Below are 576,716 nucleotides of genomic sequence, written 5' to 3'. Positions count from 1 at the left end.
CTCACCCTGCAGGCACCCAGCAACCCCACCCTGTGACATCAGCAGCCCTGCAGCCAGAGAAGGGACTGAGATCCCAGGATTTGAAATAATGTTATGTATGGCTTTCTTGTTCCTCCTCTTCTTCTAATGACAATACAGAGAAATATCTATTTGTAGTAAATGAAAAGCAAACACTAACATGTCAATTAGAGTTTTCTGTAAAGTGTCCAGAGTATGTTACAATATATATTGCATCTTTCAAAAGCACATTACCTTGTCCAGTGCCACATATTAAAAACTCAGCACTGGTCTTTTTTTACTTTTTAAATTTTCTACATATGAATCATAGGCAAAAAATAAGCTTTAACATTTGTGTTACTATTTCAATCTTCACCACTATTTATGCGGGATCTCGAAATACTTATGACCCTCAGAAAATATTCCAGTGTGGGCCAGTACTGTGACCCACTCATGTGACAAATGAGGCACAAAGATGGCACAGCTGAAATTTTCCAAAGTGACTGCTGGCTGGGGCAGGGAAAGGGCACCTTGTTCTCTGAGCATCTAGCCTGAATGATGGAGGGCTCCATTATCAGACATGCTCTCATGTACCAGAGAGAGGTACAAATATTCTGCATTTCTCAAAAATAAACACGCTATTCAGATAGCTCAGGTTTTATGCAGAAAGTAAGCAAACCTGCAGAAAAGTGAAATTCTGAGTGCACTGAAGGATGACTGATGTGATAAAGCCAAGGGGCTAGCTTTGTTTTCCACACTCAGGGTTTCACCAGCTGATGAGTGCCCAGTTAGTTAATCAGGCTGCTAGAGCACTTCTGTGCAGCTTCTTCCCCTGAAATAACTTTGGCAAAGTCAGACTCATATATATGCTGTGCTCTCTGCCTCTGACTCACTCAGGAACATTCTTCAAAAGGCATTTTTGTGGCTTTATAATTGAATTGATTCTTAAGTTGTGCCACGGGTGTACACCTTATCAAAGAGGACCTGGCACTCCATTTGTACATAATGCCCTCTCGGAGGAGGTTTAACATGCAATGTTTGTTGTTTCTAGCAGGTCTCTCTGCAGAGAGAGAGGTCGCTACTCAGGGAGGCACTTTCCTCCTTGGAAACAAGAAAAGAAATCACCAGGAAGAAGGGGAAAATGCATCTGGGTAACAGGAGGAGATCTTGTCAATCTTCAAGCCACTAGAAAATGATCATGAAAATCCTTTGTTAGGGAAGCCTATAATGGTACTATTGCTTGTCTATTGTGGCCACTAACAGCAAATAGCCTGTGAGGCCAGGGGAGATGGAGGATTAGACATATTGTGAAGAGGGGCTCTGGATACTTGAAAAGTACAGTCCTGCCCATCAAGGTCAGATGGGTCAAAACAGTGTCATCATTAATCCTCAATGGAATTATTCCTATAAACAAATTGACCTCCAAAAACATCTATGGCATATTTGGAATAATGTTAATGATGAACTATTGGATTTCTTCCATAAGTGGAAACAGGAAAGCAATTGTAACAGAAACAGAAATACAAAATGTAATTGTAAGAAACTTAAATTGAGCTGGAGTCCATGGTGTTCAGTACTTTTTGTACTGCTAGAAACTGCATTTAGCATGAAAAAAAGTTAGAAAGCTTCTATAGTATCATCATTTTTGATGCATTTGAAGTGTAAGCCCAGTTGTTAAACACTTTTCAGAGGATTAATCCTTATCCACATGTATATTTCTGGGGATACCATTGGGCTGAAGCTGTATGCATCCATTGCAGGATGGCAAAAAGGAAGGATGGGATCTTTCCTACTGGAAGAGGCCCTCAGTACCAGCTTTGCCTTTCTAGCCTAACAATTTCTGTTCTCCTTCTCAGCTGTGCTTTTGAGCCAGGGTCCTTCCACAATCTGTCTTCTGTCTTCAGTTCTTGGTGGGACAATTGCTTAAGTAACTTAATCAGAGTTTCCTTGTTAATAAGGAAATTGCTCTTTCATAATACACTTGAAGTGTATGAAAAGAGCTTCAAGTAGACAATGATAGACATGGATGTTACACTGAATGGCAGCTGCTAAATATATGTGTGCTGATAAATGTCTGTGAAGCAACTTCATACGGCAAGACAAGTTAAACGTTTATTTCAAGCTTTAATTAAAAGTTACCTCACTAAAATTTTCAAAAGCATCAAAGTTACCAACTATTTCGAATTATTCTCCCTCTTTGTGCAGTCAGAGGCCTGTTTCCTCTGCCATCTTGAAGAATGCACAGTATTACTTCTCAAACTCATGGTACATAACAAATGACCACAAATGAGAAAGCTGCCCTTGACTGTAGCCATCTACTCTCCAAAGTAATATTGTTTCCAAACCCCTGAATAAAAGCACACTAACAGCAGGAGTCAACAGAGGTAGTTTTATAATTTTTATTTTTAAAGAAATAGTTTAAAAGTTCCCCTTCTACTTTTTTAGAATCTTTTTCTAATGTGTTTTTCTTGAACAATACTTACATCATCTTGATCTTTGCAGTCAAATAATTCTCTCAGTTTCATGCTGTGCAGCTCTGAAAATTTGGAATGAGTTTAAAAGTTTGAAGGACTTACTTTAACTGCCAAGCTTAAACACAGATTCAGGCATTCCCTGGGTGCTCCAAAGCATACCTCTTTTTGTAGTTTTCTGTAAATTTTTGGAGATACATTATGGTCTCTACAAAAATGGGGGCATATTAGTTTGGGAAAGTCACTTAAAGATTCCGTGGCCCAGCTATAAAATAGAGACAGTGACACCTCCTTTGCTCCTCCTGGGTACTTAAAGTGAAGCTCTTTCAGGCCAGGATGTTTCTTCTGTCTGGGAATGGACAAGAAATTATTTATCCATTTTTAATCCTTTCACAGACAACTAAGCAGACAACGCAAAATGCAGCCCAAAGGGAGTTTTTACATGAGCTCGGGCGCTTACTGGGAGAATTCTAGATGCTAAATCAATGGGTTAGTTACCAGTTCCTTTTTCTGGGTTACCTAAAATAAAGTTAAACAAAAATACTTTATTTCGCTGACTTGATTTTCATCAGCTTATTTTTTTAGGGCAGAATATTTAATATCCACATCAACAAATCCTCAACTTTGTCCTAAAAAGACAGCATAATATATTTTGGTCTAAAAGTCTGTTATGGTTCACTGTAAGCTCTCTAAGGCTGTGATAGTGATGAGAGTCATAGGAAACAGAAAGGTTGCTGATATTTCATGTTCCTCAAGATCAGGTTTAGCTTTGGGGATGAATCTAAAGGTAGCAAAATCTGACTGCTGGAGTTAGAAAACACTTTGAGCTCAGTAAGCTTACAGTGGTCCCTGTTCTGGAGGTGTAACTTCTAGTCAAAGCTTCCAGCACACAGGAAACTTAAATGGGCTGCTCTTTTCTACTAGGCGTGTGCATGCAAAGGGTTTTCACCTCAGTACAAGCACATGCGCATAACTCAGAGACTTTACCTAAATGTCAGGTCCTGCAATTTCTCATCTCTCAACGTGGGTCTCATCTTAAAAGAGTCTTAAATTTTAATCGATGAAACAGGGCACCCAGGATTTAAAAAATTTTCTTCCTGGAGAAGATGGCTGGTAGCAAGGTCAGGGCACAAGGCAAGAGCTCCATTCACTGTCTGTGCTCCTCCACCAAAGCACTGCAGACCAGGTGTAACACTGCAAACCTGCCCTGATCCCAGCTCTAAAGGTGACCTAAACCTGACCCTGCTGCTAAAGACTCATCCACCTAACCTCACCTAAGTGTTCAGATGAAACAATTTCCTTTTAGTCTTTCAGTGTTATTAATTGTTATTATTCCTTTAGATCCTGTGCAACAATAAAAGGGAGGCTTCAGTTCCTGGCTGCAGCAACCCCTCCCACAAATCAAAAGAATATGACTTTCACTTTGAAAAGAATGAATAAATATATCCTGAATAAGAGGGGTAGAGATTCCAAACACCCTGAAGTCTTGGAAGAAACAATTGTTCCTTCTTTCATTTGATTCATCCTCAAAGGTTCCCTGTATGCATCTCACGAAGTCTGGGTGGCTTTTAGAGCCAAGGCTTTGTTTCAGGTGAAGGTGTTGAGAGATGCCACAGGAACAATGAGACAGAAGGTATAACCAAGGGATTGGGATTTCAGCCTTCAGGAAGAGCTGGTGGTTTGGGAGATCTAACTCTGACTTCTCTTTATCTGACCTGACTTCCTGTGCATTGGATCCTCTGTGCTTCCTGAAAGCCAGACCCTGTGATGGGGTCTTGAGCCCAGAAATCACCAAACAGGAAACTCTCCATGGGCTGAGCAGCCAAAACCCTGTCTGCCACACTGACATACAACCTATTTTAACTTCTGTCAAGGAAGAGGGAAAACAACCCTTCTTGTTCTCCTAAGCCCTCACAGTGAAGTCAACCTGCACAGAAATTACTGACAATTGCTTGCCTTTGGTATTTTATAATGGTTATATTAAGTGTAAGATGAGAAGCTGTGGATGAGGGTGGTGAGCCTTCATGAGGTGAAGGGTTTTAGATGATCTAGAAAAACCTAATGGCCAGTTCTATGCCCTAGAGTGTCATGCTGAAAATTTACAACAACATTATGCTACAGTCCTGGAAATGAGAGAGGATTTTATTAAACTCTGTGGTAATTATGTTTGGGCTCCATGCCAATTGGTCTATCTCTCCCCAGACTTGTCTGAATAATTAAGTTTGTCCATTTGGTGAAGACCTTTCTTTTGCTTTGCACTGTAGATGTTTCCATCTTGGTTGGAACTTAGAGTTAACAAGAATTCTTTGGTTAGCCAAAGCTCTTTGGCATCCAAAATAGTGACCATGCAGTTTTGTCTCTGATAGCATCTTTTTCCATGGGCCAGTCTTAGAGCATTAGAGTAAAAGCCAATTCCTCTTCCCCAGCTTTTTGACTTCTACTTTTGAAGTACAAATCGCTCAGACTCTGGCAAGGAAAAGGTTAACATTTTGTCCCGGAGCTACCACAGGTGTCTGCCCTCATTGAGGATTACAAGAGAGCCCAGGTATGCAGGGCTCAGCTGGAGCAAATTGCTCCATCAGGAGGGCCTGTAAAAGGCAGGAGTGACCAAGTGATGGGTCAGGCACACAGGGCTACGGAGATTGCTTACTGTGAGGAGTTTATTTACTTATGTAATCCCCTTTTCAACCCAGCTACGGGAAATCTTTTTAATTTTCCACAGTGCTTGCCTCCTGTGCTCCCCCATCCACCTAAGCTGAAAGAGCTTTTTCAGCATCCTTCAGTGTCTCCTCTGGCCCATCACACTTAGATTCATCTCATCATTTCTGTTCTGTTTTACATGGTTTAATATGTCCTATTATTTCCATATTGGCAGCTTTTAAGCTAAAAGGCCTAGCACACTTGTAAAGACTATTAGACACAATTTATTATTTCCTCTGTGGCCCTTTGCATGTAAAATGCAAAGCCCATTCCATTTCAAGGAAAGACAGTTAAAAATTGACCTACATTTCTGTTGAACTATGTCTCATGTAGCATAGTGCTTAACTTTCTGGAAAGGCAGGGCTTTGCAGGATGTCACAAATTAGTTTAAGAAGGAAAAGTATAAAGAATATGCACTTAAAAATATATCAGGCACTTGCTCACCACCGTGTGTGAATGCCTTGTTCCTTAGTTTAGGTGAGATTACAATTAGGGGTAGATAACACTTTAAGAGACCAATTGTTCTTTTAGGTCTTTTCATTTTTATACAACATAATTACAACTATTATGCACTTTCATCTTGATTCATAGAAAAGGCAAATATATTACATCAGTAAGAATTTTATGTTCATAATATTGAGATATGTTTCTGCCTAGGAAATTAACTATTTTACAGTACTATCATAAATTACAAGATTAGATGGTTTAAAGAATGGATCTAACTGCCAAGAGTCTCAGTGGAGATAATAACTCTGGATGTTTCTTGGTCTACAGTCACTGTTGTGTCATGGAAATTAATTCTGAACAAGATAATTTATTCTTCCCATCAATAAAAGCATGTATCTTCAAATTTATCTAGCTTTGTCTTAGTGTAATAATGAATAACTACTGTGACATTTTGGGCGAAAGCAATTCCTTTCTCTGCTTGAGGTGAAAGTGAAAATCTGCAGCTCTCCCAAACCTGTTTCCTTGCTTGTCTCCATTGGATGTGCGCTGCTTGTCTGTCCTTGTGTGCTGAGAATGTGTTTAAATGTTCTTCACAAAGGGGTCACAAGGCTTAGTCAGTGCTTGCAAACTATTTAGGTCTCAAAAATAAAGAAAATTTAGTTTATAGACACTGAGGAACCTTGCTACTGACAGACTGAGGCACTGTGTTGTCTTTGTACTTCTGGAATAGTTCAGTGAAAGATCCAGAAGTAAAAGTTTGTGGATTTTTTTTTTTCATCTTGTAAAAGACAGAGGAGAACCCCTGCATAGAGGCATACATATATATTTTTCCTTTTTCTTTGTGTTTGCCTTAGGGATGTGTACAAGATACAACCTTGTGCAAATTTCATGGGAATTTGTATAGTTTAAGGACTTTAGTTCATTGTTGTTTGAGAATTTTTTTCTTCAGATTTCTTTATTCTATTTCCTTTAATAACCCATTCATAAAAGATGTGGCATTTTCTTCTGCCTCTGATTTGATTGCAAAAAAACATTACTAACAGAACAGCAGCCAGCATGCACTGAATCCCTTTTAAAGTACTGTATTAAAGCCTTCTCTTCTTTCTGAGCATCCCTTTTCCAGCAGGATTTCATTTTCCATACAGCTATATTTAAAAAGCAGAGGTCTGACCTCCTTGATGTTCAAGTTTGAAATTTGCCTTGAACCTAATAGGACCAGAACTACCTGTTTCATCTTTAGGAGTTTCCAGGTAGTTTAATGAGCCCAAGGAGCCTTCACTCCTTACTGGAACCTCTTGAGGGATTTTGTCATGGAAATAACTAGTAAGCAGCACAGCAGTGGATTCCCATGAACTCCTATGCACAGGCTGGCAAAGCTTAAGCTATTGATCCTGGGGACTGGAAGGGATTTTTGCTCAGCAGCATGAGGTAATATCTGCAGAATATTCAGCTCAGCAGATCAATGTCCTTTGCTGCAGATGTGGCTCAGGACAAGACACAGCGAGGCTGTCCTTGGCACCTCTGTGTTTATTGTAACTCCTGTGTGCTGGTAATCAGCCAGTTTGACTTTGCTGGCACTCAGAGCTGTTGTGAGACACCCCCAGATCCATCTTTTGCTGCTGCTCAGCAGAGCTGCTTGGTCTGACCTCCTGCACTGAGTCATCACTTCTGGAGGCTTTGCTTTTAGACCAATTACAAGAGTCATCTTCTAGAGGAAAAGCCTTATCAGTTGAGTCACACAGAGCTCTCCTAGATCCATCATTGCCTCTTATTATGAAAATAATGGGTAAAAGGAAGAAATCAGGAAGAAGAAAGTTTTAAAGTGTGGGATGGAGATTTAAATGTATGGGAGGAGACTTCAGGAGATGTAAATTCTACCTGGATTTATAGAAATATAAATCACCACTCATTTATATTTTTGAAATGTTTGATCAAACAAGCAAATACATGTACCAGAGTTCTATAAAAGACATTCATCTTTTTATAGGTTATGAAAAATGTTAACGTTCTGCTACAATTATTGAATTCAATATACAATCCTCACCACATACGACTCTGCCTCCTCCTCATTGGGCTTGCTACACATCACCCTCTGCTTGGCTTAAGAGGTGACTATAGGCATTAAATAGTGTAGAGATTGTAAAATATTTTTTACTCTTAGTTAACTTTTGTTAACTTTTGTAAAGAATTTTTTACTCTTAGTTAACTTTTCAGGCTTAGAGGGAAAAGATATAATGATATGTGGCTTGAAAATGGAAACTAAAGACATTCATAATAGAACCAATTATATTTTGAGGAGGATAATTAACCTGTGATACCTGGAGACATTATGGGTTCTCTGCCATGGCAACTTCTTAAATTGAGCCTTGGTGTCTCTAATGTTGTAGCATGAAAGACAGCAGTTACAGGGTGAGATTATTGCCTTCTGAGATAAAAGTGATCAGGCTCTCATGGACAGTTCTCTGCTCCACTTCTAGCTAAAAGAATTTAATTTTCTGTTTCCAGTTACTAAATTAGTTAGTTTATCTCCATCAGTCCCTGGGCTCAGTCCTCTATGTAGACCTCTGGCTCCATATGTAGAACAAATATGTGAGAGAAACAATGTGCAAAAGTGTTATGAAAATACCTCATCAGAAGGAAGGAGAAAACTGCTGATATTTAAAATTCAAGTAGAAAGACCAGGGAGAGGAATCAAATCCTGGATCACAAGAACCTGGATTTGTCTAGATAAAGTATCTATCTACATAGGGAGCATGGTGACTGTGGACAAACAGATATTGCACAGTGTATTAAGCTCAGGTCCAAGCTGACTTGACAATCGAATTCTAAGTCGACCTTTTGAAAAAATATCCTTTGATGTAATAGATTCACAGTGTGTCAGGTTGGAATTGCCTTACCTCAGGCTCTGCAGAAAATCAAGTGCTACCAATGGGAAGTGGTGATTTATGGCTAAAACATTGGTGTTAACTATATTTATGTAGTATGTGTTTGTTTTCAAGTCTTGACTGTGGTTGTCAGCAGTGTTTTGGGTACAGAGATTCTACCACAAGGCTGGTGGCTTAAAGCTTTGTAAGTTTGGTGTAAAGGAAACTTTCCATCTCTTTGCCCCCATTAACATGCAACTTCCACAGCACTGAAACAGTTAATCCTCAGCCTGTTTTCATCAAACCTGACAGCATGGATGGAAACTTTTTATTTTGTTCTATTCTTCTTTGTCCTTATCCCTAGTCCTTTCCATCACTCTTCTTATATCCTGAAAAAGAAATCAATCAAAATGTAGATTGAAATTCCAAGTAAAAGTCAATGTTTCTTAAGGAAAGATAATGGCTGCTAGACAAAAGTGCACCACTCACATTCTGACAAAGAATTATGCTGTACCCTGCATGTTCACTTTTTTCTCCTCAGTGCTGTTTATAGTGAGTTATTTCCTTTCTATTTTCAATGTGTTCCAGTTGGAAATTCCTCTCTCCGAGCATTTGCTATGATGAGAGTCATATAAATCTGGAAAAAGTAAAAGAAAAAAGATGATGTGCCAGAGTGGGTAACTTAATCCCACCCAATGACAGAATAAGGTTGCTTGTTTCTGTATCTGAGGATTTTATGAATGTGTGCCTTTTTTTTTCTTTTCTTTTTTTTTTTTTTTTTTTGGTTGAAGTTAGGGTCTTGGAAGTGAAAAATCTAAGGTAAAAACGTAGCTTTCCTGAAGTCCATTGGTCCCATGAAGAAATGTACAAATGTGTTTAAATGTATTTTAGTTGCAAATGAAATTTTAAAATGTTGCTTAATTAGAACTGATGTTCTCCAAGCACAGTGTTGATTCAAAGGCCAGTCCATGGCAGTGTGGTCCTAAAGTGAGGGGGAGGGACAATGCTCTCTGGGAAAGGGAGGAGACACCACTGTTATTTTGGGCTGTCAGGAAGAATTCTCAGTTTGAGGGTTGCTTTTGGGCCCATATCCATCAGGGTCTGGAGGAGAGTGCCTGATGCACTCCTTCCACACACACTTCTGACACCTGTCAAAATGTAATGGTTTCCTGTTCCTGCTGACACAGCCCAGATTCAAACCACGGACCCAGAGTGAAAGGCTCTGTATCCCAACAGCAATCTTCCTCTCTACATTTCTCCTATTGTTAATTTTTACTATCCTTGAAAACTTACACTGCAGAACCTCACTGGCACCAGTCAATCATAAAATAAGACAAGTAGTTTAAGTGCATCTATTTTGAGGGCTAGGCCGATTCTTTCAGTCTGATATTTCATCTCCATTCTCAGACATGCTGCTCTTTTTTTGGTTACTTGTTTACAGAAATGAATGATATATCATAGCCTTCAAGTTTTATTTTCTTCTCTAAGTTTTTTAGACACACTAAAGGACACAATCCAACGAACTAGAATGTAATTACAGATTTTGCATCTTCTGTATGACCTGTCAGAAGTCTGCTATCTCTTATAAAGCCATTCCAGCATATACTTACTGTCAGTTTGATAGAAGAAACACTTTCATAGGTTTCTTTGATTGACACATTTAAAATGACATCAGTTCCTAGTTTTAAAACCTATTGTTATTAAGTCTCTGTTGCTATTTATGTTAGAAATATGTGCATGTATGTCAAAACAATACATCAACTTTGCTGATTGGCTGCACCTTGAATGGGTTGCCAAGGTAACAGAACAATTGCTTTTAATCTTTTCTAAATTGTCTTATTTGTTTGTTTCACATTCCAAGTTTCATATTTAATTTTCCAAAAGCATAATTTTATGATTATTTTAAAAATATTTTTTAGACCACTTGTGCATTCTGCACATATTGTGAAATGTGCATGGGCATACACTTTCTATCAAGAGTAAGAAGAGTAAATAATTAAGTGGCTTATTTGAGATAAATATCTATTACTGTGTTAGTGGGTATGCAAAGAGCTCTTCACTGTGATATATCTGGTATTTATAGGTTAATTCTGAAGCAGTACACAGTGATTTCATGTCCTCCACAATTTGATTATCTTAGATGCTGAGATTTTAATTTAGGACCTATGTCTTTTCTTGGAATGCTGCTGTTGGCATTATGAAAATATGAGCAAATACCTTTTAGGGTGCTTTCATATTTTTAATTGGAAAAATAACTCTTCACCCAACTGGAAGAATACTCATTATTTGTATGTGAGTTTCTAGACCCCCAATATAAACTGGCTGATATTTTTGCACTTCCTGCTCGTATCTGGAGGGGAATTTTGATTCTTCAGTATGTTATCCAAGTTTCTAATTTCTTCCCCTGACTGGTTATGTAGCAAACCCCTAACAACTTCTCATACCTAGTGGGGTCAGGCTAAATATGTGAGAAGTTCAATAAAGCTGCCTCTGTTCAAATGCATCCCAGTTAATTCCAAATGGTGATGAATGCATTAAACTCTTGAGTTTTACCTGGAGTTAGGAGAGTTAGACAGAGTCTTGCATCTATGACATGTCAGTAAGGACCACCTTGGTCAGTGAATTTCAATTGTGCATATACATACAGAGAGGTAAACACACATTTTGGGTAAGGTCATGTCTTTATTTTTCTACATTTACAGTGGAATTTTGGGACAAACCATATCCAAAAGATAATGGTGGGTTTTCATCATCCTCCAAAATAAGACCTGAAAAGGCACATCCCTGACAATCAGTTCAGGCTTAAGTGGGTCTGGACAAGAAGTGACTTCCCCACACACAGTTTTCCAAAGTAATTATCATGCTATGAAAGTGTTAAGCAACACACAGATAAACTTTGTAGCAAGCTTTTCAGATAATTTTTTTCCCCAGAAAAATGGTGAATTCACATTCAATCTTTCCTCAAGAAATTTATCCTGTAAGTTATTAAATAGAAAGTAACATATATGATTAGTATCCCAAGCTTTGCTGATGTTTTGTCAAGGAAATTGCAGTGTCCATTTCAGAGTAGGAGCAGCTATATATCCAGGCATTATTTCAGCAAAATGGGAGATTAGGTATGTTAGTTGATTACATTAAAGAGGTTTTAAGAGCAGTGTGTGTCTTTTGGTTAAGGATGTATCATCATGCTGATTAGGATGTATTGCAGCAAAGTTCACACAATCTTTTAAATAGATAGCGAAAGAAGATCAGAGGGCTCCTACACCTGTAGGCGGTTTTTAATTAATGGCAAAAGAAGATCAGAGAGATTTTACACCTGTGCAAGGTTCCATTGTCCTTTGCATCTTATACTGAAATGTTCTGTAACTGTAACCTTAATAACTTGATAAATACTGCACACAGAGTCTAAAAGAGCATCTGTTAGAAGAAATTTTATTGCTAAAGTAAAGAAAACATATTGTTGATATGAACACAATGGAGAGATTTATGTTGGGAAAGATCAACAAGTGCAAATACAGACTTGCTAGGTTCTATCTGAAGAATAAGAACAAACATTATATTTCAACAAATAAGAAGAAATGCACTTGGATCTCTCTTGGCTAATTCTTCAGGAATCAGTTTTCACAAGGATCATGGTTTGTATTCCCAACCCACTCTTTGATGTTATCTAACCATTGTATCAACTATTTTCCTGTTATATCATTTTGAAATGGCTTCCAAGGGCTTGTATAAATGTAAATAGTTTGGCGTTTTCTGGGTTCAAGTTACACCTAAAATACATAAAACATTAGTCTTGCTTTTAATGAATAAACCACACTATAACAGTACTTTCAAAGAATTAGATTTTAAAAGTAGCATATGAAAATAATGAAATTCTGTAATAACTGGTTTTACAAATAATATCACCTATCTGAACAGTGGAAATATTTGAAATTATGGTTGTGGGATGGAGCATTATTTCATGTTAATAAGGTTGTGTGCCCAGTGAACAGAGTAGTGAAACTTTAAGTTCTATATCCGGTGACAAAGATGGTAATAGGAATATGTTGAGTGGAATATTGGCTTGAATGGAAGGAGCACAACATTCTCAGGGGAACCTTTGGCAGAGCAAGAAGTCATGAACCATGCCCTGTTAAGCAAAGAGCAAAAGAGGTGTCAGGATCAAGAACATGACAAGATCTTCTAAAGTAATCTGAAGGATATTTCGTAGCCTGAAAGAAAGTCTTAGATACTTTGGCAGTATTTGATGCCAATGTGCAGGTGCTCAACCCACCTAAGACTGTGAAGTATTTGTGTGCTGTTAATCCTGGCCATAAAACACAAAGTGGCTCAGGTTGAATATAACTCTATTCCCACATCAGTGAATGTAACAAGAATGGAAAATGATACAAACCTAGCCCTTTCATGTTATAATATTAATCTCAACTGGCACAACATGAGTCCACTTTTACAACAAAGATTGGACAGTGAAAGGGAAGGGAACACATGTCAACTATTCTCACAACAAATCTAAATAATCTAATCTGGCGTGTGGTCCTTCTCAGAAGTTTGTCCAAGTCTGGTTACAAAATTACAGGACTGGTTTTTTGGGTTTTCTTATTGTCAAAAGAAAAGGCTCAGTATGCTTTCTATCTAAGAAAAGGCTCAAGTTTCTGTTGTCATTAAGGACTTTAGTCAGAAGAACACACAACATTTTTGGATATCAGAGCCTCTTCAACTGAAAAATGTCACAGCTAAACTTGAGTGGTATGATTTTTTTTTTCATCCTTGAAATGTACCAAGCACCAATCTTTAGCATACTGTAGGCTGGAAGAAGCACTTCTGAACACTCTGTTTGAGTGCATGTTCTGTACTTTAAAAAGCAGTGGTTTCCACCCCCTTGCTGTCTGGCTCTTCTCACCTAATACAATATTCATGAGAGACCAGATCAACAGCCTCAGAGAACAACGCCCTCTCCTCACAGAGCAGCTGCTCCATGGATCCCTGTCCACCCTCCCTGGGGCTGTGCCTCAAACCTGTTCCAGGGACTCCACTCTAGGGAGTGCAGGAGCAACAGAGGCATCACATCCCTGAGTCTCTTCTGGTGCTATCCACTTACAACAACTGTGAATCTGAGTTCAGAGCTTGTCTCCCATAGACTCTCCCTGCGCTGTGAGGCCTTTGAGACACGTCACAGAGGCCACACTATGTCAGCCATACCGTGCTGCCTCTTTAGCATGGTGCATTGCACTTAAACGGCACCCTAGAACTGCTTTTAGCTCTTTTAAATTTGCAGAGTCACTCACTCTTGTGACTTTCTGGCATCACCTCTTGCTGAGGAGGTACTTTGTGACTTGCTGGCTCAGCACACTGGCACAGGCTGTGTCACCCCTGCTGCCTTGGTGTGTGGTGACACTGTGGATCCCTGAGTTGATGCTTCATGGCTGCAGCTTGCTCAGGTGCCACTTGCAGGACCCTGAATCCTCCTTAACAAGTGGTGTCTTTGTGACATCCACCACCCTGCCCCAGCAGCATGTGCCTGCTCTCAGTAGCCAGTGGGAGAGTACTGTCTCTCCTCAGCAGGATTTTAAGGCTTTTATGAGAAGCCTGGGAGGTGTTTTAAAATTGATTCCAAAGTTCAGGGGACAGAAAGTGCAAAGCCAAGGGTCTGTCTGCTACTAAGTGCAATATATCGTATTATTTTAATGTGGTATTTTTTTGTTACTTGTCCTGCCTCTGGCCTGTCACTGTCCTGCTGAGTTTCGTTTCTATTGCTCTTTGTATGGTTTCTCTCTGAGTTTTCTGCCTAGCTGCTAAAATCCAATATTGCACTGCAAACTGACCTAGCAAAATCTCTTCTCCCTATGGTACCACACCCACAATGAGCTGGAATCAGGCTGGGACTCATCTTGCCATGTTTTCTTATGCCACAGAGAGTGGCATAAGGAATAAGTTTTCTTATTCCCTCACCTCTATCACATGCTACTGCAGAAGAAATCAGCCTGTTACCCACCTATAGATAATATGCCCATCTTTTGTTTCAGGTGCAATGCCCTAGCAGGCAGCAGAAAGATGCAGGAGCTGCTTGAAATCTGGTACAAGAATATAAGCTCCTGTGGGGAACATCCTGTGGCTTTCCAGGGGTATAAATGCCTTTGACTATTTGTATTGATGAGCTCAGTGTCACTATGCAGCAAAATGTCTTGCCATTCATATAGTACAGATGTCACAGTTCTCTACCCACTCCTCAAGACCGTGATCCTCAAAAATTCAGCTCCTCTGAGCAATCCAGCCTGGCCTTGCTAAACCAAAATTCACTGTCTGAATTCTAGCCACACAAAGCTTAAAGATTCCCTCATGCTAGCATGCTGAAAAGGAAGGTGAAGTAGCAAGGCACCAGGATGGCTTTTGTGGTTTATAATATATCAATTTGTACAGTAAATAGGGTCTGTGTTTAATGCTCCCCTGCAGCAATGACTATTAATAATAAAAGGCCCTGAAAGGAACTGAACTTTCACGATAAAGTATTTCTGACAGCTCGCTCCTCAGCACAACAACTGTTGTCCCCAGAGACTCATTCAACATTCATTTGAATCATGGAGAAAGAAGACCAGCTTGGAAGATGTTTTTTCTGGAGTGCAGAGGGGGACTTTGATCCTAGCTCAGATAACAGCTGCTCTACCTGAGCGGATTTTCGGGTAGATGTATCCTTCAGCCCAGGTAAGCCTCGAGGGAGGTGTCTGGTTGACCTCAAAGCTCAGGGAAGGCACCTGATACCTGAGGGAGGGTCTTTGAATGGCCAGGAGGAGCTGGCAGCACTTTTTATCTTTGTGTCAGTCTCGCGTTTCTGGCGAGAGCCAGCGCGCACAGGAAGGGAACTCCTGAAGGGATTTGAGTCGCACCTTGAATTTTTTTTCCCATTGTAAAATAAAAAGGAGGCAAAAAGCCAAAATACTTTGATTAGATTTTGTCTGTACCATTGTGTTTTCTCACTGCCCTTGGAGAGTACAAAGCACTTCGTTTGAAATCCATGACCCTGATTTCCCAAGCTGGAGCAAAAAGCAAATACCTGATACTTGATAAACTTCTCAGAGGAAAATGAAACAGGTCATATAGTGCCTATAAGAACTACAGTGATGGGCATTATGCACATCCCTACAGTAAACAGGCAATGCTAGTTGCTGCAAAACATGTCAAATTCTTTGGTACTTATGCACACAAAAATCTAACTGAAAATAATTTTAGCTTTGGGTAGGATATTATAAAGATTAATGCATGATCTTTTTATTCTTTCAACAGCATCTGTGCTGACTTCTGTAAATTAATTTGAAAAGTATTTGGGATTTCTTGACTGTAGAAGTGATAATGCACTGATTTTCCAAAACTTTCATTTTAATAATTCTTTTTTTTCCCCGTGCCTGTCTTTGTGATACTGAGGTAAACCCAGAGTAACCCAGATAGAAATTGCACTAATTAACTTTTAAAATATTTTACTGCAAGGCCATTATCCTCAAAACATTATCCTCAAAAACTGTTACTTCATTTATGAATATTCTGTTCATTCCTTTTCTCACCAAGGACAAATTATCATTCCGTCTTAGCCTTAAGTGGGAAAGGCTTTAAGATATGTCTTGATTTGGAATCTCAAATTATGCCCTTGATACCATCACCTTTTAAAGTAAATCTTCTTTAAGAAATAAAGACACTTGCTGAAGTAAGTATCTTGTGAGACAGGAGATCACCTCCTGGTATTGATTGCCTTCCAAACAATCAATACAAGATTTCCAAAAGTAATGAGAAAACTGCTGATCATAGGTTTTTTGAGCATAATTAAAAGGCTAAAAACAGTGGAAACATTGTGGGAAAACAAATGGAACAAATGTTTAAAAGCAAGCTGAAACTTTCCCTCAGTCATAGTCCATGCAGAGAGGCATAGCAAAAGTTGCACCCAAAATTGCCAGTGAGCTTTCAGTCTGAGAGCAGCTGGTTTGTGCCATCCAAGGCAAGAACCTTGTACAGCCCCTATCTGCTGCAGTGTGGCAGCTGTCCTTGCTATTAGGAACAGAGGCAGGGAGGAATTATTTTAACTGCAGAGTTCATGAGATAAAGATAGTGAAGTACAGACCATGGATGGGAGCGCTGCACAGGGGTGGGTTTTGGTGTTTCTGAACAAAAACCTGCTTGTGAAGAGAACAGACGTGCACAAAGCCCAGCCCTGCAGCCAATTTTCAGTGTCTTTTCCTGCATAAAGACCAAGGACAAGCCAGCTGCAGTGCACACACACGGAGGCATCCTCTGGCATCCCGCGGGACTGAGATGTGGCAGAGAGGCATCAAGGTAAAAGAACCCTGCTTTGGAAAGTTTTAGCTGCTGAAAGAGGCTTTGAAGATGTTTGAGGAGGAAGGATTTCTGTGGTTCTTTTGTACATAGTTTACACAGCCAACCTTTCAAACTGCTAACACAGTCCAGAGCCTAGAAACATTCACAGTTGCTTCAAAGTTAAGAGTTTTGTCCTGCTAAGTCATTACATTATCTGAGTATAATCCAAAGAGTTTTCAGCTCTGAATAATTTAGGTGAAAGAGTTAGCCCTAGGCCAGGTGCTCTACTTAGGGAGATGGTGAAATAAATTATTCAGAAGGGGAGACAGGTAAAACAGATGGAAAAGGCCGCCAAAACAAGACACCCAGAGGGCAGCTGTTTTGCAGGTCCCCTGTGAAGCACCTCACTTACTAGGAGGGCTGAGGTAATGAGTCAAGCAGTGGTGTTGAAACTGAACTTTGCCTTGTTAATTCATGTGGTGGTCACAGGGAATACAGGTATTGATAGCTAGAAGCAACCACCACTGTGTCCAAACCTGTGTAACCCACACTCTAACATTAGAGAGAACATTCACAAAGCACCTAGGCCAGAGTTTCCTAAATTATTTGATTTTGAAAATTATCCTCAGTAGGGAGGGGGAAAATACATTTCTCAAAATATTTAATCAATTGAAACAATTTTTCAAACACATAGAAATGTAGAATGGCCTGGGTTGGAAAGGATCTTAAAGCTCATTGATTATCATCCCCTTGCCATGGGTACAGAGACCTTCCTCTGGACCAGGTTGCTCAGAGCCCTGTCCAACCTGGCCTTGAACCTTTCCATGGATGGGGCATCCACAACTTCTCTGGGAAACTTTTTCCAATTGCATTTTGTTTTCTCATTCATATCTAGATTTCAAATTTTGCTATAACTTGTGCAATTTGGAGTACATTTTTCAAGGCAATTTGGGATTCCTACTACTTCTGTTTATGGTCATATGTGTCAATTTTTCTAGAACACATCATTTCAACAATGATAAATAAAGCCCTTTGATATTAAAAGTACTCAGACAGTCCAGGAACTTATGCCAAAGCAATGAAAAGTTCTAAATTATCTTGCCATTTTTACTGACAAGTGAATATTTTACTGGCTTTTACTGTCAGTCAATGTTTGATTCTTTTGCTAATGACAATCACTAACTTTACTGATGGTTGGCAATGTAAGACAAGTGTCATGAATGTATATGAAAGCTGACACCAATTTTTTAGGGAAACTAAATAAGCAAATCACTGCAATGCTGATTTTGATTCCCATAATACAGTAACTACTCACACAAATAATTGTCCTGGTTATGAGGAAATAAGTTGCCCGTGCAAATGGCAAATTAGATGTACAATTGTCCAAAAAGATGTTTTTGTGAATAGGAGCTTGGTACTTTGCTCAAATCTGTCTCACTAGGGATGAGTTTTCACCAAGAAGAGAATCCCAATCCCAATCCCTCTCTCTCCTGCCTCCCTGCCCCAGGAACAAGTGGCGAAAAGTACAAGAGAAGGAAAGCAAAAGGAGGCACCTGAGCAAGGAAAAGAGGAAACAGATGAAAGACTTGACTAAAGGAAAGCACTGTGGAGAAAGAATACTGGTGTGACAAACACTGAGAAATCCTCCTATAATTTCATCAGCCTAGATTCTGATACCCTCCTGGAAAACGACACCAAAGTTGCCACATCCCCACTGCCTTCCTGGAGAATCTGATTTGCAGCTGGGCCTTGAAAATTTCAACTCATTCCTGTTCTCAGTATCTTTTCCTTTTTGAGTTACCCAGTGGCTGAGCCCTGTGGGGCAGAAACCCTACCTTGGCATTTTCTGTTTGTGATGTTCAGCGTGATTAATCTTCAGTCTTACTGGGGCTGGGTGTAAGTGTAGCACAGATAACACAGTTACAGACATAACCCCTGCAGAAACCACACTTGTACATAGATTTGGATAGTGACACATCCCCTCTGGTCTTTGGGTTGTATATTCCATATTTTTCTGTACTACAGAAAGGTTTAATGAAGAAAACACATTCATGTTGCTGTTGTTGGAATATAGGCTATCATGACAATAATTTCTCAGTTAAGAAACTCTCTAAATCTGCTAGAGACCTTTGAGATGCAAACAATTTTTTTCAGGTATAATTTGTTTGTTGAAGTCATGCATTTATGACATTGTGATAAATTGTGTGAAAATTAATAAGAAAAGATTATGGCTTCACTAAAATTCCAAGCAGAACTGTTACAACAGTGAAATCTCTTGTTTAAGCTCAAATGTCAGTAAAGGTAGCACAGAAGGGCTCAAACTTAACCTTATAAAAAAGTTAACCTTTTTCTTTTCAACTTTGCTCCAATGTAAAAGTTCTTCTCAAGTAACATTTATGTAATTGTTTTCCAAAATGAGTGTAACATGACCTTCTTCGGCATCCTCAGGAAGTTTCTTTTCCTGTTTTATAGGAGTTTTAAGAAAATCGTTAGGTATTCTTGCTGTCTTGCTGGCTCCTCTGAGCTGACATTCTGCTTGTACTTATCTGAGATATTATGTAAGACCAAGAATTTCAGTTATTTTCTAGTTAGACAAGTGAGTATGTGAGCTAAGGATGGCACTTGGTCAATAAATCCTTTCACTTCCTTTGCACTTCCTTTGATCTCCAAGGAGGATTTTGCCATCCTCTTCAAAGAAAACAATATCCGCTGATGTCCATCTTTTCTGATTCCCTCTTGATATCTTTCCTTCTTTGTGGACCATCATTGTGGCTTCCTGACTGCTTTCATTTGGCAGCTAACTGAGATACACTTGAAGTATTTACTCTCCTTTCATGTCTCTGTATTCTTGGCCCTGTTCTCATCTTACCAACATTTTAATTAGCCTTATTTTCTGTCTCTTCCCCTAAAAGGGCAGACATTTTTCTTTTCTGTTTTTTACCATTGTTTATGCTGTTCTCTTCATTTGATACTCTTTTCCTAAGTGATATTTTTTACTAATTTAATGATTATCTCCAATTTGCATGTCTGTATGTTTGTAATCTGCATATTTGTATATTCCCTATGGCACTTTTACTTCTGGATGAATGTTTGTTACACAGCAAGGATATCCTGTAAATACCACTTAGAAACTCTTTTCAAATTATGTAATCACCTTGCAGTTCTATTTTGAATTCTCATCCTAAAGGAAAAAAACATATATATCTAACTGCATTAGCCATGTGAGGTGAATTACCCAGTAGCTCAAGAAGAGATTGTGATTTCACCTCATTAGAAGGTTTTTCTCTTTTCTTCTCAGGTTTTATAATCAGTAAATGAGAAAGATTACAACTGTCATGTGCCCAACCCTGGGGCAGTGTGAGACAAAACAAGAAATATGTTCTTTTAGCAATTGCTTCCCATGTCAATGCACAGAAATGAGTTTTCATTTAGTTTCCTGGAAAACAGCATCTTCTGCTGAGAGGAAACTACTGCAAGTAACAAATCTGGATTGGCACAGACTATGGAAGGAACAGGATGTACCAGGAAACAATCACCTACTCATCATGGAAGTGGAAAAGCTCTAAATTTATTTTTTACTACTTTGAATTTATATCTCAAAATATGGCAATATTTGTTAAAATATTATTTTTTTTAATCATGTTAAGGCAAACTAAACTAATTTGGCTGAGATATGTGAACAATTCAATGGCTTTGCAGGCAGAGGATTTAATAAGTGATACTGTACACATACCTGAGAAAATAATTTGGTTTTGACTTGGTTAACTTCATTATAAATACTGCCTTGATGAAGCAGTAAAAAAAAATTAACTAAAATTACTCTAAAGGTTATATTTAGATTAAAATTAATTCAAAGTCCTGTTAAAATTAATAACATTTAGAAAATGGCTGTATTCCTGTGATTGAAAAGGCTGATGTATGTTGTTTTTCACTCAGTGCATCATTAAAGAGGAGGCAAACTGTTATGTTCAGGAACTGAAAATAATAATGGAACTGAGAAAGGTGTGTTTGAAAATTTTAGTATATACATATATATATGGAAAAGCAGATAATTTCAGGAATGACCTCATCCCAGAGTATAGATATCACCTACTTTGTGGATCTAAATTGACCTTTCCAGATGATTTCATGTAAGTAAACGCTATATTGTAATGAAGCTATGTTTAGTATCTTACTCAATTTTTACAGTAATATTTGTTGTGAAATTGAGTCTTGTACATAACTTCTGGGCTTGATCAATTATTCTAAGATGTTTGCAAGACCTTGAAATTATTATCCTTCTGTTGTGAAAGAGAAAATCTTTATCTTGATCTCTTTTTTAATGTGCTTGGAAATTAGGAGAGGCTGATTTTTATAAGTCATTACAGTAGAATATTTTTTGGCTCTGCTCCATTAAAGTGGGTGGGATTCATCTGAGATACAGCTGAGATCAAATTCAGGCTGAGAAGACGGAGGTATTTCACTTGCAAACTCTACAATGAATTTTTAATAATGAATATAATCAGCAGTATTACCAACCACTTAATGATGCAGAGGCAGGTTTACCCTAATGCACTTGCTTATTATATGTGTGCAGGGAACAGCAGTGAACTTCATCTTAAAGGAGTATTTTATACACACTTTGTACAAAAGAGAAGAAATTACTGAAAGTCTGAGCTTGCATTTTGAAATGTGAACTAAATTGTGTTTTATGGTACTACTCTTTTAAACCTTTTTTCTTTTCTTTTTTCTCAGAGAAGGAAATGCACTAGAAGCTGGATTTGTTAATAGCTTTCTCTGACCTGTTATGAAATATTTCAAATTTGGTAAGTAGCTAAGAGAATTAAAATAAGTTGTTGTTACAAGGGGGTATAATTTTTAAAATAATTTTTCATGGACATATTTGTTTTGGCTAACTCCATTGATTATGGCCTATATCTTTCTCAAAGCTTCTTGGGGTGGATGAAAAGTTTTGTACTATGCAAATACAAGCTGTGATTATCAGTTACCTCTTGTTCCTATTGGCTATGCACCAATTTGTTCTAATACGGTTGGTATGAAATGTGTGGTTTCTGCTGTAACTATCAAAACTTTCAGTCTCTGCTGTCAGTACTGGACATGATTTGCAAAGTAAATTCCAGTGGCAGGTGAAATGCCACAAGTTTTGAAAGAGTTTCACTGCAATAAATTATCGAGGATATAATCTTGTTCCACATAAATGAAAGGATAAAATTCCTTTAATTTCTGTTATCAGGAATTTGGCCTGAAGCATATGGACTTAACTAGGAACTGAGGTCTTTAAAAACATGGCCTCTCTTTTAAGTAGGTCTGTGTCAGGGTCAAGGTGGGAGGGGCACCAGGCAAGTGACTGCATGAGTTTCAGGAGGAAATGATAGATTTCCAGAGGACTTTGGGTGAGCATGCTGTTTCCTCCAAGCAGGGCACTCCAGGACTTAGAGTGGCATTTTCCTGCTACCCTGTCTTGTGGCTCTTGACTAGAACTTGTGTGTGGGACAGGTGTTAGGTTGAGGTGAGATTTTTATAGGCCCAACAGGAAGGTCACAGACAAGGTACACATCTGTTTGCACCTTGTGCAAGGTCCACACCCTTAAATTATGAACCTCTTCCTTTTCACCATGACTCTCCTCTACTTTTTGCACCTTCATATTCAAGGTTGCGGTCCACACCCTTAAATTATGAGCCTCTTCCTTTTCACCATGACTCTCCTCTACTTTTTGCACCTTCATATTCAAGGTTGCAATTAATTCTTTAACACTTTGGAATTCAAGATTGGCACATTACAGCCAAATAAAAAAGTGAGACGGTAACTGAAATGATGGAGAGACGTGTTTACAATGTGGAGCAGCAGGGTTGTGTAATAGTGTGTAATTCCTGTGTGGTCTGCTGAGAAGGCCAATCTGTGCAATCTGTAATGGCAAAAAGCCAGAAAAGAGGCCATAAAAACTGGCACCAAGTGAAGACAAGGTACTACAGTTTGAGTAGAGGTACTAGAGGTACTCTAGCTACTTAGAGTTAGTAGCCCATGACATGTAGGGGGGAAGGAAGATATGGGGGTTTGGTGCCTCTTTCTATGCAAAGCCTGACAAATCAAATTCTGACTGACTTGTTACAAAACAAAATGTTTGCATTTCATCAGGTCATAAGGATGGAACGGTTAAATCAACACAGATTTTATCTGGGGAATGTATGGAAAAGCAAAGATAGGTGTTGAAGACAAGAAAAGACCGCAGAGGCTCACTTGGAAGGATCTGTGCAATGTTCTGTTAAAATATGATGATCTCCCTCCTCCAGTGCCCCCCAGTTGTGAAGAGAGCACAGCTGTGGTGCAGGAAGTCCACTGGCAGACAGTCCAGACACGCATGAAGTGTGCAGAGAACCACCTTGGTCTCTTACCTCATGGGATTTGAAATGGGATTGGTGTTGTCTGTTTTCAAGATGCCTCCCTATTCCCAAGAGATTTCCTTATGGATATTATCAGGGAACTTAGAAAAGTGGCTTTTCTCTCACATGAGGATTTGAAAAGCAGAAGGCTCATGATTTTCAGATCATGCAACATAGCTTGATATCACTCATGAAGTGATACACAAGTCAATGGGAGGAAAAAACAAATATGATAAGTGAAACATTTTCAGTATTTTCTTCAGTGGAAAAATACAGTGATGCTTTAAATCTACTGAAATTAAAGGCAGCTAATATTTTAATTTTGTATATATAAATATGTATGTGGAAGCTGTTATTAACGCACATCTTACTGTAATGATTCATACAGATGTTAAGTAGGATTATGAAACAAATAAAGGCATAACCATTCTCTTAAATCATGCTATACTGATCAAACAGTTCTGTGCAACATCCCAGCTATTCATTTATAACAAGAAAAAACATGATTAGTGCACATGAGTAGCATGGTAAAATGGTAATAGTCACCAAGTACACATTACCCAAGCAAAGAGTGCTAAGAAACAAAGCCAAGTTTACCATTATGACCAATTTACACTCATTTAAGTTATTAAAAAAATAATATTAATTTCATCAAATAACTAATGTAAGCCTGTATATGCTGATTCAACAAACCTCCAAACGCTGCTTAATTTCAAGCATGTAAGTTAATAGTTTTCATCCTGGAGTCCATAGATGCCTGGAAGACCCTGGCAAACAGAAATAAGGAAGAAAAATATAAGCCTTTGAAATTCATTGTTCTGCTGGTAAACTTACAAGAACAGCATGTTAAAAAAAGACAGTTAATATAAACACTCTGCCTTTTTGTCCGTCCAAAAGTTAAACATGTGAGATTATGGAATTTCAAAACTATAAGCAAACTATACATTAATTAAACTTATTATTAGATGTACTAGTTTACTGCTGTAATAGTTATTGCAATCACTTAAATGTTGGCTGCATAAATCTCTTTATTTTTATGTATGCAGAACAAAACCAAGAAACACTGTGGAATACAAATAGATTAAGTGAGTTGGAGATACACTATGAGTATTTGTCCCAAGTGATATCATGGCACAAAAGTTAATGCAAATTCATTTCTCAGTTTTAAACCTTTAAAATGTTACAGGGTGGCAACTACTTTCTCTAATACAAATCATTGTGCCTTGTGTTCTTATCAATTGCTGTGTCCAACAAGCCCTTTGGTCAAAATAAAAACTGATGAACAGACTCAACAATTTATGTTGAGCTCTTTTATGGAGCCACGTGTGTGTGACAGCATTGACATGGCAGGTCTGTACCTTGTAAAGAGATAAAAAGAGTAATTTTTTTGCTGTGGCACCATTGTGTATTGTACCTGAGTGGAGAGGTACAGCAGGATTAGGAAATAAGGATGATGTGAAACACAAAGATGATCTAGTTGGTTGGGTGTTAACCAGTCATTGGAAGACCAGAGGTAAAAATAAATTTGGATAAAATTTCTGGCTGAAATTCTTTCCTGTTCTGCCACGTCATTGCCCTGTGGCCTCCTGAGAGTCACAAAGACCTAGAAAACCTGAAGATACTCAGGCTCCTACCTTCCCTTTGAAAACAATAAAGATGTAAGTATCTGAGTACCTTGGTGAAAAAAAGCCTTTAATCCTTGTGTTTGCTTCAACTCCCTTAGAGATAAATAGTGCCTCTCTGAGAATGTGATCATTTAGGTGTGAAGTTTCAAGATATTGTGGTAAAGAGGCCACAGAAGTACCTAAAGCAGCTGCTTTTCAGCAGGTAGAGACTTCAAGGCAGCATAAAATTTTGGCTGTTGTAGGATTTGTTTGTTATCTGCAGCAGTTTTGGTTTTTATTTTGCTTCTGTGAGCACTCTTTGGGCACTACCTTTGGTCTTGGTTATTACTACAGATTCTGCTTTTATTGTTGTGTTATGGAAAAACTACTACCTTAGCCTGAAACTGTTTGGAGTTCAGGATAGTAGAATAAAGATGGGGTTTTAATCATCAAAACTATGAATCAAATGAACAAGATTTTTTTTCAAAAGGAGTTTATTATAATTTTAATTTTTCTTTGCAGAGCTCTGTTTCTTGAAGCACTTTCCCAAAGTTAGGGCCCAAAAATTCAATGCTCACATATGTTTTCATTGTCCACATTTTCTGGCACAGAGATTGAGCTTTAATTTTATTTTTTCCCCAGGAGGAAGAACCCAACTGTACAAAATAGATTCAGATCTCTACTGGGTACTTTCATAAACCTAATGGTAAGTTGCTGTGCTCCCAGCTGGGCATGTTAGCTTTCCATCTTGATTTTGGATAAATGCTATTCGAATAGAAGATATTTATTATTATTATATGCTGAGCTGAAAAATTAATGCAGAACTGGGTCCGTAGTCCTGACTAATAATTTTGTGAAAGGGAGAGGACAACTGGTCCGGAGAATCAGTAGAAAAGCTCTGCCAAATATAGCCATAGGAGAAGTGCAAGGTAATGAAACACTGAAGTAAATGAAGTGCTTGGCAGCTTTTAGAACAGTTGAGAACATCTCTCTGCAGTATTCACAGTGCCTGCCTCATCAAAGTCTGTAATGATCAACCAGTTTAGAGAATGGGATACCTGCTATGGAAATGTACAGGACCTTGCACAGTGGAGGGAGAGGATTTGTCATGGAGCCAGGCAGATGGCCTGACTTGATCTTAATTAACTTTAAATACCCTTTGATGTTGAGAATGCACTTATCCCAGGTTGACTGGTCTGTTCTGATGGAACAAGGATAAAACCTCTCCCCAGAATGCATGGGAACCTGCGTCCTGCAGGCACCACCCCACTCACACCTTGACTTTAGGGGTTGATGCTCACACCATGAACATGTCCCCAGACATCACCCCGTGTGTGTGGTCACCTTCCCCAGCTCCTGGCAGAAAGGGCTGTTGTTCCCATGCTGCAAGTTGAGCCTTGGTGGGCTGTGCTTACTTAAGCTCACAGCTGGTCTTTGAAAGAGCAGGAGTTGTAGCCCAACCCACATCTCCCACATTGTACTAAACTGGGTGTCCTTTGCCTCGTTCATCCTTGCAGAGAGTGAAGCAGCTACATCCAGTGGCCCCCTGGCAGGAGAGATCATTCTGCAGACAGTACCACACTGTAGAGTGACTCCAGGATGACAGAGTGACATCCACAAAGCCCACTTTGGTCCCCCACCCAAAACCATGCCATTGGGGAATTGTGAAGCTCAGAGTCATCTGGACTAATTCCTATTCTGTATATATGTTACTGGGGTTTTGCCATACTGCCTGAGGCAAACTCCTGTCAAACTGAATTACAAATGGTCACACAGGTGCAGATGATGAACTGCCTACAAGCTCATAATAGAGGTGTTAATGTTGAGGTTGGTCTAGAAAAGCTCAGACATGGACTGCTCAGCTTGAATTGTATCTTCAATTAATTCAGATTTATGTGTAACTACCAATCCCTACTGAGTCAATGAAGTGTCTGCATCCAGAACTGGTAAATTAGGTTTTTGGCACAGGGAAATATTTTGTCATGGCAGAGACACAACAGAGAAATGAATTTCAAGTTGTCTCAGAGACATAAAGACAGAGACAATCTGTTCTGTAAAAGCAGCAAGGGATTATGGTATGGTTCTAAAAGTCATATGGCATCACTTGAATTCAGAACCTCCTTTTATTCTAAGACTTGGAAGTTCAGGCCAGACACCGTTAGAACTAGTCAGTGATGGCATGGCAAAATGAGCTCTACCCAAACACAGTCCAGTGATCCTATGGACACAATTCTGGGATGCAGCACAAACTTTTGAGAGGTACTCAGCAGGTTCAACCCTCTTAAAGCCCCTAGGAAGGGAGGATGCTCAGCATGTTGTCAGCATGGACTCTAAAGTGCATTTCAGTTGTGGGCCTGCCAGGCTCACAGGTTGGATATTTAAACTCTCAGAACTCAGTCAAATAAGCCCAGTTTACCTCACAGCCAGACTAAGTGCTAATTCCTCAGTTAAGATTATTTCCACATTAAAATTGAATGGATCCATTCCATGTTGGCTGCTTTGTACTTGTAAGAACTAAGGTCAAAATATATTTTTATAGTTTGGAAACTGTACTTTTGTCATTCCCTCAATTGTGTTTGAAATCTTCATGTTTGAATTTCACAACAATAATAATAGTATTGCTTTTGAATGAGAGATCAGCATAGCAATTATCAGCTGAGACAAAATGAATGTTTAAAAAATTATCACTATCTGAACCTAAGCTTTTATAGTGCAACATGTTTTAATCTAATTGAGAAGAAATCCTCACATTCTAATAAAATAAAATAACTGGAGACAAAGTGAAATAAATAGCAGCAATAACAATATTTCTTGTGATTAAATATTTCACATTTCAATTATACCTATTCACAAAACACTTAAATAGCTCATCAGTTTGGCCAATTCCCCTTGGTTGTGAGGAATGGAATGCCTTAATCTGAGTGGACATTCTTACTGTACATCTACTTTAGAGAGACATTTTATGTCCAAGCTTTTGCAATTAGACTGCCTCGTGTCTGTGTGAATAAATCAGTCACAGTGCACATTTTGGTGAACCATAGTCACTTGGAGGCTTGGATTCTCTGTAGATCAAAGAGCAAAACACTTCACAGAAGAGATCAGCTGAATGGAGAGAGCAGAGTTATGGGAGAAACTTGCTAACTGATGAGCAGGCAACATGCTCATCAGTTGTCAATCACATTGTGCTTCCTTTGATACAAAAACGTGTTTATTTTTAGACTCTTTGAGCCTTGCTAGTACTGGTTAGCAGGGCCAATGTACAGCAGAGTTCTCAGCTGCTGTGCTGGAGACTGGGAGATCTCAGCACTTCTCACAGTTAGTCCCTAGACTGGGACAAGATGGTGACCATCCTGAAAAATAACCAGAAATTAAGATGGCACTTGACTTTCCAGGAAAATGCTTCTGTGAATGTCTCAGTGTTTAATAAAAAGTGTCTGATGTGCTCAGCTGCACAAGCATACACAAATACATAATTTTGACTTTTCTAGATTTGAATCTACTCTTACCAAAAATAAAATAACATAATTGATGTCTGTGGCATTATACCTGGTTTCTAGAAATGCCGAATGGGGCTCTCTGTACAGGTCCATAAAGTTCTCTTTACTACACATGTAATTATATTGATGTAATGTCTGTCTTTCCCTTTTATGATAAAGTAATACACAAACCCCTTCTAACTCCTTACATCTTTTATTGTTTTATTTTATAAATCCAAAGAAAAAGTGGTTCATAACAGTCTTTACAAACAAGCTGCATCTGTTTAATATTAAAGTGAAAAAAATCATAATAGAACCATTACTTTGGAATATCCAAATAACCTGAGGAAAAATAGCATCCATCTGGCCATTGGTATAACTGTTTTTTACATCAGTTGGATGTTTCTGGGATTGCAAGATTCAACACTTATCTTTAAGCAGAGTGAGTTTCTAAAGATGTAGCATCCAGAAACTTGTGAGTAATCTGTCTGCTTAGAAGTACAATATTGTGTTACCAGATCTGCTGAGCAAAGGCACAATAAAGTTAATCCTTTGGTTCTGGAAAAGCTGGAGGTATTGCAATGGCAGATGTGCTGAAACAGAAGTGTTTATGTTTGTTAGGGCATGTGAGGCAGCAACTCTGCCAGCTCACGAGTATTTGAATTTCCTGCAAACTTTTACCTAAGGGCTGTCGTGGGGAAGGAAAAGAGCTCAGAAGGAGTCTCTGCACCCTGTTGGCAGGCTGGAAAACCTCTTTTGGTGATTTGGTTGGCACACACCTGCGTTTTCTCATTGAACTTATTCCCTATGAATGGAGTCATTATGGCATTAAAGTGCTTTTGGTATATGGGGTACAGTATTACCAAGATCAATACTCTGTTATATTTAATATATTTTCCACCTCTTACTACACCATATGGAAAAGAATAAAAATGTTAGGTCAAGGATTTTGTACTGTGGAGGTGTGAAATGACTCTGGTTTGGCCAGCGCTTTGAGATGGAGCTGCCTTCTAGACCTTTGCAAAAAGTGAGCTCCCCAGAGAAGCCTGTCAGACTTTAAACTCACAAAGCCAGGTTGTGCAGAGCACAAACAAGGAGGGTAATCTTTTGATGAGAGGAAACACAAAGTAGCTGGGTAAGAACTAAAATGAAAATCAGTCATTTATAGCATTTTCCCTGCCTACAAAATCTTTGCTGGCAGGTCCTCCTTCCATGCCTGGTAACAGTTGATTTGGGGACTTCAGATTGCAGTTAATTCTGTCCAGACTAAAGAAAATCCTTCCTTCTGTCCCTTTTAATGCTTTGCTGGCTGGTGGCTGCCCTCTCCTGCTATCATTGTGGGACTTGCTGACTTCCAGCTCTGTGCTATATCCATCTTGCCCAAAAGAAGGCACAGTTTCCCCCTTAGCAAGAAGGAGTTTTTGAGTGGCCACTTTCAGAGTCTAATTATATTGAGTTATAAAAAAGATGGTGGTGCAGGAGGTCACAGTAGCACTTAAAAGAGTTTGTGCTGGAGATTTCAAAACATTATGTCACTGTCCCTTCCCTCAGAAGCTTTTAGTTGAAATCTCAAAGGCCATCAAAACACAAATGGAAATGGACTCCCAAAAGAGTGAAAAATTTCTACCTCACCAGCAAAGTGGCCACAAAAGACCTGGGAATAGACCACAACTGCACTGGTTCCCTTTCTATTTTCCATTCCTTACCACCTTACCAACACAGTCAGACATGCTCAGTTTGCTTTTTGGATGACCTGAACCCACCTCCTTGGTCTTCTCACAAAAAATATCCTAGTTCTTCATCCAATGCATTGACAGTTCTGTTCTTCCAGAGGAAAAAATCATTATGATGAATGTCAGCAAAGCAGAGGGAGTCCCAGAGGTCCAGTATAAAGAGAATAGACCAGAAGCCCCTGAGCAGTACTCACTGTTGGACAGGGAACGGCAGTATTTGGAACAAAAGACAGAACAGTGTTCCTGACATAACAGTGGTATTTCTTCTGTTGTCACAGCTGAGCATCAGCACAGGGCTTTATCAAGAGCCAGAATACCACTGAACTAACTCCTGTATAAATACAGATTAAGAGGCCAATCATTGCCCTGGACCATTTACAAAGTATGTAAGAGAGGCACAAAGAAACAGTCAAACCCTACTGATGACATAATAAGCAATAATCATAGAAACATCACTTTAAAATTTTGGTCTGATTTTTTTTGCTGGTAGTTTTTCAGAAGAGTTTACATCAGCATTTTGAAGGAGGATAATGAGATCACTTGAAGTCTCCAGAGCTGCTCCCAGGAGATGAAGGCTAGAAAAGAACATAAACAGAACTGAAAATCAAGCAAATAGGTGTGGGTAGGTGCTCACTGTATGGATGGATGGTGAGGGGAAGCTTATGTCTAGGGGCTCAACAGATGCAGGAGGTCAACAAAGAGAGTTTTTGAGAAAAGCCAAAATCTTGTATTGGCTGACAAAAGAAGGAAATATAGTGGAACACCTAAGAAGGAAATCAGCTAGTAAAAAATATTTCTTGCAGCAGCATTTTGGATGGATGGATGGATGGATGGATGGATGGATGGATGGATGGATGGATGGATGGCAGGCAATAGGTTAAATCTGTTCTCATCAAAAACAGATTAAAAAACGGGATTCTCAGCATCAGTACATAATATAATGAGTGCAGGACCTTTAGCTTTTGTAAGAGGAGAGAACTGTTTTTCAACAGAGCTGAAGCATGAAGACCTAGAGAAGCTTAGTCAGAAATTATATTATTACTATGTGTGACAGGTAGGAAGAAGATTCTGTCAGGGTGGTTCAGCCTAATTCAGACATCATAACAAGCTCCCCAAAGGAGCTTTAGGGCTCTTATTTGTCACATGTAGTATTTACTGTGCTTGGTGGTAGCAAGCTGTCCATTGCAAAATCTGAAGAGAAAAGGAGGCAATTTGGAATAGAAAGTTTACTGTGATATTTCTGTGGAGGGCTATGCTTTCGGGTCAGGTGTAAAAGACATGAGAAAATAATCACAACAGAACTTGTGGAACTTCTAGAGGAGAAAAAGGCAGATGAAGAAAGTCCTCCACAGAAGTTCAGGAAGATAAGCCATAAGGTTGCTCATGCTCAAGGAGTAGATATCTGGCAAATCAGAAAGAAAAATAATTAGGTGTTGGTTTTTACATCAACAAGAAGCTGTAAGAGATTTTGCCAGAGCAACTTTGGTGGAACATTAAAGAAGTCAGATTCCAAAGGGCTTGAAATAAAAGTAAAATATAAGGCTAATATAAACTCCAAGCAGTGATTTAGATTTTGTGTTCACTATTTGCCTAGGAGTGGAAGGGATCTTGTAGATTACCAAATCTATTCCTCTGCTGCTATAAGCAACAGTATCTCATAGTCTATACATTTAGTAAGCTTCACAAAACAATTCTATTTATTTTCTTCTTAGTTTTAGTGGAAAGAACAGTGGTACAGAACTTCAGTCTTTTGATAATCAGAAACTTTAATTTATGGGCTGGATTTATTAATTGCTCATTAGTAATCATTTGTTCTTGTGTCGTCATTGTCCATTTGCTTAAGTATCTTTTCTCTCGCTTTAGTGCCTAACCTGAATGTATTTATAGAGAGCAATTATATTCACTCTCAGCATGAGTGAGCTTAGAGATGAAAGGGAGAAGGAAGCAAACATGTTGCTTCAGCCTGGACCAGCTGGAATCTCTTTGTTCAGACTCATGTAAAATGTTTTGCAGCAGCTGAATCTGGAAGCAGCATTTGTGCAGCTCATAGAAATATGATACAGATCTCACCACCTCACAGCCAGATGAGATGGGAATGGGCATGGCAAGCAGGGATATTGTTTGAATATCCATGGGTGCTGCGGACCTGAGAACACCAAAACTACAGTCCAGCTTAGCTGGAGAAAAAACATCTGCTTTTAACTGATGTAAACACCCATGGTGAGCAATTGCAAGCATATCCCATTATCTCTTGTATTTTTCTAGTGTTGGGAGTTAGGTGTCTGTCTGTAATGGGTTATCACCACCTGTGTGGCTTATTTTGAAGAGATGTTGCCTGCTGTAGGCCCTGGAGTCCATTCAGTCACTCTGGAGTCTGTTCTTTCCTAGCATTGTTGTAAGGCTGTGTCCCAGAGATCTTTACTAAGCATAATTACAGAAGAACAGGGATTGCCCATCTTTTAGACTTTGTGTACAAATTTCTAACACAAAATAGACTGAATAATTCAATCACAACATTCTCCACCATAGCATGTGTTCAGATAAGTGTCTTAAAAGAGGACTCCTTAAGGGAAAGGCAATTGGACTAAACTATTATTTGCTTGGTGGCATCTCATTGCCAGCATCTCACAGCTGAACATCTATACTAAGAGATGTTGGATACTTTAAATGTGTGATTGTACCTCACCCCTTTGGATGTAAATCTTAACTGTCTGAGAGCAGTTTGTTGTGAATTGGTTTTTTAAACACATTTTTTATAGGAAGAGCTTTTAGATTTGAAACTGTTTATTCCTCCTATATGTGTGCCATCATTTGTGCTGAAAAGTATGATTTTTTTTTCCAGTCAAAATTTTCTTGGGATTCCATCAACTGCAAAAGCAATGGAAAGTTAAGGGCCTTTAATTCTGTCCAAGATGCATCATTTATAGTAAAATCAAGAAATAGAATAAGGTGATGACCACTGCACCTGCAGCAGATTAGTTACTCTGTGGAATAAGGCATCTCATCAGCTCTTTTCTTCTAGAAAGTGGTGTTTTATCTTGGCTTAAAGCTAAACCCTGCCCTCTCCTTGTAACTGATCTTTGTGCATCTTCATCTAAGGGCAGAATTTGTTCAAATTTCAGCTCTTCTCACAGTTCAGTACAAACCATTCTGTTTTTCCTAAGGGAGACAGATATACAAGAGTAGTGCAGGTCAGGGTTGTGGTGAGCCACATAAGGAAGCTTGTGCAATACCTAATTTAAGTGTAAGATTCTCACAGGGTTTTCAGAGAGGAAGAAAAATGGTGTGGTTGGCCATGGTGTTTTTCAAAGGACTCTGCATTAAGATTCTGGAGACAGGTTTGAGTTCACCTGGTCCTTTGCCCTGTGCTTGCCTGATCAGGGAGGGAAGGCCCCATGGCCATGGAGGAAAGCATGTTGCAGTAAATAATCAGAAAATCAGTTTTGGCAGCCTACTCAGTGAAGAGGAATGAAAAAGCGGAGGTGGCAGGAGGGGTTTTTAAGGCTTTCAAGAAGGGTGGTGGTTTGCTCCAGCAGCAATACACACAACTGAAACAAGGACAAACCCAGTGTGGAAAAAGCCTGTTGGATACTCATCTTTGCACAACTTCTTCATCAAGAAAACAGCTTAAACACAATGAGTTGTGCAATAAAACTCCAGTTTGCTGACAGCGCCCTCACCTGTCTCCTCAAAATATCTGAGACACTGGTCTGGGTGTAGATTTAAAATAAAGCTGAATGTTGTCAGCAGACTGAAATCAGAAAAATGTGGTGACCAGGCACAGAAGGATGTACTCATGTGCTTTAGAAGCATGAGGCCTGCATCTCCCACAGGGAGAGAGAATTGGACCATAAAAAGCATTTTTCTGAGTCAGATTAGACCTGCAGACCACTAGCTGGACCCAACAGCTAAATAAATACCTCTGTAGGAAAATTTTAAATTCAGAGAGAGACATTTTGAAATGAAAATATAAAATGTTTCTCTTCAGGCTATGTCAGGGTGTTTAGAAAGGACCAAAGCAGACAAAAAATAAGAGATCTGTGGTATCAAAACCGAGTATCTTTTTACCAAAAGAAGGGTTTTTACAAAAAAAAAAAAAAAAAAAAAAAAAAAAAAAAGAAGAAAACCTCTTACTTGAACTGTAGGAACCAGGAAAAACTTCAATTCCAATTAAGACCTTTTTTTTTTCAACAAACAAAACCCGTCTACTATGAGAAGAATCACTAGGCTGATTCTCTTGTTATAAAAATATGAAATGCCCAACATTCCCAAGAAAAGACCCAATCTCTCAAGAACTCCAAATCCAGACAGGAAGAAGGTAAAGCCACCCTGAGGAGCCTGGGCACTTCTCTAATGTCAGTGACTGACTGAAAAACATCCCCAACCTTACAGTGATGATCAGCAGCTGGTGTGAAACTTCATCTCCTTGAGACCTGCCATAGCTTGTACAGTTCTGTTTGGGTGCTGGCCCTGAGAAGTCATGATCCAGATCAGGGGCTACTGTGCTGGACACTGTATAAAGATATCACCAAAAGCCATGTGACAGCAATGCCACACAGTTGTGGGATTTCTTTTTGTTTTAATTGGAAAAAAACCCAACCCTGCAGTTATCTGATGCTCTAGGTCTATGTACAAAGCACGTTTTAAAATACAATAGTCATTCAAATGGGACCATTATTAATTAAAAGCCTCCACGTACTGTACAAATGAAACATTCTTCTCTCTACCTACTCAAGTCATTCATTCAGAAAAATCCTGGGAAAATAGTTAGGCTTTGCAATGTGCCCCATAGGTCAATGTATTCAGGCTCCCAACAGACCAAGTGGAAGGAGTGAGTTCCAGAACAGCAAAATCTTCACTGCCAACTCCCTCTTAAAGGGAGCACATTCAGAAATGTGCATGCTCACAGGAAAATGGCTCTAGCTCTTTATCCAGCTCCAATTTTAAATGAGTCCTTTAATATAAGAATGTCCAAGCAAGGAAGAGGTGCTGACCTACGCTCCTGCCTGGAGCACAGCAGTGGGAAGGACTTTGAAGCCCTGTGCGGTTTCAGACCCACAGCTTGCCTGACTTAGTTTTTTTTCTACTGTGTATGTCCTAAAGGGATCAATTTATACTATATATTTATATTTATACCACAACAACCCCTTTTCTCTATGTCCAGAAACACCATGTCCCTTTTATTTAATAACAGAGGTGTCCTTGAGAGCCAAGCTGTCCCTGGGCTTACTCAGTGACAGGATGTTCCAGAGCATATCCGTAAGTGCTGGTCTCACAACTGTTTACTTTTATGAAAGTCCCATATCAAAAGTCCTCTTTTAGTATAAGGATGGGTCAAAGTCTGTCTGCTGAAGCCAGAGCCAAATTTGCCTCATGCTTTAAAGTTTGGGTTGTATTTCAGATCCATCCTCTAAATCAGACTGGCTTTCAGTGTTCAGATCAGAACAATCCCTATCTTATTTGCTTGCTGGCTGCAAAACAGTAGGAAGATTGTCAATACTCTGCCCAGGCTCTAATTAAAAATCCAAACTCAAATTTAATATTTCAAACATTATTTAAAATATATTAAGATAGTCAGTCTATTGCTGTTGCTCATTACTCTGTTGAAACCTAATATTAGTAACAGCATGTACAGAGGACCTGGAGCATGAATTAATAATGAGGTGCTGGAAAACATGCAAGAGCCTGGTTCCCTGAGCTGGCAGGGACTGCTTCGCTCTTCTCTGCACACTGATCAAGTCATCTGCTCACCAAAATCATTGGGAAGGAAAGTATTTCTGATTACTTTGCTTCCTCTGATGGCCATTCCCCAAAAAATTTTCCCAAAGATGACAGGCCATCCAAAATGAAGGGGGCCACACTAGGGCAAACCCTTTAGCCCAAAGGCACTGTGCTAGGAATCAAAGAGCGGTGCTGGTACTTGAGTATCACCCTCCAGTGGGGGAAGACACCTGTGCCCTCAGCCTGCCCTCCCCTGGTTCATGAAGTCTCTTCTTGAGGCTTTTGAGGTGAGGTTCAATCCCTCTATCTCCCTGTCCTAACAGAAAATAAATTTGGATGAGAACAGAAAGAGCATGTGTTTGTTAGTGCTTTTGGCCCAGAGTGAAGGTATTGGAGGTGTTTGCAGGTTTTCAGTAGATAAAAGCATGGACTTAGCAGGTCAGTGTGCCAGAATCAGGAAAGATGTGCAAGCTAGAAAATATCTGCACCACTTGTAACATGCAATGCATATACATTTATATATATGTATGTGTCTAAAATATATGCATAGAAAAAGTATTATAGTCATGTAAGCTGCATTTTAGCTGCATAGTGATATAATATAGAGATTAGGTGTATTTATTTGTATATACATTTCCTTCATATGTATACTGTACAGGAAACTGGCTTTCACCTGTCCTCCCAGTGCCCTGTGCTGGACTGCTCTGCCTGTGCCCTTCTCTGCTGAGGGTGAGCCCAGAGACCTTTGTGCTTCCTCTGTACATGGACAAACAGCTTCAGATTTGTAGAAAGCAAACAACCATTGCTGAAGGTGTTTGTGCCCTGAATTTTAGCTGCACCCTGGTTTTATAAGCTTTTTCCTTTAAGATGAATGTACTGTTAACCCCAGTGCAGCACTCATTTCTGTACCTACTGCCTTGTTCTCACCCTGTAAATTAAAAGGTGTGAAGGAGAAGGAAATTTGCCAGAGTGAATGAGAGAAATTATTACATAATTTTGTGTAATTTTTGATGCAGGAAACAATTTTCTCAGCACACCTGTTTAGGGGAGAAACAAGGCTCCTTCAACCATCAATCTGTGGGACCTCAGAGCCCAGCCTGAAAGCAAAGGCGAAACGAAATACGAAAATTGCAGTGCAGCAGAAGAGGAGTCAGCTATCTGCGGGCCTCTGCTGAAATCCCATCTTTCGGGTAGGGTTTCTTGTGCATTTTCGTGTTTTGGTCACCTGACAGCAGCTCTCTGGTCTAATTGGTTTCCTAGTTAACAGACTAAGTAATGATGTAACCAGAGTGTGTGGGAACCAGACCTGTGTGACAGATACAAATTTTCCCAGCCACACTAATTTTGCCTGCTTACCTGGTTCTGCTGCTGGTTATCTGGAAACTTGAACTACTTAAAGGATATAATGAGCCCAGCAAAGGTTGAGACACAGCTTAGTCATTTAACATAAAATTATCCCCTGCTGAAAAACCTATTAACTTGTGAAGTCCAATTATTTTTGTTACTAAACAACACTGTGTTTTAAGAGATATGGCTGTGTCCACAGCTTTTATTTACTTTTTCTGAGGTTGGATGAAGTGAAAATTAGTTGCCTTTCGCCTAAAGGAGCAGATCAGCTCTGTTCAATTACAAGCCTGTCTCAATAACCACTTTCTACACTTGACTGTCTGCTGTCCCCAGGCACACTCCCACCGTGTTGCTCATTTGTGCTTTTGATTTTTGTAGCTGAACGTTGCTGCTGTTGCCTGTATGACAATACAAGGGTTTCAGAAAGGCTCCAGCTAAGATCTAGGTCTTGCTGAACTGTGCACTATGTAAGCATTTAATGAGAAAGTCCTCTAAATGTGAAGTGGTTACATCCCAAATACGAGTGACAGAGAAAAGTTTTGCAGCCTCAGAGCTGAACCTCTGAAACAGTAATTTAAAAAAAAATCATCAGGAGAAAGAGCCTCATGTAAAATAATCAACTTGGGAAAGGAAGGTGAGAGAGAAAGGGAGTGCCTGGCACAGAGGATGCCTGACCAGCTTCTTTCTCCACGTGGCAGACAAAGAATGAAGGTCTCTAGATTTCTCTCTGCTGTAACATAAAATCCCAGTAAGCACATATAGCTCATAATGGGCAAAGGAGCAGCTTGAGCTGGGAATCTGTCCGGCATTTGTCAGTTCTGTGGTCCACAGGCTGTTCCCTTGCTTGTCTGTCTGCACAGCAGTTAAATATTTTCTCACAAATTGAGGCACCCAGGCTGCTGGATGGGCTACAGAGCCTGGGGCAAAGTTTGCCATGACCCTGGTGGTTATTGTTCTGCAGCAAAGTGCTGCTAGTATGGCTGTGTCTGATATCTTTTAACAGAGGAAAAAAGTTTTATGTTTGTTAGTGTGCATCTGACTGTTCTTTCACTTTGCACTCACACACACATTTGATAAATGGAAGTAACTGAGAGCAGAAGCAAGACAGTGGACTTTAAAGGTGATGTGAAGCTGGCTTATGTTTTTCTTGAAAATAGGACTCTTAAATGTGATGACAGAAATCATAAAAGTAGCAGGGCTTTGCATACATTGATATGGTTAATCCAGTCAGTAAAAGTAATGTTAAAAAAGGGCACCCCACAGTGTTTCAGTATCTTTCCATGAAAAGTTTATACGATGCCTTACACGTATGCAATGGATCTGAGGCCTGACATTTATTTAAACTCTTTGGGAGCAATATCAAACATTAATGGGGATTAGTGTTAGAACTGGTGTAAACATAGCAAACAATCTGCTGTAAGTGTATGCTCACATTTCCATATGTTATGTGGGTAAGCAGAGCCACTGCAGAGGAAAGAAACCTGGAGATGCAGTTCTCAGCTAACTGCCTCCAGGATCAGTAGAGGCAGTCACTAGCAGGGCACAGCTATCTCATGATGTAACTATCTACACACTCATAAAATGCTCTGTCTGGAGCTGCAATTTAGTTTTGCAAAAGGTAAGAAAGATTTAAAGAGATGCAATTCCATTGTGCAAAACCACTAAAAAACAGATTAAAATGATTTAGTACTTCCAGGTGCACTGTAATTCTTGGCAGGAATAGCTAATTCCAGGTGTCTAACTTTAAAAAAATGTAAAAACAATCCAACCCTCTTGTCAAACCTGGATAAAAACATCAAGTTAGAAAAACAGAAGCTAAACTAGGAACAAAGTCCAAAGTAGAACTGCAGAAAGAGCCTCTCCATTGAAGAAATTATTGCATATAAGTGAATCTCCCTATTACTTGAGTAAACATAGCTTGATTCTGGGCAATATTTCAAAAGAGATAAAGCTTTGGCATGCATGAGCACATAGAAAGATGACATGTTCACAGTGGGAGGTATGAGGTGGGGTTTCCAGTAGTGCCAAAGTTTATCTCACACATACGTACTTAGCCACTGCATATCCAAAGCTGCTGAAGTAAGGAGCAAATCTTTCCACTGTCTTCAACTGGTTTTGTATTCTACACTCACTCTCGCTAGGAGAAAAGGGAGGAGGAAATACATTTGTTTCCTTGTTTTCAGCCAAATTGTTTACACATTTTTCCTTCTCCTTTTAAGCCTGGGGAACTCTGGTTGTTAACTTCCTCAGGGGCAGGTCCTTAATCAATAGATGAAAATATAAACTGTACCACAAGATGGAAAATACTATCATACCAGCTAAAGTTATTTGCTTCAGCAACACATGTGGTAAGGGATATTATTATTCCATAATAGAATACACATTGATTCATTTGGCACTTTTTTTTAAGAGTTTTTATTTATATGATGTGTTTATGGACAAATATGCATTGAATGCTTTTTAAGTCCTATTATGGTTTGGTTTTATTTCCACATGTTCAGATGAAATGACCATTACTGGGCCTAGAAACCTGCTGCACTAATGGAAGTTCTTAAGAGTTGGTGCCAGTTTTATATCCTGCAGGGGTAGTTGCCACTATATTAATATCCTGCAGGTCAAGTTATTTTTTAAAAAACCTTCAACATATTTTGCAGGCTCTATGCAATTCAATATAGTGTCACCCTCAGTATGTGCCAGTTTTGCATCTGAATTAAGAGCCAGGGATCAGACCTCCAAGTGCCAGATCAGACCTCCAAGTGAGTAGGTTTTGCAGAAATCCATGGCCTCACAGAAGTAAGCTGGACTTGGCAACCTTGTCTCCCCAAAGTCTGTGTGAAAATTCTTTAAGAATCATCATTCTCTCTCTGAAAGAGTAAGAATGGTTGGGAAAACTGGGCTCTCTGCTGCTATGATCAGGGGCCAGGTGCTTGCTGCTGCACTCAGCTGCTTTTGCTCCTGTGAATAAATGATTTTTCCTGTGCTGTAACCTCAGTTTAACAGAAAGGGGGTAGAGAAAGCCAGTCCTTTCTCAGTCACTCCCTGACTCTGAGCACTGCTGTCAGCCGTGGGAGCCCAGGCAGGGTCATGCCCGTGCTGGCACATTGGCATTTCCCTGAGCTGAGAGTGACACGCAGGAATTATGGAAACCTTTCCGCCTTTGCCTTGGCACTGCTGGGCTGGGTGGCCCTTTCTTGTGGCAGAGGAGCAACAAATTGTGACTGAGCACAGAGCCAGGCAATTAACAGCCCAGCTGTGATTGCACAGGGCTTTCTGGGGCCTCTCCTGTTCCCACATAGAACTATGTGCACGGAGGAGAGGGGAGGGCACCTTTCATTTCATTTCTTCTCTTGCTGCTGAGATTGCACTAAGTCAGTACAGAGATCTTTATCTCAAAGCAGAAAGGAAAGTGAAATGTCCAGTTTTGTCACTGTTTGAGTGCTCTGTGATATCTAGCTTAGAAGGCCCTGATTTTATTGCCATGGCACTGCTGTCAATTAGAAGTGGTGGTTCTGTCCAGACTCCAGCATTAGGGCAGACAGGATCCAAAGTGGTGTTAAAGGTGTATCAAACTTAGCATGAAACTGCTTTGGGTTTGTGATATTGTGATAAACCTGTTTTCCATTGAAAAACACTGAGGAGAGGTATAATTCTTAACTATCATTACAGACTATTAAGGCTGCATAAATATTAAAGGCTTGTTATTTACATTAGAACCATTATCTTTATAGATATCGGTGCTTGTAAAATGACTCATAATGCATAATTCATTCAACCAATCCTGCCCTTTTCTCTGTTTGTTATTCATCTGCAAATAGACTTTGATTTTTACAAATTTGTTCATTATTCATATTATTCCAGGCTCTCTGCACATATTTTAGTGGTCTCCTTTGCTCGACACCTATTGTCTCCTACCCTATTTTTATCAATTTGCTTCTGTTGTTACTTGCAGAGTGTAATTGAACATTTAATAACACACCTGAAACTCCCCCTGACTTTAATGAAGATTTACAGGATAGCTCTGGGGGGTTAATGATGATGCTTCTGCCTCTGCAGTCCCTGACAGGACACAGTCTGCAGTCATTCATACAGCAGGCTCTGCCTTTTGTTCCCACTTGCTGGACACAATAATCCAAAGAGTTCTGCAGCACGTGGCCAGGTTCTAAAGTCTGGGAAATTAACTTGTGTGTTTATGTCCAAAGCAAGGCAAATTTCCCTGCACCACAGCACGGTGTGGTTCAAGGAGAGAGCACCAGAATGGAATTTCAGATATCTGGTTCAGGTCTCCAGCCAACCCTTTCCATGCAGAGTTGCCTCTCCATGTGCCTCAGTTTTCTCTTCTGTAGATTGTTATCAGTGTTGCTTGAGGAAGATCTTGCTTTGCAGAGACGAGAAGTAGTAAAAAATGCTCCTGGCATCTAACTTTAGGTACAGTTATTAACTTGCTTTCCCTGAGCTTCCTGAAAAAAAGTTGTCACTGATTTCTATTCTTGGGGCTGCTGTTAGGAAACATCTCCAAGCTGATCCCTCACTACCTCTTGGAGGATCTGGATAAACTTCATAAATTTCATAGCTTGGGTGAAATGCCTGAAGAAATACTGCCAGGCTTCTAGAAACAGAAGGTAGTTCAGGAAATAGAGTATAATGTGTTTGTCTCCCATCCAATTACTTTGATCTGTAAGATAAGAATAGTTAACAAATAACAAAAAGTTCTCTTTGTTTTCAATTCAGTTTGTCACTATTCATCATTAGTTTATTTTGGATGCACTTCTGAGAAGTTGCTACCTGCACTATGAGGAAAAAGAAATCAACACCATGCAGTAAAAGAATTAACTTGATAGTGAGGAACTAATTTATTATCTGAGTCTACAAATAAATTATTTTAACAATCACAATAATTAAAATTGTTTAAAATGCTTGAAGAAAAAATAAATTCCTGCAGATTTTTAGAAAAAAATCCAAAAGTGTACACTTTCACTTTTTTATGATTTCAGAGTGAAGTTTTAGGACAAAGGAGTCAAAATGAAGCTGGTTTTATTTAAGTTTAGATTGAAATACAGTTTTTAGTCTAGTTAGCAAAAAAGACTTTTTAAATTTTTCTGATGATTTCTTTCTCTATTACAGACTAGTCCCAATATCTTTTATTTTACTGGAAGAAAATTAAGAGAAATTATACTTAGAAATAATGAAAGCTTGGAAATGAAAAAAAATTGAGAGAATTAAATTGGACTCAGAATCTTCTCCTTCTTCTAGTTTTTTCAACTAGAAAAATATGGCAAATGGCCCTGAATGAAATTGTCCTCTTAATTTCTAGTATTTCTTCTCTTAAACATTTAAAATGGTTTTTTTTGTCCACTTGTGTTCTTCACGTTCTCCGTTTTCTTTTCTTTTTTTTCCGCCCCCAATGCAATGTCCTTGCCCCTGGGACTGATGTGTTTTGGAGATAAAGTTTAGACTTCTGGAGATCAGAACCCAAACTCCACCCAAGCACTGGAGAAGCAGCAACACTTCAGTGCATTGCAGTGCCTGCCCTCGCAGTTCTAATCTGACTTTTGACCATCTATGATCTCAGTCCACCACACTCAGCAGAAATTCTATTATTTTCTTCATACCTTTCTCAAATTCAGCTGATAATGAGTTATGAAAAGAGCCAAAGTCCATGGACTGTATCAACCTCCAATCCTGGTCTCCTGATGAGCAGTGAAAGCATGAAAAGTGAAAAACTACAGTACTGTTCATTTCCACCAGTCCTCATGTACCTTCCTGCTTTCTTCTCTCCTTATACCATGAGTCATCCAACATTTGATGCCTGGGGACTCCATGTGTAATTTTGTTTCCCAGTCACTTTTGTCCCTTCCTCATGCAATGCATTCTCATAAGCCCTGAGGGAACACAGCAGCCCCGGCCAAAATGGCTCAGCTTCCTTCCCAGGGTGTCAGAGAGCCAGGAAGAAAGGTTTGTTCAAGGTCTTGGCTCCCTCTCCTGGCTGGCTCTGCAGCAATTTTACATGAGATTTTAGCCCTTCAAAAAATTGTTGTTTGCTTACTGCCAATGCATACTTGAAACAGGAGAGAAGAGCACTCTTGTGATGAGATTCTGGTTTAAAAAAATAAAATTAGAAAGCTGGAAGCTAATCTCACTAAAAATATGTTAAGTAAAATCATCATGGTTTTTTATATAGACTATTTGAAAATGTTTTATTCCTGCCAAGATTTCTTGAGCACTACATATATAAGAAAAATGTTTTTTTTAAAAAATTTCTTTGTTTTTCTGGATTACCTGTATTTTCCTTCTGACCTGCAGGCTCTAGGCTTCTACTTAATAAATGTCCCAATACAAGCTGTGTGTTATCCTTAAGCAGTGGTAGCATTCCCCCTACCTGCTAATTGCTTTATTTGTCCTTACTGCTTCCGTTCCCTCATCAACAAAGGCTTTAGCATAAAGGGCAATGAGGTAGAACATGACAAGGAGAGTGGGAGCCAGAAGAGTGAATACTTCTGTAATTACACAGTAGCCTGGAGTAGCTCTTCTCAAATCAATTATGTAGCCTGGATTGCCCAAAACTCTGAGGACAGAGCCCTTGTTTTAATTTGCCTATGGAGCCATGTGCTCCAGTAATGGGCAAAATTCTTCCCTTGTTACCAGTTGCCTTTTATAGGAATCCACATAATTCCTTCCTTATTTATTTTTCTTTAATTACTTTATTAATAGTACATTGTATTTAGCTCAGCTACAAACCAATCATTGCAAATTGCTTCACAAACATTACCAAATGAATTTTTACCTTGTCTTGTTGAAAAGGTAGGGCCACGTCCATTTTTCAACAGGGAAAAATGAGGCAAAAATTGTGATGGAAAGTGATTAGAAAAAGCAAATGGAAAATCATCCATAAAATCCTGACAAACTGTATTTGCAAAGCAAATTGTCAGATAACCCGAGAATGTAGCTCAGCAATCAGAACATTTATCCCAAACTCTATGCTTGCTGTGCAGTCCTCAGATTTATCCTTCTTGGGATTTTATAGCAGGCATAAACCAAGATGGTATAAAGCAAAGTATTGCCAAGAAGATTTCAGTAGTTTTGTAGACTTATTTTTGCTGTTGCTGAAGAGTTTACTAAAAAGAGTACTGCACATAACAGGGACAGTATGGGATTAAGGAGAATGAGCATCTCCACTGTCAGCTGATTTCACAACTCCATGCAGGTCTCATCTTCCAAAGGCTCCAGCTCGTTGTTCCAGAAGTCAGTGTCAGAACTTCCTTGGCATCAGTGACTGGGCCCACATGATGGTCACTGCTTCCATGTGTTTCTCATCTCTTCCTTTCTTGTGGGACACAGAACACAAGCTGTGTCCAAATGCCTGTGAAAATTTGGAACTAAGCAAAACTTTGCTTTGGATCCCTACTCCATAAATGAACTCCTGGTATATAATGAGCAGTCAGAGTCCTGGTTGTTTTATTTAAGCAATTGCTTCAGCAATGCCCTAATTTAGGGACTTTTGATGATACATTTAAAAGGCATTATGGCCACTGCCTCAAAGGAGATGCTTCTTTGAGGCAGAAGGGAGGCCAGTGAAGCTGTTCAGGTAACTGGTTCTTCAATAACAGGTGTGTGTGTGCAATAACAGAGGTGAAGGCCTGAAGGGAAATTTTTGGCAAAATTTTGATTCGTTAAAACTGAAAAAAAATTTTGTATTTCATGTTTTGAAACTTTCTAGACATTTCTAATTAACTGCAAGTGAATTTAGATTGAAAACATTTTCAGACTCTTAGCTAGAAAAGAGATGAACTCAATACCCATTCATAAAAAGTTTGTGATCATGTGTATTTGTCAGTGGAAAAGGTTTATCTGGAAAAAACTGTGTCTGGCTCTAGTTGTAACCCTATCTGCATAACATGTAATAGAATAACTATAGCTATAGAAAGACTTTTGTTCTTTTTGGCATAGCTGATCAATTAGATGTGTAGGATGGAGTTACAAAAGCTCTTACAGTTTGCAGGAGTTGCTTTGCTTTTCATGGCTGTGCGAACAGCACGGTGCTAGAAATGATGTTACAAGGAGTGAATGGTATTTTGAAAACCCAGTTATTCTTTATGTCATGTAGCTAAAGCCCTCAATTGCCACTGGTTTCCCATAGGATTTTGATGCCACAGAAATGCACATGAGGGGTCAGTCCTTGCTTCAGTCTGTCTTGATGGCAGGAAATAAAGGCAATGGTGTTATGACTGTTCACAGGGAGGCAAGGGTCAAGCTAATTTTTCTTCTGGTTTGGTTTGGGGTTTTGGGTGGGTTTTATTTTCAATCAGCTTTTCAAATTCATTTTTATTTTTGATGCACTCACCATCACTATATCATCTTTTCATTAGCAGCCCTCATTGGCCATAAGTAACTTCCCCAAAATCTCTGAGGAGGTCTCTGGGAGAGCTGGGAACTGAACCTTTCATATCTGTAATGACAGTCAATGCTCACTTCTAGATAGGGAATAGATGTAAACCTTCATTCAAAATCCATGTCAGGTTCAAAACCACCTTTTAAAAGACAGCTGACCTACTGTAGGATTACAGTTTCAGGTGAAGCAAGCCAGAGCCAGAGCAGGTCCTTACTGAATAACCTGCTGTGTGCAAGGTGAAAGCAGCACAATTTCAAGGCTGCATCCACTTAGAAAGTCCAAGGATCCATGGAGAGCGACTAATCGACAGGGAATGAACCAATGCATCTTGCAAGATTTTTCTCTAGTCAAGTTGGGTGCCAGTAAAATTGTCTCAAGATGCAAGAATGAAAAGTTTAGTAATTTATTTTTGCATAGAAGTCTAGTAGCTGGACTGTGCAGCTTTGTCAGTGCAATGTCACCTCCTGTACCCAAGCACCCAGACATGTCAAAAGGCAGCACCTTTTTTTTTTTTCTGTAACTCATTTAATTTTACTGGGAAAATCCAAATTTATTATCATCCTGATATTAATTTGCCATGTTAGTCACTGCTGTAATGCCCAGACGGTCAAGAGAGCAGAGAATAATTGTCACTTGGAAGGAGACAGTATTACACAGATGGAAATCACCCCTTTAAGGATTTATAGGAAAACAATTGGTGCAGTATGGTGTCCAGCTACCTCCCTAACTACTGCTAATGCATTTGTGAAGGCATTAACACATTAAAGTTTGAGCTTGGCTCCCCCTTATCTTAGAACAGCCACCAAATGGCATTCTTGCAGTATTAACTTTCTGTCACTTCCAGCTCAAGATGTGACCTAGAGTAAAAGGCTTCCTATCACCCCATCAGCTCCCTTAACTACTCTCTTTCAATGCATGTTAATTTTGTGTCTTCATTTCACAGGGCACAACTAGAAAAAAAAAATTAGAGACTTGTAGTAATATTCTTCCAGTTAAAAGAAAACATTTGCATTGTCAAAGCTAATAAAGCTGACTCCTGAAGTTTCTGGAAACTTCAGAAGCGCTCAGCCTTACCACACAGGCTGCAGGTAGGAGCACTAAAAGTATTTTCTCTCTCCTAAATCACTACATTTGCTAAGTCACAAAGCAAAAATGAAGCAGTTCTCTATTCCTTTAAACATTTGGCTTCTTTTTGTAGCCATGTGCCGCACACATGCTGATATAACATCCCCCATCCTTTAAAGGCTGCCCCCCACCAAAACCAAGATTGATTTCTAGAACTTACAAACTCTTGCCATCCTCCAGCCTATCCTAGGAGACAGGAGCTGTGTCAGGATGATCAGAGGCTCAGCAGCAGCTGGCAGCTCTGCCTGCACCACAGCTGGACAGGGAGATCTCCCCTTCCTGCTCCCCCAAGCCCAAAGGCAGAGAGCAGACAGCACCTCCACTTTGTGCTGCTGCAGGAAAGGAGTTACAAACTGCAGCCAAAGTGGCATGTTTTACTCGATGTTTATATTGAAGGTCACTTTTTATGTGTCTAAACTCAAGAGCAGTAAATATGACAAAAATGTTGATGAGAAATAATACGTGAATTCATTTTCTGTGTGGCCAGTCTGACCCGTGGAGATGCACATTTGGGTTTTTAGCTGATTTGCACAACTTTTTTCCTTTGCCAGCACTAGCATCACTCCACCTCCATGTTCTTACAACTACTTTTTCTCTGGGAGGTGGAAGGTAGAGTGCTTGGCAGGGAGCAGCTGCATCCAGTGGAGATTTCCCTCAGGTTATAGCTGGATCCAGAGGGCTCAAAATATGAGGGGGAAAAAGGGGCTACAAGCAGCCCAAACACTCTGGGAAACAGCACCTTTATCGCTGGGAAAGCAGAGAAAGCTGAGAAAACTAAGCCTTCCTTCACCCAAATCTTTTACCTTTGAGAGTTGGGGGATTTTTGGTGTTGTTTTGTTGGTTTTGGTTTTTTTTTTTTTAAGGGGGAAAAGGCTGAGGCTGGGGGGATGGAGAGCAAAAATGCTGACCTTAATTAATGGAAGGCCCACTAGAGCCGAAGGAAAGAGTTTGGCTCTCAAGGCCTGGGCCTCCCCCTGAGCTTCTCCTGGGTGTAATGAGAGAGCTCAGCTTCATTACTGGCAGCTGAGGGGAAGGGTCACTGGGGCTGGATTTGCAGGGCCCTCATTGAGGGATCACTCCATGCTGAGAGAAGCTGGCCATGCTCTTGGACACCTGGTCATTAACATTGCTAATTAGCGGCCATTAATCAGGGCCCTGGGTTTTTTGTTGTGTGTCACCGGCTCAGAGGAACCAACTGAATAAGAAGATTGTTTCATTACCTCCACAAGAGGTGGAATGAAAGCAGTTCCCATCAGCTCAAGATGAGCTGAATTAAGGGAAAGGTTAGACAACAATTTAAGATGAGCTGCCAAGGGGGAGCTGGGGGACCTGAGCTGTCCTCTGAGAGGAAAACCAGTCACCTATAATTAATGAAATCTTCCACAACCTCACTCTAATCACCGTGTGAGCTTCTCACCAAAAAAAAAAAAACACCTACCTTTCACATTGGAAGAACCCTAATTTATCTGTTTATGAAGTCCTATTCTTGGTAAGCTTTAATTCCATAGGATTTTTGCACTATATATATATATGTAATATACACAAACAAAAATACAAGGATATATATAAGCAGGCACTCACATAGTGTGAATGTGTCTCTGTTTGTTTCATAGATTAACCTGAGTCAGCAAGGATGGTTTTTACACAGCCAACCCGAGTGGCAGGGGGAGGGGGGAACAACAAAAATCTGTATTAAAAAGTATCCAGACTGTATTTAAAATATTTATCTAAATGTTTGCATTTTATGTGCTTGGGCTCTGAAAGCATTGAAGAGATTTGGTGGTTTTAAGAGGCAGAATAATTAAAAATGAGTTCTGTTCCAGTAGGTTAAAAAAGACATGGGAAAAGTGATAGTTATTGGTATACATAGGAAAAAGTAAAGAATTTAATTAGCAACCAGATTGTTAAAATGCAGTGTTCTCCTCCCATGCTCCATTGTCTAACTTTTGTGGAACAGGTGCCTAATTTTCCTAATGGGATACATTTTAATTGACAAAGTAGTTTGATTGCTTCACACCAATTTTCAGTTCCTTGCTTACTTTTAATATAATAAACTCCTCTATTTCTGCAAACTCAGATGCCCTCTAGAAAGTAATTAGAAGCAGGTTTTATCTGCCTGTCTTTTTTTTTTGAACCACTTTTTGATTTCTGAAACCAACTAACGAAAAGCTTGATTTGTTCTGCTGATGTGTGAGAGCCAGTAACTTTTAGTCATATGCACCAAGCATTTCAATCAAGTTGTTTGCATATCCATTCATTTCAGAAAGACTCTGAAAATGGATTACAAACATTTAATTGTAAGAGGAATAAAATAATTAAGGCAGTACAAGTGAAAGTTAAAAATATGCCCAAGGATTCACAACAGTTATTGGATCATTCTCATCATGGGGCATAAATTCCTTCTTGTAGTTTCAAAGAACTTTATTCAAGTAGGCACATTGCCTTTCCTGACAACAGAAAGTAAACCCATGTTTCTTATGTATGTGATACTCTTTGTAGAGCTGTGAGATTGGTTAAAATGTCCATAAAACTAATCTTTGGAGCATTGCAGCTGGTCTTGAATTCTATAATATGATTTCTGGGACTTCATGGGAAAGTTGAAGGCTCAAGGGGAAATTACACAATGAACAGCTGAGAAAAAGTTGCATTCTGGCACAGAATCATGCAAATGGGGCACATTCTTCAGTTTTCTCATGACGGATTGTCTCTGAAACTACTGAGCCAAGTTGCTGAAATGCTAATGAAGGAGAAGCATCAATGAGCAGTGTCATCCTGGGGGCTTCTGAAGGGGACAGAGCAGGAGATGGAGGGAGGGGGCGAGGGGGAAGGAAGGAAGGAAGGATGAAAAAGAGAATGTAAAGAAATGGAGCAGGAGTTTCAAATATTGGGGCTGGCCCCCTCTTAAAGTTAAATGGGGGGCTGGGGAGAAACAGAGCTATGGTGAACTCTGGTGAACACATTGCTCTGGGCTGATAAAAATGAATTAAAGAACTAAAAAGCTAGAGTTTAGCTCTGGCTAGGGGGAGGTGAGTGTGGACACTGCTAACACTGGGAGCCACCCTTCTGTTTGATACATGAGATGGGGTCCCCAGGGTCCCAGCAGATGAGCCTGGGGGAGGCACACAGATGTTTGAGGGATACCAGGGCAGGGAGCTTGAGTGACAAACAGGAGGAGCTGGAAGCCACGGCGCAGCAGGAAAACTGTGACATCCTTGCCATCATGGAGCATGGTGAGATGACTGACACAACTGGAGGACTGCAGTGGATAGCTATAAACTCTTCAGAAGGGTCAGGTGAGGAAGGAGAGGTCGTGGGTCACAGGTCAAACCACCTCCTGTGTGTTAGGGAGCGGTTTGACTGTCTAGAGCTTAATGATGATGATGATGATAGGGTTAGTGTTTATGGGTAAGGATCAGCCAGTGTGTGCCCAGGTGGCCAAGAAAGCCCATGGCACCTGGTTTGTACCATCAATAGTGTGTCCAGCAGGACAAGGGTAGTGACTGTCCCCTGGACCTGGGACTGGAGAGGCCACACTCACAAGATCTGTGTCCAGTCCTGGACACCTCACTACACAAAACATTTAGAGGCTGGAGCAAGTCAGGAGAAGGGCAACAGAAGGGGGAAGGGTCTGGAGCACAAGTCCTGTGAGAAGCAGCTGAGGGAGCTGGTGGTGTTCAGCCTGGAGAAAAGGAGGCTCAGAGGGGACTTTATCACTCTCTACAACTCCCTGAATGGAGGTTGTAGCCAGGTAACCATTAGCCTCTTCTCCAAGGAACAAGGGATAAGACAAGAAGAAATGGCTTCAAGTTGCACCAGAGAGGGTCTAGGTTAGATATAATCTAGGAAACCTTTCTTCACTGAAAGGGCCGTCAAGTCCAACCATTACCCAGGGAAGTGATGGAGTCCCTATCCCTGGAGGTATTTTGAAGAAGTGTAGAGAAGGTGCTTAGGGATGTGGTTTAGCAAAGGACTCAGCAGTGCTGGGTAAAGGTTGGACTTAATGATCTTCAAGATATTTTTCCCACCTAGTAATTTCTGTGATTCTAATGAGAACAGGTTCCCATTGCAAAAATGTGGGGGAATGGAGTAGGCCTATTACTTGTCTCTAAAAAGTGTTACTATTTGCAATTTTTTAAAAAGCCCCTTTACCATGGCACAGGATTTGTGCACTTCTGTTTGTACAGCAAAACAGTTCATTTTTCCATAGATAGGTGAGCTTTATAACCAGATAGCCCACAGCTCAACTACCAAGGCTCCTTAAATATTTGTCTTACAAGTACTGGATCTTGAAGAACATTTATGCTAAAATACCCAGAAGGCAACATTTTGCAGACTTTCAAAATCTTTCTGTTCTCTCTCAGCTTCCAGTGTAAATGGCCAAAGGTCTCAACAAGTTGGTGCTGAGCTATTTTGAGCATCTGGCTGGTGGTTGCTTCCCGTTAGTGTTCCTGGAGGAGCTGCTGGGTGGTGAGGACTTTAAAATATGGCCCTCAGCCCTCCAGATGCAACACGTTTTATTCAAGCTTGTGGAAGGGCTGTGAAAAGCTGGCAGTCACAGAGGAACAAAATCCAGTCATCTGCCTTTTGTCCTCATTGCTGGTGAGAGTAGAAAATTAGTAGGTGTCGTAAGTGTTGTGCAGACGGGAGGAAACCAGACTCAGTGTTTGGGTCAGCATGAGGCAGGGCTGTGCAGTGGATGTGTCACTGGACCAGTGCTCTGAAGCCCTGGGTATTGACCTAATTTATAACCTCTGGCAAGTCTCTTAACCCAGTTTTGTTTTCTTTCCCACTTTTTTGCCTCAATGTGTCTATTTAAATTTGTTGAAATTCAGATATCTCTTCCTATGAAAATAAGATATCTCTTCCTATGACTTTTATGTTGACTGCCAGGATGGGGCCCCAGTTTTACCTGGGTTTTTCCAGTGCTGCTCTATTCATACAGAGATAAAACCAGTAGAGAACAATTACACAAAATGTGAAAACTGCCATATGAAATCTTTCAGACCAGTTTGGAAATGGCTGTATTGGACCCACAGCAATTAGGTATGTTAGTGTTGTGTGTAATTGTGCTTTAATGGACTGCTTTAATGGTGATTTTACTGCTTTGAAGCCTCAGCAACACTCACAGCCTTAGTTTCACAAGCAGCCTTTAAATTTGGTACAAGTATTTACACATGCAAATCACTGGGTGGTGTCTGCCTGCCCACGTACTGCACTTATTTATGTTACATCTTGTAGCATTATTACAGGATCCCAGAGCTCAGGGCATGGAGCAGGGCTTGTGCAAGCATCAGTTTCCCTGATGCTACAGCAATGCCAGAGACAGCTGAGAGATGCAGGTAGGCTGGGGACACCAGAGCTCTCCCCACAAATGCAGGTTGAGGGTGCAGTCAGCATCCTGGTGAGTGAGTTATTGCCCACCCCTTTGACTTGTTTGGTGGGACCATTTTTGAAGATCTATCCTCCCAAGGGAGAGGCAGAGCCCAAAGGTATTTTTAATTGAAATCATCACAAGGATCAGAGTTGGCCAGGAGCTGGGTTGGCCATTTGGTACTCAATGAGAAAATTATACGGGGACAAGGGACCAGATATAGAGGAGGCACTTGAAGCACCAGTGGCATGTGAGGAGACCTCTTTGGGTAACTGACCCTGGCACTGCAAGGAGTTAAAGGAGGGGAGAAGGGAGCAGCTCCTCCCTCATAGAGTCCCCACAGACACACACCTATATTGCTGTTAACCTGCAGGGAAAGGGCTGATAGTGACACAGAGGTGTACACATTGGACTACTGAGCCTTTCTTAATCCTGCATGATATCTCAATGGCTGTAATTAATGTGATTATGGATGCCATTCCTGCTTTGCAGGCCTCATGCCACTTTGGCTGAGTCCAGCCTCTCCACATTAAGCCCTGACCTTCTATGCAGTGGTGTCCCAGAATGAGACAGGACATGCTTGCCCAAGGATCTCTGCACCCTTCCCACTACTGCAGACATCTTCCAGCAGTTATTACATCCCATCCTGCTTCCAGTCTGAGCATACTGACCCTTGTCACCAAGTTGTGACTATGGCAAACAAGACTTTTTTTCCTTCATTGCTGGCCTTTCTGAAAAATCTTCCATACCTTTGCATGTGATGAGGGAATTCTCACCTTCTGAAAATCCTGTTTGTATTGCTGCTCCCTGTCACTGGTTTCCCAAGCCAGTGCTGTAACGTCTCAATTTGCTGTGGAAGGGTTGTTCTTGCAGCCCATTTGCACTATTAAAAAAACTGGTAAATGCTGAGATGAAAATACGAAGAGTTTTCTGTAGGATGGCTCTATAGTTCTGAAACTGCTGGAAAGTATGTGTGCATTGAGAGGAGCAAGAGAATTAAAAGCTGGTTGGATTTTATTGCTCTGATTTAAATAAAAATGGATTCTTTAAGAGCTGGAGGTTATTTGGAGCTTAAAAAGATTTTGCAGTGTTCTACTCAAGCAACGCTGAAAGAGTAAACAAACAAATTACAGCAAAGCAACCAGAATGCAGGATAGGTAATCATGGGGCAAAGCAGGTCAGTATTAAAAAAAAAAAATAATCCATGGATGAAGAGGGAAGCCTGAAAGCACAGTTAAGGCCATAATGTAGGACCAAGAAGAAAGGTCCTATATTAGCACCCAAAGTTTTGATTACATCTAATGGGAAAAAAAATTAAATTTTTTATGTCTCAATCTAAACTTTTCCAAAGTCTGTAGATGTAAATAAGAAATTTTGTTCAAAGGGTCATCTCAAATGCTATATTGTACACAGCAGTGTGATTACAGTGAACAAGTATTGGGAGATCCTAAAACACGCTGACAGCCTCTAACATGCTTTATTGTGCTCCAGTGCTCCAGCTCGTATGGTACAGTCAGGGGACCACACACAGTTCATAACAGTCATAATGGAAAATTGTACAGCCTGGTCTAGCTAGGCATAATTGGATGGGCAAGAAATTGAGTTTTCCAGCTTTCAGAGTTGTTTACTTGACCTGTTTTAATTTTAGTTGAGATGGAATAATACGTTTCTCCAGGAAATAGCCAGGAGTTGACACTTTTTAGCCTAATAAATCTCATCTTCAGGAGTGTCTCTAAGTTCACATTTCTAATGGCAAAGAATGCAAACTCTTTTGACACTATAGATTAAATCCAGAGTAGTTTTACAACGAACAGCATTTACACTGAACCAATTGAACTGCTTGAAAGTTTTATAGGAACCAACACGGGGGGGTTTTTTTCACAATATCACTTGACCTGTTGTCTCCTGTTCTGCCAGCCTGCAATTTACTTCTTCTGACATATCCTTAATGCAAGTCCTGGTGTGCCAGTGTCACCTTGAATTATGTTTATTTTGAAAGCTTGTGGACATCCCTGTTGGCCCCCCCAAGGAAAAGCACTTTTGGACTGACTGCTGAGAATTAGTATTGGACTGTGTTTACTTTGCTCCAAGTCCAGCAGCTCTTTGGGCTGAAATTTGAGAAGAGGCTACCAAGCCATTTTTAAAAACAAATGGGTCTTAAGCCATGCAACTTTGTAGGCAAACATACCAGAGGCTGCAGAGCTCAGAGTTGTTATGCTTTTTTAGGCAAGTATCTGTTTATAAAACCATGTAATAAATAAGGAGGGTTTGGACCTGCACAGTGTCTTTTGGCTGGATTATTGTCATAGTGCATTGGATTCTGACAACACTCAGCTGGCCTGCATAGCTCAGCTGAAAGTTTTTGCTACACCAGTTTTGGAGTGATTGAAAAAAAGCCATAAAAAGGTGTGAAACTCAGCATCATGACATGTGAGCCGTGGCCCATGAGAGGAGCTGTCCCCAGAGGGCACCAGTGCTTTGGGGTGTTCCTCATTGCCAGAAAGATTCTTTGACATCTTAGAATGGCACAGAATAAATCAGGCTTCGACTGTTCTCATTTACATCTCAGTCTGAATTCACTTATCCAGTACCCAAAATAAGCTATTTCTTTTACCTTTCCAGTTCTGTGTCAATCTGATTTGAGGTTCTTTAAAGTCACTGTACCCCAGCACCATTTTCCCAGCAGCACTCTTGCAGTGGGGTTATTGGAGCTTCTGAGACTTTCAACCTTTTAAATTTTTTTTCTTTTTGCAATGGTCAGTTTAGCAGTAGTTTTATTTATCAAAACGTGGGACTGCAACATAAAAGAAAGATCTCAGTTACTTAAAGCTTTGAAAAAAATCACAGTTGGCATAAGCCAGGAAAATAGGCATTTTAAGGCAAACTGAAAATATTTCTAGTAATTGAATCATGCTGGAATCTCCTCCCCACTCCACTCCCCTCTGTCTGAACCACTCTTGTCCGTTTGGACCCTGGTGTGTTACCAGGACACTCTGGAAGAAATTTGTCTGGTCTTCCACACTGATTTGAGTTTCTCTGACTCAGTGGAAAATTTGCCTTGACTTCATGGCAGCTGGATCAAGCTTTCTGCAAGTAAATAAAGGATCCCATTTTCCAGGCTTTTGTATGGTGTCTCAGCACTGCAAAATCTGTTCAGGTTATTAAAAATAATTATGTCATCAAACTGATTTTTATTCCTTTATATTTTGGCTTGAAAAATAAAACAGAAAAAAAAAAGCCTAAACTCATTAAGCCCTAATCTAAAACAAAAGTTTGGAGCCAAATGTCCATGTTCAGTCTTTTCATTCTTTAAACAACAGTGTCCTATTAGACAGAGATAACACATAAGGGGTACAGATGACAAACAGCACATTCATAGGATCTGTATTCACTCTGAACAGAAGGGAAAAAGAAGTGTGTATTTACCAGTAATTAACATGTTAAATAGTGTTTGGTGAAATCCATAATATGATTAAAAAAATAAGAATTCCTGGATTACAGGGAAGAGCAATTACCTAAATAAAAGCAACTGAAAATTTGTCCAGAGGTATATAATAATAATAATAATAAAGATCCCCCTCCCCAGTGGGAAATGATTACACAGTAATCCATGCCACTTAGTCAAATATCAGAAAAGGATCCCATAGACCCATAATTAGCAATGTAACAAGCAGAGCCTTGAGAAAACAAGCTGGTCCTCAAGACAATAATCTTCATTGCTAGCACCCATCCAAGAGCCTTCAACTCAAGGAGTGAAAGAGGCAGGCTAGATAATAAAGGGACCCAACAGAGCCAGCAGGAAAGTTCCCCATGTGCTACTTTGAGTGGCCTTCAAGGGGGTAAAAAGAGGAGAGGTAGGAGGGGGCAAAGCAGTCATGCCCTCCCCTCCCTAAAAAGAATGAAAAAGAAAGGAAAAGAATCCAAGTTGCTTCTGCAGAAGCTGCCTAGCGACACACAACTAATTACTACGACCAGTCCCCCTGTTTGCAGATCTTGTTATCAGTAAAAATAATAATAAAATGAGCCCTAGCAGTCTGGATATCTGCAATTACAGTGTGAATTGCATGAGAGGATTATATGAAGTGCTCTTGGCGTGGAGGGTGGGGGACCAAGGCGCTTCAACTTGAGAGCAGAAAGCAGCTGCTTTGGGGCTTTGCACCTGCTGCTCACCAGGCTGTTTTCACCTCTAGACGAAAACAGGCTTCTCTCTCCTCCTCTGTCTCCTTTCTTTTCACACAGCGCACAAATGTAAAAACAGAGAAGGATTTTTATTTGAAAAAGAAAAAAAAAGAAAAAGGAGGAGAAAAAAAATGGACAGAAAGTGAAATTGTCTTCTTAAAGAAGTTTCTCTGAAGCAACATGAGGGGCGTCTTAGGGCAGCCAAGGGGAATCTGAAGATGGAGTGCGGGGCCAAAGAAACAGGCAAGTGGCTCCATTTTAATGCAGAGGCAGCAGACAGAGTGCGATCTGAGATTGGCAAAGTTTCAATGTAAATCCAGGGGGCAAGGGGGATGGGGCTGGGATGAGAAGAAAGGACTCTTTTACTGTTTCATGCTTCTAAGTCCTGCCGATCAGCATAAGCTCAGCTCGACATTCTGGGAATAGCAATGAGGCACACACAACAATCAAAACACCCTAAATCTGTTTGATGATTCAGACACTTCGTGCATCTGCACCGACAAAATGGGACTTCAATTAAATAACTTGCAGATTTCCACAGAGGGGGGAAAAAGTCGGGGGAACATGAGGATTTTTAATTAGTAACTCTGAATACAAGCCGTTTTTTTAATTAGGTGTTTGCACTACCACTTTATTCTTAAAGGGAGATTTGTAAGCGTGTGGGATTGTTGTGAAAGAAGATCCTGGACAGTTTGTTCCTAACATTTTGTTGCAACCTGCATTTGCTCCTAAACAGCTTTTCTTTAGCAAAGGAAACTCAGCTACAACTCAAGCAAGTTGTTCAAATGAAGGCTGAGATTTTTTTGGAAGTTTTAAGTGTATACACACGTCCATAAATACGTAGAAGTGTACATGTAGTGCCCAGAGTAGGTTTCAAGGCCCTGCAAGAGTTTTCGTGTGTTTCTGTGTTTCAGATTACTGTCTGTGACTAATCTAGTTAAATTTATATATATATATATATTATATATAACTGTACTCTAGGCATTATATACATAACTGCACAATACGCAGGGTTTAAACAGAAGTAGCAGAAGTTTGTCACAGAGTTGAATGAAATTCCCATATGACTTCACTGCTCTGCAGCCACCACTTTTAGAACAAACCACTAATGATTGCAAGCTTCAGAGTCTGAAAAATGATGGGTGAAATCCCAGACCCTTTGAAGTCATTGAGTGCTTTTCATTCACTATTGGGGTCAGGATTCATGCTCAAAATCTCTCGAGTGTGTGCTGGCGGGCACAGTGATGTACAGGTCTCTCACATGCACAGGCACCGTGAACCTGCAAAATCTGCTGCGAAAAGGCATCCTCCCTGTGGCAGGCCATGGGTTTTGGAGCCTTAGAAGACACATTTGATCTTTTTAGTAGACAAACCACTGAGGACACTAGAATGAGGACACTTCTGTGGTAATTTTAAAAATGTGGCCAAAGAGGAAACTGAGGAATTAACATATTTTTGCATCTTTATCTCTCAGTCCTTGGACTTTTTTTATTTTTTATTTTGATAAAGCATTTACAGTGATGTGGAAGAGATTAAAAGTTGGATTTCTCAATACCCGCCCGACCCTCCCCCTCCTTTTCCTAACTGGTACAGCAAGATCATATAAAGAGGGACCATGATCATTTATCCAAATGCAAACAAACCTAAGTATGAGGATTTACCACAGCCTGACTTTCTTTTTTAAAAAAATTTATTTCATGTGTTAATACAAAGACTATTTAGCAGAAGTAGAATGCCAGGATTTGCATATGAATAGATACCTAAAGATCAACGAGATCAACTCATTAGGGCCTGAACATCTAAACATACTAAAGTCAAAGAGGCCAGAGCTCAAGAGCCTGGCTGCTGAGATTCCCAGTGACTAATCCAAGCAAAGCTGATAGTTTTAAACTTATTAGTATTTTTTCTTGCCTTAACAAAAAAAAAAAATCCTTTACCTGAAATCAAAGCTCAGTCCAAGGAAAATAGCCTTGTGATTGTGTTTGGGACTTAATTTCTTCCTTTGCCACAAGATTTCTCCATGGCATTGGGCAAGTCATTTCGGGAGGGATTCACCTGACCCAGCCGTATCTGTCTCGAAGGGAGGAAATTTAACTGCCTCATCATCCAGGCTCCCTTCTCAGTCAATGTAAAAAAAAGGCACTTTCCAAAGGGCTGTTCATTTTTGCTGTAGTGTCCCTCCTAAGACAGTGTCTAAATCTCTGGCTGCAGGTGCTTATCTCGTCCTCTTGCCTATGCCAAGAGTGTCTCAGAGTAGTTCAGACTGAAATGAGTATGGAGTCTGATGTGCCTCAGTTCATCATCTGTAAAATGGGATTAAGTGATTAATGCTACCTCTGTATCTCATGGGTGAGTTAGGAAGTGGAATATATTATAAACCACAAGATGTTCAGATATTAAAATAGTGAGAGTGATATGAGTGCCATAAAAAGATAAGGTCCTGATCCAGTATCTGTGGCAACCAAGGGAATCTCTCCTCTGGCCTTTTGTGGGTATTAGATCAATCAATCCCCAGTGACATTATCCATTCACTGCAGAGTAAGTGAAGGTATGGCCAGAATTTTTCCACCGGCAGAGAAGGGAGAGGGTATGGGAAAGCCCTGACCTTACTCTATGCTTGAATAGTAGGAAGAGGGAAAGCACAAACAGGCTTTCAAAGCTGCCTACAGGATTTGGACACATCAGCTTATTAATGTTAGCGGAAATTGGGCATCCACATCTCTGGAAATTTCAGCCTCTGCATTTACAACACAAAAAGAGCCCAACCACAGAGGAGATATTTCCCTAATCTTGGCACCACGGCAGATTTTTGTTTGCACTTCCTTGGATTAGACCTTTAGCAAACGACAGTGCTCGGATGTTGCAGGAAGGCTGCATTTTCTCCTTACTCACTCCAAGGTGTAGCAGGCAGTGTCAGGGCAGCATATTCTCATGGCTAGACCCTGAGCCTGTCATTAAATCTGTCTTTTGACCTTGGGCAAGTCACTTAACCTCAGTTTCCTCTGACTGTAAAATGTAGATAAAATATTCCCTGCCTCACGGCAGTGTTGGGAAGATTAACAGTTAGACATTGTTCTGAGAACCTTGAATAAGAGCTGTGAGTGCATGCAGAGCACTGTTTCTATTGGATACTGCTTTCTCTTTCTACATACAGAAGGGCTGACTTTTAAACTGGCAAGAAGCCCAGGCCCGTGACTAGTGGTGTGCCCCCTTTGAATGCACAATAACTACAGTTGCATGCACAAATTGGGTATCCGTGCATGGAAACTGGACACACAGTTGTTTACAGAACAGAAGAGTTTCTCTCTCGTGCGCCCTTGGAAAACTCAAGGACTCCATTTATTAAATAGAAAAAGCAGTGCCACCACCCATGCAATATCAAACAGTTTCTAGGCAGCATTTTCAGCAGGTTAATAAGGTATAATATCATTCCCTCCAGAGACTGTAAGGTGGGCACTTTACGTTGACCTGAGTTAAAATTTCACACTCATTTTACAACTCTTGCAGATTGTCTTGGTTTAGAAGTGCCAGGCGAGAGGTTCTGGGGAAGTTGAGAAGGGGAAAGATTTGCAGGTATTTTGTTTGATGTGTGTAAATCAGGGCTGAAATAAATGGCATAGGTGGAGTTTACCCAGAGATAAATGGGACTTGGCTGAGAATCTGGCACTCTTTATATACAAGCCCATAAACAAACCACAGTCAGGACAGCAGACACGTTGTGTGAAGCCTCAGGAGGGCTGCTTGGCCAGGGTTTGGCTCTGCTGGCCTCACTGAGGAGCCTTCTCTGTGCTGCTTTGGTGGGGGTGTGCTGCAGAGCTGTGGGGATCCCAGCAGCAGCCAGCTGTGATGGACGAATGGAGGCTGTGTTCTCCCTGTGTGCACAATCTGATCTCCAGGTATTTTCCAGAATCAGAACTCCAAGAAGAGAACAAAATAAATCTCATTTATAATGTGGAGGTGAGAGGAGAAGAAAGAGGGAGTAAGGGCAGAGAGTCACTGGCCAGGACAGCATTATTTTTTCTCACTCACATCTTTTGCTACAAAAGCTAAAACCTTCAAGCAGGAATATCTCACATTCTGCATTCTCTGTATTCTCTGCTTTCCTTCTGGCTGTCACTGGAGCTATCTAGAAGAGATGGCAGCAAGGTTTTGCCAAGCTTTCCCATGCCATACAGCTTCAGGCACCACTTGCTCCAAGAGCAGCCCACTTGCAGGCACCTTCCCATGCCCCAGGCCTGGTCTGTGCTGTTGCCCTGCTAGCAGCAGGAGTCAATGTTCCTCTCACACCTCAACACACAGAAAGGAGACGATATTCTGGGATGGCATCAGGCCTTGTTGCCTTATTTATGGTGAAGGAGCTGGCTGCATAGGCCTCTCTTCAGGGTGGGTGAGCAGCATCAGCTTAGGATGTCCCCATCACTACAGCTTATCTGCTTTAAGCAGTAATACACTAATTTACTACTGTGGTAGGAATGATTGAAATCTTTAGACATAATGGAGGAAGTTTAATAGGGTCTACTGAGAAACCCAGGTGTTTAGATCAGCTTAAAAATAATAACCTTCTCCCCTGCTGAGCACTTTCTTTTCACAATAAGCTCAGCTTTTATTCTTAACCATAAAGACTACCTCAGACAGGAAATTATTCACGTGATTGGTCTTTACAAGTAGCGGAGGGTTTAAACTCAGGGCTGGAGAGGTCATTAGTGGACAGCCATGTGATTAACCTTTGCTTGCCCGTTTCTTTTCACACTTTGTTAACAGCTCCCATTATTGCCCTTCTGTGTCTCAAGGAAGTAGTTTATTGACAGTATTAAAAATACATAGCTACAAATTCCAAAGAGCCTATCCTTGTGTAAAACCTCCAGTAATTTCTGGCCAGATCATACACATTGGGCAGAGCCCCTTGATTTCTGGCCAAAAGGGATCCAGAAATAAATTTGCCCATTAACACGGGATCTGAGTTAACATGTTTGTTTTACCCATTGCAGGACCTTTTCCTGGGCCTGTCTCAGAAAGTTTTATACAGCAAAAAACCACTAAGGTTTAGTTACACAGTGCCATTAGCACTTGTCTTAACATATCACAGCTTAATAGGAATCAAACCAGATACTGAGTATCTTTGAGCAGAAATGGGCATCCAAAGGACTTTGAAACCTTGATCAAAATGATGAGGTCTTCCAGAGCTGTGGTTTGATTTTGAGATGATCCATCTGCAATTTACTTGTTTTCAAGCCAAAGGAGCAGCCTTGAGTTTCTGTTCTGGCTGTGCTGGCTATGACCAGGATCTCTCTGAGACACACACCCACAGGGGCTCGTGCACGGGGGGATCTCTTCCCACAGCCAAAGAAACCAAATAGAAACAACACCAAGGCAAAAGCAAAACATCATGAAAGAGGAACAGAATTTCTGTGAATATAACACCAAGCAGCATCAGTTTTGCACCAGTCTGGACTTTGTGAGTGTCTTGCATAAAATTAATAGTGAAGATAGCATCAACAAAATACTGCAGCAAAGGCTAGGGGCAGGGGATAAGGGTGCCTCTTTTACTTATTTATTTTGCATTGTTGTTGCAGGGTAAGTTCAAGAGGGAGGTGAAAGGGGGGAGGTGTTCAATGGGGGCTTTTCCAAAGCAAAAGGGTCTTTTGGACAGAAAGAGAGTGTCAAGGCATTTTGACAGAAAGTGGCTGAATGTGTCTTTTCTAGTTAACTTCTGTGAACTGCTGGGCATTTCCGCACACAAAGGGGCACTTTCTTGGCAGCTGAGGAGCGAGGGCAGAAGTCAGAGAGGGCAAATGAGGAAGAAAAAGGAGAACATCAGTTTATGAACACAAAACTTACAGTAGAATTTCTTTTTTTAAGTAGAACATGTACACTGAAGAAAGCCTCTGGGCAGGCATAACTTCCTCAGCTGGCGTTTATTTGGCAGAAAACCCAAGCCTCAGTGAATTTAACTGCGCTTCAGGAAGCATCCACCCACAACATCACTCAGCCTGTGCTCAACCCAGCAGGGTGCTGGGCCCCTTCAGCTCCTCTGGAAGCTGCTCAGTGTTGTGGTGCTCAGCACCTTGCAGGGCTGAGGCTGGAGCTCAGGATGGCTGTGAAGCACAGAGGAGAAAATTCTGAGATGTGTCAGTGATCCTAGAGGCAGCTCCGGTGCCAGTGGCCCTGGTGTATACATAATTTCTGACATCTAACCAGATAATCTAATGGTGGCTCAGATAGCTCTGCACTACATTGCATGTTAGGTATGTCCTAAGATTTCAGCACTTCTCCCTCAGTTATTCTATTTAGACTCTGGGGTTTTATATTGAATGGGGAAATTAAAGTACTTGACAGAAGTGAAAACAAAGGACATCTTTAGGGATTGTGGAAGCTTCCATAAAGATAAACAACAAAGAAAGCACCTTTTTTTTTTAAGCTTTATCTACATCTGACTATTTCTTAAGCTATAACTCAAGCCAGACTTGGCCTTCCTTTATGATAGTTTTACATCAGAAGTGAGACAAGATTTGGAAATCACTATGAAAGAATTACATGAAAATCTATTCCAAGGGAAAGGTGAGATCAATCAGAATGGTTTGTGCAGGTCTGTAGAAACACCTGAGACAGATCAGTAAGTAATTAAAAAGCTGTGCATGAGCAGCAATGACAGGAGCATTTGAAACAGGAACTTCAGCAACAGCTGGTAATTGCAGAGTACACACTTTTATTTATTCAGAGGGGAAAGGTCAAAGTAAGGTCCCAAGGCAAAGGCAGCTTGAAGTTTAGTTGGATCCACAGGCCCTTCTGGAATTGACCATTTATGTCTAAACTAGTCAAAAAGTAGTTTTATAAGTCACAACTCTACTTTTTAGAGTTTTTTAGTGTTTTAGCTTTCCTAACAGAAGTAAGAGCTCCACTTTAAGCAAACTTACTTAACCTGCAGTACTCTTTAAGAGCAAACAGGACTAGAGGCACAAGAGGCAGATAAGGACTCATTAAGATGATTGTGCTTTTGAACTGTTTTTTAGAAAGATGTATCTGTTCAGCTGCATAAAAGCATTTTATGAACAATATACCAGAGGTGTTAGTGATAATTTAACAGCAAAGAGCTTCAAACCAACAACATTTTAGTCATTTATCTGTACCTGGTTACAAACCTCTAATTAAAGTTGTGTCAGAGCTTCTATATGTTTTTAGCTCTCTGGAGTTGATCTTGAGTCTTGATTTTAAAAATTACCTGCTGGCTAAAATTTGTCATACAAGGACTTACATAGGAACATATTTTAAATAATAATAATAAAACCTCACTTTGACAGCTTTATAAGTTATTGTGGTGTTTCAAAAAAGAAATCTGTCAGTTCAGGTTTTCTTAGGACCCCCTGGAAATGGTGCTGTCTGTTAAACAGCAGTCACTGACACTTGGGGATTGTTACTAAGTGTTGGGAGTGAAGCCAGGTACCTCAGCTGAGGCATATTTCCAAAAGAAGTTATTGCAGGTGCGTTTTATTAACTCACCACCCTGTGTATTTCTTCTGCATTTTAGGTCAGAAACTTCAAGGGCTGAGTGGCCTTGGTCTGCTTATTTTTTATTCTGACAGTAACACAAAGGCTGGGTCACACTTGGACTAGGCCTTGTACCTTTGTTTTGTATAGAAGGTTTTGTTGGTTGGTGGTTTTTGGGGGTTGGGTTTGTTGTTTTTTTGAGTTTTTTACAGCACTAAAACCTGAAACTTGGCTGAACTTGAGATTCTTGAGAGTTCTCAGCTGGAGTTGTTCTGCTGTGCACTGCTCCTTCCTCTTCCACAGGGGAGGTGTCAAGGTAGGAATATGGGCTCTGCTTTCAAGGTGGGAATATAGGAAAATAGTCTGTACTTCTTTGTCCCATTGCTGTACCAAAGTCCCCTTGAATTTGATCTGACTGAGAGCACACATTGCATCTTTATTTTTGCCTGTTCCTTCTCCTATGCTGGGTGCCAGTCACCCTCTGGCCATGAGTTCTTAGTAAAGTAAGAATTCACTGTGCTCTGGCTGTAGCTCTTGTACATGGTGGATACGGCACTCTCTGCTATATGTGGCAGGACTGTCTTCTGTGCTAACTCCTGGCTGTCCTCTTTCCTTGCATGAGCCCAGAGACCTCACTGGAACTGAGTGTATTGTGGGGAAGCCTTGAGCATACTGTGAGTGAATGGATTTGGCTCTAGGTGAGACAAACGAATGGATTTTTAGTCACACAGTTGTTTTTGCCTTTAAGCACCTGCACTTCAAATACTTTTTACCCTCTTGCTCCATTCAGCTGTCAATGCTTCTTTAGGAAGGAGACGTCCCTGGCTGATGACAACAGAGGTTGGTTGCTCAACACCTTCCTGAGACTTAGCATCACCATCCTGATGGCAGCAAAACCTTTGATGCTGAATCCTGAGGCTGGTCGTTGTCCCTGACAGGCTTGGAATTCACTTGTTGTTTTTCTTATGCTGTCACAGTCAGAAATCAGCAGGGGAGTCAGTTACTGGCAATATTCACTTTTTGAGCCTGGTTTGGTTTCTTTTATAGACTGGACATGTCTAGGCAGGTGTAAAGGCTGTTCTTTTTCCTCATGTTGGCTACTGTGACCTCAGACCTAGTCTGAGTAGGGTTTTTCAAATGTTCTAAGATTTTAGGGAAGGGAAAGGTCTTTTCAGGCTGCTTTTCAGACTGATTTTCAGGGTGCTCCTTGAAGTTTTAAATACCAAGAGACTTCATTTAATACCTTAGCAGTAGCTCACTGCTGTACAAATCTGACCAGGGCTATCACAAAAACAGTCACTTTTCTACCACAACTTTGTGACTAAGCTTTCCCATTGTAGTGTTGGTTTTGATGCTTTTTATCATTTTTAAGTTCTGGTTTCTGTTACATCTGATACACCTGTCATGATTTGGAAGGGTGACTCAGGCAGGGAGTGTCCAAGTTGGGATCTGAGCTTTGCCACATGCTGGTGTGAGAGAGGAATTCTCTTCAGCCACCTGTGTCTCCCTTATTCTGGGTGTAAAAGTGGACTGACAGTTCTTAGCCCTTGCCTATGTAACTGAAAGCTTTTAGGAGGATAATCTTCTTACTGCTGTGGTGGGGTGGCTTGCTTGTTTGGTTGAAGTTTTTTGACTGATAGCTCCAGTTTTTGCTATAATGCCAACATTAAGTAATGAGAAATTAGTAAAACAACACTTCTTCCCACCTTGTATATGGTACACCACACCACAGTGCCAAGTATTTTTTTTATGAGAGGAGCTAAAGAAGCCCCTACGCTTTCTGCATGGGGAATGGCTGCAATGGAGGGAGGAAAGACAAGATGAATTTTTTTGACAGTCTATTATTTTGAAATTCCAACCTGAATGGCTTGCATGGACTTGCTAGCCAAGGGGAGAAGAGGTGCCAGTGAAGTTTTAACACCATAATGTTAATACAATTTTAGTCCTTTCCTTTTCTCTCTATCCATTTTTGTCTTGGGAGTCACATTTACAAATGTATTTTGTGGCATCACTGCCTGATGCTTACATTAGATCTCTGCGTGCTTGTATCTAACATTGAATATTACTTGCATTTTTTTATTATTTTCATAAAAAACAGCTGAGTAGGCCCTCTGTGTTTCATCCTGGGTAGCACATTCCTGGGGTTCAATGGGGCATCTCCTCTCCAAGAACTGCCTACACCACCTGGCACTGCCAGAGGCTTGGCTGCCTTTTCCACAGTGCTTTCTCAGGGTGCCTGGTACTCAGACTGCCAGCACAAAAGCTGATTCAGACCAGCTTGATGCTCAGGTATACTGAGAACTGAACCACAAGCAGATACCATCAAAACACATTTCACTTGTGACCTTTCACAGCCAATGAATTGGAGGGATTTTCCTTTGCTGTGGATCAAATTTAAAACTACTTCCCAGGAGTGAAAGGTCATCTGGTGGAGTCATGATATCCAGTTAAATACAGCTAAATAGAACTCGTTAGCATCACAATGAATGGAGTTATATATTACCTGCTCTGGAGGATGACTGGGGTGGGTGGGGTAGATCCCTCATCACCCTTAATAAAGCACCGCAATAGCAGAGAAAAAGCACAAAGAGCAGAATTTGACTAAATCTGCCCTTTAAATCTGTTTCTTCTGGCCAGCAATACGAGTGGTCAGAAAAACATGGGAAATGTCACATAAAGGATGTATTCTCCTCTTGCCATGTTTGCATTCACAGCAGCTACAATTCCATCCAAGTGAGAATATACTCTGTACCAGCTCCCAGCAGGGCTTTGATCTGCAGATACAGCCTGCTCTGAGGAAAAAGGAAATCCAGTGATCTTGTGTCTGAAATTAGATTCCCACAGAGGGGCAAGCCGCCCCTCCAGACACTATCTGATTGGCAGAAGGGCTTCATATATAAGTGGATCCATGACATCTTTTATCCTGCCCAGCCAAGAAATACTTCTGGGGAGTATTTCTTGCTCTCCAGCCCTTTCCTAATGATTGTTATTTCAGCCCTGCTGTTTCTGGTCATACTTCATGAGGACTATTTTTCTGAGTGTAAAGCTGCATGGCTCTTTCCTTAGCACTGGCAGCAGGTCAGGGATGTGAAATGAGTGCAGGAGATTTTGAGATCTTTGGTGAAGAGGCTGTCTCAGATCAGGGGAGGATCCACACACAAAACTTTGTGTCATCATCCTGTGAAGTGAATAGCTCATAGTAAATAATTTACCTTGGTGATCTGGCTTTTTCTTTTCACTCATCCCTACTTGGCATTCTTGGGTCTTTGTATTCCACTTCTCTATTTTCTGGGGGAGGGAAGGATAGATGAGATCAAAGTGAAGGATCAACTTCTTTGTTTATAATAAATAAAGGACTGTTTGAATTCTCTCAACCTTTTTTACAAGTGGCTCCTTTACCTATATGTATTGCTTTGACTTTTCTGTACTTATTCAAGGCTTAATGTTCATAACAGCCAAGCAAGTTACTGTCCTTAGGGGTCAAACACAGCTGGGCATCTACAGAGGTTCTTCTGCTGCTTAGTTCATTAGGGATCATAGATCATCTCTGCTCTAATATTCAGTGAAACTGACTGTTGGGACTGCTGCACTCAAAGCACCCACCTCAGTTAGCAAATTGCTGAGGACAGGCAGAGATGTGCAGGCTTTGAGCCATGAAGGATGAACTGTCACTTTGATATTGTAGATGGTGTTGGGTTTCTTCTCTGGCTGGTTAAAGCAGAGTCAAACTGCAGCAACTGTTAGAGAAATAAATCAGCTTTAGCATGTCTGGTGGCTACAGTGCCCTGTTCCCAATCTTCCCCTGCTGTCTCTCAACATCAGGGTCAGCAATCTGCTGCAATTCAAGAACCAACGAAGATCAAAGCCAATTTTTTTCCAAGTCCTCTGAGTGTGTCAGTAGTTGGTGAATTTTGGTCCCTGATGAAACTACTGGAGAGGCCATGGGTGTGATCCAGCACTAGCAGTGCCTCTGGTGGCTCTTTAGGCACTGTGGCTCCATTTGAAGCACCAGAGCAAAACCATGCAGTTCCCAAGCCACTGAGTGGAGAAAAACTGGGGACCCTTACCCCCTTCCAAGGGAAACTCTTTTAATGTCTTACCTCAAGTGTGATATATCAGCCATACCTGCCACCAGTGTGTTCTGCCAGCTGAAGGAAAGCATGTAAGGGAAGAAATAACACAAGAAAGGGGATCAGTAATGAGGCTTTACATTTATTCATACTAAACCAGGGATTAGCTATGGTGGGTGTAAATTATTTTGTTAATGGACTCAAATAAACCAAAAGTCAGTGCTATCAGTGTCTCTATCTTAGCATTTCCAGTGATTGAGGGAGTCTTGATGGAGGATGGTCCTGGGAGTAGTCTGGAATATTTACTACTTTTTTTTTTTTTTCAATAAGGCTTGAATTTTAATGACTTCCCATAAACCTGCCATCCATGTACTGGAAATACCTCAAAATTTCCACCCCTGCCTAAGGCAAGCTCCACTGGAGTTAGGCAGTGCTGATTTACACCAGCTGAGGTGCCTGATTTTATTTTATTTTTATAGGATTTTTTTGTCCTTGGTTATAAAACTTTTACAAGCTGGAAGAGATCACATTCCATTCGGGAGCTCACTTTATGTCCTTCAGATAGGAAATCATCACCTTGGTGCAGACAAGTTTCAGCATTTCAGCATTGAGAAAGGGGGGAGCAGGGAAGGGGAGCAGATTTAGCTTCCTAACTGAAGTGCTTCCCACAGCTGGGGAAATGCCTCCAGGAAAAGCAGGCAGAGGGAGCCTGTTCTGCAAAGAACATCTGGAAATGGAGACCTTCATATTCCTTTTCTCCATGCTCCCAGAGCTGCAGGGCAGTTGTGTCCCAGAAGGTGACTCCTGCTCTGACTCTGAGCTGTCCCCATCCTCTGCAGCCTCCTCCTTTCCCACAGGATTACCCTGACGACCAGGGGCATTTCCCAGGCTAAGGCTGCCTGAACATGTAACACGATCCTGGGATCTGTCATCCTCTGTTGGGTAATCAGCCACTTCTCTCTACCCCGATTTTTTAATGAGGAAATAATCCTTTTTCTCCTGCTTTTAATGCAATATGTCTTTTTGAATGTATGGAAGGGCTGTGTACTTCTGAGCTACTGCTGAGTGATTCTATCAGTTGGGTTTATATTAGAATTATTCTGCGTTTTCATGGTTTCTAAGGCAACCACACTTTTTGAATGAACTGTGGAGTAAATGAAGGTATCCAAAATATGTGACAGACTGATCAACCTACATGATGTGCCTCTGATATACTGAGTTACCTGCATGTAGCAGTTCAACTCTTTAAACATTTCAGGCTAAATAGTATCTTGAGCTCTTACAGAACCTGATTTATATCAGCTACAAATCTGATTCTTGCTGATATGGAACATGGTGCTTGGTATGGCCAGGCAGGTGAGGACTGTGAAAGGCAAAGGTGATCACTAAAAACTTCAGTAGGTTCTGGCAGTTTTCATTTGAAAAGAATTAATTGGAAAAATACTAAGAATGTTATCATGAGCATTGATCTATGTGCAATTAAGGGATGACAGTGTTTGTTTCTGTTTTCTAAATATTTAAACTCATCGGGAATCAAGGTACTGGAACTCTGAACTTTCCAGTCTCCTTTTCTCTAAGGGTTTATTTTCTCTGAAGAAATGGGACTGTGTCTTAAAGATAAGTGATTTTTCCAGTGCAGATCAGGTCAGAAACATAGAAATCAATCTCATTTATCCTGAGGACAGTAGCACCACTAACAAAACTGCAAGTAATGCAGCAGAAAGAGGATTTTCCCTATGTCTGGTAACATATGAACATGAAATAGCAGCCTGCAAGCTTGGAGAAGGATGGCTCAAGGTGCAGCTCAAGTCTCCTCACTTGTACCCAGCCTTTTCTCTTGCAGAATTTTCTTCATGCTTGGAAGGCTGGATGGTATGGGGGGTTTCAGAATGACTGCTCTGAAAGCCCTGCCCATTGCACACGTCAGTCATGTACAGCTGGAGGGACTGATTGACAGCTTCAAGGATGACTGATAGGAAAGGGATGGAGTGAAATATGGCTTTCATTTTTCTTTCATTTTTTTCCCCAGAGCCTCTCATTGGCCTCATGTGGGTGTTTTTACATTTCCATATTAGTGCAAGCCTGAACCATGTATGTCTTCTTTCAGACCAAATAATTAAAGGAGACTTTTTATAATGCCAGATCTACAGTACAACAATGCAGCATAATATGTACTTTCAACTATTGTGCACACCTCTTTGGCAAGGAAAACTTCTGATGCAGGCTTTTATCTTGCTTCATTTTTATGTGGTTCAGCCCTGGTACTTTTAGATTCCTGCCCCTCCCCCCAAAAAATAAAATATTTGTTTAATAGATTTTGCATTGCTCTTGCATTTCCATTTTTAGCACATGCAGATGTGCTCTCTCTGATGGAACCTTTCATTTTGCTAAATGGGGAGAAGGATTTTGCACACACCAACTGAGCTGCAATTAGGATTATTACAAGAAATAGATCCCGGGAAGGTTCCTGGGTAGCTTGGTGTGAGGTTTCTCGGCAACAGACAGAGGAGATAAAAAATTGAAGATATTTCCTTAATAATATTCACTTTTTCTTATATGCAACCTCTTGTTGGGTCTTGGCTTCCCCCAAGCCTCCCTGAGCAACCCAAGTTCTCTTCCCAGGAGAGCAGACAGGTGTAACTGTAGGGATCCCTTGAGCCTTCTGTTGATGCCATCAGAACAGGACTCTTCAACAATGTGCTTAAGCTATTCAGCAACTCTCCTCAGAGCAGTCAAACATTACTCTGCCTTTGATTTCAGCTCTGTTCTTCATTTTGTCTAAACAAAAATTGAGGCTATGCCCACCAAAGCTCTGGCATTTCAGCTGTCTTTATTCTGCCTTTGCCACTGAGTTAAAACAGAGAAAAGCAATTCATTTTCCAAACCCAAGCATTCATTTTCCTTAATCTGAAGTCAACAGCAATTTGTGAACATATTCTGTGACATCCTTGCAGGGTTTTCACAAAAAGCTGGGTAACTTGCTGAGTGAGCCAGTCTGCAAAATTGCAGCAATTTTGTGAGGGACCAACATGGCAACAGTGACTGGGTGAATGCAGTTCAGCACCTCCAGCTGATGTAATTCTCAGGTGCCCAAAATACCCCAGTCTCACAAATGGGAGTGTAGAGAGTGATCTGCTGAGTTCTGTCAGGCAGCTGTGACAGGGACAGGGGGCTTGGACCTCATGTGTGCACCAGCAAAGCCTGGATGTGCCAGGGAGCTGGGGGCATTGCCATTAGGGAATTAACTCCAAACCATCAGTGCTGCCCCTCACACAGGCTATGAAAACAATCCTTATAAGAGGGCAGGAAGGAATCCCTTTAACTCCTGAACTTGAGGGAAAAGATTTTTATGTGGGAGGGTTATTTTAAAAGCCTCCAACCTGTTTTTCTAAGGGAGACGTCACCAGCTTTCCTAAAATGTTTGGACAGCCTAAGGACTGAAAGGTCTGAAGCGCTTCTCTCCGCCAAGCAAACTTAGGAGACAGCATTTCTTTATGCAAGTTTAACAGTGGGTGGTAAACATGGAAAAATGTCTCTTCCGTGACATTGCAACGTGACACATCACGTACAGCCTGTCAGGAAACAATGTCTGGCTTATGTTTGCTGCCAGGTATTACTGCAGGAGGAACACCTGACATGGGATGTCTTTTTTCAGGCAGTTACTGGGTGGGGTTACCCACATCACTGCAGGTATTTGGGGATTAGCTGCACATCATTCAGCAGAACTGGGAGCATCACTTAGCAGAAACTCAAACAGTGACTGCTGTGTGCAGCACATGCTGCTGTGGCTTTCTTTAAGAAAGTCATGTGAGCTACTCCAAATGTCCCCTGAACCACTCTGATTTCCCTAGAAATGAAGTAGATCCTCTCAGAGACAGTTGGGAAACTGAGTCAGCTCAGCATCTTCTTCTAAAGCAGGGTAATTTCTGAATTTAAAGCTCAGGATTTCTGTTGACTGAGATAGTTGAGAAGGGAAGGAAACTGATTGCAGCATGGTCTTCACAGCCTGTTTTCCTTTTGGAAATCAGTGTAATATCCCCCCACACCACCCATATGTGCAGGTCTAGGACTATAACAAAGAGATTTGTGCCACTAGAAATAATTTCCCTTTAGCTGATATGTTACTGTATTTACATACATATATATGCACACATAACACTTAGTTATATATACACATATAACTAAGGATAGATCAGATCACTGAATTATAACACTAATAAAAATACTAGAAAGATAAAATACTAATTCTTCTACAGCTGAGAACATTCTATTCTCTGATCTGCCTCAGCAGACAATTGAAGGGCAGATGATAAAAGTTTGGGTATGGCAGAGTGGTGCTCTCTTTCTTTTGACAATCTTTTTCTGTAGCAAAGTAAAATAATTCTGCTGTTATGTGGAGCCCAGATAAAACTGACAGCATGTGCCAGTGGGAAATTTTATCAGGTGAAATGCCTTCCCAGGAGGTGCTGGTAGCCCTGTCTTCCCTGCCAACCCAGAAGGCTCTGCAATGCTTTTGTGGAAACACTTACTGCTAAAATGAACTCTGGGAACAGAAATTGCTTGCTCCCTCTGAGAACCTCTTCCTTCAACATTTGTAATGACCAGATCTCCTCCTCAAGCACCTGAGTGTCCTGAGCTCCACAGATCTTCCCCCACAGGCCTGGTTCTGCAGCTCCTGTATCATTTGTGTGATTCCCATCTAAACCCTCTCCCCTGTTTCCAGATAGACAAGTGGACCTCCAAACTAGACGCAGTTTTGCTGTTGTGATCTGAGAGTAGTTCCCCACTGAGGCAGGATCACTTCCCCAGGTCTAACTTGATACCTCCCTTCTCACACCCTGGGAGGACACACCTGCCCTTTGAGCTGCAGCTTTGCATTGAGAGCTCATGTTGAAGCTGTTATCTCCACTGGCTTTTTCAGTCTCGCTCAGGGTCACGTTTTTCCAAGACAGAATCTTCCATCTTACAGCTGTAATCTGCCCTCCAGGTTCCCAGATGTATCACCTTGCATTTGGCTGTATTAAATGCAGCCACACTGAATCACAATCATTTGACCAGGAGATTCAGCTCGCTCTGTAATAGTAGCCAATCTTGGTGATGTCTGCTGAAACCTTATCAGTGAGAATTGTATATCGTGACCCAGGTTGTTGGTAGAAATCTTTAAATCAATATTAAAAAAAAAAACTCTGCAGTTCAGACCATGAGGGGATACTTCTACATTTTTCCATGCATCTTGCTAAAGGTATCCTGCTAATTGGTATTTCTGCCTTAGAAATTGAACCCATCACAAAGGTGGTTTTGAGCTATAGAAGATACATACATTATTCTTCTTAACAGCAATTTTAACTGAAAAATTCACTTACTCATTAATAACTTTGTTAACAAACTGTCTTTGTGAGCCTGCCCCATAATCCTTCTACCCACTCCTTTAAATCCCAACTATCTCCCAGATTGATTTTCCAAGTCTTTATCTGTGTTAAAAATAGACTAATACATAGACTGGTATGAATTATATCTTTGGCACTCATTATCTGTTATTAAAATCCAAACAAACTGTTGCTTGACTTTTCTGGGATTGCTCTTGAACTAATCTCTGTACAGTTTGGTTTCCTAAAAATTAATTATTTAGTCAGACCTGGACACCACCACTCATTCCTCACCAGCAATAATTGAAGTTATGACTCAATTTGACCTACATTTCCTGGTGAGACTAATATTCCAGAGCTGTTACTTAGTAGTGAGTTTTGAAATCAAATTCCAACAAAAAGAGTGGAAGAAGGAGGCTCAACATAATGTCCATTGTTCAGCCAAGCCTGCTGCCTCACAGGGATTCACCTTGGAGAAAACCTTGGCAAAGCTGACTCCTTAAGTGTCAGGGCAATAGCTCAGTGTGCTGCTTGTCTCTTTGTCTCTCTCCACTGTTTTCTAATGTTAGAGTAAGTTTAACATGGCATTTCTCCACCAGCTTTGTCAGTGTGTGACACGCACTCAGGAATGTGCCACACTTGTGTTGCAAAAATGTCTATTTCTGCTAGGTGCTGTGTCCTATCCTTATTTCTGGTCCATTTCCAGCATCCTAGGAAGAAAATGGCATCTTCCTCCTGTTTCCCAAATGCAGAACAGATATTGCTACAGACAGTTCCTGCTTTTTTCCTCATATTTATTTAGCACTTCTCTGTTTCAGTCTAGTAATGATCATATGCGTGACCTATAGTTGGTGTGTTCTTAATAAGCTTTTCTAAAAATGCTTATATTCAGCTCTTTTGGCCACAGATATTTTGGGAATTCTGTTGGCTTCACTGAGCAGCAGACTACATATTTAAGATTAGAGCTTTGATTTCACCTTATCTTGTTTCCATCTGCTGTACACACACTTTATATCATGATGATGCATCTACTTGCAGTATGTACAGCTGCAATACTGACATTAATGAGGGCTCCAAGATAGCATCTTTATTATAATAAGCTGTTAATATGGCCCTAAAATGCTGCTGCTTGTGGTTCTGCCTCAATATGAAGCAGCTGGCAGCTATGTCAATTGTCATTCTGAATATATTAATATACAAGAAAAAGAGAATTTATTAATATGAAGCAATGCACAGAGACTAAAGGAGGCAAACGGGCCCAGAGCTGCAGCTGACCTGGGCAGCAGCTTGCACAGAGCAGAAGCTCACATGCACCTGATGAAACAAAGGCAAGAGTTTTTCTCTGTGATTTGGACAGAAATTGAAGATATGAATTCTGCCTGAAGTGTACAGTTGTCTTCACCACAGCACCCAACTCACCAAATTCTGCTTTGTGATGATCTTTCTGAATAGAACTCTACTGCATGGGAACCTTGAAGAATTATCCCTATTTTGCAAGAAGACGGTAAAGAAAAGTAATAGTAGGCAAGCCCAGGCCCTTACTGTAATTGTGAATGTCTGAAATGTGCTCCTCTGAGTGCAGCATCATGCTGCAGACACATCTCAGTGGCCTGAAGGCCACATATTCTGTATTTAATAACGTGTTAAAAAGCTGACTGCTGATCTTGAGTTGGTATCAGGTAGAAAGCACAGAGAGTGCAGGTGTAAGTGTGATATTTGTCATGTGTTGTTGTCTTCTCTTTCACCTACTACTGGTGAGGGACTATCAATGGGGCAACTCATCCAGCAGCCTGTGAGTGACAGCAGTGCATATGCCACAGAAATGCTGATTTTTGAGACAGGCCCATCTTCCCATCCCAGCCTAACAACCACCGTCCACCTGGTGACAGTTTGGAAGAAAAATGAAGGTGAAAAATCAGAGCAAGAGGAACAGAGAGGGGTAAAGCTGAAGATGACTCGGGAGGGGAAAGCAACCCCTCCATAGATTGCATTTGCCCTCGCTCGCCTTGTGAATGGGGACTGAGTCGAGGTTACACAGAGATGTTAAAAAGATGAGACGCAACACAAGAGGAAGCGGTGACAGGATGAAAGGTTCAGGGAGATCAAATGAGAGAAATGAGGACTCGAAGGGTCAGTCCTCCCTCTTATGCTTGCAAGTTCGGGCATTGGCTGTGCAAGGAACCAGGTTTGACAAAGCAGAAGGACAGACAGAGGGCTGCAGGGCCTGATCCTTCCCTCTGCTGCTCCAGGCTTCCCTGCGTGACACCCCCAGTGACCGCGGGCCACAAAGCTGGGAGCAAAGGAGCAGCGGCTCCTCTGAACCAACCGTGCAGCAGCACTTAACCCCCCCTGGGTGGGTCACAAACCTGAGATTACATCCTTGCTCCCCAAGGCCTGGGAACACTTTGGGAAGATTTTTAAGAGCTCAGCATTTAACCGTTTATTTAGCAGCACAGAAAAGAAAGAACAGGCTCTGTCTTGGCAAACATTTCTCTATAAAATGGGGATGCTCATGAGTGAGTGGTTCACTGGAGGTCCCATGGAATTCCAAATGTTTTTCACTCTCTGATGAAAGCTGGAAAAGCAGCAAAGCAGTAATAGCCAAAAGCATCCCAGGAAATATTTGGAAGCTGTGTAAAACTCCCACAGTAGTAAGGGATGTAACCAATCCGGCAGTAAGACCTTATGCAAAGCTGCTCAGTGATTATGTATAACCACTGCAAGGTGAAATCCATATCCTCCAGTAAATTCTTCTTTCTGCAGACCCTGGTCTAAAGTGACTTAGGAGAACAACTAATGACTCTCAAAAGTGTATCTACAACTTGAAATGGGAAGATTTTGAGGTTGAAAGCTGCACTGAATTTAATGTGACTATTCTGTTCAGCTCTATACCCCATGTACATTGTAGCCATAGGGCTGGCTCATTAGCAGTATTCCCACCATTACAGTAGTAAGGGAAGATAATGTGTAAATGTAAGTAATATCCCCGAGTAACTTCAGTCTTAGGGCTTTTTTCCTGGTCCAAAAATATCTATACCTTTTCCTCCCATTAAATATGGAAACATGAATTCATTATTTGCTTACACTGTGCAGTGCAACATGGTACAGGAACTTTAGAGGTGGTGCTAATGAAAACCAGAAGCACCAGTGAGCACAGAGGTGCAGCTGGACTGGTGTGCCTGGGCTCACTCACACCACCTACCACTGCACTGGCATGGTCAGATTGTTACTGGGCTCTGAGCTGGTGCCTCTGCAGGCTGAGAGGAAATGGCTGGGAGGGGGCTCTGAGCACACTGGAGGATGTCCCACAATATTCAGGTTTGCGCTGTGTGGGCAGAGCCTCTCTAACAGCTCCTGTAGGGTCTTGATCCTACTGTAGTTTGCATTTAAAATTCTCAGCATCATGAAAAGTCCTTGAGTTCAGTGGGAAGGCAAAAAGAGGAATCTTAAAAGGAAAAGATGATTTTTCAACAAATATATGGGAGAGGGTTTTGTAAATGTGCCAATGGAAATTAATTGCTTTCATAAAATACATAAGTATATTAAACCAGGCTGCTCACTGTGACTTCATATCTTGAAAAGGTGATCTGCTACAGAAATGGGGTTTTAGTCATCAAAATTATTTTAATTTGAAATTAAATGCTCTTAAGAATAGATTTTGAGATTAAGTATTGATCCTATAGCAGAAAGTGTGTGTAAACACAATCTGTAATGTGGAATGACATCCTGTCAAAGAAGAAATTGTTTCAATTTGTTTTTACATGGTTTTCAGTTGAAACCACACCCCTGTGGTCCAAAAACTCTGAGAACACCTCCAAAGCAACACTTAATGTGTATGTGCATTAATGAATTTCTGTTCTCAGTGAAAGAGGACTGCATGTCTCAGCACTCTGAATAAGAACAGAGCATTCAATCCCTCTCCATAGCAAATTCAGCCTTCAACAAGTTAGTTCTTCCAGGGATGGCAGTGATGCAAAACTGCTTTGCAAATGTTTTTCTGGGTTTTGTTGTTAGGTGATGACTTGGAAAACTTTGCTATTCCTGCTGAGAGGTTTAAAAAAAACAGGCCTCACATTAAAGAGTACAAAAAATAGGCCATCTTGCTCCGTAACTCCCATTTCCTAACTCCTGGAGTTTGCACCTTGTGTGCCTTCTACACTCTCACATGCCCCTCTCTCCCCCTGCCTTGGATCTGCTTGTCAGAAATTGGAGGCCATAAAGAACCACTTCTATTACAGTGCAAGAAAAGGACAAATTATTTATCTTTCTATGCCTGACCAAAATAAGCAATTCTGCAAGTGTGCACTGATTTATACTGACTTTTCCTTTCCAGTTAAATTTTAACAGATTTTAATTTTATTAATCCTGAATGAACAGATTAATTACTGATGATATTGTTGCCATCTCTTTCACATAGAAAGACACAAAAAAGGCTTGGGGAAGATTCCACAGTTGTTTGCTGAATCCTATACCTGGTCTGGATGCAAAATCCCTTGATAGGGGGGCACATGGGGAATTGATAAGGAAAAGATGCAGAGATGACACTCAGGGTGGAATGTCAAAGAGTTATTCATTGAGATATTTCCAAACTAGGCCTGTTGGTGGAAGGGAATAAGGTGTATTTATTTAATTCATCATTGGTATTTTTGTCTCTTGGTGCATTTTTAATATCATTTATCCAAGATTCTAGAGATATGGCCTTGAACTAGAATATGGCTAAATACAGTATGCTCAGAAACAATTAGACACTGCTGTTCTCCTTGAAAGCTATTTCTAAAAGCTAGAGTCTGGTGCTATAAACTGAATATAGGAACAAGCATTTTTTGTATACTAGGTCAGGACAAGATATCAATAATTGTTAAAAATTATTAAAGCCAGAGGAGCAAACAGCTATTTTCAGCAGCCAGAAAATAATGATCATTGACCTTTATAGCCTCAATTTGCAATTTGGCTCATTTGTAGCTTAATCCTCTTTCATGAGGTTGGCCAAGTAAGAAGACCCCAAATCTCATCTGCAGCAAAGTTCTTGGCATTTGACAACATTTGGTCTTTTAAAGTGATAGCATTTCTTGAGTGTAACTGGCACTGTACAACTCTATTGAAAGACATAAAGCCAAGAATTTCAGACCCTAATCCTGTAAATCCCTGCATTTTCTTTTAAAATCTATTCATGTGAAAAGCTCCCTTGGCTTTGGGGGCACCATTGGTATTCATGACTTTCAGCACATGAGAATCTCTGTACGATCAGGGTCTGAAACCAGGAGGACCAACAAGCCCCAGGGTCTGCCTCGAGTTTCCAGCACCCATTTCTGGGAGGCTTTTGGCAGGTGTGCTTTGGCTCTGCCCTGGGTCTGGTTTCTCTCCCTGTGCAGCCTCCACAGCATCCCCAAGTGCTCAGAGTTGCTTTAGCACTTCATCAGTTCTGGTGTGATGAGGAGTTGTGTTCTGTCCCATCTCCAGGCAGTAACTTAGGTGAGAGGTGGGAAAGAGGCACTTGCTTCTGAGTTTTGGGATAGGCAGCACAGGAGCAAGTGGCAATGACATTGTGCAAAAGATTGCTGCACTTCTGGCTGGTTTTGGTTTGGTTTTTTTTTTTTTTTTTTTCTTTCTTTAACAAATGTAAGTAATTGAGAATGTAGTAGTGACAGGGTGTCTTTTCCCAGACTGGAGGAGGGTTTGTGCCAGCCTGAGGTGGCACAGTAGGAATTAGTGTCATGCTTTCTGTTGTCTGTTGTCCTGTGGGACCAAAGGGTTAAAAAAGCATTATGCTTATGCCTGTCTGTGTGTTCCCTGATTAGCACTTTTTAACTTATTTGCTGATTTCATCTAAGCTTGACAAAATCTTGAAGGTCTCAAAGGTCAGTAAGTTCCTACAGACCTCAAGAGGCAGGGGCCTATACTGTGGAAAATCAGTTTAGGAAAGGGGGAAGAACCCATATAAATGACCAATTATGTCAAATACTTCTACTGAAACTTTGTCCTCAGACACTAAAGGCAATGATGAGAGGTAAATGTTTAGGAAACCAAATTTCATTAGCTTCTTTAACTTGTAGAACTGCTAGTTTCACTCAGGGAGTTTAACAGCCATAGGAAAAGTTTGCTTGCTGAAAAGGCAGCAGGATTTGGGAAATGCATGGGGATGATGGATCCTGGCTCCAGCAGCACTGGTACTAGACCAGGCACTTCACAAATCTGTGCTGTGAGTTGTCCAAACCCAAATGACCTACCTGCCCTCAAATGGAGACAGTTGTGGAGCATGGTGCAATTGTCCAAATACTTGGAAATTTGGAGCCTTGCAGCAAAGAAAAGACTGGATAGCTGAGCTAGAAGATGAGCTAATGATTGGTTTGCGTCTCATTATGACTGGTAACTTTGTATTAGATGCCAGGAATAGTCTGTGGAAACTCCCTTTAAAGATGTGTCTTGGATCAAACAAATGATTTCCAAGCAATTAGTTAAAGTGAGGAAACTGTCCAGGCAGACAGTTAATAAGGGCTACATGCTGCAGGAATTATCCAGGGAAAAAAAAAAAAAAAAAAAACAAAACCAAAAAAATTAAAAATAAAAAAAAAAATCCTAAACCAGTTTAAAGATTGAACACTTTCCTGGGGATTTTAGCAATGTGAGCCCAGGTTGATCTGTCCATTTCCTAAATTTGCATTTCCAACAAGCAGCCAGCAGCAGAGAGGAGCCCCCTTAGTGACAGGGGAGAACCTGGGAATCAAGGAAACACAAGTACAAGTGGAGGATGTGGTGATTTCCCAGGGTTCCCATGAAAAGGGTCATCTGCAGATCTGTATCCAGAGATAGGATGTGGCAAAATCACCTTGGGAAGCCTCAGCTTGGCCCAGCAGGGATTCACCCATGAACTGCACCAGCCAGATCAGCCCAGAATCTTCATTAGAGTGGCAGAAAGTAGCAACCCATGGTGGGCAGTGAGGGGAAGGAGATCAAGCCATGAGGACAAGCAGCTGCTGGCTCTGCTCGGGGCAGTCTGGGGTGGGACCCAAATAAAAAGTGAGCCTATAGCAGAATGCCTCTCGGTGCTACTGGAGAAGGCAACAGTACAAATATTATAGAATGTCTTGAGAGACTGATGCCTGACTGCAGAAAAACCTCTATTTCCATTAAAGAATTAGGTCGAGGAGGTGCTGCTGGCAGCCACTGTCAGTCACAGGGAGCGTTGCTGATACTCATATTTGCAGTCAGTATGCACTCTGGACCTATTTCCTTTTAATAAATAGTTTGCTCATTCAAAAAATTGAGGTTTCCATCACACTGAAGGTAATCACAGGTGGAAACAAATTTTTCAAGTCATTTTTCAAATAGTTTCAGCAGATGAAAGAATTGGAGTGAAATCGCTGATGCCTTTGGTGTGAGCTCTGTCACTGAGCTGGTAATTGCAGGAAGAGACCATTGACAATGTATTTCAAGGCTTATCCTTCATACTTTGTTTTTTCCTACAACTACTCAACCTGAATTTATTTTTATTTCAGTTCAGAGTAGAAGCAATGATCATATCCCTCTATATAAAGTATAAGAGTTTTTTTTTTTCTTTTTTTCCCCACTTGTCAAGAAAGGAGGAATAGACTGGTTTTGTTCCATCCTTTTCTAGGCAGGTTTTGGTTCAGCAGCCAGGAGAGACTGTGTCTCCCTCTCTCCAGATGTGTACACACAGGTGGAGCTCACTGGGGGCTGGAGCAAGCGAGGTGAATCCCATGGGGCTGGCCTGAGCGCAGCCATGCCAGTGCTGTGGCACTGGACAGGCTGGTTCCTTGGAAGGCTGGTTGGAAACCTGCCCTAACCAAGTGAGCAAACAGAGTTGCTCAGGGCTATAAATGTGCACAAAGGAGATGAGGGGGTTCCTATTGCCATGAGGTGTTAGACATGCAAGGATGCTTGGGTTTGCTGCTGAAGGATTTGGTCTGCTCTCACTGAAAGGGTCTCCAGAGCTGCTTAGGGATTCCTAAAGGGAATCTTTAGACCCTGGTACCTTTCTAATATGGCTGGAAATGGTTTGGTCACTGAGGTGTAATGGTAATCTGTGTTTAGGTGGTGCTTAGGATGCTGGGGCCAGCTATCAACAGGTAGAAAAAGTGTTGAAAGCAAAAACAAACTATTTGTTGCTATGAACATACTTAAAGGGGTTCCTACCATGAAACCGAGAGGAGATGGGAAAGAGGGAAAAGATCTGGAGAGATTTACATGGCACTAGAATTGCTTTGCTTTTTCATGTAGCTGGCAAGGCTGTGCTGGGGGATCAGGCTCTGCCTTGGGCTCCATGGAGCAGTGAGTAAAGCCAGGATGGAAGCGTTGCAAGGGGAGGACCTGCCTACAAATCCATGTTCATTTTCTCATTATACCATGAGCCCAAACAGTTCCCACCCATCCACTGGTCCTGGCTGCTCCCCCTGTCCCTTCCCAACTGGCAGAACTGTTGTCTGTGGGTCTGTGTTGTGAGCTGGCACAAATGGAAAATCTTTTTCCAGCTGCATCAGCTCTGCAATCTGCTTCAGTGTTGTGGCAACACTTCCAAGGGGGAGTGGAGGCTGTGACAAGCAGCAGGATGTGGGAAAGTCTTAGTTTGATATTGCCATCAGGAACCTGCCCATAAATGTCACTGAAATTCAGAGAAAGCAAGCACCGCTTTTCTTACAGGGTCACCATGAGAAACTGCATAAACTTCTTTCAGAAATCATGTTTAAAAAATTGTGCCTTCCAACTCAAACACCCCAGAACCAAAAATGTGATATCTGCAGGAGCTACAAGAAAGTGAGTGTCTTTTGGTGGTGGCTGGGATGTTGTAGGCAGCACTGAAGCAAAAGTTTCAAATAGGCTTCAAAAAATAAGTAATTTGTCTGTTTTTTTCCCGTGTTCTGACTCATTAGGGATCACATTTTCTACCTAAACAACAATCCTTTTTAAAATGTAATGACTACAGAAGTTAGGGCTTTAAGCAAAATAGAAATGTATTGAGACTGACACTAGGAGTGTGGGAGTTGATAGCTCCAACACTTTTACTTGTAACTACTGTCAGGATTTTGAAATTCAGTTGAGTGGAGAGGTGTCATGAGGCAGCCAGTTTAGAAACATTTGAAATTGGGTAGCTCTGCCTCAGCCCTAATTGCAAAAGGAAAGAAAAGCATTTTTAAAACAACAATCTCCTCTTTTCTCTGGGTCCTAGTGAGCAAAAATGAGGGTTTAAAGAAGACTTTGTTGCAGAACTTCCACTATACTGAAAGATTATAGCCCCACTTTTTTTTTTTTTTTTTTTTTTTTACTTTTTTTTTTATTTACAATATGAGAGAAAGGCAAGTTCACTGTAAGTTGAAAAGCAAATAACCAGACTAGGAATTTCTATGTACAAAGCAGATGGACACACATGGCCTTTTTTGGAATACTTGGGTATGTCTCCTTAGCCACCACAGCTTGTTTTGCACTCCATATTGCTCCACACAGGCCATTGTTGCCATGCACCTGTCTGTAATTTTGGAGGTTCATCTACCTCCAGCAAACTATATTTAAAATCCTCAGTGCTGATTAGAGGGAAGGAAAAAGTTCAGGGGAAGGGATTTCCTAGTTCACAAATAAGAATGTGCAGTGGAGCACTCACTAAGTAAACAGAAAACATGGGCAGCTGAGAGAAATCAATTTAGCTGAACAAACAATGTTCCATGTAATGAACTACTAATTATCCTTTTATGCCATGTCAGTCTGAGTGATTACAGAGCTGTGCAGTTTAATTTGACGTTTGAGCATTGCCTTGCTCCATTAGCCTCATATAAAGCTACGACACGTTGAGAGGAATTTAAAAAAAAATGGTGGTGGGTTGGGGGGGAAGTGGGCTGCATTTATCCAGAACTAAGTAAGCACCTGTAGCAGCTATGGGGAAAGGAGCTTCTCCATTTCTTTTTCTTTTGGTTTTTTAAATCTTGGTTGTGGTGAGAGGGGCAGCACTTGGGAGGTGAGGAGGAGGATGGCTGGTGCTCACAGAAACTCCTCCAGTGTGTTGATAACGTCCCAGTTCTTTAGACTTCATTTTAAACTATCATTGAGAGCTTGAATAAATAAACTGCATAGATCAGGCACGCATACAGATCAAGGGAAAAGTGGATGGTAAACAATACAGTGTGGGAGCAAATATATTTTCCTAGATACTCTCTTTTTACTGGAGATTTGCACACAGTAGGTAAATCAAATCCTTAGGTGCTTGGGAAATCTCGTGGTTAATCTAGGACTGAAGGACATGTATTATAAATACTGCTTTATTATCACACTGTTTGTCCAACTACCTGTACTGATAACAGGATTAGAGGGAATTAACATATGGAAAAAGCTGAAGACAGTTTGTTGGGATATATATTAGGGCCATTAACTCTAGGAGTACCAGTGAAGTACCTGTAGTCTGATATAGAGCTACACATTTTGGACTAGATTTTTCTTTCATAAAAGGTAAGGCAAGCCAAACATCACCAAAGTTCTAAGAGAAATTTCCATGGGAATGGTGCAGATACAGGGGGGGCCTGTGCCCAGTGTCTAGGTAATACATCAACACATGAAACAGTGTCATGAGGGATAAAAATTACCCCAGTGTCCAGAGGAAATATTTATTGGGTTGCATTCATTTAAGCAAAATTGAAAAGCAAATGTTTAAAAAACACTTGGTGTAACTGTCTGACATCTCTGCTGTGCACACCATTGAAACATGTGCCATAAGACCTGCCATGCTCATTCTTCCCTCAGTGGGACATAGATGAGAACTCCTAGGTTGGGGTAATACTTTTTAAAAAGCCTTTCCAAAATTCTAAGTATTTTAAAATTTAAATCTTAAGAAGAATGAATAGAAACTGAAATGTTTTGGTGTTTTTTTTTTTTAAGAAGAAATATAAAAGCCTCCCCAAAACTGGGAAACTCAAAGAGCCAGTTGACTATTTTGGCTGAGAGGCAGCTCCTAGGAGGCCAGACCCTTGGCAGGGGCAGGCTGATTTCAGTGCAGAATCCCTCTGTTGTGCACCAAGGATGGGGCCTGGCACAGAGGACACAGTAGCCCCTCTCCCACACTTGCTCTTGACACTCAGCCTGCTCACTCTGGCAGCCCCCAGGCTGTCCTCAGGGTCTCGCAGGTGCCCCCACCCTGCCTTTTTTTTTTTTTTTTTGTTATCTCTATTGAGAACCATCCCTTTGACAGCCCTAAAGCCTGGGTTCCCCTGTGCTGGAGCCACTCAGCTCAGGGAGAGCTGGTGGTGTTTGGGCACCTGATTGCCACACAGGCTGTGGTCCTCAGCCTCCTCTTTGGGGTGTTCCATGGGACTCGGTCACTTGCCAGGCGATACCAGTTTCTTGTTTGTTCTCTTCTCTCGTTTTGCTGCTCAATCCCACTGGTCTGGCCTGCAGCTGAGTTGAATTTCTGCTCTGCTGCAAGGCATGACCGAGCTGCAGGCTCTTACCCCAGGGCTGAACTGGCCCCTGAGTCCGTCCCTGGTGCCCGTTGGACACATTGGGGCCTTTCTGTGCTGTGCATTTGTGGCTCTGTTGACACTAATGGGTGTGACATGTGTCTATCCAGGGAGAATGGCCCCCATTGACTGCCGCAGCTCGTCACTTGATTAAGCCAAACTAATGAGGCACGACCGGGGCCAATGGGAATGTGTGGGACTGAGGCATTGCAAAAGCTGGTGGAAACCTGCAGCTTTACTGGGGGCTGGGTTTTGTTATGCCAGGCAAAGTCACGGGATGCCATGGGATGGAGTGTGCAGGAACAGGTGCTGTCACACAGAAATGAGCAGAGCAGAGAGGTTTATGCTGCTGGTGACAGCACCTGAACCGCCCTCTTCAAGTGGTAATTACATGGGAGAGTGCCTTGTGTGCTTAGCAGGGTTTAAAACTAGGTTTGGTCTCGGCTCTTGCTCAGTGTCTTTCTACATTCAGGTTCTGAATTTGGCCCTGTGGCTCTGTCTCTTGGGCATGTGCACAGGAGCATTTTTGGCTCTTCAGCAGACAGCCCAGTGTCCAAGGCAGGCAGCAGCATTTTCACCAAGACTAAACAGCATCACTCTGGGAATGGGAGAAAAGGGGAAAGCAGAGACACTGTAGGAAGTGTTTCTTGCAGGTTGCCTGCTCTGCAAGAGTCACCAGAGGCATAGCTTGTCCATGGGAACTCTCTCCCGTGTGCACAGCTGGCCCCTACTCCAAGTGCAGAGCACCAGCAGCACTCACAAGAGGCTGGAGGAGCATGGAGGGCTGGAGTCTCTTTTGCTTTGGCTGGGTCCAGAGCGTCTAAACTGGGCCAAATGCAAGAATGCAAACCCAAGGCATGTGCTTGGGGGTTCAGTGCGAGCACAACTGTGCTTGCAGAAAAACAGGTTGGGAGAAAAATCAGGAGACTGACACCTGAAGAACTGAAAGCATGGACATGGCCTCCATGAACAGAGACAGACCCTCATAAGGACACAAAATGCTGCCTGCTGAACTGAGACCAGGAACTCTGGCCTTGCTGCAAAACACAGCATCATCCCAAACCACTGTGGTAATGTGAGGGCACAGCCTGGTAGTCCAGGGCCAGACTACAAAAGCAGATAGGTCAGTTGTGGATTTTGAGAGAAAAAAGCGTTAAAAAACCTCTCAGTTCTATTTAAAGACTTGCTGTTTTGGAGAGCCTGAGTGAGAAGTTGCCTGTACTTTCCCCTGTACTTTACCTGCTGGTACATTCCAGGTCAGAGGAGGTTTGTATTTTTGTCATATTGCAATACTTGCCTTTATGTAAGTGCTGCTAAGAATAAAATTAGCAGTGGGAGAAAAACATCAGTTTGATGTCTAAATTTGGAAAACTTGATGAATAACTCTATTAACTTCGTTGTAGGGAGAGAAAAGAATAGCAATCTTTTGTTTAAAGAAAAGATAAAATAAATATGAAATAAGAGCTAATTGCCCTCTCTGGTTTTCTGAGGTGGGTTCTTAAACCCTCTCTTGTCCTCTTCAGAGGATAAATATGAATTGGCTCTGTTCTGTGGGACTCTGGCTTGAGCAGACATGGTCAGTTGGATCTGAGAGGCTTCAACATGATTATCAAATGCTCAGTATTTGTGAAGGGAGGGAGCAGAAGGGAAATAGGGTTTGTCCCCTGGAGTAGGTGTCCTCCCAGAGGGCAGCTTCCTGCCAGGTGCTGGGCAGCACCACTGTCCTTGCTGGCACATCCCCAGTGGGCAGCCCCTGTCACAGGGCACCGATTAACCAGCAAGGAGCAGGGAGAATGCCAGCCTAAAACTGCCCCAAGCTCCACCAGCTTCTTCCCGTGCCTGCATCCCAGGCTGTGTGGGACTGTGCTCTCCAGTCAGGCCCCACAGTGATCACAGCACAAGAGTCTCTTGGCTTTGTCCAGAGCTCTGGGGGACGCTGCCATCTGCATCTTGCAGGCGCCTCTTTCTGCCTGACCCAAAGTTTAGCACAAGGCAGTAAAGTCCCTGCTGCAGACCACAGCATTTTATGGCAAGAACTGTCTCCTTTTGCCCAGTATCTCTGACTGCTGTACTCCTCACTTTTCTTGGCATATCCAGAAATGGTCACTTTTACCTTTATTGGTAAATTGGAGATTATTGACCAACAACTGAGACTGAAAACAAGAGGATAGAAATGAAAATATTTATTAGTCAGATACTAGGCTAGTGTTGATGATCTTAAGAGGTGGATAATTTTCTGGATTTCTTGTTTTTTCACTCCTCTAAATCTTTCTGGAGTAAGAAGATGGCTTGTAAAATGTGAATGTCCCGTTTAGTTCTTCTTCCCAAGGGGCAGCCTTGGGTTCTTAACGAGCATTTCCTTCTCTTCTTTTGTACTTAATTGGCTGGACATGGAGGAGAGGCAGTGCATAAACTCAGCAAATATTATTTATATTCTTCCTGTAGCTGCTCTTTGGACACCTAGAGGTCATTAATTCCTTTGTTTCCAGTCAACCTGCCAGGAGCAGCTCTCCTGCCCAGTATGAGCTGCTCCCTCCATGGGGGCTGAGCCATTCCCACTGAGCTGTGCTACCAGACGTGTTCAGGAGGGATCAGGACTCCTGGGACATTGCTAGCCTTCTGCTGAGACTACAAGAGATATAGGGGATATGGCAGTAATAGGTACGCAGAACTCTGTTTTTTCAACCTACCCCCCATATACTGACAGGGTTATCTAAAATAGTGATGTTATTAATTTTGTGGGGACATCTGGCCCTGTTAGCCTTGGTGGATGCTGCTGCTGAACAGGGAGTAAGAGCTATGCTGGGAGTACAGATCTATCATGAAAAAGCCCAGAGCTGTTACTGCACCCTCCAAAACAGCCTCTGGTGATGGAAAGAAAATCAGCATCATCTTATGACACTGCGGTTCCTGTAGGTTGTGAATTTAAAAGAAGGCAGGCTGCAGAAGGGAGTTTGGAAATCCCTGCTCATCAGGAGTGAGACTATTTTTCTCCTTTAAGAACATTTGCTCAGCTTTTAAATTTCCAGTGTTTCCAGTTGCCATATCAACCTGAGAAATTTGCCTGGCAATTGATGGAATATTTTTCAATGGATGATTAAAAAACTTAGGTGCATCAAGTTCAGCATTTGTTTGCTAGGATTTCACTTCATGCTATTTTACTCCATTCCCAGTATTTTGTTTCCAGGCCATGTTAGCAGATGACCAAGGATCCCCACCCTTCCCCTGCCCAGGCACATCTCAAGTTCAGGAGTGCATGTGCGGAAGTCTGGAGCCAGGTCAAAATACAGCCAACATCAGTAGCTGGGAGAAAGCCTGTGGAACACTTCCTACAGGCTGGGAAAGCATCAACAGGAACACTGGCTGAAGGCAAGAGGCAGTTTCAGCTTTTTTGTTGCTCTGGAGAGCAGTTGCAGGAGGCAGAGTGGATGAAAGGGAGGCTGCCTCTGGCTTTGCAGTTGGACAGTGTATTGGTGTTCTGAGAAGCTGCTTCTGCTTCCAGCAGCACCAAGGTGGGGAAGGAGCCTCTACCCACTCCCAATGGTACCCAAAAATCCCTGTGTCCCCCCATCTGTTCACCCATGTCCTGTCTCCAGCCCATCCCAGGCCATGCATGGCTCACTGGTGCTAACGGGGACAAATCTGCCCCAGCGCAGATGAATCTGCAGGGACTTTTCTGTGGTGAATATATTGTTTGGTTTGTTTGGGGCTTGTGGTGGGTTTTTTTTTTCTTTAAAGGGAATAAGAATGAAAAACAAGAAAGTCAAAAAGCCCTGAATCTTTACCTTTTTAAAGTGGAGACACCGCCACAGCAGGACATAATGGCTCGCTGTGGTGGTGGTGGTTTGCCTGAGAGCCTGGAGATTTATGTAATGAGAAACACAATTCCTGCAAAGAACATTGTTAAATCTTTTCAAAATTTCAGCTATAAGCCATTTTATTGCTAATAATATGGCTAGATTCTTCTTTTGAAGAATCTGGGAATGTTTGACAAGTGGGGAAAATGGAGAGGACTTGAGGCACCATAATCTGTATTTTCCATTTACCTTGCTTGAAGCTTGAACAACACATGTGCCACAAATGATTTGTTTATTCCTAAGCGCTCCCAAGGAGCCCAGTCTCCATTCTCAGGCATATAATGGCTATTCAAATGAAAGCTTTAATAGGTTGTTGCAGATCTGATACCAATGCAGTGAGAGAAAGAGATATGCAAATATTCAAAATTAAACAAACTAGCTCCTGCCCTTTGCCTTCAGAGGTTCAACCTCAGATCTGGACAGTGTCACCAGTGCAATGAGCCTGCTCGACTCAGCTCTCTGGAGAATGAGTTCATTTTTTTCCTTTCCCATCCCCCCATTTTGCCTTACAAAGCTTTCACTTGAAAGTGAAAGTTATCTTGCTTTTTCTGTCTGTAGCATTCATGGGGAAGGAGAGCCCCAATGAGGGCTGAAATACACAATTTGTTCAGGTTTGAGCCTGAGGCAGAATTCTGGGAGAAGATGCTCTGTGCTGGTTTGTTCCACACCTTAAAACAAGGCCTTTAACCTCAATGCCTTCTCCTGAGCATTTCTTCATGCTGTAGAAACAATTTTGGAAGAGTGATACAAACAAAAGTCCAATTAGGGGTTGCAGTCTAAATAAAATCTGTTTCTGCCCACACCATAAGACAAATCAGGGGCTTCACTGGTTCGTAACACCAGTTCTTCTGTTTCTTTTTTGCTCCATGTCTTGTGTGTATGAGTCAGGCCCCAAAGCACTTCAAAAATTTAAAAATAACATGTCATCCACCTAACCATTGAAACTGTGCCAGCAGCTAGTGTGTGCACTGAACAGCAGTGAAAAATAATAATTTTACATTAAGAACACCATAAAGGTTTTTCAGTGCCTTCCAGGTTCTTGTAAAACTACTGTTATCTTGTCCAACCCTCAAGGCTTTTTGCACAATTATCAATTAGTTCTGTGGTTGGTTTTCAAAAAGGCAATGCTGGAAACAGAGCAGCAAATCCCAGAGATGGAGGTGGAAGCACAGCTGTGCCTCCCCCACAGGATGTCCATGCACACCTCGATTCTGCTCCTGAGGCACAATCCCTGAAGCAGCCCTGCCTTGCCTCCCATCTTCTGTGCTCTGATCACAAAAGCTTTGAAGCAAAACTTGCCTCTTGTTCCATCATTATTGCTGGTGTACCAAACTTTGTCAGCAGTAAAATATCTCGGGAGATCTGCAAACATCTGGAAAACCCCTGAGCTACAGGGGTTCAGCTGAAACTACAACTTCAGACATGAAGAGAGAGCTCAGCAGAAGGCATGAGGGGGACCTTGCTTTGGTGGGGTGTTTGGACAGTTCTGGCTGTAACAGGTACCAGAGTGTGTTGGAAGCAGTGTAGGACGTGGGCTTGCACCTCAGAAATTTGAAGCTCTGCCTCACTGAAGTTAACCAAGGTTGGACACCTCAGGGTTTCAGGGGGGAGGATCTGATGAGGGCAGATGAGGAAAAGGGCTTCAGAAAATAAATGTCCAACTTTAATTTAGCTAGTCTTCTCCTTCAGAACCCAGAAGGGGTTCAATTTGGCCCAATAGCCAAAATGATAGGGGAAAGAAGATCTTCCTTTGCAAGTGTGATCAATACCATACAGAAATGTTCCCCAAATCTGTGTTTTGTGAGACTGATTGGAGCTGTAGCCGAAACCTATATTTGAATGTGGCTAGACAGTGGAATTAAAGGTGATCTCTGGCCATGTTTAAACATGAACTGTGCCATAAGCTACTTAGAGGCTGTGGTTACAAAAGAATAGAAAGGGCTGACTCACAGTGGGAGAGAGAGCACGAGGCTGGTGGGTTCCCATGCCATCCTCCCTGTGCTCTGCTCTTGGGGATCCTGAGCACCCCTGCTCCCCAGACACCTCCCTTGACACTGGCAGGTCGTTGGTATTTCTGAAAGCCTGACTTAAAGGCTGAAGATGAGAAGTGTTTCTTTTGGCTGTCAGCAGCACAAGTGAGAAGAAAGAATGGAATTCTCCAAAGTTTTTCCAGAATGTGTGCCCAATTCAAACAGACTCATCCGGCTTCCTTGCAAGTGTGATTCCCAGATCACAGCTAAGTCAAGCACAGACTTCCTTAACACCATCTCCAGTGATGTTAGTGTGCTGAAGCAGATTTGTATTTTTCCAATTAAAAAATATTAATTAAAAGTTGATACATCTCATGGGAAGCTCCTGATTTTGGCCCACCTAATTTTCAGTTTTATACATTTTTACTTGGCCAGCATTTCATAATGAAATATATTCTGTTACAAAGAGGAGCACATGATTCTATAGGGGAAAATATATTAAGGATAAAATAATATTTAAGCATGAAACAAATCAGCATCTAACCGGTTTTTGTTTCTTTCAGACAGCCAGTTTTCAAAAATTGAGATTACCAATTTTGGTGCTGTTTAAGACTGGGGAGAAAATGCAAAATTCTAAAATGTCTGCAAGGTTGGAGAGCAGTTTTCCACTGAGCTCTCCTCAGATGAGATTGCAGAAATTCTTCTGTTTTCTCCTTCCTCCCTGGCTCTGCCACCAGGCAATTCTGTTCAAACTGTTCTCCAAGACAAAATTTGAGCCAGGTTGAGATTTGTGCTGATGGTGAGTGCCTGCCTTTCTTTCTATTTTTCTTTCTTTAAATAAAACAATTTCCTAAGGCTTTGAAATGGGGCTGATAAAAAGCACCTTTTAAAATGCATTTTAGTAAATAGTTTGAAACCAGACCATAAAGTCTCATAACTGTAGGTTTGCCCTTAATTATACCTCACTGACAGCCCATTTTCCTTCTCCTCTGCAACCAGTCTCCTTTTTCTTTAAGAGCAAAACATACTGTATGCTACTTTTGAAAGATTTGTGGAGTTTCACACAAATTCGAAAAGATCTGTAGGTAAACAGTGTCACCTAGTGGATAACCGGCATCGATTTTCCCAAACTGGGGAAGACGTTCAGCTGTGTGGTTTTCCATTTTGTCCTAGAAAAAATATTACCTCAAATTGGAAAGACCCCTGTACTGGGAAATTGGATCACTGCCAAATGGCTGCAACTCCAAAGTGGCAAGATTTGACGGCCAGCACCGAGTGGGACATTTGTCATGGGCATCGGCACAGATCCTGTCCCATCACCTATATCAGGTGTAAAGAGGAAGAACCAAATCTCCAGCTCAGTGCCTGTAGAGCAAAAGGTTATAGCAGCACATCCTGAAATATTTATTTCCTGCATGTAAAGATGTACTGGACTCCACATTATCTCCTGCACCATCAGCTGCCCCTCTCCAGGAATAGAAAACAAAAGGATATCAAGAGGAGTCTGCCATGTTGATCAGCTGAGGCAGTGAAAGTTAAAAAAAAACCCAAAAGGGCAAAGTCCTTGGGGTGGGAGATTTGGCAGAGTATTGGAAAGCAGGAGAAAGAGTAGGAGCTCCATGGAGAAATCTCTCACCCTGAGAGAGTGGGATGATAACTTTGGGGGTGTGGTGGCAGGTATCTATGAGAAAAGCTTCCTAGAGAAAGCAAGAGATAAGATAAGCCTTGGAGAGCCTTCTGAGTTAGAAGTAACAGGTTAGAAAATTGGGACACAAGAGCCTGAAACAAGAGTAAAGTTCTCTGGAAGGAAGGATATGCTACTGAAAATTACACTGAGGCTGGATGTCCTGAAGACCACTTGCAGCACTTAGGTTTCTGCTTTCTAACTAACTTTGCTGTCAGGATCCCTTGGAGTCAAGATGGATTGGAACCAGAGCACTGCAGGAAGAAATAAATACAAACAGAACTGAGACAAAAATGAGAAAGAGCGCTTCAGAATTAGGGAAACTCCTGAGGGAAAGAAAAAGGTAAATTCAAGTAGCAAAGGTAAGAACTCAGGTAACTTGGTTTCTAAACAAATCAAAGACTGGCATTCAGCTGGCTTTGTGCAGGCTGGGTGGGAAGTGGAGGGTTTATGTTCCACTCTCACTACCCATCCCTGTTCTTGCTCCCCCTGTAAGGTCATCACTGCAGTTTGTTACAATACATTTGGGTTTTTTTCTGAAAATCCCACTGATACCCTACTCTTTTCCTCACATTGGACAAGAATATGAAGGAGAGCAAAAGCATGGTCCTAGAGATGGCTCTTCCATGTCCAAGAGGCAGCAGGTGGGAAAACCCAGGTGAAAATTCAGGATATTATCAGCATCTTCTTAACATAGACACAAGTCATGGAGAGGAGCAGGATTTCACTGGACTCCAGCAGGCTGCCTGTGAGTGTCCTCAGACTGAACATTTATAGCCAGGTCTTACAGTGATGTGGCTTTGGTCAAAAGCAATAAGCCAGAGCATCCTGAAGAATGTGTGGATATATGTTGGAATTATACAGTATATATTATATAGATATATGTAGTTAAAATTATAAATATCCTATTTTGATAAGTCAGGAAGCTCTAGCACTTTGTTATCTTCCAAAGAAGAGGAAAATAGTAATTGATTCTTAGGGCAGATTGTTCTGCTAAGTTTGTGTTTGGCCTCTGGTTCTTCATTTTTGTTATGTGTCAAATGAATGGTCTGGCATTGTTCTCCAAAGGTGCACACTCTTGCACACCCGCTCACACTCATGCACATTCTTGCACACCAGCTCACACTCTTGCACACTGGGTAGCAGGGTAGGAAATTAATGGGGCAGCCAGGAGGAGGTGGCGCCACTTCTGTGTGTGTACAACTTCAGCCTACAATGGTTTCATTCCAACACCTTTCCCTCCAGGAAATGCAGCAAATATTCTGATTCCTGCTCTAAAAGCAGCACTAAATGGGATGGCTGAAGCTGAGAATATTTTCCCATCTCCTGGAAAGGGTTATACACACAGCCCTGAGGTTGGTGAAGTGTGTGATTGCCATCAGACTGAGCAGCCGTGTTCAGCTTGTCTTGGATTTCTTTATATGAGACAAGGGATGATTCATAAAAGCAAATGCTGAGGCCACACAGTTTGTCAAGGCTCTAGTCTAACCAGGTGTAATGATTGAGGTTTTGCAGAGGAGGTACAGTTAAGGCAAAAAAATAACAGATCATGGGTCAAATCCATCCCTGAGGCAACTCCAGCATCATCAGTAGGAGTTACCCACGTGTGAATCTGGCCCCATGTTCCTCACTCATACAATAGAGCAAGATCCCTCCTGCAGCAGAATCAATTGGAAAAAGGAGACGGGAAAAATGCTTCCTTTTTGACCACATTAAAAATAATCACTTTTTTGTTGCACAATGGGGCAGAGAAAACCAGTCCTGGAAACCAGAGTACAATTTCCTCAGCATGTCATGGGGAAGGGAGAGAGGGGGGAAATTGGCATAACCAAGACATTTCTTTCATCTCTGTTCAGTTCTAAATGATGCAGGGAACAGGGGAAAGCACCTAGATATCTGTATATCTCTATCTGTCTATATCTGTGTAAATACCTAGATGATCTCTTCCCTTTATCTGTATCTATAATCTATACATAATATTTGGATATCTATAGATAATTACTTTGTTTCCACAAACACAGAGTGATTTAGAAAAAAAAAAAAAAGGACTATATTCCTTCTGTTGATTCGACTGGATGTTTAAAAATAGTGAAATAAAAAAGATTAAATATGACGTTTGGTGTCTTAGCTTTTCCTTCCCATTTGGCAGGTCAGGTGTATTTGTGAGGTCTGTGGGAATGTAGAAAAGTCATCTGAGGGAGAAAATTGTTATTCACTAAAAATTACTAATCATTCTTTCACACTAAACAAACACTACTGAGAGATTTTTTAGCTATATAAAGGTGGATTTTTTGTTCTTTCCCCTTTTCCCTCTCTTCTCCAGCTAATGATACAGATGTGCAAAATACAGGGTATGACATCCTACTAAGCATTAGGTGCAGCATTTTGCAGGTGACAGGATCCAGGTCTGAATCCAAAATAAAAGCACAATAGCCTGAAAATCATCTACTGCACACTGCTAGCACTTCACAACCTAAATGGCAGGAAGAGCAATTTTTACAGTCATGGAATAATCTTTCCAGCAAAATTTGTATTCCAGCAGCAGTGAGGTCCCCTCTGAGACTGTGGTCCTGGTGCAACTGCCTACTAGAAGAGCACACAAATTAATCACATGAGACATAAAGGTGGAAGAAAGATACCATTTGATCTGGAATTCTTACACCTAGGAAACTCAGAGTGCTTGAGACAACTCTAGTGAAAGAAGAGACTAGACCCACTCCTGCACCCCAGAATCCCAGCCGGAGGAGTCTGATGCTTCCCATCTCCCCTCTCCCAGCACTACTCCTCTCAGAAGGCCTTTGCTGACACATCCAGGGAGTGCAGAGCTGTTCTTCTACCCATTGTACTTCAACAAACCCATTCACACCTAAACCTGCTCATTTGTCCTTGGCACAGCAGCAGCAGCAGCAGCAGAGCACAGCAGAGCGAGGGGCTCCAGGGGCTGGTGTTCAGCTCTTTCTGCAGGAGGACACCCCACTCCTGCAGCCCTCTGCTCCAGCCTCCTCCATGCCATGTGTCCCACCAAGGGGGATAAACAGGAATTGTGGCAGCTGACAGCAGTGTTTTCTGGGGAGTTACCAGAGAAGTAGCCCTGCGTTCCTCACTGGGTACTTGTCTGAAAAGGAGGACAGGGAATTCTTTGTAAAGAAAAATATTAATGGCAGTCCTGCTGCATTTATGCCATTAATTGTATATATTTTTTTTTAATAAAAATCAGGATGATTACCTCTGCTGACTCTATTTCACTTTGGGTCTTAGAGCACAGGTGACAACCATCTGCTGACAGGGGGTGGTATATTTGTCATCGCTTTAGCTGGAGATTTCCTATCCCATATGGGGTGGCTGGGCTTTCCTCAGGCTCAGCTGCTAAGCCACTGCCCTTCAGGAGTCAACTCCCAGTGCTGCAGCATTCCTGTTTCCTTCCTTTGAGAGGTAAGAAAATTAAGGTGACAAATTAACCTTATTTTGAGCCCATGGCCAACAATTTTCTTGTGACATGGCTATGGATCCTCCACCTCTGAAGAGGGCCCATTTAATTTATTTTAACACGTTGGGGTTTAATTATCTGGATGGAATTTAGACCCTCTTTGCAACAAATCTTTTTTTCTGTCCTGTTGCCCTCTGTTTTTTTCTTGTGTCAGTGAGCAGACATCAGCTAAAGCAAACAGAAGCCCAATGTAGTTTTTATACTTGCTCTAGTAATAAAGTAACTTGTCTGAAATTAATCTTTTTGGGTCAGCTGTGCTCATTCGCATTGCAAAACACAAGAGCGTCTCCAGAGCATTTTTACTACACTCATAAAGAAATAATGGAAAACCAAGAATGGTTCCTAGAGAAAGGATAGCACGAAGCGTGAGCAAAGTCTGTCTACAGTTCCACTCCTGATCTCTTCTCGTGACAGAACAAAGTAGGACAGTGCACTTAAAGTACATTTATTTTACAATGAGACTAATAGCTGCTTAGCTGCTGTGATATTAAAATTCTGTCCCTGAGCTTTAGGATTAACACCCTGTTGGAAGCACCTTGAGGAGCTCACACTGCCTGCCTCTGCAGCTGCCACGGGAGCACTGCCCACACCAGGACTGCAAACTGCCGTAGCTGGTGGTTTCTACAGCACTGAGTGTTTTGCCTTGAAATATTTTGCCTCTGGAGAAGACACGCTAGAATTTTCTGAAGCAGAACATGGCATTACATAAATCTGATGTTTTGACATACGGATATTTTTAGGTTTGTGTAATTCACTGAATTCCACCCAAGTGTTTCATTACAATACCTCAGAATTATCATTTGTCGGTCAGTTTTAGGCTTCTTCAGAAAGATTTTTTTTTTCCCATTGCTTCATTCCCCAGGAGTCCCAATGGAGTTTCCATGGAAGATCCTTAGCATGAGGGGCTGGTGATGACATGGCTTTTGTCGAAAGTGATTATAAGGATCGTGCTGTAAAGTTGCTGTTTTGTGGCCAAAACATGCCCTTGCAATTATCCACCAGCAACAGCTCCTGGCATCTGTGGGAGAGCACAGCCTTGCAATGAGGTGGGTTAGTACTAATTACAAGATGTTTATTCAGTGTAAGTAAAATACACTGTATTTTACTCATTAGCACCCAAAATGGCACATGCAATTGGAGCAACATACTAATCCAAATAGGGGATTACAGCTAAGCAGGGTGCTGAACTGTCTGCAGATAATTTATAGCTAACCAAGACGCTCATTTACCCTGGTAAGAGCATGCACCCACTCAGCAGTGCTGGGAGAGAGGGATCTCATCACACTTTAGAGAAGTATCTTTTCCTGCAGCAAACACATCAATGCCAATAAACTCAGATGACATAGGAGAAGACCCAGCCTCTTTAATGTCATTAATGTGTTTGCTATAGGAAGAGATACTTTGTTCACTTAAGGATACAAGGGCCTTTCATCAAGCTTTTCTTCAGCTGATCCCCTAATAACTAAAGCACAGTAAAAATATAGTCTGTTTTCTCATGTCTTGTGTTTGCTGAATCTTTCCCATGTCCATAATCAGGGCTGATGCTCAACTGGTTTATAAGAGATATATTATGAGATCATAGGCGGGTTCCATAAAATTCACACCCAAGTGAATGGATGTTTTTATGACTGATGAAGCTTTAAATGATTAGGAAACAGTCTCAGCTCAACCTGAAATGGTTATTATAATCCACGATTAAAATGTTTTCTCAGCAGTTTGTGCTATTGAAGTTCTCGTGTACATTATTTGCCAACCCCTTACTGTGCATTTCACCAAGCTACCTGCAAATCAGATGGAGAGCACTCTGAGTTCTCTGAGCCTTCTAATTGCTCTGTTGAAAATGACTGAGGAAGAAGCAGACCAATAGAAAAAGAGGGTACTGGGCTTATTAACTCACAGGTGGGATCACTTTCTGTGTATCAAGATGGAGGAGAGGCTATAAAAGGAGGAATGGAAGGCATTTTTGTCAGAAATAATCATGAGTAATTTGGGACAAAAAAAAAGAAATTGAGCATTGAAATTCTTAAAAAGGTAAGAGTTGCTGAATGGGATGCATTCATTCACTTGGTTTACAGTTTAAAAAAATACTAGCTATTTGAATTTTAATCAGTTCTTCCTTTTTTTTTTATTACAATAGTTTTACTTCTCTTGGTCTAAGACATATTTTTGGAGTAAATCTCATTTTCTAGGGAGCTCTGGAGCTTTGTTTTGCATTTTAGTGTTTAGGGCCCAATGCTGTTTTGGTGGAATGACCTGAGCTTTCTGCTAGATGCCCACCAAGTTGCTCTCTTGCTCCTCTCCTCAATGGAGCAGGGGAAGAAAAAATGTAAAAAAAGCTTATGGGTGAAGATAAAGATGAGGGGATTATTTGCCAATCAGCATCCCTGTGGCACCAGCTCTTCAAGAGCAGCCCCAGCATGGGCTGTAGCCTCCCTCAGGGCACAGCCCCTGCTGCAGGGTGGCTGCCTGCTCCCATGCTGGTCTTTCTGGGCTGCTGGGAACAACCTACTTGGACACGGCCTTCTCCATGGGCCTCCATGCCTGCAGGGCTGTTTCTTCTGCACTTTTTTCTCACTCCTGTCTCTTGTAGCTGTTGGGCAGTGTTTGTTTCTCTCTAGATGTGCTTTCACAGAGGTGCCACTAGCATTACTGCTGGACTCAGTTTTGGCTGTAGCCTTTTTGGAGCTGGCTCTGTCTGGTATTGGGGCAGCTCCTGGCCTCTTGTCCCAGGGGTCACCCCTGCAGACCACACTGTGCCACATAAACCAAATGTCCTGATTCACTCCCTATGGTTTTGTGATTGAGGAGGGGAGAGGAAATCCTGAAATCGTGCACATATCTGTTCTGTGTTTATGCTTCACTACATTTAGTCTCTTGACTAAACACATGTTCTTGTGCACGCTCTGCAAGCTCATTTTATCAGCTGTTTCTTCCTATTAGGTGTTCATACTAACAGGTATTGCTATGCAGTGAAATCTCATGGTGTTCTGGGCTTTTTATGTGGCTGGTCACTGTGCCCTAACCCTAGATGTATGCACTGAATAACCACATTGTTCATTTATAATGTCCTTGGCTTTTCTATAGCCTTGTCCCTATGATGTTACTTGTGGACACAGTGGGCTGGATTGAAGACAGTGAAGTTAAAAGTGGTGATGTATGCAGCTATGTAACTGTGAGAAGAAATGTATTGATTCCCCATACCTCCTTTTCTGACCTGCTGTAAGGTGTTTCATCATGTAGGACATCATGGAGATCTTATATTTGTTACTTAACATACATTGAAAGGTCTGACTTCTCTTCCTTGCTGGCTCTCTGAATGGGAAAAGCTGTTGTTAACATGTCTTGTGTGTCAGAGATCAGGCTGCTCATGATAGCTCATGAAGCTTTGAATGTATATAGTAATAGAGAGGAATGGCAAACTGTTATATTAATGTGGCTGAAGCACAAAAAGTGAAACTATTGACCTTGCCAGCTCTGCATTTGGGGCAAATGTTACTGCAGTGAACAGAGTAACTTTAGCTGATGTTAAACAGAAGCTGTTTTGTATTTTGGCTTGTGTATTTATCTCTGGTATATATAAATGTGAATGCCTGAGAAGGGCTGAGCAAATAGCTAAAGATAGTTGCAATTTTGCATATGTCAATTTTTCTTTTTTTTTTGTGAAGACTTTACTTGTAGACAAAGAGGCCAGTAATGAAATAGGAACACATGGAAAAAAAATTTTCTTCTAAGTCACTGAAAAAGTGTTTGCTAATCAACTTCCTTTTCTGAAATAATGCTCTTTTAAATCAACAAAACAAAAAGGCCTTTGCTATTGCTCTTGCCTGGCATGGAATTGGTATTCCCCAAATGGAACCAGCAGGTATCCAGTGGGTCATTCAGCACAGCTCCTGACCTCCCTCTGAGAAAAGATCCTAAGACTTACAGTGGCTGCTACCTGGAGTATGTAAATGACACTGCAAAAATATATGTCAAGAGATATTAATAAGGCTGTGTTGGGAGGTGTGTATGAGCTACAGGGAGAAGCAAAGTGTTTAGCTGCTTTCCATTCCTTCCACCCAAATCCAGTATCAAAATCAGCCTTGTAGGGGAAGATATAGCTTATCAATAGGCTGCTTCCCAGAGGTACTATGTGCCTGCCCAAGGCCTCTGCTTCATGGAAGCACCTCCTGCCCCATAGTTGATGTACATGGCTTCTCTCTATGTGCAGCATCACATTTCCTGAAGCAGCTGCTTCCCTAGCAGGGGATGAAGATATTGGGGGGCAGAGGTGCCCAGACCCCACACTTGGCCAGCCAGCTGTGGGTTTTGTGGCTTGCACTGCTTGGGGCAGCCCAGAAACACTGTCCCTGCCTCTTCCACAAGGCAAAGCCTCTGCAGCTGAGCCCTGTGCTGCTCCCCAGTCCCAGGCCAGGAGTCTCCAGCAGTCTCCAGTCAGCCCCTGGCACACGGCTCCTCGGGCGCAGGGAGCGTTCTGGGGAAGCCCGAGCTGGGGCCATTAGTGCTGTGCTGGCAGCAGCTCTGCGGATAACGAGAAGCCCTTCTGCCTCACTGCTATTAAACTGCTGCCTTTTCACGAGAGGAATCCTGAATCTTTCCTCAAACCTAAACAAAAAAGTCAGTCTTTTATTCGTTTCATCATTATCTAGGGCTGCCACATTCAAATGATGCTCCAGCAGTCCCTTCATTTCCGAGTGCACACGTTGAGAAGGGATTGGAAGCCTTTTGATTAAGAATAAGAGGTGATGACACTACAACCAGTGCAGGGTTGTCATCATTACCATGTACCTGCACTTCCACAGAGCTCTCGCTCTGGGTTGCCTCTGATATAAAGCTGCTGTACTCTGTGCCCTAATTGAATGGAACTATTTTATAAACACACATTCCCTGAATCCCAGAAAAGATCCTTTTAGAGGGGAAGATATGGGGAGGGTGGTGGGGAGGTGAGGAGCTAGATGGGCTCAGTTCCTGGCAGACCAATTTTGTCTGTGAGAGAGATTTCTTTGTTCTCTGCAAAACTGCTTGTTGTCTACGAGCAGATATCGTGGGGTTTTATTCCCCTGCAAGTCAAATGAATGATCTGACCACCCACTTTTAATCCTGTGATTTTCTGCTTTTGGCCTGGATTACAAGTCACCTGTGGCCACCTTTAGAGCATAACGGGCTCTAAGTTTACACAAGACACCTAAGGGAAAAACATCCCTTCCTCCCTGGCCCTGTTTAACTGTTCACATCTGATAACTTAACTGAATGGCTTGGTCACAGTAATGACCTTTTGGTAGCAGCACAGGGAGGAAACCTGCTGTCTACCCACCAGGATGCTCTCATGTGTCTCGTAGGTTGTATTCTTGTTGCATCCTAAACCCACACTGCTGACCATGGGAGTGACACTCTGCAGAGACTTGTTAGGCAGTGTCCCTCTTTTCAAGCACTCTGTGCTCACACTCTGGAATACCCACTGGTGATTTACTGTTTTCCAGGTTAACTTTCAAGTGCTGATTTTGACCCATATTCCTGTCCTGGCTATTTCTCTGTTCCTGTGTGACACAACTGCAGCTGTAGCAGGTACAAGTGCTGTACCTGAGCCTCGAAGGATGCTGATGCCTTGGTGCAAACTTGTCCCCCAGTTGCAGTTCAATAGTTAAACTAATTCTCTGCTATCTGTGTGTTTAAAGGTGAAAGGCTTTTATTGTTAAACAAGCTTTCCCTGGAGCCTACGTTTTAGTAAGAATACTCTAAAACTGCTGTATGAAATTATATTAATAGACAACAAAATTACAGCCAATTTCTGGTACTATTTCAATAGCTGTGTATGAAATTTACTGCATAAGGGATGTTGAGTTAAAAGTGGTCAGAGGAGCTACTTTTATCTTGGCTTACATATAGCATTACATTTACACCTGAACACAGGGTGAATTATCATCCAGAGGAGTTGAGAAGGAATCTCTTTTCTCTGGGAATGGCAATTATATTTGATTAGGTACATGGGAGCTTTTTCCTCTCCTGGCCAAGGAGCTGAGGGCAGTGCTTTGAAGACACCCAGCCTCATGATCAAGGTGTAAAGCATAATGACAAATGTGAAGTTCCTGCAGGGTCAGAGTCAGCTACAATAGTTCAGGGGAGAGGGCATCGGACTGGGACTTAAGAGGCTTGACTCGACTGCCCTGTTCTTCCACTGGGCTGCAGGACAAATCACTTCCTTTCTGTGCCACAGTTTCCTTATCTGTGAAATGGTGGTAATGAGCCTTTCTTCTTCATTTCTCTTTGTAATCGCTCCAAGAGCTGCAGGTAAAACATGCTATACAAGCACTTGGTATTACCGTGTTTGATTTGTGGGATTTTTCTGTGTGATATCCTAACGCAAGCAGTTGTTCCAGATTTGCACACATGAGCTCAAGGACTGTGGTGTTTGTCATCCTGCTGTTAACAGCTCTTCCCTGAAATCATTTGGATGTAAAGGTAGTACCCTGGGTTTGTTTTTGTTAGGATATCTGCAGCCTGCAATCTTAGTGCAACAGGATTTGTTAGTGAAGCATAGCCCTCGAACAAAAGCACCCAGAGGATGTGCCTTGTCAGATGCTCTCCTTTGCACAAGGAATCCTCAGGTCCTTTTGCCTCTGGTATCTGCTAGTCCCCTGTTGAGAGCCCTCCATGCCTGTGGTCATCAACAGTTTGCCAACATGAGGAGGGGGAGGAAAAAAATTCCCTTGACATGTGTAGTAACCTAAGCCTTATTCCAAATGTGTTTGCTCAAGCATTGCTAAGGTTTCCCTTCTTCCCATCCCCATCACTTCTCCCCTCAACCTGCCTTTGTTTCAAGATGGGAGGAGGCTGCTGGAGGGGTGGGGGATTTCTGTGGCAGTGCCTGCTGTGATCGGGGCACTCTTTGTTTGACAACGTGTGCAGAGTCCTGGCAGCCTCTTGCTAATGAAATGCCTCGAGAGGCAGAGTCCTAATTGTGAGGTGATACCCCAGCGAGTGTCAGAGCAGGCAGGGTGTGCATGATGCACTTTAGTTTGGGTCACTGGAAGTGAGAGATGCAGGAGGATGGTAGATTAGTTCCTGCTGAAACCTGAGACGCTGCCTGTGTTGGTGAATGTCACCCAGAGCTCTGCAAATGCATTCAGACAAAATCGCTGAAATCTTGGGTTTCAGGCCTAAGTGACCACAACAGGCACTTGTAGTTCCTGCCTGTGGAATAAACATTTGCTGGGCACATTTCAGCTTAATAATACTTTGTGCAGCAAGCAGTCTCTCAGCACCCTCTGTCTCTTCTCAGTGTTGTGACAATCCAAAAGCTACTCAGAACACAACTATGTCAATAGCTCCTAGAATTGTTTCATTCATAGATTGCTTAACTTCCCTTGACCAGATGTCAGGGTGCCATATTTCCTTATTGAATGTATTTTTATTTAAAATGCTGGTTTTCCCCTGTCTGTGGACAGTAGGGCAATAATGGGAGATGCAGGACATGCAGCCTTTCCACTGTTGTAATATACAGAGTGCCTGGTGCTATTGGTGACCTGAAATATAAAAAAAATTTTCCAAGGAGACATTTCCTCTCCTCCATGTGTTGAGCTCATCTGCTGAACACCATTTTGGAGCAGAAGCTCTACAACATTGACCAGTGCTGTGGGTAAAAGATCTCACTCTGATACAATGAGATTTTTTTTAGGGGTGAATAGATTCTCAGGATTTCCAACAGAAAACCCTGCTTGCAGATTGAGGTCTGAGCCAAGCCTCTTAACTCCTAGTCCAATATGTCACCTGCAATGGGATCTTGTTCCAGGGTTGGAGCTCCAGGATGCTGCTATGCTTCTATGCCAGAAGACTGCTTGGAGCAAGGGATGTGTTTTGTGGAAATGAAACTGTGACTGTAAAACACTCATAACAAAGTGAGGACAATGGACAATACTATGGCTCCAAGGTTATGAATACTATGAAGAAGTGCTTCTCTTGCATTTTTAAGGCCTTTCTGCAGAATTTAACCCTCGAATCAAATTTCTCCTCCCGTTTCCAAAATTTATAGAGCCAACCATGAAATTAGGGATGTGTCAACTGGAAATAAGGAAGCATTTGACTTTGACACTAAAATTAATTAAACTGTTATTACATTGATCTCTGCAGCATCTGTTCCACTTGTATGCAGAAATGCTGGTGTGCGCTACGGGGCCATTTCATACTGGTGGAATTGGATGTTGTGATCAGCCATATGCTGATAAAATTATTCTTTTGTCAGCATGTCTGCCTGGAATTGCTTCAGGAGCTGGAAACATTCAAAGCAACAATGCTCAGTGCTGAGTGCTTAAGATTGCTGATGTGAAAGGGACTTTTGGTGTAGTTCCACACTCCAGATACACTTCATACCTCACAGGTTGGCAAGCCTGTTCCTGTGTAAGCAGCTAAAAACTGACTTTTAAGGCACTTCAGTTTTGATATTAAACTTTGTTTACTGCATGGGTTATAACTTATGTTTACAAAGATGCATTCAACTCTAGTCCAGTTAAATCTGGTTCTGTTGCCACTTTAGGGGGGGTTGGGTCAGATCCCAGAGAAGTTGGGGTAGAAGAAAGCTGATGTAAAAACTCTGCTGACTGTGTCAGGTGGAAGGTATCAGTAATTAGGTTTATTTGTTGGATGATCCTTTGTGACCTCTGTTTTCTTTGTGTATCTTATACAGAGATCAATCCCAGGCACCAAAATCCATCAGAATATAAAAGGTTTGTGAGGTAAACAGAGCTACATTCACACTTTCCTCTATGGTTTGCATCCAGAATTTGCAATGAGTCTCCATTTCTCAGTGCACAAAGAATATGAGATTTATCAGAAGCAGGGAGGGAAACTGGAAAGAAGATAATTGAACCAGCCACTGCACTGGTTTGTAGAGTAATGATAGAGGAACTGGCTCAGTCCTGAGGTCACCTGCATTCCTCCCAGTGTAGACAGCATGGCATGTGGACCCTTGTTGTGATTTTTTAAAAAAAATTATGTGGGTTAATTCCATCCATGGGTCAAGACACCCTGATGATGAGCAGAGCCTCATCTGATTATCTGGGTACTGTCCATGTCAGTAATTATTCCCTGAATATGCACCTGAAACACGGCTGTTGCTTGCTTTTTTTTTTAAGGAAAAGTGGCCATTTAAAAATGGGTATTGTGCTGGAGAATTTTCATAGTTTCTGTTTACAGCTGAAAGCAATTCTCTTCAAGCCTTGAAAAGGATGTAATTATTTGCTTTTACAATTAAAGCCATACAAGCAGTGAGCTATTGTTGCATGGTCCTTGAAAACATGCTCTTGCTTTTGATGACTGTCATATCTTTAATCAGTTAATTATCATCACTGGTTTAGGATAAAAATGCCCAAGTAAACAGAAATGCCTGCTCTTTAAGGAATTCATCTGAATACTTTTTGCACTGTTGGGGCTGTGCAGAAGCACCAGGTCTGGCTCAGCCTCAGCCCCAAGCCCTGAAAGGTTGGTGCTTTGTAGGGACTCCATCAGATGTCAGCACAAGGCATTTGTCTGTCGCCAGCTGAGTGATTAGCTGACACAGCTCCTCACTCTATGGGTCACTGGCAAAACAGACAGGCTCAAAAATGTAAGACATTTGTTCCAACTCCTCCTGCATGTCTTGCCTTCTTCATTCAGCTATCAGCTCACTTGGCTGGTGCAGGCAAAATAACACATGTTGACACTTAAAACAAGCTGCTCAAAAATAGCCACTCAGCTCATTGTGGGCAGAAATACTGACTTTTTTTGGAGGGGATTTTTTTTTTTGGTCTTTTTTGCTGTGTCTGGTAGAAAGGAATGGAGAGGGAGCTCCATCTTGCATTGTGAGGGCTGTGTGTGCCCTCACTTGCACCTGGGTTACTCAATAACTACACTGAGTTCCTGGCCTCAATTTTGTGTCCTGGTTTCACAGTGGTAGGAAAACCCACATTAGCCCACAAAGCTGGTCTTAAGAGACAGGTATAGCTTTTTGTCTTCAGAAGTGCAGCTTTCTGATGCCACACTGAAATGAGAAATTTGATTTTATCAAATTGCATTTCAGGCTTGTCCCTCCCACCTCTTTTACTCAAGCAGAACCTGTGTGAACTATAACAAAGGGATAATTTGGTGGTTTAAAAAAATTATAATGGTCATGTTGTAGTCCTGTAGATAAGAGGTATAAATGAGTGTTGTTATTATGACCTGTAACTAGCCATAAAATACTAATGCCCAAAGACAGTAATAGAAAATACCAAAGATCTGCAGTGGAGTTGATGCTTAAGAAAGGGACAGCACAAAGAAAAAAAATGATCTGCTTTGCTTAATTAAAGTTGCATTTGGCACTTAGGAGGGTTAAAAGTTGCTTTCCATTTAACATTCAATTTCTTTGAGAATTACCTGCATGATGCTACATGGCATTTCAGGGCCAGTTTTCTTGTATTGCCACCCCTCCACTCAGGGCATGTGATTCTCTCTTGAAGTGTTTATGGCTGGTGATGAAAGCTAAAGGTGGGCTCAAGGTTATCCTGCTAGCCAAAAACTTGCCTACATGGAGGCAGGTAAAGAGCAGTTTTCATGAAATATAAAGGAGGCAAGCCTGATTGAAAGTTGGGGGATATATTTAGATAGAACAGGATCGTGTCCTGTGTCTAGTTTCCATGGTGTCAAAGTCTTAGCTAAATCCTCATATCATAAAAATAAAAGTAGACAGAAATGCACTGTTTTAATGTGTCAGAGGGGCAGTAGGATTTGAAGATCTTGTCAACAGAAAAAACAGACCAGTATTATTCTTTTGTAGGAATCAGCACACAAAAGCTACTACTCAGTTGACCACAAATACAAATGTTGAGAGACACAAGTCAAAGAATGTTTTGTGCCGTGTGTGTAAAGGATTTTATGTAACATACACGGGGCTTAAAGCACCCTGAGAAAGGCCCACATTCTCCTAATATTAAGGGTTTAACTTCAGGCTGAGAGGGAGCAAAGTTGTTCAGATCCTTAAAGCAAATGTTCTGCTGTATTGGTTGTGAGAAAAAGACATGCAGCATCCCAGGGAGAAGCAATGCAAAGGAAAATACATCCCACTCCTCCATGCAGGCCCCCAGTCAATTTACCACTCTTTTTTTCATAAATCTTAGCAAATATCAGTGGCCGAATTTCAACATACCACTCTGGCGTTTTTCTTCTTTCCCCAGAAGATGTGAATACTATGAAATGCACGAATACTTTATTCCTCCTCTTTTAAACCTGAAGAAGAGGAGAAAATTGATCAGAGGACGCATTACTGCTTACTTGCATGTGTCTGTGAGCAGGGTTGAAAGTAAAGATGGCCTTATTTTGATGAAACCCTTGTGTGCACACTGCAGTATTTCAGCAGTCCTGTCCTCAAGACTACTGAAGTTACACAAGTCTGGGGCTGCCAGGGACTCTGCAGTAACAAGCTGTGGCTTTGCACTTGGGCTAATTACTGCTGAAGTCCAAGGGAGCTGGATTATTTCCTGCCAGAAAGTGCTTGAGCTGCAGCAGAATGAATTCTGTGTGCAAAACCATTTGTGTGGGTTTTACTGTTTTCCATCCTGAACCCTGAAACTGAGGCAGAGCAGAATTAGGCAATTTGCCAGAGGCTGAAGAGAGGCACAGACTACAAGGGGAGAGGGGTGGGGCTGGTGACTCCCAAGACACATTCATCCCTTGGCAGATTGTGCTGTCCTACCAGCATGCATTGCAAGGAAAATTAACTACCTAAATGAGATGATTTTGAAAGGACTTTTTTTAGCATCTCCCTCTGCTGTTTTTTTGGTAGATGAAAATATGGGAAGTTAGCCAAAACTGTGTTCCTGTAATGGCCAAATGCTATTCAAGCACCATGACTAATGAGAGCAGGATTTGGCCCTCTGTTTGCCGTGTGCTCTTCTCTCTGCTCTATAATATGTGATGGTGGATCAGGTGTTACTCACCACTGCTCAGAAAACAGGAGAGGCATATTCACAAGAGAAGGTCTAAAACTCATTGAATTCACTGCTAATTAGGGAGAGGAGAGAGCCCTGTGCCTAACACTTTTGCTGAATTCTTGCAAGAAAAAGTCCAGCTTCAAGTGTATTTAAATTTTTACTGCCAAGTTAAACCCTTGCACCAAAAAAAAAAAAAATCTTACAATAGAAATGCTGACAGGTCCTTAACTATAGTAGCAGCAGCAGTCTCTGCTATAATAAAGATGTTGCATGTTATCAATAATCCTCTTTTTGCCTGAATCCCTGTCTTTCTAAAGAGAAAGGGCTTACTGACTGGGCAAATCTATTTATAAATTTTGTCTTGGCACAAGAGGAGCATATCGACAATGCAGTGGAGATCTGGGGAGGCAGCTGGCCTGACTGCACGCAAGCAGCAAGCTGAGTGTCAAAGCAGAGCACTTAAATTTTCTCTCATTCCTCTAAAAGAGGGAGTGGGAGGAATTAGGAAGGAAAAAAAAAGCTTTCCTTTGAACGAGGCAGGGTCAGAGGAGCTACAAAAGATTGAGTAAACTGTCACCCTTGGCTCAGTGAAGAGCTTTGAAGGGCTTTCACAAGCTGCTCACCAGTGGACGGAGTCATCTGAACTGGGAGCCAGGGTGTGCATACATTGACAGCCCATGCTGAGGCACGTGTGCCAGGGCAGCCTGGCTGATAAGGACAGCTCTTCCTGCAGCTTGCTTTGCATAAAGCTATGGAGGGGTAAAGCTGGAAGGGAAAGAGATAAGATCTCAAGAACAACACTTTTTCCCCCCTCTCTGTGTCATTTTAAAAGGGTGTTTTAATTTGGATATTCTATGGTGGGTTTCACATCTCTTCACTCCCACACAGTCTTGCAGAGAAGACGATGGACATATTTAATCAATAGCACAAACTAGCAAAAAAATGTTGAAGTCCTTTATCCTTTTTCAGATTAGTAATAGTCTAATAAAACTGGACTTTTTCCCTTCAAACGGTAAGAAATAGAGATGGCAATACTCCTTAATGTTCCTGTATACCTGCAACCATGCAATACCAAATAATTGTCTAATTTTCCCAGGACTTAGGCCCATTCCTGTGTGATAGAGAATAAAGCCACCTAGATGTTTACTGAAGTGGCTGTATTCCTGTGAGAATCAAAGCTTTGTGAGTTTATTCTTTCTCCTTTCTGCAGTTATGAATGGTTTTGAAAATCCCACTCTGAATGTATATGGCTGTCCTCTATTACATGGATGTCAAATTTCCCTCTTCTTATACCCAAAAGCTAAAGTTTACTCAAAGCAAAGAACAGCAAGGATCACATTGCTCTCTCCAAAATAGCTTACAACATGCAACCAATAAGTAGGTCACTTATCTGAATGGGATACTGTATAAGTAGCATGTTTGCCACAAGAGACTTATGAGGCAGTCCCCTATGGTGCACATATAATAGTGTGTCAGTCTGATTCAATTCCCACTGATGTTTTAGCCAGACCTTGGTTTAAATGGGGCTGGATCAAGGGGTGTGCACACGTATGAACTGTGGATGGGCCTTTTTCCACAAGGGCTTACTGAAGTGGCTGGGGATGTCACAAAAGGCAAAAATTGATTGTATAACTTTTTTTCAATCTTCACAAACTACTTGAATGATCCAGACATATTCCTGCAGAAAATGCAGGGGAGGAGAATAATGCACATGGCAGTGTTAGCTTGGGGCATCGATGAACTGTTCAAATCTTGCAGATGACCTTACTCTGACCCTTTTAGCAACTAAAGAATTTCTTTTAGGTTTGTCTTCATTCTCTGCTGGCTTTGGAAGCATTGCTCAAAGTTAGGAGGAAAATGATAGAGACAAAATTCCCAACTAAAGCAAAGGAATTCTGAAAGACTTGCAGTAGAAACTGTCATTTGGGGAATTGTCTGCTGGTTGCTTTTGCAAATGGAGCACATTATATCCAACAGCAATAGTTTGGGAAAGGAGTTGTGATTCTAGGCTTGGAGGTGCTGAAATTCTCTTCCAGTGCTGTGTGTTTCAGCAGCACTGGAGGAAAATCTCTCTCCCTTTGCAGTGAAATTCCATGTAGGGAAGAGCATGACCCAATGTGTTTGTTTAAATTTTGACATGGCTTAGGTGGGAGATAACCTTTGACTGCAAGGGCTCAGAAAAGCTCTCGCTGCAGGAATCATCCAGCTGAAATCTCAGTGATGGGGTTGCTTCCCTCTGAGTTTTGAAGACTGTGACTATAATTAGGAGGTGCCTCTGATGGATTCCACCAACACCTCTTCTCCCGAAGGACAGAAGTCAGACTTGTGTGGCTAGTGGGAGATCAAGTGTGAAAGCCAAGACTCGCAACTCTATTGCACTGGAAAACCACTAACAGGGGGTCAGCATCATTACTAATTTCAAACTATTTTATTTCCTGATAACAAGACATAAAGAATTGGCACTGGCAAAAGATTGTTCTTCAAAGACAAATTAGTTATTCTGAAGTTTTCATTTCAGGAATTGCCTTGCTTTAGGGAACTGTTCTTCAGTGGAAGAGTAAAACATTTTTGAGTGATTTAAAAAAACATGACACCAGAAAAAAACCCAGCTCTCTTGGCCCTTTGCATAACTGCATATGTTTAAAGTCTGGTGGGTCAGTCTAGAGTAGAAGAGTTGAGCACTGAACAGAAGAGAACAAGAGCAGATTGCTGGACTGGACACTCTATTTCCCCTGTTGTTTGCTAAGGGAGAGGAGATGCCTCTGGATTTATTCCCTGGACATAATATCTGGAGTTATCTGATTTCAAGGAACTTAGAAAGGAAGAAAAAAGTTGTGGCTTATTAGATGCTCCATAAGCACCTTCCTCGTTCCACCCTCACCTTGGTGTTGCTTTCCCTACAGGCAGCACAGGTTTTACACCAGTCTACCTTTTGCCCTTGGTCTCTGAACAAAATTTCAGTGCTGAAAAATACATTTAAACCAACTGTTGTGGTTAAGGTGTAAAATTAACTGCAATCATTGCTCAGGTCTGAACCAAGATTTCTCATGTCAAGGACCACACTTTAAATCTGTGTACAGCAATCCCAGGTGCCACAAATTTTGTGTATGTAGTGTGTCATATGTAGTATGACATGAGAAGGAGCATGTGTCCAGGACCTTCATTAGATGGCAGATTTCCACATTAAAATGAACATTAGCAATTTCAGCCTCAAAACCACTTCTTCTGAAAACAGCTAAAAGGCACTGAGAGCACTAAAGTGTTAATCATTAGTAAGAAGGTAAAATTATTTCCTGAGGGGCATCTTGTGATGCTACAGCTTTGCACAGTTTCCTATCTCACACTTCCTTCCTCATTAGGTTGGCATTGGGATAAAAGAGCAGAATGGGTCAGGAGGTCCCGTTCCAAGTAATTAGAGAGTTGCTTCTTTTATCTAAGTGTACCTTGTTAAAGTATATCAGTGTCAGCCAGGTTAAATGGAACTTTAATACATAATTGATGCTAATTTATGGTCCTTTTTGTTCCAGGATGCTGATGCAGACCCCAAAGTCAGGATACAGTTTTCTCGTTAATAATTATATACTGAAAACCAATATCCCATTGGAAGGACACCTACAACTTATAATATTCTATAGATTTTCTGCCCCAAAACCCCTTGGTTCACTTGTTCCATGTTTGTTTTTAAAAGCTACTATTTAACCTCAGGGGAAAAAAAAAAAGTTTATTTCTGTTTTCAGCCATTTCCATACTCAATGGAAATGTTCAACTGTGCTGCTGTGAGGAGGGCAGGACTCCAACTCTGTAGCTGAGCTACCAATCCCAAAAAATGCTTTTCCTCCTCTAATTGAAAAAATACCCATGAAGAAAGAAGTAAATGCTATTGCTGCATTTTAATCAGTTTTAAAAGTGAAGTCAGAGCTGTGCATTAGTGGGTCTATGAGAAGGAAACACCTAGAAAAGTCAAATGAGAGTCAAGTGCCCTCAGTCATTGCAGCACATGGAGTTCTTTGTCTGAGGCTTGGACTGCCCATGGGATGGGGGTGGCAGCTTTCCCAGCACAGCATTATTTACTATGGTTGGGGAACTGAGATTTTCATGGGCATGTTTCATCTGAACCACCTGGGATCCTTTGTCCCTCATCACTGCAGTGACCAGGAGATACAACACAGGGGCTGTGGGTCAGTCTGCAGATCCCATGTAAGATAAGAAAATCACAGGAGGTGTAGGATGGCCAGATCATTCATTTCCTCATAGTCTGCACATCTCAGAATCAATGTTCACAGGCTTTCAGTATTTGTACAGGCAAAATATGAGGGATGCTCATCTCTCATGTCAATTTAGCTGAGATTAAAATTTAGTCAGGTTTTCTCTAAAGAGGTTTCTCGTAGCATCTAAGTACAGCAGGGATTGCACAGATAACATGCTGTTATCAGATGTCCCTGCTTAGAAATATCCAAAACCAATTTTGTTTCTGGGGTTAACGATGGTTCTACAAGTACACTGGAAGTTCACCTGCTCCTGTAGGTTGCCAGATACTTGAACTGGTTAGATCTGATATGTGTGCAACTGGTTCCTCCTTTAATTTGCTCCTCAGTTGATTTTGTTCTCTGGAAACTAGATGTGGCATAACATGATAAAATACCTGTAGTGGGTTATGCTGGAACATGACACAACATGTGTCAAGTTTCTTTTGAACCTTTCTGAGATCAGGTATCAGTCAAAAGGAGGTCATTTTAATTACCAATGATTAATTAATTAGATGATTGTTGGACAGATGAATCCAAAGATTATATAGTACTCCTAATCAGTGTCTGTAACCTAGAAGAAAAATGAAGATTTTTTTTAAATGAAAGAATGGAGAGATTGCTGCTCAAAATGTCAGTTATTTGTGTGATGTTTGTGTAACATTTTAAAAGTGATGAAGTGAAATAGCATCTCTCAGTACAACCTCATCAACAGTAGCAAATAATTAGGAATCACTCTGCATTTCAGAAACTACCTCTTGATTTAAATATATTCCTACCCCATTTTGGTTTTTAAATGTCCACACTCAACTATTTTTATTCATGCTGCTATTTAGGGATTTGAGTGCTGTGCAGAGCTGGGCTGTGCCAGCAGTCCTTGCCCAGTTATTCCATATGGATCCTGCTGCTGCTGGGATGGCTGGGGACCTGCAGGATAAAGTGATCCTGACCAAATCAAAGGAGCACTGATCACAGTGAGGTGAGGTGCAGACATTGGAATGGGGATGGTTTCACAGCAGAAAAATCCTTTTGGTGAGATCTGCTGTTTTCAAGGATGCCTTGTGTGTTCCACAGCTCTGTAAATGCTGGGCCCTGAGGGCACTGGTGCTCCTTGCTGGCCCTGAGCAGGACAGTGGCCAGCCCAGCCCAACCATGTGCACAGCTCAAGCACTCCTGTGCCCAGTGCTGTACGCACCCCAAGGTGTGGCCGAGCTTTGGTACCAGAGCAGTGCCCTGATGGAACAGGCTTTTGGAGACCAGTTTACTCAGGGAGAAGTCAAGGGGACTCTAGCACTTTGTTTCTTTCTATATTTCACTGATGTAGCATTTGCTTTTGCCACATGTGAAATGTCCACATTAGATAAAGGTCCACCACTGCCCCAGTTGTGCTGCAATTCACAATATGAGAGAGCAAGAGGAAAGTCTAGAGGCCAGTCCATGTTTCCCATCAGCTACAGGAAAATGCAGGGGCACCACTGAGCTCCAGCTGCTGTAAACCAATGAGTTTGGACCTTTCAGTAGCAAAACTACATTTGTGAGTGCCCAGTCACAGAAATTGTGGCAAAGACGGAAGAGGGTTTGGCAATTTGATGAGGCTCAGTGTTGCCTGGATGGCTCCATAGACCAGTGTTTAACATGCCAATTTCCATGCATCTATAACCACTCAAATTTCTTTGTACTCAATGCTCTTTGTGTGCCAGGCTGTACAAGGTAAATCTGTCTCTTCACAAAGTTTTGGGATCTCAAGTGGTTCTGGTAACTCACATGCTCTTGCACTGTAATTTGCTGTTGGTACTTCAAATGTGGCACAGACTGGGTGGTCTTGGCAAATTAAAAGTGCAGTTCAGTATTTGGGGGTTTTTATTTAAGGAGTAATTTGAGTATCTAGCAGCATACTTTCCAAAGATGGTGAAACTGAGACAAACACCATTAAAAACCGAGCAATCTTGAGGCTATAAGGATTGCATGAAAATCTCCCTTGGCTTTTTATCTTCTTATTCTTTCCTGTCCGAGGATTTCACAAGAGAGGACTGAGTGGAATCGATTAACCTCACAGAAACTCCAGCAAGACTTAATATTCTCAAAGGGAGGTCACCAGGTTTCAGTTTGTGCCAGCACTCACTGTCCCGAGGTATTGAAGGCTGGGGAGCTGGAAGTGAACCCTGGGCTCCAGCAAAAGAACTGGAGAAATGTGCCAAGTGGTTTGAATAGAAATTGATGTGGCAGTAATTTTTCTTCCTTTTTTTCTTTTCTTTTCTTTTTTAAAATTTTGGAAGTTGCTCCTGTTTTCAGGACTGTGCTCACCTCAGAAAGGAGGCTGGGGAATAAGGGAATAGTGCTTCACATGGCTGATTGTCATTGCTTTGGTGGCACAAAATAAACAGAATGGGGAAGGCAGCAAGTGCATGAGGGCAGGGGAAATAAGGAAGCATTTCTAACCTCTCACAGCAATAGGCAGCAGGGCACATAATGAGCTCTGCTGCACTTGTGTGAACTAAGGGAGGCTGTTCTTTCCCACCTCCCTCCTGATGGCACATCTACTCTGCCCTGTGGAGAGCAGTCAGCCAGGGTTAGCAGCAGATAACCTCTTCTTATTAAGTGCAGGGTCTGATTTTAGGTGTTTTTTTTTTTTTTTAATTGGGTCTGATTTGAGGATTTATTGTCCCTAATGGTTGGCTAGGTAATGTTCAGGACATCAACTTGGAGTAGGCTGGGATCTTCCCAGAGTTGGGATAGGGTTTTTTTTTAAATTGGGTCTGATTTGAGGATTTATTGTCCCTAATGGTTGGCTAAGTAATGTTCAGGACATCAACTTGGAGTAGGCTGGGATCTTCCCTGAGTTGGGATAGAGTCTGTCCCTGATCCTCATTTTAGCTGCAGCTGCTCAGGTGAGGAGCCAGAGCTGGAGTATATAGCCCTCAAGGAAAACAACCCCCCTTTTTTCCTGTAAATGCTGGCAGTAATTATAAACAAGTGAATCATGAGCTGTCTGGAATACCCATGGCTTTGCATCTATACCGGCACAGGCTTGGCATGGCAGATAGGCTAGTGGTGGGAATTTCCTTCCTCTCAGACATTTCTCAGCTCTTTCTAAGACTGCCTGCCTGCCTCGGCTGCTTTCTGCACCATATGTACTGCTTTGGATTAACTGAATAATGATAATTAATATATTATTAGTAATATATTAATAGAATTGTGAGTCACTTTAAGATAACATGCAGAAAGTACTTCAAGGTCAACTGTTTCTAAGCAGTTCCCCAAAGTCCATGGATTTGTATTTTTATTTTTTTATAGGAAGAGACAGTAGAAAACAAGGTATTTCACTTCTTCATAAACAGTTAACTCCAGCAGTGACTGAACAAAACTGGCTAATCAGAGCTCCCTCAGGAGGGTCAGCAAAATTGGGAAAGGTACCACTGCTCATACCAGAAGAGTAGCTTTTATAGCTTCATCACCTGCTAGAAGCACTTAAAGTGAAAAATATTCTCCTGCCTGGTCCCCAGCCCCACGAGCAGCCCTTGCCAACCATCCCTGCCTTCGGAGGTGCTTGCAGGTTTTGATTTCTTTGCCTCAGTGCCACTTGAATTGGAGGCTGTGCTTGCCACGCAGCAGATGATGTTCCCTGGGGGGTTTTGCTGCTTGGCATTTAAATCCCACTGCCATTGCAACACAATTAGGTCTCTTTTTTTTTTTTTTTTTTTTTTTTTTGTGGTATTTTCCTGGTCTCAGGAGTCAAGGGGTGTTTCTGCTGAACTGCTCTGCTTACCTGTTGCAATGTTTTGGGCACTGATTGCACTGACGATGCTGCAGGAATCCAAAGCTGCCGTGTGTTTTTCTGTGAAAGGGTGATGTGTGCCTCCCTGCCTTTGTGACTGAAATATTCTGGTGTTATACAGCCCCCCTTCAAAGCCAGTCACATGAAATCAGTGGAGGCACTTTATTTCAGAAGTGTGTTTCTGTTGCAAGCTGTATGTGATGGGTAGCTACGTTTTTAAAATCTTAGCCTTCAAAAATTGATGGGGTCTTATTGAGCCTCTCTTTGCAAGCTTAGGCTGTGAGTACTTTTTACACCAATTACAGAATTCGGCTGAAAAATACAATATATCTTGAAGACATTTCCAGGAAATACCCAGTGAAATGGTGCATATCTCAGTTTACTCTCAGTGTGCCCAGCTCCCCAAAGAGTTTGTAGCTGCTGTGTTGCAAACCTGCAGTGAAGGAGCAGATTTACATTTCGCTAATGAGCCTGTAAATGCCGCATTAATTCCACGTACCTGGTTCGTGGAGGAGGGAAGAGAATGGGTTTGGGGACACTTGGAACGGGAGGCAGAGCCGAGCTCCGAGCCTGGAGCTCCCTTTAGCGACGGCGGCGGGCACTGCACGGCTCCCTCATCGGGTCCGGCTCCCTCATGCGGCCCCGCTCCCTCATCGGGTCCGGCTCCCTCATGCGGCCCCGCTCCCTCATGGGACCCGGCTCCCGCATCCATCCCGGCTCCCTCATGCGGCCCCGCTCCCGCATCGGGCCCGGCTCCCGCACCCATCCCGGCTCCCGTACCCGGCCCCGCTGTAGCCCAAGAGCCGAGCTGCCCTCAGAAACCCTGGCTCTCTGCAGGGCTGGCACCAGTCTTCAAAGGGATCTCACTTGGAGACGGGGAGAGCTGCCCGCGTTCCTAGTTCCCACCTGGTAACAAAGAGCAGCCAGTCCTTCATTTAAAATGCTCTGGCGAGGCAAAAAGCCGGACTCCTTCAGAGGCTGCAAGTCTGGACTTGAGCCCCCCAGCTGAGCTGGTCCTGCTTGATTTGGAAGGTGAGTGCCTCTTTATTGCCACGCTCTTAGAGCTGGGACTGGTGGGACTTGAGTTAACTTTTTCCTTCTTTGGTCAAATGGGTTACAAAAACAAGTGTGCTGGTGTTAACTGTGGGCTCCAGCCAAGGGCAATGGAAAACCTCAGGACCCAAGAATTTATCTGTGGAGAGTAAAAGAGGCCAAATGACCTCTTTTGCCCATCAAAACCAAAAGATGGGTGAGAGGGAAGGAATAGACGCCTCTCTCCACAGAGTGTGGCCTGTCACTACAAGGACACCCTGTGGGACTCTCACATCTCAAGTGCTCAGTGTGTCACTTGCTGGTTCCACCTTCCCTCTCCCCCCTGGCTGAGGTGGCTGCCCCTTGGCCATATGGAACACTGTGTCCTATGGTCTCTTTCCCTCTTTTGACCCCACAGACAGACTGTGCTGGCTTCTCTGGAAAAGCAGCTTATGGTGGTTCTCCCTGGCCTGTGAGCTCTGCTTCCCAGAGCCCCTGCTTTGGCAGTGGGTGCTGCAAGCCTCTCCTGTACCCACGCCTGTCAGTGTGGTGAGACAGGGCAGATAACAGGTTTGTACTCCAGCCTGTTCCCAAAATCCTGTGTACATTGTCCTCACATCCTTGATGATGTAAGGTCCTTTTGTTGTAGCGCTACAATCTATGGCATCATGGATTTTCAAGGAAGTAATCTATAGCTCTGATAATAAATATTCAGAGGGCACTGATAAGTTTCTTCCTTGGAAATACATATTTATAAGGAGACTCTAAGTCCAGTCTTTATCCATTCAGTACAGATAAATGAAAACCAGAGCTCTGCTTTGCTGATGGCCTGGAAGTAAAAGGATTGATTTCAGCATCAACTGGTTGTCTGGGCTGCAAAAGATTTTCTTTGCCATCCTTCACAGTGATGTGATGGAAAAATCCTGATAACATGCAGAGATATTAGAGTAAAATGCAAATTTTACCCCCTGTCTCATAGGATTTGGTGTGTTTCAGAAGAAGATAAAGAATGAATGGCTTCCTCAGGAGCAGGAGGCAGTGTCCAGCTTTGGAGCAGAATCTGAATCTAAGTTAGATCTTGTGTTGCTCAGCTTCCAGCACCCTTCATGATAGCCAAGTTGCTTGGGGAGCACATTCAACAGATGGGCAGAAATCAGCAGCAGGTGTAATTGGTGACTTTGAAAGATGGGGAGCTGGCAGGAGAGATTGAGGGATAAGATCCTGATAACATTGCAACTTTCTGTAAACTTGTTTTGTTTAATTCCATGATTTTGAACATATGGTCCATCAACTTCTCACAAGCCTTTAAATTTCATTTCCTAGTGTGACTGAGGGATAGTTATTAATGCAGGATGGAGGGAGGTGTGTTCAAAAATCCGTTTATCAGATAATGGGATTAACACAAATACCTCCCTAGTCCTGCTTTAGAAACTTACTTCTAAATCTACATATTCAGTGACTACAGCAGCCACATTACAGCACAACAAATGAAAATGCTGGACAAGCATTTTAAGCCCTTCTCTCACAGCTCTGATAATAAAGCTGGGGCCCAAGAGAGGGACAAACTCTCTTCTCACTAAGTGTTGGAGGATGGGAGCTCCTCTGCTACTGATAAAGTGAAACAAATGCAGAGGAGATGGCAGCTGCATTTGAAGCAGAAAAGAGCGCACCCAAACACTGAAGAACACTGTCCTGGCTGTACCTGTATCTCCTTTGCTTCTTATTTCAGTAGGAGACATAATGGACACAGGCAGAGAAGAGGAAAGATGCAAATGATTTAAAGACCGGACCTAAGCTGTCCTGTATGTGTCTGGCCATGCCACAGCTGTCTGTTTGCAGGCACTGGCATTCTAAGACTTTTTGTGGTTTCATATCTTATCCCACACAAATTCTAGGCTTTGGTTTTTTTCCTACTTTCTCCCATATTCTTGACAGTTAACTGCATTTTTAATACATAAATTGGAGTTTGAGGTGTTTCTTCTCTGCAGAAAAGTCTCATCTCTAGAAACAGTTCTTTGAGTTTAGAACACGATCAACCACTGCATTTTTACTATTGCAAGCATTTTACTTTCATTTAAAATAAAAGGACAGGAAAAGGCATCAGAGGTTCTCTATGTGAATAAGCAGAACAATGTTCTTTTCTACAGGGAGAAGGACCTTACTTAGAGTGAATTTCTGTTTTGCACTTGGCCTGCCAACGAAGCTTCTAAAAATTATTTCCATGTACATGTAGAGTTTAATTCAAACATTACCATTTTCTCTCTTTAAAAAAATCCTTGAATGGAAAAATACTATGGTGGGGTTTATCTCAGGAAAGGGATGACAAGTTTCTCTTTTTTATGTTTGAGCAAAACTAAAGCTGACACTGTGAACCTGTAAGTGTTGTCAACACAACCTGTAGCTTTGTAGCACTGGCCTTTACAGTTCTCTCTCTACTTGTTTCACTTTCACAGAGCAGAGATGAAGGAGCAGTTTCAACAAGCAGAGAGCATTCACCATTTGCAGAATGAGGTGGTTTCTAAGAGATGCTGGTTTCTGCATATGTATCATCCTGGTTTTGGTAGGAAAGCCCTGTTAAAATTCCCCTCCCCTGTGCACCCTGCTGCATCTCCTTGTGCCCCTGCTGCAGTTCCTGCCCTGCCCTGAGGTGCTGATGGTGCTGGTGGGGTGGGCATGGGTGGAGGAGACTTTTCTTACCCTGACTTTGCAGCTGAAGGCAGCATATCCAGCATCCCCCAAGTGCAATGCTCCCACAGTGCTTGTGTTCATGTCCACCTACTGAAGAACATGCACAAATTTAAAAGATTAGCAGTAACACAGAAAAGTACATCGTGAGATAGGATATGGAGTTTTATGGAGGAAAAGGATTAGTAGATAGTGCAAAAAGCTTCTGCAGTAAAAGAAGTGCTGAGATTTTAATAACCTAAGGTATTAAGTTTTTATCTCCGTTTTTCTAAAGCTCTGCATCAAGGTTTTTTGGAGGCATAGGGAGGATTTACACACATGCATCATCTATTAATGGAACCCTGAAGTCAAGCAAAAACTCCAGGCATCTTGAGACAAGCCAGGCTCAAACTTAGCAGTTCCTCCCATCATAAGAGCCCAGCATGCAGGCACAGGGTCCCTGTTCTGTTTTGGCTCCTTCAAATGACAAGGTCAGCTGGATCTGTGTGAGTCCCAGACAACCATTTCTCCCTTTGTACAAGTAGAACATTGGAGCTGTTTACTCTTCTTACTCGCAGAAGTAACACTGGGTCACTGCATGTGAAGGAGGCTTTTCTGCCCTGTTCTACTGCAGGGCCATGGAGACAAATGAACAAAAACTTTTCCTTAACTCTCCCTGCTCACACTGGCATGGTCAGCCTGTGCCAGCCAGCACAGTCTCTGACAGGGGATGGCTGTAAACATCCCCCTTGATCTAAACATCCATATCCCTCTCTGACAGGGAGCTCAAGGTGGATACGGCAGGAGCAGGGGAGAGTAAAATATATGTGCAGGAAACCTAAATCCTCAAGTCTTAGTAGGTAGACAGAGGTTTTCTCATTTTTTCCTAGCCTTAACTTATTTTCTCACTATGATTACACCCTAACTTCCTTTGAAAGGGAAAAGAGACCATTCCCTCCCAGGGAATTGAGTCCATACCTTGATTACTTTTTTTTTTAATTTCGTGCATAGCATTGCCAACAACCATGTGTCCAAATCTGACCTTACAGAGATTTATTTTCCACTAGATGGAGCTTGAGTATTTCCTCACCACACATCCCTGCAGCTCCCTGCATCCATGCTCTGCTCAGGAGCAGCAGCATCCAGCAGTGCAGTTATGGCTCTTGGCCTGCTCTATTGGTATCATTCTTGCCAGACCATATCATTAATAATACATTTATTTTCCTCTGCTGAAAACCACAAATTATTTCTTAGTGGAAAGCCAGATACCCCACAAGTAAATTCCTCGTGGGAGGATTCCTGAAGTCACACACTTGTTTGCAGAGTAGTGAAGTCCTACAGATCATCTGAGTGCTTTTTTTTTTTTTTTTTTTTTTTGTCGTCTTCATTGTAGCTGTGTTTCATCATAAGCTTTGGGTTTTATGGTTTGGGAAAGTAACTTCCAAAATCTGGCTGGACTCTGTTCTAGTTCAGTGCCATTTGATGGCAGAATTGTCTGAATCCACAGAGCTGTGGTGATGATGGTGTGGGCTGGTCAGGCTGTGCTGTATATTGGCTCTGAAGGTCAGTCACATTAGGGTTCATGTCACTACTAAAATTTATTGCAAAGGGTTCTAGACAGATATGAAATCTGTTCTGTGAGGGGCTCTGTGATGACCACATAATCATTGGTATTTTGTTGAAGCCTGATAGGAATGAGAAGTTTAATAGTGTTTCCTGAAAAAAAATCTTATTTCCTGGTCTACAAAGAAAAATAAAAACCCATTCCTTTCCTTGTATCTTCTGAAAATCAGCAGTGAGCCTACTGGGTAATTTTCTGAGGTTTTAATACTGTGTATGTGCCCTTGTCAACCCACGCATATGCTAATTTCCACTGCTTTTATACTGTGTATTCCACAAACAAAGTCTTTGAGCTCTTTGAATAGGAAAGGAGTTTCTGTTATCGAGGGAGGAGGAAATTACCAGCTGCAGAAGGAATTCAGAGCTAAGGAAAGTAAAGCTTAAGGTGAAGTCTCAGACCTGAGACTCTACATCTCTGAGGGGATGATATAAATCAGTCTTTTAAACCAGCTTACATAGGTGAAAAATGGTCCTCTCCTAAGTATTGCTTCCCCAGACAGTTAGGAAATACTTATTAATCTGTATCTGTATTAAATCTGTGACATAAAACTGAGGGCAAGAGATGCATCTGTAATTTTCAACAATACTGACTGAACCCCTGGAGCTGGACTGACATCACCTTGGTGGTTCATGTGAGGCTGTACAGAATGCAGTATGAATAGACTGAAATGTCTTGGAAATCACAGCAATACCAATAGGAAGTGGCACAAACATGGGGTGCACTGAGCAAGCAGGATTCCTCAGGCAAACATCACATAGCAATATTATTTCCAGGCTATTTTGTTTAAATTGAGACTTTAGCTGCCAGACAATTTATCAACTGAAAAAATCAAGATGTTCTTTAAACTCTGGTGAAGAGCTGTTTTCCCTTCTGAACAGGAAAGTTGGACTTGCTCTTTACATAGCAGTTATTCTGCTACAAGTGAAGATTTTGGCCAAAATTACACCAGTCATCCTGGAAAGCCCAGGCAGGTCTGGGGCCTGACAAGGTGCTCAGCTCTGAGCCTTCCCTAGGCACTGGGACAGCTCAGTGTGGGTGTCAGTTTTCTGACTTCCCTTGCAAAGTGGTTATTCTGCTCCAGCCCCCAATGATCAGTCAATTGTGCACTGTCTGCCTCAGCAAAGGGTGTCCCTGTGAATGGCTCCCGCTGCACTAGCTCCCCCAAAATACTGATTACAGGGATAAACAGTGTATGCTGGGAACTACCCAAAGTGATGGGTGAGCTTTTTGGAGCCTGCCTCTGTTGCATGATTCAGTAACAAAAGGCATTGCCTTTTTTTCTCCTCTTGTTCTCTGGCTATTTTGAAAGTGTGTTTGGTTTCCAGAGCTAATGGTGACATTGTTTGCTTGCCAGTCCTCTGATTGGCCATTGTACTTTTAAATCAGAGGGATTAAAACTACTGCTCTCTAACTGTTCTGGAAAAAATGTAACTTTACAACTGGATTCAGTAGCAGAGAGCAATGCTACTCACTATTGCAGGAGGGCTGCTTGCAAAATGGTCTGTGGCTGCAGTGGGGGAAGGTGTTGCCTGGCAGGTGGTAATGAAATGATCCAGCTGATATGTGGATGATGCTGTTATAGCTGGTTTGTCAAGGGCACCTGAAGAGTCAGCTATTGCACTGGGAAAGCAATGGAAAAGTTACCTTGTGAGCTCTCAGAAATGAATACATCACCACTTCAGGGTCATCCCTGCAATGTTGTTTCACATTTCCAAGACTCATTTCTGAAGGGAAAAGCACTTGGATGATATTGCTGGACTTTGGAGTTCCCAAAGGCATCTCAGTGGGTTGGTGCCAGGTCAAGACGAGGCTGGCTGTATGATTTAAGCTTCTGTAAGTCCTGTCTGAAAGTTGGGGAGACAAGTACATTTAGGCTGAAATCAGAAACAGTCAGAGATGTGCTCAAAGGGAGGTAAGAAGTCTGTCACATACCCAGAACACGTCCTCCCCACGGAGTGCAGGAGCTGTCAGACACACATCTCCCATCTGGCTATTTACAGCATTCTCAACACTCCAGGCTTTTTGATTTGTATTCATGGAGAGGGACAGAGAAGGGTGCTTCTGCTTTCAAATGAGGTTAGAGCAGAAGAGTGTTCCTAGTGCTCCTTTTTATCTGCCATCTTTCCACCTGCCTGCCTGCAGTAATGATAATGCCCATGGGATTTGCACCTCAGCTGGAGCAGGAGAAGTTCTCAGAGCCCAGGGAAGAGGGGGAGGCTCGCTGTGTCAGAAAACACCAGAAATAAAACTGCCAGGCTCAGGGCAGCCCAGATCAGGGACACAGATTTGAAGAGTTAGGAGGGGAGTGATTTACCTGCGGGGATTAAGGATCCAGCTGCAGGGCAACAGCAGAGCCAGGGATGAATGTGGAAGTCAGAGAGAGTAGCCAAAGCCTCATAGCAGCTTCTTGGGTGCCAGGCTGTGTTCCTTCAAAGGCTGCATCTCCTCCGGAGGGTGCACTTCATCTCGCAGTCCGTGCGTTCGTTTGTCAGCTGCCTTCACACCCAGCCCTCCCACACTCTGCAGTGACTTTCTGAACCCTCTGATGCTCCTGTGCTCAAATGTATTTCCTTATTATTTTCCCCTGAGATTAATCTCTCTTGTCACTGCACTTCAGGCTATGCTCTAAGTTGTTTTTTTGTTCTGTTACTCTCCGTAAGTGCTGGTGTATAACTGAGCTGTCACAAGAACAAATCAGCAAAATAATTGCCTCTGATGGGGTGTTCACATCATGTAACTGCCAGTGTCTGGCACAGATATTCAAACTAGCCAGAGAAACTTCTCTGAACCACAGAAAGGCTTTGGTCTGAATGTGCTGTAGGTCTGAGTGTTAACTGCACATCTTGTCTCACCCTCAAGGTCCCACTCCTAGCCCGCCCCAACCCCCCGTTTGGAGGCATTGCCATCATGTCCAACCTGGAATATGAACTGATCTGTGAAAGATTGAGAAAAAAACCACAGCTGCCTCAAAACAAGTCTCCCCATGCTCACTACCCACAGTCCAGCTTAGTGGCTCCAATTAACACTCAGGGATGGAGTTAAGGATCTGATTTAGGGGTGGGGCTGGTGGGGTTACTGCTGGTGCCTGTCCATCCTCTCATGCTCCCTGGAAGCTGGGCTCATTGTGGCTGAGCTCCAGCTTATCTTCAGTCTCCAGCTCAGCGCTGCAAAGCCAGACAGAATTTATAATACCAGGGAAGAGATGAGAAACTGCACTTCTCACATGGGCATCTTACTTAGGTGCACAAAAACAGGCTGCTTACATGCTGGGTTGTAATTTATCCTGTTCTCCCTTCATTTTGATCTTAGAAGGAACAAAGACTAAATTTTATGAAGTGTATTCAAGTGTTTAATGATGCAATTAGGAAATGCATTTCAAAGTCAGACTAATTGCCTGCCTACACCATCAGCCATTTAAATAGTTTTAAAAAATCTATCCCTTCAGTACTTGACCCTGTTTCATAGAGCAATTCCTTCTACTTGGACACCCAGCCTTGGTTGCAAAGGCAGGTGAGTGACACGGTGCAGGGGAATCTGCCTTCAAGGAAAGGAGTCTCTCCTGCAGCCTTGGGGTTTCTTCCTCCTCCCATTTCATGTGCATCCTCACTCCTCCCCTGGCAGACAGAGTGACACTAGCCATGAGCACGGGAAATACCTGGCAGTGAAACAGGGAGGCCAGCTGCACTGCAAGTGGTGGTGCAGAAATTCAGGAAATTGAAAGCCCTGAGGTTGCTTTGACTCCCACATAGCCAAGATAATTTTCAAAATCACTGAGCCACAGAATACTGACAACTACAATGTCCAAATATACTGCCTGAAACCAACACCAGAGTACAAGGAGGGCTCCCTGAATGTGTCCCTCATTCTTGTCTCTTTCTCTAATCTGCTACTGACTGTTTTGGAAGACTGATTCAGGCCAGCTGTTCACAGAAATATTTTAATCTGTTACTGCTTTATGGCTATCAACTTCAGAAAATATTTATTAAAGATTTTAAATTAACAATTTGGTTTAGATTACATAAATTTTGTTAATAGTATATATTGATGAGGAGAGAACTGCACCCAAGAGCCATGTATGAAGACATGTAATTTCAGAGTAGCTCCAAATTTTCTTCTTAATACCGTATACAGAGATATGTTAGGATTTTTTATGTTTATTGCTAGACTAGTACTGGAAAACTGCAAGCTACTGGCTAATTATCACTGTTATTAAATGTCTATCTTAGTGCAGAATACAGCTTATGAGCTTTAAAGCTTACACTAATCAAGAAGCATGATCAACTGGTGATGTAGGTCGCTTACAGCTCAGCTGATATGTAGCTGCCCTGCACTGATGTAACTGCTAAATTGATGAAATAAAAAGTTATAGTTCCATGACATTAAGTAAGGAAATAATTACATTTTGATTATTAGGGAGTCAGTCACCAGTCCCATTTGCACAAGCACTCGAGCTGATAAAAGAGCAGAAAACTAAATTGATTCAGTAATACAACATAATACAACATCTGAATTTTATCAGCTGTAAAAAGCATTGGATAAAATGTAAGTCTTCATTGCTGTAATATTGTTATTTTAACCACAATTATGGTTAAACATTGCAGAGGTACTGAGAGGCATGTGGTCATTGGGCTGTGGGCTATTGAGAGGGAATCTGTCTAAATCTCTCCTTTGTTTATGTAATGCAGAGATCACCCAACACGTTTTTTGAAAACAGACATGAACACATATCTCAAGTGCATGTCCTGACCACAATGTGATGTAAACCAATAATTACTTTCTTCATTCCCTGCAAAACTGTTTCAGTTGGCAGGCTGCATCCCACAGGACATTGTTGATAGTCAGAGCTTTCTCCTAGAAGAGAAGTGATGCAGATTTGCACCTGCATTTCACTCCTGGCTTGGGTTGCTCTCTTTACTTGGTTGCAAAGTGCCTTAACATGCTTAGAAGAAACTCCTTGTATTGATGCTTGGAAATGACTAAGAAAGAAATCAGTGTATGTCAGCAACTCTAGAATAACTCTGCATCCTGTCAACTACTGAGCTACTAATTCCTACTTCCATTGATTTCCGGGGAACATAACCTCAGTATTTTTACATACTCATCATACTATAAGAACTTTTGCCTTAGAAGTTTAGAAACCTCTGTGCCTGTTAAGCTGTCATGCTGGTACTTACGGCTTGCTTTTCCTTTCATTCACACTGGTGTAAATGAGGAGTGGTTTGGTGAGAGGGGATGGAGGTCAGCACAGCACTGCTGATTCATAGCTGTGGTTCATAGTTCATGGTAACTGCAGCCCTTGGCCGGCAGAGTTACGCCAAGGTAAGGCACTACAACTCAGTCCTTGAATTCAATGCCATAGCTGATATCTAAATGCTTACAACTGGAGGCAAGTAGTTCATGGCTGTGAGGTCTAGGACTGCTTAGCACAGGTATAGAAGGAGAATATTCAGGAAGAATTAAAAAGGTTGAGAGTTTATTAAAGCTTAGGAAGTAATTCACAATCTTTCCTTGGATTACTTGGATATGCATTTTAATATTGTCTCCTTTCTAGTTTAAGTAACATTGAGGTCAAAAAACCAAAGTAGCAAAACCAAAACAGTTCACAGTTCATGGTGACAGTTGTCCTTAACTCAACCAGAACAGGAAAGGAGCCTTTATGATACAGCAGAGGACTCTAAAGACACAGCAGCAAACTGAACTCATGTTTTGCCTCTGGCAGTGTACAGTACAAGTGTAAAATAACTTAACTAACTTGGTTTCAGTTGACAAACAGAATGCCTGAAATGGGCTGCTAGGGATACAGCCAGCTTTTATCCTCAGTTCTTCACTTAGTGGTGCTATTCTGAACTTGCATTTATGAAGTAACTTGCCCAGGGATAAAGAATCTTGTGAAGGCTTGGTTTGCCATTCTTTGTGCTTACCAGAGGATGATTTTCCATGGAGTGCAGTGAATACTGGGTTAGACCCAAAACTAATTAATTTTCCAATAGCTTTTTCTAGAAGTTATTTTTAGTTTATCCTGACCTAGCTGCATTGTCATTTTGTTAAGAGCACGTTGGTAATGTAATTCAGTCGGATGTACTACTACACACGAGAATCCATAAAGCAACATCTTGTGTAACAAGAGAGATGTAACAGGAGTTATCAGGTAGGAGTTAACATTTCCATCAGCTCATGGTAGGAGATTCTGTGCAACATTAAACAATCATGGTTTACAAGTTGAAACAATCCATCAATGTGAAACTAAACACCAATGATGGTAAACCTTAACTCTTGCTTTTAGCTATCTCTGGTATAAGAGTACATCTCTGTCTAGGTGAACACTGTTCCATTTTCCAAGCCTCTGCACCAGGAGATTTGCAAAGCAGTGGCTGCCTGAACTTCTTACCATGAGGCAAACAGCCTTCTCTTTTTCCCAGCTCCATTCTTGTAATTGGCTGCTGTTTTTTAGAGATAGCTCTTTTCCCCCCCTCCTCACAGAACTTGGCCTGTTGCTGATCCCAGTCCAAAAAGTCACAGCAAAAATTTCAGAGTGGAAAATTTGGCCTCACTTCTTCAAACAATTTGTTAAGCCACAATTTTCAAATCTGACTTCTAGACACAGCTCTCTAACATGTGTCCTTTGAAGCCACCAGCAAGGATTTAAGAAGCAATTGCCTATGTGTTGATGTGGCCTTTCTGACAGCATTCACCACATGCCAAGGAGGGAATGAGCCCCTAGTTCAGACACTCCAGTTCTTCGTGTCATACCAACATAGGTAATCTAAATTGATGATTTCTTTATGATCAGCAGTGGGAACAACAGAGCTTGAAGTTAAGCATCTACTTGAATTTGTCTGTAATGCCAAACTGGCATCTTAAATCTGCACTCAGGCCTCTTAACATAAAGCTGAGTGTCTTGGCAAGCTTAAGTCCGCATTAATTATAAATCCTGGTGACACAACCCATTTAAGAAGAACACTAAGAGCAGAAGCTTCCTTAAGTGGAAGCAATCTGCTTTGTTGTGTTTCAGTGTAGCCAGAATACTCGGAAGATCTTTTTTATTTTATTCTGTTCTCTCTCTCATTATCAGAGTTTCCAAAAGCAGGATGGTTCAGTCAATACTGTTTTAACTAGCTTGTTCCTTTATCTGGTTAGTCATTTTAAGAGCTATCTACTTGCTTAGGGAAGTCTGTATGTTTTGATTTTATTTTTATTCTGAATGACTGCAGTCATCCGGCTGTTTACGTGAATGATGAAAGTCTTTAAAAGCTCTGATTGATTTTTTACTCTCTTGGTCCTGTTACATTCCAGATTTCTGCAAATGCAGAAGTATGTATGTCATTCTATAAAGCAAAGGCTGCTAAAAAACAGTAAATAAATAAACTAACCTGGACTTCTATTGTAATGGCAGACTAATGAGCCGAGTAATTTGAGTGGTATAAATAAGGAATGGCCAGGAGCAAGGGAGGCTGTAAGAGAGTCCATTGTAAGAGGAGACTGGATTTACTAAAGCCTTTCAGCAAAGTGATTATTTAATAAAGAGCCTTATAAGCAAAGGTCCTGGGCTGGAGCCTGCTCTGTATTGCTGATAACAGGGTAACAGTGTTAGCAGGATCTGGTTCTCTTGAGTTCCAGTAGAACTGGAGGGGAATCTGAATTGATGATCCAATATGATGCATTTGATATGTGTACATACAACAGATTTTGAAGCATCACAGTATAGGAAATATACAGGCATAGGCCCTGGAAATAACACTAAGGTGCAATAACAGATGAGCAGGACACTTCAGAGATTATCATCAATTATTTCAAGAAAATGAGTGGATCTCATTCCACAGTGCCAAGTCCTTTACAGACATATTGCTGGACAGAGAAGTGTTTCTATTGCCTCAGCTTTCAGAACTGGTTTATGGATATCTTTAAGAGAGTTTCTTCCTTGCACAAATCCTGCCAAGGTGTGGATATATCCAGAACATTTATTTTTATAGGGTGAGCTGAAGATGTATTGGTAAAGAGAAATCCTTGCTATCCCCATGTGAGATCTTCCTTAGCCAATATTAAACATTTTCCCAGTGTATTGGCTGCCAACAAGTGGCACAGGATACTATAACTACATTTCTGTCTCGGTTTCCTATAAATTTTGACTCTGCTTACTTATGGCTGTGTTGAAAGAAGATGGTATAAATCTGAGAGTTTTAGCTATTCCATCCTTCTGTTCAGTATTGAGGTTTCAAAATGATTATAAGCTCATGCCTATAAAAATGTCCTTGTTTCCATCACCTGTGTATGGCTTCCAGGCTACATACTGGAATTTATAGATATTGTGCAGCTTACAAATGCTCTATGGAGATTTTTGAGGAACTGTGTTCTCCTCAGGCTTTGAAACTGAGATCACATTTGAGAGAAAATAGTGTTTAGGGAACAGAGAAAAAGAACAGCCTGAGCAAATGTAATTTCTTATGAGTATAATGGGTGGAAGATTAAAGCCATTCAAAAGTGGCTGGAAGAGACTCCTGAGTTATTTCAGGCACTGCAGAGTAAATGTTCAGCCCCATTTGTACAGTCTACGGTGATAAGAACAGAGATTCATCACCTCAGTTCCATGGTACTGGTTGATGCCAGTAAGATTCAATTCATGCCAGGAATCATTCAGTGCTAGTGAGAATGGTCCTCAGAGAAGGACCACTGCGTGGCAAACTCACAGCCAGTGTCTCTGGGTTTTTCATTTCCCCAGACCTGAATGTTGTGTCATCCTCTTCTATTTAGATGCCAAATGGCACTAAGCAATGGTCTCTGCAGCGTGCAGGGAGTGGTTTGTCCTTCCACAGCATTTCTGAGTTCTCAGAAATTCCCAGAGAGCTCTGGGGACCTCGTTGGGCCAAGCAGACAGACATCAGTGCTTTTACAAAAATACACGACTGGCACTGTGCTTTAAACTGAAGAAAAGGTCTTGTAATATCCTTCAGATATTTGTAGCACGGATCTGAAACTGTAGCTTGAGAAATGCTGATAAAGCTGATTAGACCAGTTTAAAATACAGAAATATTTGTGCTTTACAAATACTGACCACTCTTCTCTGGACTGGTTCAGCTTGTTTTTGATTATATTTTGAATTTGTGTCATGTTGAGTTTTTCCCTGTAGCAGGTGCAGATGAGCATGAAAACTGAAGCAGAGACCAGCAGTGTGCTGCTTGGGGAAATGGCAAGTGACTCTATAATTTACTCAGTGGTGTGTTTCTCCTTATAATTATTGCTAATTCAAAAAAAATCACTTTGAATTGCATGGCAGCATTGTGTAAGATGAGTGTAAAGATAAAACACGAATACAACCTGTGCCTTGTAGGCTGACAAATGAAGTGTAAGGTGCTATTGTTTGTTTACTGACTGCCTAAGCATGAGATGAACAATTATCTCTGCCTGGAGAGGCGGCCCAAGGTTTCCAGTGGTATCAATCTTCCTGTTTGTGATTCATTTGTGCAAACACTAGTGAGCTGAGCATGTAACTGAAGGCAATTACCCAATTACTTCTCTGCCCCTTAAAATGGCTTCTCTATTCCTTTTTGAAACTCAAGACTGGGATGGTGAGCCCTGCTCCTGGGCATGACAAGGCAGGTCCAGGCTCACAGTCCTGCCTGCAGAACTCCTCCCTGGGAATTGCTCCTGCCCAGCAGCAAGATGTTTCCAATGAGCTCACAGGGAGTGGGAGGAGGAGCTGCATTCACCCAGGAGCATCCAGGGCAGCCGAGATGTGGGAGCAGCCTCTTGCCCCGCCCTGGAGAAGGCTGCACCTCTGTCAGTGTCAGGAAACTGCGGGACAGGGCTGGTTTTAGGGTGTGACATCTTTTTTGTGGTGCCTGTGCAAAGGTGTGAGGAAGCAGCAGGGGGAGGGCTCCCCAGCTGGCTGAGAGCAGGATGTGAAATAGGTGGAGCCCTGGGCCTGCTCTGTGCTCTCCATGGCTCAGCTAACAGCAAACTCAATGGGGAAGCTGGCCTGGGCAGTAAAAACCAAATTAATTAGTTAGATGTGAGCCTGATGAGTGAGTCGTCTTCCAACCCCAGTCTTGCCAGGACAGGTAATGCTGTTTTCCCACACCAAGCATTTGAGAGTTTGGCCTTTACTGGTGCTGCTTTCTTTCTGGTTTTGATCTGTAATACTTCATTCATTCCACTTTTGGCCATCTGATTCCCCACAAAGCACTGCTTGTCTGCAAATCAGCTGGAGGAGTAAACTGGGAAATGAACCAGCTCCCAGTCACAATTGTAGAAAGCTTAACCTGTTTAGTGGATTAACAGAAAAGTGAAGTGGTGACTAGACAGTGGTTTGTAAATATTTACATAACTAAGATATCTGATAGTATTGGACTCTGAAATCCAGTGGACACCTTAGATTAGGGATAAAGGCTTGCCTCCATTTGGGATTGAACACTGTAACAGCTTCATAAGGGAGGGCTAGGCTGCTTTGCATTTGAAATCATTATGTAAATAATTGTTGGTTTGGTTTTTTTTAAATTAAGGACTAAAAATACCTGGTTTCACTAAAAAGTAAAGTCTGCATATGGGACATACCAAGTGAAACTCCCTGGCCTGTAGCAGGAGAAAGTTTAGACTAATAGCCTGTGAAACTACACTACCATTAACCACTAGAATAAATGTTTTAAAATTAACTTGGCAGTTCACCAGCAGCTCTTGAAGAGAGCACTACAAAGTGAATTGTGGAAATGAAAGCAACACCATAACAAGACTCAGAGTCTTAATCTCCCAACTCACCAGGCCATTGAGGACCCTGGAGAGAAACCAGAATCACCTCTTGGTCTGTGAGAAGTACCTCAGATGGGCATTTCTGTGTAGCAGATGTGCTCGCTGGAGCAAATAGAACACCAGTGACTTAAAAATATATTCTGCATTGTCTATGTCAAGTGTTGTTAACATTTTTCAGACCTTTCCCGTAAGGCAGCGTTGGAAGGATGGGGATTAATTGTCCCTCAGGAAATGCACTGTTGGCACAGCCAGCTCACAGCCCTATGGACTAATTAGGAACAGAATCTGCAAACAAACACAAATCATTATTTGACCATACTAGCTTTCTTCTGGAACTCAGTTTAGGTGCTAAAATAATGTGCACCCCATTAGCTTCAGTCCTGAATGTTCCTGGTTTGCCCAGACCTTGTTTGTGTAGCTGAGTGCCTGCAGAAGCATTACTGGAACCTGATGATGATGAAAGAGGTTCATTCCCATGGATCTGTTGGAACTGATCTCCCAGGTGATTGACTCTCCCTATCCACACATCATTTCCTGTCTTTCTTTGCTCCAATTCACCGTTGTTCAGCTTTTGTCAAAACAGAAAAAAAAAAAAAAGAGAGAAAATTTTCTGCAGGAAATAGGGATCTCCTGAGGGAGATTTTTTTTTTCTTTTTAACTCCTAACCCCTAGGAGCATCACTGCATTGCTATCAGAGTGGAAATGTATACAGCACAGGCTGCAGCCTCAGCTATCTGATCTTCTATAGCACAGTCTACCCGTGTACCAATTTGTAACATGTCCAAAGGCTTGTGAAAGCATCCCCATGAGTAGAATTACATGTGTCATATTTATTTAATGATAGATTTGCTAATAAGGCACCTGCTCAACAGAATTGCAGACTACATTGAAATCAATCACTGTATGCAAACTGCTTCTAGCAAATGGGGCTAGAACTGAACTGTGCAGATCTCTGTGTGGTTGGTCATCTTTTTAAACACAGCTATTAATCTGGAGTGTCAGACTTTTCAGACATATATTAGATGGTTTTCTGTTTCTATTGTGTTTAACTAAATGAAAACTGGTGCCCTCTCTAGACTTGGAACCAAACTGCTGGAAGTCAGTGGGTGTCAGGAGTCAGGGCCTCTGAGTAATTAGGGAGAAAATTCAGTTTCCAGTCTAGAGCTCTCTCTAAAGCTTGAGTTTCTTCTTTGTGTGCATGTCCTGGGAGATGCATTTAGAGATGTTTGAGCCTGAAAAGGCCATATTTGGGTTACCACTTTTTGGAGATGTTTCTCTGGGATGCATCTTTTTTGTGGCTGCAGTGAAGTCCTCTTGGGCTCTGACCTGCTTCACACTGGGTCTGTTCTGCTCACCCTCCACATCAGATATGCCTGAGAGAGGGAAAATCCCTTTCCACTGCGGTATGCTGACCTAAAAGAGCCTCTGTGGAGAGAAAAATGAACAAGAGCCAAAGGGTCTCATTCCCATCCTATTTACATCCCCATTGTAATTCCACAGGCTTATCTAGACTCCTTCCTGGAGGACTAGCACTCCTAAATGCCCCCAAAATACAAAAATAAACATTTGTCTCTTTACATTTCAACAGGGTTTCAATGCTTTGGGAAACGGTTTTATTTAATTTGTGTTTTTCATACTCACTTGGAAGCTGGAAGTACTTGAGCTATAAAAGGAGTTTTGTGCACTGGATGCAGCTGACTTGATTTCCATAATGAAAAATACATGAATCGTCAGCTGCAGGAGTATGTCCTGAATGTTTCTGAAAGTGTCCCCCAGAAAGATGGTCTAAAAGTTGAGGCAAACAAAAGAAATCTAGTTAGTTTGTGTGTGGGTTTTTTAAGGCACTGGTATTAATGATAATGTGAATATTAAATAAATATTGCATTAATGATAACTAGTTAATGTTTAATTATTAGTTCAGTAAATAAGGTAATTATTCCATATTCTATCAAAGTTATGGGGTTAATTCTGGTCATCACTAGAAGGAGAGCCAGAATCCTTCCATGAATAATATTAATGTCTTTTATTCATGGTCCTAGATGAAGAATTAGGTGAGTATAAAAACTGACAGTGTTTCTTTAGCTTCAGAGGCAAGTTTCATATTGGTGTTACAGGCCCTCACTGTCATAAATCAAACAAGACTGTTCATCAGCTCCTTTCCATATTCACTTCTCTTTTTGGTTAATAGACTATTTTTCAGACCTGCCACAACAGCAAGCTTTACCCACTCAAGTATGGGAGAGCTTTTCTATAGCAGGAGATACCAACAGTAAAATTGTTGCTCAGCTGTAAGTGTGCCATCATTGTCACTCTAAAGGGCACTGGCAAATGAAAAATATCTGACAAATTGACAACTTGACAGCGACCCGAGATGGTGAATTAATCCACCTTGGCAGAAGGCTGTTGATGAATATTTAAATAGGTTAATAGTCAACATCAGAACCCTGAAACCAAATACAGGCTGGCAGCAGTAAGGAACAGGTAAATCTGATATCTAAATTATACTGTTACTAGTGTGCTTCAATCTCAGAGTGGAAATCAGATCCTCAAATCTGAAATAAAAAAGTTAATAATCTTCCCTTACAGACAGTTCTTTGAGCAACAGCCTTTACTATCAAAAGAAGGTGCTTGTTTCTTTAATTTGTGTGTGCCCTTACACAGGCAAATCCCCAGTTCCTTATTCAGCTCAAAGACACACACATTCAAATAAGAAGATGAGTGAGTTCACAAAAGAGAAATATATTAAAAATAAGTGAATCCCATCTGAATTGACATTGATAAATTTTGAATATATCCACGAGTCTCTCAATTTCTCTGTTCTTTCTCCCACAACACAATGAGAAATACTCCTTGTTCCAACCATGTATGACAGATAGACAGGAACGCGTCTCTTTGGGGTGGCTTTTGTGGTGTTCTCACAGCCAAGATCTGCTCTCCTGAGGATGTCATCAGCCCAGCACCAGAGCTGGAGCTGCAGAAAGTGAGAAGTGAGGAAGGAGCACAAGGATGTGTAGCAGTGGTGTAGATGATCCAACCTCAGCTCTTCACTGCGGTACTTTCTGGGTCACCTGCAGTGTCTTTTTGGCAAAATGCACAAGGGCAAGCTCAGCTGGCACCACACACATTTACCTTGCAGAGTTGCATTAAAAATGTACAAGTTGGACAATGCACTTTGTCCGTATCACTTTCAGGTACTTTCAGGTGGCATTCCTCCAAAGGGCTGATGCAGTTCAATAACTGTGGGTTTAGCCATCTGTGGGCTCTCTAATGAATTCTTTGACTAACCCAGAATCCTGTTTGGCTCAAGAAAGGCTCCATAGCAGCCAGGCAAGCTGGGTGCACTGGAGTCTATCTGTTGTCTAAGGATAACTCAATTCCATGTTAATAATAAGAGCTTGTGGTGGTCAAATCCATTCTCATTGTGTAAATCAAAGAGTGGTTCTTATGAGAGTCTGTTCTTGGTCCAATACTAATCAGCATTTTCATTAAGAATTGGGACTTGGGCATACTGTGTTATTATATTTGCAGATAATACCAAGATGGGAGGCACTTTGCAGGAGAAAAGGTAAATTCAAATAAATTTTGGTAAAGTAGATAAATGGTCTGGGTGGTGCTAAAATAAAAACGGTAATTTTTAAAAAATAGGAATTATTTAAGAATAATGAATTGCACAAGCACTAGATATAAAGTGACCAATTTGGCCTGCCAGGAAAAAAGTTTCAAATATTAAAGAGCATACATTTGCAAGTAGTCAAAAGCATAATAGCTGTAAGGGAAAAAACAAGCATATCTTGTTATGGGTTATACAAATACATGTGAGATAAGTGAAATTATTTTTCCATTGCGTGCAGCACAGATAAGCCCTCAGTATAAAGTACCAGCTCCATTTGGTACTTGTAGATTTGGAAAAGAAGTGGCCAGGATAATGTCCAGATGACAGAAAAAAAAAACAAACCACCAACAGATTTTATCAGAAAACTTAAGGAAACTGGGTGATCTTCAGGTTAAAGAAGTAGGATTATTTTCATATAGTACACAGGCATTTCTCAGTATTAGACTTTATATTTGGGCCAGGAGAAGAAGCAAAAACTGTACCTATTGGTGAAGAATATCTAGGTTAGAGGTTCAGAAAAATTTAACATTTTGGGGGATATTGAGCTTTTATGATTGATTTTTAGGAGCAGCTGGGTGACCAAATTTGGCTGGTGCAGCAGGCCTTGGGCAGGAGTGTGGGACTGGAAAACTGCTGTCCATTTTATTTTCTAGAAAACAATTGCTTAAGTCCTGAAATATATGAATATATTTTTTGTGGAACAAGCAAAACTGAGATAAGCAGAAGAGAAGGAAATACAGTAACTTAAAAAACATGGAAGACTATTTTGTTTGCTATGGCTCATCAGCTAATGTTTCTTACAGATCTATTTTAACAAATAGATTCATAGGCAGTATGATATTAAGAAAATAAAATCAAAGAATATTTGTGTCTCATTTGCCAATTTATAAATGTGAATTTTCTCTGCTTAAGAATAATTTTTATTCTAGGAAGCAAGAAGTAGAAGGAATAGTATGTCAGATGTGTACTTGCAAAGAATAACGTCAGTTAGGTCTACACAGTAGGGATAAACCTCCTGTGGCCCTGCATTGTTCCCACTCAAGGCAATGAAAAGGCTGCTATTTTTTTCAGCTGGACAATCTCAGAGTTATTTTAGCAATTAGGTTCACATAATGAATTAATTACATAAAATTATAAGCAATTTGTAGACAAATACAAAGAAATTAAATTAACTGGATAAATTATATGCTGTGAACCACTCATCTGCAGTACTTATCTTTTGCTATTTTGTACCCTTAGAAATATTCCAAATAAGAAATACAGTCTAATAAAAGTGATTTAAAGAATATAATTTTTACAAGATTGTTTAATTGATATGTGGGTTGTTTAATAATTTTTTGTGAAATTATTAAATAAATTCCAAAATATCTGGTGGAAATACATCACAAAACACAATCACTAGTACAAGTACATTCTCTCTTGTTTTTCTGAGTCCAGCATTTAAATCTGCACTGGAGCCTGTCCCTCCTGGCTGTTTTTCATTGAGCCAGTGAAAAAATTTCAGATTATAGCAGTGGCACAAATCCTAGGGTAAAATCAGAAACAGGGTCAGGTTGCTCACAGGGAATTCAGTGTTCCAACGCTAGAACTGATTTATTACCAACGAGTTTGTTTATAGCTATCTTTGATATCTTCTGGCTACTTTGAATTATGCATTGTTGACATAACCTCAGCCAACCTCTACTGATATTAATGAAACATTGAAAACAACAGATATTTAACTAAGGACAAAGTAAAAAATGTTTGAAGACCTCTAGATTTGTTTCAACAGGGTGAGGCTTAACATCTTATAGCAATAACATCAATACTGTACATTTGCTGTGATCAAACCTACAGTACCGAAAGAAAACTGGCAGAAGGCTAAAAACCAAACTTTTCCTTCCATCAGAACCATTAGCAACTAAAATTGTCTCCTTTCAGAAAGGCAGGAGATTGGGAAACAAAAATAAAAATATGTGAGGAAATTACAAAATATGGGAGATTTATAGATTTACAGCTGCAGCAGGCCTAGATGGAGAAAGTGAGACAGCAGAAAAGGGATTAGGATTAGGATTACTTATGCACTTATATAACATTTGTTCTAAATTTGATTACAGTACTCAGTAAAATGAGAACTCAGTATTCATCATGCACAGCAAAAAAACTTGATGTCAGCATCTTCATTTACATTTGCAAAAATAATTAGGAATCATTTGTAAAATGCTTTAATTATGTTAATCAGCCAATGTTTTGCTACACTTTGAAGACATAAAGGATTGTAGGAACTTCAGACAGAGCAACCATATGTTTGTTTGCCTCATATGGCTGTAGGAACATCATCTGTCATGTTCATAGCTTTTTTTTTTTTTGTCTGCAGAGTCCCCAGTTATCCCTGCACGGTAGATTATTGCACCATACTTCTAGAATACTAGGCCATGAGGGGATTTTTAAAAAATAATAAATATATGCACACACCCTCTCCAGTTTTGAGTATCCAGCTTCAGCTTTATAAAGCTTAAGTGCTAAACACTTCCTATGTGTTTATTTATTCTGCAGCTGTTTCAGAAACTTGAATGAAATGGTAGACAGGTTTTTGAACTCTGAGCCTATGTGACTTCTTAAAGCTTAGCTGGAAATGAGATGTGAAGGTGTTGTGGAATCAGTGATACCATGACCTCTCCTCAGACTTTACATACACTTTTCCTGTATGATACATAACTTGGCTTGAAAGTGATCTCCAACCTAAAGGCCAGGAAAGTCTCATTCCCCAAGAGCATCATCAATTAACCCATTTTACTATATTTATGCCAAAATAAAGGAGGGGAGGGGAGGGAAAAAACCCAACCAAAAGCCTTTTTTGTGATTGCTGTGAACCAAACAACAATGTGCTGTGTCTGTGTGAGGGAAGCCTGGCCCGGGACAGGGCTGTGGTAGGAAGGGAGGTCAGCAGCAGTTGGGAGCCAGCCTGGCATTCCTGATGTGGAGATCTGCCCAGAGCCATGCAGGGTGTTATTAGCACAATGTGAACACACTTGGTTCGGGTGGGAAGGATGGTGGTGAAAGGAAAGCTGGAAAGGTGGAAAGGTGGAAAGACAGGTCCAATCATAAATACCAGCTGAAGCTGTGATTAATTTACAATTTCTGAAGAGGCAAAAACTTTATTGTAAACATTGTATTGGAAGGAAGAGTTGTTTTTGCCAGCTTATTCTGTTTGGTAGATGCTTTTGTAAATATGAAATGCATCTCTGTTAGCAAAAATTGCTTTCACAGTTGCACTAATGAACAGCCTCTCCAGTGCTGAGCAAGTACAAGATTTTAGCTTCATCTGTGAGACCCTCTCCTACCCACTGATATATCTGAAACCTGTGTTCATGACCAACCTTGGCAGAGCTCTTCTGTTCTGTCCTTTGCCACCCAAGGTGTCTGTATCAGTTTCAGATGAGGCACTGAAATTTTCTTCATCTCCCAAGGTGTCTGTCTTGCCTCTCCAAGCCTCCTTGCCTTGTTCTCTGAGGCATTTGTGTAACCCAGCCAGGCTGGAGCCCTGGGCTTTGTCGTGGACATGCCTGTGCAAGGGAGTGACCACTACTCTTTAAGGTACCTGAACAAAGCAGGGATGGGGGCATGAATTTAATCTCTCACCCTTGAGAAAGGGAGGAATATTCACCAATATCACCAATATTGGCTAATATCCTGCCACTTACCATTGAGGCACAGGCTTAAATAAACGGGAATTGGTGGAAAGCACTGAATTAAAAGGCTCTGGTAAATTGTTTTCCCTTAGGTGAGTTGAGAGAAAGGAAGACTCTGGAAAAGGAACCTGTATAATCACAGCTTGTTGCTGCTGGGACAGGTAAGATCCACAGGCATTCAAGCTGGGTTTTCAGCATTCAAGCTGGCCACAATCCAGCCAAGAGCACAGCTGGAGGAACACCTTCAGAAATATCTATTTCATCATTTGAGTGCACTATAGGAACATGTTAGCTGCCATTATATGAGCTAACTCAAATACTAAAAAACTGAATCCTGAAGACAAAAAAATATGTTAGTTATGACAACTTACTGCATATCTAAATCCCACAGAGATTTCTGCAACTTGTAAAGTCTGAACCAGAAGGTGCTCTCAGAAAACCTCTATCCAATTCAGCAGTTTGCCCTCCAAGGCATGGGAAGCTGAAGTTCTACATGAGGGTGCTTGAAATCCTACTTCCCACTACCTGGAAAGCATTTCATATATTAGATGTTACACTATTTGAAGCAATCTATTGAACTAAGAGAGAGTGTACAACCATGTCCAGAATCCCCATGTTCCTTTCCCACAAAGATCTCAAACTCCTTTTCAAGGTAGCATCCCCAGGTGTGTAACTGTTTGTATCACAGTTGTCACGGTAATGTCCCAGGGGACTGGTGTCAAGGGAGCTGGAAACCAGGCCCTGTGTTTATTCTCCAGAGTTCAATCTTTCTTTATCCACTCAGTGATCTTAACTGAAGCACTGCAAAGTAGAAGAAAAAAAAATTCCCTGTAGAATATCATGAGTTCTTTATTGAGATGCATCATTTTCTGCCTGGCAATTTTTTACAAAGGTTAACCAAGAGATGATGTATGAATGCCAACAATCATTAGGGCTTATAAATTAGAAAAGGAAATTGTTATTAAAAGATGAGGATAAGAATGAATAAGTTGGAAAAGTGTATATTTATAAATCATTAAATAAAGAGTCACATTAAATAAAATGTGAGAAAAATTCACATTTTATAAGGTTATCCTTGTTTATAATATGGAATTGCAAAATTATGTCACTCCAAGGATATATTAGAAATCAACTAACTTTCCTGAGCACATTTTCTAACAAAACCATTGTTTTGCAAGATTATGAGTCCTCCACTTTCCATCAAGACAGGGCCATTGGAGATGTTCCAAACTTATGAGCCATGGGTTGAAAAATTGTATTTCTTCCCTAAAAAAAATAAAAAAGTATGAACAATTTGCATTTTATACTTCATCCTGGTCATGGTCAGCTTCATGAAGATAAGGGATGGCTTTCCAGGATTTCCTATTTCTTCTCATCTTGGATTGCTTCCCTGGGGAAAAAGAAAACAAAACAACTTTAGAGAAAGCCATGAGATGAACATTGCAGCCTACAGGCAACATGTAATTAAAAAGTTAACAGTGAGGCTAAAAGGGAAGATGAATTTTAATGTTTTCCACAGCTTCCTGTTATCCTGGGGCCTTGCAAACTGAGTAGCACTGATTGTAAACTCTCTTGACTTGCATTTAGCAGGCCAGGCCATTCCACAGAGCCAGGGATGAGGTAAGTGCAGAGCATCTTTTGGTGAAGTGTGGTGCAGTGCAAAGTTCTCTGTGCCTGCAGGGCACTGACAGGTTTGACCTTCTGCGTGTCACATGGAGCCCCTCACCTGACATTTGAGATCCAGATCTCTTGAGCTTCATGTGTTCAGTAGAAGTTGAAGTTCTACACTCAACAAAGCTCTCAAGTGAAAAGAAGAAACAGCAGTGGAAAGGTGAGGTGTGACATCAAGATCCAGGTTTTAACAACTGAGAGAAAGGATAAGAAGAAATAAAAAAATACTGCATTATTGTGGAGATCCAGTAAGTGTCTTGGAAATGTCACCTTGTGCATCCTGTCATTTAATCTGATTTTATTTCTTTCAGGGCACAAAAAGGGAGTGACAAACTGCTCGCAAGGTTTCCCTTTAAAAAGTTCAGTTTGTTTTTTAACTCTTACTTTTTCCCTGAAGACTGGTTGCTCTAGGTAAGAATACACGTGTCTTTAGATGAAAAGCCTTGTGACTGAAAATCAGCCACTGATTATCTCTATATAATTGATGCTTCAGTCAGTAAGTGAATGCTTGAGGAATAAGGATGCCTTGAAGAAGCCCTGTGTCTCTCAGGCAGCCCTTAACCTCAATGGATTAGAAACAAAACAGATATTTTTATAGTGTGCATTTTTAATTAGCACTGTAACTAGCAAGTAAATAATGCATAGATTAAAATACTAATTTAGAGAAATTACAAAATATTTCAATAAAACCAAAGGATTTTTCCACCAGGAAAATGATACTGTAAGGAGTATTACTGGTTTTTGCTACAGAAACCTACATCCCTACTCTGAACTTCCATCTCTACTCTGCACCTCTTTGTCTTTTCTGTTTTTTTGTCTCAAAGGACAGAGGTGTTTTCTAGGTGCAACACAACAGCTGGGCTGCCCCAAAGTCAGTGCAGCAGATGAGCCCACCCCCTTTGCAGCACCCTGGGATGGGGCTGGTGCATCCAGGCATGGGCAGGTGACAGGGCTCAGCTTCAGAGTTTTCCAAGGCAGGAATGCTGCAGGCAGCTCACCCTCTGGCATCAGTGCTGCACTTCCATCTCCTCTCATCATGCACTGGTTGTGGCCATACAGCCTGGCAGCATCTCACCAGTTCCTGCTGAAAAAACACCATTTGCTGGCCCCAAAACACCATTCAAAACTAATGGCAATACGTGAGTGTCTCCCACAGGAACAAATTCAGAGAGAAGCATCAGCAGCCCCAGTGACAATTTGATGGTTGCATGTTCAGGCAATGATTCTGTAGTTACCAATGTTTAATTTTATAAACCTAAAAGTAGCACCATTGATTATATAAGAATTACTCATGCATGCATAAATAAAAGCTTGCTGGACCTAACATTCAAGTAGGTGGTTTTATGTTTATATAAATATTTCTTTATCAGACAGCATTTGCATCCTGATCTTGTTAAACAAACATTTGAAATCATTTCTCCCATAGAACCCTAAGTGGAAAGCTTGGAGTCTAATCAAGAGAGCCTGGGCAATGGGTTAGACCTATTCTTCAGAAGGTGACTTTTTTCTTCAGCAGCTGCTTTTTTTTTCTGTATAAACCTGCTGTGTGAATTCAGGTGACTCCATGGCACTATTTTAAAGTAGGGTCTCTGATGTGGGAATCTTATTCTTAATACAGTTGACCTCTGGTTTGAGAAGTGCTGGAGTGTTACTGGCTAATCGATATCTGGCTTGGCTGCTCTGCTTCAGTTTTCTCTTCTGAAAACTATTTATCTCTCAAGGGTGAGATGAAACTTCATAAGTGTCTGGTGTGGGCTTTTGAGCAATTTAAAAGGTGCAAAGTTTTACTAGGCAGGATGCTAGGAAAGGATGTTTTTTTAGTGAAATTTTTCTGTATATTTGAAAAGGTGCCTTTGCTGCACAGAGCAAAACAATTCCATCCTATCAATATAGTTTCATCCACTAAAATACAAACATCTTAGAGTGAAAAATACAAACTGCAGGGCTCAAATCACTTGCAAATTGCTTCCAAGTTTTGTCTGGTGAAACAGTATCATTACAGCAAATGTGGAACAGACAGCGCCAAGCAGCTTTATGTAACACAACTGCAAGCCATGGAAACAGAGGCTTGCAGAAAGTGCAACTCATACTGGAATTTGGCAGAGAGAGACTGACAAATATTCTTGCACTTCAGAGTAATGGCATATGAACTTTAGTGTGTAGTGGTCAGGACCCTGTTCTACATCTGATGATAAAAGAGGAGCACGAATATTGAGTGTATCAGTTCAGCTTCTGGCTTAAGGCCACTCTCCAGGCAACGTGCCACAGCTATGAAATCACCCTGTTATTTTCGACTTCTCATTAGATGAATAGGGTAGTGCAAGCTGTTTGAAACTCTGCTTTGATGTATTTAAATGTTTTGAAATAATGCCTAGCATTTAATACCAAGTTTTGCTAACATGAGCTTTCCTAAGTGCCTGATAAAAATAGTTTTATTCCCTGCTGTTTAAACGTTATTTTTCTAATTAAATGCAGATGCTTAAACCACCACAAGATTTCATTGCTCAGACATTAGATCATCCATCTTAAATCCTGAATTGTTCTAAATTTCTATATGAACACTAAATACTACAGCAGATACGATTATGATTTGTTGCTAAAAGTCCTAATTCCCTGGGAACAAATGGGAGCGGCAGGAATAGTGCTCTTCACTCACAGAAACACTTCTCTTTAATTCAGGGTCAGAATTGTCACTGACTTCAGGGACAACTGTATTTGGTCACAAACGCCCTGGTCTTTACTGCTTAAAATAATCTCCTTTAGTTCTTAGTCACAAAGGCACAGAAGCTGCAGACTTGTATAGGTGTGTCCAATGTTTGGCGCTGAACACTGTTTTGTTTTGATAAGCAACAGCTGTTTTCAGAGCAAAATCACAGATTTGCCGAGGTTGGGAGGGACCTCTGGAGATCACCCAGCCCAACTCCCTGCCAGGGCAGGGTCACCCAGAGCAGGTGACACAGGAACGCGTCCGGGAGGGAAGATTTCAGAGAGATCACTGCCTGACAGCAGCACGTTTCTACACCCGGTTTGAACAAACAGCGGTTCCAGACAATGCTGCCGGCAGCAGGGCGCCAGATCCTCCAGCACCTGTTCCCTGCTTCGGGAGACCCACACACCGTGCGGGTCTTGGGTTTTAATTTTAAGTCAGTGATTATCTGCTCTCTTTTCAAAGGCTTTATTCCAACATGTGTACGCTTTGCACATTTTGCAGAGAAAAGAAAGATAAAACAGTCAAGTTGTGAAGTAGCTTCCCTTGGGTAGAACAGGGGTCCCTCATAGGGCTGAGGGCGCTGAGCCCTGACAGGCTGCGGCCGGAGCCCGTGCGGGGAGCTGGAGTTTTGCCCGAGGATGACACGAGCGCACGGACGGCTCCTATACCGGAGAAGCCGCACCTCAGGCCGGCGCAGCAGCCGGACCAGGGCAGCCCCGGCTGGGGCAGGTCACGGCGGCTCCCCCCTCACGGCTCCATCGCTCACACCAGCCCCTCTCCCCGCCCCGCCACGTCACTTCCCGGAGCGGCCGCAGCCGCCGAGTGTCAGCGGCCGTGCTGTGATGGCGGCGGCAGCCGCGGCTCGGGGCGCCGGCGGGGCTGTGCCGCTCCTGACTCGGCGTGGGCCCCGCGCCATGGGGAGCAGCCGCGGCGGGCGGCTCGCCTGAGGCGGCGGCGACAGCGGAGGGAGGGCGCGGCACTGCCGAGGGAGCCCCGCCGCGGGGGCCGCGACCCGTGCCGCCGGGGATGCTGCGCTGGGTCCGGCAGCAGCTGGTAGGTGCCTCCCTGCACCCTCCGCGCCACGGGCCGGGCGCGCTCTCGGCTCGGCCCCGTCCCGACGGCGCCGCCCGGGCCGCGGGTCCGCGGAGGGAGCGGGGGACAGGGCCGGGGTGCGGGAGAGAGGAGAGTCCTGCCCCCCGCAGGGCTGGGGAAACCCGCGAGCTGCGCTTGGATCGTTGTTGAAGGGTTTTTAAATTTTATTTTTAACCCGTATGCGAGGGTTTGGGGTGTTCCGATCTTTTGGCCTTTGGTTGGTTTTTTTGTGGGTTTATTTTTTTCCTCGAAACCTCCTTGGCACAGAGGACAGCCCGTTCCCTTTCGTGTGGCCCCGTTGGGAAGAGCTCCCCAAACTTCTCGGAGAAATGGTGGTGCCTTTTTCCCTGGACCGACACTTCAGAGATTCGCAGCTTCTTCCTCCTTCCCGTTGCGAAATGTTTTAAGGCTTTTTCACCCGACGTGCCTCTCTCAAATATTTCCCCGTACCTGAGCGCTTTGCAGCCGCTGCGTGCTGAGGATTTGAAAGTGAATGAAATTGAAGGAAAACATCCGTGAAATGCTTTTGGCGGGGGAAACCCCTTGGAAAAGGCAGCAGTGAGGGTGCCTGTCCCCGCACACGGCGCTGCTGGCTGTGCTGGCTTAGAACGAGCAGGGGAATCCAGGCGGCCGTGGCTGTCACGTCTGTGATACTGTAGCAGGGAAGTACATCGAGATTTACTGTTTTGATTTGAAGTATTGGCCGGCTTCCTGCCCCGACCAGCATTATCCTACTTGCGTTTTTTCTAAGGGAGAAATTCTCTCTGAATGATGTATTTGTAAAATAACTTCTTGCATTCTTTGGAGTTACTTTGCATCACAGATGTTGTCCAGGTTAGTGCAAGAGCTTACATTAGTTAGGTTTTCAGATTTTGATTTGTTAAAGCTTCTGTCTCACTAATGATTTGTTCAATTTGTTGCATCACTTTTTACCCAAAAAAGGATAAAAAAATTCTGTTTTCTTTTTTCCACCTGTTTTTCCCTGACCTGGTTTCCCATGGCCCATAGATTTTCCCAGTTCTGTGTCCGAGGCAGAGAGCTTGTGGTCATGGTCTCATTGCCAGCTTGACAGTGCTCAGTAGTTTGGTCTGACACCAAGAGTTACTGACCTGGAAATTAATTGCTCTGTTTGAGCTCTGACCGCACTCCTCTGTTCTGTTACAGTCCTACACACCTTTTTTATGAAAAAAACCAAAACTGATATAACATAGCTGTCTTTTTTTCCACTTGAAGGTGGCTTGAGGTTTGTGTGTGTGGTTTTTAAGGCAGCTTTATGCTGTCTTCCATAGAGTTTAGAGTAGGACTGTATCAGTGCTAGCAATTCATGTATCAGACATGGTTGCTTTTTTCACTGCAAGTACTACACTGACCAGCTTCCCAGAAATCTGTTTGCCCTTAATAGAAAGTAAAACATTAGTGTACCAGGATGAGCAATAAACTTGGCACTAGGAGGTTTTAGTGCTTCTTAAAGGAAAATGGTGGAAAATAACTGTTTAAAACTTGCACTAGTTTTGACAGGGAAGAAACAAATCAGTGTAGTAGAGAAGCAGGACAATAAAAATTCAAGATTCTTGGCAGACATCTAAATATAATACTGATGAGAAAAAATTATTGCAATGGTATGTGTTTTGTGGGTTTTTTCCTATAGACATCACAGATGTTAATGGCTTGGTTGTTTCACTGCTCATAAAGATGCAAAATGGCCTAAGATAGGTATCACACTGAATGTTTCTTCCTAAAGACACTCAGACAACTCATCCCTGTGTGTAATTGCTGGTTTAGCTTAGATCCCACCATATGTTTGCTTCTGCACATGGCTGTGATGTTTAGGTTCTGAAAGAATGTCAGAGGGCTAAAAACATGGGGAAGGATGCTGACAAAATAACCAGAATGAGTGGGAAGAATGGGGTGACAGAAATAATCGAATCAAAAGGTGCCAAAATCTGTGTCTGAGAGGAGAAGAGAGGAATGTGTGGGTTTGGATGCCTTTGGAGCGTGCGTTTGTACCTGTGCTTGATGTGACAATGGGTTTTAAAAAAGGGTCCTCATCCTTACAGGAGGGTTGGAGTCAGGCAGATGTGTGGGAGTGATGGAAGTGGGATGTTGTAGTAATACAAAAGAAAAACGTTGGTGTGCAGAAATGCTGGAAAAGTAGTAAGGGATTGGGGAAAGGGGGAGGGACTGGTACTTAGCTGAAGGTGCTTTGAGGTAGTTTTTAAGTACTCTCTGTATGAAACCAATGAATTGTTTTGCAATTTCTTGTTTGCGTAAGAGAACAGTATTTCATGTACTGAGTTCTCAGGAGTGGGTATGGTTTTGAGAACTTGAATTGTTAAGATGGGGGGAGAATGAAGCAGGTGAACTTAAAGTAATGAGAGGACCTGGTATGGAATTCAGATTATTTTAGCTATTTTTTGAAAGTAGTGACTTTGCTGTGCTTTCTCTGTGAAGTCCAGTGCATGCCTGTAGAGCTACAGAAAGGGATAGAAAGGCATGAACAGTCATCTGAAGAGACATGCTGAGACTGTAAGGCTTCATTCATCCTTATTATTGCATTACAAGTCTGTAACAGTTTTTTAACCGAGGTGTTAGATGTTTTTAGTGATTTGTTTTATCTAAGAAATGGGTGACAGTAGTACAGCCTTCAGTGCCTATATAGCACAAAGCATCATGTTGTTTGTTATCTTGGCCTTAAGTCTGGTTTTCTTGCTCTGCTACAATTCATACCACCCTAGCAGAGACAGTTTATCAGTTTTTCTCCATCTAATGCTGCCTCATGCTAAATAAGCTGCATAGTAAGTCAATAACATCCTAGTTAATGTGATGTTATAGAATGTAGTTAATACTTGGAAGTACTTAGGTTTTAGTAATGAAAAAATATAGAGCCAAATGGAGTTACAGTTCATGGCTTTGGGTAAAATGCCAAGATAAAGACAAGCTTTGGGCAGGAGAGATGTCTGGGTTCCAGCTCTGTTACCTTGACATCTCAGAGAGCAGTAGGCATGTGGATTTGGAGGGTTGCATAACGCCACGGGCACAGCCAAGTCCGCTTGAAAAAAGCAACCGGATAAACAACAGTTGATCGGAAGCATCATTAATATTCAGGAATAGCATTGTATGTTTTATTTGCATTTCCAGATATGATGGGTTACACCTCATGGCAAAATTGTGTACCAAGTGCTGTCACATGTGGCTCTCACGGTCGGGTTTGTGCAGTACCAACACAAAAGGAGAGTACAGTGACATTTGTAACACCCAGGGACTTTCTGTTCCACTTCTCCTGTGGTGGGTTTGTGGCAGCATTTGGGCTGTGCTGCTCTCTGATGGTGCACATGCAGTGCAGGAGCTGTTGCAGTGCTATTAACAGAGCGTACTGACACCTTCAGTTCTCTGGCAAGGAGGTCTCTGAAAATTGTGGTAGAATTCCCTTGTATGTATGATTTTAGCTGCATGATTTTAAACTATTAGTCCTGTCAGTTGGAGAAGGGACTCAGGATTTCTCTTCTATTGCTGTGGTGAGGAGTTTGAGCCTTTTGAGCTGTTGTCTAACAGCTCAGTAAAGTACAAAGGATTCCATATGGACAAAACCTAAGAGTTGCCTGCCTGGCCCCTCTTATATCAATGATAACTGAAGACAAGTGTTGTGCTGGATTTGGCCAATTATCTTTGCAGTTTAAGGACCTGAATGCTGTAGTGCACAACAGCTTTAATGCTGTGGAGAGCTGGGTTTGGACAAATGCAGTTTTCTTATTTTACTGTAAATCAAAGATAAAATCTATAGATTAACTGTAAAACCTAGTTACCAGGCTATTTTATTTATTTCCTGGTTATAAGAAGGTTCAAACTGGGAGGGATGTCAGGAGTTTATTAATTCAGAAGTTCTCCATAGGCTGCATTGAGGGGCAGTCACAGGGAATGTTTTTGACTGTTGTGTGTAGGTAGTGCCTGTCACACCTCACACCCTCCACAGCCAGCACAGTATCTGTAGGAGTGTTCATCTTCTAGATGTGTTCTAATGAAAAATTTTTACTAATAAGGGAACGTCCTCAAATAGATTAGCACTAGAGGATTGGATGTCAGGGATGGGTTTTTTTTTTTCCTTTCAGATGCTGGTTACTGTTAAGATGTTCTGAGAGGACAGATGGTATTTTGTAATACCTTGTAGTTACTGGCATTCTGAACAAGGTGGACAGCATTTATTTCATTGTTTGCACTGACAAGTGTGTATTATTTTCTCTTAACCATTTTACTGAATACAGTTACTTCCTCCCCCCTCCAAAATTCCTTCTGCTTTCTGAATGCCTGAAGTAGTTTAAACTAATCCAATGATTGAGAATCTAGCAATCACCTTGCTATTCTGGAGTACAATTTCCCCCCCTCTTATTTGTCAATGAAGCCTCTTCCCCTTTCTGGCTAAAACTAACTAACTACTTGTTATTTTATGCTAGAAAATAAAGACATATTTGTTCAGAAGAGTTCCTGGGGTTCAGACTGCATGGCTGATACCTTCTGAATAATCACTGAGGGATCAGCGAGGTGTGTGTTGGAACAGCCCAAAGGTTGCATTGCTTTGCTGGAGTAGTTTGAGAGCCTGAGGTCAAGGACTCCCCTCCCCTAACTTAGCAGAGAAGCAAATGTGGCCCTCTTTTTTTTGCCAGAGCTATTCTTTGATCTCTGGACTAGTGCTCCCATGTGTTAGGGTCTTTTAACCTTATTTTCCCTTTGTGTTCTGTGGCTGCTGAGGGCTGATACATTTGCAGCACAATGTGTTCCAAAGCGTGCAAAACCTGGCCCTGCCTTCAGCCAGCTGTCTGCTCCAAATGGAGACATCCCTTGTGTCCTGTGTGTAATTCGTGAGCCTTACCTCATGAAAATTAAACTCTAAATCTAAGAATTGCATACCAAAACATAATCAAACCAGTCCTGACACTGATTCTTTCTAAAAGTGTTTTAGAAATGGGAAGATTGCTGTTGTCTGATGTGCTGCCTCGCTGTGAGACTTGGGTATTTGACCTGTATCTTGTCCCATCCTCTTTTCTTTTGTCTCCTATCCATGAGCTTTTAAAACAGCAAATTTTTGTTGTGCCAAATTTCCACTCATCACTCAATAATAGGACTATTTAATTGACTGTATGATATTCCTGCACTAATGGGGTCCTGCTCCCTTAATAGCTTCTGTCTGTTTATGATTTTTATGTGACTAAGGGGGAAGAGAGAGAAAAATAGAATTTTGTTAACAATGAGCAAAAACTATTTGTGTTTGGTCAGTAGGGAGTATCTGGTGGGATGGGTGAAAGGCTCTGTTTACTGCTCAGAGATTGTTTCTGCACTCAGTGGAAGGTAAAATTTGTAATCTAAGGCAAGTTGATCTGTGCTGGATTTAGTAACATTCAACATGTGTTTTGAATATCATTGGTATTTGTTTTTCTAGTTTTAAATGGGTTGGCTGACTTCATTAAAGCTGACATTTGCTTTCCTCTGGGATGGAGAGACAGAAGTTATAAAAGAAAAATATAACATTGTTTTTAAATTTCATTAAAAGCATCATGACTTTCACTGGCAGTCTGTTCTTGCTTTTTCTTGACTATATTATGATGTGCTCAGTAGTTATGACTGTTTTTGTAATTATGTCACCAGGAAAAAGTTTACCTCTCAAAAAAATCCTTCAATTTCTAGCACAAAATCTGTTTGTTAAGCAAGCAGGTAAAAACTACAGCAAAATAGATGTGACAAACTGTCTCTGTAAATGCAAGGTCATATCTTCTAGCAAAACACAGGTGACATTTGCAGCTAGACTTTTTTCAACCTCTTTTCACCTGCTGTTGAGAAACCACTTAGCATTAGTACAGACCATGGTAGGAAAGGTAGAAAGTGGGGCTGAGAACTACACTGTGATTTAAAAAACAAACGCCTGCAATTCCTTGGCCTCCTACATGCAGTGACTTAAGAGGATTTTTTTTTCCTTGTTTACTTTGAGTAAAAATAAGTCTGGGAAAGGAGAACTTTCCTGTAAATGGGAAGGAGAGGTAATAATGCAGACAAAAGGCAAACTGTTTGTTTCTGTCCTGCAATGTTTTACTAGAGGAAGAGGTTTTAAATGGTTTATCCCTCAAAATACATGTTGTCATCTGTTGTTGCATTTTGTTTTTGTGCTACTTTGTGTGGCTGTGCACATTTTTGTGGATATTTACATTTCTCTTTGGAAAGAGAATTACAACAAAATGGAAAGGAAGCTTAAGATTTAGCAAGCTTTAAGGATAGACTAGTCTGTACACATGTCTGAAAGCAGGGCATTAAACTGACACTTAAATCATAAATCGTGTTCAAAATGGAATAAGAACTAAAAATGCTGTTGGGTGGATGCAGTAGACTCAAAACTGTAATGTTTTACAGAGCAGGCTTTTTCAAAGCATGTTAAAAGAAGAGCCAGACAGTTCCAGCAATGAACTAAATTCTCTTCCTGTGAAATTTGTTGAGCAGCCATTGTCAGCAATTGTCAGTATAATTTTGGCACACGTTTTGAAAAAGCCTTAAGATTTATTATTTAATGGTGATTTGGGGGGAAGATACTTTTGGAAAGGGTTTGTTTTTTTTTGTTCCATGCTGAAAGAAAATATGAATTAGACTCTCAGTGCAGAACTGATTGGCATAAATAGCTGTTGCCTACTAGAACAAATCCAAATATTGAAAACAAGGGTTTTCAATAATGGCTGTATGAGTAGTCCAGAACAGGAGCCCTTCATGGTTGTATAAAATACTTTTATAAATGATTCTTCAAAGCAGAGGGTAAACAGCATTTCATTTTAAGATAATAGTGTATTTAGTATGCCAGTATGTGAAGGAATGTATGATTGCTCTGTATTTTTCCTGTCATGGACTTGAGAAATGTAATTTTTTATGGTGAAATTGCTATCTACAAAATTTGAGCTGCTTTCTAGCCTTAAGGGAAAGTTCATAGCCTGTCACAGATTTGAATGCTTTATTTCATTTTGAAAATCTGCTATAAACCTAGTTAACAAATGCAGGGAATGTACAGAAATTATGCACTTGGGAGATTCTTTTTCTGAGATCCATCCTATGGTCATTAGAGGTATGTGGAAGGATTTGTGAGTTAAATGTTTCATTTCTTGCATTGGTTGTGTATTTCTTAGTGTGGCCTGTTTATTAGCTGCTATTTCTGTGGTTGAATATTGCAGGATTGTAGCACTTTCCATGTTCAATGTAGTTTATATAGTTTGAGAAGTCTTCTGAAAAAGTGGCTTGTGATTTTTGAGCTCTCATCTCTTATTTTATGAAGTGTGGTGCCCTGTAGTTGTCTCCTGATGAGTGTCTGAAGTCACCCTTCAGCTTTAAAAATCTTGCCTACTCTCCTTTTGTACATGCCTGACAGAAAGATGATCTTGCAGATAAAGAAAACTAATTGCTGGAGCCCACAGAGGAAAACTTTTAGTTCTGAAATTAGAACTGTGTAGTTGGAACTCTAAGGCGTCTTCATTTCCATGGTAGAGCAGTGGGCTGCTTTGGGAGCATGTGGCAAAAGACCAACCACATTTGACATTTTGGACTACAGACACTGTCAAGCCTCGGTGTCTCTTCAGCTTCTTGGACTTTACATGAAGCACTTTTTTTCAAAGAAAAAAAAATGAGAGCACATTGACAGGCCTTGAAATGTAACTTGGGAGCCACTAGCCCTGCCTTTGGGATTGAGGCTTGCTTTTTAGAACCTGAATGGTAACGAAGTTTCTTCCTTCCTTGGAGCTGAAGACAATTTATTGTGCAGTCTCTTTTCTTCCAAAAAGCATCTGAGCAAAAGTTATTGACGATCTGTGTGTCTGACAGGGAGCACCCTAAAATAAAGCAATGGACAAGGAATGTATCAGAGGCATTTGGCTGGTTAAGCACATTGAGGCCAGAGGATAAGCCCCATCCAATCTGGCCTTGAACACTTCCAGGAATGGAGCAGCCAGGGCCTCTGCACCCTCACAAGGAAGAATTTCTTCCTTGGATCTAATCCAAATCTGCCTTCTCTCAGTTTAAAGCCATTCCCCTTTGTAATATCACTACAAGAGCTTATGAACAGTCCCTCCCTGGCTTTTGTGTAGGCCCTCTTTGGTTACTGGATTAATCAAGTGAATCTTGGCATTCTGTTGAAGACAGTCATGAAAGAGCATCTATTACAAGGTCTTAGGTTTGTATTATCATATGAAGTCCAATATGGATTATGTTTTATAAATACTGTGATTTGGATTTTAGGAGAGGATAAGAAAGGCATTTCCTTCATTGATGCAAGTTGGAGTGTTACTGAATTAAACAATTTACCTGAATCTCTGTTCAAATCCTTTGCTGCTAAAAGGAACTGGACATGCCATAGCAGCCTTTGAGAGTGCTGTGTTAGAAATATTAACTTGCCTGTTCAGCTCATTTTCCTTTCTGATTTTATTGATGTTACAGGACCAGTCTGTTTGGCATCGGTGACCTGAGCAGAGAAACTGGCACTGGGCAGTATGTTAGCAGTGAATGAGGCCAGCTTACCTTGCTTGTTGTGTTTGCAGATAAATAAAGAGAAAATGGATAATTTTTAAAATTTTTAAGTAGGAATTTTTCCAAATTATTTTTGGTGGGCATCTTGGCAAAATAGTACGTAAAGTAAGAACAACTTGAGCTCTGTGTGAGCAGGACTTTGTGGCTAGCACCAGTACAACTTTTCTTACTACAGTATTAAGCATGTTTTAACTTTGTGAAAGGAAGGGTTATTGCCTCATGATTTCACAGGCCTTGTTACCTAGAGGGTGTGTTTTCACAAAAGAATGTAATCTGGTTATAGGTCTTTTAGGAGGTTAAAACATGATTTATTATCAGATATTTTGAACAGCTGTAGATACAGTAAGAGGGAAGAGGAAGTTGCACAAATAGTGCATGACTATAAGTAGTTTTATTTCTTTACTGCAGTGGTATTTAAAAGGGGAGATACAAATTGCATGGCACTGTGTACACATCAGGGTGCTTCAGCTGATTCACTATTTTAGTTGTTACAGCAGTGTTTAAAATTGCTGTGAGAGGCTGTTTCTTCCTTCATGCTAACCTTTGATAAGGCAAATTCAGTTTGACTGCTGCCCAGTTACATGACTGAAAGAATTATTGGCTGACTGTATGGAGTACAAATTTACACAGACTTCTGAAAATGGGCATGGAGTGTGAATAGATCATCTTATCTGACAGAGGGAAAAGTATTCTATGTATATTCAGAAGAAAATCCAAAGCAAGAAAATCCGTTTCCTCAAAACACCTTTAATCAAAATATATCTTGACAGCAGTGTAATAGCAGACTTTTGGGCTGCCTGCCAGGAAATGTGGTGTTCTGCTTCTGCAGCCATGATCAGTCAAGTCACTTCCCTAGGAGAAAACTTGGTCTCAGAAAGCCTTTCTTCTGTTTATTAGCTTTATTAAGTAGTATGTGATATTCAGAAAGGTTTTAGGGAAGCTGCTGCTTTTGTCTGTTGTGTTCAGTGTGGGTTTTAACAGAGGAAGAGGCTCTGAATGGGACTTACTTCTTTCAAACCCCTTTCACTTTTCAGTGGTCACATAGCAGAAGTTCTTTTGGCAGATACAAATTTGGTTTTTCTTTGCCCTCTGTAAAAGCTGTGAGTAATGAATGAGAAACCCTGGGAGATGATATTAAAGTATACTAAGTTTATGCAAGTCATAAACAAAAACTACCTGGCGGATGATTTGTGAATATCAATGCACATATTGCAAAGCCTGATAATGAAATGGCCGTGTTGCTTGCCAGTCTCATGTCAGTAATCCTTGCTGAAAGATCTGTGGGTTTCTGCTGTCTCACCTCACAGTGCTGTGGAGTGTGTGGGGAGGGCGTTGGTGCACACTGCCATACCTTAATAGTGGTATTGGAGTGTTAAGTCTTGCATAGATGTTACAGCAACAGGTTGAATACAAAAGCCTTTTTTTCTTTTCCTCCTTTGCACTTGCAGGTGTTGGGAGGGTCTTTTTTGTAGTGCTGATCCTCATTTGCTTCCTGTGCGGTTGCCTGGTTTGTTATGTGTGTTATTAAGGCTTCCTCAGCAGCAGTGTAAAACTCTTCTTTCACGCGGAAGCTTTTTATTATATGACCAGACAACTGGCATGACATATTTAAAAAGAGGAAAAAACCCCCCAAGACAAAACCAAAACTGCAAACCAAAATGGATGGATCAGTTTTCCTCACCTGATGGCCAATGGGCATTTCTCCAAGTACAGTCGTTGAGATGCAGACAAAATGTAGGAAAGAGTTGTTTGGGGGTGGCTGTTGAATCTCATGGCTTTCATGAAATAAATTGCACAAAATTGCAGTCAAATATTTCTCCTCAGTTCCCTGGGATATGTTTTCTGTGCTGTTTTAAAGGGGCCTAATTTACTGCACAGAGAATATCTTTGTCTAACTTTTAGAACAGTAATGAAATCATTCTGAAGAAGTTCAATGAAAATTACTCAGACTTTGCTTACAGTCATTCAAATTTATAAAAAATTAAAACTATGAATCACTTCTTTCTTTTCCTATTTTTAAAGGTTATTTTCATTTGTGCTTTATAAATCAGCTTAACTCAAGTTATCTCTGTACTGTATATAAGAGGTATGCTTTAGGCTGTTTTCAAAACCAAAGTATTGAGTTCATCTGGGTGCAAAACTGCTGGGGAAGTGTGTAGCAAAGATTAAATGAGAGCTGTATTCCAAGGGTAGATAATACCTGGTTTGTGTTGGTAAATCATCTGAAGAACTGAACTTTAGCCAATAAATCTAGATTTAATTTGCAGCATGAAGGGGAGAAAAATCAGGTCACTTCATCATATGGTCAAATTTTATTTAAAGGGGATTCATGTAATACATATCCCTGTAATTTACCTGGTCAAGAAGCCTTAAATACCAGGTCTTGTCATATATTCAGCATTATTTGTTATGAAGTCAGTGATCTGTGCACTTGGGTAGAAATCATTTCACTAGATAACTGCAGGAAAGCTAACTTTTTTTGGAAAGAGATTGGTGACAACTTAATCATTTTGCAAGACTCTAATTTAGGGTTTCTCTGCTCATGCTGTTTAGCTGCAGAAATCCTTTGACAAGGGCATGTTACCCTACTTTTGCAGCTGAGTTGGAGAATGACGTTAGAAAGAGAGAACTGTCTATTAAGTGAAATTAGGAAACAGTGTGCTTTCTGCACTGCTTTGCTGGCTGCACAGAGTCACTGTGGAAAATCCCTTGCTGGGCACAAATTTGGTCTACAAATCAGTTTAGTGTCGGGAGCAGGCTCTGTGACCAGCCCCATAGTTAGAGAAAAGTTAAAGACATTTCAGCTCTTCAATACCTGTGCAGAATTTTCCTTGGAGAGATGTGTAATTAAAATTTCTCTGGAAGATCTGCTTAGTTGTGGTCTCATCTAATTGTGAGGCGGCAGGGTTGTTGGCTAATTTCAAGTGATTTTTAGTAGTCATAGTCATAAAACTTAGGAAATCTGGGTTTTGTTCCCAGCTCTGACACTCACTTCCTGCTGTGACCACAGCCAAGTCACTGAGCTTGTCAGGGATGTGTCCTTTCCAACCACAGCTCTGACAACTGAGGGGTTTTGTCCCCGGCCTGCCTTGTGTGTGCACTGTGATCTGCTGACTGCACAGCTTCTGTGCCTTCTCTGTGGCAAATGTCAACAAAACAGAATTAAATCTCTATGGACTGCAAATTTAAGCTGTTTTAGCTCCACAACTGCACCTGTAAATTTCTGTGGCCTGAGATTCTGATTTATTTGGAAAGTTCTTGCTTTGAATCATCTGAGCCTGCTTCAGCAGTGGTATTCATTCTGATAGAAGTGCTGTGCAGTCAGACTGGAGTTGTTCAGAGGTCTTTACTCTTCATCATAAAATGTCATCATACTCATCAACCTTCAGGTGCTCAGATAGTGGCCTAAAAAGGGCATATAAAAAATTCAGTGATATCCTAGTCAGTCAGTAATCTTTGATTTATCTTTTAATAGCGTTCAGCAAGTGGCATGCAGGTTAGCATTTATCACTGTCAGAAAGAAGACTGCAACTTGTTTTCTCTGCTCTTTGTGGGTTTTTTTCTTGCTTTACATCTGTTTGATTTAGAGTGGAATTTTTTCATGCTGTAGAGTCTGACTTTCCAAAGTGAGCATGTCTGGCATTTTGTGAGTGCCAGACATTTTCTGAGATGTAGAAGAGAGCTGTGCATGAAGTCTTACTAATTAGGCACCTTTTTTCTTGCTTGAAAAACACTTTTATTTTTGGCATCTTCTGGATTGATTTAGAAATACTGTGTCACTAATGTCAGATATCCAAAATGCTTCTGCTACAAACACTCTTCTCTTTAAATTTTGTGTCAGCAGTTAACAGGTACATTTTTTTTCATCTTCCTTTCATACTTGTATTTCTTTTCTTAAAGCTGTGAACAGTTACTTGCATTTTGCTTTTGGTATCCTGTGTATTTTTTTCCATCCTTTTCCCTATCTACTTTTTGTCTCCCTGCTCCACTCTTATCTTTAAACAAGTTTTCACCCTAGAGCATGTGACTAGACCAGCCTTCCACTGCTTGTCATCTAAAGTTTATTCTCCTTCAAATCTCTTTGAAAAATCCCCCTTCCTTTCTTTCTCCCTTCATTATTCTGGACCTCTTTCTTTCTCTAGCAGAATGTTTCTGTAGTAATGATGCCAAACACAAATATTTGTATGTTTGAGAGGATTCTTTAATTATTCCTTTACTTTAAAATTACACCATCCTGAATGTGAACATAGCTAATGACTTGCGTTAGAGATATTCATGGATTAAAAAGAAATTAATTTTTGGTTGCATCAATAATTTTTTATGTCAGTCATTGTGCTCACTGTTCATCTTCTGTAGTTAACTGGTACAGAGGTATCTTCTTCTGGAGTTCTGTGAAGTGTCACTTTTTCACATGGATAAAGCTCTGAGCCTCATTCACAAGTGGAGCAAAACAACTGCAAATGCAGTTTCCTCACCTGCAGTGGTGGAATTGATAATGCCCTCTCTAGCAAAGGACACCACCAATTGTCCTTGCACTTGGCATCAAAGAATTAGGAGATTGTGTAAACTCTGCAAGTTGGTTCTAAGATTAAGAATGTGTGTGATTTTGATGCAGGAATTCACCACTTTGCAGACAGTCATTGACTCCCAATCAAACAACAGTTCCAAATTTAATTTCACTAGTTTATTTAATGCCTAAAAGCTTTTTGCTTTTTTCTTTAGTAGTTTTCTTGGCCTGTTATCTGAATTATTACTGTGTGGTTGTCTTCTGCCATCACCTGCTTCTCCGGGTCAGAACATTATTGCTAGGAAGGGTTCTGGTGAGTCATGTAGCCCCAGGAAAGGCTCAATTAAACATAGACTTGAATGACCTAGATATAAGCCCTTGTGTTACAGACATTGCAACCTTTCCTCATGACTTATTTTGCTATTTAATTATTCCTTTCCACAACAAAGGGATTTGTTTGCTTTCCAATACCCAGACTGAAATTTTCTCACCTGCAATTTAAGCCTGTTTATTTCTGTTCTTCTTTGGCCTTCAAAGCCCCCATTTTCTCAATGGAACAGTCTTCTGTGTATCAGGAGATTTACTGGGATATCCTGAGTTTCCTCTCCTCCAGGCTAAATGACTCTAATTTGTTTGCTCTTTAGATTGTTCAGCCTTGCATTATATGTCATGTTTTCAGGATCTCTTGGGCTCATGTTGCACTCCTCTGGGTGCTGTCCAGTTGGTTCACAGTGCTTCAGCTGTGGCTCCCACTCCTCCTGCAGCCTCCTCTGCACTGAAGGCCTTTTTCTCAGTGGGGTGACGTGGATGACTCATGTCTAGTCTGTGATCTATTATAGCCTTTGACATTTTTCTTTAAAATTCCTTTACAGTCTTTTATTCTCTTTTTCTGGATGCAGTTTCTTTGTGCAGGATCTTTGCGTTCTGTGCATCTGGCTGGTCAAGAATTTTCTCTTACTTGGTGTTCTTGCAGTCCCAGGGTGATATCATCTGCAGGTTTAACACTTGTGTTCCACTTCCCTTGAAGAAGCAGATGATGAAAACACTGACCATTAGACCTGCAACAGGGCTTTGATTCCCAGGGACCTCACTCAGATCATCTGTTTTGGCAGGAAATTATTGATAAGTATTGCTGAGTATGCTTTTTCTTTTTTTTTCCCCATGGGTTTGTTTTCACTGTTGCACCATTCAGGTATGAATTGGTGGCACTGGCAGGAAATCATATTTGAAATGAGACAAAATGTTAGTTCTTGGAGATAGAACTTGTTTGGAAAAATACTGCTGTCTGGTCATATGCATATGCTTTTGGCTTTTCACTGGTGAGAATCTTTTCAAAATCCAGTTACCACAGCACAGTAGTATAGCTTGTATGTTTTGACCTTTTATTTTTCTCAATAAACTGTTTTATTAGGGTTATCGTGAGCACGGCTGTGAAGTTTTGTAAATTATTTCTGTTTCTTCCTTTTTAAGTTTTGCAGGGCTTCAAGTTTGCATGGTAGCAAGTGTTTTCTAGTCTTGAGACAGGGTTTTTTCCTTTCATTTTTTCAGAATGAGTACATAACCTCAAAAGTAAGATTTTGGGGTTTTTTCCCCACAGTTTTTGAAAATTGTCTGGACACAGCAGACTTCAATTTTATACAGTACTTTTCTTTACTCTTTGAAAACGGCTGCTTGGTATCTTTTCCACAGAATCTCCTTTTCTGCAGAATTTTACAAAACAGCAGTTAATAAAATCAACTTTCTTGATTACCTCTTTTTTTTATGTTCTAGGGTTTTGACCCACCGCATCAAAGCGACACAAGAACTATTTATATAGCAAACCGTTTTCCCCAGCATGGCCATTATGTTCCTCAGAAGTTTGCAGACAACAGAATCATATCATCCAAGGTAAGGAATCAATTTGTCATGGCAAAACCACTTGATGTGTTGCTTAAGAAGTTGGGTGGCAGATGTGCATGCCTGTATTATTTCTAGTGGTGCATATACAATATTCAAAGTGAAACAAACTCTGAGCTGTTTTGAGAGAAAAGCTGGGTTGCTTCTTGTGTAGTTTGTCTCATTCTCACCCTTCTTTCCTCAAAACTCAAGTACAGAGCAATTAAGCAAGTTGGTCAGGCTTTCTGAAGAAAAGTAGTTTTTCATCCAGTGTTACCAAAACTACTTAAATGCAGGATGAAGCTGGTTATGAGGATTTTTTAAATAGTCAAATTGAAAGCCAGTACTCTGCATAAAATAAATCAGCAGTGGACTGCAGTTGTGGATTCCCTCCCGGTGTGTCCTTGGATTGAAATCAATAGAGCTGATGGTGGGGATGTGCCTTCTTGCTGTAGTGTTGGAGGGAATGTTACAGCTGCAGGAATTAATTTCTTTCCTCCTACCCAGGTCACAAGCAGCCAAATGACTCCAGTTGGAGGAAAACATTTTAAACTTGGCCTGTAGAGGAAATACAGTTGCTATCACTGCTTCCCTGCTAGCTGTACTTAAAACAGAAGGAATAAAAAAAAGAACAAAAATTGGATACAACAGCAAGGTCTGGGGGAGGGGACCTGGGGAATGAGAACATTTGGGTTCGGAGAGTTCATTGGGAGCAGAACTGAATTGCACTGAAAAATTGTGCATTGTGTTGTAATTATTTATCTCTCTCCTTTTTTTCCCCTTCAGTATACAGTGTGGAATTTTGTTCCAAAAAACTTATTTGAGCAGTTCAGAAGAGTAGCCAACTTTTATTTTCTCATTATATTTTTGGTTCAGGTAAGTTGAATAATACTCAAGAAATTGCAATTTATGTTGTAAATTTTGCCACTGATTTTTGTTTTACGAATTTAACTTCTCTACTTATATATTCTGTCTATAAAAAGAATACATTTCCAGTTTCTCCAGGAAAGGACATGAACATAACTTTAAAAATAATTATGTCCAAATTTAAGTATTATCCTTACATTTTATCTTCATGAATGCTAATGCATTTTTAAGTGTGTAGCTTCAAAGTCCATTGCACAGTCAGCACAGGGATTCACTTGTCTGCCTCCAATACAACTTTAAAGCTCTTGAGGGAGTAATGAAATTCCAGATATGCTTCTTGACTTTGTGGGCATTGGTGGTGTTTGAATGTTTGTATATTTCCACTGTAGGTGGTTGTCATCAACAGACTATTGTTCTAAGGCTATAGTTCTAAGATCCTCAAATTCAATTTGTTCAGATAAAATGAACACACAGATATTACAGTAAAATCAATAGTTTGCCAGTTTTGAAGACCTCAGTTAGTGCTGTTACTGTTACAGTTTATGTCAGAAATACTGCTGTGGCTTTAATAGCTGATTGTATTTCTTTTAATTATGAACACCCACGAGTAGATTAGGACAATCTGTACATTTCCAATGATCATTGCCTCTCCAGCTCTGTAATGTACCTGAATTCTGTGGAGCTGTTGTAGGCTTAGTAGGTGATGGATAGGTGGGAGAAGGGTTCAGAGGAGAGATAGTAACTTTTGAAATACTAATTAGTATTTGAGGCAGAGACAAGATTTTGGGGTACACAAACTTACTTTCATTATAAAATAGAATTATTTGAACATGTACAGCCCTCCACAGTGATTAACCAACATTTAGAGTGTGCATATGAAAAAATATGGCACCCATTTGACAAAGAATGGGGATAGTGAAGAGTTCATAAAACTTCTCTGTGGTTGTGTAAGGTGTCAGTATCAGGGTCAGCCAATCCATTGGCTCCTGTGTCCCTTGATCTTGTTCTTTCACTTTTAAAAAGAAGAGCATTCCTAGGCTGAAAATTCCTGTGCTTGACTAAAGTCATACGGTTCTAACTTAGGCTGACAAAATGTGCTGTCTGTCACATCTTCCTGTTAAGAATAATGACTGTATCATTCCTGTTGTAATGTTTCATGCTGTTTAACATACTGTAGCATGAGGAAGATGGGAATGTGCTGAAGATGGAACATAAGTGTTATTAAAGTAATCACCGACAGCATGGCTTTTACTTCTTTTTAATGCAGATTTATCTCTTCAGTTCAATGTTGTGTCATAGTTCTTTCAAACTATTGCCTTTCAGTAGTATCTAAATAAGGATCTAAGGCAGAAATTCTGTTCTGAGTGTCCTCTCAGTTTGTATCAAGTGGACGCCCTCACGTGTATGGCAAATGTCTTCATGTCTGCCTGTCTGCGTTCTTGGAAACAGAGCAGCAGAAAAGTTGAAGTCATTTTGGTTCATTTGTTAGAATGGAATTCTGTTTTTATTCAAATCTCTTTTGGAAGTTCATTAATATCTAATATTTTTATTTTTATGAAGCTAAGCTGCCTTTTAAAGCGGACCACCATGGTATCTTCCCTGTCCTGTGAATCTCGTGTGGCCAAGATGCAGTGTTTGTCATTACCACCTTTTCCACTGGGGATGGCAGAGCTGGGGCAGGGTCTCATTGTGTGATTTCAACTTGCAGCACAGTCCAGTTGTTCACATTGTTCACCACACATGTGCATGCCCAAACCAAGGTGACTGACTGCATTTTGGTGACACGAGGTGTGCCATGGATGTGTGTCCAGCTGCGTGGCAGGCAGAGGACCATGGTGTCCTGGTGAAACATGACAATTCCACCATCACAAAACCTGCTTTATTTTCATATATGAGCTCTCTTGAGGAAGGATGAGAGAGTACAGACAGCAGAAATGCCATGGTTAACCATATCCAGACGAAAATCAGATGCTTTTGGAGCATTTTTCTTGGTCGGTATGCTGCCAAGCTGAAATTGTAGTGCTACCATTAAAGAACAGACAGTATTGCAGGCTAGGTCTCATTTTTGTTGTGTTCTGTAAAGTGTCTGTTTCAGTGAAAAAAACCAACCAAAAACCTTATGTGAGCATTGGAAAATGGCATGATCTGTTTTCTCTGTGAGGTTCTTCCCCGGTGATAGAGTAAACTTCATGTATGACTTTTTTTTCTTCTTTAATGATTCCCAAAGCAATGCCATAAGTCTCAGGTAAAGTGGATCAAATCAATGTCTGTGGTTTTGAGTAGTTCTTGTGTATATCTCCTTTACAGCACTTGACCATGTTGATTTTTTCCTGCAGCAGAAGAGAGCCACTAACATCCCCCCACATACAGAACCTTAGTGTGTACACTGCACTTTTGGCATGCCAGCAATAATTGCACAAATTGTAAAAACCGCATGTTAACTTGGGGCAACCAGAAAGGTGCAGTCTTAAAAAAGTGTTCTCTAATATTTAAACCATTGCAAATTACTGATCTTAACTTTATTTTCACTTCTAAAGTGGATGATGTTATACTCTACATTGCTGGTAAGCAGTAGATCATATAGTGTTGAAACAGCTTCATGAAATGTAGGTTTCCTTCCTTTATAATATTCTTTTGAGTTCATTTTTCTAGGATGAAATTAATACCTTTTTTTTTGTAAGGACCTTTAAAATTGTCACATCCTATATAAATGAGACTAAGGCTTCTCTGTGCCCTAAAACATTTGTTTGCATCATTACTGAAGTATTATTTAGTTGTCAGAAACTGAGTTTTGCCTGAGAAACTCTGCAGGACATGCAGTAAAAGTACTCACAGGTTATAATAAAGAGTTTGGAAAATAGTAGTCTTGCTTCTGGTTTTTTTTTGGTTTTTTTTTGAAAATACAAATGTAAAGATGACATTTGGACTAATTTTCATATTTTCTTTTCTTTTAGCTCATGATAGATACCCCTACCAGTCCTATTACCAGTGGATTGCCATTATTTTTTGTCATAACTGTGACAGCCATAAAACAGGTAAAGGGGAACAATCTGGCAGCATGAAGTCCTACTGAAGTAAATTACTTAACAGAGTCGGGCCAGGATAGTGCTTGGATACTAAAAAAACATTAAAATGGTGTAATTTTTAGAAACAATTTTAGGTTTAATGCTTCTAATTAGATGCCTGAGCTTCAGCATTTGGTTGGTTGTCAAGCACTCAGTGACTCACTGCAGTACCCTAAAATGGACAGTGGATGACTGTCAGGCAGCATTTTTGTCTAAACATTACATGTCACTTGTTATCAGACCTTTTCTGAAAGCTCCTCACTTATTCCTTTGGCACACCTCACTGCCTGTTAGAACCAGTCCTCCCACATTGCACCCTGAGAAAGGAGCTTAGGCAGATGAAACAGTGATGCAAGGTGTGTTTGTCAGTAGTTAAAAGGCAAATTTTGCCCCAAGGGGTAAGTTTTATGGTGGAAAATGTGTATTAACTATGATTGTGTACCAGGTAAAAGCCCCTGGTCTTCTTCGGTTGCATAAAACATTTTGGAATGTTTCATAGCACTTAAAATAAGAAAAATTGTCTGAGTTTAATAAAAATCTTGTTCTAGCACCATATTACATTCTACCAAGACCTAGAGCCTCTGGAATCAGAATGTGGAAATAAAAGAAAAGAAAAAGAAAGAAAAAAAGGTCTTGTGTTTTCTTTATGTCCTTAAACCAAGAGGAGAAAGAAACAAGCTCATAAATAAAGAAGTGATGTGGATAAAAATTATAATCCCTTCTGCAGGGAGGTAATTTTCGGGAACTATCCTCTTCAAGGGATTTGACAGTGCTGTCGGGAATAGATGCAGCCTCGCAACTGAAAAATAAGCAGGAGACTGTTTCAGAGCTGTAACCAGAATTTCAATTTGCCTTCTGTGCCAGAAAGACCCAAGGCCACCCAGAAATAGGGCAAAAGTAAAAATAGTTCTAGCTTTCAAGCAGATAGAAAGGTGTTTGAGACAGAGTGGTTCTTAAAGCTGGAGTAATATTTGGACTAATATTTCATCTTGTTGCTGTGCAGTTTGTGTATGTAGAATGCCCTAATCCTATTCAATTGTTACCATCACCCCCAAAAAAATCACATATTCAAAAGGTATAATCATATGTAGGCAATGGATAATGAAACTGTGTGGACTCAAAGGGATTATGAAACAGAGTTACAAATATTAGATCATTTTTTCCAGAAAGAAGTTGGACTTGTGTAAGTCTAAAAAAGTCCAAAATAATCTTAACACCACCTTACTTCTAGATGTCCAATCTTATATTGGGAAATTTAACTCCCTTATCATCAATTTTGAAGAACAGAGATTCTGTCATTCCTCCTGGAAGCTTCGAATCATTCATGACTTACCAGGCATCAAGAGATTTCTGGCTGTCTCAATATCTCTGCAAGGACTATTGGAACCACCTAAATTGCTCTAATGGACTCTCATGTTTCTCCTACCTGCTGCAAAGGAAGCAAGCAATATTCACATGCTGTTATCTTCAAGGGACAATGAATTGTGCTACTTCCAACAGGCTGCCCTCAGATAAGGGATAAAGATAAATCTGTTGGAGTGCAAAAGGAAAAATCCCCAGAATTGCCTCAAAATCAGTTCCCATTTTCTCTAAACCAGAAGTGTAATAGGAGCACATCTTAAGGAAAGAACCCCTTTTTGAAAGCTGTGGGGCCCTGGTTCTATATAAATTTGCTTCAGGATGAATGTTAAATTATAATTTTGTATACTTTCAAAAGATGAAGGGGAAAAATGGAAGCATTAATCATATGAAGGTTTGAGAAGCTTAGCAGTGGATGGAAAAAGTCCTCTGCCTTCCAGAAGACTGGTGAATGTGGCACCTCTTGCAAACCTCAGAACTCAGCCTTGTTTTAATCTCAGCCAAGGAGACAGAACTTTTTTCTACTTGGAAGTGTAATTGCACCTAGGTCAGAAGAAGGACATACCAAACTGCAAAGTGATGCAGCTCATGCTGTGTCATTTTGCCTGTCTTGTTAGCCAGAGCACTTTCCTCCTTCTGCCTCTGAAGATCTTTATGCAGTCCTCCAAGGAGTTCAAAGTTAGCAAATAAATAAAAACAAAACAAAAAATTAAAAAAACAAACAAAAATACAATAACATAAAGGTATTTCCCAAGGAACTTTAGGAAACAGTGCATTTTAATAAGTTCAAATGTATTTAGCTTAAGGAACACAGATGTTACTTGACTACCAGGTGAATTATAAAACAACTACTTTGCAGGTTTTGATTAACTATAGACCTAAACTGAAAATGAAAAGCCTGGTAGTATAAAATGCAGATCTTTTCTCAATTATATTGATGCAGTTATTTAAGCAAGACTTAAGAATGTAATTTAATTGAGGGATTTTAATCTTTATTTTTTGGCAAGTAGGCAACCTTCCCTGTATTCCTCTTGCATTTCTCTTTCTCACTGTATTTTTCCAATGTTTTCAAGTGAGGACAAGGATCTCTCAAAAATGCCGCAGTAGGTAAATCTGGGGGGAATTTGAACTGACCGCACAAAGTTGGCTCTTGAAAATTCCCTGGTGTGAGGTGTCACCCTTGTGTTGGAGGCAGGAGGTGTCAGATGGAGAAAGAGCTGAAATCTGTACTTTCTAAAGAAGGTAAATTTCAGTTCTTTGCCAAATGCCCACATTGCTCAGCTGTTCAGGTCTGTGAGACAAATGCCCCAAGGTGACTGGATGTTAGTTAAATCCTTGTTTTCTTCTGTCAGTCACCTTTAACAAGGAGCTGTAGGTACTGACTTTTGCTTTTTCATACTGCTTAGAAAGGATTCAAGAGTTGTACTTAGGGACTTCAGGATTCTGATGTCCCAGTATCTCTCTGTATGGCTGCTATTACTGCACACTTCTTAATTATTGATTTTGAACTATTTGATATATAAAGCTCTTTTCTTTTTCCCTCTCCTTCATCTTTCTTTTCAAACACAGATAGTGCTGTCCTTACTCATTTGTGCAAGTAAGAGTGGAGATGTGTGAAGGTAGAACTACAACACTATTTTTAACATGCAAAATTCATCATATAACTTTTCCTACAAACTCCAGAACTCTAAATTGCATCTGCATTAGTGCTTCTTGTACAATGACATTAATATAATGTTTGTAGGAAGAGTTGGGATTATCTCTGCTGTTTCTCACAGCTGCCTTCTTCTGTCTTCAGACTTCCAAGGAAATGTTTTTAACTCTTTCACAGTTCTTATACCTACAGAAAAGCATTTTAGGAAGTCTCTCTTATTGCAGATTAGTTGCAGGAGTCTTGCCATGTTGTAAGGGACATTTGAACTTCCTGCATGATTGATCCATTTCCTGTGCTTGCTTGTGGGACTTTCCAAACAGTACCTAGACTTGGGGATCAGAGATTAATATGCTTTTATGATCTAATGCTGTTAGCAGTGATTCATACTTTAGAAAAGTAGGAGGTGAATAGTATACTTGGATTCACAGTCTTGAATATTTGCACATGTGGACATGGGATAAAGGTGCCTAAACAGGTGTGAAGTATCAAGTAAAGAAAAGCTGTTTAGTTTGTCATTTAAAAGCTCAGTTGCTGCAGACTGTTCCATTAGGACTCAAAAAGAACAAAAATCTTCTCAGTCATCTTCTCTTGCTGGACAGAGCTGATGTGTCAACAGCATGTCACACAGAGTTAAGTCTTGAGGTTTCATGCCTGGGCTATGGCAGTAACTATAAGAAATGCCATATGGTATAATTTGAGAAAGTAATTTTAATCTGTTACTTCTGAAAAACAAGGAAACCACAAAGGAGCCTGAGGACTGACTGTTCCTGGTTTTGTGGTGTATTAATCCATATAGATCAAAGATTTATTGAGTGCTTGGTCATCAATCCACAGAAAATGTCACTGCCTGTTTGTTTTAAGAGAACATGGGACTGTTAAGTTTCTTTACCGCTTCTGCTACTTTATTTGCCTTTACATGTTTGTGTAAAGTGACAAAATTAAGAGGTTCACAGCTTCTTGAGTAACAGCTGGAGCAGAAACTCAAGTTAGTAACTACTCAGACAATACAGGAAGTAGTTTGAAGACATTTGCTTAGTAAATTTAGTCTGTTTTTTTTAGTTTTCTTGCTTAAAAAGTAGCTTTTTATGTGTTTTCCACAGGGCTATGAGGACTGGCTGCGACATAAAGCAGACAATGAAGTCAACGGTGCTCCAGTTTATGTTGTTCGAAGTGGTGGCCTTGTGAAAACCAGATCTAAAAACATTCGGGTAAAGGACAAATTGAGCATTTTGTTTTTATTATATAGCCAGAACTCTTATTTTATTGCTAATCATTGTGGTTTGGTAACAATGCTGAAAGAAATTCTGCCCTTTAAACCTCTTTGTATATTTCTGATCTCTGTTCACTTTGTTAGGTGGGGGACATTGTCAGAGTAGCCAAAGATGAGACTTTCCCTGTTGATCTGGTGCTCCTGTCATCTGACCGAGTGGATGGTTCATGCCACGTTACCACTGCAAGTTTGGATGGAGAGACCAATCTTAAGGTCTGGGTTATTCATGTGAAAGAGAATGTAGTTAGTTTGTGGTGCCATTTTTCCTTCAGCCTGTTGAAATAGCTGCCCTGCTGCCTGGTAGTCCTGTAGTAACCCAATGGTCGCTGTTTTACAGACACATGTTGCAGTCCCAGAAACAGCAGTGCTGCAGTCTGTTGCCAACCTGGACAAACTGGTAGCTGTTATAGAATGTCAGCAGCCAGAAGCAGATCTGTACAGGTATCACTTTATTATTAAATATTTTGAAATTGAATCAAAATGAAGTGTTTAATACTCAGAATGTTACATGTCTTGCTAGGGTTAAAATAGCTTCAGACATCTGCTTGAATTTCAGGTTTTAATAATCAGCTTGTGTTTATACATATGTACTTACTGAAAGTTGCAAGTAACAAGTTAAACTTGGGTACTTGAGTAGTAAACCAGATGTTATAATATTTATCTTTTTTATTTTAATTATGTACATTTCAGTTCTAATCAGTAAATGTGTTTCAAGATTTTAAAGAATTAAATGGCCAACAGTGTGATCAGGTTGAAGAAAGTCCGTAAGGTTCTGCTGGAGATTTCAATATTATATAGGATATGTTAAAGTGAAATTGATTCAAGTCTAATTCTAAGGATATGTGATGCTCATATTTATTTCACATATGCTTCAGGGAAGATTTGAACTCCATTTTTCAGCAGCAAAACCTTACATTTTAAAAGGGATATCCAAGCGTGCTTTAACATCAGCAAGCAAGGTCATAGGCTCTGTAAAGCAGCATCATGGGTAGCAAAAGTTATGTTCCCATCCAAGTTTCTTCTGAATTGTGTAATGGAAAATGATAGCTATGAAGTAGCAGTTTTTAAAATCCAAGTATATTATCACAGCTGTTCTTAGGTAAGCTTGGAGATCTTTGAGAAATATTAGGTATTTTAAAACTAAGATACTCAGTTTGAACAGATGTTCAAATATTTGATATTTAGCAAATTAAGGTACAATCACTATAGAAGTTTGTGTCCCTTTTTGTAGCTGGAGTCATGCTAAATATGTGCATGTCAGATTTTTAAATGTGTAGTAGATTGGCTTTATTAAATGAAAAGTTTCTTTTTCTGATGGATAATGTGCAAACTTAGATTTGTTGAGGAATTATTTCTTACTGAATCATCAAGAAGTCACAATCTGTTTAAATTAATAGAAATGTAATCTTTTGTGGCAATTAATCAGAGTTAATAAGCTTTCTCAGATGCCTGTTCCTATGAGGGATAAATGTTTCTGTTGCTAAATGTCTCTTGTAAAATTACTGCCAGTTTCGCCATATTGGTTTGGTTTGATTGTTAATAAAAGTTGATTTATTTTTTACTTGTGAACTATTAATGACTATTTTATAAATGTAGAGAAGGTTTTTATGTTTTTGAGTCTTTATGTAGATACTTCTAAGACATATCTATCTTTAATAGATTTGTTGGAAGAATAACTGTAAGTCAACAAGCTGAAGAAATAGTACGGTGAGTAAATTGTATAAGGTAATTATTTAGAACATGTGGAGGTGGTTAAAATCTTAATCATCACAAGAGTTACTGTTGAATATATGAAAAGGGGAGGTATTTTTACTAAAAGTATCAACTGCAGCTGCATACCTCAGATGGAGATGAGAAAAGATGAGTGAAAAAAGTACATTACTACCCAGTTTTGCAGATTTAATACAAGAGTTCTGGAAAACTTGGCTGTTGTGAGGCAGGTAATTTTTTGGCATTGGTAATCAGCTGGTAACTGTGTTTTTATTTTTTAATTAAAGCATTTATTGATCTGAAACAATTTCCACTGACATAGTAATCTATACTACAAGAGATCTCCTGTCATCAGAGGCACTGAGAAGGAGTTTTTGCTGTTCAAATCCCTAGAAATTCCTGGTTTAACAAAGCCTCTGCTATAAATTTGTAATTTTTAGTATCTGTTTCAAACTACAGCTAGACTGTGCAGATAAGTGCCTACATCTGTTATGTGCAACACAGCTGTGTGCCCATAATCATGGGCTCACCACCTTTCCTTGTGCAGTCACAGCAAGTAACAAACACGCTTGCAATTACAAAAATAAAGATATGAAGCCAATTATAGACTTCAATCTCGACTTCCTGGAAAGATTTCTAATTGCTGTGGGTTGGTCTCAACTACCACTGGGGCATCCAAACAGCTGATCATTCAATTCCCACAACCACAACGGGATAGGAGAGAAAACAGGAAGGACAGGAGTTAGAAGAATAATGGTTTGAAATAAAGACATAGAAATCACTCACAAGAAATTGCTAAATTTTCATAAATATTTAGCATTCAAGTTTAGTTATTTTATCTTGAAAGTTGTTAATTTTCCAGCTTTCAAAATCTTTATCACCTCTTCTGAAAAGGTGAAGTGCTGTGTGCAAATTTGTCACAGAAGCAGGTAAATCTGCTATGGTTCTTTCACTCCTCTAATGTCCAAAATGTTATCCTTTACACTTTTTTTTAGCGAAATTTCTTGTTGAATTTTAAAAGACTACTGTTTTCCTTGTAATATCTGCCTTCAGTCTGAGGAGCTGAATGTCTCTCAGTCTGAGGCTGGCAAACATCTGTCAACTTTGGATGGGAGTGACATGGAGTTCAGAGTGAATCAAGGAGTTTTGCCAGAAATACGGAAGGGTAGCAGCCAGGTCACTTGGCCTCAAGTTCAGTGGCTTAGTCACCCTCACCAAAAAGCCTCACCCATGCCACCCCCCAAAACCCACTCAGCTGTTCTCTAAGGTCATTTTTGTTACTTCATTGAGAGCTTTTCAGAATTCATTCCTGCCAAGCTTGACAGGTGCAGCATTGGGATAATTTATCAAAATAATTCAGTTGACAATGTGAAACAGCTGGTTTAAATGGAGGTGAAAAAAATAATTGCAGGTTCTGACTACTAGTGGAGCTGTATCTTCTGTCTAAGATAAACTTGTCTGATCTGTGTTGCACTGATTCAGGTTTGGTATTTTGAGTCAGGCTGATTTTATAAAATTGAATCTAGAAATATAAATTATGTTTCTTATATGAAAATTTTAAATGCTCAAGCATTTAGTCGCTTTTAGTTCAAATTTTCACTTAAAGTCTGAGTATAGCCTAAAATATTAACATAGGTATGTTTAATTTAAAGAATCCATGATAATCTGTGTGTATAATTGATGGTAACTGTTACATTTGCAGTAACATTTAAGTTAATTTTTTGACTGTGGGAGGTGGGTTGTGGATTTGATTTTGGCTCTTTTGAGTAACTTCAGATTATACTTTCAAAGGGACTTCAAATTTAAGAGCTTTGTTTATCTACTAGTGATCATGGCCTGCATGTGGCACAGCTAAGGAAAAATAGGGTAAACCCAAGGGCTTGCATGCCAAAGCACTTAGCATCTGAACTTCTAATTCTTTTATTTCTACCTAATGTGTCAGTCTGGCTGCTGCAGTTGTTAAATTTCTGCTTTCATTTGAAATAATGGAAAAAATACTTCTTTTAAAATTTCTAACAACCCTGCTGGCAGTTTCTAAAGATGGTACAGCTGCTGCAGTAGAACATATGGTTCTAACCTTATAGTAACCTTGTTTCTAACTAGACCTTTATTTTCACAGCGCTGCTTGTGATGAACTTTGCCAAAGAAATTAATGTGTTATTGTATTGTAATAGATGTGAGGAAAAAACATCTATTTTACCTCCTGAAATTTGATCTCTGTGTTATGAAAAAAAAATTGGCATTGCTGCCATGGTATCCATCTAATTGTTTGTTTCTTTGGTATGAATAGCTTTTGAATTTTCTAGATCATTTCAGTCTGACAGAGGGGTAGAGGATTGGTAAATTAGCCAAACCTAAACCAGCACTTTGGGTGCACTGTGAGCTCCACTGGTTTCTTGCCTGCTTCCTTCCCAAGCACCTTGTGTGTCTGTCTGAAGCAGCCATTTGGAATATTTAGCTCAGTCAGTATTATGGGATATGGAACAGTGGTGGGGGCGTATGGCAGTGACCAAAGGAGACATGAAAGGAAACAGAGAGCTCTGTGGAGACGTGGGAGGTGTGGTGAAAGGGGTAAGATCACTGATTGAGTTGCTGCATTGGGAATTTGTAGGGGATATAGGACAGCTTTGCATAGGAAACTGGATTTCAGTACTTCTCCAGAGTACAGAACAGCTGATGTTCACATGCTGATATGTCTGTTTCTTTTTAGACCTCTTGGGCCTGAAAGCCTCTTACTTCGTGGAGCAAGATTAAAAAACACTAAAGAAATATTTGGTTTGTAGACATCTAAATATTTAAAGAGTATTCTCTTCTTAAAGCATGTTGATGAACTGTGTTTTAATTCTACTTGCACTGAAGAAATTGTAATAATCTTGCTGACTGTTACCTGAGGGGATATGATTATAGATGAAAGTAATGATATTATGCTGAAGAACCTCTAAGGATATAAAGTTCCAGCTCTGCTCTGTGAAAATATTTGAAGTGGTTTGATAAAGGAATAACTTAACTTCAATGGATAAATGACTGTTCTTACTGTTACCTATTGTTGAAGGCTTTCTCCTGAGATTTACCATGCTGATTTCCATAAAATACATATTGAAGAGCAGTACAGTCATAATAATGAAGAGTGTTAAAGTAGGTGTTAAAATTACTTCAGTAATACTCTTTTACTACAGAAGAGTCTTGCAAATAGTACAAAATACTGTCTCATAGTAAACACAGAAGTAGTACCACCTTTTGCTTTTATCCTGTATCTCTCAAAATGAAAAATTCTGCAGATTGTATTTATGCAGAAAATGAAGTCTGACTCTTCCCCCTTTCCTTCCCAGGTGTTGCTGTGTATACAGGTATGGAGACAAAGATGGCATTAAATTACAAGAGTAAATCTCAGAAACGGTCAGCAGTAGAAAAGTATGTTTATTTTCTAATATCTCTCTTATTTGTAGAGCTTTAACTTAGTTTTTCCTGTGTAGCCTTAAAACCCTGGTGGTCTCATCATTGAGTTATAGGCAAAGAGAAGAGAGTATTTATTGCCTTGCCTTCAGTAGGAAGCTATAAAGATAAAATCTATTTTTTGATATTACATCCTTTAGTAGTGTACAAAGTGGAAATATCCAAGCTTGCTCCTGGTTGCAGGATAGTTATTACTATGATAGATATTTATATTGAGTCTCATGATTTATTTTAAAAGGAAAAGGAGTTCTGATATGTTGCCTTTATTCCAGTTACTAAAAATCTGAGAGAGCCCCCTGGCATTCTTGTGCAAATATATAGCTACATACATGTGTAGCACAGGAGGAGTTCAGTCATCAAAGCATGGGCAGGAAGGATGGTCTGGCTGGTTACAGAGCAAGAAGCAGGTGTGACTATCCTGCTGTAGCCTGGCCTGGGTTAAATGCTCAGCTGCACATGGCAGTGCTCTTCTAGCTGAGGAAAAAGTGCAGCCATGGGGTTCTGCTGTGCTTGTTTGTACTGCCTGCACAGCCTTGCAAGCTCCTTGGGGAAAAAGGAGCAGTGTGGGACTGTAGGTGTGACACAAGTCAGCTGTTGGGGTGGTCCTGCATCTTAATCTAGTCTTCATATTGCTATGTAGAGAGTTTAGCTTAGTCAGATGTAGAATTTCTTCCCCATTCTGTCGCCTGCTTGTTGCATAGAAACTTTATATCTGTATCAAGCACAGGCTACACTTTCTAAAAAAAGTCCAGCAAGTTTTTCATCAATTCATGTAACCACACTGTGTCAACAGATGAAGTAAAATAAACTAAAATGTCTTGCTTTATTTTTTGCCTCTTTATAGGTCCATGAATTCCTTTTTGATTATTTATCTAATAATCCTCCTCTTTGAAGCCATTCTAAGCACTATTTTAAAGTATGCATGGCAAGCTGAAGAGAAATGGGATGAGCCTTGGTATAATGAAAAAACAGAGCATGAAAGAAACAGCAGTAAGGTAAAGTAGTTCTGCCTGGGTGCATATCTGAGGAACACTCAACCAATATACATCAATGTCATATATATTATGTCTCTATTCTATGTGTAACCACCACATGATCCCCTTGCAAGTCTCTGTGATGTTGTCTCAGTGATTTTTGAGTTAGTCCCATGTAGCCTCACCATTGTGTAGAAATATTTCTACCTCTGTTACTATTTGGACCTTTCCTTCCTTTATGAAAAGACCAGACTTTTTGAAAACTTTTGAAAAGGCTGTTAGAACATATTTCTGATGGTCCATGTTCTAATTATTGTTCTTTAGGATGTCTTTTGTCATTCCATAAAGGAAAAGAGGACAAGGATGGCTGTTCTTGTGTATGTTCTATTGCAGTGATTTCACAGTTCGGGAATTTTGTACATTCTGTGATGTTGAGATGATTTGGGCAATTTTGTATGGCTGTAATTTTGCTCAAGCTCCTGCTTGCCTGCTCGGTTCTCTTTAGAGATTGAAGGGGTACTTTAAAGTGTCCCTGAAATCTGTGGCTCTGAAAAGTATCTCTTTTTTCAATTAGTCTGTATTTTTCTGTGTTCTCTTTAATTTTTGATTTCTGTATGAGTCTGCCTTTGTCCAAAGCAGTTCAGGAGCTTAATCTGAAATAATTGCTATGCAAGTTAGTCTAGCCTGTGGAGCCTTTCAGTTCTGAATAGGGCAGGGATAAGTATTTCCTCAATCTTTCCATTCCTTTGCCATCAGGAGTGTAGAGAGCCATGTGTGTTTCTGCAGCGTCATTCTCCTTCTGTCATGGCTTTGTTTTTCTGTCTCCCATGTTGACTTCTAAAATCTGCTTTTCATTTCTCAGCATGCTGACATCCTTACTCAGAGTTCTTTCCCTGTCCATCTCCTCCTGTGTATGCAGATGGTTTTTTCATTGCCATTGCTTGAAGAAGCTCTCTAACTTAAGTAGTTGTCACTACCTCTCTTAGATGAATTACTGCTCTCACTTTCTGTCTGTCTTTTCTGGTTTAGTTTGGAAGATCTCTTTAGGCACAGAGCTTGCTGAGTTTTTGTCAGCTATTTTAATTATTTATTAAATACTTACAGCAATGCTCCCTAAAGAGGAAGAATAGACATTATTTAACTTTGCAAATTGTTGACTACTTTTATGCTTCCTTTATTTAAAATGTTCTCCTGCACCAATACCTGGTGGAGTTAAAAGAGGTTTTTGTCATCTCTAGTCTCCCTTGCTCAATATTCAAGTGTTGGTAAGAGTCTTTCCAAGGTACAGTTTAGATACTGAGCTTGTTGTGCAGATGAAAAAGAGACTCTAGTGTTGCATTTCATGGTTTGTTAAAATTATCATACCTAGTAAAAAGAAGTTTCTCTCCTGTCACATTGGTGTTTGCCTGAAATGTGTGTGTGGAACACAATGATTTGAAGAGGCATAAAAGAAATCCATGTGGTCCCTTTCTTTTTGTGTGATCTGGATTACCCAAATCACTTGGGAATACCAGCAGACAGGAACCCTTTTGACACTTTGCTGTCCTGAAACAACAGAGTGCTTCCAGATTCCTCTGACAGTCTGGAAAATCACTTGTTTGGTTTCACAGTTTAGGATTCCTTAGAAAAGCTTCCATGAATGATGCTGTTTGATGGAATGGGGAATACATATGATTTCTCAGACCGAACTCATTCAGAGATGGAAAACAGAATCACCATGACAGTTAATATTAATTGGCAGCCCTCCTGACAGATTCAACAGAGAGACAAAAATTAATGAACTTGTGAATTGAAACCTGCAGTCAGAGCTTAAGGCAGACTTTTTGCATCAGTGTGGAGGTGTGTTACTGGGGCAGCCTGCAAATGCCTGTGTTGTCACTGGAGTGTTGTCTCTCTCGTGTGTGTGGGGGACTTGGGCTTCTCTGGCTCTCCCAGTTTGTCATTTTTCATGCATATTGAAGCATAATATGTCATCAGGTTTCACCTGATCACTGTGGTAATCTTCACTTTTTCTTTTTTTCTCTTGTAGATCCTGAGATTTATTTCAGATTTCCTTGCTTTTCTGGTACTTTACAATTTTATCATACCCATTTCACTCTATGTGACTGTTGAGATGCAGAAATTTCTTGGGTCTTTTTTTATTGGCTGGGATCTTGACCTCTATCATGAAGAAACAAACCAGAGAGCACAAGTAAATACTTCAGACCTCAATGAGGAATTGGGGCAGGTAAAAAATATGTTGTCTGTTGGGTTTTTTTCATCTATTTTCTACTTAGTTTTTAATATTAAAATTTGTTACTGTGGGATTTTTATTTCTTGTGATATGATTTCTGATTAATTTTAAAATAAGGTATAAAGATGTGATAGCAGAAGTTAAAATTCTTATATGATTAAAAAAATGTGTGTAAAAGAAAGTGTGAGTGGAGATGATTGTATCTTTTTTCTTTTAACAAGTACATGCAATTCCAAAGTGGTTTTTTTTGTTTTATTTCACAAAAGGTAGAGTATGTGTTTACAGACAAAACTGGCACATTAACTGAAAATGAGATGCAGTTTCGGGAGTGCTCTATTAATGGCATAAAGTACCAAGAGGTCAATGGTAAACTAACTCCAGAGGGATTTTCTGAAGATTCTCCAGATGGAAATAGGCATGGTTTGGTAAGGCCCTTTGGTTTTCCCACCATTAGTCATTCTAGTTTGAAAGTGTTTTATTTCAGAGATATATTCTTGTACCATTAGCATAAAAAACCCCAACCCAAACATAAATCAGAATTTCTGAATAGTTGGAAGCTTTCAAGTGTCACTGAACAAATAATATTTATTAAACATGTTGAGATGTGATTATTTAACATGAAATGCTTGGCAGATTTGTAAGTAAAACCACTTTTCCCTTAAATGTGTTCAAAACTGGGTTGATATGTAAATGTTACAAATGTTACAAATCAAGTTTTTTCTTTCTTCTAGGTGAAAGAGGAAGAGCTCTTCTTGAAAGCAGTTTGTCTGTGCCATACAGTGCAGATCAATGCAGATCAGACAGATGGTGCTGATGGTCCCTGGCATGCCAATGGAATAACATCCCCCCTGGAATATTATGCTTCTTCCCCAGATGAGAAGGCTTTGGTGGAAGCTGCGAGCCGGTGAGCAGCACTGCCAGGCCTGTCTGACACAGGAATTGCCTGCAAGGCAACCTTAGAATGGTGAAGAGCAGGGCCTGGCACTGTCACCTTACTGGGAAAACATTCAAATGTAAAATCCTCAACCCCCTCGGTGTATTATAAAGTGATGATTTGAAATACTTATGAAAATACTTGAGAAATTACAGTGGTCAGGGTATAATGTGAATAAAATACTGCAGAAATGGGCATTCTTAGTTTTTCCTAGAAGCAGGGTAAGTAATGGGGTGTAAGAGTCTGTCCTTTTCTTCCCTGCCATCTTCCCCTCCCTCCATTAATAGGCATTTTGTCTAAAGACATAATTAAGTGTATATTTTCTTTACTTTTAGGGTTGGAGTAGTATTTACTGGAATTAGTGGAGACAGTATGGAAGTAAAAAGTCTTGGAAAACCAGAGAGGTATTTGTTTTTTTTCCTTGATTATTTTGAAGGCTAGAACATTAGTGAAGATTAATGTAATGTTCTCCTCTTAATCCTCTTTGTTCATAAGCAAACCTTGCCTTTCCACAGCGTGCTCTGTTTAATGCTTTTCCCTTGATGTCTTCAAGACAGCTTGCATCTTATTCCTTACCAATTGTAGCTGAGATGCAAGAATTTTGTGTGAGTTACTCTGTGTAGGTGTGTGTTGTAACAGTTTGTATCTTTGCCCATTCCTCAAAGGTTGGGACTGTAGCAGAGTTGGAAAACTGAATTGCTTATTCAAGTCTTGTTTCAGCTCTCGAAATTCCCAGAATCAGTCTCGTCTGTGCATAATCTAATCAGATGTTTTAAACTTTCCTAAAATGAGTACAAATTATTAATAACTGTATATGTGCAGTATTCCATAGCTCCTTTTACTCATTTGATCTGTGTCAGCTAGTTGGCAGTACTTTGAATTTAAATGCCTAAAATTAATTTGCTAAGCTAGTGGTAATATAACAAAAATTAATCCACTTACCAGGGCACACACACTTTTTTAACAGTCTAGATTTTTTACAGATTTGTCAGAAACAAAATGTAGTTTTCAAAGTTATACTTGAAATAATGACAGAAGGATGAAGAAATAGATAGGAGCTGCTTGTAATTGCCAAATGTCAAGTTAGTACCCAGAAAGCTATTCCTGTTGGTAGAAGAACCTTTTATTCTTACATAATGGAATTAAGCATATATAAATTCATAAAAAGCAATGATCAATGATTTTTGTTCAGCAGTGATAGCATTGCTTTCAGAGTTGTATACAAAAATAACACTTTGAGGAAAGGTCTGTGGTGTAAGAGTCTATTTATAAGTAATTGTCTTTGGAAGTTTATTTCTAAAAATGTTTTCTTCCTGTTCCCTCTTTTAAAATACAAAATGCAGGTATAAATTGCTTCATGTTTTGGAGTTTGATCCAAATCGCAGACGAATGAGTGTCATTGTAGAGAGTCCCTCAGGTGCGTGATCAGAAATTGCACAAGCAGCACTTGAGAACTTCTTAAACAACATTATTTTTAATTTCAGTTCTATTTGACTTTCTAGGGGAGAAGCTTTTATTCACAAAGGGAGCAGAATCTTCCATTCTTCCTCGCAGCAAGAGTGGAGAAATAGATAAAACAAGGATACATGTGGATGAATTTGCTTTGGTAAGGGTGTAGGCTTGCCCAACTCCCAGCCTCAGCTGAACAGAAGAAAATTCATGCAGGATAAATTGTGACTTGAAGTGAAAAAATTGCTGGTGACACCTTCTTGTTAGATCAGAAACTTGGCTACTCTGAATGAAGTCTTTTATTTTCTTGCAGAAAGGCCTAAGAACTTTGTGTGTGGCCTACAGAAGATTCACACCTGAGGAGTACCAAGAAATTGGCAAACGCCTTCATGAGGCCAGGACTGCCTTACAGCAGCGGGAAGAGAAATTAGCAGATGTGTTCAACTTCATAGAAAGGGATCTGGAGTTGCTTGGGGCTACAGGAGTAGAAGACAAGTATGCCGTGGAGTTATTGCTATCTGCACTCAAACCCAACGAGTTTAGGATTTATACTTGAAATATGAAGTGTGAAAAACTCTCACACTGTGACCAAAAGTTCTGTGCTATTCTTCTTTAGTATATTTACCTTTGGACTGAGGCAGATTCAAAACAAAACTTGTACCAACTGATTCTGTCTTAATAATGGTGACGTACAGTGTGTTTCATCAGGAGAGATGTCATGTATGTGAAATGGAATAATTGCAACAAATATTTAGTGTAATAGCAAATTTGTTAGGAAAGCTTCTACATACAGCTCCTTTGCAAAACATTCTGCTTGTGCTCTGTATGTCACACGGTGTGTTGTGCACTGAAGTGAGCACATGGGGCTTGAGAAGCTTTTCATGCACCACAGTAGCCAGGAATTATTGTGGACTGTTTTAAAGCTTCTGAAATGCAGTGGCAGTGCCTAGTTTAAATCAAGACGTGCTTAGTACAAATTTTTGATCCCTTTAGAAGGATTGAAGTTTAGTTTTTGTTTCATCAAAGCCTTTGTTTTGTTGCTGGTAACAGAATATCATTTGCCAGACTATGATTCTCTGAAAATACATGTAACATTGGAAAGGCAGACTTAACTCACCATGACAGTGGGGTTACAGTGGTAGCATGGAGTTACAGTATGAGCTCTTTTGTTTGTAAAGTGTTCAGTTGGTTATTTAATATTTTTCTTGTTTCTAGACTGCAGGAGAAAGTCCAAGAAACTATAGAAGCCCTCAGGCTGGCTGGTATCAAAGTGTGGGTGCTCACTGGAGACAAGCACGAAACAGCTGTTAGTGTCAGTTTATCCTGTGGACACTTTCACAGAACCATGAACATCCTTGAGCTTGTGCAGCACAAGTCAGACAGTACCTGTGCAGAACAGCTGAGGCAGCTAGCCAAGAGGTAAAATACCTGAGAAGTCACTATCTCAGTGATGATCTCAGCTTGGGTTGCTTTCATTCTTAAATTTTATGGCAGTCTCTTTGATGCATGTGCCAAACAAAAAAATTGTCTTTAAAAAAATCATATATTAATATCATTACAGACTGGAAAAAGTAGTCTGTCTGACAGATTAACTCCTTTGCTTATTGTCTGGCCAACAACATAGTTTATAGCAAAATTGGGATTTTACTGTTAACACTGTAACATTTAACATTTTTGTCCCCAAATAGAATAAAGGAAGACCATGTTATCCAGCATGGACTGGTTGTGGATGGGACCAGCCTCTCTCTTGCACTCAGGGAACATGAAAAACTGTTCATGGAAGTTTGCAAAAACTGTTCTGCAGTGTTGTGCTGTCGCATGGCACCCCTTCAGAAAGCAAAGGTAAGTGAGAATATGGACAGGATTGCCTTTGAATTATTTTTGTCATGCTTTGAGGAGGCAGGGATGTCTGACACTGCTTTGTTTGTTTGTCTGACCCTTTTTGTGACCTCTGAATCATTGTTAAATTCAGATCTAGAGTAGATTGCTCAGAAGTTTCTACATTTGTGTTTGAAAATTTGCAAGTGGATGGAGAAATCAAAATACTGCCACCAAGCTCATCTTTATTCTGCCTCTTGAGTGTTCAGTAAGGCAGCAGTTCTCCCAGTCTCCTACATGGGTTTGCCTTAGCTGCTCCACCACTTCTCCAAACCAAAAAAAACTAAATTGAAAATTCATGAACCTGTAAGGAGAATACTGTGCTTCTCTAAATACTTTAAAAATACCCCAAGTTTGAGGAAGAAGTAGAAGGGAAGACAAGGCCTAGTCTCCAGGAAAGGTTTGCCTTAATGCTCTCTTTTACTATCATTTTTCATTCACATATACTGAATTTTACTCAAATATGTGTTGGATAAGATTCAAAATCAGATTTTGTGATTTATTTTTTTTTAACTCCAGAATGCTAAGCTCTGAAGGACTATAATATTTTTTTTCCTTTTGAAAATTTCTCTTAATGAAAAGACATCTCTTTACCCTAAAGCACTAGGAAACCCTTCTGTGAGGTATTAGATGTTCAAGAGGCAGGCTGTTCTGCTGTAATAGGAGTGACCTGTTTGGAGGTCGCTCTTCCTTCCAGAGTTCTCATGCAGTCTTTGGAATCACTTCAGTATAGAACTGTTCACCTGGTATAGTATTAGTTTCAGTGAAATGTTGAAAGATAGCGTTGCTACACTGAATAAACCAATCTGTTGGATGTGTCAGCTCTGTACATTCTTTTGGCTGAAATTTTTGCCATCCTGTCTCTTTAAGTTGCAGTTATTTGTCACTGTCGTGTCCTTGTTCTTATTTTGTCATTTAACTTGATTTATAATGTTTTGTACTGCTTTTCTCAATTCTTCTCCTCACCAGCAGATAATGGAGATTATTCCCTGTCTTGAGTCATGAAATACAGCAAAATGTAATTTTAATTGCAGTGAATTTTTAATTTCAAATATTGGAGTATATAAATCACCAAGACAAATGCCATACAACTTGAGGGATAGGGAAGGAAGTGCAGGGCAGTTTAGTCTAGTCTTGCACATTATTTTTTGCAGTAGGCAGCCTTTTTGTGAGGTTTATTCCAAGATTAAGCTGGAACTTGGCTTAATATTTCCTGCATCTTTAATTATAATGCATGTTAATGTTTGGTTAGTGGTCTCACTACTAATTTTGGTATGTTTTATGACTCAAAACCTTGTTTAAACATCTTCATTTCAGTCATTTGGAGCTGCTGCTGACTGCTGCTGTTAAAATTTGCTAAAGGCTTTGTCTTGACCTTTTCACATAGATGTTTGTCTGTCCAAATTACCCAGGCCTTGGGGATCTCAAGAGGACTGATCTGGGTGATGTGCTGCAGCCTTGTTACCTCTCTAAGGCTGCTTCCTGGGATCTAATACTAAACGTGTTTGAAATAATTAGCCCTTGGGAATGGGGAACCTTTAAACTTGAGTATTAATACCTGCAATTAGGGAATGTATTCCCACAATCAGGTGGATTTGTCTGAGCTGTGGACTTTGTTTAATCACTGTTGTGTTCTTTGTGTGAAGTGAATTCCCGCTCCTGTGAATCAGTGCCCTGACACTGCCAGCCACAACTCAATTACTCCAATACAGTTTTTTGTGTCTACTTAACTTCATGCAGTTGCTCCATTGATATTTCCACTTTGGAGTTTCTGGAACTTGAGGGGGAAAATGTTTTTTCATACATATTTATTTCTTGATTTTGGAAAACCTCTTGATCTGCATTCGTGTCTTACCTGCAGCCCACTTACAACTGAATTAGTGAAGCTTCTACCTTAAGCTAGGGCTCTGTGGGAGGTTAATGAATCACTAATTCTCCTTAACCAAAAGCTTCATCTAACTAACTCCTTTGTATTTAGAATATTATTGACACTTACATTGAAGGTCTGTTATCACTGCTTCTCTTCTGAGTATTTTAGGGCCTTGCATGTCAACAGTTTTTTCCCTCATTCTGTCATATCTTCTGTTTCTTTGTCAGTTGAGGATACCTCTTGATGATAATGAAGTTGCTTTAGAAAGAAGCTATTTTCCTTAATAATGGCATATTGATATTTTAGCTAATACATTCGCTTTTTCAAATTCTTCTTTCACCTGGATGAGTTCCATTAATTATAAATATGAGGAATCTGGGTTAATTAAAGGGCATTAAATCTGTATTAGTCTGTACGTGAATTTTCAGTTCTCAATTTTACTTGACTTTGTTTTGTATGATAAAGCAGCAAACTAAGAGTTGTAACAGAACATTGAAATAAGAACAGGAAAATAGGCTCAAGGCAGATATAATATTTAAATCAAGCTTGTGCTCCAAAACAGGCAGCTTTTCTAAAGAAGGAATTAATGTATGCATGTGATATGCCAAAGATATTTTTTACCCAAACATATATGTTCATAAAACATATTAATTATATCTACAGATAGGCAATTAACTGAGCTACTTGGGAATTGATGACATGGTTTGCAGGTAGACTGTCTGATCTGAAAGTGTTTCATTTTCTTTTTCCAGGTGGTTCGACTGTTAAAAACCTCTCCGGAGAAGCCCATAACGTTGGCGATCGGGGATGGTGCTAATGATGTGAGCATGATCCAGGAGGCACATGTTGGCATAGGTAACTTCCTTCTGTCTCCACCACTTGGGGCTTCTTTATTTGAATCTGCATCAGATGAGCAGCTTCCTTTAGTTTTAAGTGTGAGGAATATCTTCCTTTGCAATGCTGCTGAAATCCTTACGGTGTTGAAGTGAAGGAAAACAGAACTGTAGCTTGAGATGTATGGTGTTGGGTTTTTTAAACTTCAGTTTTTGTTACACTTGACCTGTTTTGTGTTTTGTTTTCCAAACATTACAGGAATCATGGGCAAGGAAGGAAGGCAAGCTGTAAGAAATAGTGACTATGCAATAGCACGATTTAAATTCCTCTCCAAGTTGCTTTTTGTTCATGGGCACTTTTACTATATTAGAATAGCAACCCTTGTACAGTACTTTTTTTATAAGGTGAGTTTTTTTGTTTCAGATCTGAGACTTTTGTTAGGATCAGGTTAAATATCTCTGTTTAAACATGTGTTCTGAGCTTTTTTATTTTATCTTTTACAACAAAATGCATTAGTTTAACTGTGAAATTGTTTAGTCTTTCCACCTAGAAATAGGCTTTAAATACTGCAGTGAGTTTATCTTGGCTGAGAGGCTAATGTGTTCGTTTTCTTAAAGCACGGATTTTGTTTGGTTGGTTGGGGTGCTTTTGGGTTTTTTCACTTGTTCATCAGTTTTCAAACAAGTCAAAACTCACTATCTTTATTGAATTTTATCTGGGATTTCAGCTTTGGCTCCCAAGTCCCTTTTGAAGTTGATTTCTTTCATTTAATGGCAAGAGCATGGTGTTATATTTTGGTTTCTTCTTTGTTTGCTTCTGTGCAACAAATTCACATGAGCACATCACAGCTTTATTGAATAAAATGTGGAAACTATTCTGCAAAGAAATTCTTAAAAATAAGCTGAAGGGGAAAATTAAGGGATTTCTTCTACTTAATTACTACTTAGACTCCTGTAGTGAGATGTGCTCATCAAGCACATACAGTTAAGCTCATACTTTTCAGATTCATTGTCCCAAAGGATAAACAAAATATCCTCTCAAGAAAAGCAACTTGCTTTACTTTCCTAAGTAAAATGCTGAAAGGCTTTGTGTTCTCCCTGTGTATTTTTAGCAGCTTCTAAGAGTTAGCAATTTCTTTTAGGGCCGTGAGGCATGTACTAAGGATTAACTATTTCCTTAATTTCTCTTTATTTCAGAATGTGTGCTTTATTACACCACAATTTTTATATCAGTTCTTCTGTTTGTTTTCACAACAAGTAAGTATAGAATGCCTGTCGCCTTGTCTGTGAAGCACTTGAGGTCCATAATCAAGAAAATAGGAGGGTGACACAAGGAGCAGTAGAGATATTACACTTAGCAAATACCCAGCTTCATTTTCTGTAATTGATAGCTGATGTTATTAGATTGTTATGTGAGTGCAGCTGTTTTCCTAACTAGCAAATTAATGTAACCGGTCAATCAATGCTGCTATAAGTGTGCTAATAAATCTTTATCAATTCCAAGGCATAAAATGCTTTTTGCTTTCCTTTGCAGACGCTCTATGACAGTGTATACCTGACTTTGTACAATATTTGTTTCACTTCCCTGCCTGTCCTCATCTACAGTCTTTTTGAGCAGCATGTGCACCCGCATGTATTGCAGAGTAAACCTGTGCTCTACAGGTATGTATGTCCTGCATCTGTTCCCACAGGGACACATCCTCTGCAGCAGCAGTGGCATCTGCACAGCTCTGAACTTGCTACAATAATGATCTGTAATTTAGGCTTTTTTAGTAACTATCTTGATGAGGAAGAATTGAAGCTACATAGTTCTCATCCTAAAAGTTAATTAAAAGGAATATTTTAAGAGATGTGTCTTTTTATGTCAACCATGTTACGAGTGAAGAGCACTGAGCACTTGGTCAGCTTACATGATTGGCAGCCTTCTCCTCCATTACATGTAGGAGATGAAAATCACTCAGACAAGGAGAATGAAAAACTAGGACACCATGATTAGGGGGAATCACCACAAAAAATCCTTTACTAAGAGGAGTGATTTCCTGCAGAATTAGATGTCCTCCCAGTGGTAGCATGTTGCACTGCATACTTTTTGGAGTAAAAAATATATAGTTTTGTAAAAAAGAGATGTCTCCTCTCAGATGTTTCTCTTTTTGTAAAGGTCTTTTGAGCAGAGCAAGGGGTAAGTATCAGGAGATCTGGCTTTTTCTTCCTCTTTCAGTTCCACCTCCAGGGACAAGAATTCTAGTTTATGCTATTCTGAATTTGACCCATTAGAGACCCTGGCCGTTGGTGACCTCCCGTTAAAGCAGAGCCAAATCTTGAGAGCTCAGAGGTTTTTTTTTTCCCCATGATTTATGTATTTTTTTTCATATGTCAGCATTTGTTTAATGTGTCTTGGTACAGTTGAAAGTTATATTTATTCAAAGCAGTAACAGTCATGCAGTGTGGATAGCTGATGGTTATGGACAGTATGAAATCCAAATCTGTTTTATTTCTGCAGAGACATCAGTAAAAATGCCCATCTGGGGTTTAAACCATTTCTTTACTGGACCATCTTGGGCTTCTTTCATGCATTTGTTTTCTTTTATGGCTCGTATCTTCTAATGGGAGAAGACACTTCTCTGCTGGGAAATGGCCAGGTACAATATCATAAGTGTTATTCTACCACTGTGTTTTTGTTGGTGTTTCTTAGTGCTTTTTTGAAAAATCCTCCTGTGTCCAAAAAATTTTGTTTTTATGAATTACAGTTATCAAAGATTCTTTGTCAGTATTTGTGTGTGCTCTCAAAAGTAACATTTCTTAGCATGGAAACTGTAAGGTGTTGTCAGAAAGCATATGTCCCTGAAGAACATATCTTTCATAATAATAGATGTATCGTGGTTGTCTTAAACTTTGTTGTATTTCATAAACTGTTTTGTCAAAATGCTATTTCATAATGTCAGCAAATTAGAATTTATATTTATTCATTCAAAACTCATTTTGAATTGAACTTAATTGCAATGTCAAGCAAGAGAAGCAATGGCTTCTCTTCAGTAACTGTTATAAAGTTAGGCTGAAAGTTGACAAAAGTCTTAAAGCTTCTCCTGAAAATGTTATTTTATTTACTCTGAATTTTTCTAAATTTAGTGCAAGCTACTTTAAATTATGCTGTTTATTCAATAAGTGTTTTTAAGGCCATACATAATGAAATCATCATACACTAATTTGACACTTTTTATTTTAAAGATGTTAAAATTCACAGGGAGAATCATTTACAAAAAACTCTAAAGCTTGAACAAAACCATTAAAAGTCTGTTTCCTTATTTCCCTTGGTTCTGACTTACTTAACTCAATTTAAAACAATTAGATACTGATTTTTCCCTTCTTAAACATGGGTAGTAATGGAAAAATACACTTCCTTCTCATTATGCCATACTTAATACTGGCATGAAGAACTTGTCAATTCTCATAATGCTTGGCAGAGATGCAAGTTAGGGCACAAAGGAGAAAAGCAGCATCCTGCTGAATTCCCAGTGTCACCTGGTGCCAGGGAGTGGGTGTGAGCTCAGGAAGTTTAGTCAGAAATGCAGTGATGTTCAGGCAGGGAACAGAATGGTCCTGAGGGGCTGCAGGCAGAGGGAGGAGCAGTGAAGGGAGAGCAGTGCAGCCACCTGGAGCAGCCATTCCATCATCAGATGATTGATAAGAATATTAAAATAGTTGTGCTTTAGACTAAAATGTCTCTTCCCAGCTGAGGCATGAGTGTGTCCTCTCTTGTCATTTGTTACAAGCTGTGGGATTTGAAATTCTTTTGAGCTGGTAAAGGTCCTTCAGGACTCTTGTAATGAGGTAATTTTAGACTATGAATCAGTGTGTGTGGTGCATCCATCTTCAGTTGTCAAAGCGCCTCACTTCAGAATTGCTTAGTAAATATCCACGGGGCAAGAAGGGACTTCTCCCATTGTATTTAGTAACAACTGTTTGGTTTGGGGAATTGGCAGCTGCCCTTTAGCTTCTTATGTGATATGACTTCAAATGAATTCTAAGATTTTTCTGGGTTTTACTTACTCTGTGTTTGCTAAAAGATGTTGATTAGAACTGGTAGAACTGTGTTGCAGTGAAATATCTGCATTGCATAGTTTCTTGCAAATTTAATGTGTGCCTGGAAAGGCCGAAATTAAGGGCAAGAGGATTTTGTGTGCTGCTGAAGTGCTTTCTTAAGTCCTCAAGAAGTGATCACCTGTACAGATGTGTGGTACAGGGTAGTGTTAGTGCAAGGCCTCAGGTTTCCATTCCAAGTTCTCAGTTCAGAGCACAGCAGAATAGAAGAGACTGTAAATACTTTGTTAATGCTGGTGCTTTAGGCTTACCTCAACACATTGTGCAACAACTTGATCTTTTAGTTCTTTTTTCTCCCCCCTTTTTCATGCTGTGCATGTCGTCAGATATTGAAACCTAACAGGCAAATGGTAAGAGTTTAGAAGAGGAGGAGATACAAGATATTGTATCTGTTACTTCATAGGATTAAAGGATGCAGCATCCGCAGTGTAAATGTGTTCAAAAATAAAATGGTGGCAAGAACCTGTGTGTGTTTTGCATTCTAACTCTGTGACCATTGAGAGCAGTGTTAGCAAAGACACTTTCTTTCACAGGTCACTCAGGAGAAGTTTAATTTTACTTTTAAGGTGAATATTGCAGCAGTTAACAACAAGCTGTTGTTGACCATTACTGTTAACCATTACTGTTAACTTGTTAACCATTACTGTTGGTGGGACAAGTAAATCCAAGGCTTCAAAAAGGCATGTTATCACAAAGATCTTTAAAATTATCAGTAAATCCAGACTCATGGCTGCCTCTGTTTTGTACCTTATGTATAGATGAGAGAAGCAGTTGTGAGATCTCTCCTCAGGCTGTTGGGATTTTTTGTCAGAGCTCTGCAACAAGAACTACAACTGTGTGAATCCCAGTTCCGTGCCCCTGTGCTGTACTGACACATCAGCTCTAGGATAACCCTGGTTGCCTGTCTGCATGTGGTACCTCTGTCCTTGCTTGCTTAGTCTGCTGCCAGTAATCACAGAGTTGAGGATTTGGTCATTGTTCAGTTTGTCAGTGGCAAAACCAGCTGTGAAACAGCAAAATCTTCCCCATGATCCCCCAGCCAGTTCCAGGCTGGACCTGGTATAGAATGGCAGCCCTGAGTAGCATGTGTGTAGATAGATACAATCTCAGCATCCCTGCTTGGTTGTCAGAGCTGAGATTTTATTGTTGTAGACCTTGTTCAGAGTTTTGATAGTTTAATTTATGAGCACAAGAGAATACAAAAGTGACAGATTTCAGTGTTTCAGAATTAGAGCTTAATTTTGTGTGTTATTAGCCTTGAAACAAAGTGTCTTTTCCTTAGAATTTTCTTAGTAAAATACAATGGCACCATTATTTTTGAATTGTATAATCGTGCTTGGGGTTAAAAGTGAACCTTCATTTGATGCTGCATGTTTAAAATTATCTGGAAGTGTTTAAACTGAAAAGTGTTTTGCACTTAAAGTGAATACCTTCCACCCAATATTTCCTTTCTATTGGACACTAATAATGAATTGATCAAATTGGTGTCTACATTTCCCTATCATTTCATATTCCTTTTTTGGCCTTTTTTTTTCTGTATTTCATGTAGCCTTTGTGATTATTTGTTTTGAACTAAGAAGAAAGAGGGTTGTTATTTATGCTCTTATCATAACCTGTATTTTTTCTGGTAGTTTGTGTTGTATCCTCCTTGCTTTTTTCATGATGATTACTTGTCACAAGCTTATGTCTTATTTCTTTAGTGTAGCTGACTTGAGAAAAATTTAACTCACTGTGAATGCCCTTAACTGATGGTTTTTTTCTTCCATGATTTTTGCCTTGCCATTTTCTTAGATGTTTGGGAACTGGACATTTGGTACTTTGGTCTTCACCGTTATGGTTATAACTGTTACGATGAAGGTATGATATCACACTGCTCTTTGGGCTTGGATGTGTAGGCAAATGTGTAATAAAGCAGTAATTTAAAATAGATTCCAAAGTTACTGATTCTTGAGGATTCCAGATGAGTGATTTTTATGTTTAGTTTAAACAGTGGTTGAAATTTTTCTTCAGTTTTTATGTGTTACAACAATACTTAGTGTTTGGGCTGGAAGTTCATAAGTGTGTTCTGACTGGTATTTATAATTTTTTGTGAAGTGGGTGGAAAACAGAAGCTCACTGAAGTTATCTCTGTTTTAGATGGCACTAGAAACTCACTTCTGGACATGGATAAACCATTTTGTTACTTGGGGATCCATTGTATTTTATTTCATATTCTCCTTGTTTTATGGGGGAATTATCTGGTAAGTGATTTGCCCCCATCCTTTTTATCACATGTAATATCAATGAAGCTAAAAAACACTGAAATATTATGTTCTACCATCTTGCTCTGAATTTTGTGACAGGTTTGTGGTAAAAAGATCTAGACTGGCCACTTAAATCTAGACTGGCCACTTGTTTTTTGTGATTGTTTGAAAAATGTAAGAAGTGTTGCTGTGCTGTCCTGTGCTCAAGGACACACAGTATCTGTCTCTGACAGCCTCTAACTATAAAGGCATTTTTAAGTAAATAGGTTCCCAAGGTGCTATGTAATAGGTGAATAATTGCAACAGAAATAAAGATGCTGGATTTTGAATCAGTAAAGTGAAGTATTTTTGCTTGTAATTTGGAGTCTAGAGAGATAGAGTGGTGATTGATTCTCTGCAGCACAATTTAAAATTAAATCAGAACCTTTGCAGGTCAGGTCCAACAGGTTCCTGGACTTCATGTGGGCATGGTGCAGTTGTGACTCTGCAAACTGAGTCTCTGCTTGATGTAAAATAAGATACACTTGAGACAGCCTGTGCTGTATTTTGTTCCTAGAAGTTTTTAGTAATTGCCACTTCTTTTAACTTTTCAGGCCATTTTTACATACCCAGGACATGTACTTTGTATTTGTTCAACTGTTGTCAAGTGGTTCTGCTTGGTTTGCCATAATCCTCATAGTAGTTGCTTGTTTGTTTATTGATGTTGTGAAGAAAGTGCTGTACAGACATCTGCAACCAACAAGTACTGAAAAAGCTCAGGTAATGTTATGCTTTTGTATCCAACTTGACCAATAGTTACCCTCTTACACTGCTGTCATGTTTAGTGCAGAGAAGTGTTCTCATTTCAAAATACACTTGTTAATTTCAAATGACAAAAGTGAGGACACCATTTTACAAGGCAGTAATGTTTATGTTTAGTAATTGGTAATAAAAAGAATATAATTATTTGAAGGGGTCAGTCTTTTGCATCTCAGCTTGCAGCTGTATGGAAGGATCATACTGCACATTTTTATAGTGCTTTATAGATGGTAACTTACTTTTTGCTTAGGTATTAGAAGTATTAGAAGCTACTGCTCTAATTAGCACTGAATAGTTCTTAAAATGTGATGGAAACAATAATTGTAAAAATTACTTTAAAAATTACTGTTTTAATTAGTGTTTCTTAAATCTCAATCATTTCATATACTATACATTTGATTGTTGATTTTGTAATTAAAACTAATTACCCATGTGACAGTTTCACAGATTCATAGACAAGGTCTAAAGTTATGCTGTAGTAATGGAATCTCCCTTCTGCCTGACACAGCCTACAAAAAATAATTTAAAACATTCTGGTGAGATTAGACTGTCTTTTAGGTAAATATCTTTGAGTGTTTTCTTCTTTTTAGAGACAATTATGGAGAAGTCATCCTGGCCTACTGTTCTAATAGTAACTGTCTCTCTGGTTTCAGTTTTTAACATTTCATCTTTTTATACTTCTTCTGCTAAACTGAGAAGGTGTCTATTACAGTTTTTGTTTTATTCACAGTTAGCTTTGTGATCAAGCTAATTTTAGCACTGATAGGTAGATTGGACTTGCATCTTCAGTCAAAATGGTTGTTTTAGAGTCTTCTCATCATTCTTGTGTTTCTCCTGTAATTTTCACCCTTCTTCAACCTCATTTTGAATTTTGGATTTGACCAGTGGACCCAATATTCCAGTACAGCAGACGTCAGTGCCAAGTACAGAAATAATGAGTGTCCAGCTACATTCAGATTACAGAATAACATACATCAATAACCTGTTGTCTTCTGCATCTTCTACACATCTGCAGGTGGTGATGTTGGTTTCTTTCAGGGCATTGCTGACAGGTCAATTAGCATAGGGCCAAAAATAGTGAAAGTGTATGAAGAACCCAGCTGACAGAGATATCCCATGCACAGTTATGGTCTGAAAGCTCTCAGCAGCTTTCTGTCCACCTGTGTGCCAGATGGATTTTATGGTGTCCTAATTGCTTAATGCAGGTGGCACTGAGCTCTGTGCCATGCAGAACTGCTGACTGCACTGCAATCTTTAGCATCTAACCTTGTAATTACTTTGATGTAACTGCACATTGATTTAATTAAATTATATTACCCTTCTAATGTATGTGTTAATAAAAAACCAAACGTGAGACCTTCTCTTCATTTGCTTAGGATCAACATCATGTTGATAAGCCTACTGCTAGTCAAAATATCCCACTGGTCCCTTTCAAATATTGGAATATTGGCTGCTTTTTCCTGTCCTGGAATTTAGTAGCTAAAAGCCAAAGTAAATAACCACTGGCTTTCATAAGACTGTTCAGATGCACCTGGTAAGGCTCTGGATTGCACATTACTGCACTTCTTGGGTTAGAGTGTCTGTAGGTAATGATATTTACCTTTTTTATCTCTTCAAAAACTAGTGGTAGTATTTATCAAACACTCTCTTTCCTTCCTTGCTGTACATCACCCCTTGCTGTCTGGCATGGTATTGGTGTGGTTCTTGAGGTTTTTCATATTCTTGAAGTGCTTGAATTAAAACCTTAAAAGCCACATGGATTTTCCCGCCTTTATCCATGTGTTTCCTGCTACATTCTCTTGCTTTAGGACTCCTTTGTAAAGATTTTTTGGGTGCAGTTTAATGCCATTACAGCTGTGCAGTCAAAGACACAGTAACACTTTTTATTTTTAAGAAGGAATCTTGATGAATATCTAACTCCTGTCCTGTGGCTATAGCTTGATTTCCTTGCCGTGGGGATTTTGCTTTGTGCATCTCTATTAGTTATTTTTTTTCTTATTTGCTTTCTGCTTTGCATTTGACAGAGTCAGCACTGAGGCCTTTGTTTACCAAAATACTGTCTTTTCTCTGAAAATTCTTAATTCCTGATGCTGCAAAGTCAAGGTATCTGAAATGGGATTCGACCAGAAGTTCTTCAGCATCCATCCAGTGGTTTTTCTTTGTGTGTCTGATAGTGAAATTATAGCTACAAATGTATTTGCAAAAAGAAGGCACCTCTTTGTTCCTTTCTTGAGGTTTAATCTGTTGAGATTTTCCTACTCTTGCTTTGATGGGACAGTCAGATCCACTGGATTCCATTCACTGTTCTTGCAGTGGGGAAGTGGATGTAACTGAAGAGGAGCAGATGATCAGCTTAGCACATTTGTTGTCAAGAAGTGACAGAATGTTTCTTTTATCATCATACCTCATAATTTTTGTTTAAAATTCCTAGTAAATATTTTTCTTTCCATTTCCAAGCAAAGGAAGAGACTGACTTTCAGATAGAAAGGGTTTGGAGAATATCTTTGTCCTAAATGCTAAGGGTGATGACTGATGCTAATGAATTCTGTGGAAGTCATTGAAGGAATAAATATGGAACTTTGTGTATTGTCCTTTAAAATTATTTTTCACTGTGTAGGTGCACCTTCTGTGTAACTGAACATGTTTAATTATTCATTTTTAATTTTAGGACTACATTGGTATATTTTTATATTGAGGGAAAGAACAAGCTTGGTTTATAGTTACTGTGTTTTTATTATGGCAAGATAAATTCTTACATGCCCTAGTTCCTTGTTTTTAAATTGCAGCTTTTTAGGTTGTTTCTGTCTGCCATCATTTAAATTCTAAACTAATCCCAGGAGCAATGAGCCAAACACACATTTCTCAGCTGAAAATGCTTGCCCCTAGTGTTTTAATTTTTCAGACCTTTCTTGTGTGTGAATTACCTTAGTGCTCTGAATTCACTATATCTGTAGGAATCTGCCTGATTTTATATCTTTTTGTTAGTATAAGGTGATAGCATCAAGTGTGAGTTTGCCTCTGATCTGTTAGATGTTACATGTAGCTAAGTTTTTCATAAGGGAACAGAGAAATTTAACTGATACAAGAGAAAAATTTGATAGGCTTTTAAGTGTAAATATTGTTCTTTAACAGCAACTTAAGTCTGAGTCATTCATTTTAGGAAACTAAAAATTAAAAATTTGACAGGCAAGCATGAGTTGACTTTTATAGACGATGAGCTTGGTTAACTTTATGTTCTTTAATGCACTTAAGGTGAATGTGTGTTACTGTATTTTATTTTAGTTTTGTTGTGTTTCAAGGGTTTTCTGCTGGCCTAAAGAAAAGCCATCTTATGTTTCACTGAGGTCAGTTACCCTGAAGTAGCTTGTGGGCAATTTCTCAATATAGGTCTGTTACAGAATCGTACAGGAGGAATTGGACAGTAAGGTAAAAGTGAATCAAAATATAAATCTTTGAGTAAAGATAAATCACAGCACTGTTGGAGGGCGAAAGCAATACAGAATAAAGGTGTTTGTAAAGCACAGATGTAAAAGTGTGTAGGCCTTTTCTCTCAGCATGGAAGCAAAGGTACTTTAAGAATGGTCGTGCCAGTGACTGGCTGTGATGGTCCCAGGAGCTGTCTTGAAGGTACCAGGCTTGTGTTCTGTATATGATGTGTATTCCACTTAAATAACAATGTGTTGTCCTGTGTCTTTCTCTTAGAAAATTACTGCTGCTACTTACTGACATGTATGTTCCATCCCTTCTCTGTCCAATTGTAGATGTACTCCAACAGAGTTGCTTTAAGTGACGAGTTCATCGCACTGCAGCCATTGTCCAGGGCCAGGAATCAGCTGAGCAAAATTAGGTAGAGTAGGAGGGACAGTTCCTCATCAACTCTTATGCATGCTCAAGGTGAACTAACCAGTGCTGAGAGAGATGGGAAGAGGCATGAATATATTTTAGTGGGGTGAGAGGGCAATACATGTAGTGCAGAAACATTCAGTTTGGTGATTTCTTGGCTTTGCTCTGTGTTTCTGAGCCAAATGCTTCTCCTAAGTAGCATGTGTTGGACGTGCTTTTTTTTTTTCTTTTTTAAAGGAAAAAACATCCCTAGCATGATGTTCAACTTCCAGAATAAAGATCAGCTGTTCTTGCATCCATTTTTAAATGATCGTAGTTTCTAGCATGGTTATAATGCTTTTGGTTTCTTTATGATAAAAATTAACAGTGCATTTTGCATGCTGGATAATTTCAGCTTTATAAGGCTGTGACAGGAAGATCCATGTACTTTAGGCAGCAATTTCTTGCAAGTTATTTGCCCATTTTAATTTGCTTTAAATTGTGTCAAAAGAGCAGATAATGTTTGAAGCTTGGGTGCGTCCATACCCTTGTGCAGCTGAGGCTTTTTGTGTCTGTTTTGTGCAGCTATAAAGTGAGTGTTGTTTGTTTTCAATGTGTGTAGATACATATTCCTAAAGGCATTTGGCTACAAAGTCCCAGAAAATTATTCAAAACAAGATCAAAGCATACATGTGTCTGTGTCAGTAAAACATGATTCTGCAACTCTTCAAATGCACTGAGTTCAGCACATGAAATGCTGTCAAATGCTGATTCTCTTTTGTAAGACTTAAGCATACATCAGCAATGTCTAAGTCTGTTTAATTCCACATCCTACAGCAAGAATTAATGCAAAGATCTGATTCCTTTTAAATATTTTTCAAGGTGACTTTGTTGTTAAAAATGTGCAAATAGGTGCCTAGGAGAACCAACTAACCTACATTTTAGGGACTTAATTGCTGTTTGTTAAACCAAAGGAGAAAAGTTTTGTATTTCCTCTGAGAGTGCACTACAACTTTACAAGGCAAAACTTGAAATGGCCATTGTGTTGTGGTGTTAGTGACCCCAGTGTGAAACAAAACACCTTGGATTTCCAAACACCCAGGGGGATAGTGGTGGGCTGATTTTATTTTCTTTTGTTTTGAATACAGCACTTAATAGCTTTAAAACAGGCAAAGTACTGTATAGCTTTTGAAAGCTGTTAAACTTAGCAATATATTGAGGAGGTTCCTCTGCAAAAGCCTTTACAAGTTAGCTTTTCAAATTCTTCATTTATCAGATATCTTGGTTTATCAAGTTACCTTTTAAAAACTGTGGATAAGTGTATGTAAGTTTGTTTTCTCAATTAATTATTAAAGTGAATTACGTCACACATCATAGCTATACCAAAGGTTTTAGAACAGATAATTCTGCTAAAATTTCAAAAACTAAACACATCTTAATGGTTATACAGCTGGATAGTCAAAGAAAAATAAAGCTGTCTAGGAATGCAGCACTATAACCATTAAAATGCTAAAATCAGGAGAATCTTTGCTAATGTGAGGCAATTTTCTTCATATTAAACTTAGGGAAGAGTTGAAAAAAGGGGAAATCTATTTTGTCCATAAGTAACAAATGATTATGCAAATCCAATTCTCTTGTAAGTCAGAACTTTTGCACTTGGGTATCTGATAGTACCTGAAGTTCAAGCACTGGCTGCTTTCTAATTTGCAGTTGAGCTTGTAAAGTGCAACAACAAGGAAAGATTTGGGTTTCTCTAGTTCTTTATTCTGTCTTTGAACAAAGTTCAGAAGTTATCTTGTGGATCCTTGCCTAAAACAGTCAAAAGGAAAATCAATTGATAGACAGAAACTACTCACTTCACTATACTAAATGAAATCTAATTTGGAGTGAAGAGCATGAGTTGGTTTCTGTGGTTTTCCCAAAGCAACAGGGCAAAGAAGGCAAGGAAAATTGTGGGAGCATAAAACAGAACAGCTGCCTGGTGAATATGTAGCTGTAAAGCAGCTAATCTGTCACACCTCATTTGTACATGCCCACCCAGGGATTGCATCCTTTGTGACTGCAGAATGCATGGAGGTTGATGAACAGACTTTGGCAGGTTTTTGTTGTTTGTAAATATGTATTAAGAGTCTCAAAAGGAGCATAACTCCAGGTTAAACTGAGTTATGCCTTGTTCTGCCAAAATGCTTACTCTTCTCTTGAGATCAAAAGAAGACTTCTTTTATGAATGCAAATTTTAAAAAGTATGATGTTACAATAATTTTTTGTTTCTGTAGGCTTCACAGTGTGCAAAACATGTTCAAGTTTATATTGAGTATATTGGTGATGTGCAGTTAGGATCTTTGAGGGGATCTTCTAAGTGTGATGTGCAGTTAGGATCTTTGAGGGGATCTTCTAAGTGTCCAGGTGATTCCTGTAAGTCAGAATTGCAGTCTTTTGTGCCTGTTAAAGTCTTGCCTCTGAACTTTACTGTCCCTTTTGGAATGTGGGATGAAGAGGAAATGAGGCAGCACAGGCAGGTGCAGGTGTTGTGCTTCACTGGAGTCTGGCAGAGCACTGCTTTCCTTCACAGCTGCCTCTTCTGTTCTTGGAATGTGTGAAATATGTACCTTAGGGTACTAACTGGGTCCCACTGTATCTCATTCCATGTTTTTATCTGTAAAGAAAGTGTTCTGTGTCCATCTGTGTCTACATGTCCTGTGCTTTGTAAGAACTGTCAGAAATCTTAAGCCACGTTTGAGATGTGTTGCTTGGACAGATGTTTTAATTCTACTTACTGATGGGATTAACTGTGTTTACAGAGTTTCTACCTTTGGACAGTGTGTATGAACTGTACCCAGAACTGGGGAAATGTAAGACACCAGGAAAGGTTTTATTTACAGACAAGGCTGTCAGTGCACAGCGTTATATCCGGGGCTCTGGAGCATTTACCTTGTCACAGCCAAACCCTGTTATTTCCCCATCTCCAGCCTCATGAGTCAGTTGTTGCCTGGTTTTCCCTTCATCTCAGTCCAGATCTGCTTCAGGCCCTGGCTTTAAGGCCTTCATTCCCTGTCTATATTTTTAACTCCAGCTCCTGTTCCATAGGATTCCCCCCTGCAGCTTTCAGGTCTGACCCAGACCAGCTGTGTTGAGTCGAGAGCAGAGAGGTCTGTTCCTTTTACAGCTTGTGTTTTCTGTAAGGAACGTGCAATTTCCCAGAAAAATTTTCCACTGGAAGCATGAATTCCCACTAGTGAGGTGTGCCACAATACCCTGATGTGCTGCATTTAGATCAAGGGTGATCTCCTCCTTTACAGACCTGTTCATTGTGTTAGCATAGCTTGGTGTTGATCTGTTGGCTAATCCACAGAATCTATCACAGGAAAATGAGGAAATGAGGGAAGAATGCACCATTTTGGATTTGACTTCAGTCACAAAAGTGCACATACTACTTACCTGGAGAAACCTTGGTCTAATGACTTTGAAATAATGAAATAATTTGACCCTTGTAGGTTCATTTGATACAAAGAGTAGAAAAATAAGTGATAAAAATATCATGGCGATGAAGTTGTTAGACTTCAACATTCCTATATATTTTCTTTAAAAATTTTAAATCAAATTGTTTGGGATTTTTTTATACAGTATATTAAGGGTTAAAGATGATAAGATTTACAATAGGGAGCAAGTTTTAACTTAATTGTAAAATAGTAATAACCATCTCATATCAATCTTCTAAAACATCCATGTGGCATCAGAATGTTGGCAGCTGGGACCTGGGCTCAGGAGAATACCCTGCAGTGCCCTTAGCTTGGTGGACAGGATTAAACACATTCCCCATTCCTCAAAGTCCCAACTTTTCAATGTGACTTTTCATTTCAATCTTGGGTTGAAATGTCTGTCTTGTGGCATATGGAATAACCTGCAGTAAGAAAACAAACTGAAATGATCCTTTCTGTTAGAAGGTGGAAAACAAATAAAACTCCAAAATCTCTAAGAATTTTAGATAGATTCCAAATTTGTTGTGTTTCCTTGTAGTCTGTAGAACACTAAAAGGCCAAACACTTTTAACACTTGGGTGCTGAGAAACTGCATTTGACCCACCAAAAATAAAAATTGCCTCTTGACTTTGTAAATTGCCTTGTTCTCTCAAGACCAGACCTGTGAAAGTTCTTGTAACAATGGTGACTGTTTTAAAGCAATGCAAGCATGGTGCTTTATAAGATCTGTTGCTTTTCTGTCCTTCCAGATGGAAGAAGATAAGGGTTCAGTCAGCTCAGCATGTGACTTTGCTGAAAGCAGGCACAGAGGGGAGGACAGTAGGCAGCTGCTAGACCCATCTTGCCTGCCCGACAGTTCTTACCTCCACTAGGTAGTACTCCCACTGTACCCTAATGTCTGTGTATTTATTTACATATTTGCATTTATTTGCATACCGAGACAGTCATTGAGCCATCTCCAAAGTACCCATATTTTTGATATCTGCAAGAAAAATTGCATCATAGAATGTTGGTTTGAGTTTTTTTCCTTTATCAAGCTGAATCATTCTTTAATTCTGCACTTCAGTTGCTTTTTGATTTATTACATCCAATGGGCCATTCTCATATGAAGTATTCTGTTTATTGAGATTCCAGATCTCACCTTATGAACATACTATGTTTGCCACCCAATATTAATATTATCTGATATTTCTTTACACTCATTAATTTTTTAAACATTGTCTCTCCTGTCTTATGTTTCCTGAGGGTTTGTTTCAGGTCTCCAGGGAACATTTTGCCTTCCTGCCTTGCCATGCCAGGCTTTACTTTTGTATAAAATTATGACCATAATTGTCCTCCACAGAGAGAAAATGAGAAAAGAGACTTTCTAGCATATGTATTTTCCTTCCAGGTAGTGGATGTAAATAGAAAAATCCATGTTCACCAGGGAATGATAAACAGTATATCTACATATAAAATTTAGTTAGGTCTTTTTGTCCTTTATGTTCTCACAGCATTTATTTACATTTAACTATGAATTTGACAGAAAAGAATTGTTGTTTCCAGCTTATGTAAGGTCTCATTTGCTATTTTTTTAAAAAGTGATATTGACTTTTCCAGAGGTATTGGTTAAAGCATGATCCTTGCTTTTTTTATCTAACTTGTGAAGAACAAAGGAGATTCTCAGGAAAAGAGACACTAGACCTCCAAAATCCAGAGTTGAGGGTTTGCTCCTTGGAAGCTTGTTCGGGTTACTCTTGGTTCCTCTTTCTGGCAGTCTTTGGATAATATCCAGGATTCCTGGCTCTCAGGGTAGCAGATTCTAAGGAAAAAAATGCTCTGGTTCATTTGATCCGGCATACAGACAGTGTAATGTGACTTTCTGCAGTAAATTTGAAGGTCTGCTTGAGCATAATGGATGAACTAAATACTCTGTTTGTTTGAAATCCTGAGTGTAGCAATGTTACAGTTTTGTATTGCTGTGGCCACAGCTGTGAAGGTCTCTCCATCTGCAGCAGGGGGTTTCCCTGCTGACCTCCAAATGGGAATTCCTTCTGCTCTCTGTAATCTCTTGTGTCACAACTCTGGAGCACAGTCTGAGGTGGCTCTGAAGGTCATATTTGCTGGTACTGCAGTGCTGCAAAGTGTGCAGTTCCTGATTCTGGTATCTTCTGTGGCGCTGCAGTTTGGACCAGTCACGGCGATCATCACATGAGGGTGTTCAGGGGCTCAGGTTCTGTTGAGATGTGTTTTGTTTTGTTTGTGTTTTGACCAGAACCCCTTTCAGACCTGTCACTTGCAAATCTTCTGCTCCTGCCTCTCAGGTACAGAAGTTCATTGTGTCAGTAAATGTTCCTTCTGTGTCCCAAAGACCCCCCAGATGAGTGTGAGTCAAAGTGTGTTCTGCCTGTACTCAGCCACAGCCTCTGAGCTGCAGCATCCACAGCATCAGGGGGCTCAGTTCGTGGAGAATCCTCCATCAGCTGCTGAGTGACAGTTCTGTGAACATCACAATGAGTGGTGTGATGGGAAGGTCTGGAGGGGCTGTGGGGAGTGTGGCACAGGGCTGAGAAAGGGGCAGGCACAGGAAAAAGGGCTGGAAACAAACATCAGTTCTGTGTGTGTTCCTTCTTGTCCTACCAGCTGAGATTTTTCTCTTGTATTTCCAAAAGCCTCTTGTTTCTGTTAGCTGCCTCTTCTTTGTTGTGCAGGCTGTTCTTCTGTTGTGAAGCTGTAAATGTGTCCAGCTGCTTGTTTGGGGGGATCAGGAAAAAGAGTGTCTCCACTCATAGTAAACCATTCCCATACGGAACTCTTGAGGTTCTTTGCTTTCCTTGCAGTTTTTGGCAACTGTGGGTATAAATTCAGGCTCAAAAATAGAATCTTCAGACAACAGTCAGTGACCTTTAGTGTCACAGTGAAAAGTTGTGGGAAGGTCTTATGTGTGAACTGTGTCCTGTCATGGACTAAGATGCCTCCTCCCAGAATTCTTCTTTCTCCTGGTGTGAGGAGAGAATAAAATTCAGCTTCTGTGTTTCGTATTCGTTTGACAGGATGCTCTCATGGAGAGTTTAACATTAAATTTAAAAACATCCCCACACTTCACATTTTTATTTCTCTTTAGAATGGTACTGAAGTCAGTTTAGGATATTCTCTCTGCAGAAGCAGGAGATTCCAGTTATGCTGCAGTTGGTGCAGCAGTGCTGTAGAGGAGCACACTGGTAGGTGGCACTTAACACCCATACATCTGTTGCTGCTTCCTTTTCATTTTATTTCTTTTATTCCTTTTTTTCCTCACCTACAAAACATGAGCTTTGAAAGAGTTTATTATGCTAATGCTGAATTATTCTCCGTGCTGGCATGAACATGACTGAACCTTTCTGACATCAGCCTTGTTTGCTTTTGGATAAACCATGTTCACACAATCAGGAATGTGCTTTTGTTCTGTACCAAGCCAAGGGTAGCTGTGGTAGTGATATAATGTCAATTATTCTAGGAAGTTGCATTGTATGCTTGAGGAAGAATTACTTGGGACCAAATTGCTGTGTTGTATTCTGCAGCCTGAAGCTTTGTCTTGATAAATTTCCCTTAAAATAGGGCTGAGCTGATATAAATTTTTGCAGGTAAATCAAGGCATCCCAGCTGGAAGTGCATGTGCTCTGCTGTGGGGTTTGGTGGAGGGAATTTCCAGGGTTAGGCAGATACAGTGCCAGACTATTTCCATGCACTTAACAAGGCTGCAATCAAACCTTGGGAAGAATAAATGTTAGTGTATGTAGACCTTAGGGACTGGTAATATTGTTATTGTACTTCTCGTATAAAATTGAAAAATATTCAACACTCTAGCTAAGAAAACCTGCTTTTCCTAAGTGTTTTTGGTAACATCTTCATTGCTAGAATTTGTGAGTACTGATTTTTCTTTTTTCTTTTTTTCTTTTTTTCCTTTTTTTTTTTTTTCTTTCCAGCTTACTGAGGCAGGTTCAGGTATCAACTGCTTGGACTCCATGTGCTGCTTCTCAGATGGGGAAACAGCATGCACATCTGTTAGAAGAATGCTGGAACGACTAATGGGAAGGTGTAGCCCAGCGCGGGTCAGCAGGTGTGGCATTTCTCTCAATAGCCTTTGCTGCAGACGATTCTCCTATAAACTGGAACCCGATGAGCCTGCAGCAATAGATGTCTAGAAACCAGCTGCAGGTTTTGCTTATCAAAGTAGAAAATGCAACTCTTTATTGTACTTTTTTCATCCTAAAAGATTAGCTTCTTGTTTCTTTTTGAGTGGTTTCTTTTGGGATGTGGAGGGGAAAAACAGTTTTTGAAAGATTTCTGTTGAAGTGTTTAGCTTGGCTTTACAAGCTCTTGTGTTGTATCTATCGTAATTTCTCTTGATTTGTACATTCTTCTCTTTAGAAAATCAAGCCTTGCTCCTGTTTTTGTTCTCCTTTTTATGATTACTTTTTTGCCTTCACAAATCAGGAGTTGTTTGTAAAGTCGAAAGACTTTTCCCTTTGGTTCTTGATGTACAACCTCCAAATATTTACCTTGGAGCTTGCATTACTCCTGAAGGTGTACAAAAGGCTCACATTCCCCCCCTTATATCTAACTTCATTGTTAGGAGGAGAGCCTTTAAATCTTTCAGCCATTGATTGATATGAAGATGAAATATTTTTGTAGTATAACTTTTATATTCTATTTCTAAAATCAGAGTGATTGACAGAACAGAGTCTTCAGGTTCTAAGAATTTTCAATGTTTTTTGGGTTCCAGAAGGTATATTGTCAAAATCATGTGTGCCATTCCAAAGTATGTGCTAAATAAATTTTTCCTTCACAAATCACATGTGAAACAAATGTCAGTGGGGTAAAAGCATGTTGAGTAATTGAACATGTCTGCAGAGCAACTCTGCTCTTGCAGTCAGCCCACCTGGGAGAGGAGCTCTACTGAATCCTCTCATGTGCCATCTCCCCATTTCCAAACAAAGAGGGATAGCAAACAAATATGGAAATATTTGGGGGTAGAAATAAAAATAGTCTTTTGTACATCGTAATCTCTGTCCCTGAATGATATCATGGTCCTTCATTGGTCAAAAGGCAAACCTGAAAACACTGAATTTCACACATTTTCAAGGAAACTCATTTTGTATTTGAAGAACTTTGTCTCTTTCAGTTAAAGGTTGTGATATCATTCACTGGGTATCAAATCTCGTGTGGGTAATTTACCCTGACAGCTTTGTCAGCTCTGATTCTGCCTTTAGGTATTGCCTGGTCTGTAGCTCATCTCTGTTGGAACTCTTGTGTTGAACACAATGTCTGTGCTTTCAGTCAGTCTCTCTCTTCTGGCTTGCTTGTGAAATTTATTCAATGTTTCAGCAAATCTAGGGTATGAGTATGCAAGAAGTTTCATTCCATATGAAAAATGAACTGTTACTATTAAATACATTTTTAATTCAACCTTGCTGTGTAGAAAGCGGGCATGATGTGTAAAATAAACAGTTTAATAGAATTTTTAATCTACAAGGTGAGCATTTAATTGGTCTAAAAATCAACATTTTGGTAGCAGTTGCTTTAACTTTTCTGGGGTTTTTTTCACTTCTCTGTAAAACTGTGCTTTCCAAATGAGGAATTTCTCATGCTAGTTTGTTTCACTTATTGTTATCTAATTAGGGCAGATTGTTAGTTAACAATTGCCTTAGTAACCTGTAGTCTTCTTATAAGGTAGGTATTCTGTGTTTTGTTTTCTGCAATATATTTGCAGTTTTACAGTTTTCTCTTTGTTCCACTCAAATTTTCTTTCCTTAAGAACTTAAAAATACTTACTGAAGCTAACTCGTATTTGACAGAATATTAAACAGTTTTTTCCAGACTGCTTTTTGTTAGATTTCTTTTCTGCTTACCTCATGTAGTTTTCAGATGAAGTTCCATCTAGCCAAATTATTTTAGAGTTCTTAGAACATAGACATAAGGATTAATTTCAAGGAATATGCAAAACTATCTTGGTGATACACTAAGGGCTTGAAGTTCTGTGGATTTTGCATCTACTTCTGGTTGAAATTGCTCTGAACAATCTTCTAGTTTCACTTAAATATATGCACAGTACAAATAGAAGAGAGATTTTTTTTAAGTCAGTCATATTTATTTTCTCCAATGATTTCAGCTCCTTCCACTCAGTATTGACAACCTGGTCTAAAAGTCAAGGGACCATTTTCTCCCTTAACATTTTTGCTAATATGAGAAAGTCTTTATTAATTTTTTTAAATTACTAATTGCTTAAATCATGGGAAGTAGTTACAAGTTGTGAAATGCCAAAGGTACAACTAAGAAAACTATTGGGTGATTTTAAAATTGTTCAGGCTTTGTTCATGAGCTTGAGCTGCTGTGTTTTTTACCTAAATCTTCAGAAGATTGTGCAGTCCCCAACAGGATGGTCTTTTGAGTACTTGTACTCTATAAAACAGCTAAATATTCAACCAGGAAGTAGCTGCAAATTATTTTTGTTGATTAAAGTGATGCTGACGAATATTTTGTTTGTGCAAGTGCTGTAGAATGAAGAGCAGTATTTTAAATAACACTGCTGTAGGCAGCTTGTGTTGTATTCTCTGCTCCTGATATTCTGTCAAATACGATACTCTGTCAAATATGATAACATGAAATCAAACCTTGTATCAAATTTTGATAAAAACTTTGATGAATCAAAGTGATACAAATGCTTGGAGTAGTGGGCCACAGGAATATAGTCTCTTGTGCTTAATTTACTGCTTGTAAAATGTATTTGAGAAGTATTTTCTATAACTTCATTAGCCAGTTAGAATATAAAATGTGTGGTGTGGTATGTTAAAATGCATTTTGTCTGTCTGTTCCATTAAATTGTCTGTCGACTTGTCAGTCACTAAAATATTAAGAATGCTGGATCACATACATCACTTGTACAGTAGGAATCATTGCTGAATTGTTGGGTCTCCCATTAGTGGTTCTTGTGTCAAGGCACTGGATGGAACAGTTCTAAAGAAACAGCAGATTTCTGACAGAGCCTAATTTGGAGGATAAGCTCATTGTGTTTTTATTTCCTGCCTCCCAAACTTCTCAGCTTTTCCCATACAGTCCTAGAATGCTGTGCAGCCAAGAACAGGATTTCTTCCCAAGCAGTAATCAAGAGAAAGACATTGAGAGACCCCTCTGAGTCAGCAGCTGTGACAGGAGGGTGGTTCCCTGATGTTTTGAAGTGTAAGAGGAGGGGATGGAACAGGTTCCTGGCTGTAGATAAGTTTTGCCTCCCCCAGGCTCAGGCAGTGTGGAGGTTTCCTGCTGGGACACGGCTGTGCTGGGTTTCCAGGCTGGCTGTGTGCTCCACAGGGCTCTGCTGGAGCAGCCTCACGGTGCCTCTGTACACAGGCAGCATTCCCAGCCTCCCGAGGCACAGCATTGAAACTTCAGCTGCAAAATAGGCATAGAAACCTCTGGTTGTTTTAATTTATAGTGATGGAAATAGCTGTAGCTGTGTGCTGATTACACAGCAGGCATGAATTGGCCTCTGTTTCCAAAGGTCTGAATGAACTACAGGTACCTACATGAAATTAGTGCATTAGTCCTTTAAAGAGGTAAATCTGCCTGCTCTTGCAACACTTCTGTCTTTTGCTCTCATAGACTTTTCTCCTCACCTCCCAGTACAAATACAAGTTCCCAGTCAGCCAAACTTTTTTTTTATTGTTACTTTAGATCATGGAGTTCAACGGATCCCTTCTATGCCAACGACAGGAGCATCTTGACTCTCTCCACAATGGACTCAGCCACTTGCTGACAGGGACATTTTTGAATGCCTTGTGGAAGCCCTGTGGAGCTCACACACCTGTAGCAGGTGCTGAGGCGAGCTCAGTGTCCGGCGCTGCCCTAGGAAAGCCCAGAGGACTCCTGAGTGCAGCCAGGGCTTGTCTGGCCTGGCAAAATCTGCACTGCAATTGCTTCCAGGAATTTTTCTAATTATATCTATAAATTGCTAAATAAGTTTTTGGTTTTTTGGGGTTTTTTTAAGGAATGCTTTTACCTCAGACCATTTGATCCTTTTTGTTGCTGTATGAGCAGATTGGAATCCTACATTTAATACTGGAGATATCCCTATAGGGCAATGACAGAAATCTTTCTCCTCCCAAATTTGAGTGATCCAATTTGAATCAATTTGAATCTGCACAATTAAACTTTTAAAAGTTGTGTTTTTAATGATGACCCTTCCTTTTAAACACACATTCATTTTGAGCTGTCTTGCAGATGCTGTTTTAGCAGTTTGTTACTTCTGTGGACAGTTACTGTATTCTATAAGCAATCAGTTTAGTAATTTTTGAGAGTTAAATGCAATTCAAATATTTATGCTGGTGTATGAGTGGCTAATATATTAGTCATTGCTTTCAAAAACACTTAACTGTGACAAATCAGTAATTTGGAATAATAAGGGATATAGCAGTTCAGTGTTCTCCTAAAGTCCAATTCAGAAACCAGTCATCTTTTATTATGCCCTGTATGTTTTGTTAACAGTTCTGGATCCTGACATGGAAAAATTTATTAAGAATTGGTGGATTGAGCAGAAGTCTCACTAGCATAAATTTTTGAATTATTAATCCTTTTAAAGTTGCGGAATTTTTGCATGTTTTGTTCTTTTTCATGTATTTATATTCAGTCACGTTGTACTTTGAAGATATAATTAATGCCTAATTATCTTCGTCTATCGGAAGGATCCGAGACCTTGATGGCAATGTTTTGATACCTAAGTATGCCAATAAAAACCAATTGCACAGTTGGAGCTCTGGGTGGTGCATCCTGCAGGTGCCTCCCTGTCCCGGTACAGACCTGTCTGCATGCTGGGGGCTGGGGAGCAGCAACGTTTCACTGTTCCCTCAGCCAGGGAGGCTGAACCCACTGCTTGTCCTGGGATGTGGGAGATGAAGTGGAGGTGCCTTAGAACAGAGCTGTTCATGGCTGGGGACTGGGAAAAGTGCTGCTGCTCCAGGACACCCCCTTTTGTCACCTCTGACAGTGACATCCCATCAATAACTAGAATACTTGTCCTTCCAGACACTTGAAAGTGTAAAGATCCATCTTAAAGTTAGCTCTGGGTAAAAACTGCAAATCTGGGCCACTGCAAACCTGGCTGACTGTAACTGGGCTGCTGCCAGGGCAGTGCATCCCTCCTGTCATCCCCAGTTCTCCCAATTTCAATGAGCAAAGTCCTGCTTTCCAGGGATCACATCCTTCAGATGTTCCTGACCTACAAACAGCTCTGCTGTTCATTTCCCTGCCCGTGACTTTCACTGGGATTATTTCAGCTCTCCTCTTGGAGCTTTGTTTTTGCATTGGTGCCTGGCAGCTTCTCTCTGACATGAAGGCTGCAGGTACCATGGAGTTTACAAGATCTCAGTGCTCAAGGCAACATCTGCATGGGAAAGAAATGGTCATTGCAACTTCATTGTTAAATTTCTAGTGACTTGAACTTGCACACAAGGGATTTTCCCCACTGTTACAGGTAAAGATCAGTTCAGAAATTAAGAAGCTTTAAAAATAAATTACGAGACAAGAAGAAGGAACAAAATACATTGAACTTTCCTTTTAAATACGTGTTTAATTCAGCGTTCATAGTGCATTTTTGTATCATGTCTTCAGATGCCTGAGTGCAGTGAAGCTTGAGGCTGAAAATGTCAGTGTGCACTAGATCCCCCCAGCGAGTGCCCAGGGGATGAAGAAACACTAAAATTGAGCCTTGTCTTCTCATGCAGCAGGTATGAACATGTGACTAACCCCACTGCATGGGGCTGACAACCTGGATCCAGCTGGAGAGGCAATAATCCATCCAGTCCCCTCCAGATCTGCAAGTAGTAGCAAAATACAGTTTTCACCAACTCCTCTAACTTCCTTTATATTTCATATCTATCTTAAACCTGGCTTTAAAATAGTAATTTTCTTCCTAGTAGTTTCTCTTCCTAGGAGTCTTCATGCTGCCATGGATACCTAGGAAATACAGAATTATTTACTACTCTAATCAGATATCTGCTGTTTGGCTGTATTTTACACTTCAGCCAGAGTGTTCCACCTTTCAGCAGTGCTTGTTTGTCCGTGTCAGGCACAGCATTGTCCTGTCAGTGTGTGTGACCGTGTGCCCTTATCCCTCCATCCCTGTGGTTCGTGTGTCCTGCCCTGAGCCTGTTCCTTGTGTGAGGGGAGCAGAGGCTTTGCCCAAAACCCCACTCCAAGCATTTCCACTGGCCCAGCTCTGTAGGTGATGTATTTTGGCTTTTACCACACCAGTGTGTTGAGCAGATTTGCACAAAAGCAGCACAGTCGTGTATTTGAAGAATAATTTGCACTCATGATGTGTTTCTTTAAAACCTTCCATCTCCTCTCCTCCCTTTCCCCCTGCTTTCCCTTTTCCCAGTGTTTGTAAGGTTACCGAAGAAACTTGCATTTAAACAATTCAGGAAGGACTTAAGAATCCATCCCTCGGCCAAGGTATATTTTTCTATTTGCAGTAAATCTAAGTCAGTAATGTCTCACTGAGTAAGAGCATAGATGTGGTTTGCTTGAGGACAGACATTTTGGTGTGACAAATATTTTGTGTGGAAGTCACAGGGGTTTTGTGTTGATATCACAAATCTTTTAAAAATGCTCCTATTCAAGGAAGAAAGACTTTGTGTATTTCTTTGATAGCTGAAGTGTAGGAGCCAGTTCAGTGTGCCCTGGGCACAGTGCAGAATCCTTCATGAGGGAAACTGAACAATCCAGTTTAAAATTCAGTGTAATGCTGGCATTTACCTCCCACTGCAAACGTGAACGAGTGGGGGAGGCTTTGCTGTGGGGAGGAAAAGTTTTATTATTTACCTTTTAGCCTTGAAATCCATAAAAGCCTGTAGCAGATGTTTGTAGTTCAAAGCAAGAGTAGTGTGCACTCACTTTAATATGCAGTGTCCACAAGGAAGCACCTTCTCCATGGGATCACGTTCTCTGCAGGTCAGTTCTGCCTCTGGGAAAAACAGGGTTTGGTTTTGTTACTTAGGAAAATTTTAGTTGCCAAACTCATGCTTTTAAGAGGATGCAGTGGAAAAAAACCTGAGATGTTCTGAATTGGTTCAAAAACTAAAATGTAAATATTCTGTTTAAAAATACTCTGTATTTTTTAAGATTACAGCAGGGAAGGGGGAACAGAAGCTTCAAAGGAAGGAATGCTGAAAACTTTGGTTTTTCATTTTCAGAAATATTTGAGAAAAGCTTATGCAACTTAGAATGCATATTAAGCACCTATAATTTCTTATAGAAATAAAATATAATTTTCTAGTGCTAGAAGTGTCTCAAAGCTGCAGCCTAAATTTTTTTTCACAGTTCTATCTGCTTATAAATATGTGATTTTGGTGAAATTCAGTCTCCCAAAGTGCTCAAGCAAATGTGCTTTTGAACTACTTATTCTGAGGGGTTTTTTTTTGGTGTAGAATCCCTAATACCTCGCCATTGTCACTGCCCTCACCACTGCTTTTTTACACAGATTGTTACACAGATGTCACTGCTTAAAGGAGCCGTTCCTAGAGCTGGGCAAGCCTTTCACCAGGGCCTCATTTTAGCCTAATAATTTAGTTCCTAAATTATTTCCCAGCCAGACTCTCTGCTTTGCTGCTCCGGGCTGGGGGTTTTTTTCTGCAAATGTTTTTATTGTTGGTTGTTTCGCACCTTCCCTGCTTCTGTTGTTTGTTCCCCGTGGCTCGGTTTGGTTTCTGCTCTGCTTTGGAGCAGGGCAGGGGTGCGGGGATGCTCTGGCAGCTCCTGCCGGGGCTGTGCCAGGGCTGTGCCGGGGCTGTGCCAGGGCTGTGCCGGGGGATGTGCCAGGGCTGTGCCGGGGGATGTGCCAGGGGATGTGCCAGGGCTGTGCCGGGGCCGTGCCGGGGCTGTGCCGGGGCTGTGCCAGGGATGTGCCAGGGGATGTGCCAGGGGATGTGCCAGGGATGTGCCGGGGCTGTGCCAGGGGATGTGCCAGGGGATGTGCCAGGGATGTGCCGGGGATGTGCCAGGGGCTGTGCCAGGGATGTGCCAGGGGATGTGCCAGGGGCTGTGCCAGGGATGTGCCAGGGGATGTGCCAGGGCTGTGCCGGGGCTGTGCCAGGGGATGTGCCAGGGATGTGCCAGGGGATGTGCCAGGGCTGTGCCGGGGCTGTGCCAGGGGATGTGCCAGGGATGTGCCAGGGGATGTGCCAGGGATGTGCCAGGGGATGTGCCAGGGGATGTGCCAGGGATGTGCCGGGGCTGTGCCGGGGATGTGCCAGGGGATGTGCCAGGGATGTGCCAGGGATGTGCCGGGGCTGTGCCAGGGGATGTGCCAGGGATGTGCCAGGGGATGTGCCAGGGGATGTGCCAGGGATGTGCCAGGGGATGTGCCAGGGATGTGCCGGGGCTGTGCCGGGGATGTGCCAGGGGATGTGTCAGGGCTGTGCCAGGGGATGTGCCAGGGATGTGCCAGGCTTCTGCTTCCTATGGGTTTCTCTCTCCCTTCAGCTCAGTGCTGCTCCCAAGGCGTCAGGACTGGCTCAGAGCCCTCCGAGCCGCCTGTGCTGCTGCTCCTTCGGGGACCTTGGTGCTGCTGCTGTCGCCGCCCGGCTCGGGCTGAGCCGCTCCGTGTCCCCGCGGGGGAACAGCTCCGGGACACAAACGCGCAGCTCCCGCAGCTCCCGCAGGCTCAGAGCGACGCTGCAAGAGACCCCGGCAGCACCTCCGAGGCCTGGGGCTTTATTCATCTCTCCTCAGCAGTTTTCAAGGAAATTACTTCAAACTGCAGCAGGTTCTCACCCTTTTTACGTTTTGACAACAAGATAAAAGACGATCTGTGGAGCATGCAGTTGAAAAGGGTTAAAAATGAGGCGCACCTTGCTCCAGGAGGATCTTAATTTGTATCTCAAAGAATATATTTTTACAGTTCCTAGTTGCAGTCCTCATGACAGATTTCAGGTTTTATGCATACAAAAATAACAAATCATCATCTGGACTCCTGTTTTTTCACTGAAGAGGGATTGAGCTTGCTTCTTTGAAGCAAAAACAAATGGTTTCATCTCTGCAAGTACCTTTTAAAAGCTGTTGATCCTTAATTTTAGGCAGATTAGGGGTGTTGCCTACTGGAAATGAGCAATAAGTAATACAAAGAATTTTGGACCTCTGACACTGTGGCTGTCTCATGTTATTTTTGCTCCTTTGACAGCGAGGCTGTGTGCTTGCTCCTTGTACAGCTTGGTCAGTAGTTGTTTTGAAAATGGTTTATGAAAATTATATTTATTAAATAAAATTTTCCCTTCTAGTTGAGTCATTGTTTTAATTATGTAACTGGTAAAGATGGCAGAGCAAAACCAGGCTGGCTGCACCCTGGCCCAGGAACAGGGCTGGAGAGAAGTCACCAGCACGAAAAAGAAGATAAACCTGGGCTTCTCCCTACACAATTCTTACAGCCCCCTCATCTCACCCTCCCAGGTTCCTTGCCATAATTTGATTTATCCCTCAGACTCATGCCAGTTGTCCTCTGAACACTGAAAAAGGCTTGAAATTGTATATTCTACAAACACAGAATTGAGTTTAGAAAAGACACGGCTGCAGTTTCATGCAAAACATTGGAATTGCATTTAGGCAGCTTTTGCTGACAATTCCAGAAGCTGGGTGTTGAGTTTTCTGCCAGTTTAAATGGTCAGACTTGGGCCTGAGGTACAGGTGCCTAATCAGGAGCAAAACTCGTGGTGTTTATTTTCTGCAGATACTTCTGCTTTAGTAAACATTGGTACTAAACCAGCTTCATATTTACAAATCTAAGGCCTATTTTTGATAGATGAAATTATAATTACAGCAAGTATTTAATGGTGGGCCTGAGGTACAGGTGCCTAATCAGGAGCAAAACTCGTGGTGTTTATTTTCTGCAGATACTTCTGCTTTAGTAAACATTGGTACTAAACCAGCTTCATATTTACAAATCTAAGGCCTATTTTTGATAGATGAAATTATAATTACAGCAAGTATTTAATGGTGTGGGCAACTGCTGGAGAGCTCAGAGGCCTGCAGGGCATCACTGGTATTTGTTTAAAAGCCAACCCAGACAATTTACCATCCTCAAATAAAATCTACAGAGACTTCCAGCAACATTATTTAAATAAAACTGTGAATGACAAAAGTTTATTAAACGCATTCTTAAAAAAAAATTATATCTTTTTTAATTAAGGATGTCTCAGTAGGAATTTCACTGTAAAACAGTTTTGAGGCAAGTCATAAGTTACCTACTAACAGGTGATCAATAAGGAGTGGCTGTACTGCTGTACTTGAGGCAGAGCTGAGCCACTGCAGTGTGTGGTGTCTCCCTCCACAAGCTGGGAGAATCTGCTCCAGGTGGGACTTGTAAACATTGGGAACAAGCAACAGGCAAGGTGGAGGAGCAGCTTTTAGATTTTTTTTCCCCACCCAGAAGAAAGACTTGCCCTGAACTGTACTTTATGCAGAACACATGTATTCCATGCTTTTTTCCCCCCCCACTCCCTAAAAACACATTCCAGCAATAAACTTTACAAATAATACACTGAAACAATGCAGTACAAACCTCAGTCATGGCAATTTCACTGGAGCTTTATTGCCTCTGTTGGTAATGAGAGGGATTGTAAGAAGTTACATTTTGAACTTACAGAGATATGTAAATGATGGGTTTTTACTAAATATAATCTCAAGATTAAGTGTTTTATATCAGGGCACTTCTAATTTTGTACATATTTTAATGTATAAAAACAGTTTACAAACTTGATGTTTGCCTTTTTTTTTTTTTCTTGACATTTGGCAAAATTAAATCAATCCATTTGCGGGGAGATCATCAAATTGAAGACATAAGCACTTACGAATTAAAGCAATCCAAGTAAGCAACTGGCTGCATTCTTAAAAAAAACCAAAAAAACAAAAAACAACCCCACACATATATAAAGGAAAAAACCACATGGCCACATCCGAGCACGTTTCAGTACAAAATATTCCCTGTAACCAGGCATTTTGTCCTTAGAACAACACCCTGTTAAATCAATGTTTCTTTCAACTTCAGTCATTTTGAAAAACTTTTAAGATGCCATGATAGCACAAATAACCCTTTTCTGCAACATAATTAGTCAAAGTTTTTATGTATTTCTTTATAATTACACAGTAATTATAAGCATGTAGTACCAAACTGATGACAACACTATTTTGTTGGAAAGATCTTGCATTCAAAAGGAAGAGTCTCTAAAACACCACGGCATTTTGCCATTGCCCAAGCCCAGACTTTTTTGAGGAGCAAGTCTGCATTGGGAAGAAAAGCAAGTCAGTTCTCCTCTCCAAGCACAGCATACCTGAACTAATCAATCTGAAACAGTACCAAAACCCTCAAGACAGAAAACAGCACGCAGAGATAACCTTGTCGAGCTTTTTTTTTTTTCCACCCCACCCACCCTATAATTTCAAGTCCCCCATTTTTATTTACACAAAACTGAGAAAGGAAATACTGAAAGCAGCAAAACACACAGTTTTTGGCATAGCCAATCCCAGTAGCTGGATAAAGTCTGCAATGTTTTTGAGGAACTGTATTTTTGGAATAAATGCACAACTGGATTTGCCAAAAGGGCACTGCTGTAAGGGGAGCCAGCCTTAAGGTCAACTGCAGAGTACAAATAAAAATTTTAGCTGTTTAATAGTCAATTTTTCTTTAAAATACTTTTAGCATCTGCATAAAATCGTGCTGCAGTCTAGTGCAAGTACCAATGACTCATCTCAAGAATAATTCTTGCCTTATCAGGGCACTATTTAGAGCATGGACTTCAACCCCCTCTTCTCACTTGTAAGTATGGTCTCTCTCCTGTCCTGGAGCTCGTTCTTTGCAGCTTGTTTTCCAGAGCGGGATTTATCACATCTCTTCCCAAGTAACTCAGTGAGGAGTAAAGGACCATAAAAGCAGCTCAAGAGCTCTTGTATTATTAAAGAATTGCATCTGATAAAACCTGCTTTGATCCAAATGAAGCCATTTAGTCAAATGCAGCAAGACAGAAGTAGTGATGATCAACAAAATAATTTAAACAAAGCCAGTGTAGTAGTTTGTATCTGATCTGTGCTTGTTTGGGAAAGCTTTACACTGAATTTCTGTATTTGGCAACCACAGTGATTTAAGGAAATTTAAGGAAAACTCTGCAAAATAATTTTAAAAAGGGTGTCATCCATAATGGCAGTACCTCTATGTTATGAAGATTTAACTTACCAGGATAATGGTTTCAAAACCCAGTTCACATCAACCTCACCAGCTTCTTGTACAACAGGGCCATTTGCTTTGTCACACCTCAGCCATAAAAGTCACGTCTCAATTTAAAATACTGTATTGTGTAGCAAACAGTTAAGACACAAATTCAGTATATTCAAGTGTTTGATTTCCACAGAAATGAAAAACCTTTCTTTGACAGACAGATAAGCATTTCCAAACTGTAATGAAATCTGATTTCTTAGAGAGTAACCTAGAGAACGCTGGCTTCTGTGGGGACACAGCTCGGCCCACTGCGGGCTCTGCGTGGCCCACGGGGGAAGTGCTCGAGTTGTGTTGTCCCCAAGCTGTCCCCAGAGCAGCTGAGCCACCAGCCAACCTGAGCCAGGCACCAGAGACCTCCAATCAACAGCCCTGGGGCTCCTGGGTCATTCCTGCCACTGCTGTGACCGGAGACTCAAACTCAGACGACACCAGCACTTTTCCAGAAAAGAAAAAACTCGGACCCAGTACGCTTAAATATATCACTCTTGCAGGAAGTGCTATCAGTACAGTCTTTGCAACTAGCCCCAAGTGTGTACTTAAGGGTTCTTTTAAAAATTGTTTTGATGTTGATCTGTATAATTCAGATGCCATACAACAGTTGTCTGATGATGACCAGCGTTGTGCTTTATGTGAAATCAGAAACCTCAAAATAATAATAAAGCTTCTAGGACTTATGGGAGATGAAACTAGGGTGATCCACCAACAAAAAATAAATCCATGATGAAATCCACAGTGTTGGAATTTTAACGGGCAGGAGTGGTCCAGACTAGAAGAAAAGCCCAAACCACCAGTAGAAGAATGAAATATGATATGGTCCAAGATGTGTCCTTAAAGGTTTGTCTCAACCCTCAGCCATATTGTGAGGATTGATCTTCAGTTCAGTCCAGCCAGCAGAAATTGACTGTGCAATTTTCCATTTCAGGTATTGTACAGACTATGTACACTCTAGAAGGGTCCTTTAGTGCTACACTGTCGTACTTTTTGTCCCAGCAATTTGAGGGCGTGCAAATTCCACAAAGTCATCAATAAGAACTGGCCATGCCCCTAAAAGAGGAAAACATCAGGATGTAAGAATTGGTTCAACAAGGCATTCTTTCACAAGCTTCATAGCCAGACAAGATACTTGCTTCCCAGTATTAAACTAGGCAGAGTTTGAAGCAAAAAAATGTAATTTTATTTTCCTGCTTGAAATTTAAGAGCTCATTAAATATTTCTGCTTCCTTTAAAGCCAGTTAATACACATCACTTTCAAGGGTTATCTTCCAGACAAAAATAAAAAACTGACCAAAATCCTAACTCAACACTGACAAGGGAATGAGGACGGTCCATAATTACTAAATAAAGTTGGAGCAGTTTGCTGCCCTCTGCTCTGGAGGCATCCCGAGTTGAGATTCCCCCCTCACTGAACTGATGTGCTGCCAAGGGCTGAGGGCAATCAGCTGTTCTTGGCTGCACATGGGCTGAAGAGGAAAGATCGATACAGAAGTTCACAAGAAACACATTTGGTAGGAAGTGAGTTCTGTTCAGCAGCCCCTGTGTGCTGCCAGCTTCACTTCTATGTCAAAACATGTCCAAGGCTCACATAAACTGAAGCAACCAGAGTTAAAAACATCCTCAGCTACAAAATGCAGTAGCCAGAGGACCCTACACAGAGCTGCACAAACCACGGATCAGTCACTTGGATGAAGATGCCAAGAACTGCACCAACACAGAATCTGTGGGTTTGAAATGGACATATAGCAGGGTTTGTCTCAATAAAAAAGAATTTGAGGTTGTCTCAGTAAGAAAGAATTTGTGGCTGAGCTTAGAACAAAGAAAGAAAATGGATTCCGTGAAAGCACCAGCATTTCTTTTTAAAACATTAATAACAGATATGATTACAAAATGCATTAAAGCAGCCCTAACTGGACTTCAGATCACCAGAAATACTCTAATGGAGCTGCTTTTGAGGTTGTGCCAAAGCAGATGCACAGTAATAAATGTAACATAAAACACAGTTAGAAGTTAATGAGAGAAAATGGCAATGTTTACCTTCCTCATCATAGTTAGACATGTCATCTGCTATCATTGTACTAAAGTCTAGAAGAAGGTTCCAGGTATCCTTAGGAATTGATCTTTTATGATGCTCCTGTTTGGAGAGGTGGAAAATTTATATTTAAAGAAATAAATTAAAACCCTATTAGACATTCATTTTTACTGTCTCAAACACATCCACATCCCCAAAACATATTTCTATTGTAGACACTGTGAATATCTGGGATTTAGGTCAAGACAGTCTATTTCATCTACTCAATAACTTACACATGTTTATCTTCCAAGTTCTGAAAATACTGCAGTCCAGATTAGGTAAAGGTATAAACTTACCAACAAAAATTTGTTCCACAAGTCTAGAAATTTAAATCTTCCATTAAGTACTAAATTCCAGTAGGCAATGGCCATTTCTAAATCTGTAATAATAAAATAATGACTTTTAGAGATGTACATATCAAATATATAATCTCCACAAGTATCTAACACCAACATGAATCATGTATCCATAAATGTGAAAAGATTAAACTCATGCAAATATACTCATGGATCCTTTACAAAAAGGCAACCATAAATAAAGTGTTACACACATATTTTATATTTTACAGAACTGAAGACTGCCCATATTAATATCTAACATATCCAAAACCCCCCAGGACATTGCATATGCCTTTTGCTATCTAACAATACTTTAGTTAAAAGTCAACAAAATATTTTCAGTTAAAGATGCTATTGGCTTGAAAAGAAAATCTGTAGTATTTTGTACTGAGACTTTCTTTTTTTTAATGTACAAAATACAATTTAGATAAAACCAACTTTTAATGATTTCATTTTCATTTTTTAATGATTTCATTCATAAGGCAACCCTATTGTAAGTGCTGCCTTTGTAATGAGACTTTTGTCAAATGCTCATTTCTGTAGTCAAGATTTCCTTTTGAAAGAGACTCTTTGGGTAGTGTCCTTGAGCAGACAGAAGACAGTTGATTTATTTGTTGGTGGTGTTGTTTTGGTTGAGTATTTGCTTTTGTTTGGGGTTTTTTTGTTGGTGCTTTGGGGTAGTTTTTGGCCATTTGGTTTGGGATTTTTTTCCTTTTGTTTGTTGGGTGTTTGTTTGTTTGTTTGCTGGGTGGTGGGTTGGCTTTTTTTGTTCTTCTTTCCAAGCCTCCTGTTGAATTCCTGCTTGTTAGGGATGAGTGAAGCCTGGCCTGGCAGATTTGAGAGCAGCCCCCTGCTCCCAAAAGCCTGGCTGGTCTGGCTGGGCAGAGCCAGGTGCCCCTCCCTGGGGGCCGGGCAGGAGCCTGGGAGCACATCAAGAGATTTGGAACCCACGGCTGTGCCCAGGGGCAGCTGCACTTCCAGGAATTACCTGGGGATTGCTGCAGCACCAAACCCCACTCACTGTGAATTACCAAATTCAGTATCCTCAGCCACAGGATGTCACACAGTGACCCCCAAAGGCTGCCCAGCTAAGTGGCCTCTTTTTAAAAAAAGCTCTTATGGCAGACTAGCAAATTTCTTCCATAAACAATCCCCTTGTGGAAGCAGGGGGAGAAGGCACAGGATCAACTGCACACCTAGGAAAAGAAAAAAAAATCTACACCAATAAACCAAGAGCTCCACTCCCTTCCTTCCCCCAGGATGCCCAAATATTTAAAAGAACCCAGGGAGGTGGATCTTGGAGGTGAAACCAACACAAACAAAACAAAGTATGAAATCTGCATTGCTGGAGGGAAAATAGGAGCTGATGAGGAGTTGCAGAATTGTTTAGCATCTGATATTAAAAGTCCTCAAATAGCAGATTCACATTATAATATCTCTTGACCAAAGTACAGAATAAAATTTGTGAAGGATTTTCTGCTGTAAAGCTGCAAAGAGGTTTGATTTCAGACAAAAGTGCAAGAAGCAGAGACAAATTACACAGAAGTCACTACTCCTCAGTAAATAAAGCTGTATCTGAAAATGGCAACTCATTCAAGACTGTAGAAGCTCAAAGTCTCTCTTTAACAGCAGATTCAGGTACAAAAAAAAATGCATTTTAGCTTTCAACTAAAACTACTGTCTTTCTAAAAATTAATAGATACAAACTTCAGAGGAAGCTGATCAGTTCCTCAAGGAAAAAGATTAAAAACTAAGTTTTATTTACTTGTGCTGCATTAATGGTGTGCATACAAAAAGGCAAGGTGATCAAATCACTGCATTTTGCACTGGTTTGTAAACAATCACTATAAACAAACTCTGCATTCTGACATTTTCATACAATTTTGAGGTAATTCTTGTGGGTAAGCAAAGGCTGTTACAAGCCAAATCTCAGGGTGCTGCAACCTCAACTTGCTGCATAAGTCCAAACATGTAAAGCATGATGACATAATACCTTGGGACAAACTACATTTTTAAAAATAAATTATATTAAATAGCAAACTGGAAGGTAAAGATATAATTTTAGATTTCTGTAAGTGTGAAAATGCTCAGTGAAATCCTCCTGGATCAAATACAAGAGTCTCAAAATTCCTCCATTTTGAATTTTATCCAGAGAGATGCAGGAGAAGCAAACAAAGTTTGAGATGAACAGCAGCTACAGGGTATTCTCCAATGAGATGCAAATAGCACAAGAACTTTTCAGACACCCTCCTACTTACCCAGTAGTAAGGAATTATGCAGAGGAAATATATTTCCAGAACTGTGCCTGAACTACTGCACAATGTTTGCAAGATTAGAGGCCAATATACATTAAAATCAATTTGGCAAGTTCCTACAGGCAGTTATTTAGACACACCAAAATTAATTGCCTAACTAGCAGCACTTACTTTGCAGCTCTGTACTTCTCCCAGTATTGCTTTGCTCCAGGGTTTCCAGAATTATTCTGCCCTGTTGTAAATTCATGCCTAGAACTGTGTATTTATGAGCACCAAAATGGCTGGTAAGCATCCAGACTTTAGGCTCAGACTTCCAGACCCAGATTTTAAAACAAAAACAATTTAAAAACCTATCTTACACTATGTATATGCCATATGGATCTCAGAAAACTATACCTGTCTGCCACTGCTAGAGCTTAACATGCAGGAAAAGCTTTATGATGAATGAGAAATAAAGCAAGTGAATGAGTTTTCCTGGGAAATTAATCCCACAATTCAGCTGCTGTCCACATTTTCCTTGTTGTAGCAGCCTAAAAAAATTATCACGATTTTCTACAAGAAATACAAATCAGCCTATTCATTTATTTGCATGATTCAGAAATGACTACAAGCATGCACAAGTATTTTCAGATGGTTTAGCAGCACTTTTAGCTCCTTTGGATACAATGAAATTCACAATCCACTGAAAACAACAAACAAGATAACAGCCAGATGTCAAAGAAGGACATAGAACTTTTGCTTATTTACTTATTTTTCAATAGTCATTTTAAGTCAAAAGTTGGTCAGTACATAAAAGCCAGTAAAACTACAGCAGAAAACTCATCTTTACACAGCCTGGGAATGCAAAGCTGTCCAGTGGCAGCCAGTTTAGAGCATTTTCATTACTGAGAAGAACAAATACACAAGTTGCCAAGGAAGAACCTACCAGCCTTTTCATATTTTATTATTTCTCAAACCCAGAAAAATTAACTTAAGACGTTACAGGATCATGGAAAGCTAGTTATGGCTAACAGCCAAATCTCACTGTAGAGAAATGAATGTGCATCCTGGCTGCTGAACATCAGTGCTTGAAAGAAATTTTTATTCCCTCATTTTTGTTGTTTCAAATAGACAGAGCTACAGTTTGTTGCTTTAATTCCATCCAAACTGTGATGTTCTGAAATTATTTTTAATAAGTTATTTTTCCACTCCACCTGTTACATCCACTAAAGCCATACTCCATGTGTGAACTCTGAAATAATGACAAAAAAAGCCTTCAGTGAGGTAAGGGGAAAAAAAACTCTGTAGGTAGACACCAGCAGGCATCAGGCCCAGAACACAGGAATCCATTTGTACCATTCCAATGCTATCCTGCTAAGACATTTGCAAGAATTTCTGGTGTTACAGGGGACTGTACAAATGTACTTACACAGAAAATGGTTTTACAGCTTCCATTTATCCTAAAAGTAAAAATTCAATTAATCTGTTCAGTGCTGCAAATTCTAAGTGGTGCAATTATGTCTTTAATATAAGAACATAATCCATTGTGCTCACTGAGAACTGCACTCACTCTGAGTGAACGAATAAACCTTCTCCCATAAAATTCTGTAGCCTTTATTAATAATCAATTTGAATACTTTAAATTGACATCCATCTTTCAAAACACAGAGATGCATTTTAACCCAAGGGTGATTATCTTTCAGACTCGTTGGATCACAATAATACATTCATTTACAGCTTTAATTAGCCATTTTCAATATTTATGAAAATATGCTTATGAATTAGAATACATACCTAAACCTTTCTGTCCTGGGTTCTTTGCAAAGTTGAAAGTAAATTGATAGAAATCCTTAAATCTTCCTGGCTCTTTTAATTCTTGTTCCATTTTAGGAATCTGGGCCTTCAGTTTTTCTATGCTGTCACATCTGCATTTTAAAAAGCACATTTGTTTGTATATTTATTTATTATTCATTTTGCCATAGAAACATGAGTTAAACAAAAATCTATAAACTGTTTGTAGAATACAATATGGTTATCAAAACAGAATTCAGGAAGCCTTTGATGAGTCTGCACCTCTACAAGAATTTCATTTGTTATTTCTTCATGTTGCATTCGCACATATAACTGACATACCAGATTCCAGAATCCACAAAATTTTTAGGAAGATGTGATAAAGACTCCTGCACTGTCACAAGGCAGAGAAACCCCAGGTGTGCCCAACATCCCTGCTCTACCTGCCAGAGCAGCTCTGTGCCAGCCACACACAACCAAGGCCGGGCTGCGTTTTCCAGAGGCAGACAAGCCATGCTGGGTCTGAAACATCTCAGAAAGGACACCAAGACTGAGAATTCCCCAAAGCAGGACCCTGGATCACACTGTGACCATCCAACACTCAGTGAGCACTTACCCCAGCTCAGTCATTCCATCCATGAACTCCAGCTTTGAGAATTCACACTGTGTGGCAGCCCGGAATTTCCACGCGATGATGAGCACGGTGATGCTGGCTGGGTCGAGGGCTAGGTCATCACAGAACTGCTGAATTCCATCTATGCCAATCTTGTTTTCATCTTGAGGATCTTGGGCACAGAAAAATAAGGATCAAGAAAAACAGATATTTGAAAAAGCTAATTTGTTCAACAAGTATATTAAAGACAAGGAAACATTTTCAAGAAGCCATTTTTGGGATCTGCCCTTATAAGAGAATATTTTAAAAACAAAATTAAATGAGTGCTCCCAATGGTTAAGCTTTAGCAATTGAGGCAGTTACTGCAATAAAGCCTCCTATACAATGAAGATCATGTTATTTTAATTGAGAGACAAAAGCACCACAAACATTTATTTTCTGCCTAATAATGTGCAGGATCTTCTGACTCATTCATTCATTCTCTCCCCCCAGCACACTCAATTTTTGGCCTCTTTGGTCAGACTCATGAGCTGTGTTCCCACAGAAGCCATTCTGCAGTGATCATTTCCAAGTTGCACCAACACCCAAATCTGCCCATCCACAGCTCCCCCAAGAGCAGATTTAGGCATTTCCTGGCCCACAGGAGGTTTCCAGCATGCAGAGGTTGGACACAGAAACCTCCAGGGGGAAGTTATGCTGCTCCATTAGCGATTCCAAGTCAGCCAGGTCCACTCCTCTTTCCACAAAGGAATCAACATCTGGTCTGGAAGTGAGATGCTCACATTTCAACTGTGCTAACAAAGATCTACTAACACAAGCCAAGACAGACTTCACAAAAATGGTATTTGGATTATACATATAAAACATAGGAAAACTGAGAGAAAACAGAGCACTCATTTTTAGATTAAGTGCTAAAACACAGGATTTGTTCTGCTCTACTGAATCCACTTTATGTGATAGGATATCAGTTGAACACTGGCTATAAAACAGATACAGAGACTCTGTTTTCTTTTACACTCTCTTTGTAACTACCTGATAATAACAAGCTCAATAAAAACTAAGGTAGAACCCATCCCTAGTATGCAGCCACCTTGTCCTTTGTCAGGATCAAGTGCTGTGTGATGTGCCTTCCTCAGGAGACTTACCTAAAATCCTCATTAACCATCACAATTACTCACTGCACACACAGTTCTAGCTCAGATCCTAATATCCTACAAATGTAGGTACATTCAGAGCACATGAAGTAACTGCATGTAATCCTTGTGAAGCAGAAATCTACCTATATTTCCCTTCTAATTTGTATTATTAGCACAGAAAAAAAAGCTGAAAGAGTCAGTTAAGATTTCCCAGCACAAGAGCACAACATCACCAATACATTGTAAATAAGAATTATACAAGTATGAAATAAGCTTTAAAATTCAGGGTACTCACCTTTGTATCTGTTATATAGTTGTTCTAACTTCTTTCTGTCCAGTGATCCTTTAACACTCTCTCGTATATAAAGTTCAGGGTTTTGGAAAAAGTTGTCTGTTGCAACATCTAACTTCCAGTCATTTTGAGACAGACAACTCACTGCTGTCTTTTCACTAGATTGTGTGAAGACCATAAACTGACGCACTTTATCCTTCTGTGATGATTTCAACTTGTTCTAGTGAAAACAGACAATACTGTAACTAGAAATGTCTACTGGACAAAAAAATCCCACCAGTAAATAAAAACCAGTCTCTTAATGCTTTTTAAATCGGTATCTTTATCCCAAGCAATCAGGATATGAGAATATCTGATCAAGTTCCTCCAGAGGCGGGGCAGAGCAGGCCACTGAGCTGTTCAGCCCCTCTGAGCAGCAGGCTGGGGTCCCTTTGGTCCCAGCTACTGCAGGACCAGGGCCACACCTGGAACGGGATCTCCTGAGGGGCCTCTTGATGGCAGCAAGGGACCAGGCTGGGACATCCATTTCAGGGAGCTACACACTGGAACACCTTAAAGACTTCTTTTCCTTTAAAGAGATTTTTCACTTTGAAGGTTCTCAGCTCCGCCTACATAACTTGCAAAACATTCCAGCGAGGAGGCATTGTCTCCATTTCACAGGTGCAGAACCGAAGCTCAGGAAAAAAGAGGCAGCGGTGCCTGAGGCAGGCGGGGGAGTGAGTAGCCAAGGTGAGAGCTCGGGAATTCCAGGCCTCCTGCCCAGAGCCAGCCATCCCGCCCTGCTCCAGCCCAGAACTAAACACAGATTTGCTGCTTATCAGCACAGAGGGATTCCCAAGGATATTTCTGATGAGGAGAAGCACACTCGGGATTTCAAGGGTATGAGTTACACAAAACTAACTGCTCATCAGGAGAAAGCAATCACAGCTCCTGCACTACACCCAAACTCAGTTCCACAGCTCACTCAATACAGTCAAAGCAAACACTCCCAAGGTTACAACTTGGTACAGAAAAGTTCTGACAAAATTTTAAATCAGGATGGATTCCTTACATGGCACAAGTATTTCATTTTTAGTTTACTTTGTATTCTAACCAAAACTTGTATATTCTGTTCATTATTGCATCTGTAATTTCAACAGCTCCTTCTCAGCGAATAAGGAGAAAAAAGGCAAAAAAAAGTCCCATGACATGATAAAATTCAGCCAGAGAATGATTCAGGAGCAGTATGTGCTCAAGCTCTTAATTCCAAAGTGTTAATTAGTGTTCAATCACATCATCATAAGAAAAAATAACTAATGCTTCAAAGCACAAATTCATCTGTCCTAAAAGTCAGGATTAGTTTTCTGTGGCTTGATGATGAGTGTGAACACTTATTTGTAAGAATAGTTAAGTCACCAGTTTCAGAGTTACAGCACTGAAAAAAAATACAAGAACATCACATTTGGAATAAACTGATACCCATATAATACACTGAACAGAACAATACCCTGAGCTCAGCTCCTGTGACATTGACCCCATGTGTCAATGCCTGGCTCCAGAGCAGACATTCAGCACCTTGCACTACTGAGCTCACACTTCCACAAAAATCTCTTACACTGACAAGGCCATGTGGAACAACTTCCAGAAATGACTAAATAGATTTTTAGTTGCAGCTTTTTGAAATGTATTGTAAACTCAGATTATTGAAAACAAACCACTGAAAGAAATCCCAAATGAAGATGAAACAATCCCAAATTTAAATTTCTCTATCAATTACCAGCTTCCTCTAATCAGTTCCACACAGCCAGACTGCTGCATCACCACAGACTCAACTGCACTATAGGGCAGCCATACTTAATTATTTTAGCTTTTCCTTTTTTCTTCTTTTTCTTTACAAAGCTGGTGCCTTTAATCTTCAGTGTTTTGTTTTTTCAAAACGTGTACACATAAGTATGCATAGCCCATTTAATAGTGAGTACTCTCCAAAACCCCAGGAGGCTTTGTTCTTCCCTGATCCTGCAAGGGTGAGCTCTAAAAGCAGTGACATCACACAAAAAGTCAAGGAACAGGTTTAAGTAGGCTTCACCATGGATGCCCAGGACCACAGAAGGTGGCATGTTCTGCATCTTGTCACATAAAAGAAGAGTGCAATTTGTTAGAACAAAAGCTTGCAGCTTAAATGCCTTTTATGATAAAATTTAAATTCTACTTATGTACAAGAGATTTTCCCATGCTTGGGGCTCCATAAGTGATAGCAACAACATAAAACCTTTTTAAAAGAAGACTGAAATTGCAGAGAATCAGGCAGCTAATTACAACATTCAGTAAGGTAAAAGATGCAATAAATCACACTGTTCAGCCATAATCTTTTTCTTTAATATTCGTATTTTTCCTGGTCAAACATGAGCTTATTTTTAATGAAGTGCCAAAACCCTTTCTCTATATTTGATGAATGCTTCTGCAGAACCTTGCCAATATGGACAGGACACTCCCCATCCTAAGTGACTGGGCACTCTCTGCAGGCCTACTACAGGACAGCAAGAGATGGAATTACTGCTGAGTTTTTATTATCCTATTATAGCTCTTCTTCCAGCACATTAAAAACCCACACTTCAAGCAGGAACAGGTTCCAAACCTTCTGCACTTTTGAGGGCTATTTCTAGACACTGAGCACTAATACTCTATTATTGTTTCAAGTGCAATACAGAGCAGCACATAACCTTTAATCCTACAGTCATCAGGCAACAAATACCTGACACTGAAATTGTGCTCACTGTAATGCAACACAATCCACGTAAAACATCTCAGCTTTAACACAGGTTAAAAAGGAAGATGGAATTTTATTTAACAGATATGTGTCTTGCCTATATAAACAAATGAACACCAATTGAAAGCAAATGAAACAAATTTGTACTCTTATTTCTTGCATCAAAAGGCAATGGAAAAATTCTGTTCTGCAAGTCTTTGATCAAGTTTGTGTGGTATCCAAGCTACCTTTCATAATAAGGATGTCACAAGGCAGATAACCTTACTCTTAAAACAAAGAATAACTTCTCCAAATGAAAAGCTACATTGTGTAGATTCATAAAACTACACTTATTCTAATTAACATCTGGTTCTATAATTTTGATTTTAAAATGAACATTTGCCTCTTACAATGAAGTACCAAATTTGAATATTCTAATTCAATATCCTTTCCTTGATCAGAAAATTCAGTGAAAAATTACAAATAAAAAATAAAATACTTGGACTTTTATTTCCCCACGTCTTTTTTTCTCCTAGTCTCAGGTACAAAAAATGCTAGAACTTCTTTACCAACTCTGACTACAGCATTATTTTTCCTTATCTTTTGCACTGTTTTTAGTCACCCCAGATTCAAAGGTAAGTTCTGCACACTGGTCATCAATATTTTGCAGACAGTTAATAGCTGAATGAGGGCTCCACTCTCCTGGATAAGGTTCATGGGAAACAGCACCAACCTTTGTCCCACACTGCCCGGACTGGAGCCTGTTCTTGGACTTGGCTCCAAGGTCCCATGAGGCCCCAGTGAGACAAGCAGGGCTCGGTGGGTTCTGCTGCCCAAACTCCCTTGTGGCCCCCGGGGAAGGCATTCACGCAGTCACTCCTCAGTGAGCGACTGCTTTGCACCTTTCCCAGCCAGATACAGACCTTCCAAACCCTGGGAGTTTCACCGCTAAGCAAAGGAATCTGAACGATGTGACATCTGCGCTTTTGTTTCAGGCAGGACTCAAAGAAAAGCCTGTTAAGTTCTCATGCATGTGACAGGTAAAAGCCTTTTCTAAAATAGTATCAACCTCCACGAAGTCTCGGCCTTTACACGGAGGCACTCAGACTCCAGCAGGAGCTGAGGCTGTGGAAGGTCCCTGCTCCTCCCAAGGACCCAGCTCAGTGCCACAGCTCGGCATGCAGCCCCTCAGCGGACTGCACTCCTGTCCCTCCATGTGACACCAATGGCCAGAGAGTGCTGCTCCTGAACCACCCCGCCTTGGACTGTGTCCATGACAGGAACCACAGGCACCTAAAAACCAATCTGCTTTCTGCTTGTAGTCAACAAACACATGGCTAAAGCTCAAAAGGCAGAAGCATGAGTATTTTTCTTTGTTTTGTAAGAAAAACGTTAACTACAACAAAAATCTACAGACAGACAGAACTGCATCTTAACCCACCAACAGTGATGGCACACAGGTATACTACAAAAAAAATCTAAGGTAAAGACAAAAACAATGAAAGCAATTTCTGAATATTGTAAACAAACTTGTCCTTCAACTACATTTTATTTTCCACAGCAGTTTCTCTAAAGTAAGACAGTCAGGACATCTGTAAGCTTCTGTTTCAAACTGATGTGAAATCTACTTGGCTGCAGTGGAACAGAACAAAAAGACTTAAAAAGTGTGTTGAGACATAAAATCCAAGGCAAAAAATCACAACATAAAATTAAAACTGCTTTCCACCCTCTATAATGTTCTTTTAATGGGTAAAATAATTTCAGTATTCACATGCAGGCAGAAGGTCAATTTACAGCTACCAAGAATATTTCTGTAGATATAATGGTAATTCATGCCAATCTGAGAGGTGAAGGAAACGCAAAAATCAGGACTTTTCCAAACAAAAAAGGACAACATAAAGCAGCCAGTTGTTTAGCATTCTTAACTCTGGTCTGGGGCACAAGCTCTATTCATACTGTATATTTGCATTGGCACCATAAAACATGAGTAAAATATCAAGAGCTACATAATAAATTTCACACCTTGTTCTCAGAGCAGTTCATATTCTTGAATAGTTTTTTCATGGCTCTAGTTAAAAGTGATTTAATGTATCAGTTCAAAGGGATCTCTGGTGAGCTAGGAGAGGAAACAGAATCATGCACCATCTTGTCTAGCACTCTGACTGCTCCGTCCGAAGCGCAATGCCAAGAATCTGAAGTTTTACCATGGGACAACCAAACCTCAACTATTTAATATCAACAAACTGCTTCAGACATGCATATGCACCACTGCTTACACGTATAAACAGCTGGCCTTGCAAAATAGCTCGTGGAGTTAAACACCACATAACAATGTCATGAAGTACACTAACATTACAGGAGACAGCGTCAGACATGAAATTCTTGTAATATGAAATTTTACAACTTCCTGTCAGCTGAGGTTTGCAGTAAGAAATTATGTATTTATCAGCACAGAAATATTTTTCAGAGAACACAAACTGGACAATGTAACAGATAATATAAATAGAGACAAGGCTAGCACATGGCTCTGGATAAAGATGTAGATAATCACATACTTGCCTTGATTACCACACACAGTTCTAAATTCATTAAATCATTCAGAATTGTACAGGCAGTGAAGATGGCTCAGAGTACAATGGACCAGCTCACTGCTCTGCCTTGATTCATGGGCACACCACTGTCCTTGGGATGGGATGAAGCACTAACACTACCAGGGAAGGAGAAGGACAGCACTTCTGCAGGTGCTGCTCAGCTCAGATGAAGAGAGGGTAAGCAAGGCTGAGTGCTCCCAGCAGCCCAGGGAACACTGCCAGGGTGGTGTCCCTCCCACATCCAGGACAAAGATGGTTCAAGGGCAGGAAACCTCTGTCCTGAAGGCACAAAGCTCTGGCCATATGGACACTGGTGAGACTAAGGCAGAGCCAGCAGTGCTCGATCTGGCAGTGCTGCATGGACAGGTGGGAGCCAGGGCCCAGCAGCAGGAGCCTGTGCCATGGCACTTGCTGTGCTGGACAAGCCACAGCCTCTGGGAGCACGAGCCAGAGCAGTTGTGCACATGGGCACAAAAATGGGACATGGAATCTCATGTTTCTGGATGGGCATCCTCAGATCTCTGTGAAGTCTCCTTACCTTTCCCCTAACCAAACAGAGGATTTTGCCATACCACAAGTAAGGGACAGAATCCTACACCCAGGCACTGGAAACCATCCATACCTGCATTTACTACTTCTAAAAGCTGCAGCCTGTCACTTAGTCCCACTTCAGTGTCATCCTTTCACCTGGGTGCTGGAGCCAACAAGCACAACCTGGAACACAGCTGTTTGCGGGGCCATGAGTGGAGTATTCACACACTCCCTCCCATCTGATAAATACCAATCTACCAGCACAGAATTGCTACACAGAATATGTCTGCTGGTTCTTCAGTTAAGTGTTTCTAAGAAGACCAAGCAGACAGAACTCTGCTGTTCCTCACAAAAAGATATTCTTTGAGTAATGGGCCTCACTATTTCTGTTATAATGTCACTTTCTACAGTATGGTTCAATTTAAATTTCTAATCTCATAGCCGGCCAATAATATATGTACGTTCAAGACATTAATTGTCTATTTCATCAACTGGGTATCTGTTTTTCCTACCTACACTGGATATACTGTGAGACAGGTCTAGGTGATTTTTATGGAAAAAAGTCTTCATAAAAAGTTGTGTAACATTACTGGATTTGCAGAATTTCAGAAAGTCCCAGACCTGCAGAATTACAGCAAGACAAGCTTACAGTCTGAACTTTATTCAGACTTCAGTCCTAAGCTCTCATAAAGAAACACAAATGAAGATCTACATCAAACTATTCAATTAAAAATTATACAAGTTACACAGTGACAAGTTTATTAGAAGTCTGCACACCACTAATTTAAATGCTGGCTAACCAAATTTTTATGCCAATGTAACTCCATCAATTAAAGGTGACGTTGTAATTTTTTTAATATGTTTTTAACTCGGCTTGTCAGAATAGTATTAACAGCAAGTATAAAATATTTTTATACCAATAAGCATACACAGTAGATCTTACAATTCCCTCCTACACCCTTCCTAAGACTGCAACACTGCCACAGAAAAGTACTGCTTTAAACTGTACAGGTGTAGTAGCTAAAGCTGTTACAATATTTGAATATGGAGAAAGCCTGGAAGTACTATAAACTGTTCCCTCTGGTGCATAAGGCACTGCAAGAAACCAACGAGGGCCTCCTTAATTAAATTAAAGGAATACATTTTTCTTTTGTTTAGGCAAACAAAACCAGCAAATGCTGTTCTAAACACTGCAGTTTCCCCCTACAAGAAGCAAGGGAGAAAGTCGATTTGGGAATCCACAGCAAATCCTCGGTTATAAGAAGAGCATTAAAGAGAAAACGCAAGACAAACCTTTACAAGACCTTTACCAGGATGACCTCTGCAAGGCCCTCCTTTACAACACTTCTATGAAAACAACCAAGACCCTAGAACAATTATCCAGAAATTCTCCGACAGAATCCCAGCTCAAGAAGCATCAACACCCCCAAGTTTCCCTGTGAGCTGACAGCACTTAGCGGGCCCTGAGACGCCTGAAATCCTGCGGAAAACCTGCGAGCAGCCCCTGGATGCGGGCAGCCCTTTGCACCCCCTCGGTGCTGCTGCAGGCACAGCCCGCACAGAGCCGCCCGCAGCACGGCCGCTGTCTCGCAGAGGCTCCTGAACCCTCACACCAGGTGCCAGCGAGCCCCTCCCGCCGTGCGGGGCCTGCCGGGGCCCCGCGGGTCGGAGCCTGGGCGGGATCCCGGCGCCCCCCGCTTAGGCCCCTGCCCGAAGCAGCCCCCGCCGCCCGCCCCGCGGCCCCGGCCCGGGCCCCGCAAGCCGGCCCTGCCGTGCCCGGCAGGAGGACGAGCAGCCCCCGGGCCAGCACATCGTGCCCGGCTGCGGAGCCCCCGACACCGGCCATTCGGCCGCTCCCGGACACCCAGCGCGCCACGACCAGGCCGCGCTGCCCCTGCCCGGCCCCGAGGCGCCGCGCTGGGCCCGGAGGGGCCCCGGGCGGCCGCTCACCATGGTGGGGGCTGTGCGGGCCTCTCCCCTCCCGGCTCGGGCGGACACTGAGGGCGGCGGCGGCGGCGCTTCCTCCGGCGGCGGCGGCTCCCGGCTCCTCACGGGCCCTTCCGCCGCCTTCCCCCGCTCATGCGCAGTGCGGGGAGCCGGGAGCCCTCGCAGGGGGCGGCCCCGGCCGCGTTCCCCGGGAGCGGCGGCTGCGAACGGCGGGCGGTCTTCGCTCGGCCCTGAGGTCGCGGCGAGCACCGGGGGGGACCTCGGCCCGAGCAGGGTGGGGAAGGGAAGGAAGGGAGGGGAAAAGTCCCCCCAGCCTCCTGGAGGCTGTCATGGGGTGGGCTTGGGGCTCGGAGGGGATGCGGCGGGGCAGGCGGGCATGCGGGCTCACAGTGGCTCCTCACCCCGGGACCCGCTATTCTGTCGGGAGAACTCCCTGTGTGTTCCTATTTCGTCAAAACCAAAAGGTCAAACACTTTTCGAGTATCCAGTGTGAGCGCCAGGGTCGTGTGGCCGCCCTTCCCGGGGGCCTGAACGAGATGGGAAAATCCCCCGTGCTTTCCAGGATGGATTCGCAGAAGAGGCAGAATCGCCTGCTGAGCAGCCACGGACACCTGGGGAAGGTGAAGTGTCGGGGCAGCAGCTTTACAGAGGAGCACCTGCACGCCTGTAAGATTTCCCCGATTTCCCTGCTCCAGGCTGTGATCCCCTTTGGGGAGCTGTGGACAGGTGTAGCTCTTCCTGCAGTAGCTGTACTAGCAGAAGGGGCTGCAATGGTTAAATCACGGTTTGTACCACTATCCCAGACAGTTGTTTTTTCCCAGGAAAGCTTACTCTACCTACTGCAGGCTTTTGGCAGCCGAGGGAGTCTGGGGAAGCAAAATACTTGCTGATAAAACTCACAGTGGTGGCAAACTGCTGTTGTGAAGGACAAAGGTTTGAGACCTGATCTTGTTTTCTCATCTCCTGCTGAGATTGGAGCTATTAAAGTAAGCTTCTGTATTTATTATGACTGGTATGACTGCACACACCACAGAGAAATTAAGACTTCAAAAAGCCATTCCTCATCGTGGATGTCCACAGTTTATGAATGTGTTTTTATAGAAAAGGGTCTGAATTGTTTCTTGGTGACTTTCCCTTCCTTTTCAGAAAAGGGTCTGAATTGTTTCTTGCTGACTTTCCTGAAAATCAGAGCAAAGCTTAGATGGAGTGTGAGAAGTTGTATTTAGTGAGGAAAATTAGGCCTGTCCTGTGAAGTGTCCAGTTCTGCTGGTGTACAAAACAGTAAAATTAAGAGCTTGATATCAAGTATATGGGAATATAGCTGAATGGGAATCAGCTATCCTTGGAGACAGCAGTTGCCTGGATACCTTGAATCCTACCAAAGAGCATAATTTTGAAATTGGGGATGGATGCAAATTGGCCAGTGAACAGCCATGAACACTGCACACCAGCCCAGTCCTTGTAACCACGGCAGGGGAGGCAAAGCCAAACGTGGAAATCTCTTTGATTGAGTTAGCTAATTGCCATCACTGTAATGTGCTGTGACAGCCCTCCCGCCAGCTGAAGACACAGTTTAGACCTGGAGAATGATTGTGACATGTAACAATAATCTGAGGGATGAGCTGTGCATGCAGGAGACTCCTCAGGAGAGCAAGAGGATTTTTTAAGTGTCTTGTTTTTAACCAATACCTGCAGATCTTGCAGGTTTCTTGTAATGCACGGTCTCTCAGTGGGTTTTTTGAGTGTATGGGGGCACAGTGTACTTGTGTTTAGTTTTTTGACTGGCTTTTAGTTTGATCTCCCTAACTTACTAGATTGCTCTATATTATGAATTCCTGTTGTATAAGGTATGGAAAATCATATTTAACTGCTTCTGAGCAGGGCAGATAAGATCATCCCATGATACGATCATGAAATATATAAAAAAATGTGAAATGCATATTGCTGCTATTCACAGCATGCATACTACTCCTTGTGGGTTTTTTTCCAATTCAAGATCACTCCTCAGGAGAAACTGTACCTGGGAAAGGGTTGTAAGTCTAGTGTTACTGATTTTAGTGGGAGCTGCAGTGTTCTGTATTGGTTTCCAGAGTGCTTCCATGGGGATATGGCTGAATTTCTCAATCTTAGGTTACCTTACCCAGAGCTCTTGGTCACCATGATCTGACTAGACTGAGTTATTCTCCAAACACAGCTCACTGCAGTAGTCAGGCACACAGCTCAGGACACAGCCAGATTGCCCCAGTTCCACCCCTGCCCACATGTTTGAGCCTGCCTACAGCTGGAGATGGGTACTTGCATGATGTGTGTGCTGTCTGAATCTCACCCTCACCATTTCTGAGCAAAACCAGATGCTTTATAAAGCAAGAGGCAGCATGAGGCCATCAAAAAGTGTAAGTTACCTGAATTGGGCTTGTTACACGTTGCCTTTTGTACAGCTCCTGCAGGATGGAGGCCAGGTCAGAGCAGGGACACCCAGCTCTGCTGCTTGTGAAGGTGACACGTGCCCTCAGTGACACAGATGAGAAGGAAATTTCATTGTGCAATGTGCACGCAGCGTAATCACCCTGAGCAGGGTAAAACGATGACTTGTTCAATTTATTTTAAGGCTGACACACTTACCTTGTTTTGTTGTGTGAGCCAGTGATGTTTTATCTTCTCACATGAACCCCAGGAAAATGAGGCAGTGATTTTATGTTTTTAAACCAACTGTGTCAAGTGCATAACTGAATATAACACTGAGCTGGTTTATACTGACCTGAGTTCTCTTCTTGAGCAGACAAATAAGTCTCATGTTGGGTCAAAGCAGAATCCATTTAGTGTAATCTGCTGGCTGAGAACTTTGGGCACTTTCTGAGGAAGAGGCCCAAAGCTTTATGAAGAATAACAATAACCTGGGGCAGCTTGGGCTGGATGTGTGTTTATAACCACTTCTTTTTAGCAGCTACTTGGTGCTCTAGAAAATGAAACCACCAAACCATCATATCCTGATGTAACAGCCATAGGGTAATTAGAGCTGTGGCCCTTTGCAAACTGGCCCCATGGTTAGAGAGAGCAAAGTCCCATGAGCTATCCTGCGGTTAGTTAATGCCACTCTGCAGGCATCCAGAGGTGCAGACCCAGTGCTCTGCTCCTGTTGTGCCATTCAGCTGATAAAGTGGGAATGTCTCTATCAGCCCATAATGGGTTTTTTTTCTGTTTTTTCTGCATTGAAAGAAGCACAGAGGAAATAAACAGTGTGACTCCTCCTGAAGGTGTCTGAGCAATTTAACCTGTAGTGACACAGCACCAATATCAGAAGATTGTTGTTGATAGGTTACAGGGAAGGGTGTTCACCTTCTATTAAGTTTTTCATCCTTCCTGCATTTCACAAGAGGTTAACAAGTTACTACACCCAGTGCAAGGCACTGTTAGCAGCAGTTTTCCATTGACAGCATCTCTGGGAGGGAGCAGGACAGCTGTATGCCCCTGCTGGGATGGGGAGGAGGATGGGAAAAAAAGGGGCAAAACCCATGAGTTGAGGTAAGAAAAATTTAAAAATTGAAATAAAATATAACAAATAATAATACTACAATTGTAATGAAAAGACGACAAAGGGAGTGCGAAATGAAACCCAGCAGAGACAGGTGGTGCACACTGCAGTTGTTCAGCACACCCTGGCTGATGCCCAGAATGTCCCCAAGCAGCAGTCAGGGGCTCCTGGGCAGCTTCCCCCGTGTCTGTGCTTGCCACAGTGCTCTGTGTATGGCATGTCCCTTGGGGTCACAGCTGGGGGCAGCCCTGCTCCCTCCCAGCCCCTTGTACACGTGGCTGCTGGCAGGGCATGGGAAACTGGAAAACCTTTCACTGAGAGCAAGCAGCACTCAGCAACACTAAAACAGCAGCTTGTTACTAACATTATTCTTGCATTGACACCAAAACACAGCTACTAGGAAGAAAGTTAACTCCCAGCTGAAACCAGGACACAGATTAAAGTTAAATCCAGCAACCATTATAATTTTAAAACCCAGCAGGACTCCAGATGTGTTTTAATTCCTACTATAATAAAAAACATGGTGTATTCAACCAGAACATCCATGTTTGTTTTAATACAAATTCATTGTATAATCAACAGGTTTTAAGCTAACATCAAATGTCTCAAAATTGCTTTTAGAATCCAGGCTCTCTTCCAAGAAATTCAGTCAGATCACATAAAAATAAATACCAAGGTTACAATTATCAATTTCTGCAATACTGATTTTTTAACACATCATTTAGTAGAGCATATTATTTTCCAAATGGAATTCTTATGCAGAAGGATATGCCCCAATATTATAAAGGCACTAAGCGATACTTACCTGTGTGGCATTTGTGTGTAAACATCTCTGTTTGGAACGTAACTGTACAAGAAGTTGAAGTATCTTGAGTATGTTGAAAATATACTTTGTGTAAAAGCTGGTAGTTCAGAACTTAATCAATTGCCATTGATTGTTCTGTAAACTCATTCTAATCAGCACAGCTGAGCTTTTTAAAACAGAACACAGACAATTCCTGATCTGCTTGAAAAGCAGTACCTATTTCAAGGGACATATCAACAAGTTACTTTCATTAAAGTCATGTGCCCAGATGAACTTTTTCCCTCTACTATTGACTGAATTTTAAAGGTCCTGCCAAAATACCACATGAGTATTCATTTTTTAATTAGCATCAAGACTTGAAGCTATGATTTCCTGGTAACTAGCTGGTACAGTCATTACAACAAAGGATACAATACACACTGGAAACTAAGTAACTCTGTAGTATTGATATCAATATTTGATGTATAAAAGGTTAAAAAACCCCTTCCAAGTAGAATTAGTCTACATCTGAAATTACAACTTTCCCAACAAGCAGAGAAAATTATTTATCAATCAGTGTTTTGATTGCCATCAACCTCATTAAATAGCAGGAAACAGGCAAATATCAACCAAGTGACTTGTCTAAAGTCACAGTGAGTCAGAGGCTAAAATAAGAACACAGTCCTGCTTTCCTGGTTCCCAGTCCAGCATGGATTGAGGCTCCACACCACAGAGCTTCCCTGGGTATCAGCCACAGGAACTGGCAGCAGCTGGAGATTGCAGGAGAGATGGAGATGCCCACAGGGGAAAACTGAAATGTGCACAGGGCTCTCACTGTGGTCTGGCAGGATGAGCCATTCCTGCTCCAAGCTAACCAGTGCTCAGTGTCACTCCCTGACCCTGTCTCAGAGAAGCCTGAGTCTGGGACACCAACACCTTTGTTCTTTCCTGCAGACCATCAACTGTGGCTGAATTAAATATCTGGTGACACAGCCCCCTCTCTCCTCTGGTAGCAAGAAGAAATCATTACAACTTGAATCAGTTCAGATTCATTGTTCTGTAACATCTGTGACTGTTGTTTCAGAACTACAGGACTATCTGAAAAGGTACATTGATAATAAATTAGTAGGAGAGATTACCCCTTTAGCCCAAATGCTAAAATGCTGCATTTTAAAACATTAACATTTTTTTCTTAGTCTGCCATTAAGTGTTTTAGAGACAACAAGTGACAGCTATGTTACTATGCTAGGACTCTTACCAATTTACATTCATAACACAAACATTTATTTGTAAAAAACTGAAGATTCATTAATATTTTGTTAACTAAGATACTGGTACAGGAACAGCCTACCTTTAATAATTTTTGAGCATTTCCAAGTTCAATTGAATCACGCTGCAGTAAAGCATTTCAAGTATGCAAACTGAGAGTGACTTCTGCAAGAGATATTTCTTAAATAAACAAAACCATCACTATCTGAAAAAAATCTATCTCAGTAGAAACCTGTAGAGATAAAACCAGCTAATTTTTGAGAAGTGAGGGAAAATGAACACTGGTGAGATTATCTGTCTCCCCTGGCTCCGGAGGGAGGACATTTTGTCAGCTCCCAGGGAATGTGTTTTGCTGCACTGGCTGTGTGCAGCCAAGCTGTGCAGACTGAGCAGGCAGGGAACCTCCTGCTGGGAGTTTGAATGTTTTGGTACAGATTCAGTGCAGCAAAGTCAGTCTAGAAACAGCCATGTCACAGAGAGAGAGAAAAATAAATGCCAAGCTGCTGAGTCTCTTCAGGGCTGAGCTCATGTTGCTGTGTGAGGAATCAGTTCTGGATAAAACAAGTGCCTACCCTTACCTGCAGTGAAACCCATCACAAGTGTCTGGATTGCTGCCTCCTAAATGTGATCTGCAGATTGTGCTCATCATCATCACATGATACAGAAACAGCTGCTTAAACCCTCTAATCCAATGCATGAACAGAAGCAGCCAAGGAAAGAACAAAATGGAGAAAAATCAAAACAAACATTCCAAGTTATGCTTAATCTTTATTTGGCAGTAAATAAAAATCATAGTGGCAATATTCTACAAGATGATCACTGGAATTTAATTATTTGCTAGGTGACCACAGGATTGGAAGGAAAACTGTAAAGTATTAAAATATGCTTTTAATACACTGATCATCCAAAGTCATTGCTTTTTCACCAGGTTTTTTTCTGCACTGCAGACAAGGCTGCACAATTATAAAAGCAGATCAGAGAATTCCCCATGTACTGTATATTGATTCAGAAATGAGATTTCAGGTAAGGCTCCATTTACACATGGATTTAACTACAGGCTTGGGATCACTGCAGCATCTGATTGCTCCTTTCTGCAGTATAGAACAGATTATTTAATTGAATTAACTTATCAAAACTTCACGTGATAACAGAACTTCACATTAACTGAATAATGAAAAAACTTTCAAAGTTTGCAACAATTAAAACATTTTTTCTTTCCCTTGTTTCCCTAAGGTCATGGCTAAATAAGTTAAATTTATGGCAAATTATCAGTATGCTTAGTCTGAGAATTGTTTTTCTTTGCATATCCAAAAGCCTACAAATCTTTCCTTCTGAAACCCTGCAGATACAAAAAAAATCTATTATTCTTGGTATTCTTATTTCATGTTGTTATAAAGACTGTGGTGTATTTCATTCCAGCCAATAAGAAGTACACTAGAACATGAACAATATGGTAACAGTAACAAAGATTTTGAAGTCAGTATTGTATTTTGGCACACTAAGTATTAAATAAGCTTATATTTCTGTGTTACTACTTCATGTTTAAAGTTAAAATGGCATTTTTTGAAAGCAGTCACATTTTAACTTTGATTAGTGTAGCAAATAAATGTATTTTAGAAATGTTTTGCATCACATATTTTGAGGTATATTAAAGTAATTTTTGAAATGCAAATTTTCACAACTCATTGAGGTAAATAGGAAAAACAGATGCACCAGAAATGACTGAGTGGGATTCTGGGCTAAGGAACAATCCTAAATTCCCTAATAAGGCAAAAACATAAGATACAAACAGGAATTTTGCCAGAAAATAGAAAAACTGTATTTCAGATTTCCTTCAAATCAATCCTCACATATGTAAGGGGAAAAAGGCATCTGTGAATAAGAAGAACCCAACCTGTCTATACCTTGTAGTCTTTATTAACCTCTCTGAACCTTTCAGAGCTTCACATCTTCTTCCAGTCCTTTCCTCAAGCAAACAACCACTGGACAACAATCACATAGGTCCACAAGTTATAAATACGATTACAGTATAGTGATACCCAAATTTCAGTGAAGTCAGCATAATTTACAGTCAAACTACGCAGGAAGTTCAGAGGAAACCAATCCTCCAATCATACAAAACAGTTTGCTGAAAACATGAAGAAATCTTCTTCCAGGAGAAAATCAGCAAAGTAGAAAAAATAAAATGCACCTTCCTTGAATTTTACTTTGACTCTGCCTCTTCATCCACAAATTCAACGAGTGGAGCGTGCCTGTTGGCCTGGGCACCTTCTTGGAAATTGACCTTTTTAATCACTCCTGCCTTGGGAGCCCTGATGGTGTGCTGCACAGAAACACAGCCAGAGTGAGCAGCAGACAACTCAGGGGCTTCCCTCCCCTCCTTCTCCCTCCAGCAAATGCCACCATTACTGCTTGCTCCAAATGGAACTGAACACACTTAGTTCCTTCCTCTGACATTTTTTATTTTAAACCTTCTTTGAAACATTCCTAGTCCACTTCTGAGTTTTGTTTTCTCATGAATATTTGATGAGTATACTGGGGAGAAAAATGCTATAGAATACATTTATATGAATTATCATCATCATAGGAATGATCATCAGTATGAACAGCTGACTTATTTTACCTCACTAATACTTTCTGTTGTTGTAATAAATACCAAACAGAAATAACACACTATTAATCCAAAATGTTAATCGGAGAGCAGATTTGTTCCCTTAAGAGCAATCTGCAGATTTACTAAAGATATTTCTGTTTTCTGGCCAGGAGGGGTCTTTAGTGGGCAGATATTTGGCAAAATGCAGATGAAACAGAAATACAGCTACTAATGACAGTAAAGGAACAGCATGCTCACACACAAGCCCCAGCTGGTCTGCTTGTCATTGTACCAGGTCAGTTTGATATCGTAGCTTTGCCTCTTGGTACTTTTCTACATAGGATTAGCATCAAAACATTTAAGATCAGATATTAAATCCTCACATCTAAGGACTCTCTAAGTAATAACCTGCTTTTTAAATTTTACATTTTATATTTCAATAGCACTTTAAAAAATAACTCAGATGTTAGTCTGGATATCAGCTGAAGAGACACAAACACATTTAGCATCCAACTGCAAAGAAGTTTGTGTGTAGGTTTTTGGTGCACACAGTTTTATTTAATAGAATTTGAGTGTAATTAAAAAAAGAACATGATAAGAGAAAGGCAGATTTTCTCAACAGTGTTAGTTCTACTGCCACAAACAGGTTTATTTTAAACTAATAGTCAAACTAAACCAGTTCAGGCTACAGAAACTGTAATTCAAGCAATCTGAGCCACAGTCAAGCGCTGTGACAAGATAAGATTCAGTCCTCTGAATGCTGTGTGGATAACTGCACAGAATCTTTAGTGTGCTCCTCATAAAACTTCATGTAAATATTATTATTATTAATTAAAGGATTATACACAAGAAGAATCCTGTGTATATTTACAAAGTCCCCATTAACTAAATCTCTGCTGGAAGTAACTGCAGACATCCATGTGCCTGGATCACAACCAGGGAGCAAGAGACACCAAGACAGTTTTGTGCTAGAAAAGTCAAAGGACAGGAGGGGACAGAAGGCCTGACACCACCACCCAAATGCATGTTAAACCAGCTGCAAAATACCATGGATTATATAATCATCATTTGTTAGTAAAATAACAGCAAATATAATCCTCTGAAATCCAGTCAGACACAACACTGATGTCACAGCAGATGAAGTGATACTGACAGCTGCAAGCTGCACTCCACACTGAACTTCAATAATGCAATCAAAAATTATTAAATTTTGAACAGATTTTTATTTCCTCAGTAATTAAAACCTTTATATGTCACTTACCTCCATTTTCATAGCTATCATAACCATTAGAGGGTCTCCAATCTGCACCTTATCCCCTGCCTTCACAAACACCTGCAATTCAGGAGAAAATTGGGGGAGAAATCATTTATGCCTGTACCATTCAAGATCAGCTGGATCTTGACTAACACAATGCACAGAGGGAGGGAGGTTTTGCAAAATAGGTTCATATTATTTATTTTTGTTGGTCTGGGTACCTGAGTTCTCTAGATAGGGAATAGTTCTAGATAGATCTCCTAGAGGGAAGGCAGAGCCTACAGAAAGAGGGTCAGTACCAGATGACAGGGTGACCAGGAAGCCATTTATCTGTCAAAGAAGAAACACTACAGGAGATGATGTATAGTCTAATCTTTCTGGGCTTCAGCAATTCTATTTTGAGAAAAGTGCAGAACCTCTTCCTGAAGCCAGTCCCTAAAGTCTTTAAAACAACATCCAGAAAGAAGATGGCAGGAGTCACCTCATTTTTCAACAATTACTCTGATTTGGAGTGTTCATTCAGGATGTCAGAGATCCATGTTCCATATACTCCATCCTTTATGTCTTTTTATTAGTGGTTGAATCTTTCAACCACTAAACTCTCCAGAAAAATCTCTTTCTGTGGAAACTTTGTCACTGTACAGAGAACGCATAAGACTTCCTGAGCTAAAGAAAATTAAATCAATTCACAGCTTAACAAAAGAGGCATTTCTGAGGATTTCTTCTTTTCCAAGTGCATCTCACTCTCATGTTAGATGAAATTATTCAAACAGCCCATAGCACTTCAGGGAGCTTTGACTGGGGAAGTAATTAAGATGAAGAAAAATCTAGTTAAGCAGTAGCATTAGTTCAGGTCTTCCAGAGCTCTAGAGAAAGAATGGAAGCCTTAAAAAGACATGGGTGGCTGCTGAAAACTCAGAGTAAACAAAGCTTTTTTCCAATCAGAAGCCACACAACACTGACATTACTGTCCCCAGCACAGTAATGGCAGTACATTTTCCTGGCAGTACAGAAGCACTATTTCTGGCAGAGTAAATCTGAATATACTGGAGAATTCAGGTCCCATGCTGTTATAATTACCTTCTCTACTGTGCCCGTCATGGGTGCCACAGCTCCACCTTGTTCTGCCCCTGAACTCACTGCAGACAAGTATTTGGGCACAGGGAGGCCAATCTGAGCACTGCCTTCCTACAAAAGAAAATCCAGGACAGGTGAGTTAACAACATGAGATAACAGCAGCAGTGTATGGGCTGACAGAGAGAAAGAACAGCTCCAGCCTTAGGCAAAGCAGTCAGCTCTGAGGGTGGCACACCCTGGAGTCAGGGCTGCACTGGGACTGTGATGTCACTGCTCTGCCAGTGCCTGAGGCTTAGGAAGTCACACTGAAGGTGACACCTGCTGCTGCAAGGACCAGCAAGGAAGGAACAACCCCTGGGACAAAGCAGCTCCACGTGGATCTTTGTACAAAGCCTGTATTTGTACCTTCCCTGTTCCTGCATCAGCAGTGCAGAAGGTTGTGGAAATGCATAAAGGCTGTTTGTAACAAGCAGGAGACACGTTGGCATCTCCACTGCCAGCCACTGCCAATGAATCCTTCACAATTTACAATAAAATTCATTCAGTGCTAAATTTAGTCAAAATTTCTCACTCTTACTCAAAATTCCTTAAGTCCTCTCAGAGTTGCTTCCCAGAGTCTCTCAAAGACTCAATACCCTCCACATCCTTCCCATGCCCTAAAGTCCTGTGATTTCTTCTCTATCACTCACCCCAGACTCCTCTCTGATACCACAGGACCACTGAGCTCTGCAATTCCAGCATGGGGTTATTTTGTCCTCATCACTGGAGCAACAAAGTTTTTGCTGCATTCTGCTGAAAGTCTTAAGGGGCTCAGTGCTAGAGGTTAATTACTGAAACTAATAATTTATTTATTTAATTACATTGAGTTACTTTAAGGCTTTGGAATTTTTTAACTGTAAATAAAAAATTACAACCTAATAATGCAAGTTAGAGTACCTTTTCTTTCAAATGTCACTTGCATATATACAATACATATAATGCCATGGTAACTCAAAATTGCATACTTTAACATTAGCTAAAGTTATCCTTCCTCAGACCAATACTGATTTATTTCTTGTCGTATAATTTAAAAATTGCAATTGAAATTAAAACACCAGCTACAAGACCTTTCAAATATTTGTTGGTTTGAAGCACTCGCTACTGTTCTGTAACAAACTTAAAATACCTGACAAATTTAGTATTTTGTGTTCCCCCCTCCTAAACCATCATTTCCAAACCCTCATTTCCTCACCAGCTGTATTTTAACTTTCTAAAAGTAATTCTTTTTCTCACTCACTGCAAGCAATGAATTTCTAATTAGAACAATAATCCAACAGATATCAAAACTTAATAGGTCTAAGTAAGAAACTGAAATTGTTCTTCTCTTTCACATTCTGTTGCAATTTATATTGTTCATTTATATGGCTAAAATTCCAAAATTTTCAATTTGTGATAATAAAGAAAGGAACATTACCGGGAAGAACAGATAAATGGTGTTGTCCAAAATGACCAACTTAGACTTAGACACTGTTCCATTTACTGAAGACCTCAAGCAAAGTGAATCACCTTCTTTCAAGATCTCTCCAGAAATCAGGAACGTTTTATCTTGAATCTGAAAGTGAAATGCTTTTATAAGGACAAAGGTTAACCCTTTATGAGCAGTAAATCAAAAGATTGTATTTGTACCCTCATAACTTGTGATTCTGCATAGGCAACTCTGGAATTAAAAAAACATTTCTAAACCTTATGTAACCTTTACTTTTCAGTTAAGAGACTGTTCTGTATCCAATAAAAATAGCTCAGCAAATTATCTAATATATTCACTCAGGACTTTCTTGAGCATTCATCCATTCTGGGTGCCAAATCTGAGAGAATAAGACATTCAACTACAGGGGATATTGAACACCCAGCCAAACACAATTTCCTTAAGCCAACAACTGGAGACTCACATGTGCACACAAAATTATCTACAACTAAGGCATCTTGAGCTGTTTACTACAGGAGCTCTAGAGCATGGACAAAGAAGCCAATTCTAGGGGGCATAATTCAATTATCTAACCAGAAGATTCCTCAGCTCATTTGGTAATCACTCTCCAACTTCCATCTTCAAAATAAAATGTTATCTTGCAGATAATGCTCTAGAAAGCTTTTATTTATCCCACAGGAGATCCATTCTCATGCAAAGAATAGAGCAGGAGTCCTGTGGAAAAAAAGTCTTTTTAAATGCAGATTTAAATCTAACTCCCCAGGTTTTAAACAGACAAATTCAACAAGGAAAATAAAGAAAAAGACCTTTAAGTACTGAAAATACCAACACTTCTCTTAGCCTTGTCAGAAACATTTTGATAGCTCTTCCATGCCAATCCAGCACCTAGCACAGATAATTTCAGGTCAAAGTAACAGTATATAGCAATGGATACAAGCAAACTAAAAACAGAATCCTGCTTCTGTAATCATCAAGCAACTTTAGCAACAATTAATATTAAGAGAAATCTACAAGAAACTGATTCTTTTATCTAATGAAGTAGCTGAAAAAATTGTACTGGTACCTGCATTTTGTATGACCCATCTTGATTGTAACTTACAGCTACATCCACAACTGTTCAATAAAACAAAACATACATGTGTGAGTAGATTTCACTGGAGTATCTAGAGAATGATGACATATAAACTCTATCAAGGCTTTCTTGATAAAAATGAGGCCCACCAACACTAAGATAACAACAATTTTCAGACTAGCTTACTACACACTGCAGAATTCCTACTGAATTCCAGACAATTTTTCTTTCAAAGATGAACATCTGAAATCATGTATCTAAAATCTATATTATCTGGACAGAAAACAAGTTTGTGAGGGGAGGAAGTACTCCTTGCACAACAAAAAGGAGTTCAAAAAAAGTAAATGGCATTCTTCTCTTTTTAAAATCTCAACCTCATTCATTTAAATGATGAACATGAATTAGTAGTCATTTCAATTTGGTTTACATGTCCTCAGGATCTAACAGTGTGGATTAAACATGCAATTCTGTGAATTCCCAGCTTACAATGCATAAAACTCATACTGATTCTATGCTGTTTCTTAGCCTGAATTTTCAAACACCAGTTAAAATAACTTCATCCATCAAATACCTCCCTTCCCTCCACAGACTTTTTTATTAACTTACTGTTTTCCCCATCCAGCAGAGACAGTTTTCTAGTGTAACATATATTTATTCTTCTACCAGTGCTGGATGCAAATGGTGAGAATTTATCTAAAACACAAAATACACAGATATGTTATTTTTCATTCAACTTCAGCAAAACACAATACTTAGAACTTAGGCCTTAAAATCATTGTCCTACTCTTACTAACTCCATATTGATGTATTTATATTGCACAGAAAAGACTGGGGAACTACTGTAGTCAGAGAGAGTGACAATTCCTTGATCTCCAACACTGAATAAATTGATGCTGTGTGACCTACAGAAAACATGACACTGAGAAGGGCACTGGCTGTTTTCCACGAACACATCCCTGAACAGGACTGGAGAGCATCAGAATTCAACTACACCAGAGCAAGTCCTGATTAACCTTTAGGTGAAGGCTCCATTAAACCTCCACTGCTCTCCCATTCAGAGCAGAGGTAGTTTTGTCTGAAGACCCTGGCCAGCTGTAGGAATAACAGAGGCAGAAGGTCACTGCTTGTGCTTACCAAGAGCAAAGAGCTCAGTGTGCCACTGACAATGAATCCCCAAGGTCTTCCAGGCAGTGCCTGTCTGAAGGGCTTTGGAAGTACTCTGGACATCACAGTGGTGACACACTCCCTATCTGACCCTTAACAAAAGTTATAGTCTGCCCTGTATGCAAATACCTGGGAGATGCCAGAACACAGAACCCTGAGCAGGCACAAAGTAGGGCAAAGAAAGAACATCCAAATTAAGAAACTGCACACGAACTCATAAAATAAAACAATACAAAACAATGATCCTTACCATCTGACTGATCTCTGAAAGCATCTGTTAGCATCTTCTCTTTCAGTATGAGCCCTAGAGCTGCCTGACACATAACTTCATGTGGAGTTGCCTTTTTGGCTGGAAATAGTGCATCATGGTGTTGAGGAATGAAATTAGTGTGCACATTTCCAGCCTCAAACTGTGGGTGTCCTGACAGGCTCAGTAAGAAATCAATATTAGTGCTTAATCCTACAATCTGTAAAGAAACAGAACAGAAGCATATTGCCAAACTGAGTTATGACTACACAGCTTTCTGCTCCCAAAATTTATCAATAAAATGTAATTAATTCAACTAGTCTGTTTTACTATCAATAAAACCACTGAGTGTAAAAAGACAAAAAACCAAAACAAAACCCAAAAGCTGCTTTCTCAAAAGCATTCTATTTTCTAAATGTTGCCTTTGTCCGCTGTGAAATTGAGCAAATTTTCCTGGAAACAGTAACAGGAGGTAAATTTCAGAAAAAACTCTACTTTTGGAAAATTGTGCTCTGAGTATTTAAAAGAACATTCCTAACTTAACAAGGGCTTGTTATTAAAAATGAGTTACAATAGTTTCAGTATCCCATATTTGATCTTTTAATAGTAAAAAGTAGGAACAGGGACTTCTGTAAGTTTACTAGATACTATCCATTTCTTATAGTGCAAAATACCTAATGAAACAATATTATTTTAGAGAAATCAGTGAAACTGGTAACCATGTTATGCTGTCAACATTTACTGACAGTAATAAGAAAATTCTGGAAAAACTAAGAGAATTCTTTTATCTCTTTCTCTTGCAGTAAATTTCATTTTTATCTAAAGCATAAGGGGCCCAACACTATCACTACCTCAGGCACATGAACATGACGTTCATGTTGTTGATTTAAAAATGTAAATTCGTTCTGCACAAGTAATATTCAGTCTCACCTCAAGCCAAACCTCCTGAATTCCACTTTTGAAAACAGTTATAATACCTGCAGTTTTCATAGGGGAAAAAACGGAATGTTTCTTAAAAAGAACTGACAGCATATTTCTTTACTACAAATATAGTCTAAAAACTTAATTCTTTTAATAAATTAAAAATTAGAATCAAACGTTGTCTGACACAAATTCCACTAAAGAAACCGTTTAAGTCTGAGCAAGCTCACAGTACAATTGAAAATGTTGTTTAGCCTTGCCTTTCTACGAAGTCCCAGGTGCATATTCCAACTGAAGATACCACAAACTTAAAAATCTATGTGTAAAACTGGGCTTCACACTTATTTTCACTCACTCCACCAATGAAAACAGTTTGCAAACTGGGAAAAAATACAACTTCTGCAAACAACTAAAGGATTTGAAATGCAGTAGCAATGCAGGCTCCCTTTTGGAAGCCACTTTTGTTTTACTGCAGTATTTTCTGCATGCTTTTGTGGCTCAAGCTGTGGTACCACACTTACATTGTACTGGTGCAAGCTGTAGCGCAGCTTTCTGAGCGCTGCCTGTCGGTCCTCAGCCCACACCACCAGCTTGGCAATCATGGGGTCATAATGCACAGAAACCTCATCACCTGGAACATGGCAATAAACAAAAATGCTCTAACATGCAACCAGGTATTTACGAAAGTTGGTAATGCAAAGTACTGGGCACCACATGGCATCCAATACGGGCACAATTCATGGCCACATTTCTCTCAAGATTAAAATTGCTTAAGGACATGATGATGTGACCTGGCATTTCAATTTCAAGGACAATTTCAGCACAGACTTTTTATAAATTTTATAAATACATTTATAAATTTTTGTAGAGATAACATGACTCAAATTCAATTTTCTTATTGTAAACACAATGCAGGATTTCTAAACAGTGAGAAAAATATCACCACCATGAGCCAGTGGACATTAATTTCGGTACAGATAAAGAAGACGTAAATAAAATATTTGGTGATTGACCAAAAGTACATGGAAAATGATAAGGATGAATAATTCTGTAGGGATTTGTCTTTAAAGCAACACTCTTTTAGACAAACTTATTCAGGCCAGAGAGGGAAATGCTTACAAAGATAAGTTCTTGATGTTAATTATTTCTTCTTCCATCACTGCCTTCAGTTTTACCTTGCCTGACTCCGGTCTCTATCCTGGTGAAACGATCTGCTGGGGGGGTGGACAAGTGCAACAGGGGCCCAGCTCCTGGCATAAAGTTATTATTAGGGTCCTCAGCATATATTCTAGCTTCAAATGCATGGCCCTGGAGCAGGATCTCTTCCTGCAGTAGAGGAATCTTCTCTCCTGCAGCAACCTGAAAACAATAGGTTTTTTCTTTAATGCAGGGTCAATATTCTGGGATGCTGATATACGAAATATTAACTGTATTTCTTCTGAATTTGAAGAATTAGGAAGCACATTTTAAAAAGCACAAGGAGAAAAACACTGCCACGACCACTGAACCCATCCACCTTGTTTTTCTCTTCCAGTGTTGTTTCATCCCCGCTCTAACTCAGGATTCAATTCTCAATTTCCATGCCCAGGTAAGGAAGACAAATGTTCCTTCTTTTTGCATCAGCATTGCCATTTTAATTTTCTTTCTGATTACACTTCCCCACCCTTAATCTCACACTACTTAAGCTGCTGTCCTCACTTTTGGATTTATGCAAACAGAATTGGGGTTTATTTCAAGTTCCCTAATATACCCAAAACTTCCTGTGATCACTCAAATGTGTGAATAATGTCTGCAAATTGGGTGTGTGAGGAAATCCACTGCTCCAGTCCACCCCACTGTACAGCTATTTCAGAATGTGGCTATACTGGTATAACACCAGACACAGGTTTTTGTGAGGATTTTTTCCTCCTACAGCCTGATGCAAGAATGACTTTTGGGTCACAGATCCATTTCAATTGAGTTTTAGAAACCTTACAACATAGCAAAGGAAAGATCAGGACCCCACTTTCTCCCACTTTCCACACTGTCTGTTAATGTCTCTAAATTCATTTTAAAAATGTTTCCTCTCTACACAGCTGGTTGAAATTCAGAGCACCTACACAATGCTCTACATCCAATACAGCAATGTGAGATGTTCCTGTGGAGCAAAGGAAACTCTACCCTGTCAGCTGAGCAGGAGATGAGGATCTGGAAACCCATCTCACAGGCAGTGTCACACAGCACTCAGGAGCAACTCTCCATGTAAAATCAATTAACACTCACCCTGAGCTGCCATTCCACCAGGTCTGTTCCAGTGATCATCTCTGTAACTGGGTGCTCCACTTGCAGCCTGGTATTCATCTCCATGAAGTAAAAATTATGTTGGGAGTCCATAATAAATTCAACTGTTCCTGAAGTATTTAACAAAAGGACAATTCACCTAAGAGCATCTTAGGTGTCCATTTATGGAAAAGACATCCAAGACACTTAATTCAACTATGCCAAGACTACTATTTCTCAATCAGACACAGTGAATTTCATTAAATTCTATATAAATAATCTAAAAAAGGGTCACAGATCTCACAAGAGATCTGAAAACAGAAGAGTTGTTTCCTTGTACATTTACATAACCTTTGCTTAGTAGCCATTCTCTACAGTAAGAGCTGCATTTCATTAGCACTTTAAAAAGTGCATCAAGACTCTTTGAAAGTATCCTGAATATTCATAGGGCATGTAAATTTTTTAAATAAATATCTAAAGAAAGTAGTGAGAAAATAAAGTTACAAATAATTTCAGGAGGTTATTTTTCATCTGGGAAATTGTGTGGACTTTAAAGTGAGTTGTGATTTTCTTTTAAAGACTACTGTTTGCATATAAAGTATCACCCTTTCTATGCTAAAAGAAAAATTATTTTCCCCTTACTCAGCTCAAATTTACTAATTCATAATGCTCACTTTCCAACAACAGTTGAGTTGACCAAATTATCTGCCCTGAAATTTTTTTTCCTTCTATCCTTCAGCTGCCACTGGTCTTGAGTTCAGGTATGCTAATTTAAATCTGTAATTACATCCGAATTAACTACATAATTGCTTGCTTAAACCTCAAAAATTTGAGGGATGTGTGTCACACTTGAAAACAACCAGATGCCATTTGCTTGAGACTTAAATCTGACTACATTAAAAGCTGCACCTCCCCAGGCTCACCTGCTCCCACATAATTCACTGCTTTGGCTGCTTTGACAGCAGCTTCTCCAAGTCTCCTTCGAACCTCTGGACTAATTCCTGGCTGTAAATAATAATAATAATAATAATAATAAGATTACAAACCTATTGTAAAGTTTGGTGATATAAAACCTGGTACACATGAATATTGAACAGAATTAACAACTGCAGTGAAACCCTGATCTATGTTACATTGAAATCTACATAATTCTTCTTTGAGAATCACTTTCCTAAAGAATGTAGGTTTTTTTTTTCAATTAGAACATCTTCAGCAGCAAAAGTAAAACAGGTTTGAGAATTACAAATAAATTATTACCCACTACATACATTCAGTGGGGGGTAGCAATTACTATAAAAACATGGCAGTTTATAAAAAATATTAACAATTTTCTGCTCACCCCTGGTGCCTCCTCAATGATTTTCTGATGCCTCCTTTGCACACTGCAATCTCTTTCAAACAAATACACTGCATTGCCATGCTGGTCACCAAATACCTGGACTTCAACATGCCTGCTCCATAAAAATAAATGTTTTAATGTATTTTAATGCCCCAAACAGACTTCAAACTTGCAATTTTAATAGGATTTCTTATAAGTTTAAGTGTCTGCCCTTAAATAAATGCCAAAAATGTAAAGTGAGGCTGGTATTATGCAGGATTTTATTGTTTTAGACTTACTAAATCTTCTAAATGAAAGAGGATTCCTAATACCAACTACTGCAGTGAAATCTCATTGATTGTAGGATAAGCAAGACATATCTGAAGGCTGCTGCTTCTTTCTTAGTTATTATAACAAAAGTAAAACCACTTCACTATTAATTTGATAATGATTATTTCCCTCATAATTTATTGTGCAGCAATTCACAAGAGACAGCAGCAGTCCTGGCTCAGGAATAACATTGCTCACTTCAAAACATCATTTCAAATGACAACTATGAGGTGGCAGATATTTATTCTATGTATAAACCTAATAAAAATACATGACCATTCTGACAATCCCCTGATCCTGGAAAAAGAAATTCCCCAGCAATGGGATTTTGTCATGTCCACCTGACAGCATAAACAGACCCTCAATTTCTTTGGAATAAATGCTTTCCCTATAGTGATGGTTCAAGGAAGAACAGATGTAAAGTACAAGAGTGTCAAACAGACCTCTGAGACATTCTTTATAAAAAATAAATTAGTTCAGTTTCACATGAGCTAAAGACACCTACTTCTGTTTGAAACATTGAAGTAAAGGAAGGTTAAATAACTAGTTTGGGACACCTGAGGGCAGCAGAAACACCATCACAGCTTGACTAAGGTCTACAGTTTGAATATTATATTGATTGGTTTCCTAGATGTAAATCAATTTTAGACATCTCACTGCCACATTTCCCAAGCAGTAGCATTTTAATTCCTGTCATTCAAAACAAAGCCACTACAAGAAATTCAATAAATTATAAACAATTTTGACCAAATTAACAAGTTTCATAGTGCAAATCAGACATACAAAACCAATTTTAATCCCACAACTAAGCTGGTTATGTTTATTTAACTAAACTAAGCTATTTATGTTTATTTAAGTAGAATAAACATTACAGTATTTATATTGAAACGTGTTTCTCACCTTGGATTATCTACAAATTTCTCAATCAGCATTGCATCATCATTAAAAGACTTCTTTGCTTCTCTCCTTGCTGATTCTAGTTGGTCCAGAAACTCCTTTTCTGAATGAGCAATCCTCATGCCCTAAAATACAAGAACCAAGCTTATCTAAATAGCTAAAAATGCACAATGAAAAACCTTGTTGCACACAAAGAGTGAGAAATTAGCTTAAAAATAATATGTTTTTTCTTTCTTTCATAAACTTTAGCAGAACTGTGTATCAGCTTCCAGTAAGATAATCCAACTAAGTCTCACTGAAAGTGTCACAAGAAGTGTAAAAAATAGATATTATCACTCCACTGATATGAGTGAGCACAAAATTAAATTTTGTCCTCAAATATTATAGAAATTTTCCAAGGCTGGCAGAGAAAAACTGATTTTCTACAAAATAAATCTAGTTATTTTGGAAATAACTAAAATTTTCTGTATGTAATTTTTATAGACATTTATTTCAGAACAAAATGTGATTTAGACTGGGAGTTCACCACTCATTGAAAAATATCTAGACACAAAATGGTATTTCTGATCACTTCTTATGCAACATTTAAAACTGTCAGCAAAGGAAGTCACAGAAGCCATCACAGAGTAACAATTTAAAGTCATCTCATTTTGCACAAATCCACAGCAAAACTTATCTGTTCATGTGAATTACTGGAGATCCATTGAAACCAACAAAACTCTTCCAGTTTATTCCAGCTACTTATCTTCTGCATATCAAAGGGAAATGAGATTTCATAGTGCTAGACTGGCCATTAATAAATTTTAGCACAAAGTACTTTTCCATTTTTTGTTTTCTTTTAGAATACTGAGTTTCAGATCCTGAGCCATGGTAACTTTACAGCACAGGATGAACAGAGGAGTTCCTTACCTTTCCTCCACCCCCACGGACAGCTTTAATCATTACTGGGTATCCAATTCTCCTGGCATGTTCCCTTAGACACTGATCAGACTGATCTTCTCCATGATAACCTTCAACAACAGGAACGCCAGCAGCAGACATTATAGCTTTGGAAGTGCTTTGACAGAACAGTTTTATATTTAGAATGATAAAAATATTTTTTTCTTACTTTAAGCTCCAACCTGTCTAATGCTCCCAATGTTAATTCTCTCCATGAAAACAGTTCCACAGTAGACCTCAACAGGACTACTTGCATAGTGGTCACACAGCATTGGACTGTAATTCAGCACATGCTTCCAACAAACATTTTTGTTTCTCTAGCAGGATTACACTTGAATCTGACTGGTTTTTCCACATTATATATGCCAAAATTTAACAATTTCAAATTAAAACACTACAATATTGAAAGTTGTACAAAGGCAAAACTTTTCATTACACAGGCTACATTCACACCACACATAAAACACTCAAGCATAACAACTCTAATTTCCAAAATGCATGCAAAGCTCGTTAAATTACTGAGGCAATTTATTCTCACATTATGAGGTGATAAAGTTAATTCTCTCTAACTATGATTATACAGTTCTTGCGTCAGTAATAACTTCATTTCCATATTCTTGATTTACACTTCATACCTTTAAAGTCTTTCTTTGATCTAAGAAACTAAGAATAAGATTCTCTGTGATGAATTAAACTTATAATTTTACATGAGCCACAATAACCCTGATGATTTGGTGCTTCTTTTCCACTGCTCTTTTGACCCTTCCAATCTGACTGCTGAACCTTTATCTACACTACACTGCAATGCTTCAATTCTGGAAAAGTAGAATGATTTAATTACTAAAATCCCAATAACTGAACAATCTTGACTGTTTATGGCCCTAAATGAATCTATAAACATGGAGTTAATTCCTTTGAAGAAAACTGTAAAAATATAATGCAAATTGACAGAATAAAACAATTACAGAGCAACAACTGGTCATCTGTTAACAAAATCAGCTTTGCCAGGCTGTAAATTGTATAAACAAGTAATACATCAGAAATAGATACCTTTTAATACCCATATCTCTGATAGCAGATGAAGGAGGACCTATGAAGATGATTCCCTGCTGCTTACACAGCTCTGCAAACTCTGTGTTTTCTGAGAGGAAACCATAACCTGGATGAATAGCCTAAAACAGAAAAATGTAACCAGCCTGTTTTTTGTATCAGTTTAGCTTAGAAAACTCAGAAATTTCATAGCTCATTAAGGAAAAGCAAGATGAGCAAAAATAAAGAACTAAAGACATGAAAGTAACAGAAAATATAAGGCCCTGATCTCCTTACCTGTGCTGCTGAGACCTTGGCCACCTGCAGTATTTTCTCCATGGCCAAGTAACTCTGCTGTGAGGGTGGTGGACCAATGCAATATGCTTCATCTGCCTGTTTTACAAAAAATACATGCAACAGAGACTGGTTACTAGCAAATTTAAATGAGTTTCTGAGCTAATTACATCACTTATCAGACTGCAGTTTAAATCACTGCCTTTCCTCATGGAGAGGCTCAACTGGGTGAAACAAATTCTGACTTTTTCCCCAGAATCACAGTCTATTCTCTAAGTCCTGGCTGTCCAGAGTCAGAGAGCCAAACTTGAATGCACTTCTTGTAAAGATATCAGGTATTGAGACAGAGACCAGGCAAACTTCCCACCCATTCAAGGAAAACTTGGCAGTGGTCTACAGCAGTGAGAATCAACTTTGCATCAGCACCCAAATCTGCTTTACCCATGGAACTTATCAATGAAGAATACTGTTATGAATGAACATCAGCCACAAATTTAATGAATATACTTCACCATTGCTACGTGCATGGAATTCCTGTCTGCTTCACTATAAACTGCCACAGACTTCACCCCCATTTTCTTGGCGGTTCTCATCACCCTGCAGGCGATTTCTCCTCGGTTTGCAATGAGGATCTTCCCTATGCTGTGACCTCCTGTTTGAAAGGATGAAGCACAGTAAGAAACCAAGCCACACAAACATTCCTGGAAACAAAGCAACTTTAAAATTCTGGTTTCTTTTACATTATTTATAAAGTTTATGCATTTCTTCAATAATGGAAAAAGCATGCTTCATCCAAAATCATTTTCAAGCTGCTCTTCGAATTCTTAACTCAGAGTCTTTATGCAGAAGTATCTTTAAGCCATTTTTTTTCTTTTTCAGAATTCAAGAAATATAGCCTTACCCTAAAAAAGACCACTTCAACATAACAGCTGATGCTTATAGTTGTGCTATGTACCCTTTGGACTAACTAGGAAACAATCAAAACTGTTGTGTCCCCCACAACAGCAGTGATTGACATATGAAGAGCACTGTTCCCCCTTGATACACAGTGACAAAGAAATAAAAAGCTATCAATTTTCATTGTTTTGGTTTTTTAATCAGTGACTTACAAACGTCTATAAACTATCACAACAGCAGCCACAACTTGATAGAAGTATAAGGCCAGCACTGACAGAGACTTCTCAGTGAGAACTAAATAGCTTTAAACTAAACAATAAAATGAAAAGAGATATCTCAATTCTCAAACGTAACTTTTTAGATAGCATAATCACAGAGTGAGTTTAAATAAACTTGCTAAACCCCTTCATGCTCCTTCTTATATTGTTTAAATACCATTATGCCTATAAAACAATTCTCAGAGACTCTGCAACTTGCGTATCAGAAAAGGACTCAGAGGAAAACACCACAAAAAATAAATAGTTGTCATTAATTTCCATATACCTAATTATTATAGGTAAAATTATACAAAATATTGTTTAAACATTAAAGATGATTTCTCTTTGGTTAGCTAACAGGAACACACAGGTTCCTGTTTCCAGAAACTGTGAAGATACTGAATATTTATTTAAAAACTCTGCAGTTTTTCATCAACTAATACTCTAAAACCATCCACACTGCATAGCAATTTAAGCTAGTAGTTAAAGAAGTGAAATTCCATACCTATTGTTGAGGCCCATTTCACAAATATTCGTACTTGGTTCCATTGCCTGTGCAATTATAAAGGGACAGAAGTGTTACAAGTGAGTGTGAACACGTGGCAACTGAGCTAATTTTATTTTCAGGTGAGAGAAGGACAGCACTGAAACTTCTGATACATCTATTGACACAGAACACACTCAGGTGTAACAAGGGAAGTTGCTCAAACTTCACCAGATCTCACCCTAAGTATTTTCACTTGGGACACAATAAAAATTATCCCCATGCTGTTTTAGTAGCACTCAAACAGAAATAATCAAGGAGTTTTCTTAAAACAAACAAGCAAAAAACCTCTTTTGGGTGGACAGAATAGCCAACAACTCACATTTATTTATTACAGAGAGGCCAACTCATGAAGTATTTGGGAAAGAAGACGAGAGCAAACATAAAACAAAAAAGCTTAAAAAGGCAATAGGAGCTGCTTTCGTACAGCAAAGGTGCAAGAGAAAACAATGTGAAAGAGCAAGAGTGAGCTATGGACACTTTTAGAAATGGAAAGTTCAACTTCAGATGATTAATGCTGACTAAATGAGATAACGGCAGTGAAGTGACTGGATAGAGCGGTGAGAGCAAACTCCTGGAACTGTTTTAATTAGCATATAAAACAAAGTCGGAATTTTGGATCAAGTCCAGCATTCTTTAAGCGTTATCGGACGAAAAGACACGGGACGTCCTCGACACCACACAAGCAGAGCTCGGCTGTAACAGAGGAGGAATCTGTGCATGTATTAAACACTGAATACACAGCTGTCATGGTCACCTCCCTGCGCACAGCCTGCGGACCGACCCCGGGGCAGCTTCGTGGCACCCGCAGCAGCTGCCACAACCATTCGTAGGGCCCACGAGGGTTTATTTGCTCTTCCTTCCCCCAGAGCAGCCCGGGCTCCCTGTGTGTCCCCTCACGCCCCGCAGAGCCCCCTCCCCTCCTGCCCGGGCAGCGGGCTCCGTGCTCGCTGCGGGCAGCTCCCTGCGGCTCCTCAGGCCGCCCCCGGCCCGCACCCACGGCTGCCCCCGGCCCGGCCGCCCCTGCCCTCGCTCGGGGCCGCTCGGGCCTCCCCCGGCCCGCACTCACAGCCGGCGCAGCGCCCCGAGGCAGCCGCGGCCCCGCTCGGCCGCCGCCAGCGCCATGTTGGGGAGCGCGGGCGGCAGCGGGGAAAGCCCTCAGGGGGAGGGAGGGAGCGGGCGGAGGGAGCGCGTCACCGGGAGGAGAGCCGGACACGGCCGGGGCCCGCTCGGGGAGAGCCGCGGAAATGGCTGTCGGGGGCGGGGCTGGGCGGCACCGAGGAACGGCGCCGAGAGGGCCGACGGAATAAACTTCATTTTAATGTGAAACGATGCGTGTCGCTGAAGGGTTGTCGGCCCTGTGGGTGCACGGGCTCAGCTGAGCGTGCTCCTTCAGGAATAATATTGGGGTTGTAATGGGACAGCGATACACCAAGGTGAGGGTGCTTGGGAAGGGCGTGGGCATCCTCGGGTACCTCAACATCCCCAGGTCCGGCATCAAAACCGCCTCGGGCAGCAGGAGGTCACAGAGCGGGGGGATCAGAAAGCGTCAGAATCTATTCTGCTCCCTCAGGCTTTGGAGCTTTGCAAGCCACAGAAGATTTGGGTTGGAAGGGAGCTTTAAGCTCATGATATTACATTACTCTCCCTTGAGCAGGGACATCTTCCAGCAGCCCAGGTTGTGCCAACCCCATCCAACCTGGCCTTGGGTGCTTCCAGGGATGGGGCATCCACAGCTGCTCTGGGCAGCCTGTGCCAGGGCCTCAGCACCCTCACAGGGAAGGATTTGTTCCCAATATTTATCAGTTTAAGGCCCAGCCCACTCCAGTGCGGAGCCTTGCTAAATCTGCCCGGCCCCAGCACAGTCAAAACAAGTATTTCCAGTTGTTGATTACAAAAAGCAAAGCTGCTGTGCTTTTTCACTACAGGAATACACAAGCTATCAATTGTAGTAGTGGCAGTGTTTAGTGTCTTAAGTGTTCTCCATACTCTGAAGCATTTTCTTACATGAAGAGCATCTTCAGTATGCAGGCAGTCTCTGCTTGCTCCACTCTTGCTATTTTTACTTTGCCATGGTGACCCCTCACACCAGTGACTGGAAGGTTCAAGTAGGTTAAACAGACACGGGATCAGCTTGGGGAAATCATCCCTTGGCCCTGACTGCAAGAGGGATCAGCACTTGCTCTAAGGATGAGATTTTAAAAACTAAATTATTAAGTGAAACTTCCACTTTTCCATAATCCATTCACTCCAATCTTCTTCAACATAAGATGCTGACAGTGTAGATCCTACTTTTGCCTTTCGTAATCCAGATTTTTAAAAGGTCATGTTTAATTTGTCTCTAAACACAAGATGGCAGCATTTTATGTAGTTTAACTGTTGGACATTGGGGAGAGCTACAGATATTTTACAGTACATAAATCAGAGGTGGCAGAGGAGGCTTTTAGCAATAGAACTAATGGAAGTGGCAAACTCATTTGCATTGCAAATCTGCTCTTGGTGGAGGCATCCTGCCAGCAGGGCCTTTAGGGCTTGCTTGCAAAGTCAAGAGGGATCACCAGACTGTACATGCAGATGTTTGAAAGTACAGTGTAATAAAGCTTAAATGCAGAAATAATAATTTCCTCAGTGATACCAGTTATATGTTTGATGTGCACATCCACAGTCAGAAGCACTCAGGTGAACCTACCAATGTAGTGGACAGGTTGGATTGGCAACGTTTTTTAAAAAAATGTTATTGTGGAAGCTGGGCATATTTTAAAAGATGCTTTGATTAATAATTTGAGTCGTTTTCTCATAACAATTTTTCCCATGAGCAGGTTGTGAAAAATGTAATGTGAAATATTAATTCATTTTCCTGATGACAAAAATATTTCATTTTATTAATTCATTTAATTTAAAAATTAAATTTATTTAAAATAAAATGTATTTTTATTTATTTTTTATTTATTTAAAATAAAAATTAATTCATTTTCCTGATGACAAAAAAAAACATTCCTTGGTAAAATGAGGTTAAACATTGGCTGGACTCAGGATTCATAATCTTCAAACATTTTTGTGATATAAGAAAGCCTCAGTAAAACTGAGGTTCTAAACCAAGATCAGCACCTCTAATAAACACACATATCCTGACTCTCATTGAGTCCGGATATCCTGACCTTCCTTTTTCCCAACAGCCATTTCTTTTGTTTCTGCATGTTGGAAATGCTCCTATCTGAAATTGTGAAGAAATAGCTAAGAATCTGAGTCAATTAGTTTATAATTTTATAAAGTACTTGGGATCTACCAATTCCATAGGCAGTAAGGCTCACAGAAAAAGAGAAACATGTTTTGTGACATTTTGTGGCTGGCTGGGGAAGCCCGGATGCTGCTGAAAGCCCAGCAGTGTTATGTTGCTGTGGCAGATAAACTTCAGACCCACATCCCCCGCCTTGTTGGCATGCAATGGCCACAGCCCTGGACGTGAGGAAAAAAGTGTCCAAGTCTTGTCACCTTAGTCACAAAGGGTTAACTCCAAGAAATCTTTCTCTTCTCATGCTTGTTATTTTGTTCAAATTGATGCTTAAAAAATACACCTCCATTTTTCTTCTAAATATTCTGATGCAAAGGTTTCTTCAATGAATTCCAAACCTTAGTCCCTCTGGGACAGTCCAGGGTGTGACTCATAGATGGGGACTTTTTGCCTCTAAGTAAAATAGTTGACTTTTCCTCCATCTACCACTAAACCTTGTCAAGAAAGAATTTTGAAACACCAGCAGCCTTTGTGGGCCTACTTCACACACACAAGTGTGTATTCACCAGCTTCTAAAACATGAACAAGTAAGGAATCCTGCCACTAAATAGGTGCAAGCCTGGCATCAAATTTAACACTGTACCAGGCCAAGCAAGTGCCAAGGGGCAGAGCAAACTGCCCCTGCTCTCCAGGCAGCCCTGATTTTCTTCTGAAGGACAAACAAAGGGGCTTGCAAAGTTTTCACCTTGTGACATTAAATTATCCATCGTGTAGGGATGTGCACTGACACCAGAAATTAAGTGAAGCATAATTCTGGTATTTTATCCCTGAGGGAAGTTACAGCCTCAATGCTGCCCTCACTGGCACTTCTCCAACAGCCAAGTTCCTCAATCAGCTGCTGGCAGCAAATTGTTTTTTCTCCCCATCTTTACCATGTCTTCTGCTTTCCTGCAGTCCATCTAAGAACCTTCGCTTCATCATGTGACACTCACTCAGACATTTCAGAGATAAAATCATTGCACACTCTAGTGATTAAATACAGCCTTTATTACAGAAACACCAATAATAGAAAAATAAAGAGCATATCTTACTTGTCATAGCAAGTTATTTTTAGCAGCTATACATTATAGGAAGCTAGAAGTGATCAGCCATGTTCAGATACTCAAGATGCCAATCTAATCTCCCTTCCTCTTTCATCTGAATTAACAGCTGTTTCTTAATTTGTGCTTGTCCATCAGAGAACAGAAAGGACTGAAAGAAATTAAACCCTGCTTTTTAAACTCCTCAGCAACTTGTCTACGTGTGACATCATTGTGTTTCTGGGATACCCTCATTTTGTCTTGGGTGTGCAGAGACCACGGGGATGGTCTGGCATGGGAGCTGCAGCAGAGCACCAGGGAGCCATCAGGATGTGGGGATGTGCTCACCTCCTAGTCCTGTGATGGCCCCGTGGCCTCCTGAGCAGCACACACTTGCACTGAAGTTAAGCTCTGCTTCCCTGGTGGATGTATCATCAATGTACCACAACATCAGCACATCACATCACCCTGATCAGCACCTTCTGGTTCAGGGCTGGGTTGGTCTGAGCCTGCAGCTGGGGGAAGAAGTGAGCCGGGGTTGCTGAGTCACTCTGGGACCCAGCTGCAGCCTTGTCTCTTCCTAAAGCCAAAACTGCCCTGCTGCCCCATTATGGCCCACCTAGTGTGCAAGCAGTTTACCAAATGTCCTCCTTGTGTATGGTGTTCTTTCAGGGACTTTTTGCTCAAGATACTTCCCCAGACAAGATTTTCAAAAGAGCAAGTCAGGCAACACAGCAAGTCGGAATTACCCTAGAGTCATCCCAGTAGGAGGGAGACCTCAAAGCCACTCCATTAGGTTAAAAAGTGCCAGCTAAAATATTCCTATATTCTGGCAGAAAATAAACAGGGGCATCAGCTTTTAGAGCTGCACAGAGCAGCTCAGGGAGAAGATGGGCTGTCTGATTCTAATTCAGCATTAAATCTGGAGAGGCAACACTCCCTGCTATGCTGACACATCCCTGCTGCAGGCTGGTTGGGTTTTGGGATCAGGGATGGAGGTGAGACTGGGCCACAGAAGGGAGAAAGGCTGCACTTCAAGGCTGGGATCTCCTGATGCAGTAAGGATTTCTCCAATGGATACTCTGCTGCTGTAAAGCACTAACTCCATTGGATTAATTTTGCTGCATGTTGGCAGCATTTCCTGGGAGCATCCAATCATTTCATTGGTTTGCACCACGTGCACTTCACCGGTGCCACTTAGAGCAAGCCCAGAATATCAATCATGTACAAATGGCAGAATGCAGCTTCATAAAAATAGCAAACAAAAAATAGAAAGAAAAAGCATAAGAACAAATAAGATAAATCTGAATCCAAACATTGTTCAATAGTAACATGTTGATTCACTGTAGAAAGAAAAAAAACCTATGGAGGAAAACGTTATTTGTGCATCACTAGTAAAAATGCCAGGTGTCACAATATTAACCACAGAATTAGCAGTCATTAGTAACTCTTTTCTGTCCTCATGCTCATATCAGACTTTTTAAAAGACTGACTATTAACATAAAGCAATTTTTCAGAACAGAAGAAGCAAATGCTATATCCATGTCAGTAGAAGTAACACAGATCACACAATCCAACAATCCAAAGAACATGTGAAATGGGACTCAGCTTTGACAAGGGAAAGATGTCTGATCCCTGTGCAGAACAGCCTGGGGCCAGGCCATGTGCTGAGCTTTTTAGGCAGCTTTTGTTAAAATGGCCACATGTAGCAGACTGGGACAGCGACATCCCCACTGCAGGCACAGGCTCATTTTCAAATGGAAGCTCTTCAGCCATTTACCTTTCCTCCTAGACATGTCACTTTTTTAAAATAAGGTGAATGCTTTGAGTATAAAAATCTGCTTTCTAAGCAACAGATTCATAGTACTAAATAACCCTGAGAATTAGAGGGATCTTATTAGGCCCAAGGTCTGAATCCAGTGGCTGCTTGTCTGCTAAGGGGGGAAGGAGGAAGGGAAAATGAGCTCAATAAAGCTCATTAAGCATTATGAACAATGCTGGAGCCCTTTTGCAAAAGAATAATTGAAATAGTTACATTTTGATTTGAGTATTCAACTGAATACAGTCCAAATCATGGTGTCTGTATTCAAGGCTTGAAAGTTTGGTGTCCTATTCTTGTGCTGTTTTACCTTATAAACGTATTCAGCTGTTCCTGTACTCACAGCTGGTTCTGATGTTTCTCCAAGTGTAAAAGTGCTTCAAAATTGTCTTTATCTTTCTTATTTATTGGTTCATTCAGACTCAAAGGGAACATTTCTAGAGAATGGTAATTACTTCCACAGCTACATATTATACTGATTATAGAGCATTATGGCCATGTTTCCTGCTTCACACAGACCAACATCTCTAATTCATAGAATGGAAGAATTTCTTTCTTCATTTAAATAAATAAACTTGCAATGGTGAAATATTAGTAAAATATCAAAACTATTTTTAAAATACTTAAGGGAATATCTGATATGACATAACCATCAATTTTATCCAGTGAAAATCCAGTGAAGTTTCATCACCATTAATAACTGTGCAGGATTTGGGCCATTATTCATAGAAATTAAATTAACTCCCAGCATTTCCTTTTTGTTTAGATACAGATTAAACTGTCAAGGCATTTTTGCCTATGATTTCATCTTTCTTTTGTTTAATGAGTGCCATTCCACAGCCCTTTTCCAGGCCAAACTTTTATTAGTAAAATTTAAGCCATTAGCCTAACTCCTTGGAGGAAGTGTGCTCTTACTGAATATTATTTTCTCTTTTGCAAATGCTTTTGTACATAATTTCTTATCATCTTGATGTCATTTGCTTCAGTGAGCAGATTGTGTGGCATGTGCACATGTGTATGTGTCTGTATGTGCACATTTCTGCTCATGTAAATCTTTTGTGACAAGGAACTTTGCCTTCTTACAACAAAGAACATGAGCTGGACTTAAATCTCAAAAGCAATTACTATTCTCATGCCTTCATCATTGCTTCAGCAGGAAATAGCCTACAGAATATATCAGTGTGCTTTAATGCAACTCCAGATTATTTCCATATGAAAATCCAGCTGCTCAGCTGTGAGCATACTGGAGAACACTCACTTTTGGGCAGAGTTTGTCCTAGGCCTGTGGAAGCTTTTATTTCCCACTGAAACCCTGACCATACAGCATCAGTGGATTTCCATTTCTCATGGACTTCATGCAGGTGCCCCAGTGGTGGCCACTTAATCCCAGGCATTTCCAGTGAGTGTGGCATCTTCCTGGACTAAGGGACCACCCTGCTGCCCCAGCAGAGGACATTTCCTGGGCTCAGTGTGGTCACTGTGACAGGTCCATGTCTGAACTGCACATGGGGGATTCCTGAGCTCTCACAAGACCGGGAACATCTTCAGCTCCAGGGTAAGAGTCACAATTACCACTCTGCATTAGTGGGAGAACCCCAGGAGCTTAGGAAGTGTAACTGTGTGTAGGACTGGTGAGAACTTGCTTGAGAGTGGAGTCACACTAACAACTCCCCTGAGATTTTGGCACTCACTTTCAGTGAGCTCTCACCTAGCAGGGTTGTCTGTAGCTGTGGGCCTCTGGTTTATTCACCTGAAGGTCAGACTTACATCTTTTGATAAATCTAACCATCATTAACAAACCTGATGGATTTTCTGGGGGATAGTGATACTGCTTGCTTTAAGCTATTTTTAGGAATCTGACTTAGGTGATCTGAATGACCTCCTTTGTTAACAACAGAGAGAATTTAGGCACCTCATTTTGGACTACATCTAAATTAGATGCTAAGAATAGCCTAAAGCAGAAGGTGTGAGTTCTCTCCTTCCCACCTTAAAAGAACTCCTTCCAGAAACATTCATTAGCTGTAAACACACAGTGTCATCTCACTTAAAAATGTGGCTTTAGGGCAGGGAGATTGCCAGGCAGAAGCAAAAGCTCCCGTGACTTCTCTGCTTGCTGCACACACTTGGAAGGAAAGGGGCACCTCAGATGCGTTCATATCCTCTCTGTGGCTTCCTCCTGGAGATCAGGAAGGTGGCAAACACAATGATAAACAATCCCAGGATACTCAGGCACACTGCAATGGGAGCTACTTTGCTGTTTCTATCAAGAAAACATTCTTCTTCTGAAAAGAAAAGGAGATCAGAGAATGTTAGACCAGAACACCACACTCCTAAACCATATATCTGCATTCCAGTAAAACTGGCAAATACAAGCCAGAAGTTCTCAAAACCTTGCTTTCTTTAGTTTTTTTCTTTCTTTTTCCTATATACTTACTATATAGTATATATACTATACTTACTACACTATATTTACTACACTTTTTATCTGTGGTGAGCCTTATCTCAAGAAAACCATCCTTGTCCCTTCTGCAGTAGCTCTGTGCTTCCCTGGAGAGTGGCTCTTATCCCTCACATCTGCAGGAATTGTTTCACCACTCAGCACACACACAGCAGGGGCTTTCTTCCCAAAAGTAGATGGGAGCATCACAATACAAAGTGCCAGCCTGAAAATAAAGAGCAAGACATCCTGCATGGTCAAAAACTGCTCCTGTGTGACATCAGATTGCCTCTTCCCAGTGAAGAGGAATGCTGCTCTGAGTGGCAACTGCAGAGCAAACTGTTCTCTAAGCAGGGCAGTGTGGTCAGCTAAACCCCACAGCAAAACCCCACAGCAAAACCCCACAGCTAAACCCCACACACAGCACATCCCAGCTCAGCAGCAAACCCAGTTTATAGCCAGGATAGATCCACCACACTGTGCCCCCTCACTCCCTGGGACTGTTCTGAGGCAGGATTGACAACACTCTGAGATCAAAACCTCTACTCTTATTCCATGACTGTGCTGGCACAGGTTGTAGCTTGGCTTGGGCTTCTCCCTCATGGGAATTTTATACTGTCAGTGGGCAATGAGCCCAAGGAACATGTGGAGTCCATGGCATCATTTCACAGCTCCAGAGCCTCCACATGGCTCTTCCCAAAGTCTGATCCTCTTCTGCTCTAATCCAGATGGTGATGCAATGCCACAAAGCCAGCAGCATGAGCATTCTATTAGAGGTTGCCTTTTAAAAGCTGTCTGGTTAATGTAACCTGCTGTTAAATGAGCTGAAAAGTATTTGCATCTAAGTGTTGTAAAAGCCAGAAATGTTTGAATAGGCCATTTTGCTTTGATGAAACATTGGGAATGTTGAACTCTATGAACTCTGGAAACTGTTTCTGATACAATGAAGTACAGAAGGCTCTTTTAAAGATTTCTAGACTCAAACAGATCAAGCTATTGATCTAACCTCTGTAATCTGTACAAAATTGTAAGGAACCTGAAACCAGTGACCATTAATGTTTTCTTTTTCTTCCCCATTTAAAGATAAGCAAATCAGGAGCAACAGAAGTGAAACTATCAGTCTTGCGACTCCTGAGGGGAGGAGGCTGATGATGTTTAGTCATTCCTTCACTGGGGATTTTCTTTTTCAGAATCTGCATATGCAGCCAATACACCACAGTTTCATGACTGTTTTATAGCCACAGGGGAATTATTTCAGAGGTGGGAGCTGCTTTCTCAGCTCTCTGATTAAAAGCAAAACTAATTTAAATTTGTACATGGTATTGACTAGCAGAGATTAGTCTGACTTGGAGAGAGAGGGAGGAACAGAGAGCACCTTTCTCAGCTGAGTCTCTCCTAAAGGTGAGACCATACCTAATCCCATAAGTAATATCATTCATTGTACACATTTGAATGGGAATGCAGGGACCAGATGGGATGCCATGAGTTCTTCCAGCTCATTGTTATTCCATGAAAAAAAATCTCCACAGAATGACAGGATAGATGGGATTCTCAGTGTGGAGAAGGACTATGTCTTTAAAAAGCCCCAAATGTTGTTTCCCAATATATTCCTTTTAGAATGGAGAAGGTAACCAAAATGGTGACCTAACAGAAGAATTGGTCAAGTAGAGCCAAACTGAGTCAAAACACAGATCTAAAGTAAAAAGAATACAGGGGCAATATTTTGTAAGCACAGAGAAAGACAAGTGGCAGAAGAGAAAATGTCTTACTGCTGCATCTGAAGGGCTGGAGAGCTGGTCAGCCCCTCTGTGCACCTGAGTTCTTGTATGGAAATGCTCTGGGAGGAAGCCACAGAAATGAGAAAATGGACAACTTGAAAGAGATCACAAGGTCCCACTGAGTTCTCCCCTCTGGTCTTTTACTGAGATACCTGATTGCCTCATTGTGGCACTTCTCCAAGAAAAGACAAACTGAAGAGATGAGCATCATGTTTAATTCTGAAGCTGGGAGTGCGCCAGCTGTGCTCCTCCTCAGGAGCACATTTCATCATGTCTAGACACAGCTGCTCTGAAAATATCATCCTGCACTCACAAATATCTCTTATTAGCTGGCAGTTTTGCTGCTGCAGTTGAGTGAGTATCAGGAGCCTTTTAGAATAGCTAAAATCTGAAATCTGGCTATATTGAGAGCAGTGACCTGGAAATGAACTTTGCACGTTGGGGGGGCAGTGCACTGGTAGTGAACACACCTCTGCTTGTTCCAGGAGAAAATGGATGAAGAAGAAAATTTTGGCTGTAGAGCTGAACATTTTTAATGAGAAGGTGAAACAGAAGGTACTGAATGCAGGAGGGAAAGATATTTTTCCATCCTCCATAGGTATTAGCACTGTGTTGGAAATGACTCAGGAAAGGTTGAGACAACAGCAGTGAGATGTGTATGGGTATAATTTAGCAGATTACATCCATCAGGCCACCAGAGTGCTGTAGATCTGGGAAGGGTGGAAAAGTATCCTTCTACTCACCTTTTCCAAACTGGTCACCCACAATGTCAAAGGCCTGCAGCTGCATATGAACAAAGAGGATCTGGAAGTTCATCTCCAAGGGGAAGGTTTGCCTGCTGGCACACTTAAAGGAATTCCCCAGCTTTGTTGTGAACAGCTTCTCATTTAGGGCTGCATAGTAAAGCATACCTGGAGGCCAGAGAGAGACAGAAGAGAATCCACACTGACTCCATTGGAACCAACATCTTCGTGAGGTAAAATGGTCCCAGAAGTGAATAAAGCACAGACATTTTCTCCATAAACTATCACTTATTCTTCTTGCATGTTAAAATGAGTGCTTTAACTATCAATGGACAACTCAGCTGAGCTTAGGCCTGAAAAGTGGCTAAAATTTCAGATGCTTCTTCAAATCACATTTTAACAAATTGAGTCTGCAGGAGGGGGTCAGAATTCTCACAGGAGCAGGCAAGGTTTGAAGTAATCTCTATTCTGAAAGAGTGGGGCAGGGAAAGCTTTTGAGACCAAAAAGAAAATGTAATAATAGTGATGTAACTGCAGCCAAGCCCCTTTTCTTCCATTTTTATACCATAAGATTTAGGTGAATCACGCATTGAAAGCTTGATGAAACATGTATTTGCAAAATCCAGTGTTTTAAAGATCTGAAAGCTTATCCCACACCCAGAACAGTTTGATATGAAATTAAGACAGGTTAAAATCACTGACCTTCAGAAGATAACTGTATTCTGCTCTCAATTTTAGTGACAGAGTAACTTGGAGCTTGCTGCAAAAGAAGATGTATCTTTATTCATAATACATGCTCATACTTGCAGGGGAAAGAAACACAGCTTACCTCCACAGAATGGTCATAAGGAATTTCCCAAAGGAACACTTTTTAAAGCATCATCTTTCAGACCCAAGAACCAACTCTCTTGGATATTTTTTCTTTTCCAAATCTCAGCTGCATCACCTGTTCAAGGTAATGGGGCCATGCAGGTGTCATTTTACACAAACTGCTCAAGCTGGGCACTCCTCAGATACTTGTGATAATAACCAATAGTAGGAAGATTGCTGGCAAGGAAAGCACCTTGCACAACAGCACAGAACAAAATTCCCAGCCAGGTGTCCTGCCCACATGTACCCTGAAACCCTGGTGCAGCCTGGACACTGCTCTCCCCTGGGGTGCCACAGAGCAAGAGCCAGCCCTGGGAGCTTCTCCCTGGTAGCAGTGTTGCAGTAAAATGTGATGCCTCATGCAGCAGCCCTGCTACCCTCTTTAATTCCTGCTGTGGGCACAAAGGGATTCATGAGTGCAGCTGGTGGATAAACGGCATGAATGTCTCCTGTGCACTTGTAGGATGGAATGGGGAAAACTGAAGAAAGAAAATGCACCAGAGGAGAGGTTCTCAGCATCATTCCAACTTAAAGACATAAATATGACCATTTTTGGATGGCAGTTCTGTTTGGCCACGGTTAAAAACTTTGCTTGGGGAAAACACCTGCTCCTACTTCACATCTTGTGCGTTGGTTACACAACTTCCTTTTTTCAAGCCCTTCACAGAGGCCACTGGAGTGGTGAGCACTGAACCAGCCCCTCTCCTCTGCCACCCCAGCCCCAGGGCCTGAGCCTGCTCCTCTCCCACAGGGACGGCCACAAGTGGGGACCAAACACAAAAAGCCAGCAGCAAACTGTTTTCTTATTAACTTGAATTTCAAAGCAGTCCAAGCTGAGCCCTGCTATGCTCTTGAGGCTTATCTTTAAGTGGAGGGTGCATTGTCTAATGCTGTGCCAAAAACCACCTTTTTCAGGCCAAGGCAGGTCAAGCACCTCCTAAAGGTTCACATCACTCTCCTTAGCACTGCTGCAACCTAGGAGCTTTCGTGGGTACTTGAATCCCCAGCCTTTCCCTAAGGATTCTTGTAACACCAAAAATGCTCCTCTTGTTGCAGGAAGCACACATTTAAAGCAAACACTCAAAGTCTGAACTGATCCTTTGTTTTGAAGGAGCTCCTTCATTTTTTACCTTACTTTTCTTTTTCTCTGTACCTCTTAGAAAACTTTTAGCTACAAGTGAAAATGAAGATGACTACTAATCAAAATATTTTCTCTGTTCAAGAATTAATGACACATGTGGGGTATAATTTGCTGTTCTCTCTTGGACTTTTTATGAAAATGACTGATTGACCACTTGTACTTTTCTTAATTGTCTCTAATTTGAGCCTGGAACCAGGCTGCAAGACTGCCATTTATCTTGATTAATTGAAGGACACAGATCAGCAGTGATGGCCAGATGCAGCTCTCAGCTGCTGTGGAGCTCCAGGACATGGCCTTGATGTTCATTACACCTGCCAGAGTTTGATGGGATCCAGCCATGTTCCTGCCCATTCCTCCCTGCCCATAAATGACTTTATTCACAGTGTTATTTCTGTTTTACCTCTGCTGGCATCATCACCCAGCCCCTACAGCTTTCAGGTAAACAGTGCTGCCTTCCAAAGTGTGCAAATCCCTGATTTAGCAAGAGGATGGCTGTACTCAGGGATTTTCTCCTGTGCTTGTAAAAGCTGCAGCACTCTTGGTAGCTTGCGTTAAAGCCACACCTGCATGTGGTGTGGCCCCAGTGGGGAACATGGAATTCATAGATACAATGTCAAAAACAAAGCTCAGTTTCCCACTGTGTAAGCAGGATCTCTCATCTTGCCCAAGTTTCTGTGTGTGTTTATAGGTCTCCCTGGTGTGGTGCATTTTAAGGCCACTTACCTACGATTTTGTTGTTGCAGTTCACTTGTTTGGAATTCTCCACTCAGAAATTAGATGAAATTTGACTCTTTCAGCTGTGGATGTGTCATGGCTCCTGGGCACTTAAACTGCACAGGCTGTCCTTTGAATTTGACAACCCCAGCTGGCTTTTAGGGGGCACAAATGGCTGAGAGCAACTTGACAGTGAGCCAGAGCTCTCAGCACACCTTGTTCCTGCACAGGGACTCCAGTCCCAAACCCTTTCCCTCAGCACCACTCCCATGCAAACAGCAGATCTGACCCCCCCTACCATGAGAATTTTACCTATGTAAAAAAGACTCAGATTTTGCTTGGCTATTCCTAGGCTTTGTGTTCCTTGAGGGACAGCTTTAACACTGCTCTCTGGCACCTTTTGTCAGAGGATGGCACAGAACTGTGCTTACTCTTCCCTTCCAAATGGAAAGTTCAAACAGAGCTGATTTAACACTGAAGTCTGTTGTACTGTGAGCACAACATTGCACAGGCAGCCTCCAGAAGTATTTTCCAATCTGAATTAATTAAAGCATGGTTCTCTGGTTCTAGCCTTTTGGGAAGGAGTAACCATGCCTTATATACAGATGGAAAACGATCACAGAGATAGATAAAATGCCTTTTCCCACAGCTCAAGCTGGATCAAAGGCAGCTTTGTTCTTGCTTTCCAGTCCTAAACACTCCTTCCCTCTAAATGCAACAATTACCTTTACAAAGATGATGTTTACAAATCCTCCACTAAAAGTTAAGTTCAGCTCAGACTGCACCATCCCACAGCTTCCAGATATCTTTGTCATATTGGGGTTGACAGTCACATATTCCATCTGCTCCTGTGGAGAAAAGAGACATTGCAGGGCTGCTGATGAATAAAAGCAAACATGCAGAGATTTAATAACTTTAAAACACACAGAGATTTGCCCTTTTTATGCCCCCAGACAGGCTCTGTGTGGCTGAATGAACAGGCTAGTGGTGGTGGCAGCCAAACTGCCGCCTGCCAGGGCTGTTCCCCACTTACAAACCAGAACTGGTGGTTGTCTGACACATCACTGAGCTGTTCCAGTGCATTAAACTGTGCATTAAGCTGGCAGAAAATATTTGGTTTCTGTTCATTCAGTGAACTGATGATTCAGGCAGAGTCAGGTGAGTATGAGTGGTAATTTACAGAGAGGGAGTACCTCATGTTATTATCAACATCTCACTGAGGTCTGGTGAGGTTGGGAATCCTGCTCCCTTCCTGGCTTCTGACAGGACAAGGAATGAAAATTACCTTTACCAACATTAGTCTCTCTTGCAATGTTACAAATATTCAGATATCAAACATGAGTATTTGTGTTCGTAACAGGGATGCCATAAGAACTCCAGAGCCTGAGGATGTAGCTCTTATATGGTGTATTAATGGGGGCAACAAAAACTTAAGCCTGAGGGACACATTTGCCATTTCAGGTTGCATGGCATCTTTTACTGAATCATTCTCAGTGGATCACTTCTAGGAGAGAGGAGCAGCTCTTCACGACCTGGCAGTTCCCATGATCCTAATGTCCATACATCAGCATCAGGACAGCCCACCTCTAAATCTAAGTCTGTGAACTGGCAATTTCTTGCTTTCATTCCAACTCACAATGTCAAGCTCTTGCCTGAAGTCAGTTCAGATTTTAACCAACCTCCCATTGTGGGAAGCACAAATAACTCTGCAGGCTGATCCCCTGCCCCAGCATTGCTCCCACACAAATATCACTGAAGTAAGAGAGCACCTTTACATCTCCTTGGCATCATCATCACACAGGCCAAAGTACAGCAGCGGGGATACTGGGGCATGAGAGGCCTTAGACTGGCAGCAAACCATTTATTTTGATCATAGGAGCTAATTCTGAAAATGGCTTGGAAAGAGGAAGAATAAACTCCAGCTAATGACTGAAGTCACTAGAGAGCTCAGCTTCCCCCTCACCTGTTGTGTATTTCGGGCCATCAGCTGCAAGCCCATGACGGCTTTGACACAGGTCCTGTTCCCATCAGAAACAGTGTAGGTGCCTGTGGGGATGGCAGAGGGCTGTGGGGTGGGAGGGGGTCTCACAGTGCTGCCAGGGGACGTGGGAGCTGTCTGTGTCCTTGCAGGGGTGCCTGTTGTGTTGGTCCCGGCCGTGGCTGTTGGATCACCCGTGGCTGTTGTTTGTCTCCGTGTCCGCGTGCTGGGCCCGGCGCTCGGCGTGCTGGTGGCAGCTGTCCCCTGGCTACTTGCTGTCTCGTGCTTCAGGGATGTGTTGGTGGCCACTGCTGCAGTTGCTGTGGTCACCCGTGGTCCCGTGCCGTGCCTGGTGGAGGACACAGGGGCAGAGGTTGCGTTCTTGGCTGCAGCTGTAAGCGAGGGCGCCGCCGTGGTCGCAGCCTGGCCGGCCGTGCTGGGGCTGTCTGCAGGGGCTGGGGATGGTGGTGCTGCTCCTGCCGTGGGCTGGCCTGCAGCTGGTGCTGCCTGCAGCTGCTCCCTTGTCTGCTCCGTCGTTCTGTGGCTTGTGGGTGTTGTTTGAAGAGGGTCTGTGCTGGTGCTTTGATCGGGTGAGGAATGATAAAAGGAAAGTGGCTGAGCAGAAGTAGCCATTTGATGGAAGGATGTGGTTTCTGGAGACAGTTCAACCCCCAGGGCCACTTCAGCAAAGCAGGAGGAAAATGCTGCAAAGAAACTAAAGTCAGTAGTCTAGAAACCTTTACATTTCACTTCTATGTTGATAACCACAACATACCTGCACTGGCTTTGTTATCAAATGGGTGATACAATTTCACTCTTCATTTGACTCCAGTCATGATAGGAGAATGAAGGCAGACACCCTGTAGGACTATCCACATCTAGATACCAATACCCTAAGCTTCACACCCTAAGCTTCTGAGTATTCCCATTCCAGGGGAGCACACTGGCTCCCAGCTCTCCACACACTCAGGAAGCAGACCTTGCACAATCCCCAGGCAGCACAAGAATTCCCTGCAGGAGGTAGTTCAGCAGGATTTGCTGGAAGCAAATTGTTGAGGTCTGAAGAAGGTGAAGTGGGTGCAGCAGCCAGAGGGGTTGTTGGTTTCTTACCAACAAAGTGTAGGGAATGGGGATGTGTCTGTGTGTGTGAAGGAAGTAAGCAGTGCCATGGTCTTACAGTGATTCACAAGTCTGGGAAACCACTCTGGGAACAGGGAAATTCCAGGTATTTATTTTGTTGCAGCCATGTCAGTTTGAACCCTGGAGTTCCTCCTCCTGGAAGAACCCAAAGAAAGACCGTCCCTCTAAGTGATGGGCTTTCAGAAATGAGAAAAAAAAATTAGGGTGCAAAAAAAATAATCCAGGAGCATTTTGGACCACATCAGGAAATAGTTACAGCACCAAAATTATGCTTCCACCTAGTAACATTTACAGAAATATGTCCCTTGCAGAAGTGAAAAAAAAAAATCTGGCTCATAAATGTAAATACAGAAATGAACAAAAAGTGGTAAAGTACACTGCAGAATATTTGAATGTCACAACTCTTCTGCTTGAGTCTTTGTGAGTGTGCAACAAGACTCTGGAAAGACAAGGTCAACTTAAAGAAATAAATCACTGATGTTTGTGAATTTTTTGATGTACATGAAGGTAGAGGTAGTTAAATGCTTTACTGCCTAAAATAGTGGGAGGACAGATATAAATTCTCCAATTTGGAGACAGAAGGGACACAAAAGTCCAAGATAGCTCATATTCCCAGCAGTACAGCTCCACAGACAATGCATCAACATGTCTGAGTTCACTGTACACTGCTTCTTTCAACGAAATTTCTCATGAATCAGTGTCAAAGTTGATGGCAGGCAGGCTGCTGAGATTAGAATATCAGGATACATTAACGCCAGAGGCACATTTGGAGTGAAAATGGCTGAAATCTCACAAGGTCTTATTCATTTATTTGTTGTCACTCATCATGAACAGAGATCTTCAATAATAGCTGAATTCATAAAAATCTAACCATTTTCAGATACATGTAAAGTAAGAATAATAAAACTTCTTGGGTTTTGAATCAAATTCAAGATAAAAATCAAAGCAACAAGAGAAGATGCACAGATCTTAACCCTTACCACAATTTTCCCTTTAAAATGGCTATGCTGGAGAAGAGCAGAAATGCAAATGTAAATACTCCAAACTCCTAAAATTGCCTGGGTTTCACTCTGAGCTGTACAGAACACACCTGACTGCCACTTTAGGTGTTACCATCAAAATGCAACTTGAGACAGTTGAAAAACCTCAAAAATATTGTGATTTTTCTCAAAATGAACCTAAAAATGCATAATTCATATGATACTTTCGTTCACTTTATCCCTTTCCCCTATGCTTTGCCACAACTGATGCAGAGCTGTTAATCAGATGACTGATCTCCTTCTGTGGGGCCAGGGGAAAGCCAGAACAGTTGCCATGCACCACTTATGGGTAGCTGCATCCAAGTGTATCAGCATGATAAAAACAAGAAAGAAGAAGTTGCAATTTTCACTCTTTCTTCCCCTCTAAGACTGTAAAACAATCCATATTTAAATTTACACTACTCCTAAATTGTCTGTAGGTCTTCGTTTTCAGCTCACTGATTGTTTTTGATTACTGACCAGGTTACACAGATGTAGAAAGAAATATTGAAGTGACATTAAAATGCCACCCATAGCTTTTAAATAAAACTCCTCAAAAGGTCATTTCAACCCAATTATTTTTCATTGTTCAGCTGGACAGGGTGACCTGAGGGGTGAAGCCAGCAATGTCTTTGGAATGGCCCATGGTTCTTGCTCACTGGGTGACTATCAGACTGTTCCTCCAAGAATTTTGGGGCCAAATGCCAGTGTGTGATGGCCACACTGCTAAATCCATTGGCCTGGGCTTCCCAAAAGGCATTTGGCCACATCAGCCCCCAGGGATGGCAGGGATCACTCTCCAGCTGCCCCCATTGGCACTGGCTGTGTTTGGGTGGCTGCTGGAGGAGGTTTGGTGGCCCTGCTGGGTGAAGGGGCAGATGGGCCCATGGGTCCCTGACCTACACTCCAGCTGAGGCTGGGAAAGCTTCTGTGGCTCCTTGGCATGGCCAAGATCCTCTCTGGGAACCTGGCACAGCTCAGAAAGCAGCTGAGAGCACAACTCCCCCAGCACTGCCTTTTGTGGCTCTGCCAGCAGAACAGAACAGACCACAGAAACATGAGGAGTGGAGCTCTGCACCCCCAGTAGTTTCCTTTTTCCCCCCTTCTATAAAGCCAACTCAAAACTTCATATAAACAACATTTTGTTTGAGGGATGCAAGTGCCCTGGGGTGTATCTTCCCAGAGCAGCAGCTGCAGTCCCCTTGTCTCACTTCAGCACCAAAATTGTGTGTAACAGATGCCGAGGGCTGTGTGAGAGCCCTAACAGCCTCCTTGCAATGCTCCAGAAAAAGCTCCCAAGCTCCCAGAAACGGACCAGCACAGCTCTCAGAAATTCACTGTTCCCTGTCTGGGCCTGGAGATCCCTTTTTCATGCTTTGGTGACAGGTTTTGGTCACAAGAACATCGCTGCTGTGCTCCCAGCTGTTATGGCAGGAAGCTGAGTGCTCAGTGCCATGGCCCAGATGTGCCATTTCTCAGCCTGTGCTGGGGTGTGTGACAGACACTCATCCCCTTTTCATCAAACCACACTCATCTGTTCAGCTGCCCAGCAGTGTTGATTTGCACTAATTATGTTTCATTCCCTGTCTGCATAGAAGGACTTAACTTTGTGACATTAATAAAACATCACAACAAATTATTAAAGGAAAGATCAAAATCGGGTAAAGAACAGAGGAAACAAGTTCTTTCTGGTCAAAAGTGATTGCTGACCACTGAATTATTAGTGTTGCTACTCAGTCTGATCTTGCTCTCCCTTTCATCTCTATGTTTTGGGGCTCTTTCAGCAGCCTTTGGCTTTGAAGCAGGCATGGGAAAGCAGAGATACAGCAGGAGCTGCTTGTGGTCAACTCCCTGGGCACTTTCCCTGCTCATGGACTGGGAGGAGGACAGGGCTGTTCTTTGTGTGATTTCCGTGTGCAATGGCAAAACACAGCCAACAGCAAGCTCAAACCTTGGCCATTCCACAGATTAAATCACATTTTGTCCTCTTCACCAGGCAAATTTGGTGCTCCTGCAGGTGTTGAGCAGTGACTGGGAGATGTCCTTCATGTGTATGGCTCCCCAGATTTTCACAGGGCAGCATTAAGGATCAGATGGTGACTCTGATGGGGTTTGTCACTGAGAGAAGCCCCAGCCTAACTTCTCCAAGCCCCTGCCTCACTCCTGCTTTCCTGATCCTGCTCTGCATCTTGCAATGCAGATAAATTGACTCAAGCAATGCTTCCTTAGTTTTTCTTTCCTGCTTGTCTCACTCAAGATTTTCAGTTAGATCTGCAGGTCTGGAAATTATTTTTAATTACAAAAAGCAAAGCCAAAAAAGTCTGCTTCTAACAAGGCTTGGAACTGACTCCTTCACACAGAGTTTATGCCACCAAAAGAGTTCAAGGGAAAATACAGAGGAAAACATCAAAAACGAAGTGTATCTTAAAAACAGAACAGGTTGATACAGTAAGTGTGTCAAACTGAGGGTACAGCAGCTGCAATGAACAGCAGGTATGGTTATTTCTTAGCAGTGGGACTTTACTGAAAGCACCCTCAGTGTTAGCAACAAACTGTCCAAAGTTTTGATTCTGTTGGGTGCTGTCCTGACTGCAAGGAAACTAGACTGAGATAATGTCCCATTTTCCAGGTAGAAATGATGGTGTTACTCACCCCAGGCAAGGGTCAGCGAGATGAGCTGCCGTGCACTCCTCCCCATGGCCAGCACGGCTGTGAGAGGCACTGCTTCTCCCGGGAGCTGGTGCAGAACAAACCCAGCTCTGCTGCTGACTGAAAAGTTTCACTGGCTGCAGGGAGTGCTCAGTCACATGGCTGGGAAGGAGGTGGAGAGAGAGGGGGAGACCTGTGCCTCTCGCCTGTAAATTCACGCAGAAGGAAATAAATGATGGTTAGGAAAGAAAGTGAAAAGAGAAGTGACTGCTGGGCTGACTGGGAGGAGATCTGGAGCTCTGCGAGGTCAGGGAAAGCTTCATGCATCTCCCTCCCTGTCTGAGAACCTGGTGCACAGGGCCCCAGCAGAGGGTTACAGCCTGTAAATCAGTGCCTCCCCTGTGTTCTTCAGAAAATACTTTATTTAAGGGCAAACTGCATATTTTATGTTAAGGCACAGAAGGGAGAGGTGTGACTGTGTCCACAGAGCACTGGCTAAAGGTAACACAGGGCTGAGCAGAGCCCCAGACGGGCTCTTGACCCACGGGCACCATCCTGTGCTGCCGGGCCCTGTGAGCGAGTGTGCACGGGTGTGAGCAAGTGTGCATGAGTGTGCAAGAGTGTGAGTGGGTGTGCAGGAGTGTGAGCAAGTGTGAGTAGTGTGCAAGAGTGTGAGTGTGCAAGAGTGTCAGAGAGTGTGAGTGTGTGAGTAAGTGTGCAAGAGTCTGTGTGAGTGTGAGTTGTGGGAGAGTGTGAGTGTGCAAGGGTGTGAGTGTGCAAGAGTGTGAGTAGTGGGACATAGTGTGAGTGTGCGAGAGTGTGAGTGGGCACGGGTGTGAGTGTGCAAGGGTATGAGTGTGAGTAGTGTGCAATAGTGTGACTGAGTGTGCACGAGTGTGAGCAAGTGTGCATGAGTGTGTAAGAATGTGAGCAGGTGTGCATGAGTGTGAGCAAGTGTGAGTCGTGTACAAGAGTGTGAGTGTGCAAGGGTCTGAGTGTGAGTAATGTGCAAGGGTCTGAGTGAGAGTGAGTGCGCAAGGGTGTGAGAGAGTGTGCAAGAGTCAGGGTGTGAGTAGTGTGCAAGAGTATGACAGAGTGTGCACGGGGGTGAGCAACTGTGCATGAGTGTGCAAGAGTGTGAGTGGGTGCGCATGAGTAGTGTGCAAGTGTCAGAGTGTGAGTGTACAAATGTGTGAGTAAGTGTGCAAGGGTCTTTGTGAGCGTGCAAGAATGTGAGTGAGTGTGGAAGAATGTCAGTGAGTGTGAGTAGTGTGAGAGAGTGTGAATGTACAAGAGTGTGAGTTATGTGCAAGGGTCTGAGTGAGTGTGCAAGGGTCTGAGAGTGTGTGTGCAAGGGTGTGAGTAATGTGCAAGAGTGCGAGCGTGCACAGGAGTGAGCAAGTTTGCATAAGTGTGCAAGAATGTGAGGGGGTGTCCATGAGTGTGAGCAAGGGTGAGTAGTGTGCAAGGGTGTGAGTGTGCAAGAGTGTGAGTAATGTGCAAGAGTGTGAGTGAGTAGTTTGCAAGGGTGTTAGTGTGACTGGTGTGAGTGTGCAATTATTTATTCCTTTCCAGGGTTCTGATGTCTCCTTGCTCCTCCTTTAGTATAGCTCTAATGGCTCATTTTCTTTAAAGAGAACAGATACCATCAAATAATGAATCACCCTTCTGAAGGGCGGAGCCAAGGTTCTCCTCTCTTCGCTCGTCCTGGGGATGCTCAAACAGCACCACAATCACCAGCTTGAGCTGCTCTGGGCAGCAACAAATAAAATAAAATAAAAATTTGGAAAAATAGAAAAATTTAAAATAAAAATTAAAAAACAAGTAAAAAATTAAATTATTAGAAATATAAAAAATAAAGTAAAAAATGTTAAGTGCCGTAAAATGTTGCAAAGAAAAACCGTTGTAAAATGTCGTAAAGCAAAACTGTTGTAAAGCGCGACTGTCATAAAACCAGCCGTAAAGCGCGACTGTCGTAAAAGGGGATGGGCCGTAAAGCGCAACTGTCGCAAAAGGTGCCGTCAAGCGCGACTGTAGTAAAACTGACGTAGAGCACGACTGTCGTAAAAGGGTCGGGGCCGTAAAGCGCGACTATCGCAAAGAGACTTTTGGACACAAGGGGATTGAGCACTTTAATAATATCTCCCGCCGGGATCTGGCTGCTAATAATATCTCCGCTGGGATCTGGGGAGGTGGTCCCAGCTTGCAGGGCGCTGGTTGAGCTCTGTGCTGCAAGGGGGATGCCCGCAGCAGCTCCCCGCCGAGCTCTTCTCCTACCGTGACTCTCGAACGGGACACGCCCCCCCCCCCCCTTTCCCCCCCCCCCCCGGCGGAACGCACAGCTCCGGTACCCGCAGTCCAGCTCACCCCTGCCGCCCCGCCCCCCGCCATCTGGACACCCGTTTCCCCGCCCCCAGCCACGCCCCCTGCCCTCGTGGCCCCTCCCACAGCTCCCGCCATCCCCGCCTTTACCATCCCGCTGGTCTCTGCTGTCCCGGCCACCGCGGGCCCCGCCCTTACCTGCCCGCCCACCAGCGTCACCGCGGCCCCGCCCCGTCCTGCCCCCGCCGCTCCCCCCCGCTACCCGCAGCAAGTGCTGCGAGTGTGAGTGAGTGTGCATGAGTGTCAGCCACAGGGCTCCTGCACAGCTCCCCGGGCCGGGGCAGGAGCCGTGCCGGCAGGGCTGGGATGTGCAGCAGCAGCAATGCAGGCAGGGCTGGGATGTGCAGCAGCAGCAATGCAGGCAGGGCTGGGATGTGCAGCCCAGCAATGCAGGCAGGGCTGGCTGCAGTGCCGGGCTGTGCAGCAGGAGAGCCTCACTCACTCCTGCCCTGGCATCCCCTGCCCTGGGCACCTGCCAGAGCCCTGCTTGGGCAGGGAACAAAGCAGCCCCCACGTTGGCACCTGGCTGCTCCTAATTCTTCTTTTCTTCATGCCAATATCAGCTGCAGGAACATGGTGACAGCAAGGACTTGAAGAGTCAGGTGAGGTGAAGTGTGAAATCTGGATACTGCATGAAATCAGGTCCAGTTTATCTTGCTCTACTTGCACTGTCTGTCTGCATTCTCATTTTCACCTGCTTGCCTTTCTGTGTGATCCACAGCTTGTATTTGGATCAATTAACACTCCCTAATGAACACTGGCAGTGAAAGACATGCAGATATCTCAGGAGTAACTATTATAAATTCATCTATGACTTTCTCTGTCTGTGTGAACCTTTGCACTCTCCTAAAAGTCCCAGCGATTCAGAACACGATTAAGGGAGATAGGTAATAGAAAAAACCCTACTCTGCCTTTTGATACGTGTGTTAGACAAGTTACTCTTATATTGGACAAATATGTCAATTTTTTTCAGCTCTGATAATGTGCCTTTACTGATAATTCATGTATTTCAAATAGAAAAAAAAGGCATTTTACTTGTTGCTTCATATAGAGACATCAACCACAAGGTTTTGTACTAGTTATAATTTTTATAAATTTCAAACAAATTGTGGTTCTACACAGGTCAGAATGGCCTAATTACAGGAAGTTCATTTGCACACTTTTTTTCTTGTAATAAATTCATACATTCTGTATTGACTGGAAAAAAGGACAGGTAATTCTGTGCTCTTTCCCTGTCTGATTATCTCTCATCAGTCACAATATACAAATACATCATTATCAACACCATGGAAATCATGTAAGAAAACAAACTTGTACCAATTCTCAGCTGGGGAGAGAAAATCTTAGCAGCTATTTCAGTCCAGCTGCAAGAAGAAATACACATTTTGGATCTTTTTTCTTATTATTCTTATATATCTCTAATCACATATATATATATTTGAAGTCTTTGAGTATTTTTGGAAAGGAAGCACATGGCCTTTCTCATACCCAATCCTGTTTGAAATATCAAGACTCTAAGAAAATCATAGATAATAAAATGGCTTCTCATCACACACACGACCAGAACATGACACACACAGAGCTTTGCTGTCACTGGCGAGGAAAGCCAGAGCTCAGAAGTGGTTTGGCTGCAGCTGTTTGTGTTCAAGACAACAAGCACTGGTCTGGTTCTCCACCTGGTGGGGTTCCAGGTGAGAGGAGAGGATCAGGCCTGATTCTACTCTAACCTGGTTTACTAAAAGCAAGACTTGTGTGTCGTGCAACTGCCCGTCTCTGGTGGCCATTGGTGCCAGGGAAGGACTCTGCAGCCCACCCACACCTGAGTGGGCACTTTTGGGGGCAGTTCTGAGGATGTGAAGTTTCTGAAGTTTCACAGAATAGCAGCAGAGCAGAGAGCCCAGGCAAACCCTCAGCTGGAGGGCAGGTGTGGCCAGCCCAGGCCCAGGAGCAGAGCCAGGCACGGGGCCAGCAGCAAGGGCTGCTGCAGCACAGATTTACCTGGGATCTGGTGTCTTCTACAGCCAAATCTTAGTCACAACCATTACCTTTAAATGACTTCTAAATGGTCACTAGAGCATCTCCAAACAACACTGAAATGAAATCCTTATTTGAAAACTATGATTTTTAGGTCCATCTACCTGAATAGGATGGTGTCAAAGACCTACAGACAGAATAAGCATACCCTAACACACATTAGTCTTGCTGGACTTTACCAAATCATCTTCTAGACTGTACATGGAGAGTCATTCCCTTAATTATCTCTTTGCTTGACAGAAATACACTAATTAAAAGACTGTCCTGCATACTATTTAAAAAACTCAAAAAGTCATCAAACCCCATTTTGTCTCAGCAAAGCCAGAAGGTTGCGCCTTTGTTTTTCCATCCATCAGCAATGTCACAAATCTTCAATTTGGCAGTTTCATACACTCAGGGTAACCCTTCCCTCTCTTCTCCCACACACAAAAGGTTACTATACTCACTAATGTGCAAAGCTCCCTAGCCCTTCCCTCTCCTATGCTTAGGGCAGGGGTAGACAGCAGCACTGTTCCTGTGCAAAAATTACTGAAAGTAATAGAGAAACCAGAATAAATTCATTTTAGAGAGAGGATAAAGTAATTGCACTATAAGAAAATGTCACTGCATATTTCCTCAGGGGCCTGAAAGGAATCAATTCTTCCTGCAGGATGCTGATAACCACAGTAGACCAAGAGGATTCGTGTTCCTGAGAGCCTACATGTCAATTTTGAGGTAAATGACCAACACAAACAGGCAAGCTCCTACCTCTGTAGAACAAAAATAGCTTCCAGAAAGGTTCTTTAGTCCTGAACAGAAAATGTCAAAAATCACAGAGTTTAGATATGGAGGGTTAGAAGAGCCATGGGAATCAATCACAACATTGCAACTTAGAACCAAGCAGTAAGTCTTCACAGGCAAAAAAAAAAAAAAATCTGACTAACCCTTTTCCTGCTCCAAGGCTTTTTCTCAAACAGGACTATCTGCCTGCTCCACAGCTATCCTGACTCCCACACTAAGGTACTTGCAACACCAGCCTCCACTGAGACACAAAGGAAAACATTCGAGTCCCTGGGAAGGTGAGAGCAGAAATGGCACACACACCTACTGCTTTGCTCAAAGGCTCACTTAGTAAAGAGTGGGTTTTGGTTTGCTTCCTCTCCATTTCTAGTGCTTTTAGTGCCCTCTGTTATTTACATAAAGCACCACTAGTCTGAGGGTTAAACAAAACATCCCTAAGAGTGAAAGCCACTCACTCACTCTTGAGTTTCGTCTGGGCTCATTTTTACCAGACTGATCTTTGCCTCTTTGCAGCTCTTAGTCAATATTTATCTTTACTAGCAGCTAGTTTAAATAGCTAGTTTAGCTATTTATCTTTACTAGCAGTATTTATCAGTACTAGCAGCTTTTGTGGGACCTAAGACCCAATTACCATCAAAATGCCTTCATGCCTTAACAGCTGCTCTAAATGAGCTAATGGCTTCTATAGGAATCATAACATCTGTAATCACTTTATATTATACATTACATCCTTATGTGGCAGAGATTTGGTACAGTCCTTTCATCAAACGTCCTGGAAAGAAGTATTTAACAACAACACTTTATCCATTCATTGGAGCATCTAATGCTCACTGCCTATTTGCAATGCTGAAGTATATTCCAAATGGGGGGGGTGAAATGTATCTACTCATAGCCCAGCACACAAGGAAAGCATGCAGTCTACTCAAACATGTGACAGTAAATGGCATTCAACTGAATTCTCGGCACCAAGTGCAAAGGGTTGTGATCCAGCAACCAGAGACTGTAGAGGGGGCAGAGGAATGACTCAGACTGTAAAAAGAGTTCAGTGTTCTTTGTCACGTAGCTGTTACATGTCTTTACTTCCCTGCTTAGCCCTGCACCTCCCAGGCAGAAGCTGCCACCTGCACCATGCCAGGTGTGGAATGCTGTGTGCAGCAGGGCCTTCCTGGGCCATGGCACTGCTGCTGATGGTCCCAGCCAGGAGTCTCCTTTCCACAGCCACCCTCAAGTGGGGTGTTTTTGGTGTTGACTGACAGCAAGAAGGGCACATTTGTGATGATGTATCAGCTGGAATTAAGGAGGACAGGGAAGGCACAGCCAGAGGCAAGCAAATGGAAAAACCTCCAGGTGACCCCAGGGTGGAGCAAGGACTCGTAACCACCACGTGCCCCTCTGCAGTGATGTGGTGCTCAAGCAAAGTTGCCAAAAGGTGCGTGCATAGAGACTCTTCAGCTCTGCTGTCGACCTAATTTAGGCCACATCTTCTGAAACAGTTTGATAATCAATGCAAGAAGCATTTTTCTCCTCTAATACTGAAGGTACGTGTGATGTTTTCTGGATGTTTAATGCTCCTTTCAAGTTTGTTTTTCCCAGCTTGCCAGGTAGACAGCACAGTTCTCATCTGTTCATGTTGACAAAATTTTAGTGAATTATGAACCTTGGAGCTTGTGAGGAAGGCAACTTTGATCCAGTGTCCACCCAAGATAAAGACAGGTGGATGGGTCCTGAGGAAGGCTGGTCCTGCTGTTCAGCTGCCAGCCCTCTGTTCTGCTGGGAAGCTTTTGGCCACCTCACTTTCCTTCGTGTCTGACTCTACTGAGGCTGTGCTGCAGGAATCGTTGTACGTGTCTGAAAAGGAGGACATGGACATTGTCACTACAGTGTGTCTACAGGATTTTTCATCTACAGTCTTAAGGTTCTTTCTTAAAAGCATGGAATAAAATAGAAAATAAAATCACAGTTCTACTGCTCTTCTAATTCCTTCACAAAAGGCAAGTGAGGCTCTTCTGGTGTGTAACTGTAATGTGTGCCTGGCGTTGTTTTTCTTTTGAAGCACTGGACATGCCAGTGAAATGAGAGCCATAGCTGGGCAGGTGAGGAGAGGACTGACCTGCTGTGGAGGTGAAGTAGCAGCAATTACCAAACTCCCTTTACACCACAGCAAAGAATCCTGAGGTTAAAAAATTATTTCCTCCACTTAAACTGACCAAAAAGATCAAAAGAGATCAGTAACTCAGAATAAAGTGCTGATAGCTCTCCATCGCAGATCCCCAGGGAATGACTGTACCAGATTTTGCTTTCTTCTGCTACCAGAAGAAAAGCAGGACACATTTGGTAAGTTATATTTAAGGATGGACAAATATTAGTCTGGAATTGTAAACCTTTGATCTGCAGAGTTGCTCAGATTCAGCTTTTCCAGTGCAACCTGTTTGGGTGTTAGGTCAGAACCAAAGCTGTGACTGGATGACTTTTAGTGCTGATTTGGCTGAAATCTTGCCAGAGCAGCCCTTCCTGCAGCTTTTGGAGCCAGCTGTGAAATATGATGAAGGCAGTAATGGTTCATGAAATTTTAATGTTTTCAAGCCTAGGCCAGAAGCACAGCCCTGATGCTGGTCTCCATCCAAAGTCTATCCATGCCAGGATCAGAGCTGCCCTGCAGGCACACCCTGTGTATGAGACTCTTGGGCTCCCTGCAAAGCAGCCGGCCTGAGTGCTGCTAGCCATAGAAGTTGGATGGGAGATTCAAGTTCTGCTCAGAAAGGGGAAAACAATTAAGCCAGGCCAAGGAAAGCTGCTGTGCCTAACCAGGTCTGACACCCAGGCACCAAATTTCAGGTTAGCTCAGCCATGTCACCAGAGACTATAGCACAGACGTGCACTCAGGTGAGTTCTTCAACACAGAAATGCATTTTTTATCACCTTTTTTTTTTTTGCTATCACATTATTTTTCAGTATGGAGCAGAAAACAAACAAACCAGTATCACATTTTGTTTATTACCTGCATTGCTGCTCTTAATTATGTTGTTACTGTCCCCCTCTGCTGGCTGCAATATGCTGGAGGGAACCCAGTCGCTTTTCTCAGAGACCAGTTTCTTCACTAACCTGAAACTCAGAGAAGAGTCAGTGAATTTTCCTACAGTGACCCTCCTTGGGTTGTGTGTCTTAGAGGTGCATGTTGGGCTATTATCTCCTGAACTAAGGAAGAAGGCAGAGGAGCCAGGGCAGTCCTACAGGTATCCATAGAGAATCACAGAATCACTGGGTTGGAAGAGACCTTCAAGATCATCGAGTCCAACCCAGCCCTAACGCCTCAACTAAACCATGCACTCAATGCCACATCCAGTGTTTTTTAAAACACAGCCAGGAATGGTGACTCCACCACCTCCCTGGGCAGACCATTCCAGAACTTTATCACTCTTTCTATAAAAAAGATGTTCCCTAATATCCAACCGATATTTCCATCTTTTCCAGGAGGTTCTGGCTGTTCCAGCTGTCCAGTTCTGTCTCTCTGCCATACTCACCATTGACCATTCTCTCCTTCCTGCACAAACTGCACTAAATCTCCATCCTCAAGAGAAAGAGAATCTGGGAAACAGCTGTCAAAACTGCCTTCGACCCGGAAGAGATTGCTCCCCTAAAATGAATGAAACAAGGCACCAGAAACAATCACTATGGATGAAAGAACACTGTGCAAGAGGTTTTAGTTAGATACTGAATTAGGCATTTCAAGCTGGCAGATATTTCTTCTGTAGGCAATTGTGATTTATCATGCCCAGGTTAAATATTACTCAAAATTTGGATAGACTGTTCTCTGCATTTAGACTTTAGGCTTAACCCACCAGCCGTTATTCTGATATAAAAATTGGGTTTGTCACACCAGGTGAAGTTATCTGGAAAAGTCTGAAATTAGCTTTTTAAAGACTCCGAGTTTTCCCTCACTTTTGTAGCAGGCAAAGTGACAGCCTACAAGTATGAGTGACTTTTTATGATCCTCATCCCGATCAACAAAAGTCTTGTAATAATCTTCCAACACCCCAGATCAAATTTCCATCTTCTGTATTTCCACAGATCCATGGATTTAGGGCTGGTGTGAACCCAAACTTTGCAGGTTACATTGTGATCCTTAGAGAGGAGGAAGTTGTGCTGGCAAAGGGCAGTGTAATTTTTAAAAGCAATTACATTGTTAGGGTTGGTCTCTTCCTCCAAATCAGAAGAGTTAGAGAGTTCATCCATGCTGGAAGGGATGGCTTCAAAATCTTCAAATGTGTCTAGAGAAGGCATTTGTCTGCTGGGCCAACCTTTTCAAAAGACATAAACCAGACAGAGTTAGCTATCAGACATTAGCCTCTTTGAGAATCAGTCTGTAGAATAAATGTCACATGTTCACTTCCTGCTCTTCCACTTACCAAATTGCTGGTACTTTTCTATAGCTTATTCCACGGGTTTGCCATAAAAATTATGTCACAGCCATTATTCTGTCTCTAAAAAAGTCTAAAAGTCTGCACCACTCACTGTCCCTGGTGTGAGAGCAGCATGTGTGGCTGCAGTGTTCACACCCATGGATACTCCCAGTGCTCAGCATTGCTCAATCCCTTCAGCTCAGGAGGTACAAAAAACAAGGACCAGGAATCTTCCTGCAGAGCAAATGATAACTTGTGCTGACATGACTTTCAGAGGGCCATGGTGATTCAGTTTCCAGCTTACCTCCACATGTTTAAGTACATAGCCATGGAATTTTGGTTGACTTCTTATCTCCATCTCACCCCAAGGTGATATTACCACCTGAGCAATTTACCAGATTATACCCTGGAGCAGGCTGCAAGTGCAGGGAAGGGACAGAGTAAACAGCAAGGCACAAAAACAACCAAGGAGGTGAGGAGAGATGTCAGTCATATTTGTGCTGTACCTGTCTTACTGCATGATTTTCACCAGAACCATCCCAACCCAGTGGAATGGACTCAGTGAGAGATTTCCAGCCTGACTCAAGAGCCAGACTCTCTTCACCTAGAAAGGCATGTTCATAGGATGTGTCCTGAGGGAAACTGAGGCTGAGCCTTATAAGACCTGTCTGCCTGAGGCTGCCATGGTGCAAAAGTAGCTCTGGCTCTTTTGTGCAGGTGGCAACCATCATCTGCACTTCCCTGCACTTGATGCCTGGTAGGGATGGAGATGACTACAGTCCAGCTCAGAGGAAAGAGACCTTGCATCTACCAAATGATTTTGCAGCCCTGACAGATACAAGCTGAATGCAGTCAGTCAATTTACCATATGCCTTCCTAATTAGTGTACCTGCTGGGCATGAGCTGATTCACAGGGACTGGGGCTGAGCAGATGCTGAACCAAATTCTTTACATCCTGTGGGCCATTGCTCTGACCCCAAGGCATGGAGACAGATGCTCTCGAAGTGGGATTATGCACATCCCAGCACTCTCAACCCACACCAAACCCTGGCCTGAGGCAATACAAAACCCAAGCCAGGCAGTTCAGGCAGTAAACAGAAAAGTGACCTGATCTGGGAGAAATTTATTAATTAGTTTATTTAATCCCTCCCCATGCACACCCTCCCTGCTATAAGCACTGGTTGGTGCAACACATGCTCATGCAGCTCTGCAGCCCCTTCTGCCACCCACAGATGTCTGCTCCAACAACTGCAACCCAGTTCCAAGGGACACATGGACCTTCTTCCAGCACAGCTGCATCCCCAGCTATCCCCCCACAGGGATGGTCTGGCCATCTGTGCTTTTAAAGGTGTAAACCAGCCTCTGAAGTGACACTGTCTTGTACTATACTAGCAAAGGTCCAAAGATACAAGAATATGCTGATTCTAGTTAACTTCAAACTGCTACTGCAATTTTAGTTCAAATTCACAGGCTGGACTACAAACACCAAGAGCAAAAGATACCCTTCTACTCCATTAGACAAAGCTTCCACAGTCTTTTGCCACTGTCATTTAGAAACCTCACCAGCCAGAATTCCTTACAAATACATCTATCAGCCTCCCCCTTCCATACAAATCCCTATTCTAATTTCAGAGACTAAGAAACAGCTTGTTTCTCATGCTTAATTCTTATAAAATAAGACAGATCAAATTCTAAGCTCTCTTGCTTTCAATTAAAGTAATTATTTTCAGACTGACCTCAGAAAACCAGAATGTGGGGCATTGTTTCTAAGCTAATGATCCAAGCTTTTTCTTTCATTGTTTTGGTGGGAAATAATATTCACCAAAAGAGAAAATTCTCCTTATAATAAAGAGAGTAAATATTATCATAAATTTAGTTTGCACTCTCAAATTGAGTTTACAAATACTTTAATTGTGTTTACCTGTCTGTGAAGCAGATCTAGGTACGGATCTCGTGGTGGGACCGGCATTACATTTAGTCTGGGCCAAAATGGTGTTCTCAAAAGCATCTGTGACAGGAAGTACAATTTGTGTCTTCAAGGTGAAACAGTGACCAGACAACCAGTACAAAGTGAATTCCTGCATCACCTCTGCAACTGACAGGCTCTTTAACAAACAGGTGGACTGGGGTCCAACAGTTATAAAAGAGGAGACACATGACCAGCACAAATGAGTGAAAGGACAGCAGCATTCCACAGAAAAACTGTGAGTCTGAGAAGGACATAGAACAGCGAAATGAATCAAACAGAAGTAGTGATGTTAATTAAGGAAGATAATTGCTGAGTGAATAGTGCAGTGTTCTATTTCTTTACAGCTTCCTTACCCATTTTTAACATATTTTTCTTGCAGCTTTTAAAATCATTTTGTAGGTGATAATTTATGGTTTTGATTTTAATACATACAGCAGCAAAAGGGTACCAGGGAGACCAGAAATTAATGATTTCACCCACGATGAATGCAACAGAATTTGGGGGGAGGAAATCCCTTGTTATTACCTCAGTCAGAATCCTGTCAATAGCAGCAATATCCTCTGGTAAAGGGGTGATAATGTCCATTGTTTCCTACTTAAAGATACTCAGCCTGGTGAGGGATGCTGTTACCTTGCTTGTAACCTGTGAGGAGCAAGTCAGTTCTGTGCTGCAGATAGTTCTTGCAACTTGAAATGCCCCCTGTCCCTGCAGCCACAGGGGATGCTGAGATCAGGGCATCTGTCAGTGAGGGAAGCAAGGCATAAACCCCACACTTTGGGTGCTGCTGGGTGCCAGGATGGTTCTAAACATAGTGCCAGGGTCACTGGCAAAAGGAAATATTCTGCAAGCAGCAAAATGACTTCTGCTGTCTCTGAATTGTTTCTTCCAGAGTGCCATGGGAGATAGCTCTGATATTTCACCAGTTCCATCACTGACCTGTTCACTGGCTCTTCCTACCAAGATTTTGTGCAGAACAACACAATGCTATGAAAGGAGTCCTCAGCCCACATCTTCCTCCTGCCTGTCCTGCAGCAGAGATACTTGGATCCTTGTGTCCCCTGAAGGCAAATGGTCAGAGAAAGGCTGACAATGGAAGCTGGTGATTTTCCAGTGGCTGAGGAACAGCACCTCAATTTAACTCTTTGGTAGTGTTTGTTAAACAGTAATTTATGAATCTGCTGCAACAAATTGGTGGAAATTCTGCTTGTCTGAAATGAAACACTGCACTTGAAATGGCTATTAATGCACAGTCTAGCCTCCCCTGTAGTCTTCATGCACATGGCTCCTGTTTCTCTCATTAAGAGTAGACACCAGCAAGGAAAGAGGGATGCAAGTGGCCAGACTGCAGGTGAAGGTGAAAAGGAGCCCCTTGGCTCCCTGCTGCTGCTCCCTATGGAGGGAGGCAGAGCCAGGCAGAAAATCCAGATCCAGGTGGCAGCCTAGAGCTTTACTTCCCAAAACAGGCAGGGAACTGGGGGTTTAATTCAGGCCCATGCCTAGGTGAATATGAGTGCAGGGGACAGGCAAGGGAGTAACAAGCTGTCTGTATCCCAGTTATGCAGATAAACTGACCCCAACCCCCTAATGAACTCCAGTGTCACCCACCAGCCGTGATGAGATGTGAATTCAGTGAATAATATCAAACGAGGTTTTCATGCAGGATGGAAATACTCCTACCTTCAAACCCCAGGGGGGTTGGGTCACTCTTTATTTCATGTCTCTTGACTTTAACTGCAGGAACAAGGGGACCTGTGTGGAGTTTATAGAGTCACAAGGCTGTAAATATTGTTAAAGGAGAAACTTGCTTTCCTACACCTGAAAACACTACCTAACACTTTTAATTTCACCCAGAAGAATGACCAACCCCTGGGTTCTAGGTGGTGGAGAGACACACTTCTGTGAAGTGGATAGAGAACAAACCCCTTTGTCAAAAGACATTGAGACATCACAGCAAAAGAATCTGCTTCCCTTGGGGTCTCACAGACGCTGCCTCTCACTCTTGCCCAGGAGATGGCACTAAGGCAGCAGACCCGCAGTCCCCGCCTGCAGCCGTGAGCCTGGCAGGGCACAGCTCACAGAGCCACCACTTCTGACCCTCGGAACGGGGGGACACCAGCCACAGGTCCGTGTGCAGCCCCTCTCCTGTGCCCCACTGCAGATGTGGGGGGAGCTGAACTGCCAGGAGTGACGATCAGACACAGCAACAGCTGTGCCCAGAAGTGGTGACCACAACAACCTGGCTAGGTCTGCATCTGGGCTGATGCTCAGACAAGACTCAGGCTTCAGTTCTTCTGTCATCTGAAATATTTTCTTAAAGTAGATGCTGTGACTAAAACACTTAATTGAAAAGCACTGATTCTGTTTTCTAGCTTTGAAAATCATAGCAGAAGTGGTTTTCTCAGTATCCCAAGAGATTGCCAACAGTCTTTTGGCAGACAGGATTCTAGAATAAGACTTTTTGATATGAAACTGTAACAAATTTTAACTTTCATAGCAATTCACACATGCTCTCTTTGATACACCACACTAAAGAACAACCCTTGGTTGCCCATTTTCTTTGTAGATATGTACTTCATTATGTTCCTCAGCTTTGAAAAGAATTATTAGGAAATGACTCACTCTTCCCATAATTTAGCAACTGATCATGTATGTCTGAGTTGTTGCTGAGGGCAAAAAGCTGTAATAACCTCTTCTCATATGCTATGCCCATCACTTCCATGTAAGGATGTTCTAGTACTGTGGTCTAAAGGTGCTGTCAAAGAAACATTTGTGGGTAGTGAGACTGTCACATCCTTCCTCTGCCCATGAACCCCACCATGCCCTCATTCCCTGACAGCCTCACTGCAGCCAAGGATGTGGCTCATATCCTTCACAGCTGTTGAGAAGGCAACAGATACTGAGCAACTTTCTTCCTGACAACTACAGAGCAAAGATTTTTATACAAATTAATTCTACAATTTTGCCTTCTATTTTGATCTTTTGAATTGCCCTGAAAATCTTAACCTTGCAAATCAGTTCCTCCAGTCCATTCCAGGAACTGCCAAAAGGTAGCATATTCCGAATTCCATGTAAGACCATATGTTCTGTTATCAAAATTATCCCTGATATGCAGGCATATGTGCTACTGGAAACCTAATCCCACATCAGCCAAACATTAATCCAATTTCCATGGACACCAGCAACATTTTTTGGAGCCTACAATGGAGAAATTGGGAACAGTCAGTCTGTGTGCTGACAGCACACCTCAATACACATTCAAAATGTCCTGGCCTCCCTCCCTGCAGGTGTTACACTGGTGCTCACTCTTCTTCTACTGGAACCTCCTGCTCAGTGAAAACTGGGCCTGAGGGGCTCACTCTGAGCAGCATTTGGCAGTGACTGTGCCAGGCAGCAGGCAGGGAGGGGGGGAGCTAAGCAAGCAGCAGGACAGTACCTTTGGTGGCAGCAGAAGCATTGGCTGTGGTGCTGATGGAGGAGGCTAGGGAAAAGCGACGGGTAACTTCTCTGTCCTTAGACTCTGGATCTGGGAGAACAGACAGATGCAATGCAGGGCAGGGTTAGAGGTTAATAAGCACTGGGGGTAAAAGGTGTTCAAAGCAAAGCAGCAGCTGGAAAAGGGTAAAGAAAAGAAAGGTTGCTCCTCTAAAAATACCCTCAACAAGGTGAAAAGCACAGAAAGTGTTACTGTGAACATATTTTCAAAGCAATTCCAATTGCACCAATTTCAATACTTCAGAAAAGAGCCATGCCAATTATTATTTTAGCAACCAACTAGTGTCCAAGTACAGCTACAAAACACAGAAATGAGCATGATGGCTGGAATGGGGTGTGCATCTACAGATGAGGTTTGGATCATTTTAGACACTGAGCTGCTTGTTCTGTGATGACTGACCTGGAATACACTGAAAAACAAGTATGAATGGTTTGGAGTTCACATTTGTCATTTCTAAAATTTAACTGTGTGAATGCCTGAAAATATTCTCCAAGCTTCCATCTTTACCAGTGCAAACCAGCTTGGAGAAGGTGAAGGCTAGAGTGTTTTTTTCTTTCCTTATTCATCATCCTGCCTTTTCTCTAAGTCTGCTCAGGAGTAAAGACACAGACTCCCCATATTTCACCATGACATGTGCTGAAGTTGTTCCCACCCCAAGGAATATGAACTTGGCTGTGCAAATCAGGATGGCTAATGCTGACCCAAGGGTGGGGAGATGCAGGGTGCTTTGAGTGTGGACTTGGATACACTTTGGTGCCAGCTCTGGGGTGGCTGCCCCAGGGATCTCTGCTCTGATGGAGTGCAGGATGCCAAAGTTTCTTCTCCAGACATCAGCATTTCTTTGACTAAAACACCAAAGTGATTATATACAACATTTTCCAGCCTGTCATATCTAGCCTAGGCAGAGAGTTCAGCAGTTCTCTGAGCATCCACGCTCCACTGGCAGTTGATACCCAATCTTGTTTACACCCTAGTTAGTTGGGGTATTATATTGTTTAGACCTTCCTTTTTATGTGCTCTTGACAGAAACAGACACAGCAGATCTGAACCAAAGTACACTCAGCTCAACACACCATCCTTCACCATGGCCGGTAACAAAAACCTTTAGACAAAGTGTTGAGGAGCGAGACAAGCTGATAGCAGACACTTCCCTGTTCCCTTCTCCCAGCTTCCAGCGTGCCCCAGCAGCCAGCCCGGGCAGTGCTGAGAGGCTTTGCCTGCAGCCATGACCACAGCCAGCCTGTCTGCCAGCAGCTCCCTCTGGCCAGAGCAGGTCAGCCCCACAGAGGGAAGCAGGACATTGTGCAAGAGGTGTTCCACAGGAATCCCGAGTGACCAGACCCAGCAAGGCTTTCAACTCAGAGCACCTACAGCTGAGCTCTTCCCAGCTGTGCTTTGCTGCCTGCAACACTGAATACAAGGCAAGACATTTCTTATGACAAGAAAAACTCAGATTAAAAAGTAAGAGAGACCCCAAACAAAATTGTAAATCTAGACTTGCAAAAATTACAGCATTATTTCTGAACTCTGTGTTTTGTCATTGATTTTCCTGAGTCCCAAGATCTAAAATCCACTTGCTTTTATATTCAGACATTGAACTTTGTTTGTCCATCTTGGATCTCACTACCACATGCAGCCTTAATCTGGTAGCCAGAATCTTACAGCAGTGCTGACTCTTGGTGCATTCTTATCTACTTTATCACATTATAATTTAATGCTTCTGTATTTCTGCTTTTATGCTTTCATCTTGCTTCTTCCTCCTTTGATGTTCACCCTCTCCATCACTGCATACTAACCCTTTGTCTCACAGAGGAAATATTATTTATCAGAACAGGAAAAAAGCCACACAAAAACAATAAAGGGAGTAATTACAGTATCTTTTCAGAAAGTAATTATAAGCAGTCAGTCAATTTAATTTCTATTCACATTTCTTTCTTTCCTCTAAAGTCTCTTCCTTGTACAGCTACCACAGGAACTTGCAAAGCTCTCTTTTCATGGGTATCTACTAAACATTTATGCACAAGTACCCAAGACACAGCATTTTATGGTGTCATATAACACAATTAAGTGGAATAAAACCCCAGTTCTCCTGAATTCTCGTTCCCCACTAGGCCACAACTGAACAATATTTGAAAAAACAACAACATCCAACCAATGAATGATTTCACACATGAAAATCTCATGTAGCACAACAGATATGATACTCTTTTTCTTCAAGCCTGTAAGCTGCTGAAAGAAGTTCAGTTGATCATTTAAAACCAGTTCACACTTTGACCCTTGAGAGAAACTGGAAACAAATGTTATTTGCACTGTACACCAGTAAAAGACCCAACCAGCCAACCCAGAGGTTGCCTTGCCAATGCTGCCGTGGGAGCAATTTTTGGTGACGGCGTCTTTGAGCAGAGGAGCCACTCGTGTGCACCAGAAAGGAGCATTTGGGTGAGATGCATCAGCACTTTAGGAAACGGTGATGGATGGCACCATGGGATGGAGAGGACACCGTGGGAGTGCAGGAGACAGATGGCCTGAGACCAAATGCTGCATGGGTGATTTTACCTTTGGGTGGAGCTCTGCGGTTGGAAAGACCTTGCAATGTGAATCGCTTTCTAGCAAGCGCTGTGCGCTCAAGGTTAAGGCTGCTGGAAGCATCAACTAGGAGAGAGAGGGAGAGGGAAGAGAAATAAGGAAGGAAGGGACAGCTGTTTAGCTTATGGGAAAGGAAAGGTTAGCACTGGATGACAACTCAAAAGAAATCAATAAATTTTGATTCAGTTCAAGCCTGAGCAAGAGCTAATCAATTGGAAAGGTGACATGAGATCAGGGTGAGTAAACCAGCTGAACCAAACAGACCCCTGGGTTGAGTTTGGCTCACTGAGTTTTAATGGAGAACAACAACAAAACAAAACCAAAGAATAACAGGTGAAGGGAGGTAGCTCTCATCAAAGGAAAAAACCATTTAGCAGCAAGCTAGTGCCTTCTGTTATGTAAACACATCATTGGTTGGAGCAGTGACTTGTAGGGAGAAATGAGAGAAGAAGCCTTTCAGTACAGGACATGCAAGTGTTGGGAGCAGTCCCACTTCTGCAATCCAGCACTGGCACTGAAGAGTCTGCCCTCACCAGCCCTGTGGCTGTACATCTTCAACCTTACCTGCTGAAACCTTTCTAAAGCCTCTGAAGCTGGCAGAGTCATGCAATTATCTCCTGATTTGCTGGGATGAAAGGGTGCCATGCCAGCAAAGCTCACATGCCAGGCTCCTGCATGAATAATCAGCCATGCTGTCTGACAGCTGCCTCTGCAGAGATCACAGATGGATGGAGGTCCTGAGGCTCTGGGCTTGAAAGATACTCAGTTACTCACATTGCAGGAAACAGGACCTAGCTCAAACCTCCAGATCCACACATTCCTGCCAAATCCTCCATCTGCTCCTTTCTTGGTGTGGGCAGATAACACCCAGAAGGTTTATGGCAAAGGAGCAGGAGAAAAACCATGTGTTGGGTACCTGCTTTTGAGCCTTGGGATTTAACCAATAGATTTTCCCTTCTTTAGTTCACACACTATCGCATGAAAATCTTTAGAAGGACAAATGAAGACCAAAAGTACAAAGGGAACACAAAGAGATAGTGAATCCACACTGACAGACAAGCAACAGACAGATTAGCTGTGCTTCCAAAGGAAAGTGCATCACATCACTTCCTGATTTGCAGCCAAGATAATCTAAGACCCAAGGTGCCTGCATGCATAGGTGGGTGTGAGAGGAACAGATTTTAACAACACAGAAGGATAATGTCACTGTGGTTCAGCTCCTTCTACCCAGTGCCAGCTCTGGGCCAGGCAGGTGCATCTGTGAGGAGCTGCTCCCAGGCAGTGGCTTCTGCTGTGGGGCTGCCTTTGGCTTCTAAACAGTCTGTGTTGGCCATTCCCTGCCATGGCTGCTCCCACTGCCAGGCAATCCCTGTACAGATACTGTAGCTTATAAAGAATTCAAAAACTGGCATATAAAATATATTTACTTTCTGTTTTCTTAGGGTGAGAAAATCCATAGCATTTAATTATCAGCGAGTCCCACAGGGAGTACAGCAGTGCATGTGCAGAGGGGTGGGCTCCTGGGTTCTTCAGCTCTGCAATTGAATCACTTCACTGAGGGACCCCTTTGCTTTTCACAAGTCCCCACAGCCCCTCAGCACCAGCAAAGCATTTGACACCGGCCTTTGAAGTCATGTTGTCTCCACCTGAGTCATACAAACCTTTTCCTTAATTCTGCAGGTATACCAAATAACCCTGGAAATTATTTCCAAGCATAATAAGAACCAGCGGGTTGAAGGAGAGCCTGCAGTGCACACTTGTGTCAAAGAAAGCCAGCAGCATCCTGGGCTGCACTGGGCAGAGCTGTGCCAGCAGCTCCAGGGAGGTGATGTGACGTTTCCCCTCATCTCAGCACAGAGAGACTCTCCTGCAGTGCTGTCCTGTCCTGGGCTCCTCCAGTGAATCTAGTGAGGATCATTAAGGGATTGCTGACATGAGGGGAGAGTAAAAAAAGAGCTGTGACTGCACAGCCTGGAGAACAAAAGGCTCAGGAGGATCTTATAAAATAAAGAAATGGAGCCAGATGCTTCTCAGTGGAGCCCAGTGAAAGGATGAGAGAGGCAACAGGCACAAATTGAAATATGGGAAATTCCATTTTAAAATGTGAGAAACCCTTTTTACTGTGAAAGGGGTTAAACCTAGGACAGTGTCCCCATGGCAGATTGTGGAGTCACCATCCTTGGAGCTGTTCAGAACCCAAATGGACTTGGCTGTGGGCACCTTGCTGCAGCTGACCCTGCTTTGAGCAGGGCAGTCAGACAAGGGGGTCCCCAGAGGATCCTGCAGGATTTGCTCCTGTTTTATTTCAAGGCAGTGACTGCACCAGTCAGGTCCACACAAAACACTGATTTACATGTAGAAAACTCTGCCACAGCCACTTATCAATAAGAATAACAAAACTGAAATAATTTGTCAATAGTACCCTCCCCTTCTGTACTGCAGAAATTCCCCAATGTTTTAAAATAATGTGTTCACATTAACTACACCGATATTGGAAGCATTTTACAGGCAGTAGGTGGCACAAAAGAGACAGTTTTGGCAGAGGCCCAGGCTGTGTGCCGAGTGTTGGGACATTTTTGGGTTCAGCCCCTTGCAGAGCCCTAGGTGCCTCACAGGACACAAACTCGAGTTTTGGCGGGACATGTGGAGCTGGAAAGCATTTTGGTGGCTCTGCAGAGCGAGGTTTGCAGCTCAGGATGCACAGGGCACCCGAATCCCCAAAGAATGGACTCACTGCCCAGCCCTGCAGGAAGAGCCACCCACCAGAGGATGAGGATGCTCTGGGCTGAGCCAGTGGGATCCCAGCCAGAGCCCTGAGGAGCTGCTCATGGGAAAGCAGAAGGCAGAAGAATGACAACAAGCAGGAATGTGAGCCCCGTTCCCACACTCTAGAGTAAGCTGGACAGTTAGAAAACATCAGTAATCTTCTTGGATTTTTTTTTTAAGTTTCTAAATTTAAAAGGAAAAGCTACTTTTCCACTTTTTGAAATAGAAAAAAAAAGTCTAAATATTTTAAAAATAAAATTTTACTGAAAAAAAAATTAAGGTTGGGTTTTTTAATGAAGAATCTGTAACTTTTTTCCAGCATGAAAACCTACTGCAATTAAAAATCTTTTAGTGAATAGCCTTTCTTTTCCAAGAGAGACATTCCATTTTCTTTTTAAATATCTTTATTTATAATGAGGGTGTTACTTTATGCCTCATTTGGGTATTAATCTCTTAAGACTTCACAATTTTCTTTTTTATATTAGTAGAAAATTCTTTGTTCAACATTAAGAAATACTGCCTAAAAGAGAAACTGCTATCAAAAGATTTTCTCTTCCTGCTGTCAGATGAGATTCCATTTCTTTATAGTGTTTATTTTAACTTCTGTTGTATAGAAGACCTATTGTGCTTATGGGCTCAAATAATGGAGGGACTTTCTGTGACTGCCTGTGGGTTTATTTACTGTACACCTGGGGAGAATTGATATACACAGAGGAGGCAAAAAACTCTCCTTGACTTAAACAAAGAAATCAGTTAGCAAAGTTTGTAGAAAAAAATTTAAATTAAGTATGTCTAGAAATCAACTTCACCAGGATGCAGAAGGTTAAAACACATATGCTATTGTCCCCTAAGTTCTATTTTTAAACACAAGTTGTATAAAGAGCACTGTAAAGCATCAAAACTCAGACTTAAAAACCCTAAACTGGTGATGACTTTTGGTGCTCACAAATTTTCATGGTACAGTCATTCAGCTTTGTAGCATTGGTTTTTTGATGTTGGGTTAAAACAACGTAGATCTAAATTATCCTCATCAAACTCCAGAAATATGTGCAAATATAAAAATATTACCCTTTGGAAGCAAAAGCTCTGTGAGAACTCCTACCTCTCTTTTGTCTGGCGCTGGGACTCGAATTCCTGTTTTTGTTGTTAGATGCATCCACATTTGATGTCTCAGATTTGTTTTCATATATACTTGATGACTTCCTGCTATACCTTAGGACAAAAGAAATACAAAAATAGTAACATTCCTGTTAACATCTAATAAAGCACTGAGCACTAAGCATTCTTATTTACCCTCAAACATGGAAGCCTAAGGAACAAAGGACTGGTTTTAAAATGCTGTCTGGTACAAAAGCTTGCATCTGTGCAGGCATATGTGGTGGGAAAAACCCATCCTGCCTCCTCTGCCCACCACGCAGTGAGGGATGTGGATTCATCAACGTTGAGAAGGGAAAAATGGAGAAACAAGCTGGCTGTCTGCAAAAATTCTTTTTGCAAGTGCAGCAGATTTGAAAGGTTGGAGTGGGAAGCCAGGTAAGAAAAGACAACCCAGATTTTCCTTCTTTTGCAGCATAAATACATTTGTCTCCAGGAGAGAAATGGATACTGGATGGTCACATAGAGGTCACACCATGCATAAGCAACATATGAATTCTATTGGCTTCCCCAGCTTCTGTTTCTTTGCTCTTTGGAGCATGAATCCCAGTGGGATACCCCTGTCTGCAGCTGAATCACAAATGGGAGGATCCACCTTGACAAACCTGCTCAGGTACTGCCTTGGGTAATGGGACTGAGGCCCCTGTCCCAGGTTTGTTGGACATTCAAACTGCAAGGTTTTCTTGTGGTTCTTTGCAAATGTCTGGTGGTTTAATTTGGATGTTTGACTGTTATTTTTGGCAGACTGCTCCACACAAATCATTGTATCTACACATTTTAAATACTCTTTGCCAAAGCTCTTGTTATTGACACGTATCAGCAATTAAACTGCTGCTTGCAAATAACACGTGAACTGCTGTAAGGGAAGGTCCAAGATACATCATTAACAACTTCAAAACATTTTAAATACTAGAGGTTTGTTAATAGCTTTTCTAAATATAAAGTAGTCCAGGACTCATTGTTTTGCATTTGAACTTTTGACCTGTTTCTGATGGAATCTTAGCAAGGTCTCTGTTACCTCCTGTACTCCATCAAAATGTGATTTTGCAGCTTCATGTTGGGTACAAAATGGGGCTCAAAATAAACATGGGAACAAATCCAAAGCACATTCACATTTCCTTATTCTTTTTCCTCTCTTTCTTCCCAGCTAGGCTGGAATAACTGTGAAACATGCAGCTGACAGAGTTAAAGATTTACAGCTGTGAGAAAGACACCAAGAAAATACAAGAGCTTTTCTGAAACAGCATCTGCAGCCAAATTCCAAGAGTTTGTGTTTATCCATGTTCACGGGATATTTTTACATGGATGTATGACTGCATCAGTCATTTCCAACAAAGCAGATTGTTAAGCAGTTGGAACAATAGACTATTTAAATTTCATGTATTTAAATAGATTAGAAAACAATACAAAGGGATCATTTCATTATCAATGAAATGCAGCAGCCATTCCTTGAGAGATACAGCAGCAATAGATACCACTGGGCATCCCATTTTAGGATTAAACAGTGCATTTTGTGGAAGAACTTGGGGAGAGAGAGAGAGAGAGAGAGAGAGAGAGAGAGAGAGAATTGAAATAGATTGAAGAGGAATTAGGGACACTCAATAACTGCCTGTGTGTAGGACACTGGCTCTAAGTGTTCCTTTTCCCAACACCTCAGCTCCAATCTCAAGTCAGGCCTGCCTTATCTTATGGAATTGCAGTCCCAAGTGATGTTGGTGGCATGTAAACAGTAAAGGGGATAGTCTTTGTCATGGGACAGATACAGCTTGGGGAGGGGAACGCATCCTGCAAACAGATTTCCCCCATGTCACAGCAGAGGTTTGCCAATTCCCAACAAACAGCAGAGTCACTGTCACACATGGGCAGCCTGTTGGGTAGATAACATGGCAGTGATTGATCAGCCTCCTTCTGCTGGCACAGCACTGGTGGTGCTGGCTGCTCTTTAGCAGATGCTGTCTCCTCTGCCTCCAGCACCTCTCACAGCTGGGGCTGCTTGGTCACACCAGCCATGAGCACAGGCTGTGCCACGTGGTGGCTGCTGCAGCCCAGCCTCTTCCTTCCCCTCCTTGTCTCCCCCAGCAATCCAGAGCAGGCTGCAGAAAGGGCTCCCCAGTCCCAGGAACTCTGGATCCACCATTTCACATCAACTCCTGCACAGTCAGCTTGATGCTGCAATTCTGCTGCCCCTGCTTATCTTGGGGACACATATAATAACAGATAATGGCACACCCTGAACTTTGTGCCATTCATCACAGCCCAGAACATTCCATGAAGACTCACTGCATTCTTCCTGTTTCTATAATAATCCAGCATTTGAAGAAGGAGCATCTGACCTCTCTTTTTCTGGCACAGTTGGCAGAGTGAGGACAACACTTCATTTTTCCTTTGGATTAATACACTCTAGGACAAATAGCTGATCACATGGCCTTTCTTCCTGGAGTTAATTTTCTGCTGACATATTTTGTCTATAATTTCTGCTCTGGAAAATCTCACTTTAAGAGCCTTTTAAGAAGGACACACATCTGGATTCTTCTGAAACATTTTTGTGATTGCACTTCATATCTTACTGGAATAATTTTCTCCTATCCCCAGGGTGGTTCTGCTGAAAGATTTCCATCCTTGAACCCTAAAAAAGGCAAATTAACCAAGCCTAGAGAAAATATGGTGCAGGATTAATAGCACTACATCTGTTTAATATTTCTTGCATTGAGTTGTACAACTCTCAAAGGCTGGCTGTTACCTGGGATCTCCTGGCTTGGTTGATCCTGCTAAAATTTTACAGTGAAATCCCATGCCAACATACATTAAACTTGCCCAGCAACTGGGTCACTACAAAACTTTGCTGACAGCTCCATTTAAGATCCTGGAAATGTTCCAATACTTTTCAACTAAACTTGAGTTAGTCTTTGAAATTAATTCCGGATTGTGATATAACTTCTCTCTTGACCAAACCTTTATCTGTGTTTATTTATCTTTGAAGAATTTGAAGACAATTGAAGGAAGCTAAACACAAAAACCTATGAATTTATGTACTGCAAAAGCACAAACACAAGACAAAACATGGCCCTGATATGCCAAGGCAGCAGTGGTTACCTGCTTGCATTGGAGGAATCCATTGGTGCATGATACACACTCTCAGTGATTCTTTGGTGCAGTTGACTTGCTTCTGTTAAAAAAAAAAAAGTAAAAAGAAGCTGCTCCAAAATGTTTCAATTGCTTCTGTTTTATGTTGAAGGTGGGAGAGAGAAATAGGAGAGAGAGATTTTGACTGCCACTGCAATCAAAATGGAACACTTGTACTTGAACGGAAAGGCATATTAAGATCTTAATGAAACCTTTTAGCTCACCAAACAACTCACATTTTTTCACCACAAAAGAGATTTCTTTCCCTACTCGCTTCCCTTTTCTCGGTACCTCCTCCTAGCTAACTGCATGATATTGATCTGGAGAATGGATAATGGCCTTTTTCCCAGAATACAAGTTTTGTGGCTCACAGCTTTGTCTGGATTTAGCAACACATGTCCATCAGCCCTTTTGCATACTCAGCCACATCGCAGAATATATCCCTATCTCTCTGCAGAATGCTTTTGCTCAGCATCCTCAACAAACAGTAATCAGAAAATGTTATATATGCCATTTGTTCACTCTTTTTGCAGGGCCACAAGGTAGCAACAGACTTGTACTTTGTCCAGTAAATGCTGAGTGAAGAAAAATTATAAGACAGTTGCTCAGAGTCTGGATTTCAGGGCCAGGAGAGTCAGACATTGAGAAGTGAGGAAGCAGCGGAAGGAGCTGCTTTCAAACTCTCATATTGCTGAGATCCCTGGGCTATTTCACTCTGAAAAAGATGAACCTCCTATCAGTGAAAGAGACATGACAGGGGGATGGGGCAGCGCTGAAAGATTAAACTCAGGTAGTTTGTTGGTGGGGTAGAAATGCCCATGCTGGCTCGGGAGTGGGAAGTAGATCCATTCCTGGGTTTGGCAACTGATTCATGGCCTTACACAAATCCCTTAAGCTGTATCAGTAATTCCTTTGCCTGCATTCTTGGGGATTGATGGATCAAGGTGCTGCCCAAAGCCTCGTTAGCACTCCATGCTCACTGCAGTCTCTGACAGGGCTGGGTACACACCAAGTGTTTGGACACTAGTGACCCATATTTTAAACTATTTATCCCATCCTGTGGCCACCTTCTCTGCCCCTCACTCATCCACCTCAGCTGGTTCCTTCCAACATTCCAACCCCCTGTGCAACTCCTAACAACAGTCATAAAAAGCAGCCAAAAAACCAAATATATCCCTCTTCCTTCTCCCATTGCAATGCTCAGTTGTAAAATTATCCAGTCTTGGATTAAGGCCTCTTGTTTTGTGAGTCATTAAAAAAAGAAACTTTAAAACCACAGGACAAAGCATGTGCTTCCTGACAGCAGTTATTGTAGTAAGGGGTTTGATTCATGTGAGCATTTGGGAAAAGGCAATGGGAAGAGTTGCAATAGCATATGACATACAATTTATATCCTCTGACTGCTGTTCTGCTGGATTCACAATAAAGAAAATCTTGACTATATTCACAGAGTAGGATGAAAGTCACCCTTGGATGGTCTCGAGACCAGACTGAATAAAGTCCTGAGTAACCTTGTTTGACCAATAACTGACTCTGCCCTGAGCTGGACCTTGGACTGTGATGTCCTGACGTCCCTTGAAAGCTGAAATATTCTAGAATGGTATAATCTTAGTGCAAAACAATAAAGAACATCAAAATAGAAATGTTTCAATCAGTCTTGATTCCTGTATATTTTTCTCTGGAAAATGCAAAGCAACTCTAATAGCTTATAGGTCTTGTATGCTATAGAGGTTTCACTAATGCTCATGTGGGTAACATACAAGCCTAATTTCCTTTGCCTAGAAACACAAATAGAGGACTAGCACTCTATCCTATTAAATATGTACATTTTCTCCATTAGCACCTTTGTGGTAGCCTAAGTAACCAGCTTTTATACTTCAGAAGAAAATACTACAAACCATATCAGAAAGTCTCTAGATCCAGTCCTGAAACTGCACTAACAAGAATCTTGAGGTCTTTCCTCAGCAGTTCCTGGTGAACTAATCACAGTAAAATTCAGAATAAAAAGGAGAAAGGATGAAGGAAAGATCAGTAACACAAGTCCAGAGCAGTAAACATCATAAATAGGTGTATTGTTATGGGTTGGATTCAATTGCTAATGTTCATAATTGTTTCCTTGTACCTAAGGAGGATGCAAGAACTCATTGTCTTTGTGAAACAGGCAATTAAAATAGAGGTGACCTCCAAAGTTAAAGCACAGACACAAGTTTCTACCTTGGACAAAGTCTGCTTAGGAATTTGAAGGATGTGGGTGGAGAGGCTTTGCTGACCTTTGCTTTAAAGAGAGATGAGTGTATAAAAGAAACAGAAACTGACAGACCAAGGTGAGAGGCAATGCCAAGATTCAGGAAAAGTCTGTGGGGTTTTTTGTCCTAAGAGAATAAATAGAGTAGCACCTATGATAGCTATCATCACTATGTTCTTTTGCTATCTGAAATAACCTGACTGAATTTTGTCTGTCTGGAGTTCAATATCTTATATATAAAAGGGTGTCATTATTTTAGTTATTTAGGAGGCTTCAATTATTGACAGTGTTGAACACATCACAAACCACCTTCATAGTGACATCTCTGTGAGAGAGGGAAATGTCATGAACCATGTTCTACAGGGAGGTCACTAAGATGGAAAGATGGGACAACTGACATTTAGAACATAAGGTGGGGGGTGACTAGATTTGAAACAAAAAACCCTTAAAGCCCAAACAAAGCAAAGCAAAGCAAAGACTAAAACAGAGGAGCATTTGCTGTGTCCAGTCATGGATGTGGAAGGAGACCTTTTGATCCAGGAGACACAGAGTGCACACCCCTTCTCCTCACATGCTGAGGTAAAAGGCTGCTTCTGCAGTTGTGGCTTGAGAGGGACAACAGAGGAAAACCATGTTCCTTGGACTAACTGTGAATGGAATAGTTATCCCTGTCACTTCTAAAAGTCCAAGAAATTTTCTTTCATCAGGACATGGCTTTAATCCCAGCAATGCAGTAACTGCCCAGCTGGTCCTCGCTGGCTTCACTGAGGGTCCTGGCTGGCACAGAGGCTGTCCCAGCCCCATTTTGTCACACACAGCTACAGGGGAACATTGCCAGCTGCTGCTCTGTGAGCCCCACCTCTGCATGCCTCCAGCTGTCCTGTCAGGACTTTGCGGATCTCTGAAATCCAGGTGTTCTTCAGCTCAACAGAAGATGCCTGAGAACAAAGAGGACAAGGCAAAGCAGATCCAGTTAAAACATGCTGCCAATCACTGGGCTGCCCTGACCTACACTGGCTCTCAGCTTTGCCAAGGATTGGAACACTGTGGCCAGCTTTGAGCAAAAGAGACACTCCTCAACATAGAAAAGTTACTATAAATCCAAAGTCCTGTCCTTGCTTTTCCAGCATTCCAAGGAATTTTCTATTGCTTTATTTCTTCTTTTGGCCAAAATCCTGACCATTTTCACAATAAATTAGCCATTTCAGTGCCTTTGAAAGTGCTTCACCAATAAAGCTTTCAATGGCTATTGTTTCTGAAGTGTACAGGACAGTGAACATTCTTAAAAACAATTCACTTGAAAGGAAGTATAGCCCTTGAAGACAAAAAGACTTGTCATTACCTGAATGATATAGACTTCTTCTCTGCCATTATACCAGATCTCAAACTTCTTATTATCCCCTTTTACATTTTCTGTAATGCCCACAGTGCTCATCTGTTTCAAAACAGAAAACAAGAAGCTGGAATCTGGAAAATATCAACAGTCTTTAAACTTGATCCTCTGAGGAGCATTTTTAAAAGGCTGCATTCACTTCTGACACCTTTGGGAGTCATTAAAAGTAAAATTCAGAGCATGTTATTTCTCAATATCTAATTTGTCATTTGTCTTTTTGATTGCTAAAGGGAAAAAGAATGTTCAAAATTAACCCAAGCTAAAGTCTGATCTTGAATTTATCTTCTTTTCTTTTATTGCTTGATCTGTGGATCAGTTTTCAACCCCATCCTGGCTCTTGTTCACCTTGATAAATTTTCAGTTTTAGGACTGTTTTTTTCACTTGCTATCACTGACCTGTTGAGATGGGAGAGAAAGAGGGATGGAATAGGGCTTTGTGAAATTTAATGACCAGTCTGCAAATCCAGAAGACACAAAAAACCTGAAGAAAAAATTTCTAGATTTCTTAAAAGAAAAATTCTTAATCACAGTCTTGAAGTTCAGCTGCTACTAACCAGCTTCTCATTTTATTACTGTATTTGCTCATGCCTCTTGTTCACATCCACATCAGCATTAATTTAAAGATGTTATGCCACCATTCCTTCTATCTCTACAGGAAGAAACCTGAAATACTTATATGAATTGGTTTGAGCCTTGAAGCAGGTTCTGTTACAATTCCTGTCTGGGTACCCTGAAATAAGTTTGGAACATTGCACTTGATCTGTGTTAGTTGGTTAAAGTCACAAGTGTCACACCAATGTGCTTAGAGGGAAAATGTGGCCTACTTGTGATTGCCACCTTAAAATGCCCTGACTCATATCTGGAAATTTCACTCTTGCAAATAAAAGGGCACTTCTACAGCACTGATTCATCTGTAGGTGTTACTGCCACAGGAAATATCAGTTCAGCTGTGCCAATAGTAAAATTTGCCGTAGAACTGCACCTGGAGGATGCCTGTAGGCAGAGCAATGACAGATGCAGGTCCATTCAGTCTGGCTTCTCTTTATGGATGCTGGGCAAGATCACACAAGGTGCCCCATTGTGTCAAGTTGCAAAGAATGAGGTTCACATCTGCAGTTGCAGGATAGCTTGGTCTGGCTGCAGCCCAAAACTAAATGGGAGCTGTCATTTATTCAGGGGTACAAGACAGCTCCAGGTATGTGCACCTTCTTCAAATCCCCATGTGGGCACATCCCTGCCTGTGAGAACACCAGACTTATTTCCCTCCCCCACCATTACCGCATTTATTACCTTTAATGAATTTTTAAAGCTGTATGAAGCTGTCTTCTCATGGCCATCGGTGTTCTCCTCCCGTTTCTTGCAGAAAAGTAGCATCTTTGTATAGAGGAAGAGGTGCCTCTGCATGGGTTTGAATCTAGCCAAGTCCTTCACCTTGTTGTGCCCCTTCTTGTGGTCAGTCCATACGTTGAAGGAACCCTGCATCAACAGCTTGCCAAGCTCACTGACATCCCCCTAGCAAGCAAGAAAAAGAGAGAGCATAGATTACACTCAAACTAGGGTAGACCCAGGCACAATTCATTCCTCTGCTGGTGTTTGAGGTTCCAGGCAGAGGCATCCCTTCTGTTGGAGAGTGCACACGTCCCCCTGTGTGGTTTCTGCCCACAACCATTAACCCACTGGTTTCCATGTCCATAACTCCCAGTTTGTCTCCCCACACATAGTTAGCATTTAAGATCCACCTCAAGATCTCTTTGGATGTGACACACAGGCTGTCCCCTCTGGTGACCTCAGAGGAACCTTCTGCTGACCAAAACTGGGTTTCAAGGCCCCTGACTCCAAGGCAGTAGGAAGGGCCAGTGCAGTCCAATACCCAAACAAAGGCTTTGGCTCTGGAAGATTTAGTTTCAGTTTCCACTCTTGTGCAAGCCTCCTCCATCCCTGGGCAAAACCTTGAAAGAGCTCAGATGCCTGAAGTCACGGATCAGTGCCTAGAGCTGTGTAGGTATGTAATTCCCTCCTGTTTCAAAATAGTCTTTACAAGCTTTGTCAATAATTTCTTGGCTCACCATCTGCAAACTATGCAACACTGCACAGCCCTGGGCAAAGAGGGAGTGAATGCACCGAGGAGCCATAAAAGTACCTGTGGGAGAGTGAAGCTAGGCAGGAACAAGACCTTTCTAAATTAAAGCTCTTGTCTGAAGGGAAAATACTCCAACTGATATAAATATTTAGCTCAGATGCCACCAGAACAATCCCACATTAAGAGTGGAGGAATGTGTGTATATAAGACATGGCAATGCCTATATGGTAATGGGATTCAACAAATTATGATAATCATAACTATCTTAACACAAGTTTTCCTAGGAATGCTTTGTATAATAAGTTGATGGAATAAGCCCAGTGCATTATTAAAGTACTTACTTTCAACATTTGCATGTTCTGTTGATTATAAGGTGAAGATGTTGGCTCCAAGTGGGAATGTCTCATTGCTTATACTAATAATTGCAACCTGCTCTCCCTCTCACTCCTCCTCCTCTACCCTACATTCAACTGCAAAACCAGAGCTTTATTTGGTACTTTTACACTCTATATCAGTGTATTATTAGACTCTCCAAACCATTCAGAAAACCTCAGCAATTTAGATAAGTCTGTCATCTCTAATATATAGACCTGGATCTTGTCTCTGTACATACAGGACTGGGGGTGTTTGTATTTATATGTGCATGTAGGTAAAAACTGCAAGCCTGTAAAAAGCACATGGATATGCAAAGCTAAATTAAAAAAAAAAAAAAAAAAAAACACAAAAAACCCACAAGCATATTTTCTACATGGTTCTGACAATGGTGAGAGGCTCCGGTCACTCCAGGCACTGTCCAATACAGCACTGAGATCCAGAAGCTCAGTTCAACTCTTGTGAGAGGTCTGTCTTTCCAACCTTGAATCCCTTGGGATTGGGATAATAGTGAGTGAAGTGAGAGACAAGAAAGAGACAGATAGGGATGGTAGACTGCAGCAATCCCACAGCAGACTTTGAATATTAGCCCACAAGCACTGCACTGTCTTCAGTGTAGGCAGCAAATAGGAGGACACTGTTTCTGGTAATTTCTGCTAGTGGACAGCAATATTTTATCCTAAAGGAAGTTTATTTAAAGTGGAGGATTTGATCACTATCTCAAATATAATTATTCCCTTTTTTTTTTTTTTTGTGGTTTTACCTAAAAATAAAAAACATACACCAATCCATCTCCAGACTTACATGTTAGCAATTTCTTACACAAGAGTTCAGCTCCCCAAATCTGCATGTGCCCAAGTCCCAGAAACAGAATGTGCAGTTGGGAGCATTCACCAGCTGTCCCAAAACCTGCTTCCCTACTGCCATAATATCCCTCTCTGAAAGGTATTCCAGGCAAGTATTTCCATCATGGCTGTGTGGGAAAGACTCCACAAGATGGGGTGTGGTTTCATTGTCTATGGGAGGTGTTTACTTGGCACCACAGCTGAGCACCTGGGACAGGTGGAACAAGGAGAAGAAATTACTTGGTACATCCTCTCTCACACTTTTACCCCATTTAAAAATCATGTAACAAAACATCTCAGGAATGCTGTCAGCACTGGGCTAAACAGTGGCCATGTCCTACTCTGCCATGTCCTACTTTTGCAGTTCAGCTAAGAAAGCAGAGGCAAAAATCTAGTCCTTGGAATTACTATCTGGTATTTCATGAAAGGCTGTAAAATTCAAAAGTAAAAGTCAAAAAGGAACAGGAATTTTTTTGAATTCCTGAGTACAAAACTACTCACACTTTAAAGCAAGGAACAGACAAAAGGATGACCTCAGCATTTATAGGGACAGGAATCTGGATAAATCCCCCCTACTCAGGATAGTATGTTACCTTTCTTGGAGAAGCTCTTCTTCCCTTTCCTTTACAGAACTGTTCTGAAATAAATTTTTTGGTGAATTGCTCTAAGTACATACATTTAAACTGAGAAATACAGGAGGAAAGCTATCTTTCTCTTTGGGAATTAATAAGAAATAGTGGAAATTGGGAGGTAGAAGGTGTGCTGTATCTATGATACAACCTTCCCATGTCCATGTTGACTGGTTCAATTCTGTAATAATAATATACAGGCTCTAAAGAGTTTTTCTAAAATGAACTAAAAGGAGTCTCTGAGACACTCAGCCATGACCAGAATGGATTATGTGCTGCTTTATTTGTCAGGTTTAGGAGATCTCAGATTGTATTTATGACCTGTGTTGTTTCTCTGATCCACAAGCACCATACCTGTTCAGTGTTTGCCAGTTCAATGAGGTGGCCACTGCTTCACCTTCAACCCAGTGCAGCCACTGCAGGCAAAACTCAAATTCTCATCCCAAATGTAATGCACAGTCCACATCTCCAGCTGTGTGCAGCAATGGATCTGTGACAAGCAGTTAAATGAGCAAGCAACTGCATTTATTTATAAAATCATGTTGGCAGCAGGCATGGGTTCCTCAGCTACCAGATGCAGATGCACTTGCACAAAAGAGAACTATAGAAATCAAAACTCCTGGGGCCACTCCCATCCTGATAACCAGAATAACTTTTCCCACTCAGACATTGTCTGTACAGACCTCAGCAGCTTCTTAGGAAGTCAGATTTTGCACAAAATAGTTTTTCTGGATTAAAGCCTGTTACTGTGATGTAAGAATTCTTTGAACAATAGTCAGTATATTGTTTCTTTCTTGGCATTTTCACCCTGCAGCTATTTCAAAATGGGCAACCACATGATTCTCAGGCCTCATTTTGTCAGGCTTATTTCTCCTTTATGTGTCAATCACTTCCACTTCTCACTCAAGGGCTCATTTTATGCAGTCAGCACTAGTTCTTGAAAGTCATATGACTTCAATGGAGCTTCTGCGGAGACATACATTTGTGCCCTTTGATTTGTATCGTGGTTATTTCACATTTGAGATAACAAGCTTGCCAATCACTGGCACAGATTCCATTACCCACTTTAAGTGAAAGCCACATTTTTCTCCCTAAGTGCAAAAGATTTAAAAACACTTGAGTTGCACAGGAGCCACAAAGTTTCAGCAAATTTCTTAAGTTAGTTTTGCTACACTTGTACCTCTCACCTACAAATGAGTTTTGGGTGCAATTACTCAAAAGTCCTGCATTTGCCCCATTATGCCCCCACATTCACACCCCAGCTCCACATGACAGGGGTGCTGAGATGTATTTTTGGTCATCACAACATGCCTCTGAGTGCCACCTTTCAGGAATGTGGCACAGGCTCCATAAAGCACAGTACCAGCCACAGGCACAGCATGGTCAGTGGTGACAGGAGCATGGGATGGCTCAGAGCAGAGGAGGAGCAGCAGCAGTTACCTCATATCCTGTGATTGCTATCTGGTGCATGGAATCATTTACTGATTTGATGATATCAAGCACTGTGGCCAGGGCTTCTTCCAATTCAGCAGTGCCTTCTGAGTTCTTGCTGCACTTCAGCATTTCCTGGTTAAAAAAAGATATGGGGAATACTTGAGAACCTCTGATACCAGAAGTCACTGTAAGACAATCCTCCTGGAATTTGTGTTGCATAAACAAAGTAGCAGAACTAGAGGAAAACAAAAGAGGAACAAAAAAACAAAAAAAAACCCCAAACATGACATTCATCAGGGTGGTCACAGAGGACATACATTTTGATCTTTTGAACATTTTCAAGTTTAACAGGTTCATTAAGATGAGACAGGACCATTGTGACATATTTACAATGAACTCCTTGCATGCCATAGAATTACATCCAGGGGTTTTTTTCTTCACATCTGCTAGAAAAGAAACTCAGTATAATTATTTCAGGTGTTAGACAGTTCCCCATTTTCTTCTGCAATTAGTTGCACAATGTACTTACTACCACTGTTAAAAATACAAATTAATTTCTAGTCTGAATTTGGCAGGTTTGACATTCTGCATTTTGAGTTTGGAAATCTTTTAATCCAAAAGCTGAGGCACTTGTGTTCCTGTAAAATAGGGATGCAAAAAGGTAGTTCCTGCAAACCTCAAACAGCAGCAATCTGTCCTCAAGTGCTTGGTTAACCAGGGATTAGAAGGTAAAAGCAGGATGCATTCTGACAGTACCTGCTGCACATTTTCCAGAATGAGGATGGATCTTATGAGATGTGAGCATGCTGCTTTTATCAGCATGAGCACATTAGCTAAACTTATTGAAACCAGAGGGTTGCAGTGATTGTGACCCAAAATTCAAATCCAGTCTGCCCACCACTCAAGGCACACAGCTTCTTAAACACCTGTTTGTTACCAATTTTTCCCTGGCTTCTATTTTTCTACACTTTTAAATGCTCCTGCAGCCAGGGAAGGAGTGCACCATCTTCCCAGACCTCATAAACCCTGACAAAGTAAATGCCAGTGCCAATGTGTTGTTGCTAAGTACGAAACTGGTCTGACCAGCTTCAAACCCCAATGGCTGAGACCTGTTTTTCTTGAGAATTTTACTCCTTGATCTAATCTTGGGTATATTTACAGTCATATTTCAAATTAAAAGCAAAATCTGGTTTACTCTTGCTTTCCTGGAGACCTTGATGTTTTTTCCCTTCTCACAGAACAGTTTCAAGAAACAGAGTTCAAATTTATTTCTGGACTATGTTGATGTAAATCTACTGGAATCAGTGATACTGCATCCTTGTCTATATCCATGTTCAATATTTGGATTCTATAGTTTTACATGAAGTCAATAAGCAGAAATACAAGAATGGCCAACCAGGTCCTCCCATGGCTTATACTGGCACATTTTGAGCAGTGCCATAGTAACTATTAGCAAGTTAAATGGCAACCTAAAATCTTCATTGCAAACTTCAATGCTAAATTTCATGAGAGCACATAACACCACTTTAAGCCCAGAGGCTTGAGAACAGCATGTAATTCACCTTCATGACCTTCCCACAGGGAAAGTCAGTAAATATTATTTTTAAGAACTGAGTAGATGGAGAGAGACATTTAGGCAACCAGCTTTAAAAGAAAAAAAAATCATTGTTTTGAGTGTATATATTTTCTATTGCCTTCAGATCAGAGTTTCAAGCATGGACCACTCATGGTTCCAACCATTCAAGAGTAAGTTCACATATTCACTTCATGGAAAAATGACAAACAATGTGTTCCTGGCTGTGTCTTTTAAGAAGAAGCAGCAAAGGGAGTGGCTCCCTCTGAAAGGTTTGAGTCACAACCATGGGAAAATATTACTTCAGGGAGCTGAAAGAGTTCTGTTAGATGTTAGATGTTACTGACAGGATTTAAGGCATCAGTTCCTGTTTTCAAATTGTAAAACTGTATACTGATACAATAAAACCAAGCTCAATTTCTGTTTAAAGATAAGTAAAACAATAAAATACTATCTTAAAAAATAAGTAAAATATTTTATATAGAGAGAGCTATACATGTAATAGTATACTGCTATTACTTAGTATAAATACTGCTAAGTAATAGCAGTTCCCAATCTAAAATAGATTGGGAGCTATGGGGAAAAAGTCTAATCTAAAATCTAAAATAGATTGGGAACAGGAAGTCCCTGCACAAGACTGTTTTCTACCATTTACAACTAAAAAATGCTGAGTATTTGCTGAAGAACTGAGTAAGGATTTATTTCCAGGTAGTCATGACTGATATGCAATTCTGGAAGTAAAGCAAGCCATACATTGGAATTCTTTGCACTGTCATGGAGGCATTACCTTTAGCAGCAGCTGGTACTTGGTGATTCTCTGAACTGGCTTTAAGAGATAAGCATCAAGTGAGAGCTTATGATCCAATTTACGCTGACATTCCTGCAGGAGAAAACACAGAAGAAAAATAAAATTGTTTCTTGAAACACAGGCAAGTCACCAAGATCATTATCATTTGACAATCTGAAGATTATAAGTCTGTGAATTAATTGAGAGAGAAATTTGTTCCATCTGCATAAGAATTTCCGGGTTACTTATCCCACAGTGAAAATCTAAACAAAGGCTAATGTTTAGGTTCCATTTGGTGTTGAAATCTGGCATTCCCTGCTGATGAGATTGCAATCAGTTGGGATTTGCAAAGCAGCCAGCATTCTTTTGGTGTGGGTATAGCCTGCAGAGTCAGGCTCCCATCCAGGAAATCTACCCACTGCTCTACCTGCCCAGTCTCCTGTAGAGAACACCTTGACACACACTGGGCACCTGTCATCAGTGTAAAAAGCATGCAGGAAAGTTTGTGTTTTGCTCTAGGTTTTCTAAAGAACAGAGATACACAAGGAAAATGAGCTTTGAGGGTCTTGCACTGAAATTCCACCTGAAAAAAGATGCTGTCTCCACACTGTCTCCAGAGAGCTTCAGACCTTGGTTTGTTCTGACAGTACTTTTCATATATTTGGAGGTCCTCCTTCTGCAAGAAAAGAAGAGTTTAGGTAAGGGAAGAAAAAAAAAAATCCAGAGTGTCTTTCTTGAATCACACTTTTTCTTATTTTCCATCCTAAGACATGAAGTAATTATTACATGGGAATAACTCTGTATGTAAAAACACACTGAAACCACCAAATGTGCTTTTTACTTCTGATTAAGTTAAATACAACTGAAAATGAGATTTTTTTTTCCCCCTCACTTTTCATACAAAGCAAGGAGACTGCAGACTAGAAGATAAATAATTTAACAGCAAAACCAGTATCTTTTCCAGGGAGGTAAATTGATGGTTTGGAGAAAAAAACAAAACAAAAAAGAAACATTAGAAATTTAAACTTTATTAGCAATTTTATTAACAATACTGGCACAGACTGTAATTGTTAATGATGACTAAGGTTTAGCAGTTCAAAATACTTCAGAAATAGTGTTGGCTCTCAACAGTACAAGGACAAATTAAAAAGGAGGAAGTCTGTCTTGTTGATGTCCCAGGCCAGGCAGGGGAATGTGCTTAAACCTTGTACTCTCCAAATTAGAAGTGGGTAGATTCCCTTTATTTAGCTTTGACTACACTCCAAGTGCTCTCACTGAGGTCCATGGCAAAAATCTCCCTGACTTCAGTGAAAACAGAGACAACCTCTAAAAAAGCCCAGAAAGGGTGTTCTGAGCTCTGTGGGCAGATGCAGGGATGGGTGCTCCTCTGCCAGGACCTGGGCTGGCTGCCTGGGCACCCAGGTGCCCACAGGGCAGTGCCATGGGGCTCCTGAGCAGGGTTGGCTGTGCCTGACGAGTCAGGAGCTTCCCACCTTCATCTGCATCTACCCTGCCAGATTTGACCTCAGCAAATCAAAGAAAACACCAAAAATAAATCTCAGCAATTCCTGGATTGTTCCTCTGCGCTCTCAGCCCACCAGGCAGTTCCCATACACTCCTGCTGCAGGGAAATCACTTCCTTCTGTACAATTACCAGAAGAAATCAGCATTGCTGCTGTCTTCCTCCACAGACCCATCCTGACATCACCCTGATGAATCAGCTGGGAAATCAGAGCTCTGCCACCTAACACCACACTGTGTCAAGGATTGTGCAATACAAAAACCTCTTCTGTTGCAACTCTATAGAATATTTATGGTGCTGTTTCAAAATAGGTGCAGAGTTTTCTTCACAAAAATTTAATTATTTGTACATGTTGCCCTGGAGGGAAGTTAGCAGGCGGTAAACGTCACAGAACCAAAAATAGCAACAAAGCATAATCAAGCATTACAATCTCATGCAAGCCCACAGAAACCTAACTGGACTGGGTAAGAAGAACAGAGAGAGCAATAGACAAGAGAACTGTAAGAAATAAGTGAAAAAAAAACAATTTAAACTTAAAGAAAATTTACAATTACCAACAATTTACCAGTAATTTGCCATAGTAGAACCACCCTACGCCAGTGCAATCTACTGCTGCCTAAATCAGTGACACCTGCTAAGGCAGATGCTTACATATTTAATTACAGCTTTAAGTTTTGCAATAGTCTTAGGAATAGAATTAGGCTCAGACTTTAAAATGCCAAGAAATAATTATTTGTCTAATTATTCAAATCCCAGTCTTAAATATTCCACACATGTCTATTTTCACATGCAAAAGTTCTGACTTCTTGCTGGTACTTTTACACCATGCTCCTCTCTCTTGCAAAGCTTTTCCTTTCCACACTGATTTGGACCCAGAGAACTCTGTAAGCTCCAATGCACATGGCATATAAGCACAGTTCCGATTATCTTTTTGACTGCTGATTTATGGATATTTTTTGCATTAGTCTAGAAGTTAGACCATTGAATCAAACTCACAGGTTTCTGATCAGCTGCTACTGTCCTTTCACAGATAGATTCCTTTTCTAAATGCTTCTTTCTCCCTGAATAACCAAATGTCCCAACTGCTGGTTCCTATTAAACTATTCCCTATTTTAAAGTTAGCAGTATGAATAAGTGCAGAGAGGTAATCCACAGTGAATCACTTCTGCCAGGAACTTCACCTGGCACAGTCTGGTAAGCAGTCTGACACACCTTTGGTTCCATCCTGGGCATTCTTGCCTTAGTTTGGTAAGGTTTCCTTCTTCACAGCCCTTTGGAAAGCAAATCAGCCCAGAGTGTCCCTCCTGTTGCTGATAAAGCACCAGAAGACCTTTCTACAAGGAATTCCACACACATCCCTCCTGTCTTTGAATGCTATATAGTCCTTGACCACACAGAGCTCTAAGGAAGGTCAAGCATCTTGGTGATGGCAAAATAGCTGCCATGTGGGTAAAATTAAGCTGGCTCACTTGTAATTGAGCTCATCTGAAGATCATGCCCTAAACAAGGTCAGGCAAAGTGGAAGGGAGAACAAGAAAGGCATTTCTGGTTCATCTTTTACCAGGTTCTGCTGCCATGTGCTGAGACAAAGTCAGAGAGAGACCCCACAGGCTGTTTCTCCCATCACCTGAGATGCAGGGTTCACATTCATGGTGACAGCTGCTCAGGTGGCATTGGTGGAGCTGGGAGGGTGTGTGGGGACATGGCAGGGGATGGAGTGACTCTGGCACCAGAGTGTCTCACTGCAGCTCTCAGGAAACTTTCAAGCAGCTCTGGAATTTGGGCTGCAAAAGGCCCAGGGTGATCAGACAGAGTAAAACTCTTCAAAGTATGAATTTTTAAAAAACTGTTTATTTCCAATCATAAACCCATCTTGTTGTTGTGGCAGGAGGGTCACACCCATACAAAGGGGGAGAACCTACAAGAGTGTGAGTTCCTCCCAGAGCTCAGCATCACTTGGAACAGCAGCTGCTTCTGTTTGCCCCTGTCACTGCAAGCACAGCCATAACTCACAGGGCAGCCAGAAGCCACTGCTCAGCAGGAAGGCATAAAAAGCTGCCAAATCATGGGGAACACAAACACACAACCAGACTTTTGTTTGTGCCTCCCAAAGGCAGTCCAACAGAAACAACACATTTCTGGACTTTATGTGGCTTCTTCTAAAAACAGAACATAAGGGCAGGAATCAAAGGTGCTACTGTGTGAGCAGAGGCATCTCAAGAGAGGAGCTTGTGCTTTCTTAGTGTGAAATTTGAAATAGGGAGAAAGCAAATGCACAATTTAACCTCTTATTTGATAGACTTAGTGTGGTTTGACAAGGCCACAGAAACTGATGAGCTAAGGTGATGGAGGGACTGGTTTTTTTTCACTTCATACCTGAACCCCAGCTTTAGTGCTGTTTTCATATTAGTAAAATAATGAGGAGAATTCGGCTTAATAGCTGTTTTCACAGAGAGACAAGCTACAATATTTAAATACGGAGTTTGAACCTCCTGCAGAATCAGAACATTTCTATACCAAGAATTTTTATTTAGCTGCATTCTTTAGGGATATATGCAGCACATGGACTATTTCACATTTCTTGGGTTTCAGAGGTCTGCATTCTTCAAAGACTGCTTTTCCTCATTTGCATAATGATTTCACCACAGTATTTTCCTGCCCAGCATCTGAATCCTAGGATAACAACATATGCCTTAGCAGTGTCATTTACTCAAGCTATAAATGCTAAGCTGTTCAACAGAAAATAATCCAATGGACATATAATCACATTTACACTTGTATGATTCTCTCCAGCCTGACCTGTTTGTAAATTGGAAGCATACTCTTTGCAAGTATCACATGCTCAAATTCCCATTAAATCTCAGTAATAATGTGGCAGTGCTCAGCACCTCTGACTGGTTCATCTAAATTTGTCTGTATTTAATGTGTGCTCTGGAAAAGCAGCAAATGCTACCTGTATTATACAGTAGAAGCAGGAGGTACCTTTGACTACAGTGGGCAGATTTTCCCATTTCTCATACCACTTCCATTTCCTGTGCAAAACACAGAGCCTTATTCACAGAGTTTTGTCAAACCCTGAAAGCAGTAGCAAACCACCAAAACAGATTTTTTTACATTAGTAGGGCCCCTGAAGGAGTGCTACATAAACAAGCACCTTTGCTTGTGTGCAGGAAAGAACTAATGGTCAGGCTGAGTGGGGGAGGAGGGACATCACAGGGAGCTCTTGGAGAGAGCTGCAGCACTTGGGCACTGAGAGTCACCTCAGCAGAGGGGAGAATCCCACTGGGTGAGTTTTGTGGAGAAGTAAAGGGAATCGACCTCACAGAGTCTTTTGGGGCTGGTGGGTCCATGCAAGGACAGCAGCATGGGACAGTTCTAGGGGACCAAGTGTCCTAAGTTGTGCAGAGAAGAGAGAGATAAGATAAAGCAGGAACAGGATGTGTTGTCTGCACTCAGAGCAGCCTGCTGTGACAGCGATACCATCCTCTGCTTATTTACTGCAGGGTGGTGTCTGGGTTACATCATTCTCCTGCTATAGATGTGAAATAGATATGAAAAGCATGTCAAACATTTGGATCACTGTTATTGGTTGTTTTTTTTCTTTTAAACGAGACTTAAAATACTTGTAAAACACTGGTAACAGATCTCTTCCTGTCAGTAAACCAGGTAAAGGGTCAGATATCAGAATATATGCTTGGTAACAGTAGCTTAATTTGGGAATACCTGCTTAGAGAAGTTTCCCTCATTCACAAAAACAAACAGACTGAAAAGATGGGAGTAAATCTGTAATTACTGTAGGATAAGACCATAGATATTCATTCAAACCTGAAAAAGTATATACTTACTCTTTTCAAAAAGCATCGGGCAAGAAGCTCAGGGTTTTCAATGCAATTTTCTATCTCCTTAAGGAAAATCCTGAGAGGGAGAAAAAGAGAGTAAAGAGTAATGTAAAATCCCATTCACATTGTATGTTAGCTTGTGTGAATCCAAATTAAGCCTTCATTTTTGTAATATGAGGAATCAATGGGGAAGGTAACATACCAACAAATATATATTTTAGAAAAATGGGATGTGGCTGCCACCTGATTCCCTAAATCACAAATATTATCATATTTTATCTGCGACATATGATTCCTTTGGCTGTTGAAATTTGTTTCATATCTGTAAATCAAATACCTGCTTTCCATTTGGGTATGAGGATTTTTCAGAACAGCTAGAAAAGACAGGAATGCTCTGTCAGATGTAGTTGCTCAATCAGCAAGCAGTGAAAATATGGGATGTAGTCCAAAGGCTTCTGCAGTGACAGTGGACGCAGGAAACTTTCAGGGAAAGAAAGACTGGGCTTGCAAAGGGAGAGGAATATTCTTCTCCAAGTGGGAGACACAATCTTTGAAAATAATATATAAACTGGAAAATAATTTTTTCTACTAGGTATTAACTACTCTGGCATAATAGTAAGACTTGCAAAAGAGATTTTTAAAATTTATTTTGTTCAACTATTTGTTACATCTTACAGGCAATTATTATTCAAAAGAATTCCTAAATTCCCACTTTGGTTACAGTGACAGAAAAGGACTAGACGTGATGGTGGCACCACCAGTTCCCAGGTACCTGTTGTGGAAATAGTAGATTTCTGGGAGGTTCCCAAAAAGAACTTCCTTCTTGTTCTGAAGTGCAGATGGAATCAGATGTACTAAATTGGGATTGTCCATTTCTGAAGCATACCCCTGCAGAGAAGAGTAGAAAATAAAATCATCCTGTTTTTACCAGGGAAGAAGTACTGTGTTCAAGGCACTGGAAAGCCCCAAAGTTCATGTGCTTTTGTTCTCCACAGAGCAAACAAAGCTTCTCCCATGCCTGCTGCTTTGCTGCTCCCATGAATTCCTGATGTTTCTGATTTTCCCCAGAGATTTTACCCTGTAACTGTGCAAACACATTTTAACCACAAGTGAACAAATCATGAGGTTAAGAAAAAATGGACAAAATTATGTCTCTAGGATTCAAAAGCCATTTGGGTCATGTAGGGATGGAGACTGCTAATATTGACAGACAGATATCTTTCTGCTACCCTGCTTCATTGCACAAGAGTTAGTTTGGATTTATTTGTTGGAATATTTTTTTTGTTTCTTGTAAAAACTGTAGTGTGTTTCTTCAATAATAACTTTGAGAAAAGAACAATCAGACTTTAAACTCAAGAGTAATATATCAATTACCAGAGCTGCCAGCTCCCATTGAACAAATGCAATGAAGAATCAACCACACATCCCAAAAGTCCCACCCAAATATAAGCATGATTGATCCCTACTCAGCTCCTGTCCTCCCACAGATTGGGGACCTCAGACTCCACACACACTGAGTATGCTGGTATCCTATCAGTTTCAAAAGCTCAAGAATTATATTTGCAGCATGAGCTTTTTTTTCTGCATTTAAGCACAAAATGGGACAATAAAGAAGAGCAGGAGGGGTGCGTTCCTCTTCCTTAATCATTTTTCAAATGCAGATTCACAGAATTTAGCGTGTGGCCCCATGGACATCAAAGTGCTCCTTCTGAGACCTATTGGTAATATTTTGAAAATACATTATTAACTCTTTCTCTGTCCATAACTTTCAGAACCATGCAAACTGCCATTCTGTGGGCTTGGGCCAGAGCAGGTGCCTTTTCCTTTAAGGCCTGAGGCAGGATGTTCCAAACATCCTTCCCATTCTCCATCTCCAAGGCTGAGCTATCATGCCAACACAGCCTGTGTGTTATAAACAGGAGGTGGGAGTGCTCAGCCCATGAAGGATGTGCAACCTGCAGTGATGACTTAGAGGTTAAGCATCAGAAAGAAATTTCAGAAGAGTTTCTTACCTCTATTATACTTTGAAGTTCTTCCACATAAACCCGTTCTGTTTCTATCAGCTCATTGATTATGTGGCTGAAAGACAAGAAGGTAGAGAGTCATAGTGTTAACCAAGCACATGTGAAAGAAAAGAAATAGAATTCCTTATATATTCCTGTTTATGCCTTTGACTACACACAAAAACCCTCTGAAGGTCATTTCTCAGTTCTTCAATCCTGGGCCTTGTTGATAAGATTAAAAGACCTAAGCACATCTTGGACTGTAATTTTTTTCAGCTCATTTTAAACTTCAGCTTGGATTTTTCTGTCATTTTTTTACCTGCAAACTGGAAAAAAATTTTCCCAAGAAGAAAAAAAAAAAAGTGTTTTTTTCTAAGAATAACTAATACTGAATAAAATGAAATTGTACTTCAGAGCTATGCTAATGTTTCTGATTCATTTCTTTTATAAAATAAACAAAATCAGTGGCTAGACTTCCATCCTTTAATACAATGCAAAAATTATGTCAGTCTGAAAATATGAAAGTAGATTAAAATTTTTTTACTACATTTTGAACATTTAATTCCTAGCATTAGTTTAATGCTTCTAGGTAACTTGAAGACATATATCTTGAAGATTGCTGACATTTCACAGAAACATAAATGTAACCAATTCACTTTTGAACAAATAGCTAATAGCTAAAATAAAATTGCATTAGATCCCTTGTGGTTTTGTGCATCAAATGTTCCATATTATCTAGAAAGTGTTGTCTTTATTAGTGTTACAAACAAAGTTTTCAGGGTAGCTCCTCCAGAGGTGTGAGCAGTAGGAAAGGACAAGTCCCTGGTGTTCTTTTCCTGGTCTGTGCTTCTCAAGAGTTTTTAAGCACAGCTATCTCAAGCCAAAACACATCCCCAGAAGGACACTAGGGAATAATGTCTAGAGGAACTGGAGTGTGGCCAGCCATGAGCAGCACACAACCTGAGGCCAGTAAAGTGTAGGCAATTCTTGGCATCAATAGCAGCACATGCATTCATCCATCATCCAGCATCTCCCTGCACACACTGCCTGTGCCTGCTTACCTGGCTCTGTGTGTCACACAACAGCCACACCATCAGCCAGACCCTGCTTACCTGGCTCTGTGTGTCACACAACAGCCACATCATCAGCCAGACCCTGCTTACCTGGCTCTGTGTGTCACACAACTGCCACACCATCAGCCAGACCCTGCTTACCTGGCTCTGTGTGTCACACAACTGCCACACCATCAGTCTGGTTACATGGCTCTGGGTGTCACACAACAGCCACACCATCAGCCAAACCCCATCAGCCCTTTAGATTATAAGTCATGACTGTACTGTTGCATCCACTCTAAGGGGATTTCCTTATTCTCCACATTTTTTTAGGATGTCCTTTTTGAGGTTAAAAAAACAATCCCACTTCTGCTAAAGCCTCATTTGAATGGTTTGGTCAAGCATTTAAAAATAAAATAGCCACATTTTAGCTAGCAGTTTGACATGCAAAAGCACTGACTAAAATGTTACTTGGCTACTACAGTAGATTCACTGGTTTCCTTTGGACTTCCCCAGCCCTTTTTCAATGAAATGTGGTTTTGTAGGCTAGCTGGGGACCACTTATTCAGGTCTCAAAGGCTATTACTCCTTTATGGATCATGCTTGAGAAACATTATTAATACTGAGAAAACCAGACCTTACCTTCAACTGATGTTTCAGATTTTGTTATAAAATAGCTGGGATTTCATAGCTGTCTTGGCATAATGCCTTAAATTGCAGTGTCAAGCACAAGGTAGGGCAGTGGGTGAGGGCTGGACCAGTGCTCCCCCGGCCACACTCAGGTCCCATTGGCCACTCTTGCACTGGCTGTGGGCTCCTCTGCTCCCCCCTCAGGTGTCCCTAGTTTGGGAGACTCCCCCAAAATGTTCCACTGCTGATTGTGCCAGGACTGGAGCTGCTCCATGACTGTCATGGGCAATGAGGGGAGCTTAGCACACACCTGCTGCCACTATCACATTTAACAAAAGTATGAGGCAGCAATTGACAGGATTTTTGTCACAGGCAGCTCCTCCCATCCCCTTTTCCCCTTTGATATGCCTAGGTTAGAAGTAATTTTTAGTGTAACTGGGATGTGTGAGGTAAAGGGGCAGGGGAGAACTTCCTCACTGTATTGTTCATTCATTTCAGAGAAATTTTACAAGAATTTGAGGTTTGCATGGCAGCAGTCCAAGCACAACAAAACTCTGAGCTGGCTGAAGTTTATGGGCAGTTCTGACAAGGATAACTCCTCACCAGGATCATTCCCAGGCAAACTGGCCATCTCAGCAGGGATGGTAAAGGATTAGGCATCTGACCTAAAGGTCAGAATCTGAGAAATCCCTAAGTCCTCTCTGTAGGCATCCTTGTTGCTAGTAAAACTCGTTCCACTCAAGTGTACTTCCTCCTTGTCCCATGAAACAAAGAGATTCATCAAACTAGCAGAGTTAGCCAAAGACAGAATATTCTGGTCCCAGAATTACCTGACTCAGTAGCTTTCCTGGCATGGAAATAGTGATGTGCACTGCTCAGGAGGTCAAGGCCAGCTCTCCCTGTGGAGGGAGTTAAACATGTCCTAGCAGAGGGAGCTCAGCAACCAGCAGCCTGGCAAAGCCCTGAGCATGGCAGGGTCCCTGCTGCCACCCCTGCCTGGCAGAACTGGGGTGTGTTTGTGGCAGGGATCACACACAGGTTCACTGATACCACGTTGTCAGATGTTCCTCCAGCAAACTTCTTGGTATGGAACTTAATTACAATGCACTTAATTACAATGCTCACATTTCCTTGAATGATTGATCTGGGTTTCTAAGGAAACATTGTGGCCTTGGATACACCAAGACCGCATTTCCCACAAGGGGGGTTTTACAGAGGTGCCATTTGGGCTGTTTTTTCTCACTTCAGCAGCTGTGATATCCTGTGCCCCTGCAGCACCACTGAGATCTCACACATTGAGCCACTTTTCATGACTCCCAGCTTTGAGAAGCCCTGAAGTGCTAGCACAATATGGATGATAAGAAAGAGAAAGTAATAAGAAAACAATTTCTGCTTTGTCAATAGTGCTGTCTCTGGCAAGTTAGTCATGCCATGCTGCAGTGAAGAAAAAAATTATTTCACAGAGGAAGCTCCTCAACAAGGTTTAGAATGTAGGGGCCGCAATGGACAACAAAGCATTGGGAAAAGCCTTGTTTTTAGCCAAGGTTGTAAGTGAAACCTTGAAATTGAGGTAAACTCTGCTATTACCTATCACCCTTGACTTTTAGAGATGCATTTCTCTATCAGCCCCTGCCTGTGCTGGTATTTAGATCAAAGGTAGTTATTTATATCACTTTGCACTGTGCAAAGAGCAATTAGCAGCATTGTTGTTATAAGTATAAACTTACCCTGCACTGTATTGTGTTTTTGCAACAAAATTTTGTCAGTAGGTGTTTCTGAGCTGGCTTCTTCGGGTAACTGAGAGCACACTTCTAGGAAGGGCTCATCACAGTGACCATAAAGGAGACACATATCAGATCATTTCATCTCAGTAACTCTTTCTCCTTCCTTCTTCTTTAACAACAGAAGGAAAAAGAAACAACTGAATGGTTGGCCAAGCTTCCCAGGGTTGTCAGGTCATTCTGCAAGTCTCTGTCAAAATAATTTTGGCAGGATGGTTTCTCTGCTGTGATGTGCTGCCTTAAAAAACCCCCATCAAATATAATGAAAACTAATCAGGAATATTATCCAGAGATTACCACAACCTATTAATATCTCCTCTGGCTAAATCTCAATTGCTTTGTCCTCATACAGCTACTATATGTGCATCCTGCTCAGATGACAATATAAACTAATTCAGGATTTTTGTTTCCATAGCTGTGTTTCTCTGACAAACTCATTGGCTCACCTCCACTCACAGATCCTGTTTCTATGCCAGGATTTGCTATCACACATGCCTGTCCTGATAAGGAGTCTTTTCTCAGAACAGGAATTGAAGCCATCAATTAGAATTAAACCAGGGAGATTTTTGAAAAGAGACCCTGGCATAAATCATAACTGGTGCTCCAAAATTATTGTGTTGCAGAAAATCTGAGTGCATGACAGGTGTGGAACCAGCAGAAATGGCAGTCATGCATGAGCTCTCCATACCTGTCTTACAAAAACACAAGGTGCCTAGTAGATGGAACAGGAATATTTTCAACAGCCAGAACAGCAGAAAATGGGTATGCAAGAGCAAAATATTGAATTTAATAAATTAATTTAAAAAACACTCCCATCACTTTTATAAATATATCTAATATAGATAGAGAGTTACTTAAATTGAAAATACTGTCTCTTTTAATACCTGAGGCTTCAAACACAATAGGAAGGACTGAAAGAACCTGTGTGCAGTGTAATGAAAACATAAACACAGAAAAAATATCAACATTGGATAGACTTGGACTTAAGGGAAATCAGAGTGAATAATTTACTGGCTTGCAAAAATGAGCACAGTGGTAAAAACCTCCCTCGTCCAGCACTCTGGCTAGTTCTAAGTACTGTGAAATTTCTATTTCTGAATGTAAATAAAATTTAACAAAACTACCATTTATTTGCAATGGTATCTTCTTTGTAGGTAGTATATGATGAAAGTCTCATTGCAGTAGAAACAGAATCAGCAATAAATATCATATCCAGTTTTGAATTAGAAATCACTACAAGAAATTCTAAGACTGGTCTAATTGTAAAATCTCAAAATTATCTCAGTGCTATGGGAATGAAAAGAAATGACAGCATGTCAATAGCTGAGTAGAAGAAACTTCCATTCCACCTACATAATTGCATTTAAGAGGAATTTTTTTGTTGTTTTTCACAGTGCTAAAAAGGCCTTTTTGAGTAGAAAAGTATTCTCAACTGAGGTTATGCAATAGCTCAAATGAAATTTGAGTAATGAGTCAGTTGCTGTACTTCACCTCCTAAAGTGAAAAGTAATAAAAGATCCTTCTGGACGTAAGAACATTTGTTTCAACAGAACTTGTTGTTAGTTGATACAGTATTTGTTAGTTGATACAGAAAACAGTTCTGATTTCTCTGCCATGTACTCTTTTTTTGGTTGGTTTTCTTTTTGTTTTTTTTTTTTTTCCCAATGAGAGCAATGCCTCAAAAGAACAATGATTGTTCTTAAAGTGCATTTCATGGCTGCAAACAAAACCCAACTAACCCAGCTTTGAGAAGCATAAGGAACTTAGGTAATACACTCCACCCCATCTCAAAATTCGTGCCCTTTACTGAAGTTCTTGTAGTTGCCTGCTGCAATGTCTAATGGATTTGCTCCAGCTGTTGTGGAAGTTCCTCTGAGCAGAAGAACTGCATCTTTGTTAGAAATATATTTCACCACCAAAGTCACCATTTGTAATATTTTGCTTCTTTGGAAATGATCTGAACTCTTCACATAAAAGGAATTGTCCCACATTCGCTGTTCCCAAAACAAATGACCTTGGGGAAATATTTTTATATATCTTAATTAGTTGGCCTACATTATAGGAACCAGAGCATAGTTGTTAATGGAGAGGTAAATTAATTAAATCACCTACAGAAAGGAATAATATGAATAGAGGACTAAAAGTCACACAGGAGCTGTTTCTCATCTCAACTGTGCATCTACACTGAAAAGATGCATCTCTGAACCCAAATTTGAGCTACATTTAGACAATGTGGATGCTACAGACTGGTCCTTACTGTGGGCCAAAATAACAGCACACACAGCTGTGTACATATTTTGTCAACTAACCACATTTGTGATCTACCCATCAGGCCCCCCTTGTGATTTTGGTTTTCATCTTGCAGCTCCACTTATTCTGTTTGGTCATAAAGATATATTTAGCTCTGTGATACCTCAGCATTGAGTAATCAATTAGCTACGAGCAGGTGAATAATTTATATACAAAAATAGTGTAACTGCTAAGAGTTATTAGTATTAGGTCATATTCCAGCAGATTGTAGTAAATTGGTAGTAAATAGAGATCCATAGAAACTACTACACACACATGCTTGTGAAATATCTGATGTAACTGAGACACTGCAGGTTAACAAATTGCTCCCACACTGTGCAGACTTCCAAATAATTTGCTTGCTTGAGATCATGAGTATTTACATGCAGGCCACAGAATTAACTTAATTACTCAGATTTCACTATTCTTCTTTAGAAATATTACCCAGTCAAAAGAAAACATGGTGATTTCCTAGGGCCAGGCAGATCTTGTGCAGCAACAAACCATATTGCATAAAGGATTTAAAGTGAGGACAGAGAGGAAGACATAATTCTTCATTACACTTCCTTAAGGATGGATTTGATCTGCTGAACTGAAACCAGTATGGGTTACCAGCCAACAAAGGAATATAATTGTTTTTTTTTAAATGCAGAAATATAAATATATGCATATATGCATAAAAGTAATTCATATACTAACACTGACATTTATTCTCATACTTCTTTCTAGATAGTAATGATTAGAACATAACTTATGAATATATCAGTCATATATATATACATATATTAGTGAGATATATATATATATATATATATATAGAGAGAGAGAGAGAGAGATATGCATGTGTCAGTCACAACTGATATTCAAAAGATAAGGCCTCTGGAATGAAGCACTTTAGGTTTTGCATGTCCTACTCATGTGGGAAATTCATGGGGGTTTTGTGTCCTGGCAGTAATTTCTTCCTGGCCGCTTTTTCCTTAAAAGTTGAAAGTAGAGCAGGTAGAAAAAAATCTCTAGATATGTAATAGTTTCTGACTTCTGAAAAAAATATTTAACAGCCTTTTTCTATGCCCAACCTGACTTTTAAGACCGCAGCTACTTTCAGATTACATGCTGTGTGCTTTTTCCGTTCCTTTGTAGACACAATACAACAATATCCAAATACCAGTTGACCTCATTGAGCAAGAAATCTGATAAGGGCTGACAGTGCTGTGGATTTTCTCACACGGGGTGGTAAAGCACTTTTTCAATAACAGCAAAAGTTACAGCAAAAGTGGTAAAGCCCCAAAACTTTCAGACAGACAAGACCAGCAATATAAAACCCAGAAGTAGGTTAAAGGAAATGTAAGGGACACTGTTTATACAGAGAATTCATGTTGACTGCTAGAGCTCAGGCTCTAAGCAAACCTAAACCTAAACCTAAACCTAAACCTAAACCTAAACCTAAACCTAAACCTAAACCAAGCCCATAGCCTTTCTCCAAAACTCTTGGCAGTCTCAGGTGGGATCCTTGCTGTGGGTGTCTTGGTGGGACAGAGAAGGATTTAGGCACATGTGACTCTGCTTCCCACAGATTCCTACACCCCCCTAATCTCTCACTGCAGAGCACCTCTGATAGTGCTGTGGCTTACATGTGTCATGCCTGTGGTACTCGCTTGTGTCCTTCCTGTCCCTGCAAGGACATTGCGTGCCATACAGAGCCATTTTTGATTGGGATACAAAAGCTAAACACAGAACTATCATTTACTTCATGTAAAAGGCAACACAAATTCTATCCTGAAGAGCCAACTTCTTCAGGAGAGCAGGAGAAGAGCATCAGTGGTTTTGATTCTCATGGCAGATCTGCCTTTGATAGCTCTTTTCTGCAAGACTTTGTAAGGTCATTTGGATGGAATGAAGAATTAGTTTTATTAATAAAATTAATGATAATTGATCTTACGGACAGGCCTGAGTTTATGTTGGAAAGGGCTGACCAGGGAAGCTCATGTTGCACTTGGAAGTGAGAGGATAGGTTTGGTGATGATGCCTCATCCTTTGAGGGTCTGTATTTCAAGCACTGGCACAGGCTGCCCAGGAAAGTGGTGGAGTCACCATCCCTGGAGGCATTTAAAACTTGTGTAGATGTGGCACCTGGGGACATGGTGTAGTGGTGGCTTTAGCAGTACTGGGGTAATGGCTGGACTTGATGACCTTAAAGATCTTTCCAACTGAAATGATTCTATGGTTCTATGATTTCAGTCTGAGATATGACCCTTAGGAAATTCCATCCTGCTTCTTCCTGTAATAGGACACAGCATTGTGCTAGACTTACAATCTCTGGTCCTCCAGCCCAAACTCTAGTGTGTCTTGGGCCCTGCTTTTAAATACCCTCAAGAATCAGTATTCTTTGGGGCCTGGGAGAACCAACTCAGGTATTAGTTACAGGACAACAGCAATGCAACAGGGAGAGAAAATTCTGACAAGCTCAAATGGAGTTTACAAGAGCAACTGGAACACATATTATGCTTTAGTTAATCTCTTCTTGGCACATTTACATCAGTCAGTAAATTGTGAACTGCCACTCTGAGGACAAACATCCCCTTTTTTGTGTGTCACACATCCTCAACCACGGTAATCTGGGCCAGAGGGGCAGGCAAGGACCCTGCCATCTGCAGCTACCACACTCCACCCAGCAGGGACTGGGAATCACAGCTCTCAGCAACATCCACATCCATTTACTGAACTATACTTTGGGCAACCCTGTCGGCCACACCCCGAAACACTGCTTGCAGAATTTAATGATAAACTAGGAGAAAGAGGGAGAGACACTTATGGAAAATATTCCAAACTTAGAAAGAAACTTTAGAGAATTGTCAGATAGACTGCAGCTGGAGAATATGGTCAGAGGGCCACTTTACTCAGTAGGAAACTCAGAGGGAAACTCTCACAACTGCAGATTGCACGAAACTGGAAAGACATTACCCAGCATTTGGGTTTCTTACTTTTTTCTCTAAGCAGCTGCTAATGAGGGATGTCCAAGATAATACAATGGGATGGAGAGATTTCTAGGCTCATCCACAACAGCCATTCCTACCCTTTTCTCCCCAGAAGAATAGGGAGCTTGGTTTATCAGCCTCAGGGGCTGTTGCAGGTCTTACACAAGCCTTGCCTACGTGGGAGATGCCTTGTTTGCCACTCCAGTGTTTGTAGCTAGAGCTGGGGCTGGGCCGTTGCCTGGCAGAGGTGAGAGCTCTGCACCAGGCACGGCTCTTACAGGGGCTGGAGCTCTCGGTGTCCTCTGCCCACACAGCAAATCTGGTCTGACAGACTGCTGGGGGAGCAGAGACAAACAGAATTTAGGTACTTTCACCACAAGAGCACACTCAGGGTCACATTGTTTGGCTCTAACGCAGGTCAGGTGCCACAAAGGCAAGACTGCCCATGCTAGTTTGTCCAACATGGCTATTAACCAGGGACAGTATTTGAAGACAGGTTTGTAACAACTAAAAATGCAAATAAAGCATCAGTGTCTTCCAACTAGAGGCTAGAGAGAAAGATCAGCAACAGTATATTGAATAATCTGCATATGCTCAGGAGCTTTGGAGAGTCTACAGAGGAGCTGCTGGACAGACAAGTCATACTATGTAAAACAGAATTCCTTTCTAGACTCATACATAGAAAGAATGTTCCTGCTGGATGAAAAAATCCACATGAATTTTCAGAAGTGAATACAGAATTCTAAACATGATTATGTCACAAATCTTCCAAACCTAGTTATTATATTCCCAGTTAATGAGCAGCTTGTTAAATGCAGGAAATAAAGTCAGCAGTGATTTACTGCACAGTGCAATTGATAAATCACTGCTCCATTGAATCACTCAGTACACGGGACTGAGTGATCTCCCATCTGCTGTGTCCTGTCTGCTGCTGTCCTGCAAACCATGCAATTATTTAGATCAGCCCAGTGTAGGTGCAAGTCACTGACATCTGATTAGGCAACATGACGTGCTCTTTGTGCTGTTGTAAACAACAATGTGAAGTGCTCAGCACTCCTTCATGAGCTAATTGACACACAGGAGCTGCATTTTTTAAACTAGAGTTTAAAAACAGACTCCATTGAAACTGGTGTGAATGTGCAAAGGGAAAGCTTTGGCACCTGTGTGGAGAATTTTACACTCAGAGAGGTTTGATTGTTCCTGGTTTGTTTCAGTGGTTTCCCAGCCTGGAGACTGTCACTGTTCTGCCCTTTACAGAGAAAGCAGCACCACCTGAACTTAGGTGGTATAAAATCACACCAGTGCCTCCTTCCTCATCCATCAGCTGATAACACTGACAACAGTGCTAATTTCCTCTGCTCCTTGCTTGTGCCTGTGTTACCTGGGATTTCGAGGTACTATGTATTATACAAATACATGAAAGCAAAGGACTATTGACTTGCCATTGCAGAACAAAGTCAGGTTTTTATGGAGAGATGAACAAGGTACAGTTAAGGGAGAAACAAACACATAAAACTTCAAGTCCACATGTGCTTCTTCAGAGAAAATGCATCCAGTCCAACACAGAACTGCCTTTCTTTGCATGTGCTCTGTAAAGCCTGAGTTGGATCAGGGGTGTGAGGGAGCAGACCTTTAGTCCTGGCCTGGATAGGCAGAGGAAGAGGAGGGAGATTGCTGCCCACTGACTATGTGCTTGCAGAAATTTTCAGCACTTTTCAAGTGGAGCACATGCATTTCTGTGACATGGGATGAGACAGAAGATACTTCTGATGCTAAACACCTCTTGTGCCCAAACCAAACCGACCATCCAGGATGTGCATGTGGCCAGCTGCATTCCAGGAGCCTGCCCAGAGCCAGCAGGCTGCAGAACAATTGCACAGAAAACAAGTTGAGGAATTCCTGGAATTTCTGAAGAGCATTAAAATAACCTAAGTATCCAATAGCAAGCAGGTATGAGAGATAATAGCAGAAGTGACTGCTTAATGCTCTTTGATATTCGATTAAGAGCAAATTTTGTAAGAAAACATATTGAGAGTGCTTTTTGCAGCTTTCTTTACCTCCCAGAGTCTTGAGGAGCAAGGACACAAGGACTTCAGGAAGCCTCCAGAACACTCAGTCAACTACTGCATTGCAACAATAAAAAATTTTTTTCTCCTGTTTCTAATAATTTTCCCAGTTCCCAGAAATATTTGGAACTCTAGTAGGAATGAATCTCTCCTTGCTATTCTACACAGATTTCTATCTAGCAGCCAGATCTCCCTACATGGTAGCACACACTTCACTTCAAAGATCTTCCCAACCCTTTAGGCTGTAATTAGACTTGTAAATGCTGGAGCCAATCTGCCCAACAGGGAAACTTCTCTGAAAACAAAGATTTTGTAAAAGTTGAAAGACAAGATGGCAAACAAGAAATGGCTTGTGGCTTCTTGAAAATTCTCCTGCTGACTAGCTTTCATTAAGTCTGGTGAAAGAAAACAGCTCTCTGTGCCTATTGATAAAGTCAAGAACATGGTTTGTCTTTTAAAATGTAGACTCCAAGTTCTTCTGGAGTTTTCATGAGCCTGGAAATTAGACTGGAAGGACATGCTGTTGGGCTTCTACTGTAACAGTCACCAAAATCACCTTCTTTCAATTGTAACAGAAGTCTTATATTACACTATTTTATGAAATTTGTTATCTATTTTTACATTCAGGTTATATATGTATTTCCATTCATTTACACACTGAATGGAAATCTTTGCAATGTATCTTACTTATGGAAATGGGGGAAATTGTTGTCTGGTCTGGAAAACAAAAGGCTTTGGGCTTTGGCCTTTTAAAATATAAAGGGGGCTTACAAGAGAGAGACATTTGCCAAAGCCTGTAGCGACAGCACAAGGGGCAATGGCTTTAAACTGGCTGAAGGCAGATTTAGATGAGATATCAGGAAGAAATTCTTTACTGTGAGGGTGGTGAGGCACTGGAACAGGTTGCCCAGAGAGGCTGGGAATTACTCATCCCTGAAGGTGTTCAAGGCCAGGCTGGATGGGGCTCCAAACAACCTGTCCTAGTGTAAGTTTCCCTGGCCATGCTAGGGGAGTTGCACTACAACATTTTTGGGTCCATTCCAACCCACACTATTCTATGACTCCAGTATTTATCTCTGCCTCCTGTAGAAGCTCTGCATCTTTGGCCAATAGCTAATGAAATCAGGAAACTTAGCCCTCTGCTGCCAGACACAGCTCTGATGATTACAATAAGCACTTGGACACCAAAGCTTTCAGTAGCACTCCCAGAGCTACTAGCATTTTTGACACCAGTCTACACCTAAATTTAGCAATTCCCAGACCTAATGTCAGCACAGCTTTGCTATTGCTGATTTAGAATAGGGCTCTGGCACAATATTCTCATTCTGAAAATAGCTTCTAATTCTTTACCCAGGGCAGAAGTGCTGTCCTGCTCTCCCCACACATCCTGATGATTCAGTGATACACTTATCCTCATGTTCAGGGTGTTGCACAGACTGCAGGTCCCCAGTCCTTGTTAGATCAATAACCCAGACCCAGATAATATACACTGAATATAAAGGATTCTAAACTTAAATAATATCCAAATCTATAATTGGAACCTGTCGTTCAAGGGGACAAGCACCTTCAGGCACACAGGTTGCACAGTCCAGGATGTGAGTATGCAGAGTGACAGCTGACTGCAGGTGTGCAGAAGTGATCCCAGATGCTCCACAGGTTTCCTCATTATGTAAAACACACTTTATGTGCATGTTCAGAGGACAAGCAGTGAGTCTGGACTGTGTGCATGCTTGGAGATTATTTTGCATGTGTACAGAAGTGTTCCATGCACACATGATAGCTGAGGCCACTCCTTAGTCTTAAACTTGACTCTCTTTCATTAAAGTCACAAAAATAGCACCTCAGACTTCAAACGCTGAACTGGTCATTCATGAAGTTAATTCTAGCTGAATATAAATGTAGCAGAGATTACTGTCTCATGAGAATTTAATTCAGAAAGGAGGGGTTATGCTGCTTATGTGCCATGCCTCACCTGAGTACAAAACCACCAATGCCTTGCAATTTTCAGCTTATTATTAAGCAGTAATAGACCCGAATGAAGATGAAACATGACTAACACTGTAACTCCTGCCACTGCACACCAACCACTTTAAGATACATATTGCTGTGCTTGTAAGTGATCTCTGTCAAGGCCATATTGACCACTCACTGAGAACAGCAAAACCACATGCAAGATTTGTGGGGGGTCATCTTATGAAAAGAGTGAAACTGTGGTCAGAAAGCCCTGGAACAGACGTCATACTTCTGTGTTTTCAAAATGAAGCACTAACACTGCCCAACAGTCTCCCAGCCCTTGTTGTGAGGTGGACTAGAAAAATGCTGGATTTATCAGATCCAAAGCAAATCAACCAGAAAAATATTCCAAACTTACAGGAAATTCAGTTTCCTATCTGATGGGGATTGCCAATATCAGGTTTCTGGATGGAGTTTCTTGATCAGTTTCTTCACTCCATAACTACAAAGGAACAATTGAGCATCTTTGCATGCTCCCAGTCACTCCATCCTGCCCCCTTGCTCGTATTTGACAGCGAGTGTACACCAGCATGCACACTCAGGTAAACTGGAGAGCAAGAGGAGTTGACCCAACTCAAAACCAACCTCACAAAAAAGAAGAAAAAGGTCACACCAACTGCTCAGGTGCCAGTCCTGTAAAAGGGACACAAAGGGACTACATGAGGTGGGTATGGAGAGAGAGAGCAAAAGGTTCAGCAGCAGCCCTAAATGAGCTTAGACTGGTTGTGAGACTATTTTCAGAACAGATCTATGAATCAGATTTCCGGCTATAAAATCACACCACAGAACAGCCAACCAAATAATTTCCCAACAATAACACTTGAGCATAAATAGAATAATATCCCAGCAAAGGAGTCAATGCATGATTTGGCCAGTTTGCAGCAGGAACAGGCTGCCTAGTGCCATTTGTGCAAATAAACTAGAAAGGGTTGCCTTGCTTGAAGTTTTGTTCAAAATGCCCAGCTCTGTTATACTTACAGTCTAAGCACAGTCGTGTGATTGTGAAAGACTTTCACACTTCTCATAACAAGAAGCACCTCAAGGAAACACAGAAAGATGCTGGTTTGGCTTAACAAACAGAACTGTGATTCTGTACTTTTAGATTGCCTTTCCATTGATTGAATATCTCTTCTCATGGATGTTGGGCCTGGGCTATACTGAGCTGCAGTGGACAACACAACAGGAGCTGGTGGATCAGTGGATGCCAGTCCCTCCTGTTGGGATGGGTCTGTGGGATGAAGACAGCAGCAGCTGGGCCAGCACAACCCCTCTGAGAGCACTGTGTGGCTTCCTCAGGGCTCCTTGGAGATTCAAAGCTCCTTGTGCAAATACATCATTGGCAAGCAGGCTTCTGTGCTACAAAGTATTTTATGGAATTTCCCTCCGACCTTCCTCTTCCACTGGGCAACAAGAGCTAAACCATGTTGCTCATACAGTAGGAAGCAATAAGAGCACAGCACCTCAACACAAATCTGCAGGAATTACAAACCATTCTACAAAACAGTAACACCTAGGTATTTCTCCATGTTCTGTTGAATCTTATCAACTCATTATTTACTCTGAAATAGGGCCTGAGGTTTCCAGCTGGATGTGAGGCCAATGAGTGACGCATACAGGAACCAAACCCACAACCTAGGTTGATATTGGTGTGATGGACTGAGTGAAATGGAAAGGCTGTGTGGGTGCAGGGATGCACCTGCTAAACCCCCATCCCTACAAACTGCACTGTCCCACATCCTTACCCTGATAAACCACACTGCTCTCTCTAACAGTGCCCTGAGCCCCATCCCTACAAACTGCACTGTCCCACATCCTTACCCTGATAAACCACGCTGCTCTCTCTAACAGTGCCCTGAGCCCGTGTGTGCAGGGCAGCATGATCACAGCAGGGCAGGTTTCCTGGGGAAAACCACGTGTGAGGGGCCTCTCACAACAGCTGGCCACACACTGCTGCCTCCTGCTCTGCTGGCTTAGAGACACAACCAGCTCTGCACGTCTGCCAGGGCTCACTGGGCCTGAGATGGCTGAGAAGGGATGCTTAAATGTAATTTATAAACAAATAAGGGTGGTGCTCTGAAAAACTCTCCCTACCAGCATCACTGGGGAAAAAAAAGAAAAGGTGGAGCTTAATTTCTAAGTATCTCAACAGAGGACTGAACAAGATTTGGTTTAAGACAAAGGAAATGGAAAGGGGAAGGGAAGGTGGAAGGGAAAAAGGCGAAGGGAAGTAAAAGTGGAAAGAGGAAGGGAAAGTGGAAAGAGAAAAAAAGGAAGGGAAAGGGGAAAGGGGAAAAATAGGGGAAAAGGGGGAAGGGAAGGGAAGGGAAGGGAAGGGAAGGGAAGGGAAGGGAAGGGAAGGGAAGGGAAGGGAAGGGAAGGGAAGGGAAGGGAAGGGAAGGGAAGGGAAGGGAAGGGAAGGGAAGGGAAGGGAAGGGAAGGGAAGGGAAGGGAAGGGAAGGGAAGGGAAGGGAAGGGAAGGGAAGGGAAGGGAAGGGAAGGGAAGGGAAGGGAAGGGAAGGGAAGGGAAGGGAAGGGAAGGGAAGGGAAGTCCATTTTACATTCTGTTTACTGAAAAATAAAATCTATTAAGAGATACAGATAGAAACTTTCCTACTGCAATTTTGGGTCAGAAGCAGGATGAAGTGTGATTACTCCAGTGACATCAATTGGAGAAAATCCAGATCAATCAAGATGGGACATTAGTGAGGACAAAGAAAAGGTTGTGGATCCTTTGAGCAGATGTCACTTTTCAGGAAAAAAGTGGACACAACTGTATGACAAACTCAGTTTCTTTGCAGTGCTGATTAGAAATAGTAATTTTTGTTCAATAATTGAAATATTTCTGACTTTGTTTTCTATGGACCCAGTTCTTCAAATCTTGTAATTATGTCTGAATAATGTTTCCACATAAATATGCCTGAAATTTTAAAGTTATCTCTTGATTTTGAGAATCAATTCATTGAAGCTGTATTTTCTGGAAGCTGCATTATCCAGACACAGATAATGCAGAAATGACACTTAAAAGTAACAAAGAAAAATAATGTATGGGGGAAAAAAACCCATCACATTTGTGAACTAAGGAAGGAACCAACAATCATCATTTTGGTAAGAAAAATAAATGATGCTTTGTTTATAAGGTTATTTCTGTTGTTATTTAAACACTGCTCAGAAAATGTGTCAAATCTCCACAATTACCAACAAACTTTCCCTTCTAAGATGAACTGTAGATTGCACAGAATTATATTTCGTCTTACTCCAGAATCAAACAGACAAAGAAAAGTCTGGGAAGGCTGCTATAAAGTATTTAGTCATACTAACACACACAACAGGAGAAAGGAGAGATCAAGTGAAAAACTCCTTTGGCCTTGGAGCTTCCCAAGCAAAACCTGTATTGCAAAACAACACATCCTTCCACAGGATCATCAGCTGCTCAGGTTTTACCCTTGCTCTGCTTTTGCTGAGTGACCTTGACAACAGTACTCCTATCTCTATTTTCTCTCTTTTGTGTGAAAAGAAAACAATTCCTTGCCTCACAAAGATGTTGTCAGATTTATGGTTGCAAAGTGACAAACAGACCCTAATTGTCGTGATATGCAATAGTTAAATTTCTGTGAAGTCAATGATGAGGTCAGGAATTATTCAGATCAATCACAGTGATGTGAAAGAATTGGAGATAGACAATGGGTTTGTGTTTGATATTTATAGACAGTGAGAAACCTATGATTCTGTGATTCTATAAAATTACACAAGGTACAGCATTGGAGTGGCTTTCCAAGTAAATCTGAATGCCATTTTTAACCCAGTTTTTCTCTTTACAAAAGTTTGGCAAAAGTGTATTCAATGACGGCACGTTCATAGCACTTTCTTTGGTTTGTTTTTTAAATACTTCTGTCCCAGTCCTACTGCCCATGGAGACTGACTCACTATTGGTGTTCTTCAATGAATCAGGCATTTCCCTCAGGCTGGTGTAAGGAAGTCACCAAGATTTGTGGGGAAGGTAGAAGAGAAAAAGAAACCCTAAATCATGCTTTTTTTCACTCCTCTGAAGATTCCCAACAGCAAAGTGAGACAAACAAGTTCCACTGTTACAGACCTACAAACTAACTACGCAGCAATACGATGTTATTTGGCACCTGGGAGACTTAGAGGAGCAATTAGCTAAACTTTCACGCCGTCCCCTAAGAAACTTTTAAGACATAAGTGCTTTAGAACTTTTAGCACATCACTTTTCTCACTGTGAGTGTGAGCGCATGACAGAGTTTTCGCAGGTCGCACAGAGCGGTGTCACCGTGCCAGCTCCCGGGAGCAGCGCCGCGGGCGGGCCGGGCGTTGGCGAGCAGCGGGACGGCCGAGCCGAGCCGAGCCGGGAGCCCGGGCCGGGCGCGGGGAGCGCAGCGCAGGGGGCGGAGCCGGTGGCTCCCGGGCCCCGGAGCCCATCTGCTGCCGGGGAGCGCCGTGGCCCGGCCCGTCCCTGCCGCCCGGGGAAGCCAGCGGAGGAGGAAGCAGCGCTGCGGCCCCTTCGGTAGGTGAGGTGCGGGGATCTCTGCTGGGCGCCGTCCCGCTGCCCCTCGCGCTTTCCGAACTGGGAGCAGCCGGGCTCTTGGCTCCTCTGACGGCTAAAGCGAGTGCCGGGTAATTAAAAGTAGCGAAAATATTCCGGATTTCTAAATGGTATTTTTTCTCTTCTCTGCCTGGCTTCAGGGATTGTAAGAGCTGGTCTGTTCAGGGGAGGAGGGTGTCTCACTTCTCCGTGTTTCAGGAATTGCGGTTCCCTGCTTTGGACAAACGAGTTTTCCAACTGCTTTGTTTCCAGGGTTTCGGTGCAGACCGCATCCATTATCGCCGTAGGCGCTTGCCCTTCTCCCGTCCTAAAGAAGGGTCTTGTTGGGGTTTGGGATTTCAAATTCCTGTGATAAACGAGACCCAAACTTCAGTGTAGTTTTGATGTCTGTTCTGCGTAACTTTTAGCATATTCCCCCCAAACCTCTGATTGTCTGGCAGTCGATTATGTAAAAAAAAAAAAAAAAAAAAAGCCAGAAAATTTTCAGGCTTTTTGTGGTCCTTTCAGGGTCTTTCTCATGCCCTGAGCCTTGGAGGGAAAACTCGCGGTCGCTCGAGCATTGCGGTGAAACAACCCATTCAAAGGCGCGCCGTTTCCTCCCGCCCCTTGTTCCAGCAGCCCCTCCCGGCTTCCTATTCCTCCAAACTATTTTTTTTTCTGCAGGAAAAGTGTAGGTATTTTTTTCTTCTTCTTCCACTGTTCCCACACAAGAAACTCGCAGATCCAGCTGGGAGTTTCTCCGGGCAGCCCAGCGTTGCAACATGGGGACGCGCCCCCGAGAGCGCCGGGGCTGCCGCCCGCCTGCAGAGCGCGGAACGTGGGCACGGAGCTGCCTCCTCCCCGAGCAGTGTTCGGGCACCCCGTAGGAAAAATCGGCAGGAGAAATCACATTAGGGAAAAGAGGGAGAGTGAACGATTTCAAAAAGGGCGTTTGCGCGAAGCAAAGCTTGGGGGAAGAAAGTATCTTTTTTTGTCTGTGCTCTTGGCCAAGCTGCGGAGCTCCGGAGGGGGGAGGCTGGCGGCAGGGGGTGTGCGGGGACGGGCCCGCCGGCTCCCGCCTTTGTTCCCCCGAAGGGGCGCCCGCAGCCGCATGGCTGGAAGCTGCTCCGGGCCTGCCGCCCCTCCCAGGCCGCTCCCGGGCTCCGCGGGTGCTCCGGGGCACAGGGGAAGGCGCGGTGGGGAGGATCTCCATCACTGAGCTGGGGGCTGAGCGGCTGCCGGGAGGCGGCAACAGCCAGCGGGGGAAATCCCCGGGGGACAGCGGGGTGTCCTCCAGCCCGCGACTTTCCCGGTATGTTCCGTTCTCCTGGGTTCCGAAGGTTTCGGGAGAGCTGGGGATGCCCTTGTTGTCGCGCCGGGAGGCGGGCGCGGGGCAGAGCCGCGGGTTCGGCCGGGCTGGGGTGGCGGGACCCCAGGAAAGGGAGAACCACAGAGCCTCATCCGCCCTGCGGGGAGCACTGAAAACACCTGAGCTCTTGGGGGGACAGTAGCTTCGTTAACTGCTTCTGCGCAAGATCTTGGAAGTACCCGAGATGGGAGATGCCGGTGTAAGCAACTACATGGAGTGCAAGACAATGATAAGAAGCCCTGTAACTATCTTGACTCGGCAAGGCAGCGCAGAACTCGGTACGTGCTGCAGCATCCTCAACTCGGAACCACCCAGGCGCATGCCTGAGGATCTCTTAGCAGCAGGGTTGAAACTACCAGGGCAGCTGTTGAACCCTGGTTTGTATGATGCTGTCTTGTCTCAATTCTCATCGGTACTTGCATTTCTTCTAGCAGTGTGAAAGGGAAAGGGTCTAGAAAAGGAACGGATTATTTTTTAAAAGGAAAAATAGCTGCAATCTAAGGGGTTTTTGTTGAATAGGGCAGGAGACAGCCACTGTTGATAACAGCTATGGAATATTCTAGCAGTACTCCAGAAGCCTGGACTGTCACATAGAGCTGTGTGTTGCTCTGGTATTATGGAAGTTACTGGTTGTTTTTCCCAGAACTAGTTTCACAGAAGTCCACCATCCATTATATACAGAAATGTAGTATTGCAGTAAAAATGTGGGCTTTTTTTGCAGATAAGGGTTTTGGAGATTGTTTGCTTGTTTTTCGGCTTAGAAATTCACTCAGTGGTTGTCTTCCACTGAGTGAAACAAAACTGTATCACTTTCTGCTTTCTCTGAGATCCCAAATTATTGAGAAACAAACTGGTTGCTCCTGCTGCCCAAAGCAGCAGTTGGGACAATCTCTCTGACATCTGGCCAAACTGGAGGAGTGAGTACTGATGCTTGGAATGGTAATTCACCTACAGATTAGGGAGAAGCATGTGGAAAACCCTGCAAGTCATGGCTTATCACTGGAAATGCCAGTGGCTGATGTGTTTGGTGTCACTCTGCACCTAGAGTGTTACAGCATCCAGGATGTACTGAGCGATGCCTCTGCCATGGTTTTATCCCTCTGCACCTGAGCAGTTGTCTAGGTAATCCTCCACCTTGAAGATGTTGATTACCAGAAGTACAGAAGTACTGAAGGGGTTTTGTTGTTGGGAAAGCTCCCTGTGGCATTGCTGTTACTGCAGTGGGTCTGGCTGGGAATTGGGATTGGCAGAAAGAGGTGGAGGGAACCAGAATGTGATGGATGAGCATTGCACTACAGTGATGGATGAGCATTGCACTACCAGCTCTTCCTTCCACATGGCACTTGCAGAGTTTAGTCAGATACCTTCCTTAGCTTCCTAGGATGTGCACATCTCAAGTGAGGCTATCTCACTATTCAGCAGACCTCAGTAATAACTAATCTTTAAATTCCTGTGGAAAGCAGCGTGGCCCACCTCTTGTCAGGTTGGTCAGAACTGAAAGCAGGATTTTTCTCTGTGCTCTCAGCCCTCGATTAGCTGTGTTTTTGTAAGGAATATGAAACAGAGGAAGGATGAACTTTCTGCTACTTGACTTAGTTAACTAAAGGATGCTTAGTCTAACTTTGCACTGTGCACCAGACTGTGCAATCCATGTGTTTTACTGTTAAAACCACACAAACTGCTTTCACTCAAAGTGCTTTCTTCCTTGTAACTTTCCTGACTTTCCAGTAACATATTTAGTCACTACATTTTTAGTAGGAAGCCTTCTAGTGGGTAATAAGCGTGGCAAAGGTATACCTACGACTAATTGTTTGCTGAGGTTCCAGCTGCTTTGTCAGCTAGCCCTGAGTAAAGTCCTGTGGTAACTACAAATACTGGCTTTCTAGTGCATTGTTCTCCAAGTTCAACTTTCTAGAACGGTCAGGCTTCTTTAGCGACATCTTTGCTTCTCCTTCTTGAGTCATCCTTAAGCCATCCCTGCCTTGCAAGCCTCTGGTCCCATCTTTGTAGCTTCCTTCTGCAGTCCATGTGGTTCTCTCTCATTGAATTGCATTTGTAGTTTCTACTTGACTCTGTTCCACTAAACTGTCCTCACAGCAGCTCCTAATCAGGTGTTGTGTGTATACAGGTACTGTAGGTAGTTTGTTACATTCTTGGCCTTATACTAGTCTTGCAAAGAAGTGTCTATGTGTATATACACACATATATACAACAGACATGCATTTTTATATATGTAAAAATATTCTTTTACTGGCTCGTGATGTTATTGACTAATGTCATCTATTATCCCTTTCTCCTAAGCTGAGACAAGCACTTCTGCTTAAATGCAAATGCACTAGTTCCTTCATTTAATTTAACAAAGACTGTCACGTTGGAAAAATCTCACTCCTTATTAAACACACTGGGAATGTTCAGCAGCTCCTTTGTTTGGCTTTTCTTATCTGATTTGCATCTTGAGGAACTCTTTGGTTGGCCCTCCGTTTTGTGGTTTGTTGTGGCTGCTTGCTAGCAGCTCTCAGGGAGGGCACTTGAGCCGTGGTGATCTGGAACTGCAGGATGCTGTTCCTCAGCGGCTGCAGCTCTGCGTTCCTCCCAAGTGCATGGGGTGGAGAAGGAGAGGTGCTTTGCTTTGCTTTTCTGCCATGAGCCTGTGCTCGTCCCGCTCCCCATATTTAATAACAAAGAAGAGCAGGCAAGTATCTCCTGTTCAATCCCTGCCCTTGTTGCATTGCAGAAGAGGCTGTATAAAAGCCAAAAGTCTCCTTAGTTCCCACAGAAGGAGGAGAGGAGTAATGGAATTCATCCCACCCCGTTTGCAGACAGGCTTAAACAAAGCCTTGCACCGCTATTATCCCAGCCAATCTGCAGCTCCTTTGTATATGCTGATAGTTCTCGATCCACATTATCCTAAAATCTGAAATGCTTACGTCTTTCTGGCTGACTTGAGGCAATCGTGGACACCTCGAATATGCATGTAGAAGCCTTCAGTACTGAATCTGTTTTTAAATTTTCAAAGAACTATCAGTTTGTTATGTGAAATATGCGACTGTCTTGAAAACTTTAAAATGGGCAAACCACATGAGAACCTTGAAATTTTTGTAACCATACAAAATAATTGAAATGAAACATTTCACTACTGAACTAATGGAAAAGAATAGCTGGATAGGTGAATCCAGATGTCATAGAAGTGCCAAATCAGTGGTGAAGCGTTATACTCTGGTCTTTTTTGGTGGCCAGCTCCTCAAATACACTTATAATAGCAAACTTTGCTTATATAACCTTCTCCCCTAACTGACAGCCCCTTCCCAAGAAGTGGGATTTTTTTATACAAATAGAGATTGGAGAACATGAACCTTACAGGTTTGGATAGTGCTTGTTTGTTTAGGAGTTTGGTTACTCGAACTATCGCCCGTGCCTCTTTCTTCAGTTTCAATGCTACAACTATTTCAGGCTATTCTTTGCTCTGTGAAAACTGTGAATGCTTTCAGAATTAAAGGCTGGAAGTTAGGAGAAATGAACAGTCTGATGTGTTCCTATTTCTGGAAAATGATTTGCCTCAAGTTAGAGTGACTCTTTAGTTGAATTTAAGGTGCTGTTTGTGTAACTTTAATTTTAAAATAGTTAAAAATGCAAGTTCTTTAACTTCTGCTAGTATATCTTGAATGACTGGTACTTCATGCTTTTATAGAAAATGTGTGTGTGTATATAGTATATATAAACTTCACATTTACACAGCATCTGCAGAGTTTTATCAAATTACTGCTGAGCTACCCCAAATGGTAATTAATCTCTCAAGAAAATAACTGCAGTACAAATGGTAAACAAGAAATGAATGCGGGACCGGACAGGCTGATTGCTTGATTCAAATAGATGCATTTCCTATGAATGAAAGAAGACAACTCACTAGATGGGATTATGCAAGAAGCAGACAGGGTCATTCACAACCTTCCTCTTCCCTCAGCCTCGAGCAGAATACAGCATTTCTCTCTTTCTGCTTAAGTGCTGGTGGTAGCTATGCACAGCAGTGAATGGGAGGGGGTGAGGATGAACAAGAGCAGGCTCTGTTCAGAGCCAAAGAACAGTGGGCAATGACTGTCTCTTCTTAAGTGCATGTATGTCTGTGGGTGTACAGAAAGATGGAGTGGCTTGGGCAATATTTGCTCTTGGTGATCTCAAGAGGAGGCCTCTGAAGTGTTGTGGTAGTGGCAGCTCCACTGCATTCATGGGAGGGAATGAGCCATTAGGGATCATCTTAAAGAGGTTCTCTTCCTCATTATCATTAATCAGAAAGCTCATTTCTTATAATTAATTTTATATGCACATGCATCCTTAGATGTTGATAGAAGTATTGTTTTTCTCCACAGAGCAGCTTCCTTTCTACGCTGATCCTATAGTTTAAATTACCGGACCTGTATGCATAAGTGCATGGTGGATTCAGTGTAGTGTTGGACCTTGTGCTTGCTGGGTGTGTGCATGTGGTGGGGAAAACATGGCCTTGAAACTGCAGACCTGGATATCTCCCTAACAACCAGCTATGTTCCTGGTTGATGAAGAGTTTTTAGTTGGTTCTAATGAAAGGATCTTAGGATGGGAATGAGCACTAGTGTTCTGCAACCCAGCTTCCTCAAATTCTTGTGGATGTGCTTTGCAGGTTACAAGCAAACCTGAAGATTTGTCTCCCTGGGCTCTACTTGTAGGTTTGGGGAAGGATTTGAAGCAGAAAAGAGTGATGCAGGACTCATGCTCAGTTGTCTATAGAGCATAAATGGTGCCTGGATGGTAAGTAAGCAAGAGACTTAGCTGAGTTGAATGAGCCATGCTTAAGAGAGCAGCTGAGATGATTTGGGAAGTCTTGATGGGATGGTGTTCTGCTATGTGGACTCAAGAGTTCACCTCTGGTCTGGGCTAACTTCAGTGCAAAACAGAGTTAATCTAATAGAGCACTAAGAAAACCCACCAGCTCCCCCACCCTTCAAGTTAACCAGCATATTTGACATTTTTAATTTCAATATGTTTTATCATCACTGGTCTAACTAAAGGAGAAAAACACAATAATTTTGCACAAAACACTCTGCATCCTAATCTAAAACTGAACTTACAAATTCTAAATTGTCTGTCTTCCTGCCTCAGTGCCTACATTGTAGTGGCCCATGCAATATCCAAGCTCTTGCTGCAGTGTGGGACATCCATTTGGAGTTTGATGCTGAATTAGGTTAATAGGCTACAGTATTGTCTGAGGAAGAGGGGTAGACTGGGAAGCAGATAAGAGAATATTTACTCTGAAATGAAAATCTTAAAACCTAGAAATGGCCATGGTACAATGGTGTTAGCCTTTGGTTTAAACAAGCCCTTCACACACTTTCTGAGTCACTGCATTATTTTTAAGTATTCTTACTGGGCAAAAAAAAGGTTTCTGAGAGGCCCCTAGAAAGGCAGCTTGAACTAGTCTCACAGTTAGTTGTGTCAGTCTGAAACTTGACTTCCTCTTTTAGTTTGCTGGTTAGCATGGAAAAAGTCTGCTTCAGATAGTTGTTCAGCTTGATCTTCTGTTCCTGCAGACTGGAACAGAAATCACCTTGAGTTTGTGGGGAAAATAGGCAGGAAATAACATCTCTAAACCAAGCTGCAAATAAATATTTAAATGGGCTTACTTAAAACAGGCACCTGAAACAATTATTGATTGGGTGGGACCATGACGTTGCAGCTCTTCAACTGAAACATGCTATGAAACAGGGACATTCAGTATTCATGCCTAACTAGGGAATTTTTAATTTATTATCTTCCAGTGTTGAGTTTTATACTGGACCCTTAACTGCTTGATATTTCACAATTACTTTCTCTAGTATGGGGAAAATAGTTTTCTTCAATGTTCAGCTCAAAGCACACCATGTTTAATGGGATGTCCTTGCAAGATTGTCTGCAATCCACTTTTGTAAAGAGGTGGATACACTGGTGTGGGATAGAAAGTAGTGGTGAGCCCTTTGTAATGCCTCTTGTGGTCTTTGCCCACTTTTGCAGGCAAGCTGTGTTTATAATATCCTGGGAGTAAGTGATATTATAATCACTAGAAAATTCATTCAACCACTTGCACAGAAGCTTCCAGATAAGATTCCAAATATGAACAGAAATGATCTACTGTTACATGGAGAGGGAGGTGACTCTCCAGAGGCTATAGTAATGGGGTAACATTAACAGCTGCAGTTAGTGTACTCTACCCCTTTGCTACCTCTTTCTCTTGGTGCATGGGAGTAGAAAGGAATGTGTGCCAGAGTCATGTCTTTAAATTCTGGCACTGTGAAAGTGAACTTACATAAATTCAGACTGCTGCTCAGTGCATCATTAGAGCTCACTGCTGCCAAAACAGATGTGGTGGGTTGTGAAAAAGGTGCCACTACACCCTTTGTAGCTGAGTCTCAAGAGTTCTGACTTGTCTTTGTAGAAGTTGAGTGCTTAACTTAGTACCTCCTCTCAGAACATGAGGACATGTGGCCTCAGTCATGTCACTGACAGAGAGAAACTTCAGAATATTATCCTTACTGTCAGTGAAAGAACAGGCTTTTTTTACCTCATCTGCTGCAGGTCAAGCAAAAAAATTCATGTTGGTGCTTGTGCATTTTATGCAAAATCCCTTGAACTAAATGACTCATGTTTTGGAGACTCATTCTGGAAAATGCTGTCCTTCTTTCTAGCTTGTATGGGGAAGAGTCTGCAGTGGATATGGGAGGTTAAAACAACTGAGAACTGCAGGCTAATGTAGACTGATGCTTGAAAGATGTGGTCCTGCTCCTCTCCTGCCATCTCCATAGTGGCTGTTTTGGACAACTGATCTTGATAAAGGCCATTTAAGAAGGCAAATCTGTCATTTCTGGCAGATGTCTCCATTTACATTGGCTTGTAGCAGCTGGGAAGTCAACTCATTTTAGGGGAAATCATTTCTATTTTTTCACTCAATAGTGGAAAATTAGAAGAAATAATTATCTTTTTTTCCACCCAATAGTTACTGTAAGTGCAAAACCTCTGTAGAAATGAAATCTCTATTGGCAATTAGCTGCTTCCTGGCAGCGCTGAGCATTTACAACCTGTTTCTCCTTCCAGCCCTGAAGGAATTGAACAGCTTTACTCAATTGCCATCTAAAGCTTTGCCATCCTTTTAATTTCTCTGCCAACATTGCTCAGCCATTGCAAATTTTAGCCATCAGTGAGAATCAGCAATTGGGCACAGCTTCAAAAGCTCATTTTTCTAGGTAGTGTTGAAGTTATTCTGATACAGAACTTCCCTGGACAAAGTGCTGTGCTTCAATGCCCATTGTTTTTAATAAGGGGATTCCTCTTGACCGAGCAATTTCAGGATCATTTAAGGAGTTTGTGTTTTGGAAAGTGTTGGATGTTTGCCTTCATGGAAAGTCAGGTGTCTGTTCAACCTGAGAAGTCCTCAACACATACACAAGGAGCATGTAAGAATGCTGCTGTACCATCCCAGGAAACTGTACCCTGAGTAGGAGCTGCAGGCAAACTCAAGAGCTTGCAGGTGAAGCCTGCATTGAAAGTTCCAGAAGATGGATTATATGTTCTTGAAACAAAATTTGCAAAGCTACTGTCAGTCATTGCTGCATTATGTTCCTTATTGATGCAACATCTGGGACCTGATCCTAAACTTTTCACAGATCTTTGGAGCACAGGACTGATTTTTTTGATGTTAATTCCATTGCCATTGTGACCATGTTTTCCTAAATACTTGTCTGAATTGGCTTCCATTTCTCAGCGATTTGGACAGAACAAGGTGTAACAGGGGAAGTCTTTACATTTTTGAAATTATTTTCTTTGCAGGCTGTTTGTGACTTTTCATCTTGGTGCTTGCAAACCATGTAGGAAGGCAGCCTTAGCTAAGCAACTTACTGCATCTTTTTTTCCTAATGTGACCATCTGTCACTATGGCAGGAAGTCCCAGAAGTGCCAGGAACTGTTCTTCATTTTGTGGCACAGCTCACATAAAAGAAGAACCTGAAGATTAATATATAAATATTAATAAGAAGAAGCTTAATATAGAAGAAGTTTTTAAAAATGGGAAGTGAAGGAGGAGGACATAGGCCTGGGAAGAGATGACAGATAACATGACTTGTGAAGACATGTCAGCAACAGAAAAACCATCAGAGGAACCTGGGTTACATAATCTTGTAGCTAAAGCTGTAAGCAGCAAAGTCCATTCAGGCTTTGCCCCCATTAACTTAGACGCGTACTTTCATCATCTTCAATTACTCAATCATAATGAAAAATCTTGATAAGCTTGTGTTTTTATGGCTTATTTGATGAGTGAACATGACTAGATTTCCTTTGGACTTTGGCTGTAAACAGTACATAATCAATACTAGAGACAGGAGAGTCCAATTTCACAGGAATTATAACTGTTTAAATTGCTTCAAACACAGCAAAAAAGGTTTTGAATTCTACTTCTCAAATAAAACTCTGAAACATATCAAGACATGTTCTTTGGACCCCATAGCCCCTTTCTAAACAGATTTTGAAAGCTTCAAGAAAATCCAAAACACTCTTTTCAGGATTACATTTTTACACTAGGCTTGACACATCTCTCTGAATTTAAAGCCAGGCAGTGATAATCTTGGCCCATGCAGCTTTAACTGCAACATATCTGCCTCTGTCACCTCTGTGGCTGGGCACATTCCTTTAGTGCTGTAGAAGTGGAGTTGCAGCTTAGAGGACATCTCATGTCACATCTCACATCAGGATGGAGCAAGCAGGATGGAGTGCAGCTGAAACAGGAGCTGAAACACATCTCTACAATGTGCCTTCTAACCTGGGCACCCACTCCAATGTCAAACAAGCTGATATGGAGTAGCTCGTGTGACAGAACTACCCTGACCTTAAAGCAAAAGCCGGTCCTAGGGCTTCAAAGTTTCTGCGGTACCAGAGCCTGGCAGTAGCCTCAGAATTGCAAAGACTGAAAGCATTTGATACAAAGTTACATCTGGTTCTACAAAAGGAAACCCTTGAGTCCTATTGTGCACTTAGGTTAGGCGCAGCCTGACCTCAATTAGCCACTTCCTGATATTTCCTTCAGGGATTCAGCAGGTTGCTTTTGGAGGGTAAGAGGATGGGAGGAGCTGAATTTGGATTATTGAGCAACTATATAAACTCCAGAGCTGTTGCAAGCTGTGGAAAGTTGGTGTGGTAAGGATGAGAGGGCGGAGTTACTGTGAGGCTGTCTCCAAAAGCCAAGGACAAAACATGGACATAGAAAGCAGCAGCTCTTCAGATTAATTCTGTTTGGAACTAGGTAAGAGTTGAGGTCTTCTGAACTTTAACCGAGAGTTGCTGATATGAAAGGGCCAGTTGTTACAAGGTGATTGTAAAAAATGGTTCTAGTTAGAAGAGTGTTTCCTGGCAAAGCCACTTGTGACCTGAACTAATCTTCTGTCCTAGGTGGGAAGAGTGAAAAATAACTATACATTATGATCTTTGTCCTAAAATGCATGTCATGCGAGGATGTGGTGTATTGAAGCCCAGCTTGCGTATATGGTACCACATGACAAAATCTGTAGCTGAGAGTTTTGAGATGTTCTCTCTGGGCAGTCTTAGTTGGTCTCATGGGTTTTGGTTTTTATCAGGGTGGTGTTAGTTGGAAAAAAATCTCCACGTTGGGTGTCTTTGTGTAAACATTGTCTCTTCGTGGTTCTTCCTGTGAGGGTCTATGCCTCTGGTGTCTCATGTCTAGGGTGTCCTTAGGGTGTGTCTTGTCTGTCTCTCCTTAGTTGACATTCCAAAACTGTTCTACTTCTATCCTGAAATAAATTTCATACTGACTTTTTTCAAAAGTCAAAGTAGGTCCCTAAGGATTTGCTTTTCCATAGTGGTCACTCTACAAACTATTGAGTTTGCAAGTCAAACTATGCCAGCTCCTCTTTCACCCTAGAATATACGCCAGATGCAAAACACAGAACAGTGAACAGTTGCTACAATGAGTCATGCTTGTGGAAGTACTGAAAGGTTAAATAACAAACTCCTTTAGCAAAGACTGGACTGCTACAGGATAGCAAAAGCCTGCAACACTTGCAGCTGGGGGAAATACCACAGGCAGTTCTAATCTTAAATCTGCCAGAAAGAAAGGCAGGTACAGGAACTGTTTATGCATCTGTGGTTCTTACAATCTTTCTCCAGTGTTAGAGTGGATCTAACAGCTTTCAAGCCACAAGCAAGAAAATGCACAACAAGAGGAAAAACTTAATAATCTTAAATATGGTCAGAAAAATGACTGTCAAGCACAGTTTTATCTCTGTTCCATGGTGTTTCCTCTTGCTAGGGAGAGTACATTGATGAGTTGGATTGCTTTCTTTTCCTGGAATGATGAAATTTAAATAGCAGCAAATAGCACCTGTTGTGTCTCAACCTGTTTTTCGGTTAAGGGAAGGACAACATGACTAAGTCCAAAGGCTGAGTCTTGTAAATGGATTATAAAAATTTCTGACAATCAAAGAGACTCTACTTGTGCATTTCTACCTTCAGTGCACATCTCCATGCTTTTTTGGAGGGAGATGGGCAAGTAGGTATAGACCTTCTTAAATTTCATCAGTATTGCACATCTATAGCTGCATTTTAAAGTTTTACCTGAGAGGTATTTTTCTGAGGAGAATTCTGAACAAATTTGTTTACTAATGGTTCATCTAATTCCACTGAACTAGAACAAGGAAATGACAACCAGACTGTTCCAGCCCTTAGCCAGTTAATTTTATGGCTTTTTTTTTTTCCTCATAGGAAAAGTTTATGTTCTCTTTCCAGCATCCTTGACTTCAGGAAAGGGTGCTAGGGAGCAGAAAACTGAGTCTACGCATGTCTCTTGTCCCTTGCTACCTGCTCCATATTTAAAGCTATTTCCATGATGTGTTTTGTGGTGGATTTTTTTTTTGGTGGGTGTGTGGGTTTGGTTTGAGTGTTGTTGGTGGTTTTGTTTTTTTTTCTGGAGACTCATTTTTTCCCTAGTGGGGAATAACTGTCATGTAGGTTAGTTTCACTGCAAGCTTGCAGTGACCATGTCCTTTTTATCTGTGGTGTTGACTGTTGTCTCCTTTTACCAGATGGCTTTGGCGATTGCAGACTGTTTCCCAAACTTCTTATCCAAGTGTAATCTAAAAAAGTTTTATTTGGTGATGAGTATCCCTGTGTTTACCAAGGTAAACTTTGCTTCAGGTGATTAAATAGATTGCCTTGTGCTCCCTTTGCTTTCAGTCCTCTACTTTAAGTTCATCATGATGGCAGTGAACAACCTGCCTCCCTGGTAGCTTCAAACCTACTCCTTCAAAAGGAACCACCAAAAGTTGGGATTTCTATAACACTCCAGCTTGTCTGCATCCCTGTGCTTCATCTGAAACAGGAGTAAGCTTTGCAATAGTGTTCTATTGTAAAGTTGCTGAGTTTATAACTCTGAGGTGCATTGTTTAACTTCATGTTTCCAAAATAAAAAGGGTTTAAACTGATACTATAAAAAGCGCTGACTGACTTTTATTCACCAAACTGCCCATACAGCTTTTCTGTTATGCATTACAATCTGCAATCCTCGGGTACACCAATGCATGGTTTCCATTTTGAGCAGCTGGTCCCCTTCTTGGAGCACCACAAAATTGCCCCAGGTATTCTTATCACTGTAGACTCTGTTGTGTTCTCATCATGCTATTCTAGTTGCAAGACTTCAGATGGCTAAAACAGTCTCAAAATATTTGTGTTGCACATAACTTCTGACTTGAAAGTGATAGCTTGTGTTCTTTTGCTTCTGGGGTTGTTTCCATGCAACAAATTCTTAGTTCGTGGGATATCATTCCTTATGGTGCTAGTCCTACACTTCTTGCTTGAACACTATTTTTGGCTTTTTATGGGATGAACAAGTAGTTGCTACTTCAGGCTGCTCTTGTTTATTATACAGCAGAGACAATTCTGGCTACAAAAACCAAATTTTAATGTGCAGGGTAAGAAGGCTGAACTTGGGTGGTTTTTTGTGCTTTGGATTCTTCACTTAAACCCTGGCCGGTAGCAGAGACAGTAGCGCTGTGAGTGGTGTCGAGAGGTGTACCTGTGGCGGGGGTGCCTAACGGGAGAGCCAGTGAGTCTGTGTGTCTGTCCGTGTGTCCCGGTAACTCGGGTGCCCGAAGGTGAGGGCTGGGAAGAGCCCATGTGTCTGTGTATCTGTGTGTCAGTCCGTGTGTCCCAGTAGCTCGGGTGCGGCCACACATGCAGAGTCTGTGTGTCCGTGTGTCTGTGTGTCAGTCCGTGTGTCCCCCTAGCTCGGGTGCCCGAAGGTGCAGGCACACATGCAGAGTCCGTGTGTCCATGTGTCCGTGTGTCGGTCCGTGTGTCCATGTGTCCGTGTGTCGGTGCGTGTGTCCGTGTGTCCGTGTGTCGGTGCGTGTGTCCGTGTGCCCGTCCCGCCCAGCCCGGGTGCCCTCAGGGGCCTGGCGCTAACGGCCGCCGCGGGCTGACGGCGCCTCGCGCCCCTCAGCCGTTGGGCCCAACGGCCGCTCCCCTCAGGCCGGCGGGGTCGGGCGGAGCGGCGGGGCCGGCCCGGGGCTTGGCGGGCTCCAAGGTGCGGGACGAGGCCATCGCGGCGCCCCCAGGGCTGATGGGGAAGGAGCGGTGCGGACAAGGCGGTGGCGGGGCGGGGACACGGAGCGCGGCCGGGCGGGACCCTGAGCGCTGGCCCGGCCCTCGCTGGCCAGGAGCAGCCGCAGGCTCCGCCCGGCTCCGGTCTCGGCAGATGCCGGCCCAAAAGACAATTTGTAAACCCCGCCGTTTGTAGCGCTCGGCGCTCTCCGGGCCTAAAGGAATTTTAATAGATTGTCATCTGCCGACTAACGATACTGGGGGTTTCTAAGAAAGAGGTTTCTGTGTCAGTATCATCTCTCACTGGCCTCCACAAGCTTGCTCCGGGCGCTGACCGCCTCCGACTCGCTGCCAGTCGGCTCTTTTTTTGTTATTTTGAGGAGTGGGACAGACCTGTGTATGTGGTGATGGGCAGTGACTGAGAAGTCAGGTCATTTCCATGACCAAACCTAAAACCTAATGTGTTAATAACAGCTCACTTAAACTTTTCTCCTCTTCCCCTTCAGAATTGGCAGGTGTTCATCTTCATGAAGGAAAGAAACACTAGAAGTTCGGACTAGAGCTGGAGTGTTTGCTTCAAGATGCCCCAAAGGGAAAATACTCATCTGCAAGTCCCTTCTTTCAAAACTGCCAGTGTTCTTTCAATCAAAGAAAAATGTATTTTGAGAAAGATGACTTGTGAAGTCTGTGAACAAAGCTGTCTTCACAAGGATACCGAATGAAAGACATCATGCCTTACAAGGGACACTGGTCTTGAAGGGTGACACTGTGCTCTTAAAGTAAAACACAGGCACTATAAAAACACTGATCCTGAACAAGAATAAGAATTATAAAAACTGCATCAGAATGTTTGTTAGTCCCAGGAGAGTCAGAAAATGCCATTTTTTGCAGCTATGTGCCACTTGCTTCATACTGTGTCTCATGATTTTTTGGATACCATTTGATAATCAAATTGTGAGCCATATGAAGTCCTATTCCTACAGATACCTCATAAATAGTTACCATTTTGTGAATGACAGCCTGTCTATCAGCAGGGATAATCTGAACAGGGTATCAAGCTACCAATACTTGATCAACCACAGAGAGAAATGTCAGCAGCAGGATGTTCTTCTCCTACTGTTTGTGAAGTCTTCTCCTGAAAACCGTTATCGAAGGGATGCAATCAGACAAACATGGGGTGATGAGAAGTATGTTCGTTCTCAACTTAATGCCAACATTAAAACCCTTTTTGCTTTAGGACGCCCAACACACCATGAGCAGAAAACACAGCAGCAAAGAGAACTTGAGCTCGAAGACCAGAAATACCAGGATTTGATTCAGCAAGACTTCTTGGATACTTTTCACAATCTCACTCTTAAATTGCTTTTGCAGTTTAGCTGGGTGAAGGCCTACTGTCCTCATGCCAGGTTCATTATGTCTGCAGATGATGACATATTTATCCATATGCCAAATCTCATTGCTTATCTCCAAAGCCTCATGCAAATGGGTGCTCAAGATCTCTGGATTGGTCGTGTCCATCGTGGATCCCCTCCCATAAGAGACAGGAGGAGCAAATACTATGTTCCATATGAAATGTACCAGTGGCCCTCTTACCCTGACTACACAGCAGGAGCTGCATATGTAATATCAAATGATGTAGCAGCTAGAGTCTATGAGGCTTCATTGACTCTGAATACAAGTCTTTATATAGATGATGTTTTCATGGGTCTCTGTGCCAATAAAGTGGGAATTGTACCACAATATCATGTATTTTTTTCTGGGGAAGGAAAAGCTCCATATCATCCCTGCATTTATAACAAGATGATGACATCTCATGGACACGTAGATGATCTTCGCCAGCTCTGGAAGCAGGCTACAGATCCCAAAGTTAAAGAGATTACTTCAGGGATTTGGGGTAGAATGTACTGCAGACTGGTCAATATTGTGCTTCTCTGTAAACTGTACTATGTGGACACGTATCCTTGTTCAGCTGCGTTTTCTTAATACTTGAATATCTGCATTGAAGATCCACTGAGCCAAGACAGAGCAACAACATTTTAGGTGTTTATCCAAAATGTATGTAAACATGGAAAGAGGTAAAATTTACACGTGAATACTTGGGGTGGGCAGAGGGAGAGGAAGAAGATGGTCCCAGGGTCCCAGATTCTGTTCAGAGACTTATTGGAATAGCTCTCCTGTTGTATTTGTACTTTTTATATTGTAGCCTGTTCTTTTACACTCTTCAAGGGATGCAAGTCTGGATTATAAGTGAACTATAATGGACTTGACTTCTAGACTTTGAAATGCTTGTTGAAAATACCTGTTTCTTTGAACTTGTCAGTAAGTCTTAATGGCTTTTATAAAAGCTATGTGAACTAAGGCATGTGGCAAAAAACCCCCTGTTATATCAGAATGGAGTAGACCTTTCAAAGCATGAGGAAAGTGTAACTTCTGACTTGATGAATGAGACTATCACAGTAGTTTAAGGTAGTGTCAAATATTCACCATTTCTCAGTGCTTCATACAAAGTCAGTCTGGACCTGCACAGCTGACAAATAGTGAGTGGTAGAAGTGAAGACCTGCTACAATTGTTTTCTCAAAGCTGCCTAAGTCTTTGAAATTGGGAAACAGTATTTGGATGCCCTCTGACTTGGTGGTTAAATAACAAAGGAACCCCCTTTAGAACCTGAAGCTATAAAAAGCCAAATACCACTCATGTGACTGGTCGGGCTAATGGTTCTCTGTCTTCTGAAGACTGAATCAGCACGTTTAAGAAGTCCAATCTTTAAAAAGCAAATAAGTTAAGTTAGTTTTCTTCTAATAATGCTTCTGTTTTCCAGTATTCTAGAAGTGAAAAGCAAGCAAAAGTCCCCAGGAATGTTACTTAGAGCTAGGTAAAGCCTTAAAAAAACCAGAATTTCATGCTTGTACTAACAGAGAGGGAGGATATTTTCTGTACAAACTTTGACTTTGCATTGAAGGGATAGGGACATGGTGATTCACACAAACTCAGTACACAAATCATAATAACTAAAATATTTCTTCTGAAGTCAAAATTGTCTTTAAAATTTCAGGGTTGTTGGTGTCCATAAACTCCTGTACCTTGAATATGTCTCAACATTAATATCACTTGCAAAGGAACAAAATGCCTGTGCTTTGTAAGCCAAAAGAGAGCCAGGTGATGTGCAAACTGCAGCCCTTATGAGTTGTCCTGTGGTGCCATACAGATACTGCAGAGAACCAGAGCTGCAGGCTGCCTGCAGTCCGTGCACAGCTCAGTCATGGTGCTTCCACAGACTCTCAGGACAGATATCTTAGTTGCTAATTGCCAAACCTGTGGCAGCTGTACAGGACTTGCTAGTTTGAAGCTGTGAGTAGTAAACTTGGTGTAACTAACTGCTACTGCTCTTGGAGCTGTGCTGCAGGTTTTCTGGTTTGAATGGATAATGGCATCTGTCAGTGCAGACAGAAGCCAGGAGTGAGCTTGCTGACTGTTCTCTAAGCTGTTCAGATGGAGGGTAGGTAGTTACTGGAGCCAAGTCAAACATGTAACTTTCTATCACTGGTTTTGCAGAAGGAAGATAATAAGGTTCCTAACTGGTCCCAAATGTGGGGCATATAAAGAGCTGACAAAGAAATCATTTATCAGTGTCAGAACAACTGATAAGTATAACAGCTACACTTCAGAAGGAACAAATCCAATTCCTTTCTTGCCTAAACAAATGGATAATAGTACTGGGGATGTAGATCTTTATAACGTGTTGCATAGAGAGAAAATAAATGCACATATAGAGAAAGTATTGTATATTGAAGGAAAGCTGCTTCATCATATTTCTGACTTCTTGTGAGCCATTTAAATCAACAAAGCTGCACAGCAAAACTGCACTGCTAGAAAAGCCACCCTGTTCACTGAAGGGAAAGAGGGTCTTCATATGCAGTATGCAAGCAAAATGTGCTGGTAAGACTATAGTCTTCCAGCATATCTACGTGTTGGGATTTGTTTTCACTCGTACATGCAGAAGCAAGGTAATCTTTAAGTGGCTTTAACTAGCTAACATCTAAAATGCTGCTTAAATGTAGTTGCCATTATCTGAAAATCACCATTTAGACCATTGAAATACTTTGTTTTACAGTTGGTTTGAGCTTTGTTTGGATTGTTTCTTAATCTTAAAAGGGCCTTGATGTTTGTAGTATGCATTTTCTTTTGATGCAGTGAAAAGAAGTTGCTTGTTGAATAAAAGGAAAGCATGAAGACACTCCTTTCAAAAAGTAGAAGAGACATAGAAAACTTCATATTTTCTGGTTCTAAACACAAATGAAGATTTGTACACTTCCATCAGGAATCTTTTTTAACAATAGTCTCAGTGCTCCAATGCAGGGCTGATAGGTTTTACTTCAAATAAAACTGTATCAGTCTGAATGGTCACTCCTCATTAAGAGTTTGACATTGTTGCACAGCATATTTAATGCTATTTTTTTATCTGTTTGTTTGGTTTGCATCAGTTTCCCTTTGATATTACTAATTTTTATACAAAATATTCAATATTTATTCTTAAACTTTGCTCTGTACCACAGAAAGACAGTTGTTTTGTAAAATTTGTTTTGAATAAACAGACTTATTTCTTTTAAAAAAACCTAAGAATACAGAAAAGATAAATATCTCTTGTTGCTTTCTTTGTAACTGATTGGATCAGTTCTGATACTTTTAAGTGTTGTTCTGAATTCCCTTTTACAAGAGACTTCAAACTGCTCCTCTTTCCCCACCCCCTGATGTGTGCAAAAAGCAAAATTGGTGTTCCCAAGAAAGGAGAGAGTTCACAAATTTGTTTACCAAGCTTCTAGGTCTAAAGCTGTATAAAATTGCCAGGTATTAGAAGCTGTACCTGTTGTTAATGTTATAATTTCTATGTTCTCTTCAGGCAGCCGTTCCCCTGGAGATGTGTATCTGTCTACACAAGATTTCAGATCATACTTTGCACCTTTGGAAAAGTAGCTGATGGTCTGGGGACCAGACATGGTATTTTCATAGGGTATAATTAAATTCAGATAATTATGATTTGTCTGTCTCTCCAATTTGTCTGACATAATGTATCAAGTTAGAGTTTTTACAAATGGAGTCATTCTCACCAGGTAACTCCAGTGTAAAGACAGGGGCATAACTAAAGCACAAATTATATAAATGATAGTGAAGAAGAGAACAAAGGAAATGAAGTCAGGATTGTGGCATTCGGCTTCTTGCAGGGTTTTCTTGTGGGTTTTTTGTTTTCTGGGTTTTTTTTTAAATTGTTCCCTTTGGCCTAGAAACTGCAGTTCAGCTAAAACTGGGTTTGCTTGATACTTTTTGTTGGAGTAAGTCATTTAAGTATCTGGTGCTTTACAATGCATTGTTAATAATATTTTTCTCAAGCTTTTGCAGAAACTTGAGCTTGCAGTTAAAAATCCAAGAAGCCTCTGAGAGGTATATAGTCAAATGTGAATATTCTGAACATTATGAGAGGATCTTTTAACAGCAGGGGTTTTTTTGTAAGTACATGCAAGGCTTATTCTAATGACTTCTTTTCTCACATCTTGTAATTAATGCTTCTAAGAGGAAAAAACCTGCCAAAAAGCCCCAACATGAACAAAAGATAACTCTTATTTGCTTTTCCATCTGATAGACTCAGTATAAATGCATGGCTGTAAGCATTTCAGTGACTTCATTATTGCTAATTATTTATTAATCTTGGTGAACTTCAAAGAGGTTGTAGAGAATGTACTACAAATGCAGCAATTTGCATTCTAAGAAGAAAAAAATATATAGTGGTTCATGTGTGCAGCCTTACCTCCTTCTTGTTGACAAGTTCTCATCACTTTCACTGGTCACCAGGACTCTGCTGGATCCTCCTTGACTGGCTTCATGCATCACTTCAATCTGAATGAGAAGGACATGTTAAAACTGAAAATACTTAATTGCTGATGCTTTTATTTAGAGAACTTTAACTCTTTGAAAGAATAAAAACCAGATCCTACCTAACCTAGAAAGTCATTAGACAAGTTCAAATAATTGAATTCTTGATGTGCAGAAATATCTCCTATTTATATTCTCCATCTTTGCTCAGTGTTGGCATGGAGGCATTCCTTACTCCAGGCAAAGTAATTATATTCTTGTACCACAGAAGGGGAATTATCTCCTTGTGTAGATAATTATGAGCATAATAATCTGCTCCTTAGACTCTGGAAGACTATTTTTTCATTTCCTGTCTGAAGCCAACCCAAAGACTTCACATTTCCAGAGTTCTTTGTAGAATGCCCTGTGGAGAAATGTGGGAATCCTCCATGTGCCTCTGAGAAGTGTCAGAGTCCCAGCAGCAGTGCTGGGTGAGGCAGTGCTGGGCACAGGGACTGTGCAGAGCCTGTGCCCAGGCTGCAACAGAGCTTTTGCACAGCTTTTGTTGGTTTTGATAACACTCTCACGCTCCCTTGTCCGGTCTTGCAGAGTTGGATCATTTCAAGTGCTCTCCAGGCAAGTTTTAAGCAGGCTTTTCCTCCTTTTGCCTGCAGTTTTAAGAGCAGCAAGCATTACTTGCACTTGCTGAAAAGCCAGTCTATTCAAATTCAGTTAAACAACCCATCTGCTGAGTTTGCTGTTAATCCAAGCCAATATCTAAATCCCAGCAGAATCCAACTTCCTGAGCACTTTCATTTTCAAGGGCTGATCTTACATTCTATATTGCTAAATTATTTAGCTGGTTGATGATAATGATGGAATCCAGTAATGAACTATCCTCATCTGAACTATTATCAGAACAATGGGAGCATAGGGAGGGGGCATAATTGCAGTGTAGTCATGGGAAGTGGATTTAAAAATTAATGGATGTTTTATAAAGCCTATACCACACTGCTGCATACACCTAACTATGTGGGAGAAGTGCAACTGATTACTTGCATTACTGATGAGAGTAAAACTAATTCAAAAGTCACTTTCTGTGAGTTTAGCCAAAGGGGACACCACCTGTATGTTCCTGCTGGTAACTGTTCTGTGCTTATGCTGAAGTTGTGGGCTATGCTGGCCATTTCAGCAAATGGACAGCATTTTTGCTTTCAGCTTCAGAGGAATAAAGATGAAATGTATGAACAGGCCAGGGGTGTAGATAACAGACAAGTTGGGTTAAAGTAGCTTGTCCTTATCAGAGAATTAAGTTAGCAATGCTCCATTTTTTTTTTTTTTTAATTCTAAGTATAGATATGTAAATATATTTATGAGGTTTTGAGTTCTCTCACAATATGAGATGTCCCCAAATTACAAGTAATCCTACCTTAATTCCACCTTTTGTCTTCTTAATGCTTTTCTTTTTTGATAAGTCTACTTCAGAAACAGTCTTTGGAGGGCAGGAAATTTCTGTAGACCTCCTGTTGGTAGCTGAAAGAGTAAAAAAGAAAGTAGAATTAGAAAATGTGCTAAAAGTTAAAATTCTACTTCCTAATAAAAGCAATGAGCAAAAGGGTAAATGAGGCCTGGCTTAGAGAACTGAGCTGTGCTGGAGCAGTGATGGACTGGGTGGAACAAGGAATAAATCCCCTTGTTCAGTGCTGCACTGTCTCAAATTGGCATCTCCAGCTCCACACTGAAAGGATTACTCTGGTTTGGCTTCCCCTGGGAAAAGCATCTTTAGGACAGCACAGGTAAATGTTAGCCAGCTGTACCAGCTTGTACCAGCTTGGGTAATTGCCACTTGCATGGTATTGCTTGTGTGGGTTCCCAAGAAATTTTGTTTCTGGTAATGGTTTGCTGCTTGGTGTTGGATGAAAGGATTGTTCCCTGTAAGGTTTCATTACATGAGCAACTCTCAAAAGAGTAATCACAGGAGTTCAGCAAGGCACAGTGACAGGTGTGTAAGGACAGAATCTGAAGATATTATTTCAGAATATGCCCTGTTGTGTCAGGTTTGAGGCCCTTGCAGGCTCTGAAAGGCCCAGCTGACACTGAGGTGTCTGAGGCTCCTGGACATCCTTAACAACAAAAGCACCTGTGCTGAGCCTGCTGTCCAAAGCAAAGGGTTAGACTGAACTATGAGAGGGGAAATCATACATTTGGCTTGAGTAGAAAATAATATCTGTTATAGATTTATCTTTGTTCTAGATTGGTAATGAATTCACAGCACATGCAAGCACAAGGCCAACAGCACTCTTTCTCTTCTTCATTGCTGAATTTATGTTTTCACCATTCATGTCATGGGTGAAAACATGTATGAAAGCCAGGTGAAATACTGAAAAAATCTGGGTCAGGCAACAAAGAACAAAATTGAGGTTAAGTCCTTTTTTATTCTGGAAAAACTATAATTGAAGAAGCACTTTTTCTAAGAATAAAAGCTGGTGCTTTCAAATGCATCTGGCAACATTTTGTTTAAGAGAGTTTCACCAAGTTTAATGTTTTGAAGTGTTGAGAGTTTTGATAGTCATTAACTTTTTCTTCTTTGGGAGAAGCTGAAGGATACAGTAAAAAAGATGAACACTTCTTTGAATGAGGAGGACCTAGTATCAAAGGTTTGATGTAGGAGAGGTCTGAACACTTTTGTAAAAGAAACACCTTAACAAAGTTTCAAATGCCCTTGTCATTTTACATTCGTCTTTTAAAGTCGTTTTTAAAATGGCAAAAAGAAGCACATAGAAGCACTCAGATTATATTCAGTTAAAAAGGCAACATATCAGTTTCACAGATGATAATAATGGAAGCTGACATTTCTTCTATCCTGTCTTTTCAACAGCCTTATCACAGAGCTGGGAAGAGAATTAATTAAAGCAGCCTGTCTCTAACTCTTCCCTAAATCTTGGATTTATCCGATGCTGAATGACATAAGGACTTGGCAATGCCCATTTCATGCCTGTTACCTCCTCACAATGACTCCATACTAGAAAGTTTCCTCAATGGAACAGTGAAATCTGGCAGTCACCAGCAGCTATAATCAACTGGTAGAGAATTCTTGTGGTTCCCAGGACTGAGCTGAAATGCAAATGTCTCTTTTTGGCTCTCCCATCACTCTTTCAGCAGGGGACTTGTTTTGACTTTGAACACTACTTTCAACAAATATCTTTTTCCTATCCCCAAGCAAGCTCTCCCTGAAGTAGTATTTGTTCTCTCAAAGGTAATTTTATTTCACTCAAAAAGTGGTGTAGTGACATTTTGGAACCAAGGAAACAAAAAGATTCAAGATGCAGCACATGGAAACTATTGATCCCAATTGTCAAACTTCTTCATGCCTTTCTGATCTGCAGGGAGGGTGACTGCGGCTGTTGGCAAAACCTGAATATTTGGTAAGTTTTCAAATGGGTCCTTTTATGTGTTTTCCCATTAATCTCTGAGTAAAGTGTCTGTAAGCATCAGCAAATTCACCCTTTTCTGTATTGATGCAGCGTGGAGATTCTATTTAGCCATAAAGTCTCACCTACCACCATCATGACAAAACAGGCTGTGATCAGATTTATTACACTAAAAACTCTTATCTCCTGGAGCTTCTCCCAGCTTTATCCTATTCATACCTTGAAAATCAGCATTTAAAAAATAGATCTGAGACTTGGCCACCAAGATATTGTTTCATAATCTTAGCCACACTTGAATACCCTAGATATGCTGCCAATGTCTAGTTGCCCTCTCTAAATCTGAGTTCAGTCCCTTGGATTGCTCTACAATCTAATTCACAATGGATATGTCATGGAAATTAAGGGAAGCAACAGAAATAACTTCAGAAAACATAAGGACTTTTGCTTAGAAGAGCGTAGTCAGCAATACCAAGTTGTTTGGCTTATTCATTATTCAGAAAATTTTGTAGCTTGAAGGGATGGTTGATATTGGTATGAAAACCCTTGCTGAAAGCAATCAGCAGAAAAAGTGGAAATCAGTTACAACTTTGATGTCTGGATCACAACTTGCAAGCTCAGACAGCTCCAGGTGATGCAGGAAAGAGCACAGCACAGTTTAAATGAAAGATGACACATTCACAAGAAATTAAGCTGCAGGTGCTCCTTGATCCAGCAGCAAATTTCTCAGGTCAGTTTACAATTTGAGTCTTGGATTCTTCAGTGTGACATATTTCAGAAAAGGAGACAAGATATGAAAGCAGTCAAATTCCACTGAGTCTGTTTCAGAGATGAATTTGATTCATATTGACACAGCAAACTTCCCTTTCCAATTAGACCCAGAAATGAACTGAAAACAGGAAACAAGCTGCTTTGGTTATGCTCTGGAGAATTTTTCAGTTATTGACTGGCCCATAGTCAGAGACTGCTACATGTCACTGCATTTAAGTAGTTGCTGAAGCAGTACAGAAAGAAACAGCCCAAATACCTGCCAATTATTATTGCAATAATTACTGTGGAACTGGAAATATAAGGGAAACTCCCTCATAGAATTCAGTACAGTTGGCTGTTTTGAGGTCAGTACAGTATTGTCTTGCTGAAGAAGCTAAAAATTACAATGTTGAATTGCTTACTGAAAGAATGAAGGCACAGGAACAAAGGAGAACTAGAAATGATCTGTCTGCATGGTTGCAGAGCTGTTTTCATCCTATTGTTTCACAGTACTCCTCTGAATGATACATAATGATAATTTCATTTTGAATTCATTAATATTTTTAATTGCTTGATGCTACTTTTAAAGCAAATATTGTCAAAGGGCATTGTAAAGCAGAGTTTGGGTCTGTCACTTGCATTCATCTGAAGCACCACTACACTTTTCCAATGGGGCTTTAGTACTGCTTACTGGTTTTTTGTGAACAAGTTGTATGACAAGTATGGAATCACCATTGTGTTATTTAGCCCACAGCAAATGGCAAAGTGGGCTGTACTGTCCCTAAAGCTGCTAGAAAATGACAGAGACTCACGTGCTCTGTCTTGCTTTGCTGTCTCTCCACTCCTCTAAGACTGAAATAAATTCAGTGAGGAAAACTTGCTGTGCAGCTTGTGAGAAAAAGCTGTGGTTTCACCCCTTCTGCCCCCTGCTCCTTTGTGGCAGGACACAGGCACCACTCTCAGGTGCTGATCTCTTACAGTGGAGGCTTCATCCCCCACTGAGGGACAGACTGAGGGACAGACAGAACTGTGGGCAGCTCCCAGGTGCTCAGAGACAGCTGGATAAGTTCACCTGGGTAAGTGGCCCTAAGTTAGCTCCTGCTAGAATAAGTGCAACTCATTAGCTAGCAAGAGGCCATAGCCAAGGGTTACAAATCATACTCAGCACCTGTAAGACATTCCAAGCCCTCCTCAAGTAAACACCACACTTCACATTCAGGTTTGGGGGGGATTCTCCCATCATGTTCTCCCATCTGTTTTCTGTATGGGTTTGTGCATTCTCACTCATCACCTCCAGCAGAATTGAATTCTTTTGGCAAGAACAAGCATGGGAATAACTAGTGTGCTAAGCTTTATTGGGGCTTGCTGCTCATGCTGTACAACAGAAGCATGAGTTTGAAGATAATTAGTGGCTTAATTGCTATTTTGAATGCTGGTGATGGCAAAACAATGTTTAGGCAGCTAAAGAAACACCAGAGCAGCTATGGTTTGTCACTTAATGGCTTAGGGCAGAAAGACTTTGCCCTTCTTAGGCAATATAATTTAGACTTCTCTCTGGCAAAATTTCTGTCAAGCCCCCTGAAAATCTGCTGAAATAAGAAGCACAGAGCAAGATTTCTGGATGTGGAATATTCTGCTACAAGGAGACACTACTTGGTTTCCTCAGACTGGCCCAAGTGTAATAGCAATCCCACAGCCACAAAACTGAAAATATCTTTTCCTTTTTACAACTTCATTTATAGAAATATACTGAACCAGAAAACCAGTGGTTTCTTAAACCATTTATGAGTCACACACACCATCTCTTCTGAGTCAGCTAATCTCACCACAGCCTCACTTCCCCTGCACACATCCCCAGACTCTTGCAAGAAATTCTTCCTTTATCCTCTGTCCAGATGTTATTAGTTAGTGAGTGTTATGCACTAGTGACTGTGAGGAATGCTGGACTGGATCCAATGAGCAGTTGTATACATTTAACTGAGATGGGATCAGCTTAAATTTTATTATTTAAAGAACTGAGAAGGCTCCAGATGTGTTTTCCCCCCTATGAATCTTGTGTTCCAAGTTGGCCCTCTAAGATGCTTGTATGGTGAGTCATGGATTTTGTATGTGCAATGTGCTGTTAAACATGTTATTTGTTTAACAAGCTCACAGACATTTTGACATCTCTGCTCCTGTATTTCACATTTATGTTGCCCACAAAGAACTCTCTAGGTGAATATTTTATAGCACTTTGTGCTGCCATGTTCCAACTCTTGTCAGAAAGGTAACTAAAGCAAGACATTTTTCCTAACCTTGGTCATGGAGATGCCAAATCACCTTTTACTGAAATTTTCCAGGAACATGTGAGGTTGAAGGGAATAGCCTTCGGGAAAGTTTCTTTTCAAAGAGTAAAGTTTAGGAGAATTACAAGCAAATTAAAATAGATAAATGCTAACTGCAGTAATTTCTAATTGTTTGTATTATCCTTTACAGTTCTGTAGTTCATCTCTTTGTGTGGTTTGACCCTGTGGACCTACTCCAATCTCTCCATGCTAAAGTGTTTTGCATAGAAATGCAGAGAACAAATATGTAGTCAAATCATCAAAAATTATGCCCTCAAAAGTGAATCACAGCAAAAATATCAAGTGCCACGTCTTTCCTCCCAGCAGACATAGGGACAAATTTAGCTATTAGAATTCAAGCAGCTTCCACTGGGAGAAAATGGAGTTCTCCTTAAAATAAGGTATCATATATACTACTTAAATATTTTCAAGGCTCTTATTATAAAAAGGTCAACAGGGTTTTCTGCCTTTTCAGGGTTGATCTGTGAATAACATTTAATCAAGTTCTCACAGCTAAAACATGCACCAAATACAGCTGCCACAGACTTTTCAGCATCACAGTAATTCCAGAACTAGTACTTCAGGCTTGAACAAGACTGTCCCTGCAAAATATGGAAGTCCACTTGTGAAACCAGAAGCATCAAGCAAAATTTGGATTAATGTAAAATTTTTCTTCAGAGTTTCCAGACCCATAGAAAAGTGTTGACCAAAGGAGAGTCAATTCTGAGCTGCTATTCTGGATCTTCACTGAGCTAAAAGATTGCTGAGAGTCACCAGAAACAATAAGGACATGCACATGAAACTGTGACAGTCATTTCCCCAACAGAAACCTGCCCTTTCTCTCAGATATGGTATCAGCTATGCCTGTGTGCAGAAAATCCATCTCTGCCCACACATTTTTCCATGTAAAATGGAGAGTCTGAAAGTTACAATAATGGAGTGTTTAATGTCTGAGCCTTCATATCTGTGAAGATTTTTCCATTAGCACCCTGAATTGGACTGAATTTTCCCTACTGCTCCCAGTTAGGAAAATGGAGAGTCAGCAAGGAAGAACAAAACAAAATCTATTCTGGAACAAATGTAACTTCCTTTCACAGACCAACCACCCCAGTGCTGCCATGGTATTGTTACTCTGCTGCCTGGGGATAAAAGCCTTTCTTTCTGGTCTTCTATTTCTGTTTACCACATTTTATTGCCTTTGCTTGCCTTTCTATTTACACAATCTAGGAACATGGTATTGTCATATTCTATTTTTCAAGCTTTTAGAAATATTCAGGTCTGTCCTGGGTAAAATATGACAAATTAGTTACAAAACCTGTTTCAAGAAGGTATTCTAAGTCTCTCAGTTTCCAAGATGTTGCTTAATAAATTCTCCTCATAAGTAAATGCTGATTGTGCATTGATGCCATGAATGTGAAGAAAGGACACAGAGGAAAGTCCAAAAGACAGTAGCTTCAAGAAGAGCAGAATTTCAAAGCCTCATTTTCAGGCTTGTAATAGGACTCAGTGTCCCTGTTTCTATTCTCAGACATGTTTCAGAGCCAGACTGTGAAACACCTTGGTGAATTCCTCAGTTTATCCTGCTTCAGTTTTCTTTCTGAAAAAAGAGGTTAAAATACTGACCAGTATTTGCCAAGTGCTTTGGCATTCTGAGGGAAAGGGCACTCAGGAATTTCAAAGTGTGATTCTCTGTAACAGACAACTGGATAACACCAAAGTGATTCATAAAGAATATGTGAATATACATGTACTATTCATGGCTGTTAAAGTCACTGACTGAGAGCCCCTGGATGAGCTGTAGATACTCAGGCACTTCTGTTTCTTTGCACAGAGGTACTCTTGGTCAGTCACCTCCTAGAATCTGAGTGAAATGGCAGAGTCTGCTTATCAATGTCTGAACAGAACTGGGTTGCACTTTGCACTTCCTCACAACCAGAGGAGCATTTTAAAATAAATTTCAGCTACTTATTATTTTGCAACAGGACATTAAAGGCTAAGCCTTGTCACACAGTTATCCTCTATTGGGTTGTATAACTATGAACTGCAATTCAAGGGACAGAGCTAGGGACCATCTCATGAATTTTTGTGAAAGAGCTGATGGTATGTGGGATGGGCTGTATGAACAATAATCAAAACTTAAAGCACTGTCATAAACCAGTGACTGTTCTATAAGGTTCTGTCTATATCAATAATTTATTCTAAAAATCTGCAAATATGCTAAAATGACAAGAAAGAAGTTCAAGAAACAGTTCAAGAGACTGCAGGCATAAACAGAATGGTAAGATTAGCTTTCATCCTGAAGATGCAGTTTCAGAATTGGTAAAAGCCATCCTAAAACTGTGCTGCCACTGACAGGAACTAACTGGTTCTGACCTACTGACCCCATAACCCCATTTTCTGCAACTTTTTTTTCCTTTGTTTCAGCACTAGTGGCCATGCAGTGAGCAATCTGATCAATGCTGTAATTAGTGCTGCTTGGAGCAGTGACTGGGCTGTGTGATCTCCAGAGTTCCCTGCATTTTTCTAACTCTTGCAGTGGAAGAAGAACTACTACAGTTTTGCAGTCTATTTTTTCAGTTTTCAAGGCAAATCACAACTCCAGAAAACTGACTGCCCACTCCAGTGCAAGAGGGGAGCACTGTGCTGGAGGATGGGTGTATGGCAGAGCAGGACCTCTCCACAGGCACTGTGTTCTCAGCTTGCCTCAAACTAAAGGAGAAGCTGAAAGTTGAGTTGGGAATTGTACATACAAAACACAGCCAGCATGGTTTGGGGGAAAAAACGTACAGATGTCAAATCAGCATGGGAATGGGGAAAAGACGATTTTCCTTTGGAAGAAAGGATGGATGAATGCTGGGGAGCAGAGAAGAACAGGGACATATGTGTGACTTTCTGCTGGTATGCCTAGAAAGCAAAATGGTCAGGCTACTGGCCATCCATCTCATCAGGAAGATTCCAGTTGAGAAAGCAGTTCATTGAATGCTCTTCGGGCAAATTAGAGGGGTTTTTAAAGGCTCTTTACTAAAGGTTCCCCTTTTGAACAGCCCTAAAGGTTACAAAGGGACAACCTCTTCCTGCTACCAAGCACAGGGTAGCTGGTCTCCAGGATACACTGTTTCTAATTAGCTTCACTCTTGTTCCTTTTGCAGGAAGCAGCTATCTTGGCTAAATGCACGTGCTAACCTCAAATCAGGAACTTTCAGTAATTTCCAAACAGAAGCAATGCTCAGCTTCTATGATAGCAGAGGACAAAGTAGAAAGTGAAAGGTAGAAAATGAACTAAGGTCTATGTAGAAGGGGAAAAAAATTCCACAAATGAGTCAGTGTCACTCACTAATGGACCCTTAATTTTGCAAGTATCTGATTGAAACTTGAGGAATTATGACACTTGAAAGCCAAATATTCACATTACATTATCTGCAATACAGAATCTACAATATAGAAGAGGTTCACATGCTTGCATTGCAGGCTTGCATTGTCTACCCTGGTGTGGGTATTTGAGAATTAACAATACAAGACACACTGAGACACAGTATGGAAATGCACTCTGCAGATTAGACCTAGGAAGAGAAACCTGGTGGGTTTTTTAGATTCACCCTAGTTTGTATGTTTGCAGTGAGAGATATTTCATATTCATTTTTACTACCTGTTCCTACGAGGCTGACACTGCACATCAAATTCAAGTGTTCATTCTGATAACAAAAATCAAACATGACCATGTGGACAAAACATTGGTGTGAGTCTGAAAGCAGCTGCTCATGGCCTACCTACTGCTGCTGGTCTGGTAATCTTTGGTGATGCTCGCTTTGGGGAAGATTCAGGATGTGGAGCAACAGGTTGTACTGGCCGGGTCTGTTTGGCTGCCAGCTTCTTCAGACTGACTTGCCTCTTGTCAAACATTTCTTGCACATCTTCGAGTTTTTGTACAATTCTTTGGGCATTGGCCTTGACAAAGAAAAGGCAAACAACAAATGGTTGTCAGTGCTGGACTGAGTGAGTGAAGAAAGGACTTGTATTATCAGACTCAGACTAGAGCTGGGCATCACACAGTGCTGCAGTTTACTGCAGCCCACACATTCTGCCCAGATCACAGTCTCTCTGACCAAGACATGGTGACTCAAACTGTTTCTAGCACTGCTCTGAAGAAAATTATCTAAGTGTTGCATGACTGCTCTTATGAGTAAAACTTACTGACACAAATACTGACCTCTGTGCCCTTTTAGAGGAGGGAAAGAGGCATATTTTAGCAGACTCAAATATATAGCCCAGTACACTTTCATGGACAAAGCAATAGGAAATGTTTAACTTCCAAGTGAGCACATGCACATCTGAGGGGTTTTACCTTTATTTCAGGGGTGAGGATCATGTCAAACTGATTGTAGAACTCCTTTGGGTTGGAGAGCTCGTGTTCCTTAGCTGTTACCAAGAACTTCTCAATTTCAACGAGTGCAGTTTCAGCTCCCTCTTGTGACTGGCACTTGTCCACAGCTTGGGAAGCTAAGAGGTAGATTCCAGCTTCACACCATTGGCATGCCTTCAAGGAAAAGTGGGGGAAGAAGGACTTATCATCACTGACAGTCCAAGTTGTCAGCTGTTGCTTCTACTCTATGAAAAACAGAATTGCCCTAACATGTCATTAAAAGGGGATCAATGTTACTCATAGTGTGCCTGCCCATAGATCCTGCCCACAAGTTACCCTATCAGCATGTGCAGAACTGAACTTGCTGAACTGATGCAAAAGCTCCAATATTTATACTAACATTTACTGAATAAAAAGGAGAAAAAACAAACAACTTTTTATCTTCATCATAATTACCTGAGCTAATAAAATCTTTCATTTTTAACAGAACCTTGCCAGAGCTGTTATCTGAGAAGGTTCACTCACCTTATCTAACTGCTTATGCAGCTCAAGAGACTTTCCCAAAATATCATACTTTTTCTTGGTCTCATTGGTAAAGTCATCACAAATTCGCCTGAGTTCAACACACTTTGGTCTAATGGAGTCAACTGCATAATGGTTGTTTTGGATGAGCTGTTCTCCATGGAGAGCCAGAGACTGGGCCTTCTCCAAAGGTTCCTGTGAAATTAATGAGAAAAATCCAAAGTTAGAATTACATGCATAATAAGGACAATCCTTCTCTGTAACCTCTGCTGTAGCCTGGGGATAAAGGTTTGGAATATTAATATAGCTGATATGTCTTACTTTATATTTACATTGAAGGTCAACTTCCATGTCAATGAGTACATTGAAACTTGTGAGGTTCCATCTGAACACCAGGAAGCACACTTTTGTTGTGAGGGTGACCAAACCCTGGAACAGGTTGCCCACTGAGATTATGGAGCCTACTTCTGCTTTCTCACATACTGGGGACATTCATTATACAAGTTTTTCCCTACTTTTTCCCCTAGTTTTCCAAGCAATTAAATGGAAGTACTGGGTCTGAGCAACCCTGGCTTCTGGAAATTAGGATGTGTGGTTTGCAATTTAAAGTAATGACTCATGAGAAGAGAGTAAATCTGGACAGTGGAAAGTGTCTAGAATACCATGTCTAAAGCAGCTAGAATACTAAATTGAGAGCAAACCTGTCCTTTCTCTTCCAGATGTTTCTGTTCCTTGAGGAGGTTCTCAACTCGGGTCACACTGTCTCCAATGTCAGTAAAACCTGCTTGTGTTTCCATGAGATTATCCAATGTCAATTTTACCTAAAAAACAGCAACAACAAAAACATAAACCAAAACAAAATAAACCCACCCAAACTCCCATCACAAGATACTGATAAAAATTACAACAAACATTCTCCTACATCTCTGAGAAAAGTCTGCGTCTCAAGTTTAGTCTTTCAGTTTGTTCCAAAGTGGAAAATCCAAGGAATAAATCAACAACCAACTATTCTTCAAAGAGTTTCCCTGCTTCTCACTAATTAGGCCCACAAAGTTTTGGCAACCTGTAACTCCAGAGTTTATATTACTTCAGTATTACTCAGTATTACTTCAGTATTACTGTATTACTCCAGTCTCTAGACTAACAGTTGGGCTTTCTGAACTGTATTCCTTTGACTCTGGTGGAATTGCTGACTTACCATCACAGAAGAATTTATGTTAGATAACTTCACACCTGAATGCAAAATTATTTATCAAGGTAAATTTACTTATTGGTGTTCCACATTTTGCCCTCACAGTCTGGCACTTTCCTCACTGTGCCTTACTCAAGTGTTGTAAGACATCTGAAAGCTGTCAAGACTTTAATTTTTGAATATTTATTTCCTATTGCATAATGATTTTCTCTCCTAACCTCCTTTTTGGACTGCTGGTATACTCTAAGTATGGGAAGAATTTGACCTTATTTACCAGGGAAGGCTAGACAGCATGAACAAAGAAATACCTCTCTGAAATCATGTTCAAAGTGTCGAAGCTGCAGGCACTGTTCTAGTTTCAGATGATGCTTGGTCCAAAATTGATCAAAAGCCTTTTCTGTTTCATCCAACTGAGCCAACAACCTGTTAAGAAATTATAATGAATAGAATGTACTTATTTCCTATATATAATTTCTTTTAAGTTACAGTAAGTGATGGCAGAAAGCAGAGCAGGGAAATGGTGGGGAGCCCTAAAATTATATAAGAGGGCTCCGTATCAACTCTCTCATAAGCAAAAGGGAATTAAATTTGCAGTAGGACAGGCAGGAATGTGACAGATGAGTGACAACTACATGGATCTACTGTGGCAGTTACAGTCCTGCCTCCTGATGTGCAAGAGGGACTCAGGGTTGTTCCATGTGCTGGCAGCCAAGGGCAGCTGTCACTCCCTAGCTTCCACCCAATGCCTCAAAGACAATCCATCCCCAAATTATGCAGATTGAATATGATGCAATTATTATTTTATGGAATAATTAAACCAGAACTCTACAACTTGTTAATTTTCTTCACCCTTCAGAAATATGCAAGGGCTAAATAATTTTTCCCAGTCCATTAAAAACAATAGATTAGGAGCTCATAATGACTCCCATGGACATTGTTTTACTTTGTGTAAATGATGAAACATTTATTTGCAAAGACATTAATCTCAAGGTGTCATATCTTCAGTAAAATATCTGACACTAGGCTAGTAAGTCATCCTCACAGTTTCTCAGTGATCTGTTAATTACAAAGTAGAACAGTTTTAAACAAGTAGAAAAAGTGAAAAGGAAGTGTTCTCTGAATATCTTGTATTTCAATAGATGGGCATTCTTTGGGCAGATAAGGGATCAGTGCATGCTGAAATCATCAAGTTTAATGCATGAAATCATCAAGTTATTGGGGCAAATGCCAATAGCTCCCTCCTATTTGTTTCAAAAGTAAGTTTCTGTGTTCAGTCTGTCCCTTGAAAACTTTTTAATCAAAGCTAGTCATTGAATTCAAGATGAATTCACAAATTCCTTTGGGATGACTGTTCAAAGGATTTTAAAGTATTCAGTGAAAAATATTAGCTCAGCTTTACTTTTAGCACCTTTGTTCCCAGTTAATGCAGACACACTGAAACCCTAGCACGGCATTTCTCTTTGCTCTGCATCACATGGCACAGCAGAAAGTTCTACATGGTGACTAAAAGCTTTATGGTAATAACTAGCATTGTAGGAAGGAAAAGGGGGTTCTCTCTCTGGGTATCTCTGGATCTCTGACACACAGAATGTTTCAGGTATCATCTTCATCTGCTCTTCCCCCAGTGTTTCCACAGACACTCACAAGCACATCACCCACTCATCTCACAGAGACTCAGGTACTACTTTCTAGCCAGGCACAGAAGTTTGGAGGATATACATGTTATGGAGAAATAAGTCCCACCTGAAATCTTCAGCCAGGTAGTTTGTGGTCTGACCAACGATTACCAAGAAATCCAGGACTTGTTTGAACTCGCCTTGGCAGTCTAATCAAGTCATTTCCTCTAAGCTATTTCCTTCTTGGACTTACCTGTCCATAAATCCTGAGTATGTGAACCAGTGGTAATTTAAAATCTGCATATTTAAATTATTTAAATTACATTGGCATCTCCTAGGAATAAATCAGCAAGTTGCACAAGGTAATTGAGCTCCACTGACCTTTCCACAGTGGCCACATTTTCCAGTTCATCTGGGCTGAGTTTGCAGTTGGCACTTCGGGTGACTGGCTCCCGGATGCATGTCAGTAAGGTGGCCCCCTGCTTCACTGCCAGCTTCAGCTCATCCTGAGGGGAAAAAACAAGCCAAAAACCAAATTGTATGTACTTCTAACAACACCCACATCTCCTAGATGACAACAGAGTAATGATAAAGGAGGATCCTTTCATAGGTACAAAATACTTGAAACAAAATATAAATGCTTACCAAAGGTGGTATGTTTTTCTAGTAAATGCAGAGACCTAAATCTTTTAACTTTGAATAGTAAATCTATTTCTGAGAAAAGGAATAGAGTAATTTCTGAGCAGATTGCATATCTGACCAGGCCACTTGCAGAATAAATTATTCTACCACATACTGAATGTATGCTGTAGATTGTGAGCTGAGAGACTGGGCTGAGACATTGCACTTCTTAATGGAATTTCCTCAAACAACACTGTGCCATGCTGAGCCATAGTACACCAGCTATAAGAATTCATCCACAGAAGTGTCTTCCCAGCATGAAAGATGAGCAATAAAAAAGACAAGGAGGCTCAAACGTTAACTTGTCAGATGACAAATCCCCACATCACTGCACAGTTCTTCCATAAAAATTGTTCTTGTGCTAATATAGCTTAAGTAGTATTTTTAATCTTGTGTTTAACCTAAGACATTTGCTGACAGCAGTATTATTTACTTCTGATCCTTATTCTGCAAAGCCAAACTAGCCCAAATTTATTTTTTAAACAAAACAACAGTCACCATCTAGTTAGATCATTCTATTCCTGACTATCCTCACAGATGTTCTCTTTTTCTGCTCCAATATAAATCCATCCTTTCTGATAAACTCTTCATCAAGGGCCCATGCTATTCCAGATGTGACCCCTTTACTCCCTCTCACACAATGGAAGTGACACATCCACATTCTATCATTCCTGAGGCTGTAAAATGTCCTTTTTCCACAGCTGAATCAAATTGACCTCCTGAACCCAGGTGTCTGTCCTCCTCCTCAGTGGTTTCCAGACAATGGATTGCCAAGTGATGGCAGAAAATTTTGTTAGGTCAGAGCTCATCTATTACACTGCTGGAGCCATCGTGGGGCAACAATCACCTTCAGCTTGCTGTGGTGCTCGGTGTGTGAGGAGAGTAGCTCCTCTGTGCACTGCACGTCGTTGGGAAGTTCAGTCTCTGCTAAGTCTGTTCCAAAGCTCTGTAGCATCTGTGCTGTTGTTTTTACTGTCATTGCAAAGTTTTCAATAGCCTGGAAAAGCAAAAGCATAAAGTCACAGATTGGTTATTTACCCTTAGCCCTTTAACAGCACTTCATGCTTCAGGCACACCATGCTGCAAGTATTACATGCCTGTAAAGCTGGTCACATTGCCTTTTTTTGGGTGGATGTGTTAAAAGTTACAAATTAAACCACAAATGACCTTTTCACAGGTCTGCACATATTGTCACCTCCATGAGCCAATGGGGAACTCCCAGAGCTCAGCAGACAATGAAACCACAGAGGACATCAGCTTCAAAGGCAGGCCTGGAACTTCAGATCCTCTGCCCATGCTTGCTGGGAAATTCTGCTGCATTTAAAATTTTAATGAAGGCTTTATTTAAGTTGAGAACACTACGAAAATATATAGGGCAAAGTCTTTATATTTATCTAGCCATTGTTCACTCAGCAGTAATCTGTCTTCCCCTGACTTCTGAATATGTGCATCTCCATCTTGCTTATCTGTATGAGATGCATTCTAGTCCCTCCCTCCCATCTGTCCATGCTAGTACACAAATACAGGAACAAGTAACTACAACTACAGTTAAAATGCATAAATTCATGGGATCATTGCTGTTTCTTTATCACTTGGGTGCACCAACACAAAACTTGTCAGAAGTCTGGTTTTAATGAAGACTGGGGAAGTAAGGAAGGCTAAAAAATCAATGCCACCTTCTTAGAGCAGAATATAATGTTCAGACCTGTGACACTTTATATCTAGCTGCATGGAATGTTTTTCCATGATCATGCCCAAATTTGGGGGAGGCTGTGTTGTTCTGTATAGTTCTTTATTCTTTGTACATTTTGAAATAATCCCCCACAGGTGTGAGTCAGTCAACAAGCACTAGGGATGCTGTTACACCCAATCAAGCACCATGTAGCTGTTGCACACTGCATTCCTTTCTCCAGCAATGATGGGAATTCATTGCTTGCAACTGTGACAGATGAAATTATGCTGTGTGCTCAGTGAAAAACAAACTGGAGGTAAATCATCATCCAAAAGATGTAGAGAGAAATTAGCCCACATTTGTGATCTCAAACATGCCCCCATGAAGGAATGCTAGCAGAGTTCACAGCCTTCTTCCCTTTTCCCCCATAAACCCATGTCTGCTTTCAGCACAAGCAGTACAGACCCCCACACATGCTCTATCTTAGTGTATGCTGCTGTTCTCAGCACTGGAACTACTGGATTAGAGTTGGCTGAAATGTCACACTTCTGACTGCAACACAGACATGGCCATCCATGACCAAAGGCCATTTACTGAAAGCCAAAAATGCGCTCTGGAGGGAGAAAGTCCACAGACGCCTGGCAGCCAAGAGAGGAGAGCAGAAACAGCGAATGATGCAAGGAGGTTGCTGTGTCACTGTCATTTAGCCAGAGTTTAAAGCTTTTTCTGAAGAAAAGCACTGGCAGGACAAGACATGAGAACACCAAGAGAAGCAGCAAAGGACATGAAGACCATAGCTCAGCAAGGCTGGAAGTCAGATTGTTTCAAGGTGCCATGGAAGCTGACACTTCCCTGGTGACAGCCTCTTATCCAGCAGATATTCCTTGGCTGACTGCACCATGAACTTGTCAGTGTTTCACTTAATAGCCTGCTTGCCCCCACTCTCTCCTGTGCATATGAACAATAAATTGTTCCATGTACCTAAGTCACATCTGTGGATTGGTTTCTTTCCAGTCTCTGTGCTTGGTAAAATTTTTTCTAACAAATTTAACCAAAACCTCTGGGGATTACATAGCCCTACTCCTGTAAATTCTTGGCTCATTTTGTTTGCATATTTTACCAAAATATATATTATTGCTTTATGTAGATCCCTGTCATTAATAATAATACAGCTTTTTTATCCCCCTTCATTTTTTCAGACCTTTTGTTGTTTGAAAGCTCTTACAGATGATTCATTTCTTCACACTCCCCCTTCCTGCAAGGACATTTTCTTATTTTTGATACTTTTGACACATAAGCCTGTTCACTCATCTCAACTCCAACCTCATTATAGTCAACACAGTTATAAATGTAGAAAATCAATGCTAGACGAAATTCAGATTCTATGTTTGCATATTTAGAAAACTGGAATATTTGGTGGTTCTCAAGGAGACTAAAATTTAATAAGGACAGCAAAGCACAAAAGAAACTATAGCAAGAAAATTACAAAAGTGGTTTGACTTAAATTACCTCAGAAAAGCTATTTTTGTGGGTTAGGTGTAACCAGCTCATCAGCAACAACAGACTCAAACTCAGAGCTGCTCAGATTTTTGCAAAACATCGAGGCTTACATTGGATGTGGGCTCTAATCTATCAATCTTGCAAGTAGGCCCACAAAGAGAGACACAAACATTGTATAAACTCTCTGTGAAATTAATTATTTTTCCAGGATTATGACCCAGCTTAGCACATTTTTGCTTAGGAAGAATGAAACAATATTTTGTCTGCTAATGTGCCAGAGTTTGGAGTCTGTTTTTTGTGAACTGTCATCTTAACTGGGCACCGTAATAAATTGTTTACATTGTTTTGAAGCAGACACTGAAATGCATTAACCAGCCCAAAAAGGAAGCAATCAAACCTGTACAAGTTTCCTCAATAGAATAAAAAAGTCTTTCTGCCTTCCTACTAGCAACTGTTCTTCAGTTACCCAAAATAAGACCCAGCATGCTTGTATAGTATAGAAATGGAAAAAAAGTATAGTGCCCTGAGTATTTTTATTCTCTTAAAAGCATGGACATAATTAATAATTAAAGTGAGATTTTTGACCTTTGTAAAGTCAGCAAAGTGCTACAGCCTATTTTCAATTTCAGCTGAAGGCCTATGAATGCCATCAATTATTGAAAAGGCAAGAGAAGGCCTTGCTGAGTAAGAATACCAGAACACAGTTAGGCCCTGGGCCAGGTACACAGTGAGATACAATTACTGCTTCCATTACAAACTTTTGGGGAATTTGCCTTTCTCTGTTTGAGTCATGGATTTCCTCTTTCCCCGAGTCCCTAGCAGAATCCAGAGGCTGTACTGCTGAGTGGTTGCTCTGCATTTGTGCCTGGGCAGCTGTGGTGTGATGTGCAGAGCAGCACTCACCGTGCGGTGATGGATCCACTGGCTGTGCCCGTACTCCAGGGTCCCTCCCAGCTCCCGTGTCAGCTGGCTCTTGTCAATGTAGCCATGCAGATCAGAGACAGAATTTAACATGATGATCTGAAAGGAATCCAAACACACTGGACTGAGAGAAATAACAAACCTTCTAATCAGTGTTTCTAGGATTTGGGTTTGCCTGAACGTAGATGACCACTGCAGTTCCACCAGAGGCCATCAGTTCTCATTTTGCATTTTCTCATGCAATGGCCACAGTTTATTTTCCCTACATTTTGCCTTCTCAATGTGTACATGGACATTCTTGAACTAACCTTGGTTTGACATCATCTTCCTCCTTGCTGGGCTGACTCATTTTGCATGTGCATGAAGAGCAAAAGTATGGTACTCATAATGTTCACACAAACTTCCATAACATAATTTATTCTCTAGATAACATTTATTTACAGAGAAATGGAGGCACAGGCAAGTTAAGCATCTTTTTCAACATAAACCACTTGATCCAGGGAAGTGCTGAAATTAAACCATTGAGAATAAGATTTTTCTTTCCATTTTCTGATTTTTTGGCACTGTATGTTTACTGAATTCACTGGCATTTTTCCATTTAAAATCATAATGGAATAAAAAGGAGAAATGTATCTAGATAAATTCTTTTACTTTAGAATCTCCTTACCACTAGACTTGCTTGAAGAAAGCCAAACAAGATTTGAATTCAGCTTCAGATAAGCAGCATTAACTTTTGGCAACCTCTGTAAATTTGTCAACACAAGTGGTTACACAAGTAACACTCATTTATTGTTGTGCCAACAGCTAGAAGATTTGCCAGGATTTCAGCAACAGAAGAATAAAAATTTGAGCACAAATTATTAAGAATTTTAAATAAATAAATGTCCAAAACATGTCAAATGTGTTACTTGACCCTATTTAAAGAAAGCTTAAGTGGCTCTGCATGTCATCAGGCTCCAATGGAGCATGGTAAATACACTGACAAACACTGTGGACAGTGAGATGAGTGCAGATATATGGAGACAAGAGGATGCATATTCTAGGCTAACAGTGCTCTAAGAAAAGCCTCAAGAACAAACCCAAACAAGTTTTTAGCTGATCTTTGTTACAGAATCTTTCTAGAATAATTCAGCTTGGAGGGAACCTCAGCTCTCTAATCCAACTTTTTTCTCAAAGCTATGTCAGCTGTGAGATCAAACCAGGTTGCTCAGGTCTTTATCCATCAAAGACTTAAAAACATCCAATGATTGAGATTGTACAACCTCTTTGGGCAGTCTGGTCTGCTGCCTGATTGTCTTTGTGGTAAGAAAGTTTTTCCTTATGTCAAGTCAGAGCTGCCCTTGTTTCACTTGATGTCAGTTATTTCTTATCCTACCCCCACACACAAGCTGGCTGCAGTGCCCAGTAACCTGGAGGGACTGGAAAGCTGCTGCTTTGTCATATTAACCCTCCTAAGCCTTCCCTTCTCCATGTTAGACAAGCACAGTTCCCTCAGCATCTTCTTACAGAGCACATGCCCCAAGTCCTGACCTTCTTGGCTTTCCAAGATTACTCCAGGTTAATATTTTTCTTGTACTGGGGGAACCAAAACTCAGGGTGCTCTCAATGTGAATTAATTAGAGCCAAGTAAAGGGGCATAAGTGGTTGTCTCAACCTGTTGGCTATGCTCCTGTTCATACTGCTCCTGTTAATGCAGGATGCTGATGGCTTCCTTTGCTGCCAGGCACACTCTGGCTCAGGTACAGCTTGCTGTCTACCAAGTTCCCAGCTACCTTTCTGCAGAGATGCTCCCCAGACAGGCTACACTGTGAATCATTGTCAACAACAAAACTGTTATGTTGTTGGAAGGGAAGACCATAAGTTATTTCTTGAGTAAGAAAATCCTTGTGGAAGGAAACTCTTTCCCAGTTGCAGGACGTTGCTTTTCCCCTTTGGTATATAAAAAATAATATGCTGGTCAGCCCATTCCTTGAATTTTTGTTCCAGTGGCCCTGTCTTGGAGTTTACCATCTACTCCTCCTGATTTAGTGTCACCTGCACATTTGATGACAGTGCAGCCTGTTGCCTCTTCCATGTCACTGATGAAGACATCAAACAGGGCAGGTCCCAGCAGGTATCACTACAACTCTCCATTTGTTGCCCACTTTCAGGCAGAGTATGGCCCATTACCATTACCCTCCTAACCCATCATGAAACTAGTTTTAAAACCTCATGTAGTTGTCCATCCATCCAGACTTTAACCTGACTTGGACACAAGAATGTAGTGGAGCATGATCTGGCCCCAGGGAGCCATACAGGCTGAAAATTCTCAAGTAGGCCCTCACTCTGTTCTTTTTCACTTCCATCACTTCATCTTCTCCTTAACCCCTGTCTTTAAATGCAGAAACAAGGAGACTTTGTTGGTGAAGAAACTTGTGGCAAAGAAAGGTATCTCAGCCAAAGTTAAAGGAAAAACTGTTCCCTGAATGTGTTATGAAACACTGTTCTGTTATGATCAAAGTAAGAAAGTTCAAAAAGCTGTATCATCTTGAAAAGGCCTCATACTGGAACATAAAGTCTATGCACTTATTCTGAATTGGAAATCACATTTGAAAAAGTAAATCTTAACTGCTTTGTAGCTCTTCCCCATCAGAGATGTTGCTGGCAAGTTGGAACTCTTCTGATACTTCAAACCTCACTGAAAGCACAGAGGTACACTGTCATGCAGTTTCCTTTTAGGAAGAATTTTATGTTTGTTTTAACTTGGTATGCTCAGCATGAGCCACTAAACAAACCTATTAATATTGCCAGCTATGGTGCTACCCAACAGGGTGTGGGTCTTAACCATGCAGGCATTCCTGCAGGAGAAAGCCTATGAGCAATCCAGCATCCATCTAAAAACCCACTCTGAGAGGGCATTAGCATCTCCCATGCTGCTTGCCAGACAGGAGACAGCCACAGTCTGTCAGCTGGGGAGTGCAAAGAGCAGCAGTTTAGAAGAGAGGGGTCAGTGTGGAACATGGAGCTGTGGGGGGACTGCTTCTGGATGAGTTAGGCTGTCAGAAAGAAGTCACAGACTAAAAAGCTCAAGGAAGTATTTGCTATGGACAGATTGTGCAGACTTTTATGTATGTTCTGAAGATGCTTTAATTCACTTCCTATGATGGGAAGCTCCTTGGGTACATCTCTGAGTGTTCCTTTTGAATTCACAGATTTTAATCTCAGATGAACATTGCTGTGTCTCCTATATTTCTATATCTTGATCCTGGCTAATGATATCTAATCAAATCACTATCCCAATAGAAATTTACCTGATGAGGTTTTATTACCCACATTTGTAAGTCAATGTGATATAAATCCTGCATTTCCTTTTTGTCTCTGGTTGGTTATTGAAGCCTTTATTTCCAGCTCCTCTTTGATCTTCTGGTTTCTACTCATTCCAGTATTGATTTAACCCAGCAAATCTATTTTTCTGAGCATATTTGCAGTCTGATAGCTCAAATAAATTATTAAGCAAATGTTTCCTTAACAAACACACACAATATTCTTGGAGCTCCTTTTGAATGCTCATACCTTGGTCCTGACTCACAGTTGTCATAGAAAATGCCACCTATCCACGGGCCAGTTACATCATGAATGTTGTCATAGAGCCAAACACACAACACAAACAAACAACATGCAAGTAATTTAAAAGATTATTATGATATTGAAGGTAGGTACTGATCCCTAATTCCTTGAGTAAGCACATCTCCAATGGAACAAGAACTCTGTGGTCCTGTTCTCCTGCTTGGCATTTAGGATGCTGTTTTCAAGGAGGACAAACAGACATTGTTCTCAGTAACTTCCCTGCTCTGAAACTGGGGTATGCAGGGCATACCCAGATGGTATTTTTAGGATGAGCAACACAGGAGAAAAGCCCCTCCAGAGAGCATGACAGATCCCAGGAACTTAGAACATCTGTACTACAATCCCAAGTAACTTAGAATAGCATCAGGCATATGTGGGCAGCCTGTCTATAAATCTGACAGGCTGCCTGCAGATATCTGGGCAGGAGGCAGCAGGTGTGTCATGCTCTTAGTTTTTGTAAGGCTGCTCTCTAAGAGCTCTGTGGACATACCCAGGATGGCTCAAAATATCCAAGACAACCCCAAACTAAACTGATATCTTGATTTTCCTGCCTATAAGAAAGATAAGTTAGCACTTCATATTTAATGCAGACCCCTGCCTAGAACTAACCTCCCTTCCAACTTTGATCCCTTCCAAGTTTTGAAATGCAACTCTGATGTCAAATAAATTGCTAAAAGTATAGGAAATGCTGAATTGTTGAAAAATGCCAGTCCTTGATGAAGTTGTTCCTTTCTGGGCTGCAGCCACTGGTAGAAATGTTGCTATAGCAACAGATTGTGGCATATTAAATATAGACATATCCATTTTTTAAACTACTATAAAATATTTTGGTTTGCATTCAAATGTATTTTTTTTCATCAAGTTTGCATTTTACCAAAAAGCCACCCTTACCAAAAGACAGTAAATGTTACCATTTAACCACAGTAACCAAATGTCTATTCATGGTTCCTTTCCTGTATGCACTGTAATAAATAGATGCTGTCTCTCACTTCAGGAGAAGCAGAAAGTGTTTTTAACACCTGAACTTCCAACTTGAGTTTCAACAGAGCTAGAATTTGTTGGAGAAGACCATAAGTATTTTTTAAAACAACATAAACCCAAAAGCAAAATCCAAAGCAGTCATCTGAAATCCCTCCAGTAAAGTCACTGTGGAACACAGTATGAGTCTGATCCAGGATGAAATATCATCAATAATCATAATTCAAGTTTATGCATAAAACTTTAAAAATTTTGACGCCACATGCAAACATGCAGCTAAAAACAACCCCTAAAAGACCCCTGATAAAATAATCTCCAACTCTTTCAGGATTGATAACCTTCTTCATATCACAGTCTCATCAACCTACACATATGCCAAGTGCATATAAAAATAACTAAAACACAAACTCTGAATCTTGAGGGCATGGGAATCATAAAAGACATTCAGAATAAGCAATGTTAGAGGGACAGTCAGCACTGCCATGGATAACCCATCAAACAGTGCAGAATTCAGCCTTAGGCTTCCACTGCTCTGTAGTCCTGAATACTTATGTTTGTCACTGGAGTGGGATCTGCCTCTGCCTACATGAAGGGAACATCTCCACTGAGTTAAAATGCCAAAAACTGAGCCACATTTTATAGTTAGACTAGACATGGGAACGTGTCCATTAAACACTATGAACCATCCACTGCTCTTTGGCATCACCACACAGACCCAGATGAAAGGCCCCAGGTGCCACTTGCAGTCATGGGTTATGGGAAATTTCTGAGAGCCCAGAACTGCAGAAATGGAGAAAAGAAAATGCATGGACAAAAAACTGCATGCTTACCGGTACCTTCATTTTAAAGTCATCTCGATAGAGTTTAATGCCAATGTCAGCGATTGCCCTTTGGATAAAGCGGGAGGGTCTCAGGACAAACACCAGCTGCAGGTTCCCTGGAAATGCTCCCTGCAAGAAATATAGAATTCTTAGAAGGCACATTTCTACCTTACAAGGGAATTTTCAGCCAAGTGTTTCCTCACCAGCAGGGCAAAGCAGGTGGGGCTTACTGAATCCAGCTGCTCATCGCCTCAGCTGGTCCATTCAGCATGTGCTCATTGGCACTGTTTCCAAACCCATCAGGAAGATTGACCCATGTATTTTACTGCCCAGCCATATGTTGTTTCATGATACAGATTTATCATTCCTGACTATTGCCTTTCTCCCTCAGACCCGAATCCCACCAAGTCCCACTTGCACCACCGCACCATTTTCCCATTTTTTAGGCTGCAGCCACTAGAGGGCAAAGCTGGCTGCCCACCCTGGACTGGTGAGGGAAGCCGGTAGCACAGATGAGTTCCCCAAGCTGACCTATCTATTCACTCAGCAAAGGGTTTTGAATCTTTTTAACCTCACATATTTTTACACACAGGCAGACATTCAATATGTTCATCAGATATGGCCCTGCCTGCAACACCCAGCCTACATCTCTCACACTCCTCTGAGCTCATCAGGCATAAAAAAAGAACAATTTCTTGAAGAGAGCAGCAAAAAAGCCTGAGAATTAAAAACATTTCTGTCTAAATACCTTGAAAGAACTTAAAGTCGCCTTTGTCATCCCACCATCCTACACCTCTGTGTGTAGGTGCTTGGTCCTCTCACAGTAAATGCTCCTAGTAAGAGATGTATAAAACCAGCTGCTTGTTTTAGCACTGGAAATTAGTGCCCAGCTCTGACTTTTGCAAATAAGCTATTAAGAATTTCTGACAGAGATTATTTACTACTGTGCAAATAGATCCCAAATCCCTTGGGATCTATTTCTTTCATAAGCAGGCCACGTCATCCCTCCTCAGGGCACAGAAGGGGTACTTCTTAACACTCCTCTAGGAACCAACTTCAAATTATTAGAATTTATATTGCAGTCAACCCAGAAAATAAGGAATTTGTCCTAATTCAGCAGTAAACAAGACTGTGTAATTTGTCTCTGCAGCTTCCTCCCTCTCTTATTTAACACTTAGGAGCTGCAGAGCCAGGGAGAATCTGCATCCACAGCCAGAAAATGGGAGCTTAAAATGAGCAGAGGAGGCTGTATCATGTGCTGAAGGTTCAGCAGACAATTTTAATTTCTAGAAGTTAAAAAACAAAAGCAAGCACTTACTGCTATTCGTGTCAGGGATGCCTTGACTGCACTCCATTTGTCCCGTCGTCTGTCTATGATGATGATGAATCCGATGCTGGCAGCCTCCAGACTGCAAAACAGATGAAATAGGTGTGCTGGGTTACAGGGAGACACTCCTGTTCCAAGGCAGAGAACTGCAGCAAAACACAGCCTCCGTCACGGCACGCTCGGAGCCCATTATGAAAACACAACGTACAGTGGAAAGAATGAATATTTGGCAGAAACGCACATGAAAAGGAAAGCCAGCAAAATTTCTCTTTCCAGCATAAGGCTAGCAGCTTACACAAAACATGAATATTTTATCTGCTGAATCTCTCAGCTGCTGTGCTACTCTGCTGTCAGTCTAGGTGACACGAATAGTTCAGGATCACAAAATACACTGTGGTCTTTTGAAGACAAAACCCCCAGACCTTTTTTTTTCCCTGCAAAATTAGACACCCCCCTACAGTCTTCATTCTCCAAGTATGCTGACACCTGACAGGGGCACTGAGCTCCAGGGCATCAGTGTCCCCTGACTTGTGTACACAGAGCCCCAGGAATTCTGGTAGGCAAAGCAGAAAATAAAGAGTTCTATTTTGCCAATCACAAACTTGTTCTGGGGTTGCAAGTCATTCCAAACTATCCTTTTCAACATATTGCCTAGAATAACAGTTCCTGTTCCTTCTCAGTGCTTTTCAAGGAGGATCTAGGAGGCAGTGATTTGGTGCTCCATTCCACCTTTGTAGACTTCATAAATACCCCATCCTCTCTTTCCCTCTCAAAAATTCCACTCTGGAGTGCCAGGTTTCAGTGGGACTGCTCTTTTCTCTGCCTTTCAAAAGCACTCAGCATTGGAGAAGCTAAGAAGTACACAGTGAGTGTCCAGAACCTTCACTAAAGAAGGATGGCTCAGTCATCTCAGAACAAACCAGAGGCAGGCAGCAAGAGTATAAATGTCATAATCAGAGGACATAGTGCAATCAAACATCCTATCACAGGTTAAGGGGAAAAAATGGTTTAAAGTATCTCCTTGATCCCTATTCCACTGTCCATATAAGAGCCAACTCAGGAACTGCTTCCAATGGGTCATTTTATCCAAACTCGTGTCAATAATCTACTGAAGACTATCAACACAGTAACAACTCTGAGCTCTTGTAGCAGGTCTGCAGGATCAAAAACTGAAAGCCAAAGTATTGTGCAAAACTGGGATGCCATGTGAATGCTCCTAGTAGTTCATACTGATAACAGGAAAACTCACTGAATTTTCCAATGCAGTATTTTTACAGCATTCCTCTGAGGATTTAAAAATTCAGTGACAATACATGACCTTTCCTCTTTAGTAGTGCAACATGCAGCTCTCTGCAGAGAACAGAAAATATGTTTGCAGCAATGCCTCTCAAGCACAGGGAAGAGAATTTATCTGGTTTACCTTTCATAAATACACAAATGTATACATACTTTTCAGTAGTCTTAGATATACACAAACACAGACACATCCTTCAGTAGCTCAACAAATATTCCACAGAATGAAATTCCTTGATAATGTTCAAATAAAGGCAACAAAGATATTGTGTGTGTTGCAGATGGTTACAGGAAGGGTGAGAGAAACTAAACACAAAAGTGTCAACCTGGGCCCTTCATCTTCAAATGATGTTCAGCACAGCATCAGCTGCAGTCACTGAGATAAGCCAATGGTACTTGTATGTTTGCTTTTTGATGTGAAGGGGTTTTTTGTTGTTTTGCTTGTTTGTGGGATTGTTTGTTTTCTGTTGTTATTGTTGGGGGGTTTTGGGGATTTTTTTCTTTTTAGCTAGATAGGACTGACAAAGTCCTAAACTTAACCAGGGAAACAGAGAGAGTGTCAGCAAGGGATCCTATTTCACCAGCATGCTGAAAGGCCATGCCAAGGTCTGAATGTCATTTGGCACCAAGGGATGGATGCAGGCACACAGCCACAGGAAGAGGCTTGGCTGAGATGGCAGCATCAGCACAAGTGGATGTACAGCTGAGAACCCCCACTCCAGTGGGCATCCAGAAAAAGTTTGTTTAGGAACAAACACACACACACATTCTAACAATTTTCTCAGTGTCAGTACTGTAATATCTCTACCCTCATTATGAAAATGCATTGGGGTTTCTCTAGTTCTCTGAAAAGGAGGGTTTGAAGACAATCCTGAAGAGCAGATAAACATCAGGCTTGCCTCCAAAATAAATTCTGTCACATTTGCCAATCTACAGATGTCTGGCAGAAAGGTTCTCTTTCCCTGAATGAAATATCTGCAATCAGCAGAATTCTTCCATCTTCAGCTCTATATTCAGGTTTGCTCTTGAACACTGACTTGAGATGTTGAATTTCCTGACCTCTTTTGGAAGGAGAAAAGGACATCTGTTTATCAAAGTACTTAATCCATGCCAAGCTAAAGAGAAAGGAATTCTGGCCATGGAATAAAGCAAGTAAAAAAGGGCTTTCTGGAGATATCTAGTGCATGCACAGAAGTATGCATGTACATACACCATGATGTTACTGAGTGTCTGTGGATGTGTTTGTATGCAGACTCCTTTGGTGGAGCAGTTGAACCACAGGGAAAATGAATCAGGTGACAAAAGTCTCACTGGGCTGATCTTCAACCCTATCATATGTTTTGTCAGATGAGCATATAAGATTAATTATTACAGAGGGACTTAGAAAGTTACTAACACTAAGTGATGTTATCTGCAATCACAGAGCTTATCTCCACAACTAGCATGAACATTAGTCTACAGGATATGCAAAGTCAGACACTATAAAAGACAGATATTCTCTCTACATTTGCCTGGAAAATTATGCTGATTTTTCTGGTTCACTAAGCTCTGAAGAAGGAAGTATTTTCTATGATAAATAGGATGAAGGGCTTTTCAAACTATACATCTTCTTACCTGATTCATGGCCATAACTTTGTAACTCCAGAAGAGTTAGAGACTGTTCTCTGTTCTTAGTCACTTTGTTGGATACCTTCACATCTTTCTTGAGAATTAAAGTAAAAGGTGGACAACTAGCAGTGAAATCACACACAGGAATACTCAGGCTATTACACAGGAATACTGTTATTTTACACACAGCCCTATCTAGTACACCAGTGCTGGCAAAAGTAACAATGCACACCCTTTACTGCTTGCTGAGGTACATGGCAGAGACAGTGTGTGCATGGACCAGCCAACTGCAGATTGACAGAGCTCTGCTGCACCCAAACAGACCCACAGCTTGGGCCTCATTGAGTTTGAACTCTACATAATTATGTCATAAATCACACAAAGCTTGCTGCTCAGGTTCTTCTTCTAAATTAACATCTTTCTCCCTCACCATTTACAGAGATAGTGGCAAGTTTCAAATGGTGATTCAAAAAATGCAGGCAGTCTTTCTAAAAGCACTGCAATAAAGTGATAAAGTGCAATAAATATACTGGAAAATTCACATCCCTTCAGTGTGCTGTGTGATGAACCTAAGAGCCAAACCAAGGTGCTGGTATGCAGAAAATGTACCTTGAAACCCCAGCTTGACCTTGAACAGGTCATTAAGAGCAAACTGAGCAGTCACTTACTCAACACAAGTTCTGGTGATCCTGTCTGTGGAGTGAGATATTACTCACACGTATCTCAACATCTGTAAAATAAGTATATCACAGCTCTCCTGACTTACAAAGTTTTGAAACTCAGTTCTTCATTCTTTGCACATGGCTCTGGGATTCCTCGGGGGAAGAGAAGATAGAAGAGAACTGAAACTGTCTCAAAGCAAAGGTCCATCTAGCCCAACACCCTGACTCCAGTGTTGGTAGATAGTGGCTGCTGAGACAAAGGCAGCAGGAAAATGAGAAGGACAGTATTTCTCTTTATATATATTCTCCCAAGTCCCAGCATTAAGGAATAAATTAATTTCTTCAGCCTGGTTTGTATTTGAGTCATTGTGTCCAGCTGCCATTGATGGAGCAATCTTTCATGAATTTGGCTAATTTCTTTTGAATGCATCTGTGCTTTTGGGCATCACACAGGCTGCAGAAGCTCAAAGGGTTTCTGTCTGTCATGTTGACAATGTAACATGCTGGTTCCCCACATGTGAGAAAATCACTGGGAATCATCTCCCTGCATACCAAGTACAAAGAACTGAAAAACTACTTTTATGGTTTTCTCAGCCACTGCTGCTGTTGTATATACCCTGGGGCTGGTCACCCTCCCAGTACTGAAGGAGTAAAGAAATACTCAAAACAGAGTTTCCCCTGGATGAACAAAAGTCCCACAGAGCAGAGTGAAACAATGAAGCTGTTAAGTTCACAGTATGTGGTTTCTCTCAGCTTGCTTTGGCAACCCTTTGGCCATGACTTTGGCAAATACACATAGGTGGAGCTGTAAAACTTCTCACTCAGACTTGAAGGAGGCACGTTTTCTGCTATGATCCTCTGAGCACCTTTTTGCAGAAGACCACAGGAAATGATAAATCGTTGCTGCGCTTCTCACTAGTACAAACAGCCATGGTCTAGAGACAGGATCAGGGGAATGAAAAAATTTTAAGCTCTCTTAGATGAACAAAAAAATAATTCAGCAGTCAGGCCTTAGCACATTTCCTCAGAGGAGGGGAAGTCAGTTTGTTTCACTATCCTTATAAAGCTGCAGGCAAAAAGCAAGGAAAACATCCTGGCTGTGGAGCAATCTCCAAAGAAATGAAGTACCTGAAAGCACATGGTGCTTGCCAGAATCCTGTCAGTGGGGCACCTCACTTGCTTTCTCAGCAAAGGGAAAGCTGCATAGCAAGGTGCACTCAGAGAAAAAGCAGTCATGGGGGCTGTGAAAGTACGGCTCCTTCCTGAAGCAGCCCTTCCCTCATTACATCCAGTGCCCCTAAGGCTTCTCACAAACAACCCCTCTTAGCTCCCTTTGATCTGCCACCTTTGCTGCTGCTCTTCAGATCTATTCCTGTTCCAATTCAGTTCAACCTGCCCTGTGTGAAGCTCTCTCTTCCACGACACAATTCCTAGGGCCTCCAGTAGATAGGGAAGTTTCATAATGACTGGAGAGATGCAGAGGCACTGGTTTGTCCTGGTAGCACCACTAAAATCAGTGAGCCATTGGGGAAGCAAAACTCTCTAGGAAATCAACAGACATTTGTGCTTAGTCTCACCTGGGAATGCTGGTTAGATAAGTGACCACGTTCAGAAAATCATCATCAGGTATCTCACTGAATCCTGCAAATTCTGGAAAGGTTATAATGGGTGCCCCATCCTTCCCTCTTCCTCCTGCAAAAAAAAAAAAGTCAAAGTTTAGAAGGTGATTTTATGACTTTGGACAGACTGGTCAGTACTCAAGTGGGAAGCACTGGCATATTTCTCCTTCTAAAGCACCCACATCCAGTAATCATCATCAACTCCAACCACACAGAAGTTATCAGGGGTTTTCTCACCAGCTTGGGCTCAAAGCTGAGAGCAGACTGAGGGGGCAGCAGCACATAAAACAACATGATGAAACAAAGCTTTTGTTACAGGTACCTTATTGCTTAGTTCTCCTTAAACAGGGTATTAAGGATATTTTCCCTGAGTCTTTCTCCTTTCTCTGCAATTTTTATGTAAACCTACTTTTTGGACCAGGCTCAGGAATTCTCTAACAACCCAGTACTGAGTGTATTTCTGCTGCAGACACAGTTTTCTGAGTCATTCATCACACACAGAGGACTCTTACCCAAGGGACAGCCAGTTTCTGGGCTTCTCTTTAGTAAAGAGGAAGCTGTGAGGCAGTAAATTACCTTCCTCAGGAAAATATCCAATAAATGATCCCATTAGGAGCATGGGAGCGGGAGGGGGGGGGGGGGGGGGGAAGCCCATTCTCATTCCTTGAAAGCACCCTCTAAAACCCCATAAATAATCCCTGTTTCCAGGCTGCTCCCTTCCACCATTGCCTTTCCCTGTTGATAACCACAGCTGATGCCACAAACCAGTTTCTCCTGCTCTGTTGGTGGTCATTGCAAGGAGGCGCTCCAGTAATTCCTGGTTATTTCTCTGTAGAGTGGACAGTCCCTTGCTAGTCCTGATCCTGCCTCTGCCCTATCCTCACAGCCTCAGTTGGATTATTTAAAATCCTTTCTGGCCAAGGAGAGCTGGAATGCTATGGAATAAAATGTTTGCACAAGGTAAAACTCAGAGCTCTAGAAAATAGGAATTTTGAACAAGGAAACCCTTTTTCTTCTTGATATCTGGTGACATGGCATCAGCACATTACCTTCAGCCCCTCTTTTCCTTTCTGAAGCTTGGTTATTGCTTTGATTACATCTGAAAATGACTCAGTTGTGTGAGAACATTCACTAAGCTCACCTAGCTAGGGAGAAAACAGGCCTACAGAGACTCAAAAGTGTCTCAGCCAAGAGAGAAACCAAGAAAGCCATTATTCACACTGCACTGAATTGGATTTCAAATGCTGAGCAGAGCCACAGCCTCCACATTAACCTCCCCACTGGCCTTGGGGTGATGCCAAATGCTGATGCTTGGCAGCTGGACCTCCAGCTGCACTGTCTGCAGTCAGCACTGATGTAGAATATGCTGCCTTGCAAGTTTGGTCAGGCTTTCCCCAGACTGCTGCACTCTAGACCAGCAGGTACCCAGTTAGGCTGGTTTGCTACAGATTCTCAGTGACATCTCCTGGACACATACAGTAACAGCCAGGAAAATTTAATACCAAATTTGTCTGCTGTCTCTTTGTGCAAAGCTCAGTGTGTGCCAAGGTATTTCATACTTGGTATCTTGTGAGCATTTCTGGGCACCAAACTTTCTCATTCACATATTTCAAGTATGTGAGTATACTTCAAATGAGGAAGATGCAGTAACTTGGAATATTTTGGTTTAAAGCAGCAATATTTGCCACTGGAGGATAAGGTAGAGATTCCCCTGGATTCCCTATTTTAACACCTGATAGTTTAGCTGCAGTTACACTCAAGATTTGCTCAAACTACACATTTCAAAGGGTACTTCTAATGCTCCTGCTCATGAGGAGCTCTTTGTGTCCCTTTTATTTCATCTCCTGCATCTCCATTCACATATATGCTCTTCTTCCCCTGGCCTCTTCCCTGAGCTGGATGAGGCAGGCTGATGATGCACTCTATGTGGGTGTGTATTTTTGTCATGGGATCTTCTCCTATAAAAAACCATCTAAAAAATGAATGTAAGCAGACTGAACACTGACTTCCTTTCACCACTGGCAACAAATCTAGGACACTTAGGAGCAGCCTCAGACTGAACATTCAACTAAGAGTCAGCAGCTCCTGCCTCTGACTCAGCCACAGGCCCTTTACAGCTCCTGATCTCCATCTCATTCTCCAAGGTGAAGGCAACATTTCCTGCTACAGCCACACCAGATGGTTCAGCAGAGCTGTATTTCAGACAGGGAAATAAACAAGGAAACCTTTAGTTCCTGCCACACCAGGAAATTAGGGGGAAGTTTGAGGGTGTTTGGTATTCAGAAATTGTTAAGTGCTATGATGAGAAGAGAGCAGAAATGTGTAAAGTGTTGAGTGACAAGAAATACCACAAATATGTTACAAATGGGTTTTTCCTGTCCATATCTGAACTTCCAGCAGTAGTTGAGTTATATAGGAAAATTATCTATATCCATTTGAATAAGAGATATAAGGGAAGCTCCTTAAATACCAAGGGTGTCTGGAAAACTCTCTCTTCAGTACAAGAGAGCAATTCCATACATCTAAATGTTAATGCCATTTTTTTCCTGACACTAATCCAAGAATTGCTGCAGTATGCAAATTTCTGCAGAATGTGGATTGACAAGCTGCAGCCCTTTTTCCTCAACCATCAACCTTTCTTTTTAGGGACTTGCCACAAGATTTTTTCCAGTTCTTGAAATACTTTAGCTAGATACTATTCAGAGTCTTGAAAGGGCAGACAGCACAAATTAAAAGCCAACAGGGACAGTCTCCAGTCAGCACCATGGCCATAAGGACTGAGCACATGGAATTTGTCTTTTATGAAATTTAGAAGAGATAGCACACCAGCTGTATGAGGATTGTACAAGGTACCCATGGTAGTGGGACCTTCACTAACTCTCAGGTGTGTCAATCCCCAAAGTCCCAGGACACAGAGCAGCATTCATAGCTGCTCCTATTGGACAGACTTTCCAGCAGCCAATGCAGCCTGGATAGCTGCTGCACTGAAGATGGGGCCAGAAGAAAACAGCTGAAGTATGTGGGGAAGGAATATATGTGGGGAAGAAAAGGTTATGGCAGCTGAGAAAATTTAATTTTGCTTTGCAGTGTAAAGGGTGTGATTGACAAATGAGGTGTGAGTGCTGAATTTTGAGAGCTCTCACAGCTGAATCTGTATGTTGGTATGACTGATGTAAAAACAGAAAGCAACCACAACTGCAGGCTAAGGCCCTGAACACAATGAGGATCTTAGACAATCTCCCACTCCTCAGTTCCAGCCCTCCCATGCTTCCCACCCAGGCACAAAAAATATCCATGCTTGAGACAATAAGGGGCTACACTGAAGTCCTGTTCTATAGCCAGCAGCTCTTCTAACTAGAGATCACCAAATATGCTGACTCCCTTGGGAAATAAAACAAAAACAAATGAAAAGCACCAGCCCGACAAAGGGGCTACAGTCAGTACAACTTACTACAGAAGTTCCAAAAGTTAGTCTGCAAGTTTCCAGAGCTCACCTCCCAAGCCTGCCACAGACACTAACTCATCAGTTAGTACTGGAAAGTGTTCTCTCACTGCTGCTGATGCGTGCAGCCTCAACTGCTTGGGCCTGCCCACATGCAGAGAGCTCCCTGAGTCCTCACAGCCCAGCCCTGACTACAGTTCATCTCCTGGGTCAGACAGCCAAAAAGTCTAATGATACCTTGGCTAAGTTTCACTGCTTTGGTCAAGCCTTGCTTTTTCCAAGCTCTGTTGTTTTGGTTTTCCATGTTGATTAAGAGTTGTGAATGATGAATTTCTCATTAAATCAAGTTTCCTGGGTCTCCATTTTTATAAAAGATCCAAACTGTCCTTTTGGCAAGGTCAGGCCAGGTTTTCCAAAAGGCTCAGTTTAAACAGGAAGCAGATGGCCAAATACCCTCCAGGCTTTGCAAATTAAATAAACTGGCTTCTGAGTCAGTTACCGTTTTCAGATATACTCTCCCATCCACTGAAGTCTGTTAGCAGGAGCAGAACACAAAGAAAATTATTCTCTCTGCTAATACATTTCATGACAGTTTGCCTAATAAAGTCGTGATTTAGCAACATGATCCATTATTGTTGCAAATGGCAGATTGGGCTCTTTGGCAGAGTAATTACAGATAAGAACAGGTTGTGAAGCTGCAGATAAAAAAGGTGGGGGGGGGAGGAATGGTAGCAGTTCCAAGAGCAGATTGGTACAGCAGGACAGACAGAAAAAGTATTCTACTAGTGATTCTTTATTCTTGAGTAAAAAACTGGTGTGTTAGAATAACCAGGCTGTCAGCACTACTTAACTTTGTGATCTAGTTCCCTTAACAGCTCCAGGAAACACACAAACCTAGCTGAGCACTCTGTGTTGTCACAGCTGTAGTCCATTAACTGAGAGTTTGGTTTTCAGGGAAAGGAAAGAGGCAGTAGTGATATCAAAGCTAGAATTTAACCACAAGGACCAGTACTCCAACCAGATCTCACAAGCTAAGCAGGGCTAAATCAGCACATGGGAAAAGAGATGACCAAAGTAAAATTCCACGATTAAGGACATTGCCACATTACACTGCAGCCTTTTCCATGACCTCAGCAGACCAGGGAAGACTTTGGAGAATTTCCCTGTTCTTGGCATGGACTAAGGTCTTGATTAGTCTGGTAGGTGGAGGACCAGGACAAACAGGAGGCTGTTAGCAGGTAATACATTCATTACAACTAGACCCTGACACAATCAAACATCCAACTCATCAGACTTGTTATATAATTCCTACCATCTGCTCAGAGACCACAAGACAGCCAGATCCTCTTAAGAAGTTTGCACACAGCAATAGTGGAGAGAAGTGTTCCTAATGAGTCATGTCCAGAGAAAACAAAGAGCCTTTGATTCAATCATTTTCCCCTTTCTTTTCTGCTTTACTGCAAGGAAACATTATGAGTTCACTGCATCTCTCTCAGCTGCCAGCTGTAACTAAAAGGGTGGTATTAACTAAAGAAATACTCATTTATGACAAAGTTTACAACAGTGAACCAACCACTGCCTTCCATTATCACTTGACAAATGCATTTGGGGTCAACAGGACTGAGCAGGAGAGCTTGACAAAGCCAGAGGCTGTGGAGTGCCACAAACCAGAGTCAGTGCTGCATCCTCTGGGCTGGGCACAGGCATGGGAGAGGTGACTGGCTGTGCTCTGGGGGCTGCAGCCTCCAGACTGAAAGAAATAACCCCATCTAGTATAAATCAGTGTATACCCCTGTTAGGAAGTTGTTCAGAGAAACATAATTTATGTGCACAACGCTCTACAAAAACATTGGAATTGCCTTTTACTGCCCAAGATGGTGACACCAAAGAACAGAAGGGTTTTTTTTTTCCCCAGACAGTGGCTACTGAGCCGCAACATTTCAATATGGGAAACCAGGAATAGGCTAAGTATCAAATTTTCAGCCACCATGTAGGCAAGCACTGAAGCACCAAAATATTTGTGGTTGCTGGTACCTAATGAAAAGTAGCTAACAGCATGCTTTGAGGAAAAGCTACAGAGCCATCTGTAAAAAAAATCTAAATCAAATGAGGTCATTTACACGTGAATTACTTTAATAAGTGAAATGAGGCAGAAGAGTGCCCAGTTTTGTCTTCGTTGGATGAAAAAACCCATATTTTGCTAAAGGAAAAAGAAAGTTACATTATTTAGAGAAATGCATTTTTGAAAAGTAGAGTAATGTCTGGCTTGCACCTAAAGTTCTCTTTGCAGGAGGCAATAGAGAGTGAGGAAGATTCCTGCTATGTTTTACCCATGACTCACCAGTGGTCACCAACAGAATAAGACCAAAGGGGCTTCTAAGCCTTCCTTAACTTCTTCACATGCTACCATGGGGATTTTGGAGTGGACGCACCCATGTTTCCAAATTTATCTGTAAACTTCAGACTGAAATCAACTTGGAAACTATGAACAACACTGCCCTGTTTTATAGTGGGATACTATTTCTGGACTGTACTGAGGAGATTTTGGATAAGCCTGAAAATTCTTAAAATGATATTTGTTATTTAAGTAGATAGGGGCATGAAAGACACCTTCTCAATTTTCTTTGTTATTTGTTATTAGTACTTCTATGTGGATGAACCAGTTATTTGCTGATTCCTAACAAACAAGCCCCTCAACCTTGCCTTCTATGAAGAGTTATTTTTCAAGTCTTTAAGCAGCTCACATTTAAACAGCCTCATTTTTCATCTCCTTTTTCATCTCTTCCAAGAATAAAAGAATCAGATAAATGTGAAGAGTTGAATTTGCTAAAATAGCAGGTGAGAATACAGGCACTGCTGAAATTATGAATCCATAAAGAAATATGAAAATTCTTTTAAGTCTATCTCTGACATTTTTATTCCTTGTTTAATGTTCAAGCTGGAATTGGAAATGGGTTTTTTTCTTCCTGTTTAGTAAACCACTTTCCATAAGTTGCTCATTACATGCTGTATTCAGCTTTTTCTATTGGTCCCAAATGTTGCAAGGTAATGGAGTTCAAAAATAGCAATCCTCTACATTTTACTGGGTAGGCAATTGCATATGAGGCACTCAGTTCTCAACAATTCCTAGGGTTTGAGCAATTTAATGCAGTTCCAGACCCTGTCCTGCCCAGAGGGGTGTGCTCATCAGGAATTCTGGGAAGGTGGGACCCTGAGATGTTTTACTGCAGATGAGAAGGCAGCACCCTCTGCTCAGTCAATACCCTCTGCCTATTGCAAACCCTTTAGTAATTGAGCTTAGGAATCTGCCACAAGATCTGCAAGCCTCCAAAATCAAGTTTTGGTACTCAGAGCCTCATAAAGAATTCTGTGAAATTAGATTTCAATTTCTTTCGGCAACTTGGAATGTATTTTAAAATGCAAAGACAGAGCAAGAATTGGGCCTGCCAAGCTGACCATTTCCAGAGCTGGTTTGGTGCACTCTGTGCACTCTACAGCCACCAAGAGGGACAGGGTTTCCAAGAGGACCTTCTTATAATCTCAGCATTTTGTGCAAAATCATTACACCACTGTTTCTATGAGGAAAATGATCAGCAAATTCTGAATTTTCTTATTTGTAGAACAGACAGAAATAGAGACAAAAGGAGTTGCCAGAGGCCATGCAGTCAACAGCAGAGACTGTTTTAGGACCTAGATAAGATTTTATCATCTACAGTATCCAAAATAATGAATTAAATAATTTGCCAAATATTTCAGTATCAGCTCTTTCTTTAGGGAAGGAACTGCGTCACTTTGTGTGATTGCAAATTTCAGGCAAACAAAAGACTATGTAATAATCATATCTTTTAAAGATTAGAACCTTACATTTTAGCAATGAATCATTTCTAAAACAAAGGCAAATGAGGAAGAAGGGGGAGGTCATGAATAGATCCCTGATAGACCAACATCTTTTCCCACAAACAAGATACTTGGACATTGTGCAAAGATATGTAGTGAAAGTTTTGTTTAATTTCTTGCCCTCTACATAGGTTCCTCCCAGCCCATTGTGGAGAACATGGAAAATTAACTTGCCTTAAAAAAGCAATTACAGCAGCTTGGCACTTTTCCATTCCATACACCGTGAATATCTGACTGCAGCAGCATTTCTCAGGAGCAATATGAAAATACTATTGCCACTGCTGTACAGAGCTGAAGGGTCACAGACAGCATGACACATTCCAGTATGTCTCCAAGAGAATCACAGAGTGTCATTACCAGCAACTTCTTACCTGACAAGATTGCAAATTGCCTGTGGAGCTGCTCTATTATATCCACTGCTACCAGCGGCCGTATCTCCTGCTGCATGATTTCATCTGTGCAAGGGAAAACAGAAATCTTCCGTGAGTTCATAAAGCCTCAATGACAATTTTTTCCTCCTTTAACAACCCAGCAAAACAAAGATGACACTCCAAGCCTAGCCAGACTATTGCCTGAGCTATTATATGACTATTGTGGTAAAGATTATGGTACTTACACAGTCTCCTCTTCAGCCTATTAACTTCATCTATTGCCTTGTGATTTCAGAGAGAGCTTTTCATAAACCAGCTCCAGCGGATTTGCCAGAGCTTGCCACAGGTTTGCTCAAGCTGACAGCTGCTCCTCACCACTTCAGGTTCCATATTAAGTCACTGCATTTGGCCTCCCACTACAGCAGTTTTTCAGTCTTTGAAGCAGTGAAATCTACTCCACATACATGGCCCTGTTCCACCCTGAACTCCCCGAGCTCTGCTGGAGGACTTTGTGTAGCCAGCCAATCCACAAGAGTTTCCTTTCCCGATGCTTTTTCCGCTACAAGCAAATTCATAGTAAAAGGAGGAAATCAGGGGCTGTGAGAGTTTCTTCTCATGAAAACAAAGCCTGTTATTTTAACTAAGCCTGTTAGTTTAAACACTAAAATGGTAAAAATTAACTTGGCAAGCAGCTGGGCAAAAAATGACCTCAATTTTTGTGTGTGATCTATGGAGTGAAAAGTAATTACAGTTTCACATGGAGCTAATTTGATCTCTTTTTGTAACAGGTGCACCCAGTTATTTTCCCCACTCTTCACACCAGTCTAAACCAGCAACATTTACAAGAAATATCTGCCAACTTAACTGGCAGGATCAAGGTTTATGTTCTGATGACACCTATTGGAACTACTCCTTTAGCCACTGTACAGAACAACAACCAGTCCTGGTGTTGTACAGATCACCTCTAAGTACCCAGACAGCAGGTGGAAGGAAGGAGGCTGGGTCCAGATAGACCACAGACCTCTCAGAGACTTGCCCAGCCCTCCAGGGTAACAAACCTATCGGTAGTTAAGTTTGTGTTTGATGTTTGCCAATGTGAAGACATCATTAATATTAACCAGTCTTGAGCAAAACAGAAATTCCACCACATACCCAACTCCTATTTAGCTTTATTAGCTTGCTCTAAACATAGTTTGGTTTCTGGTTGCTAAATATCCTTTTTATTCAGAAGGTTTTTGTGATGTAAAGATAAAATGAAGCAAAAGAAACAAGAACTGCAGAGTACCAGCTAGTTCTTATCAAATCTCCTGCCTGGGCAAGACAAACCTCATGAGATTGCTGTAAAAGTCACACTCAGGAGGAGATGTTCAGATGATGAGAAAGGTGGTACAAAACACATTTGGTGACTAGGAATCACACATCCAATAAGTCAGTACAGTTCATACATTGACATGCTGGGAAAAGCAATTGCAGCAAAAGAAACCAGCAGGAGACAGAAAATCTGAGAAAACAAGGGAAGGCACCTCACAGCCCAATGGGCAAATCAGATCATGCGGCTATGAAATGTCAGCAGTGTAGCCACAGCACTCAAGGTCCCATTTGCACTTCCTCTAGGACAGTGCTTAAAGGTATTTACTCCCCAGCATGGAAGAATTTGTAATACCATCACAGCATAGACCTTGCAGTAGAGGTCCCAGTCCTTGGAAACATGATTGATTACCTAGGGCTGCTGGAGGAAGTTTTTAATCTTTGACTAGAAGAAAAGCTTGAAAAAAAAACTTATAAGCAAACAAAAAGACACAAGTCTGGGTTTGTTTCAAAGCTATGACATTTGCCTAGCACCAGTGAGCATTAATCATTTATATCTTCCACTGGCTTTATCCCAGGAAGCTCTGAAGCCTCTCTGGTCTGAACTGCAAGCCAGAAGGCAGCAGGAAGTGCTGCTCACCCTCGTGGGTAGAAGCAAGGCACCATTTTTCTGTGGGACTGATATTCCAGCTGAGAAACCCCTTCTTCAGGGTGATGTGAGCTGGTATTGAGCTGACAGCCACAGGTTCATAGACACTTCAGAAAAACTTACTGATGACAGGCACATTTTAACACTACATGGGGCCAAGGGGAAGGTTTCAGGAAGCTGAAAAGCTGCAGGAACGTGACAACTACCTTGTTTCATAGCATCCCTTGCTAATATCTACAGAGGACATTGGACAACTCCTGGTCACTTCAGAGCAGTCCTGCCCTCTGATAAAATCTGTATTTCTATAGGCATGCAACTCAAGATCTTATCAAAACCAGCCAAGTGTCTGCAACATATTTATTTTGGGAAACTTGACTCAGACATTTCCCACCTTCTGTGTGATTGCTCTTGTGGTCTTCACTTTTTTTTTTTTTTTTTTTTTTTTTGAAGAGGCAGTTATTCATAGCCTCTGAAATTTCAAAAAGAAAAATTGAATTGTTTGGTGTTACATGAAACAATGCCAATCCCCTGTACGGGTCATCAAAGATGAACATTTACATATACCATACAGTTCTTCATTACTTGAATTAATTGAATTTGTCAGGACAATTTAAATATGAATAAGGATGTGATAAAAGAGGAAAAAAAGTAAAAGAAACAACTCAGTTCATGTACTCTTGGTTCTCCTCTTGAATTACTATAAATTAAATTCCCAGCAGAGGCCAGTTTCAATGCAGAAGAATTAGGCCTTAAGTTTTGCTTCCCAAGGTTTTCTACCAAGGGGGAGGAAAAGAAAAGCAATTACTACAGCCATCTGTCTGGCACAGCTTCTCCTCCTTCCCAGCTCTCCAGGGAGGCTCACTGCAACTGTGCTATCTGATCCTCAAGGGAAAGCCATTCAGTTATGCTTCATAATTCCTCATTCAACAATGCAACCTGCTTGGGCTTGCAAAAACACACTCATTCTGTGTCTCATCCAGCTCTGTGTGCTCCCACAGCAGGTCTGGAGGAACTACACCAACAGCAGAGGGTTAAAAACAACAAAGAATATCCCCTTGTTCTTTCCTCTCTTCTCTGAGCAGACACAAACTAGTTTACATGCTAATGGCAACTAATTGTTTCCAACAGCACTGGAAAGGTGACCTGCTGGAGTGAGGGACTGGACTGCACCAGCAGATTGACACAGCAGTGCCTGTTGCTCCACCAAGGACAACTAAAGGCCACCAGCCACACCAGGACATTGGGGCTTCTTTGTTTTAAGTGGCTGGAGGCTACAACTGCCTGGCCTTCTGCTGACTGCAGGAGAGGATGGCTTCAATCCCCCATCTGAAGCCACTACTCTTGGAATAATGGGCTACAAATTTCCAGAGCAAAGTTCATGTCTTCTTAATGACAGCCTAATATGTCATTCACAGTGAAAGAAGACAGCTGACAGTGAAAGAAAATCTTTTCTAAAATAGTCAAGTACATCAGCCTACTTCTACTTTGTGCAAGCTCTGTCAAAAGTTATGCTCAGAGTTTTCACAACTTTTTAAAGAAAAATCAGATCGCTGATGTGATGGAAAAGGGTCAGGCAAGATTAAGCATCAGGCCAAATATTTCTTGGTCAGATATTTCATTTTAAGAACGTGAAAGCACACCTTACATTCTTATGTTCTTATGTTTTTAGAAAGTTGGAATCCAAAGTTTGATCCAAAGTTTGAAAGTGGCAGAATTCCTACAGTCCAGAACTTCTGCCAGGTCCTGAGTCTGCTTTGCTTCCACCAACAACAGCCAAGTCTAGCAGAGCTAAGTTAAATTTCAAGAATTAAACACACTAAGGGAACCAATTTGCACATTTGACTGATAAGGTTTAAGCAGGCTAAAGGATTTGAAAATATTCCGTCCCACCAGAATTCCCAGTTCAAGTCCTTAAGCAAAACATTTCCCTTTTTGAAGGTCAAAAAGAACTTCAAGGTTATTACATCAGAGAAAGAATCTCTTAGTTTGGAATCCTTTTTTAAAATTTCTATTTATTTTTCTTTCTCACCCCTGGTTTACTTTCTGAAAACGTTTGTTTATTCCCTCAGCCCAGGCAGACAAACAGTGAGGTCAGTTACTGATACAAGCTGCTGTGCTACAGATTGTTCTAAAGAGGAACTAAAAATCTAGCTATAAACAGAAGGGAAATCTCATCCTTTCTCTTATTCTTCTGCACATTCCTGCCACCTCTTTTTTTGCTCACCCATGTTGAGTCAACTGAAAACTAAGCCAGGAACAACATTATTGTAAATAAGGTGAAGCATCATTTCCTCAGTGATTGCTTCTGATCTGGGTTAGCTCTCTGCAAAGCTGCTTGAAGGGTACAAGAGCTGGTAATGCATGGGAGGGGTGGGGGTGGCAAAGCCAGGACTACCCTTCCAGGAGAGAATCACACTTAGGTCAGCTTAGGGCAAAAGCCAAAATGAAGCATAGGTGACTGGTATCAACTTTTCTCTCAGATCAATTTTTCACCAAGCACAACTGTAAAACCTACAAAGAGTATTTGTTTAAAAGCAATTTCTTCTCTCATTAAAGCCAAGTTTCATAGCAGAGTTTGGTAGCTGTCTCCCAAAGACTGAATCTTTCCAAAATATTTAAGTAACTCTTGGTCATGTTTGGAAGTATCTGTTTAAGTTGGTGGATTTTTAGTTGCAACAGCAACCCAGTTTTGTGTACACTTAGATAGTAGAAATCTGGAGAAGCAAGGTTAGGAGCAAGATCCTGTCTTGACTGATGCACTGCCAACATGTTCCAGTCCCTTGAGAAGGGGACAGATTGAGGCCATGGTGTGGAAGGAATTGCCTTGCAAATTTTCCCAAACAATCTCCATGAAAGGTTAGAAATGCACCTTTCCCTGAAGAGCTCAAAAAGCTGTGAGTCCCAGTGTCTACCTGGGCAGAAGCTGAACTGGTGCCTGATGTGATTTTCTCTCACACAGCAGATGTGCTCTGAAGTTCTCTCCTGACATCACACTGAGCCATGATTGGTATTTTCAAGGCATTCTGTGCAGTTTAATGATGGAGGTACAGCTTTACCTAGCCTGGCTCTGCAGGCACATATTCCTGCTGATTTTAAGTCTTTCAGGGAAGACTGTTCAAATTCTTCATATCACTGTATTTTTCAATTAATCTCATTTACTAAATTTGATGCTTATTTTAACATAAAATTATAAGAGTGGAGGTCACAGATTGAAAAGACCTGTTTAGAAGCTGTATTTTCCTGTGCTCCAGGAGTGGTTACAGACTTTAGTAAGCTGTTTTTACAGGCAGGCACAGTACACATTAAGACTCTATGGCTGATTTATAAGGGGAAGAAAGTAGAGCTGTTCATATAAAACTGAAATCTTGCCCTCCCAAATGGAAATGCACCCTCTAGGCATGATGTCAGCTTTCTAAGCCAATGTCAAAATATTTTGGAATATACTTCCTTGGATGAAGAAACAGATTTTGCTGCTTTTTCCATTTAACCACTTCTTCAAAAACAGTCTTTGGATGTTCTTGTATGAAGGAGATTTTTTGTTTGTTTTTAAAGAAGTCTTAAATTTTATTGGTAAATAACAAAAATTTTAAAAGCTTTATTCTGCATAGGTAAACTCCCATTTTAATTTACTGTTGGTACATTCTGCAAAAATACATTGGTGTGTACACATTTATACTTATAGCCACACTTCAAGGATTTTAATGACTATTTACTGACACCATACATTTGTGCACACATCTAGGAATTCTCCATTAATAATCCCCATAAAAGCTAAATTTACAAACTAATATAAAATTCTCAAAGCACCCTCCACTGTTCAGTTCAATTCATATCCTAGCCTATTATGAAGATACTTATAATACTGCTGTAAAATTGTAAGAGATAGATAAGAAATTATTAACAAATCTTCACTCTGCACTATGAATTATCCATAATCAGAAAAGATCTAAAGAAACACACCATACCACATCATCTGCTCAGCAAGATATTGCTTGATTTCACAGACCACCCCCTGGTGGGGGGATGCTACATCCTACTATCCACAAAACTGAAACTTCCCTAATAAAAGGCATTAAAGGCAAAGGTCCAATCTCAGCATTCAATAAATAAATCCAGATTTATAGCAGCATGGGACATGCTCTTGCCTAGTGCCTCAGCAGTAAAAACTTCTTGATAGTTTCTGATTTTTGCCAGAGAAAAGTTAATTCATCTTCTTCCCAAAATCTGTCCTTCACAACAATGCTGGATTACTAAAACACAAATTCCTGCTCAGAAAATAGAAAAAAAGAATATTTCCATAATGTCATGCTAAAAACCATCATGAATAACAAAACCCACATGTGGCAAACTGCAAAGCTAAAATATGCTCACTACAATGCCTGGACACTGAGCTAATCAAGAGATACAGCAGGCTGTACAGCAGACTCCGTTCCTTTCTCCTAGAGCTAGCCAGGAGACAGTTTCATAGCTGAAACTCTATCTCAGAAGAATTCTAGCCACTGGCTCTGCCCTCAACTATTGCATCCAGCAAAATAATTTCAGAGCCTATTCACATAATTTCTGAGCTCAGGAGCTGCTGGTTGCTTGCTCACTGCTGAACAGAGGCCAGTTAGTTAAAAAATATTTCCCTGGTTACTGTATTGGAGACAAACAGTGAGCCCCAGCAGGCACCTCTGCTGCCAGCAGCACTGAGTGTATCTCCGGGACAAGCTGCTCACAGCCCACCTCTGCCCGGGACAGCTCCCAGCCACCCTCCTGCAGCCTCCTCCACGCTGTCACCAGCAGCCCAGCTCAGAAGCCCAGCAGAAAAGCCACAGAAAGACAGGGCAAGGAGCGATGGTTCCCCTGCAGCCGCTCACGATCCCTCCCCGGTGAGGCAGCGCGGCTCCCGCAGTCCCGCTGTGGCAGCGAGCTCACCCGGGCACAGGGCAGCAGGGAGGGAGGGAGGGATGGAGAGAGAGAGGCCGCGCTCCCTGAGCAATCCTGGAGCCAACAGCGCTGCACCCAAGGGCTGAGGCTCTGCTGGAGGAGTCTGCACGGAGCGCTTCGGAACAGCTGCAGGGCAAAGCGACAGCAGAGAGCTCTGAGTGCTCCGGGGCCGGGTTTAACCCTGCCCAGGTACAGCTGCCTCTCCACTCGGGCCCCTCCAAAGGGACACTGGGGAGGCTTTCACAGCTTGGCACAAACAATAAAAGGACAGCCCAACAAGCAACAAAACAGACTGACTTTCTCAGACTGAGGCATGGAAAGGGCTTTCATTGAAATAACTTTAAATAATAGGGTGTTCAGGGCCAAGGGAAACCAGCAGTGCTGCTGTGAATTGCTGTCTCGGGTACTATCCCGAAGGCACACCCACACATCAGAACACAGCGCTGTTATTTAAAGACAAGGGAGAAGACTGCACGAGACCTCTGAATTTGGTAGGAAACATGACCTCAGGTTTTGAACAGGGGAGTAATCATTTTGACATATTTAGTTCAATGAATACTTCAGAACACAAGTTTTCAGTGCATGAAGGGAGTACACATGTGGCTTGAAGAAGGTGACATCACACCTATAGCAGTCTGAAGCAATACTGGGAAGCAACATAAACATTAGGTAACTCATAAAATTTACTGTCCCTTTACTGCCACAACGCCCAGCAGCTCAGCTGCTTTAGATATAAGTCACTCTTCAGCCAGGCTACAGTAGCTGTCCCCTAGGATGTATGATGCAATGGTAATATCTTTCTTGTTCTGTGTCTTCAAGATCCAAAAAGACAAGTGTCATTCATTCTATAGATAGGGAAATTGAGGCACAGGGGTAGGAATCCAGGTCACCAGTCAACCTCAGTTTTTCCCAGCAGTAAACTGAGGAGCAGACCAAAGTTGTTTCTACAGACAGGATACTGGACATTGGATCTCTCTTAAGGATAATACACCCAGGATTTCCATCCTTCTCCCATCAGCTAACCAACACAAACTATGATAATGCTTATAGTATAGCATGAGAAAACTAACAGGGTTTCTATGTAGTTACAAATGCATGCCAGATCTAAGCAGACATCACCATGCTTGGTACAAGATACACCTGAGAGCTTATGACACCTGCAGCTTTACAGACAGACACTACTTGGTGGATAAAGGTACAACAAGAGAGTGGCAAGATGCATGGATTTTACACTGCACCTCCTTTCTCAGCTTGCCAAACAAGTGAATTCACCAGCTGTAGTGGGTGTGTAATGTTACTCTCTGCTGCCTGTACCAGTTTAAACCACAGTTTGGCCACCAAACCAATGGTGTAACCAATGTACAAGATCTGTCTCCCATTCCAGACACGTTTTGCTCTCCTGGGAGCTTCCCCTCCCCTTCTGCTTGTGCAGAGTGAACAGACCAGAGCCCTGCTGGCCAGCGAGCCCAGCCCAGCCCCGGGGCAGCCCAGACAGCAGCAGAGCCTGTGCACAGCTGGGTCCCAGCCAGATGTGGGGTAGCCCACGGCCCCCTCCTGGCACCATCCCTCACCTGCCTCCCTGGGAGCACAGAGGGACAAGTGTCACATCGGTCCCAGTGGCTGATCAATGTGCCAGATGATTACAGTCTGAAAAGCACTTTAACCCTGTGTGTAGAGATGCTGCAGAAGCAGCAGAGCGAGCCGTGGAGTCAGCAGATGAAATGCCACTCTGCAAGTGAATGGAAATTACTAACTTTATATTTAGGATAAAAGGAGAACAATGAATTCACCATGGAAGGGGCACCAAGAAATTCCTCAGGCCACTATATTCTCCTTGGGCAGTACTTTAAGTTTCATAAGATAAATTTACACATCAGACATTTTTTCATTTGGGTAATTAGTACAGGTAATTTCAGTATGCATTGGCAAAATGTCTTTGCCAAGCTGAAAAGGCTTAGTTGTGCCTCTCTCAGCAGAACAATATTTTGTACTATCCAAATATTATCTCACCAGCCCATAGAATAGGGTAATACTGACATTTCAGTTTTTGTTACTGGGAAGCAACTGTATTACACATTTAAGTATACTTTAAAAGAATAATAAAATTCAAGGACATGATCCTCTCTGGCTGCAATACACCCCAGTTTCCTTGAAATAACTTGCACCATGTCAGCATCTGTCTCCAAACATTCATGTGTTCACTTGTGGGTGTGGGCCACCAAAAGTATGACAAGAAATGGCTCATACCCAAATGCCTCAAACTCAGAGATCATATCCCAGATTCTTTCACTGCAGGACCAGAGAGAACCACTAGGTTCATTGTGTTTGACTTGTTGAACACACAAGATGTTCATGGCAATTGGATTAAACCAGCATTTTAGAAAGCTCTTTAATCTTATGTTAAAGACTTCAGGCAACTGCAAATCTACTGTTTCCTCTAGAGAAGGCCTAACACAAAGAAGTTGGCTTGTGTTTTACAGCTCCCACTTTGACTAACAGCCCACTGATTTCTATTGTGCTTTTGACTTGAAAATTTAAGTTGCCCCCCATTTCATCCATTCTCTGACAGATGTCACTTCTTGAGCCTAGGGGTAAAGTCAAGGGAAAATGGAACACAGTACCCCTTTACCCCTTCCCATTTCACCTCAGCTTTTCCCAATGCTAGCAAATTATGACCTTACTAATTAACAGTATCCCAATTTAAAAATCAGGTCTGCAGACCTCCTGCAGAGGCATCCCCAGAAGCACACTGTCTCAAGGTGTGACTCAGGAGTTTAGACAAATAGCCTAAACTGAACAATCCCCAGTATAATGACTCATAGGCACAGGTTCTGAATATAAATAAGGCATTGACTCTGTGCAAAATAAAGATGCTGGGATATTCCAACTTAGAAAAGGGTGAAAAAAACCAAAACGCTTGGTCAATAATTCTTGTCTGTTGTAAGAACCTGGAGGATTTTCTTCCCCTTGAAAAATGAAATTAACTAACAGGATCAGAAATTTGTGCAACAAGACACTTGCATAGTCCAAATATTCATATATAGCTGGGCTGCTCCAACCAAGCATTTATTTATCATTATTTTATACTTGATCCTGAGTATCTCTAGTAGATAATGTGGTGAAGAAGCAAAGTCCATGTCTTAGAAAAGTCACTGGTCAGGCTAATCCATAGCAAGATTCAGGTAATAAAGCTGCAGTACAATTTGTATTAAAAAAATCAATACATTAGCACAGGAGAATTGGGTCTTTAAGTGAGGTGTGAAGCAGCAGAACTGGCTGAATTTGGAGAATGTGCTCTGTGGGCATAACCAGGGTGAGAGCTCTGCACAGGCACTCTCCAACCTCCCAGCACACTCAGCACCATTCTCCCCTGAAATCTTCTCCCCAGGCAGTTTACACTACAATTTAGGTAATAAAGAAAAGCAAACTGGGCTATTATATTGTGGTAATAAGTCCCACAAGTTAACAAAACATTGCCAATTATAACAATCTGTCTATCCATGTTTAATGCTTTTCCATTTTGCTGAGCTGTTTCTTGCTCTGGTATCATGGGAGAAAGGGAAAAACATAAATACCCACAAGGCCTCTGCTCTAACTTGCCCTCTGAGAATTTGTTCTCTTGATCTTTGCAGTTCTACATCTCTCTCAGAATTCTTTTAAATGAAAATCAAGCTGTGCCTTCACTATTTGTCTCATAATTGTCTGGACCTTTCTGATTAGGTAAACAGGGTTTTAGTATTTCTCAATCACAGCAGAGCACGCTGCATATGAATGGGAACAGGTGAAAAGAAACACAAGCATCTAAGATAATTGTCTTTTCTCAGAAAAACCTCTGTGGAAAACAGAATATTTTATTTCAGCTATTATATATGCAATGAGAGCCAGCTGAAAAAGGTTGTCCCAGGTCCCCTCGGTAGCATTTTTACTAAAGAGAAGAAGAAATACTGAATGCAAATAGAACCAGAACAATTTGAGCAATACACAAGGAGCCACTGTGACTGAGTCTCAAAGGATTTAGAAATACGTTCCACTTATCCTTCAGATTTTGGTCTTCACATGAAATAGCCACTTTCTCCAGTAACCAGCACTTTTGTGGCAAGGTCAGTCATTTGAAAAAGGAAAGCATTTCTCATTTATTTTACTACTAAAGGTGGAGAAGCTCCAAAAATTCCAACAAATTTCAGTCCCAATTCATTTCAGATGAGATTTCTTTCCAGAGATAGCACCATAATTCCTTAACCACTCAGTACTTGAGTCCCTATTCCTCCCTGAACAGATGGATCTGAAGAATTGGTTTTCAACTCCAGCAGTAAGAGAGACACAGCAGTAGGACTGAGAACAACCTCCAATGATTGCTGGACAGACAAAACTGCAGCATTCCTCTGTCCTACAGAGGACAAAAGCAGAAGCACTGCTAGCACAACAGACAGGTCCCTGTCCTACTGGCAAGGAGCCTCCTGCCTGGTTTTGCAGCAACAGCAAAATCCTGAAAAGCCTCAGTAATAAACTGCATATTCCTGTCTGCAGATTCACTACCCTGATTTAAGCAGCCACCAGCCTTGAGCACAGATGAAAAACATACAATTATTCCTCTAAAAATATAAAATTCCCTTGCAGCCCCAAGCTCCACAGCATGCAGAGACAGTCATAGCCAGCACAGGATCATTCATCCATGTAAAATCCCTGTGGGTACACGATCCCCTTGAGGACTTGAGCATCACAACAAGACAGGCTGACTAGGAGCATTTGGGGACAAAGGGGCCAGTTGGGCAAGAGGTGTCCTCAAGCATTAAAGGTGTTCACCAGCAGCAGGGTGACACAAATAGTCAGGTCCATGATGAAAAGACATGTGAGCCACTGTGCAAGAATGATGCATTTCATGGCAAGAGGCCATGCTTTGCTTTCAGCCTCAGTATCTGTTTTGTGAGGAACTGAGGGCACTCCAACAATGATCAGCCCTGGGCTGGGGTCCCTGCCACATCTCTCCCTGGCTTTCTGGGGGCTTCTTCCCTTTGGTTCTCATGCTGTGCTGTAACCAGCACCTTGGAGCTGCAGCTCCCAGTCTCAAGGTCACATAGTGGTGTTCAAAATAGCACCATTTGTACAGCAGACCCCAGAGGGCCCTGTAGGCAGCTCATATAGCCTGTTGCAGGGAGCCAGGGCAGTGGAGCTCTCAGCAGGCATCATGTGTCCATAAGGAAACTGCCCTTCAGCTGGCCCCTCACAGCAGCACTTCTTTTTGTGAGCATTCACTATTTTTTCCCTTTACCTGAACAGAAGCCTACAACCATACCTCTAACCACTCATCAGAACAAATCACATTGATTGAAAGAAAGCCTTGAAACTTGCATGATCCAGGAATGTGGAAGATCGCACTGGAAGTGGAACACAGGAACTGGAATGGCTTGGCACAACTGCTTGCTGTGGGGTACTGCTGATAAAAGACAGGAAACCTGCAGGTCACTGCAAGCATGTGGCCTCTATTTCTGCTGTAGTTACCTGCATACCTTCCATATCTTCTCATTATGATATCTAATACACAAGATAAAATTGCAACAGAATATTCAAAAGGCTCCACAGGCATGGTCTGTACGTGTGTCCAGGGGATGGACAAGGTGAAAATTGCTCCATATTTTGGAGTGCATGAAGTACTGAGTAAACATCAGCCAACTGGACCTTAGCAACAGTCCAGCTCAACCTTTACACTGCAGAAAGGGTACTCCCTCTAAAATGCTGGTAAGTCAGAACATGCCCCAGGGATCCTGCATTGCCACTATGTTCAGAGAAAGCCACCCTGAGCAAAAGGCAGACAACGAGTCTTTGCTTGTAGGACTAGGTGGGGCAGACAGAATCCAAGTTCTCTGGGACAGACAATCTTTTTGCCTCTCTGTTTATGTAGCACAGACAGCTAAGAGAAACTGGTCTAGTCATCAAAGTAGTAATAAGTAGTCATAGCTACATCATCAGGATCCACTTTTTATGGAGGCAGGTAATTCCCACTCCTTCTTTACAGATAAGTAAACACAGGCCAAAAAAAACCCCACAATGAACACAAGGTCAGAGTCAGTTCAGAGCAGGAGAAAACAACCCACACAATGTTGTTAGGAATTCCTGTGCCACCTTGCCAGCTCCTTAGCCCCCATTCTGTGTCACCACACACAGAGCTGCCCCAGTGTGTTCTCACAACTCACACATCTCCAATACCTGCAGCTGAAGGCACCCTGTCCTCAGCAATAACTGAACTTCTGCCCCTGTGGCAGCTTTGCTGGCAGAATTTAATACTAAAGCAGCAAAGATGTTTTCTGCCTCACAAAATTACAACAGGCTCAGGCTGATCTGACATGCTCTCTGCTTCCTAGCAAAAAAATTATTTTCCAAGGGATTTCCACCCATAATACTATGCCAGGTAGTCTCTCAATATGAGAGGCAGAGAAGGTGTTTCCCTGGGAACAGTAACCATGGCAAAGCCCTTACCAGTCTCTTCCTCTCTCTACTACAGGAAGAAAAAGAGAAGCAGATGCCTGAGCTCTGCCTCCAGCAGGTCCACAGGCCCACAAAGCCATAAGCAACCTGATCAAACATTCAGGAAGGAACTCCAATGAATCCACTGTCTTTTACTGGATACCAGACGTTTCTGCCCTGCTGCTCTGAACTCGGAATGCCTCGGTACAAAGAGTGCAACTGGAAACATCAGTGTTACTGAGAGGTCAGCCAAATACAACAATGCATAGGTAGGCACTGAGCCCAAAGATCAGCATGGATGGATCACCCATAGAAGCAGAGGTACAATGGACTGGCTTTGCACTTTTCAAACCCTGACATTGTGCATTAGATCCCTGTTAAAGAAAGCATCTGCAAAGCCCAGTGTGTGAGCAGTGGCTGCAGCCATACCCTGCTTCTGAGCCACCTTTTTCTACAGAATATTCTCCATTTACCAGATCAAATGCAACTCTTGCAGAAGAGCTAATTAAATAATAATAAACAATTTAACTTCCAAGTACAATCATATTGCATCTTCTTGGGAGTCTTCAACATGCACTAGTGAACACCTTGCAAATTGCTGGATTTGAGGTTTACTAAGTATTTATTCAATTTAATGGGGCAAATCAAGGGGGGCTCTTTGAAAAATCTTCCTCTCAATGACACAGAGAAAAAGTGTTCTATGATTCAGCAATTTTGATATGTGAATAGACAGTCAACAACCTAGATTTCAACTGCATCACTCTACTTCAGAGTTAGCATGCAGTTAGCAAAAATTGCTAGGTACCAGTACCTTATACTAGCAACCCCCTGAGAGTGGAATACTGCCCTGTACCTGGGCTGACTCAGAGCACAAAAAGCTTTGTTTGCTACTTTCCAAATACAGTGAAACCAAAGTCTTTACAGAGAGGAAGATATTGACCTTCTACGTAGTAATTCAGGAGCACAGGGTGACAGGGTCAGCTGGGTCACAACACCCACTGCTCCAGCTCTTTACATTTATTTTTAAGAAGTATTTTCCATGCACTACCCCTGACACATACAGAAAACTCAGTGTCTTACACCTGAATGAAATAAACATTTATTCAGAACGAGTCTAACATTCATTTTAACTCCTTTAGGTCAAATCACTGCAAGTATCCCAGAAATATACAGCCAAGTCAAACACTGCAGTCACACCTGAGGTAATACCCAATTCCAGCCAGTTGCCTTTAATTATTACTGACTCCTCAGAGAAAGCTTTAAGAATATAATCTGTTTTTACAAATTGCCTGGGGATGCAATGCAATTACCACAAGGAGAAGATGTTATTTTGTTCAAGGATGCTACACTTACCTTTCTTTGCCATGCACTCCAGTCTAACACACCCTCCTATAAAATCATGGTAAGATTTCATTTCTCCTTCTGTGATCCGGACAGCAGTGAAAGGCAGATTCCTGGGTACCTGTTGTCCACATTTCCGACACCGAGAAGCCATTGCCACAGCTCAGGAGACTCCTGTCAGGAATCTGCTCTCTGTTTGCTGGAATCCAGCCTGATTCTTCAGCTGTCAGTCCAGCCTGGTGACTTTATCCCACTTAGTTCATTCAAGGTCACCCTCACCAGCAGGATGTTCACCATTGCAATTGGCTAAGACTTTTATAGGCTTACTGACTGTGTTTGTTTCTCCCTCCTTGCCTTCAATATCAGTTTACTTTAATCTCTCATTCAGAATGAAAGCTGTGAACCTCAGCGCAGTCCATGCCCTGAATGGCTTCCTTATCATTAATTTAAAGCTGTCTTATAAGCAACAATGAAGAGAGAATATCCCAGAAGCACATTGCAAGATCACAGAACGACTCTTAATGAGCATGCCAGATATGTTCACAAAGAATTTTTCTTTGAGAAAAGGTTTTTCTTCATGATTTTTCATTCCTTTCAGGCTTATGATTTTATGAGTCTTCATCTCTGAGAATGAATTTTTTTACTTCTGCATTTCAGCTTGGACGGTGCAAGGAGACTGCTCTGCAGAGCTGCTCAACCAATTACTCACACGTCTGGCAGTGGCACTGGGAGGCTGCAACTGTACAGAAAAGCCCTCTGCTGCTGTGCACAGTCCCTGCTCATAAGATCTGATAATCGAAATGAACAGAGTAGCAAATGGAGGACAAGGGAAATATTGTTGGCAGACATGCTCTGCTAGCTAAGCAACCCCCCAACTAAATTTTTTTAAACAAAGAAGTTGGATCCATTAGTTAGACACCAAACTCAGATATTTGAAACATTCATTTAGAAATCCTCCTTGGAAGGAGCTGGATATTTAAGCTGACTTTTTTTTCCGTTTTAACAATTACAATAACACAAAACACTGGTTAGAGAGCCTTATGAAGAAACTAGTTATTGGGGAATTGAGTGCAGAGAGCACTCAATCCTGATACAGTGAATTAAAAGGGAGCTTCCCCTAGGATCGGCAGGGGACTGCACAGGAGATGCACAACAGGCACAAGGCCAGCACTGGTGACAGTGCAAAGAATACAGTGAGAACCCAATGAATCCGGGCTGAGCTGCCACCCAGAGCTCAACTGCAGCGACCTGAGCACACAATGAGTTTCCTGTAAGGATCTTAGACACAGATCGAGAACCTTTGCCCTCCTGTGCCTCAGTCACTAGCACCTGTTGGCACTTTACACAGTGCCAGAACATCCAGTGCTCTTCAGCTCGTGGCCTGCTCAGATCACAGCTGATTCCTAGATGTGGAGTGGGAAAGCAGAAGGCTAATTAATCCAGAGAATGACCTAGAGGGGACAAAAATGTCCAGGAGAAAAAAGCCTCCTATGGCGCCATTACTAAAATGCTGAATAACTGGCTGGACTGCATTGATTGCCTGTAAGCTGAAACACACAGAAATCAACTCACCTGCCCCTACTTCCTTCCCTTTCCATGAACTTGCAGCTTTTCCCCAGCCAGCTTTGCTGCCTCATGCACACAGAGAGAGATGTTTAAGCTTCCTAACCCAGCACACGCAAACTGGCCATGTCGTCAAACAGCTACCAGACTTGAGAACTGAGTCTCAGAACCTCTTCTTTTGATGAAATGAAGCTATAAAGGACATTTCCACTCTTAAAGGTAAAAGATTTTACTACCCTCACCTCCAAATTTGCTGTGTGGTATGAAGTTGCTCACTCTCCTGCTCTTTGTCTTTGCCAAAACCCTGCCTGCAAAGTGAGAACATTGATGTACTGAACTGTTGAATAACCTGATTCATTAGCATTTGTAAAATATTTATTAGAGCTTCCATAGAGCAATCCCTAGGGGAGAGCAATACTTTAGATAGGGAGACCAGTGGCACAGAAGGCAGAAATACTTTGTTGAAAACTGTCATGATGAGATAAGAAAACTAGAAACACAACCCTGCAGTTTTATCTTTAAACATTTCCTCCCTATTTTCTTTCATCACAAGGGTTCATGGTGTCCTTCCTTACACAGACAAACATGATATACCTTGGCAAATAAACTTTTCTGACAATATATTCATGTCTGACATACACAGAATAATTGCACTTCAACCCTACACACAGAGATAAACAATGAGGGAGAATCCAGCATTTGTGGAAATACATTTCTGTCTGCCACCCTTCCTTGTGAATCTGTTCCCCACCAGAATCCACATGGCTTAGGAACAGGAGGATCTGTGACTTGCTGCATTCCAAGGGGGAGACTTGATGCTGGAAGTGGATGCAAGAAGAAATCTGCCCTAGATGTAAGCTTTGGAAGCACAGGTAGCCACACAGCACACAACAGGGAAATGATCTAAAATAATTTCCCAGTCTTTCCCCAGGAAAGCCTGATCCATCACAATGCTAAATAAAAACCTCTGCTGCCTGGGGTACCACAGCCATCACCCAGCTCCAGACAAAAATAAGCTGGCTGCAGCTGCTACACATTTAGCAACAAGGCACATAAGGGTCATCTCAGGGTCTGAGTGCTGTGATGGATGGACAGAAGGATCTGTTTGCTCTACTGTAAGTTTCATTGCAGTCCCATCCACAAGCTGGGCTAGCTTCTCCTGACACATATGGAAAACCTGACATGGGAGAACTGAGACCAACCTGGTTTTACCACACAAATGACCTCTTCTGTACTGCTCTGGCTGTGTCTGCACAGGAGCTGCAGTGAGGGCTGCCTTGCAGGAATTCTTCTATGTAACATGTTACCAAACACACACTCTGTGTGGATGATGGGGAATTCACAAATTTCCTCCATTAGCTGAAAGGTACCAGTCTGCTTGAAAGAAAGCTGTAGTGAAGGGAACAGGTAGAGAAAATGGTAGGCAGGTCTTCTCCTTTCCTGCTGCTCTAAACACCCATAGCAAAATGATTGGAAAATTGGTCATGAATTGCCAGCATTACCTAGCAACATCATCTGGGTTGGTCTGTCAATGAATAAGCAAGTAAATAAATGTAAGAAAGTGTCATCAGAAATTTAAAAAAAAAGAAAAGAAAAAAAGAAAAAACCCCACCCCATGGCCCAGATACCTTCAGATGCCACTACCCAAAACAGCCTGCAGAACTGCACTAGTTCCTAGTTTCATTAGAAATACCAGTTTGCCTTGGAATTGATGCTTGCTGGAAAGTGCTTAAGTGCTTGCTCCTATGACTGTGTGACCAGAGGATGGCAACAAATTTAAAGTCAGCTCAGTTAAATCCGTTTAAGCCCCATATCTCTTCTCATGAAACAAGATGCTTCTGCCTCAAAAAGCAGTGCTGTGATGGTTGGTATCACTGTTAAGCACAAAACACGCAACAAACATATTGGATCTCAATGATGCTGGGCCCTTATCACAACGGACATAATTTCTTGTGAAGAATCAAGATTTGAGTTTGGGAACAGCATTTATCTGTCAGAGGAAGGAGGAAGAGAAGTCTGCTTCTGCTGCATGTGTAAATGAGGCAGCTAGAAAACACTGTAAAACTCACTGTTTGCAGCTTACCCCACACAGTCATTAAAGCAATTGAGGGGAACAGGCATTGCTTTTCCATCAGACCCTTGCAAGAACCATTAAGAAATTTTAGTGTAGAAGAGACTGAAAAAAATATCTCTCTTATCCACCAACATTATAGAGACAACAAAATATAAAAACCCAACAGCAAAAGGTGTCTTATTTATTCATGAAGACCAGCTCCCCACACCTAAGTATGTAGTATTCCAAAAATCTAAGAAATAAGTAATCTAATTCCAATGACACTATAAAGACTGATACAAACAGAAGCTAAGAAAATAATCTATTTCTTTCCTGAAACTCCAGCTTCACATTTTCCTATTTCATGATGTTTTGCCTGATGTTTGAACTAATCTTTGATAGCTATGCTGAAACACATTTTCATTTTGCATATAGCTCAATAAACTTCCTTCTGCCTCCCCACCTCCCAGATCCTGAATCTGATAAGCCATTTCAGTAGTTTAACACAAAGGTTTCTTTTCAGAGCACTCTTGGTGCAATGGTAACATCCATTCCAGTGTTCAGCTAGAAAGTAGAAACCAGTCTTTTTTATTAACTTTCATTTATTTTCTTCCAACTAATAAAAAGCAGACCAGGACTTCCTCTCCCTCCTTTTTTAATAAAGGGCTACATCCCAGGCATGGTTTTAAACCCCAAGGAGTTAAAGGAACAAGCAGGGGAAAAATGTTCTTGAAATTCCTTGTAGTGTACAGCACTGTTGCAACTGCAACATGCAGTTCCTGCACTAGAAGGCTCTAATTCCAGTGCCATATGGCTTCAGAATCTCATTACACTGATCTGCTTAAAGTGATTTCTTAACAGACAAGCAAAACATTTTTGGTCACCTTCAGCAGAGGGAAACAACAATTCTGCCCCTGTTGACGCACATGAACTCCCACGCAAACTGCCAAAAGCAGGAGTGAGCAGTGAGGATCAAAGGACTACCTTAGCCAAGGAACTTTTGTTGTCATCTCAAAGCTGTGAGGACATCAAGGGTATTCAAGGACCATTACCATCATTCAACAAAAAAAAAAAAAAAAAAAAAAAAAAAAAAAAAAAAAGAAAAAGAAAAAATAAGAAAATCCAAACAAACAAAACTGCAACTGCAGACAAAAAGAAACCCCCAAGCCAATGACATCACTGCTGGATTAGACAAGATTCTCAGGAGATCAGGAGAGGAGCAGAATCATCAAAGGCCAAGCAGTGGGCACGAATTGTTGCTGCACATGTAGGGTTAATTTTACTTGGCTCTCTTGATCTCTGCAACTGAGAGCAGATCACCAAGAACAGAAGGCATTGCTGTCCTGCTAGGCCTCTGCTTGGCAAGATAAACAAACAGATCCCAGAGTTACCAAAGTGTAGTTGGCATAGGGGTAAAGAGTAGCTGGATGCAGGGTTCAGGCTTGGATGCAAAGAGATTCCAGTCTTGACAGACCTACATGAGACCAAGAGCCTTTCTGAGCAATCCACCCAAAACATAAATGGCTCTTGGCTTAAAGTCATGGGAATAAACTGAGAGACAAGTAAATGCAAAAGAAATACATGAGTGAGACACTGGCTAATGCAGAGAAGGCTGTGATCTATGAAACCAGGCTTGTCAGATCCCCATTCTCCAGCTCCTAAATCCTATCACCAGTGCACAGGCACAGTCTTTGTGTCACGGCCCTCCAGCAGCATCATGACAGCTGAAAAGGACAGACTCTGGACATTGGGGGAAACATGTTTTATCCTCTCTGTAGTCTGACACTGAGTCCCCTCCAGGGCATGGTTACCCTGATCCTTGCTGTCATCCAGAGCACTGCACTGGATTCATTGCACTTTTCCTCTTTCTTTCCCCCTTCACCTTTTTCTCCCTACAAGGAGCCTCTGGAGCATTCCCAGTGCGGAACAGCTGCTGGATCCATGCAGCCAAGACCACCAGTCAGCTTCTTTCCCTGAGGAGCAGCTGTGCACATTCCCTGATGGAAACAGCATTTTTTTTTTTTTGCTTGCAATTCATAACTTGAAACACATAAAGGAGAACCAGAAAGACACAGGGATAAAAATAGCATCTGTGAGCATCACAAGGGCTGTTGATACTCCAGGCTTCTGGACACATGCCAAATGTTAGCTGAACAGGAAGAAAGAGCTTCTCACATTACAAAGTACAGTAAGGGCCTTTCCAGTGTTTTCTTGCCATCTCTCAAGCACTCAACATCAGTTACCACAAGGGGTAGGAGACTGGGCCTTAGGGACTATTGATTTTTCCCTGTTTGCCTGTGTGTGCACTGAGGTTCACTCAGTCACTCTGGACAATCCAAAGGAAAAATAAGCTCTTGTAGAGACTTTCCTGGACACTGCTCTGCCTGACTGGGCTCTCAGCTGGCAGCTACACATCAAACACACTCCTTTAATATCTCCAGGGCAATGCTTGTGTTCATCTAGGGAGCTGAGGATAAAATAATTCAAAGAGGAGTTATTCCCTCTGCTCTGGCAATTGTGAAGTACACCTCCTTTTTTTTCCCCTGGCCCAGGGCTGCTGTCAGAAACTAGAGGTCTGTCCTGAAGGACCTGCCCACACAGGCATCTCTCTGTGCTGAGCACCAGCAAATGAGGGGCTGGAACCTCCTCTGTGTGCATCCACAAGTGCAACCACACAGGGCAGCTGGATGCTTGCACACACCTACCCAGCTAACAGGAACTCATCCTGCTCAGTGCATTGCACTGCAGAGCTGTTCCTTCCTCATGTCCACTCACAGCCTGAACCCCTGCACCATTCCCAGCCCAGTTTACCCATCCCAGCTTTGTCTCTAAGCACCAGCTGGAACAGATTCAAGGTTCTAGAAAGACACAATCTATGGGGTGATTTCTCAGGTCACACCAAAGCCTGGTGTGAAGCAGGAAAATACAGGTATGGACAATCTGCTAGCACGTGCATCAGTGTGCACCATGTGTGCTCTTCCTTCACCTCTCCCCCCCTGCAGCACTGCACCCCACACCAGGCACAGCAGGGCAAGATGTTACCACACACAACCCCAGTCCTCTCCCTCTCCTCCCCAGCCAGCACAGTTATTGGCTTTTGTCATCACACTCAATCTCAAATATGTAAATAGGATAAATTTACAGGAAACCATGAGTTTCAATCCTTTGTCAAAACGAGGCAAGAGCTGCTAAAATTATATGGAAAAGTGCCAGCTGGGACAGAAAAAGCATGAGCATGAAAGCCTCATTTCCAAGACTAAAATTATTCATGGATCTATATTAACAGGCAAGTATGCCCGCACAGTAAAAAAGACATCTCTAAATCAGCCTCAGGTGCAGAAAGGGTGTAGAGCTGCACCTGAGTGAACTTTTCCTACAGGAAGCAGCACAAGGGTTTCCCTGCAACATCACAGTAATGTTGTGACCTTGTCTGCCAACTCCAAGCATCCCACATGCAGCATTCACGTGCTGGGAGGTGCTGAGCACTGTCTGCAGCCCACATGAAATAAGGACAGTGCTTTGACTTCAACAAAGCACCATGGACTTAAATTGCCTAAAGCTGAGTGGTGTAGTGTTCTGATGAGATAAGAAATTGCTCTTTAGTCTGTCAGGAAACCTCATTACAAATGCTTTCTGCTGACCAGCAAAGATTTACATAATAAAATGTATCTAAATCCTGCATCCGTTTATGGACCTTAGTCCCAGCATAAGTTCACTTCATGGCATGTAGCACTAAATAATGCTTTGTACTTCTCCAGTGATTCCCAGCTGAGCATTCTGGCACCACAGAGAAATTGTTACTCTCATGAAACAGACTATTTCCTTGCTAATTGCCAATAAAAGGATACTGTTTAAGAAGAATATTTTTGCTTATATATATTTGAGAATGCATCTGAGAACTATTTGAAGAAAGCTTGTGGCAGAAGGAATAATTTCACCCCAAGTTTTGCCCCACAAGAGCCTAAAAATGGGGAAGAATGTGCTAAAAGCATATATCCCCACATCTCCCACTGGCTTGAGAGCCCTTTGAATTGGCTTAACAATAATTTCACCCTCTCTTTAACCACTTCTTTGCTGCCCCATTGTAGCACAAATGCATATAATTCTACACAATATTTTCCTGTCTCTTGTTTAAATATACTTGCTTCAAGAATAGCAATCAATTGTAAAACAACCAAATAAACCAAATATTTTTAGTTGTATCAGAAGCATTAGGACATTGTAAGGACCCAGCAGTGAACTTTAAAATCTCAATACAAATAATGAAGCATAAGGAAAAAATTCTTCAGCTGGGAACTGAATCCCAAGGTATTCATACAGTTTGTCTAAGATCAATTGCAATTACTGCAGGAAAGCTAGAAAATAAAGAAATATCTACTAACATACTAAGAAATATATCTTTCTTGAATGTAGCCTTAAGCATGGCATAGAGAGCATTTCTCAATGTTATTTTATACCATTTGTAGATATCCCCATCTTTCTAACACTTAATTTAAAACAGAGTTCTGCTCATTAAGATTTTGCAGTATTATCTGTATCAGTCTAATTACTACTGCACACACATTCAGGGTCAGCAGGTCTTATAGTGAAGGTTGCTGAACTGAAACTGCTAAGAATGAACTAATTTGGTAAAATAAAAACAAAACGCTAACAAGGAGTTTTATAATCAGGCTCAGTGACTGATCCCAAATATCAGCACTGGTAGTGGACATGCCAGGTATTTTAGAGCATGTGAGCTCTATTGAGAGAGTATTTTGCATTTGGCAGCAGCATGGAGTCACAGGGTCCTGAGTACAGCAGTCAGCCTGACCTGCCAGGGCATTCTCACCTGAGGCTTCCTCCAAGACACCTTCCACCCAGCACTTCAGCTACTGCATTTAGGAGGCAGTAGCCTCCCTATTCCCCACTCCCTTCCCCTTATGCTGTGCGTGATGCTGTTTTCAGCTGCTTTCTCTGCTATTCCTGACCTGCAGTTTAGACATGTAGTCAAGTAATGTTCTTCTGTAGTATAACCCAGTTTAGATGAAAAGCTTAAATAGAGAACCTGGGTAACCCATTTTCAAAGGTTCAGCTCCTATCTCGCTGTTTATTTCTGGTGACCTCGGTTCTCTCCGAATTAGTGCTGTCGGTACTTTGCATGCGGATGCAGCTGCCGCAGGAGCGGGTCCTTGTCAGACCGGGAGCGGGTCCCTGTGTCCCTTTTGGGCCCGCGGGTCCTTGTCAGACCGGGAGCGGGTCCCTGTGTCCCTTTTGGGCCCGCGGGTCCCTGTCGGGCCGGGAGCGGATCCCTGTGTCCCTCTCGGGCCGGGAGCGGGTCCCTGTGTCCCTCTCGGGCCGGGAGCGGTCCCCACCCCGCGCCCCCCAGCGGCTCCTCCGCAAACCGGCGGCGCTGGCAGCGCCCGCATCTCCCCAGCAATGGAGAGCAGCTCCTGGGTACCAAACCCGGCAGAGCCATCACAACTCTTGGAAAAGGGGCTTGAAGGAGAGAGGCTCCTCTGCCTAACTCTGTAGCAACCTGCCTTTCAGCTGATCCGGGAAGGGTCTGGCCCTATCGTCGAGGCAGTGGGGCAGTGGGAACCGCAGTGTCAGACGGCGCTGCTGTGCCCTCTGCCGCCCCTTCCCCCGCGGCCGAGGAGGCTGCTCTGGCTCAGCTTCTTCCTGGGACCAGAACATGCACACACCCCTTCCCCAGGCAGCAGCCCTGCCCTGCTATCCTGCTGGGAAGAGAATTCAGGGAATAACTGCTTGTGTTTCATTTCTGCTTCCCATTGCTGGACTGGGAACTCCTCGCAGTGGTGACAGCTCTGAAGGGGACAGTCAGGCAGGCAGTGTGTGGCCTGTACAGAGCTGCTGGTACTGGGGTAGAATGGGCACAAAACATCACTGACAAGCTTTGCTTTGTCCAACCACTTCTGCTCCTCGCAGGGCTCTTGCTGCCAGCTCTCTGCTCCCACTCAAGATAAAATGATGCACAAGGCCCTGATCTATAGCCAGGGTGTAATTCAACATGATACAAAATTGCACATTGCTGAAACTGCATTTTCCCCTAACTGAAATCAAAACCAGGAAGATGGATTTTTATGAGCTATCAACAAAAATTACTAAAAAGTTTACCTCAAACTGAACTTTGACTTCAAAGCCAGCTGTGAAGCCTCTCCTGGCTTCATCAATGTGGAAAGGTAAGAGATACCAGACACAGATAACAGTACAAATATCTGAGACAGATGAAATGGTGAGAATAGTTTATAATCTAATTTTTAAAAAATAGGAAGTCTGTTTTCACAGAATAAGCTGATCACCATAATAAGGATTAATCAGGTTTTTCCAGGACCCTTCCTGCACCAACAACTGGCATGTAATTGCCAGAGCTCTCTAATCAGTTATGCACCTGCTCACAGCTCAGGATCATGCTAAGGCCACAGCTATTTCAGTTTGAAATAACCTTTTCTCTGCATATTGCAAGATCAATAGTATGGCACCTATGAATGTCATCAGCTTTGGCTTTTATGCTGCAAACACCAATATTGATCCCTTCAAAAATTAAGCCTAGGCTTCAGAGACCTCTGAACCACAGTGTAATGGATAACAGTGAACTTCAGACTCAAAGAGGGGAAATATTTATAGTCATGCTTTGTTAGGTGAAGGATTATTGATTGATAACAAGAAGCAAACTCTCCTGATAGTAACAGCAACAGCAATTCAGTGAGAATATGAAACCCGTATCAGACAAAAATGCACTCGAAGTGTTTAAGTTGTAACATATATGATTAACAGGCAGCAAATTCAAACTTCTCACATCCAAATAATCTAATTTTCACTTATCATTGCTACTAGAGCTGCATGTGTTTGCTGTGGTTCCTTTCTCAACACCTGTCTGTCAGCATGTGCACATCCTTGGAAAGTTATAATTAAACTGGAGATATTGCAGTAACAATACTTGGAGATGCCAGTAACTGTGGGCTAATTGCCTACCTAGGTATAACTAAAATTCTTATAGTTCTTGGAACTTAAAAGCAAAAGTCACTCTCCTGAAATACTGAAAGACACCCTCTCTGGGTCTAGATTTTCTTCACCTCTTCACATTGAACCTAAAGTGGTTTTCCAACGTAAAATGTGAGTACAAAATCTCTGAAGCTCAAGGCATGTAAGAGGAGAGTCAGATCCTATCAGCAGCTGCTGCCAGGCAGCCCACAATAGCGTACATCAGCATTGTTTGTCTTGTATTTATGTCTCGGAACTGCAGATAACTGCTCTTGTATTTGGGGCCAGCTGTAGACAATTCATTGCCCAAGGGAAACTGGAAATCACACAGCTCCCGGTCATGCAGAGGAAGCAAGAGCTAAATGGTTTGCAGCCCCTCATATCTCGTTGCCCTGGGCAACAGTCTGCACTGTGGGAGTGGCAGATTCAGCCTTCCTCATATGGATTCTGTAATTTATGGTGTTAATGATGGATTGATACTGTGACAGCCCTTTTGTAGTACCATTGGGGGGCTCAGGCATTAGGTGATATGGGTGGGTGCATAAACAGTCTCAGGATAAGAGCTGCTGGTTTCCATCCAAGATCTTTGAGACACAGATGGAGGTAACTGGAAGCACAGAGATTACAGGTTGCACTCACGGATGTGGGGAATCTGAATCCAGATCCTCTCAGCATGGCTTTCCTTGAGCTCTGACAAATGAACTCAGGATCCTCATATGAACCCAGGACAATGCTGACAGTAGGTGCTAACTCTGTGCTGCCTCTTATACCTACTTGCAGCAGGGGCTACAGCTGGGTCAGCTACAGCTGAGTCCACTCAAACAAAAATATCTGGTCCCGTAGAGTGCTGAGTACCAGCAGTTCCCCATATTCACATAGAAATAAAGAGCTCTTTGCACCTTTCTGGATCAGAGCCACTTTGTTGTAATATTGATGACAGATCATTTCCCATCACCACTTTGCAATGTTTCAAAGGATTTTGGCTTCTGCAGAAATTTAACCTTTACTCCCATGCTTGAGCAATCCAGGTCAGGAATCAGTGAATTTTAAAATCAAAATAACATTGGACTAACATTCCATAAAGGACCTTTGTGTGTCTGTTTAAATTTCCATAGAGTCACCTTTGCATTCACTGTAACAGTCCTGCACCTACTGCAACAAGTCCCCAGAGAACTTCATCTGCGCTGCATCAATGTACTTCTGGAATCAGGGAAGACCTGCAGATAGAAGAGAGGGCTGGGCTGGCTGCCTTGAAGGGCCAAACAAGCCCCTGTGTGCTCAGAGCAGGAGAGCTACTATGAGATGGTAGTACCTAATGCTGGAGCCAAATCGTGGGCACAATCCACCTTTGAGACAGGCAGAGTAAATGGTACTGAAATGAGTAGCAGTCTCCATGAGGGCATGGACACTCAGTGCTTTGGCTGTGCTTGTTTAGTTCCTGACTGCCCAAAAGATTCAGGACTCAAAGGCCATCACAGCAGTGATTTTGGAACCACACATTTTCAACAACACACCAAACACAATGCACAGCAAGTGCAAAGCTGGTTTTGAGCAGGAGTGTGGGTGTGGTTGTATGTGTGTTGCGCTGGAAAACAAAATAGACAATCATTTCATGACAGCATGGATTATTGATCCAGGCAGTCTGTCCTTCCTCTGGACATTTTTTTGAGGGGATATTGTACTGTACTGTCAGGTCTCTGCAATGGCTAGAAAAGATGGAGACAGAGCATAGCAACTTTGTAACCTAAATCCTAGGGTCCATGGAAATTTATTCTGTCTCAGCTCAGGACTTCATTCCATACTACAGTGCAGGAAATCTTCTGATAGAAAATAGGATGAATGCAGAATTATATTCACAATAATTCATTAATACAAAGGTATTTACAGACCTCTACTGAAAAGGCACCAGCTTTCTGCAATGCCACACTGCAAAAGACAAGAAGTGGGTGCATATAAATGTAATGCATTTCACCCTTGAATGAATGCTGTTGCTTCAGATTTTACCAGCCTGAATTCACATGCTGGACATGGCCCTCCTCCAGTACATGAGCTCAATGATTCCTCAGAGGCAGTTATGCTTTTGGACTCACAGATGTTATCTGTGTTGTGCTTACATGACAGTGGAGCTTGAAGATACTGTGATCTCAACCCAATTGTCCCCTACACATCTGTCCCCATGCCAAAGTGGAGCCTGCTGTCTTTTGCTCCACTAAACTCCAGAGCTTTTTACAGTGCTCCTGCTCCCTAAGCAGTACCTCCTTCCATGCCATGACTTACAGATCACTCAAGGTATTCACTACTGATGTTTTTCCATCTATGCATGTAAGAGTTGGCTGTTTCTTCACCCTGTCTCCCTTCTGTTCCTTGGTTCCAGTTCTGGCAGCTCTGCTGCACTGGTTAGTGTGAGTCACTGATTAGCAATGATCCATGTGCCATGTTATCTCTTTCACATCATTCTCCAGCATTTTCTCACATGAGCAGGATCAGGCAGCTTTGCAGAGAACTCAGATTGCTGCCAGTCATTGACCCACTGACCACCTGGGGCAATGCAGACATCGACAATGTTACTGTGCTCAACTCAGCCTGGCCTTTAGCAGCAAAACATGTATGGCTTTTCTCTTCTCCCAGACACTTGAACACAGCCAACTCTGAAGAACAGGAGAAAAATACACACAGGACTACTATGTACCAGACATGTGCTGTCAAAATTATTTTAGCAGTCACCTGGGCCCCATTCAGAAAAGTTCATCCTAGATTAAACACTAAGTCCAGCCTTGGGACTAAGAGAGGCCTCAAATGTGGTACAGAAGGGGGAAAAGAGTGACAGCAATGGAATTGATTAGCTTATTTTCTACTCAATGAGATGACCTGGTGCTGTAAGTACCCTCCCAAATCCTGTTTCCCTCAGGGAGAAGTCCTCTCAGGGGAACTTTTGGATTTAGACACCATATGGAAGGCGAGAAAAAGGAATTAAATAAAAGATGAGGCAAGAGGTGGAAAAAGGCCCTTGTATTAACGAGCTGCCAGACAATGTGATAGATGTCAGCTTAGTTTAATTTCCAGTGAGGCCATCTGAGCTCCCCTCTGCCACAGAGATGGGAACAGACAGGGCCTCCTCTCCACCTCCTTTTGGTCCTATTTGCTTTTTAAGCTTGAGCCTTAGCAATGCAGAGTGGTCACTGCTGCCTGCCCTGTTAGCACCAGCATCTCTCATTGTGCCTGGCTCAGAGACCTCACACAGGAGGAGGTCCTGCACTTGCTTTGCCCTGGAGATTCCTCCCACTTCCTCCTTCCAGGTAACCCAGGGCTTGCCCTGGAGAGTTTAAGAGCAGACTGGGACACAGTCTGACTAGATCATTGCAGGATGGCATCATTTTTCCCTTGCATTTGACCTAAGCTACCTCATTCTTTTTTAAAAAATTGTAATTTGATAGCCAACCCCACCCCCAAATATTAAAATGTGCCAAAAAAAACCTCCTACTATATAGTGTTAGGAAGAGCCTGCTCTGGAAGTCAGAGGTTTCTGCTTTCTGTTCCACTAAAACTGCCATTAGAGGGCTAACAGGCCTGGAGAAGCATCAGGAAAATCATGAGAAGAGCTGACCCAAAGAGCAAACAGACAGACTTCCTTTCAGCTGAAGCATGTATCCTGGAATAACTCATTTGAGTCCCAACTATTTTCCAGGCACTAAAAAAGTGTACTGCAGAATTTTCTGAGGATGTAGAGGACCTGGTGTCTGGCAAGCACAGCTGTGGAAGGGACCATAGGAATCACCACCACTAACAGCTAAACTTGGATCCTGGCACCTGACTTTCCTTTACTAATTTCCTCACGTGTTAAACACTCCTCCATGCCGACAGACAAACACCCACAAGTCATTGCTAAGGTAGATTAGAAAATAAAGGGCAGAGGGAGACTGCTGTAGCATTAGATTGAACAGCAGCAATACAGAGGCTTTTGAAAGAGAGAATGACTGAGAGATTGACAGGTTGGATCACGCCTCAGTTCCATCCTGCCTAGTTCCCTGTCTCCAACAGTTGCCATCACAACATGCGTGAGTAGAAAGTGTGAAAACCTTGCAGCAAGCAGATGGTGGATAGCTACTCCTATTCCCTTTTCTCCCCAACATCCTGGTCTCTTACTGGCATGAGAATGAAAGCTCAGGGTGTAACAGCTAGTTTTGGGAAGGGTATCAATAAATGAGAAAACAGGGCTGTAAGCAGCCTTTTAATATTTGGGGCTCTGCATGGCTCTCCTTAGGGCACACCACTCTGAAAGAAATTAGACACAGTATCACACCTGGATATTGCAAGGTTTTCTTAAATTCTATCAAGGATGCCAGGATCACATCCCATATGAAAAAATATTCACCTAAAGTAAAAGATGGAATGTAGAAGAGAGACATCTCTGAGCTATTCTGACACTGAAGCAGCCTTAATGCATGCTACTCTTTCTAGGAAGCTCTTTAGTCACCTCTGCCTTTCTGAACTAGAGGCCAAACTATCACATAAATATTTTGCTTTGAGACAAACTAGTGTTCTGGATCCCAACTCAGAGCAGTTTCTTATAATCTTTATTTCTGACAATGTCTCTGCAAAGCAGATTAGAATGTGGCCTTTAAACAAGTCTGTGGTACTTGCAATATTCTACATCTTGGAAAGTGCACCACATACATCTGCACATTTTTCATGGGTTTCTGTGAGAGCTTAGTTTCCACTTTTTATAGATACAGAATTTGCAGCATTAGCAAAACACTTCTAAACAGTTTTATTAAACAACTTCCAGTGAAACAGCTGCACAGAATAGGCCATATAGAATGGGGTAAAATTAATAACCACAATATAAGAACAAAAAAGTAAACAAGTAGCTTTTTTAAGCTGTAAAACTAAAAAAGATAAATTGCTATTATCTCTCCTTTCCCACATTCCACCCTCCTACATGGAATCTCTGAGGTCTAATAGAATGAGCTTATTTCCCGTGTCTTCACTATTTTCATCTTTCACTTCAGATACTATTTTTTACTTGGCATGAATTCAATATTTTTGATCTTTGTCACTTCACCAAGTTTGGTAGAAATTGGCCAACAGTTCAAAAGCTTTACTGGGAAACAGAGATAAAGATGCAGATAACAGGATCAAAGCTCAATTTTTTTATAGAAGTAGGTTAATGGGGAAATTTCAACCTACCATTTCTCATAAGCATGAGATCCCAAGCAAATTTAGCAAACCCATTTCTGCAGTTTTCTATTGTCATATTTTATTGGGAATGCAGTGATAGATGCTCCTCCCATGCCTTATGTTATTTTGGGTGAGGAAATCTGGTGTGCTGTGGTCAGTGGAAAGACTACTTTCCATTTGCTGTGCACCAGAAATCCCTAAGTAGGACAGAGCCACAGAATCCATGGTTCAAAAAGAGTTCCTGAAATGCATGAATGCTCTAAAACAAAGGAAAGAATTTTATGTTGCAGAGGAATTTGATTTAAGCCTTTGCATAGGAGTAGCAAAGGGCCTATTTGATATGGTATCTCAAAAGTTAATTTCCTAAAATATCCTTTTTTGTGTCCTTAATGTCCACAGACACATATTAGAAACATTGCAATTGTCTGTCCAGCTGTGACATATTAGATTATTTGTGGCTTTGTAGCATAAAGCAGATTCTGCAACTCGTGATGCTTAGCCACTGGCCTGGGACATGTGCCAACTGGGGTTATTCCATTCTACTGACCTAAATTCCTCTCACACAGTCAGGTGGATGCAGTATCATCCTTTACTTCTTGCCCCAAATTATAACACAGCTTCTCTTCACACACACAGGTATTTTACACCACTCCTCAACTCTGGTGGTCAAGCCAAGAGTGATAGGAATTGACATACCATGATTAACAGATAGGGATTTTAAGTCCAGAGATGTCAATCCTAAACTAAATTCAGTCAGTGACTTTCCTTTTTATTTCCATCAAATTGTTTAAATTCCTTTCTGTTTGTTTTTTTTTTTTTTTTTAATAAAATGAGAGACTGGGGAAATACAAGTGTGTAAAATCAGATGAAAGCTGACATGAATGTATGGGGTTGTTTCTTGTATGTAACATTTGTTCAATGTACACACAATTTGCTTTCTGCAAATTCACATCAGTGCATCTCCTACCAGGGACACCAACAGTCAGCTCATCTGGGTCCAGTTAACACTCCAACGGGAAGAACTCTTACAAATTAATTGAGAATTATGGGGAGCCTCTAACAAAACCCCATCTCCCATGTGCTGTGGAATTCTTTATTGGCAAGAGAGAAGCCAAACTGGTGACCTTTTGAGACAGTTCACATTGGTTCTGGCAGCTCCATCCTATCATAAAATCATTTTGAGAAAAAAATCTGCAGAAAATGGGGCACTGGGTGGAGGTTCCTGTGTGCGCAGCTGTGCCCAGAACGTTGCCCACACATAGCAAAGCTGGCATCAGATTTCTGGGGGCCAAGTGCCAAGTGTGGGTGGGTAGTGAGAGCACAAAAGCCTGTTCCTGTGGGCTTTGCAGGCTGCAAGAGCTGTACGTGTTCCCACAGGAAAACGATGCTGCTGTCGGCACCAGGCGCGTCACCCTGCAAAGATCTTCCCTCCCCACCACAGAGGAGCTGCCACTTGCCCACCTACCCAAAGGACACACTTTTTCCAAAATTGATGAGTGTTTCCCCAACACCTCCCAACAAACAAGTTCAATGAAAGTAGGGTAAATTAAAAAAAGACTCTTGATGCAGTTTTGGTAACAAGACTGGGTAGTGTTGCTGCTAAATCTCAGATAGTAAGCAGAAAGCCTGCTAGTGTCCACAAACTACTCCTGCCCTAGGCACCTCTGGTGGCCCCATTACCTCAGCCACACCAGGACAGTCAGGAACAATCCCACGGAGGCTGAGGGAGCACAGAGCTACATAAGGGATCTAATTTGGTCCTCTGTTGTTTTACATTCTGTGAAGATGTGCTACTGTGCAGGTTGGTAATACAAAAGTATCAAGGTCAGAGAGTTACTGTGGAGCAGGAAAATACCTTCAAGGCTTTGATTTTGACCCAAGTGAGGCAGGTACTGTATGTATGAAGTCTGTAGCAGGATAAGAAGCTTTTTTTGCTAGCACATGAAGAGTGTAACACAACATGAGTCAGCTAATGAGGGATGAGAGCTTTTGCCCAGGACAGATAAGTTGAGCCCCAGGCAATTAATTATGTGACACTCTTATTGACACATTAAAAATAAAATGGTGTGTCATTACTTCCCACAGACCAAAATGATCCTATAAAGGTTTTATTGAAAATGTAAAGGTCTTTCTTTTTAACATTCCCATAAAGTTCTTGTTTGACATTTTGGAAATTTTGTGAATAAATTTCTTCCCTCCTGCTCTTGGGTGAGCTAGGAACTGCGCTCCCAACCAAGAGCTGGCTACATTCTAAAGAGTTTGAATCCCACCAATCCAGGTGGCAATATGAGGGTGAGAGTTGTAAAAATAGTGAACACAATAAATGGCCAGAGATCCCCTCAGTTTGCTAAGACTGAGAGCCCTTTCACTTGTTTGAGCTGTAAAGATTCCCAATGAACATACAAGAGACCCTTGCAGGTTCCTGGGAACTATTTGTCCAATAAGCTATTGCTGATTCAGCTAAGGCACCCATGTTACATGTGATTCATAAATATGGTGCATCATCATCATGGGTTTGGAAGAAACATTTTTCCTTCAGCCAATAACAAATATTTGAATGTTCCTTTCTTCCATTTTTGCACATCTTACATGATTCAATAAAAAATGAACTCTGCCTATGAAAAGGCAGGCAGACTCCACAAGTAGGGTCTGATTTGTAGGTTTCAAATGGCTGGGGAAATGGTGGGGTTATCCTTCCCTGATGGAAGCTGATCAGCTAGGCTCCTGCCTCAGTGTGGAATGGATAAAACACCACAATCCATGACCTTCATTCCTCTCCTGAGGACTGGCCTGCTGGGTGACCTCCAGGAAACCAATAAGACTCTCTAGCATCAGCCTCATGACCCAGAAACCTCTCTTGAATTTAGCAGAGAACAGTGGAAAGGTTCACTAACATTTCTAGTTTCCAGAATGACTTTCTATTAGACAATAGTATATTACACAGTGGGTAACATAATGCTGTGTTACCTCTAACAAATCCCTTCTGATTTCAAGGAGAGTCCTCAACATGGATGATGGGACCTTCATTGAGTTTAACAAGAAAACCAGAAGACATACAAATCTTTTTGGCTCTCCTGAAATACTTACTAAAAAAAAAAAAAAAGATATGCCTCATATTGAATTCCAAATCTTCATTAAAAAATGTGAATTCATATGATTTCATGTCAATCTGAATTTGCACAATTGCAAAGCAATTCCTGTTGGCATTACTGGGTCAAAGAGCCTGCTGCTGCAAGCTCTCCTGGCAATCATACTCTCTCCCACACCAAGCTCCTGCTGAGGTTATCCTGGAAAAGATTTTGGAGAGATGAGGCCTGGTCCTAAATATTTCATTGACTTTGAATCTGCTTTTGTGCTATTTCTTTAGGCAAGATGCTGATTGCATGTGCTCTATTAAACTTAGTTCAGCTGCCATAGCTAATATCAAGCCAAAGAATAATGTTGGTCTAAAACCTTACTTATATACTCTATAAAAGCCAAATTTTAGTCACACTCTGTTTCATATACAGATTGAACAAAGCCAGTGACAAAGGTATTTCAGGAACCTGTACAACATATTTGGCATTCATAGCATACAATCCATTCTAACACTAACAGCTACAAAATTTGCTCCTATGGAATTCAACTAAAAAGCTTCTCTTTATGTGATGCAACACAGCTGTAATCTGCTTTAACCCAACGGTAGGTAACAAAAAAGGGTCACAAAGGCTTTTCTCAGCTGATATTTTAATCACCAGCATCTCCTACTGTCTTGCTAGTTTCAGGTTCCTCAGTTCCTGGCCCAGCAGTCCCCAGCGCCAGCAGGTGGGTACTCAGCTCAGATGCATAAGGATGTCAGAGCAAAGCATAGGGCCTCACCTGTATTCACTGGCATTTGAATGTTAGAAACAGTAAAATCAAGACTGAGAGAGAGAAAAGCTTTTGAGATCCTGTCCCTGTCCTAGCACCTTCCAGAAATCCCGAAACAGCAAAGGCCACGAAAAGCTTCTCTGAGAATGGGCTGCTACTCCAGTATCACAAGCAAATGCACAGCACATCAGTGCTGCCGTTGCTCCAGCATCCTCCCACACCCCCTTTTCTCCACCACCTCCCTGCAAGAACTGTGCTCGGGTATTTTACACAGATCACTTCACAGGTAGGACACGCTGCTCTTACTGTTCCTGCTTTTCAGAGAAAACATGCTTGACAAAAAAACCATCAATAAAAGGCTGTATAATTGCCCACAGCCGGGGATTCGTGGTCTGCTGATGGCTCCTATTTCACACACAGGTGTGATATTGGCACACAAAGACAGCAGCACCTCCTGGGGGAACAGGGTCCCCAAATCCAAATGTAGTAAGAAGAAAAATAAAGATGCCTTACCCACATGGGTGATAACCGTAGTCAGTCGCTGGGTGAGCTCCTGATGCGACATCTCTTCTTCTTTTAGCCAAAAAAGCATTTCACACAGGGAACTACACAGCATCCAAAAAAAGATGCACCCAGAGTGGGAGGCTGCACACTCACTGCCTCACTTGCACACAAAGCAAGGACCACTCCCACGGCACGGCCCTTCCAGCTTTCACATCTTCTCTCGGCTGCTCACCTCTTCCAATTTGCTGCCATCCATGCATGGACCTTGAAAAGCTCCTTCCAGATGGGGACTTTACCCCCCTCGACGGAAGGAAGGCAGCAGGAGGGGGTTAATATAAAAGCGGGGGAGAGCAGACGAGTTGATTGCTTATGGCTTTTTTCCTCCTTCTCCCGCGGATGAGGCGAAGGATAAAGAGACAAACCAGCAAGCAGATACCTTCCTCCAGGGAGACTTTTGGATGGTGATGCTGCGAGTCAGGGAAAAATCCTGGAGGTAGGAATGGCATGGGGAGGAGTGGAGCTGGCAGGAGAGCTCGAACAGCCGCAGCTGCTCTGCGACGCTCCCTTCACCAGCGTGCCTGGGAGCGGAGAACAACACGCACACAGCCTCCGATGCTCCCCCTCGGCCCCCGGGGCCCGAGTGCCTTGCAGGCTGTGGTTGAGTGGAACCCCGCAATGTCTCCAGAGACCTCCTCCACCCCTGTTAGAAGCCCCTGCCTGCGGGGCCAGCGCTTCCATGGAGGGGGAGGGGGCCGCTGGCCGTTCTGCGTGTGCTCTGGCCAGAGGCTTTGCTGCTCCACCTGCACGGACAGGATCCCCGGGGTCCTGGCTGAGCCCACAGGAGCCTCTCCAGCTGCACCTGTACCAGCAGGGTGCATTAATCAGCTGTGGGTGCTGGGCAGAGCTGATCGTGGCCACGGAGCTCAGCCGTGCCCGTGGGCAGGCAGGCACAGGTGGCCTTCAGTGGCCACAGCAGGTCTGTAGCACCCACGGTGCCAGCCTTGCCCGGATGTGTGACTGCCGTGGGGCAATGGGAAAGCTTCATCAGCCCTGGGAGAACAGGGAGAGTAAGGCAGGCAAGGAAGTGAGGAAGGGCAGGACAAGGTAGGGACTTGTATGTCTCCATTGCATCCCTCTTTGCACCTCATCCTTGGAAGCCTACCTGAAGCTCCACACATGGATAACTTATTGCACAGCTAAAATGGAAGAAATAAAACAGACCAGGGCGCAGCTGCCTGCAAGATCTGCCCTATTCCCACAGAATTAATTCAGCTCTAAATCCAGATCCCTAGCCATCCATAGAGTTTTGCTTAAGTCCACCTTTCCAAGCACACCAAAGAACCTGACCACATGCATGCCCAAAGCTGGAGCTGTAAATACCCCTTGTGGCCCTGTCAGATCTTACAGCACAGTTAGTGAGGCTGTCCTGGTGTTGTGAAAGGTTTACCTCTGTGAAGAGAAAATCCTATAATCAGCTGGCTGACCTAAAAGCCAGTCTGAGTACCTGTGCTGTTGGCCTCATTTTTGGATGACTGACCTACTATGCCAAGAGGTTCCTTGCATAGTTTTGTTCAGTTATTTTAACAACAAATCTGTCTGAAAACATGAGAAGGATGACTTCAGAGCCACCCACCAGGCAACATTTTGGGATTAAAGCAAAAGCCATTTTTTTTTCTGAGATCCAATTTTACTGCCTATCTAGGCAGTAAAGGTCAAACTGCAAAGACCTTGACTTATGTTAAAAGGATTCCCCCAGCCAGGGAAGAGATAGCATCATTGGGGGAAAAAATATGTGGGAAACAGACTGACATCTAGCTATAATTTTTGAGGGATTTGAAAGGTCTGGGGTGCTTTATTTTTTCTTGAAGGGTCACAGATGGCAGGTAGGAACATGGCACTGAAAAAGTCACCATGTTTCCAGACACAAGATTTTGTTTTCTTTTTTTTTTTTCTCCAGGCACAGACACTGTATAAGCCCATTCATAAAGTAAATACACTGAAAAGCAGAGTAGATTATTTGCTCTCACTACTCCTACAGCAAGGCTGTTCAAGAATATCAAGGATAACTAAGAGCCTTTGTCTAATTTCTAGCTAGATTAATTCTCAGCTATTTTAAGACCATATGCTCCTCTACCAACATAGTTATTCAGCATCAGCAACTGCAGATTTGTGAATATTTGCTATTTTAAGATCGCTTTTCTCTTATTATTTGTTCTTGCTATGTTAATCTGCTTTCTAGCTTTCCAGCACACCTTCAGTAGCTTTTGAACCTGTCAGTCAATTGCAATCCAGTTCAGGAGAGAGGAATTCTCACAGGTTCACTGAAACTCAGCCAGGTGCACAAAGTCTGAAAGGGGGAAGGATGCAGCAGTGACTCACTGATTAATCCTGGCTGCTCCCTGCCCAGGTGGGTTAAACTGCAGGGTGGGTTACATGGGATCAGTCTGAGGCTAAATGGGATTCAGTCCAAGTTATGGTGCTGTCCCTCCCTTATGATGGAAGTGATAACAAACCAAAAGGGGGAATTTTGGTAGGAAGGTTTTGGGCAGCAGGACACAGCCATGGGATAGCAAACTCCATTAGTTTTAGCAGTTACAGGATGATTCCTTTACAGTGCTAAGATTCAGTGGTGCCAGCATTAGAAAAAGGTTACTGTTCATTGTGTACATTGCCATTACAAATTCCCAAATGGAAAAGCCACTGGATGGAAGTCAAAAATATTGCAAAAGCACAGGTGATTCACAAACCCAAGCTGAGAAAGGGAAAAAAAATAGAAGCCTAGGCTACAGGGATCTCTTGAAGGGACAGAGAAATGAAAGCCCTGTATCTGTCACTTGAGGAATGGATGAAAGTTGCTGAAGTAACAGACTATTGATGGGATGGTAACAATTTCAAGGGCTGGTAATTTTTTTGGTGAAATTGAGCCAGTACTTTTACAACAAATACTGACTTCTCCTCTGAAGGATAAAAGCTCTTGGTGATATATATGTGGTAGAGGTACAGAGGATGATGATTTACATTTCAGGCAGGGATGTCACTGAAAACAGAATCAGGGGCTGTGAAAACGCCATGGTTCCACTGCTGAGATGATGGCCAACAGGCTAAACAATTTGATTTTTCCATAGAGTGACAGCCTGACAAATCACCAGCTCTTTATTAGATCCTGAATCAAACATCTGAGGCCAAAGCATTGTAAGTAATTTTAGTAAGCAGTAAATTGCACACTGCTAACAAAAAGTGTTTATAAGACTCTATGGCCTGACCAGTATAAGGGGAAACTCTCAAAGGGAAAAAAAAAACGGACATTTTCTCCTTTTTCATTTTATATAGCTATATATATTCCTTCTGTCATTAGAAAACACTTGGCCAAATGAGCCTGAAGAGCTATTGAGAATTGAAATGAGATCCATGAAACCAGGCTTTCTTCTTCACTGTCTTGATTATTTCCATTTTCCCAGTCCTATGTAACCTTTACAAACTCAGCCATCTTTTAGTTTTTCATTAAAATCTCCTTCCAGAACAAGATGACAACCTTCTCTTATACAGAGTGAATCTGAAGACTTTTCCATAGCAGGAAAAATAGGCAGGCTGATGGAATAGCAGAGAAGTTTAGAATCCCTTTACCAAGTTTCTCCCTTTGAAGACTTTGCTACTACTTTGATACCATACCCCTTCTGTCTTTGTCTCTAGACTGGCAGATCCCTGTATCAAAGGCTGTGGCTCTGGTACTTGCTGGGAAGAGCTAGAACACTTTTGGCACAATTGGGAAAGGCAATTACACTGTCACCACTTCTGACAGGCTATGGCAGTACCTCAGAACCGCAGCACATTTCCGTTAGCAGAAGAAACTGTTAAGTGAGTCAGACACTTCTTTGATTCACACAAAAAGAAGGCACCCAGAGTGCTGCTTCCTTTCTGGAACATCAGTCACATAGTAAAGGAAAATAGCACTCCATATTTTAAGTTTTCTTACTTTTATTCTATTTGGAACACTTCAGCCAGCAGTGCTTTTGCTTGGCTTTCAAGAGAGTCACAGTGCTGGGGCTTCTCTGCTGTTCTGGGCTTTCTGCTGGGCTCTTGGTCAGCTCCTGTGACAAATCTGGGCTTCTCTGCCAAAACTGGCAGGAACTCTTTTCTCCACACACAGCTCCCCTGGCAACGCCTGAGGCTCTACCCTCACACTTAGCCTCTCACCTGAGCTCTGCAAAGCCTGACCTGTTTTGCCTCAGATGCTGTTTCAGCTACTTGAAAAGGGGCACATCTCCTTGTAAAATCTATTCTGAACAAAAAGAGGCCACTGAGGACACAACACTAGTTTTAGCAAAATTCTCTGCTCCTCTCCTTGTCTTCCTTCCCTGTCATAAACCTTTTTGTCAACATCATTTACATCAATCATTCACTTTCTGTGCTCCAGAACAACTGTCCTGACACAGGCTGGGGCAGTGGCCCATCTGTGAGCAGGACCATTAATATACCCTCAGGAAAGAGTGCATGAAACAGGCCACCTAAAGAGATTATCCCTCTCCAGTATTTCCCTGTCAGATTGCAGTGATCTCTGGTTCAGGGACTTCCTGAACTGAAGTCTGCATATGACTGATAATATTTAATGCTCTATTTCTTCAGGAATCTGTCTAGATAATTTTTAATCTACTTATAATTTTGATGGCCATAAAGCTTGATAGTAACAAGACTTGCAATTTAAATATGCATTGTGTGAAAAAAGCAACTTCTTTTGGTTTTAATTCTGAAGCTTGATGGTTCAGTTTCAGGGCTCTGATTCCTGCATCTTGAGAAGGAATGGATACTTTCCAATTTGCAGTATCCACCTTAGCCAAGACTTTTTATGCAGTGATTATATCCCACAGTTACCTGAGCTGAGCTGAGACAAATGCTGTCCTAGTTATATCTATGGGGGGAAAAGGAAGCTTATTGATACCTTCAACATTCTTGCCATGTTGCTTTGAACCTTCTCTTGTTTCTGCAGCTTGGACAGTGAAAACCTCCAGTGCCAGTCTGCTCTGTGTTGCTTACACAATTGTGGTGGATGTTTTCCAATGCTAAGAGTTAGGAGATAAATGTTTGCTGTTAAATTTTTTACAGAAATCCATATGCTTATTTTTATTGCATTCATTTCTTTCAACTCTTTCTTCTTTTAAAACAAAGCCTGGATTTTAGACAAAGCTGTTGAACAGAAGTGATTCTGTATTTTTTAGGCCCAGGTTACTTTTATGAGCTCTATGTAGTTTATTTTAAGGAAGGCACTTGTCCACTTTCAGCATCATAAAAATCCCTAGGCTGATCTCCTAGGAAGCTTTCATGTCAACTGACTGCAGGTCTAGATTGATGGAGGCATGGGGAGGTCTCCAGGGCAGCAGGCAGAGTAACTTATAAAGACAAATGTCCTCCCTCTAATCAATTCTCCTGCCCTGCTGCTGTCACTAGCCCCTGACACATTGGCTTTCTGTCAGATGAGCTCTTGCCCCCTCATTCTGTGGCTGTACAGCTGCAAATGGCTCACATAACACTGGTGCCCTGGTTTCAGCTGGGATAGATTTGTTTTCTTCTTAGAAGCTGCTACAATGCTCTGTTCTGGATTTGGTGTGAGAATAATGCTGACATGAAACTGATACTTTGGTTGTAGCCAAGTGGTGCTCACCCAAAGTCAATGACTTCACAGTGTCCCATGCTCTTCTAGTGAGGAGAGGCACAAAAATCTGGCAGGGAGCGTGGCTGGGACAGCTGGCCTGAACTGGCCAAAGGGACATTCCATGCCACAGCATGCCCAGTGTATAAACAGTGAGGGCTGATCACTGCTCAGGGATGGGCTGGGCACTGCTCAGCTTTGTGTGAATCACTAATCTGGGGTTTTATTTCTCACTCTCTCCTTTACATTACAATTATTATTGCTATTTTTTTGTTATCTTCAGTATTATATTTTACTTTGTTTCAATTATTAAATAGTTCTTATATCAACCCACAAGTTTACTTTTTTTTCTGATTCTCCTCCCCATCCCATCAGAGGGACAGAAGTATGTGAGGACTGCATGGATTTAGTTACTGGCTGAGGTTAAATCACAGCAACTGGGAAGGGTCTCCATTTAGGAACACTGACTAGGCTGGTGTAAAAAACAATCTTTCCATGGGAAATGCCAGACAGAAGCAAATGAGAGGACATGGTAACAGAGTTGGATCTGTTGGTCCTTAAGATGTTGAGTGAATGCAATTCAACAGAATGGAGGAAGCATAATTTTCAGTCTTTACATACATGAGGGAGAGAGAGAAAAAACAGGGAGAAAGAGAGAGAAGCTTGGGCTTCATTATTCCGTTCTGGAATTTTAAACTTTTCTTAAGGCAATGAAACTAGAAGTTGTGTTATGAAGTTCAGTTAATGTAGCAGAAGGTAAATTCCACTGCTGCATTGACTCTCAGGCTCATCCAGAGCTGACAAAATGAGAAATGCAAGGTACATTTGAGGTGGCCCCATTAAGGACAGTGGATTGAATAGAGACCAACAAATAGAACAAAGCTTCAAAAAGATAGCAAAGCTTTATACAGTTGCAGAAAGAAACTGATTTCAGAAATCATTTGTTACCATGACTTGGAAGTACCAAATATAATCACAGTAGGAAAAAAAAGCATTGCATTTTCATCTAGAACAAAACAACTTCAGTAATTATATGTGTGGGCATTTCTTGCTAAGACTACAATCTGGATTTCATTCTTCAATAGAAGAATGCCAGATGAAAGGAAACAACTTATTTAAAATTGCCCAGACACGAATTACAGGTTTGACTCACTGACAGATTTATGTATTTTCAGCCTACATTTTTTCCTACACCTCTTTTTCCAAAGGCTGTTCTTCTGTTGCCATAGAGACCATTTCCAGTCTCTTTTCACTTCCACAGTGTCTATGCTGGGGGATCACTACTGCAGCTTCCCAGGCCACTCTGGCTGTGTCTCGTGCCCAGGAGTAGCCAAGGGAAAACAGCAAAGCAGAACATCTGCAGCCACACAATACAATTCTGCTGGTAGCAGAAATACTTCCATTTTTCTACCCACAAAGCTGGTGTGTAATTGGAAGGATAAGCTACAGCCACCCAGCACATGGAAATGTGGGCGTTCATCACGACTGCCACATCTACCAGGATGTTTTCTCGTCATTTAAAGGGATCTGTCACATCAATCACACTCCTGAATTTACTTTTTCCCTGGCTTAGCTGTGATGGATGTCATTAGAAATAATGGGAAAACACAAAGGATTGACTTTACCTTCACTCCATCACTAATACCCCTAAGCCTGCACACCTGGGGGAGCTGTTCGCACGGCAGCACCGAGGGCCGGAGCAGCTTTGAGCACCGCCGCCCATGAGGGAAATGTCTGTCCCAGGACAGGCCCTGGCCAGCTTCGGGCCCTCCTGGGTTTCATTTCACTTCACTCGGGGGCGCTTCCAGAGCCCCCAAAAGCGCCTCAGCCGTCAGGGGAAGGGAGCAGGCCCTGTCTCAGGAACCCAGCAGGCCCCACTGCACAGAGAGGTCCCTCCTCCCTTACTCTTGTGCAGCGCTTGTTTTCTAGAGGGGTCTTTTTGTTCATTTCACGCTTGGGGGCCTTTGTGGGGAAGGACATTTGTGGGGAGGCACTCGGCATTTGCGGAGAGGCGCGTTCGTGAGGCGGCGCGCGCGGCCGCCCTGAGGCACCGCCCGCCCTGCGCGCGCGCTGTCCCCCTCACCCCCCGCCCCTCAGGTACAGGAACGCGCGCAGCGTGACGTCAGCGCCCGCTCTCCGTCCGGCACGACCGCCGAGCTCTGTGATTGGCTGTCGGCGGGCGGAAGCGACCACGCCCCCTTGAGCGGGCGAGTTGGCGGGAAGGGCGGCGGGGCCTGAGGGGTCTCTGGGGTCTGTGGCTGACGGGACCGTGAGGGGCCCAGCACGGCCCGGCACAGCCCGGTACAGCCATGCAGGCCTTCCTCAAGGGCTCGGCCTCTATCAGCACCAAGCCCGTCGCTGCCAAGGAAAAGAACGCGGCCGGGAGCAGCGGGGAGGGCAAGAGGACCAAACCTATCCCCTGGGTGGAGAAATAGTAAGGGATGCTCTGGGGCAGTGCGGGGCTGGCCGTGAGGGGGGAGGTTTGCTCTGGAGGATGTGGAGAGGTAGTTGGTGCATAGCAAAATGGGGTCGCAGGTGTGGGTGTCCCCGCCAGGGAGAAAGCTTCACTTTCCCTGTTCTGGGGGAGCTCCAGGGCTGGGAGGTGCTGTAAGTGCCCTTTGTGGCTGCACTGAATGGGAAATCTTGGCCATGTCAAGCTGTGCTGTTTCATCGCTGTGTTTTGGTGCATGAATGCATTTAATGCTTTGGATTTTTGAGAAGCCTTTATCACAAAGTGGTAAAGTATTGCAGTTCTGCTTTTAAAAACATCTCAGACAGGTGTTTACAACAGAAAAAGACAAACAGCTCCCTGATGAATTGGATCGCTTCACTCATAGAGACCAGAGGCATTAGACTTCCTGTTGTGATTTTGATTTCAACTGCAAAATTCACTGTAATTCTTTAGTAATGGATGTAGTCAGAAGGGGAAATGTTGTTTTTTCTCAATTTCAGCTTTCCTATAAAACTTTGCTAGCTAATGTATTTTATTTAATGTCCTTTTATTTAGTCGTCCCAAAAACGTGGATGAAGTCGCCTTCCAGGATGAAGTTGTAGCTGTGCTGAAGAAGTCCCTGGAAGGTGCTGATGTGAGTGCAATGACAACATCTACCTAATCAGCATTTTTAAACAGACATTTGTGTCACTGGTAACAAAAATTTCTCTTTTCCCACTCAGCAATGATCATTTTTACAGTAGCACTTCATGAACAGGCTAAGTGACTTTCTTGTGGTACCCTGTTGTGATGTATGTGTAAAGCTTCTTATATTCCCAGTCCTCTGAACGCTGTAGAATTGTAAGTTCCATGATGCAGTTTGGAATTTTTCTAGAAAAGCTCAAATAGTAAACTCCTTGTTAATAGTTTCAAACCTGGAAAAGCTTTTGTTGTCTCTACACTGCTACTCCACCAGTACTTGTGACATTCGTGTTTAAGACAGGAGGAGAAAGTTTTTCTTTCATAGACAAGTCTGAAATTACTCCTAAACATTTTTAGTGTTTCAGCTTCTGTGAAAGTGCTGAACTCTAAAAATTTTGGCTAATGAGAGAAATTTAATTTATAAGTGCCAGATCTACTGCTTGGATAGTGATTCCCAAACTTTTTGTTAAAGTTTCCAAGTTTCTCTTTGGCTTTAAAAAGCTAAATGTGGCAGTTGCAGGGTTGGCTTATGTGTCCTAAGAGAGTACATGAGCAGAGCATTTGTAGTTGCATTTGTTTACTCTTGCATTTGCCTTTGGGTAAAAATGTAGTAAATATTTGGTATGTTTGATGGTTATTTCTTCCAAAGCAGCTGATGTGCAGGTGAAGGGGCTGAAGGAAGAAATAAAGTATGTAGCCAAGAGATGGCTCTGCTTTTTTCCAAAGCTGAGCAATTCCTTCTTCTGTACATACTGAGACTTTTTTTCCTCCTCACCCAGGACAATCCCACTTGTACTTCAAAAGCTGTCTGTTTTCATGGGCTGCAGTTTTGGTTTGCTCTGGGTGATATGAGTCTGTTTATTTCTGAAAATAATAATCAAAGCTTGCAAACAGACACACCTTATTTAAGCATATGAAGCCAAAATCAAACAGGTACCACACAACTGCAAAAGATTTGTGCTTCTTTCTTTAGCTCCTTTCTCCACAACCAGTTTGCTTTGAGAATGCTCTTTAAATGTGACCTTGTCAGGTAATGCTGTACCCCAGAAATTGTGTTTCAGCAGCAGTGCTGCTGCATTGCAGTATTTATAGAGTTGAGGTAATTAGGAAGGAACTGTTAACAGCAAAGGAGAAATGAGCTGCTGCCACCTATTCTGTCTGGACATATCAGTTGTGTAACATTGCTTAGGTGATGGGTTGGGAAGTTCTATTTTCAGCAACAGTTATTTAAAACCTTACAGCTTGTGGATCCAGCAGTGTTTCTTGGATTCTGAGCCTGGTGCTCTTGTGTTGACTTTTGGCCTCCTGAGTTGAAAAGGCAAATTATAATTCCTCCTTATGGTTAGGGGCTCTGTATTTTGCCATAGCTACCCAAACTCAGCAAGGCATTTGAGAACAAAATCATGCAAGTACTTTAAAATACTTGTTTGTTTGTTTGTTTTTTAATTTAGACATTTTTATTAGTTTCTTGAAAGGACTCATTCTGTCAAACAGGCAAAAGTGTAATTGAACTCTGAGGTGGCTCATACTTCAGTAAATACACATTACTGCAGAGGTTCTTATTGAGTTTGGTGATCTGGTGAGATCAAAGAAACAGCTGTGACAATGCTGTGGGTGTGAGTAATGTGCTTTATTTAAACCACAGTGCTGGAAATGGAGACTCAGTCCTCTGTCAGTTGGCCTGTGTTTGTGGGCCTTGATTTGGGAGCTGCTAAATGGAGCAGCACTTGTAACTCCCATTAACTAATACAGGACTTGTAACTCCCTGTAGCCAACACATCTCCATCTGTAAGAGCACACATCATCCTCTTATAAACTGGGGACAGCAGAGTCCAAGGGGCTTTGAACTGGAGAAATAGATTTCTGTCTGCCAGGAGTGTAGATTTGTTGGTTTCTTTTGTCAAAGAAACTGAAAATGTTCATGGTATTCTTTAGTTTTCATTTGCTTCATGATACCTTAATAACTGAAAAGAGAGTGTAGGATTATTATTGCAATTTCCATCTTCACTTGTACTGAAACTTCTGGAAAAGCAGCTGAGATTTGCACTATATGAGGTAGCTTTCCCATGAGCAGAGTGATGCCTGCAGGTATCCTGCTTACTCCTGGCAAGCATGGAAAAATGGATAACCAGATCAGGTTGCAGTTTATTTAAAAATACTGCCACAGTTACATAAAGGATTAGGTTGTGCTTGGTGAAAAGTGGTGTAAATACTTCAGTGAGAAACCAGCATAAATGAGGTTGAAACAGAAACACTGGTAAAGTTGTGGTGTAATGAAATTAGGGAACATTCTAATTAAAACCTTTTACCTGCTCATGCTTTTTTTGAGGACAGTAGTGTGTGAATGAGCACAGAGACATGAAATTATGAATGCCCTCACAAACATCTACCCTTGCAATGTGCCAGCCTAGCACAGAGATTGGTGAATTTTCAGCTGCCATTCAGTACACCCTCCATCTCTCTGGCTGTCACAAAAGAGGGGGATAACACTATTGTGGTATCTAAACTTGAAAAGGTGTTTGTTAGTAGGGGATGCTCTTTGCTTATTAGTGATTAGAGAAACAAGCAACAATTGATTGGCAGAAAGAGCAGGCAAAACTTGAAATTCATTTATTTACTAGAAATTGATTGAAAATTGAAATTCCTCTATCTCTACTTGTAGGTACATACACAGTTGACTGTGTGCACTGTCTTGTCTTGGTTGTTAAAACAGGATGTTTGTTACCAAATTTTCTCGATTTCATTTTCTGATTATGGGTTGTGTACTCCTGCATTCTTCTCTGTTCTTTGAATGGTTTTGGTTTTGCTGTTCCCATTCTGTCTGCATTACATGCTATATTCAGCATAGAATTCTCTAATCTAATTTTAGTTGACTCTTTAAAAATAGAATGCTTATTAGGGGCTAGAAAGCAAGTCAGACTGAGGGGTTTGGTTGGAGGGAACTTATGGATCCTTGTTTTAAGAATGTAGAAGTAGAACATCCCCCATTGTGAAAGACAGCAGTTTTAAAGTGATAATTTATAAAAGTGATTGCTTGAAATAGTAATATAGAAAACTATCACTCCTATGTCAGCTGGAAAGCTTCTTGATTTCAGCCAAAATTCAGTCATGGCTTATACAGATTTTATGGCGATCAGTCATATTCCCTCTCAGCTTTTGTTTTGCTGAGCTAACTAAATCAAACTCTTCCAAAAGTCACTTCTCATAAGATAGGCTTTTCACTCCTTTAATTACTTTTCCCAGTTTGGATTCATTATCCTTGTCTAAGGATGACTTGAACTGTGTGCAGCTCATTACCTGTTAGTATTAATAATTTACATCTGCATTAAAAGTGCACAGTTCAGACCACCATGTTACACAGGCTTATACTGCTCCTCTGACAGACAAAATAAAATCAGCCTATTATCAGTTTCATTCCACCTAATGAATTTCAGATATTTTGCAGGTAGTTTGCTATGTTCTCAAATTGAGAGATATTTTTGCTTTGTGCTGCTAAATGTCATCCTAAAATTATTGCTGCAGTCTTTGCTGTGCTGCTCTGATCTCCCTGTGTCAGCATATCTCCTTAATGCACTTGTATTTTTCATGCTGAGGTCATTAATTAAATTATTTTAAAGATCAATTAACCTAATTTCTGTAAGAAATGCCCGTGGTCTCCTTTGCAAACGGCTGGGATGCGTGCAGGAGTTTGCCGGGGCCGTGCGGTGCCGGGAGTGGGTGGCGCTGTCCCCGTGGTGGCCCCGTGGCTGTGTCAGGGCTGCCCCTGCTCCCTGCAGTGCTCTTGGTGGCAGCACAGAGCCCTCAGCCTGGCTGGGCAGCTGAGAAAGCAAAGGATGGTTTCATCTGCACTGCTGGTAATGCCCAGGCTGTTTAAGGCCATCTTTGGATAAATTTGGGTATCACTGCAATCAGAACAGTAGGCTCTGTAGGTTTAGTGATCTCAGACATGCCCTGGAGTGTATATATAAAAATAAATATAGATTGGAATATCAGTTTGAATAGAACATGGGATGGTGCCACAAATAACACTTGTTCATACTGCACTGTAAACAGCAACTGTTTGTCCTCCTTTAGAGACCAAAAGAGAAAGACTTGCCATTATTTACTGTGAGGAATAGACAGTTGTTGTTCTATTAGGTGCTCAGATTGTCAGCAGGTTTTCCTGTTAGTGGATATTTTTTTAATTTCCTTTTCTTACAAATGATGCCTTGCTATTTCAGCTTCCCAATCTGTTGTTCTATGGCCCACCTGGAACTGGAAAGACTTCCACTATTTTAGCAGCTGCTAGAGAACTGTTTGGGTAAGCTGGAATCAAGTTGCTTCAGTGTAATCAACTCTCACATGTCTCCTAATCATGTGGTGAAGTGCCTCTGGTCATAGCCTGCTCTTAGGTAGTTCCCAGCACTTTTTCAGGAATATCTTTGTATTCTAATTCAGCTCTAACTGAAATAAGATTTCTTTCTCATTTGTCCTGTCACAAGTCACCAATTCCTGCTGCCAGTATGGACTTCAGATTGGCAGCCATGTAACCCCCTAGCAAAAACTATGGAAAGAATGTGGTTTGCATATGATTTACTAAACTTTGTAAAGGAATTCCAATTTTTATGGTTTATTTAGTAACTTGTTAGCTACACATAGATCTCAAAGTGCTTCATAAAATGTCTGACTTTTAATCTCTCTGTTATGCACCATTGAATTGTGTCTGGAAAGTAGTGTTGTGACTCAGACTAAAATTCAGCATGTATATGTTCATTAACTCACTTGTAGCACTTGGGAGTTTTTGAGTAGCAAATTCAGTGATCTATAAGCAAAAGATGGATGAAAAGCTGGTTTGATGTTCTGATCAAATGTAATGCTGAATTTAATACCTCCCCCATCCCATTTGTCATTTTCAATCTTTGACTCACTGTTTTTTGAAGGGAACCACTTCTGCTTTAGTAGGAGGGAGACAACTCCACATTGTGAGTCCATTTTAATTCTCAGGATTTAAAATCCAGTGTATTAATTGTTGGTTTGTTTTTTTAAATGGAGTATAGTGCTGCAGGTGAATACTGCATATACTTTCTGGATATTTCATTCTGGTAGTACTGCTAGTGTATTGTGGCCTTTTACTTGTTATTTCACATTGCTCAGGGGCTGTGAGTAAAAAGGCATATAACATAATGCTCTGAACATATGAGCCCAACTTCCTGCTTTTTTTTTTCTTCCTGGTTAACTGATATAATTTTATACTTTATTGTTTTCTGTAGCCCGGGAGGAGATTCTAAAAATATCTAATGGCAATTCATACTTCACATTTTATGATCTCAACTTGAATGTCTTTTAACAATGTTATTTAGTAATGCTGATAAAAATAATCCCTGCCATTCCAAACAGCCAGAAGGGTTGTTGTTATATTTTATAACATATCATTACAGGGGTTAGCAGCTAACATGTTGCAATAAAAATTTTGCAGGGCTGATTTATTCCGGCAGAGAGTCCTTGAGCTGAATGCTTCTGATGAGCGTGGGATACAAGTGATCCGCGAGAAAGTGAAGGCTTTTGCTCAGCTGACGGCCTCTGGAAGCCGTTCAGAGTGAGTGCTGCATCAAACCCCTCCTGCTCAGGACAAAGCATGTGGTTGTTTTTGTTTCTATTATAAATGATGGCTCAGCAGTGCCCAGAAGTTGGCAAAACACAACGCTTTGGCTGAGCTTTTACTTCATGGAATTTCACATTGGGGGTTGGAATACCCAGGAGGATTTTTACTGTTGCTGTTATCATTGGAGGCAGACAGCAAAAACTCCACAAGGTCAAGACTTCTGGGTTTGGGCACATGTTGTTGCCTTTGCAGATTTGCAGATGTTGTGACTACCATAGAAAAAATTCTTTGGATAAATTGTGCCAGAAGTTACTTCCCTTGTCCTTCTAATCTGCAGGAATTTCTGCAACATGGGTGTTGGTTTCTAAAAGGATTCTGCTGTTAGTTGATGGGAAGCTCAGTGCAGGTCAAGCCATGTGTATGGACTGTGGAAAGCAGCAGGAACAAACTGCATGCCAAGAGAGCCTGACTGATTCCAGAGCAGTATTGTGTACTGGAATCAGTCTGTGGAGTGTTCTTGGGAGTTTAGGGAATCAGGAAGCGTGTAAAAAGAGGCACATAAGGGGTCAAAAGAAGCAGCTTACAGTAAGAGTATGTATTTTAGAGGGCTTTTGCAGTATTCAAGTGTTGGTCTTTTTATGGTAACCTGCCTTTATTTAAAATATTAGTCTTTAATCTAAAAATCAATGAAATCTTTTAAAAAGATTGAACCTCTGAATCTGTTCTATTTTTCAAGGATACATGCTTAAGTAAAATATTACTTGCTATTTGCAGGGATTTTCCTGTGTATGTTTTTTTTTTTTTTTTCCCTTTGTCTGTACATTTCCTGTTCGCTGAATAACAGATTTGTAATTTTCAGTGGTAAAATGTGTCCTCCTTTTAAAATTGTGATCCTGGATGAAGCAGACTCCATGACTTCAGCAGCCCAGGCAGCCTTAAGACGCACAATGGAAAAAGAATCTAAAACAACACGTTTCTGTCTTATTTGTAACTACATCAGCAGGTACACCTGGAATTGGTGCTTATTTGGATTTGCTGTCTGGTCTGTAGTCTCTTTTTTCTTTTTTCCCTGCTTAAAAGTTGATATCTAATTTCATAGTTTTCAGTTAATAGAGATGTCACTATATGCATGCAAGCCTGAAACAATACTTAGATTTCACTTAATTTTTACAATGTTGCAGTTTTAGAGTTATTTAAACCTTAAGGTATTTTAAACCTTTTCTGCCTTTGTTAGCTTTGTCTGTGAGAACTTGACCCACACATTCTTTACCCCTGTCCTTCCTTTCTTTCAGAATAATTGAACCTTTAACGTCTCGATGCTCCAAATTCCGCTTCAAGCCTTTGTCTGACAGCATCCAACAGCAGAGGCTGTTGGATGTTTCTGAGAAGGAACATGTGAAAATCAGTAATGAGGTAACTTTGTGGTTCCCATGTAATTTTACTGCTTAATCCAGTGCATAATTGCATGGCAGCAAAAGAGGGCAAGTCAGCATACTTTTCCAGGCTGCTCAGTTGTATGAAATAAAATATATAAACTCATTTATTCTCCTTCCATCGATGAGATGAATTTTAAGTCGTCCTAAAACCAAAGAAATATCCACCCGAGAAAACTGGTACCAAACTGTAGGGCTTTTTTTTCTCTGCTGAGTGTACTGGCAGAGAACTGTGCTTCTTTCTCAAACTGCCAGCACACATTTGTGTTAGTAGAGAGGTTGTTTTGTAACTTGTGTATTGTGCTTGGCTCAGACAATCTGCTTTGTGCACTACTTGGTGTTTTAAAGTAACTGCTGAAAAAGTGTATTAGATTTTAATTAACAGTGAACACTTAGCATTTTCTGACATCATTTTTCAGGCAGTGTCATACCTGGTTAAAGTGTCAGAAGGGGACTTGAGAAAAGCAATTACTTTTCTTCAAAGTGCCACTCGCCTAATGGGTGGGAAGGAGATCACAGAGAAGATAATCACTGAAATTGCTGGGGTAAGCTGTGCCTTACACTTTCTCCTGGAATTACTCTGAAAAGCATTTTTCCTATCTCTATCTGCCATTGCTCAAAGTTTGGTTAAAAAATAGTTTTATACTCACTAGTATTGCAGCATGGTAATGATGCACTATCTACCAGAATTGTAAAGACTGCCTGATTCTGTACACTTAATACATAGCAGGTTTCTAGAAACTTCTGTAAATCATGGAAACCTGTAAAAGTCTTATAATTCAAAGTGAAGTTGAAATAATCTGCTCATAAATGCAAACTGTGGGTTGGTTTTTTTTGTGGGAGAGTAGATTAGAACATTTTTTGGTGCTTTTCTGTACGTGTGTGTAGAAGTAGAGATCATTGCAATATTGGTTTGGAAGCACCACAGGGAAATGACTTTCAGTAGCAGCTCATTTTCATCTTAATGTGCACAGTGACAGTGACAAGGATCTGTGTGGCTCCTGCTTTTTAATGAAACAGCAGTGGTTTGTTCTAGAATGACATGGGTAATACTGAGAGGCACAGGAGAAACCTGAGAGAAAATGCATTTAATAAAACTTGTGTGAAGGTGTTCCTATAGCAACAAAACACCCCTGAAGAAGGAGAAGTGAGATTAGGAGCTGAAAAATAGATGGGCTTTAATGATGGACACACTTCCCATGAGGGTGCTGCCATCATAGCTCATTGTAGGGGTTGGGAGGTTCTGACTTTGAAACCAGAGGCAATTGCTGCTGTGCAGAATTTACAGAACAATTTTAAACAATTTTCACAGTGAAGTCACTGTTCAGTTTTGTGCATCTGTAAACCAGCTAGTATCTGAATAGATATCAGACATCTGAAACCTGGCAGAAATTGACTGTAGTGGTTGGAAAGAGAAGAATGACATTCCATTATTGAATGAATAATGCTCACTTAAAGCAAGGGAACCCAACTTTACACCTCCATAAAAACTTGAAGTTCTTGGTCATTCACAACTTCTGGGACCCTGGAGTGACCTTAGGACAAAAGCTTCATAAAGAAGCTTTGAAACCAAACTGTCCAGGCACTCAACTGACAGGAATGACAATGAGTGAAGGGGAAAGGGGCAGCTCTTCTCTGCACAGAGTGACATAATGGCATCTGTCAACTTTTTTCCTTCTGATTTATTGTCTAATCTTGTTGCATTGGGCATTTTTAGAATGCTATTGGTTTGTCACTGGAAATAAAATCTATTTGCTGTGTTGTTTAGGTGTGGAATGGTACAGAAAGCATTGGCTGATCTAACTGTTGAACAATGCCCTCCTCTTAGTCAGTGTCCTGAATAAGTAGTTGGATTTAGGAAGGTGACTTTGACAGTCTATTGTCATGATATGGGTTTTGTTTTAATGTCTCCAGTAAAGGAAAAATATCACAGCCTAGTTTTCACTTTTAAAGTTTATTTAGTCTGTCCCATATACTTGCTAGAAGTGGATGGGTGTGTAGAGGAATGAAATCCTGAAATGCCTTCTGCCATGAACACTTTGTTATTGTAAGCATCAACACCAATTTTAAGTTTACAAAGTTGAAATTAAGAAATGTCACTTCTTGTTACAGGTAATCCCTAAAGAAACAATTGATGAGCTGCTCTTGGGCTGCCAGAGTGGTTCCTTTGAGAAACTGCAAGCACTGGCAAAGGTAGAGTTCTCTTAGTGCTTAGCCTGGCTATTTCTCTCAGTCAAGGCCCTGTGAATCCTTTGTTCCCAGGCTGTGGCTGAGGAGCATTTGGCCTCAGTCAGTTTGGATGCACATTTGGGAAGTGTCTTTTACCAGTCAGGACTCCCAGTCTTTCCCTTCTGAGGAAGAGCTGTCAAAGTTGCAAATAAATTTCCCTTCCAATGTGACTCTGGTTTGCTCCTGGGTTAAACTGATGTAGATCTGTTCAGCTGAACAGAAAAATAAGGTTGCACCAATGATGTTTCTATTTTCATAAACTTCTCTCTTCCCAAATAGCTTCACTGACCATTGTTCTCAATACTTGACATTTTTGTAACTGGGCACTACTTATTTTTTTTTTAAGCTGTCTCTAGCTGCCATGGGTTTTATTTTATTAAAAAAAGCTTTGGCCTTACAGATCTCTCAATTCCTGAGATTAGCAATGACCAGATGAAGAAAGTAAATCCTAAGTAGTTGGCCCTTTAAAATGTGAAGGCTGTGGAACTGCCATCTGAGGCTGTGGATGCCAAGCTCTCCTAATTTTAGAATAGGATTGGACAGGTTCAGTGGAGGTTGTTAAATGCTTTAAATGTCTCATAAAATTTCTGAGATGTAAATTGTCAGAAGCTGGAAGAGCTGTTGGACAGAACTGCTGCTCTGTGCCTGCCTTGCTCGTGCAGCCTGTCCCTGCTGGGCTGGGTGCAGGGCAGGGCTGTGCACAGGCCACTGAATCCTCTACAATGTACAGGTTCCACACTAAGTTGCAGTGCAGTCTCTCAGTTCAGACAGAATTTTTCAAGATTATCTTTCCAGTTTATGGTGTTTCTGCTGCTGAATTACTGCCATTTTCCTCTCTCCCTGTGCAGAATCTCATCAATGAGGGGTTTGCTGTTGCTCAGCTTGTAAACCAGCTGCATGACACCATTGTGGAGAGTGAGGATTACAGCGACAAACAGAAATCTGCCATAGTTGAGAAACTTGCAGTAAGTTTAACTTGAGTTAAAAAAACCAAAACTCATTAATCTCTACAGATTGATTTTTGTTTGCACAGTCTCTCCCAAGAAGTACATGGTGATTTTTTTTGTTCTGAATGTTTCTTGGTAGAATGTAAACTTCTGTCCTGAGAAATTTCATGAGAAGGAGTTGAAATATATTTAAGTGAATTTTTATCCATATTATGTTATTCTAGTGAATTCAATCGAGAGATTTGTGGGTTTGGTTGTTTTGAGGTTCTTTAATATAATGTAGAAGGGAAAATTAAGATGAGAATAAGTCAGACAAGTCAGCACTTAAAAAAAACTTAGGAGATGCAAAATGCAAGTTTTTGTTCTGGTGAATGAAATATGCCTTTCCAAAAAAGAAAAGATTAATTAACTTGCTCCACTTTTGATGAAGAAGGAAAGGCAGCTGTGGTGGAGGTTTTGCCTGAGTGACTGCAGCCAGGCAGGTGCTGTGGATGCCCTGCAGTGACGCTCCTGGCAGGGGCTGGCAGGGCCAGTGCCACACCCCTTTGTGTGCGGAGCTTTCACTGGTGGCCTCCTCTAGGAGATGGGATGGGGGCTGAGAGCTCAGGGCTCCCAGTCCAGCTGGAGGGGGATGTGATGTGGAGAAATCTGTGCAGAGTAAGACAACAGCTGGCAAACTTCTTGTTCTCCACTGTACCCCAAGACACAGCTGCCTTGAGCATGGCCATTTTCAGAGGGTTTTCCCTTCTCTGTTCCCTCTGCAGGAAGTGGACAAATGCCTGGCAGACGGTGCTGATGAATTCTTGCAGCTGATGAGTCTCTGTGCCCTTGTGATGCAGCAGCTCACACAGAACATCTGACTCCTCCTGCACCCTTTGTTCAGGGGTGGCTGGGGCTCTCAGAGCAGGGACCTGTGTACTTTTGTACTTTTTTGGGTGGTTTTTTTGCAATAAAAGGACTGCACTGCAGTTGAAAAACCTGAGGCTGGAGTATTTAATTCAAATTTTTTACACTGGTAAAGAGCACAGGGGTGTGTAATGCTCCTAGTGTGCAGTTCCTTGTTGTGCACTTACACATGCAAGCAAATTATCAGAAGTGAGCATATCCATACCAAAGTCTTCATCAGCTGCAAGCAGAGACAAAAGGATTAGTCCTTGTAGCCTACACTGGCTTGGCAGAATGATCACATCCCTGTAGGACACAGCTTCAGGCTGAACGCAGCTGACGCCTCCACCATCTTGTATCTATCTGATAAAAAAATACCCTTGGACAGGCATGAAGCATTAATGATGCAGTGCAGAGCTTCTGCATCAAGCCAGCACCAGTTATTAAGTGAGCCATTTTCTACTCTGATGAAGGGGTGTTTCAGTTTTAAGGACACAGGTGCAGCATGCCAGAACCACACTAGCACTTGGGACTCCAGAAGAACCACCCCTGCAATTAATGACACAGTACAGGAGCTGTGGGCACAAGGCTGCAGCAGCTGCCACCTTCAGCTCCCACCCTGAGACAGTGCAGTCTCTGCTGTCACCCTCCCCTCAACCCAAGAAGCAATTATTTACGATTTAAGTGAATATAGAAGTATTTTATTGAACATTCAAACTTCATTAAGACATGTGCAATATGGCAAATTTTACTGGGTTTAACCCTAACTAAGACAATAGTATGATTGCTTGCTTGCTGGGGCTTAGCAACAGGGTCCAGATCACACTTACCACTAATTAAATACTTTATTGAATAAATACATATGAAACAAAAATGCATTTTAATGCTCTTATAAAAGTTTAGAGATTTTGAAAGGCCTTTCCAATTTAATCTGAGGTGTAAGTACATACAATAAAGGAAGGTAGGCTAGTTTAACATAATTGGCTGACTTTATACAGCACTTATATCTTTTAGTCCATAAGTAAATTATTAAATGATAAAGAACATCTAATACAACCACTTCTATGGAACTAGGAAATAAATTTCTAATAAAGAAAAAATTTACAGACCCCATGACTTTCCACCCAACCCCAACAGTCTAACCCTAAAGTGGACAAAGCCAATGGCCTTCCCCACAAGAGCTCACGACAGAAAGTCGCTTCTCTTATCAAAAATCTGTATTTCTGATCCGTAATGAGCATTGAGACAAGATTCAATATATCCCCAAAGAAAGAAGCACAATGCGCGTTGTGAATCGCCTATTCAGCAACAGCGAGCACTGGATTCACAACCACCTCATCCCGGGGATTAAATGAGATCAGCCACATTCATCGGCATCTCCTCCACTGTAGTATTGTAGAAAGTCTCAATGTCTCGCAGGATCCTCTTGTCCTCTTCAGTGACAAAATTGATAGCCACACCTTTTCTGCCAAAACGGCCACCCCGGCCAATTCTGCACAAAAAGAAAACACATTTACACTCGAGTTAACCTCACTCATCTACTTTACATTTCTGCAAGATCCATTCTTCACTGCTGCTCTCATCTACCACTGGCCAGCCTATGCTGCCACCCAAGTCACATCTGGTCAGGAAAACCAGCAGCTGGTGCCAGCAGCACAGCAGGTCCATTCCGTGGCAGGCAGCAGGGCACACATGGTTACTCATTGGCTGCAAAGTAAGATCTTCATTTAATGCTTGGTGCTGTGTTCTGAAGTCCTGGGTCAGTCTCTCTGTTCAACTATGCACCCACCCCTCATGCATTCACTCCCAGCACAGAGCACACACTGTTGTTTAACAATCAGACTGTTACCAAGTTAATCCAGTAACATGGAATAGCACACTTAATTTCAGAATTTCAATTCAACCTGTTTCCAGTGGGAAAACTTAGGATTTGTTGGTTTCCTTTAGAGAGTAAATCCAAGCTCAACATTTGTGTTGAAGCCCACATCAGTCACATCAGTGCATGCGGTTTAGTTACACCCACCGTGAGCTCCACCTTCCTACAGACTGCACGATCCAGCAGGAGCTAAATTCACAGAAAGGGCTCACAGAACTTAGGGGATAATCATGACAAAATAAATAAATAAATACCAACTCGCTCTTTATTCAAACTGTGCCGCTTACGAATCCACGTCCTAAATTACGTCAACGTCGTTTCTGAGCACCATCTTGTGTCATCAACTGCTGCTATCGACTCCTATAATTTTTTACATTAACAAAGCACAGTTTACCAAATTTAGGGACAGTCACTAGAAGCAGTTAACTAAACCTAGGGAGACAAACTGGAATTGCTGCCAGAAGACACACCACAGAGAAGAATCCCGCTAAGAGCCACCAACAGCAAACATGGCACACATAACATGGACACAGCTGAACCTCCACAAGCAAAGGCAGCCCTACAAGCTAGAAGTAAGGTTTGTCTTGTCACTGAGCAGCAGCAACTCCAGATCAGCCAGAACCCAGACCAAGCTGACCCTGCTGTCAAGATGCTGCACCACTAACAGTGTCACACTAATATGTCACAGCCTACATGACAAGAGGCAAATCAGTTGCTGGCATTTTCCCCACAACTCCAAGGTTCATCACTTATCACTGAACCTATTATGTTCTAAGTTTTCCCACTGCTTCAAGTGTTAAAAAGTTCTGCTCCTCCTTTGTTTGAGAACCACTGCTGTGCAAGGCAGGGCTTTTGGAAAGCAAATCCACAAGTGGCTGCATTCCCTGCTAGCTCTGAGAAGTTCATGCATGGATGCTAACAGCTCTGGTTTAGTGAGGAGGGTGTGTGCCAATGCCCATCCAGCACAGCACAGGGACGGACAGGGGCAGAGCCAACTGACCTGTGAATGTAATTCTCACGATTGGTCGGCAGGTCGTAATTGATAACCAGGGACACTTGCTGCACATCAATGCCACGAGCCTGCAAAGCAACACCAAGTCTTTAATGCATGTTAGGGGCTATTTTCAAATTTATCCATCTCAGGCTTTTGTCAACCACATCATTAGTTATGAACTACAACTCTGTAGTCCATAGTGGAGCATGGTCTTTGCTGTTCCAAAAAGCTCCCAGCAGTTCAGGTTACAAAAACCATCACTCAATTATGAAGCTTTTGGGACAAGGCTGTAACAGAACATATTCTATGAAAGACAGTGCTCACCAGCAAGTCAGTAGTGATCAGGACACGGCTGGACCCTGATCTAAACTCTCTCATGATAACGTCCCGTTCCTTCTGGTCCATGTCACCATGCTGGGGAGTTAAAACAAAAAGCTGCAATTAGTACAGTTTCAATGGGCCAAACCAGAATATTCTTCAAAGAACAACACCCTGTATGAATCCCAGCGTCCCTACCTGCTGTGGGAACGAAGCAGGTAGGGATAGAAAGGAAACAGTTTACTTTAAGCAGGGGGAACGATAATACAGCACTGCACAGCTATATTATAACTTTCCTGCTTCTTACTGATATCCCCTCCTCACCAGTTCTTCTCCAGTAAATACAGAGCATTTCAGAAGTGATTTGAAGCAGCAATTCTTACCAGAGCTGAGACTGTGAAGTCCCTGGCATGCATTTTCTCCGTAAGCCAGTCTACTTTTCTCCTTGTATTCAGGAAAATAACAGCCTGTGTAATGGTCAGTGTCTCATACAAATCACAGAGAGTATCCAGCTTCCATTCCTGAGCAGAACAAAGATCATCACGAAACATCATGACACAGGTTCAGTACATAACACAAATTTGAAGCAAGCAACAGAACTCCAATACAACAATCAATTAAGCCTGCTTTGGCACACAACTACATTCAACTAAGTTTTTGCGTCAATTGTTGCACCAAATCTTCAGACACAGGACACTGGACATTAAGAAAGAGGTCCACCCTAGTCCTTTTGGATCTAGTGCATAGTTTTTCTTCTTCTTGCATTTACTCTACTAGCATTATTGCAGAAACTAAAGCTCAGCCTTGGTTTCCGCAATTTTAGCACAGTGCTTTAACAAGAAGGTAAGAGAATCTAACTCCTCCTGCCAGAGCGAGTACAACCAGTACCAACCTCTCTCTCAACATTAATGTAGAACTGCTTGATACCCTCCAGAGTCAGCTCTTCCTTCTTCACCAAAATACGGATGGGATCTCTCATGAACTTTTTGGTCACTTCCAACACATCCATTGGCATTGTAGCTGACAGCAGCACAACCTAAAATACGTTACTCTATGTTAGCACATACCCCGCAGTTTTCATTTGTGCAATTCAGTTCTCAGCCACACCATAACCAAAGCTGCGTGCATCACTTCACCATGTCAAAGCTTTTTTACCTGGATGTTTGTGCTTAGTTTTTGAAAGATCTCATAAATTTGATCCTTAAATCCACGGCTCAACATTTCATCAGCTTCATCCAGAACAAACATTTTGATCCATTTTGGTGCTGTTGGAAAAAGAGATGCGTCCCATGAAGTTTCACAAATACACAATCCTAAAGAACATCATGCTTCTGTACTACTAAGCTTTCCAGCACAACTCTCCACAGTGACAACGGGTACACTAAAGCTCTTAGTGGCTATGAGGCTTTCACTGGAGACTGATCAGCAAGGGCACAATGAGGTTCATACTCACACAGATAGCGCCTGTTCAACATATCAAACACACGCCCTGGAGTTCCCACCACGATGTGAGGAGCCTCAGCCTGCAGCTTCTGCATCTCATTGCGCACATTTGTGCCACCAATGCAAGCGTGGCATGTTGCTCCCATGTAGTCTCCAAGGGCCAGGATTACCTTCTGAATCTAAAATAGAACCTTCCATTAGCAGCTTGTAGGAAAATAAAGCTTAAGCCCTATTGTCACTGGCTTTTAGGGACTTTGGAAGCCAAGACACCAAATAAGGACTATGGAGCGCTTGCACTGAGAGCTGCTAAAACCTGCCCAACTCTACATAACTCAAGTTGCTAACTAGAAGCCAGAGGAACAGTTAAGTTACCTTTTTTTTTTACTGGCTGAACTTGCTGATGGAGTGACTGCCATGAGACAATTACTAAGCTGAGAGCAGGGCCAACAGAAGTGAGCTCAAGCTCTCAGGTGGTGCTCAGGCCTGCACGTAAAGCGCTTGGACACTCTTCAGTGAACTCTCTCCAATGGCACCACTACCAGCCAGATTTCAAAACAAATCTCACCTCAACAGCTTTAGAGTAGAACACCATTTATTTTGTTTTCTGTCTGATTTAGTATTTTTAGCTTTACCTTGAAGAATTGTCACATTGCACTGGCATTTCAGTACAGTATAGTTGAAAATGACACTAAGTTTTCTACTTCAGAGTTGGTTTAACACCGTACTTCAAGACCCTTTATTACTGACAGTTAATCCAAATATTCAAGTATTCTGAAAATTATTACCGCACACCCACTTAGCATAACAGAATACCAAGCCTTGAAGGTGGAAGACATGCAATTATATTGTCAGGAAAACATACAAAGAAACAAAACCATTTAAGTAACCAAATGTGCACTGCAGTTTTCATGTTGCACAACTGCATTGAAGTTTAAACAGCTTCCCAGCAAGTGTATTTTTTGTTTCCACTCAGAACACTGTGCTTTAGTAATTGAGTTTTTCTGCTGAAGATGCTCCCTCCACTTAACACACAGCACAGCAGCTGCCTCCTGCACCCCTGCCCCAGCACACCCTCCATGTTTTTTAACTCAGCTCTTCAAGGAGGCAGAGGACTTGTGGGACAGAAGGCAGCTTGTATCCCCCATTATTGGGCACAAAAAGGGTTCTGAATGGATATTCATTGCAGCCCCTCAAGAAGTCGGGTAATGTTGTCTCACAGTTGTGAAACCTGAAACCTATGCAACACACAAAGTTTTTTTTGTTGTTTTTTTAAACTACACTATCAATACCTGTTGAGCCAGTTCTCTGGTAGGGGCCAATACTAGTGCCTGGGACTCCTTGAGATCAATCTCCAACTGCTGCAGGATGGAAATAGCAAATGTGGCTGTCTTGCCAGTACCTGACTGAGCTTGAGCAATCACATCATACCCTAAAAAAAGTAGGATACACATTTACTGCTCCCACACGGGTCAATCACATTAGTTTTACTTAATTCCCCTTGAAGTAAGTGATCAGTACTAAAGAGGTCTCTCCATTTCAGGTCAGTCCCGAAAGATGGTGTACCATCATATCACTTGTTCAATGAAGATTGAAATTAGTTATTACTGCACACTAATGAAACAACGTATGCATTTCACAATGCTTTCTTAATTATCTGTTGATATTAATGAATCTGCCGCGTACCTTTGATGCATGGAATAATAGCTCTCTGCTGAATAGCTGAAGGCTTCTCAAAACCATACGCATAAATGCCCCTTAGAAGGGATTCTTTTAAATTCATATCATCGAAATTGTCAACAATCTCATTCCAATTGCTCTGTAATAAAGAATAAAAAAAAAATAAATCCAATACCCCTGTCCACCAGCGATTAAATTCTCAGGTCACTTCGTAAGTGCTCACCTCGATGACACCATCGGGCTCCATTCCCTCTGGGCCGCCATGGTCTCTGCCATTAAAGAGAACACGTTGTTAGCACAGGAGCCACCACCACGCAACAGCGAGCTGACGTGTCGGCTAAGACAGCGGCGGGAGCCGTGACAGATCATTCCAGCAGGTGCTCTGAGCTGCTGCCAATGGCCAGACTCGTGGCCCCGTTCCGCAGTGTCCCGAAGCCGGTGCCCACCTCCCGGGGCCGCGGCCATGGGCGCACCGAGCGCGCGCTCCCGCGGCGGCGCGGGGGGAAAGGGGGGGGCGGGCGCGCTCCCGGCGCTGCAGCGGATCCCCCCGCCCCGCCCCGCCGGGAACTCTCGCGAGAGCTCCACCCCTGGGATTGCGCAAACCGGGCGCTGCGGGCGGACGGCGCCGGGCGATCGCCTGGGGGGGCCTCCCCCTCCCCCCGCCAAAAAAAAATGTAATGGTCTCGCGCTCAGCGCGGCCCGAAAACCCGGGGCGAAGCAATGGCGAGAGGGAGAATAGAATGTCGAGGAAAAAAATAGTCCACAGAAAGACATTTAAATATTAAAGCTAGAACACAGCCGTACACGAAATAATTTCGAAAAACTCCTTTCTAGGGCTGACTTGATTGCTAAGAAAGCCAGTAACGTAAATCGAGCCCCGAGGTCTAGAGCTAAAACCGTTTGTGAACCGCGAGCAAGGGGAGAGCAGGGATAGAAACGTCTAGAACGGGAGGGGCCAGGGCGCAGGGCTGATTGAGCACAGCGCCCTGCCTCCTCCAGGGCCCCCCGGCTCCCACCCCCTCCACCCTCTTTCGACTTTTTCCTCTCTCCCTGGCCACCCCCGCATAACCCACGAAGCCCCCGAACCTGGAAAGAGCCCAGGCCCCCGCCGTACCTGCTATAATCCGCGGAGCCCCCTGACATGTTCCGAACACCAGCTCTGTCCTCAACTGAAAAGGCAAGCCCTCCGCGGCGCCCGCCTTATATACCCGCCCTGCTGCCGGACTCGTTGCGCTCTGCTCTGCGCATGGATATTCACCTTACACCACGCGCAAAAAAGCAAGAATCCCTCCAGTTTAAGCCCTGTATCCCAAGAGATTCCCGTCACGCGACTTTTTCAGTTAATCCAAAGTTGCGTATGAACCTCAGGGGTCTAAGAGGCTACGTGGAACATAGAACTACTTTTTCTGTCGGATCGCGGAAGGATATTGCACCATTGAGTGCGTCACAGCGCCCCACTCCTTCCTCCCTCTGCCTCTCCTTCCCCCCCCGCGTGCACGGGGTTTCCCGTCCGGTCCCTGCTGCAGCGCGGGGCGGGAGGGGGAATGGCGGCGCCGCTTGGCCGGGCTGAGGGCACAGCGAGCGGCACTGCGGCAGCGGCGGCATAGCGGCCCCTTTTCCTGGTCGCATTTTGCCCACCGTGTTGGTTGTTTTTAAAGCCCCGGAGTCGGGGGGGTGACAGGAGGGAGAAAGATGCTTCCTCGGGCGGGGACTGGCGGTCGCGCATCCGCCCCATCCTCACACAGAAATGACTCCCGCCTCCTCCTCCTCCCTGGCAGGCGGAACACACCCCGGGCTCTCCCCCTGCGCTCCCGCAGCCGGGGCAGCGCTGGTCATGAGGGGGCAGCGCTGGCAGCTCCCGGAGAGGCCCTGAGGCAGGGGGCCGATGGAGGCGCCTCTGAGGGCTCCTCGGCCCCTCGGGCCGGGCTCACACCCAGTGCAGGGCCCGGGGCTGAATCCCCAGACTTGTCCCTGGCGCTGAGGGTGGATCATTCCTGAAGGGGATGCGGGAGTATTTGTAGGACGCAGGTTAGGTGGTCCTCGGCGTGCTGCCGAAAGCACGGTGCTGTGATGTGCTGCAGGTCGCAGTACACGAAAAAACCTGGCAAGAATGATTTAAAGGTTAGTGCAGTCCAAAATAAAGCACTAAGAGAACTGTTACCGTGCAAACCGATTGCATGATCATGCCCAGCGCTTTCTACTGTGGCAGAAAAAATATCCATCATTTTAATGCTCATATCAGGTTTCACAATAATCTAATCTATTAATCAGTATTTCTTAGTATTTCTTATGGTGGCAAGTAATATCAATTATAAGTGATAATTTTGTGCCACCTTTGTATGGTTTATGTGTATCACTTTGCAGTCTGTTTCCATAGTGATTATATATGAAGAAATGGAGGCAGTGCTTGAAAAACTCAACCCTTTACTTGTCTAGAATATTGTAAATTGTCTAGAACCATCTAGAATATCCATAAAGGGAACCTCTCAAAGACTGTATATACCTTAAATCTTCCTATGGTAGCATCTGCTGGGGCAATATTATCTGTAGAAATATTACAGCCTACCACTATCCCAGCAAAATTATATAAATGCAGCTCCACTGTCAGCCTATCCTAATGCTCTCAAGTTCTTTCTGTCCACCCCTGCTGGGTAGAAAATATTGAGGATATTTCTTGTTTGCAGTTCAGTTAGACACACAACAATAGCTAGAGGCCTTTTAAATGAATGATGCCAGTTTGTGTGGACTATTAACCTCTGGTTGAAAAACAAACAGGATGGACTGAAGAAAGAATGTGAACAGTTTTGGGCTAGCACAGTTGGATTTCCCACTGCATTAAAAGTGATTTGAGTCTAAATGGAGAAATAACACTATTGAATATTTGTTAAGGATCTTGAATATTTGTCAGGAAAATTGTTGAATTTAGATGAATATTTTTATTCAAGCACTGCATATGTCTTGGTAGATTTGCAAATCTGAGAGGAAAAGATTTCCAGACGTGGGAATTTCAGGAAGGCAAGCCATCATTCTTCCCAGACCTGGAATGGCATCTCAGAAACAAGTATCTGCTTTAACTTTTCCAGTAAAGAAATCAGTGTCATTTCAGATTACCCAGGTATTCAGATCACTTTGAGTGCTCAGATTTGATTACAGTTGTCTAGTAACAAGGCTTTCCTGGCATTCTTGAAGGAGAAATTGTTCTCATTGCTCTAGCTTGCAGCAAATCTTGTTTTACAACACTTGCTCAAACTTCATTCTACTAAAAAAAAAAAACCTCAAAAAATTTTAAAATTATCTTCAATCAAGAAGGACAATTTTAAAAGTTGGTATTGTAATTTATTGGCTAAAATAGTGGGAGGTCTCTTGATTAAATGCCAAGATTTCTTGGCATGAGGCAACTACAGAGCCAAACATGTCCCCCTGAGCTCCTGATCACTGGCCTTTGTCAAGGAGCTTAAAATATCCCTGTGTCTGAGGATTTTGTTCATTTCTGATTCACCTGATGCTTAAATTCAAAGTAAAGCCTGTGAGCAGACTGGTTTCTGCTGTCACGTGGTCGTGGCAGAGTTTGGTGGAATTTAATAAATTATTTGGTTGTGTTATTTGCTCTGGCTCATGGCTGTTTTAATGCAGTGACGCTCCACAATGAAATTATGATTTAAGAAACAAATCATCACTTCCCACGTGAAAGGCGTTTATTATATGGATGTTGCACATCCATATGGTGTATTAAGGGAACCCAGTGTTTCCTCCAGTGGAAATCATCAACTTCTTTCACCAAATGAAAAGATGAAAAAAATGTTGTTTCATAAACTTCAAGCAAACAGCTGGAAACACAGAATCAGTCTTCTCTTTTTATGAAACAAGATATCCAGGCTTCTTGTATTAGCAATGACCCCTAACTGCACTAGAGGAAAAAATCCTACATTTTATATCCTTTAAAAGCTCTGTACAATGTTTGACAAATATCTCTTTGGTTACAGTAGTGCTAACAGTCTTTTCATGTGTGTTCCCATCTACTTTGTGTATTTTTGTGCCAGTGTTAGCCATTCTCTGCCTGAAATTATTTGTGTTCTGAACAGGAAGCATCAAACTGAGAGGTGCCAAAAGGTCAGATTTTGTCACTGACAAAAATCTTGCAATGCCACTGGGATTTCTAGTGGTCCCCTGGCTTTAAATCTGATTAAGCTTTTTAGAGAAGCCTCAGCTGAAAACTTGCTCCCCAAGGGCCAGGTTCATGTTATCTTCAGGCAGAAGGGAAACCAAGAAGACACTAAATGATATGTCTGGGCTGCTAAAGATAGGATCCACAACCACACATATATATATGTACAGCTAATATACTTCTGTAGATGTTTCCCAAAAAGACAATCCCAGTGAATCATGGCTCTTTAGTGAGAGTGAACATAACAATCCATTTATTAGCAGGGGTAACAGATGGACTAGCTGGTTTAGCAGCTGGGTTTCCAGTGATTATTCATGCAGACTGAAGGAAGGAGTGATGTAGTTAAAGAAGGCAGTAAGAGCTGACACCTCCTGAAACTGAGCTCCAGTTGAGCAATCCCTGCTCACCAATATCCTGCTAAAGGCAACAGTACCATTTGCATTAGGAAATCTCAGAAATCTCCTTTTAATAATCTCATGGCATGATTTGAATTTGCCATGAAACTGCCAGGTCCTTCACAGGAAACCTGCAAGATCCCAGAATTCTTTTCCTGCATTTTTAAGTCTGGTGCCAGGGTTCAGGCTGTGTTTTATTTGATTGCCATGACTGGCAGGGCAAGGAAGGTGACTGTAAACAGACAGAGTTTGCTCACAGTAGGTCATGTTAAGGATCAAGATGATTTGTTAGGGTGTTGTTAGCAAGAAGGGATATTTTCAGTTCATCAGTCCCAAAGGATCCTGCCTAAACAAAAGCATGCTTCCTCAGATGTAGGAGTGGATATGTTCTGGAAAACCTCCAGAGGAGAAAGAAAGTCCAAATTCCTGGAGGCCCATGCTTGTTATTTAAATGCAGTTGGGATGTCATTAATGCTAACAAGTATTTTTGGTTACTCCATTGAAAATACAATCTAAAAAAGCTGCACAATAAGAATGTGAAAGGTACAATGTTTTTAATGGACTGAGAATGCTGGCTTTGTATTCTGTAGTACCTCAGTGTAATCTGAAATGCACATTATGATCACTTTAGTACATTGGGTTGTTAGGCTTGCTTTGTCATCCTTTTTTAAAGTTATTTTACAACTTTGTTATGTTTTGACAGATATTTCTAGTCTTTGTAACTGTAGTCAGATGTGTTGGGAAATCTCAGTGATGTCCCTGTTGAGTGAATTGAAAGTACATCCAGAATTTCCTCTCTGTGTCCAAGTTCTGTCTCATGAATAGTTGTGCACCAGGCCAATAAGGAACATATTCAAAGATGCTTAAATTATTTAGGTGCCAAGCACTAAGGAAAGGCAGTGGGATTTCAACTGCTTTGCTTGATTTAATTGCCCCACATGCTCAGTCTATTGAAGATATTCAGGCTTGTGCAGAGAATGTGGGGTGGATGGGGCCTTTGGCTGGCAGCTGACTCACTTGTCTGAAATGTTTGTGGTTTATGGTTGTGCCTCCTCATTGCTTGGAGCACACATCTCCAAGGAGTGCTCCTGCTTCACTTGTGCACAGTTTTGTTTCTTAGCTTAAGTTCTCTCATTCCCAGATAGATTTTTTCTTGATTATAATAGTTTGTTAAACTATTTAAGACTAGCTTACTTGGGTGGTTTACAAAAAATAACAACAAAGTTGTGTGAATTTATTCTTTCAGGTTGTTCGTCCATTAATTCATTTCCTCTTAGAGTTTGGAGTTTAAATTCAGACTCTAGTGACCCTCCCGCTTTCAGGGGTTTGGAGTTATTTATTACTTAATTCTTGCTCTGGAATGGTGAAATTGTAGCTGAATTTTTAAAAAAGATGGTGTTTCCTTTATACAGTGGGACAGCTCTTGTAAACTGCTGCTGAAAAGGAAGCAGCAGAAGTGCTCTGGGCCCTCAGAGGAACCTTGGTTTCTCAGCCCTCTCCTAGGGGATCAAAAAATCTAAAGAACTAAGAGAAGTTAATTGCTTCTTATTTTATAGTGGGTATAGTTTCCTCCAAAACTTTAAAATTGTGAAAAATTTCCCTTTTACTTTGGTTAGCATTTGGTTGATCTTCTGATAAAAAACTAGGGTTAATTCTAGAAAGTCAGTATTTAATTTTTTAGTGGAAGTATGTAAATTACTGTTAATTCTTTAAATGAGTGTAACATAAGAAAACTGTCATATGGAATCACTTATGGTGGTCTTGTAATTTTAGTAACAATTCTGGTAATAAGAAGAATGTTGGCACAATAAAATTTTAACCCGAATACTTGAAACAGAAATATGCTTTTCTTTCTATGATTTTGTAGTCATCCAGGCCTCTGCATGCTATAAAACTCAATAATTACAGTTTTATGTCTTGAATGTTCTTCTTGATTGAGCACTTCGATTCTTTGTTTCCAAGTTTTCAAGGTCTGTAGTCCAGCCCAGGACATGAAATCAGCTCAGTTCTGTTCCTCTGTTGTAAGGGCTCCTAGTGTGACCACAGACTGGAATTTTAGCACTAAAATTGAGCAGATGATATTTGTTAGACTTGCCATTGACTTTTATTGGAATGAGAGCTCTCTTTGTACTTCAGTTTTCTTCTCTGTAATGTGAGGTGATGTTATTTGTCTCAAAGGTTATGTGTGGGCAAATCCTTAAAGAATGTGGGGATCAGTAATGGAAGGAGGCCTAGAAGTCTTTGATAGAAGTTGCAGGCTACTTTCAGGGCAGAGTATGTTCTTTATATTACAGAAATAAAGTAAATAAAGCTGAGAGATGAAGCAGGTGGCAGATGATCACATCCTGACATAGTTGTGGTTACGTTTATTTTTTAAGCCATGAAATACTGCATGTCATATATTTCAGTGAGACAATTGGCCAAGAATATTTTTACCAGGTCTGAGAGAAGGGTAAATACAAGCCTGTGCATTATTTTGAAGAAAACTGTTTTCCTTCTGCTATTGGTTAACCATCTCTGCACATTGTTTGTTCTCATGATGATACAAATTTGCTACTCACTGACATTGCTTGAGTTTTTAATTTGCTATGTTCAGTTGGTTCAGTTTTGGAACAGCCACTGCAGGCACACCTATGTCTGTATTTAATTCAAGTACTTTTCCTTATTGGTTAAAATGTTGAGTGTTATTTGCTTAGTAGGAGGAAGCAATGTGTGGGAACCAAACCCAAGATGAAAACACCAAAAAGGCCAAGCAGTTCTTTGGCTTTTACAGGGGTAAATTCACGGAACCCATTAGTGGTAAAAAAAGTACCAATCTCTAATGTATGCTGCACATATGTGTACCTTGCTAGCTGGCCTGTGTCCTGCCTGGTGACAGCAGTGAGCCCTGTGACTCTGTCTGTCCGTCCCAGTCACACTTTTGGATGTCAGAACAAACACACTGTGCTTTCCAGAGCGTGCAGCACTGTGAGCTATGAGGGCCTTTCTCAAATTAGTGACAACAAAATGTCTGGTGTTATCAGCTGATACAGCACTGCACAGAGAGCTTTGCTTTGAGGGTATTACAGGCTGTAATACACTCTGTATTTATTGCCAGAATATTTCAAATGTGTGCATCTCTAAGCAGTGAGACATCACAGAAATAATTTCATTTTTCCCTAACAGTAGCTCTTTCTGTCCATATCCAGCGTTGCATAGTAACTGAATTTTCTTGTTTCTTTTCTATCAGAGGATTTTAACCTTCACAACAATATTTTGCAGTTTACAGATCTTGTTGTAACATGTAGAAGTTAACAATTAAGCTAAATACTTTGTCATTAATAAAATGAGCTTTGTGATCAGAAGTATTGGCCTCAAGGTAAATCTTAATTTCTATAAACTGGAAGTTTTCTACTGAGCTGTACTTTTCATAAGAAAATTTACACTGTTCATTTCTTCAGGTAATAATAGCTCAGATTCCCTAAGTTTTGTTTCTGTCACTGATACTGGCACAAAGTGAAACTATAGATGAGTAGTTTCTGCTTTGTGCCCTTCTTTCATCTCTTTGTAAAATGGAAATGATTATCTCTCTTTGAAGAATTTCTTTTTGTAAAGCTGGACTGATTGATTTGTGACCTGTGCTTCAGCTGCAAAGCAGCCAGATCAGGGTGGGGAAAAGTTTAAAAAAAGTTTAAAAACTTAATCAAGATTAACATTCTGACTTGTTTAATCATTTTATTTGTTTGGTTTCTTGATCGTTCTGAGATTTTTGTGGATGAAAAATAGCTATTCAAAGGCTTTTCTCTTTAACAGTGTTTGCAATGTATATTCTTGTGGCTGAGTCTCAGTTGTGTGCCCATGAGGCTGAAGTGCCAAGTGAGCTGTTAAATGTAACTGCTCTGGTTTTTGGGGCTTCTGTTCAGTGCTGGGAAGCCTCTGTAGGCCAGTCCTTAGCCCCAGTTGTTTGTGCTTCAACCCATCCCAAACACTATTCTATGTTATTTGGTATGCCAACTGAATATTGCCAGATGAGACAAAAATGAACATGTGAGGAGCTGGATTAGTAAGGAATTCAATGTTTTCCTCTCAGACTGTGCCCAGGAACACCTGCCCCTGTTTTCCAGGTTTCCCAGCAGGTGTGGACATGGCTGGATGCAGGCGATGCCTTCGCTCCAGCCAGGAGCAACTGTGGTGCTGCTCGTGCCAGTCAGGGACATGCCCTTTAACACTTCTTGTCACAGCAACTGGCAGTGGCCAGAAACCTTTGTTCTTTACACAGCAGGACAGAGAAATGCAAGTTCATGCTGAATTGCAGGAATATATCAATTTATTTCTTTTGTGCATGTGATAAAAGTGATTAGATTATAAAATATTGGCAGGTTTTTGCAGTATATAGAGAGAATGGATGTGCCTCTATTCAAAGTATTTTTATCTTGTGCTTTGATTTAAGAGCTTCTGCTAATAATTGTTTCTGAGTCTTAAGTAGTTGGCTTTTTTGCTGTCATATTTGCATTTATTTGTAGCTCATTGTTCTGATTAATTTAGAAGTAACAAAGTAAAAAATCAGGTAAAACCTGATTTTGAAGCAGGCAGCTGCTATAGTTTTTCTTTTGGTGCTTTTTTGTTCTCCAAGCTTTGTGCTACCATTTCTAAATGTATTCTGATATATATTTTTCCATGGGTTACAAGACTACAAGATTTTGTATGCCATTATTGCCTTTATTTCAGCAGGATTTTAACAAGCAAAGCACTGATTTAATTTATGTGCTAATAACAAATAAATACTCCGTCAAACAACGACAAATTCTTAGAGGACTTTATTTGAATGTAATATTGTGTATATCTTAAGCTCAGAATTCTCTTTTTCACCTTTCTGTCCAAGAAAGCTGAGTTATCACAAAGATGATTTTACAGTTAATTACCCAAAAGAATTTCTCTGATTTCCTTTTAATATTATTCATTTGCATTGCTAATATTCATCTCTTCTTGGAATACAACACACTTTTTTCTGAAATAATTGTGGAATTGTGTTTACTAATTCACATCAGAATTGTCTTTGCTGATTTCCTGGGCTAACGGGCTGTGTATCTTTATGCAGAAGGAAGGAGAATGAAGTGAGAACTGTAAAGGACTGCTGCCTCAGAACTGCTGTTGCCATAGAGCTGCTATGAGGAAAAAAAACTGCAGCATGGATTTCTTGTGCTGCTGAAGGTAAGATGAGGGCACAGCAAAGACTGTGGGAGGGGGAGGGGAGGCGAGGCAGAGGGAGGGAGAGGAGGAAGAAAGTCTGCGTCCTTGCTGTCTAAAAAAGGAAATTCAGTGTCAGTGTTCATGAGCAGAACTGCTGGTGCAGAAGAACAAAGCTATGTATCTCAGTTGTTGAGGGTAGCAGGAGTGATGAGCAAGCAAGCACACTCCCATGCTTTCAGGAGGAAATGCTGCAAAGAAAGGAGGGAGAAGAAGAGTGACTTTTTCCTTTAGAAAATACTCACTGCTGCTTCAAGGTAGCTGCTTTTTGATACTACTTGGACATTAACGTTATTACCCTGGGTAGAGACAGCCATGAAAAAGCTCAGTAGGGAGATAAACAAGAAAAAATGGTGGTAAAAAATTCAGCATAATCTTGAGCTGATGAATGCAGTTTGTATATATTAAAATGCCTCAGTTGTTACATTCAGCTGTGCAGTGCTATGAAACCTTTCAAAATGTAAGTGAAATTATGGGTTTGTGATAAGATTGTTGTGATATGTTGATGTGTTATCAATCTCTTATCAAAGATCCTTTGTCTTCTGTTATCTAAGTAGATGTCTTTTGAGTGGAAATGTATAATAAAGAAATACAAAATTAGTATTAGATGCTCAAGCATACTGACTATAGGACCAACATCAGACATGCTTTCTGTGGGATATCTTTAATGAAGTGAGCTTTGTAGTAGTTTAAGACTTCAATATCATTACAGAATTACCTGCAACACACTCATGAAAAAGCTGCTGCTGCTGTTTCTGCATCTGCTGCTGCTGTTCCTACATTCTACATATTTTTGCAATCCTTCACCTGCTCCTTCTCCCAGTCCCTAGGACATTTCTGAGGTGTCTGAAGCCACGTGCCCTGCACAGCAAACCCAGCACGCCTGCCATGTTTGCATGGCAGGGCCTTGAGGAGAATAAAACAAACTGTGGAGGCAGTGATAACACTGTATTAGCTATGTTGATACTCCTGTGTTGATATTGCTTAACCATCTGTTTGCTGTGTTATTGAGTGTGCTTGGATAGATCAGCCCTTTCTCACAATTTCTTGTTTTGCACTTTATCACCATTTATCAATTAGTGTTTGACTGTTCTCCTGTAGTCTGTTTGCAGTTTGGGTCAGAGGGATTTTTTTTTCTATAGCAGCCTGGTAGTAAGACTGAGTAATTCAGGCTGTTAATGTTAGGGATTCAGATTTTTATTTTTAGTATTACCATCTCTCACTGTGAAATTGTTATTCTTTGAGTTTAGCTCATATAGAGTTTAGCTCATACATTTCCCAGTCATGAATGGCACTGGGTGAGATCTATCAATCATGCATATGTAAGTTTCCATTTCCAAAGTTTGTCATGTGGAATTGGATGTTCAAGTGCATTTTTACTAGCCAGACTCATGTTTGATTCAGACTGATTTTGTCAAACTTGTAAGCTATGAAAAGCTCTCCTGCATTCTTTAGAACCATTCTTTTGATGGTTCTAAAGATCAACTCCAGTGCACTTGGAGTTGATAACATCCTGTTAAGGTTTGTGGGGGTCCTCTGAGCCAGTGCATGTGAAGTTCAAGTCTTAATCCATGACTGAGGCATCCCCTGGCAGTACAAATGATGGTGATTTAGTTCAGTGTCAGCAAGGGCTTTAGTCTCTTTCTCTGAACAATTGATAGTGCCTTGCTGAGTGTATTAGGACTGATTTCCACAGGGCATTAGGTGCTATATTTCAGAAGAGATCACTGAACTTCTGAGTCAAAGCAGTTTGTGTTCTTCAGAGACGTGAGGTGATTATTCAAACAAATATGACTGTATAATAAACACTTTGTGGAATAAGTGCTAAACAAGGAATAGATGGGCCCTATCCAGACAAAAATTTGGTTGCCTTATGTAAATATTTAGTGGATGGTTAGTGTTGCAGTCTAAGATCAATGTAATAGTTTTTCATTGGCAGAGGGGTGGGCAGAAGCCCAGTGTTGCTAAATGACAAGCTATTCTCATAAGTTTCCAAATAGCATGAATATTTATTTGTTCCAGTTGATGGATTGATGGTGGCTAGTATGTATTTACAGTGAATAAGAGCAGAGCTACAGTAGTGCTGATACAGAAATGTCTTGAGTGAAGTGCACCCACATTATAACCTTCATATTGCTGCTGTTCCTGTGCCAAACTGTTGGCTACAACCCACAGATCTATCAACTTGAGTCAAAGTTTCAGAGGCATCTTGGTTGTCTTATGATAGAAAAGCAACTTAATGGAGCTGAACAAGACAGAGGTGTTGTTTGTAAATCTACTAATCTGTCCACATGTTTGTATTGAATTCTGAAGAAAGAGGTGATCTTGTAGTTTATGCTTGGTTTGCCTGTGTCTTCCACCTGGTTTGTATTGTGGGAGTGATCAAGGGGAAAAGGAAGTGTGGCAAACATTGCCCAGAACACTCTAATCTCTGTGTTTGGGCCAGGAAAGAGAGCTGTTAAGCCACTAGTGCTGCTGTGGTTAGTGCCAGGACTTGCACTAATTCCCAAAACACTGTAAAATATAAAAGCTACTTTGATGGCTAATGCTGCCCATAATTACATTTTTGAGGTGTTGCACTGCTCAATTTCCATCTCAACCACTCCAGGTAATATCAGCTTTCGACACGATAGGCTTTGGCTGAGTGGTCCAAGGCCTGAGTTTTGAAATGCTGAGTACCCATAGTGCTGTTTAAGGTTAATGGGAGCACAGACTTCTCAGCAAAATGTAAAATCAGGCTTTTGCACTCAAACAGGAGATTTCAGTTTAGCAGTCACAAGACTGCTTAAATGATCGGTCCGAATTCTGGATTCCTTCTGGGACTGATTTTTTTTTCTTTTGCAGAGCCCGAGTTATATCCCATTATACCCCTTTGTTTTTATTGATTTTGTGAGCATTACTACTCTTTTAGTCACTCTACAGCTAGTAGAACAATTGACTTAGAAAGGGAAGAGAATTCAGTTATAGTAGATTTACTTCTTCATAATGTTTTATGGCATTAGTCTTTTTTTCTCTTGGATTAAATGGCAAGAAATTAACTTGTGTTGACATGCTTAAGGGTTAGAATAAGAAACAAAATAATATTTTTCTACATGTGTCTGGTGGATTTTCAAGGCACTGAACTATAGTGTTTTGGGCATGTAGGACAAAGTTTTTCTTGAAACATGCTCCTATTGATATTCTGTTCATAAGCATTATGTTCCCCAACTTGAAATCAATAATCCTCAATTCTTGTCTAGCCCAACTGTTTGAGTTTTTTAATAGTAATCTAAGTTTCAGTTAAAAATACATCCTTGTTCATTCTCTGCCTTAGTCAGACTTGTTTTGTTCCCTTGTTTTTCACTGAAACTATAGTATTTCTTTTCTTTCAAGCCAAGTGGTCTGTTGGATCTTGTGATAAGTGCATCCAGTGGGAAGGTGGAGAGGCATCCACCAAATTCATACAGGGCCCCTCATAAATATATTTTGTCTTTGCATTTTTAAAACAAATATATTCCTTTGGCGTGACTAGATTCTGCAAGGCATTCTGATTTTCTGTGGCTTGAGTAAGGTAAGTATTTTAATGCCTGATCTTCAACCCACAGATCAGCACTATCTGTAGTCCTGGCAGAAGAGAAAAGAATCACTGTGAGGTTTCTAATCCACAGTGGTAGGAGTTACTCCTTTGAAGGTTATGGTTGAGTTTTCAGTGGGCAGCAGATTGAAACCGTTGCAGGAGCTGCAGTATTGGGAGTATTCATTGCAGCAAAATGCCTTAGCCAACTAGAAAAACCTTCACTCTTTACTCCTTAACACACCCTTCCTCTTATTTTAGAATGCAGTAGAAACATTGTGTTATTAATTACATTTTCCCAAATGAACTTGCACATAAAGCTTAATTAAAACTGTGGGAGCTGCATTACATTAATGTGGTCTTGTAAACACAGCAGAATTAGGAATTGTGGGTGAGTAGCTGGTTGCAGAATTGAAAATATCTATCCCCATTGTTATTTTTAAAGAATATATGAGGAATTTTTACACTGGATTTGGTACAGCTCTGTCTACATTACAATGGCCATGTAGTAGTGTCATTTCTAATTCTGTAGCTACTTAGACTCATTTATCCTCAGAGCTGTTATTCCTAAATTGGGAGAATTTTCTTGCTGGCTGAGAGACCTGAGAAAACAAGGAAAGAAATGGGTTTTTCCTTCCTATCAAATAGCAGAGTTCATCATTAATGCTCCACATGTTCTGATGTCAGGTGTTTGCTCAGCTCTCTCCCGTGGCTTACACTGTGTGAACATAGCACTAGAGGATGATTGAAACTGCTGAGTGTGATGAAAAGGTCATGTCTGACTTATGGCAAAAATCCAATAGTCCATCCATAGCAAAGCTGAGGAATTTTTCATATGGTCAGTTAAAATATGTGTTTTGTGCTGTTGTCACAGATGGAATGAACAGGAGAGGGAGAACATTAAATTCAGACAGCTGCAGAATGGCCATCATGTGGCTCTGGATGTCAGCAGTATGAGTAAACAGAGGTTTAATTCAGACATATTTTCATACCCCAGACTCCTAGTTCCGATTATCTGTATCAGTAAGAATTCAGTTTTTCTGGTGCGGGAGTAGCCCTGATTTTTCATGTTCATGGAATTACATTTACAGTGTTATTTATATGCTTTGCTTATAGTAAGTAACTGGCAAGCATCGAAGCTCTATTGCTAGAGCTTAATATTTAAAACAGATTGCACAGATGGGGTGTTTTTAGCTACAGTGTTACTCACCCAGAAGAAACGCTGAGTGTTAAGCCTACTAAACCATTCCTGGCAATGACAAACCTGACAAAATTTGGCGATCATAAACCCTGTGACAAAAGTTGTGCCATCTGCTGGCCAAGGAGGAAAGTGCGCGTTCGGCTCTGCGGGCCTGGAGGGAGCGCTCCAGCGTGATTCCAGCAGGAGGAGAAGCTGGAAGCTTTGCAGAGCTCTTTAGCAGGAGCAGGAAAAGGCTTGTCAGGAATTTTCTCACAGCAGCTTCTTCCATCAGAAAGTGCTGTTTTGTGATAATTGAAACTTTCTGTGCGAACACGTCAATGAGGAATGGAAATGTTCTGTCCTAAAAATATCTAAACATTCTGTTTCAGAATTTTTACACATGGAACACTGATTTTTATTCCAGAATGATTTTTTTAAGGTAATTATTTTTGTAAATTGTATAAACAAATTGAAATTGTCGTCTTTGTGTTGAACAATAATGGAGCCTCACATCATCACTATAGCACGTGGTAAATGACCACTCAGTCCTGTCTCACTACTCATGGTTGTGTATGTGCTCTGTGGGGAGAATACAGCAAGAGTGTGATGTTCCTTTCATTCACATCAGGGAGACTGGAAATGGAAAGAAAACTTTGTTTTTCTTATATTTGCATCTATATGTTTTTATGGTAATTTTGCATTAATTATTAAATTGCTACTGTAATCTAAAGAAAAACTGGTTTGAGCTTATACTCCTGATAGTAATTCATTATACACAAAGTTTCCAGTTACAGCCAAAATCATACTAATCAGATATTCAGAAGAGAAGAAGCAGAGAACTAAAGATAACTCTCAAGGCTTTCATTGGCATAGCTTTGTAAGTTTAGTTCTTGTCAAAACAAGAAGATAGCCTTTGCATATTATGCTGCAAGGAAAAGAATGAATGAAAAAGGCTGGATTTGATTAGTGATGGATCTAGGGGTTATTATTACTTTATCTTTCTTTAAAATTGGGCTCCAGCTAATTTTTATGACTTCTGAATGATTATTTTGTGAAAGGAAGTATAATGGTTCTGATGCCATCAGTCATTATAGATATCTGTCTGTCTCCATCCATCCCTATGTGGCAGCCAGTTATACTGTGTAAAAAACCATCCAGATGCACACAACTATGCTGAATTTTTACTGACAGGCACTGTTTCTAATTTTAGATTTCCTTACTTTTTCAATACCTTTTAATGAATTTTCTAATGCAATTAGAAAAAAGGAACCAGGCATTGAAAATGGGAGGCGTGCCTACACTGTCAGGGAATGCTTAGACTCAGGCAGTATGAGTTCTGTTCTGTGATAAGTTGGGGACTCTCCTGCACAATCAGAGACCCCTCTCTTGCTTCTTATTTTTGTTCTTGCCCCCCTTCTTGAGTTCCTGTCTTTTATAGCTCCTTGACAATTGTACCTTCACCCACTTTTCCATCCCATTCACTCTGTTTCAATTTTTACCACTAATTTGCTGTTTTCTTTTGTTCTTCTCACCCCAGCCATATCATGCCACCCTGCCTCTGTTATTTCCACTTCTGTATCTTCTGACCTTTCTTGGTAGCTGTCTCCTGTCTGCAGATCATCCCTTGCCTGTTAGGCCAAGACCTCCTGATCCTGTTCCCATCTCTTTTGCATTCTCTGAGTAGACTTCCCCTTCCTCCTCCCCGACTGTAGAAGCACAGCACACAAAAGGAGCCACTCCCAGCTGTTGAGTATAAAGTCTCGATGCCACAGCAATCCTAGCAGCTGTGGTGGAGGGCATTTCCACTGTGGTTTCAAGTAATGTGGTCTTTTACAGCAAAATCAGTGATGTATTATCATTTGTAGGACCTCACCCTGTCACTAACCCTTTACAGGATGGAGTAGCATTTCAACTGTGAACTGATCTGGCATTGAAGTATTTATTTATTTATTTATTGCTTAGTGGTTTTGGGGTTTTTTTCAGCTGAGTAAGTTATCGCATCCATACAGAGGGAAAGCATTTTATTTTGCAAGAAATATCTGGTGCTTTTTAGCTAATGCATTGCACCAAAAACTCAACCTTTGGAAGATACCCCAAACAGGAAAATCAGTCCAGTCTCAAAATGATGCACAACCTAATAATGGAAGAAGGCACACAAATTTTAGGTGTCTCAAGAGCTCATGATTTTGTCATCTGATCTGTAGGATTTGTTCATCTCTGCTGAATGAAAATCTGGCAATCAAGGTGCTTCTCTAGGTGGTTAACATAATATGTGTAGGGAATAATAAATCTGCTTTATTTAGGATTCTCTCAGCTGTCCCTGTTATCTCATCCAACACAACAACCACTAGTGATAGACTGATAGCAATATTGATTTCTTTAAAGAAATTACCAGGTTAAAAGGTTCCTTTGTTTTATTTTGTTCTTTAAATGATCCACTCCAGTAAATTAAAGAAAAAATATTTCACATATCTAAGAGAGGCTCTCTTGTTCTATATTGACTTGTTTTACTCATATTTGGTCGAGATTCTTAGTGTAATCTGCAAAATTCTTTCTGCCATTCTTTTAGATATAATACAGTAAGATTTGATGCAGTGATTCAGTTTGTGCTTATAGAAAATTGAGGCAGATGAGTTACACAGATTTACATATTTGCAAATATATGCAAATGCACAGTATTGCCATATGGTCTTAGGTCCCCAGAAGTGCTGGTGACCTACTTGAGTATTTCAGCTAACAGAATATGAGCTTTTGCCTCTTTGCATTTTATACATTTCAAAAGGCAGTATTTTTCTTATATTCTATATAACATTTCTGAAAAGGATCCTGCAATGTTTGAATTATGCTAAAGCATCTGTGAGATCAAAGTCTTTGTCATTGTTTTCTGTAGTTGGATCGATGTTTCCTGCTGCAGAAGGCAAGAGATCCTCATTTGTGAATTCTCTGGGAAAGCTTGGAGGGGCTGGAAAGCCCACAAGTTGTTTCCATGGTTTTCCAGGACATCTGGGGTGAGGAGATTCTGGGCGATCTGGCAATCCATTAAATAAAGAAGTATCAGGAACAATTAGTGGCTCTGCAGGTCCACTGGTTTCCTCCCTTGCAACCCCTGTACTAACCAGCTCCAGTGCACTTTCAGCACTGGATGATGATGGGAAGGTTACATTTTGATTAAAACCCCTTTCGTTTGACTCCTCAGAAGATTTGGGGTTTGGATGTTTATGTTTATTCTTTTTACTGTGTTTTTTATGCCCACACCCATGGCCAGTTCTGTGCCCACAACCAATGTCATGCCTGTGCCTTTTGTCATTGTCATGATCCTTTTTAACTCCATGCCTGTGCTTATGCCTGTGCTTGTGCCTGTGTTTATGCTCAGGTTCACCTTCACCTTCTGGTTCCTGTGCATTGTCTTTCCTTGTTTCTGTGCTAGGGCTTTCACTTTCTCCTTCATTTTTATCAGCCTGTGAAACTGCTTGTGGCTGGCTTAGCATGGCAGTGCTCCGGAAAGGTGTGAATCCAGGAGGCCTCCTTGCAAAGAACATCTAAAAAACATTGCAATAGTAGCCACATTTGTTACATGAAACAGAACAATTGCTTCAGATGTGGGAAATTCAGAAGCTGGCTCATTGCAGTACATGAATCATTTAGCAGATTTTTAAACTAAAATCTAAACTAAACAAGTCTCTCTTCTAAGATAAGCATACAAACATAAACATCCTCCCAAACAATTCTGGAGTATTTTAGCAGCTAAATGTGTAAAAAAATTTTTTTTGTATCACTGAAATTTTGTCAGTGTAAGAAAGGAATTATACTACAGAGAGCAAAACACATGTACTGGTTTTAATTTATGAACAATACAGTTGGATTCTAGAACTAAATGTCCCGGTGCATGTTAGAGTGTTACACTCCCATGGATAGCACCAATTCATGCTGAAAGTTAACACATCTCTGAATAGCATCAATGGCAGAATATGCAGAAGATCTGTGTAATCTTGTTATAAAATGTGGCTATTCAATTTTTTACTTCTAGATTTGACATATGCATTTCAGAATACTGCCTGGAAATAACACACAGAGATTAAAGTTGATAATATCAAACATTCTGTTGTTATTGAGTCATCTCTACTCCCTCATCAACTGGGAGACAAAGGCTGTGAATACATGGTGTACACTCACTGTACAACGTGAGTTTCATTTCTCTCCACCAAAGTCTCTGATCATTATTAGCTGCAAATCAGAGTTATTTGGGTTGAAGCTAAATTTGAAAGTTGCTATGGATAAAATATTGTAGTGAAAATAGAGAGGAGAGACATTAGTTGATACATAACAAATGACTATGTAGTTATGAAGGTTCTGAGCAGAGTGAAGTTATTAGTTACAAGGGCAGGGTAATCTGTCTTTATTCAGTGTCACAATGGAGTCCCTGCAATCCTCAGAAATATCTGACAATAAAAATATTTGTATCCCATTGTGAGATTTTCAAACTGACTTGCAGTCAGGACTAGTTCATCGTGGAGCTGAGTAGGAAGAAATTGGAGGATCCTTGTGCAGACACTGACAGCTGCATCAGGCACCACTCATCTTGTATGGAAAGGTGCACAGATGCTTTGGATATCTGTGGGGTATAATTATTGTGCCAGTAAATACATTTTAAAAAAACCTTTAAACCTAGTATGAGTAGCAATTTGAGGGATTTGATGGAGCTTGATACTCCAGAGCTTAACTAAGAAGGCAGAGGAGCAGCCAACAGGCAGAACTTCTGCCTGTTGCAGGGTCTCTGTTTGTGTGATCACCTTGTTGCTTGTGGTGAAACGGCTTTGATGTAAAAGGGTTGAGGTTAGAGGGTGAGAGAAAAGAGTATGATGTTAATGAGGCTGTTAAAAGAACTGTGTTCCTTTATTTTTGGTATAAAATATGGGATAATTTGGAATGGATAAAGAATTTATTGACTGCCTTTGTCCTACACTCTGCTTAATAGGATGGATACTGAAGAAGAATCTTACCGCTTGGTGCTCTTCAGAGCAGTTCACCTGGGGATAGATTTTATTCTGCCATGGGATCACATGAATTTGTGCATCGCATGACAGTGATGCCTGTTAACAAAACAAAAACCAACACATTAAGGCAACAAAATTTCAGACACAAAGGGAGAGACTTGGGCCTGAAAAAGAAATGGGTTTTTTAATAATACTTTAAAATCCTTGGAACTTAAACCAAGTGTTTATTAAATCTGTCTCAGTGATGGATACTTCTGTATTGGGACACATCACAGCTTAGCTTTTCAAGGCTGTATTATGCCTGTGTGAACACTTGAATTCAACTTTGGATTTCAGATTAAATCTTGAAAATTGGATTTTTCATCTCTCTCGCTTTTGGAGCACTGACTGCATAATCTTCGTGATATTCCTAAGAAATATTTTTTGTTTATGATGTTTCTCCTACTAAAAATTGGGAAATTTAAATAAAGCCTTTTTTTTCCTTTTAGTTCCTGCTGCACTAACAGTTTCTAAAATCTCACAGGTAAGCACTGTTCATATGGTGGGAAAAGAGATGGGAGGTAAAGGCCCTCTCCCCAAACAACCCCCTTGCCAATGGTTGCTGGCCCTATCAACATTCCTTTCCAGTGTCCAGAACACATTTTCCTGCTGTCAAGAGCATGGCACACACTCCAGAAATTTCATTCCTTTGCTCACAAGTAACAATCCAGTCTCATGTTTTCCTTAGCTGCAAGTCCACGGAGTCAGGAGTATTGCAGCTATTTCATTTGGCAGCAGCCTTCTCCTCTCCTTTCTTTGATTGATTATTATCAAAAGAAAGTTCCTTTGCTTTTGCAGTGAGCACTGATCCAGCAGCTGCGGTTCAAGTTTCAGGGTTTCTTAACTTGGGTTACAAACAGTGAAAGCTGCCCTTCTTCTTGGAACAAAAGTTTACTGAAAGAGGTAACAGAACCCAGGATGCGATTTTACTTAAGCGTTTACAGTTTCTGATGCAAATGAATTTGTCCATTAGAAACATTACAGTTGGCAAGATTATCATTACTTACACTGTCTGATGTGGCTGTACAGTCTTCATTAAGTTTCTCAAACTCACTCTTAGAGCAGTTTGTCTTCCAGACTGTGAATTTTACTTGATACTTTTTTCCTGCAACCACCTGAAAAATTAGCAAGAAAGCTTTCTGCACTAAAGGCATTTTATTGGAAAGGTTTCACAGGAAAGATGATTTTCTACAAGCTTAAACTACTTGTATTCTGCAAGTCCTAACCACTGGGCCAACATATGTGAAGAACAATATTAAAATATTTGGCAGTAAACTTATTTGCTTCTAATCAAGTAACTTATTTATTCCAGTTCCAATTCTCAAAAATTCTGGCATTGAAACTGAAGGAAACAGAAAAGGTCAGGATAATATTGGGCCCACAATTATTAAATGTCTGTAGTAATTTCATTAGTAACAGATGAAATCATTAGTGATAGCACTGTAGAGAGCCAAATGCGATGTCAGAAAAGTGGAATGTGAGTAAAACAAAGTGTGTGATGAACAGGCTCAGTTGAAAATGAACCTATTTGCCAAACACATTAAAGAGAGAAACTGCATGGGTTCAAGAATGTGCCTGCTATGTGTTCTCTTAGTATTTTTCACAAAGCTTAAAAAAATATATCTTCCTTTGGGGACATCAGGCAAGACATGAAATTTTATTTCCCTGAAATCTATTTTAAAGGTGTATGCATGCTAATATCTGTCATGATAGGGAAAGTCAGAAGGAAGAAAAAAGTTTGAAAGAAGAAAAGGCACAGATATTATCAGTAAGATAATATGAGCTATTTGGAAAAAATTCTGCTGTGGTTTTAGTGCCTTCTCCAGTGACACCTCATGCTCAGGAGTAGTTATGACCAATTATTTTCTAAGCTACTCCACTGTCAAATTTTTAATTCTCTTCTAAACTTCTGTTTTGATGTGTTGGGACAGTAAACAAGGCTTATGCAAATGCTGACCAATATTATCCTCCTGATTCCTCATCCTTTATCAAGCTCTATTTATCTGTATGTATTAAGTTATGCACAGATGTCCTTTTCTGAATCTAGCTAGAGTATTATTAGCAGCAAAATCAGTATATAAAACAACACATTTCTAAGGGAAATTAAGATGCCTCATTTTGGACCATACAACAACTATAGGGTAGACACTGTTTAAAATAACATGAAGAGTATTGGTGTGATGGATCAAGGGAGTAGTCCTGTCTAAAAAACTTTTATACTTTAAAAGTCTAAGGTATGTTACAAAGGTAAAAAGTAGGGTAGATACACAGAAATCAAATGCCCTGAGCCAACTTTCCTTACATACTTTTAAAAACATTTTGTTTTAAGAAAAAAAGAAAATTCAAGAGATTGGAAAATTTTGAATGCAAACCAATATGGATTTGATTTTACAGGAAAAATTGATTGGATATTTCAGTTACCACATGTATCAGCACTTAGACAAAAACATTATTTCAAATCTAAATACAAACTCAAGGTAACATTTAGCTCAGGCCAATAATAATGTCATGTCTGTTCCTCATCTCTGTGAAATATCCCAACCTGAACTGTCGCTGATTGTATTTCTCCACCTTTATAGTAGAAGTCATCATTGCTCTCTGAATTATACTTCTCTGTAGAAACCTTCAGTAGCTCCTTCAGTTCTGGACTGTCAGTTGGGATAGTCCTTGGACAACCTGGGCAAATGGCAGCAACTACTGTTTCTTCAACTGAAAGAGAGCAACAGGTTTCAGATCTAAGAAACAAAAGGTTCAATGTAGATAAAGGCTGGGAAAAACAGTTATAAAGCCCTGCTTTCTGGAACTCTTCGTGTTTGGGTCTATGAAATGAAAATAAAATATATTTGAGGGTTATATGATCAGCAATATCATGTCTTTGTTATCTAAAGGAACATCAGCACCCAGTGTCACATGGGACATTTAACAACAGTTCTCTTGTAGAAACAAGAATTGCGTGTGCCAGTTGTAGGCAGCCAGAAAATATGGAGAGGGAACAGCTACATGTATGGAAAGACCTGATTTGGGTCAAACAAGAGGTGCATGTGACTGGCAGTGAATTTGTGTGTTGAGGAAAATCTAGTCTGAATGGGTGAGAATGGAGCATTTACTACATGGAACCATATCTGTGTCCAGATAGGCTGGAGGAAAAAATAACAATACATAACAATGCAAGACACTGAAAACTGGAACTTTCAAAGCTGATAGTGCCTAAGACATACCTGGAAGCTTGCAGTCACTGATGGTATCTACGATCTCTGCATGAAGATTCTGAAATGCTTTGGCCTCACATTTAGCTACACGCTGGAGTGAAAAATGCAAAACAGCTCCTTGTTATTTAGAAATAACGAAAAAGCTCCCATCCTAATTCCTTCCTGCTAACAGAATAACATCAAGCATGCTTCTAATAATTCCTTCCTTCCTTCCTTCCTTCCTTCCTTCCTTCCTTCCTTCCTTCCTTCCTTCCTTCCTTCCTTCCTTCCTTCCTTCCTTCCTTCCTTCCTTCCTTCCTTCCTTCCTTCCTTCCTTCCGACACTTCCTTCCGACACTTCCTTCCGACACTTCCTTCCGACACTTCCTTCCGACACTTCCTTCCGACACTTCCTTCCTTCCGACACTTCCTTCCGACACTTCCTTCCGACACTTCCTTCCTTCCTTCCGACACTTCCTTCCAACACTTCCTTCCTTCCGACACTTCCTTCCCTCCCCACTCAGAGAAAATAATACCCTAAAACAAAAGCCAAATGAACTATTTTATGTGCTCATTGAAGAGAAAAATGAGAATGTCTACAAGACAGAATCATATTTTATGGATAACTCCATGGAATTTCTGTCTCAAACTGTAAAAACAAAAATTATACAATTATCAAATCAAACATTACTGAGTTTCTTGTATTTTCTCAGGTCTTCTAAAGGAACTGTGGTAGATAACTTGCTTAAAACTGCCTTGATATCTTAAAGCTTGGAGAAACCAGATATTGATTATCAGGGTTTTTTAAAGATTATAGAGCCTAAAACCAATTCCATCATTCCAATTATTAAAAATAGTAAAAAGGAAAGAACTAGGGGCAATGAATACATCCAGGAGAAACTGAGGTTTTATGGTAAACAGAAGTAATATTTTGCAGATTTGTCAGAGTTCTGCAAAGCATCAACAAAGGTGGGTAAAGAGACCTCTTGATATACAGAGATTTTAAGAAAGGTTTTGGTGAAATCCTTTATCAAAGACTAAAGAAACCAAATAAACCATAAAATAAGAAGGAAGACTTAAAACTCAGACCTCAGGACCATGACAGTTACTTGAAAATGTAATTATAAAAAATCTACTGAGTATTTTAGAAAAACTGATGAAGAATAATGTCAAGGCTAATTACCCAGGTTAAAGGGATTGAATGATGTCCCAGTATAGCTCAGTGGTTCATGTGTGTGTTGAATACAGGGTGCAATTCTGGCCCTCCCATTTAAAGATAATAGTACAGAGCTGATTAAATTTATGAGAAAACTTCCTTGGAATTTGGTCATTCCAATATTCTTGGAATATGGTATTCTAGTATCTGTCAATGATCTACTGGTAATTTCAGGGGATAAGTGCTTATGGTCTAATTCCAGAAGCCCTGTGTGACCAAAGCAGTGTGAGTGAGGCAGTGCTCCTGTAGTAGGTGAGGTGACAGAAGTCATCACCTCTAGGTGACAGCTGGGGAAACTCAGACTCAAGCTGGTTAAGTAACTTGCTTAAGGTTTAAGGGCACATGGGTAGTGGAGGGATTTGCTTCAGTTAGTCTGACTCTCATGCTTCTGTTGTTTACCAGCGCTGTCATTCTTCCCTTTTTTGATCAATACTTCTGAAACATTCTTGAGATGTACAAGGAGTAATTTTTGAACAGGAGAGGCTCTTGAATGTAGCACTCAATGGTGCATTTCCTCAACAGCTGAAACAGATGCCATTCTGTCCCCTCCCCTTTACCACCACTGTTCACAGTGACTCTGCATTCCTGCCTTCTGCCTTGTGTTTGTAAAATCATCTTTCTGATGCCCTCGTGAGCTTGTTCAGGGAGGTCACTTGAGAGAGGAAGCCTCTATTTTTGGTACAGCTGCTTCAGTTCCAGGTCACTGAAGCCAAGGGAGTGCCTGGGTTTGCAGCACCGTTTACCTGGATTATGTATAAATTATGTTAATATATTTCTTTGGAAGCTATTATTTGGACTGTGGTAAAGGTTAAGTAATAATTCAGCTACTGACCTTCCTGAGGAAATATGTCTTAGGCTGGAAATTGTGCTAATTTTAATTATCACTTTTTGGGTTGTTCATGAGTAACTCCTTGAATATCTGGATAAAAACTCAAGAGATTCATTATTTGGGTAAGACTGGTTAGATTCTGTGGTGTAATCTGTAAACCTTTCAGTGGTCCTCTTAGTCACTGATTCAGAAGACATAGATGTCCTAGTTACATAAACAGTTATGAATAAGACTGGATTTAAGCTTTGTTCCTGAACTGAAGCAAGACTATAAATATTTTCTCAAGTCAGATCTCAATGACCATTCATTAATGTGATACTTTCTTGATAAACAAATTTGGAGATTACTTACACCTCTAGAAGTGATTTTGCATTCTGGAGTTAAATCTTGAAATTGGTCTTTGGTGCAATTAGTCTCCTCAATGTTATATCTAATTACATAGTTCCATCCAGCTACCACCTGGAAGAGATATTTAGGTTATATATTATGTAAAATAATTCAAACTTGAAAGTTAAATTATTACATGAGATTAGCAAAGAAAGCAAAACTACTCATCTAGTGCCTTCTATCTATCAAATCACTTCACACTCATTAAACCATAGATTGTTCGTGGACAGCAAAAAAAAACTTGTCCTTGCAGTACAAAGTGTAAACTAAATCCCGCTTCTGTTAGAAGTGCACTTTGTATTTGGTGTCCACTTCTGGCATGCCTGCAGCCTCCCACTGCTGGGTTTCTTGTGCTTTCCTCCAAAGATCTGTTACTTATTACTGCCCGTGACAGGAAGCTGCTCTAGATAGATGAGACTACAGTAACACAGCCTGGCAAGTCCTGCGTTCCTGAGCATGGGACACAGTAAAACAGTATCTGAATAATGTAACTTTATACTGCTGGCATCATTTTTTGTTGAGTGTTCTGCATTTATCATCTACCCATAATTGTGTCTATCCTGGGCTTTACCTTCCCACACACACTGCTTTGTCCAGGTTCATAACCCTTTTTTAAAAATTTTCTTTCCAGGAAGCTGTTCCATTTTTCTAACAGTGGCTACTTCTTCTCACCCATGAAACCTCTCAAAATCAAACTGTTGGGCCAGGTAACATTGTATGAAAAAGGAAAACCAATCAAATATAAGAATTTGTTATCCCAGATCAATTGAAGTGGAAAGCTCTGACTTTTCTCTGTGTGCCAGAGGTGACATGATGGTTCTCTTTCCAGCTGCTGGATTGCAGTCTATCTGCAACACTTTGTCATGTGGCCTAAATGTTGTGCAAGTTTGTGTTTCAGCAAAGAGGATTGCTGCCATCAGTAAATACAACAAGGACAGTCTGGCTTAAATAATGAGTCAAGCTGACATGAGACTAGAAGTTGCTTTTTGGCTTAGTAAATATACACAGGTTCAAAGGAAAGAGTCTGTGTTTGCTGTTGGGTTCTACACTAGTTAAAAACCAAATAAGAAACTTTACTTTCTAGCAATGTCACACCAATCCATAGGAAAGCTTTTCACAGGGAAGGAATTAGTGCATGAAATACCAGATGAGACAGAATTTCTGCAATCTGAGTAGTTATTTCTTGCAAAGCAGATATTCCCATGAGCAGAAATCTTGCAGCAAGTGGCATGCTGGGTTTTTGGGTTCTCTTACCCATTTTTCCTATGTGGGGTTTAGCTGTCCTATAGCACATAGCAGCTGTTGATAAATGGGCCTTTTTGCCTGCAAAAACAGAGATGCCTGCTGCTCTTTGAGAGGCTGGTGAGTGTGGGAGACATCTGTGCAGGCTGGCAGCTTTGGCTCAGCCCCTAGAAGGGATCTGCTCCTGCTGGAGCCTCAGGACAAGGCCAAAGGAAATACCCAGGAGGGTCTGAGATGATACAGGTTGCATGTGCCAGACCAGAATGCAAATAAACTGGTGCTAAACACTGCTTAGAAGCAACTGCAGATAAAGAAAAAAATGTGTATGCTATTAGTTGAGAGCTCTGAAAATCTAGTAGGTAACTGTTAATGATTCCTTATAAATTAAGATAATTATTTATTGAGTCTACCCTCTATATGCATTTTGTATGCTTTACTATTAAATTTAATCCACTTTAATATCAGAAACATACACAAAACAAACAAGGTACCTGCTTTGGGTTGAATTATTTCAGTAAAATTTAGAGAAAAATCATGCACAAACCTGTCTCTTAGCTTCTTTTATTTCCGCAAGCTTAAAAAGGGCAGGTTCATCACTGTGCTTGTTATACTTTTGAATGGCTTTTTTCAGAATTTCTGACACTTCTGAACCATCACTTGATATAGGATGAAAGCATCCAAGACATGGAGCCTCAGTAAGTCTTATCTTTGACACATCTGGAAAAGAAACAAACCAAAAAACATAGGGCTTCATGCAAAACAGCCTTAGGTTTTCATTTTTCCTATCTGGGAGTGAGCAAGAACCTTTCCTGCTTTTTAACTGGTGTGATAAACAAACCCTATATTCCAGTTTCAAGGCCTACAAAGACATTTTTATGCTTAGGAACATGCTCTGGTTGTGGTGGCAGGGGCCATCCATGACCCTAGGGTCCAGGCATGGTTTTGGCAGTGAACCCCATACCAGCAATTATAAATTGCAGAAAAAACCTTGTGTGTAGTTTTGACACCATTAAGGAAGGTACATTACTCATTCAGCCAGGGAGGAGCCAGTGGAAGCTACAACTAAGGGAAAGGTTTTCAGATTCTTCAAAGCTCACCCACAGTGTGCAGCTGCTTGCTGTCCTTACCGTGTTTCAGGATGGGACTTCAGAAGTGTTTGGGCTCACCCAAATGAGCTGCTCTATATGCTCACCCATATGTGACTCTGAGTGCCCCAGGGACTGTAGTTGGACTATTCTGCTGTCCTCACCAGTCATTGTGGCTGCCAGTTACCACTTGGTGCTACCTTCAGGCTTAACCAGCTGGATTGGCTGTGAATAGACAAGCCTGACAGGGATGCTCAAACGCCTGTTTCCTACTACTAATCCTATTAATTCTCTTTCCTTTCTAGTAATCATGGACTGGATTTTCATAAATTAATTTTATAGTTCAGTACATAAATTAATTTCACAAGTCAGTGAGCATGAGAATGGAAGTGGGACAATATGTGGTCCCTGTGGAATTGAAGTAAAATTTATGTGCCTGATCTTCAGCTGGCATAAACTGGCTTAAAGGAAGTTATGCCAGTTTGCACCAACCAGGAAACCAGTCCAGGGTCAGTTAGATCAGAGAGGCTGAACAGTGTGGTACCAATACAGTGGGGAAATCCCTCACCTGGCAGACCAAAGTACATCTTATGTTGACTCAGCAATGACAAATAGATACCTTACAGAGAAGTATGACCACATTTTCAGTAAGCAGTCACAAAGGAGATAATGAACCAACAGCACACCCACTTCTAGACCAACTGTGGTCTCAGAACTTTCATAAGGATTTTGCTGAACAAACCTGTGTTATTTTCCAGAGTTGTTACAACTTAGTAAGAAGAGAGGAGTTCCTTAGGCTGAATACCTGATTAATTTAATTCATATATTGGGATTTTTGCTTTCTAAGCAAAGATTCAAATGCAAATTTCCTGTGTGTCCTCTGTAAGATTCACACCACTTTTGCTGGCAACTAGGTGTCACCATTGCCCTACAAATGCAGCATTTGTTCAATGCAGAACATGGAGTTTGTGTACTGCAGTTCCTAGAAAGACACTGGCTGTAGGTAAAGCCATTTCAGCTTTAAACAAGATAGCTAGGAACAAAAAGCAGATACTGGCTGCCAAACATCTCAGAAACTGGGGGGAATATTTCTGTAGTTAATAATTAGATGGATATTTTAAAGCAAACTTGGGTATGTCTTTCAGAGCACCAGGCACAGAGATCTCAGTTGGAAGTCTTTAAAACAATGTGATCTCTTTTAACTAAGGGAAAGTCCTATGTGAATGTAATAGTCATATGTGAGTGTCTTATAGGTGAAAAATGTAGTGCTGCTTATTGTTAAGGTGTAAAATATCAGTCTCTTAATCATACATGATTACATCACTGCCAGATTTCTATCTTGTAAATGATTTTTTTTTCTATTATTGTTTGAGGTAAATACTTGTTTTGGCAAACTTTAACAGCAAGAATTCAGTCATTTTCAGTTTGAAGAAAATGAAGGTGCAATTTTGTCATACCAAGTTTTTTCCAGTAATTCCTCAGACAATTTTATGCTTAAATAATTAAGGACAGAAAGTTGAAGTGTGACAAGTTGCATCTGGTCTCTTAAGTTATTAGTATGCTTTTGGTCTTAAGCAAACAAATTTGAACTTGGCATAATTCTATGCTTGAAGAAACTTACTACACATACATGCTGAATTTTATTACCGTGGCCAGAAACTTCCTGTGCTTCACTGATTTTGTCTATATGTGTATAACAGTGAAGTGAAATTTTATCTTTAACCAATAGTTGCTTACAAAAGATTATTCATAAATGTCTGACTGGAATGATAAGGAGCTTCTACCTTTAAAATTACCTGAAAGTTTCAGTATTGTATTTATTCCATTTTTATTTGTAAATGTATTTGTTGAAAGCTATCCCATATAGTTACATACCTGAGAAAATTCTGCACTCCTGTGAAACATTAGTTGTTTTATCAGCATCATTCATATGAACTCGAGCTGTGCATTCTCCTGTTTTCTGCAAAAACATATGGCAACAATTGTCTGAAACTTGCTAAAGAAAAATGCAATGCTTTAGCTATTGAACACAGCTGACAGTTGTAGACTGATTTTGAGGAAGAGGTTCATGTGTATATTTGTAGTAATGTCCAACCTGCTGTTTTGTTACTGAAAAAGGATCAGATTGTGAGGAAAGCAGAGGACAAACTGAGCAGATTACTTGAATGATGCTTTATATTTGTATGATGTGCACTGATTAACTGAAGACTTTGCAGTCAGAATAATGGAAATTAACACATGACTAAAGACTATATAAAGTATGTATTTATCCGTTTTCCCCTCTGCTAGTACAAGGTATGCAGCAATGACCACGGCATTTCACGTAGATCCAAATTATATTGTCACCATCATCCCTTCCTGTGCACTGAGTGAAAGAGCAGTGCCACCCCCTGGGAATGTGCAGTGTCCCTGCAGTGTGGGCCCTGTTGTACCTCCCCTGGGTGCCCTCTGGTAGCACAAGCCACACAAGTTTGGCACTGCTGAAAGCCCTCTGCTAAAATTTCTGCCATAGTGGTTTCCATGTCAGTATTTGATTGTGCAAGTTTCCTTTACACATAGTTAATACCAAGTTTTACAGTTCTTACACTCTGACAGTGCACAAATCTTATGTTTGGTTAATTGAGAACCTTCATATTGAAGCACTGAAATGTTCATTTCTGCATATATTCAGGATTGTACTAGAAAACTCAGGACTATAATGGTTAACATTGGGGTTGTAAACATTTCTGGACTCTAGTCATATAAGCTTTCAAAAGCAATGCAGCTAAAAAAGTTAATTCTTCTACTGTATTTTCCCCAAGCAATTGTGGTCCTGGTCCTTATGTTTCTGTACAGAGAACTTTTAAAGAGAACAGATACTTACAGCCTCTGCAGATACTCTGTAATGACAGTGTTGCCAGTGTTTGTTTTCCTCAGTGGCACAAGTGCTTTCAAGTATTCTGTATTTCACATAAAACTGTGGGTCAGGACCTGCCTGGATTAAAACAATACACATGTCATCATTTGCATGGTAATAAATCTGGTAAAAAGATAAGAGTTTCAAAAAAGTAAATAGTATTATTTATTTACCTTAAATTTTATAGTATGGTTTTCCATTAGCTGCTGGTCTCTCAGATCTTGGTAGTTCAAATATTAACTTACCTAATTATATTACTTAGCCCTTACCTACAATGACAATATTTGATATAATGGATACAATATTCTCAACTGCCTTCATTTTAACTTATAGTACCAATGGGTTTAGAACCAAAAGGAAGTGGTTAGGTTTTATACTGTCATTCAAATGTACTCCAAAAAGCCATTTTGGGTGGCTGCTTGGATAGTTAGCATAATTACCAGCTTGGACTGTGCTCTTGTCTGACTCCCTCGCTCTCACTCTTGGCCTCCTCCCAGATCTGTCCACTTTCTTTCTGTGCAGCTGCCCTGGCAGCCCAGAACCAGCAGCCCTCAGGCAGCCTGGCAGTGCCCAAACAGCCTCTGCTTGGTGATACCAGGGAGCCTCAGCTGCCCAGCCTGCACGGGAAGGGGGGAGCAGGGATGTGCTCTGGAGACAGCCTTGGGCACTGCCTGTGGTTTTCTACAGGCATTGGAGGCTGGGCTGCAGGGCAGGACAGCCTCAGCAATCCCATAAGATGAAATAAAAACATTAAGCAAAGTTTGGCCTGGCCAGTGTAAGTACTTCAGAATTTGGTAAATCAGTAATGGGCATTTCTCCTTGCCATAAACCAGGTAGCAGGCCTGTGCCTACTGGTGACAGTGACAACACTGTAAGGTTTGGTTTATCCTTTAGAGAAGATGTAAAGTCAGAAGTTACTAACCTTTTACAGCCACTAAAAATGCTCTGCCAATGTGACTTTTCAAATACAAACAGGCAACTGCTGTAGTTTAGCACTGATTATTCTAAAATATCCAGGTATTATTCTCTGTCTCTGCTGGGAGGATTAAATTATAATTCTTGCCTTAGTGCTACCAAAAAAATGAGGCTGAGCTGATGTGGTTGGCATATACTGGATTTACAATGATGCAGTAGACACAGAATTATATTCTGCCTTCTCTTAATTCCTGTTGTGTTTTGCTACAGGTATGAAGAAGTGTAGAGGTACCTCGTATAATAGTTGTAAAAAAGGATAAAGGGGCTCTAAAAATATAATAGACTTAATCCTCAGCAGGTAGAAATTGACTTTTATGGAATTACATCAGATTAGACTATTTGGATTTAAAAAGAGCCAAATTCTGTTCTCTGTTACAGTGCTCTAAATCTGCAATAAATCAGCTCAGTAAGTAAACAAAGTATTATTTGTTATTAGTTTATTTCATTACTATTATGAACAGCTATGCCTTTAACTGGGGTAGGTTTAGTCTTTCACTAGTAAGCTTTTATGTTTTATTACCTTATCAATAATGAATGTACATGAATATGTAATAACCAGCTATTTAATTAATGCATTCAACATTGTGAGACTAGTGAGGAGTAAAATCTATACTCTTTTTAGAAAAAGAATCTCAAATATGAGGAAATTTTAATTGCAGATTCATTTTCTCTGTTTTTTACTTAACATCACAATCAGATCAACAATTCAAAGTAATAATTGATTTCCACTTTGTATCTTTTAAGAAAAGGAAAGATGGCTATCTAGAGAAGGAAAGATGAATAATAATTGCAACAAATATGTATCCTTAAAAATATAGCATGGTTTAAGATAAAATTCTGCAACTCCTCTCTGTCCTTTGGGAACACCAGCAAAAGGAAGGTAGATGATACTACAGCTCTGATATGGAGATATTTGCATTTGGCTGTTGTTAAGAATGAGAACATTAAGAATGTTCAATGAGACTATTCATTTACTTAATATTAATTATATAAAGGCCTTTCTGATTTTACTCTTTGTCTCCACATGCTAAAATCTCCCCAGTGTGTAAACAGGAACACAAGAGGGCATGTGCCAGGAGATGTGGGTACGTTGCCGTAAGTGTTTAGCAATGCATGTCTCCTTTCCGAGGTCAATTTCTGTCTGGGTAAAAGTGTCTTGTGATTTTGGAGTGCAAAATATTCTCTCTAACACTGGATTTCTTGTGGTTTACATATGAAAATCCAATCCAGTAGAAAAAATATGCTAATGTTATTTTCAAGTAAAATAATGCTTGTCATTATTATGGTAATACCATCTTTGTATACCTCTCCGAGGTAAATACTCTTTTGTTAGATTAAGGCTATATAGAAGGATTCCAGGCAAAGGATCATGTTGCATTCTTTTCTCCTGTAATTTTAGCTGTCATCCTATTTGACTAAAATACCACCTAGTGATTCTAGATAGATCTGTGACTTAGGTGTCAATCAAATTATATTCACAAACAAGTCAGAATATTGCCAAACTTTATCAGGTGATTCTTTTTTTGTGCAGCACCAGCTCTTCCCAAGTTAAGAGTATAATATTTTTTTTATAAGTCTGGTTTTACCATTGGTCTGAAAACCTTAGAGATGATGGAAAGGTTTAGAAATCCCAATAAAGAAAAAAGAGAACAGAGTGGAATAATAAGACAAATTGTGTTGGTGATAGAAATTTTCTATTCCTTGGTCCTTGCATTAGTAAGCAATTCACCAGCACACAGAGTTCTGCTGATAAAAACATAATATACACCCCTACTCGTCAGGGAAACAAGTATCTTACTGTGCAAGTCACTTTGATTTTTTAAAACATTTTTGGAAGACACTGTGCTGTCATGCTTGCCCCCTAACAAACGAGATGGAGATAAGCTGATTCAAAGTGCATAAACAATTCCAACTATTTTTTTTTGCAAAGTCTACTTACAGTTCTCTTGGCTTCCATCACCACGTATAGAGCAAATTGGGTACCAGTTGCTTCATCTTCATTGTATTTCTTCAGTGCTGCATCGACAGCTTTAAAGACATCAGGGTCATCACAGTCTGAAAACTCAAATGCAAGAGGAATGGCTTTGCTAGAGAAAAAACTACAGCAGAGTGCTAGTACAATGAAGGCCTTCATAATTGGATGAAAAAGGCCCCCTGAATTAGAAGGCTCTTTAAGAACCAAATGGAAAAGGAATGCCTGACAGGATTGTAGTCACCTCTTCTGTTTTTCAGGAGCAGGAGTTAAGCAAACAGAATGAGTGCGTTCCTGGGGTTGGTTGGTTCTCATCATACCCTGTTTATACTGCAAATAAACTTCTGAGTTTATCTAAATAAACTTTGTTTGTTCACCAGAATGACACTAAGGTTATCCACCTGCCATCAAGATAACAGGGTGAATGGCTGCAGCTGGGGACCAGTTTAGGCAAAGTAAAGCATAAGAGAAAGAAGTGGCTGTAGCTTTCTGACTTCTTAACACCTAAACTGCTACTGAGAATGAATTTTACAAGGCTTAAATAAAACATCCAGGAAGGTCACAGTGGCAATGAAGTTTTGGACAACAGCCTTGTAAATTTTAAAGATCTGTTTAGTGTTCAGGCTGCAACAGTTCTGAGAACTGTAGTACTCAGAATGTGTTTGAAAAGTCTTTGGACATGTGCATATGGTTGAATGTCACATAACCCTTCAATAGCACTTGATAAACCTTGTCCTTCATGGTCCTGTTGGAAAGTCCATCTCTGCTGCCACGTGAAGACTGCCTGGCTTATGGATTAGTTAGTGATCATAGTGCTTTGTTATCGTTACAGGTATGTGACACCCAAGAACAAAGGATTAAACGCTATCATCTGAGTCTGGTCAAGCCAGGATTAGAGATGGCTGAGAACATCTGGTGCTTGTCTCCTGTATGTGGCACCAAATAGCTTTGCTTTGGGTCTGTGAACACCTTGGGATTGCTTTGGCTCCTGTGTTCCAGCTGTTTCTTGCTGTATTTGGGTTGTGTGGCAAGGTTTTGATAGCAGGGGATTACAGGGGTGGCTTCTGTGAGAAGCTGCTGGAGGCTTCTCTTATGTCTGACAGAGCCAATGCCAGTCAGTTCCAAGATGGATCCAGTTCTGGCTAAGACTGAGTCCATCAGTGCTGGTGGTAGTGCCTCTGGGATAACATAGTGGTGAAGGAAAAGAAAAAGGAACTGGGAAAGAACAGGAGAGAGAAGAGAGAGAATATGTGAGAAAAACAGCTGTGCAAATCCCACGGCCTGTGAAGGTGTGGGAGGAACTGCTGTGGGTGAGGAGTAGAGATTTTCCTGCAGCCTGTGGAGCAGACCATGGTGAGGCAGCTGTGTCCCTACAACCCCTGGAGGTCACTGGTGCAGCAGGGATTCACCTGCAGCTCATGGAGGACCCCACACCAGAGCAGGTGGATGCCCAGTGGAGGCTGTGACCCTCTGGAAGCCTGGGCTGGAGCAGGTTTTCTGGCAGGACTTGTGAGGGCACCAATGCTGGAGCAGTTTGTTCCTAAAGGACTGCACATCATGGAAAGGACCTACACTGGAGCAGTTCATGAAGGACTGCCTCCAGTGGGAGGGATCCCTGGCTGGAGCAAGGAAGAGTGCAGGGAGTCCTTATCCTGAGGGAAAAGGAGGGGTAGGAGCAACATGTGATGAGCTGACTGCAACTCCCATTCCCATCCTCCTGAACCAGCTGAGGGAGTAGGTAGAGAAAATCAGAAGTAAATTGAAGCCTGGGAAAAAGGTGTTTTAAAGTTTTTACTTTATTTCTCATTCTCTTACTTTGTTTTGATTAGTAATAAGCCAATTTCCCCAAGTCCAGTCAGTTTCACCTGTGATGATATTTGGTGAGTGAACTCTCAAGCCTTACCTTGACCCATGAGTTTTCTGTTATATTTTCTCTCCCCTGTCTGGCTGATGAGAGCAGTGACAGAGCAGCTTTAGTGGATACCTGGCAGCCAGCCAGGGCAAACTCACCACACTTGCTACAAGTTTTGATTAAAGAAATTGCACTTTAGAGACTGTGGATAAACTAAACCAGAAATAAGTTTGTTCATACATGATAACTTTTAAAAATTAGTCAATCTTCACTCAGTCACAATGGGTCCTCATTTTGTTTCTTTTTCTTCAGTGTGGCCTTTGCACTGTGTTTCACTTTATGCCATTAAAAAGCTGTTTGGATGATCAAGTTACTAACTTTTTTGAGATTAATCCCATGTTCTTGCTGATGACATGGCTGTTCTGAACCAGCTTGCTGGTCCCCGGACAGTCTGAAGGGACTTGACCTTGATGGGGGCTGGAGTATAGAGAGGCACCACTGTTCTTTCTCCCTGCTCCTCCCCACTCAGTTTCCAGTGAAGAAGGTTCAGCAATAAAGAAAACATTTACATGAAAGAGTTATTACATGCATCTGCTTTTCTCTTCCCCTGAGAGCAATTATGAACTATTTGAGAAGGGCTGTCCTTGACTGCAATATTTCTGTGTATCACCACCAGCAGCTGTAGCAATGGAAGCACCTGTGCAGGCCACCCTGCAGTGAGACAGCAAGTCATTAACTGTTCTCAGACCCCTTCTAGATAACAGTGCTAACCCAAACACCATTAGTCAATTTATGCCAGAGTTTGCTTTGTGGATGTTTAATACTTAAATAGTTTAGTTTCAGAGTTTAATATAATTTCTAGTTCAATATCCAATAGCTAATTATGTGTAGTGAAAAAAAAAAAAAACCAACAAAAAACAAAACAGGCAACTGTGTCAAGAAAAAAATGCTTGCATTTTTATTTTCTATAAATCTGTATAAAGCATGAATGTAGTGTCATGGATTACTTTTTTATGGAAAACAGTCAAATTTCCTCTAGGTCAGATTCCTTGGAGAAGTACATTATAATTACGAATTATGAAAAAAAATATTATAGATGGTAATTTGCATTCTTAGAGAATTTTCCTTTGTGTTAGAAGTGAAAGAACATTGTTTTCTGAGGACATTTTTACCCATTATGTGAGGGACTCAGAATTTTGAACCTTTCAGTTACAGTGGAGCTTGAGATAGCCATGATGAAGATGTAGGTTGAAATACTTAATGAATATTTTCAGTGATTCTCCTTCCTAGATACAGAATGCTTTTCCCACTTCTCCATCTGCTGTTTTCATTGACTGTAGGACTGTGGTTGCCCCTGAAATTATTGAGCCTGGAACATCTTTCTCTGAGGTCATATAGGAGAATTTTCTGTTACAAAGCTATGAGGAAATAAAGGCAAAATTTTTGGAAGGTCAAGTTTGGGTTTTCCGGGGCATGATTTTGATTGTGTAGGGTGATCTGGAAAACCTGGAAATTCTGCCATCTCCTTTAGTTTTGAGCCAGTGCTGGAAAAATGAAGGTTGCATTGGGATAGTTTAGAAAAGTTTGCAGTGGGAGGTGTGAGAGAATCCTGCTGATTTAGAACTGGGATGCGATAGAAAGCTCCTGTTACCTGGCATGGAAAGTACTTCCCTGATATGCTTGTCTTGTTGTGATGATGTCTGTAATGGTGATGAGGAGGGTGTCCTGGAGGAGGGGGACAGGGTGGTCCATGATGGTGAGGAGGGTGGTGGTGACCTGGTCCATGAGGAGGGGGACAGGGTGGTCCATGATGGTGAGGAGGGTGGTGGTGACCTGGTCCATGAGGAGGGGGACAAGGTGGTCCATGGTGGTGAGGAGGGTGGTGGTGACCTGGTCCATGAGGAGGGGGACAGGATGGTCCATGGTGGTGAGGAGGGTGGTCATGGTCTGGTCCATGAGGAGGTAGAGTAGGATGATGATCTGGTTCATCATGGGGAGGAGGGGGAGAAGAAAGTTCTTTGTTGCTGTCTTCATCTTCCTTGCTGGATTTGGGGTTATGCTCAGGGTCTTCAGGTCTGGACTGAGAAGAGGGGGGACATTCATGTCTGTGGTGATGCTTATGGCGATGTCTGTGACCAAAATGATGATGTCTGTGTGGATGTCCCAAGGCTGAATGTCTCCCTCTTCGCCCACAGCCATGGTGCTGTTTATAAAAACACCAAGGAGGAAGCATTAATCAGGTGTTGATAGGGCAGAAGAAATTGATGAGAAAGAGAGAGATGAGAGTTAGCAGGTTTGCATTCGTAGCTCTTATGATCTTTAAGGAAAAAATACATATTTTTTTCAAGATGGAGGAGAAGGAATAGATAATAAAATGCCAAGTTACTGAAAATTTGCTGGAAGCACTACACAATGTTGAAATTATATAAACAGCTGAGAAGTATTTGTGATAGATCAAAACAAATCCACACTGGAGTAGCTGTTGTGATATGAACTGGAATACCAGATATGATAAAGATCATCTCCCCTCTCCTTGCTTTCTAAAATTCCCTTGAACTTTTTTGCCAATCTCTACTCACTGATACTTAGTCAAGTGACTAAACTGAGAGAAGACACACTTGAAAGGAGTGGTAGGGACAGCTCAATTCTGATTCATCCTTTGACTGACCTGGGACTTGCAGGTCAGTCTGTCCTGACATGTTGTATCACATCCAGGCAATAGAAAATTTGCATAAATGTTACAATCATCTGCCAGTGTGGACTAAGCAAGATTGCTGCAACCTGCATGAGGATACAGCAGAGATGTGTCCATAACTGAGTACATACCCAGGGATGGTAGATTTCACAGCTTATATCTGTTCCATCAGCTTCATCTGCATCACTGATAACTCTTGCCTTGCAGAATCCAGTGTGCTAAGCAAAAGACAAGGAAAAAAACCCACAATGTGCATCTGGGTTCTTGTGATGGAATTAATACAAACTACTGAATGTTCAACATTTTGCAAGTTAGGCTATTCCTTTGACACTTCAGTATCTTCACATAAGATCCTGAGCCTTCCAACCAATGCTTGCTAGGGATTAATAATGATTAAAATAAGTGCTGGTTTTGAGGGTTCTTGACTGTGATGCGCTCTAGATGCACTTCACCATGTGCACCTAGGGGGCTACTACTCTGCATCTCACTTCCCTTTTGATGTCTAAGAAATTGGCCAGCCACTAATGCCTCCAGAATGAGTACTCTTGGGTGCCTGATTTTTCTTCCTTTTTTTTTCCTGCCTTTGCTTGTCAAACATCTGTTCCGATTGGAGTATAAAAAGCCAGAGAAAGTGATGGATGTAAATCATATAAACCAAAAGTTTTACATATTTTATTTTTTCCATGTTTTATTTCATTATTTCAATTTAGTTTCTGGGAAATAATTATTCTGAAATTATGAGATCTTGCCTAGCTGTTTCTTTGATGTAGACTATAATAGTAATGGAAAAATGGGGTGAAGAGAACACTTCAATAGTTTTCTGAAGATGACCTTGAATTATTCCACTCTCCGTTCTTCTGCAGCAAAAAAAGCAACCCTGAGCTCATTTGGATTACATAAGACATATATTTTTTTCAGGATCTATGGTGTATATATTGGTGTAAAAGTTTTTATGGACAGAGCATGAATGATTTGCTAGGGATTGGCCACAATTTGAATCCAAAAGCTGGATACAACCTGAAAAACCCTAGGACTCTAACATGCCAGATTCCAATTACATTAAGATTTGAGAGTTCAGACTGTTTCCTTATAAAAGATAATGGAGCAGCTGTAAAATTAGGATCTGGGCTTGAACGTACTGGATTTTTAGTTTTGAGTTTGGGTGCATGCTTATAATAAACACTTGAAAATATATTGGTAGAATCTTCCTGGTACCGCCCTTTATATCAGTTCTTATACTAAGACTTTACTTACAGCGTGCCAGTCATGCAGAAAATCACATTCCAGTGCCTGATCTGTTTCCTGCATAGATTTTGAACAGTTGGTCTCTTTTATAGAGAATCCTAAAATGTGACCTTCACGGGAGGCAGTCTGAAACCAAGAGGTCAAAGAAGAAGTGGTGACTAGGTGTATTTAAAGTCTTTTAATTTTCAGAGCAACCATACATCATCTTATTGTCAAAATCCCATCTACCTCATGCTTTTCTTACCTGTCCTGTTCAAATGTTCATGCACATACACATATTCAGCAAGGAAAACAGGTTAGATAATTTGTATATCACACCCTAACAGCTTCCAGGAATGCTTGCTTTAATTCTTTGTTTAATATGCGTATAAAATCTGTTACTTTTACAGCCTGTGTTTTTAGGAAGTAGTGTCTTCAGAGTCTTCTCCCTAAACTGAACTGCTGCTTCTGTGAAAGCAGAGAGATCTATTGAATGGCAACCACCCATTTCCAGTGTTGGGAGTGCATAGTGTTAAAGTGCTGATGTTAATTTGAAGTGAAATTCTGCCGGTTACTGTAAAAATGTTGCTTTCTTTGTTGTCAAGGGCATTAGTTATAGAGAAGGCCTTACTCCATATGAACATGGGAGAAAGCCTTTGTGATTCCATTAAAATCCATAAAGAGGTGTTTCATTTTAATTTCCAGCTATAGCAGTACTTTTATATCAAGTCTGTGTTGAAGGTGTCCTTAACATGTGTGCACATATGAGTTTCACTAGTTAAACTAAATTGGTTGAAAGTGCATGCACATACTTTATGGTATGGTTTTTTATTGTAATTCATAGTTTCTGAGTGTTAAAATACAGCAGTACAATGTAAAGTGTTGCTGTAGCTGAAGATGGTGAAGCAGGAAAACCAAGTGTTTGGGGAGAAACACATGAACCCAGGCAATGTGAAAACAATCCCTTTCTAAAAGGCAGTAGGGATACAATGTGCACAGGGCTCCAGTGTGGGACACTGTCAGGTTTCTAAGCGATATTAAAAGCTGCAGGGAGGTGGGTTTGGCATGCTATCATTTAGGCAGTTTCCAAGATAAACATGCATTATGGTGGGAGCCTTGGGACCTCATTACAGAGGCGTCCTGGGCTGACACATGTGTTGGCAGAATGATCCCATGCTGTTTAAGTATCTACCATGCCTCCAGTATCTACCAACAAGAAATTTTGTTATAAATATACTTCAAATCACCCAAAGGATAAGTCTTCATGTTGACTTCACTTAGATATGGAGATATTTAGCAGACCCAGAGGTTCTTCAAGAGTTACAGCACAAATTCACCTCCCTTCCTCAGAGTGCTGCTTTGCTCTGCAGCAAGAGTCAAAATGATGCTGAGCATGTTCTACTGTTTGTTGTACCATGGGATAAATATTCTAAGAGTAAAAAATTATCTGTCTGCAACTGACAAAAGTGTGACTGTGATAATACCTGACTGTCCATCTTGAAGTCTGCTAAGTAGTAAATAAACCCATGTATGTCACGTATGTCAAAATTAAAAAATGTACACAAAGGAGGCCTTGAATTCTGAATGCCATCATACTGTCATAGTTCTTTAGCAAATGAGAAGTCCTTTTGCTTTCACACACCTAAATTAAAGTTGATAACAAGTCTTTGCTAAAGTAGGACCTTCAACTTAAATCTGATCCCACAAGGGTTTCAGTTCTGGTCCCATGGTCTTGGAGTTGCTCGCAAAATTGTGTCATTTCTAAGTAATTCTAGGAGAAAATGCCACTTACCATCTTTAAAACTCTTTCAACTTTGTCCACAGCAAAATTGTTTGTGTTGTTACCTTCACTGTTGAATTTCCTCAGGGCCTTTGCAGCAATATCTTTGTGTTCCTCAGTGACTTCTAAGGCTTCAAGTTTCACAGGACAATCTTTGCACTCTACTAAGTCAGGTGGAACTGTGAAAACAAATAATTGACTAATATTACGGTGGATCTTAATACTCTTGGGAGTGTGCCCATGCCTTAAATGGGAACTCATAATGTGAAACTTAAATGCAGCATTTCCTTGGAAGTGAAATACCTGTCCCTTGCTCCACAAATAAGGGTTTGTTCTGTAATGTGAAAAAAACCCAAACCCATGAAAATGAGTATTCTTATAAATCACCTTAGATTCTTACCACCCCAAATGTGCAGTCTTCCCAAATTTACATTTGTTCTGATGTTCATTATGATATTTTGGTGGACTGGAATGGTGATATCAGCTGACATCAATAAAGTCTGGTTTAGAGGAGTAGGGTAACCTTAATTCTATTACTCATTCTTAACATTCCATTTGAATTATCTAAAATATGAATTACAAGCAGATGAATGGATCTGTTATGGTTTCCATACACTGGTGGTGTACAGACTTTGGTACAAGGGCTGGTTTGAGGTATGCATTAGCTTACAGCAGTGGTTATTTTACCTGGACTTAATGTACAATTAAATCCATATAGTTGAGGTTTCTTCAGCAGATGGTTTGTATATGTGATAATCTTACATTGCCCAAAGTCCTGAGAGGAAAAAAGAATACATGATTATGATGTTATTTTCCCTGGATTTAATTGGATGTAGGCGATCATAGAAATTATACCTCCTTTTAATGTGCAGTACCTCTAAGAATAACAGATGTGGTCATTAATGGCATGTTTGATCAGGTACCACTCAAAATTTGTCTTCAGATAAAATGGGATCTCTCTGTACAAGAGCTTTTATTTTAATTCTCAGTTTGCATGATTGAGTAGACAATGGAAAACTGAAACAGCTTTCTTAGTCATCCTGATGCTTTTTTAGAGTAGGATAAGGCAAGATGACAGGGAAACTTAGAATGCCATGTTACACAAATATTGGTCAAAAGTGGATGGACCTTTTCATCAATTCCTTTTCGCCAATAAAAAAAAAAAAAAGAATAAATGCTTTCTCTTCCCTGCTCCTGGCCCTTCTTCTTTCTCCTTTGTCATAGTATCACAACTCCTATTTAAAAAAAGTTTTGGACTGGGAGTTCTCATCACTGGAGTGCAAAAGAAAAGGCAAGTATTGCTGTATATCGTTCATGTAGTGACACTACCAATCTTTCCCACTGTCATACCACAAATGTTATGACAGAAAACTGACAAAATATACCACTGGTATTTCTGGCTCATATACCAGGAACATGCTTTAAAAATAATTTCTAGTGCCCTTTAGTTGTCAGCAAATTACCCTTAAAACATAAGTTCTGCCACAAGCAGTGGAATGTGGAGTACAGTTCCTTTGAGACAGCAAGTTAAATAAAGTTATACTTATTTGAAGATTCAATCCTTTCCCAAGCCTTTAGCATATGCTTAACATTCTAGAATTAGATAGAATTTGGTTTAGAAAGAGCCATATTAAAGCTCAGTGTTCACTGAGACACAAATTTCTGGGCAGTCCAGAGGAAGATCAAGTTAGTGCATTATTGGGATATGAGTAGGTGCAGATGCCATTGCTTGCCATTGGATAGGTGTCACTGTAGTCACAGGACTCCCAGTGTCTTCTGGATAAGACAGAGCATTCCGTTTCCAGCACATCCAAAGTTAGGTAGAGGACTGTTGAGTTTCCCTGGAAGAGAAGTGCAAGTAAAACAGAGTTTGTAGACAAGCAGTTTGATCTGAAATAAACTTTTTTTGAGGTCACTATATTTTATCTTTAGTGAAGCTCCTCCAGTTCTTTATTAAGGTTTTTCAGAGCTGTCAAGTATAGGAAATGTTTAGGCTGGAAGGGACCTTTGGAGGTCATCTTGCCAAGCCACTTTCTCAAGGCAAAGCTGAAACTGCATTCTGTGTACCACCAAGACAGACATTCCACAACATTTCTGGGCCATTCTAGTACTTCACCACTTTCTCCATGATTTAGTCTTATATGTAGTCAGAATTTCCCTTCCTGCAACTTACACTTGTTGCCTCTTATCCTGTTGTTGATAACCTGTGAGAAGTGTCTGTTGTTAATGTGACATTCATCAAGTAGGGAAAATGCCAGTGTTAAAAGGTTGCCATTCCCTATTTCTGATTTTCCCATAGAATGTACTGTTCTATTTGGACATCAGTTGTCTAGGCAGCCAATTCCGTATGTACATCCATTTCAAATTACCTTAGTGACCAGAGACTTTCAGAACTTTGCTTCCTGCTCAGTTTATTCAGGGAGTGATGCAACAAAACTTTAATAATCCCAATCGGAACCCTCAACTCTGAAACTATTCTAGTATGTTCTGTCTCCTGAGCAAATACGATTAGGAGAATTAAAATTTGAATTTGGATGGCAGTGTAATGGCATCTGGTGCTAAGAATTTTCTGTGGCCCACAGAAACCGTTTTGGAATGGATTATTTAAACTTTATTCAGCCCTTGTACGGACATTCAGAATAAACACATATGTATTTTATTTTGTCATTTAGATAAAAACATGCAAAGCCCTTCACTGTGAAGAAGTGTCCTTGGGCTTTATGAAATTCCATCCATTCAGATTCCCTTTTCAGTGTTTCTTTATAGATGAGACCTTGTTGAAGAATTGCTGCAGTCTAGTGTAATATTTTCACTAGAAAGAGTCCACCAATGTCATGTTAAACACTGGTTTTGCAATATTTGTATATCTTAGCATTGTGTATAATCTTAAAATAGGGGTTAAGTGTCTACATCCAAATACACAGAAAATTCCTCTGTTCATCTGCTCAATAGCTCTTTGAGGGAAATATGGTATCTTCTTAGTTGTTTTAAAAGCATTTTGCCCACTACAGTTCTACACAAGTCCAGAACTGTTTTGCTGTGGATACCTGAATGTCTTATGCTTCTAGAACTCCTGTGTAAACCCAGTAGAGATTTGGCTGGAATTCCTCTGCTTAGGTTTCTGAGGGGGCTGATATTATAAACCTGTTGCACACTATTGCATGGAAAAACAAAAATAATGTTTTGATCTTTTTTTTTAAATATATACATATTCTTAATATTATCTTGGCAATGGAAAAAAAAAATTCTTGTACAATTAAATTCTTGTGCAGGAGGTCACATCTGGTAGCTTTGGGTCTGAGAACATACAGAGACCTTATACAGAAAGGATTTTTTAGCAGTCAGATAGATAAAGTGTCTTTTCTATTCTTGTAGACACTGTGACAGCTGAAGAGGGGTGGCACACACATATCTGCATGGCAGCAGAATTCTTCAAGGACAGGAGACTTCAGGGTTTAAATCTCTTAATGCAGTATAGATTCTTCCTAGCTGAAGCTCTTTAACTGCCTGACTACTGTGTACAACCCAATGGTATAACTTACTGCATTCTTGTCTTTGAAAAGCAAAAAAATCCATCAGGTTTTTTGCAGGTATAGCTGCTGAAGACCTGTGGCAACCTGGCCTTTGGGTCCCTTTCTGAATCTGTACTTGTCCTTACAGGCACTAATAAGCAGCTCCATCAAACACTAGCCTGTTTCTTCTGTTGCTATACTGAGATTTCTGTGATGGTGCATGTGTGCCTGGATACCAGTTTCATAATCAAGCAGCTGAAAGCTACCAGGTGGATTAGTAAATCTGCTTGTCCTTGATCTCTTTTATGTACTAGTCAAAGACATTTTTATTCTATTGCTTTTTCTGCTATTGATTTGTTTTGGCATTTCAGCAGTCATTGAGAAATGCTTATGTATCTTCTCTTGGAAAAAAAAAATGGAAATAGGAAGGAAATAGAAAATGACTGATAGGGATTCTCTATCCAGTCCCCCCCTGTTTTGCAGAGTAGCAACTTCTTTGACTTCCTCTGCCTTTTTCCCTTTCCACCAGTTTATTCAGCTATGTCTGAAATTAAGATAATAACAAAATACCAATCTTGCAGGATACATTGGTCTAATTAATGTTAGACATTCATGAAATAAAGAAAACTTCTGAATATAAATTTTGAGTATAACATCTGAAACCAGAGAGCAGACAGAGCAGATTAATTTCCAGAATTGTATAGAGCTGTTTAGAGCATCTCTTATGCAAACATCCTGCTGGCCAAGAGAAGAGAGGCCATTCAGCATTGTTTGAAATCAAGTTTACGTGCAGTAAATCATACACAAATGAATACTGAGGTAGTGTACATCACAGCTGATTCATTGGATTACATCAACATTGTTCTAGTAAAAGCAATAAACATAAGCTCTTAATTACCTGGCTCATTATTTAAAAGTCACAGTCTTGTGTAAATCAGCCTTTAAGTTCATACTTACTAAATGTAGTTCATGTGCATCAGCAACACGGAACAAACCGAATACGTAACCATCTCTGCGATGTCTGTTGACCAAATCCAGGGCCACTCCTGCATCTGTTTCAATGGTGCTACAGTCTGCAGGTGTAATGCTTATTTCATTTTGGGCATTAGAGCACTGCAGTAGTGTTAGAAAAAAAGCTGAAGCTAAAAGCAGCATTTTGTTTGCAGTGTGCGGTCACTTGTGCCCATGCCCTGATAAAGCCAGCCTGCTTTTAAATCAGAGCAGCCCTCCAAAGTTATAAATAAATGCTAAAAGGGCATGGTTTTATATAAGTTTAAGTGTCATGTCAGGCAGCCATTACCTTGACCCTGGATTAACATTTGCAAACAGCAAGTAAATGATTATATAGTGATTGATCAGATTTTGAAGAAAATAGGCTTTATAACCTCTCTGGACTACCCATCAAAGGGCCTGTTTATGAATCTTTATGCAGATGTTGTGCAATGGTGCTTTATCATGGAAAGAACTTACTTCTAACTGTGTTAGGCTGAGCCTGGCAGTAAGAAGGTCCAGTTTATGTGTGCAGATATTATACAATCTTGGTCTTCTGTTTACTATTAAAACAGTTGAACTGAAAATATGCTGAAATATTTGTGGTCAAATTATGGCTATATTCATATCCCTGTTTTTATAGATCCTTAACCACCAGGCAACTAGTGAAGGAGAAATAAGGAATTCACTCAGATGTGGAAAAGCTCAAGGTGCACTGCAGGCTGGTGGTCTGTAGCTGCTATGTGGGTACCTGCTACTCCTCCAGCTAAAGAAAATTTAGAGCAGATTTCTATCAGCTTTACATCGTTTCAGACTGGTGCTCAGAAAGGGACAGACTGGCTAATACTGTGTAATCTAGATGTGGCAAGAAGTTACATAAAGGTGCCTTTGCATTCTCAACCTGAGCAGTTTTGTGTGTGTTCTGGCTGTGGTAGCCTTCATAGACTTCTTTAGAGAATTGCTGGTAATTTTTCTTTTTGTATTTAATAAAATAATGCAGTGCCTAGTAAGATTTATACCTTTCAAGAATATGCCAATATCCTCTCCTAAGCAGAAAGGATGAGATGTTCTCTCATTGTATTCAAAATCTTTTATTCAGGATGGTTTAAGACATTCTTAAAAGGCAGTAATTGCTTGTCAGGGAGTGGCTGAAGATGGAGTACAAAATTTAAATGCTAAATAAGAAAATACAAAAATGCAAAGTGAGTCCAAAATGACAAGGTCAGACTCAGATGAGGAATTTTCCAAATCTAGGTTGATGTGAAGATTGGATTGGCTTCTCACAGAAAAAGTGCTGGCTGTAGAATTGACTTGGGGGCTGGAAGCTGGATGATCTTTAAGGTCCCTTCCAAATCAAAACATTCTATGATTCTATGACTTGGATTTACATGTTTGACCATGAAGAGGTTTTTTACTTATTTTTTTGAGAAACCTTCAGAAATACAGTGAATAATTATCCTTAACAATTACCTCATTTAATTAATCTTTATTTTTAAAAATTCCACCTCTTAACATGTCTGTTGTCTAAGAAACCATGCTTTAAAATGAACTGAGCTGAAGCAGTATATTTCATTTGTAGTTAGTTCAGGACACACTTAACAGTTCTCTGGTAATAGATAAGCTAAATGGAACATCTTACAATATTAGAAGCAGGGATACCAAAAACCATCATGAGTAAGTTTAAAATGGTCAAAAATATTCCCCCCACTTGTGGAATTTGTTGCCAGAGAAGGATCTGGATGCAGATACTGTCACTGGGGGCAGAAATTGCTTAGAAAAGTCCATGGGCAGCAGGTCCTGACCTGGGTACTAGAAAGACTCAGCAGAAGAGAATCCTTTAAAGTCCCTGGTAGAATGATTCTGGGTGCTGGAAAAGTACAAGGGGAATGCTTTGCAGAGAGGGGCAGGCCATGAGCTTCATCTAACCACAACTGTCTTTTTGGGACAGGTCATGACCTTCATCTAACCACAATTTTCTACTGGGAGAGATGGATACTGGGCTGGATGTACAACTGTTCTGATGAAATATATAATTTCTTTTGGCTTGATTTTACAATATTTCATTATAATTACTCAGAATCTCTTCCAGATAATGGTAAAAAAGCAGTGAAATAAATGTTGTGTAAATAATCAAAGACATTTGAAATATATCACATCATTTAAAAATAAAGTTCCTGTTATTGCTGTGTTCCAAATTGCACCCCAACTCATTTATTACAATACTTGTTAATTTTTTCAAATGGGCAGAGATACTGAAGAAAAGCATTGGATTAGATGATTTATAACATAATTTTCTCAGCTGTCTGTTGTTTGCAGATTGTTCCTTTTTTCCCTCCTCTGTTCTCTTCTTGTTCATTGTGACACTCATAATTTTTTTTTACCATAGCTTATGTATATTTTATGTATGAAATTGAAACAGTATGAATAAACAGTGGAAAATGTGCAATTCCTGCAAAATTGACTGCAGAAGTAAAGTAAGACTCTGTTTCCACTCTAGAGAGTTTTGTCCTTGATTTCTTTGGAAAAGAAAGATTCAACCCTTTTATTAAAGCATTGACAAGAACTCCAGGCACAGTAAGAGCAGTTAATTAAATATTGGTTGTACTTAAGTCAGAGTAATGTATTTTTATCACTTCTCCTTCAGTTTGATATCTTTTTAAAATCTTATTTTGTTTTTATATTTATTACTTTTAAGTTTTGTGTGTTGCTTTAATGAAGACATCTCTGTAAATAGATTGCTGAAAGGAATAGAAATATTTATCCAAACATGCCATTTCTCTTGCATAGTGTATCAAAACCTCGTTTATGACTTTTACCAAGGCTTGACTTGCAACAGTAAGAGGTGATCCACGTTCAGACTTTAAGGATATGGTAATAAACATCCATCCTAAACCTCTCCAGAGCTCTGGGAGAACACATCAAAGAGGCTTATCTTCCCCTCTTGAAAAACAGTGTATGAAATGTGCAATAAATATAACTTTAAACTAGAGGGATAGGAAAAGGAGAGCTGACACATAAAGGAGATGATATGCAATAGCCAATTCCTCCTTTCCTAAAGTACAGCTGTAATTATTTACAGATATCCCTGGCTTCTTGGGAGTACAGCTGCTCTGAGCAGACTGTTCTCTGCCTTCTGCAGCAGTGCTTCACACCCAGGCTGGTGTCACCACATGGCACAGCTCTGTCACCTGTGCAGGCAGCAAAGCCTTTCCCATCTCGTACTGTGCTGCTCTGCAGCCACTCCTGCTCCCAAGCCAGAGCCCAGCTAACACAGACATGTGGCTCTGGCTGCTTAGAGGTGAATTCTAGGCTGGCTTCTGTTTTTCTTCAGTCTGAAATTCCCCAGAGCTTCAGGCCTTATTTGTCTTGATGCAAAAACCAAAAAAGATTTGCAGTTCTTGGGGTGGCTCTGCACTTAACAGGAATGCCCCCAAGTAGGACAGAAAAATATGTAAATGTGACATGTCTTATTTTTGTCTGCTGGGTGTAAACAGGATGCCTCCAATGCAAATGCAATGTTAGACAAATTTGCTTTGGTTATGGTTTTCAGAGTAGCAGCTCCAGCTCCAGTTCCCCCTCTCTGCAGCTTATTTTCTAAGCCTGCCAGCTTTTTTTTCTTTACCAGTCACCAGTTTTTTGTCAAACTTGTAGAAGTTCCATCACCTTGTCTATCAAATTTCACTCAAAGAGACCTTAAGTTCAAAAGCTACTTGGAGGAGACAAACTGTCAAGTGAGCAGGTTGACAATGTAGTTACAGAAGTCTTGTTGCTTAGGAGGCCTCAAGGACTAATACAGGGGATAAAAAGGGTGTCAGTATTCCTTGTCTTGTCCTCAGTGTCTTTGGCTCCAAATTGCTTTTCAGAAAAAAGCAGTCTAATTGTAAATTGATGACTGTAAGGATAAGTTGAAAGACTGACCTTTTTGCAGAGGGGCTTGAGAGGCTGGGGGAAAAGGTGAGGTTAAGAATCTGATGTTAAGAATAGTCAGAGGGAGTTCTACATCTCAGATGCAGAAGAAAATGCTTAACTATGAAGTGTGTGCAATAGGTAGGTTCTGAAGTCACACAAATAAATTTTATACTTAGTTTATTTTATAAAAACCTTGTTTTTAAAACTCTTCTTAAGAACTTTGATGTCTGGATCTTGCTTTTAAAAATCTTCTGTTTCCTTTGAATATTACTGTTCCTGTTTTTGTACATGGTGCCTCACTATATTCAGAGGTGAAGGCTTGAAAGTATCAGATAAAAATGTCAACATTCCTGGAGGTTATTGACCATCATTTATCTATGCCTGAATAAAAAATGTTGTTCATGTGAAATTGGAATGTTTGCTCAAACAAGCATCAGACCACATTTTAGGCCACATATTGCCCAGCTAAGTTATTGATGGATGGTATTATATCATAAGATCAATAAGTGTTGAAAAACTGTAAAACAAAATCGAAAAGTGAATTGGGAATGGTCTGCCCAAATCCATCTGCTTCTCACCTCCAGTACTGGGTGGAGGCTTCTTTGTGTCACTGGCCTGTTCTCTGCAGGACAAGGACAAGCAGCACGTAACAGTTCAGAGCCTGGCAGGAGGTGAGGGGCACCTGGGGTGTGGCTGGAGGGACACAGGTTGTGTTACTGCCCAGCTGCTTTGCTCACACTGCCTGCAAGCTGAGGCCAGGAGATGGAGAGGTTCAGCACAACCTGGGCACGTTTTTAAGAGGATTTCCTGCAGTCCTGTCTCAAGTCACTGTGTGGAGACAAGCTGCCCATGTGGGTGCGCTGGAGGGAGAATGCTGCAGTGCTGGCCCACTCACAGATTGGCATAAAGGTGCTGAATCAGCAGCAGGGTTTGAAGTCCTGATGAATAAATGCTACCAGCTGTTAATAATATCAATGCCATATGGAGTGCTGCAGTATCCAGGTATGTCCTGAGGACAAAGGAAACACAGAAACTGTACAACCTCAGACTCCTTCTTGTAATTCAAGAATTTAATCTTGGACATGAGTACCAGGACTCTATTATGGTAACACTGGTGGTGGGTCAGGTGACACTGAAATTGGGGATGGACTCTGTGCTGGAGTGGCCACAGCAAATAAAGGAAATGTTCGTGACTCTGCACTGGCCACTGGTGCTTTGCTGATCTGTACTGGAGGTACAGTTATTGCTCAAATAAACACCCCTTCTTCTGTTTATTTTTAAATCAGAGAAGTCTTTGAACCCAAATCCCAAATCCAAGTTAGGGAAATTATTGATTCAAGTGTCATTTCTGAGCCTCATCTGCAGAGCAGGCTACACAGTATCCAAATGGAATGCTCAAAACTGGGCATCCAGACTTTCCAGTTTCCCCTGCTTATGTTCACACCAACTCCATTCATCTCCATTCACTGTGGCTGTTCAATTTACTGTTGTAAGGAGCCATAGTTAAGAAAAATAACTGAGTGAAACGGGGTATTTGTGTCTGTGGCTAGCAGTTAATGAAGCTGATTTCTTCCCCAATGCTCCTTTAGGGGAAGAATCTGGTTGTGTATGTTGATAAAAGTCTCAGTAATGTCATTAAACTGATGGAGCCACAGTGAGAATAGAATCAACATGCAAACAGTTACTATAAAGGACCGTGCAGCAGAAGTGAGAAGCGTGGTGATTAACTGAAAAGAGGAGCAGACCCAGTGTTTTGAAAATCCCTGAAGTGTGACAGGCTGTTGCCCCAGTGCTCTGTTCCCTGGCTCACTGAAGGCAGCCATGGGTGCTCTGTGTGAGTGCCTGGGATCCCAGACTGGGGCATGTGGCAGATCAGCAGTTCCTGCCCAGGGAAGGAGAACACACTGGCTGTGTTAGAGAAACCTGAGCTGGCAAAGGTGAAACTTCCCGAGGGAAAAACAAGACGAAGTAATTGGATGACTTGATGAAAAAGGGAATGCTGACATAGCCTAGAGCTCCTACTGCTAGTTAGCATTTGAATTTTAGGATTTTTCAAGAGCTATCTGATTTTGAAAGTTTTTCTACTCTGAAATGAATGAAACCAAAATATATTGAAATTTCTCATAATGTAGAATTAAAGTGGAATTATATTTGGCTCAGCTGATATGTTTCACACATCTGTTTTTAGCTTATTTTAATCTTTGAAGCAATTAAATTACTTCTTTATATCAAATTTATGTTTGTAAGAGTTTTGCAGACTGAAAATGCAAACACAGTTTCTGTGAATAAAATTCTAAAAATTTCAGTATTATTTTGTCCCCACTCAAAATAAAATAATACTTTATATTTTATTTATAATAGTAAAATAATACATTTTAATCAACTTGCATAATGCCAGGATACTTTGACAAAACCATAGTTCTTTGTTGGAAGGCTCTTTAAATGTAGAAATTATCCAGGATCTCTAGGGATGATACAGCTCATAAAAGCTTGAAACAATATTTTATTGATTTTGTTTTGAAGAAATGGTCTTACAGATCTGGTGGCAACTGGAAAAAGGCTTTATGGTCTCGTACAAACCCCTTAATTATTGCAAATTTCAGTGTACTCCTGGCCACAGATGACATTTCTTTCCTATGTTCATTCTTTTTCTTCTTGTCTTCTCATTTATTTATGTTTGTTTTTGTCAGTACAATTACCATGTCTGACTTTAGTGAAATTGATTTTTCTTGGCTGCATGCTGTCGAGTGTCCCTGTGGCTTTTATTATAAAGCAGTTAATATGACCTATCTCAAGAAAGAATCAGGCTGATTTTTTTAAACCATTGTTTTTCCTGCACAGCAGCATCACTAGAGCATAACAATCTCAACAGCCTGGGTTTGATTCTTCACCAGCCAGAATTGTGTGCAGAGGCTTTACATGTGGGTAGCTCTTCCACATGCTTTAAGTGAGGTATGAAGCATTAAGAAAAAAATAATCTTTCTTGAGGTTTTCTACGGGAAATACTAAATAGGCTAGGCTCTTCACATTATAATTAAGTTTACCCACAAAATAGCAAAACCTCACTAGCTTTTAACGCTACCCATTGCTGCAGGGCTGTTCCCTGTCCATGCCCTGTTCTATGCTGTGGCCCTCTCAGGCCCCGAGAGTGTGGCTGCTCCAGGGGAATTTGATGCAGGGTGCCAGGCTCAGCGCGCCGGGGCTGTTCCTTGGTGGCCTTGGGGACAGGTGGCCTTGGGGACAGGCTCCTGGGCAGTGCTGGGGGAGGCCACGGCCCCACTTCCCTCAGGAGCTGTTTTAGGCCGAGGCTGCAGCGTTTGTGCCCTGCCGGAGCTGCAGCTCCTGCTGCGTCACAGCTGTGCCTGTGCCTGGCCCCAGGTGCAGGGGCAGGTGCAGACCCACAGATGGAGGGGCAGGTCCCAACCCACAGCCCCACATCCCTCACGCTGTCTGGTCACTGTGGACTTGCTGGGACAGTGCTGGGCTGTGCCTGACTCGCTGCCATGACCACTCCAGCCCTGACCATGCCTTGCTCACTCGAGTTCAGGGCTTGCCCTCAGGCCTGCCTCCTGCCCCTGGGCTGACACCTGGCTGGTGCGACCTGGCAGTCAGGACTGCCCCTGACTGGCGACCTGGCTCCTTCAATAACCTGACTTCCATGCCTGGCTGTGCCCTGCTCACCTCCCTCAGGCACCACAGGACGGGCCCCTGCCCCGCCAGCCTGATTGTCACACTTGGCTTATCTCCCCATCCCCTGGGGAGCAGCCATCCTCCTCTGGGCCCTGACAGATTTTGCTACCAAGGATATATTTTTTCTGATGTCTTTGGGCTGTCCCAGCCTTGCAAGTTCTTTTATCCTCCACAGTTACCTTTCCTTCATGCCCTGCTTGATGGGGAGAATTTGAGAATTAAAAGCCAAATACTGTAGCTGGAAAATGCCTCTGTTAAATTTCTTTTCCCAATCTGTTCTTGTGCTTTCATAAAACTGAAAATGCCAAAGGTGAATACTGTATCAAACTCTTTTTTTTTATTTGAAGGTGTTGCACAAATTGTAAACCATGTTGCCATTTTGTTGTTATTTTGTTACAGATAGTCGTGGCGCTTCTGTGCTGGCTAGACTGTGGCTGGCTTTCTAGTAATCAAAGGATGGAGGATGCCTTCTGGATGCTTTGCTTCTCCTGGACATGAATCTGATGGAGAAGGTTCTTCAGGAAAAGGGAGAAAAACTGGTCCAGTGACTGGTTTGGTCAAGTCTGGTTTGTTTACTTGAGTATTTTCTCCATCACACCTGTGGGCAGATTCTACAGCCTTAGGAGGAACTGGCTTTCTGTCTTTATGTTCATTTTGACTTTCTCGTAGGCTATGGAAAGTGATGTCCTCATTTGAAGGGGGTAGAATTTTAACCCAGCCCACTGTTTTTTCCAGGTGTGGGGAAAAAGAATTGGCGTCTGAAGGGGAGGCCTGTTGATCCTGCGTGGATTTTCCAGGTGTCTGATTGGCTTCCTGGTTTTCCTCTTCAGTGGCAGGTTCCTAAATAACAAGGATTAAGCATTATCTAAACTGAAGCAGTTCCAAATTTCTTCAGATATGTAGATTACCCTTCATGCTAAGGATTTCTAGTCCTCCAAGACCAGCTACAGAACAGAAGCTCAAAGTATAAATGGATGTAACTACATCTTGTGCCAGTGGAGATGGGTGCATGAAACTTGGGTAACTACAGTAATATCCCCTTGCATCCCCTTTGTGATTTATAATTTCATTGTAGATCATTCTAAACACATTCTGCAGGATTGTCTCTATACTCACTCTACTGCCTTTTTGTCCACCAAACAACAGCTGGTTTTATCACAAGAGAGATTTCTTCCTGATCTGGCCTTATCACTTTCTTGAAGCACATCTTTGTGAATAAGAAAACTTAAAAATGGCTAGGCTTTCAAAAGTTCAATACTTGTTTTGTAAAGGAGTATTACTCTTGCAATATTAAGATTAGATTAAGAAATACCTGCTGACTGTAGATTTCACAGGATATTGTGACAAACTGTTCCACATGGCCGTTTACTACAGAGCCTTTGCAAAAACCGATTTTCTGTAAGAAGAAAATACAAGCATTTTTTCACATGGAGCCCTGATACTAAGCTCCTATCTTGTAAAATAAGTGATTATGAAAGGCTGAATAGTTATAGCTTCTAAGTGTATTTGTAGGGATAAACAGCTTGGGCAAATTTTTATTTTGGGATTGGCAACCTCACAAAGGCAGGCAGTGTTTTGATAAAGGCCTTGTATTTGCAAAGGAGGGTTAGGTAACACAATAGCAAAACTAAGCTGACTGCTTAAGGCCAAACTACAACAGCTTGCTTCAGTTCTCATGCAGCAGAATATCCCTATAAAGGCAAGTTGTGTGTAGAACATAATATAATTTTCCACACAGAATCAATTTCATGCCATACTAGTGAAAGAAACTGTGAAAAAAATGCTGTTTCTAGTAGTTGTCTATAGGTATATACATCTATAGGTATCATGGCTTGGATCTCACTTAAGATGTGACTTTAAATGTTACCTCTTGACAACATGCCTGTTTAGTCTTCCAGTTTATCTTACAATTTTTTCTTTAGTTCCTAAATGTTTTCCTAGCTGACCTGATTGTAGTATGAGTGTACTCTTCATGCATTGTTAGTGAATTATGGTCTATGTCTGTTTCTTTGGAAGAAATCCTTTAGACTCATTCCGTTTTGTAAGGTGATTGCTACTCCACCTTTTTTGAATGGTATTTTTTTGTTTTCTTTGCTTATGGACTTCTGGTAAGAATTCAGAAGTTTTGCTGAAATGTTTCTCTATTCTAAAGCAATCTGTAGACTTGAAAAACACTATAGAGTTATGATCCATAAAAAGACGACTGTGACTCTTGGTTCTTGTCTGCAAAGAGCCAAGGAGATAAATACTAAATATTTGCTGAGGAATCATAGTATCTGGAAAACTGGTGTTCATGGAAAACTGGTGTACAAGGAAAAGTACTTACAGCTACTTCTGGTGGAAGTGGCTCACACATTGAGATGTCAGCAACCGTGTCATCTTTGGAGCAAGATGTCTCCTGAATTAAAAACTCCACAAAATGTGCAGGACCAACGACCCACTGTAAATGAGAGGCCAGTGGCAATTAGAACTTGTACATGTCTCAGGAAGAATAAAGAATTTCTACTGACCTTGAAATATATTAAAAATTCCTGCAATGGAAGGAGCAGGTGATACTTGGACATTACTGTTTGTTGTGTTACAGTGAATTTTTTGCCAGTACTGCTTTATTGCCTGGTAATTTTTTACTTCTTATATATGCATAATCTTAATAACTCATGGATTGGCATAGTGGAAATGGGTTTAGATTTTGTCAGAAATTATCATCCACATAGAACTACATAGCCAGAGACCCTGTTCAGTGTCTTGTTGACAATTTCTGATTGTTTTAATGAACAGAATCATTTTACTATTTCTGAAATTGGGGTTAGAAAATGGAAGTGATTACATAGTATATTGTAGTAATATCTGACAGTTTAGACAAACAAGAAAAACCACTTTGCTATCTACACATACTGAATTTTAGAGAGACGAGGTAATACTGTGGTAAACAAAGAGGATTTTGCCATGAGATCCTGAGCTCTCTGTTAGTTCTAAATTAGTTCTAAACCATGCTTATATTCATTCAGTGAATTACAGATATGAATTGGAAGGTATGACTTGACTTTATTAAATACTTTCTATTAAGGAATAGTAATGTGAATTCATGGTGGTGGAAGAAGAAAGAGTTAACATTGAAGCTTTTCTGAACTTTGGAAGCAAGTCTACGTCTTGACTTCTGCATTTCTTTTTGCAAGAAATGGAATCAGAGTCTTGGATCACAGAAATCAGGAGTATTCTGAATAGAAGGATTCTTGAGGGATAAATCAAGTCAGATGAGCCTTGGCTTACCTGCATTGAAGCTCTTGTGACATTGAGGACAGAGAAGTAATGAGTTTGTTCACTCTCTGCATTGAACTTGGCAAGGCTTCGGGCAGCAGCCTCCAAGTATTCAGGCTTGGTTGGAGAATCATCAATGGGGCAGTCGGGACATATTGACCAAATATATTTGCCTGGAACTTTTTATTCAAACACAACAGTGTTGTTAGAGAAGACATAACCAGAAAAGCATGTTGACAGTGTAGGTCACTGTAAGTGCATCTATGCTCCCAACCCTGTCCACTTGTCCTCCACTCCCCTAGAGTAAGATATTTGTGGTTTGCACCCCTCAGTAATTTTGAATCTTTATGTATTTACAGACCCATAAAAATGTTGCAGTGGAAGCAGACACCGAAGGAAAAAGTCAACCTATTGACAGTGGGCTTGCTGTTTTTCCTTGCCTTTTCACAAACTGTTTTTTTTTCTTTTCAGTTCAGAGGGTAAAAGCCCATATAGAGGCTCTGCTGAGTGTCCCAGAGGTTAAAACAGTTATTACTGAACTCTTTTGAGCTGCATTACCTCCCTGGCCTTATGATCACTGACTTGAGAAAATCAGGGCAGCTGAAGCTAATGGAGATACTGCAGTCATAATTACATTTAAAATTTAAAGTAATGCTATTTGGCAAAGAATTTTTCCAGTTCTCTTATAAAGAGTATGTTAAAGACATACCTGGTTGTAAAGTGCACTCATAAGTATTCAGATGAGCAATATTTCTTGCCTGATTTATATAGATAATTGCTTTGCATTGACCGTAAACCTAAAACAACATAAACATTTAGAAACAATTAATATTGCACTCTTTACTCATCATCTAGTAACTAGACAGGAGTGGTTCATTTTCTTCTTGCAATTATGGAATTCTTTTCAATACAAAAGTTTTGTTAATACTTAAATGACAATGAAGCATATTTCCAAGCATCTAATTTAAAAACAAAAGGCCAGCTCATCCCCTGGTGATTCTGATTTATAGAGATGCAGTGCTTAACTGCTGGGTGGCCTGCACAGGGCCACTCTTCCGGCAGCTGAGAAGTGCCCAAGTGTCACAGAGTGCTCCTGGGTCCCTGTCCTGGGCTGGCTCTATGTCTGGAACTCAGAGAGTTTAAACCCATAGATAATTCAGAGTGTCTGGATCCAGTCACCTGTCTTCCACCTTCCCTCTTTTCCCTATAATCATAGGGAGAGTGGTAGGAAGGACCATAAATCAGTTTTGTGGCATAGTAGGGTCATCCTTGCACACAAAAAAATCTTACTTTATGGCCAAAAAATATTTTCTGAGGGCTTCTTAGATATTCCTGCATGTGTGCTCAAGGCCTCTGGACATGCATTTCTTGGCTTCACTGAAGGCATATAAACCATATAGTCTTTGTGCCCTTTTTCTGCTGAAAACACTGTAATGAGAAGTGAGCAGAATTCTTTTTATTTTTTTCTAGTTTTTCATTGAAAAGTTAAAATTGATTTGCCTTAGAAGCAGTCCAGGAAAATTTAATCATAACTTTTATATATATATGTGAACCTTTTTTCTTGTCATTCTTCATTTTCTAAGAGTTTTTTCAGTTGTTCAGAGCAGTTTTGGTCACCTGTAGCAACAGTGTTGGACCACTTTCTGTCTTTTCAGCTTATCTTGCTGAGCTTTCCCTTTTCTCCTATTTCAGTGCAATTTTTGCAAAGTTGTCAGAATCAAAGTGGAATTAAACTAAACCAAAATTCACATGTTATATAAAAGTGTGTTTCTTTTATTCCCTCCTTGACAAGCTGTCTTTAAAATAAACTCTTATACTGTTGCTATAAAAAGTAAACCATTATTCTAAATAGTGTCCTAGCATGGCTATTTAGTTTGGTCTCTTTATTAGCTTTGGTCAAAAACTTTCTTTTAATTTTCACTTTTTCAAATAAATCTTACCAGTCTATAAACTGACTAGAAGATACAGAGTAAAATTGTGGATATTATAAAATGGGCTTTGATTTTTTTTTCTAAGCTTTTTTTTTTGTTGCCCACTAAAAATCCAAGTGTAGGGGTTTTGCAGTCATCAGTAGTACCTGAGTAAGTCATCATATGTGAGATTAAATAGAAAAATAAAATCCTTACGGTTGAATGAGCAGATCTGAGATTACAGTTCTTCCACAACTTTTTGCTGAGTACATGGCACTCAGTATCTACTACATCCAAGATGAGATAGAAGACAGAACCAGTGATCTCCTGAAAACAAGAAACAAAAGGGTCACATCCCAGTTTTGTATCAAAGTAGGGACTCATAAAAAGGAGAGATGAAAAAATGGAAAACACGCAGATGGAATGCAGAGATATCCTGAGAACTGAACACTCTCTGTGACAAAAGTGGCAAATCAGGTGAAATTCAGGTCCTGTTAGAACAGGCTTGGTCATGCAGCTAGCCAGCTGTATATAAAGAACAATCCTTTGGTCAGTTTTATTCTTCTGTTTCTGGTACCAACCAGAACCCAAGAATAAAGACTAAACATGTTGATGTTTTCACTGTCAACTGCATTTTATTATCAGATTTGAAAGGTTGGTATTTTGCCTTAAATAAGAATGAGATTGTAAATACCACAACTAATAAAAAACTGCTAACATGGAACATTCCCAGCAGGCATTAGAAAGAGAAATATCTTATTTCTTAGGGCAGTGTCTTCTTCAAGTGTGGATGCTCTCACCTGCTGTAAAGAGGCAAAGGCTGTGTTGATAGAGAAGCTTAGATATTATCTCAGCTATCAGGGAGTTCTGTGAGAGACCTTGCAGGGTCACAGGGATGTCTCAGACTCACTTAAAGCTTCAGTCCAGTGCTTGAGTTCTGACCTGAGCTTAAGTCCAGAAACCTTTATTCAGTTCACTGCAGCACAAAGCAATTCAGGCTCATCTTTCCAGGCAGGAAGTACAAGGAAGGACTAAAAATTCAGTTCCATATATCTAGTGCTTACATCATGCAGTGCAGGAGGATGAGCTGCTGCATGGTGCAGCTCCTCATTCTGCCTCCACACTAGACATGGGCAAGCACCTTTCCAGCATGTTTATCAAGGATACAGCTTAGCTGGATCATGTTTTATTTATATCCTTAGTGGAAAGCTGGAAAGAGGGCAGCTGTCATTTATACAACCTAAAGAACTTAGATGTGAGCGTTAGTTGTGTGTTTAGACTGAGATTATGTCTTTGCTGAAGGGGGAGAAAAACCAAACTGAGTGACAGCAGTGTTCATTCATCCCTGCTTGATGTCACTGGTTTGTGGAGAAAGCACTAAATGGGGTGGCAATCTTGTGGAAGTCTGGGGCTGACATCTGTGTCATTTTGCCTTTAGTTTTGGCCTCTTTTTAACAGTGACTAAATACCAGTCCATAGGGCCTATGAAGCTGGAGCACTGCTGACTTTTTTGTCTTCATAGTGTTTAGAAAACCACAAAGTGGTGTCTGCTCTGGAGTTCTGAGCAGACTGAGAGATGCAAACTACTCTGATCACATCTGTGGAGATCTGAGGGATGGTAATTGTATGTGAACTCTACATGGATACTAGTAATACTAAACCCTTTAAATTTGAAAGGGTAAAATGAAAATAAATAAAAAGAATTATGAAATTGCTTTGTTAGCATTGTCTCTTAGTTCTATTCTTATATATGCAGCTTCTCATGCTTTCTAATATTTTTTGTATTTTCATATTATTTTTTTTTCCCTAAGTGTTCTATGAAGTGATCTGGTAATGCCTTGCACTGAGATCTCAGAACTTGCTTACACTAATCCTGAGGTTTAGTTATAAGGCTGTGGAAAGATCAAAAGTTATTTTGACAAAGAGTGACACTGAGGTGCAGCAGTGCTGTTTGTGCAGTGGCACAGCAATATCCCCCCACACAGAGATCCTTCTGTGGAAGGGACTAATCATCATTTTCTGTCTATGTACAAGATATCTAAATACCATGATGATAATTCTCTTTAATATGATAGCTAATACAGCTTAAATCAGTAAACACACAGTAAGATCAGTCAAAGAGTATTTGCTATTTGCTGAAAATGTGTTTTGGAGTAGTGCAGAATTTGGTACAAGTTTGTAACTTTACATTTGACTTCTATAAGGAAAAAGCCATCACTAAGACTATCCACATGAAGAAGAAATAGCCAAGAAAAATGTGCATCTTTAAGGAGTCTTATATTTGGAATTGGTGACTTGAGCTTTCAAACTGGTTGTTAAGGTATTCTGGAGGCAAAAGGACATGAATACCTCATTAAAGAAATCTTCTTATAATCAAATGTGTTTGGTGTTAGATGGGTTTCCTCAGCTGAATCATGAATATTGATTATAAAGACTGGTAATCTTAGAAATACTAAATGCATCCAGTGCAGACCAAACCCTTGCCTATAGGTCTCTTGTATAATAGCAGCTCTAATAAGCAGATAGGTTTATTACAAAATCTACACATCTTTTGGTCTACCTGCTTCTGTATGTATCATTCACCCCCAGGGAAAGGCTAATTTGGGGCTTATTCAGAGCTCAGCAGATCACTGAAAATTTTAATCATCCTTATTTTAATTTTCATTACAAGACTGTTATGCAAGGGCCTTTTGATATCTGCTTAGTATTGAATAAAAAGTTGTATCTCTTTCCATTGCCAAAAGGATCCCTCCCTCAGCACTGCTGGTGCCAGGCTGCAATGTGTGCTGGGCAGCCAGGGAGCCAGAGGAGATGTGGCAGCAGGGTGACCTGGTGCAAGGGAAAGAAATAAAATATTTGGGCATGTTTTGTAATTTTGGTTAAGTGCCCATCAGTGAAGCTAATCATTAGTATCTTGTATGAAAGCAAGCTCTGTCCTACTTGCATATAAGTTAATAGCAGATGGCTCATTAGTTTCAATTAGAGCAAACCTGAACCACAGGTTGCTTAAGGGCAGATTTGAATTTGAAGTAACTTTGAAAATTTTTTATCCTCAGTACTACTTAGGAAAGTGAGAGGAAGGACCACTGACTGGTGCACAGAGAAAAAAAAATTTCTTAATTTTTTGAGAGGAATGGGAGGTGCCATAAGGCTGTTGCTGTCCATGAACCCCTTGGCATTGCTGACTGCTCCTTATGTACTCAGTCCCAGCAGCAGCAACCATGGGACAAAGGGCTTAGAATGTCTAGTTTGTTATTGCAATGACTTGAAACACCTTATTTACAGGATGCAATAATAGATGAAAAAAAAAAGAAATCATAAAAGTAAATAAGTAAATTAAACCCTCAGATAAACAAAGTATTCTTGCTCTAAAGCAATGAGTTGTCTTTAGGAAATTGAGTGACAGACAAATCACAACCAAGGACCAAAATTCTCCAGTGCTGAGATATCTTCGGCAGAGGTGAAGGGAGAAGTAGGGAGATAACTGAGGTGGTTTACAGCATGTCTGCAACCTACCATGCTGCACTCTAGGGTGCTCATAGGGGGCTCTAATTATTGTCAATAGGAAATTGCCCCAGGAGGAGGGCTGAGTACCAAACTCCATGAAACAGCCCCAGGAAGGGGTCTGAGCAGCTAACTCCCTGCCTGCTGATGTGGATTCTGGGCCAGCTCACCTGCATCATGTGGAAAAATTCTGAAGAGATCTGTTCCAGTTGCTCAGTGGGCACATTCTGTCACCTGAGCAAGGCAATGTAGAGCACACAGTGCAAACCACAGCAGAGCATCTTTAGCTGTGAGATCTCGGGTTGCTGGAGTACACAGTGTGTCTGCAGGAGCCATGTCCTTGTAAGAGCAGCAGGAAGAAGTGTCCTATCCTTGCCAGCACAGATCTTTAAGTATCTGGCAACGAGCCTAATTTTCTTTAGTGTTCTGAACTCAGCCTTTCAGGTAAGGTAAGCTTATGGGAAGTGAGCAGCATCGCAGGGAATGCTAGCAGCAGCCTTCCATAGTGCATAATCTACTGCAGGCCCTTGTGAATTCATTTCAGGCTGTCCCTGGTTAGTGCCAATAGATTCAGTTATTGTAGCACAAAATTGTCATAAATTAAGCACACACAGAGAAATACGATACTCGAGGAAATGTGAGTGATATTCTGTAGGTATTTCCAGTGTATTTTTGCCCTTGAACTGGTTTCAGGTTTCTTCTGGAGAATGAGTCATCTTTTAGAGGTCTGTAAAGGAATTCCTTGGTCCCAAGCAGGATGTGTTTACACCTGTTAGTGCTCATATCTTTTGTGCAAAACACACTATGACTTACTAGCCTTTGCACTCCAACTGCTCAAGGCAGCGGGAGGAAGGTGTAAAATGAAATTAAATCAGAGTAGTGGTGTTTCATATCAAATTTGAACTGATGCCTGGAGCTATTCCAAGGGCCTGCAGCAGAGAGTCATGACTGAGATTTGCTCTCTAATTGCCCACAGTGTGATGAAATCATTTCTAGTCTGTGCATAAAGTTGACATGGCCTCTGGAGTCCTGTGAATAGAGCTTTGCATTAGCCTTTGGAAATATTTCCTCATTCAAATAGATATTTCTGAGAAATAGACATGGGGAGGAGCACATACTGGGCCAGAGGGTGACTTACCTGGGGCTGCTCTCGGGCGCTGACGATCCTGTAGAGGCTGAGCACGTAGCCCTCCTCTCGGTCAGCGTTGATGTGGCGCAGAGCCAGGTCTGCAGCCGCCTCCACTGCGGCGTCATCGCAGCGGGGGCACAGCAGGGCAGCCCCTGCCCCTGGGGCTGGGGGGGCAGCAGTGCAGGAGCAAAGCACCTGCATGCCAAAGAGCACCCAAGCAAGCCAAGCCATTCTGCTTAGAGAGCCAGTGCTGCAGATCAGGGTGCTGAGTCAGGATGGAGGGCCTGAGACCTGAGATAACAGACCTTTCTGTTATCTGTGTCTCTTTATAAACTTGTGCCCCCTTTTTATTACATACTGACCATCACCTTTAAACCTGCAGCTGCAACAGTAAACATTAAGTCAATGATTACAAGGTTTTACAGAAGTGTTGTTGCTCCCTCTGAGACCAGACAGCACTTTTTCCCCCTGGCTTTCTGTCTCTAATTTGGACTTCACTGGGCAGATCATGCAATTTTGACCTCATGGCAAGGGATAAGAATACACACACAAAGCTGCTTCCTTAAGAAACCAGATTTGCTTGAATAAATCTATGTGCAGAACAGGTCTGGCTCCAATTCTGTTCTGTCAGTGATCCAGTTCTTCTGCCAAATAAAACAAAGACAAAGGTCTCAGTAATTTGAACAGAAAATGGTAAATGCCACAAGGTTGACTGATTTTGCAATTTCTATTTGTTAAATGACAGTTTTAAGCAAATATATTGACTCTAATATATGCAGTCAGTTTGGTTGTGATAGGAAGCTCAGTTTGGATTCATTCTGTGAGCATTTCCACTCATCTGGATACCTACAGTTGAATGCTACCCCTTAGCCCTGGAGGCATTGACACCCGTCAAGGGTCATGGCAAATTCTTCCCAGAGAAACTTTAGTTTGAAATCACAGCAGTGTGCCTTGTGAATAATCTGTCAGGAACTCCATGCTGGAGACAAGGGGGAATAACTTTACAAGTAGCTTCTATCTTGAAGATCTGGAGAAGTGACAGGGACCATTACTTGAGGAGGATCCTGGTGAATGTCACTGGTTTTCTACTAAGGGGCAACTCTGCAGCATTTCACCTTGAAGGATACCAGAAGCTGGGTTACCATGTCCCTGGCTCTTATTTTTTGTCATGGGACTCTGTGATTGCAGCTTTCTGCTGGAGGACATCCAGTACCTTTAGTTTTGAAAGTTCTGTTGAATGAGGAAGAAAAAATGCAAGTGAAGGGCATAATTGCCTCTTCAATGTTACTGTGATGTTTGGAGTAGTTAAAGATTTCTATATTGTCACTTTTTTTACTGGCTTTGTAAAGAATCTGAGCCCATCTGGAGACAGCAGAATGTGTCCCAGGGAATGTGCATAGAAAGCTGGGATTATAGATACAGCCAGAAGAGCTGCAGCAGCACTGGAGCTGAAACTCCTCTGAGAAGACATTGCTTGGTGGCAGAGGTGCAAAACCCCACTAGCAGGGCAGAAGGGGCACATGGCTGCTGGAGTGAGCCCCTCTCGTGTTGGGTGAGGGATAATGCACAGACTGTGTCCCCGAGGGAGGGGAGACAAGGGCTCAATGTTGGGAAGCACTGCTGTAGCCATGGTACAGGAACCGCAGCAGCAGCAATGCAGACTCGCTCCCATTGTTCCTTGTGCCTGGGGCTGCTTCCCCTGCGGCTAAGGGATAATAACTCATTTTCTTTATCCTTACAGTGCATGGCATTTCTATGGAGATGGGTGCCAGTTAGTGCTGGCTGTGTCGGTGCTTCTTATAATAGGGGATTGTTATATCCCTGACTCTGCTCTTTGTACTCTTCCTCTGCCTGGAAAGGAAAAATTTCTCTGTTGAAGTAGCTGACCTCAAAACATGGACACAACTGGGAAATCTGAGCATGTTCAGCCAAAGCAGCACATGAAGTACATGAGCTTTTGCAAAACAGGGTCTGAAAAAGCTGAAAAACATTGTCAGCCAGTGATGCAGACCAGGCAAAACTCTTCATGCTGCATTTCAAGGGAGGAGGCATTTGTATTTCATCTACCACCATTTCATATGTCTCATTGCCCCGAGAATTGATTATTAAATACTGACTCTGTTACTAAGGCCTAGGTGCATGAAAATGGGGCTATACTGGTAGGAGACAAAGTGATTGCTTCAAAGCAGTCATGGAAAACAGATCTGTAAGGGGGCACAATGTGTCCTTAAGAGGACAAGTGCTAAGGAGAAAGAAGAAGTATGGCTACCAAAGTGGAATGCACACAGAAATTTTTTTTCTTCCTGTTTTAGAAAAAAAGGAATTGGTTTCACCAGCCATAGGAGAACATCTGTGAAGTATGGAGCCTGCAGATGTTTCTGCTATATATCTTTGCTTTATGTGGTTTGAAAAGGCAACAAGAAAATGCAGCATTTCTGGATTTCAGGGATCCCCATAGGTAGGGAAACATTCATTCTACCATCAGAAAATTTTCTAAGCCTGGAAAGCACTCTCTCTTCTATTAATTAGTCCCTATTTCATTATATACAAGACAATATCTATAGTTAAGTAATGATGATTCCTAGTTTTGAAAAGTCTCATGTATCTGGTGTCACAGGGATCCAAAACTCAATAGTTGCAGTTTCATTAAATCCTGTGCTGTGTCTCATGCAGTGAGATAGGAAGACCTCCTATCTTACTGCATTAAGAGATTTCTACAGCTTAATACTAGCACTTTTTGAAGGAAAGGCTGCATGCAGGTTATACTGGAGCCACTGCTTTACAGAGGAACAAAAACTCCCTGAGCCACTGACTGGCTGTGCCTGGTGCAATTGCCCACAACACACTTCCTGCAAAACTCAGCATTTGCTGGAATGTGAGAGCAGCTACCTTCACAAGGAGAGCTTGCCCTCAGTGTGCTGCCATCACATCAGGCTGTGGTTCATAGAGTCTGGGCTGGTTTTTCTTTCTTCACACACCCAGCTGAAGCACTGGTGCAAGTGCCAATGACTTTTCCCTTCCCCACTGGCACAGCAGAGCAGAACCTCTCTGTATTGTGAGCTGTTGCACTATCACCAAGAGCAAGTGTTAGTTGTGTTGCTTACTGAGTACTGGATGGTTGTAGCTGGGAGAACAGGACAGGTTATTTGAAAGAGTTCAGAAATGACATGTGTTCTGCAATTTTTTGCTGCCTGCATGATAATTATCTTGTAGCAAGTGCTGTTCCTGGTTAAACATTCATGACTGTCTTTGAGACTGCTCCCCAGGGCCTGCAGAATTCCAGTCTGGCTGGCAGTAAAGATCCTTCTGGCCCCAGCCCCTTATTAATTCTCTACCTAGAATAGATTCTGCCTCTAACATGTGCCAGAAATTCAAGGAAGATTTGACTGCTAGGACAATGGTAAATTGCCATCACTGTCAGGGTCCTGTTATATGAGATACATGCCAGTCATATATTTTTTATTCCCTTGAACTGGCATTTCCTCATATGCACACAGATTGTGCAGGACCCCACGACTGCACTGCACCTGGGTGTCTGCTGGCAGGCAGACAATGCACATGCATTTGGCTGCAGGGACTGATGCTTTCAGCCTGCCAGCAGTCACTGTGTCCTGACTCTGTTCTTTTCATAGACATGGATGCTCTTGTGCCACATCCAAAAGTTTTGAGGTACTTCTGGTGGATATCAAAAGTAGGTACATGGTAGGAAACATTATAGGTGGAAGGGAAAAGTACTTTTTTTCCTGCCACTTCTTTAGTGCTATTGGTGTGTGATCAAAAGAGAGGACTGACCTGATTTTCCGCAGTGCTCAGCACCCACACATCCCAGTGAAGCTGATGAGAAGTGCAGGAGCTTAGTGTTTTTGAAATCAAGCCCAGAATATGACTCATAATGCTGTGAAGGAGATACTTGACAACTAAATGAAAATATATACAGATAGAAGGTAGCAAAGCTTTGAACATTTTATTGTGAACTAACCTTTCAGGTGGTGTTTCTATCACAAAGCTACAACTGTTGTATAGCTCTTACAACAGTTTCACTGAAACAATGTTTTCTGTATTTTAACTAGAGAATCCCTGTATGTAAAGTAAACTACTGCTATATGTTGTAATAATCTATATTTTGGAGCAGGCCTTTGCAAGGCCCTGACCATGGCTCTGCCCTCTGGAGGGTAAAACTCATTCAGGCTGAGAGTCACGTGTTCTCAACTATTTGTAGTTGATGTTGTGGTCTGTGTGTTGCTGCTGCACTGATCCCTCAGTTTGGCTGCATTGCATGTCTGAAACACAGCCTAGATATCGAAATAGCGAATCCTCCCAGGGCAGGGAGGAGGAGGAGGCACAAAGCCAACAGGGCGAGGGACTTTGTCATGCTGAGCAGCCTCTGCAACTGCTCTCTTTGCTACTGGTTTTGCTGGGAGCATGGAACGGAACATTTCTGAAGAGCTGGATTCAGATGCAACAGGGTTATTGTGGAAAAGCCCAAGATTGTGGTTTGTGACACCCACAGCACTGGGTGCCAGTCCTGCTGATGTGTCTTGACCTGGATGAGCGTAGGTAACTCCAGGCTGGAAAAGAAAAACAGCTCATGTTGGTTTTCAGGGGTTTGGGGTTTGTGATGTACAGGTAATTGATACCTTACTAGTTACCCTGCTCCTAAAAACTGCAGGCCTGCAACCCAAGTTCAAATGTTCCTGACTATCAGGAAGTCTGATTTGCATTGGAACACATGCACAGGAACCCAGGAAGCCATTTTTTATAGCCAATGATTCATCAGGACCAAATTCTGTGATATATGATCTTTCAGGGCCACCTGCACAGCTGGTGAAACATTCAAGACCAGCTGTCTCATTTTCTCTTTCATATACCTCTTAGACAGCTATCTACTGTTGAGCTACCAAGAGCTGTTGTCCATAGGAAGTATCCAACCACCACCTAGTCCTTCTGAGACCAAATGTGAGCTAAAATACCTGGAGAGTACTCAGGTCGAGTGCACGTTTCCCTCCCCTTGCTACAGCAGTGCAGGGACAAGGTCCCTGATTTCAGTCATGTCTAAGGACTAAAAGCCTCCCGCCCCACAATGCTGATTTCTGTTTTACATTTATCTGCCCCATCCCTTTAGCAGAGCAGAGTTTGGTTCCCTTTGCCCTGACAGACATGTGAATCTCCCAGATGGTCAAGAGGGCAAATTGTGTCAGGCATGGATGGCAGATATGACTTAATTCTCAGCACAGAAATCCATAGGATAATCAGGAGCTACCTTACCTTGGCTTTTAGGATACAAAGTTAGGTTATCACAAGTGGCTAATGCAGTCTATAGTGAAAGAAGTAAACTCAAGATGATGCCTTGTAGCAGTACCAGTAGGCTAGAATACCCAGGAAAGCAAGGGAGTATCTGGAGCTGGTACCTGATGTCCATACAACTGGCAATCCACCTGAAGGTCTTGTGAGGGAGCTTTTACCATCACTGCTGTGCAGAAACCAAAATTCTGGCAAAGCAGAACACAGTCAAGAGAAAATAGTTAGAAAATAGAGGGAGGCTGCATCAGAACTTTTAATTTCAGCACATTTAGAAATGGCTACTTGTTCTCATGTTCTATCTGAGCAGTAAAGTGCTTGCATTTTAGCCTGCTGGGCTTAAAATAAAAAAAGCTCTTTAAATGCATAAGCAGCAAATAAGGGAAACTCCTGTGTTCTTCTATAGTAAGATCTTTTGTATGTCTGGATATGAGGGAGGGAAAGAATATATAAGAATTTAGGTAAAGAGCTCCCACCCCCTAAAACTGCTTAGGACTCAGTTTCATCAGAAATAGAAGAATTTTAACATGGTAAAGTATACAGTATAATTCTCAAGAGCATATATATCAACTGAGTGCACTGGAATTGTAGGAGGGGGAAACAGTCTGGTTTTTTTTGGGTTTTTTTTTTTTTTTTTGACTGTGAACTGTTTAGTACAAAGAGCCTGATTTTCTCAGGTGCTCATTTTAAGAATAAACAATAATATATAGTCTATTCATTGAAAATATTCTGTCTCTGGTCCTCAAGCCTTTTTCAAATGTATTCAAATCCATGAGAATTCAGTCCAGATACCTCAGAGAAAAGAGATAGGTGTGATATAGCTTTAAGAATGATATATTGAAAAACATATCAGGATGGTACACATTTCTCGCACTTTGATCCCCACAGGGATCTATTCCTGCTCCAGTGCAAGCACATCCCAGCATGATGCTGCTTTTCCACCTCAGAGCTGGGGAGCTGGGGCTGATGTCTGCCATACTCACAGACTGATCCTCAGGCAGCAGCTGACAAGCCCCCACGTTGGCTTTAGCTTCTTGTGCAGAGCAGTTTGTGGCACCCACAGCAAACTCGGCAACAACAACGTGCCCTGGATGATACTGATAAAACAGGAAAAATGTTTCACTGACTTTGCACTCAGAAACTGCAGAGCTGCTGAGAAAAGATAAAAAGCAAATGTTGTGGCTTCATCTCCCACTGGAGTGAAAGGGAATCCTGTGGCTAAAATGACACATAATAGTTGGGAAATTAAAAGCAAATCAGGAGGGCAAATTAGAGCAAGCAAATTGTGTCTGTTTGCAAGCATAACTAGGTAGCAGGGCACAATTACTGTAGATGAAATATTATGTTTACATGAAAGGCTAGACATAGCTGTAGAAATCACCTGTATTTTGGCTCTTCCAATCTCGAGGAGTCTGAGGTAAGAATCAGTGGTTTTGCTGTTGTAGTCATTGAGTGCAGCTGACACGGTTTCTAACACCTCTGTGTCATTCATTCTTGCCAGCAGTGGACAGTCAGGGCAGACTTTGAGAATGTCTTCACTGGAGTCTGCAGGAGGAATAGATCATGTTTTGATCAGATTGCAAATTGTTTAGAAAGGCATTATAGGCCTATTCAGTAACACAAAGCACTGTTTAAAAGCCTGTCCCAAATTAAAGTGGCAGGAATTTTTCCAGTGCAGGCTATAGATGGCAGTGTGTCACACGACTTGGCCATTCAAATCTTTCTGTGGACTTCAGTAGCACATTTTATATGTTCTTACTCAGTTTTTAGAAAATTTTCTTTCTGGAAATCTGTGACAGCAGTGAAAAGGTGCTTCAGCTCACACAAGGAATGGTAGAAAAATGAAGATACTTTACCTCATTGGAGTTGCATTTGTTATTTCAGTCATCAGTTTTGACAGTAGTACTGAAGACATCTTGTACAGAGCAAAGAGATCTCACACTGAGCAGGCAGAATAGACATTCTGCTTTCCCATGGCAGTATTGAAAATGCTGGATTTAGTAAAGAAGCTGCATCTGCCAATGGCACTCTGATGACCAACAAGTGCAAGTAAACTCAGACCAACAAGGAATCAAATTCTTAAGGTTAAACTGCTGACTGAAAAGACTCAAATCTGGGACTTGCTCCCCAGTTAGTCTTATAGTATCTTAGTTGTCACAGTAAAGAGGAGCAAAGAGAAACAGTGGGTTTGTAAGGGAATGAAACCAGAAAAGAGGGCTGGATTTAGAAAACCTATTAACTGTTGTCCTTTATGCCATATTTATACCCAGGAGTTTAGAATCAGAAAAGCCACTGAACTGTAACCACTGCTATAAAAATACTCCAGCCTCTAGATTCAAATCTACAGAACAAAGCCTTTACCTGCATGTGAGTGGCATTTGCTAGCAAGTACAGATAATACCCCATCCACCTTCTGCAGTTTAACATCACAGTCACCCTCAACTGCCTAGAGAGAGACAAAAATCAAAGGGTTACATTGTTGGATTTTCTGATAAAGGGCCACTAAATTCAAAAGAACAGATCCTGGTTGACCATTCCTGGCAACATCAGTCTGATGGCAAAGGCACTGCTAGGCATGTCCTGATGTCTGTGATTTTGTAAAAGGCAGATCAGAGCTACAGAATCTGGATCCAAATCTGGATCTCAAAAGTATCAAAAATACCAGGGTAGCAGGATTGTGGACATTAAGTACAGGTTTGTCTCTCATATAGGGCAGAGAATATGAATACTTATGAATTAAGACCTTCCACAGAGCTCTTTGATAACGTTCTCACTAATCTCAGCTGGTCAGTGGCCATGGTAACAGCAGAGTGTGCTGCCTTGTGTGAGCAACATGATCCAGCAGGGAGGAGATGTCAAAGGCAAAGCTGGAGTCACTGGGAAGAGGGAACAGTTAGAGTTACCTCCCCCCCGATGGAAAATAGAATCTGAGCCCTGATGAATACAGGGGTAGATCATGATTCATATTTAGTGAGCTCTGTGAATTGGGCCCCATTCTAGAAACAGCAGGCTCAGACAACATTTTCACTGCTTTGGTCAGGAAAGCGTCTCACAGCTGGATCACACTTGCATAAGAACAAAATATCTGAGGCCAGTAAATTCCAGCTGAGCAGTACTTCAAAGGCAGAGCCCTGTCTGAAGGAATAGCTCATCTGCAGTTGTAACTAGGAAGAGAAGCCTTGATGGAACTGCAGCAGGTAACAACCCACATGTAGCCAAGGGAAGGGTATTTTTGCACACACTGACAGCCTGCCCTGTCTGTGGTTTGCAATGAGGCAATGACATGTGGGCTGAGTGAATCTGGAGCCCCTGTAGAAGGCCCCAAGGCATTCATGGACTGTGTGTGGGATGTTATGTTGGCAGAGATCTGTCCTCTCCAGATAACAGGACATGAAAGAAATCCAGGAGTGAAGTCCTTCATGACATGAAGGCAGTGAAGTCAGCAAGGATGTTACAAGTGGTTGGGTGGTTAAAGGCTGTTACAAGGATATGACATTAGCTTGGGAATCTGGTGATAGCCTGGCCTTTGGCATCAACATATTGAACATGCACCTTTGGACCCAGCTGGTAATGTTCAGATACTCACATGTTCTGCAAAGCTCCTCACTGAGCAATTTGCAAGAGGTGTAGGGCTGAGAATAGGGCACGTGGTCTCCAGTAAGTCAAGTTCAAGAAATATGATGTCATTATTTGGCCCCTGAAAGGAAAAAAAAATAAACCATTGGAATTGATGTATTTTCTTCACAAACATCACCAGATTTCTTCCCTGGGGCTGCACTTCCTCTGTTGCTCACTATCATGGGTAGCTCCAGGTATACACCAGAGTAAATGAAAAGGTCTTTACTTTTAACTTTATAAAAGAACAGGACTCTAAATCTGGAGTAAGTCAAGATAATCACACTGAGTTTATTCCAGCTAATAAGGAACAGGCTCATAAATTTGGCAAAGTCAAGCTTGTATGAAGTGAGTCAGTTCTCTTAAGTTAACTTAATTTTATTTTGTTGGGTAGTTTTTAAAAAAATCAACAGCTTTCTGATGAAAAAAACTTCATGTTTCTATAACCAGATACCAAACAAACCCCAGTGAACATTGACCTGCCTTGTTTAGTGCATTGGAATTACACTGAATTGTACCAGTTCATTTGTAACACAGGACACAGTTCCTTGGGTTCTCTAGGTCCAAGATTGATTCTGATCAAATCATGAGTGATTCCATTTAAACCAATTAAGTCATTTTAGTGTAAAAGCATTAATATGAGCAAAGCAGTGTCACCAGTGTTTTTGTATGGGCAACTCTGGACACACTTCTAATCTCATGTATGTCTGTTGTAGTCTTTTCTAAACTTATCTTTTGGCATCTTCTCTTTCATAACAAGTAGAAAACAGCTATGGAGTTTCACTCATGTCATTGTTTGACTATTTTCCATGTTTTAAGAGAACCAAAGGTTCTGAATTGGCACATACATTGTATTTGGGACCTTTTCTATGGCCTTTCTAGATGCCTTCATTGATAGCAATAGATCTGTGGGAGAATAAGCCACGGTAATTTCCATTTAGACTCCTTGGTAGCTCAATAAGACATTAGGTAAAATTAATGCCTACTACAACATCACAAATAGCATGGAGTTTTGATAGGTATGTGTTTAGCCAATAAGTAATTACCTGCATCTCAAAGATTATCCTCAGTTTTTCTCCAGATTAGCTACTGGTCTTACAAATCAGCACCTGGGATGATCTGCCCTAGCAAACATTGCATTTGTAACCCGAGCTCTTTCTAGCACTGTACAAAAACATCTGAACATTTCTCCCTCCCCCTCTGTTCTGCTCTTTGAGAGATACATTCCACTGACCTGGTTTCTCCACTGCTACCAGGTGTCCTTGCCCCATTTAAATCAACAGAGCTATGCTGATTTCCCCATGTGAGGATACAGCCCTTGCAGGCCCTTGGTGATTTCCAAGCATCCCCATGTGAGCAGAGTGCTCTGCCTGCAAGCTCCTCACTTACCTGGGGTACCACACGGATATCCTCGATTCTGTTCAAGGCAAACTTGTATCCATGATGACTGTGGCCATTAATATAATTCACAGCAACTTCAGCTGCTGCTTCAGATTCTGGGTCATCACAGCCCAAGGGAGCAGGGGGAGCTGCTGGTACAGCTTTGTGAATTGGAAGCTGAACAAGCAGTATTAAAGCTACTAGTGCCTTCATGGCACCTGAGGAAAACTGATCCCTTTCAGAAATAGAGATCTAAGAATACAGCTCAGATGGTAGCTAGGTAGTGGGAACTGGGGCCTCATTTATATAGTACATACCTCAGATTTACATGAGCACACGTCTGATATTTGTCCCAGTTCCAAGAAGCATTGCAAACAACAAAAGAGAAAAGTAAATGTTAGGACATCAAGCTGACTGATTAATTTTGGCCAAAGTAAATTTTATCAGGTAGGATATTGCGAAGTCTGCTAAAGCTGCTTAAGAAGAAAGCGTCAGCAAAAATGTAACACAATTTTTAGACACTTCTACCAACCAAATACTGTCCATGTAAGAGGAATGGGATCCCTTCTGTTAAATGTGTAGAGATGCTAGTGCTAATTAAGCTTTCTTGTAAACAGGACATTCTGTTTGGGCCCAAATCTCACCAGACACCAATCTAAATTGTGAGATCAGTAGCATGATAATTTAGAAAATGGAATTTTAAGTAGCTCTAAGGATCACATTCAACAGCAAATGTAATTGAATAGCAACTTTTGCTACTGAATTTATTTGGAATAGGAAATGAGGCATGGTTCCTAAATCCTTTGCATCAGCTCTTTCTTTCTCTAAATAATCTGAATATGTCCAATAGTTCTTGGAGTTTTATTTTGCAAAGCAGGCATCTTGTAGGAATGTTTCTGGAATATGTTGTACAGATTTGAGGATTTGGCAGAAGATCCTAAAGAACACAAAGTGTTTTAAGGAGGATATAGAGGAAAATTAGCTGCTTAAATGCCTAGGAATGCTGGATCCTATCTTATATTTACATTCATAGTGTACATATTTACAAAAGAGTAATGGGATAAAAAAAATAATCTATGTAGCAGAATAAAGCATCTATGATGTGTCCAGCATTTACAATCTTTAATTTAAGGTGAGCTGACTTTGGCTAGATAGATTCTATCTAGACAGTCTGGCTCAATCAATAGAAATGGTTTTCCTGCAGGGGCTTCAGAGCAGGTTTCTACCATCCATGCTAGGGCAGTGATCAGAACAGTAAAGGTCCCTTTTGGCTTTAACACATCTGAATCTCTGTTGTCATTTTTGGAGTCGAGGAACTAGCTGCAGATTTGAGATGAATAGAAGGACTTTGGCATAGTTAGAAGTTGGGGTTTTTTTACTTTAGATAATAAGCATTTCTCCTCAGCTTACATGATATTGTGAGAGAGGCTAAAAGTTTTGGGAAAAGAAGCAGTTTTGAGTCATTCCTCTCTCTCCTAGAATCTGTGAGTACAGGAAACACTATAAATAGCAATGGTTCAGTTGGACAGATTATGTGATAAAGAAGGAGAATGGGAAGTGACTGAATAGATTGGATTATTTGCTTCAGTTGTGTGGCATGAGGTGTGTTATGGATGCTAGGATTTGCAAATTGAAGAGATTCATGGGGAAAAGAAAGACTTTTTCTCTCTCTCACATTAAAAAATTGGTCTGAACACGATTTGTTTCTTCTCCATTACTTGAAGCAGGGGTTTTTTGGCATTTTTCTGTTGTGTGGATGATCATTTGTTTTCCTGAGTTTGGCCTGCAAGAATTAAAGAATGAAGGTTTGGTGTCCCAAAAACACACTTTAAGTGTTCCTTGTGGGCATCTTTTGAATTACAGCAAATTTATTTAGAAAGATAGTATTTTACTCTTTACCGTTAATGCACAGTTCAGTTTCTAACCTGTAAATCCTTTAATTCCCCTTTTCCTTTTTTTGGTCTGAAACAGTGAGGTGAACTTCCATCAGGTGCAGATTAAAATTGTTTTTCACCTGAGTGACATATAATTATCCCAGTGAAGGACTTAAAATATTATATCTAAATTTTGTGTGGTCATTACTCAGTTTCTTAGGTTACATCTTTTCTACTTAGAATTGCAAATACTGTAGGATGTATAACATTTCTGCAGTCAAGTTCTGCATATTCCTAAATGTAATGTATAACCCAGTTCAGTCAACTTCAGGTTCCAGTTTCAAAGAACAACTTAAAGCCTCAAATAGCAAACAGGATTTATTATCTTCTTTCTTCCCTCTTCATTGTCAGTCACATTCTGAATTCCATTTACCAAGCAGGGCAAAAAGGAAATACTTTGAAGCCTGCTGTACCTCTCCTTGGTTCCTCTATAGGCTTACTCAAGCCCTTCCCCTCTTGGTGACTGTGTGAACTTTCTTTGTGGGCATACAGAGGATGAGAAATGTGCCCACATGATTATTAATGCTCAGTGCAATATGGAATGTTGGCAGTTCGGGGTGACTTGTGATATGTGGGAGGAAATTTGTGTTTAGTTTTTATGTTTGGAAAAGGAGCTTAAAAATACAATCAGGTAGTTTGGGTACAGGTACTATGACAAAGGAGCTTTTGACATTTTGGGTACAGACTGACACACATCTGCCTAACTATTCCCTCTGAAGGTGGGATTGCTGGTGTCAGCTCCCTGCAGGCCTGTGGCCCATCACGACTGTCCTTTTCACAGCCCCCTCACTGTAGAGGCAATAATTGCAGAGATAATTTCTCACTGAACCCAGGCAGATCTATTCTCTCTCTTTCATGCCTGAGACATAGTAACACATTGTCCTGTATTTGCAGTAGTGGCTGCAAATAGTTCTTACAGCACAAGAAAGTGACCTGAATGCCATGGGCTCCTGCACAGAAGGTGACATCTCAACCCCACTGAAGTGAACGAGTCTTTCACAAAATAGCAGTAACACAGAAGGGTTGACTTTGGAAAGGACATTGAGTGGTCACCTTATGCAACCCCACTGCACAAGTAGGGAGGGCCACCTTGAAACAGTCACCCAGAACCACCCAGTCCAGGTGGCTTTTGATTATCTCCAAGAAAGGAGACTCCACAACCTCTCTGGGCAACCTGTGCCCATGCTTGGTCACCTCACAGTCAGGTGTGTTTCCTGATGTTCAGACAGAACCTTCTATTTCAGTCTGTGCTCATTGCCCCTGGTCCTGTCACAGGATACCACTGACAAGAGCCTTGCTCCACCCCTTTGCACCCTGATTTTTGGTATTTATACCCATTAAGCCCTTCCAAGCCTTCTCAGTCCCAGCTCTCAGCCTTTCCTCACAGGAGATGCTCCAGTACTTTAGTTACCTTTGTGGCCTTTTGCCACACTGTCTCCAGTATGTCCCTGTCTCTCCTGCATTGAGGAGCCCAGAACTGGGCACAGAAACCAGGTGGACCTCACCAGTGCTGAATACAGGGGAAGGATCACCTCCCTAAAGCTGCTGGCAGTGCTTTGCCCAGGGCAGCTCAGGGTACTCTGCAGCAAGGGAACACCATTGCCTCAGCTTCGTGCCTGCCAGGACCCCCAGGTCCTTTTCTGCCAAGCTGCTTTCCAGCTGGGTGATGCTTTCCACCATATTTTCCTACATGTGCTGCCCTGGGGATTTCAGGATTTCAGACTTCTCTCTGAACTTTGTGAGGTTCCTGTCAGCCAGTTCTGCAGCCTGCCATGGTCCCTCTCAATGACAGCATCACCCTGTGGCACCCCAGTCACTTCTCCCAGATTTGCTCATCATCCAGATCACTGCTGGTGTTACACAGGACTGGAGCCCAGTATTGCCCCTGTGGGGCACTGCAGCTTCCTGGCCTCCATCCCGACTTTGTGCCACGATCAGCACCTCCAGGCCCAGCTCTTCAGCCAGTTTTCAACCCACCTGAATCCACCTTTCACATCAGTGGTGTGAGGCTTTGGCCCTGGTGAATTAGGTTGCCTGAGAGACTTGACAAGGCTTCACTGTGATGGAAGAAGAAGGAGCTGGGTTTACTGCCCTTGTTATATAAAATATAGTATTGATTCTATGCTCAAAAATTGAGGCTCCACTGAATCTCAGTTCTTAATAATTCATATAAACCACAATGGAAAGGTGAGTTGATGGTTTTCTTTTTTGCTTTCTCTCCTTTTTTTTGGTTGGATGCTTGGAACAACTAGCGATGATTGGAAATTTGCTGCCCCTGCTCAAACTCATTTGGAAAAAAAGCAAAGAACCACTTTCCTAGATGTCAAATTGACACCTTCCTGAGCTTAAGATTCAAGCAAATTAACCAAGCAAACAGATAAATATCATCTTTTTAAAGCTTCACATCAAAGTTAAACACTTGTGGGGATTTCTGAGGCTCTCTTTTCAGATTACTAAACCGACATTTTTTGGTAAAGCAGACAGAACTGGTCCAATTCTCTGTACCACATCAAAAGATGCATTTCTGAGCAGTCAGGCATTGTACAGTACTGCAAAACTTAATCACCTTTTGCTTTACACTTGATTAAGTACATTACTTTTGGATCATCGAGTTCACAAGATATTGGAACATCAGGGCTGTCTTCTATATAGCCATCACCTACTCAGAAACCTGCACGCCAAGGCAATAAAATGTCTGCAGGGAAAATGTCAGAAAGTTAAAGTCACCAGCCTTGTCAAGGCAGCATATTGCTCCCTTAAATGACAGTATAATCAGCATTTAAAAATAAAGTGTGTGAAAACCCATAGAGGTCTGAGAAAAACCTCAAGACAAATTAGACTAATTGATTTGCATAGTCTTATTGGCCCCTTTCCACTACCTGGGCAAATCTTCAGCAGATGTAAATTGGCTCAGAATCACTTCAGTCCAAGTCCCCCACTCTCTCTATAACAGGAATTTCAGGCTGAAGAAAAACTGTGGAGTATGAACAGTTTTACCAGATTGTAATAGTAGAATATTATATGTAAATTAATTAATATTTATTAAATATTAGAATCTTCAAGAGAAGAAAGGCTGACCATGTGCCCTAGTTTGCTGTGCTATTTGCAGTTGAGAAATTTCTTTCTGTGAGATATAAAGTGTGCAGACATGGCATCTAATTTGGGAGCCTTTAGTCCTGGATGTCCAGCTAAGATTCCTTTTCAGTGAGCTTTGCTGATCTCAATCTGTTAACCTTTATTTTCTTTTAACTGTAGAATGAAAATAACTATTTTCCCTTTTAATTCTGTGATGTGAAATAACTCACTGAATTTTGTAAAAATGTTTGTTATCACTGGGTAGAAGGATGAATTCAAAACATTAGAGGAATCCAAGAGTCAGAAAAGCCAGGTGCCAGTAAGTAAAACCTTAGATAAGACTATTTCCTGGACTTATCAGAAAGGTAGGAAGATTGAGGGGATTGAAATTTGGCCTTCCAGATTTAGTATTTATTATTTCAGAGACATTTTTCACTGGTTAGAGTTTCTTTTAAAAAATTGTATTGCTTTTATTTTTCTTTTCCTTTGAAAGAGCTTTAAAAGTTGTCAAGAATTTTGAAATTTTTACTGAAAGGAAAATTTAAATTTTTGACCAGCTCTCCCAGACAAAGCTAACCAAGTCTATTTTTGTTCTGTTCTCTCTTGTTCATTTTGCTCTTCTATTGTCTATGCCACTGAAATACTTGAGTGCCTTCCAGAAGTACATCAACAGACAAAACTAGCATTTGTTACATGAGAGTCTATTCTCCTTCTCTTCCCAGTGGGAAGATTATATAAGATGTTTTGTCTTAGTGAAGTTTTTGATTGATTTAAATTTTCCTCCCCATTTCCGCATTTTCCCTGCTCTGTGTTTTGATGCTGCAATCAGTAACAGGAGCAGTTTTATGTGATGAGGATTTTCAAGCCCCTGATTGACTTACCCTGTGTTACACTGACCTGGTATGGGAGACCCCCCCCTTCCTAAATTTGTTATACATTTTTACCCTTTTATTGAGGTCAAAGTTATTTATGTTGCCATGCAACTCTAAACAGTGGGATATTTTTGCTTCAGCCCTGCAGGGATGTCATGGTTCTCTCAGTATCATTCCTGTGCAATTTGATGGGTGTGGGAAAGCTGTGCTGGAGATGGATAGGTGGCAACTGTGAAATCAGAGATTAGCAGCTGTGGAAGGATTTGGGGGGGTTGGCTTTATGTTCTTATGCTATAGTTTGTTCTTGCAGCTTCTCTGGGTGTTCCCCTGATCATTGCTTCATACCAGAACCTAGAACAAACAGAGCAGGATACCTGGGAAGAGACTGCAGGGCTGAACCTCCGGAGCAAACAGTGGATCAGAAGCAGAAACCAGGTATTTCACACTGAGCAAACAAACGCCCTGCAGTCACACTGACCTCTCCCCATCTCCATGACAGCAAGGGAATTTCAGCTCCACTCCCTGGGAATTTCAGCTCCACTCCAGTGACTGTCCTGGCATTACCAGAGTGACCACAGACACATGGGTCCAGTTTAAAAACGCAAATTGAAACATGCCACATTAATTCCTACTACTTACAGGAGTCTTTAAAGATGTAAGCACACAATTTGTCTGGGTGCTGTCATGTTCTATGACGCTGTTAGTCTCTTTGATGGAGAACTCCACATGATAACTCCACATGCTATCCTCCCTTGCTGAGTTAAACCCTGAAATTTAGTAGCAAGTGTTAGGGAAGCCTGCTGTGCTCTCTGGATTCCCACATGCTCAGCTGCAATGACATATTTTTGATGTGAGAAACAAAGTTCACTCTTGGCACTGTAGGTAAGTGCTTTTTCCACTGAGTTTTGTAGAAAAAACTGCACATTCATTCTTGTGAATTCTTATGCTGTGGCAGTCTGAGAACATTTGTTCCCGACTTATGAAATTGTTCCCTACTTATGCTGGGCTACTGTTTTGAAAACAGTGCCTGTTTCCATGTGGAGGCTCATTGGCATGAGTGACAGGAGGGTCCACACTGTTCCAGGCAGGGCTAGGGAATGGCAGGTGGGGGATGGCAAATGATATCCTTTCTCACCTTGGAGCTCTCCTTCAGGGGCATGACAAACTCAATCAATATCCCAGTGAGATTTACATAATTCTGACAAGCAAGACAGTCTTAAAAAATTTAACTTATTTATTTTTATTTAGGCAGATGATGAAGTCCTATGGGTTTTTGGTGGGTTTTTTTTACTGCTACATGTCCCTAAATCACCCATTTAATTCAATCTCTTCTGCCTTCCAGCCACATGGCTAAAAATCTGGAAGTAAGATTGGAAACATGAGGGGGACATTTTAATTTAATAGCGTGGAGGCGATATATTAATAACACATTTGCAACAGGGGAAGTGGGTCTTTCCAAGTCAGTGCAGTTTGAAGGAATTTATATAGACATTCCTGCTTAAGGAGTTGAAATTTTGCATGTTAGACATAAAGTATGGATGACTTTTATGACAACAAAGTTACTACACTTACAGCTCTCCCTGCTTAATTTACACAGCCTCAGATTCACAGCAGACAGGGAGCCCAGGCTGTCAGGAGCAATAAACACGAGGCTCTCTGAGCAGACACACCCGTGCCCAGGTGACCTCCTCCTTAGTGTCTCAGAGCAAGGGAGATGTGATGTGAGCATCATGGGTTGATTAAAAACAACATCCAGTGTCACATTTCTGGGCAGAGGTGCATGTCAACACTTTTTCCCGATGTGTTTGTGAATTTGTTTTGTTATGCCAGAGCAAAGAGAGCTGTGGCTCTGTTTACATTCAGCCCAGAAATTCTGAACCAAACAGTGATGTTAAATGTTGCCAGTTAAAATTGCACATGTAACTGGCTAGTGCAGAACACTGATTTTGTACTCATGGATTTATGAATAAAAGAGGCAAAGAGAACTCACAGAACTGCTTTGGTGAGGCTACAAGGTTCTGTATTTCTGTATTGGGCATCTCAGCCTTTGCCCCTGACATGTCCCCTCTGCTGTTCTGTTGAGCATTGTTCGTATCAGTAAATTTCTAATTTTTCCATTAGTTATTCCCATTATTCTGTCTCTTGAGGGGAATCTTGGGTCTTTTTGAGTCCTCTTGTCTTACACAACTATTCTGGGTCTACAGCATAATTTTCTTCCTGTCAAATATATCTGAAATCCCTGTTTTATCTGTCACTGTAGCTCAGTATGTTCATGTTACAATGAACTCTATATGATGACTTCCTCTACCATTGGTCCTATTCCCTAAGCAAGGCTGTATTTCATCATTTCTCCAAGTGGTTCCTCATTCACAAGAACATCAGGCTCAATTTCCTCCTTGCATTTGCAAGGCCCTGACCAAGACCAGACCTTCTTGCTCAACTTTCACCTGGATCTCACCTTGTCCATTCTGCCATCACCATCTCTTTGAGCCATTCAGCCTTGTCACTGACAGATGTGTCTCTTGCACTCTCTTCAGAAAGAATCCCACTTCTGAGCTGGTCCTTGAGGCCATCACCTCTCTGAGCTCTCACAGGGCCTGAAGAGCTGCCCCTTGTCACATTATCTGCAGTAAAGCATTACATGACGTTTAAACCTGTTTTTGTTATATGGGTGGCTGCACTTACACTAAAAAAATTTGGACTTTGTAAGGCAAAATGTGTGAAAAACACCTAAAATTATGAATTTATCTACCACATTTCTGTTTTGACAGGTATCTTCTTAATCTGCCTTTAAGAGCACACTCTATGCCACTCTAGGGACAGTCTTATCTTCTTGGCTTACCAAAAGCAGTTTGGTATGAAACATTCCTTTGAAAACAAATCTTATTTGATAAGAGGGACTCTTATCTGGCCCCTACCTAACTCTTGCCTTCATTTTGGGATATGTGAGGAACAAAGGAACCGTCCTGTAGTGCATACACAAGTCTTGCAAATAAGACTGTCCTTGGGGTAGCTGGATGAAAGCCTTTCACGGACAAAAGGGAACATATAATATTTACTTGTTGTAGAAGAGGAAGTGAGGTCTAGTTCATACATTTTGATTCTCTTAAGAACTTTGAGTTCTTAAGAGAAAGGTTGGTAAAACTGGTGTCAAACATTGTTATTTTTTCTTGTTATGTAACTCACCTGTAGCTTACCTGCAGTTTTAAGTGTGCATTAACATGGGAGCATAAATCTTGGCTAGGATTGTGGTGTTGCAACTCCCAGGTACTTTCTGAAAGGAAATAAGATCTTTTGCAAACTTTAGACCAATAAAAATATAGTAGTTGTCATTTCATTAAGTTTCTTGACAATTTATTTGCTTCATTTTTGTGAAGCTTCCGTTTAATGATGCAAGTTAAAGATTCTGGTTTTGAAACAAGTGCTGGGTGTTGGTTAGAAACCTTGCAATCTAAAATCTTACTGAGAAGATATGTCCAGAAACAGTAATTTTCTGAGTACAGCTGAAGATGTTAAAGATGATTGTGTAATGTTACGTGTGTATTATAGGAACAGGTAAAGACAGGCACTAAGAGGGGATTCTTTTCCTTGAAATTCCCACCTATTGTCAGTGTTCATCTCTTTCTTGACTTTTGATACAGCCCTTCAAGTTTTTGAGAGTGAGATACTTGGGGCAGGCCCATGGAAATGCCAGGACAGATGGACAGATGCGCTACATGTGCTTTGGGGAGCTAAAGCACTGTTGCAAAGAGTTGCTGGAGACTATTTGTGCACAGAGAAACAAATAACTCATATTCCCAGCTCTGTAATCAAAAGCCATTCTTGGCTGGGGGAGATCTCTGCAACAACATTCTTGCCTCCCCTTGAGAGCAGGAAGCCAATGATTATTCTGTTACCCTTCATTATCATTCAGTGTGGTATAAACTGCCCAGGACTTGAACTCTCAAGTGCCCAGGAGGGCCAGTACATGAATATACCTTGTGTCAGCAGAGGCCATTTCAAATAATACAGATGATGACAGATTGATGTTGGTAGCTCATTAGGCAAAGCACTGACCGAGACATCAAATTCCTTTCAGCGAGAATATGGCTGGAGTGTTTGCTGTTGTGCATTAAAGGAGAGACACATTTTTCTTCTTTGATTTCTCTTGCTTCCTGCTTCCCATGTTTGCATCAGACAGTGCCAGCTATCAGATCTGTCATCATGTTTGACTTTCCTAATGTGAACAGCTGTGCCAGAAGAATCAAGGTGTAAAGCTAAACCAAATCTGCAGATATAGTATATATAATATATTTCAACAAAAGACCTGTGTTCACAAGCCTCCTGTGGCACACAGATTTTAATATAACACTTGGCTTCTAGCTTGTCCAGATCCAACAGTACAATCTTCCCACCCGTGCCTGAACCGATAGAGAACAGATTTCTGAAACAGTGTAAGGTGTATTGAGATTGCTGTCTCGTTGGTATACTAACTCCTACACTTGTGGATTATGTTTTCACACTTTTGGGGCAGGCCTTAACCTGTATGGTTAAGCTGGTAGCCTTCTGCCTCTTCCTGAAGAAGATGGGGAGAAGTTTCCCGAGCAGTAAATGCTGCCATAGGTCTCTACCTACAGGTCACAGTCCAACAGAGGAAGCCAGGTGACTTCTGCTGCCATCATACTCCCCCAGGGACCTGTCTGTGGAGGAAGGCAGGGTGCCTTGCACAATGTGCTGCAGAGAAGAGGGGTAGTCCAGGATTCACTGAGGGAAAGAATCTCCAGTCCATATTTGGTCCTTGGGCCCAGACAGAATAAAATACTAATAAAATACTTCTTAGTCTGTGGCCTAAGGGCAAACACACCTGAGGCTGGCTGGTCACTGCTGTGTCAGTGCCGGAGAAGAGGAGCCCACAGCTGCTGAGAGGGGCCACAGAGAAGAGATGGACACCAGAGGAAGAAATCAAATCAAGGAGAGGGGGGGGAGTATTCAGCAATTGAAAAGCTCCAGGGTGAGGATGGCTGCTGACACACCCAAGGCTCTGCTGGGTCCTGCTGCATCAGCCACTGCTGATAGCAGGCAGCCCATCCAGCACCACTGCACAGCATTCTCTGCAGCCACAGGGTTCTGGGGCTTTGTATGCACTCAGTGATCTTACAGTGCTCAGGGTTCTTCATCCCCACAGTGCATTTCATATTCAGAATGATTTTACAAACTCTATCCCTCAGAGGTAGGAAGAGACAAACATTGCATTTATACAAAATACAGTATTGGAATAAACATCACTACCAGTCTAGTGGCAAATGTCACAGAGGGATCTGATTGCCATGGTACAAAAATGATGTTTCAAAGTGAATGTGTGTGGTTTTCCCTGTTTATTGTAGTCTGCTCTGCTCTTAGGTCCTTGTCTTTCAGGTGTGGTCTAAGGTATATCCATAGAGTAAATTGCAAGGGTTGTGATGAACAGCTTTAAGTAGAACTGGGTTTAAACAAAGTCAATGAGAAATGACATTATGGGGCAGAAGCCTGTCAGACATTTCCCACAATTCAGTGTAGGGCTAGACATGAAGAGATTGGCATTAACATTATGTCTAATGTTACTAGTCTGATGATTTACATACCTTTTATTGATTTTGTTTGAATTGAGTTTGTTACTGTTGCTTTGGTCTTAATTTATATAACCAGTGCTCAAATGCACTGTTTTCCTAGTAATTCTTGCATTACAGAGAGCTACATGCAATGACAGTAACTGTGCCTGGCAGTCTACCATCTGGGTACATGCTAATAAAATAATCATCTGCATAATTTTGGAAGTCATTGCAGATACTGGGGGTAAAATTTATTGGGTTTGAGATGAAAATTGCAGGCAGCTTGGTAGAATAATAATGATACAAATAATTTCCCCTAAAATCCTGGAATAGTCTCTGTTGGGATTTATTTTACATGCATCATGAAGCTGCCTATGCTAACTTTGCTTTGATATGAAAGGTAAATAGAGGATGAATGATTAAATAATTTCTATTCAGTTTTGTTGAAAAGAAAATTTAAGTCAGTAAGAAATGGACAATTTCTCTGCTGTATTATAAAAATAATAAGGGAGGAAAACCCCTTTTCCTTGCATCTCTAAGTAATAACCTAATAGGGATTGCAGAGCTTGGTCACAATTGGGTCCCACTGGTAGGATCAATATGTGTTTGTAAAGCAAAAGACAGTTTGCTCTGTAAGGAATATATGCCCTTTGCTTCTTCTGCAATCTGAAATCAACTGTAACTCACCCCAAAGATGCCCCCTAATAAATCCAGAAAAAGTAATAATTCCATGAGAAGCATGTCCCTGTGAGAAGAAACACGTGGTACCAACAGATTAGCACTGTATCCAGGAGTAAATTCCCCTATTCCAGTCCAAAGGCCCTTTCTGCAGTTGGAGCTGAACATAGAATATCATATTTGGGGGCAGGAATAATTTCTGAAATAGCCATTTCCATCTCCAGTTCCCATTCTGTCCGCATCCAGTTTATATTTACCAGAGACACTGGAGAAGGTGCAACAGTGCCTGTGGAAAAAGCACAGGAGCAATGAGCCCGAGTGATTGATATCTTGGGTAGAGATCTTTGGATATTTATGACCTTGAATGCCACAAATTGAAACCTCTCAGCAACTAAAGCCTGTGAAAGGAACTATGAAAGGGAAAAATAGGAAAGCCCACTAAATTCCACTGAAACTAATCAGGTTAGAAGAGCCAGCCTGCAAATTTTTGTAGATGTTTAAAAAACCATTACTGGCCTGTCCCTTCAGACTAGGGACAATGTGGGACACTTAACACTGAAGTTTGTACTTTTGAGTGATTGATATTCAAATGAAAAGCCTGAGCTGGGAAACCAGTTTAGCCAACTTTGAACAGACTACAGAATAGAAAATATACCAAGAGCAAAAGAGACAACAAGAGGGTGTTAAATGGACTTGCAGAGTACTTTGGGAAGCTTATAGAAGCAGACAGGAAGAGATGAACAGGCTTTCTTAGAGCAGAAGTTCAAGTTTGCTGTGTAACAAAGGTCAAAGAAACTGAATCTGAAATAAGAGCATGTTTTTGAAGATAAGCTGTTGAGGCAGAAGAACCCAAGCCTACAAATAAAAAATGCTTCAGAGTAGCTAGAAACTAGAAGAGGCGCTGTGCATGGGCTTAAGAACATTTTACCTGCTGCCAAACTCTCTTAATGCATAAAATTTTTGGTATTCAGAAAGCTGTGGAAAACGTGCACAAGTGGCATGTCCCACTGAGGCATGTTCTAGATGCAGGGGTTTGTACCTTCAGCAAGATGGTGAACATGCTGGCAGAAAATTAAGGAGCTGGTGCTACTAACAGGTTTTAATCACGATGCTCAGCTGCCCCTGCCAGCTGTTCTCAGGCATGCCTCCGTGCCTGCAGGATGCCAGGATCCATGCCTAGTGCCTCCCAATGGCAGCAGCCCTGGGCCAGGCTGGCACATGTCCATCAGAGGCACTCAACCACACCCGTGGTGGCACGGTGACAGCTCGGGGAGCGGGGCAGGCGTGGAGCACGGGGCAGGCTCAGTTCCCATGGCTGTGCCATGGCACGGGCTGACGTTGCGGGGTAGCGCTAACGGCCCCGGAAAGGGGAGGTGCCATTCCCTGCTCCTGGCCACGGCTCTCACCCTCCCCTGGCACTGCTCCTTCATTCACCCAACCACACAGTGCGGTGGTGCAGCGAGTTCTGCCATCTGAAGATGGAGCAGTCATTGTGGTGAGGTTGGTTCTTTGGCAGATGGACTCCAGGAGTTGGGTTAACACAGATCCTGCGAGTGGCTGTGCAGGCACGTGGGAAACAACAGCCAGAGGAGAACCTGGATAATCGAACCAGTCCAGTCACCGAATCATAAACCTTTCTGGGATCTCTGGAGATCACTTGGGCAAACTGCCGACACAAAGCAAGACTATCATCGGCATTACAACTGTTTCAGCTTCAGTTTCTGTGCATGTGAAACAGGGGTGGCACCACACTGGGAAGCTGAATACCTGTTTGGTGAAGCATCTGGAGATCAACAGGTGACCAGCACTGCCTTAGCTTGAAGGACATACAAGACTACTCAAAGCTGCTGGCAGTCAAGGATAAGAATTCTGTTTTTCCTGGCCTTAGTATAAGGCTTATGATATGGATTCATGTTTTAGGCACAAGAATGCTCAATTTGTTCAAATATAACATTTCTAATCACAGCTTGTAGAAAAAAATACAACCATATTGGTACATACACCATTGAAGAGGGGATAATACAGCCCTAAATATTCATCTGCTTCCCAGTAGATTTAAAACCTGTGACTGCCTAGAAGCTGTTCCTAATGTGATACTGGCTGTCATATTTGTTTACCTAAACTGAATGATGTCAGAATAGAGAGATTTTCTTTGCTCCTTTATAGTAGCTTCCATGTTTCAGACTGGATCAGGTATAAACATTTCCTTCAAAGAAAATATTTACTTTTCATCAGAAGTTTACATAACATGTTCTCCAAAGGAACAAACAGTGTATTTCAGCATAGTCTGAAACATGGGAGATGGAAAATAAGTTAATGAACAACATTTAAGTCAACACCAAACCACTTTCTTTCTCTAGTAAACACCCAGACCATCATACTGTGATGCAATAAGGAGAAGTTCATGGTCAGTCTCTTTTAACTCACCCTTTATTATATTTTTGGGACCTCATGCAAAAATTCTACACTGGCCTTGAAAGGGTTAACTGCAGGCAGGGATAAATCGTACATATATATACTTTAAGGTGAGCCTGATCTCACTGGAGAAGTCAGAGAGAGAAAGATATGAAAATATTATAAATAAATGAGAATGAGTGGAGAAAGCCTTAGAATTCTCTCTAGCAGAAGGAAGCACCTGGTGATAGATCCTGTGGGATTCTTTTTCCAAAAATTACTGCCTGGCTGGCAAGACAAGACAAAGGGGAAAAGGAGTAAGAAATACCAAAAGTTTGTGACTCATCCTGTGGCAGGGGTGTTGCCTGCAAGTCCTGAGCTGGGGAACAAACAGAGCTTGGCTTCCTTTTTGGGAATGGGGATCTCCCCAGAACAAGCCCACGCTGGGTGGGCTCAGCCCTGGACACTGCTGGCCTGTGTGAGGATGCTCCCGCAGCTGAGCAGACCCAAGGCTGGCTATGAGTTAAACAGAGTGAGTCTTGGAAAGAGCTACATCTCTGCAGACATGCATGAGGAGTTTGTGGCTCATCCAAGAGACAATCCCAGTCCATTTAAGCCTGATGACAATGGTACATAAACCTTTTGCATCTTTTCATTTTATGACGATCTGTAGCCTTGTTCCAAACATAACAAGAATTAGCAACAAACTGCTTACCACTTTCCTAAAAAGCCATTGGCAGGGATGGAAGAGAGAAAATGTCACAGCAAAATCTGTATTTGCACAGCAAAATCTGTACACTTTTATGGAGAGAAGTGGGCACGAGGACAAGGCACTTTTTGTACTAGAACCCTTTCAGACTGGGCACGAGAAATAGCAAGAAGAACCTCAGGCTTGTGATTGGAGAACAGCAAATAAAAAATGCCCTGTATTTCCAAGCAGTAACAACGGGGCTGCTTGACTTGTTACAGTAGCATGTCAGACTTATGAATAGACTTTGGAGGGAAGAATAATAGGAGAGGAAGGATAGGAGGGACAGAGAGAGGAAAGTGGAATAAAATGTAGCAAGTTTTTACTAATGCTGGGTCATGCCACACTACTATTTTTAAGATAATCAATTTTCATAGTCAGGAAAAATGTGGTGGATCTCCCAGGCTTTACTATCTGATAGCTGCTATATGGGGAATTACTAAAGATGTTACTTACATGCTACAATTCTGCTGGCTAAAGTGGAGACACAAAAATATGTACTATAAATAGGAAGCATACCAGCTTGGAGAAAGCTGATAGTGATGTTTCCCAGATATCTTAGGTTAGTCTTAAAACATATCCTGCTTTACTGTATTGGTTCATGTCCTCAGCACACAGGTAGGGACACTTATGCAGATTGCTGGTAGCATTTGGAGGACACTGTTAGTAAAGGAGGATCAGGATATGCTACACAAAGGGCCAGGTGACCTCCAGAAGTGGAGTAATAGAAATGGAAAGGAATGTAACAAAGGAAAAAGAAGAAAAGCAGAGCCATGTAGCTGGGAACATTGTGCTGTAAACTCTTCCATAGTATAAAAGAGAGGACAGGGAAGAGTGGGCATTTAGCCTGATTTCAGGATGATTGGACTGTTAGCATGTAGCATCTGGAAAAGAATTTCAGTGTGTGATGGTGAGGAGCAGCAGGACAGGGAGGTGTGAATGCCCAGGGAACTGGTAGAACATCTGCAGTGCCATACCCCTGTCTGGCACCCTGCTCAGGAACAGCCTGCTGTGGAGATGAGTGTAGGAAAAGGTTTCTAAGGTGAGCAGAGCCCCTTACACAGCAGCAGACATGGGAAGAGTAGCTCTTTTATTCTTGGAAATTCAAGACTAAGGGGAGGTAAGAGCAAATAAGGCCTTTTTTGTTTTTAACAGTACAGTCTGTCAGTCATTATCAGTCACTAAACTCTGGACAGATTAAACAGTCTGTTTGTCTGAAACAGAGAGGTTCACCCAAGCTTCCACTGGCTATTGGGCTTCCCCTTCTGCATTGTGCAGTGATCTGGAAGGCCCAGGCACGTGCCAGTGCCTGCAGACCCAGCAATGGCCCTCCTTAGAGCAGAGACAGCCTAATCAGGCCCATCTCAAAAATAAAGGAGAAATTGCAGAGGTGAGGAATGGTAATGTGGAGATAATTCCATCTCCCATGTGTGGGAGGTCGGTGTGCACTGACTGCAGAACTATCAGACATTTGTCTACATAGCCTTTAAAAAGGAGAGCTGGAGGATGCTGATAAAACAGCTAAATCTTGAGATTTAGTGCAAAGGCTTGTTTGAGATCTGCCATCACATGTGGGAAAAGCAAATGGATGTAAAGTCATGTGAATGTGGATGCAGCTCTCTGGCAAGGCAGTGTTACTTAGGAGTGCCATTAGGACACATATTTAAGTCAAATGACATGGGGCTGGAGGGGGAAGCTGGGTTGCAGTCCCCATTTTGCAGACCTGAACCTGGAGTGACTCTACCCCATGGCTGAGGCTTTACCAGCTGGCTGCCAGCCCACTTTGGTTCACTTGACCAACTGTCTTTTCACCTTTGCTCACAAACAGCAGCAGATAAAAGTTGGCCTTGTCTGTGCTCTTCTGGGTGACTTAATCCCCAGCACAAGCTTACTTATCAGACCTCTGTACACAAGGCAGAGTTAATTGGCTCTGATCCACCCAAGCAGAGGTCCCTGGAGCTATGCTGATTTTTACCAGAATATGTTCAGACTTAGCCATTTGATTTCCTTATGTAAAAGAGCCAGTTGGATTTTTCAGTGAGCTTAAATTAGTGATAAAAGATAAATCTTCCCCATCTCATGAGTTGGAAATATATTTATTGTGTGAGTGCTTGCTGGGGAGGTGAGAAAATTGTTCCCAAGCCATGGGGATGTATTTATTCCACCTCCCCTGCTCTCTAACACCAGACTGTGTTTTGGCTGCAGCAATGTGTATCCACCTGTGAGTTCCTGAGTGTTGATGTCACAACCCTGCCTAAGTGGCCTCTGTTTTTATTCCTCTTGCCTTACAAGACAAATAAAGGCTCTCCACGGAGGAGCGCGCAGGAGCGCGGGGCGCGGTGCAGTGCGCGGCCGTGAGCAGCAGGTGGCGCTGCCGCACCTCGAGCCGGCGCCGTGCGCGGGGCTCGGGGCCGAACCCGGGAAACCGCAGCGGCCCAGGAAGGACGGGCAGCAGCATCCCCTCCACACCACAGGCTGCTTAGCAGCCCGGTCACGGCCCCACGTCAGGCTGTGGAGCTTTGCTGAGCTCTCAGCTGAAAAACGACCGTAGAGGAGAGTGGCAGGAAGCATAGCGGTTGTTATGAGACTTTGTGAATTTTAAATCTATTTTCAGGAGTTCATAAAAAATTCTCTCTGGCCTGTACCGAGGAAGCACTCTGAAAATTATTGCAAAGATATGAAAGGCCAAGGTGCAAAGCTTGAGATCAGCAGCATAGATTTTTACTCCTTATTTTAACCTTTTTTTTTTTTTACCCTACTGATGTCTCTCTTCCTTATCTTAATTATCTCTGAAGGAAATCCTATTCTTTCCTCCCTTTCTATATAAGATCCTGCAAATGTCATTAAGTCACATTGTTTCATTGCACTGGGGAGCCCAGGGAGCGCTTCTATCATCCTTATGCATGTGATTAACACAGATTTTTGTAATGGGAAGCAGTTCACCTGGACCGGTTTCCATGGTGCTGCTAAGCTGGAAGCATGGGATCTGGCACTCATTTGCTAAAAGCTGATGAGAAGTTGAAAGAAAATTTTCCCTCTGACCTTTCTTGGCAGAGGTCACTAGTGCTAATCAATATCCTTATTGGATTTCAAGCATTCAGGGACTCTTCTTAGACATACCCCCTGAAATTGCCATGAGGACTGATTACAGGGAGACAATCAGATTTGCAATATGGCAATTCCTTTCAGCAACCACAGAAAGGTCAATCAAATACTTGTGAGCCATTATGAACCACTGGACTCCTCTTCTTCTGCAGTGACAAGGTGAGGGTTGTGTTTTGGTTTGAAGGCAGAATTGCTGCCAGCTTGTACAGCTCATGTACAGCACAAAGAGAGAGAGATGAAGACCTTAAAGATCTGGTTTACTTTTGACCAGGGATGGTTTGACTAAGACTGACCCTGCCTTTCAGGAATGGTTTTATGTCAGATTCATTCTCTCATCCTGTTTTATAAGTTTTAGAGTAACCTTCCACTATTCATTGAAATGTCTGGGAAGTTAAAAATCCACTTCTCACTTTTGTGCCAGTGATAGCAACGGAAAGCACATTTGTTTACCTGTTTACCACTGTTTACAGCTAATACAGCTTGGCACAATGAATAGGTGCACAGCTTATTTGCACAATAATTGGCAAAGATGTAGTAAAAGTCCATTTGCCAATGCTTGGTAACTGACATTTTAATCATATTTTTGTATTGCCCTTGTTAAGCATTAGTTCCTAATCAATACTTACATCCAGGTACCACTTAATAAGAATTTTAGCAATTAAAGTCAAAGCTAGCAATAAATCCAGATCCCAGGAAATCAGTGAAAGCTTCCTGTAGGTTGTGGGTATAGTCTGACAAAAGCACTGAAATGAGTGCAAGGATCCTTATCCAGTTCAGTGGATGAACAGTCAGGGTCTTTCTTCTCTCACGCACAGCCTCACCTTTACACTCACAGCACGTCTGTGCATACACAGAGCTACAGAAGACAGATCCCTGAAACCTGTTCAAAAACATTTTTGAGGTTAGGACTCGTCTTCAAGGAGTTTTGCTTCATCCTAGAACAGTCAAAATTAATAAACTTTTTATGTAAGTACATACACCAGGTTTCGCTTTAGAAGTTTGGTCAAATACAAATGCACTTCATTAGGAATTTAGGGGCTTTTTTCCCAGATAGATGTGAAATAAATAATGTGAATATTCTCACTTCTAGACAGGCAAAGCATATTTAAGAAATGGTTAAAAATACCCGTGAGAGAGCTAGCAATCAACACTCCTTTTACTAGTTTTGTTTTGTATTCTTTTCTGACTAGTATGTTCATGACCAGCTGTTTTTAGAGCTAGTAAAAATTCTCAAGCTCACATTAGGAAGGTTTTCAGTTACATGATCTGTAGCTGCAGTTGTTAGAATACTTGGCATGGCCTTTAAAAATGAGAAAATTGTTTTTGTTGAGTAAAGCACCAAAGCTCTGAAATAATATTTCACTGGACTTAGAGAAAATGTGTTTGAACTTTGCTTTTAATGCCCAAGTGACAGGCAATTTGGTACTCAGGGAGTTTCCAAATGTGACTTAAAGCGACATCCATTTAATCTGTGTGAACATTAGAAATTTCTGTGCATTTATGAGGGAAGAACTTGTACCAGATCAACCTTGACCAATATTTCTTTGTCCCCACTATTGTGCTATCTTATCTCACCTCAGCAGTGATGGTGGGTCTCCTGTCTTTGCTGCTCACCTTAAATGGGGAAACTGCCCAAGTGGAGTTAAATCCTACCAAGTTTTCCTCTTAACTGTGCACAGCCTAATAATGTTTCTTGTTTTCTGGGCAGAAAATACCTATGTCTTCTTATCACCTTGTCTCCCATCAGTCTCTGCCTGGCAGCTAGTACAAACGTCTATTACAGAAGCAAGCACAGTAAGAAGCGTATTTGGGCTACACTGATAGAGAAACTGGGGCTTATAATGGTGCAGTGGTTTGTTGCTCTCTCAGATTACTTCAGACTCCACAGGGAAAATAAATTCTGAGAGTAAAAGGAATGTGTGAAATTCAGAAGGGTTACAGGAAAAACTAGCCTGCCATTCTCAGAGCAGCAAAACTAATGAAATAAGGCCGGATGATTGGATTTACCACTAAGATTTATTAGGCAGGATCATTTCAAGATTCATGAAACGAGGTGAGGGGCACAAATGCCAGTATTGCCTGTAGCCCTACCCCCAGGTGCCCATGGGGAAAGAAGGTCCTGTGAGAGCACTGAGATGGGCCAGCCTGCTTCCTCCCTTTCATACCAGTGTTTGTGCCAAACAGGGGAAATGCTGCATCCTGCTTCCAGCTCCTGTGACATGGCAGGGAACAGGGCACAGCTACTGCCCCCACATTGACCAGGGCAGGAAAGAAACTGATCCTGTCTCTGGTCCCCAGTACCAGCAGTGTGGTGAGCGAACAGCCCTGCAGAGAGAGTTTTCATGGCAGACTAGAAGAGCTTAGGGGCCCTTCTCAAATGTCTTGTGATTAATTCCCAACCCTAGTATTTACTCCTTGAAAATCATTCCTGGCTACATGCTATAGTCACTGTCTCCATATAAAAATTCAGAAAATAAAGTTACAGAGCCAAAATAGATCAGCATAAGTAGTGTCAAAGAATCTGAATGATGGGCTTTATTCTTAGGGTAGAAGTGGCCGTTGCTTTGGATATGAGTGGATGGAGGATACAAAATCCATAAGGAAATAAAATATTCAACCTCACATTCAGGAAAACACTTTGTGCCTCCTCTCAACAAATATGATGACTAAAAGGATCAAGGAAATTAAATATCAGTGGGGCTGATTGAGATTTTGTTGTGGTTGTGTAATGAGAAATAGGGCATATTCCTGCTTTTTTGAACTGAGAGTCAGATGGAGTGTAGCTAACATTTGTCATGGTACCACTAGTCAAGTTAAATACACTGGAGTGGAACTAGAGGGGAATTGGGAGGAATAATTTGGTCCCACAGCCATGACTTATGGACTGGAAGCAGGACAGTCTGGAGATGTGACAGTTCCCTGACAATTACTTTTGTCCTGCCACAGACAGTTGTAACAACTACGCTTACACTTAATTACTGCATTTAGACTGTGGTAGGCTAAAGCACTCCATAGGATAGGAGGTTTTAAGAAGCAGAATGCATTTTAAATTTAGAAAATCCCCTTGAGAAATATCCTTCTTTCACACTTATTATTAGTAAAGCCAGCTTTGCCGTAAAAATCTTTTGTTCCATGACTGGAACCAGTGTCTCCAGCAAGAAGCAATTGTACAGAAATCTTTCGTTTGGGGACATGGATGTTCCATCTGCTCTGAGAATCTAGGAGCTGCTGAGTCACCTCCCATCTCATGTGTATTTGACATAATGTTTAAAGGTTATCAATACTGGGGCACTGAGTGCTTAACAGAGAGGGGTTTTTATCTTATTTCATTTTCCATGAGCCAGGAAGTAAATACCTGCCTGGTCCTGCTACGTTAAATTCAATGACTGAAGCCCTTGTTTGTTCCAATGGCAGAGCATTTAATGTTGCAAACTTAAATAATTGAAATAAGTGACCCTTAGTGATAGAAGGCACACATCCAACAGGCAGAAGGTCATTTTCTTCTTAAGCTGTTTACAGGTATGAATTAAGATGCCTATGAAAAATGCTTTACCATTTCTTCCAGATTCACCCACATAGCAAAATACACACAGAGCAAGCAAAATTTACAGGGGAAGGACTGGAGCAAAAAATTACAAATAACATTGTGCAGCCCCCAGTCCTGGCTGAGACTGTCAGCACCCAGCAGTTTCTGTGGTGCTGCTTATGGGCTGGGATTTTTGGTATCCTGTGTTCACTGCACACCTTGTGTGTTGGTTTCATTTGAAAATTTAGGTACTTGTTTTCCTGCCTAATTGGAAGCAGAACTCATTTGAAAATGTATTCGCTTTCCCTCCAGGGATGGTGCTATACCAAAATACAGTGTATGCTTTGGCTTAATTTAATAAGTCATAATCTCTTCTCATATTTTATTACATCTTAGTGCGAGGTGATTTTTTCCAGAGATGACTCAAAATAATACAAAAGAAAAAGCTTGTCCCATGAACAAAACATGAATTATAGCTGATAAAATCAAGATAGTTTGAAGGCTTGCCAGCACAAAGAACAAACTCCCTCAGATTCCTAACTTACAGAGTAATGTTAGCAGCACCAAATTTCCCGAGTAATTTTGAAGTCTAAAGGAACCTTAAGGACAGTCTAAGGAGATCAATAGAAAGAAAAAAAATTCTGTTAATGCAGAAAATTGCTGCAAAATGAGGAAAAGAACAAGGTAATTTCTGCTGTTCTGATGAAGACTCACAGCTTGCAGTGCTCTTGGACACACTTAACCCGTGCTTTTTGGATATGGATGTTGTTATGCTCATTGGGAACTGCCATCTCAAGAAAGTATGTAATGCTGCCTGTGGAAATGTCAGCATAAGCAGAATGAGGTGTTCACTTGGTTTTCTGAGCTGCCTGCACAGGGGTATTGTGCTGAGGCTCTGTACACTGCACTATCTCACAGCTCCTTGCCAGGTGCTGCTCAAGATGAGAGCTTTGGCCCTAAAGCCATTTATGGGTGGAACTCAGCACTGCTGGCTCGGGCTGAGAGCCTGGACAGAGGGTGTAAACTCAGCAAGCAGCACAGCTGAGCACTCAGAGATTTACACTCTGAGTCCCATAGGATTTCGGAGTCTGGTGGAGCTGTTTATTTCAATCTTGAGGAGCATCTTTCAGTCAGACCTTTCTACCAAAGGAAGTGGAACATCAAAGAAAGAATATATTGGATTTTTTAATATATTGAATTTTTTTAATATATTGAACTCACTTTTAAGAAAACATAAATTCATAAAAATGCATTCTACAAAATGTGTAGGAGATCCTCTCTTTGTCCTCATTATTTTCTCTGTTGCAGAATGCAAGAAATGAACTGATTTCAGTGGAGACTATATCTCATGAGCTGAAATCAGCCCTGGTTCAGTAAAGAATAAAAGAATGTATGTAAGCACTCTTACGTTAAGGCTTTGGATGTGGGTAGAGTTGTGACTAAAGTGAAACTCATTTTTGTTAAACACTTTTAGGCGTGAAAGAGGCAATCACACAAAGTGTGTGAAGCTCTCTCTCTTCAGGATGTCTCACACAGGAACTTTTCTCTCAGTGCACATGATGTACAGGCTTGGTATTTTTAGAATGACAAAAGACTGCTCTTTCTTCATCAGATCATTCACTTTTCTGGATGCCTTGGACCAGAGTTTTCAGAAGGTTTCCACTGGCTCTGGACCTCTGCACAGTTTGAGAGATTTATAATCACTGTGCTGCTCTGCCTCGTGCTTCAGAGAGACGTTCTTGAACATTCCCCAATCTGATCTCTGTTGGTGCTTTTGGGCCTCTCCAAAATTATAATTCTCAGAAATTAGACCCCTTAAGCCACTGGCAATATATCTAAATGTCTGAATATCATGTTCCAGACTTCTTTTGTAGCCTTGGGCAAGTTGCTTAACCTCTCTGTAAGCTTCAGTTTCCTCACCTGAAAAGGAGGGAGAATATGTAATCGTGCTGTGCCACTTAATTCAGGAATGTGAGCAGGAGGAGCTCTGAACTCCTGGGGGCAGAATGCAATTAGGTTACCAAATATTACTAGTACTAGTATTAGTATTAAATAACAATATAACATATTTATTCTAAATAATAATCTAATATTTGTTCTACTTCATGCAGTACCATCTAAAAGGCCATTCACATTACAGAGAGATGTGCCCTGTGTGGCATGGCTCAAGTCTGAGCTTCATGAAAATTTTGCCATTGGCTTGTGGTGGAGCCAGAATTTCATTTCATGGTCGATCTCAAACCTGTATAAATCAGTGCAAAGACAAGACTTCTATACTGTGAAAGTGTGAGTGGTCCTTCATTATTATAAATACTACAGAAACATTTTTTTAGGCATAAAATACATTTAAAAGGAAAAAAAATCCTAACTATGCATTTCAAAGCAGTTAAATATTGCTGGCATTAAATATACTTTAGTCTTATGAATAATTTGGAAAGACTATTTCAGAGAAAGATTAATCAAGTTTCAGAAATATCCCAGAGTCAATGATACTCATTGCAACTACTGTCTGAAAATCAGTATGTGCTTTCTGAAATCTTCAGAGGACTGGTCCCTACCCTAAAGAATTCAAAATATAAGATGGGAAAGAGAAATCCCTGAAACAAAATAATAACCTCTCAGTGTTTTTCAGATGCTGGAATTGAAATTGGTCAAAGTTGAAGGCAGTCTACTAATGTCTCTCTTATTCTTTAGGATTTTGTTAAAAATGAAGACTGCAACACAAAACAGATTGAGAGGGTACAAAATCTGAGATGAGGAATCAGTTCCCCATTGACACATTTTTTGCCTGAGGAGTATATAGCCTCAATTTAAGTCAGACTTTTCAATTCTCCTTGTATAAGTGTAAGAGTGGTTATTTTAAATGCATGCATCGTACTGAAAGGATGGTGGAATTGATGCTTTCTAGTTCAAGGTGTAGTGCTGAAAACATTTTTTGCTTTATGAGCTGTTTGCAGGCTGTGATCTCTCAGTGCTCACTGAGAGCACTCTTGGGTGCCAAGATTTGCAGGGTTCAGGCCAGAACAGAATGTAAGATTAGGCTCTGAACTGGTACAAACCGACTGACTGCAAGGGTGTAGAAGATGGTAGCAAAACTACACTTGCTGCTGCCCACTTATCACCTCCTGATGTCACTTGGAGTTTTCTCTTTCAGTCTGTTGCTGCAGCACGTTGGTCTAATAAATCACTTGTTTTACACCAAATGCACCATGTGGATCTCTGCTGCTCTTAGCTCACTAACAGTTAATATCTGTGAGCCATACTCTCCAAGAGAGAGAGCCACTCTGTCATGGAGAAACTCTTTATCAGCCTGGCAACTCGTGAACTCCTTAGCATTTGATCTGATGCAGACAGGGCTCCTGATGAAATCAATAGCTTCATTGATTGAGTAACAACCTGAGGGACTGGGCCCTAGCACAGCCAAGTGATGAATTCAGTGATTGAAATGTTTTCAGTAGAGCTGGGAGCTGTCCCCTACGACAGGAGATTTTCTGCAAAGTAGAGATTTTGGATGTCATCATATGAACTCTGATATATGGACAACTCATCCCTAAATCAATCTTTTCATGGTATAAACATGGCTCTCAGTGTGACTGAGCTCCCAAGAAGAGCCTGAAGGTGCTGCCTTTTGTGCTTCCCCAGCTGTGCTCTCTCTGAGGCAAAGCAGGGGCTCCCTGCAGGGCAGCAAGTGCAGCTCACTGGCTCCTTGGAGTGACAGGAACAGCAGCACCTCAGAGCTCCCCTGGGCTGTGCTGCCACAGCCATCCCTGCCTTTTGCTCCCCCAGACATGAGCAAAGGCAGCTCTAATTGCTGCAGCTCTCCAAATCTCCTCAATGCCTCTGTGGTACTTTCACCTTCCAGTCTTTCAGAAGTAATCCTGAAAATGGGCACTGTCAACTGAGAAAAAACAATGTGTTAATCTCCACAGCCGCCTGAGGGGCAAACCAGACTGGGAGCACTTCAGTAGCTGGGCTTCATGAGCTCTGTGCTCCGTGCCAGTGTGACCAACCTCTGGAGACCTCACGGATTCACTCCTCACCTTGGCTAACCAGCTTACCCAGCAGCATGACTGGGGTCAGCTACACTCTCTAAACCCCTGACCCTGGATAAAGCCTCACTGATCCCCTCAGCAGGACAACATCCTTTTGCAAGGCTGTTGAAAGACCTGGTTCTGTTCTTTGCACAGTTTGTTATTGAGTTATTCTTGACTAACACCAACATTGGGAAACACAGCAAAGATTTCTGAAATGTTTACATGAAATATTGTTTTGGTGGGGTGTTTTGCTGCTTGGTTTTTCTAACTGATGCTTACTGATCAATACTTTTTCATGGCATAGTGAGGATCAAAGCCAGAAATAGGTCTGCATCTACTTATCAGTGCTCTTTTGTAGTGGAAAACAACACTTGGCTTCAAAACAGGTGGTATCTATAGGATAACTAAAGCTTTGCCTATGTGGGAAAAATGATTAATCAGTGGATTAAACTGATGCATAAATTTAAGATGGGGTGAAAATTCTTCTTCTGGGGTATGAGAGGTTTGTCAGAGTTTAGCTTAAAATGAAGATCAGAGAGATAGCATGTCTGTGTATTTTTCTACCGTGAAAAACACAAACACAAAAAAACCCACCCCAAAAACACCCAAACCAAAGCCAGACAAAAACAAAGCTTTAATTAATTGTGTTGTCTCTGTTTAGTGTGCCAAAATTTTGACCTGGTGTGTGGGCCACAGGAATTCTTAGATAGGTGCTCAAAAAAGCTTTCTTTTCCTCTGTGGGACCTCTTTTTACCCGGTGATTCAGGTGATACTGTGATAAGGCAGGATCAGATATCCATCTCTGAATCCAATTCTGCTAAAAAAAGGAGGTTATTATCTCCCAGTCTTTCCTCCTCTCCCAGCTGTTTGTTGGTGTCTTCCTGCCAGATGTTATCACATCCTCAGATTGTTTGCAGGAATGTTCAGAAGAGGATCCTTAAGTTGCTTCTGACAAAATCCTCTCAGTTAGCAAAGAGCTATTACTTAAACCATTTTAAGTAAACCTGTCTTGTTTTGATTGATAGGATTGGGAATGCTTAAAAGATCATCCCCCAAGAGGCTGTGTCCTGCTTGCCTGCTGATCTGGCGGCAGGGCAGTGGCAGGTACCTCCAGACAGAAACTACTCATGAAATTTTGGTTGGTGCCTCTGCCCAACACCCCCCAGGAACCCCTCAGCCAGTGGTGCTGGCCTGGGACTCCTGGGCTCTGTTCCTGCCTGAGTGCTGACCCAGTACAGAGTCTTAAGCACATCAACCATTTCTGCTTCAGTTTCTGCATCAAGACATAATCATCCTCCCAGCAGGAGCACCGTGAGAGTTAATTGTACAGTGATTTGATCCCCTTGGTGCTGAGTTACAGGTGACTGCTGCTACTTCTGCCTTTCACAAGAATTAACTTTTTCTCTCTCTCTCTCTGATGTTTTCAATAAATTAAAAGCCAAATTTGTGTGCACAGTTGGAAACTGTTCTCCCCTTTGAAGACGTTGTTTATTTTGATGATTCACTATCAGGAATGTTGCTATGTTTAGTGGCCCAGCAAGGAATCCTCCCTCTCAGCCCTCATCAGAACAAGCACACAATTCCCAGGAACAATGCATCAAACTATTCAGTTGTCCACAGGGAGGGCTAAAATCTGCTCTCTGGGTGCCCCTCACATCCACTTCAACTTTGTAGTGCTGGGTAAGGTTAGTGTGAGTGCATTCTTGTGTGCATTCAATTAAAACTCACATCAGCTTCTCAGGGAGACTAACACTTAGTGGAGTCACAGCAGCACACCCAGCGTGTCAGTGAGAACAGCAGGAGGGGAGAGTCCTCTTCCAACACTAACACCAGTCAGGAACACCTTTTCTCCTCACAGAGACAGGCACATAAAGCCATGTGCTGTAATGCCATATGAATCTCAGGCTAGAGTTCTGCAGTATAAAATATTTCTCAGCAATGCCAGCTTGAGGAATTCCCATCTCTGTCTCATTCCAGTGACAGCATGGTCCCTCAGGGGATCACCTCTCCTGGCAGCACATCCCCGAGCACAGGTGATAATAAAGTCAGGGGTCATTTCACTGTTGAAGAGAACAGAACCTGTCACTACACCTGAAAGTGCCTGCTAAGGTGGTGCATGGCTGGGTTGCTCCTCAGTTTGGCTGCTGCTCCTCCTTAAACCACTCCAGCTTTGAAGAGCACTGTGGCATGTATGTGGATATATATATATAACCCATAATATGGTCTGAGCATCTCTTCTAGTGAAATAGCTGGCATAAGGAGTGTGGCTTATGTGGCTGGAAGAATCTGAAATTGAGCCCTTAAGATGAATATTAAAAACTATTCCTTGGTGATGGCAAAGGGTCAAGTGTGCACAGTGAGTGGTTTTGTAAAACTGCTATTGCCCAGGAGTCAAAAAGCTATTTTCTAGCAAGTATCCTTCCAGAAAATTCTCACTCTTCAAATTATTATAATATGCTTTCAGCTCTCCCAAGATGATATGATGGATGGTGAGAAAAGCAAATGAAACATACTGAGTTTAAGCTGGTTTACTGAGTTTAAGCTGGTTTACTGCTTAACTGTATCCTCTACTGGGTTTACTGTTTTTTTTATTTTAAGCTGCAAAAGGGTTATTACCATCTTAAAGTTGGGAGCTCCAGTCTCCAAATCCTTATAACGTCATGCAAAAGTAAATGGGACAGTGAACTGACAGACACTGTCACACCTCACCTGCTGGAAGCTCACTAAAATCCTGCCTGTGAAGGGACAAAACCAAATCCAATGTGTGCCCACGGCAGCTTTGGGTGGAGCTTTGTCCACATCACCAGCCACAGTTAAGGGCCAGCCCTTACCTCCTCTGTATTCCAAGGACATCTCTTCCCTTGTGCCTGCCTGAGCAGTCACAGTGTGACAGCGCCTGTCATGACTGAAATCTTTTAAGAGGAAATATGGAAATAGTGCAGGGAAGTTGGGAGATTGGATTTACCAGAGAAGCTTGACCCAATTCATTCCCCCAAGGGCAGGTTGGGATTGCAGGAATATCTCCTGTCAGCCTCCTGCAAATAGGGACCATCCACCCTGGTCCTTGGGGGACATCTCTCCTTTCCTCCCTTCCTCCCTTGTCTCCACCACACCAGGGCTCCCTTGGAGCAGCACTGCCAGACATCTGCTAGCTGCTGCTGCTGCCTCTGATCACCTCTCTGCTTGCCACACGCTGAGCCCCAGGAGCATCTCACAATCTCTCAGTGACATTCATTATCTGCTCTTTCTCCCTCTCTCCGTGGCTGCTGCTGCCCCTGGATGGGTTGGTGATGGCACCAGGGCTCCTCCTTCCCAGCAGCCTGGAGCCAGGGCACAGCACCTGGGGCAGGGAGGGCAGTGTGAGAAACCTTTCCCCCTCCTGCTCTGCTGCCAGGGTACAGTCCAGGCTGCTCATCTGTTTTTCTGGGACATTTCTGTTTGCTCCCTACAAAGGCTCGTTTTCTCTGGCTGATTTCAGAAGCAGTGGGAGATGCCGATGTGAAGCCAGTGTTGTAAAAGCACACTGAAACCTAGCTTAGACTTGGAGCCTGGCCTAGCCAGATCAGCAGTAAAATTTTCAGAAGGAAAGAGGAAAAAAGCTATTTCCCATCACAGGAGCAGTGGGGTGTTTTCCATGGGAACAATGATGTTCTGGTTAAGTTCTAAGAACTTTTCTAATTATTAGGCCAAACCAATGAGAAAGCTGATGTCAGCAGGAAGAGCTGATGGGAGGAATTATAATTGTGTCTGGGGCCATATGAAAGCATTATACCATGTCTTGCTCCAGACTTTGCATGAGTCATTTTCCTCCTGGTCAGGATTGTGTATTGAAGTGCAGACTGGCAGTTGTCTGGATCTTTCCTTGTGCCAAAACTGCTGTGAAGTTGGTTTTGTTTGTTGTTGTTTTTTTTTCCAGTGCCACTGTGAGAAGTACCATCAATAGAATTTCTTTTCTGTGGAGGCAGCATCAAGCAAGGCATCACACTTTGTGGGGCAGTAATTGCAACACTTGCTGCTGATTTATTGTCAGCAACTTCTCTTGTGGAGAGAGTGCTTCCTCAGTTCCATCCATAAAACTCCAGTGGTTTCAGGAGGAATTATGGCTGCTTGCCACTTCTGAGTATCTGCCTCTGAGCACTTAGGTCTTTAACTGTATGTAGATTTTTTGTAGAAGTCTCTTTGCAGCAGAGTCCTACTTTTAGACACCACAGTGCAGGAATCTTCCCAAATTATACTGTTGCTTTCATCTGTAAAGCTGAGATACCTGTTTTGCCTCTCCCTTGATTAGAATACATTTTAAAAAGTAGATCCACCAAGTGATCTACCTCTGTCCTCCCCTTTCAGCACATCCCAGCTCCTCTGGTGTCACTGGACAATAACTATTGTTTTCAGATAGAGCAGGATTGAACTTCAGGATCCTCTAAGGTCACAGTCATCAATTTATTGATGTTGTCAATAGGTGAAATGGGTTACAAGACAGTGTAAATCTAAATTTTGTAGGAAGCAACAAAGAAAATGGGCAAAGCCTGAAAATGATCCCACAATTGTGCCAAGCACTTCCTGCTACAGTCTTCAAATCAGAGAGAAAAAGCCATCAGCCCTCTCATGCTCTGTGCCTTTCATGTCCCTGGGATGAGCTAAGCCACCAGAGCAGCTTTGGTGCCTTCACTCAGATCTGTGGGACCTGCTGAATCCTCGTGCAATCTTCCCAGGGCATAATCTCTAAGGTTTCATTGCATCTCAGGCCTACTTAAATGTTCATGCACTGAAAATATGCAAAGGCTTCTGTCACAGCAGCAGAGCTCTGCAGAGCTCCCCTTCCTCAAACCTCTCCTAGGCAGCTCTGGAAGAGGCTTGGCTTTTCAGCCAGTGTGGGTGTAAGAGCTCTGTGCTCAGCCCTGGTGTGAGGGCTCTGTTCACAGTGGAGCACAGATTTTCCCAGACTCACACACAGGGATACTCAGAACTTCTCAGTTTATGCATGCAAGGATATGTTCTTGCATAGAATGCACCTGCTTTGCATAGAATTTTGAAGCACAATTGCTTTGGCAGCACAAAAATAGAGAAATCTTAAAAAAAAAAAAGGGAAATAAGAGAAAAAAAAGCCACTGACCAAATATCTCTATTTCCCACCTCTGTTTCTTTACCACCACGAGCATTATTCAGATAATTGTAAGTTGATCAGTTTTTCTTTGCAGTTCATCTTATGACTTTGGAGACCTGAAATCTGTTCCCAGCTCTGCCTTCTTGCTGGTACCTCATCTAAACCAGGATGGGCCTACTGAAAGAACATTTCCTTCTTCTGTCTCATCTTTTACTCCAAATCTTGTGTATTTTGCTGGAAATATCTTTCTATATCCCAAGAACTGATATATCTTGATTTATGTATTTGTTTTTGATGCATTTCTCTGCTGCAAAGAGCAGCCCTCTGCACAAGGGCTGGAAGAAGTGAGCTTTGCTGCTTGATCTTATCTTCTTCCTCCAGATAAGCTTCCTCCCATCAGTCTTCAATGTTTTCTGATGCAAATTTGTCAAAGTGGAATTAAAATTCATCCTGCTGCAGTATGTGGTGGTTTCCCTGTGACAGTTTTCCAAGTGAGAGCAGCAAGTGTGAAGGTGTTGAAAAGCAGCCTGCAGTGCTCCATGTCAACTGCAGCTCCCGAGCAGGAAACGCTGCTGTACCACCATCAAAACTACTATTAGCACCGTGTCCAGGGCAATGCTGCCTATTCTTCCTGTTCTCTTAAAGAACATGCTATTTTCTTGCTTCATTGCTCCATCTGTAGCACACTGGCAGTGGTGATTGTTATTATTGTTATTAAGGGAGAGCCTACCATGCTTTTCAGTGGAAAATTGGATTCTTGACAAGATCGTTTTGCTTGAAGTTTAGTCTTTGGTGGGAAATTTTCACTTTTTTTATTAAAAATCATTCAAAGAATATATTTTTTGCCTGGAACTTTTATAAAGTATTTCTTCAGTGCAATGTTGTTAATTTTTATGGGAGATGGGGACAGATGTGTATATATTTTCTGTCTGTTTTTATGGCTCACTGTTATAGCACTGACTCTTGTGGCTCCTCAGAAAACCATTTAAGTGCCAAAGAATGAACAGAGAGCCAGTATCTGCTTCACAGTTTTATCAGGACAAATCCATGCTAGCACCACTGAAAGAAAAGAAGATTCCTTGTATATCTGTCAGTCTATCCACAGGCCTGCTTGACTGGTTGAGCACTGGGGGCAGAAGCTCCCTAGCGCAGACATGGCTTATATTGGCAGAATAATAGTAATCTTCTGCCAATCTGTTCAAACTAGTTTCCCATGCTGCATGAACTATGCCTGGAAGAAAACTTGTTTCTGCTGACACTGCTATTGTCAGAAGAAGAAAAATATCCAGTTTCTCATCAAGAAAGTCATTTGACTGGACCCATGATGTGCAGGCAAGGACTCAGAGGCTGTACCTGGTCCTGACTGTCACCTGGCTCATCCTGCAAGCGGGCTTCTGCTCTTGTTGCTTCCTTGGAGTAAAAACAAATAACACCACTCCCCACCTCCTTGACTTGGGTCAAAACTGTAAAGGTGCAGGGAGATTTGGTAATAAAGCAAATCCCCCTCCCAGGCAGTGACTCTCTCATGAAGGGCTGGGCTCACAGTGTGACCTGCCAGCAGAACAAGGTCCTGTCTGCCTGGTGATAAAGGCACAGAGCCCTGGAGGCACTGCTGGCACCTCCTGAAGTGCAATCTAAGGTGCATGTCAGCACTGATTAAATGGAAGCTTTATAGAAGGCAGTTTGGACCTTGATTATTTTAGAAGCACTAGCAGTCAGGGAGCTGGATCACTTGAGCTGTCAACTGGGTGATTTAGTGCAACTCCTAGAGGGAATAATGAAGGTTGTGATAAACTGCAGTGTAAGAAGCCGGTAAATAACTTTAATGGAAGAACTGTATTTGGAAACACTGAATAATGGCAACTAATGTCACAGATCTTATGGAAAGGTGATTTCCACAGTTATATATTTAAATGGTCATAGTGGGTCTAAACTGGTCTTTGGTAACTCAGTGGAAATCAATAGAATTACTTCAGGGTTGATTTAAGAAAAGAAAACATCATCAATAATGTTACATATTTATTGATAACGTGAAGCAATTAACTGCTTTGGAGAGGAGGAGTAAATGTGTTTATGTTAATGCTGATTTATTACTTTATTACTTCTATAACACAAAACAAGACTTCCAAGCCACAGCATCCATTTTTTTTTAATCTTGACCTATTTATCAGTTCTTTTTATCATGAGACCCACACAAATGAGGAGAGGCATTTATTATGTTCTTTTTATTTCACAATGCATAATTCAAATCTGAAAAAACTGTTTTCTAGCATAAATACACATTTATTTTTAAGTCTTTAAAGTTATTTAATTTTCTATAGGTTATTTTAAGAACTGGTCACATTTTGGTCTTCATTTTTATTGTTTTTAAATTCAGAAAACTCTCTAAATTAATGATCAGTGAAAAATTAGATCTCATGTTCTGGTTGTAGACAGAATTAAATCAATAAATTCTAACTAAAAATTATACATGAGATCCTCTTTAGGCTTTCATGAGCCAAATTTCTTTGCTACTCCAGCAAAATTTGCAGAGAAAATAAATGAAGTCACTCAGGAACACTATTTACTTTCAGAGTGCTATCCATGGATGCTGGATGCTGGACAGGTGCTTGTATTGACTGTAATTAGAATATGGCTTGGTCACACCTGAAGCATCCATACACACGGATTCCAAAAATCCATCTGCAGTCGCAGGGATATTTTCTGTGCACTTTGGAGAGCAGGCAGCTGACATTTTACTGCCTTGGGGCCTGTCCTGACTGGGTGCACTACTGTGCCCTGTGATGGATGATGGAGGGTCAGGTGTGTGCTGGGCCATCAGACCCACTCCTGCTCAGCTCTGGCTGCAGAGGGTGGCTCCTGACTGCTGCAGGCAGCAGGGGCTCCTCAGGACCACTCAGTGCTGTGATCCCTGCTTGGTCTCTGGCCACTCATCCTGTCCATCAGCTCTGTAAATCCTCTGCAGCTCTTGTTATTGGAGTCCTCATTACTTACCAGCCTGAGCTTACACCAGTGGCAGGTTTTGTTCTGCCCGCACACACTGGCACCCAGCCCCTGTGCAGCTCCCGGGGCTCTGGTGCTTCCCGTGATGACCCCAGAGATTTCTGTGCTGCTGGGGCCTTGCATTTCCCACGAGCTCCGGTCTCCCTTTGCAGTGTCTGTGGCACAGTGGGATGTGCCCCCTGGAAGGAGGTTGGAGGCACTGGGAACAAGAGCATCATGACACAGGTGCAATTTGGAATAGGTCAGGCAGAAGCCTTTTTAACTCTGATCAGTGAGAGAACACTTGGACAGCATCTCCCCCTCTCTGCTCCCCCTTCCTCCAAGCGGTTGCAGAGATCCAGCTTATATACTGGTTCAGAAAATAACAAACCAGGTGAAGAAAACATCATTTAGGCAAACAAAGGCAGGGAGCCAACCCTGGGAGGGAGGGACTCCTTAAAAGCTGCTTAACTGCCACAATTGTGAGAATGAATCAAAGCAGATAATGAGGCCTTGTGGAGAGCTGCTCTTGGTGGAGCCCACAGGAGTGGCACTCTCGGTATTATCTTGCCTCAGAAGTGGGGAGCTGGGAACAATCACAGGCTGTTAAGCCAAGGAGAGCATTCTCCTAGTTAGGATAAACTAAGCCAACCCTCTCAGATCTTAAAAATAATAATTTTACCACCACAGAGGTAACGTGAGGTGAGCATTGTCTTTTTTTCATGTTGCAATGAATCTGCAATAAGTGTTGAAATGCCTTCACTGTTCTCCCTGCAAAGAAGAAATTTTAAGATCAGAATTATTAGAAGTGTCAGAAAATGTGAAAAGCAGCAGGGAGCTGCTATGGCTGTAAAGTGGCATAAGGAGAATCTGAGGGATGCCAGGAGGGTGGGAAAAACAGTGCAATGCTTCTCCTCTGGCTTTTGAATTTCTGCATGACAGCTGAAGTTTGGGAGCATGATGGTCCCAAACCATTTTGTGACCCCTCACTGCAGCTCTGTGGGTCTGACTTTCAAGTCCTGGGCAGCTTCTGATTGACCAGAGCAATTTATGATAAACAACAGTCAGTAATGATAAAACTCTTGATTTCTGCAAATAGATAACATCACTGGACAACAGCCTTGGTGAACTTTTGTTTAGGATCAATCAGCGACCCTTTCATGATTTTTGGTTTTCCTTTCACGATTTTTCTCCTCTTAGAAATCCTAATTTTGTCAAAATTGAAATGATTCATGAGCCAGAATCTTCTCTAGCTCAGCCAAAGCATGGAACTGCTTTTTCAGAATGTGTATGACAGTAATTTTTGACATTTTTTACCAGAAACCTTAATATTTTTATTTCAATTGAAGTCACTTTCTACTTCAAAGTTTTAAGGTAGTTGACATCAGAAGATTTAAATGAATAAAATTAAAATAGAAACAAAATGTTTAAAAATTACAACAAAACACTCTGAGTGACCTAACCTGAACATTTTGTTCAGCTTTCAGTTTGCAAAATTTCTAGACTTTCCTGATTTGACTGCACCACAGGAGCAAAGCATTGACAAACCAGGATTCTTTGGCTGGTGCAGGGGTTCTTCCTGCCCTGCAACAACCACATAAAATTGTGACATAGCAAAGTCATCCCTGAGCAATAGGACTTTTGGTGGCACCCACAGTGTATTCTGACATTTCTAACAATTTTGTGAAGTAGCAAGTTTTCCCTCCATTCTCTTTATTCCTGCCTTTTGGAAGGAATACTAATGAAAACAATTTATTTGGATGAAATTAGCAAAAGGCTTTTCATAGGTGCATGAATGGATTCAGGTAGCAGCATATGTAGCATATACAATGCATATGAGAATATGAGAGAATAAGAGCAGATCAGAAAATCAGCATTTGCAGTCCTTTCATTCAGCCAGTCAGTTTAGCTGTTCCTTTCTAGAATCCAGCTGTTCCCAGTGCCCTCTGCCTTTCCATAATGCTGTATTGAGGTAGCCCCATCCCTGACCAGGCAGGGTTTTCTGCGATCCCATCTCAGCCCCAAGTGAGGGCACTGCCCCTCCTGGGCAGAGGCAGCAGGTTTTGCTCCTGTGGGTACAGCCCTGCAAAGTGGGAGTGCAGTGCTCTAGTGCTGCTCAAACCAGCACAGGTGTACTTGCCAGCCCCAGAAAACCTGTACACAGGTAAAGTAATGCAGTTATCCACTGCTCTGGGTTATGCTGTCATTCTGCATCAAGACAAATTAGTGTACTCGGAAGCAATCAGAAGTAATTACTCTTTAAGAAACAATAGGCATCACTCTGTGGCTTCTACCTGACAGCTAAAGGACTTGGCTTCCTGTGAAAAACCCATACAGCTTAATCTTCTTGTGTCAGATCATATTTCCTTGTCTTCTCTTGGTAAATGTTTACATTGCTGCAGTAAAAGGGGCACTGCATGATCTCGGCTAACAGGGGCTGTGTGCTCAGAGATAGTATTGGGAGCTGCATCTCTCTGCTATCACCAGATGAGTGCAGAGAAGGTTTGCAGGTACAAAATAGCACCTCTACAGGGGCTTGAGTGGTCCCATTCTCAGAAGTAAATCCTCATTCCATGAAGTCAGTTCCTACTGTTAGATAAACTGACCCTGTGGCACAACAATGATAGGAATAAAATGATAGGAAGTGAGCACAGAGACCTGGCTGCTCTTTTGCTCTTCAGGGAAGACACTCAATGACATTCCAGCTGATCCATTTTAGGAGTGTAGATACACATACTGAACCCTGCTTTTGCCATCCCTGCTGCTGCATTCTGATCCCACTTGTCATTTTTAAGTGTTTCTTTAAAGACCGAACCCTTCTCAAAGGTTCCAGTGGCATCTTTGAAATCTGATAGAAATCTAAAGTCAATGTGTGTGCCAGTCAATGAGTTTGATTTACATTCTCCAGGAGGAACTGCAGGATCCGTCTCAGTGAGGATGAAGTGAAAGAATGGCAGACTGAGATCCCAGTGAGCTCCATACTTACAGGGATAAGGAAGAATGACTTTTTATTACGTAGTAACAAAGAGCAATTCTAAATTTCAGATCTTGACAAAGACTATCATCATCCCTGCTGCCATTAGATACTTATTTCAACTTTTTGCAACTTAACTTTGCAGTAGCTGGTGGGAAAAGAAAGCTAAGTAACACTAAAGTGATTTTTGTGGTTAATTCAGTTATGCAGTGCGTAGGAAATCTGGATTCAGCTCCCGGCTTTGTTTTGGATGTGCTGTGTAATTGAATACACAGTGTCTGCTCACCTCAGCTCTCCTTCCATCAGTTAAAACTGAGAACATTTCCATACCATCAGAAGGTGATTTTGAAGATATATTCACTGGTGAGAGATTAAAATAGACAGGCCAGTAAATACTATTCTTTAACTGGGTTTTACTCTTTCTGTGAGAATTAACAGTGAGACAAGTCTTTTAGGGACAGCTTTTTTCTTAAGAACAAAATTTAGTTGACCTTCATTAGTTTTTTACAAGATACTACAACTCTCAGCAGACTTTCTCATGCTAGATTTCTTCATCAAGAGGGTGGTGTAGCACTGGAAGAGGTCACTAAAAGTGGTTGTGAAATTTCCATCTTTATATATTTTTAAGAGGCTGCGGGGCCAAGCCGTGGATGACCTGATCTGGTGTTGGCAGCACTCCTGCTTTGAGTGGGAGGCTGGACTGCAGATCTCCAGAGGTCTCCTCCAACTAAGATTTCTGTGACTCTGTGAATCTAATTAGCTTCGTCCTACATGGAAATATCAAAGTTATTTTAGGAAATATCTGTATCTTTGTGCATTGGAAGGAAAGAAGATAAGTGTTTGTTATCCCTTCTTACTTGGATTGAGTAAGTATTCTACCAAAGGCAAACTCTTGAATAGCCCTGCTTTCTGGCTCTCTCAAAGCAAAACTAAAGACAGATATTAGATTAGATTAGATATGTTATCCATTTTTCAAATTAATTTTCTATTATATCCATTGGTTCTGCATCTTATATAATAATTTATTTGACAACACCATCCTGGTATCACTTCTGTATAATAATACTAAACCAAAAAATTGTCAAGCATTAACTCTACAAACATATTGCAAACTGCAGTTTAAGTATGTCAGTGTCTTATGAGGATACTTGAGGCTGAAATATCTTCCCTACCTACAGACTTTTCAAACTAATACATATGTGCTCTACAGAGTTAACAGCTGCTGCTATTCCACTAATGGGAAGTATCTTCTCTCTCTTATATTCCAAATAAATCATTATTCACGTCTTTCTGTCTTATGTTCAAGGTCCAAATAGTCCCATTTCTGTAATAGAAACCAGCAGAACTTAATGAGTTCTCTCAACTCAGAGTGACTTGTGTGTACTCTCCTCTAGCTATTAATGCTAAAAGCTCTCATATAAAGAAGAAGAACTGTAGTGTAGTAACAACATGAGGGTCTCATTTTATATTTTTGTGTTTCCTACTTATTACTATTTCATGTACATGAACTGAGATAAAAAGAGTGTGCATGCATATTTACAAGGATGCACAATGCAATGAATTCTGCATCGTTCTATTAATGAGCTTTTGAGTCCTGTTTTTTTGGTGGAGGAGAATTGTTGCATTTGAGCGTCATTCGGTCCTTATGCATAGATGAAAAAAGTCTGAATGACACATGCTAGGAATTAGGGAAATGAAATATACAGACAGTCAAGGCACTGAGTGGATTTTGGCCTTGATTTCCTCCTGTCATCTTACTTGCAACTTACATGCATATTGAATACCTAAATTCTCCATCCCTGAAGTTTTTATCCTGAGAAAAAGTGTAGTAAGTCTGCTAAAGAATAATTCTTTTCCTTCAATGCACATTAACAATTTAAGTGTTCCTTCTAAGCACCAGAGATCTGGCTTGTTACTCTGTGTGTGTGTGCTGGGAGAACAGGGTAGGAAGAGGAGCAATGACAGCACTGTTTTGGCTGGGACCTGGGGAGTCCAGAGAGGAGCTGTGCAGGCTGCCCCAGGTGCAGCCAGGGCCAGGGGCACACCTGGGCAGGGAGTGGCACAGGAAGGGAGCACACTGTGACTGGAATGTGGGGTCTCCATCTCCTACAGCCACCATCATTCAGGGACTGGGGAGGACACTGTTTGCCTACATGGCAGAAGACCAAGCAGAAATACCAAATCAGAGTGAGCTCTGTTCTTCTAGCTTGAATATATATATATTTCTTTTTTTTAAGGTGAATTCAATAGACTGATCCTAGTTTCAAGAGGTAAACAGCAGTGAAGGGTACTGTGCCTGCCAGAGCTGCCTGGACTGGCTCTGGAATGGTATCTGAACACATACTTATGTTACTCTCTCTCTTCCTTAGGGGTCCTTGCACTGTGCTTTTTGCCATTGTGTCCCAAGAGTGTGGCTGCAGGGATGTAGCAAACAGCTGCCTTGTGTCACTCGCTTTCGGGTTCTCTGCCTGGGCTGGGAGCAGTGCAGGGTTTCAGCAGGGGATGTCTGTCTAAAGCTGTGCTCTGCTCTGTGTTTATGCTGGAAAAGGAAAGATCAAAGCATGCGCATGGAGTTGAAAATGGAGACTGTGTAATTAGGGACCCCCCTCATTCCCAGTCCCGTGTACGTGTACTGACATACATGAGATCCTCCTGCCCTCACCACCGCCCATCCTGGGCCAGCAGACAGCTCTGAATCGAGCTGTTCTTGCCGTGACCATCAGAGGTCAGGGCTGCCTTTGAAGGGAAGTGGCTTAACCTTATCTGGGACTAATCTGTTGTCTGCAGGGAGGAGAGACCCAAGACCAGGTGATGATAGTGGCCCTGCCCAGCCTGGTGTCCTGTCTCAGACTGCAGTGCTGGAAGTGTAAAAAAGAGCATAAGGTGGTAGTGGAGAGGACTCAATTTTCTGATGTCTTTCTAGCTTCTGGTGCTCAATGTGGAGGCACTTGCTGAGCTCCAGGCTCTATCTGAATTGCAGTATGTAGTGGCTGTTAGATTCGCAAGAACTTATCTAATTTTTTCAATGCACTTATTCCTTTGGACTCAACATCAGTGAACATCCACATTCAACTACCAACTGTGTAAAAAGTGTTTCCTTTTATTGTAAGAAGACCAATTACTCCATTTGTTTTCTCCATTCCACTCCATGCTAAATACTTCAATCACATCCAAGCTCAGCTATTGTTTGTCAAGAAAACGAGTCCTTGTGTATGAAGTCTCTTCTGCTACAGGAGCCATTTGCTGCCTCTGATGTTCTTGTTGCTTCTTTTCACTCTAATGTACCTTTTTGAGATTGCACAAACAGAATTGCAGGCAGTGCTCAAGACACGGGCACACTGGGGAATGATAAAATTGCAGAATAATGTTTTCCATTTTGTTGCCTCTTCCTTTCCCATTTGTCCTTAGCAGTGTGTGAGTTATCAAGTCGCTCTGTTGTTAGAAGGGCCTACAGGGAGAGCCTTGCAGACTCCTTGTGGAGGAAGGATGTGGATAACAGGACATGATTTATCTGTTTAATTTATGTTGGACTGTTTGATTTTGCAAAATTAACTTCCTCCCCGAAGAAAGATGTCAGATGAAATTTTCACTTGAAAGGTGCAAGGGGAGAGTGAGAGATTAGTGTTCAGAGCAGTGCAAAGTTGTGTGCTTTGATCCTTCTGCACACTTACTGCTCCTCTCCACTGTGTGTCTTGCCTATAGGACACAGTTTGGGGGCAGGACTGGGGGACTTATCCAAAAACTGCCAACCAGATTGTTTCCCTTGGATCCGACCCTATCGAAGCAGTTATGTCCTTGGCTTTTCACATGCAAAATAAGCACTTTATTAAAAGAAACAAGATACTTCCCAGAGTCTGACAGCTTGCATTTTAACTATCACCCCTAACAAGGGACCTTAAAACTGACCTCAGGACTTAATTTAACCATTACAATTCCATTAGTCTAATTTGTCATGAAACGTCTTTAACTAATTACCTGCATTTGTAAGTTAGTCCACATGTCATGAGATAAGAAGTCAAGCATAGTCATAGGTCACTGCTCTGGGCTGCCATCACATAACACAGACCCCAGATGAAAGGGAATTCAGAGTTGATAGGAGGAATCCAAATGACAGCTACTCAGCCAGTACAAGGCAGACATGGCTGTAATGTAAAAATTGGACCGTTGTCTTAGAAGTGGTGTTTTGGAAAAGATGGGGCATGCCCTCATTAGCAGAATAAGGTCTAGGAAGACTGAGCATTCCTCACAAGCATTTGTCTTGAAGGTGGTAATTTGATAAATACAGGTCCCCACTAAAACCATTTGCTAAATTTGGCAGACAACAGTATTAAATATTTATGACTGAATTTAGAGCTGTCCCTTTTCAAAGAGACCTGATTATATCCTGAATGGCACTTTAAAAAGCTCATTTGGGAACTTTTGTTGGTTTCCTCAAACAACAAATGTTGAAACAGAGGAAAAGACCAATTAGGAGTCTGATTAAAGGTTGCTCAAGCCTTTCACTGAATAGTTTGGATTTGGCTCCCTATTACTTGTTGGAAATCTGCCCATGAATTTATAGTGGGAGCTACAACATGCTGTGTGCCACAAACACCTCTCTCTCTCTTAGATTTAGGCAACTGTAAACTTCCCCTCATTTCTCTTGTTCCAGTGCCTGTGACATTCCCCCTGAGACTAGATGAGGAGAAGGATATGGTACGTGATTAATGCAGGATGAAGCATTCAAAAAATTTTCTCATTCTTGTTCCCGTTTCCTTCCTCACCGAGCGGAGGTGCAGGGGGAGGTTGCAGAGAGTGATTCCCCCATCAATACAGAGTGTCACCATCACACCTCTGGCTGCTGGGTGTGAGGGGTAATTAAATCCCTGCCTCCACCCCCGCTCCTGTCCCTTTGCTGTTCCTTACAGACAGCAAAGGCCGTTGAATTCTTCACTTCCATCACTCATTGGATCAATACAGAGGGCCGGACAGGACACAGTTATACTGGTCAGGCCAGCCCTACCTTGGTGCTCCCTAAGTACAGGCTCTGCCCAAGGCATAAATCACAGCTACTCTAAATTACAGAGGCTGCCAACACATCAGAGGCCTGGAGTGGGAGCTCCCTGTGATCACAGCAGGGAGGGGAGGATAAGGAAGGCCCTGACCAAGTTGTCTATTCTGCACTCGGGAGCTTTATTCAGACAGCAAGGAAGAGGGCCTGGGAGCCTCTGTGCTCCTCTTGCCTGCCGCAGTGGCTCAGCAGTGTTCTGGGGTTACCTGCTGCCCTCAGGAAAAATCGAAATCCTCCTTCTAAAGGCCACAAGGCAGTCACTGGGATTAGCAAGAAATTTCCTTTGCTGGCATATTACTGCAGACTTTATACCTGCACGTACCCTTTTCTGCATCCTGTGGGGAGAGAGGACTGACTCATTGATTTGCATCTTCCTCTTGGCAGCACTGGGAGTGCTCAGCCCTCAGTGAGGGGGAGGAAGGGCAGCGCCCTGCGGTCCCCAGCTCCTGCCACACAGCCACACCATGGCACTTCCTTCTCTCCTATGTGGAACCTCACCTGTTATTTTCCACCAATATTCTTCCAAATCTTTCAAGATAAATGAATCTTCAGATCTCCAAATCTTTAGCCTGTCTGAAACCAGCATAAAATATCTACCAGTCTGCAATGAAAAATCACAGACAATCCATCCTTTCGATCTCTTCCTTTTATCCTAAGCTGATAAGGGAGGCCCTCCTGTGCTTGTCAGCTTTGCATTCTTGGTGTGTGCAGCATAGCTGAGGATTGCAGATTAAAGGTGAAGAGTTGAACAGGGAAAAAATGCAGGAACGAAGCAGCTGTTTAATGAGATAGAGGGGCTTTCCTCTTGAAAACTGCTTATCCATATCCTGTCTCTTGGTAATTACAGAGTATTTTCTTTATGGGGAATGCTAGCACTGTTTTCCTGGTTTAATATATTTTACCCACTTGCATGATCATCTTTTCACTTTGGTAGGTGAAACCATTCTTTATGAAATTGTGAATGTCAACAGCACTGTTTTAAGCTGATTAGTTCTGTCTTGTGCATCTTTTGTCTTAGAGCAAAGTTCAAGTGTGCTCAGGAGTTAAAACTCAATCTGTAACTAAATTTGAGCCCTTGCAGTTCCAGGCTTGGAAACTCCTTTCCACCCAAGTGTGTCTCAATCTGTAATAGAGCATGTAAAGTTACTAATCCAGATATTGTTGAATTGACTTTCAGTGGTTGGATGTGCTGTGCTGATAGTTAGAACCAAACATTTGAAAGACAAGCTCTGGCAGCTGTTTTAGACTGCTCATGTCACAGTCTGTCTTTCTGCTAGAAATATTATAATTTTTTAAAAGTCTTCCCTGTGCCTTGCTCTGTTTTTCAGGTAGACCCTTCACCTCCTGGTGTCCCTAAGGATCTCAGGTGGGACAGCTTCATCACTGGTCCTAGTGCCTTCATCAGTGCTGTAATTTGCTGGGATTCACCTCCAAAAAGAAATCTAGGAATCCATCATTACAAAATCTGCATAAGCTTACAGGAGCCAGAGCAGCTAGTAAAGATCCCTGGGAAATGACTAATGCAGATGTGCTGCCCCTGTACCAACCACTGTGTTTGCTGGTCTCTGGAGAGGTGCTGGGAGAGCACAACAGCCACTGGTGCAGAAAAACAAGAGAAGAGAAAGGATTCATCTGCCAGGAAGAGATGCAGTCATGACTCTGGCTTGGTGTGATAAACAGCATGTGCTGCTCAGAGATCTGGCTGTGCCCAGGCCAAGTTCCCCTGATCTCTCTCCAGCTTGGAGATCCTTCTGCTGTGGTTGATGTCAACAAGTCTCATTCTTTGTATCACCTCCACTGCAAATGAGGTTAGGAAATGGGAACATTTCAGGGCTGGAAGGAGTGCTCTGGGATTCTTCAGATACCAGAAGTTCCTGATCTTTTTTTGTATAGATAATGTCAATGTTTATATATGTTAAAGTGATAACAGGGTGGTTGGAGAAATGGTGGGATTTTGAGTTGGGACTGGGGGGGTTGCTGTGAGGTGGAGGCTTCTGAAATGGCAAAGACTTGGGATCATAGTCTGGAGAAGATGGATGCCTTGTGTGAAGTATACTGTCACAGTCTGGAGCAAGAAATCATACTGGGTTTGAGATGTGGAACAGAAGAGAGAGAAAATCTGCCTCACAAGGGATTGAAGGAATTTATTTTAGGGACGTGAAGGATTGAAGTAACTCGTTTCACATGACTTTTCCTCCTCTATCCCGTGCTCATGACTGCATGCAACAGTCATTTTTGCTGATGGAAATGTGGTCGCTGTATTTTCTGTCCCACTGTCATCTCCTTGTCTCTTTTCTTGTCCATACAGTATCATATACCCTATGGCATCATATAATTAAAATAGATGGTTATGCAGATGTAAGTGGATCCCAAAGGAAACTTAGCACATGGACATAACAGCACAGGCAACTTTTAACTGATCATGCAGCTATGAAGAAGTTTCTTCTTTTTAAAATTAAAAACACCTTAACTTTTTTCCCTTCTTTTTAATGCTAACAACTTAACATTTTCCTCTCCAGATAAGCTCTGAAATGGAGGAGAGAGAGCAGCCTTATGGAAGGCTGTAGGTTTATGGGTTAGAAATCTCTGAAAAGCACAAAAATATTTCCTCCCATTTGCAACACCCCTCCCCCTGCACGCAGAGTGCAGCCCCTGTATGCATTTGGTTTCCAGATCTGTGATTCCCACCCTCCTTTTTATAAGCTGTGAATTTTTTCCCTTTCAAAGCACAGATTTTACCCCCCTCCCATGCCCCCAGGGAAGCTTTTGTCCTGTGAGTGCCCTAGGTTTTTAAAGAATGTGGAAAGTCCTTGGTTTATTCTGTTTCTGTACTGCTACCTCCAGTTCCTGATTCCTGTTCCTCTGTGGCCTCTGCTAACACAAAGTCTGTCCCAAATGGGGGTTTTCTCTGCAGTTCCAGTGAAATGTGGCTGTGTGCACAGGGACTGCAGCCTTCTAGCCAGCATTCTTTTCTTGTTATTTAGTAGAGATGAGGTATCACTTTTTTCCCCTCTCCATCATCAGCCTGATTTTATTACAATCACATAATGCCAACACTGTTCATGTTTCCTCATCCCAAGACTTGGTGGATCCATTCAAACACCGTGTTAATCCCCCTCTATTCTCAGTAGCACCTTTATGATGGTATTGCCTTTCCAAGCTACAGTTGATCTTGCAAGCCTTCACACCAGCTAATCCAACCTCTTTTGGCTTCTTTCCCAAAGGTGTAGAGTTCTAAGGGGAGCACTCAGCAAGGATATTTTCATTCAGTATCAGTGGATCCAGAATTTCTTATTTTCTTACCTACAGGGCTGCTCACTCCTCTCCATTACTAGCAGCAATGAGGGATGGATACTGCTCACAGAATATAATAATTTTAAAAGGAAATAAGACAGAAAATAAGGAATCTAGAAGCTGTCTGCATTTTCTATCTGTAGGTACAAGTCAGGTAGAGCTGCCCTAACATTTGTGCTGCTGATTAAGGAATAGCCTGTTATGTAATAAGCAGTACACATTCTTCTCTAGAAGCAATCTTGCAGTGAAGCAGGAGAAACCACCAGGGTGGAGGGACCAAGGATTAGCTGGTGCCTCAAGCAGAGATTGTATAGACAGCATCTCCAACAGTATTCCTCAGAGCAGCTTGAAGAATCTGGCAGATCATCGCAGAACTCTTCTACTTTATTATGTGCTGAAAAGTAACTGGTTTTTACACATTAGACACTAATCAAGGTCACCCTTTCATTGCTGAATGCTCTGCATTCACTGCGCTGTTGGCAGGAGGGCTTGCTCTGCTCCTGTGTGTTCAGAAAAAAACTCAAAAAAAATAAAAGGAGAAGAAATCCTTTGGCCAACCATCTGTTGGAACAGAGGCCATGGACACAATGCAGATATGAATGCCTGGATGCGTTTTGCAGGTGTGCCCTGTGACCCATCTTTCCGTGGAGAAATTCACTGGCAAAATAGATTGCACTAGACTGTTCCTGCAACTGCAGTTAATCGTGCCTTTTCTATATTAGTGCTACAGGATTAACACAAACATTGCTTCTATTTTCAGGCTTATCAAAGGCAGCAGCACATCTCTCTAATCTCCTATTTCCCTGCTCTCTTTAAAGTGTTTAAATGAATGGAGCACTGATGAGCAGGGATGTGGTGCCAGCAGGGATGGTGTCATTTAATGCCTCACTATTTATGCTATTTAATGCCTGTGTGGCTTTATGTGCCCTGGGTGACTTGCAAACCATCTGGCAGCCTCCACCCTGTCGCAGGACAGACGGAGGTGTAGACAGCACCTTCACTTGTCTCTGGCTCAGAGAGTGACCAGCAGCAGTAAAACAGCTCAGTTCTGATGTGCCTGCTCCAACACAGCCTGCACCTGCTGTCACTGAAGGATGGAGCTTGGAGGCCATGGATTGGTGACCCTTGAGACCAGGCAGGCTGGACCCAGCGAGCTGTGGCACTTACCTACATTCCTGTTGGACTGGCTGGCACACACAACATGGATTTTTCTTACAGCTGTAAAAAGCATAATGATATCTGATCTGCCCCAGCACCTGTTTGTGCACTGTTTACTTGTCAAAAGGTTTCAGACAAGCTGGAATTGGCAGAATTGTGCGTGTCATATCAGCTCCTTGTCCTAAGAGTCCTACAGCTGGATTTGCAGTATCATTGAATCACAGCCTGAATTTGTAGCCGTATTGCTTACACAAATCACAAATACTTGGGTTGTGTTCTCCAATCTGCTAGGAAGTGGGCTGAGATCCACCCTGCAGCTTTCACACCACTGTCAGCTGGCATTAACTTCCAGTCATTTTTTCCTTTGAGGCCAGATTGAAATCAGTGACCTAGAAGTAAAATACTCTGTATTTTGTTAGCAAGAAGTCCCTGGAGTTGTGCAGTCTAAATTGGGATGTTTTCTCAGTGAGCTCTTTTGTACATCTTCTGTGGCAATTGTGCTGTAATCACCACAATCCTCTTTCTGGTAGCAGAATTTATTAATTGCTTTCCACTTTCTCTGTTGCATTTCTGCTCAGATCACAGTGAAATACAGACTTTCTTCAGTGTGTGGAACAGTTATGATAGCCAACTGTAACACATTGGTTTTCTGTGGTGACATAATCAGAGATTATATTATGGATTCACTGATATTCCTGCAAGGAGAGCAAACTGGAAACTGTGTTGGACCCTTACTGCACTGCCTATTAGCACTACAGCTGTGGGATCTGACCCTGAAAATGCTCATGGCTGGGAGAATATTTGCAGAAGTAAGGACTAGTCATGTGTAGAAAAATTTTCACAATCAGCCTTCATGTTTATGGGAGGGATCACTTGTGGACAGTGCTGAGAGTCTGCTGGGAAGTGCTGGCTGCCCTTGGCAGTGCCATTGCTGGAGGTTCATTTTATTCAGCATTTTAAGGAAGTGCCCAGCTCATGTTGTAACTTTACTGCAGTCTGTTCATATGAATAAGTTATGTCTCCACTTTTTCTGGAGTTCAGATTCTGTGTTCAGATTCAAGGTCAGATCCAGCTGGTCACTCTGTGGCAGTGTATAATGAATTGCCAGCATCCCAGAACATACAAAATTGGAGATTAGAGGCAGCTCCACCTTATTATCATGATAGTCAATTGCAAGTGGTAGTGCAGTGGATAAAGGGCAAGGTAATGTGACATGTGAGTGGAATAGCTCTCAATCTGTGTATTATGAAATTGTCATTCTGTGCCACTGTTCAGCATAAATGGACTAATCTTCAGTTTGAAAATGAGGAGAGCTTGACTGTTAAAGAATAGGTCATTTGGCTTCTGGCAGCAGCAGAAGATGCTGTAATATTAGCTGTAAGAACTTGTGCATTCTTGGTAAGGAGATAAAAATGATTAAATTGCTCTGCTTGCCTCTCTGTCTTTTAAAGTAGTTCATATTTGGACCCGGATTCAGCTAAGCATTTGCATAATTCCTCAGGCCATTCCTATTCAGCCATGCATTTCAGCTTGTGCTTAAGGTTAAGCAAGTGCTGAAGTTCTTTTCAGTTCCTGGGGCTTCAGCCTTGCAGAACAAAGTCTGGGCTGTTACTTCATGTTTCAGCAGCTTCTGAGGTTGCTGTGCCCTGGCAAATGGAAGTTTGCTTTGCATGCAGCAAATGGAAGTTTGTATTTGTTGTATTATGGGCTGAGTACTCTTTAATGACTCAGAAAGGTTAAGGGTGAAGATGTTGGGGCCCTGGAGAGGATAACTTTTAATAGAGTCCTCTGTTGGAAATCCAGGAGCCAGAACAGGGGTCATGTCTCTGAAGAGTTTCACGGACTCTGCAAAACTGGCAGTCACACTGACTGCCTCCCTTCCGCTGGGCTCCTCCTGGAAAGCAATGAGCAGAGCCAAGGGAAAGGTTTTGTTGGGCTCTTTGGGAAATGGAGCTCTTCAGGCTGACTTCTGTTCCAAATTATGCTGTTTTCCAAAGTAACTTCTCAGCTTTGGTAGGGTTGTGCCAGGTGGTAGCCATTTGTGATGTGAATTGTAGTTTTAACATATCTTTCAAAAATTGCAGTACTACCATATGTATTTGTACTGTGAAAACTTGGGAGTGAGGGTTGGAGAAGAACCCTGATATGCTGATTTTTTTTTTTTTTTTCTTTTGTGGGGCTGAAAGTTCAAAACGTTTTGCCTTGCATTATCAATCTCTTGTGTGTCACTTCAGTCTAGCAACAGAACATGTCAGCCAACAGAGTTCTACTGCTTTGTGAAAATGTGTGTGGGAACTGAAAATTTTTTAACTGAGATTGACCCCAATCTAAAATGAAATGTTTGGTTACGGCTTTTTATAGAAAATACAATGAAACAATTATCTTTTTTTTTTCCTTTGGAAAAAATAATTTTCAAACATTTGGTAGGAAACCCTTTACAGAACAGATTTATGGCCTGAAGTCTTGTTCACAGTGAAGCTGGTGGGAATTTTGCTGTTGACTTTCATGTAGCCATTTTACTGAGGTTTTCTTTGCAGCAGGAGGGATTGTGTGA

At 41.4% G+C, this 576,716-nt stretch overlaps 12 protein-coding genes and 3 non-coding genes across 20 annotated transcripts; 3 read left to right on the top strand and 12 right to left on the bottom strand.

The window, feature by feature from the left end:
* The first annotated feature begins 143,979 nt into the window (after nt 1–143,979).
* Nucleotides 143,980–206,150, top strand: ATP11B (ATPase phospholipid transporting 11B (putative)). Of its 2 annotated transcripts, XM_058811880.1 has the most exons (31): nt 143,980–144,208; nt 159,066–159,182; nt 159,957–160,046; nt 162,992–163,072; nt 167,216–167,323; nt 167,470–167,598; nt 167,723–167,826; nt 169,045–169,092; nt 171,806–171,870; nt 172,425–172,506; nt 173,393–173,543; nt 175,552–175,749; nt 176,022–176,180; nt 176,487–176,659; nt 177,025–177,093; nt 178,033–178,106; nt 178,192–178,295; nt 178,452–178,633; nt 179,354–179,557; nt 179,827–179,980; nt 182,639–182,741; nt 182,979–183,124; nt 183,917–183,976; nt 184,254–184,381; nt 185,220–185,358; nt 188,609–188,674; nt 188,954–189,057; nt 189,654–189,819; nt 193,620–193,705; nt 201,104–201,237; nt 204,849–206,150. In XM_058811880.1, the coding sequence occupies exons 1-30, from the start codon at nt 144,182–144,184 to the stop codon at nt 201,204–201,206; spliced, it is 3,420 nt and encodes a 1,139-aa protein (XP_058667863.1). In that variant the 5' UTR covers nt 143,980–144,181; the 3' UTR covers nt 201,207–201,237; nt 204,849–206,150. The 2 variants fall into 2 exon arrangements, with proteins under 2 accessions (XP_058667863.1, XP_058667862.1); XM_058811879.1 differs by lacking the exon at nt 193,620–193,705 and having other exon boundaries at nt 204,849–206,147.
* Nucleotides 206,151–212,612: 6,462 nt separating this feature from the next.
* On the bottom strand, nt 212,613–229,813 carry DCUN1D1 (defective in cullin neddylation 1 domain containing 1). The gene is made up of 7 exons (XM_058812103.1): nt 229,702–229,813; nt 221,908–222,124; nt 220,480–220,648; nt 219,867–219,997; nt 215,797–215,879; nt 215,464–215,560; nt 212,613–214,476 (listed from the first exon to the last, which is right to left on the bottom strand). Exons 1-7 carry the CDS (start codon nt 229,702–229,704, stop codon nt 214,397–214,399), a joined length of 780 nt encoding a protein of 259 aa, XP_058668086.1. The 5' UTR covers nt 229,705–229,813; the 3' UTR covers nt 212,613–214,396.
* A 6,225-nt stretch (nt 229,814–236,038) lies between these two features.
* Nucleotides 236,039–254,993, bottom strand: MCCC1 (methylcrotonyl-CoA carboxylase subunit 1). The gene is made up of 19 exons (XM_058811926.1): nt 254,911–254,993; nt 253,803–253,849; nt 252,656–252,795; nt 252,147–252,242; nt 251,871–251,992; nt 250,791–250,938; nt 249,885–250,006; nt 248,676–248,787; nt 248,260–248,341; nt 247,340–247,467; nt 246,253–246,436; nt 245,599–245,708; nt 244,160–244,376; nt 243,352–243,438; nt 242,737–242,786; nt 241,662–241,799; nt 240,212–240,319; nt 239,138–239,209; nt 236,039–237,606 (listed from the first exon to the last, which is right to left on the bottom strand). Exons 1-19 carry the CDS (start codon nt 254,964–254,966, stop codon nt 237,487–237,489), a joined length of 2,139 nt encoding a protein of 712 aa, XP_058667909.1. The 5' UTR covers nt 254,967–254,993; the 3' UTR covers nt 236,039–237,486.
* A 3,129-nt stretch (nt 254,994–258,122) lies between these two features.
* On the bottom strand, nt 258,123–276,900 carry LAMP3 (lysosomal associated membrane protein 3). The gene is made up of 7 exons (XM_058811864.1): nt 276,792–276,900; nt 276,087–276,191; nt 269,618–270,336; nt 268,380–268,502; nt 265,632–265,689; nt 264,930–265,097; nt 258,123–262,253 (listed from the first exon to the last, which is right to left on the bottom strand). Exons 1-7 carry the CDS (start codon nt 276,898–276,900, stop codon nt 262,114–262,116), a joined length of 1,422 nt encoding a protein of 473 aa, XP_058667847.1. The 3' UTR covers nt 258,123–262,113.
* A 1,039-nt stretch (nt 276,901–277,939) lies between these two features.
* On the bottom strand, nt 277,940–428,691 carry MCF2L2 (MCF.2 cell line derived transforming sequence-like 2). The gene is made up of 34 exons (XM_058811891.1): nt 428,430–428,691; nt 393,604–393,687; nt 385,852–385,966; nt 380,703–380,793; nt 379,394–379,513; nt 373,962–374,078; nt 370,734–370,883; nt 369,587–369,711; nt 367,898–368,012; nt 367,099–367,218; nt 366,401–366,592; nt 365,858–366,049; nt 365,283–365,460; nt 356,443–356,546; nt 354,970–355,058; nt 317,860–317,926; nt 316,620–316,735; nt 315,854–315,923; nt 311,070–311,162; nt 310,487–310,579; nt 308,133–308,258; nt 304,057–304,278; nt 302,716–302,808; nt 302,233–302,311; nt 299,099–299,171; nt 295,953–296,062; nt 292,055–292,150; nt 289,439–289,528; nt 287,683–287,754; nt 285,958–286,044; nt 283,816–283,934; nt 283,158–283,270; nt 282,635–282,738; nt 277,940–281,484 (listed from the first exon to the last, which is right to left on the bottom strand). The coding sequence occupies exons 1-34, from the start codon at nt 428,530–428,532 to the stop codon at nt 281,384–281,386; spliced, it is 3,819 nt and encodes a 1,272-aa protein (XP_058667874.1). The 5' UTR covers nt 428,533–428,691; the 3' UTR covers nt 277,940–281,383.
* On the top strand, nt 335,072–354,011 carry B3GNT5 (UDP-GlcNAc:betaGal beta-1,3-N-acetylglucosaminyltransferase 5). Of its 2 annotated transcripts, none has more exons than XM_058811892.1 (2): nt 335,072–335,178; nt 349,675–354,011. In XM_058811892.1, the coding sequence occupies exon 2, from the start codon at nt 350,015–350,017 to the stop codon at nt 351,149–351,151; it is 1,137 nt and encodes a 378-aa protein (XP_058667875.1). In that variant the 5' UTR covers nt 335,072–335,178; nt 349,675–350,014; the 3' UTR covers nt 351,152–354,011. The 2 variants fall into 2 exon arrangements, with proteins under 2 accessions (XP_058667875.1, XP_058667876.1); XM_058811893.1 differs by lacking the exon at nt 335,072–335,178 and adding an exon at nt 335,866–335,887.
* Nucleotides 428,692–436,267: 7,576 nt separating the features above from the next.
* RFC4 (replication factor C subunit 4) lies at nt 436,268–448,368 on the top strand. The gene is made up of 10 exons (XM_058812417.1): nt 436,268–436,498; nt 437,072–437,150; nt 441,418–441,497; nt 442,653–442,772; nt 443,638–443,781; nt 444,071–444,191; nt 444,631–444,756; nt 446,324–446,404; nt 447,289–447,405; nt 448,152–448,368. Exons 1-10 carry the CDS (start codon nt 436,374–436,376, stop codon nt 448,245–448,247), a joined length of 1,089 nt encoding a protein of 362 aa, XP_058668400.1. The 5' UTR covers nt 436,268–436,373; the 3' UTR covers nt 448,248–448,368.
* Nucleotides 448,369–448,957: 589 nt separating this feature from the next.
* EIF4A2 (eukaryotic translation initiation factor 4A2) lies at nt 448,958–455,846 on the bottom strand. The gene is made up of 11 exons (XM_058811947.1): nt 455,695–455,846; nt 454,804–454,849; nt 454,587–454,719; nt 454,193–454,332; nt 452,914–453,082; nt 452,616–452,725; nt 452,353–452,496; nt 451,844–451,981; nt 451,467–451,556; nt 451,149–451,228; nt 448,958–449,764 (listed from the first exon to the last, which is right to left on the bottom strand). The coding sequence occupies exons 1-11, from the start codon at nt 455,721–455,723 to the stop codon at nt 449,620–449,622; spliced, it is 1,224 nt and encodes a 407-aa protein (XP_058667930.1). The 5' UTR covers nt 455,724–455,846; the 3' UTR covers nt 448,958–449,619.
* Nucleotides 451,635–451,762, bottom strand: LOC131562804 (small nucleolar RNA SNORA63). The gene has a single exon (XR_009275209.1). It is a non-coding gene; the product is annotated as a small nucleolar RNA SNORA63 (small nucleolar RNA).
* LOC131562813 (small nucleolar RNA SNORA81) lies at nt 452,125–452,305 on the bottom strand. The gene has a single exon (XR_009275218.1). It is a non-coding gene; the product is annotated as a small nucleolar RNA SNORA81 (small nucleolar RNA).
* LOC131562815 (small nucleolar RNA SNORD2) lies at nt 454,409–454,479 on the bottom strand. Its single transcript, XR_009275220.1, has one exon. It is a non-coding gene; the product is annotated as a small nucleolar RNA SNORD2 (small nucleolar RNA).
* Nucleotides 455,847–471,487: 15,641 nt separating the features above from the next.
* KNG1 (kininogen 1) lies at nt 471,488–488,179 on the bottom strand. Of its 4 annotated transcripts, none has more exons than XM_058812266.1 (11): nt 487,889–488,175; nt 484,942–485,052; nt 483,954–484,038; nt 481,538–481,710; nt 479,716–479,823; nt 477,351–477,432; nt 476,675–476,841; nt 475,140–475,247; nt 474,100–474,189; nt 472,479–472,638; nt 471,488–472,127 (listed from the first exon to the last, which is right to left on the bottom strand). In XM_058812266.1, the coding sequence occupies exons 1-11, from the start codon at nt 488,081–488,083 to the stop codon at nt 471,940–471,942; spliced, it is 1,467 nt and encodes a 488-aa protein (XP_058668249.1). In that variant the 5' UTR covers nt 488,084–488,175; the 3' UTR covers nt 471,488–471,939. The 4 variants fall into 4 exon arrangements, with proteins under 4 accessions (XP_058668249.1, XP_058668250.1, XP_058668248.1 ...); XM_058812267.1 differs by having other exon boundaries at nt 472,485–472,638; nt 487,889–488,172; XM_058812265.1 differs by having other exon boundaries at nt 471,488–472,638; nt 487,889–488,179.
* A 2,529-nt stretch (nt 488,180–490,708) lies between these two features.
* Nucleotides 490,709–500,180, bottom strand: HRG (histidine rich glycoprotein). Its single transcript, XM_058812401.1, has 7 exons — nt 499,942–500,180; nt 497,206–497,313; nt 496,160–496,247; nt 495,485–495,651; nt 493,723–493,839; nt 492,600–492,686; nt 490,709–491,976 (listed from the first exon to the last, which is right to left on the bottom strand). Exons 1-7 carry the CDS (start codon nt 500,137–500,139, stop codon nt 491,164–491,166), a joined length of 1,578 nt encoding a protein of 525 aa, XP_058668384.1. The 5' UTR covers nt 500,140–500,180; the 3' UTR covers nt 490,709–491,163.
* Nucleotides 500,181–507,888: 7,708 nt separating this feature from the next.
* On the bottom strand, nt 507,889–517,688 carry FETUB (fetuin B). The gene is made up of 7 exons (XM_058812335.1): nt 517,384–517,688; nt 512,958–513,068; nt 511,541–511,628; nt 510,844–511,010; nt 509,900–510,013; nt 508,886–508,969; nt 507,889–508,413 (listed from the first exon to the last, which is right to left on the bottom strand). The coding sequence occupies exons 1-7, from the start codon at nt 517,603–517,605 to the stop codon at nt 507,997–507,999; spliced, it is 1,203 nt and encodes a 400-aa protein (XP_058668318.1). The 5' UTR covers nt 517,606–517,688; the 3' UTR covers nt 507,889–507,996.
* A 3,624-nt stretch (nt 517,689–521,312) lies between these two features.
* On the bottom strand, nt 521,313–527,944 carry AHSG (alpha 2-HS glycoprotein). Its single transcript, XM_058812381.1, has 7 exons — nt 527,677–527,944; nt 526,259–526,369; nt 525,034–525,118; nt 524,054–524,217; nt 523,656–523,769; nt 522,783–522,863; nt 521,313–521,942 (listed from the first exon to the last, which is right to left on the bottom strand). Exons 1-7 carry the CDS (start codon nt 527,878–527,880, stop codon nt 521,667–521,669), a joined length of 1,035 nt encoding a protein of 344 aa, XP_058668364.1. The 5' UTR covers nt 527,881–527,944; the 3' UTR covers nt 521,313–521,666.
* Nucleotides 527,945–576,716: the final 48,772 nt, after the last annotated feature.

Source organism: Ammospiza caudacuta, chromosome 11, assembly GCF_027887145.1.
Source record: "Ammospiza caudacuta isolate bAmmCau1 chromosome 11, bAmmCau1.pri, whole genome shotgun sequence".
Classification (NCBI taxonomy): domain Eukaryota; kingdom Metazoa; phylum Chordata; class Aves; order Passeriformes; family Passerellidae; genus Ammospiza; species Ammospiza caudacuta.
This window is presented reverse-complemented; position numbering and strand designations above follow the sequence as displayed.

Coding starts and splice junctions, on each gene's coding strand:
- FETUB (XM_058812335.1), bottom strand. CDS start 517,605: ATGGCTTGGCTTGCTTGGGTGCTCTTTGGCATGCAGGTGCTTTGCTCC. Junction 513,069..517,383: donor GCGCCCGAGAGCAGCCCCAG/GTAAGTCACCCT, acceptor TCTTGTTTTCAG/GAGATCACTGGTTCTGTCTT. Junction 510,014..510,843: donor TCACAAGAGCTTCAATGCAG/GTAAGCCAAGGC, acceptor TCTCATTTACAG/TGGGTCGTTGGTCCTGCACA.
- MCF2L2 (XM_058811891.1), bottom strand. CDS start 428,532: ATGCTGTGTAGTTCCCTGTGTGAAATGCTTTTTTGGCTAAAAGAAGAA. Junction 379,514..380,702: donor CATCCCTGACACGAATAGCA/GTAAGTGCTTGC, acceptor TATTTCTTGCAG/GGAGCATTTCCAGGGAACCT. Junction 283,271..283,815: donor AAGAGACCAACCCTAACAAT/GTAATTGCTTTT, acceptor CATTCATTTTAG/GGGAGCAATCTCTTCCGGGT.
- EIF4A2 (XM_058811947.1), bottom strand. CDS start 455,723: ATGTCAGGGGGCTCCGCGGATTATAGCAG. Junction 452,726..452,913: donor GTTGAACAGGCGCTATCTGT/GTGAGTATGAAC, acceptor TTTTTCCAACAG/CACCAAAATGGATCAAAATG. Junction 449,765..451,148: donor CGTGAGAATTACATTCACAG/GTCAGTTGGCTC, acceptor CTTTTTGTGCAG/AATTGGCCGGGGTGGCCGTT.
- ATP11B (XM_058811879.1), top strand. CDS start 144,182: ATGCTGCGCTGGGTCCGGCAGCAGCTG. Junction 173,544..175,551: donor ATGAAAGAAACAGCAGTAAG/GTAAAGTAGTTC, acceptor TTTCTCTTGTAG/ATCCTGAGATTTATTTCAGA. Junction 183,977..184,253: donor TCTGTTTGTTTTCACAACAA/GTAAGTATAGAA, acceptor TTTCCTTTGCAG/ACGCTCTATGACAGTGTATA.
- MCCC1 (XM_058811926.1), bottom strand. CDS start 254,966: ATGGCGCTGGCGGCGGCCGAGCGGGGCCGCGGCTGCCTCGGGGCGCTG. Junction 253,850..254,910: donor CTCGGGGCGCTGCGCCGGCT/GTGAGTGCGGGC, acceptor ATAATTGCACAG/GCAATGGAACCAAGTACGAA. Junction 246,437..247,339: donor TGGTGGAATGGCAGCTCAGG/GTGAGTGTTAAT, acceptor TATTGTTTTCAG/GTTGCTGCAGGAGAGAAGAT.
- LAMP3 (XM_058811864.1), bottom strand. CDS start 276,900: ATGGCGGGAGCTGTGGGAGGGGCCACGAGGGCAGGGGGCGTGGCTGGG. Junction 276,192..276,791: donor AGGGGTGAGCTGGACTGCGG/GTACCGGAGCTG, acceptor GTTGCTGCCCAG/AGCAGCTCAAGCTGGTGATT. Junction 270,337..276,086: donor GGGTGATTCATTATTTGATG/GTATCTGTTCTC, acceptor GTTTCTTTGCAG/CATTTTCCTCCTGCTTTGCT.
- AHSG (XM_058812381.1), bottom strand. CDS start 527,880: ATGAAGGCACTAGTAGCTTTAATACTGCTTGTTCAGCTTCCAATTCAC. Junction 526,370..527,676: donor ATATCCGTGTGGTACCCCAG/GTAAGTGAGGAG, acceptor TTTTCCTTTCAG/GGGCCAAATAATGACATCAT. Junction 524,218..525,033: donor CAAATGCCACTCACATGCAG/GTAAAGGCTTTG, acceptor TTCCTCCTGCAG/ACTCCAGTGAAGACATTCTC.
- KNG1 (XM_058812265.1), bottom strand. CDS start 488,083: ATGAAGGCCTTCATTGTACTAGCACTCTGCTGTAGTTTTTTCTCTAGC. Junction 479,824..481,537: donor TAAAAGAAGCTAAGAGACAG/GTTTGTGCATGA, acceptor TATCTCTTCCAG/GTGGTAGCTGGATGGAACTA. Junction 477,433..479,715: donor GCAAAATCACTTCTAGAGGT/GTAAGTAATCTC, acceptor TTTTCACTCCAG/CGTGTAGCTAAATGTGAGGC.
- DCUN1D1 (XM_058812103.1), bottom strand. Junction 219,998..220,479: donor GATGGAATGACTGAGCTGGG/GTAAGTGCTCAC, acceptor TTTAAAATGCAG/ATGTGACAGCATAGAAAAAC. Junction 215,880..219,866: donor CCCAGGACAGAAAGGTTTAG/GTATGTATTCTA, acceptor TTATTATTACAG/ATTTAGAAATGGCCATTGCC.
- RFC4 (XM_058812417.1), top strand. CDS start 436,374: ATGCAGGCCTTCCTCAAGGGCTCGGCCTCTATCAGCACCAAGCCCGTC. Junction 444,192..444,630: donor ATGTGAAAATCAGTAATGAG/GTAACTTTGTGG, acceptor ATCATTTTTCAG/GCAGTGTCATACCTGGTTAA. Junction 447,406..448,151: donor CCATAGTTGAGAAACTTGCA/GTAAGTTTAACT, acceptor TTCCCTCTGCAG/GAAGTGGACAAATGCCTGGC.
- HRG (XM_058812401.1), bottom strand. CDS start 500,139: ATGCTGCTTTTAGCTTCAGCTTTTTTTCTAACACTACTGCAGTGCTCT. Junction 495,652..496,159: donor TAATTGTACATTAAGTCCAG/GTAAAATAACCA, acceptor TTGTTTTCACAG/TTCCACCTGACTTAGTAGAG. Junction 492,687..493,722: donor TTCTGCATGACTGGCACGCT/GTAAGTAAAGTC, acceptor TCTTTTGCTTAG/CACACTGGATTCTGCAAGGC.
- B3GNT5 (XM_058811892.1), top strand. CDS start 350,015: ATGTTTGTTAGTCCCAGGAGAGTCAGAAAATGCCATTTTTTGCAGCTA.